Raw genomic sequence first — 576,716 nt, forward strand, 5'->3', positions numbered from 1 at the left:
GCCCAAACAATGAAAATAGATTTTTGCCAATCATAGACTTAAAAATCATCAATGGGGAATGCCATTTTAAATTTAAAAGCACAAGTAGGTATGCAGTATACAGAAATGAGCCATAAAGAACTTTCTATTTTCTTGCCTTCAGTTCTAGTCATTCAAATGTTTATTGCCTACCATGTACCAGGCATTGTGCTAGGTCCTAAAGTAGAGAGCAAAACGAGTAAGTAAAGCTGCCATGTCCTTACCTCCTGGTCGGGGAATAGAGGTGAGTGGGGTGACAGAATACACTGTTAACTAAAATATTAAAATAAAAAACCTGTTCTCAGTTGATAACAGATGTATGGACCATGTTCAGAAAAGACAACTAACTCTACCCAGAAGGCTTCACAGAGAAGTTGCATTTCAGCTGGATCCTGAAAGGTGAATAGAAGGTCACCAAAAGAAGGGGAGATAAATTAAGTATTTGTTTGTTGTTTATCTTTGTTACTAGACTGGCTATAAGTTCTGTGTGGGTAGGGACTGGATCTTGCTCAATGTTGCATTTTTGGTGCTTGAAAACACCTCAAGTGTTCTAAACTATCTGTTGACTAACTAACTGAACAGTATTTCAGGCAAAGCGAACCATATGCACAATAGCAAAATAAATAACAGAATGATTTTTCTAGGCTATGGCTTTTAATATCAACACTGCTAGCTCCTGGAGAGGAAAGAGGTGTATCATAAGATGGCTAAAAAGGGCAGGTGTTATAGAAGGAACCAGCAGATCTGCATTCTATTCCCATCCCTGTCATTAACTAACTACATGACTGAATAAATGCTTAGCTTGTACTACCTGTAGTTTTCTCACTTGTAAAATAGCTTTGGAAGAGTATATTATCTTAAGTATAGCAGGACGATCTGCAGACAAAACTCCTCAGACACCAAGTTAAAGAAGGAAGGGGTTTATTCGGCCAGGGGCATCGGCAAGACTCCTGTCTCAACAGCCGAGTCCCACAAGCGAGCAATTCCTGTCCCTTTTAAGGGCTCACAACTCTAAGGGGGTGCATGTGAGAGGGTCGTGATCGATTGAGCAAGCAGTGGGTACGTGACTGGGGGCTGCATGCACTGGTAATTAGATTGGAACAAAACAGGATAGGGATTTTTCACAGTGCTTTTCTATACAATGTCTGAAATCTATAGATAACATAACCGATTAGGTCAGGGGTCAATCTTTAACTACCAGGCCCAGGGTGTGGCACTGGGCTGTCTGCATGTGGATTTCATTTCTGCCTTTTAGTTTTTACTTTTTCTTTCTTTGGAGGCAGAAATTGGTCATAAGACAATATGAGGGGTGGTCTCCTCCCGTATAAGAAAAAAAATTAAAGAAAGATCAATAATATATGACTGCATTTTTCCCTCCTTTTTCTAAATGCAAAATTGATATATGCATCCCAGCTTTAAGATGGCCAACCACGTGCATACTGATCATCTCTTCCTTTCTCAACAAGACTGCGGCACTGACAAAAAAATTAATGAATGTTCAAAAACAGGGCAGAGATGTCCCTTGGATCAGAAGCTGTGAGTAGATAAGAAACCAGAGCAGTGAGCTGTGGCTCTCCCCACCTCAAAGCTGCTGTTGTTGGTCACGTATTGCCCTAACTGAGGGCCTTCTAGATTTCTATTACCTAACTAAAGAGATAAAAAGATAGAAAGATTGAAACAGAAAGAAAAGCTAAGAGATATGGAGGTTACAGGAATTTTACAATCAATCTAATGCAGGCATTTAAAAAATGTCTTTGTTCCAGGAATCTCTGTAGCAGTTTAGTGAAGACTATGGATACCTTCTCAGAATAATACCTTTAAATGCATAAAATAAAATACAGAGGAGAACAAGATGGCCGACTAGAAGCAGACAAGTGGAACAGCTCCCTTGACCACCACGGACACTTGAGGTAGCAGGGAGAGCTACTTAGAGAAGTGGTGGGGCAGCAAACCAGCTGATGTGGAGCCCAGAGGGTTTGGTGCCAGAGTATTTGTAGTGGAGCACAGCCAGGGACGGCCATCCCTCTAGCTTGACTTGCTCCTTTAAGAGACTTTAGCCCTAGGGAAGCTGTCAGACCTAATCTCTGCAGGGCAGTCTTGCACATCAGATGGGGCTGGTCCAACCTGAGCACTTCTTGGTTTGCTGGCCTTTCTTGGGGCCCCAGCATGGCCACACCTGCTTACAGGGCAGTCTCAGATGTCCTGGGGGCACACACCATGGCTTCTGCACCAGCAGACAGTGCCTGACCTGTGGAGAGCTCCAGTGATATGGCCCCTATGGCTACACACCAGCCTGCATGTTCCCTCCCTATAGTGCAGCCTCCCCTAAGCCCACCGCAACTTCCCACATTGCTTTTCTGGCCCACATCTACACAGATGGGTTTTACTTGCCTTGTCTTGCCAGCATGTGGGAGTGCAGTCTGCCCTCCTTCCCCTCCCTGGCCACTGCTCCCTGCTCCCACCATTGGAGAGAGACCCTTGGCAGGTACAGAGCCAGAAAGCCCTGCCAGCGCCTTGCTCTTGCCCTAATACTGCACAGACAACACTGTGCAGGGGATCCTCAATGAAAGAAAGCTAAAAATCATGATAAAACAATGCAGCAGTTGACAGACAAAATAGCCATTATAGAGATGAACGTAACCTACCTGATAGAGCTGAAAAACACACTACAAGCTGCCACACTTTGGCCCCCACAGCACAGTGAACTCCAATCCTTGAGGATCCAGAGAGCAAAGTTGGGTCCCAATACAAGTCCCCCAGAGTTTGAGCACACAGTCCAGAAGTTGGGAGCTGAGTATTGGCCCCCTAAAATCTCCCAGAAATGAAGCCAGCCAGCTGAATGTACCTTATGCTATAATCAAACCCTCAAGGTCATCAAATAGGATAAAGAAAAAAAAAAAATCCCATCTGAAGGTCAGCAGTCTCAAAGGTTGAAGGTAGATAAGCCCACAGCGATGAGTAAGAATCAGCACAATAATGCTGTAAACTCAAAAAGCCAGAGTGCCTTCTTTCCTCCAAATGACCACATCACCCTTCCAGCAAGGTTTTGGAACTGGAGTGAGGCTGAGATGGCCGAAATGAAAGAAGTAGAATTCAGAATATGGATAGGAACAAAGTTCATTGAGCTACAGAAGTATGTTGAAACCCAATGTAAGAAAACTAAAATTCATGATAAAACAATGCAGGAGCTGACAGACAAAATAGCCGGTATAGAGATGAATGTAACCTACCTGATAGAGCTGAAAAACACACTACAAGAATTTCATGGCTGGGCATGGTGGCTTATGCCTGTAATCCCAGCACTTTGGGAGGTTGAGGCAGGCAGATCATGAGGTCAGGAGATCAAGACCAGCCTGGCTAATATGGTGAAATCCCGTCTCAACTAAAAATACAAAAAAATTAGCCAGGCATGGTGGTGGGCGCCTGTAGTCCCAGCTACTCAGGAGGCTGAGGCAGGGGAATGGCATGAACCCAGGAGGCAGGGCTTGCAGTGAGCCAAGATCTTGCCACTGCACTCCAGCCTGGGTGACAGAGGGAGACTCCATCTCAAAAACAAACAAACAAACAAACAAAAAACAAATAATTTCATAATGCAATCACAAGTGTTTTTTTTTTTTGAGATGAAGTCTCGCACTGTCACCCAGGCTGGAGTACAGTGGCACAATCTTGGCTCACTGAAACCTCCACCTCCCAGGTTCAAGTAATTCTCCTGCCTCAGCCTCCTGGAGAGCTGGGATTATAGGTGCCCACCACCAATCCTGGCTAATTTTTGTATTTTTAGTAGAGACAGGGGTTTCACCATGTTGGTCAGGCTGGTCTCGAACTCCTGACCTCGTGATCCACCCGCCTCAGCCTCCCAAAGGACTTGGATTACAGGCATGAGCCGCCACCCCTGGCCAACATTCTTAAAAAAGAAGAAATTCCAACCCAGAATTTTATATCTGGCCAAAGTAAGCTTCATAAGCAAGGGAGAAATAAGATCCTTTTCAGACAAGCAGATGCCGAAGGAATTCATTACCACCAGACCTGCCTTACAAGAGCTTCTGAAGTAAGCACTAAATATGGGAAGGAAAGAGTTACCAGTCACTACCAAAACACACTGAAATACACAAACCAGTGACACCATAAAGCAACCACATAAACAAGTCTGCAAAGTAACCAGCCAACATCATGATGACATGATCAATCCACACATAGCAATACTAACCTTAAATGTAAATGGGCTAAATGCATCAATTAAAAGATACAGAGTGGTAAGTTGGATAAAGAACCAAGATCCATTGGTATGCTGTCTTCAAGAAACCCTTCTCACATGCAATGACACACCTAGGCTTAAAATGAAAGTGTGGAGAAAAACCTACCAAGCAAATGGAAAACAGAAAAAAGTAGGGGTTGCAGTCCTAGTTTCTGACAAACCAGATTTTAACCCAAGAAAGTTAACAAAAGACAAGGGCACTACATAATGGTAAAGAGTTCAATTTAACAAGAAAATCTAACTATCTAAATATACATGCACCTAACACAGGATCACCCAGATTAATAAAGCAAGTTCTTAGAGATCTTAAAAGAGACTTAGACTCCCACACAATAATAGTGGGAAATGTTAACACCCCACTGACAGTATTAGATCACCAAGACAGAAAATTAATAAAGATATTCAGGACCTTAACTGAGCACTGGATCAAATGAACCTGATAGATATCTACATAACTCTCTACCCCAAAACAATAGAATATGCAGCATTCTCATTGTCACATGGCACATACTCAAAAATCGATTATATAACTGGAAATAAAACACTCCTCAGCAAATGCTAAAGAACTGAAATCATAATAAACAATCTTTTGGACCACAGAACGAACAATTAGAAATCAAGACTAAGAAATTCACTCAGCATTTTGTGAAGAGATGAAGACTGAGTTGTTGTGGCCTGTTGCTGCCAACCTCAAGCAGCAGTTGGCTGTCTCTACATAGAACCCAGGAGTAGGAGACTCATAATCGAACCTTTTCTCCTTCCCCATCCTGTTTTCAGCTTTATGAGAAATCTTATTATCAAACACAATGGCCAGCAATGTTACCAACAAGACAGATCTCTGCTCCATGAACTCCTGTGTGTTCTTTGGGAATCTCAACACTCTTGCAGTCAAGAAGTCTGATGTGGAAGCAATCTTTTCAAAGTATGGCAAAATTGTGGGTTCCTCGGTTCATAAGAACTTTGCCTTTGTTCAGTATGTTAATGAGAGATATGCCCAGGCTGCTGTAGCAGGAGAGAATGGCAGAATGATTGCTGGCCAGGTTTTTAGATATCCTGGCTGCAGAGCCAAAAGTGAACCTAGGAAAGCAGGTGTGAAATGATCTGTAGCAGAGATATATGGCTCCTCTTTTGATTTGGACTATGACTTTCAGTGGGATTATTATGACAGGACGTACAGTTACTGAGCGCATGTTCCTCCTTTTTCTCCTATTGCTTGGGCTGTAGTACCATTGAAACACCACTGTGTATCAGGAAACACCTCAAGAAGGGGCAAAAGTGGCTGGGTGCGGTGGCTCACACCTGTAATCCCACCACTTTGGGAGGCCAAGGTGGGTGGATCATGATATCAGGAGCTCGAGACCATCCTGACCAACATGGTGAAACCCCCATCTCTACTAAAAATACAAAAGTTAGCTAGGTGTGGTGGCGCATGCCTGTAATCCCAGCTACTCAGGAGGCTGAGGCAGGAGAATCACTTGAACCCAGGAGGCAGAGGTTGCAGTGAGCTGAGATCACACCACTGCACACTCCAGCCTGGGCAACAGAGTGAGACTCTGTCTCAAAAAAAGAAAAACAAAGAGAAAGAAGGGCCAAAAGTAGCTTCAATTCTAAGAGTGAATAGTGGGGATCTTCCAAGTCTGGAAAGTTGAAAGGAGATGGTCTTCAGGCCATTAAGAAGGAATTGAAACAGATAAAACAAAAGGTGGATTATCTCCTGGAAAAAATTGAAAAGGAACAGAGCAAACAAGCAGTAGAGATGAGGAATAAGGCAGAAGAGGAGCAGAGCCATCAGTTCCACGAAGAGAGATGAGACTAATGTGAAGATAGTTTCTGAGGGGGGTGCAGGCGACTCTCCTGAAAGGGGAACCTACTAGATGATGATGATATTGAAGATGGGGGATGACCAGCTGGAGTTGATCAAGGATGATGAAAAAGAGGCTGAGGAAGGAGAGAATGACAGAGACAGTGCCAATGGTGAGGATGATTCTTTTTTTTTTTTGAGACGGAGTCTCGCTCTGTTGCCCAGGCTGGAGTGCAGTGGCGCGATCTCGGCTCACTGCAAGCTCCGCCTCCCAGGTTCACATCATTCTCCTGCCTCAGCCTCCCGAGTAGCTGGGACTACAGGCACCCGCCACCATGCCTGGCTAATTTTTTGTATTTTTAGTAGAGACAGGGTTTCACAGTGTTAACCAGGATGGTCTCGATCTCCTGACCTCGTGATCTGCCCGCCTCGGCCTCCCAAAGTGCTGGGATTACAGGCGTGAGCCACCGCGCCTGGCAAGGATAATTCTTAAGCACATGGTGAGGTCTGGAACTCTTATCCCATTATTTACCTAGGTGCTTCTCTAAGATCAAAATTTTCACCAGATCCTCTCCCCTAGTATCTTCAGCACATGCTCACTGTTCTCCAAATCCTTGTACTTGTTCTGTTCATTAATTCTTATTGCCCTGCTCCTAGTCCCATTTTCAATTCCTATGATGCTCCTGGTAGTTTTATTAAGTCTTACCCTGTAATTTTTGCTTTTAATTTTGATACCTGTTTGTGACTTAACAATAAAAAGGATGTATGGGTTTTATCAACTGTCTCCAAAATAATCTCTTGTTATGCAGGGAGTACAGTTCTTTTTATTCATACATAAGTTCAGTAAATGCTTCCCTAACTGTAAAAGCAATCTCAGGAGTTGAGTAGCTCCTGAAAGAAGCTTTGACTTAGAAGTATGTGTGTTACACCCCCACATAAGTGTGCTGTGTGGGGCAGTTCAACACAAATGTAACAATGTATTTCTTTGAATGAGAATTGGCATGTCAAATGCATCCTCCAGAAATACAGTGTTATTGTCTTATGATTTGTTTTCTAAAGTTGATACTGTAGATTATTTTTGTGAAAAACCTGATGTTTGGGACCTTTTTTCCTCAAAATAAATCCTTATTAAACCAGGAATTTTAGGGAAAAAAACTCAAAACCATAAAATTACATGGAAATTGAATAACCTGCACCTGAATGACTTTTGGGTGAATAATGAAATTAAAGCAGAAGTCAGGAAGTTCTTTCAAACTAATGAGAACAAAGATACAACATACCAGAATCTCTGGGACACACAGCTAAAGCAGTGTTAAGAGGGAAATTCATAGCACTATATGCCCACATCAAAAAGACAGATCTCAAGTTAACAACCTAATATCACAACTAAAAGAACTAGAGCACTAAGAGCAAACAAATCCCAAAGTTAGCAGAAGACAAAAAGTAACCAAAATCAGAGCTGAACTGAAGGAGGTTGAGACACAAAAAACCATTCAAAAAGTCAATGAATCCAGGAGCTGGTTTTTTGAAAAATAAAATAGAAAGATTGCTAGCTAGACTAATCAAGAAGAAAAGAGAGAAGATTCAAATAAACACAATCAGAAACAACAAAGGGGCTATTACCACTGACCTCACTGAAATACAAACAACCATCAGAGAATATTGTGAACACCTCTGAGGGGAAATTTACTGGGAATCTATAATTCTTTTTTTTTTTTTTTTGAGACAAAGTTTCACTCTTGTTGCTCAGGTTGGAATGCACTGGAGTGGTCTTGGCTCACTGCAACCTCCGCCTCCTGGGTTCAAGTGATTCTCCTGCCTCAGCCTCCCAAGTAGCTGGGATTACAGGTGAGCACCTCTACGACCAGCTAATTTTTTGTACTTTTAGTAGAGATGGGGTTTTGCCATTTTGGCCAGGCTGATCTTGAACTCCTGACCTCAGTTGATCCACCCACCTTGGCCTCCCAAAGTGCTGGGATTACAGGTGTGAGCCACTGTGCTCTGCCTATAATTCTTTGGATAACAAAATTATCATTAGTTTGTGGTAGAATGAAGGCAAAATAATTATACATTCAGAAAATTTAACACTCATTACCTAAAAATAAACTCTTAACAAAAGAAAAATTTCTTTAGAAGGAAGTATTGGAATGTAGGAATAACGCATACTAGTTGGGAAAAAATTAAATGTTAGTATATATATATATAAAGTAAAAGGTGAAAGGGCTCTGCCTATCCCTTTATTTGTTTTTGTTTGTTTGTTTGTTTTTTTGAGATGGAGTTTCACTCTTGTTGCCCAGGCTGGAGTGCAATGGCACGATCTCGGCTCACCACAACCTCCCCCTCCTGGGTTCAAGCAATTCTCCTGCCTCAGCCTCCGAAGTAGCTGGGATTACAGGCATGCACCACCAGGCCCGGCTAATTTGTATTTTTAGTAGACACGCGGTTTCTCCATGTTTGTCAGGTCAGTCGCGAACTCCCAACCTCAGTTGATCTGCCCGCCTCGGCCTCCCAAAGTGCTGGGATTACATGCGGGAGCCACCGCACCTGGCCCCTTTATTTTTTGTATATTCTCCTACACCGTTTTTAATGACTACATAAATATATATACAAATATATACACACACCCAACTTTTATTCTTTAAACAGTGAGCTCACTCTATGTAAAATACTTTGTGCTCTCTTTCCCTTTATTCCCAATTGAATATCATAAATATTCTTCAATATTGGCATGTGCAGATCTACCTTATCCTTTTTGCTATCTGCATTCCATGATATAAATATATCATAAGTTTATACATGTCTATTTAACATGAACGTTTAGATTATTTTAAATATTTTTTGCTCTTATAAATAATGCATGACTAAGTTTTTTGTTAGTATTTCTATAGGATAGAGGCCTAGAAGTATAATTGTTGGATCACAGGATAGAGACATTTAAAATGCTGATAGGGCCGGGTACAGTGGCTCACTCCTGTAACCCGAGCACTTTTGGGTGCTGAGGCGAGAGGACTGCTTTAGCCCAGGAGTTTGAGACCAGCCTGGGCAAGATGGGGAGACCCCCATCTCTCCAAAAAAAAAAAAAAAAGTAAACTGTTTATAGATCCTGCCAAAATGACTTCTAAAAATATTGCTAATTTATAGTCAGACTAAAAGTATATGGAATGTAGTATTTTAAGGATTTAAATCTTCAAACATGAGAATAGGCACAAAATACAAAGAATCTAGATGATAATGTTTTTAAAAACAGATAGAAAATGTGCATTATTGGCTGGGTGCGGTGCCTCATGCCTGTAACTCCAGCACTTTGATAGGCTGAGGCAGGCAGATCACAAGGTCAGGAGTTGGAGAATAGCCTGGCCAACATGGTGAAAACCCATCTCTACTAAAAAAAAAAAAAAATACAAAATTTAGCCAGGCATGGTGGCATGCACCTGTAATCCCAGCTACTCAGGAGACTGAGGCAGGAGAACTGGGAGGCAGAGGTTGCAGTGAGCCAAGATTGCGCCACTGCACTCCAGCCTGGGCGAAAGAGCAAGACTCCATCTCAAAAAAAAAAAAAAGGAAATATGCATTAGTTTGAGTGCATATAACAGATGGCTTTGTCCATCAGACCACATGGAAAATATATTTCCAGAAGGGATTACAAACTAATCCAAAGAGATTTTGTAAGCAAGGAAGTCTTCAACTATTATTATGTCTTATTCTAATTAAAAGCAGATCATCAAATAAATTCTTGCACATTAGTTTGTCTTTTACAAAGTAATCTTTTTTTTGAGATGGAGTCTCGCTTTGTCACCCAGGCTGGAGTGCAGTGGCGCGATCTCAGCTCACTGCAAGCTCCGTCTCCAGGGTTCACACCATTCTCCTGCCTCAGCCTCCCAAGTAGCTGGGACTACAAGCCCCCGCCACTGCGCCCGGCTAATTTTTTTGTATTTTTAGTAGAGACAGGGTTTCACCGTGTTAGCCAGGATGGTCTCGATCTTCTGACCTTGTGATCCACCTGCCTCTGCCTCCCAAAGTGTTGGGATTACAGGCGTGAGCCACCGCGCCTGGCCACAAAGTAATCTTAATAAGGAAAAACCTCTGCCTTTGGACTTGATTCTAACTATAATAGGATACTGAGTTGTCCTGTGAAAGTGACAAGATCCTTGATAAAAAGTATCTGCATCATCTTGGAATTTGTAGTGTTTGTAATGTGCAAGAGTATGACTGATGAGCATGTTTGGACATGTACTTAAGACTTTGGGAAAACAGATATTGAAAACTTTAGAGAGAGAAAAAATATAGGGCCCATTATTTGAGTCTTCAAATAAGAAAGTTACTGTGGAGTGCTATCTATAGAGGTTTAACTACATAAGTATATATAATCTCTGCATTTTACTAATCCAACAAATGTTTGAGTGTGCCTATCTAGTAGATCCTGGGATAGGCACTAAAGGGGCTGCGTTAATGTTGGAGGAAATTGCAGTTTGGAGATTTTAATATATTTGATAAAAATCAATTCTCTGAATTACAGCAAAAATGTGTCTCAGTTTTGCAAGTGAGACTGTCAGTTGCAAAAAGCAAACAATAGCATTTCTTTTAAAAGATTATATTGATAACCTCTTAGGAGCACCATCTGTCACACAAAGAAATACAAGAGATGGTCCCTGACTTCAAAGTACTTGCAATTGTTTTAAGTATTTGAGTTAAAAAAAAAAAAAAAAGTATTGTTTAAAAAAAACCAGTAGAACCTTCACAAAGTAAAATAAAATGCTGGTACTGCATGTCATGCAGCGATTTTCAAAGGAATTGTGAAACGAAAGAGGTGCCTCACCATCAAAAACAGGCACACAGCATAGCAATAAGAACACTGAGGACATAGCAAATCCCAGAATGAGTAATTGAGAGTCACAATATGGTCAACAAGTAAGACATTGTTCCAGGTTTGGCAGAGGCTTCTGATAAGGAAAGGGGTAAGCTCTGTGCTTAGGGGCAAATGTTGCAATCTGAGTGAATGGTAGGCAGAATACAAAGTAACTAACTCTTCTTTTGCTATTGTATTGTCTATCAAATATAATCATTTATTACAAAGGTTATGATTAAGGATAATTGAAAGCCAAGGCCGTTGAGAAGAAAATCATAATGTTTCTATTTTCCATGAATTCAAGTGTTCAGGCCCAAGTAAATTACATCAATTATATATCATAGAAGAAAAGTAATTGGCAGCAACTGTGGAATTGTGACAGGTATGGATAGTTTTGTATGCTCATAGGTAGTTTGAGAGGAGAGGAAGCTTTTGATGTTAGGCTATGATCATACTAAGTTTGTTTTTTTTTTAAACTGAGTCTCACTATGTCCCCCAAGCTGGAGTACAATGGCGCCATCTCGGCTCACTGCAACCTCCGCCTCCCGGGTTCAAGCTATTCTCCTGCCTCAGCCCCCCGCCCCTCCCCCAGAGTAGCCGGAATTACAGACGTGAACCACCATGCCCCGCTAGTTTTTGTATTTTTAGTAGAGATGGGGTTTCTCCATGTTGACCAGGCTGGTCTGGAACTCTGACCTTAGGCGATCCGTCCATTTAGGGCTTCCACAATGCTGGGATTACAGAACTGAGCCACTGTGCCCGCCTGACAGATCCTAATATCTAAAATGGTGTAAAAAGATCAGGCGTGGTGGCTCACCTGCCACTGCACTCTGGTCTGGGAGACAGAGTGAGACTCTGTCTCCAAATAAAATATAAAATAAAATAGTCATTTATAGAAACTATAGACTGGAGCAATAAACAAAAAATTATATACCGGAGTCAGTCATTCATTTCCTCAAACATTTTTTTTTTTTTTTTGAGACGGAGTTTTGCTCTTGTCGCCCAGGGTGGAGTGCAATGGCACAATCTCAGCTCAACACAACCGCTGCCTCCCGGCTTCAAGCAGTTTTCCTGCCTCAGCCTCCTGAGTAGCTGGGATTACAGACATGCACCGCCATACCCAGCTAGTTTTGTATTCTTAGTAGAGACAGGGTTTCTCCATGTTGGTCAGGCTGGTCTCGAACTCCCGACCTCAGGTGGTCTGCCTGCCTTGGCCTCCCAAAGTGCCGGGATTACAGGCGTGAGGCACTAAGCCTGGCACCTCAAAATGTTTTAGTTCCACCACAAGTATGCTAGGTGGTTAAGGAAAATACAACGATGACAAATAGGGCATAGATTCCGTCTGCAAGGAACTGAAAGTTTAATAGGAGAGTTAAAGAAGTAAAACAAAAACAAACAAGCTAATAAATTTAAAATGTAAAAGTCTTGCCTACTTGCTGTCTTTGTTTTTGTTTTGAGATGGAGTCTCACTTTGTCGTCCAGGCCGGAGTGCAGTGGTGAGATCTCACTGCAACTTCCGCCTCCTGAATTCAAGCAATTATCCTGCCTCAGCCTCTCGAGTAGCTGGGACTACAGGCGCGTGCCACCACGCCTGGCTAATTTTTGTATTTTTTCAGTAGAGTCGGGGTTTTGCCATGTTGACTAGGCTGGTCTCGAACTCCTGACCTCAGGTGATCCACCCACCTCGGCCTCCTAAAGTGCTGAGATTACAGGCATGAGCCACCTCAACAGGCCTTAACAAGAGTACAGTGCTTTCAAATTTCCCTCCCACCAAGTCTTCTTTTATTAAATATTAAAAATGTTCTGTGTACAAGACACTGTGCTATGTGGTACAGAAGATAATAAAGATGAATCAGAAATAGATCTTGTCTTTAAGGAGCATTATGATGACTGAAAGTTTTATTAAAAATTTAAAACTGCGGGACGTGGTGGCTCATGCCTGTAATCCCAGCACTTTGGGAGGCCGAGGCGAGCGGATCACAAGGTCAGGAGATTGAGATCATCCTGGCTAACGGGGTGAAACCCCGTCTCTTCTAGAAATACAAAAAATTAGCTGGGCACGGTGGCGGGCGCCTGTACTCCCAGCTACTCAGGAGGCTGAGGCAGGAGAATGGCGTGAACCTGGGAGGCAGAGTTTGCAGTGAGCTGAGATTGTGCAACTGCACTCCAGCCTGGGTGACAGAGTGAGACTCTGTCTCCAAAAAAAAAAAAAAAAAGTATGTGTATATACACACACACACACACAGACATGTATATACACACACACTAAGTGATGATGATTAGTTTGCATTAGTTCATTTATAGTAAGCTATACTATTGTACATATATTCATTTAAGAAAAGAGAGTCATACAGTCCACAAAGATGGAAGAGAATCAGTGGAGGTTAGCTGGTTGTCTTACAGGTAGCCTGACCCTGCAATTGATATTTGTGACAGAGATGGTGCAAAATGCTTAACAAAATCTCATTTCATTTTCGTTTCCTGGTTTTATGGAAGGACTACATTTTCCATCCTCCTTTGAGGTTAGGTTGGGGACATGTGACTAAGTTCTGGAAATGGGATGTAAGCAGAAGTGATGTAAACCACTTCCAGGCCTGGCCCTTAAAAGCGAAAGCAGTGATTGGTATCCACGAAAGTTAAATGTATGCTGGCCCCATGACCCAGCACATCTACTCTTAGGTATATGCTGAAGAAAAACAAAAGCATACGTCTACAAAAGTCAAGTAAAAGAATGTTCCTTGCTGGGTTATTCATAATAGGTTCAAACATGCAACAACACAAATGTCCTCAAATGAAAAAAATTGTGCTATATTCATACAATAAACTCAATATAGCAATAAAAATGAATGAACTATAGCTACATACAACAACATGCACAAGATCTTGAGTGAAGGAAGCCAGACACAAAAAATATTCAACATATGCATTTGTTAACATAAGCTTTAGGAACAGGCAAAATGAAGCTATGATGCTAGAAGTGAGAATAGTGGTTACCTCTGTTTGCGGGTGTATCTACTGGGAAGGGGCACAAAAGAGCCTTCTGGGGTGATGGAAATACTTTTTCTTCATCTGGATAGCAGTCTCAGGGCACATAGTAGTCTCCGTAAAGGCAAATTTAAAAATTCATCGAGCTGTACACTTAAATTTTGTGCATGCTGTTATGTAAAAGAACTAAAAATTATGCACACATAAAAAATCAAAGAAGCAAGAAAAAAAAAATAAAAAGTGATCACAGAAGGCCCAGTGCAGATGGAAGAGGCTATATTCCTGAATCACTGGTTGCCCTTGCCCTGAAGGACTGGCCAGTCTGCTTTGGAATTTGTGTAAACACAAAATAAATCTTTCTTATTTTAAATTATCTGAGATTTACAGTGTATGTGGTATCTCAGCATAGCCTAACCGTTCTTGGCTAATACAGAATTCATTGCCACAACCAACCAGGGTTAAAAACCTGGTTTTGGCAGCATATCAGGGAGGCTCTTCCTTTCTCAGGCTAAGTGATATAAAACAAGCTTATAAATGAGTGTATAAATCAAGATGCCAATTTTTTAAATAACAATATAAAATTAAAGCCTCTCATACAAACTAGGTTATCTGTTGCCTAATATATAATCATTCTCTCTCTCAAGATAGATCTGCATGGGAAGCCAAACCACAATAAAAGTTTGTTTTATTCTCAGAAAGAAAACATTAGTTAGATGAGTCAATTGTTTAATGACATCTGTCCAGGAGAAGCTATGCATCCCATTTCATGGTCAATTCCTGAGGTCCCTGGGCTGCAGTTCTCACTCCCAGGTATGCACCTGAATTGCCTCAGTGGCTCCTCCTTTTTTATCTTCCAATTCTGTCAATACACTTTTCTTCTATAGATATGTCATTGCATAAGTCTACTGTCTTTAGAGAGATGTGGCTGGCCTCTAAAGCATTCCTTGTATACATCTACATGTTGATTTTGTGTTTTTCCTCTCAAAGAATAATTATAAATCTTTTACTTTTAAATTCTGTGGTTGGAGTGGTAGGGGTTTAATGTGGAGAGGATGGTGTCCTTAGCTATAGCTTCCAAGTACTGGTAACATCATGAAACTAATATAGACACTGAGAATTCTAGACAGCGTATGTACCTGAATATTTTGTAAGGCCACTTGAGAGTTTTTTGTATAATCTTTGAAGGCTTGAAGGGACGAAATTGCTATCAAAAGCTGGAGAAAAAGGGATCCCTGTTATACAGTGGCAGAAAGTTTAGCCACACTGTTGCCTGCTGAAATGCAGAAAATAGAAAAATATATCTAACAAACTGGTGCATTTGGTTAAGGAAATTTCCAGACAGACTGTTGAAAGTGCCAACTGATTAAAAAAAAACAAAACCAAAACAAAACAAAAAAAACCTATATGGGATAAGATGTAGAGAGGTGAGATATAAAAGGAACAATTTCATTTTTAAGCAAAATTTAGAGAAAATATACATAGTCTAGGAACTTTGGGTTCAAAAATAAAACTGCTTTTCACTTCCAGCCTCTCCAGATGGTGAAACAACTAAGGCATTGCCTTGAGGGGAAGGTACAATCCAGGGTGCAGCTATTCAGATTTTTTGTAAAGACTGTACAAAGATTTAAAGCCATTTTACCTAGACTATTTCAGCTAGACAAAAGCAATTCTAAGTGTATAAGGGCGTTTTCCATCAGCTTTCTGACTCTCAGCCCAAGATGGGAAGTGTCTGTCTCAAAGAGGTTTGTGAGTGGGGCTTTTTTTTTCTGTTGGAGTGGATTATAATTTGATATACATGAAGTCCCCAAAATCTTAAAGAGAATTGTATTGGCAGACACACTGCCTACTTGTACTGAAAGGGCATATTATCTTTTAATATTCCAGATTTAAATATTTAAATTTATATTTACATCTTAGAAACTCAATATTTTAAATCAAATGATGTCAGGAAAAATCTGAATTATGTTGCAACAAAAATTAGTAGAAAATCAGAATTATTGCTGGGCATGGTGGCTCATGCCTGTAATCCCAGCACTTTGGGAGGCCGAGGCAGGTGGATTACCTAAGGTCAGGAGTTCGAGACCAGCCTGGACTACATGGCAAAACCCCATCTCTACTAAAAATACAAAAATTAGATGGGTGTGGTGGTGGGCATTGCTAATCTCAGCTAGTCGGGAGGCTGAGGCAGAAGAATCGCTTGAGCCCAGGAGGCAGAAGTTGTAGTGAGCCAAGATCATGCCATTGCACTCCAGCCTGGGTGACAGAGCAAGACTGTGTCTCAAAAAAAAAAAAAAAAAAAAAAAAGAAAAGAAAAGAAAATCAGAATCATATGTAACTGTTGTGAAAAGCTTGGTTATTGATTGTTGCTGGAATCAAGAGCTACTACAATGTCATACTTCGAGTTTGCCATACTTTGCCATCGTACTTGTGCCTGATAATTATTTCTACAATGATTGCATGTAGATCTAAACTAGTTTAGTGTCGTTAAATCCTCTGCATTAGATCCTAAGAGCTCTTCCATTCTTTTTCATTGACATCAGCAAAACTAGAATCCTACAAGGGCAACAACTTTTTTTTTTTTTCATTCTTCCAACACACAGAAAGGAGCAACAATTTTCATATTGGCGTTTCTTCAAAGCCTTTGAATTCCATCATAAATTGCCAGAATAGTTTTCTTCATTCACTGTGCACTTTCATTGGAGAAACTCTTTTTTTTTTTCAGACAGAGTCACACTCTGTCGCCCAGGTTGGAGTGCAGTGGCCTGATCTCAGCTCACTGCAAGCTCTGCCTCCAGGGTTCACGCCATTCTCCTGCCTTGGCCTCCTGAGTAGCTGGGACTTCAGGCACTCGCCACCACGCCCGGCTAATTTTTTGTATTTTTTTTTTTTTAGTAGAGAAGGAGTTTCACTCTGTTAGCCAGGATGGTCTTGATCTCCTGACCTCGTGATCTGCATGCCTCAGCCTCCCAAAGTGCTGGGATTACAACAGGCATGAGCCACCGCACCTGGCCTAGAGAAATTATTTGCTTCACCTTGTTGATGAACGCTAAAGCCCTCCTCGCCTTTTCTTAATGAAAAAGAAGAAACAATGAAGCCCCCAGAAAGTATCCAATCAAACCACTGTCATAGCCAGCCTAAAAGAATGAATAACCCATGCAGATGCAATGTTTAACATTGAGAGGTGACAACGTGCTAGCAGCCCTTGCTCCCGGTGTCTCTGCCTTGGCGTCCACTCTGGTGGCGCTTGAGGAGCCCTTCAGCCTGCCATGGCACTGTGGGAGCCCCTCTCTGGGCTGGCTGGGGGCTGAGCCTGCTCCCTCTGCTTGCGGGGAGGTGTGGAGGGAGAGCTGCGGGTGGGAACCAGGGCTGCCCACAGTGCTCGTGGGCCAGCGAGTGTTCCGGGTGAACGTGGGCTCGGCTGCCCGCACTGGGAGTGGCCGGCTGGCGTTGCCGGCCAAGGGCAGTGAGGGGCTTAGCACCCTGGCAAGGAGCTGCAGAGGGTGTGAGGGGTCCCCCAGCAGTGCCCGCCCACCACGCTGCCATCAATGTCTCACTGGGCCTCAGCTGCCTCCCTGCAGGGCAGAGCTCAGGACCTGCATCCTGCCATGCTGGAGCCTCACTCTTACAATCTAAGGGATAGTAAATACACCAATCAGCACCCTGTGTCTAGCTCACCAATCAGCACCCTGTGTCTAGCTCAAGGTTCATAAATACACCAGTCAGTACTCTGTATCTAGCTAACCTAGTGGGGACTTGGATAACTTTTCTGTCTAGCACTCTGTGTCTCTAGGTGGAGGACTGTGAACGCACCAATCAGCACTCTGTCTAGCTCAGGGTTTGTAAATACATCAATCAGTACTCTGTATCTAGCTAACCTAGTGGGGACTTGGAGAACCTTTCTGGCTAGCACTTTGTGTCTAGCTAAAGGATTGTAACCGCACAAATCAGCACTCTGTGTCTAGCTCAGGGATTGCAAATGCACCAATCAGCACTCTGTCAAAATGGACCAATCAGCGCTCTGTAAAATGGACCAATCAGCTCTCTGTAAATGGACCAATCAGCAGGATGTGGGTGGGGCCCGACAAAGGAATAAAAGCAGGCTGCAGGAATCAGTCGGTGGTAACCTGGTCTGGTTGCCCTCCACAGTGTGGAAGGTTTGTTCTTTTGCTCTTTGGGTGCGCAGGGCCTTTATGAGCTGTAACACTCACTGTGAAGGTCTGCAGCTTCAGTCCTGAGGCCAGTGAGACTGAGAACCTGCCAGAAGGAAGAAACTCCGAACACCTCCTAACATCAGAAGGAACGAACTCCAGACACACTATCTTGGAGAACTGAAACACTCACCGTGAGGGTCTGTGGTTTCATTCTTGAAGTCAGTGAGATCGAGAACCCACCAATTCTGGACACAACATTATCTTTAAACTTAATGGTGACATGATGGGAAGGCTTTCTTTTAAAAAACAGCCTGCTATATCTTATAATACCATATAAAGAAATTTACAAATGTAAGCTACTGGTTTACTGCATACTGCTCCTTTTTGCAATTTGTTTTGCATCCTAAAGCATAAATCATCTCCCCTGAGGATTTATCAATGCCTTCGTATTTTGGAATCTGCATAGCAGCACTAGAAAAGATAAGAGTTGTCCTTTCTTTTGAACTTGGGAGTTTCCCTGAAATCACCTCATTTGCCACCCAACTCATCAGCTTTGTCCTCCTTGGCACCATTCCGTTTTTCTCAAATTTCTTTATGCTTCAAGTCTCTATTTAACAGTTAATTAGGACCAGGTGTGTTGGTGCACACCTGTAATCCCAGCACTTTGGGAGGCTGAGATGGGTGGACAGCTTGAGCCAAGGGAGTTCAAGAGTAGTCTCGGTAACATAGGGAGACCCCATCTCTACAAATAATTTAAAAACATTAGCCAGGTGTGGTGGTGTACTTGTGGTCCCAGCTACTCAGGAGGCTGATTCAGGAGGATCTCCTGAGCCCAGGAGATATGGACTGCTGTGAGCCATGATTGTGCCACTGTACTTCAGCCTGGGCAGGAGAGACCACGTCTCAAAACAAACAAAAGACAGTTAACTAAAAGAAACTACCTGGTTTTAACTGTAATTTTAAGTTTTCCTTATTTATTAATGTGTAATTGCTGGGCCCACATAGTAAACATATTGTTTATTATCAGGCATGCAAGCTGTATTGTGCTATTACATTCAGAAACAACTGAGAGTTAACAATTTTTTTTTTTTTTTTTTTGGAGACGGAGTCTTGTTATGTTGCCCAGGTTGGAGTGTAGTGGTGCCATCTTGGCTCACTGCAACCTCCGCCTCCCAGGTTCAAGTGATTCTCCTGTCAGAGCCTCCTGAGTAGCTGGGATTACAGGTGTCCACCACCATGCCTGACTACTTTTTGTATTTTTAGTAGAGATGGGGTTTCACCATAGGCCAGGCTGGTCTTGAACTTGTGACCTCGGGTGATCCACCAAGCTCAGCCTCCCAAAGTGCTGGGATTACAGGCGTCAGCCACCGTGCCCAGTCCATATTAATTGTTTGGTGAATAAGATGTTATTTGTGTACTATTGTACATCTTAACATGATATTTTTTGTTAATATTTGATACTATATTTTAAATACTTAAGAATTTTTTGGTTGATATGTAATGCATTTTATTTTTTCCCATTTAAAACTAAGTTGTTATTTAGCATTTTCTTGTGGAAGGATCATAGATTTTCAGGAATGGATTACTGAAAAAAATAAGCCTGCACTGGTATTTCTGTAATTTTTTGGGTAAGTTTATGCTGTGTTTTTGATCTTCTTAGTTTCTGAATTGGAGATTTGAAAAAAATTGTGATTATCTTGTTCCTATTCTACCATTGTATGTTGGATGTGTTGAGGGGGAGGATAACTTTGAGATCTGCATCTGGTCCTCAGGAATATTCTGGACTTTGGCTAGGATTCAGCAACTGGATGGGATTTTAGGTAGTCTTCCTTGGAAAAGGGAAGGTATATCTGTCTGTAGAAAGAATGATATGCCCGGATATTTGGGTAGCCAGAGACATAGAACTACGGCAGACACTGCTAGTTGCCTCTAATATCTGTTTTTTTCCATTTTGCTCAGTAATAAAACCTCAAATGTTAGCTGGGTATTTGTCCAATTAGTTAAAAAAGATTGTATTTGCCATCCTCTCTTGCAATGAAGTGTGGCCATGTGATCAAGCTTTGTCCAAGGAACGTAAGTCGCAGTAGTTTGTATGGATCTTCTGGGAAGTTTTCTTAAAAAGAGGAAATATGCCCTTCTCTCCCCCGACCCCCCCCCCTTTTTTTGAGACGGAGTCTCTCTCTGTCACCCAGGCTGGAGTGCAGTGGTGTGATCTTGGCCCACTGCAACCTCTGCCTCCTGGGTTCAAGCGATTCTTCTGCCTCAGCCCCTGAGTAGCTAGGATTACAGGAGCGCGTCACCACTTCCAGCAAATTTTTGTATTTTTAGTAGAGACGGGGTTTCACCATGTTGGCCAGGCTGGTCTCAAACTCCTGACCTCAAGTGGTCCACCCACCTCAGCCTCTCACAGTACTAGGATTACAGGTGTGAGCCACCGTGCCTGGCCTCTCTTCCCCTTTTGCTGGTCTTCCTGACCAGCATGTTGATGTCATGTTAGGTGACAGAGTTATTTTCTAAGTCAGGGTGGAAATCACAGGTAGCAGATGGCATAGCAAACTGTCACAGAGGCTGGGATTCCCTAATCGTTATGGAGCCACCATTTTATTCTAGGACTGCCTACCTTTACCTGAGAGAAAGACACTTTTATCTTTTTGCCATTGTTGTTTTGGACTTTTCATCTGAGTATTTCTCTTTTATTTTGTTCAGACAACTACACCTATCTGATATTATCTTGTTCAGTTTTCTTTCTTATTTGCTGTCTTCTCCCTCTAGAATGCTAGTTTCGCGAAAATAAATACCTTGTCGTGTCTCTTGTTTCTGTTTGTTTCCTTAGCACAGTGCCTGGAAAATAGTAATGACTCAGTAAATATTTGTAGATGAATGAATGAAGACTAGGAGATTAGAATGCAATTCTTCTAAAGGTAGTTCGTTTCTGCTTTAAGAGACTATGGAATTTAGAATTCCAAAGAAACTGGTAGGTTTGTTATATGCGAGGAAATTGACTGAGGGGTTATATGACTCAAGCAACACACGACCCTTGTCTTGCTAATTGTTGGCCAAGCTCCCTACCCAGGTCTGCGTTCTAACACACGACTGCCGCCTCTACTGTGTGTGGTGTTTGGTTGACAAGCACCTATCAAGGATGCTGTAGACAGGATTGCTCCATGGCGTAAGGTTTGGACTGGATCACCTATTGCCCTTCCCCACACACGGTCGGGGTGTGAGCATAGCTGAGACTTTTCAAGCCTTCCCAGGTACCACAGAGCTTGGAAAGCCCAGCACCTGCGGGCAGTTCAGTTGCAACTGGCGGGCAGCCGTAGCTGTTTATTACCTGGGGCTCTCGGGAAGGCGAGCTCGTAGTGCTGGGGAGGACGTTTGTCTCAGGCATTCCTCTGGCAACCCTCTTCCTCCAGCGGCTCCCAACAAAGACATTTCATTTAATCCCTTTCTTCCACTCCCCTCCGCTCTACTTGGCTTGGCGTTGGAAGCTGAAGCACAATTTGACCCAAGCCACCTCCTACTGCGCACCTGCCAGAGCGCTCGCGCCCCGGAGCCTGGCACGGCATTGCGTGGGTGGGGAGGCGGCGCGTCCCCGAGCTGCGCTCCCTCGCTTACAGCCTCGGCTCTGGGGGCGAAGATCCATTCTACCTCCGCTCACCCAGCTGCGCCGCCGCGCGGGAGCGCGCCCCAGCGGAAGGCCTCTTGAGGGAGCGCGCACGCGCCGCCTCTCTCCGCCTCCCGGTGCACGTCCCGCCCCCTTAAGCTGCGATACGCCGAGCGCTCAACATCCGAGGACTTTGGCCCAGAGTAACCCCGCTCTCGTGACCTTTCCCCTCCATTCCGCGCCTCCGGCTGCTGGCCGGGCAAGAGGCTGGCGGCTGGGCTCTGGCGCCCCTCCCTGCAGGGCGCAGGCTCTCCCCCTCCCGTCTCCTCCGCGCTGTTCCTCGTCATGGCGGCCCTCAGCAAGTCCATCCCTCATAACTGCTATGAGATTGGCCACACTTGGCACCCTTCCTGCCGGGTCTCCTTCCTGCAGATCACCGGGGGCGCCCTGGAGGAGTCCCTGAAGATCTATGCTCCTCTGTACTTGGTGAGACCCGTCACCCCTCCCGCAGGGCGAGTTTAATGTGGAGGATGGGCCAGGGGCTGCAGTTGGTGATCCCGAGGGGCTCTGGGGGACTTGCCTTGTGTCGGGCTCTCTTTTGGAGGGGTCGGAGTGTTTTGGGGGGCCGGTGGGGGGAAGGCGGAGGTCGCTTGGGGAGGATATACCAATCCCTGCAAGGGAGAAGGAGGAGGGGAATTAGAGGTTGAGCTGTCATCTGAATGCCTGTTGCTAGGAAGAGGATGGGCTCCCAACTTTTAGAATTAAGTTGAGGACACTTAAAAACGTTAATTCAAAGACCAGCGTTATTTTCCTCTGGCCTGCCTTGTGATGGAGAGGTATTTGTAGGTCAGCGAGGCTATGAGAAGTACCTGCAAGCTTTCCTCATCTGGTTTCCCCTGTTTTATTTTGCCTTTTTTTTTTTTAAATGAAGAAGGCATATTTGACCCTGAAGTCCCTGTGGCCTCAGATCTTGACTCAGTTTTGAGATGGTAGGATTGTGATTTGGGGTTTTGCAAGTGTTTTTGCAAGTTCACAGAACAGACTCCTGGGTTGAGATTGTGTGTGGTGATTTAAAGGGTGATGCCAGTATTTCAGTGAGTGAACTTGGTTAGGACATCTGACTTTGTGTCACCTAGGACCTTTTACACAGCTTTACATACGGGCCAATTAATAGGAAATATTTGGCAATATGTATATGTAACCCTGAGGACTATTAAAGATGCTCTTCAATGTTCTCGCCAAAATCTTTTTTTCAATAACCTTATCCTTGATATTAAAGATTTATTATTACTTTGGCCATTGAAGTGCATTGTCTCGTTTTCTTGGCTTACAGAGTTTGTGTCCTAAGAAGACAGATCATATTTTTTGTATGTCTTCTAAGAATTTCGATATTCAGCAGATGATCAATTATTATTTCTCATTGAAGTAATTTAGATTTATACCCTAATGTTCCTGAAAGTGTGTCATGGCTGTATCTGTAGTACTTCTTGAAAAGTCTGATTATGTATTTCAGAGATAACACAGGAGAAGGTGATGACTTTGTCGGAGGTTGCAGGCATCCATTTCATTTTTATTGTATAGACTGATGCTTCTCAAATTTTCATGTATGTTAGGAATCCTCTGAGGATTATGTTAAAATGGGGGTTCTAATTCATGAGGTCCCGGTGGGGCCTGAACCTCTGCTTTCCTAACAAACTCGTGGTAATGCTGATGATGGGGGCTGCACTTTGAATAATAAAGATCTAGAGTAGAGGCCAATAATTATTATTGGAGCTGGAAATTTTTTCCTCGATTTTCTTTGGCAAAGATTCATGTTTATCTGCTTTTCCACATTCACTGTGGCCAGCGTATGTCTCAGATTTTTCCTTTTTCTTTTTGGATATACGGTCTTGTTGCATTGCCATTCTGGCTGGAGTGCAGTGGTGCAACCACAGCTCAATGCATAAGGCTCAGATGTGTAAAAAATAAAACATCTACAAACATTATTGAGCTCTTGATACACAACTATACAAAAGATTGTTCCTGCCCTCAGAGGATTATGATATAGGTGGAAAGAGAGTTTATGCTGTCTACTTCTCCCTTTGAAAATCCATAGCACTTTTCATTCATTAATTCATTCACTTAACAAATATTTGTTGAATGCCTGATACTTGTTATATCAATAGCTTAGACAATTTATGGATTATAGTCTATGATAGGGAAGTTCAGGGCAGCAACAGGAGCATAGGTTCTCCTACTCCTACTTTAACAAGGTAGGTTGGGGGTGTTCAGGAAAGGAGTTGTGTTTTACTACTATATCTCCAACAAGATTAAGTACTTATTGAGGATAAATTTTCCATCTCATGTGGCCTTGTACCCTTACATCTGTGTATATGAAAATTTGGGTTGCTACTCATCAGTAGTTGTGAAATAAAATTAGTGGGAACTGAATAGCATTTTATTTTATATTAAGTGAAATGGAAGAAAATAAAAAATGTTGGAACACATTGCGCGTACTAAGGATAAGCATTATTTCGTGACAGTTTTGTTTCAGTTATCCATGTAGGTGTGGGTGGTGCTACTTGGAGCATATAGCTGTTTTCTTTGTAAGTGTTGGATAGTTGATTAAATGTATACCCCCATGTACTAAGATGCAAGGTGGTGTGGTGGAAAGAAATTGGGCTTTAAAAAGGGATCAGGCGGGGTGCGGTGGCTCACACCTGTAATCCCAGCACTTTGGGAGCCCAAGGCATGTGGATCACCTGAGGTCAGGAGTTCGAGACCAGCCAACTTGACCAATATGGTGAAACCCCATCTCTACTAAAAATATAAAATTAGCTGGGCGTGGTGCACATGCCTATAATCCCAGCTACTTGGGAGGCTGAGGCAGGAGAATCACTTGAATCTGGGAGGCGGAGGTTGTAGTGAGCTGAGATTGCGTCATTTTACTCCAGCCTGGGAAACAAGAGCAAAACTCTGTCACAAAACAAAACAAACAAACAAACAAAAAAAAGGGATTGGGGTATCAGGGTTTGAATCTCAGCTCTTCATTTATCAGCTGTTTGACTTTATATATGTTATTTTATCTTTTTGAGAATTATATGAAATAGTGCATTGATGATGTATCACATCTAGTTTATCATAGGTTTTGAATAATTATGCATATTTTTCTTCCTCCCTTCTCTGGTGGCACTTAAGAGTGAAGTTCATGGAAGATGGGTAGGGGAAGCCTCTTGAAGTAAGTGGTCCTTGACTTGTGCCTTAAGTATAAGGCTGTACAGACATTGATTCATGCAGTAGATATTTATAGCATACCTATTCTTAATGGAGAGGAGGGAGGATAATGTAAACTGAGGCAGAAAACTAAGTGGTTTCGTAAGAGAGGCAATGCATATATTGTCTATAACAGAATGTTTGCATACAGGAGTTGTGAACGATAACAACTTATGTTTATTATGTGCTTAGTCCTTAACATCTTTTTTAACCCTTACACAACTCCAGCTTCTTATCCCCGTTTTATAGGTAAGACAACTGAAGGTTAGAGACATTAAGTGATTCACAAGATTTAAATCTAGTAAGGAAAAAGACAGGATTCAGTTCTCATGGTTTTTTTTTTTTTTTTTTTTTTTTTGACTGAAAGTCAGACTGAAGGACAGGCTAAAGGAACCATTGAGGGTTTTTTTGTGTGCATGCTATTGAGTTTTTTTTTTTTTTTTAAACAAAGGGGTTGTAAGTACAAAATAATGCTTTCAGATGCTAAATATGGTAACACTGGGAAGACTAGATAGGAAAGATGTTTGAGAAATTGATGCAGTAGATTCACTAAGTGGTATAAAGAGTCAGAACTCCTGTGGAATCTCACCCTGCAATTTACTATCAATAGGATCTTTAGAAAAATTATTGAATTGCATGGAGCCTTAGTCTCCTTGCTTTGCAGAAGATGATTGTATCCATTTTTTAAGGTCTGTTGTGAGGAGTTAAATAGGATAATAGTGCATTAATTATGATCTGTGTCTCCATCTCCTGTTAAAACAGTGGTTTGTGTTTAGACTCGTGTAGTACCTCATTAAATGCTTAGTATGTGTCTAAATGAGTGAAGGTATGAATGAATGAACTCATGAATAGTGCAGGAGTGAAGAGATATTTGGCAGGTCTGCCAGAGAAAATGAAAGGGCAGTTCTAGAGGCATTTTGCAGGCAGAATGAACAGGACTTAGAGACCAAGGATATTGGGGCAGTGTGAGGACTTGTTTATACTTCTAGGCTGTCAAGTCAGATTGTTGCAATTGCCATTATTGCTAGAAATGGAGAAGCTCCAAAGGCAAGATGGTGTAGGGACCAATGGAGAGCTTTCCCCTTGGCCCTCTGAAGGTTCACCAAAAATCACTGACAGGAGGCAGATGGATTAATAGGAGAAAGGGCATGTACCAATTTATTTAACATGTATACACGGGAGCCTTCAGAATGAAGACCCCAAAATACAGGGGAAATTATCTGTTTTTATGCTTATGTTCAACAAAGTATAGATAGCTATGTAGAAATGTGATTGGACAATAATGCTAATGCTAATAGACTGATTGGGGAAGCAAGGCCTGTCTGTCTAGATTCTTCTTGACCTCTCTGAGCATTCATTCTTTTCTTTTGGGTGTGGGGTAGGACCCTCTCTGGAATGGGGGCTTATGACTTACAGTCAAACAAGGTAAGTCAGATAGTTTCTTTATGGCCAGTTTTTACATGGAAAGGCGAAGGGAAAGTTAGTATGATATTTTAAGATTTTCTGGCTGGCTTTGGGGAAAATAGGTTCTGGTTTTTATGACCTGCCTTGCGGAAAATTCTAGTTTCTAAGGCTAGCTCAGAGGAGAATGGGACTAGGAGACAGGAGAGCAGGAGAAGGTCAGGAAAAAAATTCTGCTTCTAAGGCTGCTTCTGAGGCCTTCATTTTGGGGTGTTGTATTCTGAGTCCCAACAAGAAGGAAGATTTTTTTTATCAGGGGTATTTTCTGGAGCCTATAAAATAGGTCTTATATATCTGCTTTTCATTGGAAACATTACGTGATAATGTAATGTAAAAATCGTTTAGTTATTGAATAGAAAGATAAAGTGAGCCCCTTATTTACACCCCCATAAAATAGGTCTCAAGCAAAAATCAAGGGGGATTATGCACAGATTTACAATTCCATGGTCTCCAAAGCTCTTGATTTCTGGGGAATATCTTAAATTGTATAACAGTCAGATTGTAAAAAAAAAAAAATGCATATTTCTATGGAATACATAAAAGATAACTCTTGTTTTATGAGTTATGACTTCGAGAAAAAAATTCGTGCCTCAATTTGTGCATAAGCAAGTATATGGATACTTTCTTTTCTTGATTATGAAAAGATGATGTGGATTGAAAGGCTGGAACACAGACTTATGTTGTATAAATCTATCTGTATAAGCTTTGGAAGTAAAAAATGTGGTAAGACCTTGACAATAGATTGATCATTTGTTAATTATCTTATTAGTTATTGAGTACTTAGGTGATAGGCAGGTGATGGGTGGTAATTAGGGAAGGGGAGTTAATTAAAGTGATGGTTTAATAAAGAACTAAATAAAATAGTTTTAAGAAAGTCTTTTGAAAATGTCAGTACAATTTCTTACATTACAGTTACTTCCATTACTTTTATAGTATAGTGAATGAGAATTATGTTTTCATCCCCAAGGACTTAAACTGGGCACATAGAATGCCTAATAGTGGTCGATGGTTTGATGATTAAGGGTTTTATAATATTTTAGATTTATTATTCTTCCATTATCGTAATCTAGTACATAATACAGTACTGTATTAAAGACTTAATTCAAATCTCTATTGACCGTAGGTTAAACTTTTAAATTGCCTTTTAATTAATCACTAATCTTAGTTTTCTTTCTACTCATTGATATGCTCTTAAGCAATATTGTGATTGAGGTTTGTGTATTTTTTCCTTCAGGTAATAGGAAATGAATCTGTTTTATCTTTGGATACTAGGAATATAGTTAATAAGTATTTGTTAGTGACCCTGAATAATTAATTAGTCAAGTTAGTAAGGTGAATTGATCTTATATACTATATGTGAGGCTCTGTCTTCCTCATAATTATACTTGAGAGGAATCAATAATTGAAATAAATTAAAGATTTTAACTAACTTGGCTCATAGGAGTATTGAAAAATATTTAGTGGCTGGGCGGGTTGGCTTACGCCTGTAATACCAGCATTTTGGGAGGCCAAGCTGGGCGAATCACCTGAGGTCAGGAGTTTGAGACCAGTCTGGCCAACATGGTGAAACCCCATCTCTACTAAAAATACAAAAATTAGCCGGGCACCTTGGCACGTGCCTGTAGTCCCAGCTACTAGGGAGGCTGAGGCAGGAGAATCACTGGAACCTGGAGGCGGAGGTTGCAATGAGCCTAGATTGCGCCACTGGACTCCAGCCTGGCGACAGAGCGTGAGTCCGTCTCTAAAAAAAAAAAAAAAAAAAAAAAGGAAATGGACCTTAAATGGACCTAAAATAATTTATATATGAAAGAAAAGTATTAAGGAAGAGTGCTAAATCAAGTATCATCAAATTTGAGCATGTTCCTTTTATAAGAATGCTGAATTTTTTCAACTTTCATTTATTTTGTATAGTCTTTTGACTCATTGGATTTGTCAGGTTGCTTTGGTTTCTTGATTCTTACTTGATTTTGGGGGTTTGGATTGTGATTAATTCACTTTGGGAGTTTCCTTGAAAGATTCTGCACCTCTTGGCAGTGATGAAGGGAGGCTTGTTCTGATTAGCTTCAATTTTTAAACCTTGAAGGAAATACACACGGGACTATTTTTTTTTCAGACCCGCATGTCAGAAACTCGCAAGCATAGGAGGCACTGAATTAACCAGAACCAGCCGAATTTCACTGTGCCCCTAGCTGCATTTAGAGCCCGTGGAGTGTAATATAACTGTATTTACTCTGAATCTTCATTTCCTTTCACTGTCTCTTTTCTACCCTTATTTCATTCATCAAATATTACATGAGAGTAAGCAATACTGGAGTGAGGGGAACATGGAGGTTAACAGTGAAGGGGGAAGATAAACTTAAAATAAAAAATTATCTGTGATAAGTGCTATTAAGAAGACATACGGAGTGTTACTAGGCTGTTTACAAGAGGATCCATTCTAGTGTAGAGGGTTTGGGAAGCCTTTCCTAAGGAAGTGACATGGTGATTATATGAATATATATAAAGTGAACATATATTAGGTTTAACATTTATGGCACAAAACCCAAATTTTAACGTGAGGAAATCAAGAGAAATAAGAAGCCATTACTTTATAGAAAAAGAGTTTATGTGACAATTTCACGAATCCAGTACCCTGGTCAAGAATTTGGCCTTTGCTTACCTTGAAGTCAAAGGCAGTAAGAAAACTTTACTGCTGCCAGGCGCGATGGCTCACGCCTGTAATCCCAGTACTTTGGGAGGCTGAGGCGGGCGGATCACGAGGTCAGGAGATTGAGACCATCCTGGCCAACATGGTGAAACGCCGTCTCAAATACAAAATATTAGCTGGGTGTGGTGGCGGGCACCTGTAGTTCCAGCTACTTGGGAGGCTGAGGAAGAAGAATGTTGTGAACCCGGGAGGCCTCGGAGCTTGCAGTGAGCTGAGATCGCGCCACTGCACTCCAGTCTGGGTGACAAAGCGAGACTCTGTCTCAAAAAAAAAAAAAAAAAAAAAAAAACTGTACTGCCTACAAATACCTCGATTAACAAATGCTCTGAAACTGAACCTTCCTTCTAATAAAATCTGTTTTAAATTATAGTAGTCAGAAATTTTCAATTACGAATGTTAGAAAAACTATTTGAATAACTTCTATTTGTCTTACCCCATTTAAGGGTAAGTTGAGATTGTTTTAGACAAAATTGTGAAGTCTGAGAAGTTAACCATCTTTTTTTTATTTTTATTTTTTTGAGATGGAGTTTAGCTCTTGTTGCCTAGGCTGGAGTGCAATAGCACAATCTCGGCTCATGCCAACCTCCACCTCCTGGGTTCAAGTGATTCTCCTGCCTCAGCCTCCTGTGTAGCTGGGACTACAAGTGTGTGTCACCGTGCCTGGCTAATTTTGTATTTTTAGTAGAGATGGGGTTTCACCATGTTGGTTAGGCTGATCTTGAGCTCCTGATCTCAAGTGATCCACCCGCCTCTGTTACAGGAAAGGGATCCTGATTTAGACCCCAAGAGAGGGTTCTTGGATTTCACACAAGAAAGAATTCAGGGTGAGTCCGCAGTGCAAAGCAAAAGCAAGTTTATTAAGAAAGTAAAGTGGTGAAAGGACAGCTACTCCATAGACAGAGTAGGACATTCCTCAAAGTCAGAAGAGGAACGCATCCACCCTAGGTATAATGCCTGTATATATGGGGAGATGTGCACTGCTACAAGGGTTTGTGTTGTGATAAAGGATTAATTTTCTTAATTACTATATTTTGCAAGAATTGATATTATTGTTAAAGCAAAATTAGGAATGCCTTTGTTCTTCAGATATTGGGATATGTGGACACTCCCAAGTCTGGATCTGTTTTTGTAAATGTTATTAATTTGTTCCTTTAACCGTAAATATCTAGAGGCTAGGAATGCCTAATTTTCTGAGAATGCAGCCCAGCAGGTCTCAGCCTCATTTTCCTAGCTCTCACTCAAAATGGAGTCTCCCTGGCTCGAGCGCCTCTAACACCTCTGCCTCCCAAAGAGCTGGCATTACAGGTGTGAGCCACTGTGCCAGGGCAAGCATCTTTTTAAAGTTTTCTTTTTCTGCGCTCTTTTCTCTTTTTCCCATGGTTAAATTTCATGATTAGATTTCTTTTCTGGTTCAGGTAGGTGGTTAGGGTTACCCTATCAAAGAATAGTAAAGGATTTTATATCCATCAAATGGTTGACAGACTAATTAATTATTAGACTTTAATATGAATGAGTTGAAGTGCAGTTTAAACCTTTTAATGTTGGCTTTATCTTCTTTTTAATGGAATTTATGTATCAACAAATAGTGAGACAGTTGTTATTTTTTAGTCAAGATAGTTACTGTTATCTGTGATTTCTTCTCTTTCTCAAATCATCCTTACTTCCAGGGCTTAAACTCTTAGTGTTCATGTGTTCTGTTTAAAGGATTCAATTCATTACCCAATATTCACCCAATTTATCACCCAGTATTCTTAATGAGACTGCAACAAATATGTATACTTTCTGTTTTTCATCTGAATATTGTTGTTCAATTAGAAATATATTAGGTTTTTTCCCATTATTTAAAGTATTTCGCATTAGAGTCCATGATATTTGTGCTTAAGTATGCAGAAGATGGCAGGGTATGAAAGAGTGGTTAGGTTTAAAGTTGTCGTGCTGCATGTGAGTTATATCACTGAAAGTTGAAGTGACAGGTGTGTGTTTTCAAGACTTTCTCTATATTACAAAAATATTGGCATTACTCAGTTTTTTTTTTTTTTTTGAGACGAAGTCTTGCTCTGTCGCCCAGGCTGGAGTGCAGTGGCATGATCTCAGCTCACTGCAAGCTCCACCCCCCGGGTTCATGCCATTCTCCTGCCTCAGCCTCCCCAGTAGCTGGGACTACAGGCGCTCGCCACCATGCCCGGCTAATTTTTTGTATTTTTAGTAGAGACGGGATTTCATCGTGTTAGCCAGGTTGGTCTCAATCTCCTGACCTTGTGATCCGTCTGCCTTGGCCTCCCAAAGTGCTGGGATTTCAGGCGTGAGCCACCACTCCCGGCCGGTATTACTCAGTTTTGAACATGAGTATAATATATGCAGGGCTCAATCTGAGTCTTGTTCCTGATCACGTTTTGTTTCAGTGTTGTAACTTAAGTTTATTTTTATGTTTATCTTGAAAGCCTATCTCAACTTTTATGTAAAAAATTGAAAATGTAGGAGAGGAAGGCTATTACAGGTAAGGTATGTAAGGCTTAATGGTCATCGCTAAAGTTTGATAGTATGATTTTCATTATAGGGAGGCTTTACAATATAATCATGGAAAACTTTTGAAGATTGCTTGTATCTTTCCACATATATTATTAACAAGTTGCCCCAGTTTTTTGGCTTGTTTTGTTTTTAATAAGCTGGTTCTTGTATCTGTTGGGGGCAGCATGGTGTAATGCACTGGTTGTGAGTTACAAGATATGAGTTTTTGTTTTGCTTTGCGATTTATGATGCAATTTCTTCATTTATGAATAGAAGAGAATCCTGCCTTAACTTCATGGCTTGCTGTGGGAATCATGAGAGAGAGTGCACATATAAAAGCTTTAAAAACTGTAAGAAGATAGGTAAATATTGGTCTAGGATACTTGGTTTCTTGTCATTTTGTTTGAGATGTTTATATTTGGCTTTTGTAGCTAATGATTCTAACCTTAAAAATAAAGATGTTGGAAGCAGTTGAGATTGCTAGAATTACAGGTGTATGCCACCACACTCAGGTAATTTTTTGTATTTTTAGTAGAGACAGGGTTTCGCTTTGTTGGCCAGACTGGTCTTGAACTCCTGGTCTCAAGCTTATTAGAGTTCTTCAGAGAAACACAAGCCTCTGTGTGTGTGTGTGTGTGTGTGTGTGTGTGTATGTGTGTATAAAATAAAAAATTGGCTCACAATTTTGGAGGCTTCATAAGTGCCAAGATCTGCAGTTGGCATGCTGGAGACCCAGAGAGCCAACGTGTAATTCCAGTGTTAGTCCAAAGACCTGAGTACTAGAAGAGACAATGGTGTAAGTTCCAGTCTGAAAGCCAGCAGGCTGTAGACCCAAGAAGAACTGGTGTTTCAGTCAGGTCTGAAGGCAGGAAAATACCAGTGTCCTAGCTCAATAAATCAGACAGGAGGAGGAGTTTGGTTTTTTGATCTCTTCCGGTCTTCAACCGAGAGGATGAGGCCTACTCACATTAGGAAGGGCAGTCTGTTTTTCACAGTCTACTGATTCAAATGTTAATCTCACCTAGGAGCACCCTCATAGACATACGCAGAATAATCATTTGACCAAATGTCTAGGCATTCCTTGGCCCAATTAGGTTAATGCATAAAATTAAACATGGTATATAGGAAAATTTGTTTGTTAAAACAAATAATTCTACCTCCTTTATTATATTATTTTTTTTTTTTTTGACAGTTTTGCTCTGTCACCCAGGTTGGAGTGCAGTGGCGTGATCTTGGCTCGCTGCAACCTCTGTCTCCTGGGTTCAAGTGATCCTCCTGCCTCAGCCTCCTGAGTTGCTAGAATTACAGGTGTGTGCCACCACACTCAGGTAATTTTTTGTATTTTTAGTAGAGACAGGGTTTCGCTTTGTTGGCCAGACTGGTCTTGAACTCCTGGTCTCAAGTGATCTATCCGCCTTGGCCTATGATAAATAATTTTTAAAAACAAGGTCTTATTTTTTAAAAGCATTTTGAAAACTTTAAAATTTTTTTAAAAAACTTACTTAATTAATTATTTTTGAGATGAAGTCTCACTCTGTCACCCAGGCTGGAGTGCAGTGGTGCGATCTCAGCTCACTGCAACCTCGGCCTCCTGGATTCAAGCAATTCTCTTGCCTCAGCCTCCCAAGTAGCTGAGATTGCAGGTGCCCACCATCATGACTGGCTATTTTTTGTATTTTTATAGAAATGGGGCTTCACCATGTTGGGCAGGCTGATCTTGAACTCCTGACCTCAGGTGATCCACCTGCCTAGGCCTCCCAAAGTGCTGACATCAGCCACCGTGCCCAGCCCAAAAATTTTTAGAAAAAAATTACAAGAGGTCTTCTGACTATGGATGAATATCCTACTTTAGTTCTGTTGTTTGAAGTTCTTTTTTTTAATTTATTTTTATTTTTTTTATTGAGATGGAGGCTTGCTCTGTTGCCTAGGCTGGGGTGCAGTGGTGTGATCATGGCTCACTGCAGTCTCTGCCTCCTAGGTTCAAGTGATTCTCCTGCGATTCTCCTGCCTCAGCCTCACGAGTAGCTGGGATTACAGGCGTGTGCCACCACGCCTGGCTAATTTTTGTATTTTTAGTAGAGACGAGGTTTTGCCATGTTGTCTGAGCTGGTCTCAAACTCCTGACCTCAAGTGATCCACCCGCCTCAGCCTCCCAAAGTTCTGGGATCATAGGCATGAACCACCATACCTGGCCTTTCCCAGATATTCTGATTATCAGAGATAGAAATCTCTTCTTAACACTTAATAAAACAAACCTGCACAACACAAAAAGGAATTGAGGTTGGGTCAGGAAGCAATTCTGCAGACTGAAGGAAATAGCATTTTCAAAATGCCTACTATGTGCTGGTTACTCTGCTAAATACTTTATATTTGTTATCAGATTTATTAAAAAGTACCTATTAATAGATTTTGGGGCCGGGCGTGGTGGCTCACACCTGTAATCCCAGCACTTTTGTGAGGCCAAGGTGGACGGATCATGAGGTCAGGAGTTTGAGACCAGCCTGGCTAATATGGTGAAACCCTGTCTCTACTAAAAATACAAAAATTAGTTGGGCATAGTGGCGCATGCCTGTGATCTCAGCTGCTTGGGAGGCTGAGGCAGGAGAATCCTGCCTCTTGAACCCAAGAGGTGGAGGTTGCAGTGGGCCGAAATCGCGCGACTGCACTCCAGCCTTGGCAATGGAACATTACTCTGAATTTAAAAAAATAAAAATAAATAAAAAAACAAGAAAAAAAGTTTAGATTTTATAGATCTTGGACAAGGAAAAGGGTAAAGTTAATTGCACAGCTGGTTGTTGTCTGGTCTCTTCTATTGGAATTAATTCTTTTTATTTGCTAATTTAGTGTTGTGAATGTTGTGTTCCCATCTTCTTTCCTCTTTATTTTTTTGTAGACTGGAACTGCAGTTTCTAGCCCCTGAGTCATCATGGGTGCCTTATTTAGTCTTTCTGCAGGTTAGATCACCACATTTCTGAATAGTCAGGTCATTTTTATATCTTAGTTGTAATTGCCCTATGTTTTTGTGTTTTTCTCTGAGAATAAGCAACTTGAACTTCTGTAGGAGCTATAAGTCACAGGTTTAAATTTATAACATGCAGTATGGATAAGTGATAATGCTCCTTATTTAGAATGTGTTTTGACTTCAACATCAATTGGTAATTAAGAGCCACTTGCCTGACTTCAATCCCTGCTCTACATCTATCAGTTACGTCACCTTGAGTAACTTCATCTCTCTGTATTAACTTTTTCTTCTTCTTCCTTTTTTTTTGAGACGGAGTCTCCCTCTGTCGCCCAGGCTGGAGTGCAGTGGCGTGATCTCAGCTCACTGCGAACTCCGCCTTCCAGGGTCACGCCATTCTCCTGCCTCAGCCTCCTGAGTAGCTGGGACTACAGGTGCCCACCACCATGCCTGGCTAATTTTTTTGTATTTTCAGTAGAGACGAGGTTTCACCATGTTAGCCAAGGTGGTCTCGATCTCCTGACTTCATGATCCACCTGCCTTGGCCTCCCAAAGTGCTGGGATTACAGGTGTGAGCCACCACGCCAGGCCTGTACTAACATTTTCTTATCTCTAAAATGGGGATAATAAAATCATGCCCATTAAAATGATGCCCAATAAAATGAGGAGATTGAAATCTAAAGTGCATCTAAACAAAGATTTTTCATAGAAATAGTTGTAGGGTAAAGATTGTTATGATAATTAAATGAGTTGATATTTGTATGGTATATAGGATGGTGCCTGGCACAAGTGCTATATAAGCATTTTTAAAAAATAAAATAAAAATCCTGGAACTAGCATATTAAAAATATATAAATTTGTTATACTCTTTCCTTTAAGGCAGTTGTTCTTACTCAATAAGGGGCACAATTTTACCTCCTAGGAGACATTTAACAATGTAGGCATTTTTGGTTATCACAGCTGGGGGGATTCTATTGCCATTTAGAAAGTAGAGAGCAGGGATGCTGCTAAACATCCTTCAATGCTTAGGACAGCCCTGCACAACAGATGATCTGGCCCAAAATGTCAATAGTGCCAAGGTTGAGAAACCCTACCTTAAAGAAATAATTTTTTTTTTGCTAGAGATTACTCTAAGAAAGATTAAATACATACAACATAAAATTGACTCTTATTTGCGAACTATTTAATTTTCCAAAGAAACTAGATTTCTCACACTATCACACCCTTTAGAAATGTATTCTTCTGGAAGAGTTTAACGATCAAACTCGGAGGCTCACGATGACTGCTAATTTAGAGTTTGGTACTAGGAAGGCTAAGATCGTGGGTCAGCCCCTTTGAGGGCCAATTAGCTTTATTCCGTGGCCACAAAGTGCAATCCCAGTACAGTCAACCATCTCTATGGCAAATGTGCAGCACTAATCAAATGGGGAAAGAAACGAGAATAACAAGGGAATGTATATAGTGCTGATGGATGTTTAATAGTGATAATCTTATGAAGAGATACTTCTAAATTGGGGGCCTGACCTTATAATTTTGTATCACTCTTCAGTCTGTGCCCATCATATTAGTCATGTTGGTCTCCATACTTGTGTTTCATCAACTCTGGTTAATACTGCCTCTGTCCTTTGACTCATGCCTGGAATATCTGTGAAGATACTCACTTATGTTTGCTTCTGGGTACTTTTTTTTTCTTGAGACAGTCTCACTCTGTTGCCTAGGATGGCGTGCAGTGGTGTGATATTGGCTCACTGCAGCCTCTGCCTTCTGGGTTCAAGCAATTCTCCTGCCTTAGCCTCCTGAGTAACTGGGATTACAGGTGCATGCCACCACACCTGGTTAATTTTTGTATTTTTAGTAGAGACGGTGTTTTACCATGTTGCTCAGGCTGGTCTCGAACTCCTGACCTCATGATCCACCCGCCTCGACCTCCCAAAGTGCTGGGATTATAGTTGTGAGCCACTGCATCCAGCCCCTTTTTCTGGGCACTTTATTGTTTTATAATTTTCAAATTTAGGTACATGATTTATTTCAAATTAATTTTTATGTATAGTTTGAAGTAGGACTGAAAGTACGTTTTCCCCCCTGCATAGATGTCCAATTCTTCCAATATCATTTATTTTATTTTTTATAAATAAATAATTTAAAATAAATAAATTGTTTATTATAGTTTGACCGACTTGGCCAGGCTGGTCTTGGACGCCTGACCTCATGATCCACCTGCCTCGGCCTCCCAAAGTGCTAGGATATAAGCATGAGCCACCACACTCTGCCCATTTATTTTTAAAAAATTACATAATTTTAGAAGTAGAAAAAAAATGAATACTTTGTGTTGTTTAATTTAACCTCCTTATTTACTAAATGAGGAGACTGAAATCTAAAGAGCACCTAAACAAGGATTTTTCATAGAAATAGTTGTGGGGTTAATATTAAAAATAAAATCTCTTAATTGTATTGTATTATGCTGATTGTTTCCACTCCCTGTTGAGATTTGTTTCTACGATAATTAATTCTTCTTTCTCACACTTGTTCTCGTCACCCCAATATTATAAATTGTAACATATATTTATTGCAGAAAGTCTGGAACATATCCAAAAGTGAAAAGAAGAAAATTAAAATAATCTATTATCAACCATTTAGGGATAATCAAGGTATAACATTCTAGTATTTGTTCTGTATGTTCACTACAAATTTTTTTTGTAATCTGTCTTTTCACTTTATATATTTTGATTAATTTTCCTAGGGCATTAAATAGTCTTCTAAAGCCAGGTCTTATAAATACATAAATACAGATCTGTATTTTAACCATAGTGTTATGATGTGATGATGTGCCTTTTTTAGCTAAATCTTTATATGCATATTTGAAAAATTCATAAGAAATTAACAAATGTGGAATTATTTGGTCAAAGCATATGAACATTACAAACGCTTTGATTATAAAATGTGATGTTTCTGAAGGTATCTGATGTCTGATGATTTTATACTTGAGTGCAAGTGCTATTATAATTACTACATGGCTAACACAATTATTGGTATGTTATTTGTTTACTCTAGTGCTTCCTAACCTTTTTCATGCTGTAGTGTGCTGTGGTTTACATAGAAAATGATAAAAATATGTGGCACACTGGGGAAAACAGAGGTGGTGGTCACCCTGCCCTGTTACCTTATGTCTGACCTGGCTAACTAGACTACTGAGTGGATCAGTATTTTAGCCACTTGTAAACCTTGGTTAGAAGCTCTGGGTTACAGTACAGTGATGATAAGGTCCTAGGTTATTTTCTATGTCTTGTGTTAGATATTTCCTGTTTCTCATAATAGACTGTACAGTTTGGTCTATCAATATGGTAAATATGTACAATTTATGTACTTTACTGTTAATGGACATTTAGGTTGTTACAGTATTTGTAATTATAGATAATACTATAAATATGTCTTTTGGCGGACATGAGCATTTCTTTCTTTTTTTTAATTTTTAAAACTTAATTATTTAGTTACTACAGAGGTAATGGGAGAAATAATATTATGAAATAAAATATATTCTGATAAAACAATAGGAAATAATATTTTAATCAAATAGAGCTAATGTCATTCAAACACATTAAAATTGCTAACATATTTTGAGCACTTATGGTATACCAAGCATGGTGCTAAGCCTTTTATTATCTCATTCAATTTTCACAACAAATTTGTAAAATAGACATTACTTGTTTCTTAATTGATATACAAATATTAGTATAGATGTTTGATAAAGAATGAATAGTTATCTCAATGTAAGGTTAAACATAAAATAAAAATAAAGAGCTATTTCATAGTTGATGATTTGATAAGCACTTATTTCTTTTGAGTAAATACCTGGGAGTGGAATTACTGGGTTATGGGGTAGGTACACAATTAATTAGATGCTATCAAACAACCGGTTTTCCAAAGTGACCACAATTTTACATTGTCATGAGCAATATATAAGAACTAATCCTAAAGCTGTATGAGAATTGCAGTTGTTCTGCATTCCCACCAGCACTTATGTTATCAGTTCTTGGCATTTTAGCCATTCTAATGTGTGTGTAGTGGTATTTCTCTGATGACTAATGGTCCTGGGAGCCTTTTATATGCCTAGTGGTCATGTGAATGACTCCTTTTTTTTTTTTTTAAACACAAAGTGTTGAACTTTTAATTTTGAGATAATTGTAGATTCACATGCAGTTGTAAGAAGTACAGTTCTTCAAGAGATTCAGTTAGCTCTTTGTCCAGTTTCTCCCAATTGTTTCATCTTGCAAAATAGTAGTATAATATCACAACAAAAATTTTGCCATTGATACAGTCAAAATACAGAACATTTCCATCACCAGAAGGATCCCTAAGGTTGCCCTTTATAGCTATACTCACTTCTTTTCCACTTACCCACTCCCCCTTAATCCCTGGCAACCACTAAGTTATTCATTTCTATAATTTTGTCATTTCAAGAATGTTATAGAGGCAAGGCACGGTGGCTCATGCGTGTAATCCCAGCACTTCGGGAGGCTGAGGCGGGCGGATCAACTGAGATCAGGAGTTTGAGACCAGCCTGGCCAACATGGCGAAACCCCGTCTTTACTAAAAATAAAAAAAATTAGCTGGGCATGGTGGCAGGTGCCTGTAATCCCAGCTACTTGGGAGACTGAGGCAGGGAGAATCGTTTGAACCTGGGAGGTGGAGGTTGCAGTGAGTTGAGATCACACCATTGCACTCCAGCCTGGGCAACAGAGAGAGACTCCGTCTCAAAGAAGCCCAAAAACGCAATGTTCTAGAAATGGAATCATATAGTATATAGCTTTAGGATTAGCTTTTTTTTTTTCTCCCCCACTCAGTATAATTCTGTGGAAATTCATCAAGGTTGTTTCATACATCCTTTTTATTGTTCGTTTTTATTGCTGAATAGCGTTTCATGTCATGGATATATCACAATTTGTTAAACCGTTTACTTGTTGAAGGACATTGGGGTTGTTTCTGGTTTTTGACGATTACTAGACAAACCTGCTATAAACATTCCTTCATAGGTTTTTGTATAAATATGTTTTTATTTCTCAGAGATAAATACCCCAGGGCTACAATTGCTGGGACAAATAGTAGTTGATTGTTTAATTTTTCAAAAAACTGCCAAGCTGTTTTCCAGAATTGCCGTACCATTTCATATTTCCACCAGTAATGCATGAATGATCCAGGTTTTCTGAATCCTTGCCAACATTTGGTGTTTTCACTGTCTTTTATTTTAGCCATTCTGATAGTTGTAACACCTCATTGTGGCTTTAACTAGCATTTTCCTAATGGCTAACGTGCTTATTTGCTGTCTGTTTATCCTCTTCTGTGAAATGTCTGGTCATATATTTTCCTATTTTCTAATTGGATTGTTTGCTTTTTTATTGTTGAATTTTGGGACTTCTTTATGTATTCTAGATACTAGTTCCTTATTAGATATGTGATTTGTAAGTATTCTATTCTGGAGCTTGCCTTTTTAATCCCCCAACAGGTCTTTAATAGAGAAAAAGTTTGAATTTTGATGGAAGTTCAGTTTATCCATTTTCTTTTTTATGAATTGTGCTTTTGGTGTCAAGTCTAAGAATGCATTGTCTGGCCTTGTATCCATAAGATTTGCTCTGTTTTTTTCCCCCTAGAAGGTTTGTAGTTTTATGTTTCACATTTGTGCCCGTGATCCATTTTTAAATTAATTTTTGCATAAAGTGTGAGACTAGGTTGAGATTTAGTTTTTCTTTTCTTTTAACCTATCATTTAACACACTGCCATATTATAGCTTATTGTTTTTGTTTGTGTCTTTTTCCCTATCGAGATTTTATGTTCCTTGAAGGAAAGGATTGGGTTTTATTCATCATTGTTTTTCTTGTGTATGACAGTTGAATTGAAGTAATAGATGGTCAGTTTCAGAGGCTTGAAGAGGGAGGCAGTAACAGAACAATTGAGAAGATGCCATTAGATTTGTTGATCACTGACTTTAGGGAAAGTGTTATCTCTGGAAAGGTGGGGAATAGATGGAGAGTTTTGTAGTCTTTCTGTTCTCAAGTTAGTTTTTCTCTTTCTTACACCCTCTTACTCCTTCCCTATTAGGTTCTAACCTTTTTTGATATATTGTTTCATTATGTTGGGGAAGTACTGTTTTCCATGACTAGTGAGGAATCTTATTATTCTTTCAAATTCAGCACATATGCCTTTCTCCGTGAAATTCCTGCCTTCCCCTGTATTAAACTCACTCTGCTAAACTTCTGTGGTACTTTCTGTTTTATTACTAACACTTAGTCAGTCCTCAGTATCTATATATCTTGCACATATTATGATTTATATTGCTTTATTTCCTGGAATGTTAATAGTCTGCTCAATAAATACTTAGATTTCATGTCTATCCATATAATTACTAAATTATTTCAGGACCTTTTTTGGTTTTAATCTAGAAATCTTCCTTTCATATTCAGAGTTCACCAAAAAAAAAAAAAAAAAGGTTTTCAATCTAGATTTAAAAGCTAAGTCATGAAGACTGATAGGTTGATATATTTTTTTAAACACTCCTATGGTAAATTTCTGCAGTCTTTTGTATTGGGACTTGTTCCTGTTTCTGTGTTCTGGTCACAGGTGATACTTACTTGTGGTGTTACTAGATTCTTTTTTTTTTTTTTAACTTTTTTATTTTTTGAGACAGAGTCTCGCTCTGTCGCTAGGCTGGAGTGCAGTGACGCGATCCCGGGTCACTGCAACCTCCGCCTCCCGCGTTCAAGTGATTCTCGTGCCTCGGCCTCCCAAGTAGCTGGGACTACAGGCGCCCGCCACCACTCTCGGCTCATTTTTTGTATTTTTAGGAAAGAAGAGGTTTCACCATGTTGGCCAGGATGGTCTCGAACTCCAGACCTCGTGATCCACCCACCTCAGCCTCCCAAAGTGCTGGGATTGCAGATGTAAGCCACTGCGCCTGGCCTAGATTCTTAATATTATTTTTTCAGGTCTTTTTTTTAATGGGCTCCAGGAAACCAGAAATCATTATTTTTTAAATTTACTTTTTATATTTCTCTCTCTCTCTGTCTCTCTCTCTGTCTCGCGCTATATATATAAAAAATATATATATATGTATATTTTTTTTTCCCACACCGTAGTCAATTTGAATAACTGAATGAATTTCTCTGGTTTCTACTAGTGAAGTTCTCTAGTAGTAATAGGCTGATAAAATCTGTAATATAGTTTTATTATAGCATCCAGTTTTTATTTGAATTGGAATTTTTTTCATTTAAAAGTATATTCCATTTTCAGTTTAAAACTGTTTTAAGGCATTACAAATATTTACCTCAACATAAGGAGATTATTCAACATATGACCCATATAAATTCAGGTGTCTTCCTTTCTATCCTGAACGTAGTATTTTTATAGAGGAACCAGTAAAATGCCAGCATTTTTACTTTAATTTTTAAATATATGCTTTTATTCAGTAGCTTCCACATATAAGCTAATTTAAGTGGGAAATGTTGGTTGGATTAAACAAAAAATCCTTTCTCTTTCCAGATTGCAGCAATTCTCCGGAAAAGGAAATTAGACTATTATTTACACAAACTACTCCCTGAGATCCTACAATCTGCTTCATTTCTAACTGCTAATGGGGCCTTGTATATGGCTTTCTTTTGCATTTTAAGGTTGGTACTCATAATCACCATAGATATTAATATAGGTTCTGTTATTGAAATGGAAACAAGTATGTATTTACATAAATGTTATGTGGGTTACTATCCCTGCTCCCCTTTTTTTAATCTGTGAAGTGACATTTATGTCAATGAAAGCTTGTAAAACTAGGAACTATGAGCCTGTTGACCTCAAGATGTAATATAAACTTCAAATTATTGGTGTAATTATATAGCAAAAATACTTTAAGATGTTATACATATTCTGAGGCCTGTTATATTTACCAAGTTGTTGAATAGGATTTCTTAGCTTTTCAATTTCATAGATCAGGAATTCAAGGCAACTGTCTATGACATAGGTTAGGGCCACATGCAGAACAGACTTCTAAAGGACTATAACATACACATTTTTATTTATAAAACAGTAAGTTAACTCCTGGTATATTCTGTTCTTGGAACTTTTGATCCTGATTCAGTCTTACATATATTACCTGTGCTGCATCTTTATACACTATAGAGATACAGATAGAATTCAGTCTTTTGAGTGCTTCTACTTATTTGATATATTTATTAGCTATTCTTTTTTTTCCTGTTGATTGCTGAAAACTCACTTTTTTCTTTCTTTCTTTTTTTTTAATAGCTTCCTGTTAGTGTTGCACAAAGTAATTGTGCAGGTATATTTTAACTGCAATTAAACATATAATTTCCAAATGTCTTTTACAGATTTTTCCCTCAGATCATTATCAGATCATTAATGTTTATAAACTTTTAGATTATGCAGAAAATAATTGATAAGGCTTTTATACTATTGAACAAATCATGCCTTTAAATTGACATGAAAATCTATGTAAGGAACTCTCTTTATCATGTGCTGTCTAGAAAGTTTCTATGACGACTGTGCGCGGTGGCTCACACCTGTAATCCCAGCACTTTGGGAGGTCGAGGCAGGTGGATCATGAGGTCAGCAGATCGAGACCATTCTGGCTAACACAGTGAAACCCCGTCTCTACTAAAAATACAAAAAATTAGCTGGGCATGGTGACGGGTGCCTGTAGTCCCAGCTACTTGGGAGGCTGAGGCAGGAGAATTGCTTGAACCCGTGAGGCTGAGGTTGCAGTGAGCCAAGATCGCACCACACACTACAGCCTGGGCAACAGAGAGAGACTCCGTCTCAAAAAAAAAAAAAAAAAGAAAGTCTCTATAATTAGATTTTTTAAAAAATTGCAGTTAAGTATACCTTGCTATTGAAGCATCTTTCTTTATGTTCTATGAACCTGTTTGGTTAAGTTGTAGAAGCATGTATCCTGAAGATACTAGGAGACCGTAAGAACTCATGAGGTGGTTGAGAGTCAGGGTGGAATTGAAAATGCCACTTACGTTTTGTTCCTAATTGGGTAGATGAGATGCTGTTACTTGAGGTAGGGAACTCAGAAGTTTGAGAAATTTGAGAAATACAGTGAGATCTGCTTTGGACATGTTGCTTTTTCTGAGCCTATGGGACATCTATGTTGACATGTCCAATAGACATTTGAAATTTGAACTTAGAATATATTTAAGGTAACATCCATGTTCTCCCTATAACTGATTCGCTAAGTCAATTTTTCTTATGATTTTACATTCAATAACTAAGTCCTTTATGGATTTTATATTGGAGGGAAAACCACTCAGTCTTCACAGGTGGAAGGTTTCTGATGTCCATATCAAAAAATACCCAAGTTATATGTCCTCAATAGCTTTTCTAATCTTTTTAAATCTGAGCTTCAATTTAAGAAATTATTTCAGGTTAGGTACAGTGGCTCCCACCTGTTGTATCAACAATTTGGGAGGCCAAGATGGGAGGATTGCTTGAGGCTGGCAGTTCGAGGCCAGCCTGGGCAACATGGTAAGACTCTGCCTCTTAAAACAAACAAAAAAATTAACCAGGTGCCGTAGTGTGCCTGTAGTCCCAGCTAACTCGGGAGGCTGAGGCAGAAGGATCCCTTGAACCCAGGAATTTTGGGCTACGGTGAACCATGATTGCAGCACTGCATGCCAGCCTGGGTGACAGGGCAAGACCTTGTCTCTAAAAAAAGAAAAATCTTGATTCTTGTATATATCTATATATAATTTTCATAATGTATAATTTAGCAATTTACCAACTTTGTTCAGATAATTTGTTGTAATTTTTACTTGCTACTTCTCCCTTTCTTAGGAACATGTTGTTTTGAAAGGAGAAAAAAACTTCCTCATGTCTCCAAATATTTTTGTTTTTCTCTTAAAAAACCCGCAGTGGCTCACGCCTATAATCCCAGCACTTTGGAAGGCCGAGGCCGAGGCGGGTGGATCATGAGGTCAGGAGTTCAAGACCAGCCTGACCAATATGGTGAAACCCTGTCTTTACTAAAAATAAAAAAAGTTAGCTGGGCGTGGTGACATGTGCCTGTAATCCCAGCTACTCAGGAGGCTGAGGCAGGAGAATTGCTTGAGCCTGGGAGGTGGAGGTTGCAGTGAGCCGAGATTGTGCCATTGCACTCCAGCCTGGGTGACAGAGTGAGACTCCATCTCAAAAAAAAAAAAGACAAAACCCAGGCAGGCCAGGCGTGGTGGCTCACACCTGTAATCCCAGCACTTTGGGAGGCTGAGGCAGGCAGATCACGAGGTCAGGAGTTTGAGACCAGCCTGGTCAATTTGGTGAAACCCCATCTCTACTAAAAATACAAAAAATTAGCTAGGCGTGGTGGCAGGTGCCTGTAATCCCAGCTACATGGGAGGCTGAGGCAGGAGAATCACTTGAACCCAGGAAGCAGAGGTTCCAGTGAGCCAAGACCGTGCCACTGCACTCCAGCCTGGGCAACAGAGCACGACTCCATCTCAAAAAAAAAAAAAAAAAAAAAATCAAAACCAAAAACAAAACTCAGGCAGCTACTGGTCATTTGTAATTTGTAATTTATGAGGCACTATGAGGATTCCTATTTTCTTTTTTTTTTTTTTTTTTTTTTTTTTGAGACGGAGTCTCGCTCTGTCACCCAGGCTGGAGTGCAGTGGCGCTATCTCGGCTCACTGCAAGCTCCGCCTCCCGGGTTTACGCCATTCTCCTGCCTCAGCCTCCCGAGTAGCTGGGACTACAGGCGCCCGCCACCTCGCCCGGCTAATTTTTGTATTTTTAGTAGAGACGGGGTTTCATTGTGTTAGCCAGGATGGTCTCGATCTCCTGACCTCGTGATCCGCCCGTCTCGGCCTCCCAAAGTGCTGGGATTACAGGCTTGAGCCACCGCGCCCGGCCGAGGATTCCTACTTTCAAGGAATATATTCTATCTAGTAAATGAAAAATGACATACATAAAACTAAAATATATAAAATGCTTTAGTAAATGCTGTAAGAAAAAGTTATCAAGGGTTGTGGAAGCAAAGAAAGGAAAACATTTATTGAATATCTACCATGTGTTGAAAAAATAGTCATAATAATAGTAATAACAGCTAACACTTTCTAAGTACTTGTTATGTGTCCTGCATGGTGCTGGGAAATGTCTCATATAGTTCTCTTAATGGCTCTATGAGATAGTTAATATTATTCTCATTTGTAAATAAAGGAAACTGAGAAGCCAGAGGGTCTGCATAGCCAGCAGATTTGGATCCAGGGAATGCCTGAATGATTGTGACCGGCTGTTATCGAAAGGAGTGTTACCCATTATTTGTTACTGTAGCAGCCTTAATGAGAGTTGGTGAGAGACTTAACTAAGGCAGGGGCAGTAGGTTGGAGAGGAATTTGAAAGATAAATTGCATCTGTAATAATTTAAGGGAATAATTTAATATGTGGGGTAAGGGAAACAGAAAGTGAAGGATGATGTGTGTCAAACATAAGTGGATAGGTTGTTGTTGATATTAACCTAGGAAAATAGAGGAGAGAGAACAAGTTCATGGGGATAGGAGAGAGATAAGAAGTTTGATTTTGAATATGTTTATTTTGAGGTACTGTGCTACATTTAAATAGAGGATGGATAGAGAAGGGAAACTTCTATTCATAATAACTGAAGTAACCAACTAGGAATTTCATACAAAAATTCCAAATTTGAATTTCAGGAAGATACTTGGAAAATTCTACTCATGGACTCCTGGCTTTGGTGCCGCTTTGCCAGCATCTTATGTGGCCATTCTCATTGAAAGAAAAAGCAGGTAAAATTTTATATATTTATTTAACAGAACTGATTACCTGTCCCCCACCCCAACCAGATTTTTTTTTTTTTAAATTATCACTTACAGGGATGAGAAATATTTCTAGATATATTTTTTCAGTTCTGCAGATATTTGATTGAAAATTACTTTTATATTAATATTTATATGTATTAATTTTCTTTTTATTGTCTATAAAAATATAAAAATGGACATTATAGAGCAGTAATAGCCTCTGTTTACTAAAAGATTAGAGAGTTCTATGATGTGACCTAACTAAAATATGGCTATGCAAATTCTAGGCCAGGTGGCCCATTCCTGTAATCCCAGCACCTTGGGAGACTGAGGCGGGTGGATGGCTTGAGCCTTGGAATTTGAGACCAGCCTGGCCAGCATTGCAAAACCCTGTCTCTACAAAAAAAACTACAAAGAAAATTAGCTGGACGTGATGATGTACTCATGTAGTCCCTGCTACTGGGGAAGCCAAGGTGGGAGGATCACACGAGTCCCCAAAGGTCAAGGCTTCAGTGAGCCGTGATCATGCCACCACACTTCAGTCTGGGCAACAGAGTGAGACTCCTGTCTCAAAAAGCAAGCAAATAAACAAACATTATAATCAAAGGTCTTTTCCATAGCCATAATAGCATTTCACACTTAAGAAAATTAACAATAGTTTTTTATTATCATCTAGATCTGTACTTTGCTTACTTTGCTTCAGGCTCATTGAGTGATCTCAAATCAATTATTATTATTATTATTAATTGATTTATTTTTCCGTGCTGGAGTCTTGCTCTGTTGCACAGGCTGGAGTGCAGTGGTGCGACCTCAGTCCACTGCAACCTCCGCCTCCCAGGTTCAAGCAATTCTCCTCTCTCAGCCTCCCGAGTAGCTGGAATTACAGGCACATGCCACCATGCCTGGCTAGTTTTTGTGTTTTTTTTTTAGTAGAGATAAGGTTTCACTGTGTTGACTAGGCTGGTCTCAAACTCTTGACCTTGTGATCCACCCTCCTTGGCCTTCCAAAGTGCTGGAATTACAGGCGTTGGCCACTGTGCCTGGCCCAATTATTATTTTTAAGACATCTTGTGTTTTAAAAAAAATTTTTATTATCAGCCTGAAATTTTCCATGTGAATAACTATGATTTCTATAAAATGTTGCAAACTTTCATAAACTGTTCAGTCAGGTAAACAGTTAAAATTTAAAGGTTTTGCTATAAGAAAATACTTGCCATCTCATGAATAATTGTTTTTATTGCTGAGGAATTTATCCACCGTTGTCCCAGATAAATCAAAAAAGGATCATGTATCGAAACCACTTATGAAGATGCTTATTGTAGTCATTGGCCCTCTGGTAAGAATGTAATTCTCATCAGATAACCAAATATTAAACTACTGAAAGCCACTCTTTTTCTTTTTTTTTTTTGAGACAGAGTCTCACTCTGTTACACAGGCTGGGGTGCAGTGGCGTGATCTCAGCTCACCACGGTCTCCACCTCCCCGGTTCAAGTGATTCTCCTGCCTGAGCCTCCCGAGTAGCTGGGATTACAGGCACCCGCCACCATGCCCAGCTTATTTTGTATTTTTAGTAGAGATGGGGTTTCACCATGTTGGCCAGGCTGGTCTCAAACTCCTGGCTTCAAGTGATCCACCCACCTCGGCCTCCCAAAGTGCTGGGATTACAGGCATGAGCCACTGCACTGGGCCATGAAGCCCCTGTTGCTAGGCCAGAGTGCAGTGGTGCGATCTCAGCTCACTGCACCTACTCCGTGGTTAAGCAATTCTCCTGCTTCAGCCTCCCGAGTAGGTGGGACTTCAGGCATGTGCCACCATGCCCAGCTAATTTTTGTATTTTTAGTAGAGACGGGGTTTCACTTGTTGGCCAGTATGGTCTTGATCTCCTGACCTCGTGATCCGCCCACCTCGGCCTCCCAAAGTGCTGGGATTACAGGCGTGAGCCACCGCACCTGGCCCATGAAGCCACTCTTAATATATTTTTGTAAGTGTCATAGTATCTAAATTTTTGTGGTTCTCTGTTGGATTATATCAGTGACTATAATACTTATCCTTTTGGATTATTAGAATGACTAAAATCAAAGGATTGGTGGATGTTGTAACCTCAGCAAAATCAAGTCAGTAATTCCAGAAGCGTAGGTTACTCCACCTGAAAAGAGAGTACAGCATGATTGCTGAAGCATGGATTTTGGAGCTGTGCTATCTGGCTTAGGAGCCCAGCTCTGCCACTTACTGTGTGATATTCATTACTTGCAAAATGAAAATAGTGATAATCTATTTGTAGGATTGTTACTTTATTTTATTTTTTTGAGACGAGTTTCATTCTGTGGCCCAGGCTGGAGTGCAATGGTGCAATCTCAGCTCACTGCAACCTCTACCTCCCAAGTTCAAGCGATTCTCCTGCCTCAGCTTCCCAAGTAGCTGGGATTACAGGTGCCTGCCACCACGCCTGGCTAATTTTTGTATTTTTAGTAAAAATGGGATTTCACCATGCTGGCCAGGCTGGTCTTGAACTCTCAGACTCAAGAGATCTGCCTGCTTTGGCCTTCCAAAGTGCTGGGATTACAGACGTGAGCCACTGCGCCCAGGCTTATTTTATGTTTTTTGAGATAGAGTCTTACTCCGTCACCCAGGCTGAGTATAGTGGCTTGATCTTGGCTTATTGCAACCTCTGCTTCCTGGGTTCAAACAATTTTCCTGCCTCATCCTCCCAAGTGGCTGGAACCACAGGCATGAACCACCACACCTGGCTAATTTTTGTATTTTTAGTAGAGATGGGGTTTTGCCATGTTGGCCAGGCTGGTCTTGAACTCCCGACCTCAGGTAATCCACCTGCCTTGGCCTCCCAAAATTTTGGGATTACAGGCATGAGCCACAGTGCCTGGCCTGTAGGGTTGTTTAGATAATTAAGTGAATTAATATATGTAAAAATGCTTAGAACAGTGCCTGACATATAGTAAGAGTTATATATGTGTTAAGTATTATTTTTGTTTTTTTTGCCTGTAGGTAATGAGAGAGTTATTCTGGTGATGGTAACTTCCTTATCAATAAAAACTGTGTATATTGGTCTTGAAAAGATATTTTTGAAATATATCAGTTACATTAAAGATTCTCTAAATCAGCATAGCTATTATTTACTCATATTTAGCACTCAAATAATAAGATAGTATTTTTGCTGTAATGTACCTACTTTTCAATACAAACTGTTGAACACCTTTGTAATAATCAACTAGAGTCAATGGTTATTAACATTTTGCCATTTTACTTTATTTGTATGTGAATATATGTGAATATGTATTTTTTTCTATGTGTGTGAGCCATATGGAAACATGTTATAGACATCATGCCACTTTACTCCTGAGTACTTCAGCATGCATCTCTTAAAATAAGGATATTTTTCTACAGAATTACAATACTGTTATCACACACAAGACAATTAGCAACTAGTTTTTCATACCATCCAGTTCGTATTGTCCTAAAATGGCTTTTAATAGTATTTTCTTGAGCCAGAATCTAGTCAAGGTTGATGTGTGTGGATATATTTCTTTCTTTTCCTTTTTCTGAAAGTACTTTTTTCTTGAGATAGGGTCTTGCTTTGTCACCCAGGCTAGAATGCAGTGATGTGAGATGGAGTCCAGTGGCATGATCTTCACTCACTGCAACCTCCATTTCTCTGCCTCAGCCTCCAGGTAGCTGGAGCTACAGGTGCATGCCACCACACCCAGCCAATTTTTGTATTTCTAGTATTGATGGGGTTTCACCATGCTGACCAGGCTGGTCTTGAACTCCTGACCTCAGGTGATCCACCCACCTTGGCCTCCCAAAGTTCTGGGATTACAGGAGTGAGCCACTGTGCTTGGTCATGTTTTCTTTTAAAAGTTGTGGCCGGGCGCGGTGGCTCAAGCCTGTAATCCCAGCACTTTCGCAGGCCGAGACGGGTGGATCACGAGGTCAGGAGATCGAGACCATCCTGGCTAACACGGTGAAACCCCGTCTCTACTAAAAAATACAAAAAACTAGCCGGGCGAGATGGCGGGCGCCTGTAGTCCCAGCTACTCGGGAGGATGAGGCAGGAGAATGGCGTAAACCCCGAAGGCGGAGCTTGCAGTGAGCTGAGATCCGGCCACTGCACTCCAGCCCGGGCGACACAGCGAGACTCCGTCTCAAAAAAAAAAAAAAAAGTTGTATAGTTTTAGTTCTTACATTTAAGTCTTTCATCTATTTTGAATTAATTTTTGTATATAATGTGAAGTAGAGAATATTAAGTTTTAAATTTCATTTTCCACATTTGTTGCTATGACATATAAATATAATAGTTTTTTTGTGTTTTATCTTGACTTCTGTGACCTTGCTGAATTTATTAGTTTTAAGAGTTTTTGGTACATTCCTTGAGATTTTCTATATAGACAATTATGTTGTCTGTAAATAGGGATGGTTTTCTTTGTTTGCCAATCCGTATGTCCTTTATTCTGCTTGTATCTGGTATTTGCTCTTAGGGGGAGGCGTTAACTTTTTCATCATTAAGTGTGTTGTTAGCTGTGGGGTGGTTTTTCAGATGCTCTTTGTTAGGGTTAGGATGTTTACATCATTTCTAGTTTGCTGTGAACCTTTTCATGAATGGATGTAATATTTTGTTGTATGTCTTTTCTGCATCTATTGATAAGATCATGTGATATTTTTTCTTTTTTTTTTTTTTTTTGAGACAGAGTCTCACTCTGTCGCCTAGGCTGGAGTGCAGTGGCGTGATCTCGGCTTACTGCAACCTCTGCCTCGTGGGTTCAAGTGATTCTCCTGCCTCAGCCTTCCAATTAGGTGGGACTACAGGTGCGCGCCACCTTGCCTGGCTGATTTTTGTATTTTTAGTGGAGACGGGGCTTCACCATATTGGCCAGGCTGGTCTCGAACTCCTGTACTCGTGATCTACCCTCCTCGTCCTCCCAATGTGCTGAGATTGTAGGCGTGAGCCACTAGGCCTGGCTGATCTTTCTTCTTTCGCTTATTTGTAGTGTTTTTTTTTTTATATCAATAAGGACAAGGTCATTGATAGTGTTGTCTGCAGCTGGGTTTCTCAACTTTGGCACTATTGACATGTTTTGGGCCAGATAATACTTTACTGGGAGGGCTGTCTTGTGCAGTGTACCTATACATGCCATTAGCACTGCCTTCCCCTCCCCCATCAAGTTGAGATAACCAAAAATTCCTCCAGGCAGTGCTACATTTCCCCATGGGGCAAATGTCTTGTTGTTGAGAATTACTGATCTATACCTTTACTAATTTGCTTAGTCTGGTTTTATCATTTGCTGAGAGAAAAGTGTAAAATCTCCAACCGTGATTCTGGAATTGCCTATTACAGTTTGCATAGTGTATATCTTTCTTTCCAATTAATTTCAAACATCAGTGTCTTTATATTTCAAGTTTTTTTTTTTTTTTAAAAGCAGATAACATATAGTGGGGTCTTATTTTTTAAAATCTATTCTGCTAGTGTTACCCTTTAAATTAGATTATTTAGTTCATTAACATTTGAGGCATTTATTATTTATTTGTAAGGCTAGGTTGAGCATGCCATTTTATTTGTTTTCTGCTTTTCATTTGTCTGTTCCTTCTTACTTCCCTTGCATTATTTGATTTTGTTTTTTTTTTTGTTTTTAGAATTCCACTTTAATTTTTTTTTTGTTGTTTTTGGTATTTCAGTGCTTGCTCTGTGGACTGTAATATACATCTTTGAAGTTTCTTACTGTTACTATTTTACTACCTCTCAAAATGTGGCAGTCTGTCTAGGTCCACCTTAGGACTGCTTACTATTGGATTTGTTTTTTGTTTGTTGGTTTGTTTTTTTCTCTTTCTTTAAACACTAACATTAGTTCAAATACAGTAAAACCAAAGTAAAAGAGTGTTACTGATATTAAGAGCAATAACTTCTTAGGGCATAAAGAAAGGTTTCCTGGATGTGAGGTGATAACATGGATTTGGGTTCCTAGTTTATTTTCTATTTTCACTTTTGATAAGTGAGGGTTTTTTTTTTTAATCTTTCTGTTTTTATTTCCTGTAAATGAGCTTTTGCACTAGTGTTTCATTCTTAGACACTGGTTGTTCAAAGACAATTTTTAGGTATTACAGATTATGACCTATTCTAAATATTAGCTGAAGTGTTTTTATTGTTTTAAAGTCTTAAGAAATTTAAGTCTAGCTTTGTTTAACTTTTTTATAACTGTTATCACATGGTTGCTGAAAAAAAATTGATCCTTCCCTTGATCTGATTGTTACATTATTGAATTCTTTGCATATGTGTTGATTTAGTTCTTTTGTTTATTAGGTGATGCAGTTAACAATACTGGGAAATAGCTCTGTAGTTCTTTCTGTTGAGAGTTGTGTATGTCTATGCATATCAATCACAATTCCTGGTTGAGTTTAATTAAAAACTTTAATTTTTGTTTTTTAGTGTTGTTCACAAGCTTGGTGACTTTAAGAAAAAAATCAGGTTTTGTATTTTTTTTTCCCCTTTGGAGTTAAACTTTAAAACAGAGAAAAGCAAGTTTTTTTTTGCTTTATCTCTTGACAAGTTGCCTTATAGTGTGTCTTGTTTTAAGTAAATGTGTCTGTGCGTTATTTGGAATTTGTGAGTTACTTTAGTAGCTTAATTTGCTCTGAAACAGTATTCTTTACTTACCACAAATTTATGTAAGATTTCATTAAATATCAAGATCCATTAAAAGCTTATAAGTAATTTGCAAGGATTGAAGTTGTGCATATTTTAAAATTATGACATCTAGTCCAAAAATCAAGCATATTAGTATTGTAGTTCTTGTTTGGTAAGGAAAAAGAATTTATAATTATGCCTTTAATTCACAGAGAAAATCAATGGTATGCTGGTGGAAATAGCCAGCAGGCAGCTGGAAATGTGAGTCTAGGTTCAAGGGAAAGAAGGTAGTTAGAGAAAAATGGGAAGTTTTCCTCTAGTAGGTGGTCGTTGAAATTGTGGAAGTAGATTCATGTGTGAAAGCCCAGTATGAGAGGAGGTCTAAGATTGAACGTTTAGAAGCATTTAAGGAGCTGGTTGTCAGCTGAAATGTATACAGTTCAGTCTTTAAATTTAATGTCAGCAATGCACTAGAAAAAGTAGAAGAAACATATTGTGATGACTAGCAGTTTCTTTTTACAAAATAGCAAATACTGGTAGTCCTAAGTTTTAAATCTCTAAAGCTTTACTAATGCAATCTTTACTCTGAGATTTTGCACTCAGTTGTATAATCAGTTTTTCAAAAAGTATTTAATGAGGTGAGAACATACAATATGCACTTACATCTCTTTCTGTCTGGATATAAATATAAATACATAGATAAAGATGTGTCTCTCTGTAAATATCTTCATCTGTATTGGTTTAAGTTTCTTTCTTCTTCTTTTTTCCTTCTCTCTAATCCATCCATCAATTACCCCCTCCCTTTCTAGTAGTATTAAGCTTGCTTTGCTTGCTGGTTTGTGACACCTAGTAAGAGGGCAGCTTACTTAAATCTTAATCGCATCATTGTGGGGTTCTGAGAAAGCTTTGAAGTTGTTTCCAGGGTTGCTTAAAAAATTTGTGCCGCAAAGGACTCTGATCATAGAAACCCAGTAGGAAGCATTGGTAACATCTAGTTTATCTGTAGGAGGGCTGTTAAGAACTAGTCTTCTTTTTCTTTTTCTAGGAAGTGCTTTGTTTGTGGTTTAGAAAGAAGTTGTTCTGATGGATTTTGTTTTGTAGAATTGCTGTGGAATTTGCTTTGATATTTAGTATTAGCTAAGAATTGCAGTGTGCTCAAACATGAACATGGATTAAGGTATCAACAATTACATATTTATTGCAAGCATACTCATTTGTTAAATTATTAAATTGTACTGTAGTACTTATGAAACTCCAAACCGGGTATGACCAGAATGAATGATCTATATTATATACAAATAAAAGAATACCCATAAATTTGGTCTGTAAGTTCTTGGTATCTTCAGGTTTCATTGGCATGTTAACTTCACCAGAAGATTAAACACTTTGTTGCCTTCTGTAAAGTTTACTCCTTATGTACTGTGTAAGATAGAACATGATCATAGACTCTTGCTCTAGATTAGAATTTTGTTCTATTAATTCCTATGCTTTAAGGAAGTATTTTTATACCTTCTAAAACATTCTGACAGTTAAAAACCCATTATACCTTGGAAGATCTTCCGAGATGATTAAATAGCATTTCTTAATAAGCCATTACAATGCTTAGGAATTTTTACTTTTTTTAATTTCTAATATCTCCTTATTTATAGAACATATAATTATTTTTATATGTATATTTCATATGCATATACAGGATATATACATATTTAGAATTTAGAAGTTGCATTGTTCCTACTGTATTTCCCAGTGGCCTGTTGTGAAGTGTGATATGTAGTATCATTCAAAACTTTGAGGTTAGCTAAATAATACATACACCAAAGTTTCTGGAAAAAAACCCATTATTGATTATGCATCTAATTAGAAATGATAATGCTGTTAGATGATAATAATGCTTAGAATTTCAGCAGGATGTATGAATACTTTTTAATCTACTAAGATGTTACAGAACATTTATTTATTTTATTTAATGTTTTCCTATAAGAATGATGATACTCTGACTACACAGTTTCTGTAGCAGTGGTTCTTTTTTTTTTTAAGACAGAGTTTCACCAGTCATCTAGGCTAGAGTATAGTGGTACAATCATAGCTCACTGCAGCCTTGATCTCTTGGGCTCAGGTGATCCTCCTGCCTCAGTCTCCTGAGTAGCTGGGACCACAGGCATGTGCCACCATGACCAGGTCAGTCTTATTTTTGGTGGAGACGAGATCTCACTGTGTTGCCCAGGCTATCTCAAACTCATGGGCTTAAGTGATCCTCCTAACTTGGCTTCACGAAGTGCTGGGATTACAGGTGTGAGGCACTGCGCCTGGCTGCAATGGTTCTTAATACTTTTTTTGATAACACCCCTGGAGGTACGCACCCATTTAAATTTTGTATGCTGCAACTTTGAGAGATTCCACCCCTTCTCCAACCAAAATAAATAGATAAATAAAAGAAGGAAACAATGAGAAAAGCTTATGTGGTGTAAAGGAATATTGGACTGCTTATTTGCTGAGCTTTCCCAGCCTTCTAATATAGTGACTCTCAGTAGAATGGGAGTATAGGATATGGGTATCAGAATCTCCTGTGAAATTTAACAAGTTACTTATTGTGCTTCTTGGCCCCAGCTTCTCCCTTTTAGACCTATGCCATCATCTCTTCTAACGGGCACCTCCCCCTCTCCATCACTGTGTTAGCCATGTTTTAATAGGTAACTTGGTTTCCAGAGAGGATTTAGTCACCAGTAAGGGAGTGGCCTATTTGTCTTCAGAATTAGGCTAAATATAGTCAAGTGTAAAACAATAAAATGGCATTTAACTAACTTCTCAGTTTTTCGTAGTGCTTAACGTAACTGAAGAAGTGATAAATTATTGTTCTGATATCATACAGTTGTAAAGTTGACATTGGAACAGAAGATGAAGACATTGCATGAAAGAAATCCTATCAAAGAGTGTGGCCCTATAATCCAACATACCATACCCTTCAGAGATAATATTCTCTCCGGGTGTGAATTCAGCAGAAGCTATTAAGGAGGTGATTTAGGGAAAGATAAATTGAAATTTTGAGAACAGAATAGGACTTAATCTAATAGCAATACATTCTCTGCTTTTACATAATAGTAACAGTATGTGAAGGCTTTAGTCTTCCTCAAAGAATAGAAGCCTGTTAGGATGCCGTGTTAAACAAGCAAGTGAATTACAGAACTTAAAGATAATTTAGGGCCAGTGCATTGGCTCATGCCTGTTATTCCAGCACTTTGGGAGGCCGAGGTGGGCAGATCACTTGAGCTCAGGATTTCGAGACCAACCTGGCCAACATGGCAAAACCTTGCTCTACCCAAAATACAAAAAATTAGCTGGGTGTGGTGGTGTGTGCCTGTGGTGCCAGCTACTTGGGAGGCTGGGGTGGGAGGATCCCTTGAGCCTGGGAAGTGGAAGTTTCAGTGAGCCAAGATTGCACCACTGCACTCCAGCCTGGGCGACAGAGCAAGATTGTCTCAAAAACAAACAACAACGAGAAAGATAATTTAGTAGTGCAAAGATATTCTGTAGAAGTAATGCATTGGACAGAGTCAGATGAAACTGCAGTCAGATGAACTGACTATGAATTCCAGCTTGTCTTTTTGTTACTTTTACCTTTTTAAGGAAACCACTTCACTTCTCTGATTCTTGGTCTTCAATAGAGTAAGGATAATGGTGTCTGCCTTTCACTTCATGGTACTATTGGGTGGGTAAAATTTGATCTCATAATATCGATTATACCTTGTAGATTGGTAAGTTTTATGCAACTTTAAGGTCTGATCACTTTGCTAATAAATTAGTATCATTAATTGGCCCTCCCTTGTTCTAGTGGTTATCTTTGGTGATTATATGTCTATAATATACTTTTTTTTTGTAAGGATGTGTTGTTAGGAATACCTTGTTGACTGTGTCTAGTAATTCCATAATCATTTGTTTAGTGCCTCGTATGCCTTAGGTGTGAGGTATTGATGCAGGATTTTTCTTGTCCACTTTGCCAACTGGAGACCTCCATGACTGGTGATGTCCCCCTGCCCTGCACCCAGGCCTTACTTGGCCCCAGGCCTTCCACTGGAGGCAGGCCCTCTACTTGTCCTGCCTGTGTTATGGCTTGTACCCACGTTTGGCAGTTCCCAGGCTCTTGTCCCATGTCCAAGAAGAATTAGGATACACGGACAATTTGAAGGATGAGGAGGGCAGAGAAGAGTTTTATTGAGCGGTGGAACAGCTCAGCGGAGAGGGGACGCAGGGATGGTTCCCGACCCCTGCAGTTTGGTGTTTTTTTTCCTCTCAGTGTGCCTGTGTCTGGGGCTTTTATGGCCTCAGAATAGGGAAGTGCTTGCTGATTGGTTTGTGAGTATGCAAAAAAGTTTAAAACGAAGACTCTGCTCAAAGGTGGGCACCACAGTGTAGAAAACCAATTAGGAAAGGGTAGGTATATATAAAATAGGTGGAGGGTGGGGATTAATTGGAGAAAAGTGTGCCAAACAGGAAGGCAAGTTCTTAATCTGGTCTGTGGATTTGACTTGTAACTTGGCTTTCAGGCTTTAAACTTTCTTCGGCTTGGAGGTGGGATTTCACCAGGGACCCACCCCTATCTGCCTAGGCATTTGACTGTCTCCTGCTGCTGTCAATTTCCCCTTCTGAAGAGGTACATCTAATTGCCATTAGGTTAAGGATGATGTCCAGTCTTAACTGCTTTCTGCTGACAGGGGGTGCTGTTTTGGGAAAATGGCAGTCAGATCTCTCTTAGACACCTAAGAGTCCCCAGTAAAAGGGAGCCATCATTCGAGACTCCAGTTGCATAACTGTTTGGAGTTTGATGGCCTGAAGGTGAGAAGAGACAAACCAGGTTATTAGAAAATATGTATCAAAACAAAACATGGGGGTAAGAACAGCTCAAAAACTGAGGCTGCTAACATGCCCAGATAACTGGTGGCTATAGTTATGCCTGCTAAGACTTGGGTGCTGGGGCTTGGTTGGGTTAGCTCCTTTGGTCTTATTTTCAAAAAAAAAAAAGCAAAAAAAAAAAAAAAAAAAAAACCCAAACCTTCAGGTTATGGGCACCCTGTTCTCACCACCTGGCAGGATTTGCAGGATAATTGCCCAGAATTAGAATATTGATCCAGATTTTTACATTACTCATCCCTTTTCTTTCTTAGCTGCATCCAGAGATCACTGGTTGGTTCTCAGGAATAAGCAGAGTTAGTCTAAAATGCAGGCAAAACTTAAAAACAACTAATGAGATGAGAATTTAATGACAACTGTATGATAAGTTTTGGAACTGTTTTCTGTGTTTCCAGTCCTCATTTTGTGACAAACAAGTCATGATAGGACCGAGTTGTTTGCAAAATAAACTTTAGTCTTATACTTGGCTTAATCATTTGCATAAAGTGCACCAAGAATAATTATTTTCACATAGGCCTTTAAAATTGGCTCTGTGTGGAACTCTATTCCATATGGAATCTCAGATAAGACTGTCTTTTTTTTTTTGATGGAGTTTTGCTCTTGTTGGCCAGGCTCAAGTGCAATGGCGCGATCTCGGCTCACTGCAACCTCTGCTTCCTGGGTTCGAGCGATTCTCCTGCCTCAGCCGGGATTACAGGCATGCGCCACCACGCCTGGCTAATTTTTTGTATTTTTAGTAGAGACAGGGTTTTTTCATGTTGGTCAGGCTGGTCTCAAACTCCCGATTCCAGGTGATCTGCCCTCCTGGGCCTCCCAAAGTGTTGGGATTACAGGCGTGAGCCACCACACTTGGCTCGGATAAGACTTTTTAAATAGCTGAGCCCAGCCATGGGTTTATACCCTCAAATACCTGTGAATTTGGTAAATTCCTCTCTTCTTGAGGTGTCAAGATAACTTGGGGCTCCTGGACCTGATAGAAAGTCACATTCTTAATCACCACAAATTAGGAACCCTGTACAGGAACTGTGTAGACAGGGTATGAGGCCAGTACTCCCAATGGGCTTTTATTGGCTCTGCAAGTCAAGCTTAATTCCTTAAAGGGAAGCACACCCTTCCAGTCAAAGCCTTGGTAAAACAACCAGTCTCTCTAGTTGTGTCCTGTTGCAAAAGAAAATGGATTTTTATTGCAGTGATGCAAATAACTGTATTGCCCTATGCTAAGAATACTCACAAAGTTTCCAAATTCTGGAGAAACCAAGCAGAAAGAAACAAATATTTTCCAAACTTTGTTCATAGTATACCTTACTCAATTGTTGAAAACTGTAGATAGCTTAAAAGAAAAATTTCCATGACTCTGAAAAATAAAACAAGGATCAGCAATGTTTTAAGCAAAAAGTTAAAACGATTATTTAAGTTTTCTATTAGTTCAGTCCATTCAATTAACTCTTGTCCTGCTTGATATTCATGAACATTTCAGCTCTTCATGAGTCCAGAATGATTTTCCTTTATTCCAATGTCACAATCTCCAAAGATATCAGAAACTTGCATTTAAGAGCACCTGTCAAAGTCCTGTAGCTGATTATAAACCATTTTTGGAAGAGGATCAAGACAACTGTCTGTGAATGACAAAATGTCCAGGGTGGTTCCAGTCAGACACACAATTGATAAAGAGATTTGTTTATTTCTGTGGTTTACAATAACAACATAATAACCTTAATTATGATTGAGCACCAGCATGATGCCATAAGTGGAAAATTTCACATTTAAGTACTGAACACAAACTTTATTTCGGGCACAAAATTATTAAAAATGTTGTATAAAATTACATTAAGTTGTATGTATTTAGGTTGGTGCAAAAGTAATTGCAGTTTTTGCCAAGTATAAGGTGTATATGAAACATAAATGAATTTTGGACTTGGGTCTCGTCCCCAAATTATTTCATTATGTATATGCAAATACTACAAAATACAAAAAAATCAAAAATTGGGAATACTTCTAGTCTCAAGCATTTTGGATAAGGGATACTCAGCTTTAGCTCATTTCACCTTGAAATGCATTTATCAGCGGGGTGTGGTAGCTCATGCCTGTAATCCCAGCAATCTGGGGGGCGAGGGCAGGAGGATTGCTTAAATCCAGAAACTCGAACCAGCTTGGACAATATGGAGAGACTGGGTCTCTACAGAAAATCAAAAAATTAGTGGGCATGGTGGTGTGTGCCTGTAGTTTCAGCTGTTTGGGAAACTGAGGCAGTAAGATCACTTGAGCCCAGGAGTTTGAGACTGCGGTGAGCTGTGATTGTACTACTGCACTCCAGCCTGGGTGACAGAGTGAGATCCTATTCAAAAACAAACAAACAAACAAAAACGAAAAAGAAAAAAAATTGTCAGGCTCTGTCACAGAAAGTAAAGAAATATTTTTATTTTGGAATTTGTAATATATATATATTTTCTTCATATGTAACCAGCTTTTGGTAAAAATAGGTATCCTTTTGGTAAAAATGAGAAGCACTTAACTTTTCTTTCTTTAGTGTATGTGGGACTCTTGGATGTTAATGTTACCCTAATTTTTCTTGGTATAGCTTATTTAAAATAAGCAATATTAGAGTATTTTTGATTTAGAATTTGGTAGGAACTAACAAGAATGATGAGAACTAGTAAGAACACTTTCAATCCATATGTAAAAATCATAGAACAAAGGACGTTAAAAAACATTATAGATATTCTGACAAGTGATTTTTGTTATTATTTTCTTTTCCTAACTTTTAAGTTCAGGAGTACATGTGTAGAATGTGCAGGTTTCTGCCATGTTGGTTTGCTGCATAGATCATCCTATCACCTTTACCAGTGATTTTTAAAAATTCTTTTTGTAAGGGCAATTGGGTTCTCTTGTTCTGCTGAAATGCATTAGGATCTGCTGAGGAGGGATTGTTAGGAGTGTATGGTACTGGGTGTGTGGCACTGTGGGTCCTATATCCCCTTCCCCTTTCAACCAGAGTAGGTACAATGTTATATTTTATATATTGGTGATAATGTAAATTTTTTCTTTAATAATTTTTATGTTAAAAAAGTAGATTTAATAAGTAGATAACTAGTCCCTCAAATGTTCCCTAATTTTAATGACAAATTTACAGAGTCCCAGAGTACCTAACTTTACTTTAGCACTGTTTAGTTAAATCATACTGCCTGCATATGGCTTTAGGAATATTAAAAATCTTACTAAACCATTTAAAATAATGAACATTCAGCACTGTGTATGAATCGGGCATCAAGAAGATTTCATTGACAATATCAATATGAAGATTTGGCATATTTAAATGAAAGTGGTTTGACATTGGTACTTTTTATATATATTTCATTTTCTTTGAGTATTGAAAATGTTCATAACAGAAGCTAAAATAAGTTTTTGTAATTTTCAGAGGTCGAACTCTGCCCTTGAATTCTTAAAATCTATTGAAGACATTTTCTAGAGAATAGAATGCGCTTCATTCATTTCTCATGTGCAGTATAAGCCAAGTAGACTGATTAAAGGCAGAAAAAAGTTCTTATGTTTGACTTTCTACCTGAATTTTTATTAAATAAGTTTGGTAAATAAGTTTGGTAAATATGCAATTTTTATGTAAAGTGTTTATAGAACTTTTGTTTGTCCTTTGGCATTAGAAAGTTCCCTTAGTGCCTGACTTTTCATTTAAAACGAAATTAAAACCAATGTGATTTAGTATGATTTGTAATATTATTTAATGAAACAAACAATTATATTGTGTGTGAAACAGATGGAAGGCTTGTTTTATTTATTTATTTTTTGATACATTTTTATTTGGTCAGAATTGTTCTTTTTGGCAAGATGAATTAGAATTATTTATAAAAAATTTAGATTTAGCTAGCATAGATGAGTAAGAAATTATACCACTCTTGCCAATAACAAATAACAATGGGGAAATAGTAATTTTAAATATTTAATTAATGACTGCTAAGAATATTTAATGACCACAAAACAAGTGATTTTATGGAATTTTTTTAGATGCAGCTAAATTTAGGTCACAGAAAAATTAGTTCAGCATAATTTACCCGTTTTTCTAAGATACCAGTACGATTCTCAATTTCTGAGAATTCTTTTTATAGACTTCCAATAAATGATAAAGTGATTATTAAGTCAAATTGAAGTTTAATATCTTCCTTTTAAAATTATTTGCAGGAGAGGGCTGCTCACAATTTATATGGCCAACTTGGTAAGTATTTTGTTTTAACCTTTGATGTCTTCCATAAGCTGTATCTTTTTAAAATCATGTTATCTTAAAAAAAGTAAAAGAGGAAAGCCACTTGTATCTGAGAATAATCTTCTCTGTGTTAATGGATAGACTTAAATGTTCAAAAAAGCCTTGATACCATCTGGTTTGTTCCTGTCATATAGGATTGAATTTCACGTATTTTAGAAGGAAATCACTGTCTTGTGCTCCTCATTGCCTTTTTCTTTCTTAAAGTTTACATCTTCATCTTTGATAGGCTATAATTCTATATGTATATATCTATCTTTTTATATCTGTTTATATATATAATTTCATATTCTGCCTCTGTTGTGATTTCTTATGGGAAAAACGATATAAGGATGGGTTTTTATGATACGTGTTCTTCTTGGACAATAAAACAACGTTGGTACTATCTCCAAACACTCGGTTCATTTAATAATATAATTAGCTAGGCTTCCAAATTTTTAAGTTTACAGAAATGAAGTTAATGTTATGTTGTTTGATATTCTTTAAAGTAAATATATAATCAAGGTTATATAATTTTTATTGCCAAGTTAATATTTTAAAAACATTTACATTAAAATCTTTTCAGGTTGTTTAATAGACTTGATAGGCAACATTAAAAAATTTAACTAGGAAAGATTAATAATTATTTATTTACCTAAAGTTTAGTTCTTGAATTCTGTAACAAGGGAGTATTTCAGAGGTACATTTAGCAATTCTTTTTAGTTATAAAATATATACTTTTAGCTCTGTACTTTTGTGTTTCTGTGCTAGATGCTGGTAAACAAGAGATAGCTTTTGCATTCATGGAGTTTTACTCTCTAGTGGGAGAAGTCACAGCAGAAATAATAATATATGAAAAGGACTGAAAGATGATTTATAGGTTCCTGTGGAAATCATATAGCACCAAACTATTCTGGGTATGTGGGGTTGGGTCAGAGAAAAGTGGGTATAAACTCCTTTTGAGTCATAGACCTCTCTGAGAATCTGATGACATATATGGACATTCTGTACAGAAAACTGCTCATGTAAGGAACGATACCCAAATTTTCATTTCAGGGTGTTCATGGACCACCAATTAAGAAAGCCTAGGGTATGCCGTCAAGTAAATTTATTTTGAAATACTCCAGAAAATTAGGAGTTCTAAGCTCTTTTAATTGTAACGAAATGGAAATTTCAGGACAGCAGGAGAGCAGGATTTCTTTTTGGCATTATTCTCCTTGAAAAAATTCTTACTAGAATGTAAGCTCTTGAACTTCTAAATAGAGTCTGTCATGTAGTGAGATTTGATAAATATTTGTTTTAATAACAATCTTGCTGGGTGTAGAATTCTAGATTGACAATGATTTAAAGATAATCCTTTATCTTTGTTCTCTATAGATACTTTTCGTAGTCTGTTGTCAATCTGGTTTTACTTTTTAGGTAATCTCTCTTTTTTTTCTCAATTTTTTTTTTTTAAATTTACTTTTGAAGAATTTATTTTTGGGATATTGGGTTTACTATGATATGGATTTATTTTTATTTAGTTTGATCAGAACTCAGCTTTTGTAGTCCGAGAATTAATGGTTAGTTCTGGAATTAAATTCTTATCCATCCCCTCTCTGAATCTTGCTTCTTCCCATTCTCTATATTCTATTGTTTTGGAACTCCTTTGAGATGCATGTTAAACATTCTTATGTGCCTCTTCATGTTTTCTTAATCACTCTTTAACATTTTCCTAATTTTTCATCTCTTTATGCTGAATTCTGGTTATCTTTTCAGGTTTGTTTTCAAGTTAGCTTATCTATTTACTTGTTTCCATTTATTTTATTTTATTTATTTTATTTTTTTTGGTCTCATTTTGTTGCCCAGGCTGGAGTACAGTGATGTGATCACGGCTCAAACTCCTGGGCTCAAGCAATCCTCCCACCTCAGCCTCCCAAGTAGCTGGGACCACAGGCATATACCACAATGTCCAGCTATTTTTTTTTTTACATTTTATTTTTGTAGAGATGGTATCTCTCTATGTTGCCTATGCTGGTCTCAGACTCTTGGGCTCAAGTGATCCTTTTGCCTTGGCCTCCCAAAGTACTGTGATTATAGGCAAGAGCCACTGTGCCCAGCCAATTTGCTTGTTGTTTTTATTTTTTATTATTATTATTTTTTGAGATGGGGTCTCGCTCTTTCACCCGGGCTGGAGTGCAGTGGTGTGATATCAAGTCACTGCAACCACTGCGTCCTGTGTTCAAGTGATTCTCCTGCCTCAGCTTCCTGAGTAGCTGGGATTACAGGTGTGCACAATCAAGCCTGGCTAATTTTTTTTGTATTTTTAGTAGAGATGGGGTTTCACCATGTTGTTCAGGCTGGTCTTGAACTCTTGACTTCGTGATCTGCCTGCCTCAGCCTCCCAAAGTGCTGTTATTATAGGTGTGAGCCGCAGCACCTGGCCAATTTACTTGTTTTTCTTGCTGAACCTGTCCAGTAAAAATTCAGTTTGAGTGATGATATTTTACTTTTAAAAAGATGATAAACACCAGACTTAACATAAAATCTAGATTTTATGTTAATTAAATGTTAAATAATTATCTAACATACCTCCACAAAACTTTTTTTCCATTATATATTGGTTATAAACTCCATTTCCTCATATGATTTTATATTATAATTTTCTTTTGAAAAAATTACTAAGACAATACTGATTTTATACAAGGAATTTCCCAGACTCTGGGTTTTTAATTGGTCATGAAACTTTGATTGGTTTGGTGTCACCAGCTTCGGTTAGAGACTACTTGGAATATTTGAATATCAAAGTAAACTTTATTCCTCAAAAGCCAAGTTATATGGCTAGACTTCCTTTTCAGTTCCTATATAATACTTTTCTGAAACCCTCATGCTACAGGTTCTTATTATTTGTCTCTCATTTTCTTCTTACAGCCTAGGCCCAATTCTGTGTTTGATATATTTCTCATTTTGTGTATAATTTCTTAGTAATTTAGAGGTCTTGGAATCAGTTCTGTGCTATTACTGGCAGACCCTGGATCTGGAGCTCCATTACTTCTTCTCCCCTTTTTTCTTTCAGTAATACTTCCTTCAATTCCCTCCACCTAGTCTTTCCTCTGGCTCATTAGTAATTACAGTATAGGCTGGGTGTGGTGGTATGGGCCTGTAGTCCTGGCTACTTGAGAGGCTGAGGTGGGAGGATTGCTTGAGGGCAGTAGCCCAAGATCAACCTGGGTAACATAATGAGACCCCGTCTCTTTTTGCAGTGAAATCTGACTTGATTCATTTTGTGTCTTTCTGAGCACTCAATGAATCTGCAACCAGAACCTCAGGTGACTTTTAGTTGCTCCCAGATAAGTTTTAGTTTTGTCTTCCATTATTAATGTCCTTAAAACCGAACCCCATTTGTATAGGGAGAGGCCTAAGGCCAAAATTCTTGTACCATAGGATTTTGAAAGATAGTATAATCTATAGTCAGTGATGACATTTTTTTCAGCACTTCTCACCAGTGACTCCTCAAGTGAATGGGTTAAATGGATATTACTTATATATTCTTGTTTCTCCTCCTGTAATAGATATTTACACCTTGGATACCATTTAGCATGTTGTTCCCAGGGGTGTTCAATGTGTTTCCATCAGTTAGCCTTCCTCCACAGCAAAAGCATTTTACTTTATCACTTTTACCTAAAGCATAAAATTCAGGCCTGTACACTGCTGCTTGTTAACTGAGTACATCCACATCCCCAAAGTAATGATCCGTGCTTCATAATCTGCTGTGGATGGATTTCTTCAGAGGATTTGTTGAATTGGGGAAATTCCTATCAGAACTCACAACATCAGATTCACTTCAAATGTTAACATTCTGGCCCAAAACAAAGAAGCAATTAAGAAAGTGTTGCCTATGTTCTTCTGCCACCAGCCAGCACTATAAGCTTCCCAATTTTTCAGTTTTCTACCACAATAAAAGCACTGCACTTGGTCATCAATACTTGTGTAGTAGAGTTCAGCACTAACTCTCTTGGGGTTAAGTGGGCATAGTTTGGCTGGTTCTGAAATGACTATAATCGAGCTTCCTCACTATACATGGTGTGTTTCTTGGGTATATGGTATCTGATACATCTGAAGCCTGTCCAGTTATCAGAAGATAATCTGCGTGAATCTCAGATGGCCTGCCTAAGGCAAATTGATTACTGTTTCCCAGTTTTCAACTTGTGAATCTCAGATGGCCTGCCTAAGGCAAATTGATTACTGTTTCCCAGTTTTCAACTTTGTACTGACCATTTTGGATACTAGGATTTGCAGGTTGTGTGGCACTATTTTAAAAATAAATGCCATTGGTAATCTGCAGTTTGGGACAGTTTCTTGTGTCTTCCAACTACTGAGTCTCCATACTGCCTTCTATCTACTGCTGCATGACAACGAAAGCACCACATGGTATCTCCTTCACCACTATAAAGAAAACCTACCTGTGCCAGTGTTGATGCTGAAACAGGACTACTGCTTGGAAAACTAGCCAAAGTTTTTAATCCGTTAAACTCTTCTACCAATTCTTCATCCTTATTTATGTCTGCAGGTACATAGTTTTAGATCCTTCAAAACTGTTAAAAGCCATCTTCTCTTGAAAATGGGACTTGTTCACCCTTTCTTAGGTGTCAGAGAGTTCAGAAAGGCAGTCTTGGAGGGCGTGAGCTACCCACCCTCCCACCCAGCCATACCTTCCTTCAACAGTCCTGGGAACCCAGTCATGGAGCCCCTGCTGGGGGGGTGCTGCTTTCCTGCCTTCCCCAGCAGCCTATAGTATCATTTTATACAGAGAAAATAAAAAAAGATATTTCAGTCTTTCTTCTTGCATTATTGATCACATATGTTTTAATAATTATTCATATTTGGAATAGTTAAAACCATGTTACTTAATACACAGATTTATCACCTTTTTTTGAATACTGATATAGGTAGTGCTTCTCAAACATAGGCATTCTGAAAAATTTTCTGTAGTACAGTTTCCCATTGGGAAAAAAACCTACAAAGTTATGTTGCATTTATAATAATTATAATTGTATTCACTTCATTTACTTGACAGGAGATAACTTGGATTTTGACTAGACTTTGATAAGAATCAGATCTTCTGCTTACTACTTTGCATATCTGATGATTGGTAGAACTTTTAACAATCTACCTTTTAGCTTTGTGCATTTCAAATTTATTTCTTTTTCATTACCCACATATTTTCAGGGCTTGGCACCCTAGGACGTGTCTATATATCATTATGGCCTCTGGTTCTTCACCTTTGTGTCATGACGGGGTAAGTTGGCACAGTAGACAACAGAGTATTCCTGGAAGCCACTCTTTTTTTTTTTTTTTTTCTTTTTTCAAGACAGGATCTGGCTCTGTCACCCAGGCTGGAGTGCAGTGGCATGATCTTGGCTCACTGCAACCTCTGCCTCCTGGGTTCAAGCAATTCTCCTGCCTCAGCACCCAGAATAGCTGGGATTACAGGCGCACACTGCCATGCCTGGCTAATTTGTGTATTTCCAGTAGAGTTAGGGTTTCACCATGTTGGCCAGGCTGGTCTCGAATTCCTGGCCTCAAGTGATCTGCCAGCCTTGGCCTCCCAAAGTGCTGGGATTACAGGCGTGAACCACCGTGCCTGGCTGCCACTCTTTAATGAGCCACTAGGAATCAATGTTCTATACCTAAAAGCAACTGGAAAGTAAATTAATGAATATATCATGCAATCCAAGCTCAATATATCTTGCTAAACTCAACTCTACTAGTAAGCTGGATCCCAAAACCTAGTGCTGCTCACCACAAGGTGAAGTTTGACAGAGAAATCAGAATGTAAAATGATAGGGATCTTAACTATCTATGGTTAAAATACCTTACTTTGGCAAATGTTACCAAAATGTGACTATGTGAACAGATTTTGTAGGGCTCTTTTCGAGGCTTGGAAGAAGCCTGTGGTTATGAGGGGTCTTTATGTTTCTCTGGCTTCCTCCTACCACCACTGTCTCCTTCCTCATTCTCCACTTCAGCCACACTGCCCTCTCTGGTGTTCAGTGAGCATGACAAGCATGCTTTCTCTTCAGGACTTTGATATTTGCTGTTCGCTCTGTTTTGAGTTCTTACCGCCAGATATCTGCATGGCTTGCTGTTTCATTTCACTGAGACTGCTGAAGTGTCACTGCTGTGAGGCCTTCCATACCTATCTCACATGAAGTAACAGTCACTCTTCATGTCACTTATAACCCTGCAGTCCCAAGCCTCTTTATCTTTTTTTTTTTTCATGGACTTGATCAACATCTAACATATATCTTTTTTGCTTATTATTTTATTGTCTGTCTTTCCACCTTGGAATTTAAACTTCATGAATGTAGAGTTTTTGTGTGTTTTATACCTGCTGTGTCATGCCTAGAACAGTGCCTAAAATGTACTTTGTGCCATAATTTGTTAAATGAATCATAGATGAATGTGTTTATTAACCCATCTATGCTGGAGGTTGCAAATTTGTTTTTGTGAAAAATCAGACCTACTTGAGCAGTAGGAAAAAAATAACTCCTACTTTCTAGTAGGAGCAACTGGAGCATTATTAGAAGCTTAGCGTTCTAATAATGGAACACTAGGCATAAATGGGTTAAAGAGAAGGATTTATAGGAGACATACCAAATTATACCTAGATGTTTATTTAAAAGCTTGTTTTAAATATTTTAGGTTGGCGCAAAAGTAATGGTGATTTTGCTGTAATATTATTTACTTTATAAGTAAAACCTTGCTTTATTTGACTGCATTAATGTTGTATTTCAGATTAAAATATACAAAGATTAAAAGTCGATGGTCGTGGAACATAGATGAAGTATGTGACTTACTTTGAACTGAGTGTGAACACTTATGTCTTGCCAGCTCATGGTGTTGTAATCAGAATCCAGAAAAATAGATAACTGCAGGAAATCATCTACTTTAAAATGATAAACTTAAATTATTAAGTGATAATAAATACTACAACCTGAAAAGAATTTAAAACAATTGATTAATCTTAGTTATAGATTATAGATTATTTTTATTGTATAACAAAGTATCTTAAATTTTCTTAGTGGCTTTGTTATTGTGCTGCTTTTCTTGTGTTTTCAAAAAAGTTTAAAATATTATGCCTGCATGCTAGAATAGATTTGAGTTTTAATGTATTTTTTTAGACACTCATATGCTTTTCTATAGTAGCACATGGTATATACTTCAATACCCAAATACTGTGCATATTCATACACTTATTTTTAAATTATAAGTAAATTTTCTAAAACTTTTGTGTGTTGCCTGCTTTAGATTGTAAATTCCTGGGAAAAAGATCTTTAACTTTGATATTATTGATGTTAGAGAGCACACTTAAAATACTGTATTTAAAAAAAATTAAAACTTTTATTTTGAAATAATTGTAGATTCATATGCAATTATAAAAAGTAATATAGGGATCCCATGTTCTCTTTACCCAGTTTCCCCCAATAGTAGCATATTGCAAAACTATAATATAATATCAAAACCAGAATATTTAATTGATACAGTCAAGATACAGAATATTTCCATCATAGCAACACCCACTTCTCTCTTGTTGTCGCCCCTCCTTAACCCCTGTTCATGGTTTTTAGTTATTATGAATAAATCTGCTATAAATATTCATGTACAGATTTTTATGTTTTTATTGTTCTGGGATAAATGCCCCTTAGTGCAGTTGCTGGGTTTATATTGTGGTTACATGTTTAGTATTTTCTTTCTTTTTAAGACAGATTTTTACTCTGTTGCCCAGGCTAGAGTGCAGTGGTATGATCTTGGCTCACTGCAACCTCTGCCTCCTGGGTTCAATTGATTCTCCTGCCTCAGCCTCCTGAGTAGCTGTGATTACAGGTGCATGCCACCATGCCTGGCTAATTTTTGTATTTAGTGGAGACGGGGTTTCACCATGTTGGTCAAGCTGGTCTCGAACTCCTGACTTCGTTATCTGCCCTCCTCGGCCTCCCAAAGTGCTGGGACTACAGGCGTGAGCCACCACGTTTAGTTTTTAAAGAAACTATCAAATGTGTTCCTGAGTGGTGGCTGTACCATTTTGTTAGGGTTCCCAACCTAGAAGAAAGCTTTGAATCTCTAGTTCTTTAAAATGGAAAACCTTTTTGGGGGTTACATTTGTCTGTAAATTTTAGTATTAGAAAAATTTCTGGGAAAGTACAAAATGTGAATTGGTGTTTTTAGCCAGTTATAAATGCTCAGTAATTCAAAGCTTTAATGAGATCAAAGACTTGACACATAGATATTGACTATGTCTAAGGGAAAGTGAATTTGAACATAATCATAATTTTTTCTGGATACTAATAATAACCTGATGTGCTTCATCTTCCTTTTTATCTAAACAGAGCCATTTATTTATTACTGTATAACTTTTACTAGATGAAGAGGGTGCTTGTTTCAGAACAGGTAGGGATTTAAGGATTCAGGGAGAACTGAATTCAATCTAAAGAAATAACTTTTCTTATGACTTGATTATATTGCTTACAAGACTAAGTTGAAATTGTTGGCTTATAACATCCAACAATAAAATTTCTAAATGTTGGGAGGTTTTATTTAAACAAAATATTTACTGTTTTTTGGTATGTGTCTCTGATTTGGAAAATAAAGAGGAGAGTAAAAGTCATCTGTATTTGGGAGGCCAAGGCGAGTGAATCACCTGAGGTCAGGAGTTCAAGACCAGCCTGGCCAACATGGTGAAACCCCGTCTCTACTAAAAAATACAAAAATTAGCCAGGCATGGTGGCATGTGCCTGTAATCCTAGCTACTAGGGAGGCTGAGGCAGGAGAATCGATTGAATCCAGGAGGTGGAGGTTGCAATAAGCCAAGATCATGCCACTGCACTCCAGCCTTTGCAACAGAGCAATACTCTGTCTCAAAAAAAAAAAAAAAAAAAAAAGAACTTTAGGAAAAAGAGCCATCAGATACAAGTACGTTTTGATAAGTTGCAATCATTAGACCATTAGTTTATAGCCTTAATGATTAACTAGCACTTAAAAACATACAAATTGAAGGCAATTGTATTAATACCCATCTGAAAATGTTGCTTTCTTGTTATATGTTAGTTAGCATGTATTAGAGTGAAAAGTAACCAATTTAAAAAATAGTAGTTTTCTAGATTTTAAATGTTGATAGTGAATTAGTTATTAAAGGTCAAAATGAATGAAATGTATATAGAAATAAGTATAAAGAGTTAAATATTTTCTCTGTCCAAAATATGTCTATAAAATTATGGAAAAATTTTCCTGGGGCTGATGTGCCAGAACTGATTACCCATAAGAGAACACTTACTGTTAGATTTCAACTTTGCCACAGTATGATTTAAGAGAGAACACGTAAGCAAAATTTGCATTTGCATGATTTTCCATTATTATATCAGTTGTGACGACTAAGTTTTCCAGTCTTTCAAAATTGATTATATGCTGCTAACATTTATTTAAAATGTGATGTCAAGTGTAATTAGTTCACTTACATTTTATTTTAAGAAAAAAAGTGTAAGACATTGAAAAATCCTTCTGTGTGACTCCTTTTGAAAACTTCTCTGTTATTTTATTTATGTCACCAAGCATTTCAACAGTATATATGTTTTAAAATTGTAAACATATATCTAATGTATGTTAGCAATTTGTCTTTAGCATTTGGTTTTTCATGTTAAACATGCAGTATATTTTATTAAAACATCTATATTTGATTTTTCAAACATAGGTTTGAAAATGGTGATTCAGGCTGGGCACAGTGGCTCACGCCTGTAATCCCAGCATTTTGGGAGGCTGAGGAGGGAAGATCACCTGAGGTTGGGAGTTCGAGACCAGCCTGACCAACATGGATAAACCCCGTCTCTACTAAAAATACAAAATTAACTGGGTGTGGTGATGCATGCCTGTAATCCCAGCTACTCGGTAGACTGAGGCAGGAGAATAGCTTGAACCTGGGAGGCGGAGGTTACATTAAGCTGAGATCATGCCACTGCACTCCAGCCTGGGCAACAAGAGCAAAACTCCATCTCAGAAAAAAAAGAAAAAAGAAAAAAGTGCTTTCTCTTGTTCTTTCACTCAACAGAGAATGATCCCCACAGACCAAGCAGTTCTCTGGAAGCACGTTCTCTAGCAGACACCAGCTTAGTGTCTTCTAATTCAATTGAATTCTGACACTGTCTACCTGGATGGAGATAGCATCAGATTCCACAGGTTGAAGGCTCAGTTTCATAAGACTGCCTCCACCTCAGATGCCAATAGAAAGTAATACTTGTTATCTATACTTCTGACTGATCAGCTATAAATTGGGGTTCCCACTACCCCCTCTTCAAGTTCAGCTAATTTACCAAAGCAGATCACAGAACTCAGGGAAACACTTTGCTTACATTTACTAGTTTATTATAGAGGATATTAGAAAGGTTTTGGATGAACAGCCAGATGGAAGAGATGCATATGGCAAGATATGGGAAAAGTCTAACAAGAGCAAATGTTGGTATGAATGTATAGGAACTGGAACTATCAGATTCCTGCATGTGGGAATGTAAAATTGTTTAACCCCTTTGGAAGCTGATTTGACAGTTTATTAAAAGGATAAACATACACTTTTCCATATGAGCCAACAAATCTACTCATAGACATTTGCTTTAGAGAAATACATTTTTATTTCTTTTTAAGTTATTTTTAATTGACAAATCATACTTGTATATATCTATGGGGCACAATGTGATGTGTGTGTATATATATATGTGTATATATATATATGAATCTCGAACTCCTGACCTCAGGTGATCCACTCGCCTTGGCCTCCCAAATACAGATACAAAAAAAACAGGTTTTTTTTTTTTTTTTGAGAAATGTCTGTTCAGGGCCTTTGCCCATTTTTTAATTGGGTTGTTTCCTTGTAATTGTGTTAAATCCCTTGTATATTTTGGATATTAACCCTTTATCAGATGTATAATTTGCAAAGATTTTCTCCTAATCTGTGGAATCTGTGGGTTGTCTCCTTTTCTTTTTTGAGACAGAGTCTCGCTCTGTCACTCAGGCTGGAGTGCATTGGTGCGACCTTGGCTCACTGTAACCTTCACCTCCCAGGGTCAAGCAATCCTCCCATAACTTCTTGAGTAGCTGGGACTGCAGGTGCATGTCACTATGCCTGGCTAGTTTTTGTAGTTTTTGTAGAGATGGGGTTTCACCATGTTGCCCAGGCTTCCAATCTGTAGGTTGTCTCTTTACCCTGTTAATTGTTTCCTTTGCTGTACAGAAGCTTTTTAGTTTGATGTAATCCCATTTGTCTATTTCTGCTTTTATTGCCTGTGCTTTTGGGTTCATATCCAAAAAAACAAATTACCTAGACCAGTGCCATGAAGCTTTTGCCCTATATTTTCTTTTAGTCATTTTATAGTCTTTAACCCATTTTGAATTAATTTTTGCATACCATATGAGATAAGAGCCCAGTTTCATTCTTTTGCAAGTAGATATCCGGTTTTCCTAACACCGTTTATTGAGACTTGGTTTTTTTCCTGTTTTGTGTTGTTAGCACCTTTGTCAAAAATCAGTTGTCATAACTGTGGGTTTATTTATTTCTGGGTTATTTATTCTGTTCCATTGGTCTGTGTGCCTGTTTTTATGCCAGTACAATGCTGTTTTGATTAAAATAGATTTAAAATATATTTTAAAATCAGGGAGTGTGATGGCTTCTAGCTTTGTTCATTTTCCTCAGGATTCTTTGGCTGTTTGGGGTCTTTTGTGGTTCCATTTGAACTTAAAGATTGCTTTTTCTATTTCTGTGAAAAATTACATTGGAATTTCAGTAAGGATTGCATTGAATCTATAGATTGCTTTGGGCAGTATGAACATTTTAACAATATTAAATTTCCCAATTCATGAACATGGGTGTTTTCCCGCAGTTTTGTTTATCAGTGTTTTATAGTGTTTTTAGTATATGGATCTTTTACCTTCTTGGTTAAATATACACGTAAGGATTTTATTTTTTGTTGTTGCTGTTGTAAATGGGATTTTTTTCTTAATTTATTTTTAATAGTTGATTGTTAGTGTATAAAAATATTACTGATTTTTGTATGTTGAGCGTGTGTCCTGCAAGTATACTGAATTTATTTATCAGTTCCAACAGTTTTTTGGTGGAATCTTTAGGGTTTTTAATGTATAAGATCATATAGTCTACAAACAGAGATTGTTTTACTTCTTTCTTTCCTACTAGGATTACTTTTATTTGTTTCTCTTGCCTAATTGCTCTGGTTAGGGCTTCCAGTACTATGTTGAAAAGAGATGGTGAGAGTGGGCATCCTTGACTTTTTCCTCATCTTAGAGAAAACGCTTTCAACTTTTCACTGTTGAGTATGATGTTAGCCGTGGGCTTGTCACATATGGCCTTCATTGTGTTGAGGTACATTCCTCTATACCTAATTTGTTGAGAGTTTTTATTGTGAAAGGATGTTGAATTTTGTCAGCACTCTTTCTGCATCTCTTGAGATGATCATAAGGATTTTATCCTTCATCCTGCTAATGTGGCATATCACAGAGGTCCCCAGCCCCTGGGCCACGAACCCCATCAGGAACCAGCCTGCAAAGCAGGATATGATACACAGTGAGCGACCATTATTGCCTGAGCTCTGTCTCTTGTCAGATCAGCAGTGGCATTAGATTCTCATAGGAACCCAAACCCGATTGCGAACTGCACATGTGAGGGATCTAGGTTGCATGCTTCTTGTGATGATCTGAGGTGGAACAGTTTCATCCTGAAACCAACTCCCACGCCCCTCCACCCCCGCCCTTGCATCCATGGAAAATTGTCTTCCAGGAAACCATTTTCTGGTTCCAAAAATGTGGGGACTGCTGGCCTATCACATTTATTGATTTCCTATTGAACCATCTTTGCCTCCCAGGGTTAAATGCCACTTGATCATGGTGAAAGATTTTTAAAAAACAGGTAAAAACACTTAAATTGACATATATTACTTGTACATATTTATATAGTGCATGTAACATTTTGATACATGCATAGACTATGTAATGTAGGATATCCATCCCTTTGAACATTTATCATTTCTTTGTGTTGGGAACATTTTTCCTTTTTTATTTGCAGAAGATTTCTGTAGTGTCAGGAACATTTTAAATCTTGTCTTTTAGCTATTTTGAAATAGACAATATGTTGTTAACTATAGTCACTCACCCTACTGTGTTATAGCACACCAGAACTTATTTCTTGTATCTCACTTTATGTTTGTACTCATTCACCAACCTCTCTTCATCTACCCTTCTCCTACACAGCTTCTGGTATTTACCGTCCTGCTGTCTATCTCCATGAGATCAACTTTTTTAGTTCTCACGTATGAGTGAGAATATGTGATGTTTATCATTTTGCCTGGCTTTTTTCACTTAATATAATGATCTCCAGTTCCATCTGTGTTGCTGCAACTGACAGTATTTCTTTTTGTTTTGAGACGGAGTCTCTCTTTGTTGCCCAGTGCAGTGGGGTGATCTTGGCTCACTGCAACCTCCACCTCCTGGGTTCAAGTGATTCTCCATTCTCCTGCCTCAGCCTCCTGAGTAGCTGGGATTATAGGTGCCCGTCACCATGCCCAACTACTTTTTGTAGTTTTAGTAGTGATGGGGTTTCACCATGTTGGCCAGGCTGGTCCTGACCTCCTGACCTCAGGTGATCCATCCGCCTTAGCCTCTCAAAGTGTTGGGATTACAGGTGTGAGCCACTGCACCTGGCTAACCGACAGTATTTCAAGTGAAAGATTATTTTAATGTATTAATTGGATTCAGTTTGCTAGTATTTTGTTAAGGATTTTTGCATCTATGTTCATCAGGGATATTGGCCTGGAATTTTCTTTTCTTGAAGTGCCCTTGTTTGGCTTTGGTATCAGGGTAATACTGGCTTTGTAAAATGAGTTTGGGTGTATTCCTTCTGTTTCAGTTTTTTTTGAAGAGTTTGAGAAGGATTGGTATTAGTTTTTCTTTAAGTGTTTATTAGAATTCACCAGGTCCTTGGATTTTCTTTGATGGGAAACTTTTTATTATTTATTCTATCTGCTTACTCATTTTGGTTGTGTAAGGCCATTCTTGCATTGCGATAAAGAGATATCAGTATCAGAGGCTGGATAATTTATAAATAAAAGAGGTTTAATTGGCTAATGGTTCTGCAGGCTCACAGTTCTGCAGGCTGTATGGGAGGCATAGTCCTGGCATCAGCTTCTGGGAAGTCCTCAGGAAGCTTACAATCATGGCAGAAGGTGTGAAGTGGGAGCCAGCATGTCACATGGTGAAAGCAAGAGCAAAGGCAGGGATTGAGGGGTGCCACACACTTTTAAATAACCATGTCTCACGAGAACTCACTATCACGAAGATAGCACCAAGGCATGAGGGATCCACCCCCATGATACAAACACTTCCCACTGGGCCCCACTTGTAGCACTGAGGATTGCAACTTAACATGGTATTTCAGTGGGGACAAATATACAGACTATATCATTGGTCTATTTAGATATTTTTTAATTCTTCATGATTCAGTCTTGGTAGGTTGTATGTGTCTAATAATTTATCCATTTCTTTTAGGTTATATAATTTGTTGGCATATAATTGTTCACAGTTGTTTCTTTTTTATTATTATACTTTAAGTTCTAGGGTACATGTGCACAATGTGCAGGTTTGTTACATATGTATACATGTGCCATGTTGGTATGCTGCACCCTTAATTTGTCATTTACATTAGGTATTTCTCCTAATGGTATCCCTCCCCCCTCCCCCTACCCCACAACAGGCCCTGGTGTGTGATGTTCTCCACCCTGTGTCCAAGTGTTCTCATTGTTCAATTCTCACCTATGAGTGAGAACATGCGGTGTTTGGTTTTTCTGTCCTTGCAATAGTTTGCTCAGAACGATGGTTTCCAGCTTCATCCATGTCCCTACAAAGGACATGAACTCATCTTTTTTATAACTGCATAGTATTCCATGGTGTATATGTGCCACATTTTCTTAATCCAGTCTATCATTGATGGACATTTGGGTTGGTTCCAAGTCTTTGCTATTGTGAATAGTGCCACAATAAACATATGTGTGCATGTGTCTTTATAGTAGCATGATTTATAATCCTTTGGGTATATATCCAGTAATGGGATGGCTGGGTCAAATGGTATTTCTAGTTCTAGATCCTTGAGGAATCGCCACACTGTCTTCCACAATGGTTGAACTAGTTTACAGTACCACCAACAGTGTAAAAGTGTTCCAATTTCTCCACATCCTCTCCAGCACCTGTTGTTTCCTGACTTTTTAATGGTAGCCATTCTAACTGGTGTAAGATGGTATCTCATTGTGGTTTTGATTTGCATTTCTCTGATGGCCAGTGGTGATGAGCATTTTTTCATGTGTCTGTTGACTGCATAAATGTCTTCTTTTGAGAAGTGTCTGTTCATATCCTTTACCCACTTTTTGATGGGGTTGATTGATTTTTTTTTTCTTGTAAATTTGTTTAAGTTCTTTGTAGATTTTGGATGTTAGCCCTTTGTCTGATGGGTAGATTGCAAAAATGTTCTCCCATTCTGTAGGTTGCCTGTTCACTCTGATAGTAGTTTCTTTTGCTGTGCCAAAGCTCTTTAGTTAAATTAGATCCCATTTGTCTATTTTGACTTTTGTTACCATTGCTTTTGGTGTTTTAGTCATGGAGTCCTTGCCCATGCCCCTATCCTGAATGGTATTGACTAGATTTTCTTCTAGGGTTTTTATGGTTTTAGGTCTAACATTTAAGTCTTTAATCCAATGTCTCCTCTTTCATTTTTCATTTTATTTTTCTTCTCTCTTAAACTAGCTAAGGGTTTGTCAATTTTATTTAAAAAAAAAAACAACTCTCAATTTTGTTGATTTTTTAAAATAGTGTTTTCCTAGTCTCTATTTTATTTATTTCTGCTTTGATCTTTGTTATTTCCTTTATTTATTTACTTTTGGCTTAGTTTGTCTTTTTCTAGTTTCTTAAGGTGTAGCATTAGATGTGTTACTTGAAATCTTCTTTTTTGATGTAGGCATTTAGTGCTATTAATTTCCCCTTTGGAACTACTTTTGCTGCATCCTATACATTTTGGTTTGTTGTGCTTCCATTTTTGTTTGTCTTCGGCATATGAATTCTGATTTCTATGTAAAGACTTGTATACGAATATTCTTAGAGCCTTTGGTTGTTTGCCAAAAACCAGAAGCAATCAAAAGTTCATTAATAGATGATTTGATAAGCATGTTGTGCTGTGTCCAAACAGTGGTATACTTCTCATGTATAAAAGGGAAAGAGCTTTGACACATTGAACTATATAGATGAATCTCAAAATCATTATGAGTGAAAGAAGCTAAGACAAAAACGATCATGTAATCTATAGTAACAGAAAGCAGATATGTGGTGGGAGAGCAGGGAGTGAAGGGATTGAGTGAGAGATAGTACAAAGGAACACAAGGAAACTTTGGAGGTAATAGATGTGTTAATTATTTTGATCGTGATGATCATTTTAGAGTGTGTACATATTTAAAAACTTTTCAAAATGTACTCTTTAAATTTTTGGTGTTTATTGTAAAGTTGTTCCCCTTTATCTGCTGCTAAATATGTATTCTAAGACCTCCAGTAGATGCCTGAAACCATGGGGAGTGCTGAAACCTAGATACATGATGTTTTTCCTGTATGTACATATCCTAATAAAGTTTAATTTATAAATTTGGCACAGTAAGAGATTAACAACAATAGCTACAATAAAATAGAACAATTATAATAATACACTGTAATAAAAGTTACGTGAATGTGGCATCCCTGTCTCTCTGAAAATTCCTTGGTGTACTGTGCTCACTTTCCTCTTCTTGTCGTGTTGTGGGATACTAAATTGCCAGCATGATGAGATGAAATGAGGTTGATGATGTAGGCCTTGCGACATAGCATTTAAAACTTATGAGTTGTTTATTTCTGGAATCTTGTATTAAGTATTTTTGAACCCCAATTTATTGTTGGTAACTAAAACCATGGAAAGCAAAACCGTGGATAAAGGGGGACTACTATATATCAATAAAGCTGTTAAAAAATTATGTTTGCAGCATAAAAAACCGCTCAATCATCCTGGAGTTTTACATGTTCCTCCAGTATGTTAACATAAATCAGCTTTGGCTAACATACTTTTGAAATAATTTAAAAGTACCAACTCATTTTTTTTTTTTGCCACTATTGTTATACTGTATGTCAGTGTATTGGTGGATTTTAAATTTTTCTTTATGTGTTAATTAGATAGAGAAGTAAACCATGTATGAATAAGTTTTATTGACTGGCAAAGAAGTTATCTTCCTCTTACTGGAATGGATAACAGAATGACTTCCTCTGGGTTCTTCCTTCTCTGCTGCCTGGCTTTTTTGTGTCACTCCAGATTTTTGGTTGAGAGAACTTGGTTCAAGTGTCCATCTCTAAAGCCATCATATATGACCTCAGTGGCAGTGTATCCACTGTAGAGGTATAGCTGGTTGTGGCAGTGTTGAAATTCCTCAAGGAGAGGGCAGTTCTCAGTGGTATTATTTTTGGGCTGTATACCACTTATGCAAAAGGATATAGATAGTTTTCCAACTCAAATTACAAAAAAACACAGTAAAGTGGTTAAGAACACCGGCTCTAGAGTTAGATGGATTTAAATTTGAAGGCCGGGAGTGGCGGCTCGCATTTGTAGACCTAGCTACTTGGCAGGCTGAAGCAGGACGATTGCTTGAGCCCGATAGTTTGAGGTTATAGTGAGCCATGCTTGCATTCTAGCCTGGGCACAGAGTGGGAACCTGTCTCTGAATTTAAAAAAAAATTGAATCCTACTTTACCATTTAATAGCTTTGTGACGATAACTGCAAATCTAAATTTTCTCATCTGTCAAATGGAATAATTCATAGATCATTTTTTGGTGATTATTACGAAGGCTAAGTCAATGTGACCCAAGAGGAAAAAGAAGCTATTAAACCTAGCATTTCTACACAGTGATAATGGATCATTCCTCTAGGTAAGAGATGAGTAATTTAAAGAAATGTTTATTTCAAAAGATTCTTTGATAAACATAGAACTCTGTTTTTGACTGCTTTTTAAAGGAATGTGTGTATGTGTCTCTGTGTGTGTAATGAATAAATGAATAATTCAGGGTGGATAAAAATTGCATACATTTAAAAATTACAGGCATTATATAAAGGAGGAAGTAATATTTAGGTTACTAGCATTGCACAGTCATATTCATAATGTGTGATTAGTTTCCCAGAATACTTGCCTGGAGCTGACATGAAAGTAAGTTCTGGGACTTAGCCCTGCCATAGATGCGTTATGTACTTCAACCTAGATGTTTCCTTTTCTAGTTCTGCGTTCTTTCACTAAATCTGGACTAAATAAGTCATTGTTGAAGTCTTAAAATGTCTTTCCTAAACATAGCGATAGAGTATATGTAGAAGCTTAGGACTCCTTAGCAAAGAAGGCCAAAGAAATGCTTAGTTGTTTCTCCCCCATCTCTACTTTCCTTAATTAATCCTAGTAGTTTTTGTTGTTGGCCTGTTTTTTTGGCTGTGAATTTAAAGGGATTTTCTTATTTTACATCTTTTTGATATTTAATATATGTGTTTTCTGTATTTTTATTTATTGTTCTCTGAAATAAGCTCTTCCGTGTCTGAGATTTTGTCTTCTATGTCTGTCTTTGAAATTTCCTGCAGTAATAACCTGAATGCTTTGTATTCAGTGAATTATACCATTATAAAAATATAGCTTATGTTTGTTTATTGCTTTAAAACATGCTCCCATACATTTTTCCATTTACCCTGTCAAAACCACCCTGTTAAATAGGCATGACAGCTTTTATTGTCCCATTTATAGTTGAGCAAAACTGAATATAAAAGGCTATATGGTTTCTCTGAACTCAGAGTAATAATATATAAAATAATATTGAAAACTCAGGTTTTGATCCTGGGTTTAGTGCTTTTACTCTGCTATTGTAGCCTATCTAAGTGTTATTGATTGATGACCTTCTAGACTTGAGGCTTTGTAAATAATGATACCAGGAAACAAACCTTATATGTGGCAATAGTTGCAATATAGAGCATGATTGTTTTATTATGGTTTTTTAATTAATGTTGAATCTAAAGGGCTGGATATAATAGCAATGTTTATAAAAATTTAACACTACCATGACAGCCTCAGGCAGCCTTAGCATGAATATTGACTCAGTACACTTCTGTGTTAAATCATTTTATGTGACTTTGGTCTAGAAGGTAAGCATTACTTGTACTTCTAGGAATTAAATTATGCAACTGTATTGTACGTTTAAAACCAAAGGAAAAATAACTTATTTAATTTATATTCATCCGGTTAACTATTTGAGCCCTAAAAATAAATCACTCACTGTTTTACTGTGTTCTGTAGCTCTCTGATCATCAACCATATTTCATAGAGTTTTTATCATTTGTATGTGTTTCTTTTATGGTGATATACATGGCTAGGTTTATTATAATATTTAGTACTTTTCAAAAACAGAAGCAAAAAACTGTGTCTTTCCTTGTGTGATATTTATTGAACTCATTCTTCTTGTGAGACACAGTTTAATTGCAAGGTTAAATATCATCTTTACAATCTTGTATGTAAAATTATTATAATACTAAAATGTAAATGTAAGTGGTAAAAACACATTTACTAATTTAAGAGTTTAAGTACTTTAGTTTTAAAACAATACATTATATGTTAAGTTTTTTGGAAGAAGATTATGTAGGGCCGATTCCTAGCATGATACAGGTTCTTATCATTTGTTAAATTATACGGCTGAATGGCGTATGATAAGGAGATTTTTTTCTGCCAATAATGAATTACATCATTTAGTAGTACTTCTCAGCAAACTTTCATGAAAATAACATAAGTTTAACACTTAATTGTACTGCTTATCAGAAATGATTAATTGAGGAACTGTGCCTAGATGTATCCTATCATGCATAGATTCTGGAATTTTTTGCACTTAGGAGTGCAGAAAATTGGTAATTGGTTTAATAAAGTGAGCTGTACAATGAAGAAATTTAAGAGATTATAAATGGCTTAAATGTGTAGGAAAAAGTATCTCATTTAGAATATGTCTCTAAGGCATGCCCTTTGCATCTCCAGTAGTGATTAGCAAATAGAAGATGAAAAGTCATGGCCCAACTTATAAATGCCATTTGATGAAAGATAGTTCACATTACAATTTCCATTTTTACTAAAAGCTACAGGAGTCAGGCAAGAGTTGATACTTGATACTTGATCTTGTGTTTGTGAGAAAGTATTTATTTAAAGAAGAACAGAGAAAGGAAAAAAAAGTGAAAAGGAAAGAAAAACCTTTTCTCTAAAATGCACCTTGACAATGTGGGTCTCAATCTTTCATCTCTGGCATGTATTATTTTACCTCTGCAATTATTTTCATTGTTAGATGATTGATGAGAATAATAATTTAATAAAGATACTTTAAAGATTTAACTCTTTTACAGAACCAAACACTTGTAACAAGATCTAGCTTGTTGTATGGGTTAATATTAAGTTGGCCTTCTATTCTTGCAAATGTGGCAGCAACCTGGTAAACATGAAGAGACAGAAAGAGAAAGCGTGGAAGAGTAGAAAGAAGACTGATTCTACAACAAACCTAAATTTTGGTACAGTTTTCACACTAATTAGTGTCCATTTGACTCCTAGGCCCCTGATTTACTAGTCTGGGAAAGCTGAGATCTTTTCAGTACTATTTCAGAACTTTGTTTTGTCACTAAAAAATATTTTCCAGACACTGTCTCTTGCTGGTTGTGTGATGATCTTGGTGAAACCATTTTACTGTTATGCCTCCATTTTCTCAGCTGTGAGATATAGGGATCATCACAATATGATCCCTATATTGTGTATATTATGAAAAATAATACATATAAAAGATATACTAGTGCACAGGAAGATCTCAATCAGTGTTTGCCTTTATTATTGCTATTGTCATTGTTGTCACTATGATTATGATCATGTTTGTGAAACACTTTCACAATTCTGAAGGAAAATGTTTTGGATCTAGAATTCTCTGTCCAACCAAACTGTGAATCAGAATCAAGAGAAGGCAAAATATAGACATTTTCAGCCATTTGAGGACTCAGAGTTTACCTCTCATCTAGTCTCTCTTGAAAGAAAACTGAGAATGTATTCTAGCAAAATAAAAAGGAATCCAAGCAGGAGAAACATAACGGATTCTAGAAACAGTGAAACCAACTCAAGATTGCAACACAAAGAAATTTCAAGATAACAGCTATTCAGCACATCTTGCAAGGCATTCATCCAACTTTAAATAGGAACTCAGAGGTTCCAAAAAAATGTAGATATCATTTGAAAATATGTGATTAAAGAAGTGAAAAACTGAGTGATGTACTAAAATCGTGTTTCTTCCAACAATGAGAAAAGAAAAACAATTACAAACTCTGTAAAAAACAAAAAGCTATACAGGAAAGTGATAGTCCAAATATGAAACAGTAGAATATGATTTTGATCAACTGATGGAGAATTGACCTTGACATTTGGTACATACTTGTAGAACAGTACAGTTTTAGTTCCTGTTATTACATTGACGTTCAATTATATGAGTCCCATCACATTTATTGATTCTGAACTTTATATATTTAGTATTTTAAACATTTATTCATTTTTAACTTTTGAGCTGTATATGTTGGAAAAACGGACTACATTATAACAGTTAAGCTACCAAACCATTGTAAACAAGGCGGGCAAAAGAACACAGTATTGGCACTGCCTGAGAACTGAGGGGCATAGCTGTACAGGGTTTGGAAATAATTGTACACACTAGTCAACCAAGGATGCAGTACTTGTAATAGCATGCTTGTTTTATAACAAAGGGCTTTGACAGACAAGTTAGTCTTGCAAATAACTGGAAAAACAGAAGCCTAGAATAGATGGCTGACCATATTCCATTATATTCAGGCATAGTTTCCATTATTGATCATCTTTAAACCCAAATGAAAGCAATACATACAAAGAGTTTTGGAGGAATGTTGAATGTTGAGCTATGTAAGAGAAGCTCTGGTCAAAGATGGGGGCTGATTAAGCATTTAATAGTATAATGTATAGTGTAGCTTTAAAATTATATCAAAGAAATTTGTTTAATTTTATTTAAGAAATTTGTGGAGGCGAAACCTTAAGAAACATCTCTCTGCTATCCATTATTTTGTTTAAAAACTATGTCATAATGCTCAAGTCCTATAGTGTATTATTAATATGTCTTTAATAATTAAACCAAAATTCTAGATAAGTTTAGTTTATAAGCACTTTGTCTCTGCATTGGAAATGACTGTAGCAAATTTAATCTTAAAGTATCTCTATCCTTCTATTTCAAGTAGAACTTATAAAAAAAGTAAAATAAAGCGATTTTATTTGGCATCAGAGTTATGATTTCCCCCTACCCCACCTAATGCCAGTCCCTCTTTAAGTAAATACTTTTGTAATTACTTTGCCTTTTACTTCTGCAACTGAACTGTATTTACATTGAATTTACAGCCTTTGAGATATATAAATTGTGCAATTTAATGGTTTAATTGGCATAGACTTTTCTATTAGTTTTTGCATCTAGTTAATGGTTTAATTGGCATAGACTTTTCTATTAGTTTTTGCATCTAGTTGATTTTAGACAGCTAAATTTAGAAGTATTTACTCTTGACTAGAATATTCACAATTCACCTTTTTAGAGAGTATTTATATGAGAATTTTTGCTTATAACATCAATATTTTTCTTTTTAAATGAAAAGTACGTTTTATACACATAGCATTTTGGGTTTAATGTTACAAAAAGAGTAAATCCTGTGATACTTAAATTCATTATTGGGCTGATCATGTTTGAATCTCAATCCAAGAAGATCCTAGGTTCGTGTAGCATAGTCTTAGAAATTTATTAAACATTAAATTGATTTATAGAGTATTTAGTTTATTTAACCTATCAGTGAAATAAAATAAAGATATTAATCTATTTTTAAGAATACAGCCGGGCGCGGTGGCTCAAGCCTGTAATCCCAGCACTTTGGGAGGCCGAGACGGGCGGATCACTAGGTCAGGAGATCGAGACCATCCTGGCTAACACGGTGAAACCCCGTCTCTACTAAAAAAAAATACAAAAAACTAGCCGGGCGAGGTGGCGGGCGCCTGTAGTCCCAGCTACTCAGGAGGCTGAGACAGGAGAATGGCCCGAACCCGGGAGGCGGAGCTTGCAGTGAGCTGAGATCCCGCCACTGCACTCCAGCCTGGGCGACAGAGCGAGACTCCGTCTCAAAAAAAAAAAAAAAAAAAAAAAGAATACAGAGTAATGGTAAATTTTAGTTACATTACCAAATCTTAGGATTAAAAAATAGATTTATAGAATTACTTTTCATTTGTTAGTCTTGAAGAAAATCAGTTAACATTCATTCTGTTACTATTTTATAGTTTCCATTCCACTCTGGCCAATGATATGTGTATATATGAGAATACCCGTTTATTAATGTGCCATAAGTGCATGTATTGCCATAGTTTGAAATGTAAAATTCTACATTTTCTAGATCTGGAATTGACAATTTATCTGAATAATTGTTAGCCTTTATAAACACAGTTTTATTGTACCTAAAATAAGAAAGCAATGATATTGAAAGCCTGTGCTTTGCAACATATGGCTTCAATTTGCATTTCAATCAGAATATGGAAGTCATTACTCTGACATCTGAAACTGAAGTAGCAATAAAAAATTATCACTAACAGGACAGCAGACACAATTTATTTTGTGTTTTTTAGTGGGTGGCCCACTTGAAACTTTTCAGAAACTTAATGGATTCCAGATCTTAGAAAATTACAATTAAATTATGACATTTAGATGCATTTCAATTAGCTGTCTTAATCGGATTGGTATAAATTGACGATTAATATCTATTAAGATTTATAGCATATATGTACAAACACACACACACATATAGTATAGGCATACCTCAAAGATATCATGGGTTTGGATCTAGACCACTGCAATATAGTGAATACTGCAATAAAATGAGTCACATGAATTATTTTTTGCTTTTCCAGTGCATTTAAAAATGATGTTTACCTTATATCATAGTTTTATGTGCAAAGCATTATGTTTTGTTTTTTTTTTTCCGAGATGACGTCTCGCTCTGTCACCCAAGCTGGAGTGCAGTGGTGCGATCTCAGCTCACTGCAACCTCTGCCTCCTGGGTTCAAGTGACTCTCCTGCCTCAGCCTCCTGAGTAGCTGGGATTACAGGCGTGTGCCACCACACCAGGCTAATTTTTGTATTTTTAGTAGAGACAGGATTTCACCATGGTGGTCAGTCTGGTCTTGAACTTCTAACTTCGTTATCCACCCACCAAAGTGCTGGGATTACAGGTGTGAGCCACCGTGTCCAGCCAAAGCATTATGTTTAAAACAAAGTGCACACATTAATTACAAAATACTTATAGCAAAAAGTTGATAATGATCATCTAAGCCTTCAGGAAGTCATAATCTTTGGAAGGCCTTGCCCCAGTGTTGACGATTGCTAATTAAGATGGTGGTTGCTGAAGGTTGACGTGACTGTGCCAGATTTTTAATATAAGACAACAATGAAGTTTACCATATTGATTGATTCTTTCTTTCATGAAAGATCTCTCTGAAGCATTCAATGCTATTTGATAGCATTTCACCCACAGTACAATTTCTTTTAAAATTGGAGTCAATTCTCTCAAGCACTGCTGCCGCTTTCTTAATTAAGTTTATGTAATATTCTAAATTGTTTGTTGTCATCTCAGTAATGTCCACAGCATCATCACCAGGAGTAAATTTCATTTCAAGAAACCTGTTTTTGTGCTCATTCCTAAGAAAAAAACAGAACTCCTGATCTGTTCAAGATTTATCATGAGATTGGAGGCATTCAGTCATATCTTCCAGCTTCACTTCTAACTCTAGTTCTGTTGCTCTTTCTATCACATTTGCAGTTATTTCTTCACTGAAGTCTTGAACCCCTCAAAGTCATCTATGAGAGTGAGAATCAATGTCTTCCAAACTCCTGTTAATGTTGATATTTAGACCACCTTCCATGAATCACAAATGTCCTTAATGGCATGTAGAATGGTGAATTCTTTCCAGAAGGTTTATGATTTGCTTTCTCCCAATCCATCAGAGGAATCACTCTCTCATCAATCACTCATAAAGCAACTATAGCTTTATGAAATAGTTGTAAGGAATAAGATTGGCAAGTTCAAACTACTCCTTGATCCATGGGCTGCAGAATGGGTATTGTATTAGCAGGCATGAGAACAACATTAATCTTGTACGTCCAAGCTCTTGGGTGACCTGGTGTGTTGTCAATGAGTGGTAATATTTTGAAATGAATCTTTTTGTGTGTGTGAGTAGCAGGTCTCAACGGTGGGCTTAAAATATTCAGTAAACCATGCTATAAACAGATGTGTGCTTTGTTGTTTCATTTGTAGAGCATGGGCGGAGTAGATTTAGCATAATTCTTAAGGGCCTTAGTATTGTCAGAATGGTAAATGATCATTGGCTTCAACTTAAAGTCACCAGTTGTATGGAAATTCAGTCTGTTCTCTAAAGGTTTGAAGCCAGGCATTGAGTTCTTCTCTCTAGCTGCGAAAGTCATAGATGACATCTTCTTCCAATATAAGGCTCCTTTGTCTAAAATCTGTTGTTTAGTATAGCCACCTTCATCAACAGTCTTGGCTAGATCTTCTGGATAACTTCCTGTAGCTTTTTTTTTCTTTTCTTTTTTAAGATGGTGTCTCACGCTGTTGCCCGGGCTGGAGTACAGTGGTGTGATCTTGGCTCACTGCAACCTCCACCTCCTGGGTTCAAGCGAATTTCCTGCCTTAGCCTCCCAAGTAGCTGGGATTACACGTGCCTGCCACCACATCCAGCTAATTTTTTTTGTATTTTTAGTACAGATGGGGTTTCACTATGTTGGCCAAGCTGCTCTCCTGACCTCATGATCCGCCCACCTTGGCCTCCCAAAGTGCTGGGATTACAGGTGTGAGCCATCATGCCCAGCTCTTCCTGTAGCTTCTACGTTAGCACTTGCTGCTTCACCTTGCCTTTTTATGTTATGGAGATGGCTTCTTCCCTTAAATCTCATGAACCCATCTCTGCTAGCTTCACACTTCTGCAATTTCCTCAGCCTTCATAGAATTGAAGACAGTTAGGGCCTTGCTCTGGATTAGGTTTTGGTGAAGGGAATGTTGTGGTTGGTTTGATCTTGTATTCAGACCACTGAAACGTTCTCCATATCAGCAATAAGGCTGTTTTGCTTTCTTATCATTCGTGTATTCACTGGAATAGCACCTTTAATTTCCTTTGAGAACTTTTCCTTTGCATTTACAACTTGGCTAACTGGAACAAGAAGCCTAGCTCTGGCCTATCTTGGCTTTCAACATGCTTTCCTCACTAAGCTTAATTATTTCTAGTTTTTGATTTAAAGTGAAAGACATACAACTCTTCTTTTCACTTGAACACTTAGAATTGCAGGGTTATTAATTGGCCTAATTTCAATATTGTTGTTTCTCAGGGAATAGGTAGGCCTGAGGAGAGTGAGTGGGATGTGGGAACAGCCAGTTGGTGGAGCAGTCAAAACATACACAACATTTATCTATTAAGTTTGCTGTCTTACACAGTTTGCAGTCTGTGGCACCCCAAAGCAATTACAATGGTAACATTAATGATAACAGGCCAGCGCAGTGGCTCATGCGTGTAATCCCAGCACTTTGGGAGGCCAAGGAGGACAGATCACTTGAGGCCAGGAGTTTGACACTAGCCTGGCCAACATGGCGAAACCATGTCTTTACTAAAAATACAAAAATTAGCCGGTCGTGGTGATGCACGCCTGTAATCCCAGCTACTCGAGTATCTGAGGCTTGAATCACTTGAACCTGGGAGGTGGAGGTTGCAGTGAGCTGAGATCGTGCCACTGCACTCCAGCCTGGGTGACAGAGAGACTCTGTCTCAAAAACAGAACAAAACAAAAACTTTAAAGATCACTGATGATATCATTATAACAGATATGCTAATAATGAGAAAGTTTGAAATGCTAGGAGAATTACCAAAATGTGATTCAGAGACAAAGTGAGCACATTCTCTTGGAAAAATGTCTTGGATAGACTTGCTGAATGCAGCGATGCCACAAACCTTTAATTTGTAAAAAACACAGTATCTGTGAAGTGCAATAAAATAAGATTGCCTGCATATGCATATACAGTCATTGTGTGTATATAGTCATTTGCATGACAAAGGACTGAAAATATTCATTTGAAAGTGCTGAATGCATTAATAATTATAGTTAATATTTCTGAAATGGGGAACATTGGTGGGAAAAGGATTTCATGTTATATAAATGAACTTATTAGTCTTTTTTTCTTTTTTTTTTTTTTGAGACAGTCACTTTGTCATCCAGGCTGGGGTGCAGTGTTGCAATCACAGCTCACTGTAACCTTGATCTCCTGGGCTCAAGCCACCATCCTGAGTAGCTGGGACCACAGGCATGTACCACTATGACCAGCTAATTTTTTACTTTTTGTAGAGATGTTGCCTAGGGTGGTCTTGAACTCCTGGACTTCAGTGATTCTCTCACTTCGGCCTCCCAAAACTCTGGGATTTACAGGAATGAACCACTGTTCCTGGACTACTTTTTAGTCGTATAATGGGGATATATTACTTATATAATAAAATATAGCGTGAGATGAAATTTCTTTTTTTTTTTTTTTTTTTTTGAGAAGGAGTCTCGCTTTGTCGCCCAGGCTGGATTGCAGTGGCACGATCTCGGCTCACTGCAACCTCCACTTCCTGGGTTCAAGCAATTCTTCTGCCTCAGCCTTGTAGCTGGGACTACAGGCGTGTGCTACTGTGCCCAGCTAATTTTTGTATTTTTAGTAGAGACAGGGTTTCACCATGTTGACCAGGATGCTCTTGATCTCCTGACCTCGTGATCCGCCTGCCTTGGCCTCCCAAAGTGCTGGGATTACAGACGTGAATTTCATTAATTTCTAAATTTTGTTTGAACTAAAATATTAATTACAGTCGTTTAAAGCACTTCAGTGTATTGTTAAAGCTAATTTCTAAGAGTGAAAATACATGATCTAGAACTTTGTTATCTTGAATTAAATTTTCAAGATAATGTTAATTCATTTACCCAGCAAATTTTGACTCTTCATATGTTTTGTACATTGAATTAAGTGTTGGGGAAACAATGACGAATTGAGAAGCTCAAGGTTTAGTGAGATGTAGGTACCATTAAATATGTACATTACTGTATGATACGGCAAATATTGTTTTAGCAAAGTGGAAGAGGGGCAGAACAACTGCCAGAAATTGTAGGGCAAGATTTTCTTTGGAGTCTGAATTCTTGAAGCATGAGTAAGAATTTTCTGGATAGGTAAGCACAGCAAAGAGAATTCTCACCTGAGGGAGCATTGTGTGCAAACAGGAGTCCTGAGTTGATAGGGCATATTTATTCATCCTTTCTTTGTTCATTTATTTATTCTTTATTCAACTAATATTTATTGTACACCTGTGTACCAGTTTGGGTGCTGTGGATATCATAGTGAACCTGACAGGCATACTCCTATCATAAAATTCAGTATAATGTAGAAGAATGAATAATTAAAATTATGATGAGTGTTGCAAAAGAGGAAGCATGAGGTGTTACAGATGGGTGTATGTAACAATGTTAGATATAAGAGAAGCTTCTGGAATATTGAGGAGTGGTATGAGATGGGACTGGAAGGAGGGATTTGGTCTAATTTTGAAAGGTGTTTTATACTGAGCACAGGAGTTTAAATAACATTTTAATTTTTAAGAAATTAGTTACAGAAGTTCCACAGTATGATTAAACTTTCTACTTTAGGACAATCATTTTGAATGTACTCTTTTTTTTTTTTTTTTTTTTTGAGATGGAGTCTTATTCTATTGCTAAGGCTAGAGTGCAGTGATGCCATGTTGGCTCACTGCAACCTCCACCTCCTGGGTTCAAGCGATTCCCTGCCTCAGCCTCCTCAGTAGCTGAGACTACAGGTACATGCCACCAAACCTGGCTAATTTTTGTATTTTTAGTAGAGACGAGAATTCACCATGTTGGCCAGGCTGGTCTCGAACTCCTGACCTCAGGTAATCCCAACGCCTCGGCCTCCCAACGCATCATGCCTGGCCTGAATGCCCTCTTACGGATAGATTATAGTAGTACTGGATTGATGACCTGGCCACTTAGGTTCTTATAGTGTTCAATTAGTAAAGCATTTTAATTGCTTAGACTTGGCACATAAACAGCAAAGAGAAAATTGGAGGGTATCAATCTACATCTGAATTTTTAAATCATTTTTTTCAATTCCATTTTGTAATATTTTCAGGAGATCTCTGTTAGATATTTTCTGCCTACGTTATACATATTAAAGCAAATTAATAGTTTTATTCCACATTCTTACATTATATCCAGCTTCCCCATAACAATGACTGCTGTCATCTAAGTTATTTCACAAAGACAACAGACTATTCTTGACTGGCAGGTTTATGTTTTGCTAGGTTTTTTGTTTTTACTTTTGTTTTTGTCAAATCCTGATTTATTTTAAAACTTTAAATTTGTCATAAAATCATAAAAATCTCCAGAGTTTTTGTTTGTTCATTTATCATTGAGTTTTTAAATCTATCCAGCTATTGCTTGGTCAAATCTCATCAGTACTATGCAGTGCTCATTAGTACTCAGTACTGCACCTGAACCCTGTCTCAGGTATTAATTTCTCTCTTAGGCATTAATGCTCAAGTCCAGAAGTTGAGTAACTTTTTCTATTTAGAGCTACACAGTAAATTTTGCCAGCTTTGTGGGTCATATGGCCCCCTATGGCAATTATTTAACTTTGCCAGAGTAGAATGAAAACATACATAGACAATGTGTAAACAAATGAATGTGTCTGTGTTCTAATTATTTATGGACACTGAAATTTGGTATCATATTTTTTCACGTGTCAACAAATATCATTCTTTCATTCTCTTAAAACTGTTTATGTTAGTCTTCTAGGGCTGCTGTGACAAATTATCACAAACGTGGTGGCTTTAGGCAACAGAAATTTATTCTCTCTCAGTTCAGAGGCTAGAAACCTGAAAGCGAGGTGTTGGCAGAGCTGTGCTCCCTCTGAAGTTTCTAGGGAAGAATCCTTTCCTTGCCTCTTTGAGCTTCTGGTAGATCCTGGGAATCCTTGGTGTTCTTTAGTTTATAGTTGCAACTTTCTAATCTTTGCCTCTGTCATCACATGGCCTTCTTCTCTCTATGTCTGTGTGGTTTTGTATTCAGATTCCCTCTTCTTTCTCTTATAAAGACACCTGTCATTGGATTTGGTGCTTCCTCTAATACAGTATGACTTTACATTAGCTTGGTTACATCTGCAAAGACCCTATTTCCAAATAAGGTCACATTCACATGAACCAGCATACAATTTATCATTTGTGGGGACAATATTCAACCCATGACACTATTAAAAATATAAAAATAATTGTTATTTTGTGGGCCATACAAAACAGGTGGTGGGGTGGATTTAGCCATGTGCTGTATTTGCGGATTCCTGCTCTAGGCAGAGTTGCCTTTTTATTTATTCTCTCAATAAATGCCTTATTCTTACTGGGAAACAAGGTGAGAATGAACATTTATTGAGCCTCTGCTATCTTCCAGACATTTTGGGGTTTACTGACATCTTTTCTCTTGTTTATTCTTCAAACAATCCTATAATGCACTTCTTATTAGTAGCTCATGAAACAAGCTGAGAACATTATTAAATTTACTTGCTCAAGCTTACATAATATAGCTAAGAAGTAGCGACTCTAGGATTTGAATCTGCACCTAAAACTAAGTGATGATAATGTTTTTCTCTTTCTACTCTATCACTGTAGTTTCTCTGTGTGTAGTGACTTAACATTGCTCCTTGGAATAGGTCTGTAATTCTCAATCTCTTGTTTTAGCTCTTCATTAGGGTGATTTCACATGTACAGTGTTTCATGTCTAATTTAGTTGCTTTGGCTTTATAAACAGAAATCAATTTGGTTAGCTTAAGATAAAAATAGGAATTAAGGGGAAGAACACTGATGGCTCCGAGAATTGAAAGAAGTTCTAAAGAGTCGAGTCTCAGGAAAAAATGGAACTAGGGCACCTACGGGAACTTGGCAGTAGGACCTGTTATATGACATTGCCATTAAAGTGACTCAGCTCTAACATTCCCTTCCTTCCGCCTTGCCTTTAACCTCAAATTTTAATCCTTTAGAGGGAGAATCTGTTTGGCCTATTTAGGTATAATCTTATGCTGGATCAAACTACCTTAGCAGGTGGGAGGCCGCCGGGGAAGGGGGCATGGCTCAAATGTGACCCGTGTAGCATTCTTCCTGAATTAAAGAACAACTCAATTTTTTTTGCTTTTTTTTCAATGACATTTTTTGACTCAAGTGACATTCATGAGGCTTCTCTGTGGCATAGAGGGTCACGTGGAATAATCTCCATTTAATACGTGTGTGTTGTTATATCCTGATATGTACCGATGACAGTGATAAATCTGAATTTAGAAATCTTTCCTCTACGGCAGGTTATATTCTCTTCTGTTCTTCCATAGCTGTTAGTTCATTATTCTATAGTGGTAATTTTCCTTCCTTTCTCCTCCTTCCCTTCATTTATCCCTTCCTCCCTCCTTTTCTCCCTTTATGCCTTCCTCTCTTACTTCTGTTCTTCTCTCATTACACTGATAAGCTATTCCAGAGCTGAGATTTTATTTAGTCATATTTATCTTTTAATGCTTGAAACAGAAAATGCTATTAGGGTAAATACTAATTTTGTTTCCTTGCTTTAGTTGCTACTTCTCTTACTTCACAACTACTTATTAAGTACTTGCTCTGTGTCTGGTATTGTTTTGAGGCGAGGGCACGAATGAGGCCTTGTACTTGACTTGACTCTTTAGAACTTCTTTCAATTCTCTGAGCCATCAAAGTGTCCTTCCCCTTAATTTCTATTTTTATCTTAAGCTAACCAAATTGATTTCTGTTTATAAAGCCAAAGCAACTGAATTAGATATGAAACACTGTACATGTGTATTGTGTTTGAGGCCAGGGCACAAATAGCCAATGCGCTGTCTTTGTAGACCTTACATAATAGAGAGAAAGTGGGACAATAATCCAATAAGTAAATAATTTAAAATTGTAAATGTTAGAGGTGGAAGTGCTAGGTAGAAAATAAGCAGGGTAAGAGTAGTTGTGGGGGAGTGGAGGTGCTTTTGGTCTGGAAAGGCCTCTCTGGAGAGATGACATTGAGTACACTCTGAATGATGTAAAGGAGCTGTTAATAGATCATGAGAAAATCTTATGCAAGAGTGTAATGAATAATAAGTAAACAGGTCCCAAGATGGGAACAAGTTTGATTCATTTGATTTATAGCTAAAGAGTCTGTTATGTCTGGACAGAATGGTATGAAATGAGGTTGGAAAGACAGACAAAAAACAGATTGTATTTAGGATATTGTAGGCAGTGGTAAAGAGTTCAGACTTTAAGTGTAATAGAAAACCATTGGAGACTTTTGAAAAGCAAAAAGTGATATGATAGGATTTGCATTTTTAAAACTGTTACTCCAGCTGATTTGGGAAGAAGTAATTGTAAAGGGGATGGACAGCCGTTTTAGAAGATGGGGGTCAGTTCTCAGACTAGTGCAGCAAATTATAAGCACTCTAGAAAATTTACATATAAATATTTTACAATCTTTTAAATTCATTTAAACAATCTTTACAGATAATTTACTTAAATGAAGATAAATTCTGTTTAACTCCTGAAATTTTTACTAATTTTACTGTTTTAACAAAGCAAATTTTGTACTCAGTACCTGGAACATGCACCTTTTATTTCCCTGCCATTCTCACTCACCTTTTCTTGTTTGTTTTCAACAGTGATATCAAGGAACAGTATTGTATTGTATTGGGATATGCTTTATGGCCAGGCTGGTCTTGAATTCCTGACCTCAAGTGGTCCACCCGCCTGGGACTCCCAAAGTGTTGGGATTATGGGCATGAGCCACTGTGACCAGCCTAGAGTCCCTGTGTTTTAATTCATAAAATCAATGTAAATCTTTATTGATCATTTTGAAAAATAATTATAATAATCTTTATCAGTAGGCTTTTAAAACTTAATTTTTGTGGCTATCTCTTCAGAAGTTCATGCTATTATGCCTGTGTGCATAAATGTGTATTTATATGTATAAAATAGGGTCAGAAACATTTATATTAAAATGTCTTCACTTTTATCAAATATTTTACAATATTTCATTAAACATTTATTAATAATCATCCTTTCAATAAAAAAGTTTAAAAATGACTATAATTAAAACAATTACATTAACTTTCTAGCAAAATATTTAGTATACTGTGTTCTTTTTTTCGGAAGGAAATTTCTCGCTAAAAATGTATACCTTTAAAAGTGCTAAGGATTTTGTTTTGCTTTGTTTTTTAAAATATGTATACTATATATACACACTTGCAGGAGAAAAGGATTCATTGTATGGTTAGAATGTGATGGTTTTAAAAAAATATGTTTTTCATTTTTCATGTTAAAAATTGTTAATAAAGTCCCCATGAAGTATAGCAAATGCTATAGAAATACTAGAAGGAAGCATTACCTTTAATGAAGGCTGGTTTTAATTACTAAGTAGGTGTATGTACGGTATGTGTTTATAAAATTTATGTTTAGATTCTGAATTCTTATTAATTTATGATGGAATTAAAAGTCAAAAGCAGAAGTAAACTAGTATAGGAAATAGTGAGAAATTGTGGAATTAGGGGGAATGATTAAGAATTGGAATCTGTTACATCCTTTTCAAGAATACATATAGTACACATATAAGTGTAGATAAAAAAGTCTGAGCTCATTTACGATATATTTATTAACAGCCCTAGCCTGGTAAAAAAACAACATTGATTTGAACAGTTTTGGATATTTTCCAGCTCCTGTTTACTTTCTTAAAACCATAAAAAAGTAATTTGGTTCCTTTTGACTTAAATAAGACAAAGAATTCAATACCGACGCCCTGTTTATAGGTTGTTAAACATTTCACTTTGGTGTCTGAGGATAATGTTCAGCATTGTGTTCAATTAGTGTGAACTAATCTAAGCTGAAGTGTCAGATTCCTAAACGTCTTACTTCAATTAATACAAAATACTAAGGACTCCATTCAGTCCAAATTATTGCTCCATGGGTGCCAGCCACACAGTCTCCATAGCAGGCCTTTCTGTGGACTAATCAAGGTTCATGACCTCCAGGTTTTGTGCACTGGCGTTTTAGTATCTGGAACGTCACTTTTTCTTTTTGTGAGCTTCTCTGTTTTGATCCCAAGTTCTTTCTCCCATTCTAAGTTATGTATGGAATTGAATTTGTATGATACTCTGATGTAGTTAGAAGTGAGTATAATTTGGTACAGTATACTGGAAATCTATTAAATTATATAAATTCAAACAAAACTATATGCCAATTTAGGATGTTGGTCTTCAGTAGACTAAGTTTTTATAAGAGGTCAGTTAAAGACAACAGCAAGTTTATTTCTTCCTACCTACCAGCGTTAGGGCTACGTGTTGATTAAGTGGTGAAGTAGGCACATTTTTTGTTTGTTACTTTGGCACCTTTTTCAGCATGTCATTCCTAGTTTTGTTATTTTTTTCAGTTGCTTATCTTTTTAAGTTTCTTGTGTCCATTGATATTTATAACTTAATGTAAATATTGTTATTGAATGAAAAGAATTGCTGAACGTCCAGCAGAATACAATAATGTACATGTGGCTTCAGGCACTGTGAGAAGAAATATCTGCTTGGGAGGTGGGAGGAACTTTGAACATCTCTTAAATTCAGATAGGCAAATAAGTGCTCTATCTTATCATGCTTGATCTAGAATCTTACTTTGGGTTTTTGTGTTCAACTCTAGTTATTCTCTGAAGTGTTTACACAGATAATAGAGACATTGCTGTAGATAATAGTGGTATGGTCTAGTAAAACTCCTGGTTTCTAACCTTAATTTTCTGGTAAGGACATTAGGGCTGGAAAACAAAACTACAGCCCTTCTGTACTTTGATGACGCCCTTTTTCCTAGTCTTAACTGTGCCTGTAGATGCATGTATGTTAGCATGTATGATTGTATGCATGTGCATATACGTGTTTACATATTTGCTTCAAATCTCTCATTGTTTTGTAGTCCTCTGATTCCAGATCTTTATTCCAGCTGTTTCAACCTTCTGCGTGTTCTTTTTTTCTTGCAGGTTTCTGATACTTGTAGTAAGAGAATCTCTACAAGACTGTTGTTTTTCTTCCTACTAAGAGAAGTTTCAGGAAATGCTTTTGGTTACTGAGTTACTACTATATGTATGGTACCATTAAGCAGGTAGACAATAAATACTTGTTGAACAAATAATTGTGCTTTGAAGTATCTTTAGATAACTTCAGGATACTTGATGAACTGTTTTGTTAACTCTAAGAATAATACTAGTAGGAAATGAACTCTTGTCTATTGCTGGTAGGAATGCCAACTTGCAACCACTTTGGAAAACGGTTTGTTACTTTTAAATAAAACTGAACATGTACACGTCAATCCATTCTTCAATCCATTCTTTAAGTATATTCTAGAGAAATTTCTAACTATATGTAGAAAATAAGAGAAACCAGCAAGAATATTTAGAGCAGCATGTTCATAATTATGAAAATTCAATTCAACTCAAGGCTCCATTAGTAGTTGAATGAATAAGTAAATTCTATATTTATGCAATGGAATACAATATAGCATATAAGCTTAAGTTGATTCTAAGAAACTCCAATGAATTATTTCTTCCAAATGCCCTTGCTGTTCCCTATTTGGAGAGTAAACAGGTTTAAGTTTTTTTTCTTTCTTTTTTTTTTTTTTTTTTTTACCTAGAGTTATAGCTTAACTGTAAATATCTGGAGCTTTTGTGTCTTCTAACTATTTGATTTTAAAATTTAGCACCTCTACTTTCCTTGTAAAAAAAACTTAGTAGTAGTATAGGTATGTAGTTGAAAGGAGCAGCAAGGTTGGTATTAGCAGAGTTTGCTTTTCGCTATACATTTTTCTTATTCCTTAATTATTATTATTATTATTTTTGAGACAGAGTCTTGTCCTGTCGCCCAGGCTGGAGTACAGTGGCACGATCTCAGCTCATTGCAACCTCTGCCTCCCAGGTTCAAGCAGTTCTTCTGTCTCAGTCTCACTAATAGCTGGGAATACTAGCACACCATCATGACTGGCTAATTTTTGTATTTTTAGTAGAGATGTGGTTTCACCATATTGGCCAGGCTGGTCTCGAACTCTTGACCTCAGGTGATCCGTCTGCCTAGGCCTCCCAAAGTGCAGGGATTACAGGTGTGAGCCACCATGCTTGGCCAATTTTAATTTTTTTTTTTTGAGATGGAATCTTGCTCTGTTGCCCAGGCTGGAGTGCAGTGGGGCCATCTGGGCTCACTGCAACCTCTGCTCTCCGGGTTCAAGCAATTCTCATGCCTCAGTTTCCTGAATAGCTGGGTTTATAGGCATGTGCCCCCATACCTGGCTAATTGTTTTATTTTTAGTAGAGACAGGGTTTCGCCATGTTAGCCATGCTGGGGCTCAAACTCCTGACCTAAGGTGATCTGCCCTCTTTAGCTTCCCTTAGTGCTGGGATTATAGGTGTGACTATTGCACCCGGCCATTATTTCTTAATGTTTTTATCATAAATACTATACAACTGCTTACATTCTGTCTTTGGAAAAAATGAACCCTAAATTAATAGAATGTAAGTATTCAGGAAATGATTTAATAATTCTCCAGACATCTAGAACAAAGAATATAGGAATGCAGAGTGTATACTCCAAGATAATGATTTTATTTTAATAAATTGAGGCAAGTTCTTCAGTGGGCTTCTAGATTTCTTTGGCTACAAATAGCAGGATACGTAACTACAAGTGACTTGCAGTATAAATACATTTTTTTTTTAAGTAAATTATAAGGAGTCTTGGGGGTACCAGTTCCAGCATTTTTTTTTTAAGTAAATTACAAGGAGTCTTGAGAGTACCAGTTCCAGGATTCAGTGATATCAAGGGCCCAGGCTCTTTCCATCGCCTTCTCTGCTGATCTTGTTTCATTTGCTTTTTGCTTTCATGCTTATCAATAAATTCTATGATAAGGATGATAGTAATGATAGTGAAGGACATAAAATTTCATCTTTCTGTTGTTTTCCTAAGAGGACCTGGATGAACAAACTGGAAGTTAGGACATACTTCTTTGAAAATAATGTTCTCCTGAGATCATGTTAGAAATCATATGACTAATTCCTGATGTGGAAAGGGAATGGTGTTTCATATTGACAGTTCCTCCTTGTGTCCTTCCATCCCCTCTTCTTTCCCTACTGTCCTTTTCATGGGTTATAGAGATTAGACTGTGTATCTGGGTATCACCATCATTATCAATGTCTCTTGGGAGTATAGTATAGGATGAGTAGCTGTTAAACCTTTTATAATTTTAATTTCTTTTTATGTTTTATTTAATTGTGGAGACTGGGTCTCGATAGTTGCCCAGGCTGGTCTTGAGCTCCTGGCCTCAAGTGCTCCTCCTACCTTGGCCTCCCAAAGTGCTGGGTTTACAGGAGTGAGACATTGTACCCGGCTCATTAGATGTTTTAAAATGAGTTAAATTCCAATTATTAGAGTGACCTAATTTCACCAATTTTTTAGATGGATTAAATTAATTGGGTTATAAAAGGTGCTATAAAAGGTGCTAATTCTAATTTTTATGTTTAGTTACAGTTTTCTTTTCTTTTTTTTTTAACCTTGGATGTGACCTTCTGGTTTCTTCTTTATTTTTAGATTGTACATATATCCTTTTACAAATTAGGCTTTATTTATTTATGTATACCTTTCCTATTGTGCTGATAGGCTTTATTTTTTTAAACCAGTTTTTGCTTTGTAGAAACCTTGAGTGGAAAGTACAGAGGGTTCCCATATTACTCTCTTTCTCCTATTTTTAAAATCTTGCATGAATGCATTACATTTGATGCAGTTAATGAACTCATATTGATGCCTTATTATTAATTGAAGTTTATAGTTTACATTAGGGATAATTCTTTGTGTTGTATAGTTCTATGGGTTTGGACAAATGCATAATGTCACATATCCACCATTACGGTATCATGCAGAATAGTTTCACTGCCCTGAAAATCCCCTGTGCTCCACCTATTCATCCGTTGCAGCCACTTTTTACTGTCTCTATAGTTTTGCATTTTTCAGAATGGGAGGATTGTTTTTTGGTGTGTATCCCTCACTAGAGTGTGGTCTGCTGGGGATAGGGAATGTGTTATGTATACTATTATATCTGCAATGCTGTATGCCTGGCCCACAGTTAACATTCAACTGCTCAGTGATGAATAAATTAATAATTATTTGCCTAAGAATTATATTATGACAATAATTTAATCTTCATGAGAGGACATACTGCATAGTGATTATTATAAACTCACTTGGGCTTTGTACATAGAGTACCTGATTTGTGATCCTGAGTTTGCCACATACAGTGTGTCCCTGGGAAAGTGACTTCTCTATGCCTGCATTTCCTTACCTATAAAACAAAGTTAAAATAGAACATACCTCACAGGGCAGGGGTCCCCAGCAGTACTGGTCCGTGGCCTGTTAGGAACTGGGCCACACAGCAGGAGGTGGATGGCAGGTGAATGAGAGAAGCTTCGTCTGTATTTACAACCTCTCCCCATCGCTTGCATTGCCGTCTGAGCTCTGCTTCCTGTCAGATCAGTGACAGCAACAGCGACAGCGTTAGATTCTCATAGGAGCGAACCCTTTTATGAATTGTGCATGTGAAGGATCTGGTTGCTTACTCCTTATGAGAATCTAATGACTGATGATCTGGCACTGTCTCCCATCACCTCCAGATGGGACTATCTAGTTACAGGAAAAAAGACTCAAGGCTCCCACTAATTCTACATTGTGGTGAGTGTATAATTATTTCATCATGTATTGCAATGTAATAAGAAGACAAATAAAGTGAACAATAAATGTAATGTGCTTTAATCATCTTAAAACTATCTGCACCCACCCCTGCCACCCCCGGCTGATTCATGGAAAAATTATCTTCCACGAAACCAGTCGCTGGTGCCTGCTGTCATAGCGTATTGTGAACATTACTTGAGATAGCACATACAGTACATAAAACAATGATTGGCACATAGAAAGGTTAATTAATGTTTTTAAAAATTATTATTGTTATTAAAATTTTGAATAGGCTTATATAGGCTAGCCTGGCTTATATGCAAGAATTAATGGAAAGTCCTTATGATTTAAGAGTTAATTAGTAATATATATATAAGTGACTTTACTATTATCACTATTATTTATAATGTACATGATATTGGATTCATTGTAGTATAATACTAACAAAATTAAACTTTGATTTTGAGGTAGTCTTGACCCTTTTAATATTCTTAATGAAGGATAATCAGAGATAAACTTCTCAATATATGACATTTTGTCTGTTTAGATCTTTGTTATGCTAACTACAATTATTAGTATTTAACAACTCTATTGAAGTTTATTTAATATTTAATAAAATAGGCTTGCAGTAGTCCCTGTCTATCCAGAAGGGATACATTCCAACACGCCTGGTGGATGCTGGAATCTGCAGGTTGTACCAAACCCTATACATACATACCTATGATATGTTTTTTTCTCTATACATACATACCTATGATAAAGTTTATCTTGCAAATTTTTCACGATAAGGGATTAGTTACAATAATAAAACAGAACCGTTATAACCATATGCCAGCACCACTATTTGTGCACTTTGGGGCCATTATTAAGTAACATAAGAGTTACTCAAATACATGCATCATGATACGAGGACAGTCAATGTGATAACTGAGAGGGCTAATTGCTAACTGGTGTATAGCATCCATAGTATGGATACCTGGACAGGGACAATTCACATCCTGAGGTGAGAGGGGGCAGGACAGCTTAAGATGTTATCATACTACTTAAAATGACAAGCAATTTAAAACTGATGAATTGTTTATTTCTGGAATATTCCATTGAATATTTTTGGACTGCAGTTGATCATGGATAACTGAAACTGCAGACAGTGAGAATGAGGAAAAGGCTGGACTACTGTATTTAAAAATACAATTCAATACGTTTTGACATGTTTATATACCCACGAAACCATCACCACATATAAGACAATGAACCTAAAACATCATCCCCAAAATTTCTTCATGTTCCTTGGTAAGTCCTCCCCACCACTCACATACCTCATGGATGCCTTCTATTACTGTAGATTTGTTTATATTTTCTAGATTTTTGTATAAACGGAATCATAGACCATGTCAACTTTTTCTAAAGCTACTTACTCTTGATCCCTCTTTACAAAACCACTTTATTGAAGTATAATGATGTATAAAAACTATACATATGTAAAGTATATTGATACATTTTGACATACGTGTATATCCATGAAACTGTTACCACACTCAAGGTAGTGAACATACCCATTACTCTACAAGTTTACTTCCCTTGGTAATCTCTCCTTTCAGCTTCTCCCTCCCACCTTCCCAAACAACCACTGATCTGCTGTCACCACAGATTAGTTTGCATTTTCTAGAGTTTTATATAAATGGAATCATACAGTACATACTCGCTTTTTTATCTGGCCTCTTTCAGCATAATTATTTTGAGATTCATATATTTTATTTTGTGTAACAATGGTTCATTCCTTTTTATTGCTGATTAGCATTCTGTTATTTGGTTCTATCATGATTCCTTTTTCTATTTGTTATTTGGGTTGTTTCTAGGATTTGGTGATTATGAGTAAAGCTGCTACAGAATTCACATACAAGTCTTTGTATGGGCATATGCTTTCATTTTTTTTTTCCAGGAGTGTGGTAATTATATTAGTTTTCTAGGGCTGCCATAACAAGTAACACAGACTGTGTGGCTTAAACGGCAGAAGTTTATTTTCTAACAGTTGTAGAACTAGAAGTCTGGGATCAAGGTGTTGGCAAGGTTGCTTTTTTCTGAGGCCTCTTTTCTTAGCTTATAGATGGCTGTTTTCTCCCTGTGTCTTCATATGGCTTTTTCTGTGTGTATGCCCATGTCTAAATATTTTCTTCCTGTAAGGACGCCAGTCATATTGAATTTGAACCCACCCTAAAGGACCTCATTTTAACTTAATTATCTCCTTAAAGATCATATCTCCAAATACAGTTACATTCTGAGATATTGGGGGTTAGGACTGTAGCATATATATATTTTGGTGGGTGGGGGGTACACAATAAAGCTCATAGTGGAGGTTATATGGAAAGCATATGACTAGTATTTTAAAATTTTGTTTAGTTTTGTTTTTAGAGACAGGGTCTTGCTCTATCATCCAGGCTGGAGTGCAATAGCATGATCACATCTCACTGCAACTGCAAACTCCTGGGCTCAGATGATCCTTTCACCTCAGCTTCTGGAGTAGCTGGGACTGTAGGCATGTGCCGCCGTGCCTGGCTTATTTATTTATTTTTGTAGAGATGGGGGTCTCACAATGTTGCCCAGTCTGAGTTTGAACTCCTGGGCTCAAGTGACCCTCCCACTTTGGCCTTTTGAGTAACTGGGACTACAGGCATGTGCAACTGCACCAGCTGTATGGCTTTAATATTTAAGAAGTGGCTAGGCTGTTTTCCAAAGTGATCATACCATTTTACATTCATGCTGGCACTGTGTGAGAGTTCTAGTTGCCCTACATCTATGCTAACACTTGGAATGGCCAGTCTTTTACAATTTAGCCATTACTAATAGGTACACAATCGTGGCTTTAATTTGAATTTCCCTGATGACTAATGATGATGAATAAAAAGTTAAATTTTTATGTGATTATTAAGTATCATAGGTTGTTTTCAGTGAACTGTCTTTTCAAAACTATTGCATATTTTTTTTTTTTTTTTTTTTTTGAGATGGAGTCTTGCTCTGTAGCCCGGGCTGGAGTGCAGTGGCAGGATCTCAGCTCACTGCAAGCTCCGCCTCCCGGGTTTACGCCATTCTCCTGCCTCAACCTCCGGAGTAGCTGGGACTACAGGCGCCCGCCACCTCGCCCGGCTAGTTTTTTGTATTTTTAGTAGAGACGGGGTTTCACGGTGTTAGCCAGGATGGTCTCGATCTCCTGACCTCGTGATCCGCCCGTCTCGGCCTCCCAAAGTGCTGGGATTACAGGCTTGAGCCACCGCGCCCGGCCAAAACTATTGCATATTTTAAAATTGGATTGTTTTTCTTATTATGGGGCTTTGAGAGCTCTTTATATATTCTGGATTCATGTCCTTGATTGGATCTATATTTTGTAAAAATTTTTTTTCCATACTGTGGCTTCTTTTTTTGTTCTCTAAACAATGTCTTTTAAAGAGTAGAAGTTTAAAATTTGGATTTAATCTAATTTGTGAATTTTTTTCTTTATTGATTCACTTTTGATGTGTATTTAAGAAAATTTTGCCTTATCTAAGCTCATAAGAGCTTCTGCTATGTTTTCTTATTTCATAGTTCTAGATTTTACATTTAACTCTGTGATACAGTTTGCCCTAACTTTTGTATTTGGTGTAAAGTATCGATCACAGTTCATTTAATGTCATTATTTTTGCATGTAGTTAAACAAATGTTCTAGCACCATTTGTTGAAGAGTTCATCTTTTTTTTCAGAATTTCATTTGCACTATTGTTGAAAAATCAATTTTACACATATATGTAGGTCTCTTTCTGGACTCTCATTTCTTTCAATGATCTGTTAGTCTTTGTTTAAACCCAAAGCATACTGTCTTGATAACTGTAGGTATGTGATAACTTTAGCAGTCATGTAGTATTAGTCTTCCAATTATATTCTCTTTAAGTGTTGTTTTTGACTGTTGTAGGTCCTTTGCATTTCCATGTAAATTTTAGAACAGCTCTTCAATTTTTGTATAAAAAGCCTTTGAAATATCTATTAGAATTATATTTAATCTCTAGGTCAATTTTGGCAGAATTAATATCTTGACAATATTGAGTATTTTGACTAATGAAAATTGAATAGTTCTGTATTTATTTATGTTTTCTTTAATTTTTCTCAACAGTGTTTTTACTTTTCAGTGTACAGGTCTTGCATATTTTTGTTAAACTTAACCGCAAGTATTTAATATTCTTTAATGCTATTGTCAATAGTGTTGTTTTATTAGCTTGAATTTTCAGTTATTCATTGCTATTGATTTTGCATATTGATCTTATATCCTGCAACTCTGTTAAAGTCAATTTTTCGTTCTAGTAGCTTCTTTTTGGTATGTTTCATAGTATCCTATACATAGATGAACATGTCATCTAAGAAAAAGAGAAAATTTTACTTCTTTTTAAATCTGTATGCCTTATGAGAGTTAAAAAAATTTTGGAATGGAAGTTTATGTCAGATGCTTTTTCTGTATCTGTAGAGATGATCATGTGCTTTTTCTTTTTTAGCTTAATATAGTGATTTACATTGCTTGATGTTTGGCCTTGTATCCTAGAATAAATCCCATTTGGTGTATTATTATTCTTATATATTGTTGGATTCAGTGTGCTCAAATTTTCTTAAGAACATTTATAACTATGTCCATGGGGGATATTGGTCTGTAGTTTTCTTGTTAATGTCTGCATGTAGTTTTGCTGTCTAGGCAACACTGCCCTCATAAGAATGAGTTAAGAGTTAAGTAGAATTTCTTTCTTTTCAAATTCCTAGGTGAGGTTTGAGAATTGGAATTATTTCTTCCTTAAATGTTTGGTAGAATCTATGAGTGAAGCAATCTGATCTTTTTTTCTTTGGCAAGATATTTTACTACTATTTCAACTTTTTTTTACTTTTTTAAAGACAGTAATGCTATTTAGGCTATATACTTCTTCTTGTGAGAGCTGTGGTAGTTTGTGTCTTCCAAGCAATTTGTCGTTTTCTATTTCATTTAAGTTGTCAATTAACAGAAACAAAATTGTACGTAATATTCCTCATTATCCTTTTAATTTCTGAAGAGTTTGTAGTTTATGTCACCTCATTCCTGATAATGGTAATCTGTGCCTTCTTTCTTCTCTTCTGGATTATAGTCTATTTTAGCAAATGCCTTGTGTGGATCTGAAAAGGGTATTCTGCATTTGTTTAGTGCAATGCTGTATAAACATCAATTAGATCAAGTTGATTGATAGTATTTTTTTTACCAGGCTAATATCTTTACTGATTTTCTCTCTACTTTTTCTATTAATTATTAGAGAAGGGTGTTGAAATCTCTGACTATAGTTATGGATTTGTGATATTTGATTATGAAGTTGTGTCAGTTTTTGATTCATGCATTTTAAAGCTCTGTTTTTAGATGCATAAACATTTAAGTTTGTTATGTCCTGTTGATAATTTGACCCTTTTATTGTTATGTAACAACCTTTTTCATCTCTGGCATTATATGCCTATATCTAAAAAAAAAATCACTGACATAAGGAATGGGAATACTATTATTGACTTAATTAAGTGAATGTCTTTGTAAAAGAAGATGAATTATCAAAATGCAATCAGCTTTGTGAGAACAGAAGAAGGAACTGGAGGAAGGAAGAGGAATGTTGTATAATCATCCAACAATTATTTATCACATATGCTAAGTTTGCCTACTTAAAAAAATTTATGATAATTAAATGAAAGGTGAAATTTAGATAAAATTTTTTATTCCTTACTCTCAAATATGAAGTTAAACAGACTCTCAATTATTATAATATTTGGTATTATCCCCACTTAATGGTTGAGAAAGCTCAGCTCTGATAGGAAGAGAGACTCTATTTTGTTTTGAAACATAGTTGAAGTATAACTCTAAATCTCAGCTTTTTTTATTATTATTATCTTTTGTTTGCTTTGACTTAAGTGTAAGAAGATGGCATTGTGGGGAAAAAAACCTCATGCTTTTCTTTTGTTAAGTTTTATTATGTTAAAAGAAGCAAAGCAGGACATAACATAGTATGTTGTTATGTCATGTCACATTGGGTAAAACATGACAGAACATATATTTACAAAAGTACACTCTTCTTTAGAGCCAGATCACTGCTCTCAATTTGGAAAGAAACCATCTGCTTATCATTTAAATTCCTGAATTACTTACCAGCCCACATCTCTAAACAGAAGTAACACACTGTTACTTCTTAAAACCGCTGTTAAGGTCCATTGTCTCCATATGTAATGCATATTTCCTGTGTACTGAATGAAAACAGATTAGACATTTATGATGTTTAAAAAGACCAAGTTGATTTCTTTTTTTTTTTTCTTTTAGGCCGAGTCTCACTCTGTCACCCAGGCTGGAGTGCAGTGGCATGATCTCAGCCTACTGCAACCTCCGCCTTCCGGGTTCAAGTGATTCTTCTGCCTCAGCCTTCCAAGTAGCTGGGATTACAGGTGCCTACCACCATGCCCAGCTAATTTTTGTATTTTTAATAGAGATGGGGTTTCACCATGTTGGCCAGGCTGGTCTCAAACTCCTGACCTCAGGTGATCTGCCCGCCTCTACCTCCCAAAGTGCTGGGATTACAGGCGTGAGCCACTGTGCCCAGCTCCAAGCTGATTTCATTAACAGGAAAAGCTAATGAATTATTTTTTCAGCATTTGAAATTTCTTTAATGTAGTTAAGGAAATATTTGTTCATACTTTGCTAAACCACATACCCCAATATAATCAGTAAATAAGCACTTACTTGACATAGTCCAAACAATGACTTACTCATTAGCTCTTATATCTTGCATTTATTCAATATTTATTATTTATCAGGTGTAAGTGGCAGAGGTATATTGGTGAAATAGAATCTATATTCTAGTGAGAATTGTAAATGAATACGTAGTTACCATTTAGTATGATAAATTGTGGCAGAAGAAGGATTCAGGTCGGACTCTTAACTTTTTGCTTGGACAAATGGTGGGTGGGAACACAGGTACAAGAACACTTATCTGCAAGTAAAGGTGAGATTGGCAATGCTTGTTTGCCAACTTGCTGGTTTTTATATAGAGTACGTATTTTTCTTCATTATCAAGTTAAGTGTATACTAGAGCAGTGGTTCTTAATTGGTGACATGTGTAGAATTCTGCATGGAATGCAGGGTTTTCATAACTTACTTATCTTGGATCCCCAGCATACCTACGAGTATGACATGCAGGCTCTGTTTTGTCTTTCCTGGATTATTCATCTCTAGCATTTATTACTGGCTTTAGTATTTCTGTTGCTTTGGGCAGCTTCGACCTCTGCTCAGTTTATATGAATTTAAGAAGTTTATATGAATTTAAGATAAAATCTATCTCTAAAGCATATGAATCTCTGCCTAAAGCATATGTGTCCTTCCTAAAAAAATTTTCATTAATGTAGTACCCAGGTTTTTCCCAATGATAAGTGGGAATTGAATTACCACTGAATTGAGAACTACTTTTGGGTGGGACTGGGGAGGAGGGACAGGTAGTGTTTTGAGAAAACAGCCTTATTTGTATTTAATGAACATCATGTATTTTAAGTTTACAGTTTGATGAGTTTTGGCAAATGTTTATAGTCATGTGACTATAAGCACAATCAAGATGTAGAATATTTTCTCTTCCTTAAAAAGCCCCTCTTTCCCCTTTGTAGTTTCTCTCCCCATGTCCTAGATCCCAAGCAGTCACTTGGTGGTATACCACCAAGTCATCAATACCACCAGTCACTAAAATTTTGGCTTTTCTACAATTCATATAAATGGATATATGTTTTCATTTATCTTGGGTAGATACCTAGGGATAGAATTGCTGGGCCTTATGGTAAGTGTATGTTTAATAAGAAATAAGTTTATAAGAAACTGACAAATTGTTTTAGAAATTGACTGTACCATTTTGCCTTCCCACCAGCAATATATGAGAGTTCTAGTATCTCCATATTCTCACTATCACTTAGTATTGTCATTCTTATTACTTGTCGCCATTCTAGTGCATGTGGAGTGGTATCTCATTTTGGTTTTAATTTGCATTTTCCTAAAGACTAATGATATTGAACATCTTTTTGTTGACTTTGGCTATTCATAAATATTGGTATGTGTATATATATGTACATATATTCATGTATATGTATGTATATGAATATATGTAGATTTTTTTGTTCAAGTATCTGTTGAAATATTTTGGTCATTTCAACTTTTTGGGTTGTGTAGCTTATTTTTGACTAGTAAGAGTTATTTATATATTTTGAATTTAAGTGCTTTGCCACATATATATTTGCAGATATTTTTTCAGAGTTTGTGTGTTGCTTGCTCTTTCTTTCTCTCTCTCTCTTTTTGAGATGGAGCCTCGCTCTGTCACCCAGACTGGAGTGTAATGGCGTGATCTTGGCTCATTGAAACCTCCACCTCCCGGGTTCAAGCGATTCTCCCACCTCAGCCTTCCGAGTAGCTGGGACTACAGGTGTGCATGCCACCATGCCTGACTAATTTTTTGTATTTTTAGTAGAGATGGGGTTTCATCCTGTTAGCCAGGATGGTCTTGATCTCCTGTCCTTGTGATCCACCTGCCTTGGCCTCCCAAAGTGCTTGGGATTACAGATGTAAGCCACCACGCCCAGCTGCTTTTTCTTTTTTTAAATTAAGTAATGGGCTATCATGGACAAACCATTTGACTGCAAAGAGCAAAAGGCTTTTAATTTTGATTAGGTACATTTTATCAATGAATTAGTTGTCTAGTGTTGTGTCACAAACCACTAAAAAATGTAGTGGCTAAAAATAACAGCAGTATTATTTTTGCAGGAATCTGTAGTCAAATAGTTTGACCATGACAGCCCTTACAGCTTCACTTGACTTTGGCTGATGTAGTTTGAAAGCTAAGGTCTGGAATCATCTGAAGACTCACTGACATGACTAGCACTTGAGCTTGGGATATTCAAATAGCTGTGTTTTAAAACAGTGGGGACACCTCTCTATATCTGTGTAGTTTCTCTTGGCATGGTGGCTTTAAGGTAATTGGAGGTACCATGGTGACTCAGGGCTCCAGAGGCATGATGTCTAAAGACAGTGAGAACACCAGGCAGAAGTCATTTTGCCTGTTATGACTTAATCAGCATCACTTTTCTACCTCCTATTTATGCTATAGTTACAAAGGCAGTTTTAAAGGTCCCTGGTACAAGGAGAGGGAATATGTATGGAGGAGAGTCAATGTCACATTTTAAGATACACATGTGGGATGGGATATATATTTTGGCGTGGGCATCTTTGGATGGTATAATCTGCAATGATGAAATTTTTTCTTTAATTTTTTTTATCCCCTAATGTAATATGTCTTTGCTCAAATCATGATCATAAATGTTTTTTGCAGTGTTTTTCTTCCAGAAGTTTTAAGTTTTGAGCTCCAACGTTTAAGTCTGTGATTTATTTTGAGTTAGTTTTTGTTATGGAGTGAGGTATGGGTTGAGGTTTATATATTTCCATTTGGAAATTCCATTGTTTCATCTCTGTTAGTTGAAGAAACTGTTGCTTCTCCATTGAATTATATTGGTATCTTTGTAGAAAATCAATTGGACATATAGTGTTGGGTCTATTTTTGAATTCTGACTATATTCCAATACCACACTGTCTTGATTATTTGAATCTTTATAGTCAGTCTTGAAATAAGTCTGCCAACTTTGTTCTTTTTTTTTTTTAACATTGTTATGACTATCTTGTATCCTTTGTGTTTTTTATATAAATTTTATACTCAGATTGTCATTTTCTGCAAGAATGCCTGTTAGGTTTTGATTGAGATTGCTTTGACTTTATTATCAATTTGAGGAGATTTGATAATATTAAATCTTTCTGTTTATGTACATAGCATATTTCTGCACTTTCTTAGGTTTTTAATTTCTTGCAGCATTATTTTTCAGTTTTTAGTGTTTAGATCTTTTACTTCTTTTGTTAAGCTTTATCCCTAAATGTTTAATATATTTGTATTCTAATGGAATGGAAATGTTTTCTAAAACTTCATTTTTAAATTGTTTTTTGGTAGGATACAGAAAACAATTGTGTATTGAATATGTACATTGTTTTTAATGAGTTGGCTAAACTTATGACTAGATCACTTTCTTAAACATTTCTTAGGATTTTTCTACCTACACAGTCATGTCCTGTGTGCATTTGGAAAGTTTTATTGCTTATTTCCCAATGTTTATTTTTATAATATCTTTTCCGTGTTTTATTTCACTGGGTTAGGGCATCCAGAAGAATAGCAAATAGAAGTGGTCAGAGTGGCCATCCTGACTTTATTTCTCACTTTAGGTAGAAAGTTGTTCACTTATAAGTCTGATGATAGTTGTCCCTTGTCAAATTGAAGAAGTTTCATTCCATAGCAGTGTCCACCCTGCAGACAGAAACTCTATTAGTTATTAGAACAGGAAAAATTTTAAAAATTTAATATTAAAAATGTAAACATTTAAAAGTAAAAAAATTAAAATATAACAAGAAAGGCAAAAACTCACAGTTCTTACATTATACAGCAGCAGTCTTTTATGTTTTGATATAAAGAAAAATTAGCTATTGAAAGGTGTCTTAATTACTAAAAGGGGTACAAGAGGAATCTAACGGATCTAGCAATAGGAGGTAAAAGCTAGGGGAGGTTAACAAATGAAGGAATCAAGGACTCGAGAGAGGGTCCTCCTCCCCAAACCCCCTCAGGCTTTTCTTCAGATCTCTTTAAAGGGAGTTTGTCACTCATGATTTGCTGGTAGAGTAGAAACTTGCTAGAGGGCATGGGCCACAGGTGGTCTGTAGAAGAGTCCAATCTTGCCAGAGCATGGATGAGCTAGAGCAGGTCTGTAGAAAATGCCTGCCATGTTGGTAGTGTTGGTAGAGAGTTGCCTAGGGGTGCAGCTGAAGCTACTGTGGAAATCATCTGCAGGAGGTTCTCAGAAGCAGCAACTAGTTTAGGAGAGCCTGGCTTGACGCTGTGGATGGAGTACTGTGGAAGCAGCCTCATGTAGCTGTGCTCTAAGTGCTGCTGGAAAAGGCTGATTTGTGTGAAAAAGATTATTTTGGTTTTTCCCTATCTCGATTATTATTTCATTTGCATTTTTCAAAAATAGTTATTTTTGGATATAGAATTGTGGGTTGACAATCTGGCATCTACTATTCGTGTCGAGAAGTCTGCCATTAACTGTATTTTCTCTCCCTAAGTATAAAGTGTCTGCTTTTAAGATTTTTTTCTTTATCTTTGGTTTTCAGAAATTTGAATATGATGTATCCATGTGCGAATTGCTTTGTGTGTTTTTCCTTTTTGGAGTTTTTGTTTGTTTGTTTGTTTGTTTTTTGAGACGGAGGCTTGCTCTGTCGCTCAGCCTGGCGTGCAGTGGTGCGGTCTCGGCTCACTGCAAGCTCCGCCTCCCGGGTTCACGCCATTCTCCTGCCTGAGCCTCCCGAGTAGCTGGGACTACAGGCATCCACCACCACGCTGGGCTAATTTATATATTTTTAAAAGTAGAGATGGGGTTTCACCGTGTTAGCCAGGATGGTCTTGATCTCCTGACATCATGATCCGCCCTCCTCGGCCTCCCAAAGTGCTGGGATTACAGGCATGAGCCACCGCGCCCGGCCTTGGAGTTCTTTTAGCTTCCAGATTTCCTCCTCCTCCTCCTCCTCCTTCCCCTCTCCCTCCTTCACCCCTTCCTCTCCTGTCCCTCTTGTACTCCTTTATTCCCGTTTACCTTTCCTTTTCCTCTTTCTCCTCCTTTTACTTTTCCTTCTGCTCCTTTTTTCTTACTCCTCCTCCTTTCTTCTTCTTTTCTTCCTCTTTTTTTTTTTCTTCAGTATTCAGGAGGTTTTTGACAATTATTTCTTTTCTTTTTTTTTCTTTTTCTGCCTCCTTTTCTATCTACTTTCCTGTTGGAGCCTCAGTTACATGCGTTGAACTATTTGATACTTCTTGGTCTCTGAGTCTTTCATTTCTCTTCAGTCTTTTTTTCCTCAGTCGTCTTCAAATTAGAAATGTCTAGTATCTCTTCAAGATCACTGATTGTTTTTCTCTGCCATCTCAACTATTCTGTTGAGCTCACCTAGCAAATTTTTATTTCAGTGATTGTACTTTATTAGCTCAGTTATTTCCATTTAGTTCTTTGTTATAGTTTCCTTTTTCTGTTGAAATTCCTTATTTATCCATCTATTAAATAACATATTGCCAAGAATTTTTTGAACATGTTTTCTTATAACTTTTGACCGTATTTATAACAGCTATTTTGACATCTTTGTTTTTGAAATGCAACACCTGGACCCATTTGGATTCGGTCTTCGTTGACTTTTTTCTCTTCTCTTCTCTTCTCTTCTCTTCTCTTCTCTTCTCTTCTCTTCTCTTCTCTTCTCTTCTCTTCTCTTCTTCCTGACTGTGGAGCACACTTTCCTGTTTTGTTTGTTTGTGTGTCTAGTTGTTTTTGATTGGAAATTGGACATTTTATGTTATATATTTCCAACTGGTCCTCCAGCCTTAGGTTCTGCCCTCTGAAACTTCAAGCCAGTAGGCTTTTGTTTTCTTTAACCTGAGCTGTGTGCAGCTGCAGAACACACTTAGTGAAAGGTGCAGCAAACACACAGCAGCTTTGTCTTTTAGGTGTAGAACCCTTTCTGGTTTTTGCCTGACTTTTGTCAGTCTCCTGAGTATTTCCCGCATGTATGCCAAATTAAGCAGTCAGTCAAGCTTTTGAGTAGAATTTATATTCAGAATTTGTGTCCCAGTCTTTCTGTGGATCTTTCCCCTCCAGAATTTCCTTCTTAAATTATAGTTGCTCTAGTTTTTGAAATTTGACATGTAACCACTTTGATGTGGTAAGGGTATAGTTTTCTGCTCTCAGAACCGCTGGGGAGTTTGGCGAGCACCCCTTGGCAAGAAAGGCAAAAACTCACTTTTTATATTATGCAGTAGTAGTGTTTCATGAGTAAATTCTGCTTGCATTTTGTTGTTTTTCCAGTATTTTAAATACTTTTGTCCAGATTTTACATTGTTTTCTGTGAGACGAATGATGTGACCTTTACCTCACCATTATTAGATGTTCCTGATAAATTTCTTTTAAAATTTCAAAACTAATATATGTACCTGGTTAAAAATATTGGGAAAATAGTATAGTATAAATTAAAAAAACTACAGAAATTATTAGTAGAGCTGTAAATTGCATTTGCTAAGTTACTGCTTATTAAAAAAAACAAACACAAGTAAATATTTACAATGAATTATCCTGATGAATGCATACCTATCCGAGTAGATAAATATGGTGTTTTTGTGTTAAATTAAATCAGTGGTTAGCATGCTTGTTTTTCCTAAAGGGCCAGTACATATTTTTGGCTATGCCTGCCATACAGTCTCTGTTGCAACTATTAAATTCTGCTATTATAATTTGAGAGCAGCCATAGACAATAGGTAAACAAATGGGCATGGTGGTGTGCCAGTAATACTTAATTTATATAAACAGGTGGCAGGCTGATTTGCCTGCAGGCCTTGCTGTTTTGAGGAAAGAAAGCCATTCCCTTCATGGGAAATGTTTGGTAATGTGAACTGCTGTTTCTCATCATGAGGGATTACTCCAAGTGTCAATTTTTCATTTGTGGTGAAGAAAGTATTACCTTTAATCTTCTAGTTGGGAATATACTTTGGAATTCAGTCTATCTAACTATAATGTTTTACTGTATATAATTTGTGTGTGAAAGTGTGTGTGTGTGTGTTTTCTGGCTGCTTTCAAGAGTTTTTTTTAAATTTAGGTTTTATAATTTTGTGATGTGTCTGGGTATGGTTTTTCTTTTTTATTATAAATTCACAGTTCATAATTGTGTACATTTATGGGGAACAAAGCAACGTTATAATCTTATGAGTACAATGTGGAATAATTAAATCAAGCTGGTTAACATATCTATTACCTCAATTACTTAACTTTTTTGTGGCAAGAACATTTGAAATTTACTCTCTTAGCAATTTGGAAATGTGCTGTACTCTATTATCAGCTGTATTCACCATGCAGTGCAATAGAACTCAAAAGAAGAAAAAAAAAAAGCCATATTTCTCCAGAGATTTTGTACCCTTTGATCACATCTCCTCATTTCCCCCACCTCCAGCCTCTGTAACCACTATTCTACTTTCTGCTATGGGTTTGATTGTGTTGGATTCCCCATATAAGTGAGAACATATGGTATTTGTCTTTCTGGGTACGACTTATATAGCATAATCTCCAATTTCATCCATGTTGTCTCAAATGTCAGAATTTCCTTCATTTTAAAGGCTGAATAGTATTCTATAGTGTAAATACCTCACCTTTTCTTTATCCATTCATCTGTTGATGGACACTTAGGTTGATTTCATAACTTAGCTATTGTAAATAGTTGCTGCAGTGAACATAGGGGTGCAGACATCTCTTCAACGAACTGATTTCAAATCTTTTGGGTAAATACCCAGCAGTGGGATTGCTGGATCATATGGCAGTTCTATTTTTAGTGTTTTTGAGAAACTTCTATACTTTTTTGCATAATGCCTGTACTAATTTATATTCCCACCAAGAGTATATAAAGGTTCCCTTTTCTCCATATCCTTGTCAACACTTACCTTTCATCTTTTTGATAAAAGCTATTCTGACAGGTGTGAGATGATACATCATTGTGGTTTTAATTGCATTTCTCTGCTAATTTCTGATGTTGATTTTTTTTTTCATATATCTGTTGGCCATTTGTATGTCTTCTTTGGAGAAATGTCTGTTCAGGACACTTACCCATTTTTTCAATTGAATTTTTTGTTTTCTTGCTATTGAATTGTTTGTGCTCCTTACCTATTTGGGGTATTCATTCTTTATTGGATGGATGGTTTGCAAACATTTTCTCCCAATCCATGGGTTGTCTCTCTACTTCATTGTTTTCTTTGCTGTGCAGAAGCTTTTTAGTTTGATGTAATTCCCATTTGTCTATTTTTGTTTTTGTTGCCTGCACTTTTGGGATCAAATTCAAAAAATCATTGCCCAGACCAATGTTGTTTAGTCTTTATCCTGTGCTTTCTTATAGTAGTTTTAGAGTTTCAGGCCTATGTTTCAGTCTTTAATACATTTTGCACTGATTTTTGTATATGGTGTGAGACAAGGCTCTAATTTCATTCTCCTATATGTGAAAATCCAGTTTTGCCAGCACCATTTATTGAAGACACTGTCCTTTTCCCATTGTGTATTTGTGGCACTTTTGTCAAAAATCAGTGGAAGCCATGTGTGGTGGCATGTGCCTATAATCCCAGCTACTCAGGAGGCTGGGGCAGGAGGATTACTTGCACTCAGGAGTTTTTTGAGATCAGCCTGGAGGAATATAGTGAGACTCAGTCTCAGAAAAAAAAATTGGTTGATTGTATATGAACCTGCTTTAGCCTCTGGAGTAGTTGGGAGTAGTGCACCACCATGCCAGGCTAATTGTTTTATTTTTATGTTTTAGAAAATAAGCGATCTTCCTACTTTAGCCTCCAGAGTAGCTGGGAGGCTATTTACATGTGCGAGCCACTCTACCTGGTGATTTTTGCTTTTCTATTCACAGCCATGATTAGCGTTCCTTTGTTTTTGGTTTTTCATTAATCCATCTCGTATTTTTACATTTGAAAAGGCAAAATTAGTATTTGTCAAACATCTATTAATCTCAAAAAGTGCTGTACTAAACTTTACCTTGGATTCAATGTTTTACACCCTCTAACTCCATTGAGTGTTTTCACATATATTAATACCTGCATTGACCACTTTCAGGCAGGTTGAAATTAACTGTGACCATCTTACAGACAAAATCAATGTGTAGAGAGTTTAAATGACCTGCCTAAGGTTGCCCAAGTAGTAAACAGTTGGAAATGAGATAACTAGAAATCTAGTTGCCTGACTAATAGGAAATAAATATCTGCTAAATACAACTATTTTTGTATTTATATTTATAAATTGCATGTTAAATTGACCCACTGAAATCTTTCTATAAGATGATGCCTACATGATTAAAGGTATTGTAAGATGATGATTGAAATGTATTATAATCATACTGCTCACACCTATAATCCCAGCACTCTGGGAGGCCAAGACAGGGGGAATCACCTGAGGTCAGGAGTTCGAGACCAGCCTGGCCAACATGGTGAAACCCTGTCTCTACTAAAAAATGCAAAAATTAGCCCAGCATAGTGGCGTGTGCCTGTAGTCTTAGCTACTTGGGAGGCTAAGGCACGAGAATCGCTTGAACCCAGGAGGCGAAGGTTGCCATGAGCTGAGATCATGCCACTGCACTCCAGCCTGGGTGACAAAGCGAAACTCCATCTTGGAAAACAAACAAACAAACAAACCACTAACTCTATATTAAGTGTATATTTCTTGTTTATTTTACTTACTGTATGTTGGTTTAATGAATTAAAAAGTATTGGACTATAGAAACATGAGTCTCTGTTGAATTTTGGTTATTTTCACTTTAGAAGTTACTCAAACTACCTCTGCTTACAACATTTTACATTGTTCCAAAATTCTGCTTTAATCTTTTATCTTGGCTGGGCGTGGTCACTCACGCCTGTAATCCCAGCACTTTGGGAAAGCTGAGGCGGGTGGATCACCTGAGGTCAGGAGTTCGAGACCAGCCTGGCCAACATGGTGAAAACCTGTCTCTACTAAAAATACAAAAATTAACCGGACATGGTTGTGGGCTCCTATAATCCCAGCTACTCGGGAGGCTGAGGCAGGAGAATCACTTGAACCCAGGAGGTGGAGATTGCAGTGAGCCAAGATCGTGCCACTGCACTCCAGCCTGGGTGACATAGCAAGGCTCTGTCTCAAAACAAACAAACAAACAAACAAAACTTTTAGTGTAACAAAAATTGTTACTTCTTTTTTAAGAGAAGAGGTCTCTGTATATTGCCCAGTCTGTCTTCTAACTCTTGGACTCAAAGGATCCTTCTGCCTCAGCCTCCTGAGTCACTGGGACTATAGGCATGTGCCACTGTGCCCAGCTAATTGTTATTGTTACTTTTTATTTTTATTATTACCAAACAGTGTGTGTGTATAGCAGAACATAGAAAATAACTAAAGAAGAAAATCACCCAGAGATTACTACTGTTACCACCTCAGCATGCATCTTTATAGATCTTTTTGATTTGCACACATATACACAAAAACATACACACAAAAGTCCAGTCCAGAAGTTTGCATTTATTACATCTAGGTTTTATGTCTCTTAAGTCTCTTACCTAGCACTGTTATTTAAAACAGTCTCTTGTTAACTTATGATTTTTTTTGAGACAAAGTCTTACTCTGTTGCCCAAGCTAGAGTGCAGTGGTGCGACCTCGGCTCACTGCAACCTCTACCTCTCGGGTTCAAGCGATTCTCCTGCCTCAGCCTCCTGAGTAGCTGGGACTACAGGCATGCACTACCATGCCCGGCTAATTTTCATATTTTTAGTAGAGATGGGGTTTCACTATGTTGGCCAGGCTGGTCTTGAACTCCTGACCTCGTGATCTGCCTGCTTCGGTCCCCCAAAGTGCTGGGATTACAGGCGTGTGCCACCACACACGGCCGTTAACTTATTTTTAAACAAGGACATTGTAGACAGTTATTTTCCCCTGTCACTGACATAGAATGAATGAATGTTTTTAGTATTAATCATCTTAGATGTAATAAAAACTCAAAAGAAAGAGTCATATCAATCAATAATTTGGTATAGGTAAATTTACAAATGCTGGGAATTAGCTCTGAATTCATTTTTTTTGACCCTTGTTAGTAGTTGTTTAGGTACAAGGAAATAAAAAAGCAATCTCTTTGGCAGAGGTCAAAAGAAAGTTGTACACTTCAGTACTTTCCCATAGAAACAAAGGAAGCTTAGCTGAATTGGCAGAATGCTATTAGAATGAGATATTCTTAAAAATGTTGGTGGGAAGAGCTGATGAAATAAATAAGTTGGGAACAAAGCATTGAATTTGGTATTCTTCTTCTACTGGAGAAGGTGCCGAAAAAGAATTTGATCCTCAGATTGCCTAGGGTTTTGAGACATGAGAAAGAACGTAATTTGATCTGGTTTTGAGAAATTATTGCACACTTTATTTTAAGTGCTTGCTGCCTCTACCTTTCCCCTTTTGCTCCTCAAATACATAAAGTAAGTAGCCTGACCTACAGGAGGACTGTTAAAATCATATCACTAGATTAAATAGAATTAAAAAAGAAACAGGAAGATTGAAGATGTAGTTTAATATACGTATCATTAAGAATAGAATAAATACAAGAACATAATGGGTGAGAAATGTATTTCTTAATAAAAATTTCTGAGAATAGATAGACCTTTCAACATTTAGTTATATATGCTTTAAAAAAAACTATCATAGTAAATTTATAATTTTTGTTTGAGTATGTGAATAACCCTTCGCCTGCCCATTATTGGCCTATTATAAATCTTTCAATGAATTGTGGGTTGGAGTTATATTCATATGTGCTGAATTTACAAAATTTAACAGTTTGCCTTAAACGTTTAAAAAATTTTCTAACTTAGCACCAACTCCCCCCATATCTTTGTGTGTGTGTGTGTATGTGTGTGTATGTGTGTGTTTATGCATGTGGAGAAATGTTCCAGAGATTCTTTCTTCTCATTTAAAAAAAGTTAGAAAAAATTTTGCTCTTATTTATAAATTACATGCTGTATTTTCCTAATGAAGTGTATAGCCTTGCTTAACTTTGTCCTGACAGTTTCTAAACTGTGAATCTTTCTATTTTTCTAATGCCATAACCAAGATTTGTGTTTTTCAACTTTAGCTGAGCGTAAGTACTACTTAGCGATTCTGTGTTCTATTTACTTACGTGTTCCTATACTCTTACCCCTGTCCTTATGTTAGTGTCTTTGTCATTCTCAGAGGCTTATTCTTTCTTCTAATTCAGAGAGGGAGGGGGAAGGGGAAGAGAAAAGGGGAAAATTTACACAGTGGGAGAGGGTCAGGGAAAGGGAGAGGAAGAGAGTTTAGTTATACTTGCACCTGCATCCTTTTAACACAGACAACAGATTGCTATGTATGTTCTTAATCCTGTCTTAAACAGGAATCTTTCTCAGTCATAGCCATTTTCCTTCTTGTATCTGTAAGTTCTTCCACCTTACTGAACACTGACTTCTACTTAGCCAGTAAAAACGTGTTTAAGTCTCTTCTATCCTACAAATATCCTGTTACCAATTTTCTCTCAACTGTGATTCTCGTTCTAGCCACAACTCAATCTCCTTCTTTACCTTTATTGTCAAACTTTTCACATTTACTTGTACAATTTGTATCTTCTCATTCAGTCCTCAACTACATTCTCATCTGCACTGCTCTATTAAAATTGTAAAGTATTTGACCTATTGGACACTTGATTACTTCTATAAAAGTTTTTTTCAAAATTTAATTAAATATTTACATGTAGTTTAAAAGTGAAATGGTGGCCGGGCGCAGTGGCGCACGCCTGTAATCCCAGCACTTTGGGAGGCCAAAGCGGGTGGATCACCTGAGGGTCAGGAGTTAGTGACCAGCCTAACATGGTGAAACCCTGTCTTTGCCAAATACAAAAAAATTAGCTGGGCGTAGTGGCGCATGCCTGTAATCCAAGCTACTTGGGAGGGTGAGACAGGAGAATCGCTTGTACCTGGGAGGTGGAGGTTGCAGTGAGCCGAGCACACCATTGCACTTCAGCCTGGGCAGCAAAAGCGAAACTCCATCTCAAAAAAAACAAAAAAGGTGAAATGGTATGCTGCAAAAGTTACAGAAAATAGTAGTATTATTTTCCACCCCTTCTAACACATGAATTCTACAGTGCAGAGGCAACCGCTTATAGTCTTTGCCTTATTTCCTCTGTTGCTTTGTTATATCTAGATTAACTTACCTACACTGTTATTCTTGTTTTGGTTTACACATTACTGACTTTCTACTACAGAAGATGGGAATTTGGTTTTCTTTACACTCAAGGGTGGTGTGGGGATGTTCACGATATGGTAATACATAAATTTTGTTTAAAATAGTATTTAATGTTTAGCATATTCTGTTCCAGCTGTGTGACAATTACTCATAGCCGAGCCATTGTACAACTTGTCTTGCTACCTTATGTTTTTTTCATAGTTAATAACTGCCTCACTTTTTATTTGCCTAGTTTCTTTGTACCTATTACTAACTCACTTCCTAACTTTGTGACATAAGATTCCTTTCAGTATTATCAAGAACACCTACTAATTTTTCAGTTATATTTTTCCCTCTGTGGAGCTTCATCATTTGTTGAAGTTTGTTGTTTTGTTCCCGTCTTGTCTGACTACTTGGGACTTCCATTTACCTCTGTAATTTGTTGAATCCCAGTTGTCTTTTTGGATTTACTCTGTATTTTACTGAATGTGGCTGGGAGGTAGATATTTTTAGATCTTGCAAATCTGGAAATATTTTTATATTATCTTCACAATTAAGAGTTTGATTAATACAGATTTCTATGTGAGAAATTGCTTACCTTTCAAATTTTAAGGCATTATTTTATTGTCTTCTAGTTGCAATTATTGCTGTTGAGTAGTCCTGGGTTGTTTTGATTCCTGTTTCTTTGTTTAATGAAATTTCAGGATGTGGTTTAACGTGGGTCTCTAAAAAATCACGGTGCTGAGTATGGGTGCTTAGCAGGCTCTTTCACTTTGGGAATTTATATCCTTGTATTGAGAAATATCCTAGTGTAATTTTGTATCCTCTACTCTGTTTCTTTGTTTTTCTGTTTGAATTCCTGGAAGAGTTTCTCAACTTTTATTTGGAATTTTTTTTTACTAAAATTTATAGTTTTGCTATTATAATTTCTTAGAGTCCTTCAGCTCTCTAAAGTGTTCCTTTTCTTATAACATACTATTCTTGTTTTATGGTTGCAATGGATGTGTTTTTGTGTGTACTTTTCAGAAATTTATTTTGATCTTCCATTTATTTATTCCAAATTTCTTTTTTGTGTTTATTTTGCTCTGTCTTTCATGTTAAAGGAATTCCTTAAATGTTTATTGATTCTTGTTTGTCTTTTTATTTAAAAGTTCCTTTGAAGCTTATTGGAAGCTCACTGTTTTTATTTGTGGGTCTTTACCTATTTCAATGTGTAATTTCCAAAAGTTAGCATCGTGTGGGTCTTTTTTCTTGGGCTGTTTTTTTTTTTTTTTTTTTTTCCTAGAGAGGGATCCTCTTATTAGCTACCTTGAGAATGGGAAAGTGGTTGGGATATAAGCATAGTTCCACTGCTTTTGGATCAATGGAAAGAGATACAGTAGGTGGTGAGTTGGGATGGATGGTGGCCTAACATTCGCTATGTATGGTTTGACCTAACATCCCGTCGTTACTAGTATGGTGTTTCACTCCTGTCCTAATTATCCTAACTCTGGTTTATTCCCTTTAGAGAATCTTCTCTTGATTTGAGAGAAGTGATTGGTGTTTAACCGGGCAGACAAGAAGAGAGGAGTCTAACTCCTTTTTAGACTGTTTTGCAGCCAGTCCACCAGTTCTCAGTCTTACCTGCATTCTGGCCTTCTGGTGCCTTTCTATTGATGCTTCTAATTCCTAAGGTTCTGCTGAACAAATTAGCATGTCTTCTGACTCTTCAGAGAGTGAAATTATGGCTACCTTTGTACTGTTAAGTCTGTTACTCTCTTGTTCATACTCCAAAGTTTCATTGATATTTTTTGTGTTCTGTCAACTCCCTTATTGTGTTCTTTTTTTCTTTGTGGTTTATACTCCTTTATTTCCTTCTGTCATTTTTGTAGTATTTCTGGAAGGAGTAAAGTTAAGTCTGTATGATCACTGTAGTATATTTAACGTAATGGCTTTTCTTCATTTTGAAATTCTTTACTCTTGACTTCTAGGATTTTATTTTTCTGCAATGCCTTCTGATTCTCATGTTACTTTTTTTTTTGAGATGAATTTTCACTCTTGACGCCCAGGCTGGAATGCAATGGTGCAATCTTGGCTCACTGCAGCCTCCACCTCGTGGGTTCAAGCGATTCTCCGGCCTCAGCCTCCCAAGTAGCTGGGATTACAGGCATGCACCACCATGCCTGGCTAATTTTTTGTATTTTTAGTAGAGATGGGTTTCACCATGTTGGTCAGGCTGGTCTCAAACTCCTGACCTCAGGTAACCCACCTGCCTCGGCCTCCCAAAGTGCTGGGATTACAGGCATGAGCCACCGTACCGGACCCTTATGTTACTTTTGAGCCTTCCCTGCTGTATCCTTTTCTTTTGCCTCATTTTATATGTTGTTATTTCCTATTGTTCTTTTGTTCTCTTTAACTTTCTTGATTTGCCTCATCAAGGTTTCTGGTTACAACCAACTCTTTATACATTGATGACACCAAAATGATATTGATAGTTCTTACCAATACCCTGAGGTCCAGTTCCATAATATCTGTTAGGCATCTTTTTATATACATCTCCCACATATATCAGTTTCCTTACCCCTTCTCCAGTTCTCCACCTCTTGTACCCCTGGATTTTATTAGATGTATGTTTAGTTTTTAAATTTAAAATTCTGTGATGTTTCTAGTTTATAAATTCTTAAAATTTATGTTTAGTAGAGCATCCTTCGATTTACATATTTTTGATTATTAAAGGTTAGAAATGCATTCCTTTTATGCTAGGCTAGAAAAATAAAAGCACCTATTGAACAGAGGAACATGCACCCTCTTCTGGTCTCAACCATCATGCAGTCTCAACCATCTCATGCAGTCTTTTTCCTTCAGCCCCACTGGCCATCTTATTTGTCCTCAAACATGCCAACTATGATCCTACCTACAGGCTCTTTTGGTCTTTTGACTAGAACCTTCTTTCCTCCAATTTTCAAATTAGTTGATACGTTGAAATCTTGTAGAGGGGATTTTGGCAAATAGTAAGTATTGAGTTAGGGTCAGCAATTATTACTGTCATTATCATTGTAATATCCATACTGGCTATTCACTTTATGGTTTCACTTAGTTTCTGTTCAAATTATCTTCTCCTAAAAGAGGCCACCCTTGATTTACTCTATTTAAAATATCCCTTCTACCTCATTGTTCTTCATATACTTATTATGCTTAAGTTTTTCATTTCCCATATTCACATGCATATGACTTACTTATTTCTGTATTTGTTTGCTCCCACTGTCCCCTAGATGTAAACTCTTTAAAAATAAGGGCATTGTCAAATTGACTCTGTTGCTAATTCCTTCAATTTGCCCTTTACAGTGCTTATGAAATAATTGTTCAATAAATTCTAGACTAACAAATCAATATCCTTTTCTTTCTGTATATTACAGTGTTCTACACTCTATCAATGGATTTTCCATTAAATTCTCTTTAGGTACAATCCTAAAGAATGTTTTATTAGGGTCTAAATCCTCAGCAATTGTAAGATGGGGAAGCATTGGAAATAGCAATAACTATTTTTTTTTAATTGCGGTAAAACATATACAATGTTAAATTTACGTTTTAGCCATTTTTTGTGTGTACAGTTCACTGGCATTAAGTAAATTCACATTGTTGTGCATCCACTACTACTATCCATCTCCAGAACTTTGTCATCAAACTGAAACTCTATGTCCATCATATAGTACATCCCCATTACTCCTCTCTCAGCCTCTAGTAACCACTGTTCTACTTTCTGTCTCAATGAATTTGACTACTCTAGATCCTTCATATAAGTAAATCATTCAGTATTTGTTGTTTTGCTTCTGGCTTAGTTCAGTTAGCATAATATCTTCAGTGTTCACCCATGTTGTATCCTATATCAGAATTTCATTATTTTCTAAGTCTGAATAATATTCCATTGTATATATAAACCATATTTTGTTTATTAATTTATTCATTGATGGAAACTTGGGTTGCATCTACATCTAGGCTGTTGTAAATAATACTACTGTGAAAATGGGTATGCAAATGTCTCTTTGAGAGCCTACATTCAGTAGTTATGGATATATATCCAGAAGCAGCGTGACTGGATCATATGATAATTCTGTGTGTAATTTTTAAAGTAACTGCCTTACTGTTTTCCACAGCGGCTGTGCCATTTTTCATTACTATCAGCAGTGCACAAGGGTTCCAATTTCTCCACATCCTTCTCAACACTTGATATTTTCTGTCTTTTTGATAATAGCCATTCTAATGGATGGGAAGTGGTATGTCATTGTGGTTTTGATATGTATTTCCCTAATGATTAGTGATGTGGAGCATCATTTCATGTGCTTATTGGCTATTTGTATATGTTCTTTGCATAAATTTCTGTTCAAGTCCTTTGCCCATTTTTAAATTGGGTTGTTTAGTTTTTGTTGTTGGGTGGTAGGAGTTCTGAATATACTCTGGATATTAACTCATCAGATATGCAATTTGCAGGTGTTTTCTGTTTCATGAGTTGTTTTTAAATTTTGTCGATAGAGTCCTTTGATACACTAAAGTTTTTAATTTTTGGTGAAATCCAGTTACCTATTTTAATTTGTTTGTTTTTTTGTTTATTAATTTTGAGACTGAGTTTTGCTCTTGTTGCCCAGGCTGGAGTGCAGTGGTGCGATCTTGGCTCACTGCAACCTCCATCTCCCGGGTTCAAGCGATTCTTTTGCCTCAGCCTCCCCGGTAGCTGCGATTACAAGTGTGTGCCACGATGCCCGGCTAATTTTTGTATTTTTAGTAGAGATGGGATTTCACCCACATTGGCCAGGCTGGTCTCGAACTCCTGAACTCAGGTGATCCACCCGCCTTAGCCTCCCAAAGTGCTGGGATTACAGGCGTGAGCCACTGCGCCCGGCCTATTTTTAGTTTTGTTGCTTGTGCTTTCGTTGTCATATTCAAGAAATCGTTGTGAAATCTAATGTCATAAAGCTTTTCCCTTATGTTTTCTTTTAAGAGTTTTATAGTTTTAGATCTTAAATTTATGTCTTTGATCCATTTTGAGATGATTTTTGTATATGGTAGAGGTAAAGGTCTAACTTCATTCTTTTATTTGTGGATGTATAACTGTAATAGGTCCATTGCGCAGTATGTGTAGCAAGTCAGTACACCAAGACACCAGATTGCAGCAGAGACAGATGTTTAATTTTAGGGCCACTGACTGAGGAGATGAGAGGAAACCTTAAATCCATCTCCCCGTGGAGTTTGGGGCTAGAGGTTTGAAGATTTTTAGGGTGTGCTGGAGTTTGGAGATGGTTGGTTAGTCCAAGAATGCAGGATGAGGTCATGGGATGTGGAGATGAAGGAACTGTATTCTCATGCTGATTTGGTTCCACTTTGGGGATCTTTAAATTGGTTGGTGTCAGCTGTTCTACTGGAATTCAGGATCTGCTTCAGTATTCCAGATGTTGAATAAGCAAAAGCCTTACGATTCTAACATCAGAGACGCTATCTATCTTTAAAAAAATCTTACAACCCTAGTGTCAGAAATTCTATCTATAGTAACAATGGGTATTCAAATGGAAAGTATGTACTGTTTCTAGACTTTTGCTTACAAGGAAGTGGGTCAAAGTGCAGCTGATTTATGCTTAATTATAACTATATTTCTATTCAAAATTCTTGTTAAGCCTGTGAGGACAGCTTCATGGATTTCCAGTTTTTTTAAGTACTTTTGAAAAGATTGTCCTTTGCCCACTCAATAGTCTTATTATCCTGATCAAATATCATTTGACCATATATGCAAGGATTTATTTTTGGGTTCTCTGTTCTATTCCATTGTCTTAAATGTCCATCTTTATGATAGTACCAAATATTTTTGATTACTGTAGGTTTGTACTAAGTTTTGAATCAGAAAGTGAGTCCTTCAACTTTCTTCTTCTTTTTTCAAGATTGTTTTGTTTATTTGGGGTCCCTTAACGTTCTATATGAATTTCAGGATGGGTTTTTGTATTTCTGCAAAATGTGCCATTGGGATTTTAATAGGGATTGCATTGAATCTGTAGATCGCTTTGGGTTATATGGTCATCTTAATAATAAGTATTCCAAACCATGAGCACAGGATGTCTTTTTATTTATTTGTGTCTTCTTCAATTTCTTTCAGCAATGTTTTGTTGTTTTCAGATTACAAGTCTTTCACTTCCTTGTTTTATTTTTCCCTAGGATTTTTTTGATGCTATTGTAAATGGAATTTGTTTCTTAATTTCCATTTCTGATTGTTCATTGTTAGTGTATAGCGAGCAATAACTATTTTGGGGTTAATTAAGTAATGTCACTTAATATATGACATTACTAAATTACTTCATCTCCTCTCTGTATCTTAGTAACAGATAAGTGATTTGAACTAAATTCAAATGGAAACTAAATTCAGAATAAATGATAACTTCCAAATTGAACTTAAATGCTAAATTTGAACTTAATTTTTGTTCATTAAACTAAGGTTTAAACTTGTCTAAGCAAACTAATTTGAAACTATAGTCCTGGAAGAATACCAAATTATCAAAATAACCATTTGAAACAATTAAGTTTGAACTCTTAAAAGATTGTGATAATGATATTTCTGGGGTATAATTTATAACTTCTAGCTCTTAGTGTGCCTTGTAGATAGTTCTCTAGTTGCATTTCTTTTCTCTTTTCTTTCTTTTTTTCTCTTTCTTTCTTTCTTTCTTTCTTTCTTTCTTTCTTTCTTTCTTTCTTTCTTTCTTTCTTTCTTTCTTTTTAAGACAGGGTTTCACTCTGTCATCTAGGCTGGAGTGCAGTGTATCAATCATAGCTCACTGTAGCCTTGAACTCCTGGACTCAAGTGATCCTCCTGCCTGAGTAGCTAGGACTATAGGCATATACCACTTATTGATGGTTGCCTAGAAGTTGCTGGATATATAATAGTTTTGAATGTTGTTCACATTTAGGGCGTGGGATATACAATTGAGGAGAGATTATAGATTATATATTTTTGCTGTTTTTTTTTTTTTTTTAAATTTACAGGCCACAGAAACACTATTCAGAATGGGTGTAGCAAGAGGAGCCATCACAACATTAAGAAATGGAGAAGTAAGATGATAATTTTCATATAGTTATTAGTTGTTAATTTACAGTTTGCGATTTTTAGAATATAAAATGTGATGAAATCTATGATGCTTTGTCTAAGAAATAGAGAGATATCTGGTATATATAATATTGAATGTACCTGAACAAATCCATTTTAATTCATAGTCATATTGGAGCCAGATCTTAGGTTGAAAACAAATTACTGTCTTTTTACCTTTAGTTATCAAATATCTTTACTCTTAAAAAATGACATTTTATTAGTAACTTCTACAAATGTTTTTAATGAAAAAAGAACCCCTTACCTTTTGCTTTCTTTCTATTTTGTGTTATACAGGACTGATACTTATTTCTTAAGATAAAATAATTTGAAATGTTGAAATTTACCACACGTGGAGAGAAGGGAAGAAAGAGGGAGAGGGAGAGGGAAAGGGAGAAGAAAGCTGGAGAGGATTTTTGTCTGCAGATGCTAAGTTTTGACTTTTTAAAATGCTCCTGTCAATCCTTTAAAAGATTTTTCTATCACCTCACATAAATTTTCATTTTAAAATTATTACCAGCTTAATTACCACTCTGTCTGCTCTTTCTTTATTTTCTCCTTTACTAATACAAATTTAGGTTGAGGCCAAATGTAACACCACGTTGTTATGTTCCTTTTTCTGTTCTATTGGCAAGTACTTAAGGCTAAAATACAGATCTCCCTATTTTTGGGGAGGTGGAGTTTTGCTATGTTGCTTAGGCTGGTCTTGAACTCTTGGCCTCAAGCGATTCTCCTGCCTCCTGCCTCAGCCTCACAAAGTGCTGGCATTACAGGCATGAGCCACCATGCCTAGCCCTTACAATTCCCTATTCTTGAATTAAGTTTGATGTTATTTAATGTAATATTTATAATTTAGAAACCTAAATATTTAATAGTGGAAGTATCTAAGGAGTTAAATAAAATTGTATTACTTCATAACTATAAATGTGTTGGTTGATGTATTTGCTCATTAGGCAGAAATGTGCCAACATTTGAAAAGTATGTATACTCTAAATATTTAATTTTGTATTGGCAAATCACCTTGGTATAATTTGTAACATATATTTTGTCTATACAGAAAGACTTAATTGATCCCTTTGTATTCTCAAACATTGAAGTATGTGGTGTCATTTTGAAAAAAGAAAACTTACAGCAATATAGTCAGACATAGTAATCTACCTATAATGTCTAAAAATGAATTTCAGATTTTACTAATTACTGTATTTTTTTTTCATAGGGTGGGCAATGAACTGTTGAACTTACCTTCTTTTATAGGATGGTTAGGGAAATGTATGCAACACAGTTGTATAAGTAATCATCTGAGGATATCAACACATTGGATATATACTTATTTTACTTAATGGGGAGGCAATAGTTAAAATAGCTGGCTTTTGATCCATTTTTCTACTAATTATTAGGTGTTGTTCCATGTGGCCAACCTGGTTAACAAGTATTACTGTCAGATAAGTGTTTAAGCACTCTCTGACCTCCAGTTTCTATAATGAGGTTAAAAGTGTAAGATGCACATATTTTTCTTACATTTTAAGAGCTCTGAAAATGGAATGTGTCTTCTAATTAATGGCACCTCAGAGTTACCATCTGCTATTCTTCACATTTTAATGTCTCTAAAATTAGGAAATTTCTTTTTTTCCCCACTGACTTTTTTGGTTCTCAGGAAATTTGTCTGTGGTATGTTAGGGTTGATAAAATAATATTTTATGGTTTAAAAAGTACAGAGTGATGTGTGGCAAGCATTTGTTAAATGGTAGTTAGGATAGGCCACTAATTAGTTTTAATTTCATGATTTGATTTTTGGAAGTAGAAGAGACAAAACAAAACAAAGATATTACTGAATACACACACACACACACACACACACACACACACACACACACGCCATAGATTTTCCGAGATGGTGGGCTAAATGCTATGGAAATGGGTGCCATGATTCCTGACTTTAGAGGAGCTTACTCTCTGATGGGGGAAATAATTCTATCAATACTTGGAAAAAGGAAAAAGTCTGGGAGAGTGTGGAAATACTTTGTTTAGCTTGAGTCTGAAACTAACCAGTGTCCCGATTCCACTTGGATTGTGTTAAATTTAAACTGTGTTTTAGTATTAGGACAATGGTAGATAATCTGTTTGAGAGTAGGATATAAACTAAAAGGTTAATAATTTAAGGGATTATTTAAAACACAACCTGAAATCATTATATTTATCAATATTGGAAAATTTATAATATGCTAAGGGAGGAAAGCAGCAAGTGGTTAATTTATTTGTCCTAGGCCTTTTAAAAAAAATGTACTAGGCCAGTACTGCAAAAATATTTGTTAGGCAGGGATTCATAGGTAACCTTATGACGAGTGTATCAGGTAAGAGAAAAAAAGTTGGTATATCCAAATTCCAAAAATATCGGTCTTTCAGCGAATTTATCCATATGCATGATGACAATAAACTTTGCATGTTTCCTCCTCCCTGTTCTGGCTTTAATGCTGTATTTTGTCTACTTACTGGACACTTCTGCTTGGATATTTGAAGAAATTTTGAAATGGGAGAACATTTTCCCCTTTCTGAAAGTAAGATAGTCTTTGAAGGTGTTTAAAACTTATTTTATAGGTTGTAATGTATTATAGGAGGTCTTAAGCAGAGGAGCGATACTTTATCTTTTAAAAATCCTCCTCTTAACTCTCCAAGGGAGAAATTACACTGGTCATCTTACAGGTAAACTGAGGCTTAGAAAAGTTAAACATTTTGCCTGTGGTCAAATAGCTAGGAAATTGGAGAGCTAGGATTTGAACCCTTGTCTCCAAAGTTCATTGATTCTACTATGCAATATAATTGCCCTCAATGTACAATAATTCATTTACTTAGACTTTAAGGTGTAAGGAAGGGATCCAGTTTCAGTTTTCTGCATATGGCCAGCCAGTTTTCCCAACACCATTTATTAAATAGGGAATCCTTTTCCCATTGCTTGCTTTTGTCAGGTTTGTCAAAGATCAGATAGTTGTAAATGTGTGACATTATTTTTGAGGCCTCTGTTCTGTTCCATTGGCCTATATATTTGTTTCGGTACCAGCACCATGCTGTTTTGATTACTGTGACCTTGTAGTGCAGTTTGAAGTCAGTGTAGTTGTACTGACAGTGTAGTGTAGTTTGATGCCTCCAGTTTTGTTCTTTTTGCTTAGGATTTTCTTGACTATATGAACTCTTTTTTGGCACCATATGAAATTTAGTTTTTTCTAATTCTGTGAAGAAAGTCAATGGTAGCTTGATGGGGATAGCATTGAATCTATAAATTACTTTGGGCAGTATGGCCATTTTCATGATATTGATTCTCCCTATCCATGAGCATGGAATGTTTTTCCCTTTTGTTTGTATCATCTCTTATTTCCTTGAGCAGTGGTTTGTAGATCTCCTTCAAGAGGTCCTTCACATCCCTTGTAAGTTGTATTCCTAGGTATTTTGTTCTCTTTGTAGCAATTGTGAATTGGTGTTTGCTCAAGATTTGGCATTCTCTTTGTCTATTATCAATGTGTAGGAATGCATGTGATTTTTGCACGTTGATTTTGTATCCTGAGACTTTGCTGAAGTTGCCTATCAGCTTAAGGAGATTTTGGGCTGAGACAATGGGGTTTTCTAAATATACAATTATGTCATCCGCAAACAGAGATAATTTGACTTCCTCTCTTCCTATTTGACTACCCTTTATTTCTTTCTCTTGCCTGATTGTCCTGGCCAGAAATTCCAGTACTATGTTGAATAGGAGTGGTGAGAGAGGGCATCCTTGTCTTGTGCCTGTTTTCAAAGGGAATGCTTCCAGCTTTTGCCCAGTTAGTGTGATATTGTCTGTGGGTTTGTCATAAATAGCTCTTATTATTTTGAGATATGATCCATCAATACCTAGTTTATTGAGTGTTTTTAGCATGAAAGGGTGTTGAATTTTATCGAAGGCCTTTTCTTCATCTATTGAGTTAATCATGTGGTTTTTGCCATTGGTTCTGTTTATGTGATGGATTACGTTTATTGATTTGCGTATGTTGAACCAGCCTTGCATCCCAGAGATGAAGCTGACTTGATCATGGTGGATAAGCTTTTTGATGTGCTGCTGGGTTTGGTCTGCCAGTATTTTATTGAGGATTTTTGCATCGATGTTCATCAGGGATATTGGCCTGAAACTTCTTTTTTTTGTTGTGTGTCTGCCACGTTTTGGTATCAGGATGATGCTGGCCTCATACAATGAGTTGGGGAGGAGTCCCACTTTTTGTATTGATCGGAATAGTTTCAGAAGGAATGGTACCAGCTCCTCTTTGTACCTCTGGTAGAAATCAGGTGTGAAGCTGTCAGGTCCTGGGCTGTTTTTGTGTGGTAGGCTATTAATTACTGCCTCAATTTCAAATCTTGTTATTGGTCTGTTCAGGGATTCGACTTCTTCCTAGTTTAGTCTTGGGAGGGTGTATGTGTCCAGGAATTTATCCATTTCTTCTAGATTTTTTTAGTTTATTTGCATAGAGGTGTTGATAGTATTCTCTAATGGTAGTTTGTATTTCTGTGGAATCGGTGGTAATATCCCCTTTATCTAATTTTTTATTGAGTCTATTTGATTCTGCTCTTTTTTCTTTATTAGTCTAGCTAGCGGTCTATCTATTTAGTTGATCTTTTCAAAAAACCACCTCCTGGATTCATTGATTTTTTTGAAGGATTTTTTGTATCTCTATCTCCTTCAGTTCTGCTCTGATATTAGTTATTTCTTGTCTTCTGCTTGCTTTTGAATTTGTTAGCTTTTGCTTCTCTAGTTCTTTTAATTGTGATGTTAAGGTGTTGATTTTAGATCTTTCCCACATCTTCTGTGGGCATTTGGTGCCATAAATTTCCCTCTACACACTCCTTTAGCTGTGTCCCAGAGATTCTGGTACGTTGTGTCTTTGTTCTCTGCCTTACTTTCATTATTTACTGAGTAGTCATAGAGGAGCAGGTTGTTCAGTTTCCACGTAGTTGTGTGGTTTTGAGGGAGTTTTTTAATCCTGAGTTCTAATTTGATTGCATTGTGGTCTGAGAGACTGTTATGATTTCCGTTCTTTTGCATTTGCTGAAGAGTGTTTTACTTCTAATTATGTGGTCAATTTTAGAATAAGTGCGATGTGGTGCTGAGAATGTATATTCTGTTGATTTGGGGTGGAGTGTTCTGTAGACGTCTATTGAGTCTGCCTGGTTCAGAGCTGAGTTCAAGTCCAGGACATCCTTATTAATTTTTTGTCTCATTGATCTAATATTGACAATGAGGTGTTAAACTCTCCCACTGTTTTTTTGTGGGAATCTAAGTTTCTTTGTAGGTCTTAAGGACTTGCTTTATGAATCTGGGTGCTCCTGTATTGGGTGCATATATATTTAGGATAGTTAACTCGTCTTGTTGCAGTGATCCCTTTGCCATTATGTAATGCCCTTCTTTGTCTCTGTTGATCTTTGTTGGTTTAAAGTCTGTTTTATCAGAGAGTAGGATTGTAACCCCTGCTTTTTTTAGCTTTCCATTTACTTGGTAAGTCTTCCTTCATCCCTTTATTTTGAGCCTATGTGTGTGTTTGCACGTGAGATGGGACTCCTGAATATCGATGGGTCTTGACTCTTTATCTAATTTTCCAGTCTCTGTCTTTTAATTGTGGCATTTAGCCCATTTACATTTAAGGTTTATATATATATATATTTTTTTGAGACGGAGTCTTGCTCTGTCACCCGGGGTGGAGTACAGTGGCCGGATCTCAGCTCACTGCAAGCTCCACCTCCCGGGTTTACGCCATTCTCCTGCCTCAGCCTCCCAAGTAGCTGGGACTACAGGCGCCCGCCACCTCGCCCGGCTAGTTTTTTTTTTTTTTTTTTTTTTTGTATTTTTTAGTAGAGACGGGGTTTCACCGTGTTAGCCAGGATGGTCTCGATCTCCTGACCTTGTGATCCGCCCGTCTCAGCCTTCCAAAGTGCTGGGATTACAGGCTTGAGCCACCGCGCCTGGCCTAAGGTTAATATTGTTATATGTGAATTTGATCCTGTCATTATGATGCTAGCTGGTTATTTTGCCCATTAGTTGATGCAGTTTCTTCATAGTGTCGATGGTCTTTATAATTTGGTATGTTTTTGCAGTGGCTGGTACCTGTTTTTCCTTTGCATATTTAGTACTTCCTTTGGGAGCTCTTGTGAGGCAGGCCTGGTGGTGACAAAATCTCTCAGCATTTGCTTGTCTGTAAAGGATTTTTATTTATTTTTTGCTTATGAAGCTTAATTTGGTTGGATATGAAATTCTGGGTTGAAAATCTTTTCTTTAAGAATGTTGAATATTGGTTCTCACTGTCTTCTTGCTTGTAGGGTTTGTGTAGATATACCCGCTGTTAGTCTGAGGGACTTCCCTTTGTTGGTAACCCAACCTTTGTCTCTGGCTGCCCTTAACATTTTTTCCTTCATTTCAACCTTGGTGAATCTGACAATTATGTGTCTTGGGATTGCTCTTCTCGAGGAGTTTCTTTGTGGTGTTCTCTGTATTTCTTGAATTTGAATATTGGCCTCTGTTGCTAAGTTGGGAAGTTCTTCTGGATAATATCCTGAAGAGTGTTTTCCAACTTGGTTCTATTCTCCCCATCATTTTCAGGTATACCAATCAAACGTAGGTTTGGTCTTTTCATATAGTCCCATATTTCTTGGAGGCTTTGTTCTTTCCTTTTCATTCATTTTTTTTTTTTTTTCCTGATCTTGTCTTCATGCCTTATTTCATTAAGTTGATCTTCAATCTCTGATATCCTTTTTCCACTTGATCAGTTCAGCTATTGATACGTGTGTGTGCTTCACGAAGTTCTCATGCTGTGTTTTTCAGCTCCATTAGGTCATTTATGTTCTTCTCTAAACTGGTTATTCTAGTTAGCAATTCCTCTAACCTTTTTTAATGGTTCTTAGCTTCCTTGCATTGGGTTAGAACATGCTTCTTTACCTCAGAGGAGTTTGTTAGTACCCACCTTCTGAAGCCTATTTCTGTCATTCCTCAAACTTACTCTCTGTCCAGTTTTGTTCCCTTGCTGGCCAGGAGTTGTGATCCTTTCGAGGAGAAGAGACATTCTGGTTTTTGGAATTTTCAGCCTTTTTGCCTGGTTTTTCCTCATCTTCATGGATTTATCTACATTTGTTCTTTGATGTTGGTGACCTTCTGATGGGGTTTCTGTGTGGATGTCCTTTTTGTTGATGTTGCTGTTACTCTTTTCTGTTTGTTAATTTTCTTTCTAACAGTCAGGCCCCTCTGCTGCAGGTCTGCTGGAGTTTGCTGGAAGTTTACTCCAGACCCTGTTTGCCTGGGTATCACCAGCTGAGGCTGCAGAACAGCAAAGATTGCTGCCTGTTCCTTCCTCTGGAAGCTTTGTCCTAGAGTGGCATCTGCCAGATGGCAGCCGGAGGTCTCCTGTATGAGGTGTCTGTTGACCCATGCTGAGAAGTGTCTCCCAGTCAGGAGGCACGGGGATCAAGGACCCACTTGAGGAGGCAGTTTGTACCTTAGCAGAGCTCCAGCGCTGTGCTGGGAGATCCGCTGCTGTCTTCAGAGCTGCCAGGCAGGAACGTTTAAGTTTGCAGAAGCTGCGCCCATAGCTGCCTCTTCCTCAGGTTCTCTGTCCCAGGGAGATGGGAGTTTTATCTGTAAGCCCCTGCCTGGGGCTGCTGCCTTTCTTTCAGAGATGCCCTGGCTAGAGAGCAAAGAAGTTATATCTTTAAACTTAGCTTTGAAGAAACTGATGAGCATTAATCAAGGAGAAGAGGCCAAAAGTCTTTGCCAGTTAGGAGAAACAATATGAAAAGGATTAAAGTGAGGTACTAGGGACAGGTAACTTTAATTGCAGAATCAAAAAGGAAAGCAGTGTGGGTGGTGTCATGTTGAAGGGAAGTAACATTTGTTGAGTGCCTATTATATGCTCTAGGTGCATTATAATTATCCAGCTCATTCATACATTAAAACAACTTTCCATTTTTGTTACTCTTATCACTGTTTTTCCAAAGGAGGTATTTCAGATTCAAGACAGTGTAGTGTTTTTTTTTTTTTTTAATTTTTATTTTTTTTAATTTTAATCACATTTCCCTGAGAATTTATGATATGAATGCTTAGGGTATTGATAAGTTTGTGGTAGAATCAAGAATTAGTATTCTGTCTCCCAACTGGAGTAGCCAGCGTCCTATGCTAAGCCAGTACTGCGAATGTATTTGTTAAGCAGGGATTCTTAGGTAACCTCATGACAAAAATATCAGCTAAGAGAAGTAATGAAAAAATACTAGTCTGCATGTCAGTAGACTTTACTAGACCTTGGACAGTTTACTTAACTCCTCACAACTTCAGCTTTATACTTCAGAAAATGAGCCGATTAGATGATCTTTAAGGTCCTATATGGCTTTAACATTTTCTGCTTACAGGTAGCTTTGTATACCCTTTCTGCCTAGGTAGCGGTTTCCAGCCTTTTTGACACGAGAGACTGGCTTCGTTGAAGACAGTTTTTCCACGGGGGGCTTGGTTTTGGGATGAAACTGTTCTACCTCAAATCATCGTTAGATTACCATAAGGAGCACACAACCTAGATCCCTCCCATGTGCAGTTCAAAATAGGGTTCACGCTCCTATGAGAATCTACTGCTACGGCTGATCTGACAGGAGGCCAAGCTCAGGCGGTAATGCTCGCTTGCCTGCTGTTCACCTCCTGTTGTGTGGCCTGGTTCCTAACAAGCCAGGGACCAGTACCTGTCCATCTCTCAGGGGTTGGGAACCCCTGTGTTTAATTAAGCCTTTAAAGTTGTGGTTGTCAACTTTGGCTGAGTTTGAGAATTGCCCATGGAGCTCTGCAAAACTATAGGTACCTGGGCTCCATCACCAAAGACTTTGTCTATGAGGTCTAGTTTGGGGCTCCAGTATCTGTATTTTTAAAAATGTCCCCTGATTTTAATACTTAGCTACTGTTGTAAACCACTGTATTAGAAGTATTTTTTAATTCTTTCTTCTTTGAACTCAAGGAAGGTACACTCTGTACGAGATAAAACAGGTTAAGAAATAGAAAAGAAATTTAAAGTATATATAAAGATTTTTGTATGTAAAGTAGAACAGAGTATTAAGGTTTGTTGCTGTTTTGGCAAGAAGGAAAAGTAGGTTTTTTTAAAGCTACTTTTGTTTTATATGACGACATGGTATTAGGTATTCTGAATGATTTATTAGAATGGATTTTTTTTAACCTTCCAGGAGCATGCTGTACATAAGTAATATAGAATATTTAATTTTAGAGTGATTGCTGCAGTGAGGGTAGGGATTCTTTGTTAGGGATTTCTATTTCTTAAAGTTTAACACCTAGCTAACACATAATAAAAATCTCAGTATATGTCTGATGAGTAAGTAAAAGATTTATTTAGACAGAACTGAAGTGGCAAATACTACTTTAATTTCATCAGCTTTCAGTTTAATATAAGTATATCTTTATAGATTTTTATGGATAGTTATAAATATTGGTGTTATTTTAAAATCGTATTTAATACAGTGATAATTATTTTTGACATTAAATTTTTTCATGAAAATATTCATGAATTAAAGAATATTTAAATAATACAATTTACATAGTTGATATTTCTTATTCACAAAGAGACTTGATTATTCAGCTATTAAGATATATTTCCAACATTACTAAAATTATTATACTTAATTTTAATATTATATTTAAGGAAACTAAGCATTTTCTTATTGTTGAATGTGAATTCTTTATACAAGAAAACCTAGAACTAAACTCTCAAATATATATTTTTATTGTTGAATCTATTTTTTCTTATATATTTTTGTTATTATTTTTTTCTTTACTGCTTCCCTTCTAGCACTACCTCAGGAAAAAATGTAAGTCTTTAATAAGCAAAATATTAGTTCAAATAATGAAATCTCTGAGACCTGGTGCCTAGTAGAATGCCAGGAGCTAGTGGCTTGTAAAATCTAATAAAATAAATATTCACTGATAGCGTCCTAAAAGCAAATGTGATGCGTGGCACTGGAATCAGATCTAGTGTTCCTTCTTTTTCCTTTGTTTCCCTGAATAATTATTGTGAGGTAGATTACTAGATACTGGGTTTTAATTGTAAACTAAACCAAAATGGTTTTGGCTTTCAAAAAGTTTTGTAGTCTGGTGGCTGAGTCATAACCTGCTACTTAGGACCTTGCCAGTGTCTTCTGTAACCAGACCAGCAGCAAGCTCATGCATTGCTTTGTGAGAAATAAATTAGATAATGTCTATAAGGCAGCTAGCACAATGTCTGCCACAAAATAAGCCTATTAGAATTAGCCTGTTCTAAATCTTAACTTAGTTTTTTTTTTATTACATCTGTTGTATTATTTTCTATATTGGGGTGAGTAAATGGAGATCTTATGTTTATAACAGTGCGTAAACTGGTAGTTGATAATAAAAGACAGAGTTTAGGTATTTTGATCCACAACTATACTAATAGCAGTGTTATTGGCACTTTTGAGTGATTATTTCCTTCCTGTGTGAGTCATGATATTTGAGTTGGCATTTGTTGCCAGTGCCCTCTGCTGTCTAGTGCCAGTATCTCAGTATTATACAAAACATGTTTAGTCACAAACTTGATGTGTACTACTCAACCAAATTCTGCTGATCATGTTTTTGTTTTTATGCATAAAGTAAATATAACAAGGGAAGTGCAATAATAAAAAAAATGACTTGTACAAACAAACATAAGAATCCTATTAACCAAACGGTAAAGTTATTACATGGTGAAAACTTAGTTTTGATTATTGCAAGTCTTAGTTGGGCAGAAGTCCCACTGAGATTGGTGAGACACGGGCCTTCCAGAAATGCAGACTAAGGCTTAGTTGATCCTGTCAAAGAAAATTGGATTATCACTTTTGCAATAAGACCTCTGATTTATGTATCATATTTTAATGGGAAGAAAATATTAAGATACCTTACACATGTCTATTGCTATTTAAATATACTTTTTATTAACATGATTCACTTCTGCCCATATCCTCATACCATGTAGGAAAAAAAAAAAAAGAATTCTGACCACTCTAGAATGTTCCTGATAACTTTTTCAAGTCTATTCTTTTATTCTTCTGTTGTTGGTTTTCAAATTGGATACTTAGTAAGCTATACGTAATCTATTAGAATATAGCTTAGAAGAGTTAGAATGATTTTTCCTTTTTAAGCAGCAATTCAAATACAGCAGTTTTAAAAAGCATGTGGGGAGAATGGATAATGTCTAGAGAAGGGGATAGGAAATAAGTATGAAAAGAATCTTGAGGAAAAGGAAAGAGATATGAGATATGATATGGCCTAGGGAATATTTATTATAAGCAAGGTGCAGTAAATCCTCATGTCATGTTGTCAGTAGCTCCTTGGAAACTGTGACTTTGAGTGAAATGCCTTACAGCAGGTCCTCCAATCACGTCCCTTTGTTCAATCCCATTTTGTTATAACATTGAAGAGGGGAATAGTAGTTTTGTTTGTCATACATTGTTTCACTTAAAATAGCAGTTGCCAAGAACCTATCAAGGACATTAGGTTCAGATTTACTGTATATACAGAGACATCCCCATCCTATCTCTAATGTGGTGGGAAGAAATTAGTTTTGAACACAGAACAGAAAGTTTGAGATAACTAAAGCCACTGGTCATCACTTTCAGGGTGATAAAGCATTAAAAAAGGCTTCAAGGAGGTTGTGGAGTTACTATTAATATCTTGCTCATGTAGAAAAAATGTACCTTTTAATAGCCATCAGTCTGGATAGTATAGATATTGAACCGCCAGAGGCAGAAGACAGGACTAAGTATAATAATATCGTGGTATTTATTTCAGATCTCCAATTCCATGAATCAAAACAGCATATTATATTTTGGCAGGTTCTTAGAAAATTTATAGTTCATGCCAGAATCACATCATAAAACATTAAGCTTCAGCACTTGTATTTTATTCTTGCTGGAATATTTTACCCTTGTCACTAAATCTGCTTTAAATAGCTCACCATGTTATATGCATTATTGCATCCTCCTGATGAACAAACAATTTATTTTGAAAAGTTTGGTGTAGACCAAGAAGGCCAAGGGTCAAACCAAGATTTTAAAAATATCAGATCACAATGTTTAAGTTTGTTGGCCTTGTCTGTACCAACTCTGTACGTGCCTTTCTACACTGAGATGATTATCTTTTGAAATTCTCTTATTTTCTTCATAATAGTAAGTCTGCTTTTGATTTAAATACAAAAATAAATGTGTTATAATTTTGTCCTTAAACAAAACAAACAACATCTGTTTAAGTATGGAACATTTAGGTTTTATTTTCAAAAATTAGAAGAGTTCTTAAGATAATATCAATTTGTTTTGATTCTAATGGGAAGAGCTTTAGGTCAAGAAAGCAATTACTTCCACATGGGTAAGGCTGAGCCTACCTCCCTCCCCTATACCAACCACCCACTAAACTTAAATTTATCTACTCTGGCTGTGTAGCTAGATGTGGTTGAATGCATTAGAAGACACAGGCTTTATTTAAGAAACAAAGATTTTAGATATGTAGAAAATGTTCTTTTGTACAAACATAACAAAAGAATTTTGCATATAATGTTAGGTGAGTTCAGCAGCAAGTAACTTAAACATTTTGAATTAGCAAATAAATTTAACTTTATGCATATATGTGTATGGCCAAATGTAATTTTTACCATTTTGTTTGCACATCATTTTTATTTTTAATTGACTGTTGTGTTCTCAGTAGGTAAGTGCTATAGTTTGGATATTTGACCCTTCAAAAGTCATGTTGAAATTTGATCACTAGTGTTGGAGGTGGAACCTAATGGGAGGTGTTTGGATCATGGGGGTGGATTCCTCATCAATGACTTGGTACCTTTCTTGTGGTAATGAGTGAGTTTCTATTCTGTTAGTTTCCATGACAGCTGGTTGTTAGAAAGAGCCTGGCACCTCCCTGCCCCTTCCTGTTTCCCCATATGATGTCTGCACATGCCGGCTCCCCTTTGCCTTCTGTCATGAAGAGAAGCAGCTTGAGGCCCTTACCATATGCATATGCTAGCCTCATGCATCTTGTACAGGCTGCAGAACTATGAGCCAAATGAATACCTTTTAAAAATAATAAATTACCCAATCTCAGGTATTCCTTTTTAGTAACACAAATTGACTAAGATACTGAGTTTGCCATATAATGTCAAGTATCATTTGAGATGGTTCAGTAGGGATGTGGCAGGTCAGAAGAGAGAAGATTTGTATTTAATGATAAAGAGATGTCATTAATTTCAAATAGGAGATTGTACAAATTTCCATATACCCTTGAATTTTAGAGGATTGAAGTCCATGGGAAAGATTGTTAAGGTAATTGGAAGAGTTGAAGGAATTTGGTAAAAGTCTGGTTTAGTGACTTTCACTGTAGTGGTTTTAGCCTAATGGCTGGGATTGAAGTCAGATTATAGTGGGTTAGGGAGTGAGTGAATGAGAGGGGAGCATGAATAGATTTTACACATGTATACTTCTTTTTTCAGGAAGGTGGTTTCAAGAAGAGAATTAAAGGACAGTATCAAGAGGAAAAGCTCAGGGGTTAAAAAACAGTGCATCCCATGCATATAACAACTTACTCTCTTTTCTTATTGTTTAAAAGTGTCCCATTAGCCAGTGCTGAATGCAAATATGGCTCTAATATTAATATAATATACATGCTAGCAGTCCTTTTGATATAATTTTTCAGTAATGGATTATAAAATCATCAAGTGAAAGAATATTTAATAGGCAGAATCACAACTGACCGTAAAATCTCTGAGACTAATGAGAGCACTCAGGGCATTGGCTAATTCCAGATTGCCCCAATTGAAAGCACTTTATCATTGCCTCACACCTTCATGTTAAAGTATTTTCCATAAAATGTGGACCTAATCCATCCTACCTACATCCTACATCCTACATGTGAGATCTTTAACCTCATTTAACGTTGCTAATTTTGATAGAGTTCTTCTGTATATCTAATGGAGTGCTCTTAAGACAGTTGAAACCCTTCATTTCTTGTTATTTTTGCACTGACTGATGCATTTAATAAATATTTGGTGTTCATTATGAGAATACAGAATGAAGAAATACATGATTATTATAACTTTGAATGCCTTCTGTAATCTTGGAAACTTACTGATTAGATTTTAAAAACCAGTTTTATTGTGGTATAATAACCATAAGTTATATTCATTGAAAGTGTACAATTCAGTGATTTTTAAGTACATTTATGGAGTTGTACAGCCATAATCAAATCTAGTTTTTGAATATTTCTATCACTCTAAAAAATATTTGTTGCTATCACTTCCCATTGCTACTCCCAGACCCAGGTAACCGCTAATCTTTTTGTCTCTTTTTTTCCATTTCTGCCCTCTGTGGGTATATTGTAATACAGTTCTGACACTAACTGTCCATCAGTTAGCATCAGACTCCACAGGTTTAAGAGTTTAGCCCTCCCGAAGACTGCTCTCAATTCAGATGCCAGCCACAAATGCGGAACATTCATGCTTCTGACAACTGACTGTAAAATTGGAGATTCCCAAATTTATAGGTTCAGTAATTCTCTGGAATGACTCACAGAGCTCACTAAAAATGTTATACAGTTTCTTTATAAAGGGTACACATAAGACAAGGTTTGGAAGGGACCTGGACCTAAAGCTTCCATGCCCTCTCCCTGTAGAGTCAGGGTACATTACCCTCTCTGCATGTCAGTGTGTCCACCAAGCCTCAGTGTTCAGAGCTTTTATTGGGGTTTCAGTATATGGGTGTGATTGATTAAATTATTGGCCATGTGATTAAACTGTCTCCAGCTCCCTACCTGTCCTTGGAGGTGCTGTTGACCTAGAGTTCCAACCCTCTAATCATGTATTTGGTTTTTTTGGTGACCAGTCCCTATCTGGAAGCTATCACCATGAGCCACCTCATTACCATAACAAAGACAGTGCAGTCACCTATGAAATTCCAAGGGTTTTTGAAGCCCTGTGCCAGGAACCAGGAACAAGGTTCGGATATATTTTTATTATGCCACAATCTAAACTCTCTTTTTCTGAAACTTTTATATACATGTAATTATACAGTATGTGCCCTTTTGAGTCTGCCTTCCTTTCCTTAACATGATGTGTTTTGTTTTTTTTTGAGATGGAGTCTCACTCTCTTCCCCAGGCTTGAGTGCAGTAGAGTGATCTCAGCTCACTTCAGCCTCTGCCTGCCAGGTTCAAGCGATTCTCCTGCCTGAGTCTCCTGAGTAGCTGGGACTACAGGAGTGCACCACCATACCTGGCTAATTTTTGTATTTTTAGTAGAGATGGGATTTCACCATGTTGCCCAGGCTGGTCTCGAACTCCCGACCTCAAGTGATCTGCCTGTCTTGGCCTCCCAAATTGCTGAGATTACAGGTGTGAGCCACGCCGCCTGTCCAACATAATGTTTTTGAGGTCATTATTATCAGTAAGTTTTTTTTCCCCTTTTCATGACCCAATAGTATTCCATTGTTTGGATTGCATTTTGTTTATGGACATATTAATTAACCATTTCGATTATTTCCAATTTTCAGTTATGAAAGTTGGAGAGAAGTCTTTGGGTTGACATATGTTTTAATTTCTCTTGGCTTGATACCTAAATGTAGAATTGTTAGGTCATAAGAATAATGCTTAAAGAGTAGTTGTTCTATTTTACATTCCCACTTGGCAGTGTATGAGGGGTGCAGTTTGTCAGCATCCTTGCCAACATTTGGCATGATCATACTGTTTTATTATAGCCATTCTAGAGATGTATAGTGGTGTCTTTTATGGTAATTTTCATTTCCCTAATGACTAGTGATGTTGGACTTCTTTTCATAGTGCTTATTGGACATTTGTATGTATTTTGTGAAATGTCTATTAAATTTTTTTGCTGTTTTTTTCATGGGATTTATTGTCTTATTACTGACTTGCAGGAGGTGACTTTAAAAATTTTTTCATTTTGGATCAATCTTTTATTAAGTATAGGATTTGGGAATATTTTTTCCCAGATTGTGGCCTGCCTTTTCACTTTCTAAATAGTGCTTTTGGAAGACAAAATGTTATAAGTTTGATGATATTCCATTTATTAATTTTTTTTTTGTTATGAGCTATACTTTGGCTATCATATCCAAGAAATCTTTACCTAGTTGGGGGTCACAAAGATTTTCTCCTTTGTTTTTCATTTAGGTCTGTGATCTGTTTTGAGTTTACTTTTAAATACGGTGTGAGATACTCTGGTTTCTCTTCAGATCATATCAGTCTTTCTGTCACCTTTTAAATATGGTGTGAGGTGAAAATCCAAGTTCATTTTTTTGGTTTTATTTTTTGCCTATGTATATTCAGTTGTACCAGCAGCATTTGTTGAAAAGCCTATCTTTGCCCGTTGAATTGCTTTGGCATCTTTGTTAAAAAACAGTTGACCATAAATGTCAAGGTTTATGTCTAGAATTTTTGTGGTTCTGAATCTACTAAGATGGAGGAAGACTCTCTCCTATGCATTCCAACTAAAACCCTGGGCAGAATACACAGCACAACTATTTGAGGTCTCTGAAGAGTAAATAATAGCAGGAGGTTCAGTATGCAGTTCCAACCTGGAGGTGCGACTGATACTGGCAAGTTTTCTGTTTTGTTTGTTGTTGTTGTTGTTGTTGTTATTGTTTTCTCTCTCCTTTTCCCCTTTCTTTTTCTCCCAGCTTGGCAGGGCATCTTATTCTTGGTCTGCACAAAAGATACAGACAGAAAAATTCTCTTTTTCTCTGTTTATGGTCAGAGGACTGGAAAGAAGGGCCCCTGTGCAAAGGAGTCTGTGTGGAAAATCACTGTTTTCTTTGTGTTTTGTATTCTGGTTTTTGTTTTACTTTTCTGGTGGGACCCCAGGTAAGCCTTAATCATGAGGCTGTTCCCCTGCAATGGTGGTGGTGGTGGTGGCAATGGCAACTATGCAGGCATTTAAAACTCTGAAAGGTAATCCTTTTCTTTGACCAAATAAACTGGAAAAATGGGCCCCTGTAGTCCAAAGAATGAGGGGAGAATATCTGTTCGTTTTTGCTTTTTTCCTCCTTTCCTGCCACTTCTCCCCAAGGCATATGCAGTTGCAGAAAGTACATGAGTGTGTGTGGAGGCAAAAACACCATGTAGCCAGAGAATTAAGACAAGGGGTCTAGGAGACAGATAGTGTTGGGGAAATTATGGAGAGGAAGTAGGTAGAGAAAAAGATGACCTAAATCTGTGCATGAAGACCCAGATTCATCCCTAAGCTGAGCATGTGTGGTACCTTTTCAAGGAGGTGAAATAAAAAGTTTTATAACTGAACTACATTGTAGATCACCGTCTTTGTCCTAGATTGACTTTTAGGTGACACATATGAGGATAGTGTGAATATCCCTAAAAAGACTTGGGAAACTGAATTGACATTGAGGTCACAGCCCACCAGGTAGGTTGGGACTTGTGGTTTGAACCTAACAGGGTTGATTGCCAACAACAACAAAAATATTAAAACGAAAGCAAAAACAAATCCATTGTCCAGAGGACTAAGAGCCTTTAACATGACCAAGAGTGTCAAAATGCAATATTCACAGTCTCCCTCCCCTTTCTGGGACACACTCCAACATTACTGGACATAACCAAGACTCAGGGAAATCATCAACTGTTGTAGGAAAAACAGCAGCTAACAAATGCCATTCCTAAGATGACCTGGATGCTGGAATTATAAGACAGAGTTCTTACAGCAGCCATTATAACTCTGTCCTGTTAAAGTCAGAACAAACACTTTTGAAGTGAAAAGAAAGAATGAAGTTCTCAGCAAGGAAAGTAGAAAAGGAACCAACAGAAAATTTTAGGATAGGAAGTAGCAATAATCCAAATATATTAAAATAGTAAAATACCTAAACATTTTCTAGATGAGTTCAGTAGCAGAATGGAGGGGACAGAAAAAAGATTAAGTGGACCTCTTCAAGGAGAACTACAAACTACTGCTCAGTGAAATAAAAGAGGACACAAACAAATGGAAGAACATACCATGCTCATGAATAGGAAAAATCAATATCGTGAAAATGGCCATACTGCCCAAGGTAATTTATAGATTCAATGCCATCCCCATCAAGCTATCAATGAGTTTCTTCACAGAATTGGAAAAAACTGCTTTAAAGTTCATATGGAACCAAAAAAGAGCCCGCATCGCCAAGACAATCCTAAGCCAAAAGAACAAAGCTGGAGGCATCATGCTACCTGACTTCAAACTGTACTACAAGGCTACAGTAACCAAAACAGCATGGTACTGGTACCAACACAGAGATATAGACCAATGGAACAGAACAGAGTCCTCAGAAATAATACTACACATCTACAGCCATCTGATCTTTGTCAAACCTGACAAAAACAAGAAATGGGGAAAGGATTCCCTATGTAATAAATGGTGCTGGGAAAATTGGCTAGCCCTAAGTAAAAACCTGAAACTGGATCCTTTCCTTACTCCCTATAGGAAAATTAATTCAAGATGGATTAGAGACTTAAATGTTAGACCTAATACCATAAAAACCATAGAAGAAAACCTAGCTAATACCATTCAGGACATAGGCATGGACAAGGACTTCATGTCTAAAACACCAAAAGCAGTGGCAACAAAAGCCAAAATTGACAAATGGGATCTCATTAAACTAAAGAGCTTCTGCACAGCAAAAGACACTACCATCAGAGTGAACAGGCAACCTACAGAATGGGAGAAAATTTTTGCAATCTACTCATCTGACAAAGGACTAATATCTAGAACCTTCAAAGAACTCAAACAAATTTACAAGAAAAAAACAAACAACCCCATCAAAAAGTGGGTAAAGGATATGAACAGACATTTCTCAAAAGAAGACATGCATATAGCCAACAGACACATGAAAAAATGCTCATCATCACTGGCCATCAGAGAAATGCGAATCAAAACCACAATGAGATACCATCTCACACCAGTTAGAATGGCAATCATTAAAAAGTCAGGAAACAACAGGTGCTGGAGAGGATGTGGAGAAATAGGAACACTTTTACACTGTTAGTGGGATTGTAAACTAGTTCAACCATTATGGAAAACAGTATGGCGATTCCTCAAGGATCTAGAAGTACCATATGACCCAGCCATCCCATTACTGGGTATATACCCAAAGGATTATAAATCATGCTGCTATAAAGACACATGCACACGTATGTTTATTGCGGCACTATTCACAATAGCAAAGACTTGGAATCAACCCAGATGTCCATCAGTGACAGACTGGATTAAGAGAATGTGGCACATATACACCATGGAATACTATGCAGCCATAAAAAAGGATGAATTTGTGTCCTTTGTATGGACATGGATGCAGCTGGAAACCATCATTCTCAGCAAACTATCACAAGAACAGAAAACCAAACACCGCATGTTGTCACTCATAGGTGGGAACTGAACAATGAGATCACTTGGACTCGTGAAGGGGAACATCACACACCAGGGCCTATTATGGGGAGGGGGAAGGGGAGAGGGATTGCATTGGGAGTTATACCTGATGTAAATGACGAGTTGATAGGTGCTGACGAGTTGATGGGTGCAGCACACCAACATGGCACAAGTATACATATGTAACAGACCTGCACGTTATGCACATGTACCCTAGAACTTAAAGTATAATAATAAAAGAAAATAAAATATAAAATAAAATATGAAAAGAATGAAAAAAAATTAAGTGAAATTGAAGAAAGGGCAATAGAAATTATAATATCTGAACAATAAAGATAAAAAGACAATAAAATGAGCACAGTGTAGAGATCTATGGGATGATAGAAAAGGTATAACAATTATGTCATAAGAGACCCAGAGGAGAGGACGAAGAGATTGGTACAGAAAAAATACTGAAGACATAATAGATGAAAACTTTCATCTTTGGTGAAAGACACATTTACAGATTCATAATATTCAGTAAATTCCAAAAATGCCAAATATGTTGTGATTCAATTTATATGACATTCTGCAAAAGCAAAAACTGTAGACATGGAGACCCAGATCAGTGTTTGTCGGAGATCAGAAGCACAGGGAAGGGTTGATTTCAAAGACAGAATGAGAGAATTTTCTGAGTGATGAAACTGTTTGGCATAGTGATACTAATAATGGATACATGACTCCATGCATTTGTTAAAACCTAAACATTACAGGTTAAAACTTACAAAGTAAATTTTATTGTAATTAAAATGTTAAAAAGTAATTCTTAAGATAAAAAATGTATTGAGGGCAGTAGTGCTCAGAACACTTTGGTTCTAATGATTTCACCTGGTATATTGGAAGATTAAGGAGCACAAATAAAGATGCTAGTTCTACAGATTCATTTATGAGAATTGCATCATTGTAGGTTGTGTTTCTATATGATGATAAACTATTCAATTTCTTTTTGAATGAGGGTGCCTTTTTTTTTTTTAAAAGAGAGAATTGTTTTCATGCAGTGTATTTGAAATGAGAGTAATCCTTAATATTCTTATTAAAGTGTAAGAAAAAGAACTTGAAAAGCATTTGCCAAAACTAAAAATACAGAACAGTATTTGTATATGTAATATCTACTAGTATTCAAATGAGGTTTCTACATATTGCCTTTTCATGAAAACTTGTTTAGTGTGTTTGCATTTCAAATGAAATGTACATTTTTTTATTTTCTATTAATATTAGGTGTGAACAGTGTACATTGTATGACCTACGTGCTATTTTAAACAGATTCTGCACTCAAATTAAGATAAGAAAAAAGAGCAAAAGCTCTCTTTTGATTGTGTTTTATTTAAGTTATGGTTTCTTGTCCATTGCCCAGACTTGTAATACTGGATCTTCTTTATCTATTACAGGTTGTTGAATATAATCTGTAATAATTGCATATACCTAGTTATGATAAAATGATTTAAATGGTAGCACCTTAACTAAGGTGCTGTGAGTGGTGGATGATGAGAAGTATGTGTTTGTGAGCAGAAATTTGAATCTCCTTGGATCACTAACATCTAAGTATATGGCAAATATAATTTCTATTTGCTTTTCTTCTTTTGCAGTATTTGATTATTAAAACAATTGACTTTAATATTAATATTATGGAGATATCTGAAGGTACTTTCACTTGCTACTTTTTATTTTACTTCATGGAAGATCAGATTTCCTTTATGAAATATTTTTTTTCTCTCCAACATTTTTATGTTTTTAAACTGTGTTCCAGACACAGGTGAATGTAATAATAAATAAGCTATGGTTTCTGCTTTCATAGCTCTCACTTTTAAAATTGTTTCATTTGTGTTTTTAAATTTTTCTCTTGAATATTTACTGCTAAATATTTTAAATGTGATTTTCTTTGTGTAAGCCTACTTTTATATAGAATATAATTAAAATTATATTTATGTTATCTTAGTATGGTATTAGATGGAATTTTTAACCATATGCATATAATCTGTTAGAATTTAATTACTGTTAATTCTAGTAGAACATATTTCCAAGAGCCAAGGTTAATGGAGGGCAATGAGAGAAAGCTATTTATTGAAGCTGAAAGCTCTACTGTATTTGAATTGTAGCTGTCTAAACTACTGATTTTTAAAAATTATCATGAGTTGGTAATCACTAATTTTTTTTTTTTTTTTGAGATGGAGTCTTGCTCTGTCGCCCAGGCTGGAGTGCAATGGCTCAGTCTCGGCTCACTGCAACCTCTGCCTCCCGGGTTCAAGCGATTCTCCTGCCTCAGCCTCCTGAGTAGCTGGGATTACAGGTGTGTGCCACTACATCCGGTTAATTTTTGTATTTTTAGTAGAGACGGGGTTGCACCATGTTGGTCAAGCTGGTCTGAAACTCCTGACCTTGTGATCTGCCTGCCTCAGCCTACCCAAGTGCTGGGATTACAGGCGTGAGTCACGATGCCTGGCTATCACTAAAATTTTTCATTATTTGTTTTCTCTATACTCAATAGTAAAGTTAAAGGTAAGTAAAATTTAGCTTTTAATGTTTTAATTCCTGAAACACTGTTTTCAAAAAGGACACTACGGTTAAATTGTCTGATTAAGGTGGATTTCTTAGGATAATTGAAATGTGTGCATTGACACTAAACCTTCTGGATGGACTTACTCTCTATATGCTATGTGTTTAAAAATTCTGGCCAGGTGCAGTGGCTCATGCCTGTAATCCCAGCACTTTGGGAGGCTGAGGTGGGTGGATCACTTGAGGTGAGGAGTTCGAGACCAACCTGGCCAACACGGTAAAACCCCGTCTCTACTAAAAATACAAAAATTTGCTGGGCGTGGTGGTGGGTGCCTGTAATCCCAGCTAGTTGGGAGGCTGAGGCAGAAGAATCACTTGAACCTGGGAGGTGGAGGTTACAGTGAGCTCAGATCATGCCATTGCACTACAACTTGGGCAACAGAGCCAGACTCTGTCTCAAAAAAAAAAAAAAAAAAAAGAGTTAAACGAATATTTACCTTTTTTGTTCTAAGAGCAAGCATGTTCAGTGAACATTTTCTACTTAGAAAAATTTTGCAATACATCTTTCAAGTATTTTAGAATGTTTTAAATTCATAAAGCACTTAGTCTCGTAGTTGTTTTGTTTGTTCTTTTGTAATATTATATGTGAAATTAAAACCTTGTCTCTGATTTGTTTTGTGAATTATCTGTGATCCAAAGAATTCATCAAAAAAATTAAAGAATGGGTATATGAATATCATATATTTATTGTACAAGAACTGTTCAATTTTTGATAGCCTATTTAATATTACCTGAATAATTGCATTAATTATTTTATTTAATAGTTTTCAGCCTTTAGTAGTAATAGAGTATGACTTTTAATGTTGATCTGGGAAAAATGCATCGTGAGGAATTAATCTGTAATTTATACTAAGAAAATGACTTTTGGGTAAAAAATTCATAGAATGAAGGATCTGATGATTAGTTTAGGTCTTTAAAAACAAAGGCAATAAATAGTGAATTTTAGAATATTACCGCTCAGCTCATATAGTAAATGAAGGAGTTTCTAGTGGCAAGTATGTTTGAGAAACTATAGACATGTCGGATTGTGTGGGCTTTATATTTCATAGTATATGTTAGATGCTCCCCTATTTTTTCCTTAAATAGTATTGTGTTGTATAAGAGACTCTAAATATAATGAAATCATTGTCTTTATTCTGTATATATTACTTTTTGTATTGAATGCCTGTGGCTTTTAGCACAATGCTTGGAATGTTGATGTTGTTATATACTCTTATAAGTTAACATTGATTTATAAGAATTTAATATACCCAACATGGAAGTATTAACACACGTTGGTTTACCTTTGTGAAAACCCAGTATGGCAAACATCCTCTTTGCTAAATAAAAATTTAGGGTACCATTTTGTATATTATAAAATGATTTTTCAGTTAAAATTTCTTTTTATTTTAGAAAATTTTAAACTCATACAAAAGTAAAGAGGATAATAATCCCCCAATGTAGCCATCATCCAGTTTTAATAATTGCTCACTGATTGCCAGTCTTCTTTATATCCCTAACCACTACTGCCTTCCCTCAATAATTTTGAAGCAAATTTCAAATTTTTTTTTCTTTTCCTCGTCTCAGAAATACATCAAAATTGGTTTTGTGTACTTCCATCAAGAGACACATAATATCTCGTTGAGTTTGTTTGTGTGTCTTGTTAAGTCATTGGTGACCATTACCTATCATTACTTGTGTTTATTAGGCTTGCAAAATGGAGATATTCTTTTATCAGAGAATACTTGTGTAAAGGGAAACTTCTATTCTTTAACTATTTGGTTGCCTTTCATATGGAAAAGATAGGATAAAGTCTTGATTTTTCTCCCTTTATTTAACATTATTCAAAATGATGCGTTAGTTTATAAAAATCCTCAAAAGATGAATAATGAGGTTTTTATAAATCATTAGGAAATCATAGATTTAAATATATTTTGTGTGTTTCAATCCGCCGTAGTTATCCTTCTTTTTTTTTTTTGAGATGGAGGTTCACTCTGTCGCCAGGCTATAGTGCAGTGGCGTGATCTTGGCTCACTGCAACATCTGTCTCCCAGGTTCAAGTGGTTCTCCTACCTCAGCCTCCCAAGTAGCTGGGACTACAGGCGTGTGCCACTACACCCTAGCTAAAAAAAATTAGCTATTTTTGTATTTTTAGTAGAGACGGGGTTTCACCATGTTGGCCAGGATGGTCTCCGTCTCTTGACTTCATGATCTGCCTGCCTTGGCCTCCCAAAGTGCTGGGATTAAAGGTGTGAGCCACCATGCCTGGCCGTAGTTATCCTTCTTGAAGGTAAAGTTGTCCCTTCTTTGGACAGTGGAAACCTCTACAGGTTGGCTTCTGAATCCTTTGGATATAACTCTAGTAGTAGTCTGGTAAGATAAGAGGTTCTAGGTTCATCTTGTATAGCTCCTGGCCCCAGCTACAATCAGCCATTTCCCCAAGGAACTGTTGTTAGTTCACAAAAGGATTTTTAACTTATAAAATGTTTTATTATTTAAGAGTTACTCATACCCCATGAATTAAAATTTTCGTTTGATGTAATTTTGGTTGTATAGGATATATGAGTGGATGATTTTGAAAGATTTGTCCACTATTGAAGTTAGTAGTGTGGTATTTAGTTTTCCCCTTGAGAAATCTGTTACTCACCATAAAGTTCATCTTTTTTTTTAAATTTAAATAAAGTTTATCTTTAAAGTTGATTAAAATTTTTCTCATGGGAGATTTGAATAATTCATGTCATAATACTCATTTAGCCTCATATATATTTATTAAAATTATCTCCACTTAATAGTAGGAAAACATAAAGATTTATAAAATTATGATTTTGATTGTGAAACATTTTGAAACTCAGTAATTAGAGTCACCTGATTTATGACCTAATTTTTATACTCTGAGATATCCCACATTTTGATTTAAAATTGGTGGAGGAATGAACAGAAGGTGATTTTGTAAAACAAGAGAGGGGAAATATTAAGGATAATAAAACAATGTTTATAGGGGATGTACTAGAAAATATAATTATTATTGTGTAGTTAATATTATGGGTACTTTGATTTTATGATTTATAATCAGGTGGGTCTTATCTAAAATAATAGTTTGACCAAATGCTTATGATTAGCTAAGAATATTTTATTTTATCCTATTGGGTTCTCAAACTTACTTTGACTTTGAGATTTTAAATGTTTAGTGCTTGCTTTGTGTCTCTTGGGGAGCTATGTCAAACCAAGTTAAGAATTCATTAATAAAACTCTTACAATTTATTTCCCACAGAGGGTTAGCTTGAACTCATGTGCCAGAGGTTACATAGCAGTACTTCACAGAAGGTCTCCAAGGTAAAGAGCAATAAGTTAGAGGGGCCAGAGGGGCCAGCAGGGAAAGTATGTGTACTAAGTTGACCATCTGGAATACCTGAGGCCAGATTCTGATTAATGCGTTCATGTGAGATGAAAACAGGGAATGGAGAAATAGTTACTGTTTGTCATAAAGTATTGTGGTTGGGTTGGAATACTAACTGCCAAATCTAATAGATCCTATTGAACTCAATATAACCCTCCCATGGGCTTTGGGGATCTTACAGATCTTGACCTTAAGTGTCATGGATTCTCAAACCACACTCTCTTTGTGCCCGAACAAAATGTAGTTTGTTGTAATGATTGTATGGTAAGATGAGCTGAAACATGCTGTGCATGTATGTGTCTGTGTGCATTTCTGTGTGTGCGTAGTTGCCATTAAGTTTACTTAGTGCTTATAGTACTTTGACTATTGAGAATCTTGTGATGGTATTTTATAACTTCAAATCTTCAAGATTAGAACATTTTTCAACCAAATTGTAAAATTGTAAAGAAAACGGCTAGCCACCATCCAATTACAACAACTTCTTGTTGTTTGTGGGAAAATAAGCAAAATCAGATTCTTTTACCGTTCATTCATCTAGTACAGAATGTTACTTATGCCTGGCTAGGGGCTGTTTATTTGCCAGTCTTTCAAAATTAAACCTTCTTAAACTATATTATACTTTGAGACCCAGTTAATGTTGTCTTTATCTGTCTTTGTTTAGAGTGTTTTGTGTTGATGCTACAGGATATTTTGCCAAAGATTATTTATTCAGAATTCCCACTTACAAGTTCAGTGTTGAAAAATGAGAGAGAGAGAGCTCCCTTACAGACCCCCTTTTGTTGTGATGGTGAAGTTCAGCATATCACTATGTGGTGTTCTTATGCTTGTTTCTTTGGAGTGTTGTAGCGGAAGCCAATGTAGTTTGTACAGTCATGCTTTTGTTCATACGCCACCCCTCAATCTCATACAGAAGGCTTTATGAAAAAAAAAAAGTCTTGGAGTTTCTCTAGGTTAATTGAATTGAGCCGATTTGAATTCAAGTCTGAAAAAAATAAGTTATAGCCTAGCATTCTGTATTTTGTCTTGTTTTATTCACCGTCTTTTTACCCTTATCTTGTTTTTTAATGTTTCCACTGGGTAGCTAAAAAATAATAGAAGCGGGCTGGGCGTGGTGGCTCATGCCTGTAATCCCAGCACTTTTGGAGACCGAGGTGGGTGGATCACCTGCGGTTAAGAGTTTGAGACCAGCCTGGCCAACATGATGAAACCCCCTCTCTACTAAAAATACAAAAATTAGCTGGGTATGGTGGCTGGCGCCTGTAATCCCAGATACTCAGGAGGCTGAGGCAGGAGAATCGCTGGAACCCAGTAGGTGGAGGTTGCAGTGGGCCAGGATTGCGCCATTGCACTCCAGCCTGGGTGACAAGAGTAAAACTCTGTATCAAAAAAAAAAAAAATTATAGAAGCAATATATACTATTAATAGTTGACAAAATTTCAAAATATGTAAAAATGTATAAAGTAAAAAAGGAGTATCCCTGTTTTTTCACTCTTTTCTATTCTTGCCTTCTGGATTAACCACTGTTAATGGTTTGATGTATCCTTCTTGACTGTTTTGTATTCATTTTCACATAAATGAATACATCTCTATGTGCATTTGGTACATGTGCCAGTTTAACTTATTCTACATAACTATAATTATTCCATAGTATAGTTATACTGTAATTTATTTACTCACTCTCTTGTTAAATGTTTGGGTTGTGTTCAATATTTCATGTCTCTAATAATGCTATTCCTTCCTTTTCCTTTTCCTTTTCTCTTTCCTTTCCTTTCTTTCCTTCCTTTTCCTTTCCCTTTCCCTTTCCCTTTCCTCTCCTTTCTTTCCTTTCTTTCTTCTCACTCTGTTGCCCAGCCACACGGTGTTGTACAGTGGCGTCATCTCAGCTCACTGCAACCTCTGCTTCCCGCGTTCAAGCGATTCTCCTGCTTCAGCCTCCCAAGTAACTGGGATCACAGGCGTGTGCCACCATGCCTTGCTAATTTTTATATTTTTAGTAGAGACGGGGTTTTACCATGTTGGCCAGGCTGACCCCTGACCCCAGGTGATCCACCTGCCTCACTCAGCCTCCCAAAGTGTTGGGATTACAGGCATGAGCCACCACGCCCAGACTCTCAGACATTTCTTAATTGATAGAAGCATGTTAAATTTGTATAGTGATGAGGATGGCAGACACAATATCTTCTCATGGGTGGCATCCCACTGATTATACATTTGTTTGACAAAAATATTTATAGAACTGGGAAGTATACATTCTGAAACTGCTATTAAATAGGTTTTAAAAAATTAGGGCAAGTACAGTGCCTCACACCTGTAATCCTAGCATTTTGGGAGACCAAAGAGGGAGAATGCTTGAGCCCAAGAGTTTGAGACTAGCCTGGGCTCAACATAGTGAGATCCCATCTCAAAAAAAAAAAAAAAAAAAAAAAAGACTGGGTGTGTGCCTGTAGTCCCAGCTATATGGGAGACTGAAGTGGGAGGATCACTTGAGCCTGGGAAGTTTAGGCTTCAGTGAGCCTTGATCGTGCTTTGCTCTCCAACCTGGGTGACAGAGCAAGATCCTGTCTTATAATGAATGAATGAATGAATGAATGAATGAATGAATGAATAAAATACATAAAAAATCATGTGGAAAGGCCAAAGACAGAACAGTAGATACAAAATCAGCACTTTTCTTTTTAAATCAATCATGTAGAAAAAGGAACTGCTTTATGATGCTTCTGAATCTGATTTCTAAGAGAACTCTTATAAAAATCTCACATACTTTATTTAATAACCTTGTGAAATAGGTTCTACTTGTCAAGCTCTTTCTTGCTTGTTTATATATTTTCCTCCAGACTTCAAAGCTCTTACTACTCTCTTTTTTTTTTTTTTTTGAGACGGAGTCTTGCTCTGCCGCCCAGGCTGGAGTGCAGTGGCCGGATCTCAGCTCACTGCAAGCTCCGCCTCCCGGGTTCCCGCCATTCTCCTGCCTCAGCCTCCCCAGTAGCTGGGACTACAGGCGCCCGCCACCTCGCCCGGCTAGTTTTTTGTATTTTTTAGTAGAGACGGGGTTTCACCATGTTAGCCAGGATGGTCTCGATCTCCCGACCTCGTGATCCGCCCGTCTCGGCCTCCCAAAGTGCTGGGATTACAGGCTTGAGCCAACTCTTACTACTCTCTGATAAATATAATCAGCATCTCTGTGAAGTACTGTTACTGACTACTTCCACTTTATTTTTGGCTGCTATCTGTGAGGATTATTGTAGTTAATGCCATGGAAAACAGAAAACCATCTGGTTAAAAGAGAAGTAGTGGTAATGGTGGTGTTGGGTGAGAGAGAGGGAGAGAGAAGGAGAGAGAATTTTAAACAAGAATCAAGCAAACTTTTTCTTTGTTTTTTCTTTTTCAATGGTGTTTTAATAATTTGAACATTTGGATCTTCTAAAATACTTAGAAGTCTTTTGAAATTTCTAAGATATTTTTAAAAAGGTAACTCTTCGTAGCTATTTGTTTGCAATCACTGTGAGTCAAGGTTGCCTTAAAAAAAAAAAAAAACTTTAAAGTGCTAAGTAAACTATTTGTGTCATTAATGTTAAGGAAGCTAGCATTAATATGAAGGAGATTCCTGAAGTTTACCAGTGTCACAGAATCAGAGCAGAAGGTCCTTGGAGAGTGACCTGAAAGAGAAAGACAGCAGCAGATATTTGATGTCTTTTCAATTTTCTATTGTGATCTAGGTTGTGTAACCAATGAGTTTATTATTTTTGCAATAGATATTTCGTGATCTTACTATTTTTTTTTTTGGCTTCATGTATACTTAAATTGAATAGTATATTCACAGACAATATACTTTTTAAAATTTTCTTTGCTTGTTACCAGTTTTTTGATAACATATATTTGCATATCGATTTAACCACTACTTTTATTTTACTTATTTCATTAACTACAATTGTTTTATTCTTTATTATTCCATACTATGGTTTACTAATTTGCAACATACATTCTTATGAATCTTCCAAAATCACTCATTCACATAGCTGTTGACAGAAAACTAATTCCTTGCCAGCTGGTTGTAAGGAGGCCTTAGTTCCTCACCAGCTTGACCTCTCCATAAGTTTGCTTGAATGTCCTTATGTCCCCTTGAGTGAGGGTCCTAAGAGAGGGCACGGAAGAAGCCACAATGTCCTGATATCAGAAGTCACACATGCTCACTTCGGCAGTATTCTATTCATTAGGAGTGATTCACTAAGTACAGTCAACAGTTAGGGGCAGGGAAGAATTAGATTCTACTACCTTTGGAAGGAAGAAGTAAAGAATTTGTGGGATATATTTTAAAACCATGACGATCATCATATATGATTTCTAAGAATTTCCTGTTAGAGCCTATTATTTGGAATTCTTTGCAACAGTGTTGACAATTGATATGTGTTGCGTAGTTTCTTTTTGAATGCCTTGTTTATGGATTTGGGGATCAGTGTCATATACTCACTTTAAAGAAATAACTTAGTTTTCCTTATTATCTATGTTTTTGGAATAATTTTAAAGTAGCATTGGGAGTTTATACTTTTAAAAAGTATGCTAGCATTCTCCTGTGAAGTCATCTGGACCTGGGGCATTTTTTTTTTTTTTTTTTTGAGAGCTCTATTACTGGTTTTTCTATTTATTTTTTTCTTTTTCTTTTTCTTTTTCTTTTTTTTTTTTTTTGAGACAGAGTCGTGCTCTGTCTCCAGGCTGGAGTGCAGTGGCGCGATCTGGGCTCACTGCAACCTCCGCCTCCTGGGATGAAGCGATTCCCCTGCCTCAGTGTCCCGAGTAGCTGAAACTACAGGCGCCCGCCACCACGCCCAGCTATATATATATATATATATATATATATATATTTTGTATTTTAGTAGAGACGGAGTTTCACTATGTTGGTCAGGATGGTCTCGATCTCCTGACCTCGTGATCCGCCCACCTCGGCCTCCCAAAGTGCTGGGATTACAGGCTGAGACACTTCTATTTCTTTTATAATTGATTTACGTAGATGTCTGTCTTTCTTAAGGCCATTTCTGGTACCAATTTCAGTATTTTTTAGGTTAAATTTTAAAGACAAATTTATATTCAGAAGATTGTATCTTTTGTTTTTGTGCCATAAGTCAATAGGAATAAAAATGAATTACATATTTATGTATGTTATAGATAGGCAAACATCAGAAGTTTATCAGTTCTTTAAAGAGAAGTAAACTTGTTTTACCCATGTTTGTGTTTTAACTTGTTTTTGAAGGCTAATTAGGTAAATATGAGTGAATGTAAGAGTTTTCAAAAAGCCACATAAGTTCTTTTGAAATGTGTGTGCTACTTGAAGATATCAGCTATTATTTTGTTTATAAATAAGAGAAATAAGCTTTATTCCATGTAATTTGGTATAACAATTTGAATTTTTGTTTCTAGATCTATTCCTGTTTATAAAGGCTGGCTTAAATTCATTTTTAATAAAACCAGTTTACATATTTATAAGAATGTGATTGTATGTGTGGGTGAGCCATGTATACTGCTTTTAATAAATATTTTAGTTGGCCGTGCATGGTGGCTCATGCCTGTAATCCCAGCACTTTGAGAGGCTAAGGTGGGCAGATCACTTGAGGTTGGGAGTTCAAGACCAGCCTGGCCAACATGGGGAAACCCTATCTCTACTGAAAGTATAAAAAATATCCAGGCATGGTGGCACCCATCTGTAATCCAGGCTACTTGGGAGGCTGAGGCGGGAGAATCACTTGAACCTGGGAGGCGAAAGTTGCAGTGAGCTGAGATCGCACCATTGCACTCCAGCCTGGGTGACTGCCTCTCAAAAAAACAAGGCCGGGCAAGACCGGGTGCAGTGGCTCAGGCCTGTAATCCCAGCACTTCGGGAGGCCGAGGCGGGTGGATCATGAGGTCAGGAGATTGAAACCATCCTGGCTAACACGGTGAAACCCCGTCTCTACTAAAAATACAAAAAATTAGCCAGGCGCAGTGGCGGGTGCATGTCGTCCCAGCTACTCGGGAGGCTGAGGCAGGAAAATGGTGTGAACCCGGGAGGCGGAGCTTGCAGTGAGCCGAGATAGCGCCACTGCCCTCCAGCCTGGGCAACAGAACAAGACTCCATCTCAAAAAAAAAAGAAAAAAGAAAAAAGAAAAATTATCATAATTCATGTATTCATTTCATCACATGTAATAGTCCATCGTTAAGACTGAGTGATAGACAGCAGTGAAGTGGAGTTAACAGGGTACCTGCTCTTGAGTAGCTTGTGTCTAGCAGATTCTAAATCAGGGGGTAGTGGTGTTGAGATTTGATTCAAGAAATATTTAGGAGATACCTGAAAATTGTAAGACAAATTTATGAAATCACTTAATCTAGAGTTTTCATTGAGATTAAGATACAGATTATTATTCAGTTTAGCCTTTGCTAATTTTTATCCATTTTCCTTGTAATCTGCAAAATTTTCAGGTTTTCCTGTTTTATTTTCCCATTTATTTTTCCTGAGAGCTAAATATTGATGAGACTCCAGATATGAAATTATTTTAATTTGGTAGTAAGAATTGAAAATCATTTCTTTTTGGTGGGGGTTTAACTGTTAATTGCTTCTGAGTACCCAGGGAATAATTGTTAAGCTTTTAATTTTGTGGCTTATGTAATTAAGAATATCTGACTTCTCTTTTCAATGTATAATCAGAAATAGAGAATTAAGAACTCAATTAAGTTTTTAAAACTTTTTCTTTAGTTGTTTCAGATTTAAGTCTTGAAGTGTTCACTTAAAGAACATATGTGTTCTTATATATTATATAAATGTATATTATATATATTTATGGATGTATATGAAGTCATATACTTGTTTTGAATTTTTTAATAGGCCTAGGATCATGCTAGGATACAGTAGATGCACAATGCATTTATTTAATTTGTGTGCATTGAGGTATTGCTGTAGTTATGATAAAGCATTTTTGTGGTAAGGCATATGCTTGTTATCTTTGCTTTTTTCACTTATTGGCAGAGAAGATTAATGTAATATTCATGACATTCACGCTTATTCTTTAATATCTTCATAAAATGTTTTGAATCAGCTAAACACATTTAAAAGAGTTTGTTCCTGTGTGAATTTTAAGCCTTTTAATGGATTTTACTTCCATGTCATTTAATGAAAAAGGAACCGTGGCTCCACACAAAAGGCAACATATTTTCTGCACAAGTTAAAAAAAATTGGTAAATGTAGATCTTTGTTGATTGAAGTGCTGGGAAAGCTGCTGTTTCTTGCACATATTCTTAAAATCAACAAAATACCTCCACAAGGCAACTGGCAACTGTGGTTGAACTTAAAAAGCACTCTTACTCATGCTGAAGTCTACAGTATCAGTCTAGCTAACTGTGTACTATTCTGCAAATGAAAAAATCTCAAATCGTTTAGTGGACAAAGACTTTTGAAATTCTCTTGTACTATCTTGTGTCAGATCTTTACTACTATTTACTTATGCAGTATAGTTTATTTTACATTTTATACTTCCACCTTCTTAAAGAATAATAATACCTGTGTGTGTGTGTTGTGTATTTATATGTATGTGTATATACAGTGGAAAACTTGATTATCATAAATTATACAAATTAAAGTACCCATAAAAACTCTGGTTAAAAGTTTTGCCTTCTTATTCCTAATCTATTATATTGAGCAAGATTCCTGTTGCTCTTCATATTCTCTGTTCATCTTCCATAATTCTCTTTGAAGTCAGTAGTTGCTGTGAATATGGAAATAGAGAAGTGAAAACCTAACTAAATCCAGTGTACTTAGAGCTCTGATGAAAGTCAATGTTGTGGCATTTTTTTTTTAAAGGAAATTATAGATATCTTGCTAATTTCTTGATACTGTGTCATGAGGTTATCTTTTGCATAAACTCTTAAATGGATAAATTATATCTTCTTACTAAAATGATGCATGTATATGTTACTTAATGAATGCTTGTTTCTATCTTTTTAAATTTTAAAACCATACCAGTATTATACATTTTACTTTTTAGAAACAAAGCGTGCCTTTTATTAAAGTGTGAAACATACATTAAAAATTTAGTCTTCTTTATGTGTTATCTGAAGGAAGCTTATTAAAATCTGAATTATGTTTGTTTTACCCATAAACATGAGTATTCTTTGCAAGATATCGAATGCAAATCCAACATTCAAATTTAGGTAATTTATTTACTGTCAAATGACTTTCTTTCCTTCTCCCCTTTCTTCTTTCTCTTCTTTTATTTTTTAAATATGATTCTGACAAGAATGACGAATTTTAATCTGTATGATTGAAAAAGTCATTTTCTCTTTCTTTCTTTCTTTCTTTCTTTCTTTCTTTCTTTTTCTTTTCTTTTCTTTTCTTTTCTTTTCTTTTCTTTTCTTTTCTTTTCTTTTCTTTTCTTTTCTTTCTCTCTTTCTTTCTCTCTCACTCTCTCTCTTTCTCTCTCTCTTTCTCTCTTTCTCTCTTAGACGGAGTTTCACTCTTGTTGTCCAGGCTGGAGTGCACTGGCATGACCTCGGCTCGCGGCAATCTCCACCTCCCGGGTTCAAGCGATTCTCCTGCCTCAGCCTCCCGAGTAGCTGGGATTACAGGCATGCGCCACTATGCCTGACTAATTCTGTATTTTTCGTAGAGATGGGGTTTCTCCATGTTGATCAGGCTGGTCTTGAACTCCCAATCTCGGCCTCCCAAAGTGTTGGGATTACAGGCATGAGCCACTGTGCCTGGACGAAAAAGTCATTTTCTTACTTCACACGAGTAAAACTTGTTTTTGCATGCCTGTTATTTTCAGCCTACAGTTGCTTGGAGTGTGCCTCTCAATGTTGATGTTCAATGTTATTAATAATGAGTAAAATTTGAAGACATTTAAAGAAAAGCATTTGGTTAATATTTTATGGTGGTTTTTTAAAAACAGTATATAGTATCTGTGCGAGACTATTTTATGGCAGTTATAAACTTGTTTGGAATGACACCATTCTGTTTGCTAGAATTATTACCCAAGAAAACAAACCAGTTTTTAAAATCTTCCTTTATAATTTTAGTGAGAGAGTAAAATTATGTTAAAATAATATTCGTGACAGATTTTGGGGGAAATATTTTAGGATTTTGTGCTAAAAAGTGAATTGTAACACTCATCATCCTTTGCAATGGTGAAGTGTCTGCAAATTCTGAACTTAAATATTTGATTAAATATTGCAGGTATATTCATGTTTTAATTTGATATACTTAAAATAAAAATGAATATTATTAAAGTTACATTATCATTTAACACATTTTTTAAAAGGCTCATAAGTAATTACCTTAATTTGGCACAGATGCTGAGGAAATACTATTAAAAAGTGATCAAGTTCCAAAAATTTACATATTTATTTTAGGATATGCAAATCTTTTGGTCCTAAACATTGTTGTCTTTTTTCTACATTAGGCTTAGATGCCTGCCGGTAGACTGTTTTCTTTTTCTATTGTGTATAGTGGGCATCATTATTTTTAGGGAATTTGATGGTGGGAACCTGAAATTGAGGTTTAGTTTTACAAGAAGATCTTTTTGGAGTTGTCAGGAAGTAGACTTCAAATATATGTTCTAGCCACTTACTCACTTTCTGATAAGATAGAGACCAGAGTCAGTGAAATTTTCAATGAAACCTGAACTTTTAGACTTTAACGCATAATCTTCCAAGTGGGATAATGTGCTGTGTATATTCAGTGGCTTGTGGATGTATTTAGAATTTTTTTAAAAGTTACTATCTAAAAAGGAATTTAAATTACTTTAAGAATGGATACATATTTTGGATCTCTTAGCCTTTGCTAATGTTAAATATTGGTGTTTATAAATTAGCGATTTACAGCATTGGGGAGATACTGATGAAGCTTAGTTACATTTCTCCTAATGAAAAAAAATTAGCAAAACTTATAGTACCAAAATAAAGGAAATTCAGATGTAGGCTATTTTTGTCTGCAAACAACATGAAAATTTTTACTTTTATTCTTTAGAAGTTTCCGCATACATACAGAAAGTGCAATAGCTGCACGAGTACATATTTTTTTAATTTAATGCAAGAAATTCTAATTCGGCATAAATGGTAAAACTTATCAGACTCTCATACGGGCTATTGTGAAGTAGCATAAATGGAAAAACACTAAATTCCTTTGTGTTGTCCCATAAAACAGGAAGCATCTTAAGCTATTGGATGCCTAAATATTTGTATATCAGAATCTAGAAAGGCGATGGTAACCTGTAGTTTGACATTAGATACAGAATCGTCTCTGAAGTTACTAAGTGCAATTTGCTAAATTTCTTCTATTGATAGATTTCTTTATGATAGGACTTTCCAATTCTGTTAAAATTGGTAGTTTGTTATTATTGTCATGGTTTACTTACGGCCAGTATGGTTTAATGTGTTTCTTGGCAAAAAAAATGTCACTTGAGGCTATGGATTGGCATGAGTCTAAGTTTAAATCCTAATTTCATATTTAATTATTTGATGTTTGTTTTGCAAATTCACTTACTAGGGATGTCATATAAATGCACTGCTACCTAGAATGAAAAAGTTACTAAGAAGTTTTTTTATTTGTATGTTATCAGAGAAGAACATTTATATTTTATTTACTGGGAAAACAGTTAAAGTTAAATTAATTCTATCTCAAAATCCATTTAGAAAATATTTATCAATTTTTATTTTTAGTTTTTGGATTTTTTTTATTTTTATTTTTTAGGTACATAATAGTTGTAAATCTTTATGGGCTACATGTGAGTATTTCTTACATGTAATGATCAAGTCAGAATATTTGGGGTATCCATCACCTTGAGTGTTTATCATTTTTATGTGTTGGTGTCACTTCAAGCCCTCTCTTCTTGTTATTTTTAAATATACATAATATTGTTGCTAAGTATAGTCACTCTAGTCTGCTATCAGACATCCTCCCAACCACCCTCCTCAGTTCTATTCTTTATGTGCATGAGATTAAAGTTTTTTAGTTCCCATATTTGAGTAAGAATGTATGTGAAAATCCATTTTAAAATTTATTTTATTATACATTTGTATTAGGATACCTCTTTTAGATCTATTGTTTTTGGATGGAGGGTTTTGACATTCCAAGAGCAGGAACCTTGGAAACTCTTCAAAACCCTTAGAGTATTCTGGGGAAAAACAAAACAGAACAAAACAAAATCAGCAACAAAAAAGTTAATAAAAGTACTTTCTGAGCTGAAAATGTAAAGGCACTATACCAGGTGTTAGAGACAAGTATAAATAACAGCAACAACAGTTTAAAAAGATGCTTAGAAATGAAGAACGTTTGACTGAGTTCCTAGTTTTATAAATTCACTCCACAAATATTGTCTTCTGTGTCTCTTTTTATTTTGCTAGGCATTAGGAATTTTCTTACTCTCAAGAGGCTTATATTTTAAATCTATGCAGTGCTGTAATAGAATTATGTACAAAATGCCATGGAAATTTAGAGAAAGGAGCATCTTAGCCTTAGAAAATATTTGTTATACTCTGAATTGGAAGCCTGGTACAGACACCTTGTATTATGAATAGTTATCGCAGTGGCTCACACCCGTAGTCCCAGCACTTTGGGAGGCCGAGGTGGACGGATCATGAGGTCAGGAGTTCGAGACCAGCCTGACCAACATGGTGAAACCCCATCTCTACTAAAAATACAAAAATTAGCTGGACGTGGTGGTGGGCATCTGTAATCCCAGCTACTCGGGAGGCTGAGGCAGGAGAATCGCTCGAACCTGGGAGGCAGAGGTTGCAGTGAGCCGAGATCGCACCACTGCACTCCAGCCTGGGTGACAGAGCTAGACTCAGTCTCCAAAAAAATGAAAGAAAAAAATTACAAATTTCAAGCCTACCTTTTGGCACACCCAGCCTTACTGCTATCCCATTTGTCAGAGTAAAGTCAAAGGCAGTATTCCAAGGATGGGTTTAGAAGTTGAAATTGTTTAAAGATTTAGAAGCCAAAACACATTTAGGCTTTTAAGTGGTCCTTCCAATTCCTACATTCTGTAATGCACCGAAATGTATTTTATTCTGTACTGTATTTGTCAGTTCTCACATTGCTATAAAGAACTACCTGAGAGTGGGTAATTTATAAAGAAAAGAGGTTTAATTGGCACATAGTTCAGCAGACTATACAGGAAGCATGGCTCCGAGGCCTCGGGAAACTTACAATAATAGTAGAAGGCAAAGGGGAAACAGACAGGTCTTACATGACTGGAGCAGGAGAAAGAGAGTGAAGAGAGAGGTGCTACACATTTTTAAACAACCAGATCTCATGAGAACTGTATCACAGGACAGCACTAGGGGGATGGTACTGAACCATTACAAACTACTCCCATAATCCAGTCACCTCCCACCAGACCCAGCCTCCAACACTGGGAATTACAACTCAACATGAGATTTGGGTGGGGACTCAGAGCCAAACTGTATCATGTACTAAATTCTATACGCAAATTAATTATTGTTTCTGCCTTCAAGCTATTTACTGGATTGACTTCTTGGGCATCTAGAATCAGTATAGCTTTTCTTAAATAACTTTTATTACTATTATTTAGCATAACTTTCTATGTCTCACAAATCAAGTACTGAATTGTACTTGCACAAATTAAGTACTTCCCTTTTTTCCTCCCTCCTCTCCTTTTGGTAGTGAATAATGGGATTGTCAATTTTGATTGTTGATATAATAACAGACTAAATATTTTTAGAAATCTCCCCATAAGAGGAAACTTATTTGTTAAAGCACTCAGTAATATGGTATATAAATCTAAAATATTAAATTACTACAGTTATATAGGTCAATGCAAAAATATTGATTAAAATTCACAGGGCATATGAAGATTACTAAGTCATTGTCCCTCTTCTTCCAGAATCTTATTTCTAGTTGGAAGGCCAAAAAGTATTTAAGATATTATAATACAATGCAGATTTTAATTAGTGCAATAATAAAGTAGCTTCTAGGTTTGGGGATAGAGTGATAAATTTGTTTCTTTTAAATTCTCAACTTTGTGCTTTTCCCAGTACTTTGGAGGAATTTGGAATTAAAAAAGAAGAAAATAAGGTTGGAAACTTTAATAAATCTATTTACTAGAGGTTATGTAAGAGTGTACTAGAAAGTAAGGTTTAAAGATTGAGATTAGAGTTTGGCAAGGTCTTAAATACCTTACAATAAACTCCATTTGGTATGTCATTCATAGGTAGTGAGACAAATAAGTGAACTAATACTGATCAAATGTTTGTACATTATAATGGATTGCTCTAGGATATACAAGCTTGGATCTCTACTAGTAATTTTTGTAGATCAATATATGTATATATACTTTTGGATACTCTGCTTTTTGTTGCCTTGTCATAGTAAATAATATATATTTACTTTTTCACTTTAGAGACCTTGGGGAAAGCACAGTTGTTCAGTAGAAAGGAAATTAATATGGGCATTAATTTCTTGCTATTAATAATTTTAAAACACAATTCTCTGTATAATCAGTGATAAGAATGTTTTATTTTATTTTTTTTAGACGGAATCTCGCTCTGTCGCCCAGGCATGAGTGCAATGGCGCGATTTCGGCTCACTGGAACCTCCACCGCTAGGGTTCAAGCGATTCTTGTGCCTCAGCCTCCCGACTAGCTGGGATCACAGGTGCTCGCCACCATGCCCAGCTAATTTTTGTATATATATGTATTTTCTTAAGTACAGATGGGGTTTCACCATGTTGCCCAAGCTGGTCTTAAACTCCTGACCTCAGGTGATCCACCTGCCTCGGCCACCCAAAGTGCCGGGATTACAGGAGGGAGCCTCCGCGCCCGGCCTATAAGAATGTTTTAAAACATGACATGAATGGCCAATACTGAAAACATAGCAAACCTCTTCACTTAAAGACAAATTATTGAGACGGGAAATCCTAGTGAAGCACTAAGGTTTGCATTTAATCTAACTTGTGCTGATCATTTTACAATAGAATTGCATCTTTGAATATATTTTACTTTCTCAGCTTTTGTATTTCTTTAGCTATTATCTCATTTTCCTTTTCCAAAGATTCACAATTTTGTAAGAAAATTCAAATGAAGACTTTGACTTCATTTTTGGGGAGATACTGAAGATACATCCTTTTATTTTTTACAAATTCTGCCTTCTATTAAGTATACATTCTATAATATTTATTAAAGATATATTCTAACTTCTGTTAAGTGTTTTCAGTTATCTTTATAAATAAATAAAGTACCTGACTGTGAGAAGTATAAAAGACTGAACTGGTGACATTTTAATCATATGGTAGAAGAAAGACTCATAAGTTAAAGCCTTTTGGTTATTTTATAATAAAATAAGAATGGCTTACTTAATATTTAGGGTATAAGACAATAACTTGTAAGATGGCCTTGTGAATTAGGATTTTTCCAATAGTAGCAATATGTATCTTCTTTAGAAACCTTTAATGGTTATAGTTTTTTATTCACAACTCCATATTCCAAAAATCAGTTTTCGAAGTTAATAACACTGTTAGTAGTTCTTATAATGACGTCGTCATATTAAATCTGAAAAGTGGACCAATAGTAAATAAACACTTGTTAAAATCTGTCCAAGTACAGTGTTTGGAGATAGAGTGATAAGTTTAGTTTACTAATAGTGTTAGTAATCAGTTGCTAAAAACTATCAAGTCTGTGTAGTATGTTGCTCCCCTAGCAGACTGTTTCCACTAAAAGCCTACACCAACGGAATAGAAGGCATGTGGCAATGTTATAGATACTGAACTAAGGACTTTTGGCAAAATTGTTGTCAATTAATGAGATCACTTAAAGTCACACTATATTTGAAAGCAAAAGTGGAGACTTAGCATGAAAATGTCATTATTGGCAAAGCATAAAGTTGTATTTTTAAATTAATTTGTTTTTTGACTGTAGAAGTGTCTTCAAGCTATTGTTTTTTAAATCACAGAAACAAGCGTTTCTCTGCAATTAGACACGTCTTACCTATGAGCATGCACTTACGCCACTTTATAAACAGACTGATTTCATGAGAGGAGTATAACTTACAAGTGTAGGTTTTCTCTCTATGTTTAAAAAGAGTTTTTTTTTTTTCATTTATTTATTTATTTTTCTTTTAAGTGTTACACTGTAATGTGATACTTTTCTGTCAACATTTCATTGAATAGGAACATCAGTTTCTACAAACCATGGTGTAAAAACAAGTATTTGCTTGAAGTGCATTGCTTTTTTTCCCCGTATATTTTGAAACAATTGTGAAATAGTATAGGAACTACCTTTAGAAAAAATTCATAATCCAGTACTTTAGTGTCTTTGAGTTCATCTAATACTTTTCTTATATTCGTCCATATCTTTGATATTATATAATATAGATATAAATGACCTTTTATCACAGTTACTACTTGAGTAAAGATAAATTATTTATATTTTGAAGGAAAATAATTTCAAATCTTAGCAATTATTCTTACTCTTTTAGTTCTGTTTTTGCTGAAATAGTATGACATCACATTGGAAATTTGGGCTATTACTTGATAATAAACTTAATTGTTTTTTTAAAAAGCTATTCATAAAGAAGGGAACATATTCAGACTACCTTTTGTAGTCTGAATAATGTAGCACTGAAGATAGAGAACTTTCTTAGAGTCTAGACACTGGAAACTCCTTGTGCAGTGCTTTTACAAGTGGTTAATGTTTCTGAAGAGGGTAGGTTAGAGGGAGTGTTAAGAGGATGGAAACCTCCTTGTATTGACCTCTCTGAGATAGTGTGTTCATGTCAAAAACTAATCAAGTGCACCTGTAAGATTAATTATGTGAGGAAGCTGTAAATATGAAAAACTATGGCCTCTAGTCAGACCTCTGTTTTATATACATGCATTCACTTTAGAACTACTGTCAGTGAACCTGAATGAACAATAATTTGCTCACTTGAGCATACAGTGGTAGTATTTAAAAATTACTGAGCTTGTAGGGGATGAGGTAGATACATATAGATTTCTAGTTGAGGCATTTGAGGAAACTAGAGTAGGTCTGAGTAAAGAAGATGGAATAAAATAACTTGGGTTTGTGGCTTTTAAGTTTTCATTGGGTTTGTGGCTGGGAGCGGTGGCTCATGCCTGTAATCCCAGCACTCTGGGAGGCCAAGGCAGGTGGATCACCTGAGGTCAGGAGTTCGAGACCAGCCTGGCCAACATGGTGAAACCCCATCTCTACTAAAAATACAAAAATTAGCCAGGCGTGGTGGCACATGCCTGTAATCCCAGCTACTCGGGAGGCTGAGGCAGGAGAATTGCTTTATCCCGGGAGGCAGAGGTTGCAGTGAGTCGAGATCATGCTACTGAACTCCAGCCTGAGTGACAGAGTGAGACTCCATCTCTAAAATAAATAATAAATAAGTAAATAAATAACTTGGGTTTGTAAAGCCATTGCCATTATTAACCTTTGAATCTTTTAGCACTGTAAACTAAATGGAATTTCAATTTAATCTTCAATATGGTTTGCTTCTTTCTGTAAGTTTCATTAATAATTGTTAAAAACCTGTCATTGAAATTATAGTTATTAGTAATTTTCACTCAATAATTATTGTCTTAGATAAGTAAAATAATATTTTGAAATTATGGGGTGATAGTTAACTTTTAATTTTAATAGGAAATAGCTTACTCACCTAAATAGTTGTAATTAATATGAACCTTCACAGGTTTTAGACTCTTCTAAATGCATCCAAAAATGTAATAAGAAAATAACTTAACTGTAAAATTGAATTATCTTGCTAGGATTTTGGTAATCTTGGAATTCAAGATGGTGAAAGTTACAAAATGATTTCTCTGTAAAATATGTAGGTAATTTTGTGATTTCCTTTAATTTTTCTTTTTCATTAACAGACCTTATTTTTAGAGAAGTTTTATGATCACAGCAAAATTAGGTGGAAAATAAAGAAACTTCCCATGTAGAGTTCCAAATGCAGAAAGGGTACCCTGCTCCCCAGTGTGCACAGACTCCTCCATAATCAACATCCACTCCAGAATGATACACTTTGGTATAATCAAAGACCTTACACTGACACATCATTATCATTCAATGTCCGTAGTTTACATTAGGATTCGCTCTTGGTATTATATCTTCTGTAGGCTTTGACAAATGTATATTGACATGTATCTACCTTTATAGCATCATACAGAATAGTTTCATTGCTCCAAAAATCCCATGTCCTCTCCCCATTCAGCCTTCCCTCTGCCCAAACCCCTGAAAACGATTGATCTTTTCACTGTCTCCGTATTTTTGCCTTTTCCAAAGTAAGCTATAGATGTAAATGTACGGTATGTAGCCTTTTCAGGTTGGCTTCTTTCACTTTAGTATGCATTTAAGACATTTAAATATTTAATAATCCGCATTCTTCCATGTCTTAGTTGGATTGCTCATTTCTTTTTGGTGCTGAATATTATTCCATGGTATTCTTTTAACTTTTAGGAAGAGAAAAAAGCTTATATATGTTAGCACTATATTATTATTTTTTTTAATCTCAATTTCCATTTCTGCTAAGTACAGTTATCCCTGTTTGGACATGAGGAAGAGGAGGTATAGAGAAGTTATATAACTTTCCCAAGGTCATATTGGTAGGAATTATAAATTCAGGATTTGAAACTTGAAGATCTTACTCCTGATACATCATCCTGTCTTGGAGAAGGAATATGTAAAACATATATAAAATCTTATGTATTGTAATTTTAAGTACAACTTAATTTTCATTAGAAATACTGTCTTTTTACATCCTTCATGTTCCATTTTTTTCTGTATGGAAAATAAATAAATGGCTTCTGGAAAAATCAAATATAATGAGTTTGTATAGTATATATTCCTATTTGACTGAAGTTTTAACTAAGGTCTCGTAGATGCAGTTTAAATTTCACCAACTTTTAAGTTTTCATTCAGTACAAAGTAACCTTGGCTTTCATCCTGAGTGAATCTTGTGATCATGCATCTTTCTTGAGGCAGTCAGTGAATAAAACATGGTAATTATTAAGGCCATTTTTAAGACACCCGCTAGTTGGAGGAGTTAATTTTATCATATGATGGCAGTTAATGTTGGCTATACATTATAAAAGCCCCTGCTTTGTGAAATGTGAGGAGTGAATTTGATTCATGTTTAACATGTCTTTTTTCTACTTCATATTCTTAGAAAACTGACATGAAAAGTTACATATATAATAACTAGATTGAAAAATCTCACTTAGTTTGCTACCATATATTAATACTTACTCTGCACTAAACCATCCAGGAACTTTGTTTTAATGTCCAGTAAAGATGCATTTCATATATATCATTTTATAATGAAATCTCTCTTATTATAAAGATTTAAACACAAACACATACACACACACACATATATATATGCATTCACTTTTGATTTTTATTTTATTTTAATTTATTTTATTTATTTTATTTTATTTTATTTTATTTTATTTTATTTTATTTTGTTTTGTTTTGTTTATTTTATTTTAGTTCATGTTTGAGATGAAGTCTGGCTGTGTCGCCCAGACTGGAGTACAATGGCGTGGTCTCAGCTCACTGCAACCTCCACCTCCCTGATTCAAGTGATTCTCTTGCCTCAACCCTCCAAGTATCTGGGACTATAGGAGCGCACCACCCCTCCTGGCTAAATTTTGTATTTTTAGTAGAGATGGGGTTTTGCCATGTTGGCCAGGCTGGTCTCAAACTCCTGACCTCAAGTGATCCACCCACCTCGACCTCCCAAAGTGTTGGGATTACAGGCGTGAGCCGCCATGCCCAGACTGTTTTATTTTATTTTTTGAGACAAGGTCTGGCTCTGTTACCCAGGCTGGAGTACAGTGGTGCAATCACGCCTTACTGCAACCTCTGCCTCCTGGGCTCAGGCCATCCTTCCACCTCAGCCTCCTGAATAACTGGGACTAGAGGCATGCACCACCATGTTTGGCTAATACTTGTATTTTTTTGTAGAGATGGGGTTTTGCCAGGTTGCCTAGGCTGGTCTTTAACTCATAGTTTGCATTTTTATTAACCTATGTAACTGTTGAGAGACAAGTGGCAAATCATATGTGTGTGTATGTAAAATATATTTTTATATTATGTGGGTGTGTATGTTTAACACTGCATGTAAATAACGTTTGACATTTGTTGTCAAGCACTGTGTCTCCCAAGTGAAATTTTTTAAAGATTTTTTTTTTTTTCTAAAGAAGTTTTAGTTTGTGAGCAAAATTGAGAGATCCGGAGATTTCTCATATACCCAATGGCCCCACACACATTCATACCCTCCCCCATTATTAACATCCCACACCAGACTGTACACTTGTTACAACTGATAAACCTATATTGACACATTATCATTACTCAAAGTACATAGTTTACATTAGGGTTCATTCGTAATGTTGTACATTCTATGGGTTTGGCTGAATGTATAATGGCATGTATCCATCATTATAGTATCATAACAGAGTATTTTTGCTGTCTCAAAAATCCTCTGTGCTCTTTTCCCCTGAAAACCCTTGCAATCAGTATTCTTACTGTCTCCCTAGTTTTACCTTTTCTAGAGTGTCATATAGTTGAAACCATACAATATGCAGCCTTTTCAGATGGGCTTCTTTTCACTTGGCAATATACATTTCAGCTTCCTCTGTGTCTTTTCATGGCTTGTTTCTTTTTATGGCTCAGTTTCTTTTTAGAACCAAATAATATTCCATTTTCTGGATGTACCAGTTTATTTATTTACTCACCTACTGGAGAACACATCTCGATTACTTCTAAGTTTTGACAATTAGGAATAGAACTCTAGCAAACATTTGTGTGCTGGTTTTTGTGTACACATAAATTTTCGACTTCTTTGTATAAATACCAAGGAGCACAATTGCTGGATTGTACGGTAAAAGTATGTTTAATTTTGTAAGAAACCACCAAACTGTCTTCCAAAGTGGCTGTACCATTTAGTATTCCCATCAGCAATGAATGAGAGTTCCTGTTGTTTCACATCTTTAACAGTATTTGGTGCTGCCAGTGTTCTGAATTATGGCCATTCTAGTGTGTATTGATACCTTATCATTGGTTTTCCAAGTGAAATATTTTTGCCTTTATCATTTCGTTTTCTTTTCTCCACTACTCAGTTTTTACTAGGTACTTGTCAATCATGCACCATAAGTTTTAGAATTATCCTTTTCTTTCCAACTTAACTGCCCATACACAATTCTGTACCCTGTTCCTCTTTTGGCTTGTTTACTTTTGGTAATCTAGGAAGTCTTTTCTGTTGCATTTTCTCTCTCACTCATTCCTTTTGTTTGTTTGTTTTTTTATCTAAAATGGTTCTATCTGAAAGTCCCCTATGAATCTATGATGGGTTTATGTAGCCAGTGTTTGTTCAGGGAATGAATGAATTGAATATTCATACAAAATTTTTTACCAAACTGAAGCTGCTTTGCCTAGTTTGCAAGGACATCTGTAATTTGATTTTTTTCTTATCTATTCAGTTGATCTTCCTACTTCTCCCCTAAAGAGTACCTTTTGTCCCATTCAAGCAGTTATGCAATACAGTTGACCTTTGAACAACACAAGGATTAGAAGTGTTGACCCCTTGCATAGTTAAAAATTTGAGAATAGTTTTTGACTCCTCAATAATTTACTAATAGACTGCTGTGGACCAGAAGCCTTACTGTAGCATAAACAGTCGGTTAATGCATTTTGTGTCATATGTACTATATAGTATATTATAATAAAGTAAGCTAGAGAAAAGAAAATGTTATTAAGAAACTCATAAGGAAGAGGAAATATGTTTACTGTTCTTTAAGTGGAAGTGGATCATCATAAAGATCTTTTTTCTCATCATCTTCACATTGAGGAGGAGACTGAGAAGGAGGAAGAGGAAGAGGTTGATCTTGCTTTCTAAGGGTTGGCAGAGGTGGAAGAAAATCAACATACAAATGGATCTGCACAGTTCATGCTCATGTTGTTCAAGGGTCAACTTATATTGTTTTATGACTATTTTTTCCTTTAATTATTTCTTCTATGAAAAATTCCCTTTGTATTCTTTTTCTAAATTCTGCATTCTGCTTTACCTTCTCCATGAAACCCTCTCAGACATACTGAATGTTTCCATTTTTTAAACAATTGCACTTTTAAAATTAATGCTTTATTGTTTAGTACTAATTATTCTCTAATTGAAATCATTTTTGCCATTTTGCCTCTGGCAAAAGTCAGACTTTGTCATCTATGTTCTTTATCTGCTGCTGAAAGAAGTGTTTAGCTTCAAAAGAAGAAATGAGAAGTTACGTAGATGGAAAATAATGGCGGTCTGAAGATGACTTTAAATAAGACATGGGAGCATGATTGAAACATGGGGTTGCTTTATGGAATATTCTGAGATTATATTAGATAGGGATATGATTATTTGATAGAGTAGTAGCTGTGGATTTTTAATAGACACTAAGGAGCTGCTTTAGATACTTGAGTAAGCATGATGTGATGAAAACATTAGAAAGACATATCATTAGTTTATAATATATTGGAAGAATTGAATATTAAGAAACCTTCTAGAAGATGCTTGTAGTAATCTAGATATTGATGGATAATGTATATATTCTAGAGTCAAAACTCATAGTTGAGCAGGATCAGAGGATGGAGTAAGGTAGAAGCTTTTCCACTTTTGTAGAGAGACATAATTATACCAGTTTATGTGAAACTTTGCTACTCTTTGAAAGTTTGATGCAGCAAGCTATGTTATAGCCAGCTTTTAAAAATTATTAATCATTTACATTTGTAATGTTAATGTTGTAGGCGCTAGAGGCATATGAATAAGACAATGTCTCCTACTAGTTTTTCAAACCTAACATAAGACTTGGCTGAATATAATATTTTAAGTTAAGTTTTGTTCTTGATCTGTATCCCCTTGTTTTGAATCTGTGCCACATTCTCTGCCTCTCAGTGTTTCCCAGCATGCTGCTGGTCGGAGGACAGGGAATTGGGGACTTGGGAGAAATAGTGAGTCCCTGAGTGTCTGTTAGTTCTCCCTGAGCTCCCAGAGAACACCTTTTTGGTGGATATCCTAGATAGAATGAATATGAGCATTCACTTTCTTACTAATTATAATAAATCTTCTTTGTTTTTCTTATATCTGTAGGTCTCATCTGGTCTATCTGCGCTAGTGGTTGTGAACTACTGCTCTAGTCATTTAAAATGTGATTCATTTGCACTATGTTTATTGAAACCCAACTTTGTAATAACGTTTTATAAAATCAAGAAATGATGTGCATCTGGTTTGAAAGGACCATACTCTGTTTTAGACTGTTGACAAAACTTCAGAAACAGCATCTGAAACTAACTAATACGCAAATTGTGAAATGCTGTGATTTAGTGTTCAGTAATACTAGTAATACATGTATGTGTGTAGTTGATAGAAATTGGAGATTGCTATATTGTTATATTTCATATATAACATGTTATAATTAAAGATTGTTATATTTCATCTCAGATTATTCCAGGACTACAGGAAGACAAATGATGGTACATGTAACTCATGCAGAAATTTTTGAATGTTGTGTTTTTTTCCTCCTATTACATGGTACAAATTACTTCCATAATTGTTCAGAGTTGAAGATATATTGAAAAAAGAGTATAAACATGAATCTCACAGTGAAGGCAAATTTTTATGAAGTATCTATGATATATATAACCTGTGGCAGTGTTGGCTAAGAGGTTAATCAGAAACATCTGTTAAGAATACAAACAATGTTAGTTTAAGAATATTTATTATATACACATGGTACAGTTACCTAAAATAAAAACTTTAGTCTACACAAGTTTAATATTTAAACATATTTTGACAGGATACTAATAGCTTTTAGTCTATTATAGTAGGAACTATTAATGTGGGCATTTTATTTTCAGTTTTACTTCATAGTCTTGTGCATACATTTGGTAATTGCATTAGATGGTTATTTAAACTTGAAATTATCTCTGTGCCTACAGGCTTTATTTTTTACATATATTTTTAGTTTAGTATGTATGTTAGAACCTGTATTGGTCAGAATATCCTGCTCAAGAGTAAGATTAAAAAAAATTCTCCCCAGCCTTCTATGATGCCTAAAATCATAAAGACATTAATTTTATCTACATGCAACATGATTAGGCAGGAGAGCTAAGCTACCAAAGTTGCAGCTAGCTACTACTATAATCAGATATTTTTCTGATTAAACTCACTGATGATTAGTACAGAACAGAATGCTAGGAGAATAGGACAAAAGATGGGAGAAGAGATGTAGGAAACGTTTTAGAACATGTAACTCAGATGTTTTACATTGGAGCTTTGGGCTATTTGCTTTAGGACTTTGGGTTCTTGGGAAGGATTTTGAAAGCAGCAACAAGGATAAACTTTCCTTACAAAGTTTTCCTAGGAGTAGTAAAATTAATAATTCTGCTTTTTTATTGACTTTGGAAGTTCCGCTGTACTCTCTTACCTTATGACTCTTTTTCTGTTATTCCTTCTGATCCTTGCTGTACTTGAAATCATTTTAGTAGAGTTTTCAGATGTCCCTTAGATCTCCTTTTGGGATTCAAGGACTGCGTATTTCCAGTTTAATGATTTGTCATTAGGCAACATTGTTTACTTAATTAAAAGCATAAAATTTCCCAGATACGATAATAATCATCACCATTTATTGAACCTCATCAGTGTGCCAAGTAATGTGCTAAATGCATGATATACATTTACTATTTCATTAAGTTCTCTAAACAGCCATACAAAGTATGCATTCTTAGTCCCATTTAATAAATTTAACACTGTCATTTTCTATTGCTATAATAGATACTGCAGACTGTGTAATTTACAAAGAAAAGTTTATACTTCCCTACTGGAGCACCTCATACCTGTGGTGTCCCCACTGCCTCTGCTGGAGCACTTATGCCCATGGCTCTCCTGCCATCCCCATGGTGTGCTCTTGCCAGTAGTCTGGGAGCATGTTGGCCCCTCCAGCCCATCTGGGACTTGACCTTGAAGAACCAGAGGACAAAACTGTGAACCTGGTCTCAGTCTTGTAGGTTTAGAGTATGCAGCGCAGGAGTCTGGAGCTCAGCCTTGGCCCCTAAAAGCATCAAGAAACAAAGCCATTCAACTATACCCAACTTGTTGCCAGAGTCAAAGCCCTCAAGAGTAATAAAGACCTTAAAATAAAAAAGCCCCATCCAAAGGACAGCAGCTGCAAAGGGTAAAGGAACATCAGTGCTCACAGATGAGAAAGAACCAGCACAAGAATTCTGGAAGCTCTAAAAGCAGAGTGTCTTTTTACCTCCAAATGATCACAATAGTTCCTTAGCAATGGATCCAGATTGAAATGGCTGAAATGTCAGACATAGAATTCAGAATCTTTGTGGCAAGGAAGCTCATCGGGATACAAGAGTTGATTGAGACAATCCAAGGAAAACAGTGAAATGATCCAAGATTTGAAGACTACATAACCATTTTAAGAATAAAACAAACTGAACTTCTAGAAATGAAAAATTCACTGCAGGAATTTCAAAATACAATTGGAAGTATTAATGATCGAATAGACCAAGCTGAGGAAAGAATCGAAGAGTTTGAAGACCACTCCTTTAAGCACACATGCAGATAAAAATAAAGAAAAGAAATTTAAAAAAATAAACAACACCTCTGAGAAATATGGGATTAGGTAAAGAGACCAAACCTCCAACTCACTGGCATTCCAAAAAGAGAAGTAGAGGGAGAGAGCAAGCAACTTGGAAAACATATTTCAGGATATATTTCATGAAAATTTTCCTAATCTCACTAGAGAGGTTGACATACAAATTCAGGAAATTCAGAGAACCCCAGTGAGATACTATGTAAGACAACCATCTCCAAGACATACAGTCATCAGATTCTCCAAGGTAAACACAAAAGAAAAAATCTTAAAGGCTGCTAGAGACAAGGGGCAGGTCACTTACAATGGGAACCCCATTAGGCTAACAGTGGACCTTTCAGCAGGGACCTCACAAGCTAGATGAGATAGGGGGCTTATTTTCAATATTCTTGAAGAAAATAAATTCCAACAATAATTTCATATCCCTCCAATCTATGCTTCATAAAGCAAAGGAAGAATAAAATCATTTTCAGACAAGCAAATGCTAAAGGACTTTGTTATGACTAGACCTGTGTGATCTAGAGGGAGTACTAAACATGGAAAGGGAAGAAAGATACCAAAACATATTTAAGGATATAACCCCATTGACACTATAGAGCAACTACATAATCAAGTCTACATAACAACCAGTTAACAGCACAATGACAGGACCAAATCCTCACATATCAATATTGACTCTTAATGTCAGTGGGCTGAATACCCCACTAAAAGACATACAGGGGCAAGTTGGATAAAGAAGTCAAGACCCACCTGTCTGCTTTCTTCAAGATACACATGTCACAAGTAATGACACCCATACGCACGAAGTAAAGAGATGGAGAAAGGTCTATTAGGCAAATGGAAAACAAGAGCAGGGGTAGCTATTCTTACATCAGAAAAAAAAAAAACAACAGACTTTAAACTAGTAATGATCAGAAAGGACAAAGCAGGGCATTACATAGTGATAAAGAACTCAACCTAACAAAAAGACCTAACTATCTTAAATATATATGCACCCAACATTGGAGTACCCAGACTCATAAAACAGGTTCTTATATATCTACAAAGAGATTTATATAACCTTACATTAGTAGTGGGAGACTTCAGCACCCTATTAGACAGATCACTGAGGCAGAAAACTAACAAAGATATTCTGGACTTTAACTCAACACTTGACCAATTGTATCTGATAGAGATCTACAGAACATCCAAGAACACCAGAATATACATTCTTCTCATCTGTACATGTTACATACTCTAAAATGACCGCATGCTTGGCCATAAAGCAAGTCTTTTTGAACAAATTCCAAAAAATTGAAATACCAACCACATTATTGGACCACAGTACAATAAAAATAGAAATCATTACCAAGATGATCTGTTAAAACCGTACAATTACATGGAAGTTAAACAACCTGCTCTTGAAGGACTGACTTTTGGCTAAAGAACAAAATTAAGGCAGAAATAAAAAAAAATTCCTTGAAACTAATGAAAACAGAGACACAACATACCAGAATCTTTGGGACACAGCTAAAGCAACATTAAGGAGAAAGTTTATAGTGCTAAACACTTACAACAAGAAAGTAGAAAGATCTCAAATTAACAACATAATGTTGCACCTAGAGGAACTACAAAAACAAGAGCACACCAACCCCAAAGCTAGCAGAAGAAAATAACCCAAATTAGAGCTGAACTGAATGAAATTGAGATGTAAAAATCCATACAAAAGATCAATAGAACCAAAAGTTGGTTCTTTGAAAGATTAAACAGATTGTTAGGGCACTAGCTAGATTAATAAAGAAACAGAGAGAGGATCCAAATAAACACAATCCGAAATGATGAAGGTGGTATTACCACTGACTCCACAGAAATACAAAAAACATTCTCAGACTGTTACAAATACTTCTAGGCACACGAATAGGAAACGTAGAATAAATGAATAAATTATTGGAAACACATCGCCTCCCAAGATTGAACCAGGAAGAAATTAAAATCCTGAACACACTAATAATGAGTTCCTAAAATTGAATCAGTAATAAAAAGCTTACTAACCAACAAAAGCCCTGGACCAGATCGACTCACAGGTAAATTCTATTAGACATACAAAGAAATGCTAGTACTAATGCTACTGAAATTATTCAAGAAAATCAAGGATGGGGGACTCCTCCCTAACTCATTCTATGAAGCCAGCATCATTCTGAGAGAGGAACGAAAAAGGAAAACTTAAGGCCAATATCCCTGATGAATATAGATGCAAAAATCCTCAAGAAAATACTAGTAAAACGAATCCAGCAGCACATCAAAGAATTAACTCACCATGATTAAGTAGGCTCCTGCCTGGGATGCAAGGTTGATTTAACATGCAAATCAGTAAATGCAGTTCACCATATGAGCAGAATTAAAAATGAAAACAATGTGATCATTTTTAATAGATGCAGAAAAGGCCTTCGATAAAATACAGTATCATTATATGCTAAAACCTCAACAAATTAGGCATTGAAAGAGTATACCTTAAAGTGATAAGAGCTATATTATGACAAACCCATAGCTAATGTCATACTGAACTGGCAACAACTGAAGCATTCCCCTTGAGAACTGGAACAAGATAGGGATACCTACTTTTACTGCTCCTATTCAACATTGTTCCATTTTATAAATTTAAGACTGAGGCCTCTGAGAGACTACCTAATTTGCCCCAGGTCATGCACAGTAAGGACTTGAACTTCAAAGACTTAGTACTTTATAGAATAACACACTACCTCTTAGAATATGAAATTTTAATGAAGTTGGATTTTGTTATTTCATATGAATATCCTCATTAAAACCCTTATGCAACTTCATACTTTTTATGCATCCTGAATTCATAGAGTATTTTAATAGCAGAACTATCATTATGAACTTGTATATCCTTGGCCTTATATGGCATCCTGTTGTCATGGACTCAGGGAGATCCCCAGGGTAAAAAGTATATTGAAGAGAATCAGGGAAAGAACATAGAAGGTAAGGAGATACTGTAGAATTGAGGAGGCCACAAGGACCATTGCGGAATTTGGTGACTTTGGCGCATTCACCATCTTGAATTAGTGTACATTGTCTTTCTCTCTTTTAAAGGTTATTTAGCTGATGTGGAGGAAGAAAGTAGAAAGAGAGCAGCAAAACAGATCTGTTTTTCAACCACTCTTTTCTACTGAGCCCTTATTTTAAAGATTGTCAATAAAATATCATTGAAATTCTCATGGGACAGAATAGCAGGATAGTTCACTGTTTAAGAAAAGGCTCATTGACCTTGTAGTTTTGAGATCTTGGGCATGTTTATCAACTTTTTTCATATGTAAAACAAGTATAATAATAACTACTCATATGATTATTTAGAAGAGATATTGTACATCTGTCCATCCATTTGTAAATGGTAAGACTTGATACATAGCAAATACCCAATAGCTGGTAATGAATGTTACCAGGTAGTACAATTAATCTGCATAAAAGTTTTTAGTTTTTGAATTAAAGTCTGTAGATCTCTTTTAGTTTTCTATGCAAATTAGCTCTTAACGCATTTTTTTTCCTAGTGAATAGTAGTAACTGTGAATACCTCTTGCCCCAATTGTGAGAGTCATAAATGGATGAAACAGAAACATGTAGAGTAGTTACTGTAAAGGATCAGAATTGTTCCCAGGTCAAAATAAAACTTGGATGAAATACAATTGAATATATTAATTTTTTTTTTTTTTTTTGAGACAGAGTCTTGCTCTGTCGCCCAGGCTGGAGTTCAGTGGCACAATCTCGGCTCACTGCAAGCTCCGCCTCCCGGGTTCATGCCATTCTCCTGCATCAGCCTCCCAAGTAGCTGGGACTACAGGCGCCCGCCCCCACACCCAGCTATTTTTTTTTTTTTGTATTTTTAGTAGAGACAGGGTTTCACCGTGTTAGCCAGGATGGTCTCAATCTCCTGACCTCATGATCTGCCCATCTTGGCCTCCCAAAGTGCTGGGATTACAGGTGTGAGCCACCGCGCCTGGCCTATATTAATAATTTTAAAGGAGAACTTTGTAAATTACAGAAGGTATTGGTCATTCAAGAAAGGGGAGAACAAAGAGTTGCAGATTAAAGGTTAGCAGTGCCCAAGAAGAGAGATACTAAGGCTCAAGTATATAAATATTCCGGCTGGGTGTAGTGGCTTATGCCTGTAATCCCAGCACTTTGGGAGGCTGAGGTGGGAGTATCACCTGAGCTCAGGAGTTTGAGACCATCCTGGGCAACATGGTGAAACCCTGGTGTCCCAAAAAAACAAAAAATTAGCTGGGCATGGTGGCATGTGCCTGTGGTCCCAGCTACTCAGGAGGCTGAAGTGAGACAATCGTTTGAGCCTGAGAAGCGGAGGTTGCAGTGAGCTGAGATCGCACCACTGCACTCCAACGTGGGTGACATTTTTCTTTTTTTTTTGAAAAAAAAAAAAAAGAATACAAATGTTGTCTAAGAATGGGCATATTTTTTCTGATTTAATAGAAATTAATCTATAAATTTATAGAAATTAGTATTTATTTGCAAATTAGTAATTACTAATAGAAATGTTTGGTTTTCTTAGTTTGACATCACTACATAATAGTCAAACTTTAACTCATCTTTCTCTGGTCTCATGTTCACAAATAGATCTTATGATTATAATCTGGGTTCTTTTGGAGCGTACGTTCCGAAGACAGTATTCATTGATAAGACTATGAGAATGTGTAGCCCTTTGGCAGTTAAATTTTATAGCAAAAATTTATAAATTACATTTCTGCTGGATCTGTTTCTCATAGCTTAGTGTAATTAAGTGTTTGTAAAATAGTCTCTCTGTATGTTAAGAAATCAGGTTTCTTTGCCTGCTAAGAGCCAAACTGGTGCTTCTCTACCAGTGTCCTGTGGAAGGTATACCACAAGATTTTAATAAATGTAACTTCTATTACTACTGCAACTATACAATTTTGTTTTGGCAGTGTATAGCAGAACATCAAGCTGAATAAGTCATAAAAAATGATGTAACCTAGGGTACCTAGAGTGTAATGAGAAGTCAGCATCAAATAAAGATTTCTGGACCATTTGCTTCTAGAGTCAGTGATGGAGCACAATTAGAGCAGTATCTACTTACACTCAGAGATCATCTACAGAAGATTAATTTTCAAGCTTCCATATTAGTAGGTAGTTTCTGTTTTGTTCTCTACTGAATCTCCAGAATGGTAGTAGGTGTTCAGTTAATTCTTATACAGTGAATGAGTGAATAAAATAAATATTCAATGAGTGTTGAATAGAAGGTCAATTGTGGACATATTAGAACCTAGAACATACTTCTTAATGACCTAATAAAGATGCAGAATTTGGGTACTAACATATATATCCATTACCTTGTTCTCAATGTAGACTGAAAACAACAATATAACCGTTCAGTTTAGCAGTTGAAAATATATATATAAGTGAACCATAACTTCAGAATTTGATTCCTTTAACATTCCACAGTGATGTGATACATGAAAAAGAGTTTTAAATACTTAAAATGAGACTGTTTGATTTAAAATGGGTCTTTTTATGGGTACTGTGAGACATTACTCGATGGTGGTGTGGTAGTAGTAGTTGTTATAATCATTGCTGACTTTAGTGTTTTTCTGAGACTTAATTCTTTAATTCCAAAGTTATCTGAGACCACAAAAGGATGAGATCCCTGTTCTAAAAAATAATAATAAAAATAAAAAGAGATCCCCATTCTAGAATGGAGTGAATCCTCAAGGTAAAGTAATACTTCTAGGGACTTATGGGACCAGCAGGTGATCCTCTCCTAGTACCTTGCCAGTGCAAAGCAGCCTGTTTTCAAACTTCCATGTACTCAATCAGTCTTTACTGTTATAGCAGCGCAGTACAGTTTTTCTGGTGAACAAGAGAAGTGAATGGTAGAATTAGTTGTAGGCATGCTAACATTTTATTAACAGAAGACCTGTATTGGGAAGTTACATCTTTTAAGACTGTGGTTTAGATTATCAGGTGAATGAGAATTTCCTTGAAGGAAAACACCTTACCTATGTAGACCAGACTCTGTAACACCTTTTTTATATTGGGTTTTCTTTTGGCTACAGTACCAGGTTATGAGGCAAAATACATATAAACTAATAATTACAATGTTTGCTTAGCTAAGTGGTTTTATTCTGAGTATTTAAAACTTTTTCCCCTTATATCACTATGGAATGTTATGGGAAGGAAAAACTGAAGCTATGGTTGACTTATGTAGAGTTTTTGCTATAACGACTGATTAGTTACAAGATGTTTTTCAGCCAAAGTTCTTAATAAAGTATAGAGTTAAGATGTGTTAGCAGCCAAAGTATGCATATTATTAGGTCATTGTAAAATATATTCTAGGGTTTATATATCCATAACTGACCTTCTATTTTATTTAACACTGATGGAATATTTAATGAAGTATGGGTGCTAAAGAATTTTATTGATTGTTTGGAATATTTAAGATCAATAGAATTTGTTATTTGGTAATGCAGAAATCCAAGTTTTCTATGAGTTCGGGATTCTTTGAAATATTTTTAGTTATATTAAATTGTTTCCAGAAGGTGTCACATATTTCTTTTTCTTATTCAGAACATATTAAACAACTTGTGTCATTTATTATTAACTATTACTAATGTGAAATACTTTATAATATAATAATATTTACACATTTAGGACCTACTGAATTGGATAGGGTTCTTTGTTCTACCATAAGTGATTTCCAGGTAACTATTAATTTTGAGTTTCAGTTACTTATTATCTATTACCATATAGTGAACTACCCCAAAACTTACTGGCTTTAAAACAGCAACAGTTTTATTTGCTCATGATTCTGTGAGTCAGCAATTTGGTCAGGGCTTAGCTGGACAGCTCTTCTGCTGGTATCTCTTGGTATTAGTCATGCAGCTATAGTCGTTTGGGACCTTGACTGGGGCTGCATGGTCTTAACATGGTGTCACATGTTAAGTTGGTCGTCGACTTCTCTGTCATTGTTGCCTCTCATCCTCAGGTTGGCTAGTTCAGATTTATGTAATGCCCTCAAGGTTCCAAGAGAGGAAAGTGGGGCACTGTACTTGGAATTTACACAGTTACTTTTGCCATATTCTGTTGGTCAAAGTGAGTGATAAGGGCTAACCCCGGAAGGATGGGGAACTTACCTCTCTATCTCTGTCTCTAGGAGTGGAACAGCAAGTCAAATGGCAAGGGAAGTATGCATACAGTGGTGGGAGAAATTGTTGTGGCCAACTTTGCAAACAGTATATCATTCTTATTGGTGCTTTATTTTTCCCTTGCTTTCAGCTATAACTTCATTGTTATTTATATGTTTCCCTCTAGTATCTCCTCTTTTCCCTCTCCCTTCTATGCTGAATTTTCTGCTATCTAGTAGTCTCCTCTTAACCATAGTGTCAACGGTTTTGCTTTTCCTGGTTTTAGTTACCTGTGGTACAGTACAAGAAGATGAGAGAGAGAGAGAGACAGAGACCATTCACATAACTTTTATTATAGTATATTGTAACTGTTCTATTTTTTATTATTGTGGTAATTTCTTACTGTTCCTAATTTATAAATTAAACTTTATCACAGATATGTATGTATAGGAAGAAACATAGTATATATAGGGTTTGGTATTATAAGCAGTTTCAGACATCCACTGGGAGTCTTGGGCTGCATCCCCTGTGGATAAGGTGGGGGGACTACAGTCTTTTTGAAAACCCCTTAGCTTGTATTGCCAAAATGATATGTAAACTAAGAACAGACTTACCTTGAGAGAGGACCTAAGATATTCTACAACAATGTAAGTGCATGGTGGGTGTGAATTTCTCTCTCCTGTCTCTGAACCTTTTTTTTTTTTTTTTTTTTTTTTTTTTTGAGGAGCGAGTACAGAGGAGAGGGTACAGTGGCTTACTCTACCCTGTTGTTTGACTATGTGTTGACATAGTGTTTTCCAAGATATTCTTCATGTATTCCCAGAGTTTTGCAGAGCCTACCAGGAACTACTATGTAACACAGTATGAGAGGCAAAGCAGGACTTAAGGGTATCTTACCCTACCTCAGGCAGAGCATTTCTGCATTCATTTGTTTTACTCAATGTTTTTGCAGGTCTGATTTTGTTTGAGCAAAGAGTTTCTTTGCTTAAAAAACAAAACTTTAAAACTACTATTTAGATAATTGGACTTGTTGGCTGAGTTTTGGATATGTGATGTTAATTATACATTTAAACCATAAGCACTTTAAGATTTTATAAAAATATATTTGCCTTAAGCCATTTCTAAAATATATTTTCCAAATGAGGGATTTAAATGCTTTGATTTTATCAATTACTTTAAAATGATGCTTTAAAAACACATTCTAGAACACAGCTATCCAAAATTTAGAGCATCAATTACACAAGAAGTAAAATTGTACAAAATTCAGGACTTATTTACATCTAAGTAAGTAGTGTGTGTAATAAAATAGCATAATAAAAAGGCTCTGAGTATATTGGTAGAGGCATATCATTTGGACCAACAATGAGGGAATAGACCTTTTTAAAAATTAACAACTTAATGTTTATCAGAAATTGCCTGTTTAAATGAAAGGGAAATAATTTGAAAAGAAAAATGTAATAAATAAGAGGGTGTATTTTTTGAGAATATAAAAGTTTAAATATTACAGTGTTTGTAAATATTGCTATAAATGCATATGTGATCCAGGGCTGAGCTCATCTGGAACTGGGAGGTAGGCCAATTTCTCTATACCCCATGGATGCCATGGGTGACTCCTTGACCATTGGGTATACAGAATGTTAATTGATGTTGTTTGTGTGTCTCTTGTAGTTCTCTTGACCTACAAAGAATCAAGGTGTAGAAGTTATATATTTGAAGGGCTGAGTTTGTGGAAAAATGATTAGTTTTTTTATAAATCTAGGAATTATGAATATAATTTAGAGAAAGGCAAATTTCAGTACAATAATGAGAACTGACCAAAAATTGATTTCAAATAGAACTGTTTTAAAAAGGGATTTGGGGCTGGATGTGGTGGCTCATGCCTGTAATCTCAGCACTTTGGGAGGCCGAGGTGGGCAGATCACCTGAAGTCTGGAGTTTGAGATCAGCCTTACCAACATGGAGAAACCCCGTCTCTACTAAATATACAAAATTAGCTGGGTGTGGCGGCACATGCCTGTAATCCCAGCTACTTGGGAGCCTGAGGCAGGAGAATCGCTTGAACCAGGGAGATGGAGGTTGTGGTGAGTCAAGATTGTGCCATTGCACTCCAGCCTGGGCAACAAGAGTGAAACTCTGTCTCAAAATAAATAAATAAATAAATAAATAATCTGGGGTGGTGGATTTGGTTGCCTGATAAAGTTGAGAATTTCCTATTCTAGGAGATGTTTAAGCAGAAGCTAGATAGTGATCTTTTAGGATCATTGCAGAGGGGATTCATTTCACAGAGAAGAGGATGGATTAGATAGTTCTAAGGCCTTTTTCTGTACTTAAGATTGTATGAGTGTTCCAAGTCTCTAAACTTCCTCTAGGGCAGTAAGTCCAACTGGGAGCAATTTTGTACGTCTTCCTAAAGACATTTGGCTCTGTGTGGAGGCATTTTTGGTTGTCATCATTGGTGAGGATGGCAGAGGGGTGCTATTTAATTAGGTAGAGGCCAGCACAGCCCTTCTCCCCTGCCATGAGCCCCACCCAGATAACAAAGAATTATCAACCCCCAAATCTCACTAGTGTCAATGTTAAAAAACTCTAGGGATTTAACTTAGAAGTGTTCCATTTGATCTTTAAAACTTATCTGGGCTTGAAGTTATTAGGCCAGCTAATACTGGCCTTTGGCAAAGTATGAAGTAGGAAACACTTACTTTGAACAAATTCTTGCCATATTGGTAACATCATCACTTTTATTGCCCTCATGCTCTGTACCACCCTTCTAGACCTATCCCTACTAACGATTCTTGGTTTCATCAGGCTTAGCTCCCTTGAGCCCTATTTCTTTAACATCTACTGTCTGTTACCTAGATAATCTGAAAAATGAGTATACCAGCTGATATTGCTTTAGTACTTTTTCCTTATGGTGGTAATGCCTCAATCTCTTTTTCTCTCCCAGTGATTCATGGTAATCCTGCTGGAGTCATTCATGATTCCAAGCTATCAACTCACAGGGCTGTAAAAATGTGCTGTAGGCCGGGCACAGTGGCTCACGCCTGTAATCCCAGCACTTTGGGAGGCCAAGGCAAGTGGATCACTTGAGGTCAGGAGTTCGAGACCAGCCTGGCCAACATGGTGAAACCCCATCTCTACTAAAAATACAAAAATTAGCCAGGCATGGTGGTGCGCACCTGTAATCCCAGCTATTCGGGAGGCTGAGGCAGGAGAATCGCTTGAACCCAGGAGGCGGAGGTTGCAGTGAGCTCTGATCACCACTGCACTCCAGCCTGAGTGACAGAGTGAGACTCTGTCTCAAAAAAATGTGCTGTAAAATGTACAAGTTGTCATTCACACAAAACATATATGCATACTTTATTAAAGCAAAACAATGTGATTCTTGTCTAATACCTATTCCAAATTATTTAAATAAAATTAAAATAAAAAGAAATATTTGCATGCATTTATATGTTGCTAATTAGAGCTAACAACTCAGAGGTAGATGAGAATTTTGATATAAGCAGTTTGACTACTGGAAATTATCAATACTAAGAATGGTCTATAATCATCTGGGTAGAAATCACCTAAATTTTGGAGGTTGTATTATTAATCATAACAAAATACTACAGAGTAGATGGCTTATTCAATAGAAGTTTGTTTTCTCAAAGTTCTGGAAGCTACAAGTCTAAGATCAAGGTGCTGTCAGGGTTGGTTTCTGGTGAGACCTCTCTTGGCTTATGGACAGCAGCCTTCTTGGTGTTTCCTTACATGGGCTTTCTTCTGTGCATGTGGTCAGGGGGTGGCGGCGGGGCTGGGAGGAGAGAGCCAGAGAGAGCGAGAGAGCGAGAGAGCAAGAGCGAGCAAGCATGTGAGTAAGTGAGAGCTCTCTCTCGTGTTGCTTCCACTTCTTATACAGACACCAGTCTTACTGGATTAGGGCCCAACCCTTAAGACCTCATTTAACCTGAGTTACTTTCCTAACAGCCGTCTCTTCAGATACAGATACATTGGGGATTAGGGCTTTAACATATGAATTTTTGGGGGACACAATCAGTTTATAACATGAGGTAACTGACCATAAATTTTACATGAAATAATCAGACAACAGTTTTAAACTTAGTTGGTATAAGTAAACTGCTCTGATGTGTTTCATAGTTTAGTGTCATAACAATCCAAAGTGAAATTCATGTCACTGTGTCATTATAGATAATATGCAAACTTTTCTTCTAGTCATTCATGCTGTACTCACTACTAGCTATTGAGTGTATAAAATTGGAGAATTTATTTTTGCTGAGATAGGTCTCGATAAAAAAGCGTGTAAAAGTCTAGGTTCTTGTGAAATTTTTGAAGCAGAGTAATTAGCAATACTTTAATGTTTAGTTTTCATTAACAGCTGGTCATTTTACCCACTTTCCTTTATGTAAAAATGAAATCATGCTCCACAAATGTCGGTTTATAATTTGACTCCTAACCTGATTAAGATGAAGGAATATATGCTTAGGATAGCTCAGACACTGAGATATTGTATACCAGGAACCACCTGCTTTCCTTAGGGCATTTTCTGTTAAAATATTAATCAAGCTATTTGTTATTAAAGACAGAATTTCCATGTGAAGATTTTGGCTAACATATATAAACATACCTCATTTTTGCCATGTCCTATATTTAACACACTAAAAAGAGTACATTTAGAAATACTCTTCAGGATTTGTAGCTTCCACCCTAAATTAGTCTGGCTTATTGTTACTAATTAAATTTTGAAGACTGAGAAGACCAGGTCATATCACTGTCAAAGTGCTTTGGATATTGTGAGGACTTAGTTTTGAGGTTATTACCCTGTTTAACTCCAGATCTTCCTGGCATGACAATATGGAGTTGTTCTACTCTGCTAAGATACTGCTTGTTCATCTCATTCTAACTTTGTGGGTGAAGACAACAACGGTATTTAGACATGGTGTTTTAGAAACATCCCAGGGAGAATTTTCTACATGTTTTGGTTTGTAGAATTTTATTTTGAGAAGGCTCTAGCTTTCTTTATAGCCTGTAGGATATTTTTAAAAGTAGACACTTAAAAAATCTGAGAGTTGGATAAGAGATATGCCTGTAACTTATATGAGTGATTAAAATGAATTTTTAAAAATCTTAACCATGAAATCTATGTCCAGTATGTCTATATGTTTAATAACCTGCATTTTCAAGGTAGTTCTTTGGAATAAAACCTAGAATAAATATACATCCATATTACTGCTATTTTAAAATAAAAATTAATGTGGATGTATTCACGAAATAAAACAGGAGAAGTAAGATAAACCTCATTGCTATGCTATTGCTACTAAAAAAAAGACTGGAAACATTAAGAATTCTGTTGTCATAAAGTTTAAGGTAACCTTTGTTCAGTCCTTCCCATGCTTTTTAATGACATCTTCTGGAGAAAAAAGATTGAGACGAAAAAACAAAACTAGTTTTTCTTTTTGTGAGACTTTCTACTGGGATTAATGATTATCACATTGTGAACATAATTGAGGGACTAAAATACCATATGAGGATTGCATTCTTCATTCTGAAACCTGTTAGTCTTCTTAGATGCAGGCATTATGAAAAACCAGCTAAGGTGGAGACTATACTTAGATTTTTATAGTACATTATTTTGGGTTTATTTAGAAAGTTCGGTGAATATTTCCTTTGGTAAGAGGATTCCAAAGGGGAATTGTGCATGTAAACCTATTTATTTATAAATACATGCTAAATATTGACACCATCATTGTAAGAGTAATACTACTTTAGGGGTTACAGTTTGTATAAACATTTCCAGATTTTAATTCCTCAAATTATGGTTTTGCCTTTACACAGACACTGAGTACCTATTGCATTTTAGGTCATATGGACCAGATTCATTCTTGACACTCTCTGTACACAAATTTTGTATAAGATCTTAACCACATGCAACTAGAATACAAAATAAAAAAGAGATTTCTATGATCGGGGTAATGTCTGGTCTATAAATGTCTGTCTTCTCTTTTATCACTTTGGAATTCATAGCTAAGAGCTGATCCTAGATAAATGTGATTTTACAGTGTCACTAGATTTTCATCCCTATGTTTATTCTCAAAATCATTTTTACTGTTGAAACAAAGCTAACTCAGCATTTAATTTTTTACTAATTGCTCTAGACTCACTGGATATTGAACAAAGTTGACTGAATTTTTAAAAATATTACTGGGCCAGGGCCAGGCACGGTGGCTCATGCCTGTAATCCCAGCACTTTGGGAGGCCAAGGCAGGCGGATCATGAGGTCAGGAGATTGAGACCATCCTGGCTAACATGGTGAAACCCTGTCTCTACTAAAATTACAAAAAAATTAGCCGGGCATGGTGGCGGGCGCCTATAGTCCTAGCTACTCGGGAGGCTGAGGCAGCAGAATGATGTGAACCCGGGAGATGGAGCTTGCAGTGAGCTGAGATCACGCCACTGCACTCCAGCCTGGGTGACAGACCTAGACTCTGTCTCAAAAAAAAAAAAAGAAAAAAAAAATTACTGGGCCACGCGTGGTGACTCACGCCGGTAATCCCAGCACTTTGGGAAGCTGAAGCAGGCAGATCACCTGAGGAGTTCAAGACCTGCCTAACCAGCATAGTGAAACCTCGTCTCTACTAAAAATACAAAAATTAGCCAGGTGTGGTGGCAGGCACCTGTAATCTCAACTACTCGAGAGCTTGAGGCTGGAGAATCACTTGAACCCGGGAGGTGGAAGTTGCAGTGAGCTGAATTCATGCCATTACACTCCAGTCTGGGCAACAGGAGCAAAGCTTTCTCAAAAAAAAAAAAAAAAAAAAAAAAAAAAGAGGAAAAAAAATCACTGTTGATTATTGTTATATCACTCTCTAATCTATAAACTGTTAAAATACTTTTGTAAGTATTTTGCAAAACTCTATTCAATATCATTACATCTTGTAGTGACAAACTGGATTACTGAGTTTGTCATGCTGATTGGAGAGGGGGAGAAAAGCACAGAAATGAAGTTTCTTAAGGTTATATAACACAACTGACAGGTTGTGGTCAATTGTTTCCTTGCTATAATAAGCATAGGAAGCTTGAAAGGAAAAAATCTTGTCTGTAGATTAATTTGGGAAAATATAATCGAGAAGTCTATATTCTGCAGTAAATGAAGTTGAAAAGCACTTTTTTTTTTTTCTGAGATGGAGTCTCACTGTGTCGCCCAGGCTGGAGTGCAGTGGTGCGATTTCGGCTCACTGCAAGCTCTGCCTCCCAGGTTCATGCTGTTCTCCTGCCTCAGCCTCCCAAATAGCCATGACTACAGGTGCCTGCCACCACACCCAGCTAATTTTTTTTTGTATTTTTAGTAGAGATGGGGTTTCACCATGTTAGCCAGGATGGTCTCGATCTCTTGACCTTGTGATCTACTGCCTTGGTCTCCCAAAGTGCTGGGATTACAGGCATGAGCCACTGCGCCTGGCCTGAAAAGCACTTCTATACAGTTCATCTGATTCAGAATTTAAGTGCATGCACTCATTGTGCTTTAAGTCTTCGTTTGACCTCATTAGAAAAAACTCCCAAAAGGCTGGGTGTGTGTGGATCACCTGAGGTCAGGAGTTCGAGACAAGCCTGGCCAACATGGTGAAACAGTGTTTCTACTAAAAACACATACACACACACACACACAATTAGCTGGGTGTGGTTGTGCATGCCTGTGATTCCAGCCACTCTGGAGGCTGAAGCAGGAGAATCGCTTGAACCTGGGAGGTAGAGGTTGCAGTGAGCTGAGATCACACCACTGCACTCCAGCCTGGGTAAGAGAGCAAGACTCTGTGTCAAAAAAAAAAAAAAAGGAAAAGAAAAGAAACCCCAAAACATTATTAGTTCAGGACCATTTCTGACTGAAGAAGTGATAATGGGAACTGAGTATGAAAGGAGGAATTTGCAGCTGGATAGGTCCAAACCAAACCAGATATGAGCAATACCATGACTAATTAAGGAAGAATTTTCTCAAATGAATTTTGGAATGACCATATGCCCAAGGAACTGGTAGATGGCTTGAAGATGGGCAACAGGACACACTATTTGGGAGAACTAAGTGTTACTCTATTATACTAATATGTGAGTATGTACTCGTGTGCTGTAATTAAAACAAGAGATTATATATCCTTCTACTTGTTCTTGAATTATGTATTGGGATTAAATTGGCTATTAATATGTACTTAAAAAATGTGGAACTCAGCTAGAGGGCCACTGTTGGCCTTTTGTCCACAAAACCTTGTAGTTTAGTGAAGTAGTGAGTGAATGCTATCTTACTGGCCACCTTAGTGAACAATAATCTTCATTCTGGTGATCTTTCTTAGCTTTTGTCAAATGACAGAAATCTGAATTGCCATATTGGTATGTGCTGTGTGTTATGTGGCCTTGCTGTGACCTTTCTAAAGTAATCTAGAAGCTCTTATTTATTTATTTTTTTTAATGTCTCAGAAGTAAAAGCATAATATCACCTTAAGCCTGGTTCTTATTCTTACTTGAGGTTAATGGGAATTACCACCCTTTGGATGAAAATAATGAACTTACTACAAATTGTTCATTTATAACAAGTAGGCTTCACATAGGTGACCTGTCTACTTTGACCTACTGAAAACATAATATTTTTTCAGCTGTAACTTTGCCCTGAGTTCATATAGCACCTTTCTTCTCCTCCTTCTCCATGTGCTGAATGACATGTGAGGTTTTTTTTCCTTTTTTTAATTTGAAAAAGTAACATGTTTGGCAGCATTAGGATAAAGAATGGTCTCTTGTAAGTTTATATAAACATACTGAAAAGCTTACTCATGTAGTTTATCCTCTCATCTTACTACATATGTAAACAAGTGAGGTTTTAGTTTTTGTTCATAATATTTAGATTATTTATTTTGGAAATTTAAAAATTTTGCTTCTTACATCTGCTGTTCTTCACTAGAATAAATAAGGATTATGGAGTTTTCCTGTCACCTTTTCTTAAATCTCGTTCATTATATTGATAACAAGCTTCTTAACACAGACTATATTTTAACTTACTGTTTTATCTGCTATACATGAAAATAGTAGATGTTTCATAATTAAGTTGAATGAAATTTGTAAATGCTGTAAATCTTTAATGGGATTTTAAAAAGTACTTGAGAGAAATCCATGACAGCTCAGGGGCTTTGGAATCTTACCTGGTTTCAAAACTTAGCTCAATCACGTAACTATCTATGTCTCTCTAAATCTCATCTCTGAAGTAGGGGTAATGATCCCTACATCGCAGGGGTGTTTTGAGCATTACATAAAACAGTGTATGTTAAGGACTTCATATAACATGTAACATATGGTGACTTTTCAATAACATCTGCAATTTATGGTGTTGTTACACTGTAATTAATATGATACTGAACTCTGAGATTCTCCTTACTCCCTTTTTTAAAAGGACAGACACATCTTGTTAAAAAAAAATATTTGGAAGCATTAGTGGGATTACTCCTACCTTGGAAGCACAGTAGTCACTAAACCAACATTATTAAGAATAAAGTACTTTTTAGAGGCTATAATTGCAAGCTTCAGTTTGAAGTCAGACAGTACTGGCTTTGAGTCTTGGTTCAGCTACTTAAATATTCTGTGATTTTAGGTGAGTACCTTAACTTTTGATTCCAATTGCCTCATCTTTAAAATAGAAATGGTAAAAACTTACCTAGTGCCTGGCACCATTAATAGTTTATTATTATTATTATTGTTTTATTCCTCCTCTTTTCTTTTTCTCCATGTTCATTGGTCACTTTAAAAAGAAATTTACCTTCACTAACTATCCATCTTTAAGCTCTCCCATGGCTCCTTTTAGTTCCTCACTCTTCCTGTTCACATTAATTCTTTTCTTTTTTATTTTGAATTGCGTTTTTAATGATAATGACTTATAATGACCAATTAATTGACCATAAAATAGAGGAATGATATGGGAAATAAAAGACGGAGCTGATGTCTTAGTAAATTTTAAACCTAAGTCATTAGCTAACCTTTACTTCCAATAAACTGCATTTCCTTTACATGGTAAATAAAGATATGAATAAAATGTTGTGGGTGTTTGATGATGATGTCTAATTGGCTTTTGTAGTCCCAGCTCTGAGAGTATACTTGAATTAGTATTCTGTTTCATGAATGATTTCTTGTCTCGATTGTCATTTGACCATTGAATTTTCTTTTATATTTTAAATAAAGGCTGGATTTTTCCATATGTAAATCTCTATTTGTAATCTTTCAAGTAGCAAGTTGTTTTAAACTGTTTATTTTTAAAAATCTGTCAGCGGAATTAGAATTTTGTTGTGATAAGGACTGTAACTTCCAGGATATATTTAATATTACTTACTGAGTATTGAAAACTTAACTTTAAATTGTCCCATTTTTACAGAAGATAAGGTGCAACTACAACTAATCTACTTACTATAAAAGGACAGGATAGCATATAGGCTGTACTTCACCCAGCCACTCTAACATATCTGCTTCTACAAATAGAATATTTAAAGGTTGATGTGTTGCCAGACTCTATTTAGTGACCTTGAAGGTATAAATCAAGAATGGTGGCCTGGGTGTGGTGGTTTATGCCTGTAATCCCAGCACTTTGGGAGTCTGAGGCAGGTGGATCACCTGAGGTCAGGAGTTTGAGACCAGCCTGCCTGGCCAACATGGTGAAACCCCGTCTCTACTAAAAATACAAAGATTAGCTGGGTGTGGTGGTGCATGCCTATAGTCCCAGCTACTAGGGAGGCTGAGGCATGAGAATCACTTGAACCTGGGAGGTAGACGTTGCAATGAGCTGAGATTTCCCCAGTGTACTCCAGCCTGGGCAATAGAGTGAGACTCCATCTCAAAAAAACAAACACAAAAACAAAACAAAACAAAAACAACAATGGTGAACAGTGCAAGTAAGAAACTAGGCCTAAGTTTCTGGCATATTTCCTGTGAGTTCCCACACTCAATTCAGTGAAAGTAATTTTATTTTCTTGGTGTATACATAAATTCTGAGACTTGGCTTGTTCTGTGTTATTATAATATTATATATTAGTTACAATGTGCATTGAAATGTTTGTTGTACACTGACAAAAATGGACTTATGGAATGATAGAACTTTGAAGTTCCGAAGTATCCTAGAGATTAGTGTAACTTCTTTTTATGGATGAAAAATTAAGGTTTAAAGAATAACAGTGATTTAATCAAGTTTACAGTCTTAACCTGGAGACCCAAGACTCCTTTCTTACTTCTAGTCTGGCATTTTTGGCTCTAAATTCTCTTTAAGATTTTTATGCTTTCCCTGTATTTGTTTTATCAAGGAATAGAAACATAAAAAAAAATTAGGTAAAGCTGCTAATCCAAAAAGGCCTTCTCTGTTCCTTGTCTTCTCTGTTTTATTCAAGGTCATGAATCCAGAGCTTACCTTTCTACATCTGTCCCCTTTCAAGTTGCTGAGTTGTAAAATATTGGAAACACATGACACCAGATTAGTTTTTGTTGAATGGATAGGTAGAAATATGGCTAAAATATGAATGAAGTACAGAGGGTGCAAGAGGAAGTATATTGCTCTTCAGTTTCAGTATTTATTTGAGTCATGGAAGGAAGAGGATCTTAATGAATATTGGGGGAGATGAAGTTGGTGAATAGTGAAGGCTAGCTAGGTTCCCTACTCACTAAGCATCAGTGTCTTTGGAGATACTCAAGAAGGAATGGCCACAGGCACTGTGATCAGGGGCAAAAAACAAATAATCAAATACACTAAAGAAAAGCAAAAGAGTTTTGTGGTAGGAAATAGTTAAACGTACCATGTGTTCAGTTCTCTAGTACAATTTAAAATGGATATATGTTTTAACCACTTTCAGGCTTAAATAGTAAAAACAGCTTTCTTTACCGGGCTGTGTTTACTTTTGGCCATGTTCACATTTTTGATATTTCTGATTATTTTAAGGACTTCCTATATTGTGATTTTGTTTCTTTGCTACTGCTTGCGAGGCATAGTTTTCGTGTAATTCTACATGACATAGTGATGACAGAATAGTACAGTTTTTCTTGAAAGTTTTGTAAGACCTATAACAGGAAGCAATAAATTGTAAATCTGTCATTTCCTACAAAGTCTTTCCAGAGAGAAAACACTATTTTCCAGCTGAATGAACTTTATTTGCACATTATTTGTTATACTTTCTGTACCCTTATGTTATATCGGCCTAATACATTTTGACGTTTCTTTTATGTGATTCCTTTTGTTTAATCACCCATATTTTTGTTGATAATAATAAAATTCCATGTTTTCATATAAATATGTTCAGTTTCAAAAAACAAAATTGTTTCTAAAAGGCCATTAACCCAACCAAAAATAAAGCATACGAAAAAGTAGTTTAACCAACCAACCAACCAAAAAAAACAAACAAAAGGATTATAAACCTGGGAGGCTCAGCTTAACTTAATAAGAGGGATGTAACTATAATATGAAATAACATTTCTTTCACCTATCAGTCTGGCAAGGATAAAACACAGTTTTTGTGGGTATAGGAAAATAACTAGTGTAAGGAAATAGCTACTTTCATATGCTGTTGTGGGGAGTATATATTGGTATGATTTTCTTTGGAGGTCAATTTGGCAATATTTGTCAAAATTAAAAATGTACTTGTCCTTTGACAAGAATTCACCTCCAGCGATACGTTTACAAAGTATACTTTGGTATTTAGAAAAGTTTATTGCATCCATTCTAAGTATTCATAGGAGACTTTAAATAAACTTCAGCATATCCATATATGTGTATGCTTTGTGTATATAAAATTGAAAAGTATATGTCTTTAAGACAATGTCTGTATTTGATATATTTCTATGTACAAAGGTATGTACATACTCATACAAAATTCTATAAAAGTCCAAAAATCTTAGAAGGGAACTTCCTTTTCATTGTTATTTGTTATTCTGTTTGAATTTTTGTTTTTATCATGTACATGCATTACTCTTTTGTATCAGTTTAACAGCTTTTTTGAGGTGTAGTTTATATGCTATAAGATTTACCAGTTTAATGTATCAGTTTCATGGGGTTTTCAAATATTTACTGAGTTGTGTGTGCATCCAACCCTGCAATCTAATTTTAAAACCTTTTCATTGCCCCCAAATAATTCTTGTACCTATTAACAGTCCTTCCTCATCATCCCTTAGTAGTTCCTCTCCATCACCCCTTACTCCTCCAACTCTAGGCCACCAGTGTTCTACTTTCTGTAGGTGGACTTGCCTGTTCTAGAATTTTATATTAACAATATCATACATAATTGGTCTTTGTAATTGGCCTCTTTCACTTAGCATAATGTATTTGAGGTTCATCCATGTTTTAGTATGACTGATACTATTTTTTTAATTTAAAACTATTTTTACAAAAGTGAAAACAGCAATTTCAGAATTACTTATCCTGCTGAAGTATATTGCCCCATGGCTGTGAAGTGGTAATGAATGATAGAGAAATTTTTTCAAGTTAAAAGTTACCATGTATTGAGCATCTGTGATGTGCTAGTCACGCTATTAGGCTTTATGTATGTTACATCATATATAAATCCTTATAGCTTATATAATAGGTAGTATTATATTGTTTCTACAAATGAACAGATTAAATATCATTAATTTCTTGTGTCAATTTACACATGAAAGTGTAAAGCATATATATGTGCAGATGTATACTTTGCAGCTAAAGTTAAAATATGTAAAGTGCTAAAATATTGCTGTAATACACAATGAAAATGTCATTCACTGTCTAGAGATGTCCAGTGGAACTTTTTGCAGTGATGAGAATGATCTATATCTGTTATGTCTGTTATGGTATCCACTACCACATATGGCTTTTGATTACTTGAGATATGGCTAGGGTGAATGAAGAAACAAATTTTATTATTACTTAATTTTAATTAATTTAAATTTAAATAACCACACTCTGATTCCGGTCATGATTTGATACCAGTGATAGATTTACTCTTCCAGTTGGAGAGTGGAAACAACTTGATCAAAAACATGAACAAAGTATATGAAAAAATGGTATGCAAGATCCTGGATATTAAGTGTTGAAGGACAGTGTTCCCTGAGATATAGGAAACAAATGTGCTCTACAGTTACCCAAGCTTACTGTCTAGAGAGAATTTCCGGGCATGGATTAAAGAGGGGTCACTCAGACAAAACCTAGGGGACTTTCTGAGTTGAGGAAATAAAGCTCAAAGTGTAGGCGGACCATGCTGGATTCAGGTCACAGAACAGAGGACTAGAGAGGAAAGTACTCAGCTGATTACTGAGTAGGACTTGCATGTGAGGAGCCTGTTCCAAGCCAAAGAAAGAACAATCTGAAGAATTAGAGGTTTTTAATTGGGTAGTTAGCACTCAAACAGGAATAGGAATATTGTCTGTTTCTATTAGCCAGACTGGAAAATCTCAAAGATTCATGTGGCATTGGGTAAAGTACACATAATGTTTTACCTTAGTATGGGGAATAATTAGCCCTGGATTTCATCTCTTATTAAAATGTCCTAAAAGCAAGTCCTTAAAAGATCAAACTATTTCCAAGTAACTTAACTGTGTCTCACAACAAAGCTCAAGAAAACTTATGGGAATGCAAACATAGGCAACACTTATTAAGGTAAAATTTAGAATGGCTGACAGCCAGTAAAATATTACCACCATGCAATAAGAAATAGGAAAATTTGACCCATAATGAATAGATAAATCAGCAAATTAGTACCAAATGATAACTTATAAATATGTTAAATTGCAGGCAAAGATATTAAAAAGAGTTATCATAGCTGAATTTTATAGTTTCAAAAAGTTAGAGATATGGAAATGGGGAAAAAGGAAAAATGAAACTTCTAGAGATGAAAATTACAATTTGTGAAATGAAAAGCTTACTGGATGATATTAATGACAGATTATACATTGCAGAATAAAGTGTTAGTGAACCTGAAGACATAAGAATAGAAACCATCTAAAATGAAACATAGAGAGAAAAGAGACTTTTTTTTCTTTCTTTCTTTTTTTTTTTTTTTTTTTTGACACAGAGTCTCATTCCATCACCTCGGTGGAGTGCAGTGGTGGTCTCACTCACTGCAACCTCTGTCTCCTGGGTTCAAGGAATTCTTATGTCTCAGTCTCCCAAGTAGCTGGAATTACAGATGTGCACCACCATGCCTGACTAATTTTTGTATTTTTAGTGGAGACAGGGTTTTGCCATGTTGGACAGGCTGGTCATGAACTCCTGACCTCAAGTGATCTGACAACCTTGGCCTCCCAAAGTGCTGGGATTACAGGGATGAGCCATTGCGCCTGGCCATGGTTTTGTTTTTTTCTTTTTTAATCACCAAATAAAGATAACATCTGTGAGTTGTGGGTGATCTCCTATTCATGTAATTGGAGTTCTTGAAGAAGAGAAGGGAGAAGAAAAAATAATGGTGAAATAATGACCGAAAATTACTCAAATTTGATAACTGTAAACCCAGAGATCCAAGTAGCCTAATAAATCCTACTACAGGAAATATTTTGAAGACTACCCAAGGCACATCGTAATCAAATTGTGAAAAGACAATGGAGTGACATTTGTAAACCACTGAAACAAAATGATCCATCAGCCTAAAATTCTATACCCAACAAAAGTATCTTTCAAAACAAAATGAAAAAACTTTGCAGACCTACATTTTTAAGTCAAAGTGATTAAAATATAATGATGAATTTAGATATATCTGTACATATATACACTATGGATGACAATAATAGCACAAAGATCAAGAGAGGAGAAATGGAAATACATTATTGGAAGATTTTTTTTCTATATGTTAAGTAGTATAATGTCATTTGAATATAGACAACAATTTATAGATGTGTACTATAAACCGTAAAACCAACACTAAAATACGCCAACAAAGGGAAGAAAATGCGATCATTGAAAAATACTCAGTTGCTGGGTGCAGTGGCTTACACCTGTAATCCCAGCACTTTCAGAGACCGAGGTGGGTGGATCACGTGAGGTCAGGAGTTTGAGACCAGCCTGACTGACATGGTGAAACCCCATCTCTACTAAAAATACAAAAATTAACTGGGTGTGGTGGCATGTGCCTGTATTCCCAGCTACTGGGGAGGCTGAGACAGGACAATTGCTTGAACATGGGAGGTGGAGGTTGCAGTGAGCCGAGATTGCAACACTGCACTTCAGCCTGGGTGACAGAGTGAGACTCTGTCTCAAAAAACAAAACAAAACAATACAAAAACTTAGTTAATCAAAAAGGGGCAGAAACGAGGGGAAAAAAACAGTAAGAGATAAGTAGAGAAATAAATAGCAAGATGATAGATTTAAATATAAGCATACCAATAATCATATTAAATGTAAATAGTATAAATATCTCAATTGAGAGACAAAGATTTTCTGATAGGATAAAAAAGCAGGAAACTATTATATGCTGCCTACAAGCAATGCACTTCAAATGTAAAGACCCCAATCAGTTAAAACTACAAGACAGCTAACATCAAGCCAAAGAAAGGTGGAGTTACCGTCCAACAAATAATGGGAGAGTGCTATAAGCAGCTTTTTGGGTGAATATGTTTATTATTTTGCTTATGATGATTATTTTACAGGTACATAGCTATGTCAAAACTTATAAAATTGTACACTTTAAATATGTACAGTTTATTTTGATTATACCTCAATAAAGCTATTAAATCATTTAGATAGCCACACGTGTCCAGTAACTACAGTATTGGACTGCAGTATCCTGTAAGGTCCTTGAGGGTCAGAATTGTATTCAAATATCCTCTCTATTTAGCAGGTACAGAGTAACCACTTGGCCAATATTTGTTTAATGAAGGAATGTAAGATACAGCTAGCTCAGTGAGCATGGACATATTGCTTACCTTTTCAGGATCTGAGTTTCCTGATATGAAAAAATATGATGGTTTATATCAAAGTATCTTTTAGCTTTAAAATTCTGTAATTTCAAACACAGAGGAAGTATTCTTCCTTATTTAGCTGTGGATTTAGATTTATTTGGAAAAATACTTTGTGAAAGTAACAATGATAAACTAGCACAGTTTTAAAAACTTTTTTAAAAACTTAGCTAAAAATGAAATGCTGTTTTTAGCATCTTTAACTAAAATAATAACAAACATATTTTGCATTAAGTTCCCATCTTTCTTGATGGAATCCAAAATCCTTCCAGTAGCTCTATGCATATGGTCCCCCGGCTTTTCTCTTACAGTATCTCTGCTAACAAGTCTCTTCTTCTTTGACCACTTTGTATAAAATAACAACCCCCAGTCTCCTGTATTTCTCTTTCCTTATTCTACTTTATCTCCAAAACTCCTACTACTGTCTAACATACATCTTTTTAAAAATATATTCTCTTACCTGGCTAAAAGATAAGTTCCATGAGGCCAAGGACTTTGTCCATTTTGTGCATTGTGGTAAGTTTTAGAACGGTACCAGCCACATAGTAGGAATTCAATAAATATTTGTTTAATGAATCAGTCAATTGCACTGTAATATCCTTTTGATTTATTCTCCTAATTATCAGTGAGATTTCAAAAGGGTTCCCTGCTTAAAAATAATTTCTTTCCAGATTTATGTCTCTGGGTTAGGTTTTTCTATCTAGATCACTTATGTCAGTAACAAAACAAGATAAAAACAATCTGCTGAAGAATTTTATAAAGCTGGTTATAGCATTCTCCCATTATTTGTTGGACGATAACTCCACCTTTCTTTTATAAGCATCCTCTCATTAATTCTTCTTCAGCAGACTGTTTTTATAAACTTTTATAAGCATCATCTTATTAATTCTTCTAAATAATTCAAAGTATGATATTATTCTCAGTTTATAGATAAGGGATCTAAGGTTTAGGGAAGTGATATAAAATATCTAGAGGTACACAGAACTAGGATTCAAACCTAGGTCTATCTTAGTCTAACACTTGAGTTCTGAAACATTGTACTTTTTCTCAGTTTCGAGAGTATTATTTGTAAAGATAATTACCAGTTTAGTACGAACACAGATAGGTTAGCATATTAGGATAGATCACACCAACATTTTGAGGGATGGGAGACTTTGGATATTTAGAGAAGATGAAGAGTGTGTGAAAGATTTGTGGGATACTTCTAGAGAGGTTTTTAGTGTGATCTGCAAGGGGGACACTGATTAGTGGAGGAAAAGCCTGAAGCATTGAACATCTGGGAAGGATGGCATTGTCTAACAGGGATTGAATGATAGAGAAATTTTAAAAAATGAATATCATAACTGAGTTTTGTTAGGCAAATTATAACCAGTAAATAAACCCACTTAGACTTTAATTTATAATCAATTGGAAATAACTGAAAATTATTTTACATGCTTTAAGTTATGTTTCTAAAAACATTGAAATGGTAAAATGAACCTTACGCTTCATGGATAGGGTGTTTTAAGTCAATGGAGAGAGAGATGGAGAGAGGAAGGAAGAAGCGAAAGAGGGAGGGGAGAAGAGTATGTGTGTTTAGCACAGAAAGAGATTTTATAGATATATAATGTTACATAAATATATATAATATTTACTTCATATTAATTGATACCAATCCTCATTTTCATTGGTATATTTATACATTTCTAAGTCATTCAGGCTATATATAATGCTTATCTTAGGCTAAGACAGCAAACTTGTCAAGCTTGATTTGTAATGGCATCATTACCATGCTTTCATCAGGATGACTAGAAATTATTTGTGTTAGAAATAGCAAAACAATTTTTCCAGTGTTTTCATTTCTGTTCTTGTGGTTAGCCTTTCACAATCGAAAGAAAGTTCATTTCTTATTTGTCTGTGATGTGAAGCCATTGACAATTCTTATGCTTAATTTATACTGTTGTTTTTTAACATAAGAATGCATTCTACAACTTTAATTTTTGTGATTTAAAACAACTTTTCCAATCTGTTTTTTTTGGTGTAACTAAGACGTTAGTCAGGACTGGAGTTCTGGGTTCCTTCCACATACCATCTTAATATGGTTGTGTTTACTGTGATGTTTTTGAGATAATCATTTCAGATGTTCTTATGCCTCCTTCTAGAGGAATTACTTTTATAGCTAGTCCGTATTCCGCAAAGGAATATTGTATTTTTATGAGCTTTTCTTATTGATTAGAATTGGTTAACAACTGTACTGTATTTTACATTAGAAAATCTGGTCATCTTCATATCATAGTTAATAAGCTTTCTGATTTATTCACTGAATTGATTATACAAAAGCTGTTGTCCTTGTTTTTAAGTTAAGCTTGCTTGTTTAGGCATTCTAACAGAAAGTTAAAAATTTGCTGCTCCCTTTTTTTTGAACCCTGTTACCCTTCTATCCAGTCTGTATATGTCTGTATAATATATATAATTATATACATGTTGATAGTTACATATAAGTATTGCAATTTATTCTCCTAATATTGGTTATATTAGGGGTGTCCAATCTTTTAGCTTTTCTGGGCCACATTGGAAGAAGAAAATTTGTCTTGGGCCATACTTGAAATATACTAACACTAATGATAGTTGATGAACTGAAAAAAATTGCAAAAAAAAAAAAAAATCACAATGTTTAAAGAAAGTTTACAAATTGTGTTAGACCACATTCAAAGCTGTCTTGGAGTTCATGCAGCCTACAGGCCGCAGGTTGAACAAGTTTGGTTTATATGAAAGGTCGAGAATATGAAATGTGTGTGACTGGTTTGTGTATCTTTTTATTGTTTCAGGCACAAGATTTAATAGTATTTTGCTTTTATGATTCACTCAAATGGTGATGTCAGTGTTCTTTTGCAAGTAATGTATTTTCTCCTTGTTACAGGTCCTTTTGTTTTGCATCACAGCTGCCATGTACATGTTCTTTTTCAGGTAGGTTCTGTTATACCTATTTACTTTAATACCCCAAACAGTATCCCTTTGTAATTTCATCAACCGTGAAACTAAAGTATTCTCCAAATAATTATCCCTTACAAGCAGCATACTTCCCCCCGCACCCAGAGTGGACAGAGATAAAGCATTGCTTCTTCATGAGTAAAGAAAAGAGAAAGAGAGGGAATGAAGATTGATTCCCACCCCCCATTCTATTTATAAGTTTATCCTAGAAAGTTGAGTATGTCAATTAACAGGACTCAAATCCTGATAAGTGAATTTTTATCTTTTATGGACCTGATTGTATGTAAATACCTAAGTATTTTTCACTCAGCTTATAAAACAATCAACATTTTACATTTCAATAAGAAAAAAGTGACAGTAGAGCTCTAGCTAAGCCTTCTGCAAAGATACCCTAGCGCACTAATGATAGTCTGTAAACTATTGTTTGTTATAATGTCAACATTGTACTTTTCACTGACACCGGTCTCGGGTTTGTCGGGGCTACGGGGAAGAGTGTTAGGATGGCCCAAGATTTAAATGCCAGTAAGAAGGATTTCTGTCATCTTCATATAATCCCAGCAGTGTGCAATGTGATTTTTGATTAGGGAGAGTCCCCTCCTTTATAATCTTTATTTCTTTATTTTTAGTGATACCAATTAATTTCCATTTATTTTACTCTTATTGCCCTCATTTGAATAGATCTTTTTGGTATTTATGGATCTAGCAAAAGTAAGTCTTAGCAGACAGGACCAGACTTTTCAAATTAAAATTTGTGCTTAATTAACAAAGACAGTTGCGGATTTTTAGTAGGATATATTTGGTAGATATATATATATTTTTAAGAATAAAACAATCCAACCATATCAGAATTTTTTTTAAAAAAATTATTTTTAATTTTTGTGGGGACATAGTAGTTGTACATGAGATGTTTTGATACAGGGATATGATGCATAATAATCAAATGCTGTTATCTTATGTGTTACAAACAATCCAATTTGCACTCTTAGTTATTTAAAAATGTACGATGTATTATTGATGATAGTCACCCTGTTGTGCTATCAAATAGTAAGTCTCATTCTTTCTTTTTCTATACCCATGAATCACCCCCACCTCCCCCTACACCCCACTACTCTTACCACCCTCTGGTAACCATCATTCTACTCTCTATGTCCATGAGTTCAATTGTTTTGATTTTTAGATCCCACAAATAAGTGAGAACATGTGACATTTTCCTTTCTGTGCCTGGCTTAATTCACTTAACATAATGATCTCCAGTTCCATCTATGTTGCAAATGACAGGATCTCATTCTTTTTTGTGACTAAATAATACTCCGTTGTTTATATGTACCACATTTTCTTTATTTATTCATCTGTCAGTGGACGCTTAGCCTCCTTCCAAATTTTGCTATTGTGACCAGTGCTGCAACAAACATGGGAGTGCAGATATCTCTTCGATATATTGATTTGCTTTATTTTGAGTATATACCCAGCAGTGGGATTGCTGGATCACATAATAGAGATCATAAATCTCTATTTTTTTCCAGAATTTTTAAACCATTAATTTCCTGCTAGTATGTCCTAATAAATATTTTATAAAGCAAAATTATATAATTTTAAATTGTTTTGAGTTTTAAAAATGTCATATGCAAATAAAAATGATGATGTTACTGTTATTATTCTTGTAAAGAGACAGCCAGACTTTTGGAAGGGAAAACATAGATGAAGAGTCAAGGTAGGGAAGACTTGAACTGCAAAGGGTTTTGTATCAGTCATTGGGATGCTTAGTATTTTGTATCAGTCATTAGTGACTGAAGAATTATTGGAGCTGTCTGGTTGTCTTTGTGAAATTGTTTGATCTATTTATTACTTTTACTGTATCTTCATATACAATATACTTTTCCTGTGGTCTCTTTCCTATATTTTAATAATTTAGAGGTGGGTCATGGGAGTTATGAACAATGACTCACTGATTTCCAAAAACTTCTTAATTGTATTCAGACACATTATTAGGATAGTACTGCAAAAAGTTCACATAGTTTGCCTTTATATTTTTATGTTTTATCTAGTCTGAGGATATAGCATACCCAGTAGGGAAAATTCAATCATAAAAAGCTTAAAAACTAGAAACCTAACTTGTTGACATACACAAGAAGAAAGTCCAATCTCAAATAAATTTTCTTTTTCATGGAAATTCCTAACAGAGCAGGTATTTAAAATCCTTCCCATTGTGGAACTTAAAGATGTACTTGATTGATGTGTAGCATTTCTTAGTCATCAGAAGTTTTTGAGGTTTAAAAATAAATCATTTGTTAAATACACCGATAGAGGCCCAATTTATAGCATGGGTCTAGGAAATTATGTTTTGAAAATTGCTGCCATCAACCCAGTATTTTTGGTGTCGAAAGAAAATCAACCCTATAAATATGTGTTTTGGTGCAGAGCTACGGAACCTTTTCCTGTTTCAGTCACAAGTCTAGGTTAAAAACAACAGTTTAAAATACTTTCCAGAAGGCTCAATACAAGGTGTAAGTGCCAAAATAAACACTTTTAATTTTCTGAGGAAACTGGTTGTTTTTCTCCCGAAAGAAGTACTATCACCAAATTCACTGTTCTTGGCAGGAGTTAGTTTGAATAGCTCAACAGCAGAGGTTTGGTATATGGTAAAACCAAACAATTTATAAAGTATTACAACCAAACAAAACAACATTAGATTTGTCTGCATGCTAGCTTGTGTTTGGGAATGAACAAACACTATTGTACATGATACTTGGCAGGTCCACTTGCATTTGAATATTTTATTTTAAAATTAAATTTTATTATAAATACATATATTTGAAGACACATTTATTTCATTTATTAACAATTATGTTAAATCTAATTGCATGAAGTTGGATAGTCAAATGAGACTGTCCCCAGGACTCCATTTATGGTAACCTCCTATGAGAAGAGGATAGGGAAGAATTTTATGTTTGAAATAAGTCAACTTGTGTTTTTATACTAATGGGCAAAGGGGAAATGGGCAAAGGGGAAATGGGGAAATGAGGCCTGCTTTCAAGAAAAAGAAAATAGGCCGTTTTTTTTTTTTTTTCAAAGAAAGAACTTGAGAAGTAGTTTCATAAATGTTTTCCAAAGATGTCGCAAGATGTGATGACTATACTATGAATTTACTTAAAAGCAACACGTTTTTGATATTGAAAACTATGTGAAAACTATAATGTGTAATGAAGTAACTTACTTTTGCATAGCTCTTAATAGTTTTGTAATAGTTATTTTACATATATTTCATATGTTAATGATCAGGTTTTCACATTATACACCAGAAGTAAGGCTTATGTTCAAATGAAATCACCCACTTACTTCTGGTGTGTAATGTGAAATGCTTCAAAGGCTTGGGCTGGGAAAAGGTAATGTGTGAGGAGAGAGTTCTAGTTCTTTTCTGGTCAGCTGGCCTGACAGCCATGTAGCTAGCCATCACAAGTGTCTCTTGATATACATGCTATGGATTCTGTTAGGAACGGGATTACAAGGGAAGGTGGAACATATCCTGAGGATGTTTTGAAAGAGCTTTTTGTATAATCTCAGTGGGCATTCTTCATAATAGTTTTACCTCCTTTGTTCAGTCACCTTATTTTTATTATGTATGCTATTGTCATTGCTGTACCTTACGTCATTGTTTGTTTCTGTTGATTTTGGCCAAGCAGAAGTCATATTTAAAAACTTTTTAGAAAATTTGGTCTCATGCACCCCTTGAAATAATTTCTTTACTTCCAAATATGTATTTATGGGCAAATCAGTTTGCATTCATCATAATTTTTCATTCAGGATTGGGCCTTCCCAACAGTCATGTGGAAAAATAAATCAGTTTCTTTTGATCACTAACTCTTTTAATTAAGAAGCAAAAGAAAGAATCAACAATAAACATCAAAACTGTTGCACTTAATCCTACGCACACATAAAAAAAAAATGCAACATTTAGAAATACTAGTTCATTGGTTTTATATTCACCATTAGGTACCTGTCTATGAAGAATATTTGAGAGAAAGGAAGTAGTTCAGCATAATTTTTTATAGATAAATTTAAAGTAGTACTGTAAAGTGTATTATAACTACTTTGATCCTAATCTAATAAGTACCAGTTAGAAATTCTTTCCACATGCCTTTGCAAAGGCAACAACAAATCCAGGTTTATTTTAACATATAGAGTGAATGGTTCCAACATGTCATAGCAGTTAATCTATAGACTATATGGGACTGATTCACAATAGAAATATCTTAAATAATCTGATGTCAACATTGTGCAGCATGGCATTTATAGTTAGAAATCAGTGCAAGTCAGAGTTTATTGTTATACTTTAAACATTTAGAAACATTATTTCTTTTTGCCATTTGAGAATTCTAATCAATTCTCTGTGAAGGCGTAAATAAATGATTTTATTAGTCTCAAGGTGTAGATTTAGTTTATCTATTTAAGAAAACCAGACTATTTATTGATTGGACAACCTGCAAGTATTGAGTGAAAGACTTGTGATTATTCTTGAACATCTTTATGTAAGTATACCTTAGTATATTAGAGATAACTTTAGCAGCAAATAAAAAACTTTTGATCTTGACCTTTAAACTATTTACTGATTTTTAAGTGAAAGGTCTTTAATGTTAATTAGGTTCTATGTTTATTTTTAATTTTTAAAATTTTTAATTTTTATAGGTATATAGTAGGTGTATATACTTACCGGGTTCGTGAGATGTTTTGATACAGGCATACAGTGCATACCTAACTGTCATATCAGGATAAATGTTTCATTGCCTCAAGCATTTATCATTTCTCTGTGTTGCAAACATCCTAATTATATTCTTAGTTATTTTTAAATGTGCAGTAAATTGTTGACTATAGTCACCCTGTTGTGCTATCAAATAGTAGGTCTTATTCATTGTATCTAACTGTATTTTTGTACTCATTAACCATCCCCACTACCCTCCATCCTGCCCCACCACTACTTTTTCCAGCCTCTGGTAACCCTTGTTCTACTCTCTATCTCCATGAGTTCAATTGTTTTAGTTTTTAGCTTTCATAAATGTTTGCCTTTGTGTTCCTGGCTTATTTCACTTAAAGTCCTTGAGTCCCATCCGTGTTGCTGCAAATGATAGCCCTTTCTTTAGAAAAAAAAAAAAAAAAAAGCTGAATAGCATTCCATTGTGTGTATGTACTATATTTTCTTCATCCATTCATGTGTTGATGGGAACTTACATTGCTTGCAAATCTTGGCTATTGTGAATAATGCTGCAATAAATGTGAGAGTGCTTGATATCTCTTTGATATACTGATTTGCTTTCTTTTGGGAATATACCTAGCAGTGAGATTGCCGGTTCATATTGTAGTTCTATTTTTAGTTCTTTGAGAAACCTCCAAACTGTTCTCCATAGTGTTTGTACTAATTTACATTCCCACTAACAGTGTACAGGGGTTTCCTTTTCTTCACACCTTCTCACAGCATTTGTTGTTGCCTGTGTTTTGGATAAAAGCCATTTTAACTAGGGTGAGATGACATCTCATTGTAGTTTTGATTTGCGTTTCTCTGATGATCAATGATGTTGAGCACCTTCTTATATACCTGCTTGCCATTTGTATGTCTTCTTTTGAAGAAGTAGCGTAATTGTAGTGTAATTTGAAGTCAGGTAATGTGATTCTTCCAGTTTTGTTCTTCTTGCTTAGGATAGCTTTGGCTATTTTGGGTCATTTGTGGTTCCGTGTAAATTATATGATTTTTTTTTTCTATTTCTATGAAGACTGTCCTTAGCATTTTGATAGGGATTATACTGAATCTGTAGATTGCTTTGAGTAGTGTGGACATTTTGACAATACTGATTCTTATACTCCATGAACATGGAAATCTTTTTATTTTTCGGTGTCCTCTTTAATTTCTTGTATCAGTGTTTTATAGTTTTCATTGTAGAGATCTTTCATTTCTTTGGTTAATTCCTAGGTATTTAATTGTATTTGTAGCTATTGTAAATGGGATTACTTTCTTGATTTATTTTTCAGAATGTTCACTGTTGGGATATAGAAATACTACTGATTTTAGTATGTTGATTTGGATCCTGCAACTTTACTGAATTTGTTTATTCTAATAGTTTTTAGTAGCGTCTTTAGGTTTTTCCGTATCTATCATCTGCAAAGAAGGATAATTTAACTTTTTCGTTTCCAAATTGAATTTCATTTCTGTCTCTTGTCTGATTGCTCTAGCTAGGACTTTCAGTACTATGTTGAATAACAGTCGTGAAAGTGGGCATCCCTGTTGTGTTCCAGATCTTAGAAGAAAGGCTTTCAGTTTTTTCTCATTCAGTATAATACTATCTGTGGGTCTGTTGTATGTGACTGTTATTATGTGGAAGTATATTCCTTTCAGGTTTTTGAGGGTTTTTATCATGAAAAGATACTGAATTTTGTTAAATGCTTTTCCAGTATCAATTGAAATGAGCATATGTTTTTTGTTTTTTATACTGTTTATATGATGCATCACATTGATTTATCTTTTCAAAAAAAACCAGCTTTTCATTTTGTTGATCTTTTTTATTTTTTGTGTGTATTTCATTTTTTTCTACTTTGATATTTATTATTTTCTTCTGCTAATTTTGGGCTTGGTTTGCTCTTTTCTAGTTCTTTAAGGTGCATTGTTAGGTTGTTTAAAGTTTTTCCGCTTTTTTGATGTAAGTGCTTATTGTTATAACTTTTCTCTTAGTACTGCTTTCACTTAGTACTGATTTACATATGTTAAACCATCCTTGCATCCCTGGGATAAATCCCAGTTTTTCATGATGAATTATCTTTTTAGTGTGCTGTTTAATTTGGTTTGCTAGTATTTTGTTGAGGATTTTTGTATCAGTGTTTATCAGATATATTGACCTGTAGTTTTCTTTTATTGCTATATCTTTGGTTTTGGTATCAGGGTACTACTGTCCTCATAGAATGAGTTTGGAAGTATTCTTTTCTTCTTTATTTTTTAGAATAGTTTGAGTAGGATTGGTATTAGTTCACATAGTAAAATTCTGCGGTGAAGCTATTGTGTTCTGGGCTTTTCTTTGCTGGGAGACTTTATTACAGCTTCAATATCATCCTTTGTCGTTGGTCTATTCAGGTTTTGGAATTCTTCATGGTTCAATTTTGGTAGATTGTATGTGTCTAGGAATGTATTCATTTCTTGAAGGTATTCCACTTTATTGGCATATAGTTGATCATTATAGTCTCTTAGGAGCATTTGAATTTCTACTGTAATTCAATTGAATTACATGAGTTGCACTGTCTCCGTTTTCATCTCTGATGCATTTCTGCATTTTGCTTAGTTATTCTGGCTAAAGGTTTTTTGATCTATTTATCTTTTCAAAAAACCAGCTTTTCATTTTGTTGATCTTTTGTATTTTTGGTGTGTATTTCTTTTATTTCTACTTTGATATTATTTTCTTCTGCTAATTTTGGACTTGGTTTGCTCTTGCTTTTCTAGTTCTTTAAGATGCATTGTTAGGTTGTTTGCTTAAAGTTTTTCTGCTTTTTGATGTAGGTGCTTATTACGAACTTTTCTCTTAGTATTGCTTTCACCGTATTTCATAGATTTTGGTTTGTTGTGTTTCCATTTTCATTTGTTTCAAGAAATGTTTAAATTTTCTTCTTAATTTCTTCATTGGTCACTCAGTGTATTGTTTAATGTCTATGTGTAGTTTCCAAAGTTCCCTTTGTTATTGGCTTCTACTTTTATTCCATCCTGGTCAGAGAAGGGACTTGATATGATTTCAAGTTTTTGAATTTTTTAAGACTTGTTTTATGGCCAAACATATGATCTTAGGTTCTTTTTTAAAAAAATTGCTTAAAAATACACAGGAACCTAGTCTAAAAAAATTAAATTATATACAGAATTTAGAGGTTAAAAGTTGTACTTCAGAGTTAGGAGATGTGCCTTAAATAATTAGATTTTATTGTAAAGGGATTACTTGCAGCAATGCAGACAGTGAATTTGGGATTTGGAGGGGATATATCACAGGTAATAGGGGATGCTGTTGCAGTTATCCAGCAGAGAAATGGTAAGGACTTGACCAAAGCTTATGGCAACGTTATGGTGGAAAGTAGGTTTATCTGAGGTGTAAGGATTGCTGCTTGGATGAGGAAGAGGAAAAACGCTGGAAGGTAAGCGAATTATAAAATAGGAAAAATGTGTGAACATTGAATATAAGCTTTGCAAATACTGAGGCTGAGGTGCTTTTATGATATTCAGCTAGAGAAATAATGGGTATCAGTTGGGTATTCAGAGCTCAGGTGATAAATCTAGGCCAGGGGTAGAAATGTAGGAGTTATCAGCCTGTAGATATTAGTTTAAACCACGCAGGTTGATAGTGTTCTGTAGTGAGAATATGGAGATTAAGAAAAAGGGTTCCAAGTATGGACTGGAGAATCTTGATGTTCGAAGCATAGGCAGTAGGAAAGGAGTCAGTAAAGCAGAGGCCGGAGTAGTGGCAAGAGGCATTATAAATACCTTGTTAAATTTAGGGTCTACTATTAGCTGTCGCACTAGCTGTCTGACTTTAGACAAATTACATAACTTTACTATACCTCATTTTCTTCATTATGAAAAGTGTAAATTAACACGTGGGCCTCATAGGTAGGGCTGTGAGGATTGAATATGACACAGTGTCTTTCAAATGTTTTTGATGTGACCCAAAATAAGAACTGTATTTTATATATTATGATTATGTTACCATATATACACGTATATATATGTATATAAATTTCCCAGAAAAATACTTACCTTCCTACATGTGATATATTTGGATATTTTCTATTCTAATTTATGTTTTTAAAAAGCTGCGTTGACTCACTGATGGATAGCAGCCAGTAGTGAGAAAAAACATGAACTAAAACGTGTGAGCACCTAGAACAGTGACTGATCACTTAGCAAACGCAGAGTTAAGAGTAATGATTGTTGTTTTTAAACCAAGAGAGAAAGTTGACTAAAATACAGAATTTCAGTAAGGACAGTATTATCTTTATTGTTACTGCTCTAGATTATCCAGTAAGTGAGAGGTAAAAAGTATTCATCTGCAGTCTGAGGGTCAGTGGTAAGCTGCTAGAGAAATTTCTGTAGTTGGGTTGGGGTAGTGGATTAAGAAATAAATGTAAAATAAGGAAGTAAGAGTGAGTTTAGTAAACTCAAGAAGCTTGAGAGAAAAAGATAGGGCCATTTGTTAGAGGATTAAGGGTTTTTCTTTTTTCTTGTCCCCTTCCTACCCTCCTTCTCTCTCTTTCTTAGACTGGAGAGACTAGACTCTGGGAAAGTTTAAGTGAATAAGAGAAGACTGAAGAAGCAGACAAGATTGATAAATTGGGGAATGGGAAAGAGAATAGAGTCTAAAGTCAGGTCCATAATGTCAACATTTAGGGGTACATTATTAAAATTGTCTGGGAGAAATTATTATAAATGATTAGGAGGAAATTAAAATGGTTTGGAAGCCTTGCACATGTGTTTTAAGTGAACGAGGACTGAAAAAAAGTAGGAAATAGAAAAATCTAATGCTCGTGGCTTTCTAAATACATGATCTTTCTTAAAACGTAATTTAATTTCTTATAAAAATAGACATGGAGCTGGGCGCAGTGGCTCATGCCTGTAATCCCAGCACTTTGGGAGGCTGAGGCGGGTAGATCACCTGAGGTCAGGAGTTCGAGACCAGCCTGACCAACATGGAGAAACCCTGTCTCTACTAAAAATACAAAATTAGCCAGGCGGGGTGGCACATGCCTGTAATCCCAGCTACTTGGGAGGCTGAGGCAGAAGAATCACTTGGACCTGGGAGGCAGAGGTTGCGGTGAGCCGAGATCATACCGTTGCACTCCAGCCTGGGCAACAAGAGCGAAACTTGATCTCAAAAAGTATATATATATATGTGTATGTGTGTGTGTGTGTGTGTGTGTGTGTGTATGTATATATATATATAGAGAGAGAGACAGACATGGACATACATGAAGCCATTATTCCTCAGAAGATATATACAGATGAAATGAGGCACTTCTATTATTGGCAACCAAACCTGTGAGTTTACCAAAAATGCAAAATTTGTTCAATGAAAATAAGTATTGAGATTGTTAGGACTGTTGCTTTCCTCAAAACAAATGGAAAAGATGAGAAAACATGGGTTCATAAATGTTGTGAATCATTTCCTTTGAGAATAAAAAGCTTATTACACCAAGTCACATGACTGTGATCTGACTTTCTTTATTGGTAGAAAAAAATTTGCCTGCTCATTTGTTGAGTGTACTCTAAGAATGAGAAACTAGTGGCAAATCTGTTGTCATTTTTTTTACCTGTCAGTCTTTGAGGTAGTTGTGCTCAGATAAAGAAATTACTCCAACATTTTATGATGAATATAAATTGTTTTAGTAGAAGGCAAAGAGAAATATTGTATGGAGAAACAGCATGAACCTAAATGCAACTCCCTAAGGTAAGGACTTAATGGGACACGATCATGTCAAAAATGGCCCGTTGCCTTTCAAAAACTTGCAATAAAAATGACATTCTTAGGTGGTTTTAAAAATGTGAATATTTTATTTGTTATTTTCACTGATGTCAAAGTTCAAAAGTGGATAACATTCACATGTTATTAAATCAGTGGAAAACTCACACCACTAATACATTATTCATCGCTGATGGTCTTATCCTAGTTCTGCAATAGTTCTCAGAGGTTCCACTGGATATAGTAGCCTCTTTGTCAATCAAGATGGTTGTTTGAACTTAAAATAAAGGATGAGCCATATATATATATGTGTGTGTGTGTGTGTGTGTGTGTGTGTGTGTGTATATATATAGCCTGGTGTACATTTCTAACCTGATGCAATTTTAACTTGTTAGCATTTTAAGGTAAATCAAATTGGCACTGTGTAATCTTATTTCTCTCTAAGTTACAATTTACCTAGAATTTCATAGTAACAATCGTTGTCTCATGAAAAAGTAAATTTGTTGCATGTTTTATAAATTCTTTTTATATTATTGACAAAAATTAATAATTCTTATAAATTCAGTTTACCTTTAGAAGTTAGGAGAAATGAAAATAAACTGTTGTTGTTTTGAAAATGACAGTCCACAGATTTTAAAAAAGCATTTTTTCAATAAAGCATTTATGTTTTGAGCAAGAAGGGTGTCTTATATATAACAATCTGTTACCTTTGCGGAAGTCTCAGCACATCAAACATTCATACATAAAAGAAATGATTATGATAAATTTCTAATAACAGTGGCGAGTTTTAAAAATAATTTGGGTATTTTTTTCCTTGACAATGTCAGTAATAGTTTATTAGTATTGGTGATTACTAGAGGGAATTTTAGGTAAAACAGTACTCAGTAAATGTTTGAATGAATGATGCTCAGTTAAAAAAAATTTAAGGATTTGAAGTAAAATTTTTAGCCTTTCAGAGTTTTCATTGACTTAATTAAAAGCATACTCGTGTTTTAGGAGGTTCCATGGTAGAACAGAAATCATACAGTCTTCAATGCCGTATATAACAGACCCCTCTTTAGGTTTTGGCTCTACCACTTACAAACTCTGTGACCTTTAATAAGATACTTGGCTTCTTTCATCTTAAATTTGTCATGGATAAAATGATCCCTGTGGCTATGAAAACTTAGAACAGATAATCCTACAAGAACATAATATTTTTAAACATTATTTATGTTTCCAAGCCCATCTTTAAAAGTCATTCAACCTATAAATGAATCTATAAAATATAGTTGAAGTACAGTGCCAATGGTACTATAGAAACAAATAATATTTATGATAATATTTCTTTGGGAAAATACATTGATGTCCAGCGTGTTAGCCCTAAAGCAAAAGGACTGGGAATTATCCAGATGTGAGCTACTCCACAGTCCCATATTTGGAGCTAGAGTTCAGCATGTGGGGGAATGGGGAGTGATGGGACAGAAGGACAAAACTGGAGATCTTAGTGGTAGAATGGTTAAAAACAAAATAAGGGCCTGGTACAGCAGCTCATTCCTGTAATTCCAGCACTTGAAGAGCTGAGGCAGGAGGATAGTTTGAGCCCAGGAGTTCGATACCAGCTTGGACAACATAGGGAGATCCCATCCCTACAAAATATAAAATAACAAAACTAAGTAGGTTAATACTACAAATTGAGGAGCCGAAGGATTGGGATTATGATTTAAAATAGGGCTTTTCCTTTCATTCCTCTTTTTTTCCCTTTCTTCTCCATTTCTTCCCTACTCTGACTAGAGGAATTTGGGACAGCACAGTAAATGGGACTGGACAAAAAGGGATCTTGGAGTATAAAGTGGAGATTGGCACTTCAGAGCAGGTAGGGGTGGGAGGAAGAGGGCAGGGCAAAGAAACAAATATATTGGCCCTGAATTTGCAGAGAAGCAAAATTCTGCCATCCTTCCCTCTATTGCCAGCCTTACTGTGAACTAGTTGTTAGTGTATCCATTGAAAACTGGATTTAAAAAGCTAGAAAGATTAAAATGAGTGATGAATGAAGCCAAATAAGGCATCCAGTTTTTCTTCATTATTCAGATCTTTCTGGACATGTTTTATCATAACTAGATAAAGCCACAGGTGACTCTTAACGTATCTGCAGGAGCTGGGCATGGTGGCACATGCCTACTGTCCCAGTTACACAGGAGGCTGAGAAAGGAAGATTGCTTGAGCCCAGGAATTCAGGACTGTAGTGCGCTACGATTGTTCCTGTGAATAGCCACTGTACTCCAGCTTGGGCAGCATGAGGAGAATCTTGTCTCTTGAAAAAAAAAGTATCTACAAGCACTTTAAAAAATTATCGTAGCCAAAGAGCTGCCATGCAGTTGGTCTTTCTTTATAGTTGACTGTTTCTCTCCCTGCCTGTAAGGGAGGAAGTGAAGGTGAAGAGGAGGGAGGGTTAAGAGGAAATGGTTGCTAGAAGCAGTGAGGTCAGAGGAGGTCTTCAGTGTTTATCTAGAGTAGCCCTTTGTATTTAAAGGATATACATTCATTTTGTGTGTATCTTCAATGTAGCTATAAGATACTATTTTCCCAGAATTTGCTAGTATATCATCTGGTTGGTAAATTACAAAACTGGGAATAACTTTTTAACTTTATAATGAAATACATTGATGTTTAAGGGATCTATTAAAAACATTGACCTCAAGACCTGCCTATTACTCCAAGGAGTAGGTTACTCCCTGTCTCCATGTAAGGACAACCTTTTAATGCATGTCTTTTAAAATGAGGTTTGAAGTTATAAACCTATTTGAATTTACTTTTAAACTAAATATCATTTCATGTTTAAATATTATTAGAGGATCCATTATATTGGCCAAAATAAGTGATTCCAACTGTATAAACTTATGTAACTTTATACCTCAGTTTTAATTACAGCTAATTCCATCTCATTTAGGCTTGAGATATAAATATAATCTGATTTTGAAAATGTGAGATTAAAGTTATTTGGAATAAGATACAATTTGCAAATTATAAATAAATACAGAAGTTGGAAGCTCTTCGCTATGAAAAGATGATAAAATGCAGATACCTTAAAGAATTAACTTTTGGGTTTGTTTACTTAAATTATGTTGTAATATGTAATATGATTCTTCAAAATATTTTTTAATTTGGGAATTTATGATGAATATAAAAAGATTCATTGAGAATGAGGAAGCTGCATATTGAGACACGATGCCCTGTGAATTAAAGTCAATAACTGGAGTTTTGTAGAGCATTTTAGAGGACAGTGGCCTCAAATTAAGATTGTATTCAAGTGATTTTTGGGGAGGCAAAAACACGTCTTTTGCTCGTTGTGGAAAAATGAGCAAATATGACTGAAAAAATTATAATTATCACCCATAATCTCTTCTTTCAGAGACAAGTAACTACCAGCTTTGTTTATATCCCTTTAGTCTGTTGGCTATGCCTCTGTCTGTTGGTCCTGCTTGCCTTCGCTCTTCCTCCTGTCCTCCCTCTTTTGCCCCTTTCCTTCCTCCTGCCTTCACTTCTTTCCTCTCTCCTTCCACACATTTATATGTGTATAGGTGTTGTGTGTATATATGTCTTTCAGCTTCTCAAATGAGATTATATTATGTAGGCTATATGATTATATGCCTTTTATTTCCATATAAACCCTAGGAATGGATTCTGATACTAATCTTCAATTCTTCACTAAGAAACTGGTGATAACTCTTAGCAATGTTGAGTGTGACTAAACATCCAAACATTATATCCTTTCGAGTTCTGGTATCCTCTTTTGCATGCTAAGATGTCTGCTTCTTGTTTAAGGAGCATTATTACTAATCACAGAAAGTTCTTTTACGAGACTTTGCTGATACAGCTGCTCAAATTTGAAGCAGTTAAATTTAACCATTTGCTTTACTACTTATGAGGTGCTATAACTCACTGGGCTGTGCTGTAACTCACTGTGTCTTTCTCAAGCCTGAATCTTTCTATTATATTCTTTTATTTAAGTTCTGTGTCAGAGGTAATCAAAAGACACTATAGTATAGTTGAGAGGGAACTCTGGAATCCAGCTGTGTTGGTTCAAATCCTTTTCCATCTTACTTGTTTTGTGACCTTGGGTAAGTTACGTAGCCTCTTTGTGCCTCACATTTCTCATCTTCAGTGGGGATAATAATAGTACTTACCTCATGGGGTTATTGTATTGAATGTCTACTGCATAGTAAGCACTCAATAAATGTTAGTTGTTTTTATTATTTAAATTGAAGCTGCAAAGATCGTATTTATATGATTCTATTTATCAAAAATGTCCAGAATAGAAAAATCTGTAGGGATACAAATTAGATTGGTGGCCTAGGGGAGTTGGGGGTGTAGGGAATGATTACTAATGGGTAAGGGTTTTTTTTTTTTTAGAGTTGATGAAAATGTTCTAAAAGTAATTGTGGTGATGGCTGCACAAGTCTGAATATACCAGAAACCACTGACTGATACACTTTAGGTCGTGAATTGTATAATATGTCAATGGTATCTCAATAAAACTGTGAACATATTTTTAAATATAAGTCTGGCACATTCTTGATCTAAATTAAGTCACAGATTGCCAGATACAAACTGACCACAAGCACGTACTTCCTATATCATATGTACGTCTAAGTCCTTTGCTAAGAATACGTTCCAATTTAGTTTGAATAGAAATTACATTTATAGTCTTTAGAAATATCAGTCAATAACTTGATTATATTTTGAGTATATATTATATATATTTGATTATGTATTGATATTGATTATATTTTGCAGAACAATTATTTTACTGTATTCTGTGTTTATTTTGGGAAAAAGGCTTTTTTTCAGTTGGAATCACTTTTAATATTTAAATTAAAAAAGTGAGCACTGACTTCTGTTTTTTTAAACACACAGACAAAGTCTAACAGTCAAAATATTCAGAGGAAAGGAGCTCCTGCCCTGTCTTCCACAGTCCCCATCCTGTGGCTGAAGCTGCAGCCAGTCTCTTTCCTCTTATACATGGGGATTCATAGTGGCCACTTTACACCACAGTTGTAGTGCATTTTGTCTGTTTTACATTGTGTGCATGTCCCTCCCCGACAGCTCCATTCTTTAAGGAAAAAAAAAAAGAAAAAGAAAGCAGTCATTAATGGTCAGGGGTACATCCCTCCCACTGGCATCAGTACCTACCCCACAGGGGAAAGTGAGATCTTCCAGTTAGGGGCAATTTTGTGAAAGGAGTGTGTGGCCAAAGTTGGAATAACCATCTGCATGGCTGCACCCTGGTATCAGAGTGAAGACTGAGGTAAGTCAGGATAGCGTGGAGGGCATAGTTGCAAGTTAAGTCTCTTCATGAGACAATGTGGGGAGATTTCTCCCCACCAGGTTTAGATGGATCAATGTGCCAAAGTTTAAAAAAAAAAATTCAAATAATCAGCAGTTCAAACACTATTGAATTTCAAACTTCTCCCACTGAAACAACTCATATATGGCAGTAACAATCTAGATCTTTCCAGGAAGTGAAGGTAGAGCCCCTTGCATTCCTCCTGAGAGCCCTGTGTTAGGCCTTAGAAGTATCTGCCGCGGTTGCTGCTGTTGCTCCATTTGCATCTTCTCAGTCTCAAAAACAACGGGAAGAACCAGGATCATAAAGGAAGTGTTTCCAATCCACACGGCTGCCCTGGAAAACCTGTACATTTTTTGAGCCACAAAGAGGGAGAGAAAGAAGAGGTTCTGGCCGCCAACTGGACCCTCTTTGGAAACATCACCGTCAGGCCCCATAGTCTCTCCGACAAGGTCTCATCTAGCTCCTCCTCATCATCCTCCTCCAACTCCTCCTTAGTCTTCGCTGCGTCGCCTTTTGGTAGCAATTCCTCCGGGGAAGCAGGGGTTCCCCTGCGACAGTGGCGGCCATGGCTGTAGGGGACACCAGAAGTGGAAAAAAAGGATAGGGAAAAGATATTTCGAAACCACTGTGCTTGCCATGGATAATTTTTTAAATGAATGGCAACACAGAAGGAAATTTTATGTGTGTGTATGTGTATGTGTATGTTTGTGTGCATGTAGAACGAGAATACACATACACACACTACATATATATAATATCAAGTTACATTTTTTTCCTTTTCCAGTCTATTTTAGACATTTTTAAGAATTAGCATAGTTAGCACAAATGGGAATTATTTGGCCTTATTCCAGTCTACATCCTTAAAACTTCAAATAAAACATCCATATTTGGAGGCTTATTTTTCACGTTGTATGGTTTCAGTGAATGGGCTCACTGGGAGAGAAAGTATACCATCTATATACAAGTTCATCTAAAATTCACAGCAAAACAATATTTTTCCACCATTATCAATTTTCAGCAGATTTTGTTTCAGATGTGTGATTGAGTCACTGAGCCAGGAAAGTGTTTACCTGCAAAGTGAGCTAATAGAAATGGGAGAAGCTTTTAAGTTCTAAAATTTCAGTCATCTCTGTCTAGCGTCTTCCCTAGAGGAAGGAAAATGTGGGTCTCTTCCCTTTTTTATTTTCCCTTGTTAATCACAAAGCCTCTTTGTACTGGTAGGGCCTTGATGGTGGCTGAGTGCTGTCTGTTTATCATGTTACTGTCATCCTCAAATGCAAAATATAAAGAGGAGGAGAACACAGCTTTGTGTTTTCAAGCTTTGTGACAGCTTAGGACCTCTGAATCTCAGCTGCTCTCAAATGCTTTCTAAAGTGATTTGATCACTGAAATGGATTATGCAATTTTTATGGTTTTGAGGTCTTTGGGCATGTTCAGAACAAGAATGATATTAAAAATCAGACAGTGGAGAACAATTGAGCTTATCAGGTTAGATTTCTTTTATTATCGCAAAAGCATCCAGTTCTATTATTGGAAACACAATTGTTATCTTAACTTCTGTTTCTTCCTTGAATGTTAAAAATGTTTATTGTATTTGGTAATTCCAAATACTAATATTGTATGAACCTTCCTTGCAGGGTGTCATTGTAAGATATTTTCAGGGATTCTTATGAAAGCTAAGGCTTTCCTTATCTCACTTTTGAAAACACCAGCAATTTCTACTGGTATGAAACACGTAGAGACAATTATGATAGCAAGCCTAATGTGTTGAAATTATTTGAATGATAAGAAGTTTATAATCATTAAAATTCTGGTCACTTTCCTGAATTTGTTATCAATTTTTTTTGGATTTGTATTACATCCCTTACAATTTTCTATTACATTGTAATGATTAATAAAACTGTGTGAGTAAATACGAGTTAGACTGATAGAGCTTTTACCTTCTTAAAATAAATAGGCCTAATAAAATAGGGCATTAATTTTTTATTGTTCTTTGGAAAAACAGAAATAGTACTGATAAGGATGAAAAAGAAAGTTTTTTTTTTTAATCAAATGAGGTATCTTTCTTTATTGGTTCCTAATATGCAGTCATTGTTAATAAACTGTTACAAATTTAAATGTCTGATGTAAGAGCTATAAAGCAGTTCCCAAACTTTAACATGGATCTTTTAAAAATGCAGATTATGATTCCGTAGGTCTGGGGTAGGATGTGAGCTTCAGTAGTTCCAACATGCTCCCAGGAGATGCTCGTCCTGGTCCTCGTGTCACACTCTGAATAGTAGAGCCGTAAGTCACATCAAGAAATAACTTCTGTGATTGTCTTTAAAATCTGTAATTTTAAGAAATTCCAGAGACTTTAATTCCACTGCTTCTCTTGGCAGCCTATTCTAGTAGTTTACAACAAGTAGAGTCAAGACATTTTTCTCAACATCTTAAATTTCTGTAATGGGAATTTTCTCAGTTAAAACAGAAAATAGCTATTCATATAATTACCTTAGAAGGTCAAAGATTATCAGGTCTCTTTCCCCTCCCTCTTACTTTCTTCTCAGCACCAACCTCCTTTATAGTTCCATATGTATATTTTGCCAAAATACATATTCTGCCTTGATTTATTACCCGATTTTAACTACAAATCATCTATATAGGTTAGAAATCATGAGTCTGTTAATTATTTAGTAGATGAATTGATAAAATAGAGACTTTTCTTATCCAAAATTTCTCATTAATGTGTGAAACAAAGAAATTAGAAGTCTCCTCCGTTTCTTTTTAAAATTTTCTTAATTGTATAAATAATACAGTTTCATTTAAAAATTCAAACAATGCAAAAGTATAAATAATAGAAATGGAAAATTCTCAGCTCTTTATCTACCTCCCTCTTTGTACTTCTCTTTTTTTAGTTGAAACCATCTTAACAGTTTGCATATATCCTTCCAGAATTCTTTTTTTTTTTTGAGACTCATTTACACTGGAGTGTAGTGGCACAATCATGACTTACTGCAGCCTCAAACTTCTGGCCTTAAGCAGGCCTCCCACCTCAGCCTCCCAGGTGACTGGGACCACATGTGTGCACCACCATGCCTATCTAATTTTTTACTTTTGTTTTTTAGACAGGGTCTCCTTATGTTGCTCAAGGTGCTCTGGAACTCTTGGGTACAAGGAATCGGCCTGCCTTGGCCTGCCAAAGTGTTGAGATTGTAGGCATGAGCCACCAGGTTCAACACAGAATTATTTCTATACATACCTATGTACCTATGTTTATATTTTTAAAAATGAGATCACACATTATATATTGTTCTGTAGTGTTTTTTATTTAAAGTAATGCATCTTAGGATTCTATCCAAATGTCAGTACATATAGATCTGCCTCATTGTTTTTAGGGGCTGCAAAAAAAAAAAAAATCTATAAGTATTTAAACCTTCTCAACAGACATTTATACTGTTTGCAGGTTTTCATTGTTGCAAACTGTACAACCATGAACATTGTTTTTAAAATATCTTTGTGCTCCTGTTCCAGTATTTCTAAATTTATGTTACTGTTTATATATTATTGATAGGCTAGATACTTAGCTACAGATGGATTCTTTGGGTCAAATGTACTAGACATATTTAATGTTAATCGATATTGCCAGATTGGCCTCCAAAAAAGGCAGTATCCATGTATTTTCACTCCAAGAGTGCTTACTGATTCCTACATCCTAGTTCATGTTGGTAATTTTTATCTTTTTGTCAGTCAAATCATCTAAAATGTAGGTAATACCTCATTTTTGCTGTACTTTATATTTATCTGATAACTAGTGAGGTGGAACACCTTTTCATTGGTTTATTAGCCATTTCAATTTCCTACCTCTACCTATTTTTTATTTTTAAATTTGTTGCTCTGATTTGTAGGAGCTCTTTACATGCTATTAATGTTTGTTCTTTCCTGTTATATTATTAAATCAATCAGCTAGTATAAACACAACCACAAAATCTGAATGTCATATAACAGCAAGCCAGTTGTCTGGCCAGCTCTGTTTCATGCTGCAGGTCTGTGGGGGCAGCTGGGGAAGTTCAGGTCCCCATATCTTCATTTTGAGCCCTGAGCTGAGGGGACAAAAATCTATGCAAGGAAGGCTGTCTTCATAGCAGTAGCATGAGATTTGTTTCTATTAACATTGTCTACAAAATATGGATACATGTATACATTAACGACTTTGTTTCAACTTAGCACACATAAATATCTGCTCATTTACCAAGGTTTTTTTGTGAGTATGAGTTGCCTAGGTGGAGTTCTGAGTTGTTTTTGTTTTAAGATATTGTCTTTCCAAAGCATTCAACTCAGTTTTCATGGGACGGGGGGAGGGAAACTTTCTTCCTTTTCCTTTTATGTAATATGTAAGCCAGTTACATAATTACATTAAGAAGTACAACTGACATGAACACATTTGGGGACAGATACAACTGAGTCTTGACAAGCATATAACAACTAATATGAAGAGAAGTATATGTGGTCCTATTTGGAGTAGTGTTTTATTTTTGAGTAATCAATGTGCACATTAGAATATTTACAGAGAAAATAAGGAAACTAAGATAAATTTGTCCTATTTAATCTCTTAAATGGAGATTGGATACAATAACTGTTACTGTAAAGAGCACATTTTGAAAATATTTGCTAAGTTCTGATTCTTCATATTTTGTTACTGCAATATCATTATCACTGTCCTCTTCTCCATTCCTTTAGAATTTTTTTCCATGCTTTAAAGCTGTCAAGATTTGGCTCCTACCATTCTTGTTTTGGCTCATTATTAATCCTAGTAGAGCCAGACTTCACTCATACTTTTACTTGAGGAACTGGTTGACACATTGGACATATATCTTGATTCTTACATATTAAAAGTAACTGAAGTTCAAAAATTCATAAACTGTAGGCTGATTTAGTGTTCTTTTTAGTCTAATATGTTGCAACATTTCATAAATAAAAGTGTTATTCTCTAAAGTGAATAATACCAATACTTAATGTTTCATAGGATCATAGGGTTTTAGAGTATGAAGCAAATTAGAGATTATGTAATACAGCATTGTCAATTTTCTGGTGAAGAAAACAAACTTGAAATATTTTTGTAGCTTTTCCTAGATCACACAGCAGTTAGTGGCAGAGACAGAAGTGGAGTTTTTGCATAATTTACTTTCAAATGCCAGTAATTATTTTAAAACAATTGAATATTTTGAAATTTATGTGAGGGACATGGCAAAAGACCCAGTATTATTTTTGTATTTGTAAATACCACATTGTGATGGCAAGCCTTTTAGAAAAGAAATATGAAATTAAATGAAGGACCTAGAAATTAAGGAAGATAGAAGCTTGGTAAGAAATTTCTTAATGCAGATTTTGGATTTTATATATGATATAGTTTAAACTGTAGTGGAAATATTATACAATGTCATGGAACGCTTTATCTTTCTATTTGAAATAGTAAATATTTCTAATTAGTGCCATTAAAAATTTTTGAAATTCCTTTATTGTGACTAGGTTTTAAACTAGAAAAGAGGATAAAAGCTACTTTGTAGTCAGATGTCTATGATCTCTGTCTTTGTTTCAGTCTCTCTCTCTCTCTTTTTTCTACTCTCCTCCCTCCCCCATCTCACTTTGCTGTACTTTTGTTGTTGTGGTTGTTGTTATTGTTTGTTTTCTGCTTTTACTTTAATTTATAATGTTAAGGAAGTAACTAGTAATCCACTATGGCACCTAACATTATTAGTCATTTCATTTTACGTGTGACAAATATGTAGATAAATGGTATTTTAGATCCAAATTAAATTGATGTTACTGTTTATATATTATTGGTAGTTTCTTTTTAATAGGAGCTATACTTTGCATTAGCATATATTTATAATCTCTTCTGATCTTTTATCATGAATTGATCACTTTTTCTTATGAAATGTATTCAGATATGTATTGAAGACTTATTTGAATGCAGTCTGTACATTTTAAGAATTTCAGCTGTTTAATCTCTGCAATGTAGTTCCAGCCTTAAGCTCACTGTATATAGTCAGTTGTCATTTAAATTCAATCTTCCAGATCTGTGGTAGGTTGAATTTTTCTGACTTCAGAAAAATCTTAAACTTTATTCTTTGTTTATTAGCTTTGAAGGCATTATCTTGCTTCTAGTATTAAAGTTCATTTTGTTGAGAAATAATTGACTAGATTTTTGAAGAGACTTATAAAAAGAGACTGTATGTTATTTTAAAGCTACGAACTTTTTGAAATTTCATGAGATAGGTCTGAAATTAATTGTAGAATATAGTTATAGGTTGTACGTTCTTATTTTCTAGAGTAAATTGGCCACAATAATAAAAAGCTACAATTAAAACATGAAACTTTGACATAAAGAAGAAATTGGAATGTTACTCACAGCTGTTGTAATAAAAGAGATTGACTAGACATGTATTGTCTGTTCACACTTAGATCAGCTCTTTTGGAAGGAAGAAATTTAGAGCTAGAACAAATAATATTTAATGCTCATTTTATAAACTGATAGTGAGAAATATAGCTAGAAGCCAAGATTTTTAGTTCTACACATCTGGTTGTGATGATTTTGGAATCTTTACACTCTGATAATATGTCTTTGTTATGATTTTAGAATATTTTCTGGTCAACTCATTAAGCAGATATGGAAGCAAGTCCTGAGTCAGACCAAGTTCCTATCATCCGTGAAGAATACTGGACTCTTTTCATTCTGAAAGAGAACAATTCTTTGGATGGTTTCAGGGAGCCATTTTACCATATTGCATATAAATGGAGTCTATTATTCCTCAATGTTTTCTCTTCTCTTCTTTTTCCTCTCTTCCTCCAAATTTGTTTCCTTTGTTTGAATACTATGTCAGGCCAAATTTTAATAAGGATCTAAACACTTCTGGAAAATAATTGGTATGCATCTTCTATGAAATATTTGAATGTTCTCTTAAAGATGAATTTATTCCAATCGGCCACCATTTGATAGCATATTTAAAGAAAATAAAAGACAAAATAACTTTAAAATAGTGTTTAGATGGCTTATATAATATGCCAAATTATCTCTGAGATAAAAACAGGAGCACAGGGTATTTTGTATTTCATTTAATCCCTTAGGTCATAGCTTATTATTAAACATCGTATAGAAAATATCAGTGATTATTGCATGCACTGAGTCAATTTATTTTTTATTGAGAATCTTCCTAGTTTTCTGTGTTCCTTGAGATTCTGAGAAAGTTATTTAAGATCTCTTTACATGCATGTAATTTGTAGTCATATACTGAGCTGTCGATCTGTTAGACTTACAGCTAAAAGGTTTTCTTGAAATCCTTTCTGTTTTTGAACAAAGATTAAATGTTTTTCATGACTCAGAGTAATGAAAAAGGAAATATTTATTTTGAGTATAAGCCAATTTATATATTATTGGACATTGCACAGACCACCCAGGCCTGAAGCCTACTGTTTATAGTTAAGGATTTTAAATCTACATATGCTCTTGAGGAGCCAGAGTTATCTGTGTTCCAACTAGAAAGTTTTGTGTCTGCAAAGGGTAATAATTCCATGTTCTCCACCCCTAAGTCCCTCACCCTTGGCTGGTAAAATTCCTGTCAAGATTATTTTATTTCCACAGGGGAAAAGGCTTCTTTGGACCTCAGTAATAATAACATTGCGAAATTTCATCTATCAAAGGACTGATGTTTTAATATTGTTGGAAAACATTAGAGTTATATTTGTCTTCAAAATCAGTTTGTTTGAACGTGTATGTATGTATATATAGCAGAATGTAGCTGACTTGTTTTTAGTGCAAATTTCTAGTTTCTTTGAAGGTTTATTTTCCTGGCCATCAAACTTTAGAATTCTTCAAGGTTTGGTTCTAGGCTCGCTTATTGTCTCTCTTTTTTCATTGTAAATAACTTATCCCATGCTTATAGCTTTAACTACTATCTAAGGCAATAGGAGGGGAGAAAAGAGAAAATGGTGCAGAACAGAAGTTATCAGACATGAACCTCCTCAGCTTCCCATTGGAATGTCATATCTGTTAGTTTCTTTGGTTCTCACTAAAGCAGGAGGCAGGGTCTTTGCTGAAAGAAAGGATAGAGGGTCAAAGTCCTGAAGAGAATTTATGTGGTTTGAAGTACTTGTTTTGTATAGATAGAGTAAAATGACAGGCTTACCTGGGCTGTGTTCAGGATCCCTTTGAGTGTGGTGATTATGTTTTGTTGTGTGGTTTTCCCTAGCAGTACATAGTTGCCTCATTATAGGCATGGAGAAAGTGATTCGTTTCATCCAGGATTGGAGTTTTGCCAGGTGGAGGTGATGCAAGAACTGAGGAGAAAGGAGCTTAGGGTGGTAGAGTGTTTCCTAGGGTCATGGAATTTAAGCTGGGTAAGGAGGATAGTGAGAAGAAAGTATTGGAAATGGAGAGAAATATGGAGCTAATGAATAGGAAGTGTCTTAAGAGTCCAAAGAACTCTGCCGTAAGTGGTAAGTGAGGTCTGGTTATACATTAATATAAAATGTGTGTTATATTATTAATAAGTTAACAAAAAGCAGTATTAGAATTTTAGTTCCTTCATGGAGAGGGAATGGATGAAAAAGTTATCATCTATTTATTTCATTTATTTAGATATATAGGAAAAGATAGATTTTGAGCTGAGAAAGTCCTAAATGGTAAATAGGAAGTCACTTTCTAATTTCCTTCTTTTACACAGGATAAGCATTCTAGCCAACTTTCTCTGAAGAATGGAAAACTTGCTATATCTGATTTCACATGATTGTGGGGGCTTTATTATATAGTAAAAAAAAAAAAAAAAAGTGTTTTGTGAAAAAAACCATTTCATTGGAAAGGTATTTTTGTCCACAGAAGATAATAGTAAGCATCAAATAGTTATTTAAGCTTATTGTTTTATTCAGAGCTTGGATTTCACGATCGTTTTTTGTGGTACACTATATAAAACCTTCATGAAAGTAGAGAATTGTATACATGATATACATTTCAAAAACTAATGCATGAAACTAAATGTCATGATCAGTTTTCTTTTTTTTTGGAGATGGAGTCTTATTCTATTGCCCAGGCTGGAGTGCAGTGACATGGTCTCCACTCACTGCAACCTTCACCTCCTGGGTTCAAGTGATTCTCTTGCCTAAGCCTCACGAATAACTGGGATTACAGGTGCCTGCCACAACGCCCAGCTAATTTTTATGTTTTTAGTGGAGACTGGGTTTCACCATGTTGGCCAGACTGGTCTCGAACTCCTGACCTCAGGTAATTAGCCCGCCTCAGCTTCCCAAAGTGTCGGAATTACAGGTGTGAGCCACCGCGGCCATGATCAGTATTCTTATTTCCCTGTAATACATGTGCCCTGGAGTACAGGACAACTAAACAAAGCCCTGTTCACTTGTTCACTTTCAGGGGAGATTAAGTACCTACTCTTTTGTGCCCTGCCCTCCCCTCCCCTGCCCTCCCCTCCCCCACTCTCTTCCCTTCCCCCCTCTTCCCTCTCCTCCCCTCCCTCCCCTCCCCTCCCCTCCCCCTCCCCCTCCCCCTTCCCCTCCCCCTTCCCCTCCCCTCTTCCCTCCCCTCTTCCCTCCCTTCTTCCCTCCCCTCTTCCCTTCCCTTCCTTCTTTTTTTTTTTTTTTTGTTTGTTTTCTGTTTTTTTGAGACTGGGTCTCACTTTGTTCTCCAGGCAGGCTCTCGCCCCAACATCTGGAGATTTTTTTTTTTTTTGTAAAGACGGGGTCACCCTATGTTTTCCAGGCTGGGTCTCCCTATGTTTTCCAGGCTGATCTGGAACTCCTGGGCTCATGCAATCCCCCCACCTTGGCCTCCCAAAGTGTTGGGATTACAGGTGTGAACCACCATGCCAGGCCCCTGCTCCTCTCTAAAGATGGTCTGAATATGAATATTTACATGTCTTACACATTGTATACCCTTTGTCTGTCAATGATTGCATTTTAGATGACTTAAATTATGATTTAAGAATTTAAACTGGAATGAAATAATCTTAATCTTTATTTTAAGAGTGTATTAAGAACAAAATTTAAATCTTTAGGGTTAAGAATATTGAATGGATGCTCATGGATTTGACAAAGAATTCTATTTTGTCTCCTATTTGCTATTTTTTTTTTTGACTGCACAATTAGTAAACCCAATTTACTAATGTTGTTAATGTTCTTTATTTGTTTTGTATGTTTTGTTGCTTGTGGAAACCTGATTAGAGCTTTTGAGAGTGTATTTCAGTCAGAAGTGATTTATTTTGTGTATTTAAGCTAGATTCCAGCTGTTTGAGGTTTTTCTCTTAGAAGTCTAAATTTCAAATAGCATCTAAATTGAAAAGATGGTTCTGCTTAAGGTGCCTATCCTAGTCTTTCTTAAATAGTTTAAATTCTTTGTTTTTCTGAGTTTCTTGTAAGTTTATTTAGATTTTTACCTTAAACAATTTGTTATAGAGGTAGGATTATAGATTTTCAAATTCGCTTTTAAAAATGGCTAGTTTTAAGGAAGGGGTGTGTGTTAAAAAATTACTTCTACTTCAAGAATTTTGATTAGCTAAATTAATAGCATTCAGTAGGTTGTCTGTAAGAAGTCCTACAATACATAACTAAAGAACATTTCCTTAGTGTTTCTAATTCAGAGGTTACATCCTCTATTAATATGAAGAGGAATGAAATCATTCCCACCATATGATTTGTCATTTTTACTTTTTCCTCTGAAACTAAGTAAGACTTTTTGTAGCTCTCCTGTACTAAGCATACTGTTCTTGTGGAGAAATAAGAATATGGATCATGACATCGAGTTTCTATAAACTATTGCTTTTTTATTTTAGTCACCAAAATATGAGCAATTTTATATGTAATTTTGACTTATAGGACTTATCAAACTTTTCCTGTTTATTATTAAAAATGAATTTTATAAAAATCATAATGCATAAATTTAAAAAATGTATAAAACAATATTTTCCAGTCAGACATGAGCTGTCATTATTCTTTGGATACAGATTGCTGTGTATTTTCTCTCACAAGTTTTTTTTTAAGAAACTTTTTCAGATTCAGATAATATATACCTGAAGGAACGTCTGAATAAATCATAATTCGTTTTGTCTTCATGTGACTCACGGTGATAAAACACTTTTCATGAAAGTTGCTATTTCAGGTTACCTATCAGTTTACTTTTAGAAAGGTCATTGTGATTGCTGCCTTCTTGACTATAGTCTTTAGAAGAAAGACCTCCTTGAAAATTATATACCACCACCAAAAAAAGTCTGTGATCATTGTCTTACTTGGTTTAGGAGCTGTTCAGTTTAATCAGTAACCAGCCCCCAAGAGCTACAATATGGTCACATTAATGTACTATGAATTTCTATGATTTTTTTATGATTCCAATATCAATGAAGAGAAAAAAGTTGTGTCATGCATTTTATTACCACCCTATGAACTTTAATCTTTAGAAAAGTCACTTGATATCTGCAGGCTGCAGTTAGTTTCATGATTATCTAAAACAGCATTGTCCAGTGTGGTAGCCACTAGCACATATGGCTACTGAATGCTTGAAATGTGACTAGTCAAGTGTAGATTGCCGTAAGTATAAAGCCTACACCAGATTTCAAAGACTTGGTATGGATAAAGAATGTGAATATCTCATTAATAATAATACTTTTATATTGGTTATTTGTTGATATGGCAATATCTTGGATATATTGGGTTAAGTGAAATATATTATTAAAATTAAAGCCCGAGCACAGTGGCTCATGCCTGTAATCCCAGCACTTTGGGAGGCCAAGGTGAGCAGATTGCTTGAGCCCAGGAGTTCAAGATTAGCCTGGTCAACATGGCAAAACCCCCACTCTATAAAAAAATACAAAAAAATTACCTGAGCTTGGCAGCATGTGCTTGTTGTCCCAGCTATTTTGAAGGCTGAGGTGGGAAAATCGCCTGAGCTCAGGAAGTCGAGGCTGCAGTGAGCATAGATCATGCCACTGCACTTTAGTCTGGGTGACAGAGTGAGACCCCCACCTCAAAGAGCAATTAAATTAATTTTATCTATTTCTTTTTACTTTCAAAATATGGCTACTAGAAAATTTCAAATTACACATATAACTTGCATTGTATTTATATTGGACGACTCTGCTCTAGAAGATACAAGATGACCTCTATGAACCTTTCTAGTCTCAGCACTGTGATGATTCTTAAAATTTCTTTTTTAAATTTCTGTTTTTTGAGACGGGATCTCACTCTGTCACCCAGGCTGGAGTACAGTGGCATGATCACAGCTCATTGCAGCCTTGACCTCCCAGGCTTAAGTGAGCCTCCCACCTCAGTCTTCTGAGTAGCTGGGACCATAGGTGAGTGCCACCATGCCTGGCTAGCTTAAAAAATTTTTTTGTAGAGATGAGGTCTTGCTCTGTTGCTAGGCTGGTCTTGAACTCCTGGGCTCAAGCAATTCTCCTGTCTCAGCCTCCCAAAGTTCTGGAACTATAGGTGTGAGCCATCATACCCAGTATCCAGCACTAATGATTCTAATTGATGCTCTGATTAATTCTGGAACTATCATTTTATTTTTAATTGTTATGATGTTTCTGTTAAGGATTTTTACAGTATGTTATTTTGGAATGTAGAGCTCTTGGAAAGTTCTTTTTTTTTTTTTAATGTCTTAGTACATTAACCATACTCTGAAAGAATTTAGCCTATGAGCTTTTAGGCTGTAGCCGATAAGCCTAGGTCTTCTCATTTTTGAAGCTGGACCATTCTGCCTTGTTATAGCAATTATCCTGCCTTTCTTCCATCTTCTTATTGTTAAGAAGCCCCTCATATTTATTAATTTATTCTCAGTGATTTTATTTATTCCATCCAAAGCTTGGGACCTCTTTCTTCACTAGGGCTAGGATACTGTAGTATAAATAGAATGTAGGATTTAGATTAAAGACTTTCTAAATCTGGTTTCTTTTTTTATTAGCTGGGCAATTCTGGACAAGACACTTACTTTGCTAAGCCTCCTTTCATCTGTAAATCTGATGTTGTGAGGATTAAATAAAACACCATACAGATATTGTTATTACCTACCCATGTTTATCTTTTCTTTTCAGACTTCTTGACAATATTTGACTTCAAGGATATTATACTTTTCTAGTATCCTTTATTATTTGCCATTTGTTCTTTTTATCATTTTGATCTTTTCTTTCCTTTATCCATTGATATTCTTGGTTCTACCAGTCTTTAGTCCATCAGACTATGGTTATAAAGAAAAATAGAAGAAACATATTATATTGCTCACAAAATAAAAATCATCACTTGGAACCTGCACCTAGATTTGTAAAAACTAAAGTAATAGATTCAGAGAAAAATCTCAAACTCCAAGTGGGTGAAGGGAGAATAAGACAAATTGTTGGAAACCAAAACCAAGGGAAAGAGAGAAAGGAACTGAATTATATTGAATATATGTCATGTTCCTGGCATTGCTCTTGATTGATAATTGATATATTTATATTATGCACAGCAAAATCTTTTATTAATAAATCTTTTAAGGGGAGGTCTCACCTATTTTATAGAGGAGGAAATTGAGTAACAGGCATATTAAATAACATACTCTCAGGCTATTTGGGTCCTTATTGTTTATTTGCATTTTTCCCCCCAAGACCATTGTTTTGGTAAACACTGTTTACTTTAAACAATTGAGTTCTGTGCTAATTATGTAGGTAGAGTTGGTCTCAAGTACACTAGCAAAAATAAATGAAACTTGAGTGTTTTTAAACAAGGATACCAGATATGAGATTTATGAAATATATTTTGCACTGTTTTTGGAAATGTACTTCTCCTGACCATCCTTTAGAGTGGGTTGAGTTGGTAGTAGTAGTGATTTGGGAAGCCATTCCTTCCTAATCTAGGTATGTCAACAAAACTTTCAGGTCTGAAGGCTGCTAAACACTAAATAACTCTAAATAAGTGAAATAGCTAAATTACTCTAGCTATTCTGCCATCTATTCCCTTTATTGATAGACAAAGCTAAATTGGTAACTGTAAATCTCTGAATTATGCCATGACTTTCAAGGCGAAGTCCAGACTTATTTGAAATGTCTTCACAAATGTGGCTTGTAACAATCTCTGCCCACTTCCCTCAAAGGTTTTCTCTCTGTCTGTACTTTTCTGCTTATAAGCTCCTTAATACCCTATTCTCATACATGTCTTTCTTGGGTTCTACAAGTACCTTCCTCCCTTCTGAGTTTTTTTTCAGAAAGACTAAAATATGCTAAGTATCTTCTTATGCTTTAGAAGTCTTACGGCAAAAAATCTGTACTGACTCAAATATAGAATACTTAGTAGGCGTGAATGAACTCTTGAAAAATATCATATTTTCAACTCCATGTCCTTATATTCATATTAAAGAAAATTAAACAAGATAAATATCATTTGAGCCAGGTATGGTGGCTGATGCCTGTAATCCCAGCAACTCAGGAGACTGAGGCAGAAGGACTACTTGAGGCTAGCAGTTCAAAACCAGCCTGGGCAACGTAGCAAGACCCTGTCTCTGTGTTTGTGTGTGTGTGTGTGTGTGTGTGTGTGTGTGTGTGTGTTTATATTTATATATGTGTGTATATACATGCATATATATTTATATATATGTATTATATATAGATAAGATGATTATTAAGTTAACTGGTTTCTGAAGAACTCTTTTTTCCCCCTAAGGAGTTCTAAGAGACATATTTTGTATTTCTAGAGCAAATAAACTTTAACTTCTTTTTTTTGTTTTATTATTAAATGAATATTTTGTTATAATATTAAATGAATAAATATTTGAGATGTCCTTGTCTTTATGTTCAGACCCCTGCAATTTTTCTGTTAAAATCAAAAAGCATGTGAAGTGTTACTATGAATTCGGCAATTTTATTTCAAAGAGCTAAATGTAAGAATGTTATTTTCTTCTCATCTGCTGCATGGTTGTCTTTTGTGTTTTCACTTGATTTTCCTCTTTATCCTCTTGGAATTTAGACTCTGAAGCTTGAATTTCCTTCCTTTTTTTCAACAAAGTGAAGGCATGGCATGAAGTCAAAAGTAAATTCCTATACTTAAGTGCTAGCAACCATTACAGGCTTCTTGAGGCCAAAGCCTGCCTATCAGATGCTTATTGGTTGGGCGACCATATGTTCTAAGGCAGGGGCACTTGACTAACTTTGAAGAAGTTGAATTTTGATACAATGTTGCCAAAAATTAAAAAAAAGTAACCAAATACATCACCCTGTGTATTAAGTATTTGTCTGGCAGGATACTGAAAACCTAAAATATAGCCCACACATGCAAACTTGTTGGAAGACAAAGTACATTTTTCAGCAAGTTAGAGTCTCAGAATAAGAAAAGCCAAACTAGTCTGGATTTTATTTATTATTTTATTTTTTATTTTTATTTTTTTGAGTCGGAGTTTCACTCTTTTGCCCAGGCTGGAGTACAGTGGCGCAATCTTGGCTCACTGCAAACTCCTCATCCCGGGTTCAAGCAATTCTCCTGCCTCCACTTTTGAGTAGCTGGGATTACAGGCACCCACCACCACGCCCAGCTAATTTTTTTGTATTTTTTAGTAGAGACAGGGTTTCACCACGTTAGCCAGGCTGGCCTTGAACTCCTGACCTCAGGTGATCCGCCCATCTCAGCCTCCCACAGTGCTGAGATTACAGGCATGAGCCACCATGCCCAGCCGCTAATCTGGATTTTAACATTGTCCTTCTACCTTCCTCTACTGCCAAGCTCCAGAAGGACCCAAACCATGTAGCATGGAAGAGAAAATTATTTTTTGCATTTTAAAATCAGAGTATTGCTTTTGACTCAGCAGGATTTCAATTTACATATGTAAAGGAAAATATAAAATTACAAGGACTGGATACTAACTCACGTAAATCCTATGTTGAGTGAGTAGTTTTGAAATTTTTATAACTCTTCTATTATAAACATTTAATCCTCAATACATTGTTCTTCAGCATTTTCTGTTTCAGACTGTATGATATTCTTCAATTTTCATAACAGTCTTGTATAGTAAGTAATAGTAGCTGATTTCACATTTGAGGAAACTGAAGTTCTGTGATTTCAAATACTTAACCAAGACTGGCCAGTGTTTAGAACTTGAGTTGTAACTGCATCAGAATTTGATTTCTGAGAGCATCAGAGCTCTGATCAGGTCTTCTTACTTTAATCTTAGACTTTTAGCCAATTTTGTTACTCTAGTACATTACTATCAGAAGTTTATATATATATATACATGCACACACACGTATATATACATAAGTTTATATAAGAGTGTTTATGTATATGTGTGTGTGTATTTATTGGGAGAGATTTCATTGAATGTAACACATAGAATTTTATATTCATAAGTTATGTAAAACTTCTTTTCTTTTTTTTGGAACGAAGTTTCACTCTTGTTGCCCAGGCTGGAGCACAATGGCGCGGTCTTGGCTCGCTGCACCCTCTGCTTCCCAGGTTCAAGGGATTCTCCTACCTCAGCCTCCTGAGTAGCTGGGATTACAGGCGTCCACCACCATGCCCGGCTAATTTTTGTATATTTAGTAGAGACCGGGTTTCACCACGTTGACCAGGCTGGTCTTGAACTTCTGACCTCAGGTGATCCACCCACCTCAGCCTCCCAGAGTGCTGGGATTACAGGCGTGAGCTACCACGCCCTGCCAAACAGAGCCTCACTTTGTCACCCAGGCTGGAGTGCGATAGCGTGATCTCAACTCACTGCAGCCTCTGCCTTTCAGGTTCCAGTGATTCTCCTGCCTCAGCCTTCCGAGTAACTGGGATTACTGGCATGTGAAGTCGCCATCCCTGGCTAATTTTTGTATTTTTAGTAGTGTCGGGGTTTCACCATGTTGGCCAGGCTGGTCTTGAACTCTTGACCTCAGGTGGTCCACCTGCCTCGACCTCCCAAAGTGCTGGGATTACAGGCGTGAGCCACCTCACCTGGCTTTTTTTTTTTTTAAATAATTTAATATTTATGGAACTTTGGAATAGGATAATAAACTGCAGAATTTATATTATGAATTTTAAGATTAATAAAATTTTGAAGATTTCAATATATATATATTTTTTACCCAACATTTCTTACCCAGAAGTATCGCTAAAATTATGTAAAAGCAAGATTTTTTCGAGATTGAGTCTTGCTTTGTTGCCCAGGCTGGAGTGCAGTGGTGTGATCTCAGCTCACTACAGCCTGCACCTCCTGGGTTCAAGCGATTCTTGTTCCTCAGCCATCTGAGTAGCTGAGATTGTGGGGTTGTACCACCATGCCTGGCTAATCTTTGTATTTTTGTAGAGATGAGGTTTCACCATGTTAGCCAGGCTGGTCTTGAATTCTTGACCTTCAGTGATCCTACTGCCTTGGCTTTCCAAAGTACTGGGATTACAGGTGTGAGCCACTGTGCCTGGCCAAAAATAAGATTTTTAAAAATGTGAAACTACCATATTGGATCACATTTGCTGTACTCTGAGAATAAGGAGTAGTAAACAACTCTTTTTTTTTTTTTTTTTAAAGACAGAGTTTTGCTCTTGTCACCCAGGCTGGAGTTCAATGGCGCAATCTTGGCTCACTGCAACTTCCCCTTCCTGGGTTCAATCAATTCTCCTGCCTCAGCCTCCCTAGTAGTTGGGATTGTGGGCACCCACCACCACACCCAGCTAATTTTCGTATTTTTAGTAGAGACGGGGTTTCACCGTATTGGCCAGGCTGGTCTCGAACTCCTAATCTTAGGTGATCTGCCCGCCTCAGCCTCCCAAAGTGCTGTGATTACAGGCGTGAGCCAGGATGCTGGGCCAACTCTTAACATAAAATGTTACTTTTATAAATTAGGAAGACTTTAATTATCTACCCCATGACCGAAACTTGCTTCTTGATACTCTGGAGTCAGTCACTTTCTAATAGATCTATAAATGATTTAAAACATTTTGTCTATTTTTCCCTTGTAATGCATGGCTATGATGTGTCATTCTGTTCAGAAATCCTTTGTGATTTCCCATTGCCTTCAAGACAGTCTAAATTCTTGGACCAAGGCCTTCCATTGTCTAGCCTTGCTCGACCTTTCTAGAATTCTCTTCACTCAACTCAAGCTATGGCTTTTACCTTGTATGCTTTGGTAGCCTTTGCATCCTTACTCTGTTACCTCTATACTAAAAAATTCAGTCTGCACAAATGATATCTTTTCCCTAAAACCATCTTTGATTCTTTAGTTTTGAGCAATTTCTTTATTCTTTGAATTTCATAAGGTGTAGCGTGTTTCACAACACATATACATTTGTAATCTCTAAAATATATAATTTTATACCTCTATTTAGTTCTGTTACTGATTCAGGCAAATTTTCATTCTTTTGTTTTTTTTGAGACAGAGTCTCACTCTGTCACCCAGGCTGGAGTGCAATGGCACGATCTCAGCTCACTGCAACCTCCATCTCGTGGGTTCAAGTGATTCTCCCGCCTCAACCTTCCTATTAGCTGGGATTACAGGCACCTGCCACCAGGCCGAGATAATTTTTGTATTTTTAGTAGAGATGGGGTTTCACCACATTGCCCAGGCTGGTCTCAAATTCCTGACCTCAAGTGATTCGCCCGATTCGGCTTCCCAAAGTGCTGGGATTACAGGCATGAACCACCGCGCGCAGCCAAATCTTCATTCTTTTAAAATTAACTTTGAGTTATAATTTATATACAATAAAAATGTACACATTTGGAGAGTATACTCTGAGTTCTATGAGTTTTGACAAATGTACACCTAAGTGTAACCACCCCCATGGTCAAATTCAGAGTATTTCCATCATTCTTTAAAATTTTTTGTGCTTTTTTTTGCAGTCAGTTTCTATCTCTCCTCTCATCCCTGACAGCAGGAAAAGATAAGATGGATCTGCTCTCTGTCACTTTAGATTATGAAACTTTTTTTCTAGAATTTCACACCAGTGGATTCATACAGTATGCACCTTTGTGTCTGGCTGCTTCTCAGCATTTTTTTTTTTTTTTGAGATTCATCTATTTTGTTCAGTGTATCGGTAGTTTGTTCTTTTTTTAGCTGAGCAGTATTTTATTATATGGATATGCCACAGTTTGTGCATTCACATGCTGATGGACTCATTTCTAGTTCAGGTCATTTTTTTTCCATTTGGCAATTTATATCACATGTACCATTATCCTCAATTAGTAAATGATTGTGTACTAGTATGATTATATCAGTGTGTATCTTTGGAGGAAGACCTGTGGCGATACATCTTTTAGATAACAGTGTTAATTTCAGGGGAGATGATGTGTCTACTTTTCTCTGTCTGTGGCTCACTATTTTACCTCAGTTTAAGCCTATGAGCTTGATACCGGTAGGAACTATTAAATTTTTCTTATAGTCTCAGTGTGTAAGACAGCAACTGCTGTACCCTCATCTTTGTAGTTGTGTTTGTTTTAGTAATAGCAGCAGCAGTAGTAATAATAACATTTCTTGAGCACTTAGTATAATAATCATATGATGTAGGTCCTATTATTTGCATTTTACAGATGGAGAAACAGGCTCGGAATGTAAAACAACTTGCTTCTCTGAATCTATAGTCCTCACTTTTAACTCTACTGCCTCAGTGCTTAATAATTGCTTATTGAACAAATATATGATTGTGTAAATGAATAACATTTGCTTTATAGATCTGTGGACATAGTGTTAATTACACCTCATGTAACTTACTGGTATAGTCTTGACTTTCATCATTCTTCCTTGTCCCTACAATACATTAATGATGTGACATTATTATTCACATACACACAGAACAATATCTAGAAAGACATTATAGCTGACTGAAACGAGGTTACTCTCTGTGTCAGAGACAGCCTGGATGAATGCCTGAGTGGATAGTGATAAATAAACAGACCTTTATTATGTTAAGGCATTGAGATTTTGTCATTAGTTTGTTAAAACAACTAGTATTAATTACCTGAATTTTATAGCTTAATTAAGTTTGATATTTTATGTAGGCATCTTAGTTGTAATTTTGAAGGTTATTATTTTTAAACTAATTTGTTAATCTATCAAAAAGTTATTAAAATCTGTCTTAAAGTTAATGTGTGGTTTAATCTTTTAAAATAAAGAACAAAGTATGTGTTTAGATTGCATTAATATCAGTTGCTTTCAACAAGTCAGCTTGTAGACTGTCATTTAAAAAGTTTAAGCAAATAGTACCAAATGAGATTATAGTTTAAAAATAAACAATGGAGTGAGATTTGGTAATAGGTCATGAACATTAAACCTGGAATACCTTTGTTAAACATAGGTCTGGTTATGTCATTCCTCTGGTAGCAGGACCTTTTGTCTTAGAAGTAAAGTTCATATTCATTTTTGGTGTGATGTGACATGTGCCAGTCTTTCTCCATTTGGTTTCCATGTCTCTTTGTTACAGTCATATTAAACCTCTTCAATTCTCAGAATATCCAGTGTTTTCTTTTTTCTAAGTCTTATATGTATTTTTCCTCCCTGCTTTCTTCCTCTACTTCTTTTTTATAGCAACTTAAATGTCTCTTTGGCCGGGCGCGGTGGCTCAAGCCTGTAATCCCAGCACTTTGGGAGGCCGAGACGGGCGGATCACGAGGTCAGGAGATCGAGACCATCCTGGCTAACACGGTGAAACCCCGTCTCTACTAAAAAAAATACAAAAAACTAGCCGGGCGAGGTGGCGGGCGCCTGTAGTCCCAGCTACTCGGGAGGCTGAGGCAGGAGAATGGCGTGAAGCCAGGAGGCGGAGCTTGCAGTGAGCTGAGATCTGGCCACTGCACTCCAGCCTGGGTGACAGAGGGAGACTCCGTCTCAAAAAAAAACAAAAAACAAAAAAAAAAATGTCTCTTTGTCTGAACAGCCTTTATGACACCAAAGTCAGTGTTAGACACACTTCCTTTGTGCTCCTAAAGCACTATGTACTTTATATTAAAGTACTTTCTATAATGTAATGTCATTATTTGATTGTATGTATACTTTCTGGATTGTGAATTCCTCAAGTCATCAACAATGGCTATCGCCAACACTTGGCAACCTGCCTGACACATTGTCAACTCTTTGTAAATACTTATGAAATACTTAACTGTTTGAAGGAGTGAATAAATGATATAAAAGTGAACAACACTCCAACCTATAGACTTTATGGTCTCACCTCTTTTGCTGGATTTCACTTCCTAGTAGCGTGATGAACATGCCTAGCAGCCGTATCCCCATTCCTGCCTTTTGGATTTGATAACTTCATATTATAATCACTGTTCCATTTCATTTGTGGTATTAAAAAATAGCTCCTAATTAAGAAAAGACTGGAAGCCCCTATTTAGACTATGCATGTTTATGTTTAAATGTAAATTCATAGCACATTATCAATATAACGAAACTAATGGAACTTTATATTAAGGATGATCCTTGGGAGTTGTTAATGAGTATAGAGGTAGTTGATTTAAAAATAAACAAATTTCTTTAGAAACAGAAAATCAAAACAAAACAAAAAACCCTACAATTGCTGTCAAAGAAACAACTACAAGAAACTTGGCATCCAAATATAAATAGTTACTATAAAAATGCAGTTTTTTTCAGTGATTACAGGGACAAAAATTTCTTTCAACATATATTTCTTGAGTGACTCATGTATTATGCGCTGTACTAGGCACTGGGGATATATAAACAATGAGAAAATCCTGAATTCTTTGGTAATTAGAAGAAAAATGAAGCTCAGAGGACACATGCACACACACAGACAAACACGTTTATATATTCACATATAGTGTAAAATACTAATTGATGTGTTGTACACTATCCTATTTCTGAAACCAGTACCAGAAAGATTTTAAATATTGTCACACTTAACGTGAAAAAAGTTATTGTGAAAAAGACTATTGAGAGTATTTTATGAAGAAAAGGAAATTGTGCTTTGAATTTTCTTAAATATAAACAAATACAGTTGATCTTCAACAATTATATGGTTGGCGTGTATGGTAGACTGTGTTATTGTTCAAAAACCTTTGCTGCCCCCTCCCTGGAGAAACTTTATACTTCCCTTCCCTATTGACATCATGCCTGGAGTTATGACATGCTTTGGCTAAAGAAATATGAGTGGAAATGATTTATGTACACTTATGAGCAAAATCTTTAAATCAGAACACAGTTTCCTATGTTTGTTCTTTTTCTCTGCTCTGACAATCCGCATTTGCAGATAAAGTTTCTGTATTACCCTAAGGTACAAAATGAAGATTTCATGTAGTTGAGCCATCGCTAACTCTTGTTTGACATGTAGCATGAGCAGAAAATTAACTTTGGTTGTTAAAAGGCATTGAGATTTTGTTACTGCTACGTAACTTAGCTCAGTGGTTTTCAAGCTTTAACATTTTTAAGAATCCTGTGGCGATTTTGTTAAAACATAGGTTGCAGAGATTGTTGGGCTCCGCACTTAGAATTTCTGAATTCAGGAGGTCTGGAGTGGGGACCAAGAATTGTATTTCTGATGTGAAAAGCTTTTATGAAGGGGAGGTGGATAAGAGAAGCCAGCATGAAGTCTTGACCAAAGGTACACTCTCAGGCAAATCATGTTTAGATAGGAGAACATGTGGAAGTGAGAAACTGGACATTGGTTCATTTTTTTTTTTCCATCTTTTTCTTTTTGAGGTGGAGTTTTGCTCTTATTGCCCAGGCTGGAATGCAATGATGTGATCTTGGCTCACTGCAACCTCCGCCTTCCGTGTTCAAGCAGTTCTCCTGCCCCAGCCTCCCAAGTAGCTGAGATTACAGGCACGAGCCACCATGGCCAGCTAGTTTTTGTATTTTTAGTAGAAACGGGGTTTCACCACCTTGGCCAGGCTAGTCTCGAACTCCTGACTCTCAGGCTATCCACTCGCCTTGGCCTCCCAAAGTGCTGAGATTACACGCATGAGCCATCGCATCCAGCCAACACTGGTTTCTTTAAAACTATCCATGCCCTTTGTCCCTTGTAAAGTCTTTGCATAATACCAGTTGGAAGACCATTGTTCTCTACCTTCATTTAGGTGATTTGTGTTTTCTTTTATATAGTCCAAGATCCCTTTACTTGTCTGTAATATTTCTTCTTCACAGTTGAGACTTCAGCAGGTACAGACAGTTAGGTGATTGGGATGAATTTACAGTTTAATCACTTAACCTCCTTGGGCCTTGGTTTCTTAATCTACATAATACAATTCTCTCATGTTACCTTCGTTCCAATATTTTATTTTTCTAATACCGTTCTATGGGCTAGCAAGATTCCATTATGTGTTGACTCTCAATTTCTATCGATAAGTTCAAAATCTTTGAGAGGAAGTAAACTGGAGTATTTGAAATTAAATGTTTCTCTTTCTTGGGGGTCAGGATACTCTATAAGTCTTCAGTTAATCAAAAAAATAGTAGTTTCCGGCCAGGTGCGGTGGCTTACCCTGTAATCCTAGCACTTTGGGAGGCCGACGCAGGCGGATCACCTAAGGTCAGGAGTTCGAGATCAGCCTGGCCAACATGGTGAAACCCTGTCTCTACTAAAAATATAAAATTAGCTGGGCGTGGTACCAGGTGCCTGTAATCCCAGCTACTTGGGAGGCTGAGGCAGGAGAATCACTTGAATCCAGGAGGTGGAAGTTGCAGTGAGCCAAGACTGCGCCATTGCACTCCAGCCTGGGCAACAAGAGCGAAATTCCATCTCAAAAAAAAGAAAAGGAAAAGAGAATAGTAATTTGCAAAAGCTTCCAAAATGTTGTTTGGTTTTGTTCCATTTCTAGGCGTTGCATATTTTATTTTAGATTTGAACTTTGGTATGAAATAAGCATAAATTTATGAAAAATTTTAGCCTGTTATAGTTTTAAATAGATGCTCATTTTGTTCAATATGGAAACAAATTGCTATATTATTTCGCTGACATATATGCCAATATGCATTTGACAATAAATTAATGGGGCCGGGTGCGGTGGCTCATGCCTGTAGTGCCAGCACTTTGGGAGGCCAAGGTGGGTGGATCATGCGGTCAGGAGTTCAAAACCAGCCAGGCCAAGATGGTGAAACCCTGTCTCTACTGAAAATACAAAAATTAGCTGGGCGGGGTGGCGGGCACCTGTAATCCCAGCTACTTGGGAGGCTGAGGCAGAGAATTGCCTTGAACTCGGGTGGTGGAGGTTGCAGTGAGCCAAGATCACGCCACTGCACTCCAGCCTGGGCGACAGAGCGAGACTCAATCTCAAAAAATAAAGAAAAGAAAAGAAATTAGTGTTGATTCAAAGATTCTGTTTAATAGAAAACATTTGTTTTCATATTTTTCACTATGATTGCAGAAGGGAAAAAGTTGAAAGTATTTGTTTGTCTTGAGGTCTTTAAAAAATAGATTGGTTCAGAATTGTGATTATAATTTTGTTTAATGTAAATAATTTTGATCATAGCAATGCCATGATTTTAAGACAGTTGCTAATTTTTCCTTGGATTTACATGAAACATTATTTTGATATTTTTTGGTTGTTGCCTATAGTTAATTTGTTAAGTCTACACTCATGCCATTTCCTTGGGAACTGCAAATAGGCCTTTCAGTTTAGGTCCAATGAAACCATGATCTGCTCCTTTTGCAACGATTTTAAAGTTTGACTAGTGTTACTATTACCAGTTCATTATGAGAAAGAAATTTATCCTAATTAACATTTCTTTTAGAAATCGTCTGAAGGTGATTCTTGGTTTCTTAGTAATTTAAAGCTGCTTGGAACATGACCTTCCTAGTTTGGATTTTAAAGCAGAAACAGTTCCAGCTTCTCCAAGTTTAAGGAGAAATGTGATTCTATTGGAGTTGTTACTGTAAGTTTTAGTCCAACTGTTTCCAATTTATAGTTAGGACACACCAGAAAAAAGTGCACAATAATCATCTGGGGACTTACAGTCTCACTTGATTACCCATAACTGCGGCCTGCTTCAGCAGCTTTGCTTGGGCTCTTGAAGACAAAGCCAGTGTCAGTGTTCCATTCTGTATGAAATAAATGTACTGTGAAATATTTATCAGAATAGAAAATAACATTTTTAATACACTGGGGAATTTCAGTATTTAAAGGAATTCTATTGAAAGTTATTGAAGATATAATGTGTTCATAAAGGAAACAAAATAATCTTCCCCAAATTTCTTAATTTCTTGCTATTCCAACTTCAGATATTTGTATGTGAGGTTTCTTAAAATAGGGATACAACATAAGTAGTTCAGTTTTCTCCTACTAAGTGCCATATGAAGGCGGAAACTGAACTCTTAGTCCATTTTATTATTCAAACAAAAAAATTTAACGTAAAACCTGTTGTATATGTATAAGCCATGTAATGTATTTTAACCACACACCACAAGTTTTGCATAGTAAATTGAAATAATCAATTTAACCTATTGGAATATGCTTATGTGATTAGAATATTAAACATTTTTAAAAACAAACCAAAAATAAAAGTCTGAAAGTAATTTCATGTCAGTATTTTCTTGGTTATCTTTCATAAGCAAGCATCAATCAAAATATACAATTGGTGATTATGTCTTAAATACTAAATTATAAGTTAGTACTAAGGTAAACTTCTGTATTTGAAAATGGGTTGGAAAATTAATTACAAAATCTAGTGTATTCTTTTATGTGGGTTTTTAAAAACAAAATTAGAAAAATTTAATTAAAACTACATAAAATTGCTTGAATTTTCTTTAGAATAAAGATAATTAGGAGTCACAAATTAGAGGCATTTAAATAGGCATCCTAGTTCCTTTTTGACTTTCAAATTAAACTTTTCAATTGTATTCACTCTGATTATATTTATGCTTACAGTAACTAATCGAAATTTTGAAGTTCCAGCTATTGTCTGTAACTGTAATTTATATTCAATTTTATATGTCATTCTTTTCATAACTTCAACATAAATGTTTACACTTGAACTTTCAGCATTTTCTGTTTTAATTAATTTTGTTCACATAAAATAATGTAACTTTTAATTTTGATACTGAGTGACTTAGATGGCTGGTATCAGAATAGAATAGAACAGAATATTTTAAGAATTATCGATGTGCTCAACTATTTTAAATCCAATTTGTCTTTATTTTTTGCTAACTGAATCTTTTCACATATTTAATTGTGCTTTAGCATATATGTAACACTTTACTCCAATTGAATAATTTGAGGTAGATGATGTAAAATACTGAATAAAAGAAACTTAGAGCTGAACTCAGGAAGTACAAATAGAGTAGCTCTTAAAAAGCTACCTTTGCATTCTTCAAGTGACCAGCAGCACAATGTCTTCTGTATATTAGATGCTCAATTAATGTTGAGTGAATAAAGATATATCATGTAATATTTAATGAATATTTGACTTTCCTTCTGGTTTAATGAGTGAAAGAACTCTGAAGTGCCCCACTTGATACTTAATAAATGTTTGTTTTTCTTCCGGGCGCGGTGGCTCAAGCCTGTAATCCCAGCATTTTGGGAAGCCGAGGTGGGCAGATCATGAGGTCAAGAGATCAAGACCATCCTGGTCAACATGGTGAAACCCTGTCTCTACTAAAAATACAAAAATTAGCTGGGCGTAGTGGCAGGTGCCTATAGTCCCAGCTACTTGGGAAGCTGAGGCAGGAGAATCGCTTGAACCCGGGAGGCGGAGGTTGCAGTGAGCTGAAATCACGCCACTGCACTCCAGCGTGGTGACGGAGTGAGACTCAGTCTCATAATAAATAAATGTATGTATGTATGTTTTTTATCATTATAGTTACCTAATTATCCATGTTCATTGGGATCATAGTTTCAAACAATTTCAGCCTAAATCATTTATTTCAGACAGTTGTTTTATGCCTCTTTCTAGCAAAACTTTCACAACCCTGTTAATTAGTAAAGTTGACTAGTTTGAGTGTTATATTCTTTGCCATTGTGTTGGTGTAATAAAGATGAATAACTTTTACACTGTTCAGTCTGTTCCTAAATGATCAATAACTGATTTTAAGATTAAGTTGTACAAATATTGTATAAATTTATGCTTATTGTAAAAATTCAAAGTGATGTACCCCCATAGAAAGTAAAAAGTTATATTTTCCTGCATACCTCTTAACTCATCCAACTACAGTAGGTAGTCCACTACCCACAGTTTGGTTTTGTATGCATCCTATTAGAGGACTTTCTATAACAATGCCATGTGTAAATAATAAACAACATTTTATATTTTACTATTAATATTTTATCATTGATGCTGAATATAGCAATAATATTTTATCAGATTATGTATATAGAATTCCTTTTTTTACTTAACAGTGTTTCATACAGGTCTTTCTATAGCAGTGTATATATATCCCAGTAGTTGGTCTCGAAAGACTAAGTTTGAAACTTGAAAAGTTTCTCTTTGAACCTTTGCATGAAGAAGTTCCACCTCAATAAGTTTTATAAAATGATAAGCAAGTATAATACTCTTAGTAGCAACTAGTAGTCTTAACACGAATTCAGAGTTTTGTTTGTGTGTTTGGTTTTATTCTTGGGGCTAGTGAGATCATTTCTCTTTTTACATCATAAGTGATTTAGAAGAATTCATTCTATTTTTCCATTATGATTTTTAATAATAAAGCTAGCATTAAATAAAATGATGAAATTTCAGAATTCTAAATCATTTAATCAGCCAGTTATGGTAGTCATTTACTTTCAGTTTTTTTTTTTAATATACAAGGATGTTGATTCCTAAAGTTAAGTGATTTGCTCAAGATTGTAGAGAAATTATGATTAGCATCTATATCCTTTCTCTTAGCAGGATTTTTTTCACTACACCATGCGTTGCCTCTGAAGAAATACTTTTTTTTGTTTTTGTTTTTAGATGTTTATTTAAAATGTGTAATATAAGCACAGTGGCACATGCCTGTGATCCCAGTTACTTGGGAGGCTGAGGTGGGAGGATTGTTTGAGTCCAGGAGTTTAAGACTAGCTTGGGCAACATAGGGAGACCCCATCTTGGGGGGTGAGGAGGAAGAAGTAATAAATAAGTAAATAAAACATGTAATATTGTTTTAGATGCTTATATTTTTCTTATGTAAAAATTTACACATTAAATTTATTGTGAAAACATAATTACAATCACAGACATGCAGTGGAAAAAAAAATCCCATGTTGTCTGCACCTTCTTCTGAGACCACATTTTGTGTATATGAAATGTATTTTATCATTTAAAAAATTGACAAATAATAATTGTACATATTCATGGGACTACATAGTGATGTTTTAATACATATATAGTTATTAGATCAGGGTAATTAGCATATCTATAATCTCATATTTATCATGTCTTTGTATTGGGAGTATTCAATATTCTCCTTCTGACTATTTGAAACTATGTATTACTGTTAACTATAGTCATCCTACAGTGATATAGAACCACTACGTATTCCTCCTACGTAGCTGTGATTTTGTATCTAACAAGTTTCTCCATATCTTTTTTTTTTTTTTTTTTTTTTTTGAGGTGGAGTTTTGCTCTGTCGCCCAGGCTGGAGTGCAGTGGTGCGATCTCAGCTCACTGCAACCTCTGCCTCCTGGGTTCAACCAATTCTTCTGCCACAGCCTCCCGAGTAGCTGGAATTACAGATGCCCGCCACCATGCCTGGCTAATTTTTGTATTTTTAGTAGAGACGGGTTTCACTATGTTGTCCAGGCTGCTCTTGAACTCCTGACCCCAGGTGATCCACCCTCCTTGGCCTCCCAAAGTGCTGGGATTACAGGCATGAGCCACCACGCCCAGCCATCTCTTCATATCTTTACCTTCCCCCTACTGGTTCCAGCCTTGGGTATTTTCTCTTCTGCTTTCTACTTTTCGCTTCTATGAGATAACCTGCTTTTAGCTTTCACATATGAGTGAGAACATGCAGTGTTTAACTTTTCTGTTCATGGCTTATTTCACTGAGCAAGTCTACCAGTCCATCCATGTTGCTGCAAATAACAGAATTTCATCCTTTTTGTGGCCTATAGTATTCCATGGATATTTTCTGGATAGTAATCCCCTCTAGGATGTATAGTTTGTAAATATTTTCTTCCATTCTTTAGATTGTGAAGAAATATTTTAAAGGAGATTTATAAAGTACATCTTTTACATCTTTTATATTTACCAAATGAGTGAAAACTGAGTAGACAATAAAAAAATCTTAGAAATCAAAATAGTTTGTTCTCATTCTTTTCAGCTCATTAGAGAGCACATAATAAAGTAGCACATTTACGTTATTAAATTTTGTGTTGGTGCCAAACAATAGGGTGTTCTTAAACATTTTACACTGAATGGATTATAGGAACATCACCCATCATTAAAAGTCTAATATCACGATATTTTCTTGGGAGAACTTAATGCACTTTAATTAACATTAGTAACATTTTTGCATCCTTATAAATGTGTTTTTAGAGGAAAACCTACAGTAAAGTGTTTGCTATAGAAGTCACACCAATGAACTACAAATTCTTCCAAAAACAGTTTTCTAGCGACATCTGCTGGTACAATGTAATAAAGGTGACTATCTTATGAAAGTAATTTCATAGAAGAAAAATATCATTGTGGGCAGAATTGTTTATTTTGCTATCATTTACACTTCTAATTGAAAATTTGAACATTTGACCAAGAGTATTATCCTGATAATGATAACACTGAGCTTATTTATACTTTCTTGTACATAGTATGCAGTTCCAACCTGAACCTCTACAGTTATTTGTGTATTGACTAAGCTGTTTGATACTATTATGCAACATATTTCTTTTCCTCCCTGTGTTTTTTGGCTCTGTTTTATATCATAATTTGCCTTAGCACAGAACCTTGCAAGTAGAGATTCAGTAAATGTAGACTATTTTATAGTATTTATTTTTTCATTTGCATAAATTAAGTTGAAAAGTCTACGTATATGAGTTAAATACATTACTTTTATATGCACTTGAAAATAAAAATGAGACTTTATATTAGAAAAGAATGTGATTAGGATAAATGGATTTTTATTTTTCTTCCTTTGAAGAGATATTCTGCATTATAAGTTGTGGAGAAGCAAAATATATTCAGTCCTTGGACATTTTCTTTACAATTATTTCCTGTATGATTGTATCTAGTCTCATGCATTTAAATACTACATATAAACAAATCAGACCTCTCCCTTAATCTTCAGACTTGTTCAGCCAGTTACTTGCTTCCTCAGCATTACCATTTAATTAGTTAACAAACATTTTAAACTTAACATGTCCAAAACAAAAGTTTTGATTTTCTCCTTGAAACTGTTTCTGCTGTAGTATTCCTTACTTTGGTGAGTGGCCATATTATCCTTCCATTTGATCAAACCAAAAATTATTTCAGTAATTTGTAAATTCCCTCTCTTTTATTCCACATTTAAACCATTGAGAATTTCAGTCAGCTCTATTTCTCTCCACCTTCTACAACTATGATCTAGATGACCACAATCATCTTTCCCCTCCTAACTTGCTTCCTTGCTTCTAACCTTGACCTCCTATAAGTCTATCCAGCAGCCAAGTGATTTTTTTTTTTTTTTTTTTTTTTTTGAGACAGAGTCTCCCTCTGTTGCCCAGGCTGGAGTGCAGTGGCGCGATCTCAGCTCATTGCCAACTCCACCTCCTGCTGCCTCCTGGGTTCCAGTGACTCTCCCTGCCTCAGCCTCCCAAGTAGCTGGGATTACAGGCATCCGTCACCACACCCGGCTAGTTTTTGTGTTTTCAGTAGAGACGGGGTTTTGCCATATTGGCCAGGCTGGTCTCAAACTCCTGACCTCAGGTGATCCACCAGTCTCAGCCTCCCAAAGTCCTGGGATGACAGGTGTGAGCCACTGTCCCCGGCCACAAGTGATTCTTTTAAAATTTAAGATAGATCGTGCCTCTCCTCTGATGAGAACCTCCCAAAGTTCTTACCTTGCCTAAAGGGCTTATGTGAAATGTAGACTGCTCCCTCTCTCCACCCCAATTGCTAGGTCCTCATTTCCTACTTCCCTCCGCTATTTTGCTCCAGCTACAGTAATCTACTTGCTTCTCTTTACATGCCAAGCTGACTCCATATCATGGGCAGTGTACTTGATTACCTCAAACGGAAATGCTGTCCCCTCTACTCACTAATGTTTCTGATCAGATCACCACATTTTACCTCTCAGAGAAGCTCTTCTTGGCCATACTGTGTAAAGTAATGAAGCCTGACTGTATCACTGTTTCTCCCCTTATCTTGCAGGGTTTTTTTTTTTTTTTCATACCTATTACCACTATATGACATATTTACTTTTTTATGTATCTCTTTCCCAACTAGAATGCCAGCTCTGTGAAACCAGGGATTCTTTATTGTTCACAGTTATGTCCTTGGAACCTAAGGCAGGCAGTGCTTATACATAGTGGCCATTTAGTTAATATTTATCAAATAAGTTGGTGAGCCTTAATACTTAAATGGAGAATGTGATTTCATTTACATTATAATAATCGAATCCATAGAATAATGAGGAAACTTCAAATGGAATCTGCTTTGTTTAAATCTTTATATCATATTTTCAACATTCAACACAGATTACAATTGTGTTTCATAGTTAGGTTAATGCTCATACAATACTCTTAGTGTCAAAATGTGGGGCCATATTACTATTTTAAAGATTCTTTTTATGGGAATAATTACTTTTTTGTTCTTTTGACATAGACATCTGACCCTCAATTACATTAACAAACCTTATACACATGAATGGAAAGAAGAATAGCCCCTTTTGAATCCATGCTAAGACTTTATCAATATGAAGTGCTTCCCACAGAGTTCTGCTGAAAGAACTGAACTTCCATCATAATGAAATTGCAAATTCATTTGTATATGCTCCTCTTATATTTGAAAGCTACTTTTTGATGTTTTGGTCTGCAATTAAATTTATTGTTTAAGGTCACAAATATGCAATTCTGACTAGAACAAGTTGTCAGAATTCTTTATTCAGCATAGCACAAAGATAAATGGCTGTCTTTTAACAATAACATATGAAAGCCAAAATTTGTTCCCAGATATACATAATCTTTTAATGCTTTCTGTTTTCCAGTCAATAGACCCCTTAACCTGCTTCCTCACCATCTTACCTATCTAGATTATGGGTTTTTAAATTACGGCAAAACACTTTCATCAGATGGAAAAAGAAGTTTAAACATTTTAATGCTATAATTTTCCCATGCACATTTTATCGTTCCATCCGAATTCTTTTGCCTTTACCCCTATTCTGTGTAAGGTAGATAATTATGTAGTATGTTAGCTAAATTCTGTGGTTACATTTCTCACTGTTAACATGACCAGGAAGTAGATCGTGTTGCTTAATTGAAATTGAGTTTTCAAGTGTTTTTTCTTCTAAAAAAAAAGGGATACATGTGCAGAACATGCAGGTTTGTTACATACGTACATGTGTGCCATGGTGGTTTGCTGCACCTATTGACCAGTCCTCCAACTTCCCTCCCCTCACTCCCCACACCCCAACAGGCCCTGGTTTGTGTTGTTCCCCTCTCTGTGTCTATGTGTTTTCAACGTTCACCTCCTACTTATGAGTGAGAACACGTAGTATTTGGTTTTCTGTTCCTGTGTTAGTTTGCTGAGGATGAGGGCTTCCAGCTTCATCCATGTCCTTGTAAAGGACATGATCTCATTTCTTTTTATGGCTGCAGAGTATTCCATGGTGTATATGTACCACATTTTCTTTATCCATTTGATCATTGATGGGCATTTGGGTTGGTTCCACGTCTTTGCTATTATAAATAGTGCTGCAGTAAACATATGTGTGCATCTATCTTTATAGTAGAATGGTTTGTATTCCTTTGGGTATATACCCAGTAATGGGATTGTTGCGTCAAATGTTATTTCTGGTTCCAGATCCTTGAGGAATCGCTATACTGTCTTCCACAATGGTTGAACTAATTTACATTCCCACCAACAGTGCAAAAGCATTCATACTTCTCCACAGCCTCACCAGCATCTATTGTTCCCTGACTTTTTAATAATCGCCATTCTTACTGGCATGAGATGGTATCTCATTGTGGTTTTGATTTGCATTTCTCTGATGATCATTGATGTTGAGCTTTTTTTCATATGTTTGTTGGCTGCGTAAATGTCTTCTTTTGAGAAGTGTCTGTTCATATTCTTTGCCCACTTTTTGATGGGGTTGTTTTAAAACATTTCTGTGCATGTGGATTAACTTATTTTCTCAGATTCTATACTGCATCTAATACAAATGTATATGATTTTGATTAAAATGGATTTCTTAAATTTTTATTTCCTTTGTGGTCTTTCATACAGAAGACATAGAGGAACAACTGCCCTATAATATTTGAGGCCTTACTCTTTTTTTTTTAAGACAGAGTTTCGCTCTTATTGCCCAGGCTGGAGAGAAATGGCGCAATCTTGACTCATTGCAACCTCTGCCTCGTGGGTTCAAGCGATTCTCCTGCCTCAGCCTCCTGAGTAGCTGGGATTACAGGCCTGTGCCACCACGCCCAGCTAATTTTGCATTTTTAGTAGAGACGGGGTGTCTCCATGTTGGTCAGGCTGCTCTTGAACTCCTGGTCTCAGGTGATCCACCGGCCTTGGCCTCCTAAAGTGCTGGGATTAGAGGTGTGAGCCACTGCGCCCGGCCTAGGCCTTATTCTTTGTCTAAGAATATCCAGTGTCTTTATAGATTTATTCAAGGGATTTTGATAATAAATAATCAAAAGCCCTTTGTTTAAGGTGATCATAGCGATAAAGAAGAACAAAGACATTGAATGACAATAGCAGGATGTTGTAAAGCCTGCATAGTAATGTCCCCATTTTAAGATCTTGTTTAAATATTTTTTTGCAAATCTGAGAATCTTTTTTTTTCTTTAACTACCATGTAATTTGAATCTTCCCCAACTGAAGAGAGTAGATTGTTTCAGGAGGACGTATAAGAAAAAAACATAACTTTTAAAAGTCAGACAATCCCCTCCAGCCCCCGAATTCTTGAATTCTGACTGCTATTACTTTTGTGACCTAGGTTACTGCATTCTTCGAGCCTCTGTGTAGCAATGCAATAGACAAAAATCTCTATTCATACAGTTTAGTGATACGATTAAATGAGACAACACATATAAAGAGCTGAAAACAGTGCCCAGCTATATAGTAAGCACTCAATAAATACCATTTGGAGTCCTCTCTTTCTGCTGTCCCCTCACCCCAACTCTGTTCTTCATGCTCTGTGATCTGTTCTAATTGGGCTTAATCAGAAATTAAAACTGTTGAACTAAACTTGAAACCTTTCTGTGCCTGCCAACTCTGTATTAAGAATACTGTGCATTCTCCGATGTAATAGGTAGGACAAAGAGAGAACCTTGAATTGATCTAGATCTAAACACCCACCAGGTGTATGTGGTCTTTTTCTTCTCAGCAAATTGGTACCCCAGGGATTTGTAGCACCTGCTCTACTCCCAGCCCCCATTTGAAGTCCAGATGGAGCCTTTAGATTTACTTAAGTCTCTCTTCAACCTGCCTATTTGAGAGCTGAGCTCTAAGTAATGTTAATGTGATGTAGGAAGTCATTATCATATTAATCATTTTGTGTAAGGTGACATACTTCATTGCTTGTTGCTCTTTTGACCATTCATAATGTTCAGATTTTTGCCTTAAGAGTTTCATCTTTTAAAACATTTATTTTCAGGAAAAGATTTAATAGTAATGTAATATACTGTTTATACCTCAAAATATTTTATGATTGTAAATTCTTATTGTTTTAGGTGCAAGGATGGTTTGAAAGGATTTACATTTTCTGCACTTAGGTAAGTAACATTTATTTTTATGTTGAGAGAGAATTTACAAGTTAACTTAAAACATAATACATAATTACAATAAATATTTATTGACTAAACATTTAAACTGAAAATAATTTTAGAATTCACAAAAGTACTTCCAAGCCTGCGGATATATAGCTCATTGAAAGAGTAATTTGTCAGATTTTTCCCTCTAAAAATTAATCAGCTACTTCTTTTGGACCTATTGTGTGCTTTCTATTGCGGGGTGTTTGAAAAGAAATACAAGAACTCACTTCAGGGAGCTTGGAAAGACAGAGCTGCTCATGAACAATTACTGAAAAGTTAAGTATTTAATTGTGTGGTACTAGATTATTTGCTTTAGGGCAAGACTCATGCACAGTCAAACACAAATTTGATTTTAAGTATCACTAGAGTCTTTTCACCGCATAGCCCATCTTTTAGCGTAGCAACTGGTTCATGGTATATACTATAGAAATGTTGGTTAGCATTAGCATTATATTTTATAGTTCACCAAGAATTTTCTCATAGATTAGAAAATTAAATTTTTGCAACAGTTCTGTGAAAGATAACATGATGAGAAAACTGAGGCTTAGAATATTTGTCTAATTTAACCTCACACAAGTTAACTGTATATACTGACTCCATACCCAGTGTTTGTCTAGTTTATATCATAAATGTTGCCTGTTTTGTAATCCAAAGGACGTATAGTAGATGCTTGGTGAAGATTAGTAGTATGGTTTTTACTGCAAGTATTGGAGGGAAAAATTAGGGAAAGCTTCAGTACTAGCAAAAGTTTTTACGTGATTGTCTCAAGGTTATTTTGAGGATCAAATGAGTTAATATGTGAAAAATATTTCAAACAGTGGCTGGCATGTAGTAAATACTCAAGAAATGTTGACTGTTATTTTTGTTATATTCTCATAGGTGATGTGCCTTAAACTGTACTTTAAGGATAGCTTTCAATAACTACAAGGAAGAGGAAGTGCACTCTGGGTGGAAGTGAATAATAGTAGCAAGAGAGTGAAAATTGTAAACACAAAGTGTGAGGTAACAGTGAGAAAATGGACTTAATTGGTAGGAAAAGTTTATATTAGGAAATATAAAATATTTTTTGGTATGTAGAGTAGGGCCAGATTATGGAAGACCTGGGGGACAAAAAAAAAGACTAATTTGGATTTGATAAGGTCAGCAGTAGGGAGCTACTAACATTTTTTGAGCAGGGTGGTTTACAGTGTTTCAGAAAGATTGGTCTGGCTGCAGTATTTGGGACATCAAAAAAGAGAGAACCAGCAGGTGGAAAGACAATAAGGACTAAATTTGGGTGACAGTAGGAGGATTAAAGAGAATGAAAATGAAGACTGATATTTTCCTTCTTTTCCCCTCCACCCTGCAATCCCAGCCAAGTATTGGAAACCAAAGTGCCTGAAAGAAGGTGCTGTTAACAGAAAATCACATGGCATGCAAGGAAACTGGTTTGGGAGGGAACAAATGGAGTCCGCTGTATGATTAAGGATATCTTTGGTTGTGAGAACTCTGTGGGAACAACAACTTTCTAAGTCATAATACACCACACTAATTTCCTTACTGTTACTTTTTGGTAAAAGATCATGATATTTATTAGAAAATAAAGTTTTTGTTATTGTTGTTGCATTGGCTAGAAAGCATTTGGTATTAAGTTTAAAGTTGATAACAAAAACAACAGTTAGGTTTTCAAAAGAGAAGGAAAAACTTAGTCTTGTTTTCCTACATCTCCTTAGACTCCCAGAATTCTTACAAAAACTTAAAATGTGTCAGATGGTTTTGTGTCTTTTCTTCAAATCCAATTTTAACAGAGGGCTAGTTTGGACTATTTGCACTTAATTTTTCGCTGTATTATAGAAAAATATTCTAGAAAACTGTTTGTTAATTCTTGCTAATATTCTTGTTGCTAAAGCAAGAAAACTGTTAAATATTGTGAATTGTCATATGTTTATTTGTGCATCTTCTTCCACTAAGCAAATTCTGTTTCATTTTAATTCTATTTCATAATCAGTCTGCAGTGTGGTGAATTTGGATTCAAGAAATGTGGCTATTTCTTGAATTTATATGGTGAATATGGACTCACTCCATTGCAGATGAATTAATCTCACACTTATAAAGTTGATTCTCAGAAGAATGTTACTAAAAGCCAAATGTATTTTTTATTGTTAAGTTTCATTGTAAAAAAATAATGTGTGTGCTTCTTGTAGGCTTTCAAAAAAGTATTATCTGACATGTCTTTCCTGCTACCTCTTTGCAGTCCTGGTGGTTGTGATTTTTATTGTAGACGTATGCTGTAAATTTATGGCATGTCAAAAGTGCAAAATTTAATATTAATTACAAAGGGAAGGGGAAAGGAAAATACTTTTTGTAGCACAATTTAATATGACTTCCTGACAATATTAAACTTTGGTGAGGAAAAGATACACAGAGCTTGACACATTTGAGAATGGTGAGATTTAAATGAATACAATCATAAAATGCCATAAGGAAGTGCTTATCTCATACAGATCATAATTGCTGTATCATGAAAACATACATTGTTCACTCAGAGGAAAACTGTCCTTTATCCACAAAGGACAAATATTTACACAGTACTGCAGTGTAATGTGTCCTAATTAGACAAGGCTAAAAAGCTTTAAAATGCTAAACTTTACTTCAGACTGGGCACAGTGGCTAACGCCTATAATCCCAGCACTTTGGGAGGCCAAGGCGGGCAATCACTTGAGATCAGGAGTTAGAGACCAGCCTGACCAACATGGTGAAACCCCGTCTCTATTAAAAATACAAAAATCAGCTATGTGTGGTGGTGGGCACCTGTAATTCCAGATGCTTGGGAGGCTGAGGCAGGAGAATTGCTTGAACCTAGGAGGCGGAGGTTGCAATGAACTTTGATTATGCCACTGCAATACAGCCTGGGTGACAGAGTGAGACTCTGTCTCAAACAAACAAACAAAAACTCAGTTTAGCACCTTTTAAAAAATCACTTGTATTAGTCTGTTCTCACACTGCTATAAAGATACTACTCGAGACTGGTTAATGTATAAACAAAAGAGGTTTAATTGACTCACAGTTCTGTATGACTAGGGAGGCCCCAGGAAACTTACAGTCATGGCAGAAGGCCAAGAGGAAGCAGGCTGCTTCTTCACAAGGCGGCAGGAGAGGAAGAGAGCTAGAGTGAGGGAGTGCCACACTTTAAAACCATCAGCTCTCCTGAGAACTAATTCATTATCACGAGGACAGCATGGGAGGAACTGCCCCCATGATCCAATCACCCCCACCATGTCCCTCCCTCAACAGGTGAGGATCACAACTCAAGATGAGATTTGGGTAAGGACACAGAGCCAAACCATATCAGCACTCCTCAACAAGTATGAGATAATACAGGAGCTACAGAGTTAACATTCACTGATAGATATACTCAGTATACATTTATTCTGCTCCAGGTCTTGTACTAAGTGTTGAGAATACACTGGGGAATAAGCCAGATACAGTCTCTGTCCTCAGAGAGCTTATGGTCTAGTGGGAAAGACAGCACTAATTATAACTGTGTCCAATGTTGCAAAAGAGAAGTGTAGGTTATCTCAGGGATATATTTTAGGCAAACCTAACCTAGCATCTTTCCCCAAGCTGTGGATGGGAGTAAATGGAGAGAAGAAAGCAGGAAATTTGCACAAAATTACTTATAGACTAGAAAAACCGAAATGTAATAATAGAAGTTAAGTGTTCTATAATTCCAAATTATTAATACTTTTATTTTACTGTGGGGGTGGGTGGGAAGGAGCGAGTGGAAGGAGCATTTAAGATGGATTTTAAAAGACAAATAAGATTTTTAGAAAAGATGTAGGGAAGAATGATCCAGATAAGAAGAGCAATACAGACACATGGTTTATTTGGATAATGTCAAGTAGTTCATTTAATTGTAATATAATAATAGCTCCTATAGTGAGTACTCACTCTGCACAGGCCTCACAGTATCTTAAATCACATACTGATTTAAGCTTGAAGTTTGTATTTAATTCAGTAGGCCATAAGCCCGTGAAGTTCCTTGAGGATATGTGTAGTCAGTTCAGATGTGTACTTTGGGAAGCTTCCTCTGGAAATTCTACGTGGGATGATTTGAAAAGTATCTGCGTATGTAGGTAACAGTAGAAGTCAAGAGAATAGTGTCAAGGACACAACCTCGGGAGAAAAGCCAGTGTGAGACTCTGAAGGTGTGCTAGCCTTATTCATCATAGTTTAAAACATAGTTAGAAACATATGTAGCTTAGTGATTAAGAAGCCAGACTTTAGGCCAGACAATTCTGGGTTCAAATAATTACTGATAATTTATTGGTTGTGGACCAGATACTTAACCATGCCAACTCTCATAGGAATTGTGACACCTATAGTGTTGTGAGGATTACATGAATGAATTAGTATTTGTAAAAGGCTCAGTTGGCACTGTGTCTGTCATATAAGATATGCTCAGAAAATGCTAGCTATTACTATATTCATTCATTCAATATGTATTACGTATTTACCATGTGCCAGACACTATGCTAGATGCTGGGATATAATAGCAAAGAAGATACACATGGTCTCACAGGCCTCACAGTTGAGTAGCGGATGTAGACTACTAAAATGGCACGTACATTACTGTACTGGCAGTTCATTGGGCTCTCCTAGCACAGAATTATTTTGGCCTGGGACAGGGTCAACTTCTCCAAGGAAGTGACTTCTAATCTGAAATAGTCAGTCCTGGCCAAAATAACAACAGTATTATGAAGGGTGTAAGAGAAACTGTTCCATCTGTTCTGGCATAGTTTTACCCTTGTTGCTAATAAAGAACAGCAGTACAGATCTTAAACTCTCTATGTACAACCATAAGTGAGAAACAAATTCATTTGAACTGACAGCTACCAAAGATGCACAGCTGCCATCTGGTGACAAACAAACCCCTTGCACACCCCTTATGATTTGATAAGCTAGATGTTTTACCGAGGTTGTCTGAACAGGATGGGTTGCAGTTGTTGGTAGTAACAGCTTTTTCATTATTTCTAAGTATTTATAGTTTCATATTCTGTTTGTCACAGGTCTGAAGTTCCTTTTTTTTTTTTTTTTTTTTTTTTTTAAGTGACAGGGTCTTACTGTATTGCCTAGGCTGAAGTACAGTGGCATGATCATAGCCCACTGCAACCTTTAACTCCTGAGCTCAGGCAATCCTCCCATGTCAGCCTCCCACGTAGCTGGGACTACAGGCATACACCACCATGCCTAGCTGATTTTTAATTTTTTTGTTAAGGTGGGGTCTCACTCTGGTGACCAGGATGTTCTTGAACTCCTGGCCACAAGTGATTGTCCTGCCTCAACTCCCATAGTGCCGGGGTTACGACATGAGCCACTATGCCTGACTCAAGTTCCAGAATTTTAGTGTATTGTTATTAATCCCGTTCTATCTCTATTTTACTATATTTTCTGAAAGCTTGGAAGGTAGTATTACCTTGGGAAAGCTTAATCTTTATAAGAGCAATGACTCTTACAGGATAGGTGTAAACAGTGATACTGCAAACTCTGAGAAAGGAGATACTTCTTGAGGCATATCCAATTGTGATAATATTTTCCATTCATTGTCTTTGCAAAAATATAGTCTAGTTTGATGAAACAGGAATATTATTTTCTAGATATTTTATTTTTCCAAAGAAAAATAAGTAATTAGAATAACATCAACTTTCAGATTTCCTAATGAAATAATATGAAGACTTGGGGAATCTGACTGTTTTCTGATTCCTGTTCTGTAGTGCCCTCTGTTTCCCTGTGCGTATACAGATAACCGAGTGTGCTGCAGCTGTTTATGACTCAAAATGACAGGTATAAATGTCGAGTTTTACTGTAAATGAGAATCTCATTCAATTGTAACTATTAGCCAAATTTAAGAAAAAATACATAATGTTTGTGATTTATTAGTGTTGTGATTTACTAGTATACCCAAGTCTACCTGGTTTTTTGAAAAACTGTAAGATGTATGTTTAAAAAGTGGTGTCCCATGTTAAAGGGTGCTTCATTAAGTGTTGTGCTGTATTTTACTTGGTCAGTTTGATTTTAAAATACCTGCATTATCAAACAAATGACTATTAATTTTTTTTGAGTATTCAGATTTTAAAAGTCTATTTTTCTTCATAGGATGATTCGATTTTATGTAAATTGTGAAAATACTATCTCAAATGATAAGATATTTGCCAAAGTGTATTTGTTTATAAACAGTTTCTTTTTTTTTTTTCCTCATTGATTTTTTTTTTTAAGTGGAAAATGCCTCACATTGTGCTCTTTTCTTTAGGTTCATTGTAGGGAAGGAAGAAATTCCCACACACTCTTTTTCACCAGAGGCAGCATATGCAAAAGTGGAACAAAAGAGAGAGCAACACAAGGAAAAACCCAGAAGAATGAATATGATCGGTCTAGTCAGGAAATTTGTGGATTCAATGTGAGCACTTTATCTTGATATTTTAACCTACTTTGTCACTGTTTCATATGATATTTGTACCGTGCCACGATATTTTTGTTTTCTATTCAGGTAATGATGATCATTTTTCATCAGAAACTGCATAGAATTTTATAAAAGGCACACAATGGCAAGTGAATATTATTTATTATTTCTGGCAGGACTGTAGACCATCATATGCCTTTAAAATAGGTTTACATAGAATTGGAATGCTTTTGTATTTCAAACCAGGCAGAATCACAGGAGGCCATGATGGAGAACTTCAGGAAACTGATTAATATGTGTTGATTTAATGTGCCAAGTGTGGAAAGAAGGAAGCAAAATTCCTGAGAGAGATTCAAGAAGATTAAGGAATAATAAGGGACAACCCTTAAGTAAAGGATATTTTGTAAGAGTGAACATTTTTGGGGTTCTCAAACTGAAATGTTTTTATTTGTATATTATAAAAAGAAGTTTTCAGGTTTCATACAGATTTTCGTTTATATTTCTAGTGTAGTGTAGATATTTAAGAAAATAAATTTAATAGTTTGAAATTAGATTATCAACCAATAAATAAAATCTTGGTAGTGATATTTTAGAGAGGGTGGAATGAGTAGGCAATAAAGAAAGTTAGGGGATCAATTATAGCAAGGGCTCCTAACCCCTGGGCCATGGGCCAGTATTGGTCCGAGGCCTTTTAGGAACCCGGCCACACAGCAGGAGGTGAGCAGCAGGCCAGCGAGCATTACCATTTGAACTCTGCCTCCTGTCACATCAGCAGTGGCATTAGATTCTCATAGGAGCACAAACCCCATTGTGAACTGCGCGTGTGAGGGATCTAAGTTGTGTGCTTCTTATGAGCATCTAATGCCTGATGATGTGGAGTGGAACAGTTTCATCCTAAACCATCCCCCTCTCCCACCACCCAGTCAGTGGAAAAATTGTCTTCCATGAAACCAGTCCCTGGTGCCAAAAAAGTTGGGGACCATTGAGTTATAGGAAGCTGAGGTCCTTTAATAAATTAGAAAACCTATGTTTCACTCTTATTTTCCCTCTACCAGCATTGTAACTTTGGATGAGAGATTTAACCATTGTGCATTTCCAAATTCTTATCTGTTAACTGGGATTAATAATCTCTATTAAGAATTGCTGTGAGCATTAAATGAGATAACATCTATGAACTTGCCTGACATAAAATATGAGCACAGGGAGGGTACTCAGATTTTTATTGAATTTAAAGGTTTTGTCTTCATCTTAACATACAATACATCTAGAAGATAACAGGAATAATTATGGTAGTTGAATTTATTAAACAAGTTCAAAAATAGTTATGGGTTACCTCAGTGGAAAAAAGGGAGAAAGGATCCTATTAATGGAAATAATTTCAACGGGAATCAGAGGGGAATGCAGAGAATGAATTATATGGGTAAATGATGCCTGGGGCGTCAGAACTGATCAGGTCATGACAGAACGTATCAGAGTAGCCTCAGTGGGTCTACTGGTGTGAAAGCAGATGCAGAATAATACAGAAGCAAAGCAAATAATACAGGAGACAGGCAGTCCAGGTTCTGGGAAGCCATTTATGAGTGACTAAGAAAGACTAATTGACAGTACAGTTGATACCAGGATTTAACTTCACTAGCAAAGAAAGGTTAGGCCAGGCATGGTGGCTCACACCTATGAAACTAACACTTTGGGAGACTGAGGTAGGAGAATCACTTGAGGCCAGGAGTTTGAGACCAGCCTAGACAACATAGCAAGACCCTGTCTCAAAAAAATTTAAAAATTAGGTAGGCATGGTGGCATGTGCCTGTAGTCCTGGCTACTCAGGAGGCTGAGGTGGGAGGATTGCTTGAGCCTAGGAGTTTAAGGCTGCAGTGATCTATGATCATTATGATCATGCTACTATACTCCAGCTTGGGTGACAGAGTGAGACCCCCATCTCTTAAAAAAAAACACCAAAACCCCGAAAAACAAAGGAAGCTTAACAATTTCAGTGTAGTTCTGGTAGCAATGGCTGAGAAGTGTCTTTGAAGGGGACACTTAAAAGTGTGAAGAGTGATGGCTTGCATGAGGCAGCCTTTCTCTTATTCACTGCTTTTCAGGCCTCCAGCTTTAATCACTCAGCAGCTTCACATGGCCAGATATGCCTTAGCATTCTAAAGATATAAGGGCTATGGCCAGTGTGAACTGAACTGTTGCTGTCACCGTTGACTAGGAAAGGCTGTATACTCCAGCTGTAGTGCAGAATTGGATTTCTGTAAAGGTCTTGCTAATCAATTTGCGAATGGGATTGGAGAGGTGCAGAGCCAGAACATTGCTCTACAAGTTATTGTTATAAACAGGAAAACATTCATATGGTTCAACCATGAAAATAATTAATTAGCTACAGTCTGAAAGAAGTTATAAAGACCGCTTGTTTTGCAACATGAACCCTCAAAGAGAGAGGGAGAGTTAGAACCATGTTAGATATTCGACTTTTTTATGCCTAGGGTTAATAAATAGTCTTGGATCCAACATGCTAAATAATTAAAATGAGTGCATCATGAACAGTAGTCCTCCCAGCAGAAATATTTATTAAACACTAGAGGGTTAAGTGGTTTACAGTTAAATCACAAATTAACTACTTTTGAATTACCACATGATCTCTATTTCTATATTTATTTCAACTGAATTTTGAATCCTAATACTATATCATGTTTCTTTTCCAGATGTTTTCTCTCAAATCTAATTAAGTATAAATTCCTGTAACCTGAGCACATTCTCATTATGACTTTTGCTCAAGTACTGACTTCATGGATGATTTATTACCATTATACTCTACAATAAGCAATTTAAAGTTTCCAAAAGACTTGGCAGAGTATATACATAATATATACGTATTTTTTCATATTTAATCACAAATACCTAACAGGGTGGTTTCTCTAGTCCATATTCAAGTATTTTGACTGCAGTCAGATAGTTTATACAATGTGTCAAAAGGTAAGCAGCAAGTAGAAAAAGCAAAAATATCTGTTGTTCTTGCTTCTGTATTTCCTAAAACACCAAAAGTGACACACATTTAGAAGTAGTGAGTGGCACGGTGGCTCATACCTGTAATCCCAGAACTTTGGGAGGCCAAGGCGGGCGGATCACCTGAGGTCAGGAGTTCGAGACCAGCCTAACCAACATGGTGAAACCCCATCTCTACTAAAAATACAAAAATTAGCCGGGCGTGGTGGCGGGTGCCTGTAATCCCAGCTACTTGGGAGGCTGAGGCAGGAGAATGTCATGAACCTGGGAGGCAGAGGTTGCAGTGAGCTGAAATTGCACCATTGCACTCCAACCTAGGGGACAAGAACGAGACTTTGTCCCCCCCCCAAAAAAAAGAAGTGAGTGATGTTTTCTTCTCTTTTTCTTTTGTTTTTCTTGGTTAGAAAGCTTTAAACAGATCCACAAACATATACAAACACATGGATATACACACTTTAATTATAATTAGTTTAATTTTTTTGGGTTCACTTTCAGATGCAAACATGGACCAAGGCATAGATGTTGCAAACATTATGAAGATAATTGCATCTCTTATTGCATTAAAGTAAGTATATGAAAGTATGTACTTTATTAACAATAGGGAATGGGTATAGAAATAACTTATTTAGAAATAATTTAAAAGTAAATGGAAAAGTTGACATTAATAACTGCTATCATTCTTTGAATCTGACTTCAAGAGATGAGAAATTTATGACAATAGGTGACAGTTTAGCTTTCAGTATTCACTTACCAGATCCTTAAATAATTTAAAAATTAGCTTATTTAAAAATTGGCTTACTTAAAACTTACAACATAGAAGATAAGATGGGATAACAACAAGGAAACATAAAGTCATTAAAATTTGTACTTTGTAATGTATCCTCATTAGAACTACATCCTAGAACAAAACTCCCAGACTGTGCTGTGTGCTAGCTGGATCAGCACTCACACACATACACTGTATGCACTGTGCCCAGTCTGGTACAATGGCATTTAATTTTGGACTTGTAAAACTATTACTTTTTTTTTAAGCCATTGAGGTAACTGGAGCATGTCCACAGTTGCTCTACATTAACAGAGCTAACTATGCCTGGCATAATTTCCTGACTCCCTAGTGGACTTGTGTACTAGCGTGTCTCTCCCTCCTCCCCTGCCGTTGTATTGTCCCTCCTCCCTTCTCCCATCACCACCACTTCTGGGAAGAAAGTTACTTTCTTTGCAGTCAGCATGGCACAGGTGACACCACCTGCTGCAAGTTCTTTAGTTTTTTTTTTTTTTTTTTTTTTTTTTTTAAAGATGGAGTCTCGCTCAGCCACCCAGGCTGGAGTGCAGTGGTGCGATCTTGGCTCACTGCAACCACCGTCTCCTGGGTTCAAGCAATTTTCCCACCTCAGCCTCCCAAGTAGCTGGGATGATTACAGGCACCCATCATCATGCCTGGCTGATTTTTGTGTTTTAGTAGAGGCGGGGTTTCACCATTTTAGCCAGGCTGGTCTTGAACTCCTGACCTTAGGTGATCTGCCTGCCTTGACCTCACAACACTAGGAATACAGGTGTGAGCCACCGCGCCCAGCCAAGTTCCTTAGTTTTGAATGGTGCTCTAACAGTTCCAATGCTGTAGAAAGTTTATGTTCTTCTTGCAATTTTAGTCTCTACTCAGTTGATGATGAGAAGAGCAGAGTTGTGCAGCACCCCAAAAGACAGCCCCTTTATGGTTACTCTAGAAAGGAGGAACTGTCCCACATTAGTGCTCATGAAGGTAAACATCTGTGACCCAGTGTTGACGGTACCATTTGCCCAGCCCACACTTAGCTTCACAATTCCCCAGAATGACCAAGGATAAAACAGTAGGGTTTTGTTTAGTTTTGTTCCTCGGTTGTGCAATACTTTCTGACACTCTTTCCAAATTTGATTTCCTGCCTCAGTTTAAAGTGGCCAAAAAAAAAAAAAGTAACATTGCTGGCAGTCCAAGTCAGCTGGTACCTGGATTTATTATTCCTTCCAACTGAACATGATTGTAGTTCAAAGGAAAGCATTAGATGGGGATCTAAGAGAAGTATTTGGATTAAATCAGAGGTATTTGAGAAATTTGGAGTGGGGGAGGTAATATTAAAAAAAATTGTATGAGAAAGTTAGTGAGAATTTCCAAGCAATAAAAAACTAGTGATTCTTTCAAATGTGTACCAGTACTGTAAACTTGGCAATTTATGTATAAATTGGAATACTGTATTATATCCATGAATGTAAAACTATTTGGAGACCTGTGGGTAAGGAATTTAAGCCATAAACATGGTAGCGAAATTTTTTGACAATGAACCTCATTATTTCAAAAACTTAATTACACCATATGTTAAATCACATCCCTGAGTAAATCCTCATATTAATTACATTGTCCTCAACATTCTGTACTCCATTCACACTAACTTTTTCTTGGTTCCTTACACCTACCAGCCTCTTAATTGGCTTTATATTTTCTGTCTGAGCTGTCTGAAACGTTTTTCTCATGCTAACTTCTTCTCTTTTGGTTCTATTTAAATGTCACATCATTTACATGTCTGCCCTTAACATTTAATCTAATATAGATTGCCCTGTTAATGTCTATCCTAGTGTCTTGATTACTTCCTTCATAACATTTATTATAATCTTTTGTATTTGTTTACTTAGTTATTTTCTTTTCCACTAATGAACATGAAAGCTCCACGAAGGCAAGAACTCTGTGTCCTCCTCGTCACTGTTATCCCCAGCATCTAGTGTAATGTTTGATACATAACAGGCATTCAGCAAATATTTTCTAAGTACATTAATGGGTGGATGAATAGTTCTCTTGAAAATAGTATGAAAAAGATTGTAATGTAATTATAATCCCTAAATCCTTAGATTATCATTATAAGGTATCAGTGGCAAGATAGAAGTGTGACCATTTCATTCATTTAACAAATACTAGGCAATTTCAGTTAAGCAGATGCTTGAGAATTCACAGTAATTGATTGGACAATTTGATTTTATGTTTTAATAAGGTATTAGGTAGTTTCAGGTAAATTAACCAGTGTTTCCTCATAGTAATTAATTCTTTTTCTAAAAAAGAAAGCTGTAGTCCAGAAAATACAAACCTGACTTTTGGGCATACACTGCTAAGAGTGTAAATATTTTTCCATTCCAGTCGGAGTTAGAGAGGAGGAGGATGGGACACTGGTATTAACAATGTATTGGTTGAACTGTATAGAAAATACTATTCTTTTTGTTAATGTTTTGTGCTAATTGAAATTTTTCAGTTTAATATTAATTACTTATAGTCTCTCAGACATCTAAAATTCATCTTCATAAATACGGAAATGAAATTGACCAATAATAGTCATCCTCTCCAGATCTCTTTTGCATTACGGACAGTTGAAGGAAATATAGAGAAATGTTAACAGTAAATTTGTAGTAGGTTTGCTTTTTCAAGTTTAATTTGATATACCTAAAGCTACTCCTCCCTAGGGATGTTTTAGCCCGACATAGTGGAGCACAGGAATGAAAACCTAGATATAATTATGCACTCCCTGCCCCCTGGAAGTTCTTCTTACCTGAGCATTTTAAAAATTAGCACCAGAGGTCTGAACAAATAATGAAAATATTTTTCTATGAAAATAATCCCTACTCGTGCTAATCATTAAGAGCAGTTTTCTGTTAACATTTTTCAAGAGCATTTGGTTTTATTAAGTAGTTTTTGGAATTTTAGTGCTTTTGTATGTAAAACTCATTTGTGGTTTAGGAATTTAAAATCCTGATTATTGTCAACAAAATGTCAAGAAATGGAATTCTGGTACATAGGCAAGCTTGGCCAGTGCTTGTGAGACTTTTTAAGTCTTTGTAAATCAGAGAAACGAAACTCATTCCAAGACTTCACTCTTATTTTTAAGGTAATTGTTTTAAAATTATTGTTTGAGGTTTTAAGGCTTTATTTTGAAAGTTGCTGTGCTATAAACTTAGATTAAATTTGTTTTGTCTTGTTTCTATTTTGAGATGGTAAAATTCATATTCTATGAAAAACTTCAAAATTTGTTTGTAAATCAGATTTTCCTCCAAATTTCCTCTAGGGTTTCATCAGAATGTTTAGCGTGGGGTACTTGATCCAGTGCTGCCTCCGAATCCCCTCTGCATTTAGGCATCTATTTACACAGCCATCTCGGCTACTTTCTCTCTTCTACAATAAAGAAAACTTCCAGCTTGGAGCTTTTCTTGGCTCTTTTGTTAGTATATACAAGGTAAGTAAGGCTTTTAGAAGAGAAAAGAAAAATGGGAAATAAATAACATTGCTATTGTTAGAATGAGAGATGGCCTTAGTTCACTTATTTTTTAATGCTTCTTTCTGGAATATTCATAGATACCTTGAACATAACCAGATCTATACAATGTATTGGGAAGTGAGGGTGCAGAAATTTCTTCTTTTAAAATATTATTTAATATACTTGAATGTGTAGACATGTTTGCATTTAGGTATGGTATTAAACATTGTCAGACTCATTTTCTTTTTCAGAACATAGACACCCAGAAAATATGAATTTTTTGGATATTTCCAACATCAAAAATGATATTAATATGCCTGGTTTATTTGTTTTTTTAATCATATTTACTGCCTGGTTATTAGTTTAAATGTATTTCAGATCTTTCTAGCTGAAATAAACACTTGATAGAATCGGTGAGGATTTTCTATTGTAACTTATATAAGCAATGACTTATGTTCCTTCTTCCACCCACTCCCAATTGCTACTACACTGTCTCAAATAACCAGAGTTCACAGTCTTCCACCCCATTCTGTATGTTCCTATAAAAGTGCCCGCACATATATAAGCCTACACCTAAACATATATGTAGAGATCATTCTTAACCTAGTACTCTGCAACTTTAAGTGATGGCCTTTTGCATAATGGAGTCACTAGTATGTAAATCATATTTTATAAAACACTTAAAAGATTCTTAATCTGAATATAGTCTCTAAATGGTAAAGTGTGTTAATTAATGTTGACCTAACACATGGACATAAAGATAACAACAGAAGTCACTGGGGGCTTCTAGAGGAGGGAGGGAGGGAGGGAGCAGGGCAAGAGTTGGAAAACTAGTGCCTGGGTATCAGGATCAATCATACCCCAAACCTCAGCACCACACTTTATACCCCATAACAAATCTGCACGTGTATCCCCCGAGTCTAAAAAAAAAAAAGTTGCAATTAAAAAAAAAAAAAAGAGATTAGAACATGTACACACACAGAGGAATGACCACACGAGGACACAGGGAGAAGGTGGCCATCTGCTAGCCATGAAGAGAGGCCTCAGGAGGAGCGAACCTTGAGCATACCTTGATCTTTGAACTCCCAGCCTGTATGACTGTGAAAAAAATTGATTTGTTGTTTTTTTTTAATCTACAATCACAAATTGCTCACTTTTGCCGTAATTTTACTCTATAAAAGATATGTGTGGCCAGGCGCGGTGGCTCACGCCTGTAATCCCAGCACTTTGGGAGGCCGAGGTGGGCGGATCATGAGGTCAGGAGATCGAGACCATCCTGGCTAACACGGTGAAACCCCGTCTGTAATAAAAATACAAAAAAAATTAGCTGGGTGTGGTGGTGGGCACCTGTAGTCCCAGCTGCTGGGGAGGCTGAGGCAGGAGAATGGCATGAACCCGGGAGGTGGAGCTTGCAGTGAGCCGAGATCGTGCGACTGCACTCCAGCCTGGGTGACAGAGCGAGACTCCATCTCAAAAAAAAAAAAAAAAAAAAAAAAAAAAAAAAAGATACATCTTTTGAGCACAGGGATTGTGGCTCATTTTGCAGGAACATGCAGCAGGCATTCCAATATGTCCGACTAATGAATTAAGGACATTAAAGGAGTGTGCATTTTCGTAGATGGGATTTGTCTACCTTCCCTCTGTCTACAAAAAATATATATATATATTTCATTCATATTTTATTTCTTTGAATAAGCGTTAATGTATATTTTAATAAATATATTGAAAGAAGGATATATATTCTGTGGGTATATATATGTGTGTATATATATACATGCACATATACACACTTTTTGTTAAACTCAAATAAAATTAATGGTGGGAAAACTGAATTCTAGAATTATTTAGGGTAACATGGTGAGTGTCATTTTCTGTAAAAATTTACACATACAAGATAGGTATGGATAAAATATTTTGAAAAGGAAAGGAGGAATAATAAACTATAGATAATGGATCACTTGTTATGAAATATTACTAATGTTAAAAACATTTTCAATATGGTTTGACTAGGAAGCATTACTAATGTATTTGAATATACAAGAGTTAAGGACAGATTATTGGTAATTGCATGTTTATATTCACATTTAAAAAAATTTCTCACGTTACAGCATTTGTATTTATTCTTAATGTAAACTCTTAACTATTTACATGTGGATTATCTCCAACATTTTTAGCCCCAGGTTGGTTATTCCCTACCATCTAGCATATCTCAGAGTGTGTTTTGTTTTGCTTTTTTCTTTTTCTTTTTCTTTTTTTTTTTTTTGGGTTTTGTCCCCTTTTTTCTTTTTTTTTTTTTAATTTATTTATTATTATTATACTTTAAGTTGTAGGGTACATGTGCATAACGTGCAGGTTTGTTACATATGTATACTTGTGCCTTGTTGGTGTGCTGCACCCATCAACTCGTCATTTACATCAGGTATAACTCCCAATGCAATCCCTCCCCCCTCCCCCCTCCTCCCTCCCCATGATAGGCCCCGGTGTGTGATGTTCCCCTTCCTGAGTCCAAGTGATCTCATTGTTCAGTTTATTTTTCATTTTTGTTACTATTTATTTACTTAGGTAATACAAACAAATGGTATTAAACTAACAAAAATACAACTGGGTCAGAAAATTTCAGAAAATATTCATGTGGTGTGTTCAAAAACTGTATGTGATTTTTCAAAAACAAATTGCCCATGCTATAGTGTCTTTGTAAGAATGTTAAGAGAAGCGCAGGCAAATAAACCTTGTTTTTTCTGTTTCTTGGTGAACTGACCCTTTTTAAAAAATTTGGTAAGGTTCTTCTTTATCGCTGGTAATATTCATTGTTTTATAGTCTACATTTAATATTAATATAACTACTTCAACTTTTTAAAATTATCGTTTGATGTAATAATGTTTCCATTCTTTCACTTTAATTTTTCCGTCTTCATTTGAAAAACTGGTTTCTTTTAGGCTGCAGAGAGTTGGCCCTTTCTTATAGAATCTGATCATCTCTGTCTTCTAATTGGCATGTTTGTACTGTTTACATATAATAAATTATATAGTTTATGATGTGATTGCGTTTAAACCTACTTTCATGTTGTTTTGTGTTTGTTCCTTTTTTTTCTTCTTTTTTTTTTTCTTTTTCGGCCTTCTGGATTGATTGTGTATTTTACTATGGCTCCATTCTATCTTCATGATTGCCTTATTATTTGTGCTTGCTTTCATTTAGTGGCTGCCATAACATTTTATAATACACATTTTTAATGTATCAGCCAATCTTCACGTAATGTTATACTACTTCACATACAGTGTCAGACCTTACAACAGTGTACTTTGAATTTCTCCTTCGCATCCTTTGTTATAGAATTTAACATTTATCATTTATTTTTATATGTGTTATACACTCCACAATGCGTTGTTACTATTTCTGTTTTAGATCAGGGGTCAGCACACTTTTTCTGTGAAGAGCCAGATCATGACTATTTTAGGCTTTGTGACCATATGGTCTCTGTCATAACTACCCACCTCTGCTGTTTCAGTGTGAAAGCAGCTATAGACAATATATAAATGAATGAGTGTGGCTGCTTCAGTAAAACTTTATCACACTGTAATTAGAACTTTGTATAATTTTCACATCGTAAAATGTCATTCTTTTGATTTATTTTTCATTTATTTAGGACTGTAAAAATGATTATTAGCTCCTGAGCCATATAAAAACAAGTGGCAGGCCGGATTTGGCTAGTGAGCCATAGTTTGCTGACTCCTATTTTAGATAGTTAATTAACTTTTCGTGCAAGTAAATATAAGAAAAATATGTCTTCTAAATTTACCTTCACTTTTCTATTTCCAGAACTCTGCATTTCTTTTCATAGTTCTAAATTTTTGTCTCGTGTCATATTCCTTCTATCTTTAACATTTGTGTGAGCTCAGATCTGCTGGTGATGGATTTTCTCAGCTTTTATTTGTCTGGAAAAAATATTTGTTTCATCTTCAGTTTTGAGAAATATTTTCTCTGGGTATAGAATTGTGGCCTGACAGACTTGTTTAACCAGCGTTTTGTTCTTGTTAAAATGGGAATGATGCTTTTCTCAGCATTCGATAGCTAGGCAAAAGTGGAATTTATGGATTTATTTTGAAAAATCAGTGCAATAAAAATATTATGTGTAATTTCTTAATAGAGTCTATCCAGAGTAATAACTTTATAAAATATTATTTTTCATAATTTTTCCCATCACATATTCAGTTTGATTTAGATAAGATCACTAATTGAACTGCAAGGTAATCTGATGAATTGATTCATTATAGTTGTTTTTGTTTTATGCTTTTGTTTCTAGAAATGAAATAACTGTAGTCATTGTATTTTCTCCTTAACTAGGGTACTAGTTGCTTCCTGCGCTGGATCAGAAACTTAGATGATGAACTACATGCTATTATAGCTGGTAAAGCAATAATGAAAAATGAAGTTATTATTGTATTAATCAGTAGTAGGAATGAATTAGAAATACCATCCAATTCATCCAATTTCTATGGATCTTCCTTTCTCTATTGTAATAGAATCCCAGTTGAGGCACTTGTCCAAATACTTTGTGATGTTTAACATATTAAGGCACTGTTGCCATCTGATGTTTTGAGTTGACAGTGTAATGACTTGGGTATCTGTCCTGCTATAGGCCATAAATCCTAGCGAATGTGTCACAAAAGAACGTAAAGCCTTATAGTTACTATATAAGTGATTAATGGAAGTTCAAGTAGATTTCATTGAAAATTCTATTTTTACCATGAGAAAATGGCATATATTTTCATAATAACTTTTTAAAGGACCTTAATCATTTTATTAAAAAATCTAAATATTATTTTCTATAAGTGTAATATATTATTAAATTAAATAGATAATTTATCAGGTATTTATTAGGAATAATCTTAGTTATTAGTATTCGACAACTCCTCTCTTCCCCGGCCTTGGTTTTCCATTTATAGAATGAATGAAAGCAGTGCTGTGGAGAGAAGTATTGATAGCACTAAAAATTATTTGAACTATTTAATATTAGAAGAATATATGAATAAATATTTCCACTTAAAATCAACATGATACCAAAAGGCTTTGAAAAATTATTTTTTTTAATTGTATTTGGCAAGACCACTCCTCTTTAAAGTTAAAATAGAAATGTAAAGCTTCTTGTTATACATAAATCAGAACTGTTTATTTCTAACTCTGAATATCAATTTTTAAATAAAAAAATATGCAATAATAACTCACCCCATTTTAATGTCATCTGGTGTATTACTGTCCTTGATTGTGTTGTAACAGAGGTAGTGCTGATTTGTGTAACTGAATTTACATTTCTGATGACGTAATGCTAAATAAACACTTTGCGATCTTATCAGTTATTTCTTATTTCTTGTTTCAGGATTTTTGGCAGGTATATCAATGATGTTTTATAAAAGCACAACAATTTCCATGTACTTAGCATCCAAATTGGTAGAGGTAAGCAAAATTTTTATGCATGAAAAGTTCCAAAGAATATAAAGCTTTTAGCTGCTGACTGTTTTAACAGCAAATATATATCCCAATGGCAAAAGTAAATTTTAATCCTCTAAAAGTATTTGCAAAGTTGATTCCCCTGTGTTTTTCTGTGTATGTGTGTGTTATTTTCAAATATACATTAATTTTAGAAAGAGTAGTGTAATTAACCTTCATGCACCCATCATGCAGCTTCAACAGTTACCAGCATTTGCCCAGTCTCCTTTCATCTACACTCCTCAACCCCACAGGTACTGAATTGTTTTAAAGCAAATCCCAGACATTATATCATTTCATCCTTAAAAAAATCTCATAGTAAAGACTCCTTAAAGAATAAAGGCTAAAGGCTTCTTCAAAACAAACAAATCAACAATACCTCAGTATCATTATCATATATTAAAACCCTCCCAGTAATTCCATAGTAATATAATATATCCAATTAGAGTTTATGTCTTCACTGATTATCTTATAAATATCTTTTTACAATCATTTTATTTTAATCAAGTTCCAAACAAAGTTTCTTTTAGTTTATAATAGTTACCCCCCTACTACTGCTGCTACAGCTTTTCTTCCTCCTTCTCCTCCTTCCTTGACATTTATTTGTTGAAGATGTAGGTCATTAGTTCAGGGAATTTCCCAAATTCTGAATTTTGCTGATTGCATCCTCACTGTTGTTAACATGTTTATTTAACTCATGAATTTTAAAAATTGTTAGATCTTGAGGCCTAAGCAAATTCAGGTTTAAATTTTTATAGGCGGTAACAGACATACTTCACATTTACTGTGTATGTGAACTTTCAATTGCATGACGAGGCACAAAAATGTCTGGTTGTCTCTCTTATTGTAATGCTAAGATTGATCAGTGGGCTTAGGTGTTGATAGAGCCAACATAAGGTTCCCCAGTAGCCTTTTAGCTAGTGGTTTTACCACCTGTTAATAATCACTGGGATTTATTATTTCATTAAGGGTTGTAAAATGATGAAAAATACTATTATTGTTTGTTCATTCTGTGTTTATTAGCTGAAATTGTCCTAAAAGCATTTTTCATTTTCAACTGTTTGGTTACTCTGAAATATGTTGTTCTGGGAAGTCAAAATAAAATGCTTGATTACTTCATTTTTAATTATCAGTGTTTAGAATGAGTTAGTACGTTAGCATCCTGCAAAGTTGACCGATGAGTCTTTATTTTTAAAGTATCATTATGAAGATTTGGAGTTTAACATATATGATTTATTTTAACCCATTGCAGTCATTATGCTCAAATTGTTCCCATATTTGGCCATGAGAGCTTCCTTAAGTTGACTCCTGTTTGTTGTAACATAACACCATTATCTTTGATAGCTTTCTTGCTGTAAGACAATATATTCCAGGCTCATCTGGGACATTTTCTGCCTCAGACATAGAATCAGTCTTCTCTGTAATGGCTCCTAGTTTGTTTTAGTGGGAAATGGTATTTAAAGATAAGTCCAGGTACTAGAGGTTATTTGCTCCCAGGCTAGTTACTGATTCTTGGCTTTCGCAGTGAACGGAGCTAGAGAATCTCCCTCCCCTTTCTTCTTAGAGACAGAAAATACATTTGGAGCATATTGATATTTCTAAATCAAAGTTAAGAGTATAGATTTTATTTAACTTGTTTAATTACTTGCTTTACCCAAATATGTGCTTGTGTGTGTGTGTGTGTGTGTGTGTGTGTGTGTGAGAGAGAGAGAGAGAGAGAGAGAGAGAGAGAGATAGAGATGGAGAGATTGAGAGAATATATACATCATGAAATCAGGAGGACAGGCAGGAGCCAGATCATGTAGGATTTTAAAAGCTGGGGTAAATAATTTATTTTTTTTTCTCAGTGTGCTGGAAACCACTGAAGAGTTTTAAGCATGGAAATGACAGTATTTAATTCACATTTTAAGAAGAACATTCTGGCTACTATATAGAGGGAGGCAGGACCGAAGCTGAGAGAACAGTTAGTCTCTGTCAGGAGATGGTGCCTTGCACCATGATGGTAGCAGCAGAGATGGAGAGAACTACACAGGTTTGGTGTATGTTTAGGAGTAGAGTTGACAAGACTTGCTAATGGAGAGGAAAAGGGAACTGAGAGAAAGAAAATAATCCTTAGGTGGCAAAAATATATTCTTTAACACAAGAGGAAACCAATATTGAGATCTAGTTTATTAAAGGGGTTTTACAGCGAAGTGGCCAGAGTTTTTTAAGGCAAGCAATGGTATCTCTCCCTTTCTTGTGTCATCAGGCCATACCTGATCCTGGCAAAAGAAACTGGCATATAAACTGTGCTGGTGGAGACTTTTTAAAAAAAAAAATTAAGGAGATTAGAAATTTAAGCTTGCTATGTCCTTTTGTGGAATTTTTTGCTCTGTTGTAATAGACAATCATTTTTCTATGATTGAAGTTAATTTTATATTAAAATGCTCTATTACTGTACAGTGAAAATGATATAAAAATCAACTGTCTAGACCATTGTTTTCTAGGAACCTCTGAGTCAAATGCATATTTGTATTTAGTATATATTATGTTCTCATTACTGTGCTACATACTGGAAAGAGTATAGAAGTATAGGATATGGTTTCTATCCTTCATTAACTTAGAATCTGGTTTATTAAATGAATTTTATTATAAATAATTAGAAACACAGTTATTCTATCTATTGGGAAATAGCTGTTTCACTTAACATTTGTGTGATGCAGTTCTACCACATCTGAATTAAATTTTCTTCAACATGAATACAGCACAATATATCTGTATCTTGCAATATACTGTTACTTTTTTTTCAAAATAATGGCCAATGTATATTTATTTATCTTGTTTCCAAAATAGATTATAACTTGGTATATATCTTACAATTCTCATATATCCCTGTCTCTTACACATATTATGTACATTTAATCCTCAGTATATACTTTTGGGTTGATTTGTATGTAAAGTATTCACCTTATCATTTCCTTTGTTGCTTTGCTCTTTGGTTACGGTAGCTTATATAGATCTTGAGGATTCTTTTTATGGCAATTAAGTTGGGATATAATTTTAAAAGAGTCCGATTTACTTAGCAAGTATTTTAATGCCATAGTCTGGGGTAGGTATTGAAGACCATGCAAAGTTGAAGAAGAGAAGGTTGTTGCCACCTGTCAGTGACTTCTTTTGAGTTCTCATACTGTTTATATTCTTTATTTTGTGAAGAACAGTGCCCAGCATGTAGATACCGTTAAATGTTTACTGAATAAATTAATGAAGGATGAACAGATCTATCAGGGAGGAGAGCACATGAGCACTGTACAGAAAGCATTGAAGAGTAAATATCATTTAAAAAGCAGAAATAAAATGTTACTGAATTTACAGAAAAGTATTACTGCTTGAAGCTGGGATTTAGAGCAAAACAGTGAGGGAAAGGGAAGGGCTGACCCTTAACATCATTATGAAAAATGTGACATGGTTTGAGCTCTGAAGGGAGTATTAGGATTCAGAAAGGTAGAAAACATAGTTGTAGGCAGGGAGCACAATGCTCAACTATGTTTTTAATGCTGAGGTTTTTTCTTTGTAACTCTTGTCTTATGCTTGTTTTGCAGACAATGTATTTCAAAGGCATTGAAGCAGGGAAGGTTCCCTATTTTCCTCATGCAGATACTATCATCTATTCCATCTCTACAGCAATTTGCTTCCAGGCAGTAAGTATAGCTTTTTGAAATGAGAAATTGAATGATTCCTGTTTCTAATGTACATTAATCAAATGAGAGAAAAACTCTGGGAACATTTCTATTTACAGTATTACATTTTAAGCTTCTTTTTTTTGTTTTTTGTTTTTTGTTTTTTGTTTTTTCAGCAAGATAGCTTACAGGCTTCTGATCTTTAAACATGTTAACTTAATGGGCTAGGTCCTTTCTATGAGTACACCAATTTTTAGGTTTTAATAGACTACAATTTATAAGTAAATTATTATTCCAGTACCTTGGGAAGAATGCCCCAATTTAATTATCCTTCCCTTTGATTAGAAAAAAAAAAGGATAATAGGGATATGCTGGTAATAGGCATAGGCATAAATATAAATAATTACATTTCTCCAATATTCAGAATGAGGATGAGGAAGAACTAGTTTCATATAAGCATTGTTCAATCTCTTAAATTCTGTAACCATTATTATTGACATTAATGGTGTTAGGGCTGTTTTAAAATTTTTGGGAAAACTTTTATTTGCTCTTTCTCACAAAATGCTGCCAGGTTGAAAAACTCATTAAAACTAATGAAGTATCAATATCTCAGCAAATCCTTCCTGATAATGACTATTCACTTAATTATTACTTCAAAAGCAACTTTTTTTTTTTTTGAGATGGAGTTTTGCTCTTGTCCAGGCTGGAGTGCAGTGGCGCAATCTCAGCTCACTGCAACCTCCGCCTCCTGTGTCCAAGTGATTCTCCTGCCTCAGCCTCCCAAGTAGCTGGGATTAAAGGCATGCACCACCACGCCTGGCTAATTTTTGTATTTTCAGTAGAGACGGGGTTTTTCCATGTTGGTCAGGCTTGTCTCGAACTCCTGACCTCAGGTGATTCGCCTGCCTCAGCCTCTGCAAGTGCTGAGATTACAGGTGTGAGCCACCGCGCCCGGCCAAAAGCAACATTTTTATTTGAAGGCATATTTACGAAGATTCTTGATAGTTACCAACTTAAACATCAATACACCTTTGTGTATTTCATCACTTTCAGTTTTCATTTATACTTACTAAAAGAATTCTCAAATTTAATAATCTTAGGCTGTCATGGAAGTTCAGACTTTGAGACCATCTTACTGGAAGTTCCTTTTAAGACTCACCAAGGGCAAGTAAGTGACTAAGCAGTTTTCTTAAAAATATTATTAGTGGTTTTATCTTTTTGAGGGAATATTCTTTCAGTGGTAAAGTAGGTATTTATATATAAATAAAATATGAGCAACTTACTAAGAATAACATGGGGCATTTTTTGAGTGATCATTATTCTGACCATTCTTTTCCCTGTATAATGTAGATGTTTTAAGTGGTCTAGATTAATATCATGTTGATTTGCTAACTACTGATTAATTGCTACATAAATACTTAAGTCTGACTGTTTGAATCATTGGCCATTTGTTTTTTATTAAAAATATTAAGCAGATTCATTAAAGATCATCTCTACTTAATTAACTGATTTCCATTTAGGAAATAGTCATATTGCGTTGCTTCTTGTTGTAAGTATACTTTCCTCTACCTTACGTATCATTTTTACTTTGTTTTGTTTTCTCTCCTGATCTTAATCTAATTCTTTGGGAGGCATTTTGACCTAATAGAAAGAGCATAGGTTTTAGAGTCAGGCAGACCTAAATTTGAGTCCAGCTCTGCTACCTTCAGCTGTGTTACTATGGAAAATTATTTACCCTCATGCGCGTAAGTTTTTTTCTGTCTACAATGAAACAATAATGCATACATTGTGTGGTTGTAGGAAAATCAAGATGCTTATAGTAGCACTGGGTAAATTGCACATATTACTATCATTACTAAGAATAATAGCAAATACTTGTATAGTGCTTACAATGTCCAAGGTGTGGTTTTAAGAGGCACGCATACAGTATACACGTATACATAAATATGCATTTAATCCTTAAATCCTAACTCTATGAGTTAGGTACTGTTATTATCCCTGTTTTACATATGAGGAAGCCAAAATGTGCAAAGGGGTTAGATAGCTTGCCAGAGTCACTCAGTTAGTAAATGAAGGAGCTGGAACATAAATCAGGCAGTCTGGCTTCAGAACTTTCCCTCTTACCCGTGTCGCTGTAGATCCTTTATTTATTATTTTGTAATCATTTTTTTGTCATTTAGTTTTCTGCACATTAATGAGTTTTACTAGTTGATTATTTTGGAAGGGAACTTACTTTGGAAAAGTACTCAAAGTCACATTTATAGGCTGTCAGAATAATGCTGGCCAGTGATTCAAAACTAATTTCATTCAGCTGTTTTCTCCAGAAAGGAAATAAGGAAATGCTTGTGAATAAGCACAGAGACCCAGAAGGCCTATCCTGTACATTAGCTAAATTTGTGTATTTGAAAAATGTTATATATCTTAGGTTAGGTAATGGATAACATTAGGGTATGTTTTTACTGTGTTGTGTCTATTAGACATTTGAAAACCTGTATGCTGTTTGCCTTTTAGTCATTAAACATTTCCACATTTGAATGTGTTTTCATTTGATTGTGAGACATTAAGATGTCAATTATGAGAGGAATTACATTTAATGCTTTTGCCTCATTGGTAATGTTAGCTCATTTATTGTTTAGTTTCCTGTGAATTTATTCATCATAAAAATAATAATGAACCTAATTTTCTATTTGATACAGTCTAGTGGAAAGAATTCTAGAAGGGTTTGAAATAATGATTGTAATCTTTGCGGTTTCAGATCTGGGGATTATCTCTTTAAGTAAAATATGAGACAGTGTATCTCGAAGAAAAGCATTCATGTGACTTGAATCTGCCATTGAATTTAGATCCTTTGCCACGTTAGCCTTTTCTGTTTTCCCATCCCACAAAAGATAAGTCAACTAAAATGAATTATTTTATAAACTATATTAATACTTGGTTTACTGTATTCTTTGTTTTACAGATTTGCTGTCATGAACCGAAAAGTCCTTGATGTTTTTGGTACTGGTGCATCTAAACACTTTCAGGATTTCATCCCCAGGTTGGATCCGAGATACACAACTGTAACACCAGAGTTGCCCACAGAGTTTTCTTGAAGATGACTGTAATTTATTAATGTGACTAAATGTTTCATTTTGAAGAGTTAATTATGTTGAACACAAAGGAGGGGGCCCAAGCTCGAACTTCAGTGTTATTTCAGTTAGAGATACTCTTTTCATTTGTGTTGTTTTTCTTATGAATCAGAAATTCAGAAGCTTTTTAGGAAGGTGTTGCTTAATAATTAAGCTTCCTCCATAGCCAGAATAAGATTCTGGATCACTGTAGTGATTGACATTATTATATATTATTGATCAAATTATGTCCATAAGCAATATTATATAATCTATGTAGAAGTGTAATAGCAAACAAGAGTACACTTAAAATTACTTTAAAAGATGTCTTTAGTTCATTCCAATATAATTCTTGATTAAAATTAGGATTATTTCTATGTTTTAGGATTTACAAAGGATCACGGGTACATGGATTTGGTCTGAATTTTTTTTTAAGTTTGGAATTGGTATCTGTAGTAGTGGAATGTTATAGATTTGAAGTAACTCTCCACGGACAGTGCTGCTTTTGTGTAGAGCAATTTAATTGGAGAAGTGGCCATTCTTACTTCAGGGATGCAAAGATGGGTCTCATACCATTTGGATAAATGTTGGGGTATCCATGCTTTTCTTTCAACTAATAACATCATCTCTTTTCATGACCAGTTAGTTGGGATGTTTGGCAGCCTAGCAAACCTATGTACTAATGGTAGGTTAGGGGTAAATGGAAATGGACACATCCAACAGAGTTGAAATGTATGTTTTAATCTTTCACAGAAGTATTACACTTGAATATTTAAAAACAAAACTTTTTTTTTTTTTTTGAGACGGGGTCTCGCTCTGTCGCCCAGGCAGGAGTGCAGTGGCTGGATCACAGCTCACTGCAAGCTCCGCCTCCCGGGTTCACGCCATTCTCCTGCCTCAGCCTCCCATGTAGCTGGGATTACAGTCGCCCGCCACCTTGCCCGGCTAGTTTTTTTTTGTGTGTGTGTGTTTTAGTAGAGACGGGGTTTCACGTTGTTAGCCAGGATGGTCTCGGTCTCCTGACCTCGTGATCCGCCTGTCTCAGCCTCCCAAAGTGCTGGGATTATAGGCTTGAGCCACCGCGCCCAGCCAAAAACAAAACTTTTAAACTTCCTATAGGTTTATTATGTTTGTTTTCATTTATATGGACATAATTCTTCATAGCTCAGTTTATATGCCATTGTTGTGTTAGAAGGGATCAAAATCCTATGGAACAAAGTAGTCTTGGCAAGTTGGCAGTTTGTGTCCTCTCAGCTGTTTAACTTACGTAATGGATGTTTTGCACCTGAAAACACTATAAAAATCCAATGTTTGTTTAAAAAGTCCATTTTGTCACTAATTGGATTCAGGTTCTCCAGCCTTCTTCTTGAATATCATTGTCACCATTTTTACTGTTAGAATAAAGAGGTGACACCACAAAGTCCTGCTGATAATGAGAGTAGTTCAGGACAGCTGTGATTGAAATATGGTCACTATTTACAGTTTTTGGGAAAAGTTATACTTTTCTATGTTAATAAAAAGCTGAAGTGGTCTACAGTTAATGTAACATCTAGGGATGATGATATTTTTAAAATACATTTTGTTGCTAAAAACTTTTTAGGCCATTGCAAATTATGCAGTAGAACTTGTGTTGCAAAAGGAATTATAACCCACACTTTAAAAATGCTTAATCCCCCATATTCAATTTCATCAAGCCTTGTATACTTCTTAAATGTAATTCAATCCTTGGTTGTTATGGCAAATAGAAACCCAACAAAAAGACAGACTTGGGTACCATGGTAACAGAGCCACTTTATCATTTGGTCAAAATTTGGCATTATGATTAGCCTTTTAGAATCGACAATGCTGTTTAGAATTGGCAATGCTGTTAAAAGATCATTTTGGTTTCAGACTTCAAAGTTGATTAATAAATTTAATCTTAACTTTTTATTCACTGGAATCAAAATGATGATTGGTACTGTGTTTACTGTTTAAAATGAAGCACCGAGAGAGCACTGCTAACTGCACCTCATTTTCTTTATCCAGAAATTGTGCTTATATATTTTCCTGTCAGGTTAAAAAAGATGTTTTAATTCATAAATTATTGTTTTCATTGACACTAAAAGACTGTGATATTGAAAGACGAATTATGAAATTTGCTGAGATTGTTTAGTAAAATTTTGCTGGTCAAAAAGGTGTATTTCTACAATTTACTTTTTCATTTTTATAAATTGCAGTCATTTTTCAAATTTTATATAAAATGTAAAATGAAATAGCTATCATGAAGCAGAACACAACGATGAATGTATAGGTTGAGTGAATAGTTAACCAATTTGCAGTGGTGGATTGAGAAGTCCAGTTTGATTTCATTGGGACAGACTGCAAAGTATAGTTGTTTGAGCAAACACAAAGACATTTTGTGTTTTTGAAGACAATCAGAATGATTACCTTTCTACCTCTAACTAATCAGGTATTGATTGACAACTTTTTGGCATTATAAATAAAGTAAAATAGATCTCTGCATTCCAAAACATGTTTTTTAGTTTATTTATATCCTGAAGAAATGGTAAGTTTTCACTGGAACTGATTACAGTAAACAATACTATGTCCCCTTAATCTTTCTGACATTTTTATGTAGCTAAAGATGGAAAAACAGTGCATTTGGGGCAGTGGTATTATGGTCATTTCATTGCTATTTTCTGTTTTAATAAAATCCTAGAACTAGTACCAACTGAGTAAAGATTGAGTTTGCAAGATAACAGATTGTCTCAAATCTATTCAATTCTCAACAGTTTTTCACCAAATAATTTCAGGATCCATTTTATTACGCATTTTTGAAGTAACACCTTTGGTTCAGTTATATTTTCTCATAAATTCTGCATTTGCTTCTGTAACTTTTTTCTTGAACTATAAGCATAGTCATCACTCAGTTGATATCTAGTTTATTTTTTGCCTTCATTTGTTGTTTAGTCAGTTGTTATTTAATTTAGAATGTTATCTTTTTTTGGCTCTCAGATTTTATAATGAACTTTTATTAGAATGAACATATATTTTTTTGATGGAATCCAAACTGAGCAAATGTCACACAGTATTTTCTTGTGCTCGAGTGTTCATCTCCTTGTAGATTGTATCTAGGCTAACATTTCATTTAGTTGTTAATGCTGACAGAATTGTTTCCTGGTTATATTTTATTATATCCGTGAGCTTCTGCGTGCTCTACATTTCATAGGTAGTGAAAAGCAATGTCGTTTACTCTCAAGGAGCTTCGTCCGCTTGCCTGTGTCACAACCTCTCCCTTGGTGCTAATTAGGAAGCTTCTTGTGGGGCTGAAGGGAAATGATCACTGGAGCAATGACCCAAATGTTGTTTTGGAGCAGATAAATTATTAACCCAAAGATTCCTTAAATTCTCCATGTGATTTAATTTTTATTTTTTAAGATGGGGTCTAGCTCCATTGCCCGGGTTGGAGTACAGTGGCGCAGTCGTAGCTCATTAAAACCTCAAATTCCTTGGCTCAAGCAATTTTTTCCCTTCGGTCTCTAATAGCTGGGACAACAGACATGTGCCACCATGCCTGGCTAATATTTAATTTTTTTTTTTTTTAATAGAAACAAGGTGTTGCTATGTTGTCCAGGCTGCTCTTGAACTCCTGACCTCAAGTGACCCTCTTGGCTTGGCCTCCCAAAACTCTGGGATTCCAAGTGTGAGCCACAGTACTAGCCGTATTTTTATTTGTATGAGTAATAAGTAGTTTGACACAGCAACGAAGTTGTCCTTTATTTCCCAAAGGCAAAAGTATACATTTCTTGCTAAGATATCTTATAAACATTCTCTCTCCTAATACCTCCTCGTAATCATTTTCACATAGTCATACTTCACTCAGCTGAAACCGAGTGGCCAAGAAAAGGAATAAGAAGTGAATATTTTCTTTAGGGCTGCGCTTTGAATGTGATGAGTAATAAGGTTACCTTCATTGTGGAGGTGATGTTTACAGTTGCCTCCAGCCCTTTACTGTTGGTGCTGAAGCCACTGTTGGTGCCAGCTCTATAATTTCTTCTTGAGGAATTAACAAAGAAAGGAGTGTCAAGGACTGAGATGACCCTGAGATTGGGGTGCTGTCTTGGATTCTACGGCTGCTTAGTACTGTGTTGCTGTTTAAAGTAGTAACCTCAGGTGACTTTGTAATAGCCCTGTAGTTGCAAAATGGGTGACTACAAAGAAATGAAACTGACGCTAGTGTGTGACTTCTGGAAACAGAAGTGGAGCAGTAAGTTGGCCATGATGTAGCTTGTGTCCTAGGACTGCAGCAGGGTAGTGAGTGAACGGCCTTAAGCTTACAGCTTGAATAAGAATGTGTGCTATTTTACACACAGAGAAAAATGATTGACTTTTGGTTGGAGGAAAGAATTTATATCTGGGCTTTTGGAAATGATTCTGTTGCTGTTTTATGTGGGCTCGCTCTCTCTCTCACTGCCCCCTCCCCCCACCACCTTGTCCATTCTCTGCTTGCTGGTGTTACTTTATGTTAACTATTCTCCTTGGACTTCATTGCAACCTTTTATGCCAGCCGTTGAAGTGAGAGGCTCTGAAGAGATCATAACGGTGATAACAATGGAGTAAACATTTCCAGGGACGCTGATTTTTTTATATGCTCTGCATTTCTTAGGCAGAATGATGTAGAAGATAATTGCACAGATATGGAAGGAGATTTTTCTCTGTATGTGAAGCCTTTAAATCCAGAACAATTAATTTCTTCTCTTCTTACAACCCCGTAACATCACTTGACTCTGGAATTTCCTATTTTCTTTTACTTTCTCCATTTTTTTTCCATCTGTCCCTCCTACAAATGTGTTTTATGTGAAATAATGTGTATTGAGTTTTATCGTTTCTCCCCGCAGACCTGAAAATCCCAGTATATTACCACAGACACATATACCATCTGGTCAACAACAGGGACATCAAGGCCAAGTGCAGTTTACACTTCTTTCTTTAGCTCACAAACTACTATAGCTTGCCTGTTCAGTTTTTTTTTTTAATGTTCAGTTTTGTGCCATACTCTCCCCCATCCCCAGCCTGCTGCCTCCTCAGAGCATAACATTCTAATCTTGTCAGACTGTGGGTAATAGGATGTTCCCTGGTCTTGGCATAGAGGCCATAGGCATACAACATGCTTTTATCTGCCTTGCTTAGACTCAGCATCCCTTTCTGTCTTGAGAGGTTCAGGCTTCCACAAAGTAGACCTGTAGACCTATGTTGGCTAAGGTCACCCTTGCATTACTACTTTCCTCCATCTCTGAACTAGCACCGGTTAATTTTCGAAGTCTAGTTCTTCAACGTCTGTTAAACTTTTTCCAGTAGTTAATTAATCTCTTAAATTAATTTTCTTTTCAGATTATTTTTGGTCCCCTAAGAGGACCCTGAAGCTCTAGTACCAAAGGCTGAAGTACATCCTGTGGTTGGTCATTATGGTATTGGATGCCAAAAGCAATGGGAGAGAAGAGACTATAAACACATTTCAAGCCTTCTCTCTTTTCTCCTATTCCTTTCTTTACCTTCCCTGACCCGTGCTTTCCTGCCATATCTTTGCTATGTATTTCTTCATCTTGAGTTCTCAAGGGAAAAAACAGAAGTACTTGTTTTTCTATTTATTTCAGGGAAAATTGAAGGTAAATAATATCTGCAAAACTTCAGGAAGAAATTCAGTTGCATCTGAATCTGAGTCTGCAGTTTTTGAGAGCCTCTCAATGCTCAGGGATAGCACTAAGACTCTCTTCAGAACCAAAAGGTCAGGATAAATGAATCTATGAAACTAGAGGCAGTAATTGAATCATCTGAGGACCTTTTTTTTTTTTTCTTTTTCTTTTTTTCCTCACTAGAACTCTTCCTATAACTTGGATTAAAATTCAAAAATGGGATTGCAGTCATTGTTAATTGCTCAACTAGTGACAGTTTTTCCTTGCTGAGGGAACACTGATGTTGTTTAAGACAGTTACATGCCTAGCCCTAGGGATGAATCATAATTGTTCTAGGCCTTTCATGTCATTCCTTTCTTCTCGTCCAGATACTTTTCCAACCAGCCTTTACTCAGGGGTGTTCACGTTACCTTGTTTTGACCAATAAAGTGTAATGGAAAATGTGGGAAACACTTGGGAAAATCTTTCCTCTCTGCTTAAAGGAAAGTTCTTTTTAGCTCTTTTTCTCTTGTTCAAGGTGTTAGTATTAGTCAATAGGGTCTAAATCTGTGGCAGCAGTCTTGCAGGCATGAGGTGAAAAGTAGAAAGATGAAAAACTAGCATGTTAAAGATGCCAGGTCAGAAAAATGGAAAGAACCTGCTTCCGTGAGCCACTGAATGGGTGCCAATAACCATACGCATTTGAGCATTTTCAGAAAATAAACGTCTGTTTCTTAAAGTTCCGTATCAGTCAGGGTTTCCCAGAGAGGCAGAACAATAGGGATCAAGAGATACACAGAGAGAGGTAAGAGAGGGATGGAGAGAGACACACAGAGAGATATGAAAGGCGGTTAAGGGAGTTGGCTCATGTGATTGCGGAGGCTGAGAAATCCCACCACAGGCCATTCGTAACCTGGAGACCTTGGGATGCTGGTGGTCTGGCTCAGTATAATTCCAAAAGCCTTGGAACCAGGGAAACTGATGGTGTAATTGGTGGTGTAATTCTCAGTCCGAGGCTGAATTCTCAAGCCTGAGAACCTGGGCGTGGGGTGGGGGAGTGGTAGTTTAAGTCCTGGAGTCCCAAGGTTAGAGAGTCTGGGGTCCTAATGTCCAAGGGCAGTTGGAGAAGAGTGTATCCCTGCTGCAGGGGGGAGAGAAGCCAATTTTCCTTTCTTCTGTTTTTATCCTACCCAGGCCTCCAGTGGATTGGAGGTGCCTGCCCATATTGATGGCAGATCTTCTCTGCCTAGTCCACTCTAACTCACATGCCAGTCGCCTCTGAAAACACCTTCACAGACACACCCCAAAACAATGCCTTACCAGTTCTCTAGATATTCCTTAATCCAGTCAAGTTGACACCTAAAATTAATCATCACAGCCTTTATGGCTTTATTAGCCAAGAATTCTGTTACTTTCAGCTGAAAACATTTCTAATAGACATATTCCAATTCTGTATAGATCAGACCTGAGTTTCATTTCCCATTATATCCTTCTCTCTCTTGATTTAGAATTCTCTTTTTCTCCACTCCGCTATTTTCTGTATTCAGTATTCTAAAATACTGTCAATCTCATCTTTGAAGGTTTTGCTCATCTTTAAAACATCTTAGTTGATTATGTTTTATGTGTTGTTTAATTAAGGAAGGAATTTACTTATTTTTATTTCAGTAGCTTTTGGGGTACAGGTGGGTTTTGGTTGCATGGATGAATTGTATAGTGGTGAAGTCTGAGATTTGAGTGCACCTGTCACCAGAATAGTGTGCACTGTACCCAATATATAGTTTTTATTCCTCCCCCTTCTGAGTCTCCATGGTCCATTATATCACTCTGTATACCCTTGTGTATCTACAGCTTAGCTTTCACTTACAATTGAGAACATACAGTATTTGGTTATCCATTCCTGAGTTACTTTACTTAGAATAATGGCCTCCAGCTCCATCCAAGATGCTGCAAAAGACATTATTTCATCTTTTCTTTTTTATGGCTGAGTAGTATTCCATGGTGCATATATACCACATTTTCTTTATCCACTTATTGGTCAGTGGGCACTTTGGTTGATTCCATATCTTTGCAATTGTGAACTGTGTTACGATAAAAATATGCGTATGAGTGTCTTTTTTGGTAGATCTCCTTTTAGTTCTTTAAGACACCTCCATACTGTTGTCTATAGAGGTTGCACTAATTTACATTCCCACCAGCAGTGTATAAGTGAGACAGGGTCTCTGTCACCCAGGTTGGAGTGCAGTGGCATGATCATGGCTCACTGCAACCTTGACGTCCCAGGCTTAAGTAATCCTTCCACCTAAGCTTCCCTAGTAGCTGGGACTACAGGCACATGCCACCATGTCTGACTAATTTTTGTTTTTGTTTTTTGTAGAGACAGGAGGCTCACTGTGTTGCCTAGGCTGGTCTTGAACTGTTGGGATCCAGCAGTCCTCCATCCAAAGCCTCCCAAAGTGCTCCAATTATAGGCATGAGCCACTGTGCCTGGCATAATAAGTGTCATTTTTAAAACATCAGTTTATTAACTACATAGAAATAAATCTAAAAAGATTCTGCCAAAAAAAAAAAAAACAAAACATCCTTTAAACGTGTTTAAGTAGATAGAATATCTGAAATTCTGGATTTTTCAGTCACTTCATTATTATGCTGTGGCAGCCAACTAATCCTTAACTTCAGCTGGATGAAATAAACTTCCTAAATACAGCTTCATTGCAGATTCCAACTTCTATGTTATCTTCTGTCATTTGCCTTTTAACACTTCCCTTTAGGATTAAGATGGCTATATGAATGGTATTTTAAGTTTCAGATCTTCTTTGTATCTTCTCTCAAAGAAAGTTTTCCCATTCACACAGTTCTTTCCCGTCGCTGTGGCATTCAAAGAAAGCTCCAGATGGATCTGCCTGAGTAAATATGTCTGTCCCCCACAACCACAAATAAGTAGAAAGACTCCAGATGGACAAATACCACCAGACTGGGTGTATTTGTGGATCTCAGAAGCTAATTTCTCTACCAGCTGAGCTGTGGGAATGGGTTCTTGGTAAACAGGATAGTATTGCTGAGCTAGCTTTTGAACTCTGTGCACAAGCACTCTGTAATCTGCACCCATTGCCACTATACACCAAACCTGTATGTTCGATAATTAGTTCCACTCTGTGTACACTTTGCTCATCATACAGAATAGAATTCTGCTCTTCTCAGTTGCTAATACCATGCCATTTGCTACTTTAACTCCCACTGAAAGGGCTTCTCCAGCTAGAGCAGCCAAAGCCTATTCAATATGGACAGATTTACTAGACAGGCCCAATGTAGTCGGTGAAAAGCTGTAACTATGATCCTCCATCTTTATCCAGATAACCCTTTTCTCATCTTTTATCTCTGTCTTAGTGCAGCAGTTCACTCATACCCCGAATAAAGCACATTTCATTAGATTTTGATTAGCTGTGTATTCATCTGTTGCTCTTTTTAGGTGGTGGTATATATTTGAAGAGCAAAGACTACAGCTTATCCTCTATCTGAGTGTATGTCAGGCCTTTATATAGGGAGTGGAGTTAGGATGGGAGGTGGTGTTTCAGCAGCTGCTTGTTGGATGCCTGCTAACTTTATGGAGTCTGCAGACCAAAAATTCACACTTAATTGTCCCTATAAAAGTCTGGAAAATATTATTCTTACAAATGATTTTGTAAATACTGCAGGAAATTGGCTCCTACTACCATCCCAGCAGCTATTGAAGCCAGTTTGGCTTCAGGTCCTAGACAAATGATTTGTCATCTGTTTCATTTGTTTGTTTTCTTTCCTGACAGAGCTGGAATTCTGGATTGTTCCCCACTTTAAAAATTTCCAAATCCAAACCAGAAGTAGACAGGGCAGGATACAAGGCTCCCCATTCGCACTTAGTTTCACAGAGTAAAAAATCACAGGCAGTTTGCCCAGAATTACATTTTATGTCTGGCTTTTCAATAGCATATTATGGTAAAAAAAAATGTGTTGTTGTTGTTTTTCTGTAACAGATGGGGTCTTAGATATTTGAGACAGGAAAAGGGTGGGAATTACTCTTACCAATATAGGTATGGCTCTAACAAATAGCTTCCGATACTCTTTTTTAGAGGAAAGAGAAGGAAACTAAAATTTAAGAGGTGTGCCTCTGATATGTGGTAAATTGTTTATATCTCACTCAATCCCCACACCTTATCAGGTAGGTATTATTAGTTCTGTTTTATCTGCTAGGGAACTGGGAATCAAAAAGTGTGGTAATTTACCCAAGGTAACAATACTGGAATTTGAACTCAGATCTCTCAAGAGCTGAAAGTTTAAAGCATCTTTACTTCCATTAAAATTAATCATATAACACTGAAATACAAACCCTTGCCTCCCAAAGTGGTTGATACTTACTTTCAGCTTAACTAAAAGAATAGAAACAAGATTTACCTTTTCATCTGAAACAACTAAAAGACCTGACAATATTATATGTAATAAAACAATAGTTTTCAGACACTAGTCATGAAGCAGTGAAGGGCAACAATCCTGAAAGAAGGAACACAAATGAGTTGAGTTTTATGATTCCCCTAGCTGATATCTGGAGAGAGATTCCAGATTGCAGCCTAAGGAAAGAGAACTAAGAGAGAAACCAGAGATTATTCTCTGAATTGAGGGAACAGAGGTGGGAGTCCAGAAGAGGCCAAAGTAGATGAAGTTCATAAGGCAGAGTACAAAAGAGGAGAGAGCTGCACAGAAAAAAAGGCTTGCAGATCTCAGGAGGGTCCCCCTTGAGACATGAGCCCAGTACTTCGGCATGCATGAGAAAATTACCAAGATTGGAGAAAGAACCACCTGAAAGGAGCAGAGGGAGCAATCATTGGAGTTCACACAAGGAAGCGAGTAGTTTGTGTTCCTGCTAGCCAGAGTAGGACAATTCATTTTACAAAGGGCGCTGGATAGAGTAGTCAGGAAAATAGAGCCTCATAAGGGAGCAAAATTAACCCTAGACTAAAGGCTGGTCTCATCTTACCTACTGAAGCTTTAAGCCTCAGTTTCCAGCCAGGAGCAGTGGCTTACTTACACCTGTAATCCCAGCACTTTGGGAGGCCAAAGTGGGCGGATCACTGGATCAGGAGATCGAGACCATCCTGGGTAACAGGGTGAAACCCTGTCTCTTCTAAAAATACAAAAAATTAGCCGGGCGTGGTGGCTGGTCCCTGTAGTCCCAGCTACTCGGGAGGCTGAGGCAGGAGAATGGCATGAACCCGGGAGGTGGAACTTGCAGTGAGCCGAGATTGTGCCACTGCACTCCAGCCTGGGCGACAGAGCGAGACTCCGTCTCAAAGAAAAAAAAAAAAAAAAAGCCTCATTTTCCAAATAACTGTCTCCTAGAACAAAGTAAAAAAACAAACAAAAAAAACCCAGAATATATATCCTGCAAGAGGAAGGAAAAAGTGATAGAATCAGAAATGACACAAATAATAGAATAACTGCAAAAGAACATCATAGCTATATGCCATATGGTTAAGAAAGTAGAGGCCAGTTTAACATACTAAGTAGAAATATAGAAGATATAAAAAGGACCAGAAAAAAACTTGTAAGAGATAAAAATACAATGTATTAAAAAATATTGTTTATTTTTTAATCCATTTAAAAGATAATTGATTTCCTAAAGCAAAAATAATAACAGTTTATAACACGTCAAAAGAAAACAATCACACCAAGTTAAGGATTCAGCAAATGGAATTATACCATTGTAAGTTTCTTACGTGCTATGAAGTAAGTATATTACATGAAGGAAAACTGCATTAAGTTACAGATGCATAATATAAACCCTAATTTCTTTCCCCCACAAACAAAATTATAGCTAATAAGCCAACAAAGGAATTACAGTGGAATCATTAAACACAATTTAGTTAGTTGAAAAGAAGGGAGAAAAAGAAGGTGGTGAAGAGAGAACAAAGAGACAAAAACATATGAGACAAAAATAAAATGGAAAAATCCCCCAATATTTGGAAATGACATGATTCTAATGAAGAAATGAAAATAAGTTAAGGCCGGATGTGGTGGTTTACGCTTGCAATCCCAGCACTTTTGGAGGGCAAGGAGGGTGGGTCGTTTGAGGTCAGGAGATTGAGACCAGACTGGCCAACATGGTGAAACCCTATCTCTACTAAAAATACAAGAAACTGAGCCTGGTGTGGCGGTGTGCACCTGTAATCCCAGCTACTCAGGAGGCTGAGGCACGAGAATCACTTCAACCTAAGAGGCAGAGGTTGCAGTGAGCTGAGATCATACCACTGCACTCCAGCCTGGGGTAACAGAGTGATAACCTGCCCCATTCTTCCTCTCAAGAAAAAGGAGTTAAAAAGTAGATTGACCAGAATGAAAATAAAAATATGATATGTTGACATTTATTTGATACAAATAATGCAATCTTTAAGTTTTCTTACAACACTAGTTCTCTATATTAAAATAGAAGAAAATTTTAAAATTGGTCATCTCAACTTCTATCTTAAGAAACTAGGGAAGAAAGCAAATTAAACCCAAAATAAACAGAAAAAGAGGTAATAATGATAAAATCAGAAGTCAGAAAAATTTAAAAAAAGGAAAAACAATGGAGAAAAGCTAATAAAACCACAAGTTTGTTCTTTGAGAAAAATCAATAAAATTGATAAACCTCTAGCCAAACAGATTGGAGGGAGAAAAAAACAGAGAAGGCATAGGAATATTAGGAATAAAGACAGGTGACATCACTACAGATTCTTCAGAAATTAAAAGTATAATCAGTTACCATTAAAAACAACTTTATGCCAATAAATTGGGCAAGTTAGATGAAATGGACAGATACCTTGAAAGACACTACAGTGGTTTGAATGTGTCTTCCAAAGTTCATGTGTTGGAAACTTGATATCCAGTGCAGAAATGTTGGACAGTGGCACCTTTAAGAGGTGTTTACATCATGAGAGATGTGTCTTTATAAATGGATTAATCCCATTATTGCAGAAATGGTTTTGTTATCATGGGAGGGGGTCATTATAAAAAGACAATTTTGCTGGGCACGGTGGCTCATACTTGTAATCCCAGCACTTTGGGAGGCCGAGGCGGGTGGATCTTGAAGTCAGGAGATCGAAACCATCCTGGCTAACACGATGAAACCCCATCTCTACTAAAAAATTCCAAAAAAATTAGCTGGGCGTGGTGATGGGTGCCTGTAGTCCCAGCTACTTGGGAGGCTGAGACAGGAGAATGGCGTGAACCTGGGAGGCGGAGCTTTCAGTGAGCCGAGATCACGCCACTGCACTCCAGCCTGGGCGACAGAGCGAGACTCTGTCTCAAAAAACAAAAACCAAAAGCAAAAAAAGACAGTTTTGGCCCCTTCTTGTTTTCTCCTACCCTCTTTTGCCCTTCTGCCATGGAATGACACACAGCAAGAAGGCCCTCACCAGATGCTAGCACATCAATCTTGATTTCCCAGCCTCCAGAACCATTAGTCAATAAATTCTTGTTTATTATAAATTACCCAGTCTGTGTATTTGTTATAGCAGCACAAAACAGCCCAAGACATGTACAAACTAACAAATTTCATGACGAACTAGATAATGTGAACAACGCTGTATTAAAGAAATGATACTTTTAGTTAAACAAAATGTTAACTTTTGTTTTGTTTAGTCAAACAAAACTCTAGGCCCAGCTGGGTTCACTGATGAGTCCTACAAAACATCTAAGGGGGAAAAAAAATACACCAATTCTACACACTATTCCAGAAAATAATGAGGAGGGAAGACTTGTCATCTCAATGTATGAGGCCAGTATTTATCTGATACCAAAACTAGACAAGGAAATTACAAGAAAAAACAATTAAAGCCCACTGTCCATCCTGACCATAAAGAAAAAATTCTCAACAAAATTTTAGCAAACCGAACAATAAATAAAAAGGGTAATATAATGTGACCAAGTGAAGTTATCTCAGGAACTCAAGGTTGGAAATCAATCAGTTGAAAAATCAATCATTGCAATCCATTATATTTACAAACTGAAAAAACAAAAACCATATGATTATCTCAGTGGAACCAGGAAAAGCATATGGTGAAACTCAACGTTGATTTTTCATAACTTTCAGCAAACTAGGAATAGAAGGGAATTTCCTCAAATGAGGAATATAAAGGACTTTCTAATAAAGAGCATCAACAAAAACTCTATAGTGAATGTCATACTTAACTGTGAAAGACCAAATGCTTTTCCTCTAAGATTATCAACAAGGCAAGAATGCCTGATCTTACAACTATTTAGCCTTGCACTAGAGGTTCTAGTCATTGCACTAAGGCATGAAGAAGGAATAAACCCATTCAAATTGGAAAGCAAGAAGTAATTCTCCTTTCATTAAATTTTTAAATATTTATATATTTATTTATTTATTTATTTATTTATTTATTTATTTATATTTTGAGATAGACTCTCACTCTGTTGCCCAGGCTGGAGTGCAGTGGCGCGATCTTGGCTCACCACAACCTCTGCCTCCCAGGTTCAACAATTCTCCTGCCTCAGCCTCCTGAGTAGCTGGGACTACAGGTGCGTTCCACCATGCCTGGCTAATTTTTTTATTTTTAGTAGAGACGGGGTTTTACAGTGTTAGCCAAGATGGTCTCAATCTCCTGACCTTGTGATCCACCTGCCTCAGCCACCCAAAGTGCTGGGATTACAGGCATGAGCCACCACACCAGCCTTAATTTTTAAATTTTTATTAATTTTTTGAGTCTCCCTGTCATACAGGCTGGAGTGCAGTGGTGCAATCATGGCTCACTGCAGCATCAACCTTCCAGGCTCAAGTGATCTTCCTGCCTCAGCCTCCGAAATACCAAGTAGGTGGGACTACAGGTGTGCACCACCACACCCAGCATATTTTTTTTTTTTTTTTTTTTTTGAGAGAAACATTCCCACTATGTTGCCTAAGCTGGCTTTGAACTCCTGGGCTCAAGTGATCCTCCCATCTTGGCCTCCCAAAGTGCTGAGATTAAAGGTGTGAGCCACCATGCCTGGGGTAAGTCTGCCTTTAATGGCAGACAACATAATCGTTGTCTGCCATTAAATAGACATCCTAAATTAATAGGATTAGAAAGTCCTATGAAATCTGCAAAACTGCTAAAATTGATGAGTCAATTTTGCAAAATAATTCTAAAATGTATATAGAAATGGAAAAGGTATAAAGTAGCCAAAATTACTTCATAAAAGAACAAAGTGAAGGGATGTATGTTACCTGATTTGAAGGCTTATTATGAAGCTATCATAAGCAAGACATCCTAGTATTGGTGTAAAATTAGACATATAGATCAATGGAACATCATAGTAACTTGAGAAATCAACTCAGACATATTTGGTTAACTGAATTTTGGCAAAGGTGCAATGGTAAATGGAGAAAGAATAATCTTTTTAACACATGCTGGAACAATTGGCTAGGCATTTTTTTTTAAAAAAAAGAAAAATGGGAAAAAACATTGACTTCTATTGCAAATTATTACAAAACTAACTTATACCATATATATAAATTTAATTAAAAGTATCATTTTGAGACATAAATGTAACATGTAAAATTATACAATTTCTGGAAAAAAATGAGAAAATATTTGTTATCTTCATTTAGGTAAAGATTTTTTAGATATGACATCAAAAATACAGTCCATAAAAGAACATTTTGATAAGTTGGAGTGCATCAAAACATAAAACTTTGGTTTCTTCAAAAGACAGGATTAAGAGAATGAAAAGACAGCTTACATACTGGGAGAAAATATTTGCAAATCACAGTCCAGTAAAGAGCTTTATCTCCAATATATAAAGAACTGTTGGAACTCAATAGGAAGATTGACTTCTGGCATAACAGCATGAGGAGTTCTGCTGACACATTCCCCAGTGAAACTAGTGAAAGTTACTATTTTTTTCTGTCTATGCTGCTTGAAGGAGAAAAAAAGTATTAAAATCTCCAACCGTTTAGAGTCTCTGGAAATGGTCCTGAGGACAAAGAGCAAATGAAGAAACATCTCTTTTAGAAAATTTAGTAAGAAAGGTGAGATTCTGTGATATTTGAACCAAGACTTCTTCTACCCTCTCATCCCCCAGCTCAGTGAGGTAGTGACTCCACTCTAGATAACTGCAGCCAAGAACACAAGGATCTTTTTTTTTTTCCCCCCCAAGGAGAGATAGGACTTTAGCAGTTCTCATCCTGCCACTTGTTGCCTGTTGCTGAGGTTAAATCCCAGGTGAATGTGATTGAGAGGTGGAAGCTCCCTTCTTCTACCCAACTCTTACTCTTGGAATGGAGGTTCTACCTTGGGTGTAGCATACAGAGAATATTGGGTCCTTATAACCCTTCCCCATACAGAAAATATTGGGCCCTTATTAAGGTGGTAGGTCCATGCCAGAAGAGACAAGCTGAGAGGACCAGATTACAGCCACTCCTCATTCCCACTGAATTCTCACCTCCTAGTAGGTGAGAATCACTTGGAGAGAAGCCTGCCATTGTCCTCACTCTCCAGCTCCAAAGTCAGGGAAAGATGGAAAGGAGCCCTACCAGTACCACTGTCATCCCAAGGTGACTGTAGGCATACCCAAGCTGTACCATCCTGAACAGCAACATCAGAGGCTGGACACTGTAGGGGAGGAATAGACTTCACTAAAATAATTCAACCAGTCACTAGACAAGCAGACAAGCAACAACAAGGCTCAGAGTGGGGTAATCATTATCCAGCATTACTACAATATATTATCTAAAATATTCAGTTTCCAACAAAAAAATTTTTGAGTCATGCAAGGAAACAGGAAAGTGTGACCCATGCACTGAAAAAAAACAAAAGCATAAAATAAAAATAACGAGGCAACAGAAACTGCCTATGAGAGTGGTCAGATGTTGGCTTTAATAGGAAATGATTTTAAAGTAACCATTATAAATATGTTCACAGAACTGAAGGAAAGCTTGACTAAAAAAGTTAAAGGAAGGTATAGTGATAATGTTGCATCAAATAGAGAATATCAGTAAAGATAGAATTTTTAATGGAAATTCTGGAGTTTAAAGTACAATAACTAAAATTTAAAAATTTATTAGAAGGCCTCGACAATAGATTTGAATTGGCAGAAGAAAGAATTTCTGAGCTTGAAGATTGGTCAATAGAGATTATGCACTCCAAAGAACAGGAAAAAAGAATGAAGAAAAGTAAACAGAACCTCAGAGAAAGGTGAGATACCATTCAGTACACTGATACACATGTAATGTGATTATCAGGAGGAGGGGAGGGGAGGGGAGGGAAAGAGGTGAAAAAATACTGGAAGAAATAATGGCTGAAAACTTCCCAAATTTATTGACAGACAATAACCTACACATCCAGGAAACTCAGTGATTTCCAAGTTAGGTAAACACAAAGAGAGCCATAGATAAACATATTATAGGAAAAATGTGGAAAAATCCAAGACAAAGAGATACTTTGAAAGAAGAGAAAAATAATCTATCACTTTCCAAAGGAACCTCCAAGATTAACAGCTGGCTTCCTAGCAGAAACCATAAAGGCCAGAAGGCAGTGGGAGAACATAGTCAATGTGCTCGAAACTCAATAATACGAAAAACAATCTAATTTTTTAAAATGGGCAAAAGATTTGAACACATTTTACATAAGAAGATACATGGATGGCAAATAAGCACATTGAAAGGTGCTCCACATCATTGCAAATTAAAAGTAGTTGCAGATTAAATGTCAATTAGAACCAGAATGCAATGCCACTATACACTCACTGCAATGACTAACTACAAAAACTATACTAACTGCTAGCAAGGATGTGGAGAAGCTTGAACTGTCATATATTGCTAATGGGAATGTAAATTAGAGCAACCTAATTGGAAACAATTCGTTCATCTCTGAAAAAGCTAAACATACAGTAGCATATGACTCAGGCATTTCAATCACAGCCACAGCTACCCAAGAGAAATGAAAGGCTTATATATGAATGTTCACAGCAGCTCTATTTGTAATAGCCAAAAAGTTGAAAGAACCTAAATGTCTTTTGGTAGGTGAATGAATAAACAAATTTTGTATATCCATATAATAAAATACTTTGCAGAAATGAAAAGAATGAGCCAGTGACATGTGCAACATGCTAATAGTTTGTAAAACCTTTTATTGTAAAATATACATATATGGTACACCAAAATAAATAAGTAGATGTTGCCGCACCCTCAGAAGCCTATTTTGTACCCTCTTGCAATTGCAATCCTTACCTCCTCCAAAGATAGCCACTGTTCTTTTTATAATAATCATGTCTACCTTAATGGGCATTCCCAAGCACTAGAGATTACTACATTGACAAGTTCTTGAACCTTATGTAAATGGAATTATACACAGTATGTCAGGGGTTTTTGTTTTTTGTTTGATTTTTGAGACAGAGTCTTGATCTGGCACCCAGGCTGGAGTGCAGTGGTGTGATCTCAGCTCACTGCAACCCCTGTCTCTCAAGTTCAAGCAATTCTCATGCCTCAGCCTCCTGATTAGCTGGGACTACAGGCATGCACCACCACTCCTGGCTAATTTTTGTATTTTTAGTAGAGATAAGGTTTCACCATGTTGGCCAGGCTAGTCTTGAACTCCTGACCTCAAGTGGTCCACCTGCCTCGGCCTCCCAAAGTGCTGGGATTGCAGGTGTGAGCCACTGTGCCTGGCCACAGTATATTCCTTTGTATCTGACTTCTTTCACTCAGCTTTGTATTTATTATTGTGTATAGCTATATATTATTATGTATTGCTATAATATGTTTATTTTCGTTTTGTTCAGTATTCTAAATATGCCATGGACATCAATTGTCCTGTTTAGGGCTATTATAAAAATGTCATTGTTAGCATTCTCATGAACAGCCCTGGGTGCCTTGCATAACTTTTCTGTGAGTTATGTACCTAGGAGTGGAGCCCCCAGGGCATAAGGTGTATTATATCTTTAAGTTCATTCGATGTCAGACTTTTCCAAAGTGGTTGTTCCCCAGTGTACACTACTGCAGAGTTCTGTGATGGTCACACCTTTGTCCAGCCTCATAGTCTCTCAGCTAAAGCAACCCCAAATGTTGGGCTCACCTTTCTGGGCTTGACTTTATTCTGGAATCTGGATCATTAATTCATTTTCTTGTTACCTCTCTAATGCCTTCAAAAATTTGTTTCTTGTATATTTTGTCCATTTTTGATGGTTGTCTTCATTTGGAGGGTTAGTCTGAATTGCATAGTCTACCATTACTTGAAGCAGAACCTCTACTATTTATGAAAACAGTTATTGTATGCTCACTGTCTACAGACACTACTGGATACCAAGGAATCTTTTTCAATCTTAAAAGGAGTAATTCTTATGATTACTGGGGACTGTAGGCCTAAGATGCTCCCAGTTATCCTGAGTGTAGGCTTTGCATTGGGATAACATGAGATTTCTTAAAGCCATGTGCCTGAACCCAGGGGTGTGGTTCCACAAAGTATAGAAAAATAGAGGGAAAACATTAAAATTTACTGAGTTTTCTTTGGTTGCCTCTTGGCCTCCTGGGAACATCACATAGCTTTATAATAAACACGAAGATGACATCTCCAAATGATCTGAGACCCACAGATGTACCATTAGCTTCGATATCCTATTAACCTGTTATTTGGATTATACCCCATTTGTATAAATTCTGGGAAGATTTGACATTTATTGTGAGAGAAACCACTGCTACTTTCTGGCAAGTGTATACAGTAGGTCATTTTGGAGTAAAATTTTAAGCACCGCTTGAGAGATCCATCCTAATTGTGTATATGTAAGGCACTGAACACCTGTTGTCCTGGAGTACAGGTGTAGCCAGGACTTTTATGACTTTGTGAAGGTCAAGGCCACTCTCTTCAAGCTTTGCTTAAATGTCACATTCTCAGTGAAGCCTTTCTTACCATCTCAGACCCCTTTAACTGCTTTATTGTTTTTGTTTGTTACTTTGTTTTTGAGATGGAGTACTGCTCTGTCGCCCAGGCTGGAGTGCAGTGGCGTAATCTCAGCTCACTACAACCTCCGCCTCCTGGGTTCAAGTGATTCCCCTGCCTCAGCCTCCCGAGTAGCTGGGATTACAGGCACTCAACACCACACCCGGCTAATTTTTGTCTTTTTAGTAGAGATGGGGTTTCACCATCTTTGCCAGGCTGGTCTTGAACTTCTTGTGATCCACCCACCTTGGCCTCCCAAAGTGCTGGGATTACAGGCACGAGCCACTGCACCCAGCTGCTTTATTGTTTTTTTATTCTTAAAACTTAATACCTTCAGTATGCTAAATTATTTACTTATTTATTATGTCTATTATTTGACCCCTGCTAGAAATTAAACTCCATGAGACTGAAGATCTTTGTTTTGTTCATTGTCATATTTCCAACACCTGAGAATTTCTAGAACATAGCAGGCATTTAGTAAGTATTTACTAGACTTTCTGTTTATAAGAGTAATCAACTGAAAAAATATAAACAATATGACCATATTTATTCCTCACACTGGTGGCTATTTTGGGGATACATTATTACTACTATTATAAGGATTTTACTCAGAATATTTTTCAATATTGTTTTAAATGCTTTTATACTGATAGAACAGTCTCTTCAATATGGCAGTAAGAATAAGAGTAGTGGGAAGTTAGAACTGCTAAAGATAAGAAATTAAATTCTCTTCTGACTAAGACTCAAGTCATTTATCCTGGAAGTTACAGGCCAGGAGGGCCCCGAGCCGTGTCTGAATAGTCTTCTTTGTGCGAAGACTGCCTTCTAGTTGGAGAAGCAGCACTTTCCTCATGGGAATGGTGTCAGTGCCACACACAAGCACATTTGAGAGTCTGACCCTCTAAAAGTCAGAAATAACTCCTGATGGCTAACCTCATGCCTGCACAGTACCACTGAAGTCCATGTTTTCTTTTTCATCCTTCCAAAAGAGGAAGAACAATTGTACTCCTTTTCCCTGTCGTGCTACCAGAGTGCTGACTCTTGATTTCTCTTAGGTCTGCTTTTCCTAACTTTTTGATATCTTATCTCCCTAAACTGTCACCAAGTAGGCAGGGGCCTGAAGCCTTTTCTAAGAAGGTTTCAAGCAGGGTTGACCACTAAGGAGAAATGTCTGGATTTGAAGCCAAGTCAAAGAGTATAGCATGCAGCTCCTACCTGGGGCGAGGGTAGGAGAAGATCCAGACCTTTCCCTCGAGGAGCTTGTGACGTTCGCACAGGTAACAGCTGGCCCTGTTTCTTGTGAACTGTGTGATCTGGCCTAGTTACCTCACATCCCCATGTCCTCCTCTTTATGATAGTGCATGGCCCACAAGGTAGTTGGGAGAATTTTATTGTGTAATTGGAGGAAGCATTTAGAACAATGCTTCATTTATACTGAAAACTCAGTCAGTGTTGGCAATGGCTATTTTCCCTATACGGGTTCAGCAAACATTTGATGGACGTGGATAAGATGACTGTACAAGGTGATTGCATACTGATTCACTAGTTCAATTTTTACAGGAATTCAGTGAGATAAATACTATTCTCTGAATTCAGAAGAACAACTTGTTCAGGGGCACACAACACTGGGGGGATATAGACAAGAAGAACTACAGCAGGGGTCCCCAACTACTCGCCCCCAGCCTCAGACTGGTACCAGTCAGTGGTCTGTTAGGGACTGGGCCACACAGCAGAAGGTGAGCAGCGTGCGAGCGAGCATCACCGCCTGAGCGCCACATCCTGTCACATCAGCAGTGGCATTAGATTATTGTAGGAACTCTGACCCTATTGTGAACTGGGCATGTGAAGGATGTAGGTTGAAATCATCCCCGCAACTCCCTCCATGGAAAAATGATCTCCCACACCGGTCCCTGTTGCCAAAAAGGTTGGAGACCACTGAATGAGAGGACGTTATGGACCACCAAATAAACCGTTTAACACAATTTCTTCACTTCTTTCTTCCTTAATGAAACATGTCTCAGTACTGTGTGAGACCTTGCGGGAGATAGACAAATCAAAGTAATGTCCCTTACCTTAACTAATTTGATAGCCTGGGAGGTGAGTCAGACTTTTCTGGTTCTTATTACTGTGTAACAAATTATCTAAAAACTTAGCACATAAAACAGCCATTTTATCATGAACACATATTTTTTGGATCTGAAATTCAGAAAGGCCATAGCAAAAATTGATCTGTGCTCCATGATGTCTGAGGCCTCAGCCAGGAAGATAGCTGGGAACCAAACATCTGGGGCTGGAGGATGCCCTTCTAAGGTGGTTTCTTCACTCCCAGGTTTGGTGCCTGGGCAGGTTTGACATGAAGGCTCAGTTTAGCTGTGACTGTCGACCAGAATAACTGCTTGTGGCCCTTTTCCACAGCATGGGTTTTTCTCCATGAACCCTGGGTTCAGAGAGTCAGTGTCCCAAAAGTGTGCCCCCTCAAGAGCTAGCATTGCAAGACTAGATGGATACTTCCAGGTCTTTTCTGGTTTCAGAAGTCTTACAGTATCACTTCTGCTGTGTTCTATTTATTGAAATAGTCAGAAGTCCGCCCAAATTCAAGGGGAGGGGAGATAGACCCCATTATCTTTATGTGGAGATGCCAGAGAATTTTAGAACTACATTTTAAAACATAGGCATAAAAATTGCTGTCACACAGACAAACATCACAGTCCAGCATTAAAGGTTCTGTGAGAGATGTGAACTCTGTACTGTTGGGAACAGAGAGGGGAAGCATAATGACCAGTTTATGGTCAAGGCACACAGAAGACTGAATGGGGGCACAGCATTTGGGATGAGTTTGTATGGACCAGAAATTAGCCAGACAAAGAAAGAGGTATGAATGGCTGCTGGCAAAGGGTATTCTGGTCCTGCTACAGTGATGAATCACAGACTTTTTTCTAGGGGACTCTAGCTCAGTTATTCATATTATTTGGATCATAATCCTGAGAGACACCATCCCAAATGCCATAATCCTGAATGTTGAAATGTCAAAAGATCAAAATCCCTGAAGGTCAAAATCTCTAAAGTCTAAAATATTGAAGCTTTCAAATTCTGAAAATCACAGTCACCCTGTTAGGTGGAACTGTTACCTTGTCATTGTCTTTATTTGGAAATTAAGATGGCTTAAGGACATGCTTGTGGATGCCAAGTTGACAAGGGGTAGACTTGCGGATTTAATCTTAGGTGCCAACTTGACTGGATGAAGGAATGCCTAGAGCCCTGGTAAAGCATTATTTGGGGTGTGTCTGCGGGGTGTGTTGCAGGGGAGATGAGTGTGAGTCTGAGTGGACTAGGTGGGGAAGATCTGTCCTCAGTGTTTGTCTATGTTATCCAATCGGCTGGGGGCCCAGAGAGAACAAATACAGAAGGCAAATTGGTCTCTTTCTGGGAGTTGAGACAGACTTTTCTTCCGCTGCCTTTGACATCAGAACTCCACGTTCTCCAGCCTTGGGACTCCATGAGTTAACACCAGCAGACCCCTGGGTAAGTTATACCATCAGTTTCCCTGGTTCTGAGGCCTTCACATTTGAACTGAGCCATGCTACCAGCATCCTAGGGTCTCCAGCTTTGCAGATGGCCTGTCATGGGACTTTTCAGCCACTGTAATTGCATGAACCAATTTTTCTAGTAAATCCCTCTCCTATCTGTATACATATCCTATTGATTCTGTCTCTCTGGAGGACCCTAACTAATACATATGTGGTATTAGGGAAGCCAGATATTATTCCTTCTTACTATATTCCTTCTGACACAATGGAAGAGATCTGTGAGCTTGTTCACTCACAAAGTATATGAGGCTACTTAATGGTGAAAGATAAAAGTTTAAAAGTGAATTATTACTGGTGCTTCAGAAGCAGAAAATTGCTTAATCGCAATGGCCGAGCAGTAACCAGACTTTCAAATGGACAGCATATACTTACAAAATTTGTAGACCACAAGCACTCAACAAATACAAGTGTAGCTAATGTTTCAAAGATCATAGAAGTGAAAATGCAGATGAAAAATACAAATCTTCCCTGCCAGGTTATTCAATTATGTACAACTTCTGCCTCTTCACAAATATTGCCAATTCACTATGCTATGTGTTTCATTTTCACATCACTTCTAATAACAGAAGTTTAAATTGTGTACATTCTTTTACAGAGTTCTAATTCGTGCTTTTTTTGTTTTTGCAGATTTGACTCCATGAAAGTATATTATCACAACATTGACTTTGTGTGTAAGCATTGTGCATGTATGTAAAAACTTTGAAACTTCCTCAATAAGTGAAGCGATGGCCTTTTTGTACATGAGCATTTGTGAAAGATAAAATTTCTTGAGATCTCAGCTCTGTGGGTGACTGCATATGCAGTGGTGACCCATCGCAGTTTTGGATTAAACTTGTCAAAAGCCTTAGGTTGTCTGTCATGGTATTTCAGACAACTGCAGTTATAAAGCTTGGTGATACGTGTTTATACATTTCCCTTTTTGAGCTATTTCTTTATGAATATAATTTGTCTGTCATAACCATACTTCTGAGACTCTCATTAGTATACCTGAATGTTTATGCTTGCACAACTATGGACTTTGTTATTACCTAGTTTATTGTGAAAAGGTGGCCTATGAAATGTTCTATCATGTTTTTATGTTTTTCAAATAAACCTCCTTAAAAAATATAAATATATTTTAAATAATTAACCAATTTATTTTTGTCAGAGTTATGTTTTCTGGATTTTTATCTTTTGAGATTTCAGCGTTCGGGATTATGGCATTCAGGATTGTGTCTTTGGGGATTATGATCGGCTTTTTAATAGGCAAGTCATCATTCCTCTTTGGATCTTGAAAGGTTCATTTTCTCTCCAAGAGAACTCTCCTTTTCTGTTTATAGAGATTTGTATTTGACAACTAATTCAGCACAGTTTTAACCTATAATGGCAGTAAACCTAGTCTGAATTTTCATGGGATGGGAGAGATGGGTCGTTGTAATGTAATGTTGATTTTGTGGACTCAGAGTTTTTGCTTTGGAGTTGCTTGTTGAATTTACTGATTACCAAAGCAGACTCATTTCCTTTCCCCACAGACTTGCCCTTTCTTCCAGCATCGGTGGCTTCACCTCTCTCTCTCTCATTTAGGTGACATCTTTTACTCCTTCCTCTTTCTTCCTCTTTGGCCATCAGAGTCCTGGACATTCAACTTCTGCACTATCTTGCATCTGTTTCCTCTCTATCCCTCCTACCCACTCTCTCATCAAACTCCAGAATGTGGGTTTCACGAGAGAAGAGACTTTTGTATGAACAGCGTCTGGCTCATAACAGGCTTGTCATTATCTGTTGGATGTTGAATGAATTATGTTGTAACAAATGCTGCAGCCATTTTTCCTAACCAATCTCTGCACACTCGCCTCTTAAATAGATCTTTAAGAAACAACCGATATTCTTGCTTCAAACTTTCCAGTGGCTTATCTTAGGCCTCCGAAGAAAAGTTGAAACCCAGAAACTGGCTTATATCACAAGTTATCATAACTTCACATTCCAGCCAGTTCTGGGTCCTGGTACCCCCCTCTACCCCCCACAACACACATACACAATATTCGGCAGCTATCCTTGCTGTTTCCTGGACCCATTGTTTTCACTGTCCCATTCCTTTGCTTGGAATGTTTTCCGTTTTGTCACCTGCTGAAATCTTATCCATCCTTTGCATCCTTGATGACACCTAAAAACCAGCTCCTGATATTCAATGACTTGTCACCTCATCTGTGCCCCTGCAGGTTGTTGAATCTGTTTTGCTACGATGTCTTATATTTTGGTTAATTGCGAATATCTGAGTATACGGGTCCCATGAAGGAAGGGACCTTAGCTTGGTAATTTCTAATCCCATGTGCCTAGCTTAGTGTATGGCACAAAGTAAGTGCCCAATAGATGGTGGAGAGTCTTGTTCTTTTTGATGGAGATGCTACTCTTTACTATTGTAATTAATGCGATTATAATGACAGAGGGATTAGCCTGAACAAAGCCTTAGGGCAGAGGGCAGGATGGCTGGAAAGATGCGTGGTGTTGATGTAGTGTTGATGTCATTACTGTCATGTGGTGGCTATCGTGATCCCCGCCGCACAGGCGGTTCTCTGGGCGCTAGTCATGCAGATGTGGCCACTAGGTGGCACCCGTGTTCCACGAGCGCTAGTTGGAGTGCAACCCGCGGGCTCGGGCTCGGGCTCAGGCTCAGGCTCAGGGCAGGATCTGGCTTGGTGACGCTTGCCTGGCCAGATTGGTGTTCATCCCTGCCCCACGTCAGCACCCTAGGCCGGCAGGATCCCTAGACCGGCCACAAACCCAGCTTCTGCAGGCTCGACCCCAGTTAGGCCCCACAAACATTGATTTGTAATTACTGTTTCCTGCAGATTGGGCGATGCCCCTCTCTTAGGAAGCCCATCTGGCCGTTAGTCGAGTTGGCAGGAAGTGCTGAGAGGGTCTAAGTCCCAGATCAGACGGGGCACAAGTGAATTATCAGCTATCTCAGTCATAGAGGCAGCCCTTCAGTGGTGTATACCAAGAGCCCCAGATCTGAAAAATGTTTTCCCTAGGCAGCCTCCTACCGTCCTGCCTCCCTACACCCAGCCTAGCCCTCGGAAATGTCACACATCCACCTGTGTTTATAATTATGGCCCAGTCACTGTCTAGCATTTCCTCTGAGCAACAGATGACTTGCAAGAAATGGGTGTCACAGTGTGTTGGAGGGAGATTCAGAGTAGCCTTCTGCAAAGAGGATGCCTGGATGTGCTCGGGCAGGTGAGCTGGTCCCCTTTGGGGCCTGTCCTGGCCACATGTGCCATCTGACTTCTGTACCTGTCTCAGGCTCATCTCCCCAGCAGAGGCTTCCTTCGTCCTCGACACCTAGGCTCTGTGGGCACCCAGACCTTGTCCCTAAACTATCAGTGGGTAACACAGCTCTTGGCATGATCTATTTTAAAGCCCACTTCCTAGTCAAAGGCTGTTAGGGACTGTTAGCTCTCATTTGGGAGCTGGAGTCCTTACTCTAATTGTGTATGAGCTCATGGAAATAGAGGGGTTTAGTTTGTCTGTTTTATACTCAAGCACAAAAGGGGATATGATGAGATCCCTCATGTAGTCATGTACTTATGCGTTAGATGTATCACATGTGTGCAGGGTTCTGGAAGGGATGATGTCTTTGAGGTGTTTATATGGCCTATGACAGAGGACACAAGAGGCTTAATCCTTCCCCACCCCATATCCGCACCCACACTGGGGGGATGTGTTACACAGGAAGAGCCAAGCTAGGAAGCCATCTGCCTGGTCTGGTGTGTGGAAGCAGGCAGGGACTGGGGCAGGGAAGGCAGGGGATAGGAAGCAATTTAGAGCCTGGATCACAACCAGGAAATTACTCCTCTGCTCCAAAAATGCTTAAAATACCTTCTCTTCCACCAAAGAAAACTCACAGGATGAAAATACATCTAAGAGAGGAACCCAGCAGAGCGTGAAACAGAGGTAAAGCTGCATCTGTTCAGAGCATTCTGGGCCTTGGGCCCCAAAGGAAGCACGCCTCCCTGGCAGGTGTGAGGACAAGAGAGCGTTTGGCTCGGCAGGTAAACCCTAAGAAAGGGGATATAATCGTCAGGTAAACACTCAGTAGGGATATAATCCCTTCTGTGAATCCCACCTAGGGCCCTAGTGCTGAAGGATAGGAGAGCAGCCTGGAGCACAGGAAAGACGGCTAGCAGAATTTAGGGCCTGCTGGCTGGGCACGGTGGATCACTCCTGTAATCTCAGCACTTTTGGAGGAAGAGGCGGGTGGATCATTTGAAGTCAGGAGTTCAGGACTAGCCTGGCCAACATGATGAAACCCATCTCTACAAAAAATACAAAAATTAGCCGGGTAGTAGTGGTGCACGCCTGTAATTCCAGCTCCTTGAGAAGCTGAGGGAGCAGAATCGCTAGAGCCTGGGAGGCGGAGGTTTCGGTGAGCCAAGATCGTACCACTGCACACCAGTCTGGGCGAGAGAGTGAGACTGAGAAAAAGAAAAAAAAAAATTGTAGGGCCTGCTGAGGAGAAGTGGAAATAAAGCAGATCTCAGGACTTTTGACTTGGACACAGAAACGTTAGAGGCTTTCACCAGGCCTTGGAGAGGAGGAACTTGGAGCTGAGGTCAGGGTGTCAGAACCCACTGTTCGCTGGGGACACTTGATCCAGGTGATACCAAAATGTACGTTGCGAAACCACAGAAGCAATGGACACATTTGTTTTTTTCAAACTATGAGCAGAACAAAGCCTTTTTTTAGTACTTCAGACAAATCACCCCTTCATCCACCTTCCCCCTCTCGTGGTGCTGATCTTCCAGGTTTAGCAGAACAAGCTTTCTGGTTTCTACTCCTGGTGAGCCTTCAAGGAGAGTTCCATCTGCTTCAGAGAGTTCAGGCCTGAAAGGACATGAAAAGAGAACATCTTTTTTGCGGCCGTAAAATAGGCATCAGCCTCTCCATCCAGGCTGCCTTCCAGAAGTGGTGTGAGATCAGATGAGACAGCGCCATGAGAAAGCACTTTGCAGAGCATGGAGCAGTGATGTTGCTCCTAGGCAGGGTTCTATCAAGTTAGATTCTTGTCCCAGCACCCTTAGTCACTTGGTTTAATTAATTGCTTTGCATTTATTTAATTCACATGTCAACCCTGGCCTCCTCAAACTACAGTTCTTTTCTGCAGAAGTCCAAAGTTGTCCCAAGATTTCCGCAAGTTCCCAGGGGACGAGAGCAGCTCATCTTCTCAGGAACACTTCTGCCTTGTGACATTGATCTAGACAAGCTCAGCCCCTTCTTCAGGGCCTTAAAAAAATTCCACTCGTACAGTGCTCGTGAGTGTTACAGAGTTTGCTAAAATGTTGGAGGGAGATAAGTGACTTTGTACATGACAGCAATGAACTTTCAGGGGGAACATTTGGCATCCTGGATCTCACAACTCGCTGGTACTAAACTATCTCTGGGGTCGGGGTCTGGACTCCACCCACTGCTGGGGGCCTGCCAGTGACTTGGACTTAATCTTAACTTAAAGACTTCTCTTAATCTTAATTCTCCTTGTTCCTCTCCTTTCAGTCTCCATCCCTCTGTTTCTGCTCCCTCCCTAGAGCTACAACAAATTCCTTTCTTATATTCCAAGTTCGTTTTAGCCAGTGGCTTTGTAGCTAAGATTCCTGTAGTTTTCACTTTCCACCCCAAGGTCCTTGTTAAGGTTTTTTCTCAAAGCGAAGGTGGTTCCCTCCCTAAGGAGAACTCTGGGGCCAGCTGTTAAGATAACATTTTCACCCCATGGCATTTATCATAACAGAATCCAAAAATGTTTCCAACAGCCTTGATATTGGGAGCAGATTTGAGCTGAGAAAAACAACATATAGTTAAAAATGAGATTATAAAGGAAACTCAGAATGACCTGGAAGGAAGGGGATAAAATTCTCCCAGAAATTCAAGCAGCCCTTTCCAATAGCAAATACTAAAATGGAAGTAAGTGTGCACCTTGTCAGTGTAACACCTAATTCCAAAATCCCCCCAGGGCCTCGTCGTGTGGGGTGGCCTTCTGGCTCTGAGCCTCTGCACACAAAGGCTCCCGGAGGAAATGGAGGCCAGGGCTCACCGTGGATGTCTAGGAACACTGGGAGCAATGGGGAGGCTGGTGTTGGGACACAGCAGTGGACATGCCTGGCAAAGCCCAGCGTGATTCCTAGTTCCCCAGGGCAGGCTGAAGTTGAGGGGCCCAGCTACATCTCCATACCTCACTGGTTATCCTGCCACACCACCACCACAGCACTGTCACTGTCGTGGGGTGACTGCCTGTTGACTTCCCTCCCACCTGCCTCAGACTGCACTTTTGTGCCAGCAGACACCAGGTGCAGTTTATTGCTGTGTGCCTGGTACACAGAGGTATATAATAAACGTGGAAAGAAGGAAGGAGAGAATGGTTGAGTCCCTGGCTGGGGGGTTCTGAGTCTGATTTCTTGCTCATCCACTGACTTGCTCTGAAGCCTCTAGCAAGCCTACAAACCACTCTAAAACTTCACTTTTCGAATGAAGTGGGACTAGATGCCTGTCTTGAAGGGAAGATGTACTGGTCTAATGAAGAGGCGTGCAAGCACTTGGGAAGTCAAAAACAAGGAGCAGCGCTTATCAGGTCAGAAGCTCACAGGCCTGGCACCAATGCCTGCAATGTCCCCACATGCAGAGCTTGATACAGTGTTTCTCCAAATCCCTAAGGGGACAGCTGTACCTGCTTTGCTGACTTGACTTGGTATAAATGATGGAGTCCCAGCGGGTGAGTCTTATCCAAAGCCACCCAGCTCTCTCCTGACAGAGCTGAAGTAGAACCAGGCCTTGTAACTCCCTGCTCCCTCCTAGCTGGAGCAGTGCTCTGGAAATGTGGGTGGTGCCGGAGAAGGGCAGGTGTTGTTAATAAGGAGAGCATGTTGCAGAAACTGCAGGGCTGTGCGTGCTAATTTTAGAAGGCATTTTGAACATAAACTCTAGGGTTCTGAAATTCAATCAGGTGGAGCCTGAATGTAAAGAAAAGAAAGCTTGGGATGTATTCACAATTTAATTAAATTCTGCCCACTCTCTCTTTTGTAATTTCCCTTCCTTCACTCACTTCCCACTTGGGTCATTTTTGCACTGTTAGTGCCACTTGTGGGTACCCAGGCCTCTTACCTTGTTTCTCTCACACACAGTTAAGGTCAGCTGGTCAGACATGCAAGAGAGACCGAATTCATGTTTGAGACTGAATAAATGAAAATGCATGAATAAATGAATTGATAAATGCATGCATAGGAGGCAGGAGCATGCAATGGACAAATGGACACAAATTCTTGACTTAGGTGGTGCTGTCTCCTCTCCCTTTGAGAGAACTTCCATTCGCACAGCTTCGTATAGAAAGCCCAGCACTGTGACACCTTTGTGCAGGATGTTCTTTTCAGTTGGATTCTACCTGTCTGTGTCTTAGTCCCTTCACTTGAAAAATAGGAGCAACATTAGTCCCTACCTTATAAACTTTTGTGAGGCCCAAATGAGCACATTGACCTGAAGGTGCTTGGTAAAGGATAAACTCTCACAATATTAGATACTCCATTATGGAAAGGCAGCAGTCTGTCACTACCCCACTCACTGCCTCCCTCCAAACTCTCACAGTCCACACACACAGCAGGTACCTGCATATGCATAGATGTGTGTACATGTTTACACTCTGCACACATTGCACCAACTCACCACACACACATACAGAGCATAGACACCCATGACATACTCACATATACACATACTATTACTCAGGCCCAAGACATCTGAACACATGGCCATTTCCTGGCTGCCACCTGTTACCTGAGAGATAGATATTTCCAATATTTCATCCGCAGTCATTCCTTGATAAAATATTACTAGGTGTTTTCAGCAGTAACAACTGACTTATCCATTTTTTTATTTTTTATTTTTGATACAGGGTCTCCCTCTGTTGCCCAGGCTGGAATAAAATGGCATGATCATGGCTCGTGGCTCACTGCAGCCTTAACCTTCCAGGCTCAAGTGATCCTCCTGCTTCAGCCTCTTCAGTAACTGGGACTACAGGCACGTGCCACCATGCCCAGTTAATTTTTTAATTTTTGTAGAGACAGGGCCTTTCTTTGTTGCCCAGGCTGATCTCAAACTCCTGGGCTCAGGCGATCTGCCTGCCTCAGGCTCTCAAAGTGCTGGGGTTACAGGTGTGAGCCATCCCACTCAGCCACTTTTAACACTCTCATAAAAAACACCTGGGGCTTCCTGAGAGCCATCTTGGGCTTTCGTTACTGCCTCCCCTGCTCATGATGGGTGTTTACATATCCTTAGACATTCAGTCTAGAACAAGCTGCACCTGAGATCAGTCTCCAGTGGCGTTTCGGTCCAGGAAACGCCCTGACCTGTGGCTGGGAGTCCTTCCTCCCTTAACTCCAAGTGGCCAGTCATGGTACATGTTCCTCTTCTTGAGACCCGGAGCTTGTTGCTTGTCAGCTCTTTGTTCCTTATCCATCACCCCTCAAGCTGAGGAACAGACTCAGTGCAGGATGTGAGGGTTGGGGGTGGGCAAAGTGATAATGAGTTTGATTTTGAGAGTGTTGTCATTGAGGCAGCTGGCACATCCACCTGGAGGATAGTTCTGGAGTTATTGGGAGAGATCTGAACTATTGATAAATAAATGTGGGAATCTTATACATATTTGTAGTATATTTGTTAGGAATTACATTTAGCTGCTAGAAGAAACTTTCTTGTCAAAGACCAGAAGGAACAGTGGCTTAAACCAGATGGAAATGTATTGTGCTTCACATTAGTGGGCTGGTGCATTGGTATCATGGTGTTTTTCAGGGTCCAAGGAACCTACCTGTCTTTCTGCCTCACCATTTTAGTATGTATCCCCCATCTCGGATTTGTCTTATAATTGAATATCGCTGCGAGAGCAACAGCCATCACCTTTGCATTCCAGGCAGAAAGCAGGAAAAAAAGGTGGAAGGTTTTTTTAAAAAAAGAAAAGTGCTTATGCCTGCAGCTGTCTACCTTCTTTTTAAGTCCTACCCAATAACTTCTGTTTACACATTGTAAGGGAGATGGCTGCATTTTAGTCAGGAACAGGCTGAGGCAGCCTTCCCTGCAGCATGGTTCGATGGGTTTGGAGCACAGGTGCACAACCCCACACATCATGTAACCACGCCGCCTGAGGCACATTAGGTGATCACTCACGTGAGTTTGCACCTGGCCTAGATCCACTATTGTCTACAAAAGGTATAATTACTCTGCTAACACTGTACACAAGGCTCGCACCCAGAAAGAGAATAAAGCCGTGTCAAAACTCCCTGCGATTCCCCTAGTGTTTTTTCCAGCTACCCACCCACCGACTCCCCTCAGACCTCAGTTTGGGATAGAATCTGACAATTGGTGTCATGAACAGGATCCTGAGGTGAGTGCCTTTGGCCCCTGCTGATTCTGGGTTGGCCATATGGCCGCAACATGGGTTGTGGTGGTACTGTTGGCAGCTGTGCTGCTTGGATGGGCTCCGGTGGAGACCTGGGTGGTGGTAGACGGGTCTCCCGCGGGCATAGACAAGGTGCTGGAGCAACAGGAAGCACACAGCACTGAGAAGGAGGGAGCCTTTGCCGGCAGAGTCGGATGGGGGTTTTTGTGCTACAAAAAGTACACATCCAGTCCCTGAGGGATGCAGCAGAGGTAAGGGACCTCCAGACGCAGGCAGGGTGCCTGGAGACCTGGCTACACAGGTCAAAAAGGGTTAGAGGCTGCCGTAAATGGAGACCTCCAGGTGCAGGTGGGGCGCATGAAGGCCTGGCTTCAGAGCTTGGAAAAAGAATTAGGGGCTGCCGTGAATGCAGGCCTGGGTCCTCGTTTGAGCCGGAGACTCCCCACTTGGTCTGATACCGAGGAGGAGGAACCCCTGTTGCAGGGTCGCCCAGTGGACCATCAGAAGGTAGATCATGAACAGCTGTTGGGACCCCAAGGGCAGGCTCAGGGATTGCCCACCGTAACACAACACACTTCATATATTGCCTATACCCCAACTGAGTTGCGAGAATTAGGCAAGCAGGGCCACCAGTGTCCAGGAGATGCCCTGCCTGCCTGGATGCTTCATTTGTGAAATGAGGGAGCAGATAGTATTTCTTGTTCTGCCTCTGAGATGGAAAAGCTGGCCACCATCACAACTCACCCGTCCCTCTGTCAGCGGTTTCAAGTGAGGAGGCAGTTAATGGCGGGGCAAGGTGATCACACACCCGGATTGAATGGCTGTGGGCAGCCATACGGACTGTGTGAAATGACGCCAGTGAAATACGCAAAACTGAGTAAACAGTAGTCGTATGCCGACTTGGTGCAAGTCATCTGGGAGATGGGTATGCAGCAGGCTATGTCTGACCTGAATACCTGGGTACCACTGATGAACGTTTCACCTCCTACATGAGGGATCTCGTGTTGGGGCCTGTACCCCTGAGTGCCTTTGGTTCTCTAGCTGCTGTCCTCACCCCCTATGTAGGGTGCCGCACACATGCAGTGACCACTGCTATGGTGGCTCTTGGGGAAACAGAAGGCCATCAGCACGACTGAGGGGTCTGTGCTGTAAAGAAGGGGAAGCTCCCCCTCCTCCATGGGATAAAAGGGGGCCCCAATGAGTGACATGCTCACAGACGTGGATAGATTTGATTTTGGCCAGGGGTGACTGAGAGAAAATCAATAAGCAGCCCAGTGAAGTACTCTTAATTTTGTGGAGACAGTTGTCTCTGGAGCAGCAGTTCCAGAAAATGTCCAAGCGGGAGAAGGACATTGCTGTGCAACCCTGTCCCGCCTGGGCAGCTCCAGCTTAGAGACTGCTCGCTGCAGCCAGGGCGGAAATGAAGAGCCTTTTCTGTTTGATTAGAGAACTGGCTGAGGTGCCTGGCTTGGGAAGACACAGGGTGACTGGAGGCCATAGGTGGAATTAGCAATCCACTGGTCCCCCATCAACGTACAGCAGGTGCCGGTGTTAGTAGCTACTGGCACAGATTGTAGCCTTGTTTATGGGAACCCATGGGCAAAGCTGCATACATTGATGCTCGTGGAGGCCAATCAGTGAACATGAAACCTGTATCTCTGTACCATGCCACTGGCTGCTTGGCTCCCCGTTTATATACTGTATATGTCTCTCCCATACAAGAATACATTCTGGGGGTGCACATTTTACATAGCCTGGGATTACAAACCATGGCTGGGGAATTCGGACTCCAGGTGCATGTGATGAAGCCGGTGCTGCATGGACACACGCATCACCAGCCTTGGGTCCTGCTACAACCCCGACGAGTTACTTCCACCTGTCAATACCATTTGCTGGGTGGGCATACAGAGATAACTGAGACAACTAAAAAGCTGGAGGAGGTGCAGATAGTGTGTGGCACCCATAGCCCCTGCAGTTCTCCAGTGTGGTCAGTTAGGAAGCCTGATGGAACTTGGCAGATGATGGTGGACTATTGGGAACTGAGTAAAGTAACACCACCTTTGCATGCAGCTGTGCTGTCAATCATGAATTTAATGGACCATTTGATGACAGAACTGGCACAATACTATTATGTAGTGGACTTAGCCAATGCATTTTTCTCCATCAACAGCGCTCCAGAAAGCCAGGAACAGTTTGCCTTCATGTGGGAAAGGCGACAATGGACTTTCACAGTGTTGTCACAGGGCTATGTTCATAGCCCAACCTATGTCATGGTCTCATTGCCGTGGATTAAGCCTCCTGGCAATATCCAGAAGGGGTCTGCCTATTCCATTACATTGATAATATTATGTTGACCTCTAATTCTCTTCCAGATTTAGAAGCAGCGGCGGCCCTCTTGCAGCAACATTTAGCAGCATGTGGTTGGGGCATCAATGAATCCAAGGTCCAAGGGCCTGGATTATCTGCCAGATCCTTGGAAGTTATCTGGTCAGGTAAGACAAAGGCCATACCAGAAGCCATCATTGACAAAATCCCCGGCCCACCACCGTGAGATAGCTGCAAACTTTTGTGAGCGTCCTAGGATATTGGTGGACATTTGTGCCCCATGTAGCTCAAATGATAAAACCATTGCGTCAGTTAACAAAGGAGGGAGCTACCTGGGATTGGGTTGATGTGACTGAGACCACCTTCCTGGCAGCCAAGCAGTCTGTTCAGCAGGCACAAGCCCTACAGGTCATTGACCGGGGTGCCCATTTGAGCTGGATGTGCATGTGACCACAGACGGTTTCTGTTGGGGCCTGTGGCAGCGCACAGAGCACCTGAGAAGGCCAGTAGGCTTTTGGTCCCAACTGTGGAAGGTATCTGACCTCCAGTATTCCTTGATAGAGAAACAGCTAGCAGGCTGTTTCCTGCTCTTCAGACTTGTGAGAGTGTGACAGGATGGGCTACAGCCATCTTGTGGATGACTTACCTGATAGTGGGATGGGTGTGTTCACGGGTAACATAGTTGGCCATTGGTTATCAACCCAGTCCTCAGCCCTTCTGCTCTCCCCAGAGGCTTGGAGGTGGGGATGAAAGTTCCAATCCTCTAATCACAAGGTTGCTTCCCTGGCAACCAGACCCATCCTGAGGCCATCCAGGAGCCCACAAAGAATCACCTCATTAGAACGAAAGATGCTCCTATCACCCAGGAGATTCCCAGGGATTTAGGAAATCTGTGTCAGGAACTGTGGTCATAGACCAAATATTAGAACAGAAGATTCTTCTAGCACCCCTATCTACAAAGGTCTTAGGAGCTCTATGTTGGGAAGCAGGGGCAGATATATGTATTTCTTATTATATCACAATATCACGACCTGCCATTACATTTGGATGTCCTTCCTGTCTATTGACCTGAACACTGCAAGCCCAAGCCATCTTTGCACCTCTCAGCATACTCAGTATGCAGTGGTGGGGCAGGAGCAGAATGACCACTATAGAGGCTGTTGAAAAAGGAGAGTAAAGGAGACATGGCATAGTCACTTATCTGAAACAATCATCAGTCCTGTTGGATAGGGTTTCTGAAGACTCCTTGATATCATTAGAGCAGTAAGTTTCTTTGTCAGACCCCAGTTCTGCTTTCTCTGAGTATCTCCCTTATTCGTTGTTTTTTGGGTTCCCAGGGCCACTCTTGGTCCATTCCTCATTTTTATATACATTAGAAAAGGGCAACCCTCTGGGTGGTCGTTGCCCTGCTGGTGCATGGCTTTGGCAAGCAGACAGTGTCTTTGTGCTTATAAGGAAACCACAACCCTTCTCCCAGGTGCGTGCAGTGCTTCAGCAGAGGGCTTGAAGAGAGGATTACAGGCCATGTTTCAGCCTCAGCTTGCTATTCCACTAGGTGTTCTTGTGCAGTGCTCAGCATGAACATCTGTAGGTGGCCGTGATGGCCCCTGGCTCTCCTTTCAGGGGAGTCCTTCTTTGTTCATAATCCTCTGTGGACATATTTAAAGTCTGTTCAGAGGAAAAGATTTCCTTCCTGCACTGAACAGCTTTAGCAGCCCCCATCCTATAGGTGTGCATTTAGGGACCCTGGGATCATATTAGGAACTTAACAGTCATGGACTGTTGCAGAGCCCACAAATGAATGACACGGCCCAAGAAAAGTGTATGGTAAGAAGAGAGCCTCTGATCCCTGAGAAACATTGTGATTTAAGAGGTTGATTAGAAATGAGGTATCACTAAAGAACACCGAGAAGGTAGGAACTAGAAGTCAGGAGAGAGGAAGGAGACAGTGATAGCACTGAAATCAAGAGAAGAGATATTCAGTGGGGGACTTGTCAACATAGTAAGAGAGGGTTAAAAGTCAAGTAAAATGGAAGCAGAAATGACCATAGAGTTTGACCTTTGACTTCCAATTACACTTTGACTCCTCTTACAGCAATTATCCTACCCTACCTTATAGCCTTGACATGAGAAATGAGGGAAAGAAGTGTTTTCCCAACTTTCCTATAACATGGTAATTCCTTTCACATTTCTGTGGCGTTTGGCCCCGCTGAGCAATCTCTTCTTTGATGCAGTACTCCTTCTGCCTCTTTGAGGGCTTTTTCTCAGTCTTATTGCCCGGATTCCCCTTGCTGTTCTCCTTATAGGCTTGGCTATGTACCCCACAAAAAGCAGGCCTACTGCTTTTTCATCCATGTACCCACCATTGACAGTGACATTCACTCCTGAGATTTCAATTCCCATTGTGGTATCTCCAGATTTACTGGTGCCTCCTGACAGTCTCTTGAGCTGCAGGCATATTTTTGGATACACCCATTGGGGTGTGTCCAAGTGTATCTAAAATTCACTATATTGGGACAAAGAACCCATTGCATTTAAACAAGAAAATGAAAGTATTGGTTTATGTAATTGGAAATTCCAAGATGTATAAATTCTAAATTGCAGGCATGCCTGGATCTAAGGCTTCAAGCTGTGTCCTTCAGGTGCTCTTTCTGTCTCTGTTTCTCTCTAGGTGTCTTTCCGTGTCTCCTTCACTTTGGCCTTAGTTTCAAACAGGCTTTCTCCACATAGTGGCAAATGGCTCTTGCAGCCTCCGCTCATATGCTGTCAATTTAGTGACCTCAGCTGAATAAAGGTTTAGAAAGAATAGACTTGGTAGAAGAGTCTCTAGGAAGATTATTGTTTGTCCACCAAGGGTAATATTCCTGCTACTGACCCATTTCCTTTGGTTGGGGTACAATGGCTGGTATTTCTGAGTTGTGGATGGCATCCCCTGGGAAGTGCTGAGTTTGGAAGGGAAAGTTTAGGCCCCCTGAGCCATGCGCTATGGGTTCTTACCACTTCCCTTTAGCCAAACAGAATCATTTGTTTTTTCTCTGTTTCCTTAAAAGTTCTTTCACATTACTATTCCTTCGTGTATGTTATTTTTCTATGCTTTAGTCCTGATTCTTTTCCTAGCCAATTCCTACTCATTCTTTATACTCCTGTTGAGTCACCTCCTTTGGGAAGCCTTTCTTCATGCCTTAATTAACTGGGCCATGGGTCCTTATTTATAAAATTGGGATAAGTAACATCTACACTGTATAGTTGTTATCAGGATTAAATGAGAGAAAGCAAATGTAAACAGCTGGTAGAATGTCACACAGAAGCTCAACACACGTGTGTCCTCTTTGCTTCTCCTTTAGATAGGTAACTGCCCTCCTTGGTGCGGTCTTGGGTTCCAGCTGTTGCATTGTTTTATTGTAATTACTAGGAGTATATTCTTTTACTCTAAACAATGTCCTGATTGGGATGATAAATTACATTGTTAGTCTGTTAATGAGCTATCTAAACTGCTGCCAACCATGCAGCCTGACTTCTGACAAAATGACAACTGGGAGCCATAACCCCAAATTAGATGACTCAAGGTAGGGAGCAAAAGCAACTGGAAGCCACAGTCTCAAGGTGGATGCATCTGTACACAGTAGAGAACACTGCAGCCATCTTGGCACTTACGCACCTGAGGAGTAACTCCAAATGTCACCAGCCCATCAGCAGTGTTTGGAAGCTTTGCTTTCCTAAATGGGACAGAGAGCATTGTAGTTTAAAAGACAAATTATTAGAACCAATTGGCTTTAAAAGACCAATTCCATTTTCTTTTCCCCAAACCTCCTCTTTCAGAACCTCAACTGTCTGCTGGATGTTTCCTTCCTGGAAGTAAAATTACCTCCATTCAACACTCAACCTTTAGTCACTTGGCTTTTATTAATAGTTATATTTTTATAAAAGCACTTGGTTAAAATACTATTTGGCTCTACAAGAAGCATCTTTCTATGATTACAACATTAGCATTTGTTGTTACCTTAGAATAGCTGAGTTCCTCAAGGATGGGGACCATGGCTTGCTACCATCATGTCTCTATTGCCAACCACCAGTGCTTGGCACATACTATATATTTAACACAAGGGAATTGAATGGATGGGTAATGCATATGAATGAGATGGCCCAACCTGCCCTTGGCTTTGAGTGAATTTCCCAGACTGGATGGGCTTTATGTGACTCTTCCATGGCCTCTGTGGATGCTGGGGCTGGATTTATCTGGAAAAAATCACAGGAAATAGGTGTCCTGTACTGGAGATGTCTCAATGACGTGGTAAGGATTTCCTTTAGGCTTATTGCGGGACACTGGCTACCACTGCCAGGAAACCAAACTGTTAATTTGCCCAAATGAGATCCTCCTGGGGAGAATCAATATTTATTAGCATTGGTTTTGTTTTTAAAGAAAGCCTGTACATGATTTTCTTAGCTCTTCTAATGGTAAAGAGGCAGAAGCCTTTGAGAAAGAAACTTGAATGAGTGAGGAAAGGATTGAAGGGAAGCAGGAAGGAGAGTTATTCATCCACACGCAAGTAACCCACTCATCTGGTGGTTCATCTAGCTCAGAATGGACCACATGATTCAGAATTTGCCAGCACTCCTTATAGGATACCTTGTAGAATATTCCTTGTAGAATACCAAGGTCCACTCAGTCTTGCATTTCATTATGTGTAGTCCATATTAGTCAGTCAGGGTTTGGTTAGAACGGGCGCTACTGTAGGTATTGCAAGTAGGAAGAGGCTTAATACAGGGAATTTGAGATTTTCGTGGCCACTGGAAGATGGAGATTTCTGCTTTCAGAAAATCAAAAAAGGCAGAGGTCTCAGGAAGCTGCTCCACTGACCTCAGCAGGTGCCTCTCCAAGGTGAGTAATTCTCAGGAGGCTACCCAGAGGTGATAAGAGATATAATTGGTGATTCAACATTTTTCACCACTAAAAAGGGTGATTCTTAGGGTGATATTCCAAACCTCTGCCTTCCACCAATGCCCACATGCCTGCAAACAGCTGCCCCTGGGAAATAATGACTTCATTTTGGTCTTCCAAAGCTCTTTCAAGAGCCTCTCCTTGACAGAACTGACCCAGAACTACACTGGAAAGAGATTCTTAGAAAAGAAGTTCCAGATGATTGCCCTAAGTAGATGGAGTGAGGATGCTTCTGAGTTGATCACAGACAATCCTGCACATGGACCTATCTTCATTTATTCAATGAGTAGTTAAGGGAGATCTACTATACACCAGACTCTGCACTTGTGCCAGTCTTATTTCTCTAAGACTTTTGAGTACAGTTCTGTATCTTAATTTTTTTTCTATATTCTATAATATGTGGCACAATTCTGAGCACACAGCAGATAGATGCACACTGATTGCCCGTTGCCTTAGCTGACCTTAAACATAGCTAGTCTGCCATTTTCAACGGAAGAGTGTAAAATGAGAACTATAATTTACATATCTCTTTCTATACGTAGTAATTTATGTATGTATGTTGAGTAGAACTTAGTATTATACAGGCATAATAAGCTAATTAAAGGCAATTTGAAAAAGCTAATTAAAATGTTAAAATCACTTTTAGTTTATCATTTACCAAAACAGCCTTTTACCAACATTTTTGGTTTGCCTTTACTGTTTTTTATTCTATTTTTGTCTTTTAGATAGTATTAATATAATTTTAATGGTTTTATGTCTTTTTCTCTTGATTAATAGGTACTTTAATGTTATTTGTACAAATTTTGACAGCTGAGGAACAGTCAATTGAATGGATTTATTATTGTTTATTTAATCATTCTGCTAGTATTGGATATTTAGATTGCTTCCAGTATGAAGTGTTGTCTAAGCTTCGTTTTTCCTTTGAAAATTGGTTGGTAGTTTGGGTTCTGAGTGAGTCAGGCTTGCATTTCATCCTTTCTCCCTCTCCCAGCCCTTGATATGAACAAAAAGGTCTAGAGGGTATTGTTGACTCAGAGCTGTTAGTACACAGTACAACTCCCAGTTTGTTGGCCTGGCTGGATATCTTTGCCCCAGGGACCCTTGCTTTAGTGCAGAGGAAGGAATCCAGGCCTGGGTGGTAAAGAGGAAATCTGGCTTCCTGTCCTGGCTGTCACTTACGGGGTGTGTAATATCGAGCATGAGTCCTTACCTCTCTGACTCCAAGCTTTTCCTCATTTGAGAGAATGACCAGTTAGTTTATGGACCCCTCCAGCTCTGTCCATTCCTTGGATTTATCTCATTCCTAACCTTCCTGGGCATGAAGAATTATCTTGCTACTCTTTCTCCCGTTCTGATTTGCAAGCTGACTTTTCATTTTGGGGATGTTGTATGGCTCAGCTCAGGTGGAGATCACCTTCCACACCTCTCTGCATTTGCCTCTGCTGCTTTCTCCACTTACGTTGCCTTTCTTCCTAATTCAGAGATAATGTTTGTGTGATTCCAAGCTCTGAATGCCTATTTTTGCCTTTTCTTTTTTTTTTTTTTTGAGACGGAGTCTCGCTCTGTCACCCAGGCTGGAGTGCAGTGGCCGGATCTCAGCTCACTGCAAGCTCCGCCTCCCGGGTTCGCGCCATTCTCCTGCCTCAGCCTCCCCAGTAGCTGGGACTACAGGCGCCCGCCACCTCGCCCGGCTAATTTTTTGTATTTTTTAGTAGAGACGGGTTTTCACCGTGTTAGCCAGCATGGTCTACATCTCCTGACCTCGTGATCCGCCCATCTTGGCCTCCCAAAGTGTATTTTTGCCTTTTCTTCTTCTGCTATTAATTTCAGTTATTGCTCAAATGTTCCCTGTTGAAAAAGTCTCCGCTATGTCTGGGCTGCAGCTCAGTGTACTGCCCCTAAGGCCCTTACCATGCCGCATGGTGCTGTCTCCCCTTGCCCTTGCAAATTCTTTGAGGTTCACATCATGTCTCCCTCATCTACAGCAAGGTGCCTGGCACATAGTGGCTGTTCCATGATGGTGTTGAATCAGCAAAGTGCCCTGTCCAGAGCGAGCTTGCATTTCCCTGACAAGTCTGGAGCTGTCAGAATAAGTGCAAGCCACCCTTCCTCAGTTGAAAAACAGGAAAGTGATTTGTGGAGGTTTCCTTTCTTTCCTTGTCAGAGCAGGATGCACATTTTTAGTGCAGGGTTCTGAATGGCAAGCTTTTACCTTATCAGCGATATCCATTTCCAGCATCTCTTTAAATGCTAATTAGTCACTCCCCAGGGAGATCCGGCAGAATGATTCAGCTTCACTCTGAATGATCCTCTCCTCTTTGTGCAGACAGATGCAGGTATGGAGTGAGGGTGTTACCTGCCTGCCTCTAAGTCCTCTGATCTGCACTCATATTTGTCTCATTTCAGTTCCCTCCGCTCACTGCCTTGGCAGCTCCCCCTCTGACTTTGAGAAAAGGCTGCTCATATGCACCTCCCTATGGGGAAGTGGAAACAGAAATAAAAGTGAATCACATTAACTCATTTAATCTCCATGACCACCTTTTCCAGAAGGTTTTATTATTCCCATTTGAACATTTGAGGAAGCTGAGACCCAGAGAATTTTATTAACTTTATTTACAAAGTCACAAAGACTAAGTGGTAGAGGTGAGATTCAAACCTGAGCCTGGGTCCAAATTCCCTGGCAGTCTATGGTACCTCCCAGCTAAGAAAATCAGCAACTATCCACTACTGAGGACTTCTCAGGGCCGGGTTTTGTACTAAACAATGCTTTATGCACTCTAACTCATTTACTTTAATCCTCACAAAATCCGATAAGGCAGGTATATTAGTCCCAGTCTGCAGTAAGGTGCACAAGAGGGTAGCAGCTGTGCAAGGTCACAGGGCTCATACATGGCTTCACCTTAGTGTCTGACTCGAACTCCTGTCTCCGCCCATGCCTATTCCTCCTCTGCCCACTATCTCTTCACTCGCTCAAAGGCAAGATGTGTGTTCAAGTCACCAGGCAGTATCTTCCCTGCTAGGAGCGATTGGAGACAGCCTGCAGTTGGTTACCCAAGCCCTAACAGGGGGAGTCTGTGGATACTGGGTCTCACACTGAAAACCTCTGCCTACGGGTCACATAGCTCTGGTCTGATAGGCAGCCTGCAGCTCCACCCCCAGTAGTTCCTGAAGCTCTAGTAACTAGAGTCTAATTGAATTGAATTTTTCCTCCCACAGGTGGAAGAGTTAATTATTAGTTTTTCAAAAGACGCCAACAGCTGAACAGCATTTTCCTTGGACATCCTGGGGCTTGGGAGCACATGTAGATTATTCTCCTAGATTACAGCAATGCCTCCTAACTGGCCTCCCAGAAACCTCTCTTGCTTCTCTCCAGCATCTTCCCTACACAATAGCCAAAATGATCATTAAAAAAATACAAAGTTAGGCCACGCACAGTGGCTCACGCCTGTAATCCCAACACGTTGGGAGGCCGAGGCAGATGGATAATTTGAGGTCAGGAGTTCAAGACTAGCCTGGCCAACGTGGTGAAACCCCGTATCTACCAAAAATACAAAAATTAGCCAGGTGTGGTGGCATGCGCCTGTAGTCCCAGCTACTCAGGAGGCTGAGGCAGGAGGATTGCTTGAACCCGGGAGGTGGAGGTTGCAGTGAGCTGAGATCGTGCCATCGTGCTCCAGCCTGGGTGACAGAGCGAGACTGTCTCAAAAAAAAAAAAAAAAAGTTAATGATGTCGTTCATTCCCTAGAAGCCCTTATCATGGTTTCTCATTGCTTTTAGGACAATGGCCCCAATCCTTAACTTCACCACTGCATGGGAGTGACTGTCTGCCCTCACTCTGCTTTAGCCACACTGATCTTTTGGCTCCCTGATTTGCTCTTTTCCACCTTAGGAATACCACCTTTTGCTCATGGTATTCTTTTATTCTAAAGCATTCTCTATGCCACTCCAGGCTAATGCCTCCTCATCTTTCAAATCCTGATCTAAATGTCTCTTCCTCAAAGAACTATCCCTAATTCCTGCAGAGCAAAACCAGTTTCTTTTGTATTCCTTGTACTTTTCTTCACAATGTTTACCATAATTTCTCATCCTACATTTATTAATGTAAACGATGTTTTAGTGTTGCTTCTTAATTGAAATAGAAGCTCCCTCATGGGGCACGGTCCTGCTTGTCCTGGGCTCCCAGCACCCAGGGTGGTGCCATCTGGATAGTAGGCTTTGACAAATATTTGTTGACTATAAGGTATATGCTAAGGATGGGGCTACTCATACCTCGGAAGAAATTTCCTGCCAACACCTCAATTGTTTCCAAGCCTGATTTTTCAGAAGCTCTTCTTGAAAATGTTTTCCCATCCAAATAAAGTTGTCCTTACATGCTAAACATCAAGGGGATATGGGAAACACTGGAAAGAATTTCTGCCTGTAATTAAATTATAGCCAAATGAAGTGACATGTTGATCCGTCTCACTGTTCGCATATCTAGGACTGCAGGTTGCATACCAATTTCTGGTCTAAATCAATTAAAATCCTATGGAGAAAACTCTTTCTTTAGAACAGAAGTAAGATAATGCTTGGAGAATCATGGGAGACAGTTAGGCTCTAAGGCGGTGGAAACCTGTAGGTCCCACATCTCTGCTTTCACTCAGCCATGAGTGAAAGAAAAGTAGATGAATGAGATCTGGGTTTCAAAACCTTAATTTACTTGGGCTATGGAACTCCAACTCACAATCCATTGTGATTCTTCTCAGCCCTTAAGAGAGGCAAATGACAAGAAAATAATAGAATTTCAGGGCTTTAGTCTAAACAGTCAGTATCTCTGAGCTGTCCCATGGTTAATACAGCTTCAGTGTAGTTTTCTACTCCAGCTACGTTATCAGGCAGGGAGAACTGATGTTGATAATGAGGACCTGGTGGCCTTATATCATCCCCACACACCTGAGATGGCTTGATCAGATGCAGAATGTGCTCCACTTAGGCAGGAAAGTAAAATCTTTATCAAGATTCATAAAAATTTTACCTTTTTTTTTTTTCCTGGCTAATTGCTACCTCAATTGCTATACCAGTATTTTTTGGAAAGAATGATACACGAAGGAGAACCAGACACAGTGTCTGTCCTTGAGGCCTGTGTCCAGTAAATAGAGTGGGGAGTATTCTAGACCAGGCATGATTATGGGTTTGGAGGTGCTGTTATAAAATGTACTCCAACTGTTACTATATAACTGTGTCTCTTTTGTGCTAAGCAGGCTTTACTGATTCATATCCTGAAAGGAGAAGTCAATTTAATCTATAGGAAATGGTCCAATATGTAGGTGAGAGCTCTCTGAAGATACTCTCACTGTCTATAATTCATGGAAGAGGCAGGATTCTCAGAGGCTTTCAGTAGGAAGGATCGAGAACTCCTGTTTCTCTCAGGGCCTCTCTGGGTTCTACTTTAAGGTAGCAAGATGTCTGACTCACCTGTGCACACTTATCAGGTCTCAGACGTTCTTAATATGTTATTTCCTTTAAAACTCTCAGTCCCAAATGGAAAGAGTTATTATCTCCATTTTTACAGAAGGGTAAACTGAGACTCTGACAGATTAAGAATTTTATAACTAGTAAGGGATGGTCCAGGGGCCCAGAGCAAGGTCTGCTTTAGCACATAGTCTTCAGTCTTAGCCTGTTAACGAGCTGGGTGAAAAGTTGATTCCTACCTAAAGGTCTCTTTCTTCTATGTTTTCTAGAAGTCTTTACTGAAGCCCAGAATGAATGCCTTTTTTCCCAGCTTTCCAGAAAGAATTCAGGAAAAGGAGAAAGACTCTCTTACACCCAATCCCACCCATCTATGGTGGTGGCGGAGATGGTAAGAGAGACATCCGAAGGGAATAGGGAACCTTGGAAGATTAGGGGTTGTGACTGCTTCACCTCTCTTGAAACTTCTTCCATTGTCCACCTTTGATAATTTAGGGAGATGCCAAGTTTCCCCTAAAGAGACTTTGAAAATGTTCTCTGACATAACTGAGCTCTCCCACTTTTCCATCATTGTATGTGGTCATGAAAGTCATCACTACCCTTGTTTCTCCATTTCTGTCAGTTTTCCCTTTCATGTGTGATTCTTAGACTGCCTGTATCACAGTCACCTAGGGTGCTTAAGGAAAATGTGTATTTCAGACCCGGGGTCTGCATTTAACCAGTTCTTCACTTAATTATTATACTCAATGTTTGAGAGCCTTTTTGCTAAACTACATTTTCTAAAATGTCTCTAGCAGACCCGAGGTTATAGGATGCTAATAAGCATTATGTAAAAAAGGGAACATGAAAGAGGGGTCTATGGCAGGTGGTCTGTAAAGAGCTCAAAATCAGGCTGTGGCCTGTTTCTGTATAGTCCTTAAGCCAAGAATGGTTTGGATATTTTTTAAGTGTTGTACTAAAAAAAAAAATATGCAATATCAGATTTATATCTGATAATTTCTCAGTAGCCACACATACCAGAGACCATATGTAGCCAGAAAACTTATAATATTTACTATCTGACCCTTTACAGGAAAAGTTTGGTGACCTCCTCTCTGGTCAAATGAATTTCAGAAAGTGTTGAAAAAAATTAAACACTTCTGGGGTGCTGTTGCCTGATCTAAATGCTGGTTGTGTTCGGTTTGTGAAAATTAATTCAGTATAAAGTTTAAACTACAATAAAGAGGTTTCTTGACTGCAGGAAGACTTGGCACGTTTAACACACCAATGTACGCTGGAGGGTTTATGACATTCCTTAATCTTGTTTGAACACAGAATTCCCCCTCTTTTTGTTTTGATTTTTTTTAATAGAGCGTATTGTGGAATTAGTGCTCTGTGGAATATGTTCTGAGCAATACTTTTCTAAACAAGTTAACTCCAGTTCAGATTTGACAATCAGTTTCCCTTGAATCATTCATTGTAATATTTTCCTTTATCTTGGTTAGGAACACCATTCCTTCTCCTCTTATACTCCATGGATTCAAATCATTCTTCCAAACTTTCTGCTCAAGCCCTCTCTCTTCCAAAATCCACTTGCCATCTCCTACGTCAATTATAGGGACAGAAAACTTTGAACCATATGGAATCATTTACTGACTGATTGAAAGGACAACAATGAACTTAATTTAACCTTATTTTCCTGACATGGTGTAGAGGGAAAATCATTTAATGGAAATATGAGAAAAGTTGTGTTTCTGGCTCAGGTCAACCACTAACGAAGTGGGAGGCCTGAGTAATTCACTTTTCTACCCTGGCCTTTGATAACATGAGTTTGTTGGCCTTGATATTCACTTCAAGTTTCCTTGCAGATCCAATATTCTGTAATGTTCTGGGATTGTAGAATTCCAGAAAAGGGAGTGAGATGAGGCAAGTCCATTCAAGTTGATATTTGATTTGTATCTGATGATTTCTCACTAACCACACATCCAGTTGGCATTGCTAAATCGTGGTTGTGATACAGACTTTGAAAGCATTCTAACTGATACTTAATTCTATTAGTTGAACAAAACTCATATTTTCACACAACAGCAGATTAAAAATCAAAGATTTTCTTAATCTTGTTAAGTGGATTTTCTTCTTCATGAGTGAGTCTGGCAAACCTTTGATCATGGACTTGGACAAAGCATTGGTATTTTTGTGCCTTCTAGAAAGCCCCAGCTGTTGGAGACACTCTGCCCCCGAGGTCTCATAAATCTGATTTGATCACTCTTAATTTGTTTCCCAGATAAAGCTATTGACTGTGGGAGTGAAAAGAGTTGCTTTTTACTCTACAAAAAGGTCACGAACTTCAATTTTGTGGGCTTCTATTTTTTTTAAATGGATACCACTGGCATGAAATTTCAGTCATGTTCTCACTGTGCTTCCTAATCCTACCATCATCTCTAGACGACTTTCCACTGAATTTCCAATAGAGGCTGCTCCAGGCAGTTCTGTCTTCTCTTTGGTCATCAGCCCATTCAGCCCTCTTAGCCCAGGAAGGGCCCATACTTTTCCTTTTTGCCATCTCAAAGCTCCTAAAGTATCCGATGACTTCTCCCATCCTCACTCATTCATTCATTAACATTTCACAAATGTTCAATCTGCCAGGTACTATGAACCAGGCATAGTTCTTCCCCTAAGGCGCTCCTACTCTGGTGGGGATTGTGAACTCCGAATATTTAGATATGTCTCAGTCAATTTAGAAAGTTTATTTTGCCAAGGTTGAGGACACGGACCCATGACAGCCTCAGGAGGTCCTGACAACATTTGCCCAAGGTGGTCAGGGCACAGCTTGGTTTCATACATTTTAGGGAGACATGAGACATCAGTCAATATATGTTAGATGTACATTGGTTCTGTCCAGAAAGGCGGGACAACTTGAAGCAGGGAGGGAGCTTCCAGGTTACAGGTAGGTGAGCAACAAATGGTTGCATTCTTTTGAGTTTCTGATTGGTCTTTCCAAAGGAGGCAATCAGATATGCGTCTATCTCAGTGAGCAGAGGGATGACTTTGAATAGAATGGGAGGCAGGTTTATGCTAAGCAGTTCCCAGCTTGACTTTTCCCTTTAACTTAGTGCTTTGGGAGCCCCAAGATTTATTTTTCTTTCACAAGAGTCAGAAGAGATAAAAACACCAGTAAGTGTATAATGTACAAGTCTATGAGTACCAGAGAGGAAGCATTTACTTCGCTTAAATAGGAGAATGAAAGAAATTTCCCAGTAAAAATGATCAATGAGTTGTGTCTGAAAAGGGTAAGTTAGAGTTTACTAGAGACAATAAGGGGGACTGACACTCCAGGTGGAGGGAAAAATGTGTGCAAAACCTTGAAAGCATGAGAAAGTGTGGCATAATCAGAGAGAGTAGGAGGGGGTTAGAAGGAGAATGTGTTGGGGTGGTGTTGGGAGATGAGCTGGAAAATCAGGTAGGGATGCCTTCATCTGGGAGGAGGAAGGGCCTTCCCTCCCCTGGGCTCCTGGCCCCACTCTCTTCAGCCTCAACAGTATCCTTTCTGAGTTCCCCTTTTCTTCTATTCCAACCCACAGATGGACTTAAATCTTATCTTTAACACACACACACACACACCCCACTTTCACTCCACTCTGATTTAAGATTGCACCTCATGGTCCTCAGTATCTAGTTTACAAAGTCCTCAAAAGAACAGTTTGTCTCACTTGTTTTTTACTTTGTCACCTCCTATTATTTCCATGTTATTGTTATCTGGTTTGAGAAAAAATGAGGAGTGTATTTAGGTGTGCCAACTGCTGTGGTCTGAATGTTTGTGTTCCCCCTGAATTAATAGGCTGAAACCTAATTCCCAATGTGAGGGTCTCAGGAGGTGGAACCTTTGGGAGGTGATAAGTCATGAGGGTGGAGTCCTCATAAATGGGATACATGCCATTATAAAAGGGACCCCAGAGAACTCCCTTTCTTTTTCCATTATGTGAGATAAAATGAGAAGATGATCATCTATGAGCCAGGAAATAAGCCCTCACCAGACACTGAATCTGGCAATACCTTAGTCTTGAACTTCCCAGCCTCTAGAACTGTGAGAAATAATTTCTGTTGTTTATAAATCACTCAGTCTATGATATTCTCTTGTAACAGCCCAAATGGACCAAGAGTCCATCCAATTTTTAAACTTTTCTCTAAAACCTATGAATCAACTCTTTTTGGGCCTGTCCCACTGTGAATGTTTCTCTTCTTCCTTATTTATTTGCAGCCTATGTAGATTTGGTTCCTCCCTGAATATATTTTAATTTACTTAAAATGAGTCCGCCATCTTTTTCTGAACATTTATATAAGGCCAATAGGTGCTTTAATTCCAAGGCCATGGTGGGAGGTGACAAAAGGTCATGGAAATGCCCATTTGATATAAAGACTGAAGCAGAAATGAATTATCCCTTATCCCCACTCCAAGAGACAATGTGCAATACTGGGAAAGCAGAAGAAGAGAATGAGATTGAGAGAGAGAAATGAGATTCACACTGTTAGGGAAAAATGCTATCAGGGCTGTGTGTTATCTTTGCAGAGGCTGTGCTATTGTTCCAGCTAGTTACAAATATTTGATAGGTGTTACTATGTGTAGTCATTGGAATACTGAGTTGTAAACACATTTTCTGAATTCATGGGGTCACAGTCTGGCAAGACAAGCCACACTGTTAGAAACAGAAATTTAGTAGTTTGCTAGGCACCGAGATGAAGGAGTACACAGATCATCAAGTGAAAAGTGTATGTGAGGTAGGTTTGGATAAGGTGTCTTGAACTGTGTCTCGAAGAACAAATAGAAACCCAGGCAGCTGAAGGAGGGAGGATATTCCAGGACGAGGAAACAGGATGTCTAAATGTACAGAAGAAATATGAGAAGGTGGTGCCTCCAGGAAACTGTAACTAGTTTTATTGCTTGTTGTGGCAGAAGCTTAGGGTAGAGAAGTGGCCAAAGGGTGTATAATGAAGAGCTTTAAGGTCCATGCATAATAGATTGGATTTTTATCTTTTAGTAATAAGAGCCACTGAGGGGTGTTAATTTGGGAAGTCATATTGATGCAGGATTTTTCTCAGCCCCTTTGCTGGACTCCCAGCAGGTGTGCCCTGTCTACTTGGCTCACTGTGCTCAGCCCCTTGAGGGAGGGAGCACATGAGCAAGTGAGTGTGTAATTGGGCTGGCTGCTCTGGGCGCTGACACAGGAACAAGCTCCATGCAGGGCACGTGGCCAGACCAGGTGTGTCACCTTGAGGGGAACACAGTGGGGCCCAGGCAAGGGTCCTCATGACCCTGAAACCCCAGAGGGGGTGTTAGTGTGATAATTAGCTCTTCTGTTGTCCACAGTCTGATGGATGGTGGTGTGTTAGCAGCTCAGTTGGCCCATGGCCCCATTGTGTGGGGTGGCTGCCCTCTGCTGGTGAGGGCAAAGGGCCAGTGTGACAGCGTTTCTGGGTACCCTCACTTGGTGGGTCCCGAGCTCTTGTCTGGTGTCCAAGAAGAATGAGGTCACACTGACAACTGAAGGATGGTGAGGGCAGAGAATTTTATTGAGCGATGAAAACAGCTCTCAGTGGAGAGGAGAGCTGGAGAGGGGATCTGAAGAGCAGGTTGTGTTTCCCAAAGTCAGGTCATCTCTCTCTGTCTACCCACTGAGTCTGGGGCCTTCATAGGCACAGGATAGGGGCAGGGTAGGCCACAGGCCGTATTGGAAAAGGCAACATTCAGTTGATTGAAAGGCAGTATTCAAAAAGAACCAATTGGGAAAGAGTAGGCAAACAGGAATAGAAGTTCTCACTCTGGGCTGAGGTTTTACTTGGGACTGTCTTTGGCTTGAAGGTTGAGTTTCACTGGTGACCCACCCCTGACTGCCTACGATTTCTCTGTCTCCTGCCTCTATTAATATGATTAGAAATGAGTTTGTAACTGATCATTATGAGTCATCTTTTCCCTACCTTACCTTTGATATTTCTATCGAATCTTTATACACATGCTTCTTGACTTACAATGGGGCCACATCCCAATAAACCCATCATCAGTTGAAAATATTTTAAGTCAAAAATGTATTTAATATACCTATCTAACCTACTTTCTCTGGTTAGTAAGAAAAAAAAAATCTAACCTACCAAGCATCATAGCTCAGCCTAGTCTACCTTAAATGTGCTCAGAAAACTTACATTAGCCTACAGTTGTGCAAAATCATCTAACATAAAGCCCATTTTATAATAAAGCATTGAATTTTTCATGCAATTTATTGAATACTGTATTGAAAATGAAAAATAGCATGGCTTGCTGCTGCTATCCAGCAGTGTGAGAGAGTCCTATACTGCATATCACTAGCATGGGAAAAGATCAAAATTATAAGTTTGAAGTGTGCTTTCTACTGAATTCATATCACTTTTGCACCATTGTAAAGTTGAAAAATCATTAAGAATCTGTACTCAGATTATTGTTCTTTGTTGAAATATGATACCTTTATTCACTCTTGTCCTATCCCCGACGCCACCCAAACTTGCCATTCTGCTTAGTTCTTTTGTTCAGTAACTAGTTGTGTCATCCCTCTTTCTCTAAACCAGAAATCTCCATATCTCATTCCCACATTGAATTTCGTGATTCTAATTCTTTCATAGTTCTCAAATTCATTTTCATATTGTCTCCCTGACAGATTTTCTGATTTTAAGTTCACATCATTTATTTTCGGATTTTTTTTCTTACTAACCAGAGAAAGTAGGTTAGGTAGGTATATTAAATACATTTTTGACTTAAAATATTGAAAATATTTGCACGAGATAATGCTGATTCCAGTAGTACCTTGAATTGAAGCAGATTCTGGCACACTTCTCATTGCACACTATTGCCTCTCCAGGATTATGGCCAAGAACTGAACTTCACAATTTGGGGTAGGCTTTTAATGTGCCTGTATCTCATTTCCATTATAAATGGTTGGCTGTTACTGCTATGCAGAGCTGTTGATGATGTCAGGTGTTTTGGATATCTCTATGGGAGTCACAATTTCACAGAACCGTGGACATTTATTTGTTTATTTAAGATTAATCTAATGCTACTATTTGAAAGAACTGTGTTTGGCATAGGAGATACAAAGAAAATAAAATGCAATCTCTGACCTCAAAGGACTCTCGAAATTTTAGGGAATAAGTGAAAGTAAAAAATAGAAAAGAGAGAGATTATGTTATGAGTAATGAAACTGAAGCCTAGAATAAGGGATGTGATTTAATCAAAGATTTAATTGTAATCTCTCTGTTCTTTGCATGCTGAATATATATCCTATTTGGGCACTAAATCATTCTAAATTCTTTGGCTCAATTGGAATAGACAGTGGTGGAAAATTAGAGGTTTGCGTTATTCTCTTGTAAGAGAATATGGAATCCAGCATTTTTGAAAACTGCAGAAACGTTAAGATTGCCAGCCATTAGTCCTACTTTGGGGAATAACCATTCCAGTTCTACAAGGTCACCCTATTTAGTGAAAATGAAAAAAAATGGGTGCAAAATACTCCCTAAATTGCCTTATGAGTTGATTTCTGGTAACAGTGAAATGCAACTAGGTCAACAGCAACATGGTATCCGTCTTAGGGAGCCCACGTGAGACTACTGTTATCCTGGACTCATTGCTTTTTTTTTAAATTTGGACAAAGTTATATTGCAAAATGGAAGTAAAGTGTCAGCACAGAGGTAGTAAGAGATATTGAAAGAACCATTTGAAAGTTCTGACAATAGCTACGCTGGATAGTGAGATAGCAAGGGTAGGGTGGACAGACAGGAAGGAGGCATTTTGAAGGGGTATCATCTTTGCTGTGGGAACTCATGGAGAAACTGGTGGCAGGGCTACCCATGCCTTAGGACTTGGAATGGCTGTCCTGAGGAGTTTAACCTAGGTGGAGAAATTAAATGACCCCTGAAAGGAGACAAGTTCAAAATGGAGAGAGCAACTGGGTATGTTGGACTTGAAGAAGGCAATAGCAGGTATGCATGGTGTAGAAAAAGAGGCAATAATGTTAGTCATGTCAAGAGTTACTTGGGATTATTCAGGGTTGAGTTTGGAAGTATAGTATGCATTCGGTAGATGGGACTAAAAGAAGTCTTCATGTGCTGGACACCAGGCAGGGAAACACTAAATAATCATTTGGAACCAAAGATGCAGTGCTTAAGATTCTATTTCTGAATATATGCTAAATATATAGGAATTCCATTTTGTCTGTGTTATTTGCATAGAATCAACACAGGATTTTTTGAATTAATTGCACAGTATATTTTGAGGTGAGCTGAAATCCTGAAACGTAATATTGTAGCCATTGTATCTAGACTTTCTGTTATCTTTTCTAGTCACCAGACTCCCTGTTCTCCATAGGCGATTTCCTTTAATCTTGACAACAATTCTATACTGATTAGATCCTTTCAAAATATGTGAAACAGGGAGGGATACATTCAGTTTGCTGGTAAATGGGAGTTGAAATTAAAGTAAACATTTAATGAAAAAATTCCAACTTGACATAGAGAGACTAGTAGAATAAAACTCCTGAACCTATAATAATTTCTACATTAATTCTCTACTGCTGTTGTTTTATCTACACCCTTTCTCATGTCTCCTATCATACCATAGGATTATTTTGAAGCAAATCCTAGATATCTTGTCTTATCAAGAATTTAAAAGATAAACCTAAACATTTATTTAATAACATGCAATGTCCACTCAGGGCTCAAATTTCTCTCTCACTCTCTCTCTGCCCCCAACCCCTTCACACACACAAATACACACATACACACACATACACACACACACACACACACAGAGTCACACACACAGTTTGATTGGATCAGCATCTAAAGAAGGTTTATGTATTGCATTTAGATGATATATCTATTCAGTATCTTTTAATTCATAGGTTCTATTTCTTTGTAGTATTTCCTTGAGATATATTTGTTGATGAAACAGTCATTTTTCCTATGAAATTTTTCATACTCTGAGTTTTGCTGGTTGCTCCCCATGGTATCATGAAATGTTCCTCTGTCTCTCTCCATTTCCATGTGGTTCCATGAAATTAGTACTTAGAGCTAAATCTTGATGTGATTCAGATTCATAATTTTTTATAAATAAAATCACCTCGTAGGTGGTGGTATGTATGTCCATAAAAAAATAATAGTGTCTGTTCTCTCCTTTGATGTCAATGTATTAGCTTCCTTGGACTACCAAAATAGAATACCAAAGGCTGAGTGGCTTAAACAAGAGAAATTTCTCACAGTTCTAGAGGTTCAGAGTCTTAGACTAAGTTGCCAATAAAGGTTGTTTCTGGATAAGACCTCTTCCTGGCTTCTAGATGACTACTTTCTCATTGTTCCCTCATATGGCGTTTTCTCTGTGTGTTTATGAAGACGGAGCTCTGGTGGTGTCGCTTCCTCTTCTCATAAGGATGCTCATCCTATTAGATCAGGTTATCATGCTTGTGACCTTACTTAATCTTAATTGCCTCCTTAAGGTAAGTAAGGCCTTTGATGGTTTGAATGTCCCTTTCAAAATTCACGTTGAGATTTAACTACTGTTGTAATGGTATTAAGAGATGGAACTTTAAGAAGTGATTAGATCATGAGGAATTTGCCCTCATGAATGGATTAATTCTGTTATCATGGGAATTTGCCCCCCTTTGTCTCTTTCTGTCTTATGCTCATGCCTCTAGTATGTGATGCTTTCCACCATGTTATGACACAGCAAGAAGGCCCTCACCAGATGTGGCTAGTTAATCTTGAACTTCTCAGCCTTTAGAACTGTTAGCCAAAAACATCTCTTTCCTTTATAAATTACTCAGTCTATGGTATCCTGTTATAGCAACAGAAAATGAATTTAGGGCCGGGCGCGGTGGCTCAAGCCTGTAATCCCAGCACTTTGGGAGGCCGAGACGGGCGGATCACGAGGTCAGGAGATCGAGACCATCCTGGCTAACGCGGTGAAACCCCGTCTCTACTAAAAAATACAAAAAACTAGCCGGGCGCGGTGGCGGGCGCCTGTAGTCCCAGCTACTTGGGAGGCTGAGGCAGGAGAATGGCGTGAACCCGGGAGGCGGAGCTTGCAGTGAGCTGAGATCCGGCCACTGCACTCCAGCCTGGGTGACAGAGCGAGACTCCGTCTCAAAAAAAAAAAAAAAAAAAAAAAAAAAAGAAAATGAATTTAGAGAGACCCTATCTCCAAATACAGTCACACTGGGATCCAATGCTTCAATATATAAAATTTGGGGGGATGAAATTTTGTCCACAGCAATTAATAAGCCTATATCTGTATAAGGAGTTTGCAAAAAGGTGACATTTTCTCATTCCTTCTTTATTTGTAATCTGAAATACCTCTATAGAAAAAAAATTCTTCAATACCTACTTGATTGCTTTAAGGCCCAATTCATATTAAAAAAAGGCAGATCATTTTTTCCCCCAAGATGACAGATTAGAAGCTTTTAGCATGCCTTAGCTACTTGGAAATAGCAGGATAGTTCATAAAGGTGTACTCTGTGGGCTTTAATTCAAGAAGGAAAATGGGAATCCAGTGGAATTATGAAGGACATCACTGATTCTAGGGAGGAGAATGCCAGCAAACAGCTCCAGTGATGGTGTCTGGCTGATAATGGTGAGTGAAGCCTAAGTACATGAGAGAGGCAGACAGCCTTCCTCTGTGACTGACCTTTCCATTGGGAATCCAAGTGTATTATTCTGTTCTCATACTGCTATAACGAACTCCCTGAGACTGGGTAATTTATGAAGAAAAGAGGTGTAATTGACTCAAAGTTCCACAGGCTATACAGGAAGCATGGCTGGGAGGTCTCAGGAAACTTACAATCATGGCAGAAGGCAAAGGGGAAGGAAACTTGTCTTACCATGGTAGAGCAGGAGAGAGAAAGTGGAGGGGAAAGTGCTATATCCTTTTATTATTATTATCATTATTATTATTATTATTATTATTATTAATTGAGACAGAGTCTTGCTCTATTACCCAGGCTGCTGTGCAGTGGTGCAGTCTTGGCTCACTGCAACATCTGCCTTCCAGGTTCAAGCAATTCTCCTGCCTCAGCCACCCTAGTAGCTGGGACTACAGGCACGTGCCACCATGCTTGGCTAATATTTTTGTACATTTAGTAGAGACAGGGTTTCACCCTGTTGGCCAGGCTGGTCTCGAACTCCTGACCTCAAGTGATCTGCCTGCCTCAGCCTCCCAAAGTGCTAGGAGTACAGGCGTGAGCCACCATACCCAGCCCTGCTACGTGCTTTTAAATAACTAAATCTCATGAGAACTCACTATCACTAGAACAAAAGGAGGGAAATCCACCTCCATGATCCAGTCACCTCCTACCAGGTTCCCTCCCCCAACACGGGGAATTAAAATTTGATATGAGATTTTGGTGGGGAGGACACAGAGCCAAACCATATCACTGAGCAATTCCTGCTGAAATACAGCGCTGTGGTTCTCCCAAGCCCTGTGACTAACAGGGAGAGGCTTGAATATGCTGTGATGGAAAGATGGGGAAAAACTGCAGACACATTCCCAGACCCAGGACTGAGATCAGGATGCCATTTTTAATCTGGGACATACAAAGTCAGCCATCTTTGGCAACCCAGCAGCATTGCCACACAAATAATATAATCTCAGGCCAGAGATTGGAGCACCCACTCTGGAGTGGAATAGGAGCTTCCACAGCCAGAACTGTGGAAGGCATTTCAGCAGCAGGCATTAGAATTGTGCTGTCCCTCATTGCAAGCCTAGAAGTGGAGGCGAAATGCTACAGCAGCAGTTTCTCCAGAGAGGTGAGACTTGCAGCTAGGGACAGCTTGGAAACCTGGAACCAGTCTGTGCGTGCCATTGCTGGGCACCCTCAGCCTGCTCCCCTGGGATTGTGGTGTAGTAGAGCCCTCTGTGCTCCAACCCCGGGCAGAAATCCAGGCATTTGTAGCACCCACTTCCCTGGGCCAGCAGTGTAAGCTGCCTCACTCTCTATGGACATAGATCATGGTGAATTGGGGCTCTCTCTCTGCTCCACACCCGGGCATTCAGAGTATCTTCTCACCTAGATCAGCAGCTTGACCCACCCTATCCTTCTTGGGCCAAGTTCCTGGTGCAGGGATGCCATCTCTGCTTTATGCTTAGGCAGATCTCTAGGCATTTGGAGTGTCTTGTCTATTCAGCAGCCTGAGCTACCCCACCCTTCCTGGATATAGATCATGGTGCACCAAGCTTTCTCTGATGTATGCCCAGGCAGATCTCCAGGTATTCAGAGCACCTGCTTGCCCGGCCTGTTAGTCTGAGTCACTAGCCCCTCCTGTGCAGGCATCTTGGTATAGTAGGGGGCTCTCTCTGCTCTGTGCTCAAACAGATCTGCAAGCATCTGGGGCACCCACTTTCCCAGATAAGGAGTTTAGGCCATCTCCCGTCCCCATGCAGAGAACTTGAAGAGCTAAGTAGGCTTCCCAGCTTCATGCCTAGGACACCTCTGGGTATTTGGTGGCTGCCCACTGGATTCTCCCTTGGCACTGATGTTCAAGCCTGCCATCAGGAATCTGTAGGTGGACCCCCCAGTCCAGCCCTGCTCATTGTGGCCCCCACCCACCAGTGGCTGAACATGGAGCTCAGACCACTGTGCCTTCCATGAATCAGCCCATTGCCTGAGGAAATAGCTTCTGCTGTTTCAAACAAGTAACAAGTAATGTGATCTGTTGTAAACAAGATCACGTATATACCCAGCCACGTTGGCCACAGATTACTTACTTATAAGTACCATCTACTGACTTGTAGGTGAAGCAGCATAGGCCAATATAAAACCTGCTAAAAAAAAAAAGTGCTTAGGGCTATAGAAGCAAAGCCAAAAGACTATATCCAGCATTCCCTATAGTCACATTCCCTAGGGAGTGGGGGAAAAGAAAAAGGAAGGGAAAAATTAATACTATAGAGAAAGAAAGAAAAAGAAAAAAATCTACCTATAAAAAAAAAGCTACAAAAATTAGAAGTGAAAGTCTCTCCAGGTGATAAGGAACCAGCACAGGAATTCTGGCACCATGAAAAATCTGAATGTGGAGACAACACAAAAAGATCACATTAATTGGTCCAGCAAGGGTTCCTAACCAAAATGGAAATTCAGAAACTACAGATAAAGAATTCAAAGCATGGATTACAAGGAAGGTCTATGAGATCCAAGACAAAGTTGAATATCAACACGAAGAAACTTCTAAGCAATCCAGGAAATGAAGAAAGAGCCATCTTAAAAATAAATCACGTAGAGCTTTCTGGAATTGAAAAATTCAATGAATTTTGAAATACAGTTGAAAGCTTTAGCAATAGACTGAATCAATCAGAGGAAAGAATTTCAGAGCTTGAAGATCAGTCTTTCTAAACTAAACCAGTCAGACAAAAAAAAAAAAAAAAAAAAAAAGGAATTAAAACTACCAAAGTCTTCAAGATATATGGTGTTATGTAAAGCAACCAAAGCTTTGAATTACTGGCATTTCTGAGAAAGAAGGAGGAAAAGTAAACAACTTGGAAAACATATTGAGGGAATAATTCAAAAAAAATTTTTCTAATCTTGTTAGAGAGGTAGACATCCAGGTACAAGAAATCTAGAGAACACCTGGGAGATACTATACAAAACTAACACCACCAGGGCATATAGTCACCAGACTGTCCAAGGTCAATGCTAAAGAAAAAATCTTGAAGGCAGCTAGAGAAATAGGTCAGATCATGTGCAAAGGGAACCCCATCAGGCTAACAGTGGACTTCTCAGCAGAAACTTTACAAGCCAGAAGACATTAGGGGCCTGTTTTTAACATTCTTAAAGAAAATAAATTTCAACCAAAAATTTCATATCTCAGGGTGTTCCAAGATGGCCGAATAGGAACAGCTCCGGTGTGCAGCCCCCAGCAGAACTGATGCAGAAGACAGGTGATTTCTGCATTTCCAACTGAGGTACCTGGTTCATCTCATTGGGAATGGTTGAATAGTGGGTACAGCCCACAGAGGGTGAGCCGAAGCAGGGTGGGGCGTCACCTCAGCCGGGAAGTGCAAGGGGTTGGGGCATTTCACTTTCCTAGCCAAGGGAAGCTGGGACAGACTACTTGGAAAAATGGGACACTCCTGCTCAAATACTGTGCTGTTCCCAAGGTCTTAGCAAACAGCAGACAAGGTGATTCTGTCCTGTGCCTGGTTTGGTGGCTCCCATGCCCATGGAGCCTTGCTCACTGCTAGTGCAGTAGTTAGAGATCCATCAGCAAGATGGCAGTCCTTAGAGACCTACAAAGAGACCTAGAAACCCACACAATAATAATGGGAGACTCTAACACCCCACTGTCAGTATTAGACAGATCAACAAGAGAGAAGGTTAACAAGGATATCCAGGACCTGAACTCAGCTCTGCAACAAGCAGACCTAATACGCATCTACAGAACTCTCCACCCCAAATCAACAGAATATACATTCTTCTCCACACCACATGGCACTTAAATTGACCACATAATTGGAAGTAAAGCACTCCTCAGCAAATGTAAAATAACAGAAATCACAGGAAATTATCTCTCAGACCACAGTGCAATCAAATTAGAACTCAAGATTAAGAAACTCACTCAAAACCGCACAACCACATGGAAACTGAAGAACTTACTCCTTAATGACTACTGGGTAAATAACGAAATGAAGGCAGAAATAAAGATGTTCTTCGAAACCAATTAGAACAAAGACACAACATACCAGAATCCCTGGGACACATTTAAAGCAGTGTGTAGAGGGAAATTTATAGCACCAAATGCCCACAAGAGAAAGCAGGAAAGATCTAAAATCGACACTCTAACATCACAATGAAAAGAACAAGAGAAGCAAGAGCAAACAAATTCAAAAGCTAGCAGAAGGCAAGAAATAACTAAGGTCAGAGCAGAACTGCAGGAGATAGAGACACAAAAGACCCTTCAAAAAAATCAATGAATCCAGGAGTTGGTTTTTTGAAAAGATAAAATTGACAGATAGCTAGCAAGACTAATAAAGAAAAAAAGAAGAATCAAATAGATGCAATAAAAAATAATAAAGGGAATATCACCACCGATCCCACAGAAATACAAATTACCATCAGTGAATACTAGAAACACCTCTACGCAAATACACTAGAAAATCTAGAAGAATTGGATAAATTCCTGGACACATACACCCTCCCAAGGCTAAACCAGGAAGAAGTTGAATCTCTGAATAGACCAATAACAGGCTCTGAAATTGAGGCAATAATTAATAGCCTACCAACCAAAACAAGTCCAGGGCCAGATGGATTCACAGCTGAATTCTACCAGACGTACAAAGAGGAGCTGGTACCAATCCTTCTGAAACTATCCCAATCAATAGAAAAAGAGGGAAACCTCCCTAACTCATTTTATGAGGCCAACATCATCCTAATACCAAAGTCTGGCTGAGACACACAAAAAAATGAGAATTTTAGACCAATATCCCTGATAAACATCGATGCAAAAATCCTCAATAAAATACTGGCAAACTGAATCTAGCAGCACATCAAAAAGCTTATCTACTACGATCAAGTTGGCTTCATCCCTGGGATGCAAGACTGGTTCAACATACACAAATCAATAAACGTAATCCACATAAACAGAACCAATGACAAATACCACATGATTATTTCAGTAGATGCAGAAAAGGCCTTCAACAAAATTCAACAGCCCTTCGTGCTAAAAACTCAATAAACTAGTTATTGATGGAAGGTATCTCAAAATAATAAGAGTTATTTATGACAAACCCACAGCCAATATCATACTGAATGGGCAAAAACTGGAAGCATTCCCTTTGAAAACTGTCACAAGAAAAGGATGCCTTCTCTCACCACTCTTATTCAACATAGTGTTGGAAGTTCTGGCCAAGGCAATCAGGTAAGAGAAAGAAAGAAAGGGTATTCAATTAGGAACTGAGGAAGTAAAATTGTCCCTGTTTGCAGATGACACAATTGTATATTCAGAAAACCCCATCATCTCAGGCCAAAATCTCCTTAAGCTGCAAAGTCTCAGGATGTAAAATCAATGTGCAAAAATCACAAGCATTCCTATACACCATGAACAGACAAACAGCCAAATCATGAGTAAACTCCCATTCACAATTGTTTCAAAGATAATAAAATACCTAGGAATCCGACTTACAAGGGATGTGAAGGATCTCTTTGAGGAGAACTACAAACCACTGCTCAAGGAAATAAAAGAGGACACAAACAAATGGAAGAATATTCCATGCTCCTGGATAGGAAGAATCAATATTGTGAAAATGGCCATACTGCCCACAGTAATTTATATATTCAATGCCATCTCCATCAAGCTACCAATGTCTTCACAGAATTGGAAAAAACTACTTTAAAGTTCATATGGAACCAAAAAAGAATCCACATTGCCAAGACATCCTAAGCAAAAAGAACAAAGCTGGAGGCATCACACTACCTGACTTCAAACTATACTACAAGGCTACAGTAACCAAAACAGCATGGTACTGGTACCAAAACAGATATATAGACCAATGGAATAGAACAGAGACCTCAGAAATAACATCACACATCTACAACCATGTGATCTTTGACAAACCTGACAAAAACAAGAAATGGGGAAAGGATTCCCTATTTAATAAATGGTGCTGGGAAAACTGGCTAGCCATATGTAGAAAGCTGAAACTGGATCCCTTCCTTACACCTTATACAAAAATTAATTAAAGATGGGTTAAAGACTTAAATGTTAGAGATAAAACCATAAAAACCCTAGAAGAAAACCTAGGCAATACCATTCAGGACATAGGCATGGGCAAGGACTTCATGACTAAAACACCAAAAGCAATGGCAACAAAAGCCAAAATAGACAAATGGGATCTAATAAAACTAAAGAGCTTCTGCACAGCAAAGGAAACCACCATCAGAGTGAACAGACAACCTGCAGAATGGGAGAAAATTTTTGTAATCTACCCATCTGACAAAGGGCTAATATCCAGAATCTACAAAGAACTCAAACAAATTTACAAGAAAAAAAGAACCCCATCAAAAGTGGGCAAAGGATGTGAACAGACACTTCTCAAAAGAAGACATCTATGCAACCAACAGACCTGTGAAAAAATGCTCATCATCACTGGTCATCAGATAAATGCAGATCAAAAGCACAATGAGATACCATCTCATACCAGTTAGAATGGGAATCATTAAAAAGTCAGGAAACAACAGATGCTGGAGAGGATGTGGAGAAATAGGAATGCTTTTACACTGTTGATGGGAGTGTAAATTATTTCAACCATTGTGGAAGACTGTGGCAATTCCTCAAGGATCTAGAACTAGAATTACCATTTGACCCAGCAATCCCATTACTGGGTATATACCCAAAGGCTTATAAATCATGCTACTATAAAGACACATGCACATATATGTTTATTGCAGCACTATTCACAATAGCAAAGACTTGGAACCAACCCACATGTCCATCAATGATAGACTGGATTAAGAAAATGTGGCACATATACACCACGAAATACCATGCAGCCATAAAAAATAAGTTCATGTCCTTTGCAGGGACATGGATGAAGCTGGAAACCATAATTATCGGCAAACTATCACAAAGGTAGTAAACCAAACACCACATGTTCTCACTTATAGGTGGGAATTGAACAATGAAATCACTTGGACACAGGGCAGGAAACATCACACACCGGAGCCTGTCGGGGTGGGTGGCTGGGGGAGGGATAGCATTGGGAGAAATACCTAATGTAAATTATGAGTTGATGGTTGCAGCAAACCAACATGGCCCATGTATACATATGTATCAAACCTGCACGTTGTGGACATGTACCCTAGAACTTAAAGTACAAAAAAAATTTCATATCTCATCAAACTAAGCTGTATAAGCAAAGGAGAAATAATGTCTTTTCCAGATAAGCAAGTGCTTAGGGAATTTGCTACCACTAGACCACCCTTACAAGATATCCATAAGGGAGTTCCATGCAACAAATATGGAAACAAAAGAATGATACGTGCTACCACGAAAACATACTCAAGTACGTAGCCCACAGATCCTATAAAGCAACTACACAATCAAACTACAAAGCAACCAGATAACAACTTCATCAAAACCTCACATATCAATATTAAACTTGAGGGTAAATGGTCTAAACAGCCCACTTAAAAGGTACAGAACGGTGAGTTGGGTAAAAAAAACAAGACCAATACATCTACATTCTCCAAGAGACCCATCTTGCATGTAACAATATGCATAGGCTCAAAGTAAAGTGTTGGAGAAACATATACCATACAAACAGAAAACAAAAAAAGAGCAGGAATCACTATTCTTATATCAGATAAAACAGACTTTAAACCAACTACAGTAAGGTTTAAAGGACAAAGAAGGGCATTATATAATGATAAAGGGTACAATTTAACAAGAACACATAACTATCCTAATACACACCCAACATTGGATCCCAGATTTATAATACACGTACTTCTAGACCTACAAAAAGACTTAGATAGCTATACAGTAATAGTGGAGCACTTTAATAGCACACTGACAACATTAGAGAGATTACTGAGGCAGAAAACTAACAGAAATTCTGAACTTAAACTTAACGCTTGACCAATTGGACCTAATAGACATCTACAGAGTACTCCACCAATCAGCCAAGAAATATTCATTCTTCTCATCTGCACACAGAACATACTCCAAAATTGACCACACACTTTGCCATAAAACAAGTCTCAATGAATTAAAAAAAAATTGAAATCATGCCAACCATATTCAATTACAATAGAATAAAAATATAAAGTAACACACAGAAGCTCTCTCAAAACCATACAATTACAAGGAAATTAAACAACTTTCTTCTGAATAACTTTTGGGTAAACAATAAAATTAAGGTAGAAATCAAAAAATTATTTGAAATAAATGAAAATAGGTACACAACATACCAAATTCCCTGGTATGCAGCAAAAGAAATGTTAAAAGGAAAGGTTATGTTAGATTCCTACCTCAAAAAGAAAGATCTCAAATTAACAATCTAATATCATACCTAGAGGAACTAGAAAAACAAGAACAAACTAACCCCAACGCTAGGACTAGAAAAGAAATAACTAAAATCAGAGAAAAGAATGAAATTGCAGAACATAATGTAATTGAGACTCCAAAATCCATACAAAAATAAAAAAAATCAAAACTTGGTTTTTTGAAAGAATAAACAAGATTGATTAACAACTAGCTAGATTAACAAAGAAAGAAGATCCAAATGAGCACAATCAGAAAAAAAGGTGGCATTACAACCAATCCAACAGAAATACAAAATATTTGCAGAAATGATTATGATCATCTCTCTGTACGCAAACTATATATAGAGGAAATAGATAAATTACTTAGGAACACATCATTTCCCAATATTGAATCAGGAAGAAATTGAAACCCTGAACAAAACAATATTGAGTTCCAAAGCTGAATCAGTAATAAAAATCCTACCAACAACCCAAACAAAAGCTCCAGACCCAATGGATTTACAGCCAAATTCTACCAGACAAACAAAACACTGGTGCCAGTTCTGCTTAAACTATTCCAAAACATTGAGGAGGAGAGGCTCCTCCCTAACTCATTCTAAAAAGCCAGCATCATAGATGTCAAAACCTTGCAAAGACACAACAAAAAGAGAAAACCGCAGGCCAATATCCCTGATGAACATAGCCATACAAATTCTCAACAAAACATTAGCAAACCAAATCCAAAATCATGTCAAAAAGTTAATTCACCATGATCAAGTAGGCTTCATTGCCTAAAGATAGCAACAATAGAAACTGGAAACTACTAGATGGGGGAAGGAGGGAGAGGGAAAGTGTTGAAATACTAACTATTGTGACTATTCTCAGTACCTGGGTGATGGGATCATTTGTATTCCAAACCTCTGCATCACACAATATTCCCAGGCAGCAAACCTGCATCTATACCCCATGAATTTAAAATAAGCGTTGAAAACAAAGGGCAGGAAAAATGTTTTATTATTTTCTTTTAATTAGCAATATTGAAAATAGTGGATTACTTCCTAGCATCCTCTAAAGTAAACAATGAGATGCGTGTGTGTGTGTGTGTGTGTATGTGTGTGTGTGCGATTATGATCTCAATATATTAGATGTGTGTGTGTTTTTTCTTGAGATGGAGTCTCGCTCTGTCACCCAGGCTGGAGTGCAGTGGCGTGATCTCAGCTCACTGCAATCTCCAATTCCCAGCTTCAAGCGATTCTCCTGCCTCAGCCTCCTGAGTAGCTGGGATTACAAGCATGCGCCACCACATCCAGCTAATTTTTGTATTTTTGGAAGAGACGGGTTTCACCATGTTGGCCAGGACGGTCTCGATCTCCTGATCTTGTGATCTGTCCGCCTTGGTCTCCCAAAGTGCTGGGATTACAGGCGTGAGCCACTGCACCCGGCCAGATGTGTTTTTATACATTGTTGTTGTTATTCTAATTCATACGTACATCATCTCACATTTAGCCAATGGGATTCTTTTTAAATCGTCCCCTGAGTCCTTCTGACATGACCTTAGTAATCTTTGTTAATGTCCTTGCTATCTAGAATGTAAAAATATTTTAGAATTAACACGTACATTTCTGGCCCCAGATCTAGAATCAGCCATTTTCCCAAAGAGGCCTGGCTTCTTTTAGTGTGAAATGACATTTAGAGAACATTATCTAGTTATGAGGGAGCTCAGTGCTACTGGGTTGATTATTGTCTCTAGGCCTTTTTAATGAGAAGAGCTGGGAAATACATTTTTTTAAAAAGAAAGTACATGATGATGTTATAATATTTCCAATCCAAATTTAGAGATTGCCTTTAATTTCATTTTGGTTTAATTTTATTTTATAATTGTATAAAACTTACATGGTTCAAAATCAAATTAACAAGGAATATGTAGATAAGTTTATCTTCTATTTCTCTGCCTCCATCCTGTTTTTTTTCTCCCAGTTTTGTTTACAGGCATACCTTGTTTTATTGTACTTCACTTTATTGTGTTTCTCAGATACTGTGGGTTTTTTTTTTTTTTTTTTTTTGCAAATTAAAGGTTTGAAGCAATCCTGGGGTAAGCAAGTCTATTGGCACCATTTTTGCAACAGCATATGCTCACTTGTGTCTCTGTGTCACATTTAGTAAGTCTTATAATATTTCAGATTTATTCATTCTTATTGTATCTGTTATGGTGATCTGTGATCTTTGATGTCACTATTATGTTTTTAGGGGGTGCCATGAACCATGCTCATATAAGATAACAAACTTGATCAATAAATGTATGTATTCTGGCTGCTCCATTGACCAGCCATTCCTTCATCTCTCTTTCTCTCTTCAGTCCTCCCTATTCCTTAAGACATAGTTAGGCTAATTGATAACCCTACAGTGGCCTCTTAAGTATTCAAGTGAAAAGAAGAATCACATGTCTCTCCACTCACATCAAAAGTCAAAGATGATTAAGTTTGGTAAGGAAGGCATGTCAAAAGCTGAGATAGACTAGCTATAGCCAGACCTATTGTGCCAAACAGCCAAGTTGTAAATGCAAGGGGAAAATTCTTTAAAAAAAATTAAAAGTTATGCTCTAGTGAACACACAAAACGATGAGAAAGTGAAATAGCCTTATTGCTGATATGGAGAAAGTTTTGTGGTTTACAGAGAAGATCAAACCAGCCACATCATTTCCTTAATTGTAAAGCCTAATGCAGAGCAAATTTCTAACTCTCTTCAATTATATGAAGGCTGAGAGAGGTGAGGAAACAGAAGAAGAAATGTTTAAAGCTAGAAGAGGTTGGTTCATGAAATTTAAGGAAATAAGCTATATCCATAACAGTGAAGTGCAAGGTGAAGCAGCAAGTGCTGATGGAGAAGCTGAGGCAGGTTGTTTAGAATATCTAGATAAGATCCTTGATGAAAGTAGCTATACTAAACAGATTTTTAATGCAGATGAAAGAGGCTTCTATTGGAAAAACATGCCATCTAGGACTTTTACAGCTAGTGAAGAGAAGTCAATGTTTGGCTTCAAATTTTCAAAGGGCAGACTGACTCTCTTGTTAGGAGCTAATGCAGCTGGCGACTTTAAATTGAAGCCAATGTTCATTTACTATTCTGAAAATCCTAGGGCTCTTAAGAATTACATTACTCTGCCTGTGCTCTATCAGTGGAGCATCAAAGCCTGGATGACAGCACATCAGCTTATAGCATAGTTTGTGGACTATTTTAAGCCCACTGTTGAGACCGACTTCTCAGAAAAAGATTTATTTCCAAATATTACCACGCATTGACACAATGCACCTGGTTACCCAAGAGCTCTGACGGAGACGTACAGGGAGTTTAATGTTGTTTTCATGCCTTCTCAAACAACAGTCATTCTGTAGCACATGGATCAAGGAGTAATTTTGACTTTTGAGTCAAAATTAAGGAACACATTTTGTAAGGCTATAGCTGCCATAGATAGTGATTCCCCTGATGGACCTGGGCAAAGTAAATTGAATACCTTCTGAAAAGGATTTACCATTCTCAATGCCATTAAGGATATTCATGACTCATGGGAAGAGCAGTAGTTTGGAAGAATGTCAACGTCAGCAAGAGTTTAGCAGAAAGTTGACTCCAACCCTCACTGATGATTTTGAGGGTTTCAAGACTTCAGTGAAGGAAGTATCTGCAAATGTGGTGGAAATAGCAAGAGAACTAGAATTAGAACTGAAGTCTGAAGGTGTTACTGAATTGCTGCAACCTCATGATAAAACTTGAACGGTTGAGGAGTTGCTTCTTATGGACGAGCAAAGGAGGTGGTTCCTTTAGATGGAATTGACTCCTGGTGATGATGCTGTGAACACTGTTGAAATGACAAAAAAGAATTTAGAATATTACATAACTTAATTGAGAAGGCAGCGGCAGGATTTGAGAGAATTGACTCCAATTCTGAAAGAAGTTGTACTGTGGGTAAAGTGCTATAAAATAGCATAGCATGTTCCAGAGAAATATTTTATGAAAGGAAAGGTAAATCAATGTGGCAAACTTCATTTCTTTTTTCAAGAGATTGTTACAATCACCCCAGCCTTCAGCAACTACCATTCTGATTAGTCAGCAGCCATTAACATTGAGGCAAGATCCTCCAACAACAAAAGATTACAACTTGCTCATGGCTCAGGTGATCATTAACATTTTTTAGCTATAAAGTATTTTTTAAATTAAGCCATGTACTCTTTTGATGTAATGTTATTGCATACTTAATAGACTATAGTATAGTATAAACATAACTTTTATATGCACTGGGAAACCAAAATATTTGTGTGACTCACTTTATTGCCATATTTGCTTTCTTGTGGTGGTCTGGAACTGAACCCACCATATCTCCGACATATATCTATATTTTGTGGCTTATTCTTCAATTTAACATTTAAAAAATTTAACTATTTAATGAAAAAAATTTCAAGAACCACTCAATTTTTTAAACATAAGAAATATATACAATCAATCCTCATTAGTCACAGATTCCGTATTTGCAAATTTGCCTACATGCTAACATTTATTTGTAACCTTAAAATCAATACTTGCAGCATTTCCATGGTCATTCATGGATACATGTAAAGCACTGTAAAATCTGAATCATTCAATGTGCGTATTCCTAGCTGAGTCAAATAAGGCTCTGTCTTCTCATTTCAGCTCTCATATGTAAGCACGTGTCCTTTTTTGCAGTATATTTATTCTTTTTTTTTTTTTTTTTTGCACTTTTTGCTTTTTCTTGGTGATTTCACAATTAACAATGGCCCCAAAGCATAATGCTGAAGTGCTGTTTGGTGTTACTAAGCATAATAAGGTTGTTGATGTGCCTTATGAGGAAAATCCATGTACTAGATAACCTTCATTTAGGCATGAGTTATAGTGCTGTTGGCTGTGAGATCAACATTAATGAATCAACAACATATATTTAAATAAGATATCTTTAAACAGAATCAGACATTAAACAGGGTTATATATTGAGCCATTGATAAAAATATTGTGACCAGGGCTTACAGGAACCTAACCCTGTATTTCCATTAGGAGCAACGGTTCAGTTATTTGCTAATTTAGTGCTCAGTGTGACTTTAGAGAACACAACTACCACAAATAATGAGAATAATGAGAATTCACTATGTGTGTGTATGAGTATACTTAGTACTCTTCTTTCTTAGATAAACAATAGCATACTATGTGTACTCTTCTCTGCTTTGATTTTTTTTACTCAACATCAAATCCTAGAGAACATGGTAGTACATACAAAAAAATCTTTATTCTTCAAGACAACTATACACCATTGTGTGGATGTACTACAGTTATTCAACCTATCCCCTATTGATAGATATTTAAGTTATTTTTCAGTTATATTTTTTACTACTTTGCCTCATGTATACATCTTAGATATTACCAAATTTCCAAATTCCCCTTCCCAGGATTGTACTGTTTTGTGTTCCCACCAGCAGAGAAGTACTCATTTTCCCAGGGCCTTGATTAAAATGTGTCTTATCAAACTTTTGAATATTTGCCAATCTGATTAGGAGAGAAATCAAATCTCAGTTTAGTTTTAATTTTCATTTATCTTATCTTATTATGAGTGAGGGTGAATGTCTTTTTATATACTGAAGGATCATTTGTTTTTGTTGTTCATATCACTAGCACTGGAGGTTTATTTCAAGGATGGCTGGGAAAATTCGAAAGGCTGCACAGTAAGGTCTTTGGAAATCTGGAACATTGTTTGTCACCACATATAATTCAGCAGCAGCAGCAGCAGCATGAGTCTGTCAGTAGCTCTGGGCCCCAGTAACAATTTGAGATGTCTTCTGAGTTCATGACTGTGATAATTAACTTGATATATCAACTGATTGAGTTAAAGGATAACCAGAGAGCTGGCAAAACATTATTTCTGGTGAATCTTTGAGGGTGTTTCCAGATGATATTAGCATTTGGATCAGTAGACTGAGTAAAAACGATCCACTTTTACCTATTTGAGTGGGCACCATCCAGTCCATGGATGGCCAACCTGAATAGAGAAAAATGGTGGAGGAAGAGAAAATTCAGTCTCTCTTCTTGAGCTGAGAAATGTGTCTTCTAATCCCCTTAGCCATAGGCGCTCTGGGTTCTTGGACCTTACGACCTTGGGACTTACAAGAGCAGCCTTCCTGATTCTCAGGCCTTACGACAAGGACTGAATCACACCGCTGGCTTTCCTCATTCTATAACTTGCAAATGGTATATTTTGGAACTTCTTGGCTTCCATAATCATGTGAGCCAATTCCTATAATAAATATATTCTTATATATCTGTGTATATCCTATTGGTTCTGTTTCTCTGTATAACCCTCACTATTGCAGTGCAGCAACTTCAGCTCTATTTTTCTCTCCACCAACTTCTTCCTATTTCATTCCTGACAATTTTTTCTTATTTCCTCAGCCTATTTGCTTTTAGCTGACTCATGGCTTTTACTTACCCATGGTACCTCATGGCTTCTGCCTCTTGTTCCCTCTTTTTCTCTCTGCTTCTGCCAATCCTACTCTGCTCACTTTTTTTTGGGTTTTTTTTTTTTTTTTTGCACATCTGACATTAAAATTCCCCAAGGGTGGACTTAATGGATTGGATTAGCCAGTAATCACTGAGTATAAAGTGTCTTTGTGGGGCAGTGATTTGGCAGGTTGCTGGCCAATCTAAACATATCTTTGGGTCAGATACTTAACCTTAGTTCAAGAGGTCATGATTAGAGCCTGAGGTTATATGACACAAAGTGTGGAAACCTAGGGGTAAGGAAGTTCTCAGAAGAAAGATGTGTGCAAGACTTCTCATGATTTTACTTCTCGGGGATAGTCCAATATAAACACTAAGAGGAAAGGTATGAAATTAACATATACATTTTACATATGAGGCAATGGAGGCTTAGAGACATTAAGTAACTTTCCCAAAGTCACATGGCTTACTGGTATCAAAGCCATGTGCTTTGGAGACAAGACTCAATCCTCAGAGTTGAATGCAGACATTGAAATCCTATTGTATTGACTCTTAATTGGACTCTGTGAGTGTTTTTACCTGACTGTTTTGGGCTTGAATGTACTTAATGTCCATATTAAAAAAAAATAAATCTCTAAATCAGGGTTATGCTTTAGTAAATGAATATCTATGGGAAAAGCATTTTTCTTTTGGAGCATTCTATACTAATTTAACTTAATTCCTTGATCATTTCCTATCCAGGGCAGTTATAGTTTTACTTTTATTTTACTGATATTGGTCTAGATTAATTATTTCTGCGTACATTTTATAATAAATGTTAATGTAGTCATCAGTTTTTGTTATAATCATTTGTTTTATTATTGTTAAATTTTGTCATTATGTTTTCATTTTTTTGGCTTTATAGTTTTAAATTCAATTTTTTCAGATAAAATATTTTAGATGCAAATTTTACAAGAAGGTTTTTTTTGCTAATTTTTTTGAGTGTGGTTTAGCTGTTGACAGTTTTATTTGTTGCTGTTGTTGATTATTTCTTCTGAATATGCTTTTTCTAAGGTGATTTTTTTCTTTTTGCATTTTACTATATGCCCAGCAATGCATAATTCTTCAGTTAGTTTTTACCTATAACAACTTTTAGCCTGTGGAGATTCATTATTTTCAGTTTCACTATAATATTTTGTGGTATTTTTTTCTATCAGTAATGCTTATTATAAATTAGAAAAAGTATTGATAATTTGTATTACTTTCTTGGAACAAAGCAAAGAGCTCATGAAGGACAAAGACAAAAGATTTAGGTGAGTGGTGGGTTAAAGTCTTGCATATATATCCAGGAGTCTAGATTCCATAGGGAGTGCTCTTTCTTCTCAACCAAAATGCCATGATACTTGGCATATTTCCTTTCTCCTAGGAGTTGTTTGGGGTTATCAGGCTAAGGATCAGGTCCTTTGCCCTACAAGGCTACTAATGAAGAGAGAAGGTCATCCTGAATTTGTGTGTAAGGACTGAAAAAAAAAGTCCACTCAATGTAAACATAACAGCTCCCCAGGCCCTACTTAACTCTGCTGAAGGGACAAGCTGTTCCTTTCCTGAACTTGGTTCCCCAAATCCCCACACTGTCTTGGGACGGGGGTTGGAGCTGGAAAGGAATGACTTTTCATCATCCTCTACATCCATCCAAGTTCTTCCAGGCTTGGAAAGGCTCCCAGGCCATTCTTCAGTATCTCTACATAGCAATGCCTCCCTGCAGGCCTATCTTGTCTGAATTCCAGGGGCTGTATGTCAATTAAAGCACTTGGAAGTCACAATCGGTTGTCTTTCTAATGCATCTAATTTCAACTCTCCAAATGATTTCATTGTGTACAACCTAGTCTAGGAGTGGTTACTAAGTCATGATATCCACTGAGATTTGTATCATTAGCCAGGCCATATAGTAATATGGCCAAGAACAGGACAAAACAAATAAAAATGACCATAGAGTTTTTGTCAAACTTTGTTATAAACTGAGTGTTAAATCCCATCTGATCTCAGCTTTAGGATTCTCTGGAGATAAAGTGCTCCATGGCCTTGTCCTGAAATGACTCTCCCTGTGTCTGTTTAATGGTTCATAGTCAGTAAAAGAGCTGTGTATGCCAGTCTTGGTGATGTCCCACATGATCAGCCTGAAGGACTCACAGGTGGCCAGTATTTATTGTAAAACAAACCATCTTTTTTGTACCATTGTCCACAGAAACATGGTAGCTAATATGTTGATTTAAAAAGCAACAGAAATTTGTTGGCTGCTAACTTTCTGAAGGCAAATTTGTCAACAGCCTGCTTTGTGAGACTTTTGACCTCCCTTTCCAACCTGTGTCTGATTGCAGCTCAAGATCTCCTGCTCTGTATTTGGGCTTAATCCTAATTCTGTTTCTCAGACACTGATGTTTGCCTTACCTTTAACTACAACTCAGATGATCCCATTGGGTTTTGGGCTTGATATGGCTTCTTGTAAAGGTCTGTCTGTCTTCTGTCTAGCTCCTCGTATACCTTAAGGGCCATGGCCACTATTGGGTTTGCCTCAGCCTTTGAATGGGAACCAGAGAGAATGGAAGAAATGTTTCCTCCTTATCTACTTCTCTGTCTTCCTCCAGTGGTTCTCTGGTTTAGCTTTCAGGTGTAACTAGGTGAGTATCTTTCTGAATCCCTCAGTCTCAGAGAAAATAGGATTAAGGGATCATTAGGTCCAGTTGAATTCTACAGTCTTGGAATAGACTGCTTTCTCTTCTTGTGCTCAATACCATTGAAGAATCTGTTCGAAGTCACCCAGCAGTAGAATTTTCCATTTTTAAGGAAAGATGATATTAAATGTTATAAATCTGAATTGAGGACTGGTGTTATACATGCCATTGGTGAGAAAAATGTGCTAGGTCAATTGAAGCAAGAATTGAGTCTTATTTATCTTTCTGACTACCACAGAACCTAGAAGGTGCTCAGTAAGCATAATTTAAATTTAACTGGATATGAATTGTGATTGTAAATTTATATTCGTATGGCCTCATCAACAATATATAGTTTTCCAATTCTTTTCTATCTAATATGTATCTGACAGCTCTTAATTTTTCCAGTGTCCTTTGTGGCCAGAGTATTGCAGATTGGAAAGTAAGTGGACTTTGGGATCAGAAAGATATATGTCAGAATCTCTCTACCACATACTAGCTGTGTGCTTACATGTCTCTCTGCCACAGTAAAGGTGGCAAAAATATATCCTGCAGGACAGTTATGAAGATTGAGTATACTACTGTGGGGTGTTTCTCTTCTCTGGGATAAACACTGCTATTTTATTATTTCATTGCTATTTTCTCATTTGTTCCTCACCCTGTTTGCTTCAGGAAGTAAGAAATAAATATTTCCCCCCAAGATGAAACATGAGCAGGTAAAAGTGATTATCATCACTTAGCTTTTGAGGGCAGGAGACAAGACTAGGACCCAGACTGACTGAGTGCTTTTTTGTTTTGTTTTGTTTTGTTTTGTTTTTGAGATGGAGTCTCACTCTGTCACCAGGCTGGAGTGAAGTGCAGTGGTGCAATCTCGGCTCACTGCAACTTCAGTCTCCCGGGTTCAAGTGATTCTCCTGCCTCAGCCTCCCGAGTAGCTGGGATTACAGGCACGCGCCACCATGCCCGGCTAATTTTTGTATTTTTAGTAGAGACAGGGTTTCACCATGTTGGCCACGATAGTCTTAACCTCGTGATCTGCCTGCCTTGGCCTCCCAAAGTGCTGGGATTACAGGCGTGAGCCACCACACCTGGTCCTGACTGACTTCTAATTGCATGATTTATAGTAAACGCAATTCAAGCCTGAGGATAGGAGTCTGGGTTTCCAGCCAAACCACTCGGCAGCTGCATGGTTGTGCAAACAGCTCTTCATGTTTTTGAGTCTCATTTTCCTAATCCTTAAAACTGGAATAATGGTAAGATATACCTTACGAGATGGTTTTGAGAACCAACTTTAGTTCTTTGAAGCAGTGTTTCTTATTCAGGAGATACATAGGAATCATCTGATAAAGTTTCTAAACATACATAGACCTTACTCATGGAGGATTGGAGGTGCAAGTAGGCATCCACATTTTCATAAAGCTTCTCCAGGTGACTCTCATGTACCCAACCCACTCCAAACTGCTGCCTGCTTCTAATTGTAAAATTCCATGCACATGTGAATGATTATTGGCATTCTTGACAAGTTTACATTATACTGAGACTTTAAAATGCTTGTAAAGCTGCTATGTTGTTGAGGAAAGAACAATAATCTCTTGGGTCAAAAGATATGGAACAAATCCAAGCTGTAAATGTACAGCTGTGAGGCCTTAAGCAGATTATATAACTTCTTTGAAAATCATTCTCCTCAGTAGTAAAACAGGGTGGAAGAATACTCATAATTAAATAAGGAAGCTGAGGTAATGACACTTTTTAAGTCAGAAGGACTTTGTTAGGTTGAGAAGTGGAAGCAAGGGAGAACTCAAGACATTTTTCCAAGATCATAAAGCTAGTTAGGGGTAGAGCTGGAGTTTGAACCCAGGTCTAACTGACTTCAGAGCTTGAACTCTGATATTCTGTACCATCCTTTACTCATGCAATAGCTACGTATTGAGTGCCTACTATGCACTAGGTACTTTTCTATGGGTTTTGAATATACTAGGGAATAAAACAAAGATACAAAAATTCCTATCTTTGTGGAGCTTTTACATTAGAAGGTGGTAAGTGCTATGGAAAGAAATCACGACTGTAATCCCAGCACTTTGGGAGGCTGAGGCAGGTGAATCACCTGAAGTCGAGTTCGAGACCAGCCTGGCCAATACAGTGAAACCCCGTCTCTACTAAAAAAACAAAAATTAATTGGGCGTGGTGGTGGGCCTGTAATCCCAGCAACTCGGGAGGCTGAGGCAGGAGAATTGCTTGAACCTGGGAGGTGGGGGTTGCAGTGAGCCAAGATGGCACCACTGCACTCCAGCCTGGGTGACAGAGCGAGACTCTGTCTAAAAAAACAGAAACAAAAACAAAAACAAAAAAAGAAAAAGAGAGAAAAAAAAGAAATTAACAAAGAGGAAAAAAGAAAAACCAAGCATAGATGAGGGTCAGGAATCGGGCAGGTGAAGGTAGGGGCCAGGATGCAGTTTTAATTAAGGTGGTCTGTCTGGGTCTCATTGAGAAAGTGACTGTTAAACAAAGACTTGAAGAAGGTGAAGGAAGTAACCAGGCAGTTATCTGGAGGAAAACTTGGCAAGCAGAAGGACAAGCCCATATGATGATGGTCCTGAGGTGTGGGCAGGCCTTGCAGGTTTATGGAATAGCAAAGAGGCCAGTGTGGCTAGGGTGATGTGAGCATGGAGCAGAGAAGTAGCAGATGATGTCACGGAGGTCACAGACGCAGTGTGCAGGGCACTGCCGGGCATTCTAGGCTCTTTAGTTTTTATCCTGGAGTAAAATATGAGCCACTGGAAGATTCTGAACAGGAGATGGATTTGGTGACACTTATGCTAAGTGGAATAAGCCAGTCACAGAAGGACAAACACTTCACGAGGTATTTCACTTATATAAGGAATCTAAAATAGTCTAACTCATAGAAGTAGAGAGCAGAATGGTAGTCACCAGGGCCTGCGGAAGGAATAGGGAATTGCTAATTAACAGGCATAAATTTTAAGTTAAAGGAGATGAATAAGTTCTAGAGGCTGGCTATACATTGTGCATACAGTTAATAATACAGTGTTGTGCACCTAAAAATCTGTTAAGAGGGTACATTGGTGGGTCTCATGTTAAGCTTTTTTACCACAATAAAAAATATTCTGGCTGCTGTATTGAGGAAACACTGTAGTGGGACAAGGATAGACTAGGTGAGGTCATCTGTGAGAAGGTATTGCAGCGATCCAGGAAGAGTGATGGAGGTTCAATAGTGGGATTGCAGTGGGGTAAGAAGTACGTGCTGACAGGAGATTACCTGAGCCTGTTGCTGATGTCTGCATTCCTTATGGGTTGTGGGGTCTATTTAGCTACAATCTCAAGTGGTTACCCTATGGAAGCCAGAGGAAAGACAACTAGCTTGGTGGTAGAGGTGAGGTTCTCCCTGAAGGAAGTAAAATTTCTTTTATTCACCTGGGACAGAGGCTAGTCATTAGTAGCAGATCAGACCTTGGAAAGCAGGCCACAGCTAGGCAATGGAAGCTCATGGGCCTTGTTCTCTGAGTTCTGGTTATGAAGTGTGTAGATGTGCTCCAGGAGGCCATACCTGGATGGCTAAATGCCTGTTATACAGTTTGGCAAGTAGGGGCCCCAAGCTGAAGATGGCTCAGCAAACATTGTAATAAGAATATCCAGTTGTATTTTACTCTCTGTATTTTCTCTCTTAATCCATGATCTTTAGTGCAGTATTATTTAAATATTGCAGCCTAGCCTCAGTGGGCCTCTGGAGGGAACTAGGGGAGGGTTTTGTTCCCACTTCTGTCCTGGAGTATAGAGCAGAGTACTTTGAAGCCTCTGAGGTCATGACAGTAGGAATTAAGAAAAGATCCTCTTGGGGATTAGCAGTTGGGATGGGGCCAGGCCCCTTTCCTCCTTTGCTTACGTTGGAAGAGGGTTTTGGATATATTGGATCATAGGTTTCCTTACATAAGCACACGTGAAGTATCTTATTAATGTTCAGTCATCTTGCATGGGCCTCACTTTTTACACAGCCTCATGTGAGGCATGATGTCCCTGTTGAACATCAGCTGAACATCACCCAAGAGTCAGGGGGAGACAGTTGGAGACCACAGCAATAGGGCTTTGCATCTTGGAGGGAACAAGACGGTATAATCTTTGAATCTTGGGGTTTACCATTAGATATGCTGATATGTAGGACTGAAAGAGGCCTGAGCCCCTGTGCCTGGTTTCTCAGAAAGTATTGGGAATGCAGCAGAACATGACAGCTAAGTGCCCAGCCTTCACAGCTGGACTGGATTTGAGTTCCGGATGTACTCTTTTCTGGTTGGACAACTTTTTAAACCTCTCTATTGCTTATTTCTTTTATTCATAAAATATAGATGACTATGATAGTGTCCTAGTCCATTTGTGCTGCTGTAAAGATAGAAAACCTGAGGCTGGATAATTTATAAAGAAAAGAGGTTTATTTGACTCTCAGTTCTGCAGGCTGTACAGGAAGCATGGCACCAACACCTGCTTCAGATGAGGGCCTCAGGCTGCTTCCACTTATGGTGGAATGTGAAGAGGAGCTGGAGTGTACAGATCACATAGTGAGAGAGGAAGCAAAGAAAGAGGGAAGTGCCAAGTATGGGAACTCTCACAGGAACTAACAGAGTGAGAACTCACTCATTACCTCTAGGACAGCACCAAGCCATTAATGAGAGATCTGCCCCCATGACTCAAACACCTCCCATTAGGGCCCCCCTCCAATATTGGAGATCACATTTCAATATGAGATTTGGAGGGGTCAAACATCCAAACTATAACAGATAACATGTATCAGGTAGGGTTGCTCTGAAGATGAAAATAAATAGTATGTTTAGCTGACCTCAATACCTGGCACAAAGTAAGTGCTCAGTGTAGCCATTATTATGACTAATTATGGAAGCTTGTCAAGATAGTGCCTCTTTAGGGTATGTGATTAGGGGGTGAGATTGGTACAGTATCACAGGCAGGAATTTAGTCACTGTTCTACTCTCTGGGACACTTTCTAGACTTCCTTGGATTTTCACTTGGGCAAAAATGGAAATAATGGGAACCTATTCCTGGCTATATTGGTAAGCAAATGGGAATATAATGAAACCTCATCAAACATAAAAATGACAGCAAACTGTTGTGGCATCTGGGCATTTGGTGTGCATGTGTGGGTACGTGTTTAATGTGGGTCATTGGTGTTGTGTTGGTGTTGCAAAGCAGGAGGAAGTTCATATAAAACTTGGTTTAGGTGTCAAGCCTGAGGACCTGCCATGCACTGAGAGAATTTGAGAGACAGTTTATTATTCACACAGAGGAAAGCTGAGCAGGCACAAGCAGGTCCAGGTAGGTTTGGGCAAAGCAAAGGGAGTGGGTTTGGGCCTTTACAGTGGCTGAGAAGTGGGGCTGGGAAAAGTTCCTGCATGTCGACAATTTAAATATTCAGTGGTACCAAAGGAGGAGATGAGGTCATGGGCCTTCTTATCAGCCTGCCCAGATGTGGGGCCAAAAAGGAAGAGAGGGCAAGGCCTGAAAGGAATTATCAATCCAACATAAAAAACGAAGTGTGACTCTCCATTACAATCAATTATAAAGGGGATAAGAAATAAATATCACAGAAAACCACTTTAAAATAGCAAATCTCTACCATAGCAAATTGTTACTAATATATGAATGAATCAACAAAGACACAAGTATACGATAACCCCGGAGACTGGTAGAGGGGTAGCCAGCACTTTCATACCTTTGGCCTGAGGGATTTACTGTCCTGTAAAGAAGACTGAAGATGTGAATGACTCTCCACTAGGGCTTTTGAAATACTCAAGGTGAGAAATGGTGTTGGCCTGAACCAAGTCGTTTTGGATATGGAGGAAGGTAGGTTTCATTCATTCATCACCCTAACTGAGTGCTTATGTGTGCCAGCCCTGCCCTAGGGGACCTGTGACACACACTGAATAAGAGAGAAACAGGTCCATTTTTGCAGGGTACTCAGTCAGGCAAACAACTATAATGGTATTATATATTATATAATATGACTAAGTGTTTTTCTTGGAGAAGTACAGGAGTGCGAAAACCCATACCCAGGATGATGGCAAAGGAAATAAGGAGGGAGAGAAGTGGTAGTAGAGAGAACTCAACAAGGAGATAGAAGTGATAGAATTTGGTAGAGGATTAAATGTGGGAGGGGAAGACTGACAAGGGCATCTGTGTGGAGGGAGGTACCGTTCTTTGAAGTAGGTAATACCCAAGGAGAAGAAGACTAGTGGGGAAGGTGTGGATTTAATTTTGGATACGCTGTATTTGAGATGCCTGTAGGACAGTCCATTTGAAATGCCTCCGAATCTTCTGCAGAGAGAGACCTGGACTAGCAATACGGTCCTGGGGGTGAGAAGAAAGGCTGTTGCAATTTGAGTCCCTGGCTGGCTATCAGATTATCCAGGGAGGGAGTGCAAGGCATGACAATGGCCCTGGACAGCACACTGAGGAACGTCAAGGCTAGGGACTGGCGCAGAAAGGAACCTCTGCTGGGCAAAGGCTCTCGGCCCAGATTTTACGCACTGGCATAGGTCGTTTACTGAGATGGCCTCAGCAGCACAGGAGGAGGCCAGAGTCAGGAAGGAGCAATCTAAGAGCTCACACTTGTGGGTTGTCCCTGTGGAATCTAAGAAGTATTGGGACATTAGTGGCTACCAGGCTTTTGAAGGAGGCCTGGGCTACCAGCTTTTATCCTTAGTGGGAGCAAGATCAGAGAACTACTGGGTAATGTGACCCCATGAGCTCACTGTGTTGCAGTTCAAGGACCCCAGGCTTATCTTTGTGATTTGTGTCTTCTACCCTGCACAGATGGCTTCGGTCTCGCTGAGGTCAAGAGGAACCATTCTGTGTTTGTGGAGAAGTCAATGACAGACATGGATTAAAGGTATTTGTTTGCATCTACTTACCTTGGTTGGCAGCAGATTACGACCACCTGACTGCTAGACAGGTGTGGAGCCAAGGGGCAAGGATGCCCGTTGACATGGTGATCATTCACCTGATTGGAAGTGAGGTGCCGAAGTGTGTCTGCATTCTAGTGGAGAAACCACTCCTGGAGAACTGGAGATGGATGGGTTTTGGGGCAGAGCAGATCTGGTATTGCAAGCTGTGATTGTTTCCTACTAGCTCTGTGAGATTGGGGAAATGACCTCTGAGTTTCTATTCCCTTGTCCTCAGAAAAATGAGAATTATTCATGTGAATAAAGACAAATGCAGATATGAGTGACTGGCATAACTAAGGTGCACAGGAAGGCAGCCTGCACTTCCAGTATGCATTTCATGCCATGTCTTTACCTCCTGTGGCATACTTGAGTCTGAGATTTCTTTGAGCCTAGAATTTGAGTGCCGATTGGAACTTGAATTCTTCTGTTCAGACTCAGGTCCTGGAGGGAGGACATGTGAAATGTGCTTTAAACCCTGTTGAATTTCTAGCAACTTGAATTTGAATGGGTCCTCTGAGTTTAAAAAATATTCTACCATACTTTGTTTCTGCCTCCCCAAAAGAAGTGTTTAGGTTTTTATCCAATGCTTTAAGGCTCTCTGAGGACAACATCATGGAGGAGGAAGAACACTGGCTTTGAATCCTGGCTCTGTCACTTTCTTACGCTGTGGCCGTGGCTGACACCTTTTTTGAGTGTGTTTTGTCACCTGCAAAATGGGCAAAAGCAGGGCAGGTTTCAGGTTTTGTGGGGCTTGAAGCTTATACAATTTGGGGACCTCTTTAAGAGAAAGAACACAAAATTATGAATATAAACTTAGGTACAAAACTTACCTTTAGAATAAGAAAATAAATCAACATAAATTATAAATTTAAAAAATGCCACAAATACTATATAATTTAGAAAAATAGTTTACTTACATTATTTAACTACCTGCCAGATCTCTACAATGCTTTCCCTCCTTACCTCTTTTGGCTGATTACTCTCTGATTATCTTTTCATAGGACCATAATTTTGTAATATCCTTGTCTATAGAGAGTATAGAAGGATACTCTATTCTTCTTGCATGCTGATCAAAGTTTGTATTATTGTGAGGTTTTTTTTTTAAGCTTTATTAATTATAGTGTAATTTTTTTTTTTTTTTTTTTTTTTTTTTTTTTTTTTTTTTTTTTTTTTTTTTTGAGACTGAGTTTCACTTTGTCGCCCAGACAGGAGTGCAGTGGTGCAATCTTGGCTCACTGCAACCTCCACCTCCCAGGTTCAAGCGATTCTCATGTCTCAGCCTCCCGAGTTGCTGGGATTACAGGCCCGCCACCATGCCCAGCTAATTTTTGTGTCTTTAGTAGAGACGGGGTTTCCCCATGTTGGTCAGGCTGGTCTCAAACTCCTTACCTCAAGTGATCTGCCTGCCTCGGACTCCCAAAGTGCTGGGATTACAGGCATGAGCCACCGCACCTGCTGTAAATTTTTAGAATTGTCTATTTTGGAAAATGTTCTATCGTTTTATATATGTAGTAAGACATGAAGTATTCTTGTATAGTACTTGTATTAAACACTCTCTGAAATGACAGTATTCTTCAATGAGCTTGTTATGAGTGTCCTATATTGTCATTGTCAAAGTGTCAATTAGCAGAAAATGTTCTAATGCATTCTTGTGATTCCCTCCTCCTCATTAATTGGATTATCAGATAATCCAGAAGCCTGTCTATTACTTCTGTTTAGAATTTATCTCATTCTTTGAGATAAATTAACTATATTTGTCTATGATCTGAATTTTGCTTTTGTTATAATTGTATCTCAATGTCAGAATAATTTCTGTTGATTTCACAGCTCATTTATTTTATTAATTTATTTGAATATTCTCCCAGTCCCTTAATAAATCAGTAATCTGCATTGATCCTACTACCTAAGGGAGTTGTTGGAGTGAACAGGCTTTGTAAATGTCAAAGGTTATGTCTTCCTAATTGATACTATTCTCTCCTATGCCCCTCTCCTGCCACTCAGCACACCCCAGGACTCTGCAGAGTGTGTCTCCCATTGTAAGTATACATGGAAGGATCTATGAGTTGAGTTCTTGGTTCCCTTGCTAAAAGCCAGGAGGAAAGAAAAGGAAGGAAGCAGAGTAATAATTCTTTTTGGTTATTGTACGTTTACATCATGTTTCACTCTAACATAAACACGATGAAGTATAACACACAACTTTATATAAAAGCCTGTTTTAGAAAAAATAATCCCAGAATTTCCTAATTTCGGATAAGGAGTATTTGACCAGGGCTTCAGGAATGTACTCTGTTTCGGCAGCTTGGGCCATAGGCACCAAATGGAGGCTACTACTGGTTCCAAGCCCTTCCCCATATCCATTAATCCTCAGACTGTGTTCCTGATAGGACACCTGGGCTGTGCAGGCATAGCTCAGCCCACATTTTATCTGACTGTTATCTCCTCCTGCCAATGCTCCCATTCCCTGAAATCTCTTCAAGAATACCTGAAGGGCAGGCTTCCTGCACAGCACCAACACTTCTGCAGGATGTAAATGTCAAATCCAAAGCAATCTACCTTTAAAGAAATATTTTCCTATTTGAAACTCACCCCTCCCATGAAGGAAATTAATTGCACTTGATAATTCTCTTAAAATGAGTAATGGAGTAGGTATAGCCTTAAAAATGTGCTGTTGGCATTTTTGTTTGTTTTTCTAAGTGCAGTTAATTAAATTCTGGTGATTCCAGTGGGCTGTCTGCAGAACAGAGAGTTATTACTTCCCCCTGAATGTCCCCCTGATTTCCCAGGCAGAGTTAGGAGCTTCTTCCTTTTTCTCTGGCCACCCCCTGCAATGCTGTGTGTTCCCTCCCATCATAAGACTCATCCTGTTATTATTATTAACCTACTTCTCTGCTTCCTGTACTAAATGTCAGTGCCTTGAGGATAAGAACTATGATTTTTTTTGGTCATTAATCAGGTCTCACTACCTGCTAATGGAATCTTCCTACCTTGACTTCCCCTTGTAGTGGGTCCCTGGCATTTTCTGAACACAGATGGCTATGGGCATCCTTTGTAGACTGCCTTGGAAGCTCACCTGTGCCCAGGTAGACCATCCCTAGTGTAGACACATTTTATCCTGCCACCAGAAATCTAGGTCATGCCTGCTTATCCCTTCTGGCCTGGATAACAGTGGCCTTGACATATTAGATGGAGCCCTTTGAAGAGAGGACAGTTTCCACCCATGGCAATGAAGGCAGATGAGCTGATTTTCCTTGTGAGTTCAGGCTTTTAGGTGCTGGCATACACCTTGAGAACGGGCTCATCAGGATTCCCCTGGAAGGACAGGTCTTGGCTATTACCCAGCTAGTTGTTAATGCTGGGGCTTACCTTGGGGTTAAGGATGCCTTACTCTCAGCAGGCCTTGACAGGCTCAGCAGTAAGGCTTTCCAGGGAAAAGATTCCAAGACCTTGGCTGTGGGCTGCTCTTGGTCAGGCTGATTTCAGAAAGAAATACCATTGAGCCGAGATGGTGATGAATGGCTCTTGAAAACATAGGAAATTGGGTTTTATGACAGGTCATTTATTTTCTCTCCTCCCTCTCTCCCCATAGCCACAAATAAATAAAGAAAGAAATACATAAATACATAAATACCACTCAATATTTCAACCAATTGAAGAAGCAGCAAAAAAATCCAATTGCAATGTAGGAAAAGATACCTACCTATGATGTGCATGGCTCTTCCCCAATAGAAATGCTAGGCAGAGAAAGGTGGGTGTTGCTTTCTGATAAACTGCAACTCTGGGCAGTTGTTCAGGTGAAGATATTTGATCTCCCAAAATGTCTCAGGCAGTGGCTGTCCCTGGATGTAGACTTCTGTTTCAGAGGGCAGAACCTCATTGAAAGACCTTCTGGTCTTATCTCCACTGTTATCCTGCAGGCCAGGTCACCACCATATGCCTCCTGGACCATGAAATTTTTCTTCTCATAAATCTCTCACTTCTGCTTGTGATCCTCTAACCCATCATTCACATGACAGACAGAATGATCTGTTCAAAAATAAATTAGATCACGTCACATGCAGCCACACATCCCTTTTCTCTGCTACTGGATGACGCCAATCTGTTTCTCACACAAGAGCTTTTTGCATATTTTCTTCCTTCCCCTCTCTCTTTGCTGAACTAACTTCTATGCCTCCTTCAGGCCTCAACCCCAGAGATTATTTCTATACAGAGTCGCCCTCTGCCTTTCCTACCTAAAATTTGTCTTTTCCATTACTTGCCCTCATAGTACCCTATGCTTTTCCTCCATGACCCGTATTAGCATTTGTAAGTATAGATTTATTTATTTACTGTTTGTTCTTTTTCCATACTGTAAGCTCCAAGAGGGCAGGCGCATAGTCTGTTTGGTTAATCATTGTGTATCTAACGTCTAGTACCATGTCTACTACATAGAAAGTGCTCATTAAATATTTGTTGAATGAAAGAATATGCAATGAGTTACTTTCCATATAATAGCTCAAACGAGTGGGGGCTAAAGCTTAGAAGCTTCAGGTAAAATAATTAGGAAAGGTCCTTAATACATGATTATTTTTATCTGCTGAGTTAAATGAGGGTCAAGGACTGGGACTAAGATTTAAGTTCTATCTACCTTGGTGTTTAGACATAAAGAAACTTGTTTTATAGACAAGAATGGATTCCATAGAGGCCAAATCAGAAGGAGAGACAACAGGGTTCCTGAGAAATAAATCATCCTGTGATAGGATTTCTGAGCATAAGCATTATTGATATTTTGGGCTAGATAATTCTTTGATGCAGGGGAATGTCTTGTGCAGTATGAGTTTAGCAGTATCCCTGGCCTCTACCCACTAAATTCCAGTAGCACCCTCCTTCTATCTGAGAGAACCAAAAAATGTCTCCAGACAAGGCCAAATGTACCCTGGAGGGAAAAGAAAACTTTTCTCTTAGGGCAAGTTGAGAACTACTTGTCCTAAGAGAAGAAGTGATATAGCAGATTCCAGGACAGTTCTGAATGCTGGAATGAAGAGCTGGTTCTGGGTGCATGGAGGTAGCTAATATCAGCATTTATCCTATTCCTACCACCCTGTGGGTGTGTATGAAGCCTAGAAGGTAGGCATTAGGCCACTAATGATTATGATGCTTTGGGTTCAAGCATTTTTGCTTTGGGAGCTCTTCCTGCCAGCTAAGCATAACATTGCAGGAACTACTTCCTCCAGGCATTAAGGGGCAGTGGTATTGTCTTATATCAGTCATGGCATTCTGGACACAGATTCAGTGCTGTCAAAGACCCTTTGTTGGACTGTCAGGATCTTGGGGTAGTGCTGGCTGCAGAATGGGGTGGTGATCTTCACTGATTCTGAGATAAGAAGTATTCCCAGGAATTCTCCATAAATACTTTGGAAGGAGGATTTTATAAAATGGGTATACTACCCAAAGCAATCTACAAATTCAATGCCATCCCTATCAGTATATCAACATCATTGTTCACAGACATAAAAAAATTTCTAAAATTTGTATGGAACCAAAAAAAAAGCCTGAATACCCAAAGCAATCCTATGCAAAAAGAATAAAGCTGGGTCAGAGGACAAGACGGCTGAACAGATGTAGCCAGGTGAAACAGCTACCACCGAGAGACTGAGAGACTGGTGTGCTTTTAATAGATCTTCAGAGGAAAGGTGTCAAGAGTGAATGGAGGGAAGTCACAGAAGCTTGGCTGAAGAGAGAGAAAGCTGGGAACCCTACACAGGGCTGCTGTGCAATGGGACTCATGTTTGGACCACAACAGCTCTGAGGGAACGGGTGAGTTGAACTGGTAAGAAGCAACCCACTCTCACTGCAGCCCTCTGGAACCCCAGCAGCAGGAGACCCCTTGACCACCACAGACACTCGAGTTGGCAGAGACAGCTGCTTAGAGAAGTGGTAGGGGCAGCAAGCTGTCTGATGTGGAGCCCAGAGGGTGTGATGTGGGAACATCTGTAGCAGAGCACAGCCAGAGATGGCCATCCCTCTAGGCTTGACTTGCTCCCATAAGAAACTTTAGCTCCAGAAGAACTATTGGACCTGGTCTCTGCAGGGAAATCTTGCCCATCAGATGGGGCTGGTCCAACCTGGACACCCTTGGTCTTCTGGCCTCTCCCAGAGCCCTAGCCTGGCTATGCCAGCTGGCAGGGTAGCCTTGGGTGCACTGGGGGCCTGCACCATAGCTTCTGTCCTGGTGGACCGTACATGACTGGTGGAGAGATCCAGCGATACATCTCCTATAGCCACACACCAGCCTGCCTACTCCCTCCCCATACTGCAGCTTCCCCTTGGGCCCATGGCAACTCCCCATGTGACTTTGCTGGCATGTGTCTGCATGGGTGTGTTTTGCTTTCCTTGCCCCACCAGCATAGAGGAGTGCAGTTCACCACCTCTTCCCCTGCCAACCACCATTGCAGATGGAGCCTTGGCTGGCACAGACTCATCCAGTCCCACCGCTGCCAGTACTCTGCTCTTGCACTAACACTGCGCAGAGTACAGCAGATCCTCCCCGACCTTGAACGACCACTCCTGCTTATGAGACACAGCAAAGGCACCCAGACTTCTGCCTGACAGCACCCCACCCCCAAGTGAACACCACCTCTAGTGTGGCCATGCAAACAGTCTCCAGCAGGGACCTCCAGGGCCCCGCCTCTCCTCAGCTGTGTTGCCAGTATGATTAATGCTTTCAGGGAGGCAGGCACTCTGGCACCTGCTAGTAGTCTGATGCACCTGCTGCCCCGTTGCCCCCACAGCACAGTGGATTTCAGACCTCAAGGAGTTGGAGAACAGAGTCAGGCCCAATACAAGTCCCCCAGAGTTAGAGCATACAGTCTAGGAGTTGGGACCTGAGCATCGGCTCCCTAAAATCTTACGGAAATGAAGCCAGTTGGCTGAATTTACCTTATACCACAACTAAACCCTCAACGTCATCAAATAGGATCAAAGAAAAAAAAAATCCAAAGGTCAGCAACCCCAAAGATTGAAGGTAGACAAGGCCACAAAGATGAGGAAGAATCAGTGCAAGAACCCTGAAAAATCAAAAAGCCAGAGTGTCTTCTTTCTTCCAAGTGTCTGCATCACCTCTCTAGCAAGGGTTCTGAACTGAGCTGAGATGGCTGGAATGACAGAAATAGAATTTGGAATACGGATAAAAATGAAGATCATTGAGCTACAGGAATATGTTGAAATACAATGCAAGAAAGCTAAAAATCATGATAAAACAATGCAGGAGCTGACAGACAAAATAGACAGTATAAGAAGAATGTAACCAACCTGACAGAGCTGAAAAACTCACTATAAGAATGTCATAACATAATCACAAGTATTAACAGCAGAATAGACCAAGTGAAGGAAAGAGTCTCAGAGCTTGAAGACTGGTTTTCTGGAATAAGACAGTCAGACAAGAATAGAGTATAAACAATAAAAACAAATCAACAAAACCTCTGAGAAATATGGGATTATGTAAATAGAGCAAATCTGTGATTCATTGGTGTCCCTGAAAGAGATGGGGAGAATAGAACCAACTTGGAAAACATATTTCAGGATATCATCCGTGAGAATGTCCCCAACCTAGCTAGAGAGGCCAACATTCAAATTCAGGAAATGCAGAGAACTGTAGCAAGATACATCATAAGAAGATCATCCCCAAGACACAGACTCATCAGATTCTCCAAGGTTGAAATTAAAGAAAAAATGTTAAAGGCAGTTAGAGAGAAAGGTCAGGTCACCTGGAAAGGGAAGCCCATCAGACTAACAGTAGACCTCTCAGTGGAAACCCTACAAGCCAGAAGAGATTGGGGGCCAATAGTCAACATTCTTTTTTTTTTTTTTTTTTTTTTTTGAGACGGAGTCTCGCTCTGTCACCCAGGCTGGAGTGCAGTGGCCGGATCTCAGCTCACTGCAAGCTCCACCTCCTGGGTTCACGCCATTCTCCTGCCTCAGCCTCCCGAGTAGCTGGGACTACAGGCGCCCGCCGCCTCGCCCGGCTAGTTTTTTGTATTTTTAGTAGAGACGGGGTTTCACCGGGTTAGCCAGGATGGTCTTGATCTCCTGACCTCGTGATCCACCCGTCTTGGCCTCCCAAAGTGCTGGGATTACAGGCTTGAGCCACCGAGCCCGGCCAATAGTCAACATTCTTAAAGAAAAGAAACTCCAACCAAGAACTTCATATCCAGCCAAACTAAGCTTAATAAGTGAAGGAGAAATAAGATCCCTTTTCAGACAAGCAAAGGCTGAGGGAATTTGTTACCACCAGACCTGCCTGACAAGAGCTCCTGAAGGAAGCACTAAATATGGAAAGGAAAGAACATTACCAGCCACTACAAAACCAGACTGAAGTACACAGACCAGTGATACTATAAAGCAACCACATAAAGAAGTCTACATAATAACCAGCTAACATCATGATGACAGGATCAAATCCACACATATCAATACAACCTTGAATGTAAATGGGCTAAATGTCCCAATTAAAAGACACAGTGTGGTAAGCTACATAAAGAACCAAGATCCATTGATATGCTCTCTTCAAGAGACCCATCTCACATCAGTGGCACACAGAGGCTCAACATGAAGAGATGGAGAAAAATCTATCAAGCAATTGGAAAACAGAAAAAAGTAGGGGTTGCAATTCTAATTTCAGACAAAAGAGACTTTAAACCAAAAAAGATAAAAACAGAAAAGAAGGCTATTTCATAATGGTGAAGGTTTCAATTCAGCAAGGAGACATAAGTATCCTAAATATATATACGCCCAACACAAGAGCACCCAGATTCATAAAGCAAGCTCTTAGAGACCTACACAGAAACATAAACTCCCATACAATAATAGTGGGACACTTTTAACACCCCACTGACAATGTTAGACAGATTATCAATACAAAAAATTAACAAAGATATTCAAGACCTGAACTCAGCACCGGATTAAATGGACCTAATAGATATCTCCAGAACTCTCCACCAAACCAACAGAATATACATTATTCTCATTGCCACATGGCATGTACTCCAAAACTGATCACATAAATGAAAGTAAAACACTCCTCGGCAAATGCTAAATAACTGCAATCATAACAAACAATCTCTTGGACCACAGCAAAATCAAATTAGAAATCAAGACTAAGGAATTCACTCAGAACCATACAATTACACATAAATTGAGTAACCTTCTCCTGAGTGAGTTTTGGGTAAATAATGAAATTAAGAAATCAAGAAGTTCTTAAAAACTAAGTAGAACAAAGCTACAACATACCAGGGTCTCTGGGACACAGCTAAAGCAGTGTTAAGAGGAGAATTTATAGCAGTAAATGCCCACATTAAAAAGTTAGAAAGACCTCAAGTTAACAACTTAACATCACAACTAAAAGAACAAGAGAATCAAGAGCAAACAAATCTCAAAGCTAGCAGAAGACAAGAAATAACCAAAGACAGAGCTTAACTGAAGGAGACTGAGGCACAGAAAACAATTCAAAAGATCAATGAATCCAGTAGCTGTTTTTTTGAAAAAGCACAATAAAATAAATAGACTGTTAGGTAGACTAGTAAAGAAGAAAAGAGAGAAGATTCAAATAAACACAATCAGAAATGACAAGGGGGAATTAGCACTGACCCCGCTAGAATACAAACAACCATCAGAGAATATTATGAATACCTCTATGCACATAAACTAGAAAATCTAGATGAAATGAATGAATTCCTGGACACATACAGCCTCCCAAGACTGAGCAAGAAGAAATTGAATCCCTGAACAGACCAATAATGAGCTCTGAAATCAGTCAGTAATGAATAACCTACCAACTAAAACAAGCCCAGGACCAGATGGATTCACAGCTGAATTCTGTCAGATATAAAGGGAAGAGCTAGTACCACTCCTGCTGAAACTGTTCCAAAAAATTGAGAAGGATCTCATCCCTAACTCATTCTGTGAGGCCATAATCATGCCAATACCAAAACCTGGCAGAGAAACAACAACAAAAAACTTCATGCCAACATCCTCAATGAACAAACCCAGCAGCATATCAAAAAGCTTATTCACCATGATCAAGTAGGCTTTAGGATGCAAGGTTGGTTCAACATATGCAAATCAATAAATGTGGTTCAACACATAAACAGAACTAAAGACAAAAACCACATGATAATTTCAATAGATGCAGAAAAGTCTTTTGATGAAATTTATCACTCCTTTATGTTAAAAACTCTCAATAAACTAGGTATTGAAGGAACATACCTCAAAATAATAAGGGCATCTATGACAAACCCACAGCCAATATTATACTGAATGGGAAAAAGCTGAAAGTGCTCCACTTGAAAACAGGCGGAAGATAAAAGTGACCTCTCTTGCCACTCCTATTCAACATAGTATTAAAAGGTCTGGCCAGGGCAATCAGGCAAAAGAAAGAAATAAAGTACATCTAAATAGGAAGAGAGGAAATCAAACTATTTCTATTTGCAGGCAACATAATCCTGTATCTAGAAAACCCCACAGTTTTGGCCCCAAAACCCCTTCAGCTAATAAATAACTTCAGTAAAATTTCAGGATACAAAATCAATGTGCAAAAATTACTAACATTCCTATACACCAACAATAGTCAAGCTGACAATCCCATTCACAATTACCACTAAAAGAACAAAATACTTAGGAACATAGCTAACCAGAGAGGTGAAAGATCTCTACAAGAAGAACTACAAAACACTGCTCAAAGAAATCAGAGATGACACAAACAAATGAAAAACATTCCAGGCTCATGGATAAGAAGACTCGATATCATAAAAATGGCCATACTACCCAAAGCAATTTATAGATTCAATGTCATTCCTATTAAATTACCATTGAGATTCTTCACAGAACTAGAAAAAGCTATTTTAAAATTCATATGGAACCAAAGCAGAGCCCAAATAGCCAAGGCATGCTTAAGCAAAAAGAAAAAAAGCTGGAGGCGTCATGTTACCCAACTTGAATCTATACTACAGGGCTACAGTGACCAAAGCAGCATGGCATTGGTACAAAAACAGACACATAGAACAATGGAACATAATAGAGAACCCAGAAGTAAGGCCACACACCTCCAACTATCTGATCTTTGACAAACCTGACAAAAACAAGCAATGGGGAAAGGATTCGCTATTTAATAAATGGTGCTGGGATAACTGGCTAGCAGTATGCAAAAGCGTGAAATCGAACCCCTTCCTTACACCATATATAAAAATTAACTCAAGATGGATTAAAGACTTAAATGTAAACCCAAAACTACAAAAACTCCGGAAGACAACCTAGGCAATACCATTCAGGACATAGGCACAGGCAAAGATTTCATGATGTGGATGCCAAAAACAATTTCAAGAAAAGCAAAAATTGACAAATGGGATCTAATGAAACTACAGAACTTCTGTACAGCAAATGAAAGTATCAACAAAGTAAACCAACAACGTACAGAATGGGAGAAAATTTTTGTGAACTATGCATCCCACAAAGATCTAATATCCAGTATCTATAAGGAACTTACAGTTATAAGAAGCCAAACAACTCCATTAAAAACTGTGCCAAGAACATTAACAGACACTTTTCAAAAGAAGACATACATATGGCCAGCAATCACATGAAGAAAAACTCAACATCATTGCTCACTAGAGAAATGCAAATCAAACCACAATGAGATACCATCCCACACCAGTCAGAATGGCTATTGGAAAAAGTCAAAAAATGACAGATGCTAGAGAGGTTGCGGAAAAAATGGAATGCTTATATGGTGTTGGTGGGAGTGTAAATTAGTTCAACCATTTGGAAGACTGTGTGGCAATTCCTAAAAGACCTAAAAACAGAAATACCATTTGACACAGCAATCCCATGACTGGATTTATACCCAGCGGAATATAAATCGCTCCATTATAAGGACATATCCATGTGTATGTTCATTGCAGCACTATTCACAATAGCAAAGACTTGAAGTCAGCCTAAATGACCATCAATGACAGACTAGAAATGTGGTACATATACACCATAGAATACTATGCAGCCATACAAAGGAATGAGATCATCCCCTTTGCAGGGACATGGATGGAACTGGAGGCCATTATCCTTAGCAAGCTAATGCAGGAACAGAAAACAAAATACCGTATGTTCTTACAACTGTGAGTTAAATGATGAGAACACATGGACACATAGAGGAGAGCAACAGACACTGGAGCCTATTGGGGGTAGCGGGGGTTGGGGAGGAGGGAGAGAACATGAATATAACCAACGGATACTAGGCTTAATACCTGGATGATGAAACAATTTGTACAACAAACCCCCATGACACAAGTTTACCTATATAACAAACCTGCCCATGTACTCCTGAACACAAAATTAAAAAAATTAAGCTGGGGGTATCACATTACATTGACTTCAAAATATATTACAAGGCTATAGTAACCAAAGCAGCATGACATTGGTATAAAAATGGACACACAGACCAATGGAACAGAATAGAGAACCCAGAAATAAATCCACCCAGAAATAAAGTCAAGTGATTTTTGACCAAATTGTCAAGAACATACACTGGGGAAAGGAAACCTGCTTCAATAAATGATGCTGGGAAAACTGGATATCCATATGCAAAAGAATAAAACTAAGCTCCTATCTCTCATCATATAAAAATGAACTCATATAAGTTAATGACTAAGACTTCAAAAGCACAGGCAACAAAAATTCACAAATGGGACTATATTAAACTAAAAACTTCTGCAGAGCAAAGGAAACAATCAAGAGTGAAAAGACAACCTATTTAATGGGAAAAATATTGCAAACTATTCACTGACAAGGTACTAATACTGAAAATATACAAGGAAGTCAACTCAGCAGTAAAATACCAAATAATCCCATTAAAAAATGAGCAAAGGACATGAGTAGACATTTCTCAAAAGAATGTATACAAATGGCTTGCCTGGCGCAGTGGCTCACGACTGTAATCCCAGCACTTTGGGAGGCTGAGACGGGCAGATCACAAGGTCAGGAGATCGAGACCATCCTGGCTAACACGGTGAAACCTCGTCTCTACTAAAAATACAAAAAATTAGCCAGGAGTGGTGGTGGGCGCCTGTAGTCCCAGCTACTCGGGAGGCTGAGGCAGGAAAGATGGCATGAACCCGGGAGGCGGAGCCTGCAGTGAGCTGAGATTGCACCAATGCACTCCAGCCTGGGTGACAGAGCGAGACTCTGTCTCAAAAAAAAAAAAAAAAAAAGAATATATACAAATGGCTAATGGGTATATGAAAAAAAAAAACAAACCACAATATTGTTTATTATCAGGAAATTGCAAATCAAAACCACAGTGAGATATCATCTTACCCCAGTTAGAACGGCTGTTATTGAAAAGAAAAAATAACAGATGCTGGTGAGAACATGGAGAAAAGGGAACTCTTGTATTACACTGTTGGTGGGAATGTAAACTAGTATAGTCACTATGGAAAAATTAGTATAGTCACCACAAAACTTAAAATAGAACTACATACAATCCAGCAGTCCCACTACTGAGTATCCAATAGAAGGAAAGAAAATATATCAAAGGGATGCCTGCACTTGCATGTCTATCACTGCACTATTCACAATAGCCAAGGTATGGAATCAACCTGCGTGTCCGTCAATGAATGAGTGGATAAAGAAAATGTGGTATATACACAATGGAATACTACTCAGCCATGTAAACAAAGAATAAAACCCTGTCATTTAGAGAAACATGGATGAAACTGAAGGTTATTATATTAAGTGACATAAGCCAGACACAGAAAGACAAATATAGCACATTCTCATTCATATATGGGAGCTAAAATACTTGATCTCATGGTGGTAAATAGTAGAATGATAATTATCAGAGGGCTGGAAAAGGTGTGTGTGTGGAGGGGCTAAGGGGTGGGGGTAAGAGAATAAAGAGAGGTTAGTTAATAAGTACAAACATACAGTTAAATAGAAGGAATAAGTCCTAATATTCAATAGCAGAGTAGGGTAACTATAGTATTTTCAAAACAGAAGAGAGAACTTGAGATGTTTCCAACACATAGAAATTATAAATACTAAGGTGATGTATACCCTAAATACCTTGACTTGATCTTTAACATTCTATGCATTTAACAATGGGTCACATGCACCTCACAAAAATGCACAAACATTTTTATTACTAAAAAACTCATAAAAACTGCAATATGCAAATCTTTTTTAAAAAGTGGTTGCCTTTGTGTCACCACGCCAGAAGCAGAACTTGCCCACCATTAGGAATTTCTAATAAAGTTAATGAGTCTATGATGCAGTTCACAGACTATTAAAGCCTAAGATGCTAACATTTCCTCCATGCTTTTAAATTTACACAGCCTTCTTATCCACTTGACGTCATTTAGTCTTCACAAAAATTCTGCAAATTGGCATCAGTATTGTTATCAGTCTCTTTTTTATAGATAAACCAACCACCCAGAGCACCATCATCTGGACTAGAACCAGGTTCCTGGGCTCCAATGCAAACCATGATGCTTCCTTTTAAGAAAATTCTTTGTCATCTTCTGCCCCATTAGAGGGATAGTTTTATTTATTCATCTGAGGTTGAACAATAGAAACATAGACTCATGTTTTTGCTAGCTCTTTTTCCAACTAACGGACAGAGAAAAGTAAAACAATGTATGCACATGTTTGTACATTAGTATATTTTCGGTGTTCAGTTCTTTACGTATATGTTCAGGACATTGAACAAATGAATTAATGAATAAATATTATAAATATATGTGCTGAGCTGCTACTGGTACATCCTAGTAGTGGCTTGTGGCCTTAGTGCAGGGCAACGAACTCTCCTGATTTGCCCGAGACAGATGGCTTTTCAGGGACTCGGGACTGTCAGTACTTGCCCTGGTATTAGTTGGTTGTCTGACCATAATGATCCTTTTCATGTGGCTGCCTAACTTTCCTTTTAGTTTGTAGTCTAGTTGGTAACTGATATTAGCATTGAAATATCCAATGCTAATAACAGGAGAAAGTGATGTGTTTCAGAAAAAGGTAGTTGTAATTATTGGATTGGAGATGGGGCAGGGGAGGCAAGAAGGGCAGCCAGCTAGCCTAGGATGCCTGGGTTAACTTCTGAACCCTTGCTTTTTCCTCTACTCTAAGCCTGGCTAATCTTACTTATCTTTTAATCCTGGATTAAATGTTTTTTTCCCTGATAAACCTTCCCTGAACTCCTTAAGACTAGATTAGGCTCTCTGTTTGGTGTTCCTCTACTTTGCCTTTCAGACACCCTTCATATTTGTATTTATTGATTTGATGTCTATTCTTTGGGCTGTACACTCCAAAAAGTAAAGGTTGGAATTGTCTTATTCACTGCCATAGCTCTGATGGAAGCATAGTGCCTGGTATATAGTAGATACTAAGTAAAAACCTATTTGAATAGATTTTTTTTTAACTGACCCCCACTTCTGTAAAAGGGTAGTGTTACAACAGGAGACTCGTTCAGAGAGCAAGTGTTTTACCTGGACATATGAGACATGCTTTTAGCACAGGTAGCTAGGAGCTCAGATATGGAAAAGACTAGATGCACAAAGTGGGTAGTCCTTTCAATTAACTAAACAAAATGAAGAAGCTAAGTTGTATTAAAACTTGGAAATTAATTGGCAAATATTTATTTTGCATTATCCCTCCATACTTTCATGTATTAATTCAACCAGCATGTGTTGAAGTCTTTCTCCATGCCAAGCCATGGTCAAGAGATTGGAGACACAAAGATAAACATATGGTCTCTGTCCTTGAGAACTCTATTCCTAGATATTAATTAACATATGTTAAGTTTTATGCTAGAGCTGGTGCTCTAACATGAGCACCAGCTGTCTGTCATTAAAAGACAGGCTCAGAGTTTAGAGATACACTAACTAATACTTTCTCAGCAGAGTCATAAGAGTTATAAAAATTGCATGTACAAGGTGTGCAAGATAAGAGTCCTGAAGCTCAACTGTGGGTATGATCAGGGAAGGCTTCCAAGAAGGGAGATGTTGAAAGTTAAAGAGGAGCTTGCCAATTAAAGAAGGAAACGAAATGTGGCATGAGAGAGCACAGTCCATCTGGAAATGTGGATGCTTGCTGAGGTATGCCTATAAGGAGATCCCTAGGAGCTGAGCCTGAGGAGTAGCTGGGACCCAATGGACACTTCTGATGAGGGTGCATGGGCCCATTCAGCTGGCGTGAAAGGCAAGCAATGAAAGTACTGGGAGCAAAGGTTGAAAAGATGGGTCAGGGCTAGGTCATGGTGGCCATAAATGCTGGGCTAAGGAGTTTGGACTTTATTCCATGGGAAATGAGGCTATCTATGGAAGAATTTTGGCAGAGACAGGACACAATCACTCTCTGACTCAGAATTTATTTCTGCCTACCTTGACCTCCTTCCTCCCACACCCACAACCAAACTTTCCACAGCCAATATTAATAACATTCTGCTCAGAGTCAGAGTTATTCTTGTCCCTTTACATTTCCCTTCCTGTCTCTTGCACGTTCTACTCCTCCCGTCACCCGTGGCATATAGTATACTATATCAGGTGCCAAAGCTCCTAATAAGTTTTGGCAGAAGCAAATACTTGATAATGATTTTCTGGGAGGAAAAAAATCACTTCTTCTGCCAAAGTCTAAGGGGTCTATATTGTGAGATTAGCATATAGATGACCTTGCTCTCTGCTCTTGATTCAACTTTGGTGAGAACACAGAGCTTTTAAGTTCTCATTACATTTTTAGTTTCTCAGGTCCCCCAGAGCAGTGTTCCTGAAAGAAGAGTGAGGAGAATCTCTGGAAATAAAAAGGTGCAGCCATTTCTCTGATCCCGAGAAACCTGCAGACTCATTTACCTGGAAGAAGGGAATCAGCTCGTGCAGGCTCTGCAGGGAGCACCAGGAGGCATGCATGGCTCTCCTACTGGTGGGCCCATGCCTCAGTTTCCCCTTTGAAAAAAATCTCTTCAAAATCTGATAGCCTTGTAGTGACTTAGCTTAGCTGGTAAGGTGAATTTTTCATTCACTCAAAATATAATATTTTGCACCTTCAATTGTGGTCAATTTTGAGGATACAAAAAGTGAAAAGTAACATCTCTGCTCCCCAATGTCAGACAGAAAATAGTGATAGTATCTAAGAATGGAGCAGGAGCCTCATTCTCTTGCATGCAAGGTAATTGGGCCAAAATTGATTTTCATATGGTTTGTCTTTACATAGGAAAAACCTACTTTAAGCTTAGTAGGCTGGCCTATTTACCTATGCTGTTCTTTTTTTCCTGGGATACTCTTTCCCAGTGTTTTACCCATCAAGACCCATGCATTTTTCAAGTCTCAGCCCAAATGCTACCGGCCTTCTGTAGCTTCCCTACCTATCCAACGCAGGCCTGATGGCTCCTTCATCTATATGCTCATGGCATGGAGTCCTTCATTTCAGTGCTTTCTCATTAGGTTACAGTGATAGCAACATGTGTGTAATAGCATGTGGACTTGAGCATGTGAACAAGGGGAGTCACATCCTCTCTATCTGGAGAATGGAAATGGGGGCAGGATGGACCCCCTGGAGAAGCCTCTCTGCCTCTTCATGCCACCTGGCACATGTGTCCTCCTCCCTAACCACTTAGGGCCAAGTGCAATTGTTGGTTTTCCCACCTGAAGGACTGATCGGATGGTTTGAACTAAAGATACATTGTAAATGATTCTCAGTAAGGGCAATGATGGAAAGCCTGGGATGTATTAGAATCATCTGAGGGGCTCAGGAGACTGTCCCACTCTCTGCTGCCAAGACTGCCACAGTGGAAGGAACTGGGCCTTGTGTAACGGAATAGCAGCCATGTGGCTATTACTCTTGAGGACAGGGAGTATGCTTTTCTTCTTTGAGTCTTCAGCTCTTAGCATGGGGCCTGGAACATGGCAAGGGTTCATTAAATTCATGACTGAATGAGAACAAATGTAAAGGGCTAGGCTCATTAGCTTGGGCAGATGTATACCTCACATTCTATGTCAGTGGTCAGGTCCACAGACCTGGCAGGCAGGGAAGGGAGATGGACAGACACGTTTAAGTAATCGTGTTGAGTGTTGGGGAAAGGGTCCAGAAAGGTAGATGCTAACTAGATCCAAGTGCCAAGAATCCAAGAGAGCTTTGAGTCACTGCTTCCTCTGCTGGAGAATCTAAAGAGGGATGTTTAAGGTGGAACAGTGACACCTAGTGGTGGAAGAAGGACCTGTTAGATCCTTTCCCATCAAGCTCCCCATCCCGCTTATCTCTGTCCTTCTGTCTCTTGGCAGGTTGGAACCTAGGTGATACCAGTGGGCGCCTACAGCAGGAAGTGTGCTGTCTCAGGCTCCCACAGGATGCCATGGTTTGCTGGTCTCCAGGGTGGATGGATGAGTGGATAGTTTGACCACGAAAACACAAACAATGTGCCTATAACTCATGGCACTATATTGTACATTTAAAATTTTGTTAAAATGATAGATCTCATCTTAAATGTTTTTCTACAATTACTACACACACACACACACACACACACACACACACCAAAACCCAAAACCAACCAATCACATAAAAAAACTCAACAAACCCAGTCTGATTCTGTTATGGGGCCAGACTAGATGATTGTAGAGGTCCCCTGGTCAACCCTTTTGGAGCCTAGAGAGGGAAAAGGACCAGTCCAAAGACACATAACAAATTAGTTACAGAGCCAGGGCCAGAAGCCAGGTTTTCTGCTGCTCAGAAAGAAGCCCTCTCTATTGGCCTTCCTCTACAGACTTTGACAAGGTGGAATTATGCCACAGTGAATAGAAAGGTACTGAGAGAGGAGCAAATCAATGGGAGGGGAAGCTTGAGGATGTAAACAAGGGGAGTCACATCCTCTCTACCTGGAGAATGGAAGTAGGGGCAGGATGGAGCCCCCTGGAGAAGTCTTTCCACCTCTTCATGCCAACCTGGCACCTGCGTCCTCCTCCCTGAGCACTCAGGGCCAAATGTAATTGTTGGTTTCCCTGCCTGAAGGACTGATCTGATGGTTCACACTACCAACATATTGCAAATGACTCTCAGTAAGGGTAATGATGGAAAGCCTGGGATATAATAGAATCATCTGAGGGGCTCAGGAGACTGTCCCATTCTCTGCTGCCAAGACTGCCACAGTGGAAGAAAATGGGCCTTGTGTAACTCAGAGGAGCCTGGAGGAGGTGCTGGAGGCATTCACCATGGGGCTTTTGCTAGGAGAGCCTGTTTTCTGTCGTGTTATGCTGCCCAGTGGAGTTTTCCCAGCAGAGTTGTCTCCAGTGGCGTCCTGGCTTCCTGGCACAGAGATCCAGTCTCTCTTGGAAAGTCTGGACAACTCTCCCCTCTCACTCCAGTTTTCCATATATATTTTTCCTCTCAGCCTCCGTGCTGAGCCTGCCTGACTTTTCAATTGACTTCTCCCTGAGACACAAATTCCCCAGCTCCTCCTTCCCCACAGGCTGTACTAGGTTCCACCATAGCTGGGACAGGCATGAAGCAGTTATCTCTCCCTTGGAGCAAAATTTCTCAAACACAGAATGGAAACAGAGTTTGCTATCAACTTGCTGAAAGTGCTTGTTGCTGGATAAAAAATGTGATATCAAGATGTTCCGGAGATATGCCTTTGCTGTTTCTCTAGAGTCCTTCTCTTCAGGTGACATTTGGTTATTCATTTTAGCAATTAAAAAATTCTTAACTTTATTTAGTGAATTTTTACATGTCTCAGAAAGAGTAGGTATTTCAAAGACAAATGAAGCCATGTGGAAAATGACTAAATGCAAAATGACTTGTTAGTCATTGTAATTAGCAAACAGATCTATTTTTGGCTAATTTGTATAGCATTAATTATGAATACTTAGGGGACGTTTACTGGGCCTTGTGGGCTTTGCAGGCCTTGGATTGTGCTAAGCACTTCATGTGCATTTTATGGTTTAATCCTCATAACAACACTCCAAGGTAGACAATTTTATTATCTCAATTTGCAGTTGTAAAATCAAGCTTAGTGACTTGCCCAGAATCACATAGCCGGCTGTCAGGTCCTTGATGGCAGGGACCTTGCCTTATCTCCTGTTGTCCTCCATTTGCCTGCTGCAGGATCCTAGAAATAATAGGGCCAAAAAGATGCTGGTGAATGATGATGGTGAAGATGGTGATAACAAATGATGACTTCCCACTAAGATGCAAGGTCTCTCCTACTCCACCGTTTACTTCCTTACTCTGTTCCCAGATGTAATCTGGACAAAGACCCTCCCATTACAGACTGTGGAAAACGTCTCACCTTCCCTCCAAGCTTGGGAAAGGTGAGAATGCCTTGATTCAGTTGTTGCTTCTGTTTTCATCTGTAAAATGGGGACAAAAGTATGACTTTAGGGTAAATGAGACATAAATGTACATCATAGATGTAAAAACACTTTTTAAGTTGTTAATCATTAAATAAGAGAGATGCTATTTCTATGAATAGTCTGCTATTCAATATTAATAATAATGTACACACCAAGCTGAAAGGTGGGCTACCTTCTCCTTACTCTGTACATAAAGCAAAACTGCGATCTCATCTTTCATGCTTGCATCTTGGTATTTCAAAGGTGGAAAGAGGCAACGGGAGCTACTCATTCCTCCTCTTAGGAACAAGGGCTTGACTTTCAAGTCTATTTTCTTGCTGTGGATGGAAAAAAAGAACCTGATTTTGAATGCCAGAGCTGAATACTGTAATTTTAGTATTGCACTAACCCCAATCACCCATCACCCCACAGATAAATGTCTTGGGCTGAAGACTCTCATTATACATTAAATTGGTGTTAATTCAAATTTAGTGCTTGGCTGGGGGCCTTTCCACAAGCTTTTTGTTACTAGCTTATAAAAAGATACATTTAGCAATTAATGGTAAACATTTAGAAATTTCACAGCAACTTTACAGAGTTATTTTTATATCTGTTGAATTGAATAAAAAATAGTGGCTTCCATTTTGTTTGTCCTTTTAATATTTAACAATACATTTTTATTGCATTTTCCAAAAGTATAAGTCTGTGGTCGATTGAAAATTTTTAAAAAATGTTATTCCCTACAGGTTGTTTGCGAAGTCCTGCTTTATACCTGGAAAGGAGGGAGTGGATGATTTTTAGCCTTTTATGCTAAGGATCCTTCCTAGCCCTATGAAAATGTGTTCGTCTCCTTCTCAGGGACCACACCATGTGGTATGATGAAGGACCTGACTATGACCAGACACAGAAGGGCTCTTACACCCTTCCTCCAGGGAATTAGGTGAGAACTCACTTTCTGTTGGTAAGCTCAAGAAAGCCACTAAAGTGATTATTTTCCCAACAACATCAGAATTTGCTCTTTGGTGACTCCTGGCTCTCACTGGATACAGAAGTAACTGGCAACATTTTAAATATGTGGTTCACCACGCACATCTTTACCATAAAATGAGAAAATGGGCTCAGAGGGATGAAGTAACTTGTTCTAGGCACATAACTAGTACAGCTTAGAATCCAGATTTAAACCCAGGTCTGTTTTCTCCAAGAGCTCATGATCCTCCCAGTTTATCACAGTTTGTTTGGAAGGATGAGACACACAGTCTCTGCAAAAAGTGTTGAGGAGTCTGGAGAAGGCGAAAAGAGAAAGTCAGTCGGGCATACTCAGGAAGTGGAGAAGTGAGGGGAAAATGACAGAATGGGACAGAGGAGTCAGACATTGCTATGGGTTGAAGTGAGCCCCCCACCCCAATTCATATGTTGAAACCCTAACCTTCATTACCTCAGAATGTGAGCTTAGGGGAGATAAGGTCTTTTTATAGGTAATCAAGTTAAAATGAGATCATTAGAATGGGCCCTAATCCAATATGATGACCTCCTTCTAGAAAGGGCAAATTTGGTGACAGACCTCTATAGAGGGAAGATCATGTGACGAGACATAGGGAGAAGATGACCATTTACAGCCAAGGAGGGAGGCCTTAACAGATCCTTTCCTCACAACCCTCAGAAGGAACCAAGCCTGCTGGCACTTTGATTTGGACTTCCAGCCTCCAGGACTGTGAGATAAGAAGTTTCTGTTGTTCAGGACACCCAGTGTGTGGTACTTTGTTATAGTAGTCCTAGCAAACACATGCAGACATCCTGGACTGAAAGGAGCTCTGATGGAGACTTTGCTTTCAGAAAGTGATAGCATCATTAAAGATTCCAGAGATGGCTGGTTTCCCCCAGTGGGAGGGGGAGGACCTCATGCCAGCTCCATCACTGATAGTGCCTTATGCTGTTAACATGTACTTACCAGCCTGTCAGGGCAGAGGAAATGAGGATGTTCTCTGCAAACCTGTCAACTTTCTCATCCATTTCCACTCTCCTTGTCCTGCCTCCTCATGAATATCTGGCCATGAGTCATTCTTTCAGGCCTGAACTCTATAGCCCTGTTACAGAGAGATTTTCACCAGCTCCAACCCTACTAGCCTTAAATGTATGGTAAGCATTGCACTGGATGGTACACATTTTTGAAATAACTAGCCTGGGCTGTCATTCGCTTCCTTCAGGGGGCAAGCAGACATTCTACATCTATCTCCTCACAATTCCTCTGAGTTCTGTTGAAAAGACAGGCTACTGAGAATGAACAGGCCACCTGAGAAAGGAGCCATCTGTGTTCTATGGAGGAACAGGGCTCTACTGGCCATGGGGAGGCTATGGGAATAGGTAGCCAAGGAAGATTCAAATGCTCTGCTTCACAAAGGAATATTTTCATAAATGCCACAGACATTCCTCTGACTATATATAGAGGCTCTCCGAGCCTTTTCTGGAGGCTTCCTGAGTGCTTCCTTACTCACCTTTTGAAACAACCAACTTACACTTTGGGGGCAGAAGGATTTCTTTGGAGGAATATTTCACCTTTTTTTGCAGTGATGGAGGTGGGCATTGTCGGATGGTCTGCAAAGATGGTGAAGGTTGGTTGCCTTGATTTTGTCTATGAATGGTTGTCTCACGGATCATTGTCATGGATTGTTGTTTCTGTGGGCTGGCTGCATTACAATCACCCTGTAGTTTAAATAGTAAACATTCTTGGATTCCTGCTCCCTGAGATCCTTATTCAGGAGTTTAGGCACATAGCTAGGAATTTGTGTTTTAAAAATATTTCTGGTGATTGTAATGTGCAGATAGATTTGGGAACCTCAGTTCCCCATTTCTACATTGCTATTATGTACACACACACACACACACACACACACACACACACACACCCCTTTAACAAGTATTCATTGGACACTTTCCCTGTTCTAGAAAGTGGGCAAAGGCATATAGAGACCAAAGGCACAATTTTTGTCCTCAGATAGTCAGTCTAGTGGGAAAGACAGACTGGGATCAGATGTTGACTATAGAACATCATAAATATTTGAGTAGAGTTAGGCCTAGGATGTCTAAGAACATTGAATCTGCTTTTGGGGGTGCATGTGGGAATGGAGTTATGGCATTGGTTTTCAACTGGGGGTGATTTTGCTCCAAGGAGATATTTGTTAAAGTCTGGAGACATTTTTGGTTGTCAAAAGTTGGGAGGGGTGCTTCTAGAATCTAGTGGGTAGAGGCCAGTGAGGGATGCTGCTAAATATCCTATATGCACAGAAAAGCACCCCATAACAAAGAATTATCTGGCCCCAAATGTCAATAGTGATGAGATTGAGAAGCCTGGAGATAGGAAAGGCTTCCTAGGGGTTGAAACTGACCAGACACCCAAAGTGGAGAGTTGGTAATGGGAAGCTTACTCTAATGCAGAGAAAACAGCAGAGACCTTGAGCAGGCACACCTTGGGAGCTGTGTGACGACATGCAAGTTGGCACAGGTGGTGAGGGAAGAGGCCAGAGAGGTTGAATGGGACTTGGGTTCCCTGCATGAGAGAGTGGATTTCTTCCTTAAGGCTAGAGGAAGCCACTGAAGCCGAAGTAGTCAATTGCAAAAGTAAACTTGCATTTTAGGAATATTACTCTGATAAAAGGTTGAGGGATGCCTAAGATGGAAGGGCTGGGCTGGGGGCACTCAGGTCTCTGAACAAAGAGATAAAGTCAAACCTTTTCAAACCCAGATGGAGTCTAAGAGCCAAGGAAATGTGCCAGATAGGAAAGTTGCAGAAGATGGAGGGGCCTGTGGGAAACCCAGAGAGGTTAAGTGACTTGTGTGAGGATGCATAGTAATTTTTGGCAGGCCTGGAAATTTTGGCAGATGATCTTAAAGATAAACATACACTGTAACAATAGCTTTATGTTATGGGGCTGCGGAAACAACTGCTGACATTGCCAAACATTACCCGTAGTTGAGTTTCCTTGCTGATAGTAAGCATTGGGCTGTTACCATTCCTGGGATGAATGTTATTTTATTGCCTAAAATAGTTCTATAAAGGTGGTATTATCTTCAACATTCACAAATTTGAAAACTGAGATACAATGAGGTTAATCTCATAGATAATATGTCATTTAGCTATGGCTGCATGAGCAAATACCCACTCCCTAAATCAGTGACTTGGTACTGCTCATGAGTTTACAGGTAGCTGAATGGCTTTGCTGATCTCTGCTGGGATCTCTCACAAGGCTGGAGACTTGGCAGAGATAGTGCGGCTCTGTCCACATGGTCTTTTCAGGCTAACTTGAACATGTTCTCACAGCAATGGCAGAGAAGCAATGGAGGAAACAGAAACATGAATACGTTTTCAAGTCTCTGCTTCAAGCTTGCTACTGCCTGATTGGTCAATGCAAATCACGTTGCTGAGGCCAGGGTCAGAGTGGGAGGGGACTAAGGGTTATAGGGGAAAAGGCACAGATACAGGAGGCTATTAATAAGGGCCACGAAGTCACTCTTCTCCTCAGCAAATAGTGGCAGAGCCAGAATTTGAGCTGGATTCTTCAGATTCCAAAGTGTATAATTTTTCTACCAGACTCTCCTGCTTTGATAATAAGAATGTAATAAAAAAATACATTAGTTCATTAGTTAGGATTTTGTATCAATAAAGACATGTTCATATGTACCTTTTTTTTGTTTGTTTTTTTTTTTTTTGAGACAGACTCTCGCTCTGTTACCCAGGCTGGAATGCAGTGGTGCCATCTTGGCCCACTGAAACTTCTGCCTCCCAGCTTCAAACAGTTCTCATGCTTCAGCCTCCTGGATAGCTGGGATTACAGATGCACGCCACAATACCCGGCTAATTGTTGTATTTTTAGTAGAGATGGAGTTTTGCCATGTTGACCAGGCTGGTCTTGAACTCCTGGCCTCAAGTGATCCACCTGCTTCAGCCTCCCAAAGTGTTGAGATTACAGGCGTGAGCCACTGCACCTAACCTGTATATATTATCTTAACCAAGGCTGAGAGCAACCCTGTGATACTGGCAGGACTGACATCTTTGTTCAAAGAAAAAAAGCAAAAGCAAATAAATATTCAGATTCATAAAGGGCTAATTTCCTTAGTAAGCAAAGAGTGCTTAGGCACAAATAAGAAAAAGATAATAGGATAGTGGGCAAAGGCCACACACAGGTAATCCATTAAAAAAGAAATGTAAATGGGCAAACATGAGAAGATGCATAATGTCCTTCCAAATAAAAGGAATGCAAAATGTAAAAATGATGTATCATTCTATCCTATTGGACTGATGAAGACTTTTAGGTTTCATGATACCCAGTGTTACTTAGGGACGGGAGTATGGGCCAGAAATAGGAAGCCTTCTATGCTGATGGTGGGAGAATGAATTGGTTTGATATATTTGGAGGGTAATTTTGGCAATAGTGATAAAAATATGCATATGAAATTTGACTTAACTATTTTTATTTTTAGGAATTTACCCTAAAGATAGACCTAAAAAGGTCTGCAAAGATATCCACAGGGATATTCATTGCAGCCTTCTTTGTGATAGCCAAACAATGCAAACACTCTAAGCCAATTCAGAGAATGGGTTATATAGATTTTCTTTTAACTTTGTCCAAACTAGGTGTCAAGGAGAATGAAGTAGATCTTTATGTCCTGACATGGAAGGATCTCTAAGACATATTGTGAGAGAGAGGGAAAAAAATGGCATGTCTGTGAACAAGATATATAATTTTCATTTGTTTAAAATAGAGATATTATATACATGCTTGTGTCAACATAGAAAATATCTCAAAGGACATATATGAAGCAGTTAATAGTAGCTAATTCTGAAGAATAATCAGAGGGGTGGAGGAAGAAAAGGACAACTCTATGTTTAACTTCATTCTCTTCCTCACTATCTGAATTCTTTCCCCATGAAAATGTACTACTTTTCTCTAAGAGAACAGAATAGAACAGAGCAGAAAACAGATTGTAAAGAGGTTATTGTACTTGAGTATCATTTTTTGCTGGCATATCTTGCTTTTATGGTTGGTCAATTTGCTCAATTAGCAATCTTTTTTTATGGCCCTCATCTCCATCTATTAAGAAGGCTTTATTCTTGCTCCGTGTTAACACTTAAGAATGCCTAGGAATTGTTTCCAAGGAAACCCATCTATAGCCAGATGTTAATGGCATAAGCTCCTATGGCTACAGATAGGGTCTTGTTTCTTAGCAACTCACTCAAATGTTCTCATTTTAATTAAAATCATACATTTCCTTAAAATGGAAAAAATTCCTTTCCTATTCATAGCAAGGATATGGAAGGTCATTTGTCCTTGTTCATGAAATTTGCCTCTGAAAAAAGGCTTTCGTGAATGTGAAGTGAAATTTAAAAACATCTTCTTACCTAAGGGTGCCCTCTTTGTCAAGTGCATAAATCAGTTACTGCTTTCTCTTTTTAAATAAAAATAAATTTATTTATTTTTAGAGACAGGGTCTCTCTATGTTGTCCAGGCTGAACACAAACTCCTGGACTTCAAGTGATCCTTCCGCCTCAACCTCCCGAGTAGCTGGGGTTACAGTTACCCACCCCCACACTTGGCTCTCTATCTCTGCTTTCTACTCAACTTCAATCACCCCAATCTGGCATCACTCCAATCTTTGCCATCCTCAGGTATAGTGTGTGACAGGTGAACACCATTTCCTCATCTAGCTAGCCCTTAGGTTTCTTATCAAGGCTGACTTAAGTAGGCACAACAGATTCATAATGCCAGTACCACCTTTCTGGTGACCTGTACTTAAGGCAGACAGTGTTAGCCTCTTTCCCACCAAGTATTCACAGGGCCCCAGGGTCCTATTCACTGCTTTGCTTTGGGCAGCCATGGTGCTGGAGCTGCCCCGTGGGAGGAAGCCTGTCATCCTGCCCTGTGTGAAAAGATGTGAAAACATACACACTATGATAAGTATAAAAAATTAAACAATTGTCAACATTGTGTATTTCCTGAAATGATCCACTGAGAAGGACAGACATCATTTCTCTGGTATTCGTGAAAAAGAAAAGTATGTTCTAAATACAATAATGAGGAAACATCAGGCAAACATGAACTGAGGAACAGTCTACAAAATAACTTTAAAGTGGTCAAGGTTATGCATGACAGTAAACACTGAAGAACTGAGCATAGTTAGAGATTGAAGAAAATACCATATCATATCTTTATGACTTTTCTTTCTTCATGGAAATATTCCTGGATGGCAACATTTTTGTTATCAGTTATTGGAGCCCTCCACAAATTTATTTCTTGGATTCTTGAGATTGTGAGATATGGACCTTGGGGATGCTGGGGATAGAGGGTAGGGAGAGAGACCTGGGGACGGGACTGTCACCCTAAGAAATGCCTGTGTGGGACACCTTGGGATCTCTGGACAGACAGAGGGTCCTGTGAAGACTTTGTCACTGTGGCAGAGGGAGCCAGGAGCCCTTCCATTGGATGGAAAGGTACGCTGTGACTCAACCTCACCCACTGAGTCCTAAGTGCCAGTTTCCCTGGGTGACTTGAGCCAGTTGCTGCCAAGTCATGCTGCTAGTGTTCACTGGGTGCCTTTCAAGTGGCAGCTGCTGTCCTAAGTGCTGGGGCTGCAGTTGTGAGCTGGACTCATGGTCCCGTTCTTGGGAACTTCAAGTCTAATAGCGAGGTCAGCATGCAGACAAAAGGTAGAACATTAGGGAGGTTGCAGGCACTATGGGCATGCACACCAGGAGATTCCATCCTAATTTGGTGGGAGTCAAGGAAGGCATTCTGAAGGAAGTGGCAATGTCTACACTGCCATGTAAACGTCGGATAAGGGTTCACCAAGTAATAGGAAGGAGGATCTTCCTTGTCTGCAAAACAATGGCTTGGAGTGACAGTGATGAAGCTCCCTTAGTGCTCAGTCTTTGTTGTGTATTACACCACTCAACTCAGAGACACATTGTGAGCAGACAGACTAGTGACAAAGACTCTCTCTTTGACCAAACTCTAGCCAGGCTCCCGTGAGCTCTCTTCTCCACTAGGCCTCAATCTTGTTCTATATAGACTTGAACAAACACTAACATCATTTCTAACAGCTCAAAGTGCCTGCTGAAGAAAACTCAAGGCTGCCAAAAAAAATGTACTGTTTGTTTCAGCCAACACCTAAGGATAGGGCCTCTGTCTTCCAGTGTCTGTGGGAGGATGGAATCTTAACTTTGATAATTGCCAGCTAGCAGACACGGCTGGCCTGATCACACATAAATAAAACAGATCCAGTAAATAGGGTAGGTGCAAATGCTCCCCAAAGGAGTCATGAGGAAAAATAAGTATTGGCCTGGAAAAAAGGGAGAGGCGGAGAGAAGAGAAAGAAAGCAGTGCACAAAACTCCAGACCAAGAGGAAGATGGTGCATTGCAGAATCTGTAAGTACAGTAAAGCTCTTCCGCAGACCTTTGCTTCACTAACTGGTTGTTCTTTGTATTCTTCAACCAGTGCTCTTTATTCCCTGTAGAAACACACTGACCGACTTATCCTTCGTTGTAAGTTTTCACTTCCCTAACTCTACTCACCTCCTGCTCACCTCACTCCCCATTCTCTCACTCTCGCTTTAAAATGATCAATCAGCTCTTTATAAATTGAAGCTGAGTGCAGTTCCGGCTAGACTCTTTTCTCTGTTGCAATAGTTATTACTACGTTAAATCTGTCCTCATTTTAACTTGTGTCTGGCTTTATCTTTGACACTAGAGAGTAGCCTACTAGCCCTGGGCTCATCTGAGTGCTATGGTTATCTGTCAGTTTCTACAGGGAATAAAGAGCACTGGTTGAGAATGCAAAGGGCAATTAGTCAGTGAAGCAGAGCTCTTTGGAAGAGCTTCTATTGTACTTGCAGATTCCACAATGCACCATCCTTCCTCTTGCTCTGGGGTTTTATGTACTGTTTTCTTTGTCATCTTTTCCACCTCTCCCTTTTTTTCCAGGCCAATACTTACTTTTCTTGTTGACTCCTGTAGGGAGTATTTACATCTACCCTATTTATCTCTCTCTTGCATTATTCTCCATGAATTTTTATGGTAGACCTTTGTTCCTTTCTTGTCTTTCCTACCACCCCTGTGAAGATGGCTGAGCCACACGATGAAAGGAACCTGAGTTCCTTCCTCTCTGCCTCCTACTTTTACAAGAGCACACATTGCACTATGTTGTACTTTTCGATGACTTCTATGCCCCTCCCATTAGCATTTAAGCATCTTGTTGTCAGGGCCTGTGTCATATTCAACTTTGTTTTCTCAGCACAAAGCCCAGTGCCTGACACATAGTAGTTTTCCACTAAAGGTTTGGGGAATGACTTGACATCATTTAGAAACTATTATGCATATGGTCTAATCTCACAGTAGGTAGCAGATAAAGGATCACAGTCCAGTAATCAAAATAGCCTGAGATATTTATTTGCATTTCTCAAACGCAGTGAATATAAACACATAGCCTAAAATCTCTTTCTTTTTCTAAGTTTTATGCACTTAAGTTTTTCAATATCTGGTTTTCACAGACTTTGGCTTGGGGGAAAGAGTATGGAGAATCACATATGGAAGGTTTTTATGGACCAGTCCTGGAAATGGCACATTTTAGTACTTACATTCCTCAAGCCAGAACTCACGAGTTCCTCCCTCTCCCAATCACAAAGGAAGCTGGGAAATGTACTGTAACTGTATCTCAGGCAAAGTAAATTTCTGGGTCATGGGGCTATGCAATAGGAATAAATGCCTGGAGCCTCAACAAGTGTGATATGGATAGGAGGGATGGTGAATAAGCCCAGAGGGACAGGGAGTGTCAAGGGAGGGGGCAAGAGGGCAGATGACAGGTGGGGTGGACAGATAGGCTGGGCTCAGACTATGAAGGACTTGAAGGGCATGCCAACTTAGGATTCTCTCTCTCTCTCGCAGTGACAGAGAGCTCCTGATAGTTCTTACTCAGAGAAGTGACTTGGTCATGTCTCCTTCAGCACGATGACTCAAGCAGGAAGGTAGAGAAAGAAATGGAGAGAAAAACCTGAAAGGAGGAAAACTATTCAGGAGGTTGTGACAATGGTCATGACTATTCCCCTACCCTTCTTCCCCCAAAAAGCCTGAAGTAAAAGCTAGGACTATAGCCTGAGGATGAAGAGAAGAGGGCGGGCTGACACAGTCTACTGTTGAGTTGATGCTGAGAAGGAGGAAGGAGGGACATAGGATGGTCTCGGGACTGGCCTGTGTGGCCTGGTAAGCATGTGCTTTGTTGTGAATGCAGAGGGTGAGAGACAGCTCTGATTTATGTTTGCTGAAACATTGTTGAAGAAGAAGAGAGGAAGCCCCCAGCGCCTGAAGTACGTAAAAGCTGCTAACTTGACTGAATGTGAGTCTCCTAGACTCTGACGGAGTCACAGTTCCCAAGTACTATCACGTTTCTTCTGTATGAAAATGATTGAGCAACCTTGTGATGATACCTGAAAGTCTCCCTTTCCCAGCCTATGACCCCACATTGTTGAAAACCCCAGTTTGGAACCATCCAATCCATGGTTGCGTCATCTTTCAGGGTGAGCATATTGTGCAGGGAGTTGAAAAATGAGCCTCATCCTCCCTGAGAGAAAAATCCTACCAGGATTTACGGTTGGGTAAATTGAGGAATAGTTGTGCATGTTCCTCGGCGACCTTGTTGTACTATCTAAATTTCTCCCATTTGCACGATCTCTGCGAACCAGGGCCTGTGTCCCCAGATCTCATTTTTGATGAGAAATTTTGTCCACTGGTTGAATGTTTATATCTAACTCTCCTAACTCAGAGATTAAATATCACTGTGCAAAAAGTTTCCATTAATCACTGCAGATATCATGTCACAGAAGGCAATGACAAAATCTGTAGACTCCTGGGCCTTTATTTGCCATCATCATCCTTTTTTTTCCCCTGCCAAATGCAAACATTTGTCTTCCTATGGCTAGACTGGAATGATTCTCTTTTACCCACAAATTTATCACTGGCTGTCTCACAGACAAGTATATTTCTTACATGAGATTTATTTCTACCTCCAATATTTTTGCTCTCTATCTAAACTAAGAAAACAACACATTTACTGTACTTAACAGAAATCCTTTGAAAAAGTGATGAGGTGGGAAAGAAACGAGAGGGAGCTTTCCGGATTTTTAAAACTTGGTTTTGACCCTCTCTTACTTGGGCAAATTTCTTAACATCTCAAAGCCTCAGTTTGCTAATTAGGTTAGCTAATTTATAAATTGTGGTGGTTATGATAGTAATAAAAACCCTGCCTACCCACCCCAAGGGGTAGTTGGATCAACTGCAGTAACATTTGGGAAGACAGTTTATAAGTTTTAAAGTACTGTATAAATGCCATGTATCAGAATTATTCAATGACATAGCACAAATTTTAGTCTTAAAGGCCAAATGTCTGTCTTTTTCTAGTCTTTCTTACTTTTTTTTTTTTTGAGACGGAGTCTCTTTCTGTCACCCAGGCTGACAGGCAGTGGTGCAATCTGAGCTCACTGCTACTTCTGTCTCCTGGGTTCAAGTGATTCTCCTGCCTCAGCCTCCTGAGTAGCTGGGATTACAGGTGCCCATCGCTACACCTGGCTAATTTTTATATTTTTAGTAGAGACGGGATTTTGCCATGTTGGCTAGGCTGGTCTCAAACTCCTTACCTCAGGTGATTCGCCTGCCCTGGCCTCCCAAAGTGCTGGGATTACAGGCGGGAGCCATCATAGCTGGCCGTATTCTTTCTGACTTTCATGCATATCTTTTCTTCATTGACTTTAAATATTTATTGAGTACCTATTTTGATGACAGTTTTGTGCTAGAAGCAGGATTGACAGTAGGCTTTAAAATAAAAAACAGAGGTGAGAAAATGGTGTTAACATCTCTTTAGAAAATAAACATAGCTTAGTGTAGCATCAGTGAAACGGAATGGTGTATGGTCGCAATTCCCATACTTCTTTGGACAGAAGACTCACCTGGGGAGCCCATAGAAAGTACGGGTTCTAATTAAATCAGCATATTTGGGAATAGACTGAGAAACCTGTGTTTTGTTCTTGTTTTTCTTTTTTAGCAAACTTGAAGAATTCTCAGACAGCCAACTGTACCAATTCCTTACTGGAACCATAGTCATAGAGCACGTGGATGTAGGAGTACAATGGAGAGTGCTCAGCGAGGGACAAAGTGACTGGGGAGGCTGGGGTTGGCTTCCTGGAGAAGGTGGGCCTTGAAGTGGGACAGGTAGGAAGAGTGGCAGGAAGGACATACACCCAAGACTGTCTTTTCACTTCCTTGACCTGGCTGACTCTAACTACACCTTCAGGGTGCTGCAACAATGCCACCTCCTTTGGTGAGGGTTTTTCAACCTCACCAGTTAGGGCTGGGGTTATCGCTGGGCTCCCACAACACGCTGTGCTTACTTATCACATCACCACTCATCATTCCAACTTATAATTATTTGCTCATTTACATGCCTTTGCTCTAAGTTATGGGAGAGGAGGGAAGTGTTTTGCCTATCCTTGGCACAAGGTCTGGCACACAGTAGGCATTCAAAAATGTTTGTTGAGATAATGAGAGGTGAGGGCATTCCAGGCAGGAAACAGCACAAGCCAAGGTTAGGAAGTGGGATCGACCTTGCTGTGTTTGAGGGCATGGAAGCAGACTATTCAAAGATGGTCCAGTTGTAGAATAGAGAGGAATAAGGTTGGCTTTATTCCTTCACCAAACACAGGTTGAGTACCTCCAATGCACCAGGCATTTGCTGATAGGAAAAAAAAATCCTCTCTCTAGTGAAGAAATAGATTTGTAAACAAAAAATTATGAGCCAGCTCCTGCTAAGAAACAGCATGAGAGAAAGAAACAGTAGTGAATAGACCAGAGAGCCACAGTAGCCCAGAGTGTCGATGTCGAACACTGCTGAGAACTGTCAGGATGATGTGACTGAGGTGGGTTCTGACTCAATACTCTCCACATTTGCATGTGAACTCTGTCAACTTTCACTAGATTCTTGACCTTATCCTTTGTGAAGGGCTATCTATCTTTCTCACCACTGTATACTGAAGGCTGGCCCATTGCCTCACCAGAGCAGACACCCATAGAGATTTGGTGAGTTCGAATAGATGCCAAGAAAGAAAGGCAGTGTTCCGAGAATGCTCTTCCACTGCAACAGTGGCCTGAAAGCTTAGTGAATGGAAAAGTGAAGGTGGCTGTTCTGAGCTGGATTGAAGCAGCCTTAAGTCATGAGCACTGACGTTATGGTCTCACTTGTCCCCATTATCCATCTTTAAACTGCCCATTACTTCATGCCTTGTTTTACTGAGAATGTGGGAGGATGGATGCCGCAACAGGGCAGAGACTGGCCAGAGCCCGCCCCCCGGGTCAGTGAGCATCTCATGGTAGCTCATTCCAGGTCCTCATCTCTGTAGGCTGTAAAAGAACAATATCAAATAAATAATCATCTGTTCTATTTTTAACTGGTAAGGAGTAGCTGAATAAGTAAATAGCTCTTGGAATTGAATGTATGTTCTAATGGGAAATTGTATACTATTGTGATTTCAAAGATAAAAACAGGACATGGTGTTTCTGTCATCTGGACTGGCAGTGGACGTGGTCAGTAAATTAGAAGACAGAAACCTGCGTTCTTTCAGGCTTACGCCTCACTTGATTAAAAAACTTGGCCAAGTCAGTTCACCCACCTCTCTGGAATTTAGATTACTCATTGAAAAGTGATGGAATTTATTTAGGTTCATAAAACTCTGAGTGCCTGGAAAAACATGGAGATTCACTGATGTGTTTTAAGAAGGGAAATGACATGGATCTTTTTTAAAATTTTTTTATTTTTTTGACATGGGTCTTAAGTCACTCACACAACTGTGTGAGCTGTTCCAATGGAGTGGTTTTTTTTTTTTCTTAAATGCTGAGACAAGTAATACACTTGATCAATTCCTCTGGAATTGTTAATTGCAGGTTTGTTGTTTTTTTTTTTGTCTTTTACTCACATTTTTATGATCCTATTTTGCTTTAAAAAAACCTCTTTAGCTTAATTAAAAAACCCATTTTAGTATTTATATCAGCCTTATAGTCAAACTCACCAGGTATTCTACCCAGTCTGTTTTTTTGTTTTTGTTTTTATTTTTCCTGGAAACCTTCTTTCTGGAATTGTCTTTCTGATACAGTCTGGACTGGTGGCTCTCCAGGACCCACTGCACAGCCGTCATCTTGGGACTTCCCTTTATCCCTTTCCTATGTTAGCTCTCCTGTTTTCTAGACCCTATTTTAAAAAATTCTTGATGTATTTCCTCACTTTGGTGGAGAATAACATGTGGTGGTTCCCAGAAAAGGAATTTAAGGAAAGTATTTTTTTTTTGAAAAGTTGCCTATATGAAAATGCATTTTCCACATACTTACACTTAAATGACAATGTGTCTAGTTATAACTCTGGGTTAGAACCCTCAGAATTGGGAAGGCTTTGTTGCATTGATTTTTGGCTTCCAGTGTTGCCTTAAATAATACAATACTGATTCTTAGTCTTTGATACATCACTACTGTTTTCCTTTTTGTAGGTTTTAGAGTCTTCTGTTTATCCCCAAAGTTCTCAAATGTGACAATAATATGCTTTTTTCCATTAATTTTGCCAAGCAATGAGTGGTAACCTCAATTTGGAAACTCAGATCCTTTTGCTGTGGAAAATTTTCTAGTGTTATTTCTAATATCATTTCCTCCCCCCTCTTTTTCTTTTTCTGGTTCTAGAATACTATATGTTGAATCTCCTGGACTGGTCTTCTGATTGCCTTTTCTTTTTTTTCATATATTCCATCACTTGGTCTACCTTCCAGAGACTATCCCCAACTTCCTCTTTCAACCATTCTGTAGAATTTGTAATTTCTGCTGTTGTAATTGATAAGAGTTCCATCTTTTTCTATAAATGTTTTGTTATAACAATTCTTTTATAAAATTGCACTTTATTCTTTACCTTGATATATGAGGATATCAATTATAGTTTTCTGAAATATTTTTTCTATATTTTTCTTTTCTTTTTCTGGGTTGTGTTACTCTAAAAATGTTTATTTTGGTCTCTTTCGTGTTGTAGACTTTACATAAATGTCTGGTGGTTCTTCGAAGTCCACTTATGGTTAAGAGTGGTATCCTAAACAGGTGATTGGAAGTCCTAAGTACCCACAGGAGGGTGTAAGAACTGGTGCATGCATTATACTATGTATTAATTTGGTGGGAACCAGGCCTCTCTCTTGGGACACACTCAACTATCTGTTCCTATAAGGCATTTTAGCGGGCAGTTTAGTTTCTCTAGAAAACTATTCTCTTGCCTGGAAGAACATACTGTCAAGTATTTCTGGAGCTGGTTGATACAAGCAGAATGGGGAATCTCATATTTTGATATGTCAACTTTCACTTAATTTTCTTGTTTTCAGCATAGCCCTCTTCCATGATACCTACTAACCCCACATTAGCTCCATGTCAGTTTCTCACATAATAATCCTCCAGTTTTTTCCTGAGTGGGAGAGCTAGTTGGCTTCAGGAATAGGGGTGGGACCTGGGATTACATTGCTTGCTAGAGAGATTTTGATTAACCCCCTGCCTCACACTCAGCTGTGGTGGAAGCAGACCCCTCCATCTGCCAGCCTCTCCAGAGCTGTGTGGCATGAAGGGGCCATCTCTTTTTGGCATCCTTTTCTTCAGTATCTGGTATTCAGCTTTCTCAGGCCCACGAATGCCTTCTTCTACTCTCTGTCTTCCAAAAGACAAAAATTTGTTGATCCCTATCTCTTGTTCCTTGTCTCTTTCCCATTCATTGCCCTTGTAGATTTGTACTTTTTGAATTCTTGTAATATCATTTTAGAAAGGTTTGGAGGAAAGGAACAGTGACAAACATATGGTTTCAATCTATCATTTTAAACCAGAAGCCCAGATGGACATTTTATTAAAACGATTTTATCCTGTCATGCCTGAGATATTTTCAACTACATGTCACTTTACAACAATCTAAAATATGATGTTAAAATAGAACTGTTTCCTTTGATAACTAAATTTCTCTCTCTGCAGATTTTACATTAAAAGGCAAATCTTGAATTTGAAATAGAGTTCCCGCTGATTTAATTTGAGGTGCTGAAACTTGGCTGATCCAAAAATATTTTCTGATTCTAGGAGTCTATTGCTACTCTGTTTGACTATGATTGGAAATTTTCTTTCACCCACAACATTTTGTTCATTTGTGATGGGCCAACTCTTCACTGATCTGCACAATGTTGCCTCCTTTTTACAGATGTTCATTTTAATCCCATGGCCCATTCCAGATGACTTGGGAAGTCTGTGCTCCTCTGTAAGTGACTGCACACCAAATAGGAGTTTGGAAACAGAATGAAAAACAGCTCGAATTATCCATGTGTTCAGAGCACATGAGTTGGAGGTGGGCTTTAAATACCAGACTCCAGGAAAGACTTAGCTGAATTGCAGAAGGCTGGAAGCAGAATTAGAACAACTGTTAGAAGGTCATCTCCTCCAGTCCTTGCCTCACTGGATGAATTCCCTAAACAATGGGCATTTGTGCTGTTTCCACTGCTGTAGGAGTCTGTTTGTTTGAACATTTATTCTGATTGAACTTCATTCTATAAATACTGAATGTGTACTGAATATTGGAATATAAATAAATAATGTATTATTTCCCTGAAGAACTTCACAGTTTTCTGCCATCTTCATATAGGCAAATTCAGTGTGTTCTTTGTTTCAACAAAGGCCTAGCTTATCTAGAGGCTCAAGAGAGACTTCTCTGTGGAGGTTAAGGGAGGCTTCCCAGGGCCTGCCTCTTACTTATAGCTTTGTCTTGTGACTCTTTGTTCCAGGCCTTGATGTAAAACAGAATCAAGCTTTCTCACTCATTACAGCTCTCCAGATATTTATTTTATTTTATTTTTTTCCTGTAACCCAGGACAGCGCTGATCTCCAGATATTTAAAGAAAAACATTATGTCCTTGCTAAGTCTCTTCTTTTTTGGGCCACCCATCTCAGATCCTTTAACAACTCCTTATTTGTCATAGTTCAAGTTCCCCTAGCATCTTGGTATTCTCCATTGGCTATGCTCTCATTCACTGAAGCCTGGTGCTTTCGGTGTGTTCTCTGAGGCATACAGGACTATTAATTTCCTTGATTTCTAAATACTACATTTTTATGAATGCAGATTACCAGTGAGTTTGGAATTTTTGTTACCCAAAGTACAATATTGATTCCTGTTGAGCTTATAGGTCACAGACCTTTTCACTTATGAGTTGCTATTGATTTCTGAAATTTAAGTATAGGAAATTACATTGGCATTTTCAAGATGCATTTAGCCATTAATACCAATTTGTGACAATGCTTTTTAACTCTGAATTGGTCATCCATTATATCGATTATGTTTCTAAACTTTAAAAAATATTAGATATTTGTTAGTATGAAAGTCAGTCAGGATGGGCTCCACTATACTGAAAGATAATCAAGTCCTGGATCCTAGCAGTTAATAAAATCCAAAGGATTGTTTCTTGCTTATGTCATATGTCCATTATGGATTGGCTGGGACTCTGCTCCTTGTGTCTTCCAGGGGTCAGGCTGAGTGAAATCTTCATCTGCAATGTTGCTGGTAAACATGGCAGAAGGAAGAAGACTCTGGAAGGTTTACACTAGCAATTAGATGCTCCAGGCTGGAAGTAACACGTCACTTTTGTTGTTTAGCTGGAATTAGTTTCATGGCCTCACTAACCACATGGAGATCAGAAATTGCAATTATATCAAGGGTAGTTCATGAACAGGGCCAGTGACTATCACAGCGTGATCTTTATTTTTGTGACATAGTAGTTAATAAAAATTATTGGCTAAGATAAGACTTAGAGAATATTCCTTTAGCGCACTCCTAGAGACCTCCTTGAAATGGGTATGGACACATTAATCAGTACTCTGGGTATATTCTTTCAACAAGGTATAATTCCACTCAAGTGTACTGTCATCTGGGTCACATTTCCTCTTCTTCACAGCACATTATGAGAGATAAAGGCAAAACCTTCGCTAAAGTTTGTCTGCAACAGGTTAGGTGACTTGGGGTGATGAAAAAGACCTGATTTTTAAAAATCTGAGTTGTGGTCTTTGTTTTATCATTCTCTGTCTTTGTGAGCACTGGCAAATAAATATATCTCTCTGGCCCTTATAGCATTTGCTTTTTTTTTTAGTTTATAAAATTAAATATTTTAAAAAATTATTTATAATTACTTCTAGCTCAAAAATTCTAAGAAATCATATCCTGCTTTTTAAAACCAATAACTTTTCATAAAATCAATAAGGTACTTCTGCCATGATTAACTTTTAGGGAACCCTTGCAGGTACCAGTGATCATTCATTCTGCTTCTAGATTATCACTCCCAGATTACAAAGAGGAGGGAAAAGACCGAGACATAGCACCGGGTGGGTTTCTGAGGTGTGGTACAAATGGAGGGGGACATGGTTTTTGGTGCTGAGAACACACACAGGAAAGAAAAAGAAGTATTGCTTCTAGGAAGCACCATAAACTCCTCAGCAGTGAATATGAGAAAGGCATTTCAAGTATAGTAAATTATACTACTGTTTCCAGGTATTTGCTGTCTTTCCTGTGAGAATGTTACACTTTTGTGTCTCATCAACATTAGGCTGGACTTTGTGATTTCCTTTGACCAGCAGAATGTGGGTAGAAGGCCCATTTGCTGAACAGAATCATTGAGAGATACCACATGGTTCCGTCATTGCTCTTTTCCCAACTACACAAGAATGACATGTCGCAGATAGATTTTCTCCTTCAGTCTGGGCTCAAGAAAGAAGAAAACATATGGAGTAGAGCTACAGCCAACCTACAGCTGAAATGTAATATGATCAAGAAATGAACTTTTGTCAGAAGCCACTGGGATAGTGGGATTGTTTACTACTACTATATTATCTAGTGAAATGTGACTGGTACACTAGGCTGGCCAAGAGGTGGGTGGAATCAGCCTTAGAACCCAAGTTCAGGACTACTAAAAAGCTCTAAGAGAAGAGGAATTTTAATTAAGAAATACATTAACTGAGGGGCCATTTGGTTTGGGGTGAAAGGGTTTTCTAAATAGTAAAAGAGCTATCTAATGATAAGACATTATTATTAAAACCCTATTACATTTTAGGAAATTAATTCATTGTTGGTTACAGAAATAGCAACGTCTGTGAACTAGCAAGACAAACACCAAATCAAGGAGGTAAAGAAGAAAGCAGATGTTAAACAATGAAGATATCCAATTGAGGGGCTTATAGGAGAATTCTTCACTGAGATAAGTAGCTTTGTTGATGTAGGTCTTTGTGTTGAGCTTTGAAGAGGTAGGATATCTTGATTCCAGAAAGAGTCCAAAGCAGTCTCTGGCTGCTTTATCACAGAAAGGAATACGGAAATCTTGCTCTTAATAAATGGCCCTGTCATATAAACAGTTTTTTTTACTCACATAGGGATAAGACAGATAGAGGTGGGTCATCCAGAATTCAAGCACCATCTCCCTGATGATTGCAAACTACCCACTGACACATTGGCAGAATTGGCCGATAGAGCAGGGGAACAGGCTTTCTCTTTCTGATAATAACACAAGATGATAAAATGTGTTCCGCCAAGTGTCTTGGTATTTCCCTTTATCAGAAACAGAAATCCTTCACAGCTTTCATCACTCCTTTATCACATTTTTCTGTGTAATTGGAGCCACAGGGTTGGGCTACATTAATCTCCACTCTGTTAGGCAAGACTGGGTCCTCACCAATATCTGAGAGACTGAAAATAACAGAAATCTCAAAACTGATGTTGGGAGAAATATTGTCTTAATGAATGTGTGTAGAAAGAAATAGAATGATCCAGGTCGGTAGAAAGGATTTGACACTTTTCTAGAAAACAAGTATCACCCTGTTACTCTCCTGTGAGGGCTCCCATATGTTTTAGGATAAAGGTCAAGGTGCCCAGTGTACTTTGTTGGAAGCATTCTGATCAACCTGCAGTTTCCCAAATATGCCATTCCATTTCATGCCTTATGCGTGCTTTCCCTTCTCACCTTCCCAAACTCTTGCCTGTCTTCCAAAGTGCAGTCCAAGAGCTCTGCCTCAGACTTTCCTCACCTGCAGTGTGATTTCACACATCACTCTGAATGTTAATCAGTGAGTGGGTTTGTCGTTCTCCTCTACTAGCATTTAGCTGTTCCAGGACAGGGACCACATGGTATTCAACGTTGCTTCCTCAGTGCCTGGTACTATGTCTGGCAGTTGGCAGATGCTCAATAAATGTTGAATGAATGATTGCTCCTTTGTTCTACAATCCCCTTTCCCTCTCTTTTAATTCTGGGGAAGATTCTGGCCACAGAGTCATGTCCTCCATCTCTTGTTTAGCTCTGCTGCTGTCTCTAGGTGCTGTCATGGCTCTAAGATAGGAATGATAACCTCTGCCATGAAATAGAGCTGGAGAGAGGGACAGAAAAATTTTCACAGAGGGTCAGGGCCCCAAGTTTCTGTCTTAAAGGGTAACTAGGAGTTTGGGAGGTACATGAGGTAATAGGAAAACATGTACAAAGACATAGAGATATAACACAGAATATGAAAATATCAATTTGATCATTTACTGAACACATATTTTATGATACTCTTGTTGGGTATTAATGTACAAAATCTGTAAGTCTGGCAACATATTTACAGTGACGTAAAACCTTTCATTTAAACAACAAATTGTTGCTCAGAAAAACTCAGTGATATGCCCAAGGTCACACAGCTCTCAAGGGGCAGAGCTGGAATTCCAACCCTCCGAGCTCTTTTCACCACTCAGGGTTGTAGATGTGTAATAGTTTGGAATTGCTTTGTGACTCATATTCATCATCATTAAAATGTGTGTGTTTGACTCTACAAATGTCTGTTTTCTTCCAAATCTAAATTTTATGTTTGCTGAGCTCTCCTCTCAAAAAGTCACAAGGCATCATGATTAAGACAGTGGGCTCCATAGCTGGATAGTCCTGGTTCCAGTCTCAGCTCTGTCACTTACTTCAGGTGCAGCCTGGGTAGTGTTTTACAGACAGGAATGACATGACCGACATCTGTTTGGCTATTCACAGTCGATGAACACATGTAGTGTTCACAGTGCTACCTGCAATTAAAGGTGCTGCATGCTGATTTAGACTCAAAAAAGTGGGCTTGAAATAGTTAAATTGCAAAACCCAAGTTGGGGATATTGGAAAATTGCGTAGTACAAGGCAAATTAAATGAGTTGTCTTCTCAGAGGAACTAGCTACTGTGGAAGTTGTTCTCTGCCCTACAGGGCACACTCTTGTCTACAATCCCATGGAGTGTTACAGCATTACATCATTTGAGGGCAGTGAGAGAACAAAAGGAGAAGGGACTTGAGAGGGGACATGGTAGCTGCCCGGGCATTTAGCAGAAGGCATGCTGGGATGAAGGCTTTCACAGAACAGAAGGGTCCACATGGAAGAGATGCGGCAGACTCTGGAATGTACACACACTACAATATAGCAAAGGGCCAGTGTTGTATTTCTACTCGGACACTGTACTTTGTCTTGATGTAACATCACATCACAACATTATATGACTTTTCAACTGTAAATAACTTATTCATCTCTAATTTGAAGGCCTTTTCCACGAAGGAATTCATTTTTAATAAATTTCCATGTTACTTTAGAAAAAACAAAGAAAGGAATAACAATGTGTATTGTCAATAAGTAACCAATAAATTTCAAGTAGGCCATCATGAAAAGAAATTGAATTTGGCTTTCAAATAATCTCTGAAAATGCCCACTCCTCAGACCACAGCCCCTCGTGGTACAATTTCAAAGGGATCCTTTAGCAATATTGAACAATAATACTAGCTGCACCTTAGTGATGGCCACGTGTCCTTTCCAATCTCTTATCTCACTCTTTACAATAGTAAAATTTCCATTACTGTACATAAAAGAATGGAGTCTCATATATTTGAAATAATACCATGTTATCCCCAGACTCTCAGGATAGAGCTTGGAGTCAGGCAAATCTTTGTTCATGTTCAGTTTTGCTGCATACTAGCAAAGCTCTTCATGCCTCAGTTTCCTCTTCTGTAAAATAGGTGTAATAATGCTTATCTCATAGGGCTGTTGTGAAGAGTCAAAGGGATGGTATGTGTAAGAGGCTTAACACACAGCATGTGGATTTATTGGAAGGGCTCTACAGGTGGAAGCCAGCAAAGCATGATAGCCTGTACTCACCTCCACACTTCCTTTGCTCCCTTTCCAAGAGGATGCTGCAGGTTTGGGATAGAGCCAGCCCTATGTATTTGGTGTGTGCACCAAACACATTTGTCTTTTTGATCATGCCCCAGCTGGGATGATTGCTTTCCAGACAGGCAAGAACTTTTCTTTATTCTGGTATACCTGGCTGAAATCCCTTGCCACCTCCCTTTGGTTTGGAGAGTGCCCCCTTCTCTAGTCAACTGCATCTGTGTTACTGTGGAATGGGAATTTGTGGTTATGGAGAGTCCCTCTGGCTGGCTGGCTGGTTGCCTGGAGAGGTGGTTCTGTTTTCAGTTGTTTGGAAGTTGTCAACACTGGCTACTTATCAGCATCAATGGATGAGTGGCTAATATATGCCCACGTTTGGTAAATCTTACCTTGAGAGATTCTGCTTCAGCAGCATCCAGAATTTGTGTTTTGAAAAACCTTTACTCATTGATTTGGATGCACAGCCTGTTTGAAAGTCACTAAGAGATGCGTCTTGTCCAAGGAGAATTGAGTGTGTCTATCAGATACCCTCTTCAGTGCGACTCTCAGAGGACTTTTTTTAGTCCCACATGGTCCATCTGTAAATAGTGATTTTAACAGTGATTGAACTTTTACGTATGTTAGGCCATTGAATTCTCTCCACAACCCATAAGGCGGGCAGTATTGTCTCCATTCTACAGATACAGAAACTAAGACCCAGAAAGATGTAATTTGCATAGCCATTCAGCAAACCTAGCGTTCTTATATAGGTTTCCATGACTCCAAGCACTGGGCTCTTTCTCCTCCAGTTCAGGGAGGTGAAACAGGTGAAACAAGATGTCTATTCATTTCACTGAGGTTAACTACCCTGAATTAAATTACCCTGAAAGTCATACTTTAAGGTGCCACAGTAGGGATATTTTGATAAGTTCAGATCAATGCCTTATAAATCTGAGCAGGCTTTATGGAGGAGGTGATTCCTGGCAAGAGCTTTCAAAGGAGAACCCCATTTAAATTGGAGGTGAAGAGAAGGGTATATGGTGCATGGGCATGAGGGGAAGTGGAATGAAAAAAGCCCCAAACACAAATGGCTAATGCTTTTGGGAAGGGGAATCAGAGACTGCAGAGAACCTTTGAGAAGGTGTCAGGGAACCAGCTTACCTTTGAGATCATTTGAAACCCCCCACCCCTTGAAACAGGAAGCCCTTAAAAAGTATTCAAGTAACTTCTCTGCATTCTCTGGTTGATGGGCTTATGGAAATGACATCTCCTCCAACAATCTGACTATTAGAGCAGAAAAAATGCAAAATTAAATAGAATGATTGAATTGAATTCATTTCTGTTATATGCAGAGTGATTTCTCCCTTTGCATTTATTCAAGTACTAGTTGGATGGCAGGATATAATTAAAAGCTAATATTAACCTCTTTAAGAGAATCAGCTCAATCACAAGAAAATTTAACCTAAGAGTTGAACATATACACACACACACACACACACACACACATATACATATTATATATATAAACAGTCTTCAATGATATGGGGGTAAAGTTATGACATTTTTTAAAACAAGGTTTTAAAATATAATTTCTAAGATATTCAAACTGAAGTTTCTCGGTATATTCATCCATTTATTCATTTAGCAAACATTTCTGACTACCTGCTCTGTGTTCCAGACACTGGTTTAGTTATGGAGAAGAAAGACCATCCTTCTCTGCTCTTACTAAGTAGGAAAAGGCAGAAAAGTAAACAGATTTATAAAACTGTGTGTGTATTTTGCTACAGTAGAGCTGTGCTTAGAGGCTAAGTTTGCACAGAGAAGGGGATTCAGTTTAGAAGGAGCGTTGTAAAAGATCAATATAACTTAGCTAAGCAGATCAATGCCTGGTATGTGCAATGCAGATAAAAAAGAGAATAGTGAAGGCAGTGTGTCATCAACAATACCAACAATTGCAACAGCAATATCAACAACAACCAAACACAGCTCAGTATAAATGCAGCTTTGAAATTTGAATGTGATCATGGAGCGTGGTGAGAAGAGGTGGGGATGTGGGGCAGAGGTATGATGTCAAGGCTGAGTTTGCTGGGCTCATAAACTTGGATTTCACCTTCAAGGTAATGGGGAGTCAGTGAAGATCCAGGAATGGACATTGTTTTCTACTTTGTGTTTGTTTTAAGTACAAAAGTAGTTTACTGGCTTCTATAGTTGATAAAGATACAGGGGTATCTGTAAGGAATCAGCTCAAGGATGAGAACTAAGGATTTGACGTTGCGAGGACTCTCCATCTTTCATCCCTCCCCTTCTCTCTGAATGTCAGTCTTAGCCTCTTCTGTTGCAGACAGCCTTTTCTACATTGCAGAAGATATGATAAAGAGTTTATTTTCTCAGCATCTGTGGCACAGTTCTAGAGAAAGACTTTGGTTGGCCTTGTTTGGCCAATCATTCTTGCCAGTGATGGAAGATACTCGACAGACTGGGTATTAAAAAGCTCATGTCAGAGGATAGATGGGAGGGCAGCAAGAACAGAGGCAGGTAAGAAAGAGGTGATGAGTCCTGAATTGATGCAATGACAAAGGGAATGGTGAAGAGGGGTGGGGTCAAGGATATGAAGGAGGCAGAAGTCGTAGAACTTGGAGATTGCATGAAGGAGAGAGGGGAGGGAATGAGGGGTGTGAATAGTATGATGTTGCCTCAGGTTCCTACTTGATCAACTGGGTAAATGCTTATCCTATTTACTGAGGTATGGGAGAGAAGCAATTTATAACTGGAAAGAAAAAATTCATCCTTTCTATTTTACTTCCCATTATTATTTAAATGTTTTTCTCTGATTTTTCAAAGGCAATAATTTTCACCTTTGATTTAAAAACCTGTAATCAAATTAAAACTTCATTTATATTATCTGAAATGGGTGACATCTTACTAATGTGAGTTTCATTAGCAGACGAACATATGTAGCTACCTTTCAGTAATTAGGCTGGGAAAGGTAGCTGAGAGAATTTCAAGAGAAGAAGGTTATGCAATGTCTAATAAGATAGCCTAGGAATGGTTGGGGTCCATCCCCTGATGTCCATGGGCAAAATTGGTTTGCACTAAAACTAAAGAGGTAGATCTCTTGACAAGTTTTTTTTTTTTTTTCCCCCCAGAAATTTCGTATATTTCGTAAGCTTACTAAATATATTTAGTAACTGTATTTGTTTTTGCTTTTGCTTATAAGTCAACATAGTTCAGATCTTTTACTAATTCAAGCTGTCTCTTCTAGTAGTTTGAGCTAGTAGGATTTATTGGATTTTGACATGAGACATTGAACAGCATTTTATGCACATATTGTATCTTTGTACATCATCTTTCTTCTGCCTCAAATGTTCTTTACCGTATTTCCTGCTGGGAAGCTTCTAATTTATCCTTAAAGGCTGAATTCAAATGTCACCTTTCCCCTGTGATGATATACACTAGACAAAATTAATCACTTTTTCCCTAAGCTTTACCAGGTGGTAGCCCAGTGGTTAAGAACATGGAATTTGGCTTGACTTGTGTTCATGTCCATTTCTGTGAAACATTAGGCAAATTACTTAACCTCTCTGAGTCTCAGTTTGCTTACTGTAAAATGGGATTAATACAGTACTTTTTAAGGTTATTGTGAAAACTGAATGATATGATCGATATGAAATGCTTAGCACAGTGTCTGGCAGACAGAAAATTCTCAATAAATGATGAACGAGGAAATGAATGAAATGATAAACATATGCTAAAAGAATGACCCAAAATAAAAGGCATCTACCTGCTCTACTTGGTTGCTGGATGGTTATTATAATATTTGACAATGGAAATCCTGACATTCAGATTAATGTCTTCACATTTATTGAGCAGTTTGAAGTCTCAAGGGGGGTACTGTTTCTCAGTACTGTATTTCTTCTTATCTCAATGTGATGATAATTCCCCTTTCCAAATAATCAAAGTATCTTGTGTACCCCATAAGTATACACACCCATATATCCACAAAAATAAAAGAGAAAGAACAAAAGATTAAAGTACTTCCTGGATTGTGCTGATACAGAGATCCCATGCCCCTACCTTCACAGTATACTTGAAGCTTGGCTTAGCTCATCCTAGTACCCTACTGGAATGGGCACAGGATCCAAGCTGGACCAGCCAGAGTCCATTCCTGGAGTCTTATATGCAGACGCTGGGCAAGAGAGACTCTCTCTGCTAGCAGATGATCCACCTGTGTCTCTTCTCACTGCTGCATGGAGGAAAGCAATCTGCAGTGGGCCAAAATGAGGTCAACACACAGAAAAAAAAACAGTCTTGACAGTGTTAGAGCCCCTGAGGCCCAGTCTTCCCTTGATCATCCTTGTTAGGTGATCTCTACATTCTTTTTGCTTAACACAGTTTGTGTTAGGCTTTTTGATTCAAGACTGTTGACTTGAATGAATTCTTTATGATCCCTGCCATCACCCTTTAAGGGTGCTAAAAGAGGTAGCTATTGCACCTCTCTTTTTTCAGATGTAAAACTCAGGTGCAGAGAGGCTATAGGACCTATACAAGGATACACAGCTAAGTGGAAAAACGGGGGTCCAAATTCAGATCTGTTTGATTTTAAAACCTTTGCTTCCTTGATTGCTTCTGTTGACAAGTGGCTCTGATACCTGCCTGGGCCTTGATCTTCTAAATGCCAATCTGTGTGGCTGGGGAGGTGCTGCTGTCTGTTTCCCTTGTAGCTCGTCACTCTGTCCTCCCGGATTCAAGGGTGAGAGCACATTTGTATAGTCAGCTCTTATTTTTGTCTATCTCTACATTATTTGTAGATTTTTATATTTAAACTCTTCCTCACTCCCTTTCTAAGCAACTCAGGAACCGTGAAGAGCCTCCTTGCCAGACTACCTCTGACCCGCCCTGAGATGGGTCCATTAATCTCCCTGACTGCGAGGGAGGATGTGACTGCTCCAGACAGCATTCCTTAAGAGACAGTAAAGACAGGCAGAAGGACATGACTGGAATTTAAACTGCAGTGGCCCGCTCAGGACAGGAGGGTTTGGTCTAGGAGGAAAAGCAAGCTGGCAGCTTTATTTAGTTTATTGATTAATTATATACAGAGTTATATATAATGGCCTGATTTGATAACTCATGAGATAAGCATGTTCATTGCCAACTATAGGAGAAATTCTAGGAACAGAAAAGAATAGATCCAAGACATAGTTTGTATATTTGCCTACATGTATGTTTCATATTCCTATTAATGATTTAAATTATACACAACTGTGTTTATAGGTGTGCCTTTACCTATTATAGTTTTCTACTATTTTCCTTATCCATTGTAAAGCCTACAAATTAAAATAGTATTCTTAAGGATTTTAATAGTCAGTTTTACTCCTAAAATAGTTTTTCAAATATTAAGAATGAGCTAGAATTCTATTCTCAATCTGCATCATAAGGGGTTCTATGTCTGCTTATCCATCTTCATGTATAGGTTGTATGGATTGTAATATTGGGCAGGGCCTCTTTATTTCAACTATCATGCCTTTAAGGCCCCTCACTCCCTTCTCTGAACTAACACCTGTTCCATCTTGGTCTCACATACTTCAGAAGTTTTCAGCTTTTTGGCACCAACATCTCTACTTTCTAATATACAATGCACTTACAAGTTTTTGTTCGATGTTGTCTTTCTGGCTAGATTGCAAACTCTATGCATCCCCTGAAACGGGTTTTGCACATTTGTGTTTAACAGATATCTGTTGAAAGAAGCAATGAGCTATAACCTCCTATATCATGTCTTCAAGGTTACTCAGGTCATTTGGGCTTATTGGGAAGTGGGAAATGGGGCATAAGTGGCCTCCCATTTCCTCCACTGTGGTAGGCTTCAAGCATGCCTCTACTGTGGTGAGCCATACTCCTGATGGGAGTAGAAAGAATTGCAAACCGGTGCATATCTGGACTTCTAGTGTCCACCCTCTTGTATTGTAGTTATAGTTGTGATATCTGCTTCCTCCACTGAATTGCAAGCTTCTAAGGTTTGAGGGATAAGGTCTTATTCATTGCCCAGTGTCTTTATTGGCAACTAATTATTAGTAAAATTGCTAATATTTGTTGAGTGCTGACTATGTACCACATATTGTAGTAAGCATATTCCATATAATTTGTTATTCTTCACAACAGCATATGAGGTAAGCACTATTACTATATCCATTTAAAGATGAGAAAACTGGAGGTAACAGTGATTTTAAGTACCTGTTAAAGACCACATCTATAAGACCATAAATGATAAGGCAGGGATTCAAATTCAGGCTGTACAGCTCCAAAGATCACATTCTTAAACAATACTACCTCTCATTGTACGTTTTGATTAAATTCAGTTTGAGGTGAACAAGTAAGCCCTGTCTGAGATCTCAAGAGAAAGAAATGCAAGTCATTTGAGACAAAGTAAGGGAATTAGACAAGCACACCCAGAGACAGGCCAAATAGACATATGTCATTTTGCCTTAGAATGCGGGCATCTGGAAGGGTGAAGAGGAAGGTGCCAAGTTCCTCCTTGATGCACATATTTAAACTCAAGTAGGGTGCCCTTTTGTTGGGGAAGCAATAAGTACCTAGTAGATGGTAGTGGTGGTTGGGTGACAGTCCTATGTCACATGAAGCCAGTTTATCATAACGCTGACCAGCAGGTGTTGTAAAGACAGACAGCTTGGCTTAGCACATTGCCTGACACATGATAAATGCTCAATGCATGACAGCTATCCATTATCACGATTTGAGAGTATTTCAAGTATTCAGAGCAAACACTCTCAATGTCCATGAAGATCAGGAGACTAGTGCTTATGCATTCTGATGGAGCTGAAGTTCTACAGAGGCAGGAGTCCAACCAGAAGAGTGGTTTTGTCTCAGAGCTGACGGCCTCCCACAACCTAGGATGTACAGTTGCCACGCTTGTGGAAATATCTGGACCCCAAAGAAGGAGGAGTGTAGCCTGCCCAGTGCTGAATCCTTCCCTACTCACGGCCATTTCTGTGAAGAAGTTATGTCTGTTTTCATTTCTCTTATCCATTAACTCACACAAGGCATTTTCCAGTTAATTGAATTCACTAGAAGACTGCCTTCTGTGATTAGGTGTCCTGCAGCCTGAGCTGGGAGGAAGAAGGGAACAGGCAGAGAGGCAAACATCTTGGTGAGTGCGATTCAATCTGCTGCTAAATTTAATCTGTACATTTCTGGTTTCTGTTCTCATTCACCACCTGCAGTGATATGTTTAAAATGCTCCTGACACATCAGCAAGGTGGGCAGTGTGCCAAGACCATGGCTGTCCATTTTCACTTCATTTTATATATATCCCTAGTAAATATCAGGTAGCATTTTTTCTCTTCTCTCTACACTTGCAATTCCGCACTGGAAAAAGATAGGACTGCAGTATCTGCCCCAAATTCATCTCTGAAATAGGTTTTAATGACATCAGTTCTCCTCAAATTTTCCTCTGTCCAGAAGAAAATTGGTAGACCTAGGATCTCTTAGTTTTGGAGCTATCATTTCACATTATATCAAACACATTCATACATCTAAATCTTGCATGATAGAAAATTAATTTAAAGTTTCACCTGGTAAGCTGTAGTCAAGTCAAAGATTTATAGACATACAATTAAGCATGTATTAATTTTCAGTTTTCTTTTTATATTCTGTGGTCAATATTTTTCATTGTCAGGCTTTACATCTCTTTCATAGGCCTCTGAAAAGCTCATAGACCCTAGGCCCTGTATCCATAGTGGCTGACAGATTACATTGGTCATTCATAGGCCACAATGGGGGCTAAAAAGATCTAGGTGGTTTTATTGTCTGCCTACCATGATGAAATATCCTAAAGTGGAAGCAAAAAGTACTGCTGTGTGACAGCTCAGAGCACAGGCCTTGGCATCAGTTTGGAGTCTACATGACCAGAGCCTCAGTTTCCGCCTTTGTTAAAATTTGAATGATGATAGTACATGCTCATTATTGCTGCTTGATTAGAATCTGTGGTGGCTTGCAATGTGTTGACTTGGTGAAGCTGAAGTACATTTCCCAGAATTCTCTTTCTTGTATGTTTCTGGTTGGAATGGGTGGGCCACTACAGCAGTTCTCATGGGAGATGTGCAAGATGCAGGTGAAGCAGCGGCTGTTTTGTAGTTCACACACAGTGTTGTCTGTCTGCTGGCTCACCTGGTCGGTAGTGGGTAGGGACCAGGCCTGCAACAGTCCTCTGGATCCTTCTTCGGCTTCTCTTCTCTGGCTCCTGGGCCAGTTGTGTATGTTTAGCTCCAGGAGGAAGTGTACTTACTTCTGCAGGACACTCACACCGCCAAGATCAGAATAAAAAGAAAACTGGCCATCCTCGTGGGTTCCAACTTAGTCTTGCTCTCCCCTGCTTTACATCCATCTTCCCTCCTTGATTTCCTCCTCTCAGGACTGGACAGACCAGCATCGGATGCGATGACAATCAGCTCCCACAACTGTATAAGATTAAATCCTGTAGCAAATCACTTTCTGTATTTGCTGAGGTCTGTTTCTCTCATTAAGTCTCTACTGAAACACTACCTACTCATCACTGTTGTTTAAATGAGATAAGGCTTGTACATGGCATAGTTCAGGACCTTGTCTGGATTAAGTGATAATAAACATCTCTATTACAATCCCAAAAGACAGACATTATTTGACTAACACAAATCTAAGTCCAGCACCTAACACAGCCTGGCACATAGCAGACGCTCACTCAATAAACTTGTTGAATATTTTTCATCACAAGAGAGAAACAGAACTATATGTGGCAATACATGGGAGTTGAGTGGGATGTGGTGGAATCAGTTGAGTAATAGGACATCTATATTTAAGAATATTATTTTGAAGAAATGCAATTTATCATTTCAAATTTATAGGGCGGTCACCTAGGGCAACATCATACACTCTAAATTTAAATAGTTGCTGAGTATGTTCCTTGGACTCAGTTTGTAGAGTTAGATAATAAAAAGTATGGTCAAATACAAATAGATGTTTCTATGGTACCTGAAAAAAAAAACTAATCTCTTAACGGGTTTGCACATTCCGACAAGTTTCTCTCATTGCCTTTCTCTGATCTGGTGTCATCTTCATGGTCCCTTTTTTTTTTTTTTTTTTGAGATGGAGTCTCGCTCTGTTCCCCAGGCTGTAGTGCAGTGGTGTGAAATTGGCTCACTGCAAGCTCCGCCTCCCGAGATCATGCTATTCTCCTGCCTCAGCCTCCTGAGTAGCTGGGACTACAGGCGCCCGCCACTGCGCCTGGCTAATTTTTTTTTGTATTTTTAGTAGAGACGAGGTTTCACCGTGGTCTCGATCTCCTGACCTTGTGATCCGCCCACCTCAGCCTCCCAAAGTGCTGGGATTACAGGCGTGAGCCACCGCGCCCGGCAGGGAGGGTTCCTTTCCCCACATGGCCCTCTTGACACCAGAGAGTTCTACTTTCATCTTCTTCAGTTCCCTGTATCATCACAGCCCTTCCCTGGCTCTTGTCTTCACCCTAAATTGAGCTATCTCTGAAAGCTTACCTCTAATTTTATAATAAACCGCCCAAACAGCAATCAATCATTTATTTTGCTCATAAATCTACAAGGTTGTCAGGATGCAGCAAGGACAATAGCAAGGTTAAGGTCTCTGCTCTATGACATCTGGGACCTTGGCTGGGATCATTCAAATAACTGGGCCTAGAATAGTGGAGGGCTGTCCTGGTATCTCTTTTTTCTCATAGTCCCAGGACCTCTCTTTATGGCCTCCCCATACAGTATATCCAGCATTGGTGACCTCAGAATAGCTGGACTTCTTTTTTTTTTTTTTTAATTTATTTATTATTATTATACTTTAAGTTGTAGGGTACATGTGCATAACGTGCAGGTTTGTTACATATGTATACTTGTGCCATGTTGCTGTGCTACACCCATCAACTCGTCATTTACATCAGGTATAACTCCCAATGCAATCCCTCCCCCCTCCCCCCTCCCCATGATAGGCCCCGGTGTGTGATGTTCCCCTTCCTGAGTTCGAGTGATCTCATTGTTCAGTTCCCACCTATGAGTGAGAACATGCGGTGTTTGGTTTTCTGTTCTTGTGATAGTTTGCTAAGAATGATGGATTCCAGCTGCATCCAAGTCCCTACAAAGGACTCAAACTCATCCTTTTTTATGGCTGCATAGTATTCCATGGTGTATATGTGCCACATTTTCTTAATCCAATCTGTCACTGATGGACATTTGGGTTGATTCCAAGTCTTTGCTATTGTGAATAGTGCTGCAATAAACATACGTGTGCATGTGTCTTTATAGCAGCATAATTTATAATCCTTCGGGTATATACCCAGTAATGGGATGGCTGGGTCATATGGTACATCTAGTTCTAGATCCTTGAGGAATCGCCATACTGTTTTCCATAATGGTTGAACTAGTTTACAATCCCACCAACAGTGTAAAAGTGTTCCTATTTCTCCACATCCTCTCCAGCACCTGTTGTTTCCTGACTTTTTAATGATTGCCATTCTAACTGGTGTGAGATGGTATCTCATTGTGGTTTTGATTTGCATTTCTCTGATGGCCAGTGATGATGAGCATTTTTTCATGTGTCTGTTGGCTGTATGAATGTCTTCTTTTGAGAAATGTCTGTTCATATCCTTTGCCCACTTTTTGATGGGGTTGTTTGTTTTTTTCTTGTAAATTTGTTTGAGTTCTTTGTAGGTTCTGGATATTAGCCCTTTGTCAGATGAGTAGATTGCAAAAATTTTCTCCCATTCTGTAGGTTGCCTGTTCACTCTGATGGTAGTGTCTTTTGCTGTGCAGAAGCTCTTTAGTTGAATGAGATCCCATTTGTCAATTTTGGCTTTTGCTGCCGTTGCTTTTGGTGTTTTAGACATGAAATCTTTGCCCATGCCTATGTCCTGAATGGTACTACCTAGGTTTTCCTCTAGGATTTTTATGGTATTAGGTCTAACATTTAAGTCTCTAATCCATCTTGAATTAATTTTCGTATAAGGAGTAAGGAAAGGATCCAGTTTCAGCTTTCTACTTATGGCTAGCCAATTTTCCCAGCACCATTTATTAAATAGGGAATCCTTTCCCCATTTCTTGTTTTTGTCAGGTTTGTCAAAGATCAGATGGCTGTAGATGTGTGGTATTATTTCTGAGGACTCTGTTCTGTTCCATTGGTCTATATCTCTGTTTTGGTACCAGTACCATGCTGTTTTTGTTACTGTAGCCTTGTAGTATAGTTTGAAGTCAGGTAGCGTGATGCCTCCAGCTTTGTTCTTTTGACTTAGGATTGTCTTGGAGATGCGGGCTCTTTTTTGGTTCCATATGAACTTTAAAGCAGTTTTTTCCAATTCTGTGAAGAAACTCATTGGTAGCTTGATGGGGATGGCATTGAATCTATAAATTACCTTGGGCAGTATGGCCATTTTCACTATATTGATTCTTCCTATCCATGAGCATGGTATGTTCTTCCATTTGTTTGTGTCCTCTTTTATTTCACTGAGCAGTGGTTTGTAGTTCTCCTTGAAGAGGTCCTTTACATCCCTTGTAAGTTGGATTCCTAGGTATTTTATTCTCTTTGAAGCAATTGTGAATGGAAGTTCATTCCTGATTTGGCTCTCTGTTTGTCTGTTACTGGTGTATAAGAATGCTTGTGATTTTTGCACATTAATTTTGTATCCTGAGACTTTGCTGAAGTTGCTTATCAGCTTAAGGAGATTTTGGGCTGAGACAATGGGGTTTTCTAAATATACAATCATGTCATCTGCAAACAGGGACAATTTGACTTCTTCTTTTCCTAACTGAATACCCTTGATTTCTTTCTCTTGCCTGATTGCCCTAGCCAGAACTTCCAACACTATGTTGAATAGGAGTGGTGAGAGAGGGCATCCCTGTCTTGTGCCAGTTTTCAAAGGGAATTTTTCCAGTTTTTGCCCATTCAGTATGATATTGGCTGTGGGTTTGTCATAAATAGCTCTTATTATTTTGAGGTACGTTCCATCAATACCGAATTTATTGAGCGTTTTTAGCATGAAGGGCTGTTGAATTTTGTCAAAAGCCTTTTCTGCATCAATTGAGATAATCATGTGGTTCTTGTCTTTGGTTCTGTTTATATGCTGGATTATGTTTATTGATTTGCGAATGTTGAACCAGCCTTGCATCCCAGGGATGAAGCCCACTTGATCATGGTGGATAAGCTTTTTGATGTGTTGCTGAATCCAGTTTGCCAGTATTTTATTGAGGATTTTTGTATCGATGTTCATCAGGGATATTGGTCTAAAATTCTCTTTTTTTGTTGTGTCTCTGCCAGGCTTTGGTATCAGGATGATATTGGCCTCATAAAATGAGTTAGGGAGGATTCCCTCTTTTTCTATTGATTGGAATAGTTTCAGAAGGAATGGTACCAACTCCTCCTTATACCTCTGGTAGAATTCAGCTGTGAATCCATCTGGTCCTGGACTTTTTTTGGTTGGTAGGCTATTAATTGTTGCCTCAATTTCAGAGCCTGCTATTGGTCTATTCAGGGATTCAACTTCTTCCTGGTTTAGTCTTGGAAGAGTGTAAGTGTCCAGGAAATTATCCATTTCTTCTAGATTTTCCAGTTTATTTGCGTAGAGGTGTTTATAGTATTCTCTGATGGTAGTTTGTATTTCTGTGGGGTCGGTGGTGATATCCCCTTTATCATTTTTAATTGCGTCGATTTGATTCTTCTCTCTTTTCTTCTTTATTAGTCTTGCTAGCGGTCTGTCAATTTTGTTGATCTTTTCAAAAAACCAACTCCTGGATTCATTGATTTTTTGGAGGGTTTTTTGTGTCTCTATCTCCTTCAGTTCTGCTCTGATCTTAGTTATTTCTTGCCTTCTGCTAGCTTTCGAATGTGTTTGCTCTTGCTTCTCTAGTTCTTTTAATTGCGATGTTAGAGTGTCAATTTTAGATCTTTCCTGCTTTCTCTTGTGGGCATTTAGTGCTATAAATTTCCCTCTACACACTGCTTTAAATGTGTCCCAGAGATTCTGGTATGTTGTATCTTCGTTCTCATTGGTTTCCAAGAACATCTTTATTTCTGCCTTCATTTCGTTATGTACCCAGTAGTCATTCAGGAGCAGGTTGTTCAGTTTCCATGTAGTTGAGCGGTTTTGATTGAGTTTCTTAGTCCTGAGTTCTAGTTTGATTGCACTGTGGTCTGAGAGACAGTTTGTTATAATTTCTGTTCTTGTACATTTGCTGAGGAGTGCTTTACTTCCAATTACGTGGTCGATTTTGGAGTAAGTATGATGTGGTGCTGAGAAGAATGTATATTCTGTTGATTTGGGGTGGAGAGTTCTATAGATGTCTATTAGGTCTGCTTGCTGCAGAGATGAGTTCAATTCCTGGATATCCTTGTTAACTTTCTGTCTCGTTGATCTGTCTAATGTTGACAGTGGAGTGTTGAAGTCTCCCATTATTATTGTATGGGAGTCTAAGTCTCTTTGTAAGTCTCTAAGGACTTGCTTTATGAATCTGGGTGCTCCTGTATTGGGTGCATATAATTAGGATAGTTAGCTCTTCCTGTTGAATTGATCCCTTTACCATTATGTAATGGCCTTCTTTGTCTCTTTTGATCTTTGATGGTTTAAAGTCTGTTTTATCAGAGACTAGTATTGCAACCCCTGCTTTTTTTTGTTCTCCATTTGCTTGGTAAATCTTCCTCCATCCCTTTATTTTGAGCCTATGTATGTCTCTGCGTGTGAGATGGGTCTCCTGAATACAGCAGACTGATGGGTCTTGACTCTTTATCCAGTTTGTCAGTCTGTGTCTTTTAATTGGAGCATTTAGTCCATTTACATTTAAGGTTAAGATTGTTATGTGTGAACTTGATCCTGCCATTATGATATTAACTGGTTATTTTGCTCGTTAGTTGATGCAGTTTCTTCCTAGCCTCGATGGTCTTTACATTTTGGCATGTTTTTGCAATGGCTGGTACCGGTTGTTCCTTTCCATGTTTAGTGCTTCCTTCAGGGTCTCTTGTAAGGCAGGCCTAGTGGTGACAAAATCTCTAAGCATTTGCTTATCTGTAAAGGATTTTATTTCTCCTTCACTTATGAAACTTAGTTTGGCTGGATATGAAATTCTGGGTTTAAAATTCTTTTCTTTAAGAATGTTGAATATTGGCCCCCACTCTCTTCTGGCTTGTAGAGTTTCTGCTGAGAGATCTGCTGTTAGTCTGATGGGCTTCCCTTTGTGGGTAACCCAACCTTTCTCTCTGGCTGCCCTTAAGATTTTTTCCTTCATTTCAACTTTGGTGAATCTGGCAATTATGTGTCTTGGAGTTGCTCTTCTCGAGGAGTATCTTTGTGGCGTTCTCTGTATTTCCTGGATTTGAATGTTGGCCTGCCCTACTAGGTTGGGGAAGTTCTCCTGGATGATATCCTGAAGAGTGTTTTCCAACTTGGTTCCATTTTCCCCCTCACTTTCAGGCACCCCAATCAGACGTAGATTTGGTCTTTTTACATAATCCCATACTTCTTGCAGGCTTTGTTCATTTCTTTTTCTTCTTTTTTCTTTTGGTTTCTCTTCTCGCTTCATTTCATTCATTTGATCCTCAATTGCTGATACTCTTTCTTCCAGTTGATCGAGTCGGTTACTGAAGCTTGTGCATTTGTCACGTATTTCTCGTGTCATGGTTTTCATCTCTTTCATTTCGTTTATGACCTTCTCTGCATTAATTACTCTAGCCATCAATTCTTCCACTTTTTTTTCAAGATTTTTAGTTTCTTTGCGCTGGGTACGTAATTCCTCCTTTAGCTCTGAGAAATTTGATGGACTGAAGACTTCTTCGCTCATCTCGTCAAAGTCATTCTCCGTCCAGCTTTGATCCGTTGCTGGCGATGAGCTGCGCTCCTTTGCCGGGGGAGATGCGCTCTTATTTTTTGAATTTCCAGCTTTTCTGCCCTGCTTTTTCCCCATCTTTGTGGTTTTATCTGCCTCTGGTCTTTGACGATGGTGATGTACTGATGGGGTTTTGGTGTAGGTGTCCTTCCTGTTTGATAGTTTTCCTTCTAACTGTCAGGACCCTCAGCTGTAGGTCTGTTGGAGATTGCTTGAGGTCCACTCCAGACCCTGTTTGCCTGGGTATCAGCAGCAGAGGCTGCAGAAGATAGAATATTTCTGAACAGCGAGTGTACCTGTCTGATTCTTGCTTTGGAAGCTTCCTCTCAGGGGTGTACTCCTCCCTGTGAGGTGTGGGGTGTCAGACTGCCCCTAGTGGGGGATGTCTCCCAGTTAGGCTACTCAGGGGTCAGGGACCCACTTGAGCAGGGAGTCTGTCCCTTCTCAGATCTCAACCTCCGTGTTGGGAGATCCACTGCTCTCTTCAAAGCTGTCAGACAGAGTCGTTTGCGTCTGCAGAGGTGTCTGCTGCGTTTGTTTAGTTTACTGTGCCCTGTCCCCAGAGGTGGAGTCTACAGAGACAGGCAGGTTTCCTTGAGCTGCTGTGAGCTCCACCCAGTTCGAGCTTCCCAGCGGCTTTGTTTACTTACTTAAGCCTCAGCAATGGCGGGCACCCCTCCCCCAGCCTCGCTGCTGCCTTGCCGGTAGATCACAGACTGCTGTGCTAGCAATGAGGGAGGCTCCGTGGGTGTGGGACCCTCCTGGCCAGGTGTGGGATATGATCTCCTGGTGTGCCTGTTTGCTTAAAGCACAGTATTGGGGTGGGAGTTACCCGATTTTCCAGGTGTTGTGTGTCTCGGTTCCCCTGGCTAGGAAAAGGGACTCCCTTCCCCCTTGCGCTTCCCAGGTGAGGCAATGCCTCGCCCTGCTTCAGCTCTCGCTGGTCGGGCTGCAGCAGCTGACCAGCACCGATCGTCCGGCACTCCCCAGTGAGATGAACCCAGTACCTCAGTTGAAAATGCAGAAATCACCGGTCTTCTGTGTCGCTCGCGCTGGGAGTTGGAGACTGGAGCTGCTCCTATTCAGCCATCTTGCTCCGCCCCCCCACAAGGCTTCTTTCTCATGCCCCAGGCTATATAGCCCCAGATAATCATTTATACAATTTTATTAGTAAAGTTAATCCTTATCCCTAGATTCAGCTCAGATTCAAGTATATGGAAATTATATATTTGAATATAATTTCAGTGGAGGAAATAGCAAAGAATCTGTGGCCCTCTTTAAGGGACTGGCTTATAGGATTGTGGAGGCTGAGAAATCCAATGACCTGCAAGTTGGAAGCTCGGGGGAACCCATGTTGTGATTCAGTTTGATTCTGAAAACCTGAGAATCAGGAGAGCTGTTGGTGGAAATCCCAGTCTGAGGGCAGGAGAACATGAGATGAGATGTCTCAGTGCAAACAGTGAGGCAGAAAAAAGATATGAATTCCTCCTTCCTCCGCTTTTTGTTTTATTCAGGTCCTCGGTGGACTGAATAATGCTCATCTACACAGGGCAGGAAATCTATTTTACTGAGTCCACCAATGCACATGTTAATCTCACCTGGAAACTCCCTCATAGACACACACAGAAATAGTGTTTAACCCACTATCTGAGCGTTTGGTGGCCTAGTCAAGTTCACATATAACATTAACTATCACATACATTATTTTTGACTCCTTTGGTCACCAGCTCCTTTTCCCCCATCTGCCATTCTCTTATTTCAATGTGCTTATTCATAGAGACCTAGGAACCTTTGATGTCTCTGTTTTCTTCCTCTCCTACCTTTATATTCTCCCTGTTCCAGTCTGGACTTCCTGGCCCAGCACTTTACCACTCTTGAGTGTCTTTGTCCTTTTAACTTTCTGTCACAGCCTCTCAGCAAAGTCTCAACCACAGCGGCATCCAAACAGTAGTCTCAGCACTCCTTCACAGGTGTTAAGAGTGCCAAGGAAATACATGCATTGGTGACCTAGGGATCCCAGACCCTCCCTAGAACTACTCCTCAGCCCAGGATGCTCCTTCTTCACTCTCCATTGCAACAATCTCAGACCTTCCCCACTCTCTTACTCTAACCTTGATGCCATCTCGTAACTTCCTTCTCCATTCTCACAGATGGCCTTGTTTCCTCCTTCACAGAGAAAAATAAATCTTCTCTCAAATCCCTGTACCCCGCTTCTCTAAGACAAATACATCTGCATCTGCACCTCCCTGGTACTTTACTCTGACTTTCTCTCAGTGGCAGTAAGGCAGGTGGTCCCTCCTCCTGGTTAAGGCTGAGCTCTCTCGGAGTTCTCTGCTCCATCTCTCTCAACTTCTCAGGAGCTTTGTTCCATCACGAATTCTTTATCTTTCCTGTGTCTTCAGTATCTTCCTTTTAGTGGTGTTTTCCCTTGATCGAGTAGGAATATCAACAGGAGCAGTTAATGTTCATCAAGTGTCTATGATGGGTCGGGCACCATCTAAGCACATGACATCTCGTAACTTACTTAATATTCACCATGTAAATAGTAGGTATTTTTATTATCTCCATCTTACAGATGAGCAAAATGGGATCCTGAGAAGTCAGGGAACATCCTCAAGATTACACAGCTTCTGTATGGAGCTGGGACTTGAACTCAGAGAGTCTGGCTCTAGCACTTTGAGTGCTTGATTGCTACAATATACTGCCTTGCTGCTTCATTTCAGGTACAGATGTTCAAGGAAATAACAAAACAAAACATTTTCTTTCCACCGTTAGCTATTGTCACATCTCTCTCTCACACCAATTTCTTGAGTTACCTTCATAAAATATCATCTTTACGTCCTCACTTCATCTTCAACTGTTCCCACAAGTCCACTGAAAACACCCAGGCACCCACACTCCCACATTTAGATTTCAGTCCTTCTTATTCTTGATGTCTTTGTGACACTTGATGTCCCTGACCAGTGTTTGTCCAATTCTCTCCTTTCTTGAATTTCTCATGGTTTTCTTCATATGTTTCTGACTGCTCCTCACTCATCTTGGCCAGCTCTTCTCCCTCTGTGTTGCTTTTCTCTTAATAGTTCTTGTTCCTTAGGCTTCCATCTGTGCCTGAATCTTACCCACAGTCTCCTCAGGTGAGTGCATCTGTTCTCAATGCTGCCGTTATACAAACTCTATGCTGATTACTCTCAAATGCATACTTCTGGCTCAGATCTCTGCTCTGAGCTCCAGCTCCATTTATGAAACTGCTAACTGGAGACTTGGCTGTCTAATAGTGTGCATCACCCCCTTGGAGGGGTTGGTGGGCCATGGAAAAGCTAGGGAAGGTAGGTAACTTGATGATGTGACAAAATCCTAGGGAAGCTAGAGAGAAACAATGGTAGTGCTGCATCAATGTGTGAGTTATCAGAAGTGGAAAGACAAAGATTTGGGATGATTGTATAAACCTGCCTGTGGCCTGTGCATGAAGAAATGATGTATAATATAATTTCATGGAATGGGATTGATATGGTCTTCACAGAATAAATAAAATATGTACAAAACCATGCTGGCCCTTTTTCTTTACAAATCTGCTGTTCTTGCTATCTTTGAATCAGTGATTGACTCCATAACCCACCTGATCACCCAAACCAAATTCTAGATCAGTTGCTCTTTTTTTTGCTTCTCACATCATATTAGTCCATAAGTCCTGTTGATTATACTTCCTAATTATATTTTGATTTCACTCAGGCTTCTCTCTCATCACGCCTATTGAATTAAGTCAGCCCATTACCATTGCCTGTCTGGACTCTTTCAAATGCCTCTTGACTAATCTTCCAGCTGCTGTCTCACTGTCCTTTTAGAATGACCTTATCTAAAATGCAAATGAAATTATATTACCCCTTCCCACCTTTTTGCAATTGTTCAGCAGCTCCTATAGCCTATTGAATAAAACCCGATTTCCTTAGCAAGGCTTGTAGGACTCTTCATTATCTAGCTCCTGCCTTCTTTCTCCAGCTCCATTCTTTCCAATCCTGTGCATATACCCAAAGCCTCAACTAAATGGAACACTTTGCACTTCCTCAGCATTCTTACTCTCACCTGCTATTTCTTTTGCCTGAGAGGTCCTTTGAGTTTCATAGCTTGGTTAACTTTTCACTGTCCTCACAATCCCACTCCATGTCACCTCCTCCAGGAAGCCTTCCCTGACCTGGTATTCTAGATTAGGTTCTACTCTTCTGTGTCCCCAAAGAACACTGAACTGTAGGAGGAGATGTTTCTCTCTATGGGGCTGTAAGTTTCCGAAGGGCAGGGACTGGGTTATATTTATCTGTATATACCCACAACTGAGCATGAAGCTTTTCACTTTGTAGGGGGCAACAAGTTTTGTCAGTTGATGGAGTCTGCTTGGCTAACGCTTTCCATTGTTTAAAATCCTGTTCAGGCATCCCTCCTCCAGGCAAGGCCTTCCCTGTTCCAAGGTGAAATTAATTACTACCTTTTCCGTATTACTCCTGAACACTGTATTTACTTCATTTATATTATTTATAATAATAACAATAATAAAAACATCAACTGAATACTTAGCTATGTGCTTGGCCTTATGATAATTGCTTTAGTGCTGACTTGGAGTCATGGTCATCTTCAGTGTTTAGAACACGCTATGAAGTGGTTACTATGATTATTTGCATTTTATAAAGGAAAAGGATTGGGTTTCAAGATGCTGTGCTAAGTACAGGGGATATGGCCTGAGAAAAGTGGGCAGGGCTTCTGCCTTCTTGAAGTCAATAGTCTGGTGGGAGAGATGAACATTCAATTAAACATTTCACAAATGATGGTAAAAACTAACACTTCTTGAGAGTTTACTTTTTGACAGGCACTCTTCTAGGTGCTTTACATGTGCCATTTTATTTAATCCTTATCAAAACCCTAGGAAGTGTGTATTGTCATCCTTGCTTTGCAGGAAAGGATATCACTGTTTGGTGGTGCTTGGAAATTTTCCCATGGTCCCACAGTCGGTGAGGGGAGTGCTAGGATTTGGACATTCTATCACCTGCCTCCAGTCTGGTGTTGTCCTGTGCCTGTGAGAACTGTGGAATGTGCTCTGAGACTGTCACAGGAGGTCTGGCTTGACTAGGGTAAGGACGGAAGTAGGGCTTCCCAGAGGAAGTGACATGAGGGTTGAGAATCGAAGGATAAGCTGAGGGAGGAAGAGTTTCAGGCAAAGAGAACAGGATTCTTTGGGTTGACGAAAAAAGTCAAACTGTAAAATATCTGAAGAGATTTATTCTGAGCCAAATATGAATGACCATCCTGAGAACATGTGCCCAAGGTGACTGGGGTGCAACTTGGTTTTGCACATTTTAAGGAGGCATGAGACTTCAAACAAGTACATTTAAGAAACACATTAGTTTGGTCCAGAAGGGTGGGATAACTTGAAGCGGGGGCTTCCAGTTTATAGGCATATTTAAAAGTTTTCTAGCTGACAATTGGTTCAGTTTATCTAAAGACCTGGGATCTATAGAAAGGAATGTTTGGGTTAAGATAAAGGATTGTGGAGACCAAAGTTCTTATTTGCAGAGGAAGCCTTCAGGTAGTAGGCTTCAGAAAGAATAGGTTGTAAAATGTTTCTTTATCAGACTTAAAGTCTGTGTTGATGTTAATGCCGGATAGGTATGATGAGGCATGTCTGACCCCCATTTCCCGTCATGGCCTGAACTAATCTTTCAGGTTAAATTTTAAGGGTGCACTGGCTGAGGAAGAAGTCCATTCAGATGGTTAGGGGACCTTAGAATTTTACTTTTGGCTTATGTTTGGTTTACATGTATTTTTTTTCTAGGTTAGAATTGTGGCTTATTCACTTTTGTATCAACACTGCTATGGATATTTATGTTCGTATGTATATGTACATGTATATATCTCCAGAAGTATGGTACTTTGCACATAGCAGATAGTTAAATGCTTGTTAAAAAACATGAAAACACATTTGTTGCTTCAACAAGGCTTTCTCTTTTGATTCTTTACACATAAACTCTAAGTTAGACAGAACAAGGGTAACACATTCCTTTGAAAAGATAACCAACAACAAAAGTGACAACAAAATAGAAGAAGTGATTTGTTTAATGTCTTCAGGCCACAAAGAGACACAGGCAGAATCAGAACCCAAATCTCTGTACTTGGGCCATTCTCTGTGACACCTTATTACAGTGTCTTGTCCTCTGGTTACTTCCATTGTCCTTCCAGACAACTATGGAAGCATGTGGTCATGGGAAACTGAATCTGGGCACGGCCATAGAACCTGAAAGATGTATAATATATCACTAGCAAAAAGCCTAGTCCATCTGGGAGACATTTGCACCACACTAGCACCAGGGAACTTTTCACCAAAGTGAAGCATGGGTTTTCTCCATTATGAGCCAGTAGGTGTCACAATTTACCCAAGAAGAGCACAACCAGGTCTGCATGGCAGCCTCTGATATGTCCAAGGTATTCTACCTGAAGGGCTGATGTGGACTGTCCTCTCATCCTTCACTGATTATCTGGTCAACTGGCAGATTGTTGACCCCCTCTACTCGTCCTGTGAGGTGTGGTAGGTGGGGACAAATTATTTCAAAGCTTTGGTCAATTCAATTTCTTTTCTCTTTGGCCAGGGACCTTGTGGAGCTTCTGAGGCTGCCATCTGCATTGCGCTTCCTGTCTTTGTTTTCTCTATTCCCTGGATGCTTCTTCTTCTCACCTTTAAGGTAGCCCCTGGGTGACCTTCGCCCTCCAGCTTTTTTGTGGCTGTTCTGCATCTGCCATGCAGAGTTTTTTTTTTTTTTTTTTAAATATATTGATTATAAAAACTCTGTATCCCTTATTTCCAAGGTTTCCCTGGACTAGACATGCTTTTCTGTCTGCCCATCACCATGCCAAGTGGGACATCCAAATTTGTGTCACATGACTCTCTTTTCTCTCCTGGCTGTTCCTGACCGCATCAGAAAAGGTATCTCAGGGAGATGGTGGGGATGTACCCAACAATGGAAGGATGGAGGGGATTCAGGCAGGCTGAAAGAAGGATGGGGGAAGAGAATGAGGGAAGACAAGGAATGGAGGAAAGAGTGGTTGGGGATAGGACACTTACGACTCATTTGGAGTATAACCAACTGGCTGGACTCTCATTGACTGGAAATCTAACCTCAGTGTGCAGGTGGTCGGAGTAGAAGAAACATTGCAGAGGCCTCAAAAGCCAGTCTGGATCCATAATCTCAGGCCAAATCCCATTCTAAATATGAATAATTCAATTGTATAGATTAGTACTAAGTATATTTTCAGGAGAAGACACATGCAGAGGGTGGGGAGGATAGAACCAATATTTATTAAATATTGTAGACTTCTGTAGCCTCTTTATTTACATCGCTCACACACGGCAGTTAGGAATGCACTTGATAGCAAGGAACAGAAAACTCAGCTTCAAGTGGCTTATATAAAGATACACTATTCTTTTCACATAATGAGAAATCTGGAGTTTGATGGCTTCAGCATTGCTTCAGTGTCTTGATGATGTCAGTCCAGATGACTCTGAGAGCCTCTTGGCCACAAGACAGCTCCTGCAGCTCCAGATAGCATCTTTGGTCAAAGCAGGAAGAAAAGAGTAGGAGAACCAATTGGCCTCATCTTTCATTTTTTCAGGGAAGCAGAAATATTTCCAGGAAACTTTTTTCAGACTTCTGCTTATATAACATTTCCCAGAGCTGAGTTAACTGGCCATCCCTGGCTGAAGGGGAGACCAGGAAAATAAGTAGTAAGATTTTCCAACCTCTAAAATGAAAGGTGCCACAGGATAATAAAATTGAGAATGGCAACCAACAAGGTCTGCCACAATTACTTTTTTTTTTCTTTAAACCTCTCACACTAAAACTAGACAGATGCTAATATTATTTTACTAATTACAGGTAAGAAAATGGAGGTTTCATTCGGAAAATAAATTAATCAAGGTGAAACAACTAATATCTTGGAGAGTTGGAATTTAAATCTTGGTCATTTTGATTCTAAAGTCCTTGCCCTTCATGTGAGCCCTGGGAGGCTCAACCCTGACCTTGGACATGTACATCTCCAGGCTGTGTATGGGGGAGCTGTGTCTGCCAGCCTTAAAAGCAGGCTCCTGAAAAATCCTGTAAGTGTGAGAGAGAAAATGTTGGAGCCTCAGAAAATTACTTGCTTCTATTTAGGAAGCCCGGGTTTCCTGTGGTGTTGCTGGGTGGAGGAGGTGGATAGAGAAGGTGTGGAGAGAGAAATGAAGAAAATTAAGCCCTTACTCTTTGTTTTAAATGATTCCTAAATAGGGTTGGATATGCAGTTCTGGGAAGCATATCTTTTATTGGCGAGAGAACAAAGAGCCTGGAAATGTAATATGTTAGGCTGGAGGAATTATTCTATGAAAAATACCGCAGGACACTCAGGCTCTCTGCTGTTTCTCAAATGGGCAGCTGATAGGCCCCAATTTATAAAGGAGCAAATATAGGAAACAAAAGGCTTAGTTAAGTTTGACTGAATCACATTTCCCACGGAGCTGGAAATGACAAGTAGTGATTTCCTATCAATCACACCTCAGGTGACTATTTTAAAAGCAAACTGTCCCTGTTGCTATTAAAGGAAAAAAAAAAAAAAAGAAGGAAAGAACATTTCTTTCTGGATATGGGTTTTTGCCCTTAACCTCACTCTGCACATGACTTTTTGGAAGACTTTAGACATGGAACTACTAGGAAAGTAGGAACTACTTTTTTCCTGGGAGGAAAGTAGGTAGAGGAAACTTTGGCTTAAGTTCAGTTGAGCCTTCTGGCTCCTGGAGGGAGGTTGCTTGGAGATGTTCAACCTCTTGTGTTTGGTAGGGAAACAAAACAGCTCTTGGACCTCAGCTAACACAGAAATGATGACCCTGGCTTAGGCAATCCCCTGTCTGTGCAGTCTTTCTAGAGATGATAGAGAATAGATTCGTTTTTCCTTGGCCCCACTCCTTCTCTGTGGAAGACAACTCTGGGATCTGACAGATCTCGGGATGGTTTTCAATTCTCCTTCTCGTGAGTGACATTTGATGTAACCAGGTCCAGGCTCTCTGTCTCTATTACGTTTCAACAGTTTTGTTGAATGAGCAGTGATTTTGAGATTCTGGAGGCCTTTCACAGGCCTGGGAAGTACCAGGAAAAGTGAATTCTAGAGAAAAGGTATTAAAGAAATTAATTCCTTTATTAATAAAGATATTAAGGAAATTAAACAAGTCAGAGAAACTCTTCAAAGACCTCTTGAACATGTTATATCTTTTAGTCTTGCACACTTGGCTCTTTCCAGTTTGGCTCCAGTCACATATGCTGCTGCTCTTTCTACAGTTGTCCTATATTACAACTGGGATGAGTGTATGCTCTGTTTCCTCAGAGCCTGTTGTGATTTTCATCCTTCTGGGGTTTTGCTTTTCCTTCTGCTTGGGGTTCTCTTATCCCCATTCTTTTCTTGGCAAACACATTTGACACTCAACTCAAATCACTCCTTGGGGAAGTCTTTATGCCAGGAGTCAGTCTTCCTTGTGGCTACAGCATGGTCTCAATTGTGACACTTCTCATGAGATAAAGCAGTGGTTCTCAAACATTGCCCTCCTCAGATTACCTGGGGGATTGTTTAAAATACATATTCCTGGGCTCCAACCCCAGAGCTTCTGACCTAGCACATCTAGGATGAGACCTAGAGGTCTGCATTTTAAGCAGGAACCTGAGAGATTCTTAGGTGCTTTAATACTCAGTCCCCTTTCTCCATCATATGATATCGGGAGTCACCTGAACATACATTGAAAAGCTCTGTGGTAGAACAATTATTTGTTTTAATGGGTCTATTTCCCCTGCAATTATATTAGTTTCTCGGGGCACAGATTAAGTCTTTAGAGCTGAGCACAGGACATGCCAAATAGCACAATTCCATGCAGCAGGGAGAAAGGTTATTACTTTATGAATTTTACGGACCCTCTTTTTACTGATAAAGTAGTGGAGGCCAATGATACGCAGCTGGCACTCAGACCCGGGGGGTGAGTCTGAGAGTTGTGGAGTAAGACTATATTTCATATGTAAAGACAAAGGAGAACAGTCATGGAAGATAAACATTTGATGGGGTATTTTAGAATTTATCTTTTCCATTCTATTTGTGCTCCTATGGGGTTTTAGACTAGCATCTATCTTAGCTATTTCCACCCCCATATCCTCAGGCATGTAGTAGATATATTTTAGAAGTCTGTTAAGAGCATGCTCCTTTCTTTGGAAGTACCATAATTGACCCTGAACTGAATATCAAATTATCTCTTCAGAACTTGAAACAAGAGCTCCAGATGTTGTCAGATGGTAATGGGCAGAGGAGTTGTACAGTCATGTTGCAACTACAGTCAGCATTATAGCAACATAGGGCTCAATGTAAATTGACGCTATGAGGAAGGGCCTTACAGAGAGAGTGTGTGTGTGTGTGTGTGTGTGTGTGTGTGTGTGTGTGTGCACGCGCGCGCGCGTGCGCGCGCCCGCGCGCAGAGAGAGAGAGGAAATGTAGTACATTTTCTTAGAGAGAGAGGAAATGTAGTACATTTTCTTAGAGAGAGAGGAAATGTAGTACATTTTCTTAGAGAGAGAGGAAATGTAGTACATTTTCTTAGAGAGAGAGGAAATGTAGTACATTTTCTTAGAGAGAGAGGAAATGTAGTACATTTTCTTAGAGAGAGAAAGAGAGGAAATGCAGTAAATTTTCTAGCAGAGACAAGAAGCCATGTGGTTCCAGGAAGAGACAGAGTTAGATAGGCAAAGGGGCCAGGAGTCCACAGGTTTTCCAGTTTTTATGTGGCTTATCTGTATTTCCTGTCATCGCATTCTATGAAATACACCTGATTCCTTATAAGCAGCCCTCCTTATCTCAAGCTAGCTTGAATCTATACCTTGAAACCCAAGACAGTGAGCGAATGAAAGATCCGCACACAGTCTTAGTGTAAATAAGGGCATCTGCCGCCCCGGTTTCTCTTTGCCAGTGAGAGGTCCCACAACAAGATGCCATCTTGCATTGAACTTCCGTAACTCCTGACTTGTTTTCTAATCAATTTTGGGCTAACGTTGTTTTTTCCTCCTTTGCTGGTTTGTATGTTACATCTAGCCTTAGTCTCTAGTGAGAATGCACTGAGACAAGTTCCTAATAAAAAAACTCAAATTCATTTGCATTCCAAGGCTCACAATACCCACAGGTTTTCTGCCTTTAAGCAGAATTTCTGTCTGCAGCAGCCAAGCCCAGCAAGCAAGACAATCTTAGAGCTTCAAGTGGCATAATCCAGTGAAATACAGGTTCTGAGTATAGTTCTCCTATTGCACAAACTGGCCTGAAAGCAGAAGTCACATCAATTATAGGCAGAATTGAGCCTATGGAAGTCAGCTGGGAAACTGTGGACTGACTTGGGTAAATGTTACATTGACCTCTGCCAGCACTATCAATGATCCATCACTAAACTGGCAATCCACCAAATCTATACAAGTTCACTGACTGACCTAGCACATCAATAAAATATTATGCCTGGAAACCAGAGGTGCTAATGGGGAAACTAGTTTTAGCGTCAGATATAACCACCTTGAAGCCTGCTCTATTACTTCTTTCTGGGAGCGTTTAAGCAAATTTACTCAAATTCTCTGAGCCTCACTTTCTTTATCTGTAAAATGAGGTCAATAATGAATCCTTAGTATGTGTTTCCCACCCTGCCCCAAACACCCATCAATATCTGAGGCTACATAAGAGAGCAAAGTTGAGTCTCTTGTATTTTCTCATTTAAATTTATTTTTTCTGGCCGAGCGTGGTGGCTCACGTCTGTAATTCCACACTTTGGGAGGCTGAGGCGGGCCAGTTGCCTGAGCTCAGGAGTTTGAGACCAGCCTGGGCCACATGGCAAAACCCTGTGTCTACAAAAAATTTAAAAATTAGCCGGGTGTGGTGGCACATGCTTGTGGTCCCAACTACTTGGGAGGCTGAGATGGGAGGATTCCTTGAGCCCAGGTCGAGGCTACAGTGAGCTGCAATCACACCACTGCCCTCTGGCCTGGGCAATAGAGTGAGACTGTCTAAATATATATGTATTTCCAAATAGCTGCCTACCAATAGGCCAGTTAACACTTGGACCAGGTATGGCATAGACACTAAGTGGTTGTACCCCTGCAGTAAGCTGATGTCTGCTAGCCTGAAGTTAGAAGATCTGGATTCTAGTGCTACATTTGAACCTCCCCTTCACACCCTGTCAACTATGCAAGAATAGAATCATTCCTTCTCCCAGGTTTTCTGAAGATTGCATGAGAAAATGATTGGGAACAAAAGATTAGGCAATCTGTAGGGCTTCCACAAGAGAAGGCTGATGGTGGAAATGACTCTGTAGTTAATCTGAAGCTAACTGAACTGCCCCTTGCAGGGAGGTAGGGCCTGAATCTGGCAGCCGTCAACCATACTCCACTAACCTGGAGGAAGCTGAGGGTGAATTAATACAGAGTAGGGAGGCAGAATTCTTTATTGAATAATTAGTACTATCCTTTCGTAGTGTCTTGTAGGACCTTGTTACTCAGAGTGTTGGTGAAACCTTGTCTGGAGTTTTTGACTCACAGAATTTATTGGCATAATAAAATGGGATTTTAAGCTTCTAAATATTGCATTAATTTGTAGATAGCAATAGTAACTGGAACAAAAAATAGGGTGCAGTATGGACATCACACGGGAGCTCATTAGAAATGAAGAAGTTCGGGCTTCACCCAGGACCCACTGAATATAAATCTATATTTTAACAAGATCCCCAGGTGATCCACATGTGCAGAGAAATTAGAAAAGCACTAAAATCTAGTAGAGAACATAGGAGATTGGCTTTTAGCTGGCTTCTAATTAGAATAATGATGCAAATTGCAAAACCGACCAAAATTCCTTTTGTCAGTTGGCTAAGATGAGGAAAAGAAGAAAAACCTCTTAAAAAAAATTTTTTTAGTCCTCTTTTGCAAGGCATTTCCTTCAGCTGTTTTTTATTTATATAAAAAATTAGGTTTGGAGGTGAGATAATTGATTTGTTTCATTAGCTCAATTGTTAGCAACTGGATCATCAGAACTGGGAATAAGGAAGACTGGTGGGGAGAAAGGCAACAAACACTTACGAGAGGAGTACTATTTTGTTGTTGTTGCTATAGATTAGTTGATTCCTCAGAAAACCTCTATAAGAAGTCTTATTTTACAGATCAGAAATAGGTTCATAAAGTGTGAACAGGTTGCTAACTTCATTCAAATGGTAGAGCTAGAATTTAAATGCAGGCCTGTTTGATTTTAAACATTATACCCCACTATTTGTTTCAGTTACTGATATGGTTTGGCTGTGTCCCCACCTAAATCTCATCTTGAATTATAGCTCCCATAATTCTCACATGTTGAAGGAAGGACCTGGTGGGAGATAATTGAATCACGGGGGTGGTTTCCCCAATACTGTTCTCGTGGTGCTGAATAAGTCTCACGAGATCTGATGGTTTTATAAGGGGAAACCCATTTCACTTGGCTCTCATTCGCCCTCTTGCCTGATGCTGTGTGAGATGTGCCTTTCACTTTCTGCCCTGATTGTAAGGTCTTCCCAGCCATATGGAACTGTGAGTCCATTAAATATCTTTTTCTTTATAAATTACCCAATCTCAGATATGCCTTTATCAGCAGCGTGAAAACAGACTAATACAGTTGCTGTTGATGCTTACAAATTAATACAAAAGTTAGAAGGTTAAAACAATCATTTTATTATGCCAATAAACTCTATGGGTGAGGAATTCTAGACAAGGCACAGAGGGAATGCCTTGTCTCGCCTCCTAATGGATGGGGCGACTTTGTGGCTAGAGCTGGACTCAGAGGAAGGCACCTTCACTTACATGTGAGGCAGTTGATGCCGACCATCAGTTTGGATAAGCTGGTGCTTCTCACCAGAATACCTACACATGGCCTCTCCATGTGACCTGGACTTTTTAGCAGCATGCTGTTCTCAAGGAAGTTGGACTTTTTCATGGTGTCTGAACGTTCCAGATGTGAGTGTCCAAGTGAATAAGACAAAAGCTTTATCACGTTTTCTAAGCCTTAAAAGTCTTATAGTTCCTGTTCTACCACATTCTATTGGAGTTACAGGTTAAGTAACTACAAATCTGCCCAAATTCAAGGGGAGGTGACAAAGATCCCACTTCTGATGAGAGGATCATCAAAGGCCATGTAATTATCTTTAATTTCCTTAGCATTTGATGGGATACCTTTGGGGTGTACTTTGATGGGATATGGTAGGCCATTTGAGTCAAAAGTTTTGCTTCACTGTTGCATAGGAACAGCTATATGTAGTCATAAAGCAGCAGATGCAACCACATGCCAGGCATCTGAGGGCAGCAACTGATTTGTTGACATCTTCCAGTTATCTTTGTAGGCCTTGCCAAAGTAAGTAGAACTTTCAAGCTCCAGTAAGCAGGAACTAGAAATTTCAGTTAAAGCTTCTAATGGAGATTGAAAAAAGCAAGGTGGAGTCTTTGTGTCTTCTGGAGGAAAGTTTAATATGTGGGAAGTGGACATTGGGTTGGTGATTTCTGGCACAGGTGTTGAAAGGCACTCACCTTTCTCCATTATTTCCAGGGTTCTCTCGCTTTTTTCACTTTCTTGACCTGATTTACTTTGACAAGAAGAACTACTGTTTTCCAAGATACTTTGCTTCTCAGTGTATTTGACTCAAACGTCAAGAGGAAATAGAAGAGATAATGTGAGAAGTGTTAGGGAATCCAAGGGGAAAAAGCCCTAGATAGGTTTAAAAATCAAGTCTCCTTAGCTTGATTCTGATGGATTCCAGCTTGGAGGATGACTAGGTCATCCTCCAAATTGGTTATCTCTGTTGAGAAGACCTGAAAAAACATCCCCTAAATGGTTCAGATTCTGGAGGGAAGTATCTCATTTAACATTTAATGTCATAACGATCATTGCTGTCTAACTCATATGAGAATAGTCTATTACCTAAGAAGAGAACAGGGAAAGCCACAAGCAGAACTGACAATAATAATAGTGAATATAGTCATAAAATGATCTAAACTGGGGAGCAGCTCCCATGTGCCACTCTCTGCCTGGATATTCATTCCACAGCTACTATTTCCCGCTACATGAAGAATCATACAGCAGGTTGGTCAAATGACTGAATGGCAATATAGAATTTGAGTTAGATGTAACTGCATCTGTGATACAAATTGTCAAACTGCAGATATAAGTAAATGCCTAATCTCAAAATCTGTTTCTCTATCTCACTCCCACTGAAAGTCATTAAGCTAAAGTCAAACAATTAACAGAGTTATCCTGTTTCCATCAGTTTTCTAGCATATGATGCTACGATACCCCAGGGACTGATTTTAAGCTGCCATCCCAAGAGGAGAAAGGAAAGTAAAATTCATTCCCCGCATACTAGGTTCTATGGCTTTGCAAGTGGGAAAATTAGGAAGAACAGGGTGGGTACAGAATTTGTTGAGAGTTTACTGGCCCCAAAGTAAGGCAGGGAGATCAAGCAGGGGAGTGAGCTGATCCACGAATGCTGAGGTTGAAAAGATACTGGCCATCAAAGCCACACAATTTTGCCCCATAAGAGCATGTTCAGAATTACAAAAGACTTGAAATATTCTGACACAGCAGCCACAGGAAACTGCAGCAGAGGCAAAATGGTCTTCTAAGCCGCCTTGATGCAGATGCTCTGCTCTGGCGAGCTGCCCATTGGCCTCTGTGCTGATGGAGATGATTTCCCTACATAAAGTTGCTCGAGTTGTCAAAAATGAGCAAGAGGGTGCTGCTAACTTTGAAGTGAGTATGGCATAAGTGCTTGCTGAGGTAATGGTGAATCACAGCTTTGGATTTCAGGGACAGGGAGTGGGTGCTGTTCCCAGTGTTAGCTCAAGATGAAATTGGACAAGGTCTCCAATTATCCTGGGCCCCTTATTTTTTCTCTTTTCAGGATACAGAGAAGTGATGATTGGTCTGTTTTCTTCAAGTAATGAGTAACATTCATCTACATAGTGTTTACACTGAGAAAGTGGTTGGGAACTTTTTTGGGGACATGGGGAACACAGGTTGAAAATCTTACATAGCCTTTCTGATTCTAGTTTTTTTTTTTTTTTTTTTTCCCTGTAGGCATGGCATTATAATACATTCAGCATTTTTCTTTTTCTGGTCTCAGGTGTTCTTTTCCATGAGTTGGGACATACTAGAGGTCCTAGACTTTCTGAGTGGGACTTGTGAATCCAGTGAGCTATTCCATCAGGCTGAGAGGCCAGGATAGTGCGTGGCATCCCCTGCCACAGATGGCTGCCAGCCTCCTAGAATTTCTCGCCATAAGGGGAAAGTGAGAGTGTTGATGGATGAACATAGATTCCCGCCCACTCACTGTGGATGGAATTTGATTTGATTCCATTCAATTCAAGGTCATCAGATCCCTTCTTGTGCTCTCCTGTTCCATCCCAACTCAGCCCATCTCCATCCATTCCATCTGTCTCAAATTTTGTAAGTTCCATTTCATTTTTTGTTTTGGAGATATAGAATTCTTTTCTGCTTAAGGAGCTCTGTGGACAACATTCTGCTAGCCATGTCAGGGCAGTCATAGGAAACCTCTTGTAAAAGTGACTTAGGGGATTTATCAAGCTGCCCTCAATTTTACCCATTCCAAGGCCCTGCTGTTGCTATTCCTGGTTTTCCTCTTGAATGTACCCTCTCTACTTCTCTGAGGCATGTGAGGAGGAAGGAGCATCTGGAGGAAGACTGGAATCCTGGGCCCTGACTAGTTCTTATTTATTTCTGAATCTCAATTCGTGTGCCCAATATAAGGCACATATTAGGTTGGTGCAAACGTAATTATGGTTTTTGCTATTAAAACTAATTAAAAATAATGGCAAAAACCACAATTACATATGTACCAACCTGATATATACGACGCATCTTTGTTAATTGCGGTCCATGTTAGTTGAATAAATAATAAGCTCTGTGGCCTTGGGCAAGGCACTTGCCCTTTCTGGGTTTGTTTCCCTCTCTTGCAGAACAGGCAATTTGACTAGGTCAGTGGTTCTCAGACTGTGATAGAAATTCTGATTCGGGAAGTCAGTCCCAGTAAAATCAGATTCTGACAGTCAGAATAACAGTGATTAAGGGCATTCCAGTTGCAGCTCTACCACTTACTAGCTCGGTGATCCCGGACAAGTGACTTAGCTTCTCTAATCTGTTTCCTCATGTGTGAAAGGAATGTAATACCCATGCCAGATGGTTTCTATGGGAATTAAATGAGTACTATATGCAAAGTGTTCCCTACAGTGCCTGGAATGTAAACAGTGTCATATGAGTGTTGGCCATTATCACTTGAGTGGGCCTCTATTATACATCAAGAGCTGGCCATTTGGTATGAAGAAAATAAAGTTGACTAGAATACTTTTCCCTGACATCAAGAAGTTTATAATCATCCTGGCTAACACGGTGAAACCCCATCTCTACTAAAAATACAAGAAGTTGGCCAGGCATAGTGGTGGGCACCTGTAGTCCCAGCTACTCTGGAGGCTGAGGTAGGAAAAGGGCGTGCACCTGGGAGGCGGAGCTTGCAGTGACCCGAGATTGTGCCACTGCACTCCAGCCTGAGCAATAGAGTGAGACTCCGTCTAAAAAAAAAAAAAAAAAAAAAAAAGTTTATTATTAGTGAAAAGATAGGTCATAAACTTTGTGAAATGTAAATATATGTATAGGAAAAAACAAAGTATAGTAATATATTATTGGGAGTCATCTGTATAGTAGCACTATTGATACGGTTTTTAAAAATTTATATTTTTCTGACTTTTTATGTTTTCTAAAATGAGCTTTTATTAAATCTTAAGGACAAATAAACATTCATAACAGAGCGGTAGACTTTAACATAGGAGATATTTGGAATTATAATCCAAAAAACTCAAGTTGATTCTTTTCTTTTGTGCTATCCCCACTTCATTCAGGATAAAGCAAAGAAAAAACATTGACATGATAAAGCCCTTCAAGGTCTGCTCTTCAGCTTCATTTCTTTCCATTTCCCCTCTCACACTCTGTGGTGCAGCCATTCTGAATTATTTTCTGTTCTCCGAAACAGATTCAGTCTTAAAGTTCTACTCAGTCGTTCAATCAACCAATATTTATTGAGGACTTCAATGACCCCTTGTGAGAAGAGCAAAATGCAGCAGGGAGCTGACTATGGGAGATTTCCTTAGTGGATAGTTTGTGTTGAACTCCTTTGCTTAAGAAAAAGTAGAAGTCATATTAGATATTTGATTTATATTGTTTTGAGAATGAATACAAATAATATTGGTTGATGATAATTGTACACAAAAACGTTTTAATTCTCAAGTATTACATGTTAGGTAAGCAAGATAACGTTATTGAGACTAAAATTATTCCTCCATTTTCTCTGAGTCTTGGGATGAATTTCCTCTACTTCTACAGTCGCACAGGAGAAGGCTGGCTTCTGGTGAGTGTGCTGTTGGGAGGTGTTGAGAAGCTTCCACCTGCAGGGTAAATGCCAGGACTAAAAACAGATCATTTTCTAGACCAAGGGCTGCAGAAGAAAAGAAATAGGTAGTTAGTACATTCTCCTTCTTTGTATCCTAGATTCAGCAAGCAGACCTCTTTTTCTTTTATTGCCAACTAATAAGTATAATGTATTAATTGAGAATCCATTATGTACCAGGAAGTGGTGATGAATAAGGGAGATAGAAACCCTGTCCTCAATAATAATACATATGTATTAATATTCATTACATGATGGGCAGTAAATACTTTGCATGTGTTAACTCACATAATGCTTATAATAACCTTGGAAGGAAGGTACACTGATCATCTCCATTTTAGAGATATAAAAATAGAGGCATTGAGAAAACAAATACTTGCCTAAGCTGTCACAACTACTAAACTGGAGTGGAGGTGTTGCTCGGATTTGAATTCAGTCTTCCTGTCTCCAGAGCCCAAGTCTTAAACACTTATTATACTATACCATAGCATACATGCATATATTCTAGTGAGGCTGCTGAGAGCTCCTTGTTGACATGAATAATTCCAGTAAAACACATGGGTAGGACAGAGAGGATTGAAATAGGCTATTAAGCATCCAACAGGTAATTTATAAACTACATTGTAGCACTTTCCTTTTCTCTTCTGAGGCTTTGCAAAGGCTGTCCCACTGCCTGAATAGCCTTTCTTTCTTCCCATAGATTGATACACTTAAAAAATACTTATATATAATTTACATAAGGTGATATACCCACATCTTAAGTATGTAGCTAAATGAGTTTTGACAAATGAATACGTTGGTGTAGCTGCCACTCAAGAACATTTTTGTCGCCTAGAAAAGTCCTCTGTACTCAACTATCCCACACTTGACTCTTTCTGCCTAGCTGGATCTGATTTCTGTTAACATAGCTTAGTCTTGTTTGTGTTCTAGAATTAGTGAAATCATACAGTATGTTCTCTTTTGTTTTGGCTTCTTTCACTCACCATAATGTTTTTGACATTTATTCATAATGTTGTGTTTCTTCTATTTTCTTTTGGTTTTTGTTTTATTACTGAGTCCATTGCATGAATTTACCATACTTTTAACATCGTTTTACCTGTTGAAAGAGGTATCAGGAGTGTTTCCAGTTTTTGGCTAATATGAATAAAGTTTCTACAAACATTTTTGTACTTTTTGTGAACACATGGCTTTATTCCTTTTGAGTAAATATGTGGGAGTAGAATTGCTGGATTATTCAACAGGTGTTTACCTGTTTTCTAAAGTGGTTGTATCTTTTTGCATTCCCACCAGTGGTCTAGGAGATTTCCAGTGGCTCCATTTCATCACCAACATTTTGCATTGTTAGTATTTAATTTTGATGGTTCTAGTGTCTGTGAAGCAATATCTCATTGTAGTTTTGATTTGCATTTCCCTAATGACTAATAGTGTTAAATATATTTTCATGTGTTTCTTGGCCATTCATATATATTCTTTTGAGAAATCTGTGCTTGAATCTTTTGGCTACTTTTTAGTTTGTCTGACTTTAAAATATTAAGTTATAGGAGTTCTTTATATATTCTGAATTTAAGATTTTTTTTTAAAAAATTACCCTTTATTTAACTTCAAAAACATTTCAGCATTCTAAATGTGCAAAAATAAATTTTGCGAATTATCTTTAAGTACAGAAGGTTCTTGAACTTTCATTGACGCAGGGGTTCTTCACTTTGCTGACAATGAAGAGTTCTATAGTTTGTTTAAAAACAGTTTAAAAACTACTGCACTTAATTAAAAAAATCTAAGCACTGCTCATGTCAGCTGACCCCACTTTGTCCATGGCTAAGAATGGCAAGAGAATGCTGTGTCACTATATACAGAAACAAGACAACCTGAAGCTAAATAGATGCACTGCAGAGTCAACAGGTCCAACTTCATAGTGCATGCCCTGAGCTCGGGTGCCTCTAAAAGGCACCTTTCCCCACAGCCTCAACACCAAGCAAGGAGCATCAGTAGTTTGCCTTTGTTGTTCTATTCTTTTTAGAAACTATAAATACATACAGTTGATAACTCAGGGTTTCTACCTCATAACCATATAATTAACACCACCTTGCAAATAAAAAAATGCCAGAAATATCTTAAATGCCTTGTCACACCAACAGCAAAGTATACAGAATGAGGAAAATACAAAAGTGCCTTTTCATTTTAAAAATACTTGGAAATATGTACAACTCTTGTACAGTTTCATGGTGCTCCAGACACCCATGGCCACTTCATGTAAACAACTGACAATTTCTAGAGTACTTTGAGCGACTACAATGTGATTGTGATTAAATTATGTAATTAAATCTAAGGAAGGTGATATCATTTGGCTGTGTTCCCACCCAAATCTCATATTGAATTGTAGCTCCCATAATTCCCATGTGTCATGGGAGGGACCTGGTGGGAGGTAATGAATCATGGGAACGGGTCTCTCCTGTGCTCTTCTCATGATAGTGAATAAGTCTCACGAGATCTGATGGTTTTATCAAGGGGAGTTCCCCTACACAAGCTCCCTGTTGCCTGCCGCCGTGTAATATATTCCTTTCTCCTCCTTTGCCTGCCGCCATGATTGTGAGGTCTCCCCAGTCATGTGAAACTGTGAGCCCATTAAACCTCTTTTTCTTTATAAATTACCCAGTCTCGCATATGTCTTTATTAGCAGCATGAGAACTAATACAGCAAATTAGTACCAGGTAGTGGGATGCTGTTTAAAGATACCTGAAAATGTGGAAGCAACTTTGGAACTGGGTAACAGGTAGAGGTTGGAACAGTTTGGAGGGCTCAGGAGAAGATAGGAAAATGTGGGAAGTTTGAAACTTCCTAGAGACTTGGTGGGTTCAGAAGACAGGAAGATGTGGGAAAGTTTGGAACTTCCTAGAGACTTGTTGAATGGCTTTGACTAAAATGCTGATAGTGATATGGACAATAAGGTCGAGGCTGAGGTGGTCTCAGATGGAGATGAGGAACTTGTTGGGAACCAGAGTAAAGGTCACTCTTTCTATGCAAAGAGACTGGTGGCATTTTGCCCCTGCCCTAAAGACGTGTGGAACTTTGAACTCAAGAGAGATGATTTAGGGTATATGGTGGAAGAAATTTCTAAGTGGCAAAGTATTCAAGAGGAAGCAGAATATAAAAACTTGAAAAATTTGCAGGCTGATGATACAATAGAAAAGAAAAACCCATTTTCTGGGGAGACATTCAAGCCTACTGCAGAAATTTGCATAAGTAACAAGGAGCAGAATGTTAACCATCAAGACAATGGGGAAAATGTCTCCAGGGCATATCAGAGACCATTGCAGCAGCCCCTCCCATCACAGGCCTGGAGGCCTAGGAGGAAAAAATGGTTTCCTGGGCCCAGGCCCCCCCTGCTGTGTGTAGCCTTAGGACTTGGCGACCTCTGTGCCAACCATTCCAGCTGTGGCTAAAATGGGTTAAGGTACAGCTTAGGCCATGGCTTCAGAGGGTGTAAGCTCCAAGCCTTGGCAGCTTCCATGTGGTGTTGTGCCTGCAGGTGCATGGAAGTCAATAATTGAGGTTTAGGAACCTCCACCTAGATTTCAGAGGATGTATGGAAACCCCTGGATGTTCAGGGAAAGTTTGCTGCAGGTGTGGAGCCCTCATGGAGAACCTCTGCTAGGGCAGTGCAAAAGGGACATGTGGGATCAGAGTCTCCACACAGAGTCCCCACCAGGGCACTGCCTAGTGGAGCTGAGAAGAGGGCCACCATCCTGCAGACCCCAGAATGGTGGATCACCTAACAGCTTTTCATGTACCTGGCAAAGCCATAGACACTCAATGCCAGCCTGTGTGACAGCAGCCAGGAAGGGAGCTTTACCTTGCAAAGCCACCGGGGTGGAGTAGGCCAAGCCCGTGGGAGCCCACCTTTTGCATCAGCACTCCCTTGATGTGAGACATGGACTCAAAGGAGATTGTTTTGGAACTTTAAGATAATTTGATTGCCCCACTGGATTTTGGACTTGCATGGGGCCTGTAGACCCTTTGTTTTGCCCAATTTCTCCCACTTGGAATGGCTGTATTTACTCAATGCCTGTACCCCATTGTATCTAGGAAGTAACTAACTTGCTTTTGATTTTACAGGCTCATAGGCAGAAGGGACTTGCCTTATTTCAAATGAGACTTCGAACTGTGGACTTTTGAGCTTATGCTAAAATGAGTTAGGATTTTGAGGGACTGTTGGCAGGGCATGATTGGTTTTGAAATGTGAGGACATGAGATTTGGGAGGAGTTGGGATGAAATAATATGGTTTGGCTGTGTCCCCACCCAAGTCTCATCTTTAATTGTAACTCCCTTAATTCCCATGTGTCATGGGAGGGACCACGTGGGAGGTAGTTGAATCATGGGGGTGGGTCTTTTCCATGCTTTTCTCATGATAGTGAATAGGTCTTAGGAGATCTGATGGTTTTATAAAGGAGTTCTCCTGCACGTGGCCTCTTACCTGCCGCCATGTAATACATACCTTCATACCTTTCCCCTCTTTTGCCTTCTGCCATGATTGTGAGGCCTCTCCAGCCATGTGGAACTATGAGTTTGTTAAACCTTTTTCTTTATAAATTACCCAGTCTTTGATATGTTTTTATTAGCATGAGAACTGACTAATACAGAAGGCAACAGACACTTCTCAAATAAGAAATGTGTCAATTATGGCACTCCCCTACCCTAAGGTATTCACAAGGAGACAGATAAACAGTTTTTCACTTATGCTCCTCCTCCTCTTCTTCCTTCTCTTCATCTTTCTCTTCTGTCTTTTCTGGGCAACTTTAGTGGGATTCTTTGCATCATCAAACTTTCCTTTAGACTTACAGTCAGCAACATCTTTCTCATGCTTCTCCCTCAGCTTTGCTGCCTTACTGATGCAAGGTTGCATTTCACCGTTATTTAAGTTATTCCACATCTCACCAGCTTTTTTGCCACATCTCTGATAGAGATTACAGGGTTTGTGGATCTGATCTTGGGGTAGACTTCTGAAAAGAACTGGAAGAATACAGACGGTGGCCTTTTGAGGGAATTAGGGTCCTTCTTACCTCCCTTGGCTGATCTTTAATCCTTCATTTCCCAAACATGGAGTACTTTATCCACGTTTGCCATTTCATCAACTTTAAACTTCTCTCTCCTAGACATTGTCTGTCACTTCTCAGAGCACTGCTTGGAAAATTTTGCAAAATTGACAGGGACTTCTGGGTTTTTCGTTATTTTCTTCTCCGCACACGTGCACAAAGAAGGTATTAAGCAGACCCTTTGGTTTCTTGGGATCACTTTTAGGCAACCTGACTGTATTGTTCACTTGTCTAATTTAAGCTTTTTGCCCAGTCTATATATTGTGATTTTTTTCCCCAATCTGGCTTATCTTTTATTTTCTTTATAGTGCATTTTGAAGAAGTTTTAAATTTGGATGAAGTCCAATTTATTAATCTTATTTTATAGCTGAGGCTTTTTTTAGTATTCTAAGAAACCTTGTTTATACCAGTATATGGAGATATTTTCTGTTTTCTTCTAGGAGTTTTATATTTTTAGCTTTTATCCCTAGGTCTGTGATCTATCTTGAATACATTTTTGTATATTGTGTGAGGTAAGAGTAAAGAATTAATTTGTACTGCCTTATAATTATGTCAAGATTTTCCAATAGAATTTCTTAAAAACAACATTTTCCTATGGAATTACTTTGGCAGCCTTGTTAATTTTAAAGTAAATTAAAATAAATTAATTACGTATATTTAGATGTACCTTTGATCTATTTTCTTTCCATTTAACTGTGTATGCTTCATATATACTACACTGAATTGATTGTTCTAGGCTTATAGTAAATCTTGAAAGCATGTTGTATAATTTATTCAACTTTGTTCTTTTTCAATTTTTTTTGGCAATTCAAAGTAATTTGTATTTCTAAGTAAATTTTAGAATTATCTTGCCATACGTCCAGAGATTTTGATAGGATACAATTAGGTAGACTTGGCAATTTTATAATACTGAATCTTCCAATAGACAAATAAGGTTTTTTTTTAGATTTTTAGTCTTTTATTAGTAATATTTTATACTTTACTTCTTTCTGTAATATTTTATACTTTACAGTGTAGTAGTCTTACACAATTTTGTTACATTTATTCCAAAGTATTTTACATTTTTAGATGCCATTATAAATGGCATTAATATTCCAATTATTTTTCTTATTGCATATGAATGAAATTGATTTTGCAGATAAATATAATTGATACTGAATTTTTATCCTGTGTCTTTGCTAAATTTCCTTGTTGATAGTAGTAGGTTTTTTGGGGGATATAGTCCTTACTGGATCCTTTTTAAACAATCATATTTTTTATAATGAAGATAGTTTTACTAATCTTTTTTTTTTTTTTTTTTTTTTGAGACGGAGTCTCGCTCTGTCGCCCAGGCTGGAGTACAGTGGCTGGATCTCAGCTCACTGCAAGCTCCGCCTCCCGGGTTTACGCCATTCTCCTGCCTCAGCCTCCCGAGTAGCTGGGACTACAGAGCGCCCATCACCTCACCCGGCTAGTTTTTTTTTTTTTTGTAGTTTTTAGTATAAACGGGGTTTCACCGTGTTAGCCAGGATGGTCTTGATCTCCTGACCTCGTGATCCCACCGTCTCGGCCTCCCAAAGTGCTGGGATTACAGGCTTGAGCCACTGCGCCCAGCCTTTCATTCTAATCTTGTACCTGGTAGAACCTCTAGTAGTATTAACTATTATGTTAAACATAAATGTGAAAAATTGACTAACTTTTCCTATTCCCAATTATAAACAAAAGTCATTTAATATTTAATCATTAAGTATGTTAGCTATAGAATTTTCGTAGAAGCTTTTGGTCAGATTGAAGAAAATTCTTCAAGTTTTTATGTGCTGGAAGATATTTTTAATGACTGAATGTTAAATTCTGTCTAATACCTTTCCTACATCTAGTAATGTGATCATATGTCTTTTGTCTTTATCCTGTTAATGTGATGAATTAAATTAATAGATTTATGAATGTTGCACCAATCCTGCATTCCTAGGATAAGCCTAATCTGCTCATGATACATTATTCCTTTTCTATAATGCTAGATTTACTTTGACCTTTTTTTTTTTTTTTTAGAATTTTTGCATCTATATTTATGAAGGACATTGGTCTGTAAGTTTCTTTTTTGTTATTGACCTCTTAAAGATGTGCTATCAAGATTATGTTAGCCTTATAAAACGAGTTGGGAAGTGATTATTTTCTGAAAGTGTATAAAACTGGTCTTATTTTATTCTTACATGTTTCATAGAAGTCACCAGGAAATGATTCAGAAATGAGAGGGACATTTAAACACCACCACCACGATGGCTATTTGAACCTCAAGTTTTCTTTGTGAGATTTTGTTATGAGTTTAATTTTAAAATATAGATAGGGTTATTAAGATTGTTTTCTTATTTTGGTAACTTGCATGTTGAAGGAATTTTTCCATTTTATCTAAGCAGTCAAGTTACTTTGTATAAAGTTGTTCATAGTATATCCTTATTATCCTTTAATGACCATGGAATCTATAGACATGCAGATAATTTGTGTTCTTTCTTCTCTCCCTCTCTCTCAATAGCATAGCCCTAGATTTATTCTACTAACCTTGTTAAAACAGTTCTGTTGTCTTATTGATTTTTCAATTATTTGTTACTAATTGTATTGATGTCTCCTATTATCTGTATTATTTCCACTATTTTACTTTAGTTTTTATTCTTTTTTCCTCTAGCTTCTTAAGATTAAAGAACAGATTACTTATTTTATGCCTTTCTTCTCATCTAATATAAGCATTAAGAATATAAATTTTCCTTTGAAGACTGCTATAGCTACCTCTCACAAATTTCATTGTATATGTTGTAATTATCCAGTTAAAAATGCTTTCTAATTTTACTTGCAATTTCTTCTTTGACTCATGTATATTAGATGTCTATTACTTAGTTTTAAAATATTTCTTTTGCTACATTAATTGTTTCTAATTTAATGTAGTGATGGTCAGAGAAAATAATCTATGTAATTTCAATCCTTCGAATTTATTGAGGGATTTTTTTTCTTAAGAAACCCAGCATATGTTCCATCTTTCTGAATGTTTTACATGCATTTAAAAAGAGTATGCATTTTACAGTTGTTGAGGATAGAGTTCTAGAAATGCCCATTTTGTCAAATTGGTTGATAATGTTCAAATCTTCTCTATTCTTACTGATATTTTTTGTATCTTTCATCAGTTACTAAGATAGGGGCATTGTAATATCTAACCATAATTATTGCTCTATTCCTCACATGTAAATGTGTCAAGTATTGCTTTGTATAATTTAAACGTATGTTATTCATTGAAAAATCATTTAGGATTGTTATGTCTCCCAGATGAGTTGACCTTTCAATCGATATGAAAAGTCCTTCTTTCCTTCTGGTGATATTCTTGAAGCCAATATTGTTTGACTTAAGATAGCCACTACAACTTTCTTATACTTAGTGTTTGCATGGTATATTTTTTCAAATGTTTTAATTTCAATCTGAGTGTATATTTTTATTTTATTGCAATTGTTATAAACAATATATTATATTCATATATTTCAAAACATATACAATAAACATATGCAATTTTTATTTGTCAACAAATAATTTCTTTAAAAATGCAGTTTTTCAAAAACTGTTCTATCCTTCATGAAGGTAGAACCCAAGTCTGTTGTTTATTGCTGGCCTAGCACAATGTTTATTTTTATCTCTGTAAGTCTGTCTGTCCACTTAAGATACATACATGTGTATATATATAACTATAAATGTAATTTTAAAAATGAAAACATGTTTTTAAAAAAATTTTTAAATGAAAAAATAAATCATATATTTTTCAGTAGGAAAGTGATGTTTGGAGAAGTAAGATCACTTTCCAAGGCCACACAGCTAGTTGGTAGTAGGAACAAGACTTGTAGACTCTCTTAGTCAGCACTTGTCTCACTTCAGCTTATATATCTCTTCTGATTAAATTTTCTAGAGTAGTTCTGCAACCCAAATATATTAATATTGACTTTCGCTTTCACTAGTGGTTTTGATGAAGTAATAGAAACTGGATTTATCCTTCCACTTGAAACAACCAGAAAAATTGGATAAAATATATGTAACAATGACTTTTGAGGTATCAAATATCAAAGAACAGTGATCCCTGTGAAATGGGAAACAAATGAGGTTTGTCCTACAATTGCCCCAACTTACTGCTATGAGAGTGCTTCCAGACCATAGTATAGAGATGAGGAAATCAGGCAGAGGCATGTGCAGGGTGATGCAAAGAGCTGGGAAGATAGTCTCAAGTATGAAATACTTAAGCTATCCAGAGTTCCCAGGACAAAGGACTGAAGAGGAGAGAGATACATGGACAGCTCCAAAGTCCTGCAGAGGATCACAATTGACCATTCAGCAGGTACTGATCAAAATGTGTGTGAGGAAACCTCCTGAGGTGGAGAAAAACCATATAAAAAAAATTAAAGGGAAAAAAGTACCAGATGTCCACAAAAGTACCAGAAAAAGTGCTTGTTTCCACCAGCCAGACTGGAAAACCTACAATTCATGTAGATTTTTGAGTAGAGTATACAGATGAGGTATGACTCAGTGCTAGGGAAGAATCACCTCTAACTAGTACTGCTCCAGCCTTGCCTAGTAAATCTTAAAAACAAGACTGAAAAGGGACAGATTGATTCCAATTAACTATCACAGAATAAATATAATAAAAATTTATATGAATACAAAAATCTTTACTTAACAAGGTAAAATTTATAATACACAGGATCTGGTAGAAAATGACTGTACAATTGGAAAAGCAGGAAAATACAACCCATAAAAGGAGAAAAATCCAAAATCAAAACTGACCTATTCCTGACACAGATGTTAGAATTAGCAGATTGGGACATTAAAACAGTTATTATAATTGTATTCCATACATTCAAAAATTCAGTAGACACATAAAAGATAGATTGAAATTCAGTATCTAGAGATAGAAATCATAATGTGTGCAGTGAAAATACACAAGATAGAAATGACAGGTTAGATATTGCAGAAAAAAAGATTAGTGAACTTGACATAGGAATAGAAACTATCCCAAATTAAAGAGAGTAAGGAAAATACTTTAATGAACAGATCATCAGTAAGCTGAGATGTCTTCAAGTTGCCTAAAATATGGGTAATAGCAATTCTTGAAGAAAAAAAGTCAGGGAGGTATAGAAAAAATTTTGAGAAATAATGGCCAAAAATCCCCAAATTTAATGAAAACAATAAACTGATCAATTCAAGAACTCCAAGCATAAAAAACATAAAGAAGACCACACAAATTCAATACATGATCAATTTGCTCAAAACCACAGATGAAGAGAAAAATCTTAAAAGCAGGCAGAGAAAATGAGACACACACGTAGGGGCAAAGATGGAAAAAAAAAAAAAAAGCAGCCTTCTCATCATAAACAATGCAAGTAAGAAGAAGATAGTGGAACAACATCTTCAGAGTAATAAAAGAAAACTCCTCAATCTGGAATTCTGCACTCAGAGAAAATATCTTTTAAAAATAAAAGCGTGGCCAGGTGCGGTGGCTCATGCCTGTAATCCCAGCACTTTGAGAGGCAGAGGAGGGCGGGTTACCTGAACTCAGGAGTTCTAGACCAGCCTGGGCAACATGGTAAAACCCCATCTTTACCAAAAAATACAAAAATTATCCAGGCATGGTTTGTGTGCGCCTGTAGTTCCAGCTACTTGGGAGGCTGGAGCAGGAGAATCTCTTGAACCTGGGAGGTGGAGGCCATAGTGAGCCGAGATCATGCCACTGCACTCCAGTCTGGGTGACAGTGAGACTATCTCAGAAAAAAAATTTAAAAAGTGAGATAATGACTTCAGCTGTTTAAAAGCTAAAGATAATTCATTACTGGTTGACTTGAACTACAGGAAATATTGAAGTTCTTCAGGCAGAAAGTATAATGATATTGAATGAAAATATGGATTTACACACAGAAATGAAAAACATCAGATAACTACAGAGATATGACTTTTTTATTGGAATCTCTTTAAAAAGTAATGGCTAGAATTAAAATAAAAATTATGTAGTATGGGATTTATAATATATATCAAAGCAAAATATGTAGCAATAGCACAAAGGCCTAGAGAAGAGAAATGGAAGCATACTCTACATGAGGTGGGATAATATTATTTGAAGGTAGACTGTGATAAGTAAAAGATGTATGTTATTATCCCTAAAATAATTACTAACAAAAACTATATAAACAAAACCAAAGTTATAGCTGACAAAAAGCCAGCAATGCAGATTAAATGTAATCACAAAAACCCCCAAAAGAGAAAAATGTTAACAAGGAATAGATCAAACAGCAAGATAACAAAATCATATCTTACCATATTGATAATCATGTTAAATATAAGTGATCTAAACATGCTAATTATGTGGCAGAGAGTCTCAGGAAAAACCAAGATCAAATTATATTTTGTGAATAAAAATGTGTTTTAAATATCAAGACACAAACTGGTTAATAGTAAAAGACTGAGAAAGATAATGCACAGAGGAACAAAGCTTGTAAAGATAACAAGTAGATCCATAGGATAGAAAAGTGAGTCTAAAAACAGACTCACATATATAGAGACAACTAATTTTTGACAAATGTGCAAAATAATTTCAGTGTAGAAAGGATAGCTTTTTAAACAAATAGTGATGGAGCAATTGACTATCAAAATTCAAGAGAATAAACTTTATATTTTATGCCATATACAAAAATTAACTCAAAATGCATCATAGATGTAAATATAAAGTCTAAAGCTATACAACTTCCAGAATAAAGTTTTATAGCTTTAGGTTAGGTAACAGTTGCTTAGATGTAATACCAAAAGCACTATTTATATAAAAAAAAGGTAAGTTGAACTTCCTCAACTTAAAACCTTTTGCTTTTTGAAAGGCACTGTTAAAAAAAAAATGAAAAGACAAGCCACAGACTGGGGAAAGATATTTTCAAGTCATGTATCTTATATGAATTTGTATCCAGCATATGTTAAGTACATTGAAAACTCAATTAGAATGGTTAAAATAAAAAATACTGGCCATACCAAGTGTTGGCAAGGATGTGGAGAACTAGGACTTTCATACATTGCGGATGGTGATGTAAAACAATTTGGAAAACAGTTCAGCAGTTACTAAAAAGTTATACCCAAGCTTACCTCATGATTCAGTCATTTCATTTCTAAGTATTTACTCAAGAGAAATGAAAGCGTAAATCCATACAAAGACTTCTGCATGAATATCCAGAGCACCTTTATTAGCCCTCAATTGGAAACAACCTAATTGTTCATCTATAACTGAATGGATAAACAACTGGTGGCATATGCGTACAATGGAATGCTATTCAGAAGTTAAAAGGAATTAACTCTTTCTATGCACAACATGTAACGTGAATGAATTCCAAAATAAGTATACTGAGTAAAACAAGCCAAACCAAAAAATAGTACATAATGTATGATTCCATTTGTGTAAAAATAGATAATGTAGGCCAGGTGCAGTGACTAGCCTGTAATTCCAGCACGTTGGGAGGCCAAGGTGGGCAGATCACCAGGTCAGAAGATCGAGACCATGCTGGCTAACACGGCAAAACCTTTTCTCTACTAAAAATACAAAAAAGTAGCTGGGCATGGTGGTGGGCGCCTGTAGTCCCAGCTACTCAGAAGCCTGAGGCAAGAGAATGGTGTGCACCTGGGAGATGGAACTTGCAGTGAGCTGAGATCGCTCCACTGCACTCCAGCCTGGGTGAAAGAGCGAGACTCCGTCTCCAAAAAGGAGAAAAAAAAAAAGCGCCAATTAATCTAGAGTGACAGAAAATAGATCAATGGTTGCCAGGAATGAGGAATGGTGGAAAGTGAGATTACAAAATTACACAAAGAGTTCATTGGAGGTAATAAACGTTTATTAGTTCAATTGCGGCAATGGTTTCATAAGTATATACGTCTATGATGAGATTTATCAAATTTTACACCGTAAATGTGTGTCATTTTTTATATGCTAATTAGATCTCAGTAAAACTTTTAAAGAAACTGTTGATATAGTGCAACTGTCATGAGACACTCATTAGTTATACCCCTGCTTAAGATGAGAGATTTACGTCAGGCAAAAGAAATGTAACCATGTCAAGAAATATTTTCATTGTTTAAATATATACATGGATATAAGGCTAAGTTATATTGCCCAAAGATGAAAAACAGAAAAATGTAGGTTCAAGAAGCTGAAACCTTGGGACCTACTGGCACTTTGTTAGTATGTATAGTTGAAACCATGCATTTTTGTAATGTTAGTGATGAACAAAATTGTGGAGTTGAATTTTAAGTCTTGAAACTAAAATAGCTATCACTGGGAGCTGTGTGGAGCTCAATTATAAAGGAATTGGACTGTAATTGTAAATTGCTGAATATGGTAATTATTGTGGCAGATGTACGGTAATTAGTTTGTAACACTAAGACTTTTATTTTGTGATTTTTGTAACATCTTCCAAAAGAGGAGAAGAAGCTATGGCTGGGCAGACTTTGATTTGGACTCTGTAGTGTTTTTAGGATTTATTTTTCTGCAGCAAGCTAGGGCTTGTATGTCAGCAGGCAATGCTGGTGACAAGGTTTTGGCTCAGGAATCAAAGAGAGTGCATGGTAATGGAAGAGCTAAGATGATATAATTGGGCAATAAAATTTATGATTTTTTGAGTGGAATGTCAATACACAAAGGAACAATATTGCTGATTTACTGGTAATAGCCAACACATAAGTTATTGCAATTAAGCAAAACTTTAAATCAAGTTCTCCCAGAGTGTTCATGGTCTCAAAAAATAGAATATGGAGTAATATCAAAACGAGGAATTTGGGAGTTGGGCAAATTTGAGTTGAAATTCTTGGTTCACCACATATCAGCTATATGATCATTGGTAAGTTACTTGTATTTTTTTTTTAACCTATAAATGAAAATGATATAGTAAACACCTTTGTAGGGTAATAGAGATAACAGAGATAATGTATGTGAAATTCCTAATACTCCAGGCATTTATTCTAAAATGGGGATTTGCTCTATGCTGTAAAAAGGTTTTAAAAGGTGAATAACACAACATTTTCCACCCTTACTCTGACTGGTTCCTGTAAGAATTAGATATACTCTCTGTAAAGTGTTCTTGTATAATGCCTTGCACATAGTAGATGCTTGATAAATGGTAGGCAGCATGCATATTATTTAAGAAATTTGCTTAAGAATCTTGAAGTAGGAGTCAGAAAACCTGGTCCTAGTTGCAGTTTTGCCACCAAATAGTTGTATGCCCTCACACAACTCATTTGTCACTTCTCCTTTCTGAGCTAATGACCATTAATGCCCCATTCTACTTTTGCAACACTAGGCCTTCCTTTTTTTCCTGTTCTTAATTGTTTAATTATGATAAATAAAACAATACAGACCCAGAATAAAAATTCCAACAGTGAGTTGAGAAGGAAGTATGGGTCTCTTCCATCTGATCCTTCATTTACTGCTATGAAATATTTCTTATCTATTCTTTCAGGAAATTTCCATGCTATCACTGTATGGAACTCTGTGTGTGTGTGTGTGTGTGTGTGTGTGTGTGTGTGTGTGTTTATACAATAAGATACAATATTGTAAACATACTGTTCTATATCTTAATTGATTTTCCCCCAAGTACCAATTTATCTTGAAGAGCTTCCTACATCGGCACATATACATCTGCCATATTTTGGTTCATAACAATGATAATAGTAATAGCTATAGCTCTGTTATATTCCAAATAAAATAGCTGTGTTATATTCCAAATAAATGAAAATAATATTTAATTAGCCCTTTAGTAATAGACATATAGGTTATTTTTCTTTGGTTTTAGAAACAATGCAACAAAAATTTATCTGTGTACTTTTTTTTTGCATATTGGTAAGATTATCTGTAAGATGAATTTTCAGAAGTTGATCAGTCAAAGAGTGTGTATAATGGCCAGGTGCAGTGGCTCATGCCTGTAATCTCAACACTTTGGGAAGCCAAGACAGGCGGATCACTTGAGCCTAGGAGTTTGAGACCAGTTTGGGCAAGATGGCAATGCCCTGTTTCTACAAAAATACAAACATTAGCTGGGCATGGTAATATGCTTCTGTAGTCCCAGCTACTCAGGAGGGAACACTTGACTCCTGGAGGCGGCAGTTGCAGAGAGAAAAGAAAAAAGAGAAAAGATGTGTATAGGAAAAGTTAGATCAAAATTCTCAAATTGTTCTAAGAGGATGAACACATTAATATGGCCAGTAACTGTGTAAGTGTATTTTCCCACACACTAACACTATGATAACTTGTTTTATTGCAGAGAGTAATTTTTTCATTGACAGTATTCAGTTCATTCTCCATTGGTCACTTTTATTTTTTTTTAATAGAAATGACTTGATTCAAGTATTTAATCTCATATGGCTTAATTGTGTGTGAAGTAGGGTATTAGATGTTTGGAGAAGTCAAAATCCGTTCAATAGTCTCTGCCCCTCACTACATACTAACGCTATTGAGGGGGGTTTACATACTCTGGCCTCAGATTACCTTTCCCACCTTATGTATTTGTAATAACTTTTGTGACCACTGTAGAACCAAAAATGAGTAAGTTTCATGAATATTTTAAGGGAGTCCTGAAGTTTCATGAATATGTTAAGTAGGTGTGAGAATTTCCATGAATATATTAAGTAGGAGAATTATTAGCATGGACACTACAACCGGAGATCCCAAAACCCTGCCTCGTATGCAGTCATTTCCCACCATCTGTATTCTTTTCACTGATACGGGCTAGTGCAGGGAAATGATATTAGGAATTTATAATGTATTATGCCTCTTTCACAGCTTATCTAGAGTGGTTGACCCACTATTTCAGCTGTGTACAACTAGATCATAGCATTTCTGCATCATTGTAGAAAGAGATCCCTATGGAAAACAATAGCATTACAATGAGGAGAAATGTGCCATAACTGGGACAATAAGGAAAATAGTAAACACAGATGAAGATTCTGGAAGAGAGAAATGAATGACAGGAGGAGTGGGGAGGGGTGATGGGTGCTGGGGGAGATGAGTTTGTTTGCTGAAAGCTGACATCCATGTGGGAGAGATAACAGTAATAATTATTTAAAAAAACAAATATGAGACCAAAGAATGGCTACACAGAAGTTCCTATAGGCTGTGTGTTTATAATGTTCATCTCTATTACTTTTGGCTTGAATGTGCCACATGAAGTGTTCTGGATGAGAACGGATGCTTTATTAAACACCTTACAGTGAATAATAGCGCCAGCCTCCCCTCTGCCCAAACCCTTGCCCCTAGGGTGACATGAAGATAATCAGGCTAACTGTCGTACACACACAGCTGGATAACCTATAGGTGAGGGAGGAGGAAAAAGGATGTTTCTCTGCTTATAAAGGGGAAGCAGGTAGTTATCCCCCATTGCTCCTGAAAGTTTCCTCCTGACTCAACTCCTTGGGTGTGCAAATACAATCTCCACAGGACTTTGATAGCCCCTTGCCTTTAAGCTTTTCTGATTTAGAGCTCTGGCTTATTCCTCCTAGAAATGGAAATACTTAGGAATATTTCCCTCTCCAGTCACCTTCTGAGGTAATCCGTATCTTGGGGAAGTAACAACTCAATTTTTGAGTGATAAGAGAAGTTTTAAGCAAATGGCTACAGATCTAATTTTTATGGCATGTAGAAATGTTTCCAGGAGAAGTAAAAGCAAGCTTTCTTACACTTTATAGCATGTTTTTGTAGATCAGGAGGCTATGTGTGCTTACAAGAACACTGAGAAATCCTGGAAAGTTTTATGTCTCCACACTTTGGTAGGACTGTTTCCTGGCCTGCAGTGGCTGAGAAACAATTCTGCTAACCAAGCTATGGCTTTACAGAAGTGCACTGTACTGTGGATGAGCAGTGATTGACAGTTGGCAAGCCTACCTAAGCCTAGCACCAGTTTATAGTCATTATGTGCCTTGGGGTAAAGGAAGGGAGTCTTTCTAATTTGGGGGGATTTGGAAGGGTTTGTAGAAGAAATAGTTTTGGAACTGGCTCTTAAGAATGGGCAGGAATTGTCAAACAGAAAGAGAGGTTGAGAAACTTTCCACCTAGAGCAGTACTTCTTAAAAATTTTCAGTAGAGGCCTCCTGAGGGCAAAAAGGAGTGATCACAAACCTCTGGAGGGGCTGTTGCTACTGGTAGCAATGGTAGACAGAATAGTTAGAACCATGTTTATCATTTCTTTGAAGTTTCATTTGAATTTTGCATTCAACTTCAAATTTAGAAAATGAAGTTTTACCCATATATCTTTATAATCAAAGTTAAGCTGTACCCTGGTATCTCCCTCTTTCTCATGTCCTCCAGGAAGAATACTTCCTTGATTTAAGACACTGGAACCTAGATGGATCATCAAAGCAGAGCCATGGGGATAGGAAATTTTGGATAAACTTAGAGAAATGTGACTCAGATGTTGAGTTGGGATGAAGTTGGGTGTGAGGGCTTGTGTAGTTGGCAGTGATGTTGGAAAGGTAGATTGGCAGGGCAGCAACTTGGACATGTCCTTGAATGTTTTGGTAAGGAACTGGAATTTTACTCTTTGGGCACTGAAAATGCATTAAACTCTTGGAAAGAAAATTGTGGAATCACTTCAATCAAAGGAGGCAGAGAGTGGCTTGGAGGCATAAGATTTCTCAGGAAGCTACTGAGGGTGAGAGAAATGTGGACATAAATTATGACCTTGACTGTTGTGGGGAAAAAAAAGCAGATGCAGATCCGAGATGAATAGGAAGATACAACCCACCTCGGATATGAGGGATCAGGGCAAACTGAGTAGAAGAGAATGTTTAGGTTTCTACCCAAAGCAGTTGAGAGGATGGTAAGTCTTCAGCAGAAACAGGCAGCAGAGTAGGTTTAGAAAGATAAAGAGGTGTATTCTGGATGTGTTAGAACTGAGAAATCGGTAGAATAAGCAGATACCTGCAAGTAACCTGTGCATGTATGCAAAGGGGCCCCTGAGCTCAGTGGGTAGGTTGGTAGTTTCCCATCCAAGAGGCAGTCAAAGGCAGTATAGTTAATGTGTATGGATTCAGAGAATGGTTTCTGTTCTTGGTATGGGGAAATGGTCACCAGTGACATTTATTTTATATGGCCATGTGAACCTTCTAGTGGCAACTCCAAAATATCTATTGTGGATGAAAAATGGCTGATGGAACTGGCTTACAGCCAAAAAAGTGTTAATTTGTCCATGTTGTCACTTAGAGATAGTCAACAAGTGAATAAAGAACAGATACTGTATTCCTGATGATGCTTCTCTTTCATTGAGGACCCAAATTGAGCTGCTAGCTCCTGCCAGTTCACATGTTGGCTTCATTCCTAAGATACATCCCGTCCTCAGATTGTATTGTTATTAAAGATTTGGAAACCAGTGGGAGAAAGGGAAAACTGGAGAATACCAAAATTTTAACTTCTTGAAGACTCTTGACCTCCTACCCTTGATGGGGCATACTCCACTGCAAGAGTTTTTCTTTGCCGCTTTTTGCTTCCCCTCACCTTGATGTTTAAAGGTACCAGGTAGTATTACTATAAGATCACATAAAATTATATCCATGATATATTTCTATTTCTAAATTTACCAGGTGGATCTTACAAGATCTTAAAGGTAGAGGTAAAAATTAGCATTCCCTCCCATCCCTCTCAGATGTTTTTTCATGGGTTTGAAATCTGTAAAATACAATTTCCTTAGTAAATATTAAAAATGCCTATTCTACAGGAACTTTACTTTCTTTTTTTTTTTTTTTTTTTTTTTTTGAGACGGAGTCTTGCTCTGTCTCCCAGGCTGGAATGCAGTGGCCGGATCTCAGCTCACTGCAAGCTCCGCCTCCCGGGTTCACGCCATTCTCCTGCCTCAGCCTCCCGAGTAGCTGGGACTACAGGCGCCTGCCACCTCGCCCGGCTAAGTTTTTGTATTTTTAGTAGAGACGGGGTTTCACTGTGTTAGCCAGGATGGTCTCGATCTCCTGACCTCGTGATCCGCCCGTCTCGGCCTCCCAAAGTGCTGGGATTACAGGCTTGAGCCACCTCGCCCGGCCAGGAACTTTACTTTCATTTGGGCATGATTGCAATAGTAATATCTGCACACTATAATCTAAGTTGAAATTTTTATATTGAGAATCTCCCCATTCCTCATTAACAAATCTACTCCTAGGTTAAGACTGTTCATAGCACTTTGGTGCTTATGTCTTCAGATCTTTTCTATTTACCCACATACATTGATATGGTTTGGTTCTGTGTCCCCACCAAATCTCTTGTTGAATTGTAATTCCCAGTGTCAGAGATGGGGCTGGTGGAAGGTGATTGGATCATGAAAGTGGATCCTTTGTGAATGGTTTAGCACCATCCCTTTGGTACTATTCTCGTGATAGTGATTGAGTTCTTGTGAGATCTAGTTGTTTAAAAGTGTGCAGCATAGGTGGCTGGCAAGATGGCCAAATAGGAACAGCTCTGCTCTGCAGCTCCTAGAGAGCAATGCAGAAGGTGGGTAATTTCTGCATTTCCAACTGAGGTACCCGGCTCATCTCAGTGGGACTGGTTTGACAGTGGGAGTAGCCCACGGAGGGTGAGCTGAAGCAGGGTGGGATGTCACTTCACCTGGGAAGCACAAGGGGTTGGGGGACTCCCTCCACTAGCCAAGGGAAGCCATGAGGGACTGTGCTGTGAGGAATGCTGCATTCTGGCCTAGATACTACACTTTTCCTGTGGTCTTCACAACCTGCAGACCAGGAGATTCCTTCAGGTGCCTATACCAGGACCCTGGGTTTCAAGTACAAAACTGGGCGGCTGTTTGGGCAGACACCGAGGTAGCTGCAGGAGTTTTGTTTTCATACCCCAGGGGCATCTGGAACACCAGCGAGACAGAACCGTTCATTCCCCTGGAAAGGGGGCTGAAGCCAGGGAGCCAAGTGGTCTAGCTCAGCGGATCCCACACCTATGGAGCCCAGCAAGCTAAGATCCACTGGCATGAAATTCTCGCTGCCAGCACAACAGTCTGAAGTTGATCTGGGATGCTTGAGCTTGGTGGGAGGAGGGGTACTTGCCATTACTGAGGCTTAAGTAGGCAGTTTTTCCATCACAGTGTAAACAAAGTCACCAGGAAGTTCAAACTGGGCGGAGCCTACCACGGCTTGGCAAAGCCGCTATAGCCAGACTGCTTCTCTAGATTCCTCCTCTATGGGCAGGGCATATCTGAAAGAAAGGCAGCAGCCCCAGTCAGGAACTTATAGATAAAACTCCCATCTCCCTGGGACAGAGCACCTGGGGGAAGGGGCGGCGGTGGGCACAGCTTCAGCAGACTCAAACGTTCCTGCCTGCCAGCTCTGAGGAGGGCAGCAGATCTCCCAGCACAGCGCTCAAGCTCTGCTAAGGGACAGACTGTCTCCTCAAGTGGGTCCCTGACCCCCATGCCTCCTGACAGGGAGACACTTCCCAGCAGGGGTTGACAGATACCTCATATAGGAGAGCTCCAGCTGGCATCTGGCAGGTGCACCCTGGGACGAAGCTTCCCGAGGAAGGAACAGGCAGCAGTCTTTGTTGTTCTGTAGCCTCCACTGGTGATACCCAGGCAAGCAGGGTCTGGAGTGGACCTCCAGCAAACTCCAGCAGGCCTGCAGCAGAGAGACCTGACTGTTAGAAGGAAAACTAACAAACAGAAAGGAATAGCATCAACATCAACAAAAACCCCATCCAAAGGTCACCAACATCAAAGACCAAAGATAGGTAAATCCACGAAGATGAGGAAAAACCAGTGCAAAAAGGCTGAAAATTCCAAAAACCAGAATGCCTCTTCTCCTCCAAAGGATTACAACTCCTAACCAGGAAGGGAACAAAACTGGATGGATAACGAGTTTGATGAATTGACAGAAGTAGACTTCAGAAGGTGGGTAATAACAAACTCTTCTGAGCTAAAGGAGCATGTTCTAACCCAATGCAAGGAAACTAAGGGCCTTGAAAAAAGGTGAGAGGAATTGCTAACTAGAATGCCCAGTTTAGAGAGGAACATAAATAACCTGATGGAGCTGAAAAATGAAGCATGAGAACTTCTTGAAGCATAGACAAGTATCAGTAGCTGAATCGATCAAGTGGAAGAAAGGATATCAGAGACTGAAGATCAACTTAATGAAATTAAACCTGAAGATAAGATTAGAGAAAAAAGAATGAAAAGGAATGAACAAGGCCTCCAAGAAATATGGGACTATGTGGAAAGACAAAATCTATGTTTGATTGGTGTACCTGAAAATGATGGGGAGAACAGAACCAAGCTGGAAAACATTCTTCAGGATATTATCCAGGAGGACTTCCCCAACCTAGCAAGACAGGATGACATTCAAATTCAGGAAATACAGAGAATACCACAAAGATACTCCTCGAGAAGAGTAACCCCAAGACACAGAATTGTCAGATTCACAAAGGTTGAAATGAAGGAAAAAATGTTAAGGGCAGCCAGAAAGAGATGTCAGGTTACCCACAAAGGGAAGCCCATCAGACTAACAGATCTAATGGCAGAAGCCCTACAAGCCAGAAGAGAGTTGGGGCCAATATTCAACATTCTTAAAAGAGTTTTCAACTCAGAATTTCATATCCAGCCAAAGTAAGCTTCATAAGCAAAGGAGAAATAAAATCCTTTACAGACAAGCAAATATTGAGAGATTTTGTCACCACCTGATCTGCCTTACAAGAGCTCCTGAAGGAAGCACTAAATATGCAAAGGAAAATCCAGTACCGGAACTGCAAAAACACACCAAATTGTAAAGAGCATTGACATTATGAAGAAACTGCATTAATGGACAAAATAACCAGTTAGCATCATAATGACAGGATCAAATTCACACATAACAATATTGACCTTAAATGTAAATGGGCTAATGCCCCAATTAAAAGACACAGACTGGCAAATTGGATAAAGAGTCAAGACCCATTGGAGTGCTGTATTCAGGAGACCCATCTCGTGCAAAGACACACATAGGCTCAAAATAAAAGGATGGAGGAATATTTACCAAGCAAATGGAAATTTAAAAAAGCAGGGGTTGCAATCCTAGTCTCTGATAAAATGGACTTTAAACCAACAAAGATTAAAAAAAAAAACACACACACACAGAAAACAGAAGGGCATTACATAATGGTAAAGGGATCAATGCAACAAGAAGAGCTAACTATCCTAAATATATATGCATCTAATATAGGAGCACCCAGATTGATAAAGCAAGTTCTTCAAGGATCTAGAATCAGAAATACCATTTGACCCAGCAATCCCATTACTGCATGTATACCTAAAGGATTATAAATCATGCTACTATAAAGATACATGCATTGTTGCAGCACTATTTACAGTAACAAAGACTTGGAACCAACCCACATGCCCATCAGTGATAGACTGGATAAAAAAAAAATGTGGCACATATACACCATGGAATACTATGCAGCCATTAAAAAGGATGAGTTCATGTGCTTTGCAGGGACATGGATGAAGCTGGAAACTGTCATTCTCAGCAAACTAACACAGGAACAGAAAACCAAACACCACATGTTCTTGTAAGTGGGAGTTGAACAATGAGAACACATGGACACAGGGAGGGGAACATCATACACCAGGGCCTGTTGGGGGTGTGGGGGTCTATGGGAGGGATAGCATTAGGAGAAATACCTAATGTAGATGACGGGTTGATGGGTGCAGCAAACCACTATGGCCCATGTATACCTATGTAACAAATCTGCATGTTCTGAACATGTATCCTAATTTTAACATTAATTAAAAATGTGTGTAGCACCTCCTACTTTGCCCTCTCTTGCTCCTACTCCCACCATGTGATGTGTGTATTTCCCCTTTGCTTTCTGCCATGATTGTAAGTTTGAGACCTCCCCAGAAGCCGAGCAGATGCCTCCATGCTTCCTATATAGCCTGAAGAACCATGAGTCAATTAGGCCTCTTTTCTTTATAAATTACCCTGTGCTATTTCTTTATAGCAGTTTGAGAATGGACTAATACACATATATTATATGTAAACACATACATTATTTCTAAAAAGAAATGTGGATAATATTATACATATTTTTCTACCTCTAGCTTTTTAAAAAAAAATACTCATGGATATTCTCCATATCAGAACATACAAATTTCCACTAGTCTTTTTATTACTTATGTATTGTTGCATATTAAAGATATACCATCACTTATTTATGCACTTTTTGATAGACATTTAGGTTGTTTACAAGTAACTGCATTTAAAATAAGTATCAGCTACTAAGATGCTAGTCATGGTGTAAATTAAGTCAGCTGGTGAGTGAAAGATGAATGTATTTTACATTTCTACTTTAAAAAATTTGCTTAGCTTTTTTGTTTAAAAGATTTGTGGCCAGGCTCTGTGGCTCACACCTATAAGCCCAGCATAAAGAAGACAAGGTGGGAGGATAGCTTGAGCCAAGGAGTTCAAGTCCAGCCTGGGCAGCATAGTGAGACTCTGTTTCTACAAAAAATACACAAATTAGCCAGGTGTGGTGGTGTGCATCTGTAGTCCCAGCTATTCTGGAGGTTGAAGTGCTTGAGCCCAGGACATTCAGGCTGCAATGAGCTGAGACTGCACTACTGCACTCCATCCTGGGCAGCAGAGGGAGACTGTCTCAATTTTTTTTTTTCTCACATCATTGTGATAGCAAAGATGAGGGGAAAACAATTACTCTTACATCCTGCTAGTAAGAGTGAAAATTAAGGCACCTCTGCTAGCACGAAATTTGGCAGTATGTACCAAGAGTTTTAAAATGATTTATTTCCTTTGATTCAGGAATTCCATTTCTAGTGATTTATCCCAAAGTAATAATCAAAGTTGTAGAGAAGATTTACGGATATGGATATTTAATATTGTCTCTTATAATAGAAAAAATATGGAAATAAATATTGAACTAGAGAGATAAATTATGGTGCATTAATATGACTGAATTATAGTTTGCAACCAATATAATTATGCTTTCAAGGATTTAATTGCATGAAAAATACTTAAAATAGCAAACAAAAAGTTGTTGCTATCTCATGAAATTTTTTTTAACTTGGAAACTATATCGTCTTTATTTTTATGCAGTTTTTCAAACCTGTTCCCTTCCCCCCATCCTCCCTCTAGTAGTCTCCAGTGTCTATTGTTGCTATCTTTATGTCCATGAGTACCTGATATTTAGTTCCAAGTTTGTGAGGACGTGTAGTATTTGGTTGTCTTTTTCTTTTTCTTTTTGTAACTGTAAGTTCTAGGGTACATATGCACAACGTGCAGGTTTGATACATAGGTATACATGGGCCATGTTGGTGTGCTGCACCCATTAACTCATCATTTACATTTGGTATTTCTCCTCATGCTATCCCTCGCACAGTCCCCCACCCACCGACAGGCCCTGGGGTGTGATGTTCCCCTCCCTGTGTCTAAGTGTTCTCATTGTTCAGTTCCCAGCTATGAGTGAGTGTGGTATTTGGTTTTCTGTTCTTGTGATAGTTTGCTGAGAATGATGGTTTCCAGCTTCATCCATGTCCCTGCAAAGGACATGAACTCATCTTTTTTATGGCTGCATAGTATTCCATGGTGTATATGTGCCACATTTTCTTCATCCAGTCTATCATTGATAGACATTTGGGTTGGTTCCAAGTCTTTGCTATTGTGAATAGTGCCACAATAAACATGTGTGTGCATGTATCTTTATAGTAGCATGATTTGTAATCGTTTGGGTATATACTCAGTAAAGGGATGACTGGGTCAAATGGTATTTCTACTTCTAGATCTTTGAGGAATTGCCACACTGTCTTCCACAATGGTTGAACTAATTTACACTCCCACCAACAGTGTAAAAGTGTTCCTATTTTTCCACATCCTCTCCAGCATCTGTTGTTTCCTGACTTTTTAATGATTGCAATTCTAACTGGTGTGAGATGGTATCTCATTGTGGTTTTGATTTGCGTTTCTCTGATGACCAGTGATTATGAGCAGTTTTTCATGTGTCTGTTGGCTGCATATATGTCTTCTTTTGAAAAATGTCTGTTCATATCCTTTGCTCACTTTTTGATGATGCTGTTTGCTTCTTTCTTGTATATTTGTTTAAGTTCTTTGTAGATTCTGGATATTAGCCCTTTGCCAGATGGAAAGATTGCAAAATTTTTCTCCCATTCTACAGGTTGCCTGTTCACTCTGATGGTAGTTTCTTTTGCTGTGCAGAAGCTCTTTAGTTTAATTAGCTTCCATTTTTCTATTTTGGCTTTTGTTGCCATTGCTTTTGGTGTTTTAGTCGTGCAGTCCTTGCCCATGCCTATGTCCTGAATGGTATTGCCTAGGTTTTCTTCTAGGGTTTTTATGGCTTTAACTCTAACATTTAGGTCAAGATGGTCTTTAATCCATCTTGAATTAATGTTTGTATAAGGTGTAAGGAAGGGATCCAGTTTCAGCTTTCTACATATGGCTAGCCAGTTTTCCCAGCACCATTTATTAAATAGGGAATCCTTTCCCCAATTCTTGTTTTCATCAAGTTTGTCAAAGATCAGATGGTTGTAGATGTGTAGTGTTATTTCTGAGGCCTCTGTTCTGTTCCATTGGTCTATATGTCTGTTTTGGTACCAGTACCATGCTGTTTTGGATACTGTAACCTTGTAGTATAGTTTGAAGTCAGGTAGCATGATGCCTCCAGCTTTTTTTTTTTTTTCTTTATTTATTTTTTTGCTTAGGATTGTCTTGGCAATGTGCATTCTTTTTTGGTTCAATATAAACTTTAAAGTAGTTTTTTCCAGTTCTGTGAAGAAAGTCATTGATAGCTTGACATGGATGACGTTGAATCTATAAATTACTTTGGGAAGTATGGCCATCTTCACTATATTGATTCTTCCTATCCATGAGCATAGAATTTTTTTCCATTTGCTTGTGTCCTCTTTTATTTCACTGAGCAGTGGTTTGAATTCTCCTTGAAGAGGTCCTTCACATACTTTGTAAGTTGGATTCCTAGGTATTTTATTCTCTTTGTAGCAATTGTGAATGGGAGTTCACTCATGATTTGGTTCTCTGTTATTGGTGTATAGGAATGCTCATGATTTTTGCACATTGATTTTGTATCCTGAGACTTTGCTGAAGTTGGTTATTAGCTGATGGAGATTTTGGGCTGAGATGATGAGGTTTTCTAGATATACAATCATGTCATCTGCAAACAGGGACAACTTGACTTTCTCATTTCCTAATTGAATACCCTTTATTTCTTTCTCTTGCCTGATTGCCCTGGCCAGAACTTCCAACACTATGTTGAATAGGAGTGGTGAGAGAGGGCATCCTTGTCTTGTGCCAGTTTTCAAAGGGAATGCTTCCAGTTTTTGCCCATTCAGTATGATATTGGCTGTGGGTTTGTCATAAATAGCTCTTATTATTTTGAGATACGTTCCATCAGTACCTAGTTTATTGAGAGTTTTTAGCATGAAGTACTGTTGAATTTTGTCAAAGGCCTTTTCTGCATCTATTGAGATAATCTTGTGGTATTTGCTGTTGGTTCTGTTTATGCGATGGATTACATTTATTGATTTGCATATGTTGCACTGGCCTTGCATCCCAGGGATGAAGTCAACTTGATTGTGGTGGATAAGCTTTATGATGTGCTGCTGGATTCGGTTTGCCAGTATTGAGGATTTTTGCATCAATATTCATCAGGGATATTGATCTAAAATTTTTATTTTCTGTTGTGTCTCTGCCAGGCTTTGGTATCAGGATGATGCTGGCCTCATGTAATAAGTTAGGGAGGATTCCCTCTTTTTCTATTGATTGGAATCTTTTCAGAAGAAATGGTACCAGCTCCTCTTTGTACCTCTGGTAGAATTTGGCTCTGAATCCCTCTGGTCCTGGACTTATTTTGGTTTGTAGGCTATTAATTATTTCCTCAATTTCAGAACCTGTTATTAGTCTATTCACAGATTCATCTTCTTCCTGGTTTAGTATTGGGAGGATGTATGTGTTCAGGAATTTATCCATTTCTTCTAGGTTTTCTAGTTTATTTGTGTAGAGGTGTTTGTAGTATTCTCTGATGGTCGTTTGTATTTCTGTGGGATCAGTGGTGATATCCCCTTTATCAGTTTTTATTGCATCTATTTGATTCTTCTCTCTTTTCTTTATTTGTCTTGCTAGCAGTCTATCAATTTTGTTGATCTTTTCAAAAATCTAGCTCCTGAATTCATTAATTTTTTTGAATGGATTTTTATGTCTCTATCTCCTTCAGTTCTGCTCTGATCTTAGTTATTTCTTGCCTTCTGCTAGCTTTTGAATTTGTTTGTTCTTGCTTCACTAGTTCTTTTAATTGTGATGTTAGGTTGACAATTTTAGATCTTTCCTGCTTTCTCTTGTGGGCATTTAGTGCTATAAATTTCCCCCTACACACTGCTTTAAATGTGTTTCAGAGATTTTGGTATGTTATGTCTTTGTTCTCATTGGTTTCAAGAACATCTTTATTTCCGCCTTCATTTTTTTAGTTACCCAGTAGTCATTCAGGAGCAGGTTGTTCAGGTTCCCTGTAGCTGTGCAATGTTGAGTGAGTTTCTTAATCCTGAGTTCTAATTTGATTGCACTCTGGTCTGAGAGACAATTTCTTATGATTTCTGTTCTTTTACTTTTTCTGAGGAGTGCTTTACTTCCAATTTATGTGGTCAATTTGGAATAAGTATGATGTGGTGCTGAGAAGAATGTATATTCTGTTTTGGGGTGGAAAGTTCTGGAGATGTCTATTAGGTCCAGTTGGTGCAGAGCTGAGTTCAAGTCCTGGATATCCTTGTTAACCTTCTGTCTCATTAATCTAATATTGACAGTGGGGTGTTAAAGTCTCTCATTATTATTGTGTGGGAGTCTAAGTCTCTTTGTAGGGCTCTAAGGACTTGCTTTATGTATCTGGGTGCTCCTGTATTGGGTACATATATATTTAGGATAGTTAGCTCTTCTTGTTGAATTGATCCCTTTACCATTATGGAGTGGCCTTCTTTGTCTCCTTGGTTGGTTAAAAGTCTGTTTTATCAGAGACTAGGATTGCAACCCCTGCTCTTGTTTGCTTTCCATTTGCTTGGTAGATCTTCCTCCATTCCTTTATTTTGATCCTATGTGTGTCTTTGCATGAGAGATATGTCTCCTGAATACAGCACACTGATGGGTCTTGACTCTTTATCCAATTTGCCAGTCTGTGTCTTTTAATTGGGATATTTAGCCCATTTACATTTAAAGTTAATATTGTTTTGTGTGAATTTAATCCTGTAATGATGATGTTAGCTGGTTATTTTGCCCATTAATTAATGCAGTTTCTTCATAGTGTCTATGGTCTTTACAATCTGGAATGTTTTTGCAGTGGCTGGTTCCAGTTGTTCCTTTCCATGTTTAGTGCTTCCTTTAGGCTCTCTTGTAAGGCAGGCCTGGTGGTGACAAAATCTCTCAGCATTTGTCTGTAAAGGATTTTATTTCTCCTTCCCTTACGAAGCTTGGTTTGGCTGGATATGAAATTCTGCATTCTGGCTTGTCGGATTTCTGCTGAAAGATCTGCTGTTTGTCAGATGGGCTTCCTTTTGTGGGTAACACGACCTTTCTCTGTGGCTACCCTTAACGTTTTTTCCTTCATCTCAGCCTTGGTGAATCTGACAATTATGCATCTTGGGGTTGCTCTTCTCGAGGGTTTTCTTTGTGGTGGTCTCTGTATTTCCTGAATTTGAATGTTGGCCTGCCTTGCTAAGTTGGGAGAGTTCTCTTGATAATATTCTCAAGAGTGTTTTCCAGCTTGGTTCCATTCTCCCCATCACTTCCAGGTATGCCAATCAAATGTAGATTTGGTCTTTTCACATAGTCCCATATTTCTTGGAGGCTTTGTTCATTTCTTTTTACTCTTTTTTCTCTAACCTTTTCTTCTCACTTTATTTCATTAATTTGATCTTCAATCACTGATACTCTTTTTTCCACTTGATCGAATCAGCTATTAAAGCTTGTGCATGCATCATGAAGTTCTCATGCCATGGTTTTCAGCTCCATTAGGTCAGTTTTCAGCTCCATTAGGTCATTTGAGGTCTTCTCTACACTGTTTATTGTAGTTAACCATTCATATAACCTTTTTTCAAGGTTTTTAGCTTCCTTGCAATGGGTTTGAATATGCTCTTTTAGCTCAGAGCAGTTTGTTATTACCAACCTTCTGAAGCCTACTTCTGTCAACTCATTAAAGTTATTCTCCATCCAGCTTTGTTCTGTTGCTTGTGAGAAGCTGCAATCCTTTGGAGGAGAGGAGGTGCTCTGCTCTGGTTTTTAGAATTTTCAGCTTTTCTGCTCTGGTTTCTCCCCATCTTTGTGATTTTTTTCTACCTTGGGTCTTTGATGTTGGTGACCTACAGATTGGGTTTTGGTGTAGATGTCCTTTTTGTTGATGTTAGTGCCATTCCTTTCTCTTTGTTAGTTTTCCTTCTAACAGTCAAGTCCCTCAGCTGCAGGTCTGGTGGAGTTTGCTGAAGACCCTATTTGCCTGGGTATCACCAGCAGAGGCTGCAGAAGAGCAAATATAGAAGAACAGTGAATATTGCTGCCTGATTCTCCCTCTGGAAGCTTCGTCCCAGAGGGGCACCCACCTATATGAGGTGTCTGTTGGCCTCTACTGGGAGGTGTCTCTCAGTTAGGCTACACGGGAGTCAGGGTCCCACTTGAGAAGGCAGTCTGTCTGTTCTCAGAGCTCAAGTGCCATGCTGGGAGAACCACTGCTTTCTTCAGAGCTGTCAGACAGGGATGTTTAATTCTGCAGAAGTTGTCTGCTGCCTTTTGTTAAGCCCTGCCCACAGAGGTGGAATCTATAGAAGCAGTAGGCCTTGCTGAGCTGCAGTGGGCTCCACCCAATTCGAGCTTCCCATCCTCTTTGTTTACCAACTCAAGCATCAGCAATGGCAGACGCGCCTCCCACAGTCAGGCTGCCACCTCGCAGTTTGATCTCAGACTGCTGCACTAGTGGTGAGCAAGGCTCCAGGGGCATGGGACCCACTGAGCCAGGCACGGGAGAGAATCTCCTTGTCTGCCAGTTGGTAAGACCTTGGCAAAAGTGTTGTATTTGGGTGGAAGTGTCCCATTTTTCCAGGTACAGTCTGTCATGGTTTCCCTTGACTAGGAAAGGGAAATCTCTAGACCCCTTGTGCTTCCCGGGTGAGGTGATGCCCCGCCCTGTTTCAACTCACCCTCTGTGGGTGGCACCCACTGTTCAACCTTTCCCCATGAGATGAACCAGGTACCTCAGTTGGAAATGCAGAAATCACCCATTTTCTGCATCGAGCATGCTGGGATCTGCAGACCAGAGCTGTTCCTATTCAGCCATCTTGGAACCAAGCCTTCTATCTCATGAATTTTAATATTTTCTGTGTTTTTCAGTTTTCCTTAAGAAATATACATTTTAATATAAAGATAGGTATTATAATGATAATTTGTGCTAGAAGAGAGAACAGACAGGAATGTCTTTAGCTCCTTCCTGCTGACATAGAAGTTAATAAGATGTCTAGCGGTGTCTTCAAATAGGGGTAGGATCATTTTATTTCAGTTTTTGTGGTGAACTGGCATAGCATATACCAGATATGCCCCCTGGGGAAGGGAGATTTCACTCTAGATAGGAAGGTGAAGGATCCATTAGATGACTGTACTGCATACGGTGATGGCCAGTGAATTGGGGTTTCTTTTCTCCTTCCTTCCTTCCTTCCTTCCTTCCTTCCTTCCTTCCTTCCTTCCTTCCTTCCTTCTTTCCTTCCTTCCTTCCTTCCTTCTTTCCTTCCTTCCTTCCTTCCTTCCTTCCTTCCTTCCTTCCTTCCTTCCTTCCTTCCTTTCTCTCTTTCTCTCTTTCTTTCTTTTTTCTTCTCTCTTTCTCTCTCTCTTTCTTTCTTTTTTCTTTCTTTTTTCTTTCTTCTCTCTCTTTCTCTCTCTTTCTTTCTTTCTTTCTTTCTTTCTTTCTTTCTTTCTTTCTTTCTTTCTTTCTTTCTTTCTTTCCTCTCTTTCTCTCTTTTTCTTTCTTTCTCTCTTTCCTTCCTTCCTTCCTTCCTTCCTTCCTTCCTTCCTTCCTTCCTTCCTTCCTTCCTTCCTTCCTTCCACGCCCTGCCTCTTTTGCATTTTTCAAATACTAAGGGCGTCCTTCTCCAATCTCCTGACAGCATTCTCAAACAACTGGGACAGACAGAAGAGAAAGCCCCATCCACCACTTTGAAGATGGTTTTATAGATTTGTAGTCTAAGTGCAAGCACATTTGGGAAAATTGCTGTTCAAACTCCAAAATTTTGAGAATAAATATGAGAGAAGCTGTTTTACTCTTTAAAATTAAAAATTCAAAGAAGGCAGAAGTTTCATGGTCGTAGCAGCTAAGAAGTAGTGAGGGAGCATAAAACTTTAAATGGGAGTTATTTTATTTGAAACATAAATTCTATATGTTATCTATATCATATTATTTTGTAAAAGATAAGAAAAATTTGATCTGTAGTTCAAATAAAGTTGTCAATAGTTTGTTTTTGGACTATGCAATAAAGACACCTACCATTACTGATGGCAGCATGCTCACATACCAGTGTTAACATTTTGTGGTGGTCAAAAAGGTCTGCACATTGAGTAAGCAAATCTAAACATATAAATAATGTTAGTGTATTCTGATGTTAGTTATCAATAAAGTGTAAGACCGATGAGTGTAGTAGATGTTTTTCCAGTTTCCAACTCTTCATCCAGTGGTGTTATGTGTCCTAACCTCCTTCCCCTTCCCCTCTTCTTCCTTTTCTTTTTTATTTCTCCTCCTCCTTTTCCTCTCCCCTTTCACTTTCCACGCAAACTGATTTGTGTGGAAAGTGAAAATCATAACACCTCAATCTTGGGGCAGAGGAATCAGAATCCTTTCCTGGCGTCTTTTGAATAGAAGTTTGTCAGAAAGCTTCCTTGCTTTTCTGGTCATTAGCTGAAAGATATAAGCCTAGAATTGTTTATGGCTGTGTTCATAGGATTGCAGAAAAAGCATAATATTATAGGGAAGAACAGGCAAAACACAGAGGAAATCATAGATGACACATGACACACTGTCTCAATCTCTCTCTCTCTCTGACACACACACACACACACAGTAGGGTAAGGGGTGGGGGCTGAATTCAACCATTCCTGAGACATGCCCTGCCACCCTTTTTCTTTCTTTAGTTTTAGTGGATTTCTATCACTTGCTATCAGAGTTCTGACTATTTTGATGAACATGTTAGGTTAGCAGCCAGAATCAGATACAGTGGTAGGTATACGGAGTTATCCTGAAATACATTTCATTGATTTCCAAAGTAAATATGAGTATGTAAGGAGGGAAGCAGTAGGCGCTCTGCAAATGAAATGCCAAATTTCAGTTTCTTTGAAATCGTTTAGCTTTGGGGAAGAGCTGGAGATGATTAGGACAGGGAGTTTGACTTATAAATAAGAAATGAGAAGGGAGCAGTGGTACCCTTTACAGCACAGAAGTTATGTCATGAAAAGGAATAAAAAGAATTAATTTAGAATCTCAGGCATCCCACTTTTCATCTGCTCTCAGAAACGGATATGTGATTGAATACATTATAAAGTGATATACAGAATTTGCCCTTTTCATGTTGTAAGCAAGATGAGTTTATGGATGGATTTCTTCTCTATCAATTTAGGTAAAGAAAGACATCTTTTTTCTGTAACTTGTATCAGGAGAGTTCATCGACACTGTGGGATACCACTCTCCTTTGCTCCACAAACATCAGTTGATATTTTTCATCTTTCTTAACAGCATGAGAATGTCACTATACAGATAAACTCTCATATCTTGGTATCACTTAGGTAGACTTCTATATTTTAAAACCACATTGAATGTATTTGAGATTAATATGTCTCATTTCAAAATCTAAGTGCCATCATATTTTTGCTTTTATTATTAAGTGGCACATGGGAATTATCCACATTTATTGGGTACATTGTGGTATTTCAATACATGTGAGTGCTGTCAGTTTTAAAGGTCAGTAATTTGCAAGCAATCAAGACAAGTGATGGTCCTGTGTGTACTCAGTGGAATTCTGAATTTTTGGAATGATCAACGTCTCAGTTTCTAGTTTGAGAGCTTGGTCTAATTTTCCCCTGACTAATGTACAAGTGGTATTTAAAAATTAACTCATCACCTGGTGGTGTATCAACTATACCTCCTATGTGTAACTGGTATAGAATGTGGCAGCAATATTTATTACCTAATGAGTTTTCCAGATTTTACATAGAAGGAAGCAGAGTAAGGTGTTTATTTTAGAGTGAAGACATCTATAATCTTACTCTAATTCGTTAATATGTACACTGGCCCTCTTTTTGTTGGAAAGGAGATTGATAAAAATTTTAAATAATTTTTGGTTATAGTGTTGGCATATTTTTTTAAAGACCCCTTCCCCACACCCATATGGATATGACCTAAATGACTGCATGGAGAAAATGTCTTTGCATAAACTGTGTCAAGCAGAGGTTGGCAACTTTTCAAAGCTGTGGATACCTCTTCTTCCCCCAGTGTCTGTTAATACCTGGTGTTGGCAGAGAGAGTTGCCCTAAAAACGATGGTAGTGGGTGAGGAGTACTTTGTCCTACTGCACTTCTGAGACGAAGAGAAGAACAGTTGAGTATGACCTCAAAGAAAGCAAAATTGTGTTTAGAATGAATACTCACTCTCTCCTGGGAGGGGACGGTGAGAGGCACCAGGAGCCGTACAGAGTGATTGCATCTGTGCTGCTCTTCAGACAAAGCAGCTGTGCATTGTGGGCTCTTTCATGTCACCTTTGGCTGACCTTGGCAGAGACTAGTGATTGCCTTCTGTATTTTTAAACAGTTTTATTAATATATATTTTAAGTATGACAAACTATACATAAAATGTAAAGTTTGGTAAATTTTGATATAAGTACCTACCCTTGAAACTATCACCACAATAAAGATAACGAGCAAAAGTATAAGCCCTAGAAATATTCTCACACAGCCCTCTCATTAGCTCCTCCCTGTTTCCCCTCTCTCCATCCCTAAGCAACCACCGATCTACTTCCTGTCCTTATAAGATTTTCATTTAATAGAATTTTACATAAATAGAATCAAAAGTATGTAGTCCTTTTTTGTCTGTCTTCTCTTACTTAAGGATAATTATTTTGACATCTATCCATATGTCAGCATGTATCCATAGTTCAGTCTTTTTCATTACTGATTGGTATTCCATTGTATGTATACACCTAGTTTGTGTATCCATTCACCTATTGATGGATATTTAGGTTGTTCCCAGTTTTTGCTTATTACAGATAAAGCTGCTATGAATAGTTGTATACAAGCCTTTGTATGGACATACATTTTCATTTCTCTTGAATAAATACTTAGGAGTGAAATGTTGGGTCATATGGTAGGTGCATGTCTAACTTTTTCAGAAGCTGCCAACCTATTTTCCACAATTGTTGTACCATTTTACATTCCCACCAATAGCATATGAGGGTTCCAGTTCCTGCACCTCCTTGCCAGCTCTTAGAATGATCAATTTTATAATTTAAGCTTTCTAATAGGTGTTTAGTGGTATCTCATTGTAGTTTTAATTTGCATTTCCCAGACACTCCAATTAAATAACTCTTTCACACTGCATTCACGTTGAAGGTAGCCTTTGAAAGAGGCATTAAATGCCACTCTATGGAAGGTTCCTACCTGTGGAAACTAGAGGGATAGAGAAAAATGATCTCAGAAAGAAAGTAGGTTAAGGAGTAGATGGCCCTTTGTTCTTCTAAGTGACCCTAGGCAAGTTAATTCCTAGCTTATTTCTTCTTCGCTGAAGTTGTGCCGCAACCTTCATGGATTTATGTAGTGCTTTCTCCCTCTTTCCTTGTGCCTGTATCTCTCTGTCCCCCTCTTTCTTTCTCTTTTTATTATATTACCAGCTTATAAGGCATATGCAATTGTGGTAGCCTCATTACTTCCCACTTCACAGAATCACAACCAGTTCATAGCTGCATGAATGAGAATTAGAATGCTAATAAAGTTGCCATTGACTTCCTCCTCTCTGGAGAAGCAATCCTCTCCTACCCTAACATTGAGGTTCTCAAAGCTGAATTCAGAGATACATAAAGGGATGTCACTAATATATGAAGTTTGGGTTTAGACTCTGCTCCGACAATTCCATTTTCTGGAATGTTCTCACTGCATCAGTGCAGTATTTTGTAAGGTATTTGGGAAACACCCTGCCAGGCTGGGGTGCTGCAGCACAGTGATGAATCCCTTGCTGTTTGTCATCTGCCCATTGTCAATTCCAGATCCTAGGAAAATGAAACACATATTCTTCTTGCCAGGTTCTTGGTAATCTAATCTAAGCAGAAGACTTTGAAAAGCTCAATAACAATAAACCCTTATTCATGTCATCTCAGTTAATTAGGAAACAGCCATCAGGCTGACAAAGGTGTAGGCTGAAATTTACTTCTGCTTTAAAAAGGCTTTCTTTATACACAGTGAAAATTAATTGGGTAAACAGAATGTCAGGTGAATGAAGGTGGAAAGAAGCTGAAAAAGAGAGGCATTTAATTACTCTCATGATAAAAACAGCCCTTTACAAACAAATAAGAGCAATCTTAGAGCGGTGGAGAGTGGTAAGGACTGCCTGTTTAGAGCCCTGAGTGCCCATTTTGGCTTTTTCCTAACAAATGTGTCATTGAAGAGCACTGATTTTCCTTGCTGGTCCTCAGTTGATTCCTCCATAAAAGCAGAAGTTGTTCTCTAAAGCCTTTTATAACTTAATACAATGATAGCAATTGATGTGTTTAATTGAAAACAAACCCTGGTATTTCATTGTCAGGCAACTCATCCAAATATTGTAGTAGAAAGCCCTGTTCCCTTGTAGGGTATCTCGATACAATCACTGCAACCTCAGAATGCCAGTCTGTTGGTCTCTCCCAGTTCCGGTCTGCTCTACTCACTTTGGCAGTGATCTTTCCAAAAGTCCATTCTAACCTTGTCTCTTCCCTTTTGGTAGCTCTCAGCCCACAGGATGAAGTTCAAACTTTTTAGCAAAACAAATAAGAGCTTTCACAGTATCTCCCTACTTGGCCTCGCTCATGTTCCACATAGACTGTGGGTGCCAGCCATGATGGGATATGCGGTTCCCAGGATAATTACTGGCCCATCAGACTTAGTGTGTTTGCATATGCTGTGCCTGTTTACTTGGGAACAGCTACCAATCCTCCAAATCTGAGCTCAAGACACTGCTCTTCTGTAAAGCCTCCCTTGAGCTCCCGAGAGTTGCTGATTCCCTCATCCAGTGTTTCTGCCCGTTGCAGTCACGAGGTGGCAAGTTTGCCTCCTCCAGTAGATTGTGGATTCCCTAAGCACAGGGATGTTTGTCATGTTCATCTTTGTATTTTTGAAATCTGGTATGGGATACAAACGTGTTTATTGCATGGATGAATGAAAACAGCATTTGAAAGTAATACAAAGGCAATTCTACAACTATTTCAAAATTGTGAAATTTCCTCATTTGAGATTGGCTTTCCACTGATAATTTGAATTAGTGAAGGGTACAGACATTTTAGACTTTCTAAGAATTATTATTTTTTTTTGGAATTTGCAAAATCTGGTTTAACTAAGATCTGGCGAGGGGAGCACATTGTGAAAACACATATGCAGAGGAACCAAATCAATGCTAGACAAACATGTATAAGTTTACAATATGATAGGATAACTACAAGTTTGAAGGCTCAAATTGAGTCCATCAGCTGTAAATACAATTTTATATTTGGCTCAAGTGACTGTTGAATATTAAGTGGTGCCGAGTTCCTCCAAAGCACCTAATGACCCCCCAGCCTTGGAAGGAGTTTCACCACAGTCTTAGAAAAAGTCCCACTCATTCCTTTAACTCTTTTGTCCCTTGGGAGTCATTGCAAACCCAATACAAATGCCGGCCAGGGATGTCCAGTGGCTACAAGTTATTGCACAGACAGGTCTGTTCTAACCTAGACTCTTACAGCTAAGGAGGTGTGAGATTAGCCCTTAAATAGTGGTCTAGCATTAGCATGGTCTATAAAAGCATGTTAAGAAATAGATCCTCAGTGATTATGTACCAGCTACTAGTTACTATTAATCAGGAAGAATCTGCCTTGAAAATTGCATTTGGGATAAAGGGTGTAGTTGGTGAACCTCTGAGACAGGATGTAAAGAAAAATCACTTAGTGCCATTGGCAATTTTTAAAAATTCTGCTTTTGTTGGACCATGATAACAGAGGCTGGTTTGTCTCATGTTTTATTAAGCGGAATCACTGCCATGTTTTTTGTATGTTCGTTATGAATTATAATTGATGCTTCTAGAAGTGGATGAGCTTCCTCAGAGTCTGTAAGCTTTTGGCCTCTGACGATGTTTAGGTAGAGGCTAGAGGCCATCTGATACCATTGCCGAAAAGGGAATTTATGCATTGGGTGGGGGGTCCTTTCAAGTTAAAGATGTATTTTGATCAGATGAACTTCTAGATTTATAGATTTATAGATGAGAAGAGTGAGGCTAAGAAACGTGCTTCATATTTATTGAACGAATTCAGGATTTCTCAATCTAGGCACTACTGATGTTTTGGACTGGGTAATCTTTTGTTGTCATGAGTCAGCCTATGTCTTGTAGGATGGCTAGCATGATCCCTGGCCTCTACCTAGTAGATGCCAGTAGCACCCCCATCTTCCGTTGTGACAAAGGTCTCCAGATATCAACAAATATCCCCTGGGAGGCAAAATTGCCCTAGTGAGAACTACTAAATTAAATGAAAGAATTAATAAACATGTGAGGAAAGCTGAAAGATTATTAATTCCATGAGTTTTTATTTTTGATTTTGGTGTTAAAATTAATTAGATTTAATAAACATACATTGCACATCTGCCTATGAAGCAATAAATAAAACAGTGTGCTACATACTGTGGAATTATGAAAAGTTGAGAAGAAATCCACTGTCTCTTTAAAACTCATATATCATGGGACGGAAAAGCAGTGTGGATAAAGCTGATGTAGCACAGTGGTAAACAGTGTAACACTAGGGAATGGAATGTAGTTAAGATCACAGAGTCTGGAACCAGAATGCCTGGGTTTCAAATACTATTTTCCATACACTCTAGTTTGTTTAACAGGAAGCTAAGTTACTTAATAGCCCCATGCCTCAGTCTTCTTACCTTATCTGTAGGATGTAAATGATAATCATGACTACATCACTATTGTAGTGAGGATTACATGAGTTAATACATGGAACGTGTTTGGAGTGATGCCTGCTACATAAGACGGGCTATTAATATATTTTTTTGGTGAGTTAAAGATATTGTTCACTGAGAGATGTACAATTTTTTATAACCCACTAAGAAAGAAAAAATATTAACAATTGCAATTTAAAAAAGACTTATCAAGTATGACTCATCTTGATTTCAGAGATGTAAAATATGAACAAAGTACATCTTAGATTTGATGTAATGCAAGGGTTTAGTAGTATCATGACTTTGTAGTAAGGCTCTGTATTTGAAGTGCCACTTTCTAACTGAGTCATTTTGAATAAATTCTTGAACTTATTTGAGCTTGTATTCTTATCTGTGAAATGGAAATAATAATAGCGATCTCATATAAACTGTCTTAGCAAAAACTAAGTGCTCAATACTTGGTAGCTATTACTGTGGATGTAGAGGCGTGGGACACTGGAAACCTAGTGCTTGGTATGTGAAGTGTTTAATAGTAGGCGCTAGTAGATAAGAGAATGATGTCTTCAAGAAAAGCATGAGTGTCCTCTGTCAGTTCTAGACAATAGGAAAGATTTCTCTTCCTTCTCCCCATTATTTCCTGAGTTCTTACTTAATTTATATGTTACTCTGAGTATGTGATGTTGTAGCTATAAGACACATGTCAACCAGGGTTGGCCAAGCTGAAGACTTACCTGTTAGATGGGAGAAAGACATATGTGAGTGCAGAGAAGGTGGGGGAGACCAACATTTATTTAGTGCCTTGACATGTCAGAAGTCATACTACGTGCATTGTTTGTTCCTCACAATAATGCTTTGAGGTGAATCTTATTTTTGCCATTTGCAGATGAGGTAACTGAGTTTCATAGAGGTCACACATGTAGGAAGAGGCAGAGTTGGATTTTCTGTTCAAGGTTTTCTGACTTTTAATGCCCAAAACTTTCCATAGTATGAGTAAAATATTTCCATAAGAATAGAAGACAGTAGCTAATTAAATGCTATGACATAGGAAGTGAGAAGAGTGAGAGTACTTTGAGTTGAACTGTCAGAGGATGCTACAATGAAGAGGGGACGTTAAAGAAAATATATGATTTAATTAGGCAGAAGAGAGAATCCTAACTTGTTCCCAAGCATTCCAAGTAGAGGGTGTTTGGAACAAAGGTCAGGATAAACATGACATATTAAGGGGTAGCAAGGAGGCTGAGCTGGCTGGACTAGAGAAACTGTTAGTTTAGGGAGTCCAAGGAGCATGTATCTCATGTTCTCCATACCTCTAACACCTAATACAACGATTAGCACATAGTAAGAGCTCCATAGTGATTGGTTAGGAAATACTATTAAATTAATAGTGGAAAATAAAGCTGAAGATGTGATTTAGGAACTCAGAATGTCAAGCTGACAAATTTGGACCTAGCCTATTGGTATTGCATGTTTTTGTACAAGGGAGTGGTAATATTTGTACTTACACAGTGTTGACTATAAGGTACTCTTCCAAGTTCCTTCACCATAGTACTTTATTACTCTTCATAGCAAGCCTGTGAGCTAGAAACTGTCATATTCCATGCCATTTTTCAGATGGGAAACTGAGGTATAGGGAAATTAGAAAACTTGTCCAAGGTCATATAGCTAGTAGGTGACAGAACTGGGTTTTGATAAGTGGTCTGCTTTCTGTGTTCATACTCTTAACCACACATTATACATCCTCTTAGTAAAAATGGTTTCCTTAAGCTGTCTTTCTCCAGGGTCCATTTTCCAGGTTTCCTTAGCAACCTGTCAATTTATAAGTCAGTGGCATGAATGAGCACTTATATAAAGACCTGTGGCTTAAAGTTAAAAATTTCCTAATTTCTGTCTTCAATGTGTTTTTCCCACTCCCTACCTCTGCCATGAGTTTTCCTTTTGCCTGACAAAAACAGGAAGAACACAGTAGTAATTGGTATTTTCTTCAGCATGTTAGCACTTTTTTTTTTTTTTTTTTTTTTTTTTTGTAGGGAGGGAGTCTTGCTCTGTTGTCCAGACTGGAGTGCAGTGGCGCAATCTCGGCTCACTGCAATCTCCACCTCCCAGGTTCAAGCAATTCTCCTGCCTCAGCCTCCTGAGTAGCTGGGATTACAGGTGCACACCACAACACCTGACTAATTTCTTTTTTTTTTTATTATAGTAGAGATGGGGTTTCACCATGTTGCCCAGGCTGGTCTTGAACTCCTGAGCTCAGGCAATCTGCCCACCTCAGCCTCCCAAAGTGCTAGGATCACAGGCGTGAGCAACTGTGCCTGGCCACATTAGCACTTTTATTAGGTAATTAGTGATAACAGATATTATCTAAAATCAGAGAAGCTTCCACCGCAAATGCGCCAAATTTATTATCATTTCTTATGCTGGTATTTAGATATTGTTAAATTTCTGAATCCAAATGGAAACTGATTTCTGAGGTCACACGTCATCTTGAAGGTGTGGGAACTAGACATTGAGTCTTTATCTGAATAGAATGGTATCTTAGAAAACCCGGAGCTTCCAGAAGATATGTGATGAGGAGAGCTGTGGCTGGCACGTAGCAGGTGTTTCATCATACTCATGTGTTAGATGAATGAGTACTACCATAGTATCATAAAAGGATCAGGAATTTAGACCTAGCTGTGGATTTCAAAACTATCCCCTGAATCTATAGGCTGTGTGACCTTGGGCAAGTTATGTCATCCTTCTGAGTCTTGGCTTTATCATTTGGTCAATGGAGAGAACAATAACTACCTTACAGAGTGGTGGGGGAGGATTTAATGAATCAAAATCAGATCACTGTATACAAGTCACCCAATAAACTGGTATGGAAACATTAGAATTAATTTTTTTTTAGTTCTCTGTCAGGGCAAACCTCAGTACCTCTCTTTTTTGCTATATAGCCAGTGCCAAAACAGTAGTTGCCACTCTATTATTGCACCTTAGTAATCTAACATATAATATTCTACATGCCACAATAAACTGACTAGGTATGTAAGGGGTATACACCTAATTGTTTCTACTACTGTTAGTTATTCTTTGGGGAAACATTTTATTATATCAACATATGACAGAAGTGCATGACAGAAGTTTTGTTTTTATTGGTGTATGATGAAAATGGTATTCCATTTCTAATCTTTGGAAATTTTGACAAATCCTGTGCTAAAACCAAAGGGAGGAGGTAGCGTGCAAAAATAGGGAATGAACAGTATTAGGAAGCAGATTCAGTTATTTCATCTATAGGTGGTAGAACCAAGACAATTGGAAGAGACCGTAAAATGTAACATGGTTCAGGTGTTCAAATCCCAGCTCTGCTATTTATTAGCCATGAAGCCCAAGCTCAACCTTTTACAGAATGAATGTGAAAATTAAGCAACTAATATAATGTTTGACACATGGTGGGAAATTCTCAATGGTGGTTCCAGTTTTCTCTTAAATCAGAACACATTTAGTATTTTAATCATTCACTCAACATGGAGACTCCACAGATACCTGTCAATAATGAGGCCAAAATGTTATATGAAATGGGCTAGAAAAATAGGCAGAGGCCAGATCATGGTGACCCTTGAAAAGCATGATTTTCTGGGGGTAATGGGAGTAATTGAAGGATTTTTAGGGAGGAAGTGATATAAAGCTATTAATTTTTTCAACTTATTTACACAATTACCAGTATTCCTCTCTCTCCTCTCCTGCCTTTTCTCAGACTTTCTTCTCACATTTTATAGTGTTCTATAAATTTGTTAAACTTTAATTCTCATTACTTTGATCCCCAAAGCAACATAATGGTATATGTATTATTACTACCCTCGTTTTACCAGTTTAAAAACAGAGGCTTGTAGTTTGCCAAGACAAAAGACAGGGCAAACTGTGCAAGCCTGTGGTTTTTGTTCTGTTGCCCAGGCTGGAGTGCGGTGGTGCGATCTCAGTTCACTGCAACCTCCACCTCCCAGGTTCAAGTGAGTCTCCTGCCTCAGTCTTCCAAGTAGCTGGGATCACAGGCATGTGCACCATGCCCAGCTAATTTTTGTATTTTTAGTAGAGATAAGGTTTCACTATGTTGGCCAGCCTGGTCTCAAACTCATGACCTTACGTGATACGCCTGCCTTGGCCTCCCAAAGTGCCTGGGATTACAGGCATGAGCCATAGCACCTGGCCTAGCCTATGTTTTTTAATTGGTAAAATGAGAGCAACAGAGCCAGACCCTGTCTCAAAACCACCACCACCACCACCACCACCACCACCACCAGCACCAACAACAAAACCCTCACAAAAAACCAAAGATGACATAGCTAGTAAGAGGCGGAACATAGACTTGAACGAAAATCATAGTATTCCAAGTTCTGCACTGTTTTTTCTGTACTCCACCACCATGATAGGAAAATAAAAACCAATATGGAAACTGTGTGTCATCTACTCACCAGGGAAAAATATAGAATAGCTCTAAATGCCTTGCTTCCAGGACATAAAAATAAGAATTAGACTTGGAATAACCTTATTTTGTTTCAGTACTATTTATTCAGTGATTATTCTCTAGGTGTCTTCCTGATGGCTATCATTTGATTTACAAACCCACTGAAAAAAGAAGTCATTTCAAACTGTTATTATTTTGGAAAATATCGCTGTGTTTTAACCTTGCCAATTTTGTCCCTAGCCCAATGCCTTTAAGAATGTGTATGTTCTAGAACTATACCTTTTGTAGACTGTTTCTGCTCAGTTTAGCATCACTACTAATTCCTGGTTAGTTTTTCATAGGGTTTATTGTATAGAAATAACTTATATATTGGTAGCTATAGTTCAGTTTCAACTCTCCATCTATGCTATTAGAACTGGATAAAAACCTCTGGAATTGTTGAGTCCAGTCACCTCATTTTACAGTTGGAGACACTGAAGCTTAAACAGGGGAGTAGAATAACTCAGGGTATGGAAGGGAGGTTGTGGCAGAATTGAGAATCTAATGCAAATGACTTGGTCCCTGGTTACCCTTGTTACCCTAAGTTTGGGCTTAGTAAAACCTGGGGGTTGTTAGAAATGCAGAATTTGAGGTCCCACTCTAGAATTCTGAATCATAATCTGAACTGTAGAATTGTAGCAAGATACCCAGGTGATTGTATGCACATTGAAGTTTAAGAAGCACTGTTTTAAATTACATTGGGTTTTTGTTTGTGTAGGTGTTTGCAGGTGTGTGTGTGTGTGTTCAGGCGAGGGCAAAGGACATTCAGGGTGGGAGAAGAGGAAGATAGGAGAAGGGAAAGAGAGGGAGAGGGGAGAAAGTATGGGCTGGGGGTAATGAAATGCTCATATGATGTTCTTTAAACACTTGATAAGGGGGACTGGAATTCAGGAGTGAGCTTTAAGAGGGATAATAATCTACTGGGCATCTCTACATAGAAGGTAGATAAAGCATGGAGGGGACTTTCCAGAGAGTAGGAAGTAAATACTGTTATAATATTTAGAAGCTAGCTGATCCAGCTTAAAGAGCCATCAAGGAAAGGCCAGAAATTAGCATGAGGACCTCAGGATCACAGAAGCCAAGGATAAGTGTTTTTAGTTATTTGGCTAATACTGTCAGATAACAAAGAAAGATTAGAGAGATAAAAACTGAAAATTCCCTTTGTGTTTGATAGCCAATAGGCCACTGAAAGTTTGGCTAGGAGCCCCAGCTAAAAACTGTGTCGTCCTTATTCTTGAGCCTTTCATTGGACAGCTGTGTCAAATACAAACCTCACACCATTCTTGATGTTGATGGTAGAACCTTGTACCAGTAAATGCCTCATCTGCCATGCTTTGCTGCAGCCTGCTCCTGGCCTCTGTCCTGCCTCTCTTAGTCTCTCAATTCTTACCTCTTGACTTGTTTGTTGGTTGCTGGACTCTACTTCCCATCTGAGTCTTTACCTGTTCCTTTGTGTGTTCTCTCCTTTAGACCACCAGTGCCTCTTAGCTTACTTATTGCTTGGACTAATTTCCACAAGATTGTTTGTATTCCTCTCAACTCGAAGCACATATTCCTAGAGTTGAAATTATTCTAGCTATTAAATTACAACATAAAATAACTCGGGGCATCAAACTGTTTACATCTCAGTTTAATGTTAGAACATCTTCCTTCTTAGAGTAAGTAGATTATGGTTTAAAATAAGCTCTGGGGAGCAGATGGGCTTCTAGAAAGAAGTCCAGATTTGCCCTTGGTGACAATGCTTAGCTGATATATCAGGAGGGAAGTATTACAAACTTTAGCCATTTACTCCAACACAATTGCCTATGCAGAATTTTTAATGTGATTTTTCAGTATCAGCACAATTCTGGAAAGAAATTGAAAATATTTTACAATTTTTAAAAACATTGGTAGAATTTAGATTTCTAATTACTACTTTAAAAACAGATTTATTGAAAGTTATGGTGTAAAGTTTCCAATTGCTGACTTCCTTTTTTTAGGCTGGATTGCGTGGAATTGGCAACAGTAGTGATTTACTGATGTCAAAAACATTGCAAAACTGAAAAGTCAGGAGGAGGAAAGGTATCAAAAACAGGTGATAATAACCAAATAAAGCCACATTCATTGGTGCCAGCTAAAAACAATACTTCTTTGTGCTAGACACTTACTGGGTTCCTTTACAGGAAGGAAACCAAAATATTTCATTGAAACTACCTTTGCAAAAAGTATGACAGTGAGAGAAATCTAACATAGCTGACTCCATTTTGCTTCTAACCTCACAAGCTGTCTTTGGCATCAGGCCATCTAGCTACGGGAGGAATTGAGTTTATAGTTTAACTTTAAAGCAAAGATGATAGCCCCGTCTCCAAACCAGCCTCCTCTAGGGATAGAAACTGCCTGTATAAGACTACTGAAAGGCCATAAGGTTAGGATTATGGGAGGGGTCTGAATTCTGCCAAGATAGCATAAACATAGCCAGCCATTGTTCCCTAGCTTGCTTTTCTATAATTCCTTACTGCTCAAGAGTCATGTACCTGGAGTTCACAAGATGTGTAACTTCTTCAATTGCTCTAATAAATAATATCACTATTGTCAAAACCTATGATTAGTCTTTTAGATATTTTTCAGACTTTTACATTCAAGTGGACCAACTGATGCCATCCAGGCTTGGACTCATATCCAGAGGCTGACTCAGCATGCAAAAACAGTTTGGAAACTTCCATGATTTAATCCCCAACCAATCAGCAGTACCCATTTCCTAGCCCCTTCCATGCCAAATTATCCTTAAAAATCCTAGCCTTGCAGCACTCAAGAAAATGGATTTGAGAAACGTGTCCTGTCCTTCTGCTCAACTGCCTTGCAGTAATTAAACTCCTTCTCTGCTGCAACATCACTATCTCAGTGCATTGACTATTTGTGCAGCAGGCAAGAAGAACCCAGTTTGGGGATTATATCACCCCAAAATATTTTTCTTGACATAGTTCAAAATGGCTATTAAGAAGGGCTGTAAATAAAAGACTAGCTAAGAAGCTGTCTTTTGTCAGGGAAGATTTGCATCTGTAGAGAAAAATCTGCATTGATACATCCAGGTTTTCTCCAAGGGCCTTGTTGGATCCAGGAAAGATTAACTGAGAGTCTGACACCTTAAAATATCTGAAAGAAACATTCACCACCTATTAACTCTGAGGTTTCATCTACATAATAAGACCACCTTTGCTAGCCAGGCCTCCTTTTTTTGTCCCCTTCCCATAACCTGTTTTTCCACCATAACTGTTTTGCCATGATACAAGTTCCATTCTTTGACCTGTTGTCCAAAACACCCTCATGATGGCTAAAATAGTAGAAAGGAGCGATTTACTGGTGATATTAGTTTGCAAACTTGGAAGAGATAGCCTCTGGACTGAAGGTGCTCTTTCTTTGAAGAGGGGAAGGACAGGCTGAGTTCTATGCGTCACAGGGCCTGTATCACAGTGGAGTTATAAATATTCAGCATGTTTGGGGGGAATATTACACGTATTTATGGGATGATGTCAAGTAGATTTGCAATGGGTAAATATATGTAACATACATCCCATATTCACTTTGAGGTCAGGAGAGGGGATAGTTTAGCATTAAAATTGGATTGAATTTGCCTATTTACATCAAAAGGTAAATTATAGAACACAAAGACAGTTTGTGCACACCCTCTATAAGGTGACTCAAACTGGCTTAAGGTTTGCAATTGCTTATCAATAAAGAATGTTTGTATGGCTGGCCCTCAGTTCAATCATACTTGTAGTGGTCTGGGTTGTAAATCAGGTCTGATGAGTTGTCTGATAGCTCCTATTGTTAGAGAATGTAACAGGAATGTAGTTTTTCTCGTAGCCCTAGAAATTTAAGGAGTTGCCATGCTAGCTGCCCTGAACCCTGGATCTGTAGGTAACTTTTGTTTTTTTAACCTTAAGGTCTGTCTTAGTTGACAAGGGGGCATTTATTTTTGTTTCTCAGATAACAAAACTCAAGATGGTACATAAGCTTCTAAATCCCGTTGAAGAGTGGGCTAATTACTCTTTAGGTCTTCCCATACATACTAGTAAGTTTCCATATCTTTGCTCTTATTAATCTGCCTTTTGTCAGTTGATTTTCAGCAAACCTTCTGAGAGTGAAGAGGAAATTTTCCCTTGGTTTCTATGACACATTAAATTACCTCTTTAAGTCCTCCTGACAACTGTATGGAGTGGATATTATTATCTCCACTTTGGAGATAAGTCTCAGCAAAGTTATTATACCTAGCTCATTTGTAGCAAGAGACAAGATATAAACTCAGTATGCATTGATTCTGCATTTAATGGGAAATTTTAAAACCTGGCTTAGAGTTATTGGAAAAAAGTACTATAAAAGAGTGTTTTCATATTTCCTTTATAAAATGTTATAAAGCAGATGCCTATCATATTTCACCAGAGGTAAAGTAGTTCTAAATCTGTTATTGAAAGACGAAGTTGCAAGATTGAGCCTTGAAGCTAGACAGTTCTAGGTGACAAAAGAGACTTTCTAGCTCCTGGGCCAGCTGGGTCTGCTCTCAGTTCTGTACTTTTGCTTATGCTTAAATAGCTGTTCAGTAAACCTGAAACATTTCTCTACCCTGCTCTCCATCTGTACATCCAGTCACCATTTGTAATGACTGCCCTTCTCAAGGTTATCTCTGAGGCCACTTAGACGCCATAAGCCTCAGCTTCTCCATCAGCCATTTAGGAATAATAGAACTAACACATAAGGTCATTCAGTGTTTGAATAGCATAAAGCTACAAGTTATGTGGTAATTTTGATAATGAGTGAAGGAAAAATATAAAACATTGAAGATAGTGGCTAGCCTTGAAATCCCGCCAGAAAACTTGCTCATAATTTTTTAAAACCAAATATTGTTTTATTAAATGAAAACAATTTATATGTGTTAGGCAAATTCAAAGACCAAAAATGAAAAGAAAGTAGCTGAAACTAAAGGAAAGCTGGCTTTCTGAAAGACATACAAAAAAGTCTGTTTAAAACTGTTTTACAAATGACTAACAATTCACTGAGTTTCATAACTGTTTCTCTTATTTGTGCAGATAGCTCTTAGTATAAGTGAGGCAACTCAATAATGAGGGACATTTGAGACATTTTAGGTTACCCAGCTACATTTTAGATCTTATCAGTTATCTTATCTAGTTAGCTTAGGTTTCTCTTGAAGCAGTGATTATAAGCATTTTAACAGAATCTCTCTGTGTGATATTATAAAATATAAGTTTGGTTTTTGAATCTATTTCCTGGCATACAACTTGTAAATCCTTAGAAACTCCAAAGTGATGTCTTTTTGTATGCTATTCCTAGACTGATGGCTGACAGCCCATAGGTAGGTTCAAGATGGGCAGGTAAAACCAAGGCATGATTAGAGGGTTGAGACTTTTAGCCCCATCCCCTCTTCCTCCGTTGAGTGGAGTGAGTTTGAAGGTTGAATTGATCACCAATGACCAACAATTTAATCACTCTCACCTACATAATAAATCTTCTACAAAAAATGCAAAGGGATTGGGTTTGGAGAACTTCCTGATAGCTGAACACTTAGAGGATTCTGGAGGGTAGTGAACCTTGGGAGGGCATGTAGGCTTCAAAACCCTTCCACCATACCTTACCGTATGTGTATTTTCATCTACATTCTTTGTAATATCTTAATAACAAACCAGTAAATATGTTTCCTTGAGTTCTGTGAGCTTTAGTAAATTAATGAAACCAAGAGAGGGGGTTGTGGTGTCAGAGGTGTTCAAACCAGAGAGACTCCATCTTGAATAGGGGCTGGTAAAATAAGGCTGAGACCTACTGGGCTGCATTTGCAGGTTATTAGGCATTCTAAGTCACAGGATGAGATAGGAGGTCAGCACAAGATACAGGTCATAAAGACCTTGCTGACAAAACAGGTTGTATTTAAGAAGCAGCCAAAATCCACCAAAACAAAGATGGCTATGAAAGTAACCTTTGGTTGTTCTCACTGCTCATTATATGCTAATTATAATACATTCCCATGCTAAAAGACCTCCAACCAGTACCGTGACAGTTTAGAAATGCCATGGCAATGTCAGGAAGTTACACTTTGTGGTCTAAAAGGGGGAGTGTGATGGTTAATATTGACTGTCAACTTGACTGGATTGAAGGATGGAAAGTATTGTTCCTGAGTGTGTCTGTAAGGGTGGTGTTGTCACAAGATCCTTGGAGTGTCACTTCACCAACTGGAAACCTCTGTGGCCAGCAGCACCTTCGGCCTGAGTATTGCTGGTGCCTGCTAGGCTTGTTCCACCCATTTGTTCAGGCAGGCTGTGCTCAGCTTGTGCTGCTGGCCCAGATCCCACACCTTCCAAGCGTGAGCCAGGCATGGAGCAGTGAGGGGCGAGTGTATGAGCAAGCATGGGGTCTGGCTGCTGTGCACAGCCAGGCATACCAGCTGCTATGGTGGAGTGGGCAGCTCCAGGCACCAACACAGGTGCTGGCTCTGTGCGAGGTTGCAGCTGGACCAGATGTACCACATGTGGCTTCCACTGTGGGCACCTGCGTCTGGACAAGGGGGATTCAGTGGTTCCCAGAAGCTTGGAAACATCAGGAACCATAGAGCCCAAAGAGGGTTTCACAGCCCTCGCTCAGGGAGCCCCTAGGTCTGGACTCTGAAGGGTTGCAGCTCTTCTTTCCTTCTCATTGCCTGCAACATGGTGAGTGGTTGGTGGTGGGGGCATGTTTCAGCTGTTTGTGTTACAGCTCTTTCAGTCCCATCATTTGGTAGGTTTGAAATTATTGTCCTTGTACAGGAAGAATGAGGTAAGCAGACAACTGGAGGGTGAGCAAGATGCAGAAGAACTTCACTGAGTGACAGAAAAGTTCTCAGAGACCCACAATGGGTAGCTCCTTTGTGCAGGCAGGTCATCCCAGTGAGTGCCCAGCTCTCAGTAGAGAAGAGACCCGCATTGGGTAGCTCTTTCCAAAGGCAGGTTGTCCTGAGGAGTCAAGAAGACCTGAAGTGGGTAGCTCCTTCCCACAGCCGGTAGTCCCAGTGTCTGCTTGAGTCTGGCTGAGTCTGGGGTTTTTATGGGCTCAGAAGGGAGGAGGTGTGTGCTGATTGGTTCATGGATGGCCATAGGCAGGCCTGAAAAAAGCACCATAAATTCTTACTCCCAGCCATGAACTACACCCTGAACTGACAGCTTGGATCCCAGGCTTCAGGCTGTCTCTGGTTTGAAGGTAGAATTTCACCAGGGATCCACCCCGTCTGCCTTGTGCCATCAACATGCTGTCCATGGTGCCCAGGATGTGCCGAGAGGCACCCGTAGGCCTGTGCTGAGCCACCCTCAACCCCTCCCAGCCTCCTTCCTGTGCTTATGGGCACCCAAAGTCCAGAGGGGGCTGAGTTGTCAGGGGGCTGGCGTGTCAGTGCCACCCTGAACTCACACACATGCAGCCCATGTGTGACAGTGCCACAACTTTGCTCCATCCCAGAGCCCAGAGTGGGAAGAGGCCAGGGAGTAGGAGCAGGCACTTTCAAGCCTGTGGGGACAGGGGACTTCCTGGGCCCCTGAGAGTATAGAGATGCCAGAGTCCGGCACCACTGCTGGGTGGTTTCAGCTGCACCTGGGAGCACAGGGCTCCTGCCCCTCCAATGAAGGACAAGACTTGGCTGTTCCTGGCTCCTGCAGGCCAGCAGAGCATGTAGCCTCAGCCATGCCTCCCTGGCTTAGCTGGTGTCTTCACAGAGGCCCCTCCAGACCAGCTGCCACTGCCATCATTGCCAAAGGAGATTAAAATTTGAGTCAGTGGACTGGGAGAGGCAGACCTGCCCTCAATCTGGGTAGGTACCATCTAATCAGCTGCCAGTATGGCTAGGATAAAGAATGCAAAAGAAGATGGAAAGAGCAGACTTGCTGAGTCATCTGGCCTTCATTTTCTCCCATGCTGGATGCTTCTTGTCTCAAACATCATATGCCAAGTTTTTCAGCTTTTGGACTCTTGGACTTATACCATTGATTTTTCCAGGGGAGCTTGGGCCTTAAGTCATAGAGTAAAGGCTGCACTGTTGGATTCCCTGGTTTTGAGATTTTGGGACTTGGACTGGCTTCCTTGATTCTCAGCTTGCAGATGGTCTATTGTGGAACTTCACCTTGTGATCATGTGAGTCAATACTCCTAATAAACTCTCCTTTATATATTCATCTATCCTATTAGTTCTGTCCCTCTAGAGAATCCTGAGTAATACAGGGAGGAACCCTATAAGGTCTAAGAAGGGGAATTCTAGGAATTGCCCACCCCTTTCCTGGAAAACTCATGAATAATCCACCCCTTGTTTAGCATATAATCAAGAATTAACTGTAAGTATACTTAGTTGAGCGGTCTATGCTGCTCATGCTCTGCCTATGGAGTAGTCATTGTTTTATTCCTTTACTTTGTTAGTAAACTTGCTCACACTTTATAGATTTGCCTTGAATTCTTTCTTGTATATGATCCAAGAATCTCCTCTCAGTGTCTACATTGGGACCCATTTCTAGTAACAGTGGGAACCCCAACTTGAAGCTAATATGTCAGAAGTTCCAGCAGCCTGGACTTACAACGGATAGGGAGGGGGCTTGGTCTTATTGTGCTAAGTCCTCAACCTTTGGGATCTGAGACCATCTCCAGGTAGGTAGTGTTGGAATGGAATTGGAAGACACCTAGCTGGTGTTTGCAGAGGAATTGCTTGCTTGCTTTGTGTATGGGGACCTGTACACATTTAGTCACAGAAGTCATCTGTTGATTGTTGTGGTGTGAGAGAAGAGAGGAAAGATTGGAGACTTTTACTCTCACTATGCTTGACTCTTTATAATTACAATTTATTTAATAAATAGCTATTTAGTACTTTGTAAATATAGCATCTAATATTCAGAACTGCATACAATGTGATAATTCACACTGCAAAATTAAATAATTCTAACTTTATTGAATAATTCAAACTTGAAGCATTTGGAACATCAAATTATTCTGAGCCTTGGGAGGAATGCAGGTATGCAGCCTGTTTTGTGGCATGAAGCTGTAACTTCTGCATTTTTTTTCTTTAAACAATTAGGAAGACCAAATGGCACCAGAGGTAAAACCTCCTTAAATTACTACACCTCTTCATGGAGTAATAAAGTAATCTTTCTTGGAATGTGGTAATCTGTAACTAATCAAACTGCTGTAAAATATTGTGGTCTCATGTAGAAAACACAATCCTGTTACAGTTTGTCTCTGCCCATGTAAGTGTAATTTTAGCTTCTCTATTTGGGAATGCTGACCTTATTCATTTGGAGTCAATGTTTCCTGGATGGCAATTTTCAAGCTTTGTGCTTGAATAAATTATATATGTAATCATATTTTCTGACCCTCACTACTTAAAGTTAACACAAAATTTGTCTTTTACATGGGCTCAGTTTCCTATGTAAGTCTCATGAGATCACAGACTGTGTTTTATCCAGGTTTTTCATATTGAGACAACAGAGGGAGCAGTGGCTTAAGAGGCAAAAAATAATATATGTAATTTTGGGTTTCTTAGAGACTCTGTGTTAAGTAAGACATAAATGACAAATCAGGCAAGACCTGAGATAGTTTTGTATTCTTTTAGGTACTATGTGTCAAATGGAGAAAGTTGTTAGCACATGATGGATGCTGGAGATTTAAATTTCCCTCCAGGGCCATAGTAGACTCTGGCTTTAATTGCTGCTAAAATAGGTGCAAGTTTTTATAGTCATCTCACTATGTAGACACACTCTTACTTTGGTTAAAGCTTCACAACTAGGCCATAACAAATAGGCAATGAATAATGAAGACAGCTAAAACAGGATTTGATGGAAAGGCAGAGGAGGAAGGGTTGGTATAAGAAACAGACTTGGGAAAGTAATAGGCAGGTACAGGGGCTCAGAAACTGATACCCCAAAATATGGTGATTTGACACGTGAAACTTAAGAAGTCAAAGTGTCTCTGACTCCTCACCATCTCTCCCGAAGGACAGAATAAAGTCGTTCTCTGAAGTTTCTTTACCTGCCTAAAGTTCAGATCCATCGAGGAGAACAATCATTTTTTTCTCCCCTTCCTGTTATGTCATTGCCTGTTGCAGAAAGACCAAGAATGTAATCACACTTGAACAGACCCTTTCAGAAGATGGTGTCTGTCTCTTAGGATCATTCAAATTCCAAAGAAAACGATTTACAAGTTGATCTCTGTTCCCTTATCCATTTGTTTTCCCTAGTAATTATTTGTTGGTCCTCAAGAGTATTCCTCACTTTACCCCATTCCATAACCCATTTTTCCAGGATCCAAGCCCACATTCTTTCTGTAACCTTAAGATGGTATATAAGCTTCTCTTCCCCCCGGGGAGTGAGCAATCACTCTGATTTTCCCCTGCATACACATTAATACATTTATTTGCCTTTTCTCTCAATCTGCCTTTTGTGAGCCGATTTCTCAGCAAAACTTCATATGGTGAAGGGAACATTTCTCTCTTAGCCCCCACAGTTTTGGTGCTGGGAGCAGGATACCAGATCTATACTCTTTTAGAAGCTGTAATGAAGGAAACCCAGGATCTGACCAGCCCACGTAAGTATAAAACTTTCTTACCAACCAGGGTTCTGACCTCTTTCTCTGTGATATCTGGTCAAGCAGATGGTAAAAATCTCTCTTTTTCCTCTGCAAGTTTTAGATAATGGGAGAAAAGGATTTACGTAACCAGTCTTGGGTGTAGTGACGCTGATGTGTTTCTTGGTACTTTTGGTATGAATATTCATATTATTTGATTCCTTTCCTCCTAGAAATACCCTTTTCCTCTGTCTTTGTGTTTGTGTTGTTTTGTCATGAAGAGGAATACTGAATGAGATTCCCCCTTGTCTTTTTTTGTGTCCCTGAGAATTTGACTTGTGACCAAGTGGAAGCATTCTCTTGTGGTCTCTGTCATCTGGGAAGTGTGGTTTTTATTTTTTATTTCTTATCCCTAATGGTGAGCAATTCAAGAGGTGTGATTTTTAGATCATGCCAGGTGGCCAGTCTGAAAATGACTGGGAATCTGAGACACATAAACACACTTTTTGTTCTGAATGTATTAAGCTTTTGGGAGAGTTAGTTTTACTAAGAAGTCTCATTTGTAAAAGGCTTTTGTTGTCTCAATACTCTTGTTGTCTGATAAGTCTGTGGTAACAGGAGTCTTGCTATCCCAGCCTATTCTTGGAGGTAATTGTTTTTGGGAAAGATCTTATGAAATTGCTGCTTCTATACCCTCTCCAGGAAACAATTCTAAACCTAAAAAATCGTATCCTGGGCTTTCCACGAGGAGGCTAATAGATCAAGTCACTGTTGGAATAAGCACAGCATTAAAAATTCTAATTATCAATGGCCAGAAGATAGTTCATTTAAATTAAAAATACTTCTAAATTAAGAAGAAAATAATTTAAAAAGCTCTTATTCTAAATTATGCCTTTTCTATAGTTATTTAAAAAATCAAATAAAAAAGATAACAGTGTCATGGCTAGCTTTAAAAATTCTCTTGACTAAATTGAAGAACAAAAATCTGACCTAAAACAAAGTTAAAATCCTTCATAAACTCAAGCTGCCTTCTTTCAATAGAGATTCACAATGTGGGCTGCTCTATCTTGTAGTTCACTAGTTAAAGCTCTGTGCTTTCACGATTGTGGCCTGGGTTTGATTCGCAGTCAGGAAATTAGGCTTTTTAAGTTTTATATTTGTGTAACTTTTGACTTTGTGGGGCACTATAATAATTTACTGATCCTTTTCCCTTGCATGGGCAGTTTTTACTTTCTTGTTTCCTTCTCTGTAGGGACATAAAAGGCTTTTGGTCCTTTGTGTGTAGATGGTCAACCAAGAAGCTGAGACCCTAGAAAATATGGCCAGAGAGATGTGGGCCATACCCCATTTGCAGCTGGTGAAATTTTCCTTTCTTCAAGCTGTCTTCAGATGGTTCTGTATCTTGTGAAGACTGTCTTACACTTCTTTGGTGATGACTTGTGCATCCTTGGTTAAATCATAATCTTGGTTAAGACGTATTAGTTTCACTTGGGAAGGCAGCTTAGGTATAACGTTCAAAAGTCAGAAATACCTATTGTTTGTCCTGACTAAAATCTGATAATAAGAGAATTAAAGGTGTTTTTACAAAGAGCTTTATGGTCAGAAATTAGCTTAATTAAAAGCTGATATTCAAGCTATGTACACACACACACACACACATACACACACACATTTTAAAGATCTTTCTGTTTTTATCTTTTTACTGTTAAGTTTTTCAGTCAACTAAACTCCTTCAACTTTTAAAAATTATGTGCTTGATCCCTCTAGTCATTTACTTTCTTAAATTGTTCTCCCATTTACTTCTACTTCTTACTCTTTTTTCGTTTTTGCTGTCTTAAATATTACATGAAGGGATCTAATATTTCAGATCCTTTTCAGTGGTCATGCTTGCAATCCCAGTGACTTAGGTGGCTGAGGCAGGAGGATTATTTGAGCCCAGGAGGTGAAGTCCAGCCTGGGCAGCATAGTGAAACTGTCTCTACAAAAAAAAAAAAAAAAAACCCACAAAAATTAGCCAGAGGTAGTGGCGCATGCCTGTAGTCTCAGCTACTTGGGAGGCTGAGGTAGAAAAATCGCTTGAGCTTGGGAAGTTGAGGCTGTAGTGACCTGTGATCACACCATTGCACTCTAGCCTGGTGATAGAGTGAGATCCTATCTCCAAAAAGCAAAACAAAACAAAAACAAGAACATAGAAAAGGGTATCACTCACTCCCTTTTTGCAGTCTTCTGTCTTGCTGTGGAGTCTAAAATGTCACAAGCAGATTCTTCTCTGGCCTAAAACTCTACTGTCTTTCATGTTGCATTATCTAATCTCTTTGGCTTTTGGAGGTACCACATATTACTTTATACTGTGGAAAATATTTTAACTTTCTGTGTGTGATAATTGGTGAATCACTGGAAAGAGCTATGGTTTTAGAGGTGGCTGACAATAGTTGTTTACAGTAAATAGTTATTACTGCATGGGACTACTTGTTTCCTTGTGTGTTTAGATTTTAAAAGGTATAGTTTAAAAACTTAAAAATGTCTTTTTGACAAAGTGTACTTCAAAAGCATTGCAGGACCTGTTCTCATGGCATTCCTCTTTTTTGGGAACCTGAGATTCAGTGTAAACATTGACTCTTTAATTTTTAAAGATCTAGATACTCTAGATACTTTGCCTTTCAACTGTACCTGCTTTTCATATATTTAAATTACTGGGAGCTAAAAACTACAAATGTTTTGTTGGCCCTTTTCATTATTGGGCTCTGCCCTGAGCTCAATGGTTCAGTTAAAAAACAGAGACTAAATTAGAAGCTACCTATTTAAATAAAATTAGTATCTTTATAAAATTCTATGTTAGATTCCTATTTTTAAATTACTTTAACATTCATTTTTGATCTCCCTTAACTAGCCCACCCAAACTCCTTTAAAAAGCTAAAATCTTCTCTTAGCAGCCATGTAAGACAAACTTAGCCTTTTTAATTTATGAAGACACAGTTTAAATCCCACTGTCCTTTTAAGCTAGTTAGTTTTAGTGATTGTGTATCTAAAATTTTAAAATCAAAACGATGAAGTCTTTGTGTCTGTCTGTATCTTTATGTGTACTATGCATTTGTGTATATTCCTGTACATGCTAACATGGTAACAAATTGACTTATGTATAAATGAATTCACATAAATTAAATAACTAGCCCAAATACTTTTCAAGTTAATGTAGCTTTAATAATTTTTGGTAAAGGCAAATAGTTTTAAACTTGTTAATAAAATAAAAACATCTTCTTCAAAATTTAATTTAGATGTTTTCTTTGGCTAGGTCTATTGGTCAGACAGGTTTATACTACCTCTACTAGCTTTTTAAGGTCATAAAACTGTTACTTCTATAATATTTTTGATACTTAATTTCCCTGTGAGATTATGTCATTAAACTTGAGACTTTGAATTCTGAGTTCTAGTTAAGTGACCATGGTAAGATCTGGGGATGGCACCCAGACTCTATCTTCCCTGGCCCAAATGTGCCTTCTGGCCATGCTGGGAGGGCCTGGATCCTCCACACAGTTTCTCTTTAGCCCTGCCCTTTGTTCTGTGCTCTACAGCTAATAAAAAATTAAAATTACTTCCTAGATTTTTCACTAAAAATTAAGGCTACAAAGAGTTAACATTATAATTAACATATAAACATTAAAACTACTAAGTATAAAAAAATCCATATACAAAGTACATTTAAAAATTAAGATGTGTAAAAAAACTTTGTAAATTGTACAGTTTTGAATTTGGTTGGAGGTATATTCATGCTGAGTACCTTATAAGAGCAAGATGTAAGAAGGTGCTATTATTTGAATGTGTCTCCAAGAATGCATGTGTTAGAAACTTAATCCCCAATCTGATAGTGTTGGGAGCTGGAGCTTCCTGGGAAATGTTTAAGTCATCTAGGTGGAACTCTCATGAATAGATTAATGCCCTTATTAAAAAAGCTTGTGGGAGTGGATTCATTCTTTTACACTTTTGCCTTAGCACCTTCTGCCATGTGATGATGCAGCAGGAAGACCTTGGGAAATGCCAATACTTCACTTTTAGCCTTCACAACCTCCAGAATAGTGATCCAATCTGTTTATGTTCATTGTAAATTACCCAATCTCAGGTATTCTGTTATAGCAACCCAAAATGGACTAAGACAGAGAATGATAATAGAAAATATGTATTTAGCTAACCTTTCTCATATTTGAGTTGTGATCAGGCAGTTGGCATACTTCTCTTTACTCTTGGTGCCAAAGGTCAGAAACCTGGGGAGGGGTTGCTCCAAACTCTTCTTGGTGACTGATATAGTCAGATGTTTGGCTTTTGCAGAATGAATGACAATGAACATCAGTTTGAGGGACAGCAGAAAGAGAATTGCCAGGAGTCGGAAAAGAGAAGACTGATTATTAGAGGCGTGACTCTCTCATTAAATAGCTATGTGATCTTGTGGAAATAATGCTGAGCTCAGCTTCCTAGTCACTGAAATGAAGTCTTACCTGCCTAATGTAAGAATCACACAAGATGATTTCTGTGAAAGCACCCTATGAACCTAAAATTGTCCTATGAAGTTAGTCATCTCTATTTGTGACTAGGTGGGCATCATTCTAGGGTGGGGTACAGTGAGGTTATTTCATTGCTGTTTATATTTCTTTTAAAACATGGAATTATGTCTACTAGTGATTAGGTAGTGGATCTTAACATTTTTAATGAAATGACCCTATACTTTCCTGAAGTGTGGTCTCCAGAAAGTTCTTTATAAACTCTGAAGGCTAATTTGTCAGAGCTGTATTATATTTATATTTTGGTGTAGTATAATTTTTCTATAATTCCACATCTTTCTTGATGTTATTATGTTGGTCAACTATTAAAAATGGATACTGCTCTTGTAATACCTATTCAGAAACAGCAAAAGGGATCATAGGGCAAGCATTAGACACCTGGAATAAGATGACAATAAACCTTCTTCCCCAGATTTCTAGGTGTCTCTGGTGGGTTGATTAAAAGTTGATCACAGTGATAAGTAAGAAAAATGGAGGTTTAAGAGGAGAGATGGGGAGGGGTATTTAGGTAGCTCTTAATTATAAGTTGAGCTAGAACGGTCTGCTAAATTTTGGAAATTTGCTTAACAAGGCACTTAAAATGGGTAACTTGAAGAAGTTACCTAGGAAAGAAGTTCATTGCAATAATACAGGATGAAAATGCCTGGCCCAGTGAAGTGAGAATGTAACAAAATGAACTCCTCAAGAAGATATAACGAGTGGTTTTGTTGTGCTTCTAGTATTATCGGAAATAACTTATTGACAAAGCAGAATTTGTAACTTAAACTGATTATACAAAGCAGCTCTAAAACCAGACAAAAGTGTGCAGACTAAAAGTTAATAAGCTATACTGATCTCTGAGGTGTTGCCTGTGTCTATGCGGGGTTGTTATGAAACATTGATATTGTATAAAGTTGTGAATTTACTGGTCCTTGAAGTACTGAAAGTCTTCTGTCCAAGTCAGCTTTGTACTTGCAAAGAGAAAGTCAAACCATTGGTACAGGTTTTCTTCCCTATTTTGCCTCCTCTTCTTGTTTCCTGATTGGCAGATGGACAGATTCATGAGTGTAAATGAAAAGCACTCTCACAGCTAATGTAGAGAAAGAGTAGCTTATGATAGTAAAGTATTTTCTGATCTCTCTGCAAGTATAGGGATTTTATACACAACCATGCGTTGTTCTGTAATGATATCAAGCCTTTTTCTGGGGTGCAGAATCTTCTGTCTCCTACAATTATTTCCTTTCCATAGCCTCTCATATTATCCACAGAAGTTAACCATACTTTTTCATCTCATGAACATCTTTTCTTAATCTATTTACACTTTTGGCAACTTTATACCACAATCATTGTTTTATGTCCTTTTGAGCAAAGAAATTGAGGAGGGGGATGCATCTCTGGATGGCAAAAGGATCATATAACAAACTATGATCCTTTAATAACTGTTTAAATATCTGTCTGAAACCTTACATTTCAGGAGCCAGCAACAACAACAACAACAAAAGAAAAGCAGAGTACCACCTAGATTAAATGGTGCAGTTTCACCTTTCTGTTCTTTCCGAATTAATTTCAAGGTGAAACTCAAAGGGACCATGAAAAGATGGAATAAAAATAAGACACTTCAAGCCCATTCTAGTTTTGTTTACTGAACTCAATATCTCTTATGGAAAGGCAGAATCCAGGTGTTAGCATCATGTTATCCCGGGGAGATGTGAGAGTGGAGGTCATGCAGTAAAAGGGCAGTAAAGCATGCATACTGCATGAGGGATTAATTGCCAGGAGCTTATGAGAAGAATCATGGCACTTAATACCCAGAGCCTGAACAAATACCAATATGAGAAAATGGTCACACATCTGCAAACACGGGACGGCTCTAAATCAATAAAGAAGAGATTAGTTTATATTTTTCATAAATAATACAAGATGCAGTTGGAGAAGATCATCCAAGATAAGCTGCCTTGTGTAGCTTGACCAAAATGTTTTCAAGTTTAAATTCTGAACAATGTTCATGGTAATTGAGACCCTGTTAAAAAAGTAGGGGAGGGCTACCTTGTGGTGTTTCCAGGTTTTGCATATACCTTCTAGTCAAGTTTGCTTGTTTTTTGAATCTGTAGCTATTATGCTATATATTGAAGATTTAAGTTTATCATCCAGAGCCCGAGGCTTATTAGATCCTAAGCACTAAATTGGAATTCAATTAGGTTCTCTCCATCCTATTTACTAAAGCAGAAAATTGAAATTGTTAGTCTTAGAACAGTGTTTCTCACTTGTGGGTGGGGAGGGGGCGGAGACAGCCTTTCTTCAGGAAAACATCTCACTCTCCCAGTGGGTATATGAAAATACATATTTAAAATTACAAAACTTTAAAATTGAAATACCACGAAAAGTCATTAGTTTTGTAATGAAAACTACATCAGAAAAGCTAAAGGAAAGTTCTTGGTTGATGAGAATACATAGAAAATAAACTCTCCTTTGCCTCTCAGTAATTCCATTATGGAGATGATAACAAGGTCTCTGGACCATATGCAAAGGAGCAGAATCTCTGGAGAAGAAAGGAGATTTTTATGTTTATCAAGAGAGGGCATTGGTTAAAACACATTGAGAAGCATGGTCCTATAACAGGGTCTAATGAAGCAGGTTCTGTAAGAAGAATGTTATATTTATGCTTCATTTAACTGGAAAATTCAATTTAATAGAGACCTCCTGAGCATTTTGATTAATAGAAGATCAACTTCCACCCATTTGTTTTTTTTTTTCTTTTTTTTCATTAACTACTTTTGGGAATGTATAGACCCTACCTTCATGCAAAAGTCTGTTTGAAGCCTGAGGGATTCCTTATAGCACTATGGAATTCTTCCAGTGCCAAGGGCATTTTGCTGGTACAGAAGAAAGAAGAATTATTGAGAACAGATGGCCCTTTTGATTTGAGTTTTAGCAAAATGGGGTAATAGAATGCTCACTAATGCATGAAATCTGTTACATCTATTCTCTTGCTTTGCTTGGAGGAAGAACACAAGTAAGAAATGTCTTTTCTTTCATTTTTTCATTTCTCACTAAGCTTGTTAGGAGAATAAATGACATTAGGAATTTTGTGCAAGTGTTAAATTTGTTCCTGCTTTCTAATCTAGCACTTTTTAAGGTTAAAAAACCATCAAGGGAATTTGAGAAAATGAAGAAAAAGATATAAGCCATGTAATTATCAGATAGTTTGAAGAATAGGGGTTTCAACCATGTTTTTCTTATCCTCAAGATCTCCTGCCAAAATAAAAATGCAGATTCCTTAATAGAGGATTAATTATTCCAGAGTTTTTATCAGGCAGGTTCACAGGCAAAATGCAGCATTAGCTTTAATAAGCATATTTTTCTTTTCCATTTACCTTTTTAACTTGAAGAGTATGCTTTTAATAAAAATACTTTGTAAATGTCCTTTCAATGATTGTATTTACTGAAATTGGCAGAAATGTGCACTCTGAGGTAAATGTCGACCATAGGGCAATCCTTTTGTATGTATCAGGTACACTATATTTAGGAGGGCACTATGTTCTTTGCTGGGTTTCCCAAGTAGAAATAATTTGGAGAAATATGGAAGAGGCCAAAAATACCAATTCAGAAGTTAAGGAATCGAAATTCAAAAGCTGAGGCCAAAAAATTATATTACACACACACTCAGGAGAGAACAAGGGGCCTAAGTTACCATATAAGTGATCTAGATCAATATTTATCACTAGTGTCTAAGGGATGCTAATAGCTCTTTTATGAAAAAGGCCACTTCCATGAAGAGTCAAGTAATTGTTAACCTTCCTGGCATAGAAATGGCTTCCAGGAATATTCCTAACACTTTGTCAGCCATCATGACATGAAGATGCAGGAATAGATGTCACATCACAGTATGAATGGGTTCTACTGGCCCTGGAATTATATGGCAAGGCTTACTAGAAGGAGCTGGCAGGTACTCTGTAGAATGTTCTTCTAATCATCAGACATGTAACACTGTAAGCAGGGGAGTCAGTTCTCATTGATGTCTGTTCAAAAGCATCATGATATAAAACACCATTTTACCCACCATCCTAGAAAAAGGGCTCTTACTATTTTTCTGCAAAGAATAATACTACAAAACTGTCATATGAAGAGGTAGTCAAAGAGTAAGCAGCAAAAAAATGGAAAAGAAAAAAAGCATGAAGAAAGTATTATAGAAGTAGATCAGGAAGTTACTCAGTAAACATAGTGTGTTATTTCTCTGGATTTGGTGATGTTTGGGGTATCTGTCATTTTTTAAAAAAAAAAATTCAATTTATTGTGATTTCTTTTTAAATCTAAATTTATATTGAGTTTTATGCCCAATTTCCTATTTATATTTTTTGTTGTTTTTTCAAAATGACCCTCCAAACTACATAAGCTTTAGGCCTCCAAAAACCTTGATTTGTAATTGTGAATATACTATCCTAGTTTATACTGACAAATCCTAGACTTTTGTCTTTCTAGATGTGCATGAAAAGGTCTGAACACACCCTGAGGAGGGCATTTTTCAAGTGTCTCTGAGGTGGTCTATTCTGTCAGCATCCACATGGTTCTCATTTTTTTCCCACATTCCCCTGATTGTCTTAAATTTTTAAAAAACATTTAATTATTGTGGGTACATAGTAGATGTATATGTTTATGACATACATGAGATATTTTGATACAGGCAGACAATGCATAGCAATTACCTCAGGGTAAATAAGGTATCCATCACCTAAAGCGTTTATCCTTTCTTTATGTTACAATCTGTTGATCAGAGAAAATGACAAGACAAGTCGCAATAATTTTAAGAGATTTACTTGCCAAAGTTAAGGATGCACCCAGGAGACATGTCTATGCCTTTCCCTGAAGATGATTTTGGGGGCTCCAAATTTAAAGGGGAAAGGGCGGGATATTGGGAAGCACACATTTTTATGTAAATGAAAGGGGGCAGACAGAGATATGTGGAGAATCTGCATTTTAAATAAGATAACACAGACAAAATAGGGGATAATCAGATGTGCATTTGTGTCTGGTGGGTGGAGTGACTTCACCTGTAAAGATAAGCTATCAATCTGCATTGCCATCGTGAAGTTTTAACAGCTCACCAGGAATTTCCTTGTGGGCAAAATATGGAGGATACATGTCACCTTTCATCTTGTAGCCATCTTATGTAGGTACCAAAAGGGATAGGAAGATTTGCATGACCCAGTTCGACTTTTCCCTTTGGCTAAAATAATTTGGGGTCCCCAAATTTAATTTCCTTTCACAAATCCATTTATACTCTTAGGGTCTTAGTCTGTTCTCACACTGCTATGAGGAAATATCAGAGACTGGGTAATTTATGAAACAGGTTTAATTGATTCACAGTTCTGCCTTTCTGGGGAGGCCTCAGGAAACATACAATTATGGCAGAAGGCAAAGGAGAAGCAGGCATCTTCTTCACAGGGTGGCAGGTTGGAATAAGTGCAAGCAGAGGAAATGCCAGATGCTTATAAAACCATCACATCTTTTGAGAACTCACTCACTATTGTGAGAACAGCATGGGGGAAACAGCCCCCGTGATCCAATTATCTCCACCGAGTCCCACCCTTGACACATTGGGATTATGGAGATTACAATTAGAGGTGAGATTTGGGTAGGGACACAGAGCCAAACCATATCATCCTGCCCCTGGCCTTTCTCAAATCTCATGTCTTTTCACATTTCCAAACATGCCTTCCCAACAGTACCCCAGAGTCTTAACTCATTTCAGCATTAACTCAAAAGTCCACAGTCCAAAGTCTCATCTGAGACAAGGCAAATCCCTTCCACCTATGAGCCAGTAAAATCAAAAGCAAATTAGTTACTTCCTAGATACAATGGGAGTACAGGCATTGGAGAAATGCTCTCATTCCAAATGGGAGAAACTGGCCCAAACAAAGGGACAACAGGCACCATATAAGCCCAAAATCCAATAGAGCAGTCATTAAACCTTAAAGTTCCAAAATGATCTCCTTGATTCCATGTCTCACATCCAGGTCAGGTTGATGATGCAAGAAGTGGGCTCCCACAACCTTAGGCAGCTCTGCCTCTATGGCTTTGCAGGGTATAGTCCATTTCCTAGCTGCTTCACAGGCCAGTAGCTGTGGTTTTTCCAGGTGCACAGTGCAAGCTGTCAGTGAATCTACCATTCTGGGGTCTGAAAAATGGTGGCCCTCTTCTCACAGCTCCACGAGGCAGTACCACAGTGGGGACTCTGTGGGGACTCTGACACCACATTTACCTTCCACACTGCCCTAGCAGAGGTTATCCCTAAGGGCTTCAACCCTGCATCAAACTTCTGCCTGGACATCTAGGCATTTTTATATGTTGTCTGAAATCTAGGCGTAAGTTTCCAAACCTCAATTCTTCTATGCACCTGCAGGCTGAACACCACATGTAAGCCACCAAGACTTGGGGCTTGCACCCTCTGAAGCAATGGCCTGAGCTGTACCTTGGCCCCTTTTAGCCATGGCTGGAGCAACTGGGATGTAGGGCACCAGGACCCAAGGCTGTACATAGCAGAGGGACGCTGATTCTGGCTCACAAAACCATTTTTTCCTCCTAGACCTCCAGGCCTGTGATGGAAAGGGCTGCTATGAAGGTCTCTGACATGCCCTGGAGACATTTTTTCCTGTTGTCTCAGTGATTAACATTTGGCTTCTTGTTACTCATGCAAATTTCTGCAGCCAACTTGAATTTCTCACCCCAGAATGGGTTTTTCTTTTCTACTGCATCGTCAGGCTGCAAATTTTCCAAACTTTTATGCTCTGTCATCTCTTGAATGCTTTGCTGCTTAGAAATATCTTCCATCAGATACCTTAAATCATTTCTCTCAAGTTCAAAGTTCCACAGATCTCTGTGGCAGGGGCAAAATGCCACCAGTCTCTTTGTTAAAGCATAGCGAGTGGGACCTTTACTCTAGTTCCCACCAAGTTTCTCATCTCCATTTGAGACCAGCTCAGCCTGGACTTCATTGTCCATATCACTATCAGCATTTTGGTCAAGGTCATTCAACATGACTCTAGGAAGTTTCAAACTTTTCCACAGCTTCCTGTCTTCTTCTGAGTCTTCCAAACTGTTTTGACCCCTGCTCACTGCCCAATTTCAAAGTCACTTCCACATTCTCAGGTATCTTCTAACCATTCTTGGGTATCTTCTAACAATACCCCACTATCTCGATACCAATGTACTGTATTAGTCTGTTCTCACTGCTATGTGGAAATACCAGAGACTGGGTAATTTATAAAGAAAAGAGGTTTAATGGACTCACAGTTCTACATTGCTGGGGAGGTCTCAGGAAACTTACAATCATGGAAGAAAGCAAAGGAGAAGCAGGCACCTGTTTCACAGGGTGGCAGGTCAGAGTGAGTGCCAACAAGGGAAATGCTACATACTTTAAAACCATCAGCTCTTGTGAGAACTCACTGTCATGAGAACAGCATGGCGGAATGGCCCCCATGATCCAATTATGTCCACCTGGTCCCACCCTTGACACATGGGGATTATGAGGATTACAATTCAAGGTGAGATTTGGGTGGAGACATGGAACCAAACCATATCACTTAGCTATTTTGAAATGCACAATAAATTATTGACTGTAGTCACCCTGTCATGCTATCAAATACTAGATCTCATTCTATCTAATCATATTTTGTACCTGTTAACTATCCCCACTCCACCCCACCCTCACTATCTTTCCCAGATTCAGGTAACCATCATTCTACTCTCTCTGTATTAGGCTGTTCTTGCCTTGCTATAAAGAAATACTGGAGACTGGGTAATTTATAAAGGAAAGAGGTTTATTTGGCTCATGGTTCTACAGGCTATACAGGAAACATGGCAAAATCTGCTTGGCTTCTGGGGAAGCCTCAGGGAGCTTTTACTTATGGGGGAAGTTGAAGCAGGAACAGGCATGTCACATGGTGAGAGCACGAGCAAGAGAGAGTGGAAGAGGATGTGGCACACACTTAAACAACCAGATCTCATGAGAACTCACTTGGTACCATGAGGACAGCACCAAACCATGAGGGATCTGTCACCATGACCCAAACACCTCCCACCAGACCCCATCTCCAATGTTGGGGGTTACAGTTCACCATGGTATTTGATGGGGACATATATTCAAACTAAATCGATCTCCATTAGTTCAATTGTTTCACATTTTAGCTTCCACAAGTAAGTGAGAATTTAAAAAGTTTCTTTCTGTGCCTGACTTATTTCACTTGAAATAATGACCTTCAGTTCCATCCACGTTGCAAATGACAGGATCTCATTCATTTTTATTGTTGAATAGTATTCTGTTGTGTACATGTATCAAATTCTCTTTATCCATTCATCTGTTGAAGGACACTTAGGTTGCTTCTAAATCTTGACTGTCATGAATAGTACTGCAATAAACACAAGAGTGCACATATCTCTTCAATATACTGATTTGCTTTCTTTTGGGTATATACTTAGCAGTGGGATTGCTGGATCATATGGTGCTCTATTTTTAGCTTTCTGAGGAAGCTCCAAACTGTTCTCCATGATGGTTGTACTAATTTGTATTCACAGCAACAGAATGTGAGTGTTCCCTTTCCTCCACATCCTCACCGGGATTTGTTATTGCCTGTATTCTGACAATTTTTTTGTTACCAAGTCTGGGATGGATTTGGGCTCTGACAAGGCTCATGATTAAGTAGCTCATCCAATATTTGTTCCTCAGTGCAGTAGAAAAGGATTAATTCAATGTAATTTATCAAGAAGGAAATAAATCTTGTTAATTCAAATGAGCCTAAGTAAGAGTAAATCTTTCTTGTTCTTAGAGACAATAATTGAATAAAATAAAATGGAAAAAGATATAAAGACTCCCATCCATTAATAAAAGGAGTAGTCTTGTTTGCATTGGTTACTGATGTGTTTCAACTGAGTCTAATCTTAACTATCATTTGAAATATATTTACTCTAGCAACAAAAAAAGACAGTACACAAGTCATCACTCAGCTGCTGCTTGCCCTCAGAACATAACGGAGCCATAGTACTTTGGTTCACAGTGAGTGATTTCTCTTTGGGGCTTGGTGAGAACTCAGATTCTCTTAGTACAGATATCAATCTTAATTGAATGTACATAATGACAAAACACAGACAACAGAACAAAGAAGAAGGGCAGCTAAGTGAATTATAACTCGACATTTTCTGGAGGGGAGATACCAGTAAAACAACAGTGCTGTCATTGTCATGCATCCCAGGGTGATGGGAAGTGGTCTACTTCTATTAATGACAGGCTCTGGAAGTCACGACTTCACGTCAGCATTCTGAGTTCTCCCATGCTGGTGACTGTGCACACAAGGACTGAGCACCAATGAGCCCCACTGTGCTGTGAACACAACATTAAGACAGCTGCCTCTGCTACACTTTTGTATTCAAAGGCTATTCAGAGCTTCCATTTAGCCTCCCATATTTACGCCTATGCTAAACAGCTCCATTCTTTTTAACCATTTTTTATTTTCTTGTGTTGTATGGTTATCACAGTGCCTGGCAGTGAGTAGGTACTCAAACATTTTAATCAATGATCATGATAATTTACATTAATGATAGCAAATGAATTAAAGCAAATATTAAATGATAGCAAATATTATTAAAGAAAACTATGAAAATGATATAACAAGGAGCAGCAAGAGCAGCTACCATATATTAAATGCCAGAACTTTTCACGTTGTCTTTTTTGAGTCTTCACAGAAACTTTGTAAGGTAGTTGTAATTGCTTCTATTTAGCGGTTCAGAAAAATTAGAATCAGAGAATTTTAGTAATGTATCTAATATTATACAGGTAAGATTATCTAGATAATATCTTATTTTGGTGGAAGAGTGGACCTAAGTACTGCTTATTTCTATATTCATTTTTTGTAGAATAAAATTATGCTTTATATATCATAAGTAACCACATTTAATACACTATTCATATGTGTGTGTATGTATCTGTATATGAATCTATTATTTGTCTCAATATGAGCTCAAGAGGGCAGAGATGGTTCTTATTTCATATTTGTATTTCAAAATCCTTGCAGAATCTACTAGTTTAATAAATTCACCAATGGATCTTTGTTCGTTTCCTCTCAAAAAGTCTTTTTGGCCATTTTATCTGTTGCTTGAGACTAGCAGAATGTGCAATTGCTTTGATTTAAGCCATATTAGTTCAATTGTATTTAAAGTATTTAATGTCAAGCACTTAATGTCCAGTACAGTGCAGAAAGAAATCAAATTAGAAATGGTAAGACTCTTATTTTTAATACAAAAATGGGCATACATTAACTCTGTAATTGGAAAGAAATTGACTCATTAAATTGGCTACAGCTTTGAAATCGACTCTCAGTTCATGCGCCCAATGGTTACGCTCTTGAAAAGTGTCTTTATCTTAGCGTAAGTTTCTCGGAAAACACAACATGAGTTAAAAGCTTACAGGCAGTGGGTTTATTTAGGGATAAAGCCTAGAAGCAGAAGTGAGCAGGGAAGGAAATGACTGGGGAAGAAGAGAAGCCAATACAATGATGCTAATGCAATGGCCACTGTAATGAGGGACTGGTTACTTAACCCTGTGGGGAAAATATTAATATGTCTAATAACCATCATCATGAGGGAAGAAAGGAGAAACATTTATCCATCAGCTCCTCTTCCCGTTGGTCACGGATCAACTCATATGGTGTTAAATCTTCTACACTTCTGGATTATGGATATGTGAGCAAGTCGAGGTAGGAAGAGGGACTCTGGGTAATCAAAACCTGCAGGAACCTGGTTGGTTGGGCAGTGGTTGGAATGAGAGAGGAAGCCAAGATGGCTTTCAATCGTTTTCAAGAAGCGTTAGATACACTTGGGTAATTAAAAATGTCTTTATCAAGATAGATTTACACTTAAGAAAGAAAAAGCAGGATATATTGAGCAGGATAAAAAGTGTTCTTTTTTTGTCATCACATTAACATGAAGGGCAAATCACCACCAGCTTTTAGGGAAGAAGTAATTACAAAAAAGTATTATGAAACAAAGTTTCTGGTAATGTCCAGCTTATCCAGAAGACAATAGTGTGAATCTATTAGCTATGCTGTTCTCTTATCTTCTATATTAAAATCATTTTTGCATATAAGGTTTTTCTCATAATCAGTGATGTTCTGAACATAACGCTTTTGTTAATGTTGATATTATTACCTATTCTTGTTTCACCAAGATGAGCCATTAACTTGGTGTAGGCAACATCCTTACTTTTTTCATTGAAGTAAAAGTTGACAGATATTTACTGCTTCTTTATGCTTACAATATTAACTGTTTTCCAGTCTAGTATTTTCACTTAAAAACTAATATTTTAAACTAGTACATTAAAATAAAACACTTGACATACATGTGAGTTCATAATCTCTACATTTGAACAATGCAGTGACATGAAAATTGGGGTTACTTTTGAAGGTCAGGGTATTACCTTGCATCATGCTATGTGAATGTTAAATTGTTTTTATTTCATGACCTATCAGCCTTCTTGAGCAACACTGCTTTCTAATATAGGCTAGTGATTGAAATAATCTGTCTAGAGCTTTGACTACTGGATGTGAGATCTCTACAATATCATCTTTGATAGGAAACCTGAACTACCATTGTAAAAATCATAAAGTTTCTTGAGACTTCATGCAAGTTGATGCCCTCTCCTTCTCCATGCCCAATCTTTCTATAACATCTCTTCTTTTTAAAATGTTAAGTAACTTTATGAGAAAGATTGACTAGTTCTGTAGATAGACATGTGAATGAAAATTTTCTTTAACTTTTAAGATCAGGGTACATATGCAGGTTTGTTAGATAGGTAAAGTCATGTTTTGGGGATTTGTTGTACAGATTATTTTGTGGCCCAGGTATTAAGCCTCGTACTCATTATTTTTTTCCTGATGCTCTCCCTTCTCCCACTGTCCACCCTCTGATAGGCCCCATTGTCTGTGTTCTCTTCTATGTGTCCATGTATTTTCATCATTTAGCTCCCATTTATAAGTGAGAACATGTAGTATTTGGCTTTCTGTTCTTGTGTTAGTTTGCTAAAGATAGTAGCCTTTAGCTTCAGCCATGTTCCTGCAAAGGACATATCTGTTCCTTTTTATGGCTGTGTAGTATTCCACAGTGTATATGTACCACATTGTCTTTATCCATTCTACTATCAGTGGGCATTTAGGTTGATTCCATGCCTTTGATATTGTGAATAGTGCTGCAATGAACATATGTATGCATGTGTCTTCATGATAGAATGATTTATATTCCTTTGGGTATATACCCAGCTATGGGATTGCTGTGTTGAATGATATTTCTGTTTTTAGATCTTTGAGGAATCACCACACTGTTTTCTGCAATGGTTGACCTAATTTACATTTCCACCAACAGTGTGTAAGCATTCATTTTTCTCTGCAACCTCACAAGCATCTGTAATTTTTTGACTTTTTGATAATAACCATTCAGACTGGTGTGAGATGGTACCTCATTGTGGTTTTGATTTGCATTTCTCTAATAATCAGTGATGTTGAGGTTTTTTTTGTATGCTTCTTGGCTGCATGTTTGCCTTCTTTTGTAAAGTGTCTGTTCATGTCTTTGTCCCACTATAAGTTCCTTATAGATGCCGAATATTAAACTTTTGTCAGATGCCTGGTTTGCAAAACATTTCTCCCATTCTATAGGTTGTCTGTTTACCCTGTTATTTTCTTTTGCTGTGCAGAAGCTCTTTAGTTTAATTAGATACCATTTGTCAATTTTTGTTTTTGTTGCAGTTGCTTTTGGTGTCTCAATCATGAAATCTTTTCCTGTTCTTATATCCAGAATAGTATTGGTTTGGTTGTTTTCCAAGGTTTTTATAGTTTTGAGTTTTACATTTGAGCTTTTAATCCATCTTGAATTAATTTTTGTTTATGGTGTAAGGAAGGGGTCCAGTTTCAATCTTTTGCGTATGGCTAGCCAGTTATCCCAGCATGATTTATTGAAAGGATAGTCCTTTTCCACATTGCTTATTTTTGTCTGCAGTGTCTAAGATGAGATGTTTGTAGGTGTGTGGTCTCAGTTCTGAATTCTCTATTCTGTTCAATTAGTCTAGGTATCTGTTTTTGTACAAGTACAATGCTGTTTTGGTTTCTGTAGTGCTGTAGTATAGTTTGCAGTTGGATAGCATGATGCCTCCAGCTTTGTTCTTTTTGCTTAGGATTGCCTTGGCTATTTGGGCTCTTTTTTGGTTTCATATGAATTTTAAAATAGTTTTTCTAATTATGTGAAGAGTGTCATAGTTTAATAGGAATAGCATTGAATCTGTAAATTGCTTTGGGCAGTATGGCCATTTTTATAATATTGGGTCTTCTTATTCATGTGCATGGAATATTTTTCTATTTGTTTGTGCCATCTCTAATTTATTTGACCACTGTCTTGCAGTTCTCCTTGTAGAGATTTTTCACCTTCCTGGTTAACTGCATGCCTACATATTTTATTCTTTTTAGGCAGTTGTGAGTGGGATTGCATTCCTGATTTGGCTCTTGGCTTGACCATTGTTTGTGTTTAGGAATGCTAGTGATTTTTGTACATTGATTTTGTATCCTGAGACTTTGCTGAAGTTGTTTATCAGCTGAAGGAGCTTTTGGGCTGAGACTATGGGGTTTTCTAGATACAGGATGCCCTTTATTACTTTCTCTTGCCTGACTGCCGTGGCCAGGACTTCCAAAACTAGAGTAGGAGTGGTGAGAGAGGGCATCCTGGTCTTTCGTTGGTCTTCAAGGGGAATCTTTCCAGCTTTTGCCCTTTCAGTATGATGTTAGCTGTGGGTTTGGCATATATAGATCTTATTATTTTGAGGTATATTCCTTCAATACCGAGTTTACTAAGAGTTTTTAACTTGAAGGGGTGTTCAATTTTATTGAAGGCCTTTTCTGTGTCTATTGAGATTATCATGTGGTTTTTTCTTTAGTTCTGTTTATATGATAAATCACATTTTTTCATTTGCGTATGTTGAAGTAACCTTACCACAGTGGTTTTCAAACATTTTCCAGGCAACAGCCTTATATATACAAATGAAAATGTGCTGTTTAATGAATATAAGTTAATAATGACCTTGTAACATTTGTGTTCCTCATCTTTTCATTAACCCCACTTTATCTCTTAATTCAAATAACAAAAAAGAACTGAACTGGTCACTGACAAGCAAATGAATTTATTGCTTTTAGTCAGTTTCTTCATGGTCAGTCAGCTTTGGTCAGGTTGTGGATAGGGCCAAAGGCAGGAAAGTGAGGGTCGTTAACACAGCTCATTCTCCATTCAGAAGTTGACTTACACATCTACAACCATCTTTCTGTAAAAGACTTAGACTTATTTTCTTTGTTCCTGAACCTTGGATCTGGTTTACATAATACTAATTCAACTTGGAGTGAAATCTTAAGCTATTTTGCCTACTAAATATAGAGAGTTTGGAATCATTTCACACCTGATTTCTCATTTTGAACCATAAAAGTCTAATCACTTTGATTGACAATAGTGCTTGCAATAGCATACCAGCTACTTGAATAATATTTTTTTCTTCCTTTCAGAGTGAGCAGAGTGAGTTTAATAATAATAATAATAATAATAATAGTGCATTCATCTTTGTAGATAAGAATTTTGAGTCATGTGGTTTTTGTACACTGTCTTCCACTGATGCATGAGCAGAGTTAACCTTTCATCTTCTCTTGTATTTCTTAAGTTTCCCAAGTTTCTATGGTTTAGAGAGGAGAAACATTTCTTTGTGTGAATGCAATAAAGACAAATTTCACTTTTATATTCTACCATGTCATCATTTCATAATTTAGTTTGGGAAAAGCCCCAATATTCCTAGGACCTCCTAAGCCCAATTGAGCACAAATCTGTGGTGGATAATGACTATTTTCTCAGTTCAGTTAAAGGTGTTGTTATTTCACATTTTTGCTGAAGTGCTTCCAGGGAAGGAATGAAGCTTCTTGACTTCACCCCTTTGTCTTTAAGCTCCAGTAAGTAGTTGCTGCCTAGGAGATGAAGCGAATTCCACAAGGAAGACTAAGAAGCCAACAACTGGTAATTTATCATTAAGGAGGCAGCAGTAAAGGATAGTTATCACGTGAGACAAAATTAATGTGGTTTCATAACATCTTAAAAGTATACACAGTGGAAGAAACTTTGCTTGTTATTATATCAGTGGTCATGTGCTCATTCTGGAGAAAATGAAGTGCTTCTTGGAAGGACACGAAGTAGAAATGTCCACCACTTTGTTTGGGTTGCTATAAGGAGAGGCATCCTTATAAGAGACAGATTCTTTAGAAATCAAGGTCTAAAGTGAAGAAGATAATCAGATGTTCTATACTCCGAGAAAGAAAGAGGGAAAGAGAGAGAGAGAAAGAAGTGCCTGAAGGTACCATTTGTCTTTCTTTGCAAATAACAGAGATACTGGAGGGAGGGGCTAATGAAAATAGGGCACCCATCAGATGCTGCTCCCTCCCAGAGGGTAAGAGTCAGAGATGCTGGGCTGGGCCTTTAATCTAAGGGTGGAGGCAGGAGGATCCTTTCTGGGAATTCAGCCCATCTCCTAATGACCTTTCAGCTTCAATCCTGCTCTGTTGGATCTAATAACACCTGGAAACTCCATCCTCAGAGAAGCTTCTAGGGGCTCTTCTTGCTCCAGGAAAAGTCCTGCCTGACTGGGCTAGAGCCAAAGGTGAGGGCAAGAGATTCTGCTTGCCTTGAAAGCTAGGAAGCAACATCTCAAAATCCAAACTCTTGTTTATTAAGTGCTCATTATCTTCCATGACTGTTTTCAGTGCTTTAGTTATGTTGTCTGATTGCATCCCAGTAATAACTCTGTGAGTTAGTAATTTTATATCCATTGTATGGATGATAAAATTCAGAAGACTCAGAAATATTTTATACCTTATTTATGGTCTATTAGTAGAAATAAGCCAAGCTGGAATTCGTACCTTGGTCTGGTTTTACGGGTTAACTGTTACTCGTAACTATTCAACCACATGTCAACTAACGGAAGGCAGGGGAGCTAGTATATTTAGGCCCCAGGGCTTGACCCTTTGTGCTTATCTCTTCTCTGCCTATACAGTCCCTAAATTTATTTCATTCTGTTTCATGATATGTACTTCTGGTCTGGCCTCTTCCTGGGCTCTATATTCAAATCCCATTTTAGAGAGTGGTTGAATAAATTGGCCAAATTGTTGCAGGTGTTTAGAAATGGAGCTTGCACTCAAGTCTAGGTTTATCTTATATTCAAATCAGTTATGTATATACTGCTTTAAATTGCTTCCAGGGGTCAACATCACATTTTTAAAGTTGTATACAAGATCTAGCACTATGCCCAAAACTCAATTGGTAATTAAATTATAACGATTGAATGAACAAAAGAAGGAATAAATGTAGAAATAAGCTTAGGTTTGAGGAAGCTCATTAGCCAAAACAAGGGGCACATGAGGCATGTTTTCTTCTCAGATACTCCATTATTTTGTCCATATAGCAGCCATATCTTATGGGTAGGCCCTTGTATATACCGAGAATAGTAGCTTCTGTGCTTTTTGGGCTGAATTCACCACTAGAGCTCTGACTACATTTACTGAGTTCCAGCATCACCCATCTGGTTCTTGGTGGCAATCTTCACCTCTGTGTCTGGCCTATGCAGTATAGTGTGTCCTAAACTGAATTCTTCATCTTCTCAAGTCCCTGCCTGTCACTGTTTTTCTCCAATGACTTCAGTCCCCCAGCTTGAAGTCTTGCCTAATTTTGGGGACTTCTCCCTTTTCCTTGTCTTCCATATCACTTGCTAATCTCTGCTGAGTCCTTTCTGAATGATGTCTTCCTTTCAACGTTCTGTTCCTGTTGTCTCTTTTCTCACTCTTGTTTCATTATCTCTTACTTGAAGAACTGTCACTGATGAGCTCTTCCTTACAGAATAAAGAACAAACATGTAACCTGGAACTCCAGGCCCTTCACCACTTGACTCAAACCTCTTATTTTCTGCAGTTCTATTGTACATCCTTTGTCTTAGGGCAGCGCTTTATATAAACTGCATTCCAGAGAGCAATAAGAGATTCACAGATCATTCCTCCCTGCCTCCTTGCCCCCCTGCTCTGAGGGGTTGCTGTTAAGGAGAGGAAGCTGGGTAGGTGGGCCTCTAGACTCCCATCCCTGTTCCAAACAGAGCAGTTCCATTTTGCTTATTGGGATTCCATATAACATTTTGTTTAAACTAAGTGTTATATATAAAGATTCGGTGCTGCAAAAGAAATAGCACTTGAATATAAAATTTCCTTTAATTCTTAGTAAGGCAAGGTACTTCTATAGAAGGGTGTGCCCTTACAGATGGAGCAATGATGAGTGCACACTTGGACAAGGGAGGGGAAGGGGTTCTTATCCCTGACACACATGGCCCCTGCTGCTGTGTCATTCCCCTATTGGCTAGGGTTAGACTGCACAGGCTAAACGAATTCCGATTGGCTAATTTAAAGAGAATGACAGGGTAAGTGGTTTGGCACGAAAAATGGTTATGACAGAGAAGGTAATTGGAATTAATCAGGGTGCAGCAGGTAATCAGAATGAGTCAGGGTGGAGCAGGTAATTGAAAAAGGTTGCTTTATGAAGAAGTTAAGTTTAAAAGTAGAAGGCAAAGAATTGAGCCTACTGACATATTGATTCTTTGAAAATAAATTTAGAACTCATATCTAATAGGTTTCATGAATTTTCAAGTTTGAAAACCACTGATCTTTCAGAAAAATGGAGTCTGCTGTTATTTGCAGTCCATGCTCCACGTCTTCTGATGTCTGAGTGCTTGTTTTCATGTTCCTCAGCATAGATTCCACACATGGAGACTTTAGTGCCTTTATTACTGAGGAGAAAGCAAAGCCATCAAAGCAAGGTGGGGGTGCTGTGCACAGAGGACATTCACCTAGAGAGGGACGGAGAGCGATCCGAGGGTAGAGCTGTGAAGGGCCTTCATAGCAGCCCTTGCTATCTTCTCTTAACTACCTTTCCAGCCTTATTTTTCACAACTTTCTTCATTAAAACACACTTTAGCCATATAGAACTTATTTATCTTCCACCTACATGTCCTTTCATCTCATTTATACATGTTGGCTAACGTGGTGCCCTATTCCTGGAGTGCTCAGTCTTTCATCTCCACATAGCCAAAGTGTACTCATCCTTCCTGGCCTAGCTTAAATTCCCTCCCACAGAAAGTCTTCTCAAGCCACATCTGAATGTAATCTTTCTCTCCAGCCATATCTTTTTATATATCCCTCTGTTATTTTACTTAGCACTGCCCACATGGAGTTGCCTGTTTAGTTATCTATGTTCAAGGCTCAGTCTGCCAACAACACTGTGACCTCTGGAAGGCATCCCCTAATTTTGAGTTTGCAGATCTTTGCCAGTTGTCATGGCCATCTTCAAATTGGCTAATTTAAGTGGCCAAATTTGATAAATCCTTTCACTAGTAGCTGAACATATTGGACTGCCTACATCAATTGTGATACATAACATGGGCACAATAGCATATTTCAACCTTTTGAGAACTCCTGACTGCTAATTTAATTTCCTGTGGTTATGGGAACAACATTGTGCAGTGAGCCACACAGTCATTCAGAGGCAATAAAACTCTGTTTCTGCCAGCTATATTTACAGCATGGTCAGGGAAAAACATTCTTTCCCTAGTGTCTAGAAGGTTTCAAGGAAGATGTGGGCATTATTAATAAGCCTTGTCAAGGTTTATGCCAGCTCCCTTTTGGAGACAATGATTTGTACTTTATTCGAAGCATGAAGTTTCTTTCTTTTCATTTTTTGGTAAGATTTATATCTGATTCTATCTAGTAAATTATCTTTGCCAGGCATAGATTTTTCTCACTCTGCAAAGGGTTTAGAAAATTTGTAACATAACTCTTATATTCCAATTTGAAAAAGAAACCTGATGTTCATGTTGGTGTTCTTGTCGGTATCTGCAAGAAAGAGACTGTTAGAACCTGTTTGATGAACAGAAATGAACACAAGGTGTATGGCTGACAATAACTGAATAAAAATATTACCAGTGGTACATGGATGACATAAACTTTGGATAATAATGATAAAAATTTAACTCCCCAGACTAAGGGAAAAATTAACTAGAGGGATGACGTTTCTGCTTGAAACTCTAATCATTAAAGGGGAGATAGTAAAGATTCACTATTACAATGATTGCTTTAATGATATATATAGGGAGGTGATTTAGTTGAGGAAAATCTATTTATGTTGGGCTTTTACATCTGCTATGCTTTGAAATCCGTCAGCAGATACCGAATGCATGTCCACTAAATGTGAGGCACTGAGCCAAGACTAAGATGGTGGACCTTCATATGAGCAGCCTGTGAGTTTCTTAAAAGCAGACTATATTCATTCATTCAACAAATACTTATAAAGTGTCTCCTACATGCCAAGTACTGTCTAGGTGCTAGTTGGCAGGCCTTTGTCGAAGAAGAAATTACTAGATTGTGTGTTTTGGGGAGTAGACATTTTAAAATTCTTTTAATATGTACATATGAAGTATTTACTGTGTGCTGGTAAAGGGTGGTCCTCAGCATTATTGTGAATCCAGTTTTCTCTACCCCACCCACCACCCTTCACCAGCACACAGTAAATACTTCATATGTATATATTAAAAGACTTTTAAAATGTGTTCCCCCCCAAAACACACAATCTAGTAATTTCTTCTTTTATAAAGGCCTGCCAACTATCACCTAGACAGTGCTTGGCATTTAGGAGATACTTTATGATATTTGTAGGGTGGTCAGGTGTGAGCTGAGTTACAAGTCTCGTGTTTAAAGGTGGGTGCGGTCACCTTCCCCAGCTAGGCTTAGGAATTCTTAGTTGACCTAGGAAATTCAGCTAGTCCTGTCTCTCAGTACCATATTGGAACTGATTTTGATTTCTTTATCAAACTTATTTTGATTTATCACTTTCCTGTGAGATAATGTGGTAAACTAATTCAATTATTTTTGTCATTATTTTGACATTATTTTAAAGCATCTCCATGTACATTATTAAATTTGTATACCAACTCTGTGAAGTAGTCATGGAGAGGATAATTATTTGTTTTGCAATGAGCATAATGGAAGAGGAAGTGGTGGTGCTTGGACTCACACCCCCATTTTCTGATTACAAACCTCTTGCTCTTTCTATCACAAAGATGACGTCAACTATAAAGTGTGAACAAATCCTTTATGTTTATTTATGTTGTAGACTTTGGCCTGAAATTTAATTGGGAACAGAAAAATCATCACATCTCTTTATCTTATGGATAGGCACACAAAAAAGTTCATTCCCTAATTTCTTGACTCCAAATCTTTCTTAAAATGACCCTGGATAGAAAATGCTTGAATGTCATTCTTCCATAATTATTTTATATGACATAAGCCAATAGTCATTGAGGACCTTCCAACACTGAGCACTAGATACCTTCTAATTTTTTTTTCCTAGTTCTGGGAACTAGGAAATGTATTTTCTAAATCAGGTCTCTCTCTAATCCTTAATATCTGGGGCTGTATTTTTCATTTTCATCATCATCATTATTATTAACAACATTTGTTAAGAGGCTTTATGCTATATTTTTTCAGACACTGCATTAACTAAAATATGTTATCTCATTTTTTACAATAATCTTAAAGAAGTGTATTAGTTTGTTCTTACACTGCTATAAAGAACTACCTGAGACTGGATAATTTATGAAGAAAAGAGGTTTAATTGACTAACAGTTCTGCAGACTTAACAGGAAGCATGACTGGCAGGCCTTAGGAAACTTACAATCATGGCAGAAGGCAAAGGGGAAGAAAGCACCTTCTTTACATGACAGCAGGAGAGACAGAGAGTGAAATGGGAAGTGCTACACATATTGGGAGAACTCAATTCAGTAACACGAGAACAGCAAGGGGGAAGATGGTCCCCATGATTCAATCATCTCTCATCAGGCCCCTCCTCCAACATGTGAGGATTACAGTTAGACATGAGATTTGGGTGATGACACAGAGCCAAACCATATCAAGGAGATATACTTTTACACCCATTTTATAGATGTCAAAACTAGATCCTAGGGAGGATTATTAATTTGGTCAAGAAGACACAAAATGAGAGGTTAGGTGTCAGTTATGACTATCCTGAATTATTGTTATGTACAATGCAAATCATTGTAAGTTCTTTAGGCTATGTCCAGTGATATGCTGTTATGTGTGAATGATTATCAATAAGAGATATGAAATGCTGGCATAGTGATAAACATCTGTTAAACTCAAATATCCACAACAAAAGGCCAGGAGATTGATGCTTGAATCACATGAGTACCATAGGAGAGAACAAGATGAGACTACATTGCATTTTAGACTCCAGGAAACATCAGTGGTAGAGCTGGATGATTTTTTTTCATAATAAACCTGTGCTCAGGCAACGCTTTTTCCTCCTTCATGATTTTTCGTGAGAAAGCTTAGGATCCTCAGATGTACATTTCTATTCTTCCTCCATCACCTCATGTGTGTTCCCTATAGCATGATGTCTGTGGTTTAATTACTCAAGCAGTGGGGTGCCTTTAATTTCTTCTAGAAGATAGTTTCCCAATCTAATTGTCTTCTATGCTTTGCCATTTCCCTTGATGGGCAGTCTGCATTCTCCTAGGCTTAATTTTGTTTTCTTATTTTACCTTCTTTCTGTTATAATTATCCCCATTTGGGCAATAGCATTTTTTGCTTAAGTTGTTTTTTCCTTTTTTCTCCCCAAACCAGGAGTTATCAAACCACACTCTGGTCTTTGTCACTTGGCTGAACAAGTGTTGTCCTCTTTAACTTAATCTCACCCTTTGAAGTCAGTTTTCCCATTTCTCCCTTGCCCTTTCCCTACTTTCCTTTTACCCCCACACAGGAAAGTAAAGAGCAATTGTGTTGAAGTCCATTAGAGACAACAAAGCAGGTTGGGCATGGTGGCTCATGCCTGTAATACCAGTTACTTAGGAGTGAGAGTCAGGAGGGTCAGTTGAGTCCAGGAGTTCAAGACCAGCCTGAGCAATGTAGTGAGAACCTTATCTCAACAAACAAACAAACAAACAAACAAAATGAATAACCAAGCAGAAAGCCAACAAAATCTCCAAATTGCTATACTTTTTATACTTTATGAAGTTATGAAATAAAACTCTACTTCTCTCTGTCTATTTCTCTGGGGACCCATTCAGAAGGCAGAAGGGTCTAATTTAAAAGTCTACTGTATGCTTTGCTTTATTCTTGTAAATTTTAGACTGTTAAGATGACTAAAAACACTCAAAATAAGTATGTTCTGTTCCCCGTGTGTTCCATTATTTGATGAGAAATAGTTCCCTAAACCCCACTGTACCTCAGTTGTCTTATCTGAGTAACAATATGTCCTTTAACTTAACATGGAAAAACCCTATTATCCTTGGCCTCTGGGGAGATTCCTGTCTTCACACAAGACATAACTTTAGCCACTTTTAGATCAGAACTTTGGTTTTCTGATTGCCCTGCACATGAACTTCTGCTCCCCTACTGATTTGAAAACAGATTCCTGGATCCATGCCTGGGCTCATACTGGTTTTCACATAGGTTCTCCTCACTTATTTCTCTGGTATCTATCACAGTTGACCTGCTTCATCTGCTCTGGATCAATAGCAACTGGACACAAATCATCTTGTGTATAGTCCGAAATAAAATCTTTTATTAATGCGATTGCTCATGAGGGCACTGGGAAGTTGTCTTCATTTGGAGTTGGGAGACATGGATTCAAGCTCCAGCACTGCTATTTATGTCTTATGTTATAAAAGCAACTTTCTAGTTTCTAGGAAGCTCTGTTTCTGCATAAGTAAAATGGGACTTATAATAGCAACTGCTTAACATATTTAATTGGAGCATAATTCATGCCAAAATATTATCTATTAAAGTGTTCGATATGGTTTGGCTGTGTCCCCACCAAAATTGCATCTTGAATGGTAGCTCCCATAACTCCCACATATTGTGGGAGATGATTGAATCATGGGAGTGGTTTCCCCCATACTATTGTCATGGTAGTGAATGTCTCATGAGATCTGATGGTTTTATAAGGGGAAACCCTTTTCACTTGGTTCTCATTCTCTCTCTTGCCTGCCACCAATATAAGATGTGCCTTTCACCTTCCACCATGATTGTGAGGCCTCCCCGACCACATGGAACCGTGAGTCCATTACATTTCTTTTTCTTTATAAATTACCCAGTCTCGGGTATGTCTTTATCAGCTGCGTGAAAATGGACTAATACAGTGTTTGTTTTACAATTATTTGGAAGTTTATGTTCCGAGAAAAAGACCATAAACCTATTCAAGATGGCGTATAAATAATTCCTTACTATCTGGAAAAAATTCTTAATACCAGGGGTTCTATAGGGGCTTAGGGCCAAAATCGCCTAAGTTAGTATGTTAGTATTATGATCTTGGTACTTGTTAACTCAGGATTCTAGTTGTTTCTTTCTCACTCTTCTAACAAAAAATGTGTTTTAACTACTTCGTTTCTTATTCCAGATCAGATATTTTGATTTTTCTTCCTCTCACGTTGCTACACATTCTGAAAAGAGACAGGTCTTCAACACGAAAATTTGTGGTTGCTTTGCCTCTGTGAAGATACACAATTATGACATCAGATTTTTTTTTTCATTTCTTCATTAATGGGTATATAAACCAAACCATAGCAAATTTACTCCATTACTTTTCTATTAAAACATTGGCATTTGATAATTTGTTTTAGGGTAATTTATTTTTCTCAACAAATTTGCTCTAAAATGTGCAAACAGTTGGCACATGACACTGCTATATTATTTACTATTGTAGTTGACTGTCTAGGTTTTTTTTTTTTGGCTATGGTAATTCATTTAGTGTGTATCTCAGAAGAATGTCTTCTTGTCTTTACATGTGATGCATATTTTCTCCAATATCTTTCAAAAGGATATTTCATCTCAGATTTCTGTTCAAAATAGAAACCTTATCCCAGAAATGTTGGTGTGTTTGATTTTAATTGTTTATGCTCTCTTTGTTTTGTTGCAATCACAGATGAAAGGAACTCTGGAAAGTAATTTAATCAGTTGCTCTCTCTTAGGCAAGAAGGAGCCCAGTAGAACCATTTACAGGATCTATGCAGGGAGAACTGCAAAAAGGACAATTTCACTCTTGTTTTGGGCAGTCACTTTTTTAAAAGATAAAATTTGCAATTCAAATGCAGTTTCCATTGTTTTAGGGGAAAAAACCCAGTTTTTCCTTAAATTAAAATTAGCTCTGCCCATTGAATTGCATGTGTTGTCATAAGTGAGGTTTGGCTATCATCTAGTTTTATGTTTAAAATACTTTCTTACAGCTTCCACTGATTGCTCTATTTTGTTTGCTTTTATTCTGTAATGATTTTCAAAATATCAGCCCAGTTTTTAAGTATACCTGTGGTTAGTTCTGCCTTCTAGAAATCAAGAACCAAATAGTAGCTTTGACTCTTCCCTGTGAACTATGTATAATTAATTTCATTTTTACCTTTCTTGTCCCTCCCTAGAATGTATTCTGCTTGGCCCTTGTTAATTTGATCTGGAGTTATAAACCAGTTTATTATCCCACTTTCATGATTGCTTACTTATTGTCCTGTGAAGTCAGCATGCTCCCTATTTTTCCCCTACTGGTCATTCTCCCCTCTGCCTACTTAATTCCTACTAAATTGATTCTTGCTGATGTTAGAGTCATGGAATTCTCTTATCTGCAAATTTCTTGATTTGTCTGCAAGTGTCATTATTGAACACTTGACATTATGTCTTCTGGAGGACAGACAAATCTGGATGGCCCTAGAGAATAATTTTCTCTTCCTTTCCCTAATTAGGAATTTGCCTTTTACTGGGGCAATACTCTTCTGAAGATTCTCCTTGATGTGTCAGGTGATCAGTGTCCTCCCCCTCCCCCACCCCCTTCATTGGCTGGGGGAAACAGGAACTATTCCAAGCCATGTATAACCTTTCTGAATTATTCTGCCTGATATTATTTGGCATTTTGTTTGTTTGTTTCTTTCCTGGCCTCAGGTATTTTCCTCAAATGCATGTGATGATTAGTACTCAGGTGAAGTTTTGAAAGGGACCCTTTGAAAATCTCCAGATGTCTTCCTGTAACACTCTCCTCTCTGGTTCCCTGCATTGTAAATTCTTTCCACTTTGGCCTGCCTGAGTTCTGAACTCCCTGAATATCCTCTCAACTGACAGAGATTGCTGAACTCTGTTTGAGTACACCTTCCCTGTGCTACAGTCTGAATAATCTCTCCAGGCCGTAAATTTGATGATCATAGGGTTCACTTAGCTGGTTTCCCCTCTTTTAGGAATTAATATCCTGCCCAATCCATTGTCCAATGTCTAAAACAGTTTTTTCATAAATTTTGCCTTTTTTTTTTTTGAGACGGAGTCTTGCCCTATCGCCCAGGCTGGAGTGCAGTGGCGCAATCTCAGCTCACTGCAAGCTCCGCCTCCAGGGTTCATGTCATTCTCCTGCCTCAGCCTCCCGAGTAACTGGGACTACAGGTGCCCACCACCACGCCCAGCTAATTTTTTTGTATTTTTTTTTTTAGTAGAGGTGGGGTTTCACCATGTTAGCCAGGATGGTCTCTATCTCCTGACCTCTTGATCCATCCCCCTCAGCCTCCCAAAGTGCTGGGATTACAGGTGTGAGCCACCCTGCCCAGCCAAATTTTGCCTTTTTTAAAGGAGGTGTGAGGATATAGTTAGTTGTTGTTACTCCATCACATTCAGATATGAACGTGTCTGAGTTGTGACTGTCAATACTAACCCTACTATAGTAGGTACTGGGGCAGAATGGTGGAAATAGCTCCAGTGTTATTCTTCTCTGTGCCCCTTGAAAGTTCTATTTCTAGGTGTCTTCCTTCTGTGGACACTTACGTTTTTCCACATCATTGGTCTGGCTGTGTCTCTTTGGGCCCTCTTTCCTGGTTCCTACTTCTTACTGCCAACTCATCCATCTTTATTTGAATAGCTTAAAGGAAACTGAAATAAAAAGCAATGATCCAAGCTTAATTTAATCATCTTTTAGGCTTAAGTTGATTTAACTTTCTCTGTTCAATAAAAGCAGTACTACTATGTTAGAGTCATCTTTCTCTCTAGCCCCTCACTTTTTATATCCAATTATAACCAACTCAGTTATTCATTCAGCAACTATTGAGCGCTGATTATGTATTAAGGCACTGAAGATATTCAATGAACAATACAGATAAAATCTCTGATCTCTTGTAGTTATCTTCTTATGGGGAAGGCAGACCATGATGAAAACAAATTACACAATATGCCTGAAGCTAATATCTACTATGGAGAAAAATAAGGCTAAGGGAAGGGTAAGAAATGGAAGGGACGGGAGGTTACACTTCAAGGAACTAGAGAAACAAGAACAAACCACACCCAAACCCAGCAGATGAAAAGAAATAACAAAGATTAGAGCAGAACTAAATGAAATTAACAACAACAACAAATACAAAACATAAATGAAACAAAAAGCTGGTTCTTTGAAAAGATAAACAAAATTGATAGACCATTAGTGACATTACCAAGAAAAGAAGAGAGAAGATCCAAATAAGCTCAATTAAAAACAAAATGGGAGACATTACAACTGATACCACAGAAATACAAAAGATCATTCAAGGCTACTATGAACACCTTTATATGCACAAGTCTAGAGGAGATGGATAAGTTCCTGGAAATATGCAACCCTCACAGATTAAATGAGAAAGAAATAGAAACTCTGACCAGACCAATAACAAGTAGTGAGATTGAAACAGTAATAACAAAATTTCCAACAACAGAAAAAGTTCAGGAGCAGATGGATTCACAGCTGAATTCCATCAGGCATTCAAAGAAAAATTGGGACCAATCTTACTAAAACTGTTCCAAAAGATAGAGGAAATCCTCTCTAAATTATTCTATGAAGCCAGTATCACCCTAATACCAAGACCAGGAAAGGACTTGACAAAAAAAGTAAATTACTGACCAATATTCCTGATGAACATAGAGGCAAAAATCCTCAACAAAATATTAGCTAACCAAATCCAATGACATATTAAAAAGATTACACACCATGATCAAGTGGGTTTAATACCAAGGATGCAGGGATGATTTAACATATGCAAGTCAATAAATGTGATACATCACATAAACAGAAACAAAACATAATCTCTATAGATGCAGAAAACAAAAATTTTATGATCATCTCAATGGATGCAGAAAAATCATTTGACAAAAATCTAGCATCCTTTAATATTAAAACCCTCAGCAAAATCGATATAGAAGGCACATACCTCAAGATAATAAGAACCATCTACGACAAACCCACAGTCAACATTATACTGAAGTGCGAAAAGTTGAAAGCATTCCCCCTTAGAACTGGAAGAAGACAAGGATGCCTACTTTAGCCACTTCTATTCAACATAGTACTGGAAGTCTTAGAAAGAGCAATCAGACAAGAGAAAGAAAGAAAGGGCAACAAATTGGTAAAGAAGAAGTAAAACTGTTGCTGTTCACCAGTGATATGATTGTATACCTAGAAAACCTTAAGACTCATCTGAAAAGTTCCTAGATCTAATAATTCAGTAAAGTTTCAGGATACAAAATCGATGTATACAAATTAGTAGCCCTGCTAAACGCTAACAATGACCAAGCTGAGAATCAAATCATATCTTAACCCCTTTTACAACAGCTGCAAAAAAAATACTTAGGAATGTACCTAACCAAGGAGTACAAAACACTGCCGAAAGAAATCATAGATGACACAAACAAATGGAAGCACATCTCATACTCATGAATGAGTAGAATCAATATTGAGAAAATGACCATACTGCCAAAAGCAATCCATAAATTCAATGCAATTCCCATGAAAATACCACCATCTTTCTTCACAAAACTAGAAAAAAACAATACTGAAATTCATATGGAACCAGAAAACAGCCCACATAGCCAAAACCAGACTAAGCAAAAAGAACAAACCTGGAGGCATCACATTATCTGACTTCATACTACAAGGCTATAGTTACCCATAACAGCATGGTATTGGTATAAAAATAGGCACGTAGACCAATGGAACAGAATGGAAAACCCAGAAATAAAGCCAAATACTGACAGCCAACTGATCTTCAACAAAACAGACACAAACATACAGTGGGAGAAGGACACCTTGTTCAACAAATGGTGCTAGAATAATTGGCAAGCCACATGTAGAAGAATGAAGCTGGATCCTTATCTCTCACCTTATACAAAAATCAACTCAAGATGGATAAAAAGCTTAAATCTAAGATGTGAAACCATAAACATTCTAGAAGATAACAGGAAAACCCCTTCTAGACATTGGTTTAGGCAAAGGGTTCATGACCAAAAATCCAAAAGCAAATGCAACGCAAACAAAGATACATAGATAGGACCTAGTTAAACTAAAAAGCTTCTGCACAGCAAAAGAATCAGCCAAGTAAACAGACAGCCCACAGAGTGGGAGAAAATATTTTCAAATTGTGCATCTGACAAAGGACTAATATCCAGAATCTACAAGGAACTCAGGCCAATCAGAAAAAACAATCAAACAAAAAAAAAACAAACCCACAAGTAATCCCATCAAAAAGTGGGCGAAGAACTGAACAGATAATTCTCAAAAGAAAATATACAAATGGCCAACAAACATAAAACAATGCTCAATATCACTAATTATCAGGGAAATTCAAATCAAAATCATAATGAGATACCACCCTGCTCCTGCAAGAAAGGCCATAATTTAAACATCAAAAAATAACAGAGGTTGGCATGGATGTGGTGAAAAGGCAACATTTTTACACTACTGGTGGGAATGTAAACTAGTAGAACCACTATGGAAAATAGTATGGAGAGTCCTTAAAGAACTAAAAGCGGAACTACAATTTGATCCAGCAATACCACTACTGGGTATCCACCCAGAGGAAAAGAAGTCATTGTATGAAAAAGACACTTGCACACACATGTTTATATCAGCACAAATCACAATTGAAAAAATAATGGAATCAGCCTAGATGCCCATCAACCAACCAGTGAATAAAAAAGATCACACACACACACACACACACCCCCCCACACCCCCACACCCCATGGAATACTACTCAGCCTTAAAAAGGAATGAAATAATGGCATTTGCAGCAACCCGGATGTAGTTGTAGACCATTATTCTAGGTGAAGTAATTCAGGAATGGAAATCCAAACATTGTATGTTCTTACTTGTAAGTGGGAGCTAAGCCATGGGGATGCAAAGGCATAAGAATGATATAATAGATTTTGGGGACTTAGGGGGAAGGGTGGGAAGTGGGTGAGGGATAAAAGACTGCACATTGGATACAGTGTACACTGCTTGGGTGATGGGTGCACTGGAATCTCAGAATTCAACACTAAATAACTTTTTCATGCAACCAGATACCACCTGTTTTCCCCAAACTATTGAAATTTAAAATAATAATCATAAAAACACCAAAACCAAAAAATTAACATTGAGGCTGGGTGTGGTTGCTCATGCTTGCAATCCCAGAATTTGGGGAGGTCAAATTAGGAGGATTGCTTGAGGCCAGAAGTTCGAGACCAGCCTGGGTAATGTAGGAAGATCCCATCTCTACAAAAAAATACAGAAAATTAGCTTGGTACAGTGGTATGTGTTTGTAGTCCCAGCTACTTAGGAGGCAGAGGTGAGAGGTTTGTTTGAGCCCAGGAGTTCAAGGTTGCAGTGAGCTAAGATCACACCACTGCACTCCAGCCTGGGTGACAGAGCCTTGACTCAAAAAATGAAAAAAACAAAAAACCCTAAAAAATCCTAACATTGATCCAGGAAGGGAAAAAAAATTTAATTTAGATATATTGGGTGAGAAAGATCAATCTGAATCCATTTGGTTTCAAATTTTGATTATATTATTTATAAGCTGTGTAACATAGGATAATTTTCTCATCTGAAAAATAAGGGTAAAAAATGTGCATATAGAATAATGTATATATACCTAAATGTATATATATAAATTGTATGTGTGTATATATTATAGAGTTATTAATTACAACAAAACACTTATAACAGTATGTAGCACATACTAAGCAATTAAATGATGAAGATGGTGGTCATGATGCATGGTTGGAAGACAGGAAGATTCTTTGTTATCAAATATAAAATCAATCTAATTTTAATTTTTTTTGAGAGCATCTGGCTCTTACCCAGGCTGGAATACAGTGGTGTGATCACTACTCACTACAGCCTCGAACGCCTAGGCTGAGATTCTCCCATCTCAGCCTCCCGAATAGCTGGAACTACAGGTATGAGCCCTCATGCCTGGCTAATTTTTAAATTTATTGTAGAGTTGAGGATCTTGCTATGTTGACTAGGGTGATCTTGAACTCCTGGTTTCAAGAGATCTTCCCTCTTTTGCCTCCCAAAGTGTTGAGATGTCAGCTATGAGCCTCTGCAACTGGTCTGAAAGTGATCTGTATAAAAATATTAAGGTCTGACCCTTTGTTGGGGGCAAAAAAATTCAGCAAGGGAAGTGTTATCTTTCTTGGGCAAAAGATTCAGCAAGGGAAGTGCTATTTTGAAGGTCGCTGTTTCAGCTCAAAGCCAACCTATTAGGTCTAGGGCTTGGGTCTGGGGTCATGGTGAGGAATTACCATGGGGTTGCTGCTCATTGCTTGTCTTAATTATGCCTCTAGGGTTGTCAGCTTTTTGCCATTTGGTGATTTTATGATTCCTATGAAGCAAAAGAAAGGAAAGGAGGGATAGAATAAGGGCAAGTGAGATACAGAGCTGGCCTAAAAAACACAGAAATGAGAGTTTTATCTGAGATTTCACTGAAGCATGAACTTCAGTAAGATAGAAAATGAATTTAGTAATATTCATGAAATATTTATGTGGTACTGAGCCTTTGCCAGCCCCCATGTCGAGCTGTAGTTACAGAGACTAATATAATGACATTCTTGTTTTCAAGAAACTCATAATCCCATAGTGAAGATAAGCACATAAACAAATAATTATAATTTGGAGGGCTGAGACTGAGCTATGAGCATGTGTACGTTGGACAAAGAACAAGACTTGGTGTGTTCAGCTTCATTGTGGTGTCAATCGAAGGTCATCAAAAGCTCTTCTCAGCTGGAAGTCTCAGGCACCACCCTTCTCAGTAAAGGTTTTAGTTTTGGGGGAAGAAATTCAAGTCAGAAATTTAAATAGTAAAATGTACTTGATACTTTTAGGCTTTTCAGAGTTGATGCTTCAAGAAACTTCTGGATTTACAATCTAGGTTTGAGCAAGCTTGAATCTGTGTATTTGGAAAATGAGACAAGCGCAAAGCCAGCTTCTGTCATTACAAAAGGATCAGCCTCTTAGAACTGTGATTCTAAGAGTGTAAATCACTTTGCTTTCCTACATAAGTATACTAATTTCATAGACAAAGCTACAAGTTCTCAGTAAAACAAAGAGGCAACTCAGACACCCAGTTTGGCTTTGAGAATTATATTCAGAAAGTCAGTAATTTATTTCATAAACATTTATTAAATTTTTCCTATGGTCCAGGCACAGGGTTAGATGGTGGGAACAGAATTCTTACTGAGTTGTCTTGAGCTGTTTTATAGACAGTTGGGTTTTACTTTCCTTACTTCTTGCCTCAAGCAAATTAAGCTTTCTTTACTCCAGGTATTAAAGAAAAGGAGGCAACTAACTGTAAATGTCATAAAATCAGACAGTGGTACCAACTTCTGCCTACCCAAACCAATACTCTTGGTGTCAAGGATGAAAATATCATGACCTAGTTCTTTCCCTTGGCACACTGGGACTAGTGACAGACATTGTCTTTTGGTTCCTATTTAGAATATGCTGCTCCTCTGGTGGAGTTAAATGTCAGGCATACGTACAAACTGGGAGCTATATTTCCCTTACATAGCAACAAATCAACTTTTCCTATTGAATTAGGATTGCTGGCAACCCCAGGTTTAGGATTAACAATTAAGAGGGCATATACTCATTTTCATTTAGAAGCTTGAACAAGTTGGCATTTTTTGCTGATGTTCTACTGGTTTAAATTTCTGTTTGGGGGAAGATTCATTATACATAATCATTCTTTCAAGACAATGTGTGAATCTGAGATATGGTCAAAATTTAGTTGCTCTCTAATTTGTGCCCATAATAGCCACAGTCATGTTAACTAAATCCCTGATGTTTTGAAAAACCTGCATTTTGACATGACCATTGTTCTAAAGACAATTGTACTCCTACCAAGCCACTTTTATTGAATGCTGTCCTTGGGTTAGCTTTTATATTATGTTAAAATGTGTCACAACCACTGTGGTTTCAAGAATGAGGGCCTCTTTTTTGTGTGTAAAAAGTACCAGATTACTATAATTAGTGGCAAGAAGCCAATATGAATATAATGCCACTTTGAAATCGATGTTTTGTTTATTATGTGTATGTCAGGCATGCATGTGAGATATTTAAGCAGGCTATGACAACGGTTGGTGCACAGAAGATGGATTATGCGGCCCCCTGCAATAATTCTGCAGCTCCTTGAAGTCCTTAGCCTGCAGGCTGGGAGCTGCAGCACCACTGCAAGACTGCTCCCCAGCTTTGTTTGACTCTCTTGTCTTTTTAGAGCTTTTTAATAACCAACTGGACCCATAATGTGATAGTTACAGATTCTATGCCAAGAAAAGCATGCCTGGCATTAGAGGAAATAAAAAATCCAATGAAGCAAGAAATGCAACTTGACTGCTTTGGTACAAACCAAAGCAATAACCATTTAATGTCCAGTAAACTTAATTGCAAAGATGCCTTTTTTTTTTTTTCCAGTAGCAGTAAATGTGATGACATGTTAGCTCTGTGTTTTTGTGGCCAGCTGTGAAAAGCTATTTGTCGCCTGACTGGCTGGGCTGCCTGTTCTGTTTTGCTGTCTAAGGCACTGCTGACCAGTCCAGAAGCAAGCACACTCAATTGACCCCAGTGAAGTTCTAGCAGATCACCTTCTTTTTAATTGCCTTTTGGGAAGAGAAGCACATAAAACTTATTTAAACTTTGGGTATTTAGGTTTCACTGATTTAGAAAATAATACCCGGCTTAATTTAGTTTTAAATAAAATGAAGTCTTGACTATAAGGTTTATTTTCAGGCTGGGATGTGGGTGGCCTTAAAGTAGCTGAGTTGACTAGACATTAGACTCTACCCTCATGTTTAAAATCCAGAGTAAGGATTTTCTTTTAGACAGCCTGGAGATATAGTTTTATCAAACCGTGGATCTTCTTGTTCTGGATTATGTATTCAGGGTAGCCATTCACTTCTCTTTTAGTCTGAAGGAGGTGCAGGGCTCTTTGCTGAGAGCTGTATTTAATTGGGGAAGGAGGCATGAGCACAGTAACTGTGGAGAGGTGTGGAGAGGGACAGGAGGAGTAGACAAGGGAGCAGCGTTAACAAGGGGGTAGACTCAGCCAGTGACACCTGGGCATTTTACATTGCTATGGATTCCGCTTTACCCTGCCAGGGCCACTTGGGTATATCTTTGGGCATAGTGAATCTTTCTTCCTTTTTAGAGGAAGCAACAGGACTGTGATAATTACACCTAAGTTTGAATACTGCTCTCCTACTTGATACATGTGTGAGATTCCACATAGGTAAAATGACAGTGCTATTTCATGAGGGTATGAATGTAAAAATGGCCATCATTTTCTGATTCTGAGAACTGATTATATTTAATATTTTCTAAATGTGGCAAGATAGAATTTTCTGTTGCTCTCATTCCCTTTTGTTCTTTCTCCTTCTTACCCCAGGTAGAGAGAAGCCCTTTTAGCATAATAGAACAGGGAGATTATGTGATTAGAGGTATTCAGTATAAGCAGGATAAAGGTTTTCTTGTTTTGTAGATGCCCCACTATAAGGATGTTACAAGAGCTGAGCCTACCTGGGCAGGGAGTGTGGTAATTAAGGGATTGGATTGTTGTGTTAGGTTACTTGGGTTTGGGTCCTGGTTTTATCACTTACTAGCACGGTGACTTTGGGTCAGCTACTTACTCTCTCTGGATCTCAACTTCCATAAAATGGAGATAACAATAGCATGCCTGTCTCCTTAAGTCAGGACTATTTCCTTGATCAAACCTGAAGCCATATGGAACTAGTCCTTGGAAAGAGAGAAGAGGGAGAAAGACCAAAGAAAAAGGGACTCTGACTGGTCAACTGTAACTAATTTGATGGGAATACAAAGACATGTATATACCATCTTCTAAAGTCCGTGTGACCACAATTGTACCTGTGTTTGGGGTGACTTGGGCAAATGTTGATGTTGCTGGTTGAGTGCTTGTGGAGTGAGAGGCTGTCCCATGTTACTCTCCCCTCACTCCAGTGATGTGTTCTTTCTGCTCTTTGAACACAGTGTGACTCCCTCAGGTGTCTGCATTGTCTGCTTTCTCTTCCAGGGATATATTTCCATCAACTCTTTAAAATAACTCTTTTTCTCTCATCACTCACAATTTACTTCATGTTAGTCCCCCTCAGAAGCCCTTCTCTGAATAAGTGTTAGGGCAAAAACTAAGTCAATTGATTTAACAATGAAATTTTGACATACAATGTCCCTTCATAAATAACAGTTAAGGCCTGTGGAATATTTTGACTCCCTGAGGTCATTCAGGGACTTGGTTTCCTCCATCTTGTTTCTCTGTGATTTCTAGGACATTGTCCTCATCCATAGTCAAAGCTAGACAAGCAACTTTAAGCAACTGAAGCAGAAGTTGCACACATCGCTTTCACTCACATCTCCTTGGCAAGAACTTAATCACATTTACCACACCCAGCTGCAGAGAGGCTCCAGCTGGACAAGTGTACTTTCATTCAGATGTTATCACATGAGCCTCAGATGACCATACTCCATACCAAAGGAAACTTCTGTGTGTCAGAAGCATGAACTTTATCTGGTGTCTTACTTCCCCAATTCCCCAGGAATTATGCTTTACTGGGCTTCTATGTTATCTAGATTTATTTTCTAATTTTAATTAACACTCACAGAAAGGTTTCTGGCTTTGCCTTTCTGGAATATTCCTTGACATACTAGACTTCAAAGTCAAATTACCTGCATATTGTTAATCTGGGAATCTGGTCAGGTCTTATAAAGTACGGAGGGCCACTCACTTGCCTTTGTCTTCCAGATTTCTGTCTCTTTAGTTAGTCATCGCTATAACCAAGATTGCAATTCTACAGCCTGTGTGTTACTTTTCTGTGTTCCCTCCTATACCCAAGCACAGAAAAGGCCACACAGACCTTCTTAACCTGCTGCTTCCAGCAGCCTTTACAAACTGATCTGAGTTGGCTGTTTGCAACCTGGCTCTAACAACTTAAGGTTTTGGTGACATTTCACCAAGAATATGTCCATTTGGGTAGGAAGATGGTTTGTTCATTCAGAAGGATTTCAGTGTCTGGAATTACACACCTCTCTTAGGTTTGCAGGGTTTGAGATCAGCTTCAGTTATTTTACATAACTCACATGCAATGCACATACCACAAATAATTATATACATACTGGCTCAGCACCTTTTATATTGTCTGGAATATAATAGGAGCTCTATAAATATTTGTTGAATGAATTAATACAATAACAAGCTTCATAGACACATTCCTTCCAACAATCTTTTTGACAAATATTTATATTTTACAACTGCCTTGGTCACAATGATAGGAGAACTCTATAGTAGTCACTTGTATAACAAACTGGCTTGGCAAAAATCACCAAGCAACATTCAGGGCTATTTGGAACCATTAAATAATAGCTCTGTCTTCTGAACAGCAGGGCAAATAGTTTTCCTCACAAGAGGATTCTATAATTTCTCTTCTTTACTGCTCCTCTAATTCATTAAAATTAAAACCTGCATATCTCCCAGCGGCATCCTAATGGTTCTTGATATTTTGTGCGATTTCTTTATTCAGAACACAAGTTATTTCATGCCATGACTGGTGTTAATGCTCTTTTAAATAGAGTAGCATTTGGTTAAGGTTAGAGTGGCCTTTAATATTTCATCCGTCTTTGGATGGGAACAATTGGTACACTTGCCTCTAGTTTCAAAATAAAACCTGAACCAATGTATGCAAAGACAGAGGCTATCTGAATCTATTATTACAATTCAGGAAATAATTGCTGAGCACTTACAAGGGGTGACGCACAAGATACATAGTACCAGAAACTTTCACATATACTCTCTAGTTTATGTCACAGACACTCTCAATGTCTTTCCTCTTCTATAAATTACCTAACTTTTGTACAAAATTTGTAGTATTGACCTTTTATTTTGGTGTTGTATAAACCTGTATAAGAACATACTTATAATTCCAGCAATTACTTAACTGCTTATTTTATAATTGATTGGTTACTTTCCATGAAGAGCTTATTGAAAACAGGATTGTCTTATTCATATCATCTATTGCTTTAGGGCCTGACACAGGGCATAAACTCAAAATGTGTCTTTTGTTCCCTCTATTTCTATTTTGTTTTTTCATTATATTGATGCAAAGAAGCCTTTTTTTTTTTCAGTGTTTTTTTCTTTTTTTATTATTTAAGTTCTAGGGTACATGTGCACAACGTGCAGGTTTGTTACATTTGTATACTTGTGCCATGTTGGTGTGCTGCACCCATCAACTCGTCAGCACCCTTCAACTTGTCATTTACATCAGGTATAACTCCCAATGCCATCTCTCCCCCCTCTCCCCTCCCCATAATAGGCCCCCGTGTGTGATGTTCCCCTTCCCGAGTCCAAGTGATCTCATTGTTCAGTTCCCACCTATGAGTGAGAACATGTGGTGTTTGGTTTTCTGTTCTTGCGATAGTTTGCTGAGAATGATGGTTTCCAGCAGCATCCATGTCCCTACAAAGGACACAAACTCATCCTTTTTTATGGCTGCATAGTATTCCATGGTGTATATGTGCCACATTTTCTTAATCCAGTCTGTCACTGATGGACATTTGGGTTGATTCCAAGTCTTTGCTATTGTGAACAGTGCTGCAATGAACATACGTGTGCATGTGTCTTTATAGCAGCATGATTTATAATCCTTTGGGTATATATCCAGTAATGGGATGGCTGGGTCGTATGGTACATCTAGTTCTAGATCCTTGAGGAATGAATTCGTGTGCTTTGTAGGGACATGGATGCAGCTGGAAACCATCATTCTCAGCTAACTATCACAAGAACAGAAAACCATTTACTATATGTTCTCACTCATAGGTGGGAACTGAACAATGAGATCACTTGGACTTGGGAAGGGGAACATCATACACCGGGACCTATCATGGGGAGGGGGGAGGGGGGAGGGATGGCATTGGGAGTTATACCTGATGTAAATGACGAGTTGATGGATGCTGACAAGTTGATGGGTGCAGCACACCAACATGGCACAAGTATACATATGTAACAAACCTGCACATTGTGCACATGTACCCTAGAACTTAAAGTATAATAATAATAATTAAAAAAAATAAAAAAATAAAACCAAAATAGAACTTCTGGAAATAAATGCATTGAGGGGATTACAACAAACATTTGTAAATTTCAAAAATAGACTACACCACACAAAAGAATGAATCTCAGAACCTGAAGACAGGTCTTTTGATTTAATCAAGTCATATAAAAATAAAACGATAATAATAAAGAATGAACAAGGCTTTCAAGAAGTAAAGTATCAAATAAATTGTCTGAACACACACAAAAAATATTGTGGTCTCTGTGTACCCCAACATTTTAGGAAAATATTTTCGTTTACAAAACTTAGTTTCTAACCCACAAGAAAACCTTTGTTGGTGCTTCACAGCTGTCCTTTACTAAGTCTAATTGCTTTCAGTATTGGCTTACAAGAGCTAATTATTCATACCTCTCCCCAAGACTGTGTTCAATGATGCCTTTTTAGTAGCTTGAAATCAGCCTTGATGGAAGTTGATATACCCCAGAAATCAGCAAATGTGACAAATCATTTTGTTTCTCCCACCCTCAGAACTGGTTTATCAGCACACCATGGCCTCATACCCTCAAATATGTTTGGGTGTTTTCATAGTACTTCTTATCACCAGATCACACTGGCATTATATTAGTTGTTTGCCTTGCCCACTAGACTTGAGAGCAAAAACTTTATTTTCATTTCTGGCATATGTTTTGCATCTAGCACATTGGTTAAGTATTCAGAAAAGGTACCTACATCCATAAATTAATTAATGATACTGTCAATCAATCACTTGTATGGGATGATTTTTCTACGAGAAATGGAAAAAATCATGTAGGTATATGTGCTATGTCATTAAACAATATGGTCAGCTCAGTTGATGTTCTTATTCTTGGATTGCTTGGATTCTTGGATTGCTTTAGAGTGTCTGGAATGACTCCAAGGATAATTAGTATGCATCTTTATCCCCAGAGCAGAATATGCCTGATTGCTATGGCATCACCCTGTGTGGCCATTTGGTGGGAGGAAATCAGAGCTAAGTCTAATTGCTTTCCCAGGCTACTAACCCCTCCTCTTCTCTCCAGGATCTGGATGGAAATGCTTCCTCCTTAGAAAGAAATTGAGGTTACAGCTTTTGATAGAATCACAAATTGTTCATTTGGGCAGAATATTCTGTGTCAGTACAATCTAAACTAGGATCACCTGTTGAAGACTTTGTGATCAAGAATTACTATTTTTAAGGTTTAAAGAGGCTGCTGTTGACATTAACTATAATTAGGAATTGGCATTTTAAACTCAGAGCTGAACATAAAACCCATTGTTTGCTCTATAAATACATTACATTTATAGATTAAAAAACAAAGGTCCAAAGAAGGAAATGACTTATCCAATTATGCCATTAGGATGGATGGATGACCTTATGACTGTAGGTTTATGGTCCTTTACATGCTGCATGCCAATAATTGTGGCCATTACTCTCTGTGATAGTACCCCTGAAAGAACCTTAAACAATTCTGATGACAACAGAAGAATTTCTGATAATTTACAAGTAATAAAATCAACCTTTTATTCTGTGCTCATTATGGTCCCAGGACTATGCTAAGTGGTTTACATCAGCACAACAACCCTATAAGGAATAATTGCCCTTTTTTGACAGATGAGAAAATTGAATCCCAGATAGGTTGAACTAGATGTTCGTTACTGCATAGTTACTGAGAGGCAGATTGGTGTTTGCATCCAAGTGTATTTCCCTTCAAAGTTAAAGCTTTTAACCAATGTAGTATACGATTTTCTTTTTCACAAGATCTATGAATGACAAGTTACGTATGCATATACATGCATGTTATGTTTTTATATTATTTTATATATATGCATGTTATTAGATATATTTTTATTTTTTAAAAAGATGAGGTTTAAGTTAAATAATACTAGCATTATAGAGAAGTTCTTTCAGAAATTACCATTTTCTTCCAGTTTAGAATTTTCCGTCTTTCTATTCTTTTTGTCAAAAATCCTGAAAGTGTATGTAGTATACATTTTGGAGGTAATGTAGGCAATAAAGGAAGTCATAAGATGACTAAAATTAAAGTCGAGAGGTTGATGATCTTTCTTATCTCTGCGTGACTTTGGTCTTGTTACAGGAAGTATAGGCCAATTTGTATGGATTTAACATGCATAGTGAGAGCAGAGCTTTTTGGACTCAGACCTAAATTCAAATCCTAGGTCTTGTATTTACTTGCTATGTGACTTTATGTAAATTATTTAACTTCTCTGATCTATAGTTTCCTCATCTATAAAAAGGAAATAATGTTATCTATCTCATAGTTCATTGTACAGATTAAATGGGATAATGTATATGAATGCCAAAAGTAACAGATTAGTGTCAATTCAAATGGACTATTTTTCCTATAAAAATAATTTAACATGATGTCCTTCAGGTTCATCCAGGTTGTCTCAAATGACAGGATTTCATAACTTTTAATGACTGAATATTATTCTATTGTGTATATATACCCAATTTTCTTTATCCATTCATCCATTATTGAATGCTTAGGTTGATTTTACATATTGGCTATTGTGAATAGTAGTACTCCAATAAACATCGGGATGCAATTATCTCTTCAACATGATTTTCATTTTCTTTGGATATGTACTGAGTAGGGGATTATTGGATGGTATGAGAGTGCTATTTTTAGTTTCTTGAGGAACCTCCATACTGTTTTTTAAAATGGCTGTACTTATTTACATTCCCACTACCAGTGTGTAAGGGTTTCCTTTTCTTGACATCCATGCCAACACTAGCTATCTTCTGATTTTTCAATCATTGCCAGTCTGACTAGAGTGAGGTAATATCTCCTTGTGGTTTTGATTTGCATTTCCTCAATGATTTTGATATGAGCACCTTTCAAATCTCTGTTGGCCATTTTTATATCTTCTTTCAAGAAATGTCTGTTCAGGTCTTTTGCCCATTTTTTAATTGGGCTTTTTTTTTGTTGTTGTTATATGAGTTTCTTATATATTTTGGAAACTAACCCCTTATCAAATGTATAGTTTGCATTCTCCCATTCTGTAAGTTGTCTGTTTGCTCTGTTGATTGTTTCCTTTGCTGTGCAGAAGCTTTTTAGTTTCATATAATCTCATTTGTCTATATTTGCTTTCATTGCTCGAGATTTTGAGGTTTCATTCAAAAAATCCTTGCCTAGACTCATGGAGCTTTCCCACGATTTTTTCTTCTAGGAGTTCTGAATCTTACATTTAAGAATTTAACCATTTTTGGCTGGGCATGGTGGCTCACGCCTATAATTCTAGCACTTTGGGAAGCCGAGGTGGGTGAATCACGAGGTCAGCGGATTGAGTCCATCCTGGCCAACATGGTGAAACCCCATCTCTACTAAAAATACAAAAATTAGCTGGGCATGGCAGTGTGTGCCTGTAGTCCTAGCTACTTAGGTGGCTGAGGCAGGAGAATCCCTTGAACCTGGGAGGTGGAGGTTGCAGTGAGCCAAGATTGTGTCACTGCACTCACTCCAGCCTGGCAACAGAGCGAGACTCCGTCTTAAAAAAAAAAAAAAAAAAGATGTAACCATTTTGATTTGATTTTTGTAAATGGTGGGAGGTAGGGATCTAATTTCATTCTTCTGCATAGGATATCCAGTTTTCCCAGCATCATTTGTTGAAGAGGCGGTCATTTCCCCATTGTGTTAAGTAAAATAAGCCAGGCACAGAAAGTCAAATATTGCATGATCTCACTCATATGTGGAGTCTAAAATTTTGTTCTCATAGAAGTAAAGAGTAGAATAGTGGTTATCAGATGTTGGGGAGGGTACTAAAGAGGAAGGGAGGGTGAGAAATTTTGTCACTGATTACAAAGCCACAGCAAGATAGGAGGAATAAGTTATGCTGTCCTATTGCCCAATAAGATGATTAGCGTTAACATATTGTGTATTCAAAATAACTAGAAGGGAGGTTTCTGAATGTTCTCATCTCAAAGAAATGATAGATGTTTAAATTGATGAATTAGCTAATTACTCTGATGTGATCATTACACAATTTATATGTGTATTGAAACATCACATTGCACCCTATAAATAGGTTTAATAATTGTCAATCATAAAAAATCAAATTCAAAGAAATTCAGAACTATTCTATGCTTCTCAAAAATAACCTCTAAGTATTAGAGTGGTGGTGAAGTATATCCTTAGAACACAGGAAAATACCTTAAAAATCCCTTTCATTACTGATACTGTCAAAATCTGCCACCTAACAAAGAGCTGTTCCTCAAAATTCTCACTCTCTTGATACTAAAGAATATTTTACCGTTTTCTTCTGAGAGTTTCCTCTCTCTTTTAGTGTCATATCCTTTCCTCCTTCTCCCCGGCACGTTGCTTTAGTCTGAATCCTTCTCATAACAAAACTCCTTTTCCCATTATGTGGATCAGCACAACAAGGCAGCATATTGGAGTGGTCAACAGCCTGAACTCTGGAACTGTTAAATTAATAATTTCTGGATTTAATTTCAAATCCTGTATGTTACCAACTATGACTCATTTGTTCTTCTGTAAATTGGATAATAGCACCTACCTCATAGGGCTATGGTAAAAATTCATATATTAAAAGTGACTGAGACCGAAACTTGTCATACAGTAGGAACCAATTAGGTATTATTTTTGTTTTCCAAAGGCACCTACTAATAATAAATGAGAAAGAAAAAATTTCAAAACATTTGCTGTGGTATGGCAATATCAAGTATAGAGGAAACCAGACACGATCTCTTTACTTTCCTGGTACCCTGTGTTAGAGTGCTTGTGATGGAGTTTGAGCAGGGTTTCTTTCTTCCCCTAATATGAGAAGTGAGTAATGGCTTATGCCAAGGAGATGGAGGTCAGTCTTTTGTCCTGATTCTCTTACAGCAGGAACAGTACTTCAACAGTCTGTCCAACAATTTGGCATTCCTCACGCCCTTTCCTGCATTCACTGCAATAAGTTGTTTTACCTCTTTATCATGTAGCAATTAGTAGTCACTAATCTATCTTCTCATTTCCAAGATCTGTAATCATAGTATAGGAAAACCAGAAAAATTTACTTCTGCCTTCTGACAAGCTATTCAACTTATTTATTAATACATTCCATATACATTTATTGAGTACCTACCATGTGCCAGGCATTAAAGATACATGAAAGAGCAAATTCAACAGTCGTTACTTTATGGAGTTGATAGGGTTTAGGACACATTTCCCCCAAATATGGTACATTGGCGTAGTGAGCATTTTAGGCTGAAGGAATCTGAGAAAATGGCAGAAGCAGAAAGGTCACTTAGCCCTCTTCCCTGCCCTTCTTCCCAGCTGGTCATAAAACCTAGGAAGGGTTTTCTGACCCTCACCTAAAGTACGCCTTAAAATACTCATGTGAGAGGTACCCTCCCTCTTAGAAGGAAAGGAGAATCCTTATCTCTGAAGACACAGGGACACAGAGTAGAATCTGAACAAACAGTCCTTGCTAAGTTTCCCCAGTTTATTACCATTAGATCATACTTTTTACCCTACAATATTGCTCCATAACTAGTCAACTCTTCATCAAACCTACTATTAAAAACACCAAGGTTTAACAGTTTCTTCAGGTCTTCATTTCCTTATGGAGGCTCCTGGGTCACATAAAACTTAAAATTGAACGCTTTTGTTTTTTAAATTTATTTTTATTTTTTATTTTTACTTTTTATTTTTCCATAGGTTATTGGGGGTATTGGGGTACAGGTGGTGTTTGGTTATATGAGTAAGTTCTTTAGTGGTGATTTGTGAGATTTTGTGAGCAGTATACACTGTACCTTATTTGCAGTCTTTTACCCCCACTTCCACCTTTCCCCCCAAGTCTCCAAAGTCCATTGTATCATTCTTATGCCTTTGTGTTCTTATAGCTTAGCTCCCACAAATCAGTGAGAACATGCAATGTTTGGTTTTCCATTTCTGAGTTACTTCACTTAGAAAAGTAGTCTCCAGTCTCATCCAGGTCACTGTGAATGCCATTAATTCATTCCTTTATATGGTTAAGTAGTATTCCATCGTATATGCACTCATTGATTGATGGGCATCTGGGTTGGTTCCATGATTTTGCAATTGCAAATTGTGCTGCTATAAACATGTGCAAATATCTTTTTTGTATAATGACTTCTTTTCCTCTGGGTAGATACCCAGTAGTGGAATTACTGTATCAAATGGTAGTTCTACTTTTAGTTCTTTGAGGAATCTCCACATTGTTTTCCTTAGTGGCTGTACTAGTTCACATTCCCACCAGCGGTGTAAAAGTATTCCCTAATCACTGCATCCACACCAACATCTATTTTTTGACATTTTTATATGGTCATTCTTGCAGGAGTAAGGTGGTATCACATGGTGGTTTTCATTTGCACTTCCCTGATCATTAATGATATTGAGCATTTTTTCATATGTTGCTGGCCATTTGTTTATCTTCTTTTGAGAATTGTCTATTCATGTTCTTAGCCCACTTTTTGATGGGATTGCTTGTTTTATTTTTATTTTTATTTTGGCTGATATTTTGTTTGTTGTAGATTCTGGAAATTAGTCCTTTGTCTGATGTATAGATTGTGAAGATTTATTTTCCCACTCCATGGGTTGTCTGTTCACTTTGCCAACTGTTCCTTTTGCCATGCAAAGCTCTTTAAGTTCCAATATTTATATTTGCTTTTATTGCATTTGCTTTTGGGTTCTTGGTCATGAAATCCTTGCCTAAGCCAATGTCTAGAAGGTTTTATCCAGTGTGATTTTCTAGAATTTTTATAGTTTCAGGTCTTAGATTGAAGTCCTTAATCCATCTTGAGTTGATTTTTTTTTTTTTTTTTTTTTTTTTTTTTTTTGAGATGGATGATTCTCACTCTGTCACCCAGGCTGGATGAGTGCAATGGTGTGATCTATGCTCACTGCAACCTCCACCTCCCAGGTTCAAGCAATTCTTCTGCCTCAGTCTCCTGAGTAGCTAGGTTAACAGGCGCCTACCACTTGTCAGACTAATTTTTGTATTTTTTTAGTAGAGATGCGATTTCACCATGTTGGCCAGGCTGATCTCGAACTCCTGACTTCAGGTAATTTGCCTGCCTTGGCCTTCCAAATTCCAGGATTACAGATGTGAGCCATGGTGCCCAGCTTGAGTTGATTTTTGTATAAGGTGAGAGAGGAGGATCCAGTTTCATTCTCCTACCTATGGCTAGCCAATTATTTCAGCACCATTTGTTGAAAAGGGCATTCTTTCCCCAATTTATACTTTTGTTTGCTTTGTTGAAGATCAGTTGGCTGTAAGTATTTTGATTCATTTCTGGGTTCTCTATTCTGTTCCATTGGTCTATATGCCTGTTTTTATACCAATACCATGTTGTTTTGATGACTATGGCCTTATAGTATAGTTTGAAATCAGGTAGTGTGATGCCTCCAGTTTTGTTCTTGTTGCTTAGTCTTGCTTTGGCTATGTGGGCTCCTTTTTTGGTTCCATATGAATTTTAGAATTGATTTTTTCTAATTCTGTGGGGAATGATGGTGGTATTTTGATGGGATTGCATTGAATTTGTAGATTGCTTTTGGCAGTATGGTCATTTTCACAATATTGATTCTACACATCCATGAGAATGGGATGTGTTTCCATTTGTTTGTGTCATGTATGATTTCTTTCAGCAGTGTTTCATAGGTTTTCTTGTAGACGTCTTTCACCTTGTTGGTTAGGTATATTCCAAAGTTTTTTTTTTTTTTTTTTTTTTTTTTTTTTTTTAGCTTTTTAAAGGGGTTGAGTTCTTGATTTTATTCTCAGCTTGGTAGCTGTTGGTATATAGAAAAGCTACTGATTTGTGTACATTAATCTTGTATCTGGAAACTTTGCTGAATTCTTTTATCAGTTCTAAAAGCTTTCTGGAGGAGTCTTTAGGGTTTTCAAGGTTAACAATCATATATCATCAGCAAACAGTGACAGTTTAACTTCCTCTTTGCTGATTTGGATGCCCTTTATTTCTTTCTCTTGTCTGACTGCTCTGGCTAAGACTTCTAGTACTACATTGAAGAGAAGTCATGAAAGTGGGCATCCTTGTCTTGTTGCAGTTCTCAGAGGGAATGCTTTAAACTTTTCCCCAGTATTATGTTGGCTGTGGGTTTGTCTTAGACAGCTTTTATCCCATTGAGGTATGTCCCTTGTATGCCAATTTTGCTAAGAGTTTTAATCATAAAGGGATGTTGAATTTTGTTGAATGCTTTTTCTGCATCTGAATGCTTTTGTTTTGTATTGTTTGTCTTTTATTATAAGAGCCAGGTATGAGTCCAGGATAGGTAAAGGGGAAGACATTTTTTTCTCCCCTATGAGTTTATACTGTGGAGAAGGAGATAAGACATTAATTAAATTATCTCCCAAATAAATACATATTTACAAATTTGAATAAGAGCTGATACGAAGAAAACTATGTGATAAATGAATGTCAATATTAAGAGGACCTGAGCCGCAGACATAGCAGTAGTAGAGTCTGACCTTTAAATTGAGCTGAGAAGAATGAATGGTCCTGGGTCCAAGGTGAGGTTTGGTGTTCCTTTCTGGGCTATTTTGGGGTTCCTGGTAATGGAGCAATACTTACAAGGAACAGTAGCCACATTGTGGATGACATACCACTTCTGCTGGTCCCTGGATACTTACCCAGTACTCCCCAGTGCAAGACTTCTCTAGTACACTGTGTTATAGCACAAAGTTTATGACAGAAAATCTGAGCAGAGCTTCCCTTTTCTTCCCCCAGTATAATATATGAGTTATGGCAAATACTGTCTTCACTACCCAAGTTAGACATATATATGAGCTGCTAGAACTGGGAGCATAAATGAGTCATGAGCAGTCTCTGGAAGGCAGACCCTACCCACAACAGCTGATGCTATGAGACTTGGTAGCAGAAACGGAAGTAGGAATGAGTCTGCTCTACTCGGGTGCAGTGAGTAAAAGGTGGAAATGGCAGCCTCTGCTACAGGCAAATGCAGGAAGTGAAATGGGAGACAGTATGCTCACATCATCTGTATCCCTGCCTCCCTTAAGAAAAACATGGCCACTTGCACCTCATTACCCAGATTAGTCATGTCTCTGGGATGGGGCTCTAAAGGCAGTAAGTAGGAGTAGAAATGTGGGCAGTTTTCTATATCCTAAGATGAGAGAATCTTTACTTCTCTCTCTAGCAACTAGAAGTTAACAAGGTAAAGTTGGAAGGGGATCAGGGAGCACTCTAGAGTGCTAGGCAGAAGAGCACGTACAAAAGGCTGAGATGAAGAATGTATGGACATTTAAGGAATGGAGAGAAAACCAGTGTACCTCGAGTGCAAAGGATGAAAGTGAGTGACAGTGGTGGACGCGGGGCTGGAGAATAGACAGGGGTAGACCATGCAGGGCCTTCATGGCCATGCTAAGGAGGTTAGTGTCCTATCAACAATGGGAATCTCTGCATAGATTTGACTTAGTTTTCTCGTTTTATACAAGCAGACAAAAAGGTCTCTGATTCATTTATGCTTTTAAAGGCATTATGCTATTAAAAAGGCAGTAGAGGGGCAGGGCCAAGATAGCTGCTAGAAGCAGTGCTGCTCAGAGGCACCCATCACAAAAACCATAATAAGCATGTGAATCCTTTACTGGCAACCAAGGTATCCAGGTTGTCTCATCAAAATTGACTAGAAGGCTGGCATGACCCACGGAAAGAAACAAGAGCAGTGTGGTACAGTGGTCCACCTGAGAGCCACACAGGGAAGGGGAATCCCCTCGCCCAGCCAAGGGAAGTGGTGAGTGAGCGTGCTATCCAGCCAGGGAAACTGCTTTTTCTGCGGAACTGTGCAACACATCGATTGGAAGATTCCACTTGCGAACCCACGCCACCAAGGCCTAGTGCCCCAACCCTGGAACGCGTGGATTCTTACAGCCTCTCAGCTGAATCTGCTTAAGCCTACCAAACTCCTAGGGGGAGGGGCAAATAGCACCAGCTGCCACTGCCTGCTGTCTAAGCCTTTTGAACTCCTTGGGGGAGGGGCAGCAACCAGCAATGGGACTCGCAATTGCCTAACATGCCAAGCTCCCTGGGTTGGGGAAAGGCAGCACCCATTTCTATAGCTCCAGGCTGTGCTTTTCCCCTGCCAGAGCCAGGAAGACTGGACGACTTGGTCCCAAGGCTTGTCCCCACAGCCCAACACACCGGCTGTGGCAGTCTGTGGCCAGAGTGCCTCTTCAGCCCCAACCCTGACCCATCCTTCCTCAGTGGGTGGGGCTTCCCTGCAGGATCTCCAATAATTCCAGCCAGAGGCTCATGGACAGACTTTGGATCTCCTTGGGCCTGAGCCCCTAGGGAGAGGGGTGGCTGCAGTCTCTGCGGACCAGCAGTCTTAAGCTTCTCCTCCTAGTAGTTCTGAGAATCCAGGCAGCCCAGACAAATGAGTTTCCTTCCAACACACCCTCTCCACCAAAGGACAAAGTGCTTCGTCAAATGGGTCCTGCTCCCTGTGCCACCCAACTGTGTGAGACTCTTCAACATGGGTTGTCAGACACCCTATAAAGGAGTGATCCTACTGGCATCAGGTTGGTGCCCCTTGAGATCAGAGGTCTCAGAAGAAGGAGCAGGCATCCATCTTTGCTGCTCTCCAGCCTCCTTGAGTGACATCTCCAGGTACGGGAGTGAATCAGATGAATAAGGCCTTAAATGAACCCCCAGCAAACTGTAGCAGTCCTACAGGAGAGGGACCTGACTATTGAAAGAAAAACAAACAAGCAGAAAGCAACAACAGCAGCATTAGCAACAACAACAACAAAAAGGCCCCCATAAAACCCCATCCAAGGATCAGCAGTCTCAAAGACCGTAGCTAGCAAACTCAAGAAGTATAAGAAAGAATCAATGAAAATATGCTGAAAACCCAAAAGGCCAGAGTGCCTCTTCTCCTCCAAATGGTTGCAAGATCTGTCCATCAAGGGTGAAGAACTGGACAGAGGATCAGATGGAAGAACTGACAGAAGTAGGCTTCAGAAGATGGGTAAAAAAAACTATGATGAGCTAAAGGAGCATGTTCTAACCCAGTGAAAAGAAGCTAAGAACCTTGATAAAGGGTTAGAGGGATTGCTAACTAGAATAAACAGTTTAGAGAGGAAATAAATGACCCGATGGAGCTGAAAAACACAGCTTGAGAACTTTGTGAAGCATACACACGTCAACAGCCAAATTGACCAAGCTAAAGAAAGGATATCAGAGTTTGAAGAACACTTTACTGAAATAAGACATGGATACAAGAATAGAGAAAAAAGAATGAAAAGGAATGAACAAAGCCTCCCAGAAATATGGGACTATGTGAAAAGACCAAACCTACAATAGATTGGTATACCTGAAAGTGACAGGGAAAATGCAACCAAGTTGGAAAACATACTTCAGGATATTATCTAGGAGAACATCCCCAAGCTAACAAGACAGCCCAATATGCAAATTCAGGAAATACAGAGAAAACCATTGAAATACTCCACAAGAAGATCAACCCCAAGACACATAATCAACAGATTCTAAGGTTAAAATGAAGGAAAAACTGTTAAGGGCAGCCGGAGAGAAAAGTCAGGTCACCTATAAAGGGAAGCCCATCAGACCTACAGTGGACCTCTGAGCAGAAACTCTATAAGCCAGAAGAGATTGGAGGCCAATATTCAACATTCTTAAAAGAATTTTCAACCCAGAATTTAATATCCAACCAAACTAAGCTTCATAAGTGAAGGAGAAATAAAATCCTTTCCAGGCAAGCAAATGCTGAGGGATTTCATTACCATCAGGCCTGCCCTGCAAGAGCTCCTGAAAGAAGCACTAGATATGGAAAAGAAAAACTAGTACCAGCCACAGCAAAAATACACCAAAATATAAAGACCAACGACACTATGAAGAAATTGTATCAACTAGTGTGCAAAATAACCAAATAGCATCATGATGACAGGATCACATTTGCACATAACAATATGAACCTTAAATGTAAATGGGCTAAATGCCCTAATTAAAAGACAGAGACGACAAATTGGATAAGGCATCAAGACCTATCAGTGTGCTGTATTCAGGAGACCCATTGTATATACAAAGACACACACAGGCTCAAAATAAAAGGATGGAGGAATATTTACCAAGCACATGGAAAGCAAAAAAAAAAAAAAAAAAAAAAAAAAAGAAAAGAAAAAAGAAAGGCAGGCGTTGCAATCCTAGTCTATGACAAGTTTAAACCAACAAAGATCAAAAAAACACAAAGAAGGATATTACATAATGGTAAAGGGAACAATTCAACAATAAGGGCTAACTATTCTGAATATATATATGCACCCAATACAGGAGCACCCAGATTCATAAAACAAATGCTTAGAGACTTATGAAGAGACTTAGACTCCCACACAATAATAGTGGGGGACATTAACACCCCAATGTCAATATTAGATCAATGAGACAGAAAATTAACAAGGATATTCAGGACTTGAACTCATCTCTGGATCAAGTGGACCTAGTAGGTATCTACAGAACTCTCTAACCCAAATAAACAGAATATACATTCTTCTCAGTGCCACATGGCACTTATTTTACAATTGACCAAGTACTTAAAAGTAAAACACTACTCAGCAAATGCAAAAGAACTGAAATAGTAACAACCAGTCTCTCAGACCACAGTGCAATCAAATTAGAACTCAGGATTAAGAAACTCACTCAAAACTACACAATTTCATGGAAATTGAACAACCTGCTCCTGAATGACTCCTGGGTAAATAATGAATTAAGGCAGAAATCAAGAAGTTCTTTGAAACCAATGAGAACAAAGAGACAATGTAACAGAATCTTTGGGACACAGCTAAAGCAGTGTTAAGAGGGAAATTTATAGCACTAAATGCCCACATCAGAAAGCTAGAAAGGTGTCAAATCAACACCCTAACATCACAACTAAGAGAACTAGAGAGGCAAGAGCAAACTAATCCAAAGGCTAGCAAAGACAAGAAATAACTAAGATCAGAGAAGAGCTGAAGGAGATAGAGACATGAAAGACCTTCCAAAAAATTAGTGAACCAAGGATCTGTTTTTTTGAAAAATTAACAAAATAGACCACTAGATAGACTAACAAGGAAGAAGAGATATATAATATATAATAATAAAATAGACACAATAAAAATGATAAAAGGGATATCACTACTGACCCCACAGGAATACAAACTACCATCAGAGAATGCTATAAACACCTCTGTGCAAATAAACTAGAAGATCTAGAAGAAATGGATAACGCACCCAACAAACATGAAAAAAAACGCACCCAACAAACATGAAAAAAAGCTCAACATCACTGAGCATCAGAGAAATGTAAATCAAAACCACAATGAGATACTATCTCATGCCAGTCAGAATGGCAATTATTAAAAAGGAAAAAATAGATGCTGGTGAGGCTGTGGAGAAATAGGAACACTTTTACACTGTTGGTAGGAATGTAAATTAGTTCAACTATTGTGGAAGACAGTATAGTGATTCCTCAAGGATCTAGAACCAGAAATACCATTTGACCCAGCAATCCCATTACTGGGTATATACCCAAAGGAATATAAATCATTCTAATATAAAGACACGTGCACATGTATGTTTATTGCAGCACTATTTACAATAGCGAAGACATGGAACTGACCCAAATGTCCATCAATGATAGACTGGACAAAGAAAATATGGCACATATACACCATGGAATACTATGAGGCTATAAAAAGGAATGAGATCATGTCCTTTGCAGGGACATGGATGAAGCTGGAAGCCATCCTTCTCAGCAAACTAACACAGGAACAGAAAACCAAACAATGCATGTTCTCACTCATAAGTGGGAATTCAACATTGAGAACACATGGACACAGAAAGGGGAACAATACATACCAGGGCCTGTTGTAGGGTGAGGAGTGAGGGGAGAGAACTTAGAGGATGAGTCAATAGGTGCAGTAAACCACCATGGCATACATATACCTACGTAGCATGTTCTGCACATGTATCCCTTTTTTTTTTTTTAGAAATGAAAAAGGCAATAGAGCTAGAATGACCACATGTCCTGGTTTGCCTGTGAACAAAGTTTCTGCCTGTTTTCCTAGCTTGAAAATATCTTGCTTTGGATGGTAAATTATGTGGCCACTACATGTGCCTCAGTGTTGTGATCAAAAAAGCCTTTTAGATTTGTGACCTTTAGAACTGGAACTACATTGACTAAGTCGGTATCCGACTCTGACATTTCTTATTGGTGTGACATTGGGCAATCATTCTCTTCCTTAGTTATATCATCTCTAAAACGAGTTAATACTATACCAACATTTACAGTTGTATAAGAATTGAATTATTGATATATATAAAACAGTGCCTGGAATACCACAGATGTTTAATAAACGTTAACTATCATTATTGTTGCATGTTTATTTACTTTCTCTTATTCTAATGGTGTTTTGAATAAGCATTTAGAAAATTCTTATTGCTTTCCACTGAGTTTGCATTTTACAATGGGATATCAGGCTGGGTTCAGATGCCCCACGGTTATAATATGGAATGTCAATTAATAGAAGCCATCGCCACTTCAGTGCATGCTGGGTGTCAGGCCCTGTGCTAAGTAGTTTACAGATGATTTTTTTTTACTTACTCTTCCCCAACAATCTCTGAGGGGTGTGCATCATGGGTCTGGTTTATAGATGGGAAACTGGGTTCAGGGAGGTTAACAATTTCTCCAGTTGAACAAAGTGTCAAAGTAGAGATTTGATTCCATCTGCCAGATCCATGATCCAGTCTCGAAACCATTTCATTCCATGCCCCTCTGATGCCAACCTTAGAGGCAAGGCAGTGTTAAGCTCTTCTTAGGAGCCAGCCAACACTTCTAATCCATTTGTCCAAACTTCCCCTCATTCAAACATATTTGTATTTTTAGTCTGTAGCATTCCCGGGGGCAAGAAAGGAGAAATACATTCTTTAAGTTTCCTATTCACTATTTTACAGTAGGAAAGGCTTAGCTTAACTGACTCAAAACTACTTACTCTTACTTTCCTAAGGGGTCTTCCTGTCCTTTTTAATGAGAATTTGGTGAACCAGTTTGGGTTCTGTTTATGAAGAATAGTCACAATGTTATTGGTTTTGAGCATGTCCTCTGTTGACCTCCTCCTTTCCTTACTGAAGAGCTGAAACTTTTCCTTCTGTCCTTACATGTCAGTCCCAGATTCTCAGCCCTATTTCTGTTCATGTTGGGAGTATAAAGTGTGTAGTTTACAAAGTACAAGACTGAACGGATGCACTTTATGTTTTATGTTCAAAAGGTTATGTACATGAGAGTATTAAGAGGTTATATCTTATGAACTCAGCTTGAGAATCACAAAATCACATTTCTTTTGCAGTGGCTCTTTAATCTATTTCCACTGAACAGTGGTGTCATTGTCCTTGGATCCAAGCAGACCTGAGGTGAACTCTTGGTTCTACCATTTACTTACTGTGTGTACTTTGGCAAGTCCTTCTACTCTCAGAGCCCTGGTCTCCCCATCTGGATACCCAAAGATGGGAAAGGGATGCCTTGTACCTGTGAAGTATCATTTAAAACCACTTCACAGCCACTCTCTCAGTAGCCCTGAGCTGTTGGGTAGGAAAACTGGGAAACTAACTCAGAGTTTCTGTTTCCATGTCCAGAAACAGCTGGTACAAAGAGCATGGGTTTTACAAGACCAACCTAAATTTGGAACCCACCTCTAGCATATTTAGCTTTTTGTAACCACTCCAAGTCAGTTCCTTAGTGTAAAAACTCCATACAAATATATTAGTCTTCAGAATAATGTTCGGCCAAATACATCTACATCTTAATTCCTATAACCTGTGAATACGTTAACTTACATGGCAAAAGCAAGTTTGCAGATGTGATTAAGGGACGGATCTTGAGATGGGAAGATCATTGTGAATTATTCTCTTGAGTCTGATATAATCACAAAGATTCTTATAAGAATGGGGTAGGCAGGTCAGAGTCAGAAAGGAAGATGTGATAATGGAAGCAGAAATTGGAGTGATGCAAGGAAGTGGCATGAGCCAAAGAATGCAGCTGGAAAAGACAAGGAAACAAATCCTCCCTGGGGCTTCCTGAAGGAAAACAACTCTGCTGATACCTTAAGACTTCTGACTCTAGGGCTGTAAGATAATTAGTCTGTGCTGTTTTAAGCCACTAACTTACAGCAACAATAGGAAACTAATACAGGACATTTATAATAATGATAATGCTGATAATGACAGTCATAATTGATAATAATACTTCATATGGTATATACGTCCTAGGAATTTTTCTAAGTTTTATAGATGTTTTACGTAATATACACTATATATTATATACATTTATATTTTATACATTTCTATTTTACTTTGATATATGTTTCATATGTGTATATATATTTATGCAATTTTCATAACAATTTTCACAAAATAAACATTTTGCAGATGAGGAAACAGGCATAGAGAGGCTAAGTAACATTCTCAAGGCCATATAGCCAGGAATGGATGAAGTTGACAGTTGAATCTCGTCAATTTATAAAGCATCTACAGAAGGCCTGGCACACAGTGTTTCCCAATAAATGGAGGGCATTATTATTGTTATTCAATCTATTACATGACATTGCTTCTAAATCTGTAAGAATGCTCATATTGCAGCAATGACTGGCTATGCTAAAGTTTCTTCTCATGCTTACAGACACAGACTCCAGAGCTATGGGCCCTTCTAATCCCAGGCTCAGGTGAAACCAGTCCTGCCCTTTCTCTGTGAGGGCCCACCCAGGATAGAGGAGATGTGGGAAGGTAATTGTCCTCATCCTATTGTATTGCAGCTATTGTATTGCACTTGTATTCCTACCTCTGCATTATTCCTCCTTTGGAAACCACAAATTACCCAGCAGAGTCCTAGTGACAGAATGATGGAACTGGGCTGGTGCCTGCAGCTGGGCTAAGTCAATAAAGGTGATAATGAACAGTAAGCAGAATTTGAAGAATGACTTGGAAAATTGCTGCTATTGATATTTCTGGCAGCCATCTGCTGTAAAACCAGACTGAAGTGGGTTGTTCCACATGGCAAATCCCTTTGAGACAAATGATGGCAATAATGATGAGAGTTCATATTTGTGCAACTTCTAAAAGTGTTTTAATATATATTACCTAATTTTATTTCTCAAAACCCCAGTGACATAGGACACGTTTCTTAGATTAAAAAAAAAAAAAAAAGACACTCAGAGGGGTTAAGTTCATTGACCCTGACTGCCTGGTCTGGTTGTGGCTACAGAAATAAATAAAGTAATTTTTGAATTTTTAAGTAAGGACATACTTTGGTTAACCTTTGTCAATGTGCTTGGCTTGGGACTGTATGGCCACTAGATGTTCCGTAACATCTAGGGGTAACCTCACCAGGATAGAGGCCAAAGATGGCTTTGGCTCCACTTCTGACAACCCCAGGTCAGAGCAGAACAGAGCTATGTTTATTGGGAATTGTTCCTTCTCATAAAATTAGATACCAACATCCTACCCTACACCTTTAACCTCCTCTCACTGCTCAGCTTACTCGTGCTGGCTCCAAGTTCAAGTCCTCCGCTGCACACAGCTGTGGATGCCCTACACTCTTCACAGTTCCCCCACTGCTGGCTTTGTGCCCTGGCTGCCTCACCAGCTTCTAGACCTGTGTGCCACATGTGGTGGATACCTGATAAACATTTTTTGAATGACCAAATGGTCTGGAAGAAAAAGGCTCCAGAGCCACAGTTTTCTATTTATGATCCTGTTTAACATTTTTATGGAGAGCTATTTTCAAATCACTGCCCCTTTGTTTTAGTCCCGATTTGTAAGTTTTATTTCACAGTTACATAAGAAACTTGAATTTAGTTATCAACCTTGTGATGCAGCCACGATGTTCATCCTTTTAAAATCATAGCTTATTATAAGGGAAGGAAATTAAAGCACTCAGCTTAGAAAACAAGCTCAGAAAAGGTAAGTTCAAGGTCAAGCAATTAGTTATTGGTAGAGCCAGGATAGGAAATAATACATATTTCTTACACAAAAAAGAAACTACCTTCACAGATCATATACACATACATGATTTTGTTTAATCCTCAACAAGCCTGTGAAGCTTAGAAAGGTTAAGTAACTTGTCTACAATACACGGTTCATAAGAGGAAGTCAAAATGGGGGCTAGACTTGGGCCTTTGTGAGCTCAGAGTCTCGTTCTTTGGGGAACCAACTCTCCTGATTTTTCCTCATACTTTTAATTATTTATAATTTGTTCTAGCTTCCCCCTACATCTTCAGGAATCACTCTTTAATTTATACATCCTGTTGTCACAGAACCACTCTCTTACAGTTTTGTTACAAATATGATTTCTAGCTAGCTAATATGATTTTGAGCTACTTACCCCCTGCCCTGTATATTCAGAAGTTTAAAATAAATTGCTAAATTATTTGTCTGAGGTAATAAATAGAGTGAGGAAGAGTGAGGTGGTTTTGTTTGTTTGTTTGTTTGTTTTGAGAGTCCCACTCAGCCACCCAGGCTGGAGTGCAGTGGCGCGATCTTGGCTTACTGCAACCTCCGCCTCCCGGGTTCAAGTGATTCCCCAGTCTCAGCTTCCTGAGTAGCTGGGATTGCAGGCACCCGCCATCATGCCCGCCTAATTTTTGTATTTTAGTAGAGACAGGGTTTCATCATGTTGGCCAGATTGGTCTTGAATGAAAGAGCGAGTTTTATAACCTTCTACTATCAGAACCTTGCTACACTTGTTATTACTTCCTAGTTTATCTGTTTGTTTTGTACTCTACATTATAGGTAACACTTTCATATATATTGCTCTCTTGGATGCTTGTAACCCTTAGAGGTAGGTATCGTATTATTATTCATATTGTCCAGATAATAACACTGAAGTCCAAAGAACTTCACTGGCCAAGGTCACAGTGCCTGAGGTCATGATGCTAGGAAAGTGCAGGGCCAGGGCCTGCTATACCAGAGTTCCACTCTCCATCCTTCCTTGTAATGCCTGTGTTTCCGCATTGGCTCTTGATGCAGGTGTGAGCAAGGGGGATGGCAGCAAGTGTACATTCTAGGTATGGAGAAACGGTATGTGCATGCCAGGAATATGCATCTTGGTGCCTCGATTTACCCCAATGCTGATAGAGGAGATGCTGTATTCTCCCTAAGCCCTTTAGGAAACACCAAGCACAGTAATCCACAAAGGGTACTGGGTGGGTGGGTATGTTCGTCACAGCTTGGGTTGTCATAACAAAATTCCACAGACTGGATAACTTAAACAACAGAAATGCATTTTCTTATAGTTCTGGAGGTTGGAAGTCCTAGATCAAAGTGTTGGCAAGTTTAATTTTCCTTCACTTGAAGATGATTGCCTTCTCATTGTGTCTTTACATGGTCTTTTCTCTGTGCGTGTACAATACTTTTGTCTCTTCTTTTTCGTATAAGGACATCAATGCTAGCTCCAAATACAGGCACATTCTGGGTTAGGTCTCACCATATGAATTTTGAGAAGACACAAGTCAGTCCATAACAGTGGTCACACATGGTTGAAATGCATAATGTTCAGAAAGAGTACATCCTTCTTTGTCAATGCCTGTTTAAACATCTACAGCTGCCAAATTTATGGGCTTGGATGAGTTGTTTTTGAAGCCTCTAAGTCACTTTGCTTTTCCTGCCTAAATATTGTACTTAAAAGCACACTATTTTCAAATTGAAATGAGAGAGAAAGAAGAAAGAAATGCTGCCACATATCTCCAAGCAAAGGAAAAAAAATGGTCTATGGAGAAATGAAAATAAGTAAACTAAGAATTCTCTCAGAGCTGGAAAAATCAATTGTTACCACATCGCCCCCGACAGTGATCTAGTTGAGATCAATTCAGTTAAAGTTAATAACACCTGCATAAGTTCCACTGTAGCAGATTGTCAATTTTATTACCAGTCCTGTGAGCTATGGGTGCCAACTTCCAAGATGAATATAAATGAATGCTGGGATTTCAACCATGACAAGGGGATTTGTTAAAAAAAAAAAAAATAATTCTCAAGTTCTTTAAACTGCTCAAGGCAGTAGTCAGCTTCATGAGTCAAATCACTCCCAGAGGCAGCTTATTAGAGTCCACATGGAATGTACTGCTTCCCCAGAGGTTAAACACACAGCACAGAAGGAGGCCGCATGGGGACTGTCTGACTTTGATGAATGATTGCAGCATGGTTTCACTGTTGTCGTCTTATTTTATTTTTGTAGTTTACTGAGGACACATTCCAATTGGTACAGCTTTTGTTGAGCCTATTTGGGCAGGTGTTTGAGTTGTACTCTTGTACCCGAAGTCTAAGTCCAGTGTTCTAGGTCAGGCTGCCACACACATGGGAAAAAGAAGCGTCCTAATTTTGTTCATTTCTTACTATGCATAGACTGCTACTTGTTTAACAAAATTCTTACTCTCTTCTTCTTGGGAAACAACTAGACTACACTTTCCAGCTTCCTTTGTAATTTAATTATATGTAGACCTGTAATTGAGTTTTTGCCAATGGGTTGTACTCACAGAGTTGCCAGATAAAATACAGGATACCCAGTTAAATTTAAGTTTTAGATTAAAAAACATATTTCTAGTATAAATATGTCCCAAGTACTGCATAAGACATACTTGTATTAAAAGAAATTGTGTTGTTTATCTGGAATTCAAGTTTAACTGGACAAAGTACAGGATGCCTGTACTGCATTTCTATTTGCTAAATCTGACAGTCCTGAATAGGAGTGAAAGTAACAGGCTCTACTCCCAGGTATGGTCCATGCAAACCTTCTGTGTGTTCTCCTCCTCGTCTTTCTCCATTAAACCTGGCTCGATGGAGACAATATTCAGGAAAACTTCATAAGTCATATATTTGAAGATGGAAGGACCACTATCAATCAGTTTGGGTTTCTTCCGGAATGGGATCCTTTAGTTTGGTGCATTCGTGACTACATGAAGGAGAGTCACCCACTAACTCATTCACTCTCTCTGTTCTGTTATATGAGCAAGAAAGAAACATCTACTGTATCTGAGTGATAAGTGTTGGATTCTGTTTTCTTCAGCAGCTAGCCTACCCAGCTGATACATTTAGTATATGACAATAACCACGTGTGCAAACCAGCAATTAATCTTCCCTACAACTTCCTCAAGCTGGTATTGTCCTTGTTTTATCCATGGGGTTAATAAGACCTAGAAATATTAAACAACTCACCAATTTATCAATTGATTTATTATCAATTATCAATTTATCATTGATTTATTCTAAATATAATTATAAAACAGGTTACTTTTGGAGATTATTTGTGATTATTTGTGAATTTGAATAATAAATATTCCTTATAATCTGTAAGTCTTCACATTTAAGTGAGCCTCAAATTTTATTTTTAAATTAATTATTTGATCTGAGAGGACCATTCAAAAGATTCAAAAGGGAATACATTTAAAAATCAATCTCACTGTTACCCCCATTACCCAGCCAACCAACTTTCTATCTAGGAAGTGACATTTCTGGTGTGTGTGTATGTGTATTTTCATATATATAAACATTACATACACACACACACGCACTCTTCTGTTTCAACACAAATGGTTGTATCCTATTGTGGAAATAATGAAAAAAATCCCACTATATTAGATAAAACAGAAGCTATTTATTCAGAGCTTGGAAATCGGTCACCATCATTGTGTTTGACAGAAACTCAAAGGCAGGCAGGGCAGTGAGAAAACTTTATAGTGAAAAGAGGACAAGCCTTCAGGTGTGCTCTGAATGGAGGCTGTTGACATGAGAAAGTTGGAGGTGAGGTAACTAGAGGCTAGGGTATCATCTGTGATTGGTTTAGAGAGCATATTTGACCTACTCTGGTTGGTCCTAAGTTGGAAGTCAGGATGAAAGTCTGGAAAAGCTGGTAGTCATTGACCAAGCTATGACTGTTCTAGAACTATTGCTACAGAAATTATGGTTTGGCTTCCTGGGATGAAGGTTTTAATTAGATGAAGAGTTTTAATTGTCATATGTAGTCTGGCCACTGTCTACTTGTATATTCAGTATCTCGCTATGCATATTATCTGGATGTTGATTTTTAAAAATTTTCATTCAGCAGTAATATTGAGCTTGTTGGTGTCTAATTCTATGAATTTTAATACAAGGATTGATTCATGTAACTATTATCTCAATCAGGATACGGATCAGTTCTATCACCCAGACACACTCCCTCTTGCTAGTATAAACAAACTATTACTGAATTTTCTAGCTCAGCTACCTACTGAATCTGTTATACCATATGATGTCAGTATCAATTTATTTCAATTCAGCAATGAACATATTTTTCTATCTGATTACATAGTTGTGATAAATGAAAAACCTGTTACTAAATAGTACCAAATAGAGATAAAAATATTAAACGTTGTGACTCTGGAAGCTTGGGAGGAGAAGAAGCTCTCGTGGTCACTATAAAGTTGTAAGGAGGGATGGATATGTAATCTGAAGAGAATCAAGTGCCTTCAAATATACATTTCATTGCATGGGTATAAATATATCTGTGTGATTCTGTTTATTTTGCAATGATATCAGAACTCTGTGTCATGCCTTGCACTAATGATGGCATATGGAAATTAAGGTAACATTTTTACCTTCTACAATTTACATTACTGGAGAAGCTTACCAACCAACCAAGTAACCACCCAAACAAACAGTGTGTTCAATGCTATGACAGACACATGAAAACAGTGTACTGAATCTAGAAGGTGGGCACAGGTGGAGCAGGGAAGACTTTATCTAAACCAAGGAGATCCCTCTCTCTCATCTCCTCATAGCAACTATAATTTGGCAATCATCCATAGATAAAAGTGCCATTGTGGGAGCTTTGAAAGTCAGATAGGAGATTGTAAAACCTCCATGGAGCCCAAGACAGAGGAGGGCTGTCCAACTGTGGTTCTGGCTATCACTAGATATGTCCTTGTCCCCCTGTAGACTCAGCGACATCCTTGTTAGGCCTTGGTCTTATCACTAGAATCATGTGACAAAGGCTCTGGGAAAAGTCACACCCACCTGTGCCAAGGGAGACAGCCCCCCGACCTCATTCCTGGCTGTAGATCCTGAAGTAGCCCTGTAATTTGGCTCCAGCTCCTCTCAGGAGTGATCTGAGAGCAATCCTGTCCACAGGGACCTGTTGAGAAACACTCCTGCTCATTGGCCCAGGGACAGGCCAGCCCCCCTTGATTCCACTGTAAGTCTTGAAGTGATCTTCCAACCTAGCTCCATCTTCTTTCAGCTATACTCCAGGAGCAGTCCTGCCCACTCAGTGACCCTCTGGGTGACATGCCCATCTGTGCCTCCAGAGTCAGGCCTGCTGAATTTGGTCTGACAGTATATCTTGAAGCAGCCTTATTTTTCAGCTTCAGTCGTATTTTGCCTCAGTCCAGGGAGCGTTCTGCCTTCCAAGGAACCTGGCAAGAGGCATGCCCATTCATGTCCCTGGAAGTAGGCCTGCCGACTCTAGTCTCAGTTGTGGACCCTGATGCAGCCCTGTGACTCAATTCCAACCCCTCTCAGTCTGGAGCCAGTCCTGCCTGCCCAGAGATCTACCCAGTGACCCAGTAGGAGACCTTCCAGTGACTTGGAGGAAGCCACATTTATCCACAGTAACAGGTCTTTCAGCTGTAGACTCCACTGGAGAACAGGCTAAAGTGCTATTTGATCATGATCCTAAAGGCAATACCATCACATGAGGACCCACCAGGAGAAAGTTTTTACCTGTTGAAATCAGTTCTATAAAGACTGAAAGAGATAATTGTTCCTTCAAATGTACAGACACCAACACAAGGCTACATTGTACAATCCAGAATCAGGCAAGCATGACACCACCAAAGGAAACTAATAGACCTTGCACAACCAACCCCAAGGAAATGGTTAACTATTAGTTGGATGAAAAATAATTCAAAGTAGTCATGTTAAGGAAGCTAACTGAGATGCAAGAGAACACAGATAGAAAACAAAATCAGGGAAACAATGCATTAATAAAATGAGTAGTTTAATAAAGAAATAAAAAGTATGAAAACAACCAAACAGAAATCTTGAAGCAGAATGATAAAATGACAGACTAAAAAATACAATACAGATCTTTAGTAGCACGGTCAATCTTGCAGAAGAAAGAACCAGCGAACTCAAGGCAGGACATTTGAAATTAGCCAATTAGAGAAACAAAAAGAAAAAAATAAAGTGAAGAAGGCATAAGAGTCCTATGAGACACCTTTAAGTGAATAAATTATGAGTTTTGGGAATTTGAGAAGGAGAGAGAGAAAGGGGCAGAAATATTATTTAAAGCTACAAACTTCCCAAATTTTGGAAGAGATATGGATATTCAGATACATAAAGCTTAAAGAACCCAAGCCAAGCAAGATCAACCTAAAGAATAATACCCCAAGGCACAGTATAATTAAATTGTCAAAAGTGAAAGCCAGAAAAAGTTTGAAAGCATCAAGAGAAGAGATCATCATACACAATGGAACCCCCATAAGTCTATCAGTGAACTTCTTAGCAGAAATTTTACAGGCCAGAAGGGAGTGGGTTGATATATTCAAAGTGCCAAAAGACTCAAACTAACTGCTAAGAATATATATCTAGAAAAACTGTCATTTAGAAATAAAGGTGAGATAAAGATATTTCCAGATAAACAAGAGCTAAGGGATTTCATCACTACTAGATTTGACTTACAAAAATAATAGTCTTTTTTCAAGTTGAAATGAAAGTTTGCTAAGTAACAACATGAAACACATGAAAGTGGCAAATTTACTGGTAAAGGTAAATATATAGTTAAAATCAGAATATTCTGATGCTGTAATGATGATATGTAAGTCACTTTTAACTCTAGAATAAAAGTTAAAAGGTCAAAGTTTTAAAACTAACTATAGTTCCAATAATTTTTAATGGATACACAATATAAAAAGATGCAAAGTGGGACATCGATAGCATAAAATGTGTGAGGGAGAAGAAAAACTGAAGAGCTTTAAATGCAGTTGAATTCAAGGTGTTATCAGTTTTAAACAGAATGTTATAAGATGTTTTATGTAAGGCCTATGCTAATTACAAAGAAAAAGAAACTCTGGTGGATACACAAAGGACAGAAAGAAATGAAAGCATACCATCACAAAATGTCAACAAATCATAAGGGAAGATAGCAAGAGTGAAAGAAAGAAACAAAGACATTACAAAACAGTCAGAAAACAATTACAAATGACAATAATAAATTATTTACCATCAATAATTACATTAAATGCAAATAATTTAATCAGAAGACACAGAGTGATTACATGGATTAAAAAGCAAGCTCCAACAACATACTGCCTACAAGCAACTCATGTTAGTCTTAAGGACACAAATAGGATGATAGCAAAGGGATAGAAAAAAATATTTCATACAAATAAAAACCAAGAGAGCAGGGGTATCTATTCTTGTATAATACAAAATAGACTTTAAATCAAAAACTGTCATAAGAGACAAAGAAGGTCACTATATAATGATGGAGGCATCAATTTACTAAAAGGATACAATGGTAAACATGTACACCCAACAGGAAAACACTTAAGTATATCAAGAAAATATTAACATAACTAAAGGAAGAAACAGACAATAGTTAGAATACAATAATAGTAGCAGATGTCAACATCCCACTTTCAACAATGAATGTATCATACAGACAGAAAATCCATAAGGAAATGTCAGTGCTCACTTTGGCAGCACACACACTAAAATTGGAATGATACAGAGATTAGCATGGACCCTGCACAAAGATGACATGCAAACTGGTGAAGCATTTCATATTTTTTTATTATCAGAGCAAAGCAAATCAAAACTACAGTGAAATAATATCTCACCCCAGTTAAAATGGATTATACCCAAAAGATGGGCAATAACACATGCTGTCAAGAATGTGGAGAAAAGGGAACCACTGTACACTATTGGTGGGAAAGTAAATTACCACAACCACTATGAAGAATATTTCAGAGGTTCGTTAAAAAACTAAAAATAGAGATATTGTACTATCCAGTCATCCCACTGCTGGGTATATACCCCAAAAAAGGAAATCAAGATATCAAAGAGATATCTGCACTCCCAAGTTTGTTGTAGCTCTGTTCACAGTAGCCAAGAATTGGAAGTGACCTAAGTGTCCATCAACAGATGAATGGATAAGGAAAATGTGGTACTTATACACAATGGAGTACTATTCAGCCATAAAAAGAATGAGATTCACTCATTTGCAACAGCGTAGATGTAACTAGAGGATATTATGTTAAATGAAACAAGCCAGGGACAGAAAAACATATTCTGCATGTTCTCACTTGTTTGTGAGATCTGAAAATCAAAACAATTGAATCCATGAAGATAGATAGTAGAAGGATGATTACCAGAGGCTGAGAAGGGAAGTTGCGGGGTGTTGTATATGTGGGAGGAGGGTATGGTTAATGGGTATGAAAGTTAAAATTAGTAAATAAGGCCTAGTGTCATATAGCACAATAGGGTGACTATAGTCAATAATAATTTAATTGTATATTATCAAATAACTAAAAGATGCCAGGTGCAGTGTCTCATGCCTGTAATCCCAGCACTTTGGGAGGCTGAGGCTGGCACATCACTTGAGGTCAGGAGTTTGAGACCAGCCTGGCCAACATGGCAAAATCCCGTCTCTATTAAAAGTACAAAAATTAGCTGGGGATGGTGGCACACGCCTGTAGTCCCAGCTACTCGGGAGGCTGAGGCAGGCGGATCACTTGAACCCAGGAGATGGAGGTTGCAATGAGCTGAGATTGCACCACTGCACTCCAGCCTAGGCAACAGAGTGAGACTCTGTCTCAAAAAATTAATTAATTAAATAACTCAAAGAGTATAATTGGATTGTTTGTAACACAAAGAATGCTTGAGGGGATGGATACCCCATCTTCCATGATGTTATTATTGTGCAATTCTTTAAGTGCCTATATAAAAACATTTCATTTATCCCTTAAATATATGCACCTACTATGTATTCATAAAAATTAAAAAAACCCAAATTATGATGAAAATAAAAATAAAATATAAGGAAGCAGCAGACTTGAATTAACGATACAGGCTAAATGGGCCTAACAGACATACACAGAACATTCCATCTAATAGTGGCACAGTACACATTCTTTTCAAGCACACATGAAAAAACTGTCCAGGATAGAGATCATCTGTTGGGACACAAAACAAATCTTAAAAATATAAGATTAAAATCATGTCTAGTATTTTTTCTATCCACAATGGTATGAAACTAGAAATAAACAACAAAGAATCTTAGAACATTGACCAATATGTGGAAATTATGTAATGCACTCTTGAACAACCAATGGGTCAAAGAAGAAATCAAAAGGGAAACAAAAATTATCTTGAGAAAAATTAAGAGGGAACCACAACATATCAAAACTTATGAGAAAGGTGCAAAAATAAAAAAAATACTAGCAAGCTGTCTTCAACAGCATATTAAAAAGATCAAATGCCGTAATCAAGTGGCATTCATCGCTAGGGTGTAAGGATGTTTCAATATATGCAAATTGATCAATGTGACAGTATATAAACAGAACAAATTTTAAAAATCATATAATTATCTCAATAGATGCAGAAGAACAAATTTTAAAAATCATATAATTATCTCAATAAATGCAGAATAAGTATTTGACAAAATTCAACATCTTTTTTTTTTAATGATAAAAACCCTCAACAAATTAGGTGTAGAAAGACTGTACTTCACATAAGAAAGGTCATATATGACAAGCCCTCAGCTAACATCATGGTCAATGGTGAAAACTGAAAAGCTTTTCCTCTAAGATCAGGAACAAGACAAGCATGCCCAATCTCAGAACTTCTCTTCAACATAGTATTGGAAGTCTTAGCCAGAGCTAGCCTATAAAAGAAAAAAGAAATAAAAGGCATCCAAATCAGAAAGGAAAAAAGCTAAATTATCTCTGTTTAAGATAGCATAATTGTACATACAGAAAACCCTAAAGACTCTACCAAAGCCTGTTAGAATTGATAAACAAATTTAGTAAAGTAGCAGAATACAAAATCAATATACAAATATCAGTTGCATTTCTATACCCTAACAACACACTGTCCAAAAAAAGAATAAAGATAATTCAATTTTCAATAGAATTAAAAGCAATAAGATACTTAGGAATAAGTTTAACCAAAGAAGTGAAATATATATAATATATACACTGAAAATATATACACTGGAAACTATTACATTGATGAAAGAAATTGAAGAAGTCACAAATAAATGAAAAGATATCCTTCATTCATGGAGTGGAAGAAGTAATATTATTAAAATGTGCATACTAAAAGGAACCCACAAATTCAATTTAATACCTATAAAAATTCTGGTAAAATTTTTCACAGAAATAGAAAAAAAAATTCTGAAATTCATATGGAATCACAAAAGGCCATGAATAGCCAAAGTAGTCTTAAGAAAAGCAAAGCTGAAAGGTATCACACTACTTGATTTCAAAATCTACGAAGGCATAGTAATCAAAAAGTATGTCGCTGGCATGAAAATAAATACACAGAATAATGAATAAGCCCAGAAATTAACTCACATATACACATCATATGTGTGAGTTATAATATATATGATATAATCTTTGACAAGAGTGCCAGTAATGCACAATGTGGAAAGGATAGTTTCTTCAATAAGTGGCATTGTGAAAAGTGGATATTGACATGTAAAAGAGTGAAATTGGATCCTTATCTTACACCATATACAAAAATTTACCAGAAATGGATTAAAGACTTAAACATAAGACCTGAAACTGTAAAACTTCTAGAAGAAAACATGGGAAAATCTCTTTGGCATTGATCTTGGCAATGATTTTTTTGGATATAACACCCAAAGCACAGGCAACAATCACAAAGATAAACAAATGGGAGCACATCAAACTGAAAAGCTTCTGCATAGCAAATGAAATAATAAACAAAATGAAAAGGCAATCTACAGATTGGGAGAAAATATTTGCACACTATCTGACCTATTAGCCTCTTATCTGTTCAGAGGTTAACATCCAAAATATATAAAGAACTCATACAACTCAATAACAAAAAAGATAACCTAGTTAAAAAATTGCTGGCCGGGTGCAGTGGCTCACTCCTATAATCCCAGCACTTTGGGAGGCCAAAGCAGGTGGGTCACTTGAGGTCAGGAGTTGGAGACCAGCCTGACCAACATGGCAAAACTCTGTTTGTACTACAAATCCAAAATTAGCTGGGTGTGTTGGGGGGTGCCTGTAATCCCAGCTACTCCAGAGGCTGAGGCAGGAGAATCACTTGAGCTCAGGGGGCAGAGGTTTCAGTGAGCCAAGATCATGCCACTGCACTCCAGCCTGGGCAACAAAAGTGAAATGTCGTGTCAATAGTAATAGTAATAGTAATAATAATAATAATAATAATAATAATAAATGATAAAAAATTGCCAAAGGACCAGAATAGACATTTTTACAAGGAAGACATACAAATGACCAAGAAGTATGTGAAAAGTTACTCAATGTCACTAATATTCAGGCAAATGCATGTCAAAACCACAGCGAGATTTCACCTTACACTTGTTAGAATGTCTATTTAAAAAAAAAAAAAAAGTTGGGGGGCAAGGAGTGCTGCTGAGGGTGTAGAGAAAGGGAGTCCTTGTACACTGTTGGTGGGAATGTAAATTAGTACAGCCATTATGGAAAACAGTATTCCTCAAAAAATTAAAATAAGAACTAATCTTAGGATCCAAGAATCCTTCTTTTAAGTATACATCCAAAGGAAATAAAATCAGTATCCGAAAGAGATACATACCCTCCATGTTTATTGCAGCATTATTCACAATAGCTGAGTAATGGAAACAACTTAAGTGTTCGTGAATTGGTGAATGGATAAGGAAAATGCTGTATATATCGTGGAACACGATTTAGCCTTAAAAAGAAGTCCTGACATTTTGACAATATGAATCAATTTCAAGGATGTTATACTACATGAAATAAGCCAGATACAGAAAGACAAACACTGCATGATCTTACTTAAATGTAGAATCTAAAACATTTGAACTAATAGAAGCAGAGAATAGAATGGTGGTTACCAGGGGATGCAGGGTGAGGAAAATGGGGAGATGTTTATAGAATCCAAATTTTCAGTTATAAGATGTATAAACTTTGGGGACCTAATGTATAGCATGGTGACTGTATTGTTTACTTGAAATGTTCTAATAGAGCAGATCTTAAGTGTCTTTATCGCCTTTCACCCACAAGTGGCAAATATGTGTGTTGAAAGATGTATTATTTAGTTTGATTGTGGTAATCATTACATAGTGTATACATATATGAAATGTATATCTTGAATATATGCAAATTTTATCACTTATACCTCACCAAAGCTAAAACACAATAAAGTTGTAGAAACAAATAGAATTTTGCCAAAGAGAAAAGTGGTGTGTGGAGAAAGATGTGCAAAGGATACCAGGAGAGGAAGTGTAGAATGTTCAACACAAAGCATAGAGTGAACAGGACTATCAGGCAGTATGTTAGGTGTTTTGCTAATTCATATTCAGGATGCCTTTTCCCCATTGAAGGCCTTAGTGATTTCAAACAGAAGATCATCATAACCATTGTGAAGTCATCCCTGACTTACCCAGGCAGAGTTAGGGATGCCTTTTCCTGTGCCCTCACTGAATGTTGTACAAACCTTTTCTATAGCAACAATCTTACAGGGTTGTCTTTGTAACCAGAAGGCAGAAGAGCTCATGGGAATTGATATCAGACAGACAAGGGTTCAAATGCCCATTCCGGCATCCAGTAACCTTTGTTTCCTTGGGCAAACCACTTAATCTGCAGAATTTACTCATTGCCACATTGTGAAGTCAGAGTGAAGATTAAATGACATAATTAATGCAGAGTGCTTTACACTTAGTAGGGCTCCAGTAAATAGGGACTATTCTGGTCTGTAATCTCATCTCCCTAGCTGACTAAATTCGCTGGGGCAAGTACAGACTCATTGCATGTTAGTAACCCACCTCTATCAAGTATCTGTCACAAAGGATGTGCTCAGTAGTATTTGTGGAATGACTCCATAAATCAGATTCAGAGTTTAGAAAGATCAATTTTGGCTTCAGTTAATAGGTTTTTGGGATGTAAGTTTAGAAGTTAGTTTACCCAGCAAAAAAAGAATCACACTTTGTTTTAAGCAAAAAGACTAGTTTGTTAATTTTATGTGTCAACTTGGCTAAGCTATGATGCCCACATACTTGGTCAAATACAAGTCTAGATGTTGCTGTGAAGACATTTTTTAGATGTGATTAATATTTAAGTCAGTAGATATTGAATAAAGCAGGTTACCCTTCATAATGCGGGATGACCTCACCCCATTAGTTGAAGGTGTTAAGAGAAAAAGACTGAGGTCCTGCAAGGAAGAAGACAATCTGCCTCTAAGACCACCTTCACACTTGAGCTGTGACATCAAGTCTTCTTTGGGTCTCCAGCCCATCTACCTGCCCTGCATATTTTAGACTTCCTAGCCCACACAATCACATGAGCCAATTCCTTAAAATAAATCTTTCGCTCTGTATATATATATATGCCCATCATCTATGTACAGCCTATTGGTTCTGTTCCTCTGAAGAACTCTGGCTAATGCAGATATGATTACCCCATTTACAGATGAAGAAACTGAAGCTTTGGGTCCCTACGCTAATAAAGAGTAGAGCTTATGTCTCAAAATTATTTCTTTGTGATTTCAAATCTGGGTCATATCACTGATTTCTACATGATGCTCCCTTCCCTCCTCCACTTATTTTTGGAAGAAAAAGAAAGAAGGGAGAAGTTAATGAAGGAACATTATGAAGCGAAGACGCCGGCAGAACTCATTCTCTAGACCAGACTGCAGATAGACCAAAATCAGCAAGCAGCGCTGAAGGCAGCTTCTAGTTGCCCTTGCTGCCCATCTGTGCAAGATGCTCCCACCAGTGCTGATATGGTTTGGCTCTGTGTCTCCACTCAAATCTCATCTCAAATTGTAACCCCCTTGTGTTGGGGGCGGACTTCCCTCTTGCTGTTCTCGAGATAGTGGATGAATTCTCATGAGATTTGGTTGTTTAAAAGTGTGTGGCACTGTGCATATACACCATGGAATACTATGCAGCCATAAAAAGGATGAGTTTCTGTCCTTTGTAGGGACATGGATGCAGCTGGAAACCATCATTCTCAGCAAACTATCACAAGAACAGAAAACCAAACACCGCATGATCTCACTCCTAGGTGGGAACTGAACAATGAGATCACTTGGACTCGGGAAGGGGAACATCACACACTGGGGCCTATTATGGGGAGGGGTGTGGGGAGAGATTGCATTGGGAGTTGTACCTGATGTAAATGACGAGTTGATGGGTGCTGACGAGTTGATGGGTGCAGCACACCAACATGGCACAAGTATACATATGTAACAAACCTGCATGTTATGCACATGTACTCTAGAACTTAACGTATAATAATAAAAAAAAAAAGTGTGTGGCACTTCCTCCTTTGTCCTCTCTCTCCAGCTGCACCATGGTAAGACGTGCTTGCTTCACCTTCGCCTTCTACCATGATTGAAAGTTTCCTGCAGCCTCCCAGTCATGCTTTCTGTTAAGCCTGCAGAACTGTGAGTCATTTAAACCTTTTTTCTTCATAAATTACCCAGTCTCAGGTAGTTCTTTATAGCAGTGTGAAAATGGATTGATACAAGCACCATGATAGTTTACCAATGTCATGGCAATACCCAGAAATTACTACCCATTTCCATGGCAACAACCAGAAGTTACCATGCATTTTCCACCAATTTCTGAATATCCTGCCCCTTTATTTGCATGTCATCAAACGTGTGTTTAAATACAACTGCCAACCACCCATAGGCTGCTACTCTCAGCACACTGCCTATGGATTAGCCCTGCTCTGCAAGGAGCAGTCACAGAGCTGTAACACTGCCACTTCAATAAAGCTGCTTTCTTCTACCACCTGCTCACTGTCGAATTATTTCCTAAACAAAGCCAAGAACTTGCCTTGCATTATTAGTAGAGAAGGGGAAAGAATCATGAGGTAAAAGAAAAAGGATAGGGAGTACAGACAACCTTAAAACGAGCAACCTCAGTTTCCTAAAGATGTCAAAGTCACCTGCCTGGCTTTCTAGGGTGACTACAATTTGACATGTCCATTGCTATAGAACCACATTACATGGAAATCCATAGGTCCTCTTTAATAATCCTATCAGACATATCTCCTTCCAGCCCACATTCTAGTTTTTCCCCATTATAGCGCCTTGCTTATTTTCTTTATATTGTTTATAATGACTTCTTATAATCTTGCTTAATTACTTGATTTGTTTTATTGTCTTCCTCCCCACCTATAATGTACATTCCATGAAGGCAGGAATCTTTTCTGTTTTCACCCACTGCTTATCTTCAGCATCTAGCACAAGTTGAATGAATGAATGCTATGTTCATCCTTACTTTCCTATCTTCAACCCGTTTTTTTTCATTCCCTTCCTAATCTTACCCATTCTTCAAAACTCACCCTAAGCTCCCATATCTCTCAAAGCCTTCCTTGATTGTGCTCTGTACCAGCCACACCTGCCTTCATTTGGTACCTGTGGTACATTGCTCTTCATGCTTCTGAGCTTTTATTAAGACTCTTCCCTTTACCTAGAATGCTCTCCAACTTGTGTCGTCTCCTTGTTAAGCTGAATCAACTTGAACATCCCTTCTTTTCCAGGAACCTTTTCCTGACTTTTAATATTAAGTTAATTGCCCTAGTTATAAACTGTAGTAGATATCCTCCCATCCCTTTCTATGTCCCCCTGATCCTTTCTCCTTTGCAATAGCTGATACACTTAAAATAACTTTCTATTACTCATCACTTTGAAATAACTTGTTCATTGTACACCTCACTAACTATATTTTAAATTCTATAAAGTAGTTCTGTTTTTTTTCTTTTGCTGCTATATCTACAGTAACAATTCTCAGTGCCTGAAATAAAGATGATTTAAAGAAATATCTATTGGTTAAATAACTGGAAAGTGTTCATTGATGTGACCATTACAGAACTCTAAGAACTTCTATGTGCTTGGTGATTCAGTGTAAAAATAGCTATCAATTATTAAGTGGTTTCTCTGTACCAGGCAATTTCCACATGGTTTTTGTGTCCTAATTTATTTTATTAGCACAAATATTGTTGTCATTCTTACCTCACAAAGGAGGAAACTGAGGGACAAGAAGTTGTGGAGCTTATGTTTTCTAGGTGGTGAATGGCAGAGCCAGGATTACAGCCCAGGCATCTGCTCCAGAACTTAACTGTAACCCCACACACTAGTGCTTATAATCTTGTTGGGAGGCAGGCAAGAGACTAAGGAGTTAATTTACAGTCTGAAGACTCATTATCTTAGTTCATATATTCACTCAACAAATATTTGTTAAATGCCCAGTTCTGCGTTAGGCACCAGAGATACAGCGGTAAAACAATCTGATATGGTCCCTACTTGCACCAGTACACTTCATTACCACTTGCTGTGGTTCCCAAACTTGGCTCACATTAGAACCACCTGGGGAGCTCTAATTGACTTTATTTAATTAACTGGCCTGGAGCCTGAGCCCGTATGTTTTAAAAACTTTGTGATGGATTCTAATATGCAGCCAATGCTGAGAACTATTTCTTTAGTACTTTCTGTGAAACCAATCCAATATCATAATCATCTGGGAAAATTTTTAAAATCCAGAGTCCTGTCCTGCCCCTACCTCCTGCTACTTTCCTGAACAAATGACCCCAGAGCCACTGAGAGTAGGACACAGGAATCTGTATTTTTAAAAGCTCCCTTTGTGACTCTGGTGCAGTTGACCAGCAGACCCATATTTCAGGATTACCAGAACAGTTGCCAACATATAAAACAAACAAAGATTTTTAGAAGAAAGAGCTTACAAAGGGCTCTGGTGGTCTGGGCTATATTTATAAACCATATCACTTGAACAGGTCTTGAAGGGTGGGTAGGATTTAGGTATGTGGAAAGAAGTAGAAGCTTTCACTCGTGGTAAGTATCATAAAGTATCATACATATAACTATTGTATGGTGTTTGATTTTAAACATGTTTGTTTTATAGCCTTTCTACTCAAAATATCATCTGAGGACCAGTATCATCTGCTTTGAATTCTATCCCAGAAGCTGCATTTTTAACAAGATACCTAGGTGATTTATATTTATATATATTTATATATATTAAAATTTGAGAATCATAGTTCTCTATGTCAGCATTGGTCTTTCCCACTCACACAATAAACTGTATGGTCCTTGAGGGCTGGAGCATGACTTATTAGAAGACTTATAGAAGTAGTGTCCTGTGAAGTACATTCTTATTATACTCATTTTTCAGGAATGGAAACTGAGGCTCACTGAAGTCAAATGATACTTGTTGCTTCCGGGTGCTCTTTCTACTATAAGATACGGATTTCTTTTCTTCACTGTTCTCCCTAACATCCAACATTATGATAAACATAAGATTTCAGGTTCAGAAAATTCCTGAAAATCATAGGTTCTTGAAATAAGTTGGAAGTAACCTTAGAAGTAATATTGCCATACCCTTAAAATTGAAGACATTCTGGACTAGAAGTTTAAGGACCCTGCTTGAGCTCACAGAACTAGTTTGTGAATGATACAATGAAACTAGTGTTCATATCTCTGACTGTGCACCTTGGTGCCTACCATCTCATTTTTACTCATGCTAATGCTTTGTATTTCCCATTACAAAGGTAGTTTCTTAGAATAGCCTGATTTTCAAACCCATTCTGAGACAGAGTAAAATAAGCACATTGGGTGGAAAACAGTTTTAAAATATACCTGGGTAGAAAATTACCTTCAATGAACTGTACTTAGAGTCACTGTATGGTTTCTAGTTATTCCACAAATGCAAAAAGAGAGGGGCCTCCCTTATATAAGTATGTCCTATTCTGAGCTTCCTGCTTAGCCCATCTGTTTGATGAGCTCAGCCACCTGGATTCTTTCTGGCCTTTTCACTTTTCATCAGAATGTCTTCCAGCCCTAAACATGTGGTGAGTCTTTGGCCTCTTGCTAGCATGTAGAAAACTGTGGTAATGACTATTTTTTTTGGAGAACAGACCATGCTGCCATTTTTGCTCACCTTTGAATCTGACCTGTCGACATCACATATGCATCAAAGAGGGTAAATTGCCTGTTATAACAAAGGCTGCTCCAGCTGGCTGTACAAAACCAAGTGTTAGACCCAGTCTTCAAAAACATTAAAGGAATTGTCCTTCAAATCAGAGCCTGATTCTCAGCTTGTAAGAACTCTTTCATTCCAAATTTGTTTCTCCACCTTTCTTGCTTTTCCTTAATGCATTTTGAAAGCATGCAATCAACTTGAAAGGGCGAAGTGCTCAAATCCAAGACAGAAAAGAGAGCTGTTGCTCTCTCATTTGCTTTGTACTTGTGAAATTCCCTATACAAGTCTCTTATTTGCTTTGATGTTCCTCCACAGCCAGCAAAACTCTTCCTAGGTTTACAGTGAGTACTTTGACTCCCCACTACTTCCCTTTAACCAAAAGTGGAAGTAATTAATATTATTCTAATTGGATAAAATTTTTAAAAGGGAGAGAATATCTTTGTTAGTAAACAAGGAAGAAGGTCATTACCACTGTACCCAGGCTTGATTGATCTGCTAACAGTGCCATTCAACTGCTTGATGCCTTTGGTATCAGTCTTTTTAGAATACAACTCCATTTATCCAAGGAAGTCTCCTCTAGTTCTCCTGTTCTTCTGAATAGAACATGGAGAGAAGTAGATTCTTGCATGTGTTACTAAACACCTAAAAATAGTGAAAATTAAAAAGGATGTTGAAACCCTAAAGATTAGGTCCACCATTTTGGTGGGTTTGCTGTTGAAAGGAAGGAAGGAAAATTCCTCTTAGCTGTCCATAGAATACCAATCTTCACGAACAAAAAAGATGGAGAAGGAGAAAAAGGAGAAAGAAAAGGAAAAAAAAAAAGAAGCAAAGCAGTGGGCAGAAGTGGGATGACAGTGGTTGGTCTCAGGATACTAGAGGTCATTTGTTCTAACTTAGAAGAATCCTCTGGGGCTCACTTGGCACATGTCAGTCTGACTTGACACTCAATCCAAACAGCTTGGTTATCTAGTTTCCCAGTCTTCGGGAGATTTAAAGCAACAAATTGGAAAGCATGAAAGAGGCTGTTAGAGGCAGGGACACTGACAGTAGCCAGAAAGGACACTGCCAACTCTAAAGGCAGAAAGTGGAAATCTGTGACATGCAGGCTGAGGAATTTAAAAAGCACAGAAGTTGAAAGTCAGCCAGCATTAGAACGTACAATAACTAAGCTTCCCAATAATGACCCTCAGTCTTCTGTAAATATTGAATTATTTCCAGTACACTTTAGGACAGAGAAAAATGTAATATTTTAAGAAATGTTTAAAAATGAAGTATTTTGATGCATAATGAAAGCTTCTTTATTGATTTGGAGAAGTCACTCTCATTTTTTCTTCCTGACGTTTTATTTCTATCTTTAACACATATTTTTTGCGCTCATAGTCTGTGCCAGGTCGTGAGCAAGTGAATGTGTAGAGAGACATCGTAATTCAAGTGAGCGGTGGTAGTAATTTGTACTAGATCATGGGTAGGACTGAAAGAACTGGACAGATTCTAAGGATACCATACAAGGAAAATGTGTGATTGATTTTGTATGGGGAATAAGGATGAGAGAGAGCCTAAGGATGACTCCTAGGTTTCAGTTCTGCCCAAGGAAGAACTCTTAGAAGACGAAGTTTGGAGATTCGAGCCTCTTGAGTTTGAGAGGTCTTTAAGACACATTTCTCAGCCCTCAGGTCTCAGATCATGTCACCAGTTTGTCTTCTTTTCATTTTCAGACTGTAAGTATCAGACTATATATATATATAAAATTAAAAATAATTTCAACTTTTAGATTCGGAGAGCAGTCACCACTTCTTGAATTCTTTCTCTAAGTGCTCATCATCCTTGTTCTGGCCCAATTGTTGCCAAGTTCCTAGGCCCTTATCTCTATTTTGTACATGATGTGAAGGCAAGATAGACTTTTTTATTTCTGCACAAAGTAGAAGCTTAACAATTATGCCATGAATGCATAATAAGGAACAAATAACTCCTGGTGAGCTCTTCTAGTGATGTTTCAGAGATGATGTTCTGATAACCCCTCTCAGCATGGCATTAGGATTTGAATATCAAGTCTATCAAATCAACTCTAACAGTCTTGATTCAAATGCATAGGCAGGGCTGCATCAGCCAGGGTCCAAACAGGAGAGGAACACATTTACATCAGGGTTTAAATCAGGACTATTTACAAAGATGTGGGAGAATGTAGGAAAACACAAGGGACAGTGCAGTGAAGCAGCAAGCAGCAGGAGAGCTGTTTCCTCTCTCGGCTCTGAATGGTGGTGGAGTCTAGCAGAGATGCTTACCTTGAGGAGAATCCTTATCTTTGTTGGTGGGAATAAGTGGCCTGAGATGACCTTACGGCAAGGGAGCCAGGTGCCCTGACCCCACTCTTTCTTCTCCCTCTGCTTCCCCATTGGGGATCCCCACTTAGCTAAATCCAATAGGAAGTCAGAGGGACTTTTTAACGTAATCCCTACACATTGGCCTTCATGGTGGAGAAGGCTGGAGAGTGACTTAGAGGGCAAATGGAGGATGTCTAGTTCAGCACAAAAGGTAGCATTTAGGCTTGACCTGGAGGACTGAATATAGTGTTGCCCAGTTAATCCAGACAAGAACTAGAGTTTAATAAGCTTATATTAATAGACAATACTAGGGAGTTTTGATGAAAAATTCCTAGATGAGAGACAACAAGTTGTTAAGGATAGAGCACTAGAGTAAGAAAATATTTTTTTTGATGACTTGGTGGCTATGGACTGCAATCTCTTTTCATAGCAAGTGGGAATATTATTTTCATATGACTGGGGAAAGGATAAAAGTAGAAAATATACATAAAATTCTCTTCTAAGTTGTAAAGCCTTGCGTACAATTCATTATGTAAAGCAGAAAAGACACTGGAAGTGCCAGTTACTAGCTGATCATGCAAGTTAATTTTCTTTGTCCCAGTTTACTTATCAGCAAAATAAGATAATACATACTTTATGAAGCTTTTTATGAGGATTAAATAATATAATACATATAACACAAACTCTAACACATAATACTCACACAATAAAAGATTATTATTTTGTACCCATTTCTTTTTCACCCCCTCTGTCACTAAGTTCCCTGAATGTAACTCTAATATACACATCTCTGTTTTTCCCCTAGAACCTATTGTAAGGCTCCCTCTACCCCATCATGGCCTTTAGAAAAAAAGTGACCTTATTTGGCACTTACAAAATGTTGGGACCTAGGGGACACTTGGATTGTGCTTGTAAGCACCGTAGACATCGTGGAAATATTTTATAGAAAACTTCTAGGACCTCCTACTGCTCGAGTTAACTGGAGCAAGGGCAAGACCATTAAGGTTTGAGATATTCCTATAAATGTCGTCATGTCTGTAATTAATGAATTATATAGCTAGGGGTAAGAATTCTTCATGCTAAGGAGAGAACAACAAGGTAGCAGAGGAGTTTGGCAGGGGTAAAGAGGAGAGAGATCACACAGATTTTTCTCACAGAAATTGAAAAAGGCAAGTAATAAATTGCTAAGAAATAGTGAAGCAGAACCAGAACCTGGACCAGATGAGGTGAGCAAGGAATTCATTTAAGGTGCAAAATTTAATGTGCCAAAAAACTAAGTAATAAATAATATATATATATATATATATATATATATATATATATATTTTTTTTTTTTTTTTTTTTTTTTTTTTTTTTTTTGAGACGGAGTCTTGCTCTGTCACCCAGGCTGGAGTGCAGTGGCCGGATCTCAGCTCACTGCAAGCTCCGCCTCCCGGGTTTACGCCGTTCTCCTGCCTCAGCCTCCCGAGTAGCTGGGACTACAGGCGCCCGCCACCTCGCCCGGCTAGTTTTTTTGTATTTTTTAGTAGAGACGGGGTTTCACCGTGTTAGCCGGGATCGTCTCTCGATCTCCTGGCCTCGTGATCCGCCCATCTCGGCCTCCCAAAGTGCTGGGATTACAGGCTTGAGCCACCGCGCCCGGCCTATAAATAATATTTTAATGAAATATTTTAAAGAATGAAATCAACACATTATGACCCAGTGGCTGGCTCCTGTGTTTGTAAATAAGATTTTTCTGTAAGCAGGGCCAGGATTAGGATGTGGCAAGTGAGCCAGGGTTGTAAAGTACAGGGCAGATTCTGCCTTTATTTAAAATTTTGATATTTTTGTCCATCATATAGTTGTTTGCATTAATTTCAATTTTTCGTGTATTATATAAGTATTATTTATCTTGATTACTGAGGTTTTGGTGGGTCTTAAATTTTGTACCCATGGTGAGTGCCTCCCATGCCTCACCCTAGTTCTGGTCCAGAGCAGAACAGAACTGTCCTTTATTGAGTGTCTTTTATATGCCAGGAATTTAGCATATGCTATCTTATTTAGTCCTCTCTATACCCCATGAGATACCTATTGTTATCTTCATTCTCTACATGAGAAAACAAGCCATGAGACTTCTCATGTGAGTCACTTGCGAAAGGCCTCACAGCTAAAATGGCATGTCTGTCTCCAAAGCTCATTCTCTCCCCACTCCTAAAGCATGATTGCCTCTAAATGCTTCTCTCACACTGAAACCACTCACACCCGAGCTTGGGTCTCTGCATAGGTGGTATCTGTAACTGACAACTTTCACTCTTTTCCCTGTGTACCTTTGCCAGACAATACCACATGGCCAGAGAAGACTTTATAAGCTTTACACTGCTTCCTACTTTTCAGCAGCTAGAAGGAAAATACCAGATCCTTTTAGCTGCAATATCCTGCCTGCCAAAGGGGGAAAAGCGAAGCAGCTGTTCGTGCAAGTACATGCTGTGCCTGTTATCCAAATGGGCATCAGCAGGCTCTGTGCTGGAGCTCAACAGGAATGTGGGTTTTATGGTTTGAAAGCAGATTAGACTCTGAGGAGGCCTATCTTATAGTTGGTCCATTTAACTTTTTCAGAGTTCAGTGGTGCTTCAGTGCCCACGTTAGTCCCAGTGGTTAGAATATAGCTGAAGAATCTGCTTTTGCCCAGGGATATACCAAACTCCCTGCAGTGGCAACAGCAAGAAAAGTATGGATGGCTTCCAGTTTAAAATTTAATTATCCCCTTAAAAAAAGGCACTGGAAAAACAAAGTGTGTGAGAGAGTGAGAGGCATCTTATGGTAAGAATATAAGAGTGATTTTGTTTTACTACTTTTAAGAGTGATCAAGTGATTAATAATTGCCATAATTATGTGTCACCTTATAAAACAGAACAGTGCCAGTGATTTGAAAGAGGTGGAATCTTACCTTAATTTCTGTTTCATTCTGGATCAGAGACCCAGGTCTCTATGAACCATCAAATTATGTTCTGCCCTTCTTCTGTATCTTCTATATGGGTGCTGTTTTGAGGTAGTACAAAGACTGTGCCCTTCTGCTCTCATTTCTTGACCACTCTTTCTAAACTAACACTCTTCAAAAAACATTTTCTTAGAAAATAAGGAGAGACTGATGCTGAAAGCAGTGCACACATTAGGTATCCAGTAAATATTTATTGAATGAATGAATGATTCCAAGAAAGGATGTTAGCCCTGCAGTAAAGCACAGCAGACGGAGGCAGGGACAGGCAGAACACTCATGGTAACACAAGTTGAATGTGTATAATGTGTATGTGTGTGTGTGTGTGTATATCTATATGAATATGTACACACATATAAATATAAATATATATACAAAAATATATAAATATATTCCAAGTTATGGGTATAGAAGGAATGTAGATTTGATCCCATCTTAGTTCAACAGAACACTAGAATTAAGCAGACAAAAAACAAGAATTGTGATTGGATCTGTGGTCCTGATAATAATGTAAGAAGTAGATTCCACTGGCACTTAAGTTGTTATGAATGAAGCCAAGCACCATTCAGGCATCTTGTCCAGAGGTAAACACAAATCTGTGCAAAAAGCAACAACAAAAACCAAGAAACAAATAAGCAACCCTCCCTCCATGTTTATAAAAACAGGGAAAGAGGAAATGAACCCAAATACTCAGAGGAAGAGTATACCACTGTAAATGACTTATTACAGAAACTCCTAAAATGTTTGGAAAACTTGAAAAGGTTGGTGTGATGTAGGAAGACAAGACCTTTATGAAACAGAAGCAGAAAGCTGAAAGGAAGAATCTGTTAAGATGCCACGTAAGATAAGAGTGACTTCTAGTGGCAATGGAGAGGGATGAAGAAGATAAATAATAAAAATAAAAGTAAAATTAGGTCAAAAAATTAAAGTGCACATTGAAGGGATGTATATTTCTTAAAGAAATATGAAAGAAAGCTGCAAGCAAAAATTAAGGAATTGCATAAGAGAACAGAATTGAGCCTATGAAATATTTTAAAAATACTTAAAGTTCAACTTTTCAAAGGCTGAAAAACAAAAGGGAAAACCCAAATGGACAAGTTTTTCATGAAAAAGACAGAAGGGTTCAAATTTTGGGGAAAAAAACACTATATAAAACTTCATGACAATAAATTGGAAAGCATCGGTGAAATAGAAGAATTTTGCCCGAGAAAAATGTATTGTCTTGACTCAAAAACAAGTAGAAAACTCGAGTAGATCATTAACCAAGATCTAAATGAACAAGAGTTATCAAAATAATTACATCCAAAAAGGTTTATTTGAAAAAAATGCTCTTTTGCAATATACTTTTATTAAACTGATTAAAAGCTTAGAAAAATATGAAAAGATATCCAAATCATTTTATAAAGGTTGCATATGCTTATTCACAAGTCTGGCAAACATAGCACATGCAAAAAAGATAAAAACTTTTTTGAAAGAACTTGATAAAAACTAACCGGTTGAATTTGAGTGCATATTTAGCAAATAATCTGTCAGTAGCATTATCTCAAAAATACAAGATTATTTAATTGTAGAGCAATTATAAGTAAATTCT

The 576,716-nt window shown here is 38.1% G+C and overlaps 1 protein-coding gene, 1 long non-coding RNA gene, 1 other non-coding gene and 2 pseudogenes across 10 annotated transcripts; 4 read left to right on the forward strand and 1 right to left on the reverse strand.

Moving 5' to 3' along the window:
* Positions 1-4,761: 4,761 nt before the first annotated feature.
* On the forward strand, positions 4,762-12,814 carry LOC114672374 (heterogeneous nuclear ribonucleoproteins C1/C2 pseudogene; annotated as a pseudogene).
* A 9,002-nt stretch (positions 12,815-21,816) lies between these two features.
* On the forward strand, positions 21,817-284,285 carry TMEM135 (transmembrane protein 135). Of its 7 annotated transcripts, XM_077964170.1 has the most exons (17): positions 21,817-22,146; positions 32,781-32,896; positions 42,078-42,205; positions 46,250-46,342; positions 62,085-62,118; positions 67,351-67,420; positions 128,064-128,129; positions 205,163-205,209; positions 255,734-255,775; positions 262,104-262,250; positions 265,755-265,824; positions 269,339-269,506; positions 273,870-273,933; positions 274,903-274,979; positions 278,591-278,689; positions 279,769-279,836; positions 281,628-284,285. In XM_077964170.1, exons 4-17 carry the CDS (start codon positions 46,312-46,314, stop codon positions 281,758-281,760), a joined length of 1,116 nt encoding a protein of 371 aa, XP_077820296.1. In that variant the 5' UTR covers positions 21,817-22,146; positions 32,781-32,896; positions 42,078-42,205; positions 46,250-46,311; the 3' UTR covers positions 281,761-284,285. The 7 variants fall into 7 exon arrangements, with proteins under 7 accessions (XP_077820296.1, XP_077820294.1, XP_014970869.3 ...); XM_077964168.1 differs by lacking the exon at positions 67,351-67,420; XM_015115383.3 differs by lacking the exon at positions 32,781-32,896.
* On the reverse strand, positions 62,173-66,730 carry LOC106993415 (E3 ubiquitin-protein ligase XIAP pseudogene; annotated as a pseudogene).
* A 21,833-nt stretch (positions 284,286-306,118) lies between the features above and the next one.
* LOC144334442 (uncharacterized) lies at positions 306,119-400,754 on the forward strand. Of its 2 annotated transcripts, XR_013404249.1 has the most exons (7): positions 306,119-314,350; positions 316,738-316,857; positions 362,095-362,170; positions 367,880-368,018; positions 382,329-382,534; positions 383,302-383,495; positions 398,844-400,754. It is a non-coding gene; the product is annotated as an uncharacterized LOC144334442 (long non-coding RNA). The 2 variants fall into 2 exon arrangements; XR_013404250.1 differs by lacking the exons at positions 367,880-368,018; positions 382,329-382,534; positions 383,302-383,495.
* A 158,559-nt stretch (positions 400,755-559,313) lies between these two features.
* On the forward strand, positions 559,314-559,417 carry LOC114672468 (U6 spliceosomal RNA). Its single transcript, XR_003722884.1, has one exon. It is a non-coding gene; the product is annotated as a U6 spliceosomal RNA (small nuclear RNA).
* The last annotated feature ends 17,299 nt before the right edge of the window (positions 559,418-576,716 follow it).

The sequence above is a fragment of the Macaca mulatta genome, chromosome 14 (assembly GCF_049350105.2).
Source record: "Macaca mulatta isolate MMU2019108-1 chromosome 14, T2T-MMU8v2.0, whole genome shotgun sequence".
NCBI lineage: Eukaryota > Metazoa > Chordata > Mammalia > Primates > Cercopithecidae > Macaca > Macaca mulatta.

Excerpts from the sequence above, each read along its gene's own strand:
- TMEM135 (XM_015115377.3), top strand. The coding sequence starts at position 22,006 with ATGGCGGCCCTCAGCAAGTCCATCCCTCATAACTGCTATGAGATTGGC. Across the intron at positions 22,147-42,077 it reads TCTATGCTCCTCTGTACTTG|ATTGCAGCAATTCTCCGGAA; the intron begins GTGAGACCCGTC and ends TTCTCTTTCCAG. Across the intron at positions 269,507-273,869 it reads CTTTTGTTAGTATATACAAG|GGTACTAGTTGCTTCCTGCG; the intron begins GTAAGTAAGGCT and ends CTCCTTAACTAG.